This window comes from Acomys minous (genome assembly GCF_964271855.1).
Source record: "Acomys minous genome assembly, chromosome: 17".
Classification (NCBI taxonomy): domain Eukaryota; kingdom Metazoa; phylum Chordata; class Mammalia; order Rodentia; family Muridae; genus Acomys; species Acomys minous.
The window spans coordinates 41,694,548-42,271,263 of NC_140500.1; the positions used below are offsets into that span (position 1 = coordinate 41,694,548).

Here is a 576,716-nt window from a genome sequence, read left to right on the forward strand (position 1 = left end):
AGGAACTGAAACGGAGGTCATGGAAAAGCATTGCTTCGTGGTTTGCTTTTATGGCTAGTTAAGCCTTCTTTGTTTTATAAGCAAGTCCCACCTGTTTAGGGGATGCCTCGCTCACAGTCTGCTAGAATCTCTCAATCAATCATTAATGAATAACATGGCTCATTGACTTGCCTACAGGACAATATGGTAGGGTCATTTTTTTCATTTAAGATTCCCTCTTCCCAGATGACTAGGGGGTAACCAAGCTGACATAAACTAACTAGTACAATACACTTCCATCAAAAATAAATCTTAGAATTTAATATTTGTTTTATTTATAGGGAAAGATTTAGTAATAATATGAAATTAAGTTATATATAAAAAAAACATGGGTAAAGTCAAATTTACAACATTAAAACATTCGTGCACATGTGCATCATGTTATTGTGTATAAATTTGTAACTTTTCACAACACATATTACTTATGTGAGAAAATAACACATATTTTTAAATTGCTAGAAATTCTCACATTTTCTTATTCACTCTATCAAAAGAGAATAGTTAATTCTTTTTTATTTATTTAATTTATAAAGATTACAACTCAATTGTTATCCCATCACTTGTATCCTCCCATTCCTCCTTCCATCCCGCTTTCACCCTATTCCCCTCCCCTAGTTCTATGACAAAGGGGGCCTTCCCCTCCCACTATATGGTCATAGGCTACCAAGTCTCATCTTGGCAGCCTGCTTATTCTTTCTTGAGGGCCTCCAGGCCTCCCAACAAGGGGAGGTGCTCAAATATGGGGCACCAAAGTTTATGTCAGAGTCAGTCCCCACTCTCCGCAGAATTTGCATTATTAAGTAATGCTAAGATTTACAGCATCTTTTGCCCAACAATTAAAATTATTTGGCTATTTGTATTTATTCCTTCCCAGATAAGAAAGTCATTATTTTCTTCATTATTGCACTTTTAAATTAATTTATATTTCCTCCCACAAATCCTAAAGCAACACAACAGTGATAATACAAGTAACTTAGAATTTATGAATTTTTTGTAGTTTGACATTTTTGTTACATTAAAGAATGTCTAAAATCTTTCTATACATTCACTAGCATTTTTGGATAATGCCACAACACACTGGGTAACTTGTTGCCTATTCATATCTTTGCCAGTAGTTTTAATCAGGAGCCAAATTTTCTTATGCTCTAATTGAATAGCAATCTATTACTGACACATATGTTCCATGGAACATAGAGGCTATCAAAATGTGGGCTGCCATGATGAGTGTAATTGTGTAATGCAAAATGAGCAGAACAGCCATCAAATCATAAAATAGATGCAGTTGTTGTTAGACAAACAAGAACAGTTACATAGGAGAAAGAAGGCAGGTAGTGGCTACAGGATTGGACAATAGGTGTACTGAAACAAACAGATGGAATTAAATAATTGAAGACTAGGTTTTTTCAAAGCTATAGGTAAAGTACAGACTCTATTGAATATAAGCATGAGTTTTATTCTCAGGTGTGCATCATAACAAAGCAATGAAGAGTCCGTGGACAACAACTGTGTGTAAACTACAAAGAAATTCTCTCTACTTAAGATACTTAAAATCTTAATTCATTCAACAAGTAATTAAGAAAAACGTTTGGGAAAATATTTTACATTGTTAAAACTAAGCAAACTCTGCCTTCACAAGGTTTATAATCTAGTAAGAATATAAACATGTAAATGCATTATTATAAAGTACACATTTGGGGCCCAAGCTCGGAGAACAAGGCTATGTAGAGTTGCAGGAAGAATATGTTATGTCAGGCTTGGTATGGAGAGTCCCCTGGGTCTCCCACTCTCAGAGGCACACTACAGACCTGAGGAGGAGCCAGCAACAAGGAAGCACAGAGATGTGGGACTCAGTGTTCTGCCAGCACATAAAGGCCAGAAAGTCCTAATCTGAATGATTCCACACAGCCAAACAACCCACTAGATTAGAAGGATGATCCCTAGGGTAGAATTACTCCATGGCACCCTGATTAGGGGAACATCCAGGCCAACATCTTTTAAATCATATTACGTGGTTCTTGTCTTGGGGGAGGTGGGGGTAGGGAATGCACAGGAAAGCATGTGGTTGTCAGATTGTCTGTTTCTATGTACAGTTTGGTTACTTAGATTTATTTTCACATTTTATAGCTTAAGGTGTTAAAGTTTACCATTTTTCTTTAATTTTTTTAGTAATTTTTCACTATAACTGGTTATTTTTTCACATTATTGAGTCTTACATGTTAATTGTTTAGCAATGGTGTTTTAAATTTTATCTTAAAAGACTAGACCTTCCTGTCTGTCCTTCAACTCTCTACCTGCTCACAATGATCTGGCTTCATTTCTCTTATCAACGCAATATTAATGACTAAGGATTCTACCAATTAAGAGCAAAACATTCAACTATATGAGCCTATGGCGGCATTGTTCTTCAAACCACCACAGGCCCAGTCAATGAGTCTTGCAGAAGAAAAGAACATCTTGACCATACTAACATTTAATCCTCTTCTGAATATTATCAAGTTTCTTTACTGAAAACAAAAATGAAGAGGTGAGGGAAGAAGTGGACGAGTAGGAGGGAGAAGAAGAACAAAGAGGAAGAGGAGAGGGAGAGAGGAGGGGGAAGAAAGAAAAATTCAACCAAAGTCAACCAATAAAATAAATAAATAAATTCAGATGGAGAATCAAAACAAGAAAAATGGAATCAAAAACTCTCCTCAATGAATTACCTCTGCTATAGTAATGACTCGAGTCAAAATTAACTTTCAAAATTAACAGAATAAATTGGCCATAAATGTCAATTGCTACGTGCGATAAGAAGCATGTTACTATGACTTCCTATGGAAAAAATTGAGCATTCAGAATCCAAGCATCAGGGATCATTAGATAAACAGATGGAGGAATCTTTGCAAAATTACTGCCCTGGACTCCTCAAGAAGTTTCATTGCTAGGGAAAAGAATTATAGAAATGTTACAGAAAAGGAAGATTAAGAAGACTTGAAAAACAAAACAAATGCAGTGTGTCAAACTGCACTGGACTTTTGGTCAACAAGAAAAATAAATTTGATTCAAAGAAAATCAATGAGGTGATCAAAATTGAATACAGATTATAGATTTAACTATTATTTCAATAGCAATTTTGAGTTTTATGACTATCTTTAGGTGTATAAAAATGCCTGCTTTTTTCACTTATTTTAAAGAATTTTATATAGGTATATATAATATAATATAATAACATAATATAATATAATTATATCCTCTTCCCCCTTCTTCCAATTCTTCCCATGACCCTCCTTCTCCTCAGGTTAATGATTCCAATTCTTTAATTTTAATTGTTACATATATGTTTATGTTTATAAATACAGCTTGCTGATATCATGTAGTTCTGCTCACATATGTTTAAAGTAGACCTTTTGTGATTTTCTTACCCATCATGAGGAATCATTCCTGGGAAAGACTGATGTGTCTGTTAGGACATGCTAATTGTATTGAGAAGTTCTGTAAATGCTACAAAGTAAGGACTGTGGAAGAAATCTAAGCCTAGCTAAACTATGCATGTGGGAAAAGTTTTCCTAGGAACTCACACCCCATTGTGTCTGAATTTGTTGTGGGGTCTCACAGAAATCACACAAGGGTAGGAAATTACCCAGTTATCTTATAATCACCTACATCTCTTTAAAATGCCAGCAACTTCTCAACATTACCACATTGGGGAATAAGATGGCTTTTCATACTGTTCCACTGAAGTTCTCAAACACATAGAAAATGTTGGACAGTAACTACATTTTTCCTCAAACACTGGATTGCTACCATGGTTTTCTTAATTACATGTTTGTAGGTCCTACCTTCAAATGAGGCCATTGTCTAATGTAATTTATTGAGCTAAGAATTCAGTGTGTAGATATTAGAGAAATATAATTTGTTATATTTAGGGTCTCACATGGTTTTAATTATACAGTTAAATAATTTTAATTACTCTATTTATGCCCAGAACTCTATTAATTAAAAAAAAAAAACGGAAACATCACATCCTATTCCACAGCTACTCTCTCCATTCCCCCCTCCTTCTACCCTGAGAGTCCCCTTCTGTGTTTATCCATCTGAGTACTCTAGGTACTCATGTAAGATTTTGCAGCTGGCCTGTTTTGCTCAGTATCATGTTATCAAGACTGACCTGTGTTATCACATGTCAGAGATTTTATCATTTTCCAGATGATATGATTTTATAATCCAGACCTTACTCATGGCCACTGCTGTCTTTCTACAGGTGCCACCCCTGCTGAGACTTTGCTGTCCCCTGGGCTATCTCTCAGATTTAGCTTCATCCGACTCCTCAAGCACAACCACCGACTCCAAGGCAGATCATTTGCATGAAGGAGACAGCTCCTGGAATGGAGAATGCAGTCACCAGGATTGAAGGGTATGAGACAAGATGCTTATCTGAAAAGGAATTTGGAAATCTTGTGGAGACATTGGTTTAAAAGAAATGGACTTATACCCACAGACAAATATTGCTCAACCTGCATCAATAAGTGTCCTATAGCAACAGACATAAGTTATTTCAGAAAAGTAGAACCAGTAAAAATTCAGACAAATGACCATGTGGTGACCATCCCCAACTGACATATCTACAATACAACTTCTGTGCATCCTAGCAGAAGAATGAGTGGAAAGAGTGTAAGAGCCAGTGGACAGGAAGTTTACCACGCAATCTCAGTTCCCAGAAATATTAGACAAGCTATGCCCATGAAGCATCATCAACGTGGTTGCCTATACAAGAGCTGAACAAGAAGGACACCAATAGACATGATATCATGGAGTGGGTTAAATCTTATGAAGACTCAATCCCAGACAGGGAACTATGAACAAATAAGGAATGCTGAGAACAGTAAACATAGTCTTCCCCAAGGAAGAGTTCCCATTAGTTACCCAATATCAAGTGGTCAGTCATGAAATCATATATGTATAAGTGACGTTATACAGTCTGAGACAGTTTGAGACATTCGAAGAAGAAAGAACCATGAGGAGAGAGAGAGAGAGAGAGAGAGAGAGAGAGAGAGAGAGAGAGAGGAGTGAGTATATTGGAAAACTTGGGGGGAGGAAAATTATGTCATATTTTAATTTAAAGAAATAAAAAAGTTACTTTAAAAATTGCTAGAATTTAGGTTCCAAATAAAAAAGTTATTTTAAAATTAGTACAATTTAGGCTCTAAATTCTAATTTTTAAAATACCATTTTTATGTATTATTTTATTTTTTATTTCTTTGGTGTTGTCCTTGTTTAGTCAGATTTTTTATAACTTCCTCCTGGTGGGACTGTCTTGTCAGCCAACAGGGGAAAGGACACCCTCAGTCCTAATGCAACCTTATCAGCCGCAGTGGGTTGGAATGGGGATCCCCTTTTCTGAGGAACAGGGGACAGGGATGGGAGAGAGGAAGGGAGGATGGGACTAGGGGGTGAAGTGGGATGGGTTTATGACCAGGATGTAAAGTGTATGAATGAAAGAGAAAATAATAGAATAAGTAAATAAATAAATAAATAAATAAACAAACAAACAAATAAATAAATAATAGATAAAATTTTGATAAATTGCCTAAATTTGAAAATGTTTTTTATCAGGAACATACTGATTTGTCAAGGTGCACATTGCAAATAGACACTTAGAGAAGAAGCAAAAAATAAATAAATAAATAAGTAAAGGTCAGAAATTGTCCAAATCTAGTTCTGAATTTCTACTAAGCATATGTCCCACCAAATGCCATTGATATGATTGCAAGGCCAAATGCCAGTTGACACACTGTTCTCAAGTCTAGGAATAGCTAGCTGGGCTATGTGGGTTGGATATGGCTGAAGCAGATTGGACTTGATCTGGGAAAAGATTATCTTTTGGCTACCTGCCATTATCAACATGAATCATCAGTCACTCAAAGAGAGAGTGACAGGACTATTTTTTTTGGTGAGACCAAGTTGGGAAACAACCCAGCAAGTGCAGTGGCTGGGACTACAGAACACAACAGAACACTGCAGAGCTTATCGCTTGAAGTCTATTTACATCCCTGGTGGTGCTCCCAGAGAACCACAGGCATGCCATTTGATGAGAAGTGTGAAAAAACACACTGTGACTCTTAGAAAACTGACCACCTCTTTAGAATATAGAAGAACAAGTCTGAGAAGAATGACTTACCTTGTCCTTGAAATAAGTATTATGCTCAATATAGGCTTTAAAGCCCTAACAAGTAAATTTTTGTATTAAATAAGACGCATGGAGTGTCACTTGGCCAATAGAAGTAAGACCGCTTGTTATGGAGTTCCTGAAAGACTATATTCACGTAGACATGGGCACACTAGAACTAAGAGGAAAACCCATAACACTCTTCAGATTGGGAATGTGTCATGACATAGAAATTGATGCAGAATCTGTTTGTCTAATGAAAGAGATTATGACTGGAAAAAAGAGTAAAAGCAACATTTTTGTTAGAACCCAAAGAATTGTTGAGCTAACCCAAAAACGAGGATAGATGTGGGCATCCATGATGACAAGAATAAACATGAATATGGCTGGGTTGATCTGGGAAAAATTCAGAATGGTGTTGTAGGTGCTGAAAACTACAATAGGGGATTAGGAAGTAGCCTTGTGTCTATAGATGTACAGTCCAGTTTTCAGATTGTTAACCCAATAGGGCCTTTGTAGGATTGCTATGACGGCACTCAACAATATGGAAGGAGTGTCACAACATAATGGTATGAACTACCAGCCATCTGCATATCCTACTAACACAGCTGCTGCACCTATAATGAACTATCCAACACCATCAAGATATTTACAATAAGACTTCAGAAATACATGTGGATGTTTCTTTCACAACTGTTCTCTGCAATATACGTCATCAGACAAGCCATTTACTTAAGAGACAGAGGAAATGAGGAAAAGCTAAATTTCAGTATGAACTATGGCGTTATGGTATACTTTTTCCCATTTAAGTTGGATATTTTCTACACTCTTGAAACAATTTTTAGTGTTATCATATTTTGAAAGCAAATTTTAGTGATCTTAACTACTATAAAGGCAATGCGTGACTTTCCAAGATATTTGAAGATAGAAAAAAAAACATTATATAGTACTACATTGTCTATCTATAATCCACTGATTGTCACACGAGTTGGATCTACTTTTGGCTATTATGAATAAACTTAAAAAAGTTCTCAAACACCTTATCCAAACGTACTCTATTATTACAGTTTAGGGTAATTTTTAAGGATGTACATTTATATGATCACAGTTCTAAACACAAAAGAGTACATGATTAAAGAACCAGAACCTGGCAAAGTATTTCCTGCTTTATCATCTTGACAGAAAAGGCAGAAGTTCTAAGGGGACAAAATGGAGTCAGACCCACTCTTCACTCTTCCTGGGCCCAATTTTTAATTCTCTGACCTCCCAACATTGCCATTGGACACTGACTTTTACCATGATCATTGGCAGTGACAAACCTTGAAGCCATTGTATCTGTTGTTTACAATATTGACAGGATAATCTATCTGTTGTTTGTCTAATTCCAGACCGTAATCCACTAACTCATGTTTTAATCTGCAATCAGAACAGTTGCAATAACAAAAACAAAAACAAAAACCAAAAAAACCCACCCCTCTAGGATTTGGAAGATCCACACAATTGCATCTTCCATTTTACGGATACCAGGAGGCTATTTAAGTTGGATGATCGTGTCTGTTCAACATTCTATTTGAAATTAAGCAAACAATCTTGGGAAGGGTAATACAAAACTTTTCATACAGTTTTAGTCATTGGTATCTTAATATGACTTCTGTTACAGGTTTTTAAAATACATATAATTAGTTGAAAAGTGGAGCCTTGAGCAATTTATGCATAAATAACAACCAAATATGCAAAATATACGGTTCCCATCACCTCTATTTACTTCCTACCATTATCTTCAAAAGACATTCATTAACTGTCTATTCTATTTCAGATAATTATATTTGGCAGTACAATACCTTTATGAAAGAGGTATTTCAGTGAACTAAACTACCTCAATTCCAATCACCATCCCAAGGAACTCAGAGCAAATTTCAGATTCCATTTAGGTATTATTTGAATTAGACACAAGCATTTTAACCCTGAGATTTTCATAGACATTAGCTGATCATTGTTAAATGGAGACTGTGTTACAGGACTGGAGAACTGACCAGCTCTTCAACTGAAGTCTAGTTGTTGCAAATAGCTGATCCAATTACCTTAGACCTAAGGAGTTTAAATTAGGCCTCTCCTAATTTGAAGAAGACTTCAATCGCTAATGGAATAATTGCATCCGATTTTAAAGTACAGCCTGTACAGTTTTCTTTTAAGAATTCATTTTTGGAAATAGAGCAATTCCCTCAGTGGAAGGAAGAATAAAAGAACTCAGGCAAGTTTCCTTCATTCTCTGGGTTTCCAGCTTTCTCACTCTCACACAATTAACAATAAGCAACCCCACAGTTTTCCTCCTGTGTACTTGCATGTGTTCACAAGTTTCCTGAGTGTATTATAATGATATTAGCAATTAGTAAAGGAGGAGTTAGCACTGAATCAGATTACCATCAACCTCTTAATTTACATGCAGAATTCCCTCTCCACGTAGCCATTCTCCTTTCTTCTGTACTGAGCCATTGGAGGTTTCCAAGAGAGCTTTCAGTGTCAAATTAAATCTGAAAGAAGTAAGCTTTTGCCCTTCCCATTTTTTCAAATGAGACCCATGAACAGATGTTCCTTTATGTTGTACACATACTTCTGTTATCCACTTTGGGACAGTAAATGACTTATCTGCTTTGCATAATACAGAGGAAGTATGGATTTGGATGGTTTGGATGGTGTAGATGCAGATTTGAATATGTAGATGGTGTTATAGATTGCCTTATATTTATTTTCTAATTTATCATATTTTTATTGATTCTTTGGAACTTTAACATCATGTGCCCCAATTCCACTCATTTCCCAGCCCCTCCTTTTCACCTCCACCCATGCAATCTTCCCCCAAAAGAAAAGAAAAACTACCAAAGAAGTCTTGCCGACCCCTCTGGTCAACAACTTGCTCCTCTATCATCTATAGCCTTCTCTCACACCTGTCATAGCTGTCATATCTCCAATTCTGCTGTGCAGGTACCATCATTCCTCTCTCCACATTTCTCACTTCTCCATCACATACTCATTTGTCATAATGGCATTGGAAGCTGCAGTGTGTCAAATAATATACCCTTTTGTCCAAATAGCTTTACTAGTAAATGTTCAGTGCAATGAGTCATTGATTCAAAGCCTCTGGTTTCTGCTGCACCATGAATACAGGACCCTCTTGATGACCCTTGCTGAGAGTCCTCTGGGATACCTTGTTGTTGCTCAGAATAATGGTGATTCTGCTGCTATGGTTCCACAAAACTGGCCCCTTCATGCACCCCAACAGCTCATAGACTGGGTAGATGTTGGGGTTCTGAGTCTGAGTAGTAGAGTTGAGTTGGTCAGCCCTGGCTTCTGCAGGAACCCTACACTGGCATGCAATGGACAGATGAGACTAACTCCCCCTCCACCCTTGCCACCAGGGGAAGGGATAGCTCCACTATACCCATGCCACAAGAGCCTTCATCTGCATTCTCTTGACCTCCAGCCAGTAGTCTGCAAAGTACAGGGCTAACTCTGCAGGGCCCTTAGACATCAGCATGGCTTCTGGCAGGAGCCCTGACCACAGACAACTTCATGACCTTCTGTTGTAACATGGGCCAAAAACATCAGCACAGTTTCTGGCCATATCTGGACCATCAACTCATTCATTGCTCTCAGCACCTTCCTTGACCTTGGGACTCATCATGGGCCTATACATGTAACTCACATCAACTCCCCACAGCAAAGCCTAAGGACAATACCAAGTCATCAGTCAGTGGCAGTGATCACATACATCCACATGAATCTCAGGCGTCATCATTGTATGGGGCAGCAGCATGAACCACAGACACAAACAGGGCCGCTGGTGGCATCACAAACCCAAGGGGTCCTTCCAGGAGGTCCAATCCAGAAAGTGAATCAATCATCATTGCCCAGAGCCAGGGTGATCTCACAACCTGGATGGCAGGTTTTGAGGCTGAGTCTGCATCTGCACACATTCCAGACTGCTGCACACTGCCCGACTGACATGCTCTACACCTCTCCATCACATATTCAGTCATCATAGTGACATCTGTTGCCACATGCTGTGTGGCAGGGCTGCCCTGGGTATCTTTCCAAGCTGTCTTTCTGTATTCATTTTCTTAACCTTTGAAATTTTAATAATGTAACAGTTTCTTTTATTTTATATTTAATTAAACTCCATCACTTTTCAAAGAAAAATTTTTAATCCTTTATAATCTAAATTTATAGTTGCCATTGAACATTTAATGTCTGTCAGAATTTGTCCAGTATCCATTTCTCAGTCAGAAGATATGATACTTAGAAAACTTGAATTTACTGAGTGAATATTTGTTAATTGTATATAATAGTGAAATGACTATGTCTCAGAGTATACATTTTTTAAACTAAGTTTATTTTCAGGGTGAAAGTTTACATATATTTATATATTTTAGCTGACTATAAAGCTTTGATTTATTAAAATCAAATTATATATTTATTGAAATCAAATTTTATGTACTTATTATACATGAAAATCAAATTATAAGCTTTCTGTATAAAAAAGATAAAGTTCCATAGGAATAGTTTTATATTCATTCTTAATAACATCAATGAACAAAATATCAAATGTAGAATACAAAATTATTTTCTATTCTGGTTGAAATATTCTCACTAGTGTCTGAGGAATCACAAGGTACCATCCAATTTGGATGTGCATAATCATAAGACATTCATGGCATATTCTCTTTGGCTCTGAAAATGTTTCATGAACTAAAATTTCACTGGTGTTAAAATATGAACATATAATTATCTTTAGTAGATACAACTCTACAATAGCATTTTTCCCAACGGGAGAAAAATAAACAAGTATTATAAATCCCCTGTGTTTCATGATGCTAAAGTGAGTCACCACATCACATTGATTGGCAGGGATTTAATCTAGGGAACTCACTTCTTTTGTGTGAACTGATACTTTGAAACCTAACTTTTAAGGATAGTTAATATTTTGTTGCCTTGTAATGAGTACAAGTCCAAGAGTTCAAACAGGTTGGTCATTCAAATAGTTCACGCATACGCAAAAAGTACTAATATTATTTTTATCACAGTTTGAAGACTAATTTAATGATCAAATGTTTATGACTTCAGAGTTGAAATAATGAATCCATCATCACAAAGCATCAAGAGACTTGAATGTAATCAAAACTTTAAAGAATCTACTGTGTTTGACAGTGTCCCTGTTGCTAAACTATATCAGCAAGTTCAAAAGACAGAGTTCCATTCTGATAGAGGTCACACTTTAGCATGGGAGTTCTAGAAACAGATACAAAGATAATGAATTATCCAGTATATGAGATTATAAGTACACACAGAGAAAAGTTAACCAGGATGAGAAGACCAACAGCATGTGTTTGAAATAAGTGTATGCCTCAGTTCTAACTCAGCGTCAGTGCAGGTGGGTAGGAAGGGGCAAGAAAAAGGTAAGAGTTTTAGCTCTGTAGATTTTCTAGAAAAGCCTTCCAGGCAGATGGAAAAGTTGACATGAATCCCAAGGGAGGTTAAGAAAGGGCACAGGAGAAATCACTAAGTTAAAGAGGAAAGGCAAGAAGCCGGACATCAGGTGCCCAGGGAGAGGACAGTGCTGAGGATGGCCTGTGATTACTGTTCATGGACCATAGATTATCTCATTACATTAAGCTCATATTTATACGGCCTTCTAAACCTCAGTTCCAGCAATGACAGAAACACTCACTGCTCATCTATTTGTTGTAAAGAAATACTGCATTTGAGGTTTTTTTGGTTACCCTGAATTATCTCCAACTTATTTAACCAAATAAAATTGAGTAAGGTCTAATCATAAAAAAATAAAAGTAAAAGAAAGTAAGACATAGTCTTTGTTTCTGTTTGGCAAGGAAAGGAAGAGAAGCAGCAGACACAAGCAACAATTATTCTATTTCTTCCTTATATCTTATTCCAATAGATCAATGCCCTGGCCCAGAAGACTCTGTGAAGATTAGTATCTTTAGTTTTACCATTGGAAGAATAGTTACCAAGGATTTGGGATCTGAACACCCAGTCCCTGTGCTACCATGACAAGTTATCATAGAAAGAAATCACACAATAATTGCTTTTCCATGGATTTAAATTGAAAAGAAAAGAAGAAAGAGGCTCAGATTGGAAGAAGTGAAATAGTGGAGGTGGAAAGGCTGCCGAAGAAATGAGCATGCCAGATGCGAAGCAAAATGTGGCCTGAAATTGTGACAAGGAAGTGTAGATCTTAGACATAAAAATTGCCTCTGTTTGGAAAATGATAGGAAATAAGCAACATTTGCTTTTCCTAAATGGCCACAGTTTAGTTGAAACTAGGCAGACATTAAGATGAAATGCCTCTGGCAGTTCTCAAGCACCAGAGAGCATTTTAATTGGTAATGCATTTAAAAAGCACAGCACATTGGACCTATATGGTGCAAAGTAAAGCCTTTCTTTTTCCAACGTGGAAATGACTCTGCCAGCTATTGTTTCCTGTCAGAAATGGCAATGCACCCCAAGAGAAGCTAAGCTTCCCTGACTTTGTTTCATTTGACAGTTTTCTGACTGCCATTTCCCTTTTGTCTGGTATAAGAAATCTACCGATTATGGCCAAGTTGTTCAGGTTTAAAGGAAGGGATTTGTGGTTTACAAGGCACAACAGACTTGGGTGTAAATGAAGCCTTGAAGAATCCAAAATGAGAAGGCATAGAGTTGAAAACACTAATAAACTTTCATCATTATTAACTTAGAAATATGTGTCAAATTATATAAATTTTTGATAAAATATAAAATAAGCACAACATGAAATTTCTCATTACAACTTAGATTTTATATCAACAACTTCATGATACTTTATTTTGAGCATATGCACATGTACCTGTGTGTGCTAAGAATATTTGCATGTTCATGCATGTGGAAATGTTAACATCCAGTGTCTTCCTCAATCACTTTCCATCTGATTTTTTGATGCAGTGTCTCTCACTGAACAAAGATCCTGCCAGTTCAGCTGGACTCGGCTGGACAGTGAATTCCAATGGTTTGTCAGTTTCCACCTCCCAAGTGTTTTGGTTACACTTCTTCTGCACCAGGCTTGTTAGTGGACTTGGGAGATGAGTCCGCAAGCTTGCACAACATGTGCCATACTGACTGAATCTCTGGTTCACTGTGGCTATGTTCACTTCATTTTAAATGTTTTAAACAGAAAAATGTTTGTGTTCCAACTAAGCTTGAATTTTGCTTTGACATCCTCCATGAAGTTTAGTTCTTACACAGTTCACTTCAAAACATGACAAAGAGATCTACCACTCTGAGTATGCAATGCTGAATGGTTTTTTTTTAACTTGCAGTAAATACTACCGTTCAAGGACAGAGGTAATTATGGGGTTCACCAACCTCATTTCTAAGGAGATAATTCTAACTTCTAATTACAGCAATGAGAAGTGTGGACATAAATTAATAGAGTTGTTCAGCAGCCTATTCTCTGCTTCATGACAGGTATAATTCTCTTCTATTAGTTTCTAGAAGAAAAACAATAACCTGCTTTTATAGTAAGGCCTATGTCATACAACTTTGATAAAATTAAGTCATCAAATTTAGACAAAGCACAATCAACACATTGTCCTCGGACAACTGGCAGTTGTCATCAGTGGGAATTTGGGTCCTTTCATTGCACTTACTCTCAAAGCATTGAAATCAGCTCTTTTTGGGAGCATCCTATCGTGCATGGAAAAACTCTTATTCTTCAGGAATACATCTATTTGCCTCTCTAGTGTCAGCACAAAATTTTTCTTATCCAGAAGTCTCTCAACCGAAGAATGAATAAAGAACCTGTGGTACATCTGCACAATGGAATACTATTCAAATATCAAAAACAAGGGCATCATGAAATTTGCAGGCAAATAGATGGAGCAGGAAAAGACCATTTTGAGTGAAGTAACCCAGACTCAGAAGAACATGCATGGTATATACTCACTTGTAAGTAGATATAAGCCATATAATAGAGGACAACCAAAAGACAATCCACAGACCTAAGAAGCTACATAACAAGGAGGACCTTTGGGATGATGCTTAACTCTCATTCAGAAGGGAAAATAGACTAGACACCAGAAGCAGTTGAAGAGAGGGAACAGGATGGGAGCCTAACATAGGTGTCCTCTGAAAGACTCCTCCCAGCAGGGGATGGAAGCAGAAGCTGAGTCTCATAGCCAAAGTGTGGAGAGAGTGCAGAGTGTTCTACGGAAGAGTGCAGGGATAGAAGGACCAGGAGGGGACAGAAGTTCCACACCAGACCAACACAGTCAACAAATCCGGCCTAGGGTAGCTTGCATAGAATGACGCACCCACAAGAACCATGCATGGAGAGAACCTAGGCCCCACACTCAGCTGCTGCTGATAAGCTAATCAGTCCCTGGGCTGTCCTGGCCATTGACTCTGTTCCCTGCACTTTGATCACTTCCCCCTGCCAGGATGCCTTACAATGCAACAGAAGAAGAGGATACATGAAGTCCTGATGAAACATGATAGGCTGAGGTCAGCTGGTAGGAGAGAAAGGCTCCCCTTCTCTAAGGACTAGGGAAAGGGAATAGGGGGATACGGGAGGGAGTGACGGGACAGGGAGGATGATGGAGGGGGGCTATGATTGAGATATAGAGTGAATAAACTTTTAAAAATCAATTTAAATTTTAAAAACAGGGGGAAAAGTCAGCAGCAGCAACAAAATCTTAAGTCGAATGTCTTAAAAAGTAAGAATATTTCATATAAATGAATGTTGATATCGTTCCAGAATAAAAATAAAGACTTTTTTTTTCCAAAGTAGAAAATGCTATTTAACTTTTGTGATTGTTAATATTTATTGTCAACTTGGCAGGATCTGGGAGCCCCCGGAGTCAAGACTCTGAGTACACTTGTGAGTAGTTACTTAGATTGCATTCACCAGCAGGCCCGCTTCTGAGGGATATTCTTGATTATATTAAGTGACATGGGAAGACCTGGTGAGCGCAGACAGAATTTTCTGGTGGCAGTCTGGCTGTGTAGAGACGCAAAGGGAATGTTTCTGCCCTCTCTCTACTTTGCTGTTCATCTACTTTGTAGAAGTACACTGCGCTGCTGCTGCTGCTGTTTCAATACTATGAGAACCTGGTTTCTTCCGCCTTCCAACGTGGTCTGAGGACTATCGCTTTTCTAGGAATCCTCTACGCTTTTAGCACCAGATTGAGATGGCTAAGGCATCCAGCCTCAAGAACTGGGCGGCTACTTCTTATTGGTCTCTCCAATGTAAAAACAGCCACTGTTGGCCCTACCCAGACTCTGTAGTGCAAGCCAGCATAACAAATCATCTTTTGATGTAAATTCTGTCAGTGCTGTTGATCTATAGAACCTTGACAAATACAACGTGTTTGTAGCAGAACCGTGGCATTTAGACCTTACTCCATTCTGTGATTCCAATTTACCTCAGCACATTTAAACATCAATCAAAGGTGTTTAATAGAAACCATCAAGACACAAGAGAAGACTTTTAAGCTTGATATATTCACATTAAATACAAAGTTTTTCCAGTAGTTCATCTTTCTCTTGACATTTGTCTTTTATACAATAAATATTTGCCTATAGAAAAAATATGTCTCTAAATTTGTGCTAGTACACAACATGTTTTGTGGAACCTATATGTAAGAGTTTAAGAGCATGAAAAAAGGGTATTAGAAGAAAAAATATATAATGGAGGTTAGTGTTAAACCTACCAAACCATAAAGAAGAGGCAACTTTTAGAAGCAACATCTTTGATACTACAAAGCTGGATATTTAATAGATATCTCAATAACATTAATATGTTGATGCAACAATATCTTTCTCTTAAAAATTAACCTGTACTCAGATTACAGAGCATGTGCCACTCTGTCACACTCAGCTCTCTTTATTATGCTTGAGTGTTTTATACCTAAGTTCCCATACAATTTTTCATGGGTACTAGTCATCTAACAATTCTAGATAATCTAATCTTTTTTTATATATATGACATTTGGAAATCATGGATTTATACAGCACTCCATCCTAACCATAGTCCACAACCACTGCTATTGTACAGTTATATGAGCATATGAACTTTTCAACTGTGGTGCTCTTGTGACAAGTGATGTCCAAATCCTTGAGTCAGCCACATTTGGTAGACTAACTCTCTTTGTCTTTCATCTGGCACTTACACAGAAAAGTATTGCTTTGCAGATAGATCCTGTGAAGTTTCTCACTAGAGCTTCAAGTTATCCATGAACTTCAGGGCAAGAAACTGCCTTCCAGAAATCTCTAGAGTCACCCTCCTTCTATCTTCTCCCATCAATCACCATACAGAGAAAACTGGGCACCTGGGCTAGCTGCGAGTTGCTTTATCCTTGTGTCTACATGCAGATGAATTTTTTACTCCAGACCCTCTAACAAAGTGTGAGTTGCTGCTGCACATTCTTATCCTTGAGTAACTCACTGGATAATTTTCTCAGTGATTTCTGTACATGGAAACTTACACCCAGAATTTTTAGGAGAAGCTGAATAAAACTAAAATCAGAGATATTTGTTTTCTTATGAATTAACTCAAATCATAATTAAGGGTCAGAAACCCCTGAAGCTCATTCAAGGTGGTGGTATCTTTATAGACTGAGCTACCATCAGAAATTCTTACTTTCACAGAGATAACAATAGAATCACTAAGGTAGAAAGGGGAGAGCCCACAAACCTCAACATGAAGGACTATTGGCAACTAAGGAAAGCTGAAAGTAGAGAAATAATATTCCCCAGAAAAAAAAAAATACCAATTTGTTATCCAATACTGAATAGATAATATTCAGGAAAACAATATTACACTGGATAAGTTGTAATTAGGAATGTATCTCTGTGTGTATGTGTGTACATATATATTATATGTCATGCCGTATGTTATATAACTGATGAAAAAAGAGGAAATGGAGGGTACCAAAAAAAAAACAAGTCTCTCAAAATCAACAGTCAAGACATATTAAATCACAGAGATTGAGGCAGGAGGCACAGAGCCTACACCAGAAGAAATCCTAGAGCTAAAAGAAGGGACAGATGCCCCAACCCTTTACCAAAAGCAAACTCTGATTGATAGCCACTTGCAAAGGAAAATTTAGTTTTCCCCAAGGGAGTATCCCTGGAGAAACAGACTGCTCTAAGAGGTAGACTGCATGCCCCGTGGTAGTTCAAGACAAAAGGAATTCAACAGCATGGTTGGAGGTTCGAGGTCTCATATGTCTGGTCTTTCCTTTTTTTAAAAAAAATAAAAATTCTACCTTATTTTAAAATTTGCATTTGTGTGTGTGTGTGTGTGTGTGTGTGTGTGTGTGTGTGTGTGTGTGTTTCTTCTCTCTCTTTATACTACCAGATCTTAGCAGATATAGTATGGCCTCCACGTTACTGTTTTTGTGGAATTCCTGAGTGTGTGAATGAGTACCTGTATCTTTTTCTTGTGCCTTTTATTGGGCTCTTTTCCTTCTGTTTGTTTTGTCCTATCATGGTTTTGTTAGTTTTGTTTTACATTAATATGTTATACTTTATTTTATTATTATCCTTTAGAAGTGTGTATTTTTTCTAATAAGTGACAGAAAGAAGATGAATCTGGATGGGAGGGGAAATTATTAACTCAATATATTATGTGAGAAACAAACTGGTTTTCAATAAAAGGAGAGAAAAAAGAAATACTATATTCTCAAAAATAAGATGATTGAAAAGGTGAGTCTAATCTACGAAAACAGTACTGTGTTTGGAATTGCAAGGAAGAACAAAATCAGCATGCTATTTATTCTTTTGCTTAAATATATCAATGGAGGATATTGCTTTGCTAAAAATGATTCATATGTGTATATATAGCATAAATATTATATTTTGTTTGTATTTAGTCTTGTATGCAGTTGCCAGCGTAATAAAACACAAACTCAGTAAAGGTCAATGATTTTCCACATGTAAATATTTAATTCAATGAGACGCTCTTTTGTTTTTTTTTTTTTTTTCCTTAAGTTAAACTCTACCCACTGACCTCAACCAAATAGTCCTGGAAGTCTTCATCAGCCTGGTATGGTAGAAGAAACTGTAGATGTAGGGCATAGGATGAAAGTAGTTTCCTGACCTACTCCACGTAACTGCTGACATGACTTTGGACAAGTGACTTATCTTGGGCTATTTATTATTTGAAAGCATGTTATAATTATCTCTGCCCTATATACCACACAGTGATATTTTGAAGTTCAAATTAAACGAAAAGCTGGGTCGCCTGCCCCAGATATGAAAAAAAAAAAAAAACGGAAAGGACTGAAAATTATGTTACAGTGGATAAAATAAACTAGAAAATTTTTCCAAATGCTTACTTTAATGGTGGTAGGGAGAACCATAGCAGAAGATGAAGGGTAAAAGCCACTGAAGAAGTCACCAAACCGTCATCATAACAAGACCAAGGTCATCTTTTGAAAATTAGTTTGGCTTTCTACATTTACATCCTGCTATCTAGTTGGTCACAGGAAAAACAATTGCTATTTTTAAAATAAATAGCTATAAATCCTGGTTCTGCTTCATTAAAAAATGTAATGTTTTTATCATTTGTATGAGAAAGTATCTCAGCTGATTATATATCAAATTAATTCATATTCACTTCAGATTCTTCTCTGCTATATTCAGAGCTCACATGAATATTTTCAGACAAACCATAAAAGAACTACTGGTGAATTATAAACTGCACAGGAGGAGGGACCCAGACCTAATTTGGCAGAATTCAAGATGTCAACAGGTTCATTCAGCCTAGATGTATTGGAACAAACCAACTGAAGCAAATTTTTTCCCAAGATATATATTATTTTATTAATTTGACCTTGTTACATCTCAATGGTTATCCCATCCCTTGTATCCTCCCATTCTTCCCTCCCTCCCATTTTCCCCTTATTCCCCTCCCCTATGACTGTTCCTGAGGGGGATTACCTCCCCCTCTATATGCTCATAGGGTATCAAGTCTCTTCTTGGTAACCTGCTGTCCTTCCTCTGAGTGCCACCAGGTCTCCCCCTCCAGGGGACATGGTCAAAGGTTAGGCACCAGAGTATGTGAGAAAGTAATATCCCACTCTCCACTCTACTGTGGAGAATGTTCTGACCATTGGCTAGATCTGAGTAGGGGTTTAAAGTTTGCCGCCTGTATTGTCCTTGGCTGGTGCCTTAGTTTGAGCAGGACCCCTGAACCAACTGAAGCAATTTTGAAGATGGTTGGCTTTGAAGGTAAGTCTAAGAAGCAGGGACAATATAGTTAGTGCTTTTTTAACAGCAGTAGAGATAAATTCAGGTGTAATCAAGTCCTAGAAAACACATACTCAACATAAGAAAATGGAACCTCAATAAGTTAACACAAAGGTGCAGTCGTTTCTTTATTTGCAGCTCTTTAGTTGCTACCTACCCTTCACTAGTTGCCACCCCTCCCCCATCACATCCTTCTCTATTCTTTAATGCTTCCAAACTTACCTCATTGCTTCATACGACATCAGATCCTCCCCTACACTCCAGCACTCCCTACCTTACCCCCAAGCTGATTTTTAGCCTATGATACCCAAAGCATAAATTTAGTGAAACAAAACAAGCTAAAATATACTTCAAGAGTCCTGACCCACGTCATTATGAATGATTTAGCACCAACTTTCAAACCTAATCTCCAAGAAAGCAGTAAGTTCTCTCTATATGTTTTCATATTTTTCATGACTGTAAAACTTCTATATTAAAATATAAATAGAGTGTATGATAATTAAATACGTTTTCCTTAGAGTTTTCTGTCTGGGTATAAGGTCAAATACCTTCATTAGTTATATAATATCCATTTAGCTGAATGTTTCTAAGCAACAGTAGGGAGGGTGTACAGAAATTATTCACCGTACCTTCAAAGCCTAGTTTTCTGAGATGCTAATAGGAAGGGTATTTATATAGCAGCATGCACCTAACAGAGAGGTTATTTGACTCTGTTTAGTTATTCATAGTGTAACTAATAGAAACAGAATTTTACTGAGACAAATTGCATGTTTAAGGTATTTTTTAACAAACTCCATTAGCATAAGGTTCCTCTGATTCTTACTCTATGAAGGTCACCGTACAGATATTACAATAGTCTTGGCACATATGGAAACTTTTTGTTATCCACTGAGATACCTAATGGTAGAAATGAGAGGCTCTTGTATCTTCTAAGCCCAAGGCTCATGTTTTTGTGGCTTGTGATACTATTCTTATCTATGCTGCCCTGCTGTCATCAACTTTATGTGCATCACACATTAATCACGGACAGAGAAAGAAAGCAGTGAAGTAAGAAAAGACCATGATAGAACATAATAGAAAACAATAAATCAGAGTAAGAATAAGTACAAGTGCCGGGCAGTGGTGGCACGCGCCTTTAATCCCAGCACTTGGGAGGCAGAGGCAGGTGGATTGCTGTGAGTTCGAGGCCAGACTGGTCTACAAAGCAAGTCCAGGACAGTCAAGGCTACACAGAGAAACCCTGTCTCGAAAAACAAAAAAACAAAAACAAAAAAAAAGAATAAGTACAAATATAGGCTTGATTCTGTGGCTTTGTCCTTAAGATAGACTACAATGGTGATACATTGGTTTTCCTGTGGTGGACAAGTGCGAACAGTCAAATCCATCCTATTCTGCAAAGGACTGATGATAATATGCATCTACACTATCTTCTAGATTTTCCACAAACTATTGCTTCTCTTTCACCTTTAATCACCCCAGAAATTGAATGAGGATAAGTAATAACCACTAAGCACCTGAGAACCGTATATTTTTATCTCCATCACAGCACGCTAAGCCTAAAACCCATTAGCAGGAAAATCTACTCATCACATCTCTCATTTGTATTCCACAGTGTTCAACATAAAAAAAAAAAAAAGACTTAAAGTTCTGTCTAGGACAGTGTTTTTACAGGACAGAGAAGTCTGTTATCTTCTGTTATCCTCTGACTCAGGAGTTGATGTTGTTAGCATCTGAATGACCTTTTGCAAGCATATTTGCTTACACAGGCATTGTAGATCTTTGTCCGCCAATCAAAAGCTGGGACATGGGGCTCACTTTGTCAAGTGCTTGCTATAGAAGCATAAGGATCCATGAGTTTGGATCCTTAACATCCTCTTTTAAAAAGCTGAGCATGTGACACACATGTTTAATCTACACATTGGGGAGACGAAGACAGAGGGACCATTAGAGCCTGCTGGCCATCTACCCTAAGCAAAACAGTGAGATAGTGAGATTGGAGTTCAGTGAAAAACCTTGTTTACAAAATTAAAGAATGACAGAGAACAATGGCAACATTGACCCTGAGCCTCCAAATGCACACACACACAGGAGTAAGTATATAAACATGTACTATACACATGCATGCACACACACATGGATGTGCATACACACACAGACTAGCTATCACTTAGTCATTCGTCTGTGGTAACAAACTCATCTTTTAACCATTCCTGGGGTTATATTTGTACACTAGTGACTTCTAGGCATGTGTTTGTTCTAAATATTTATGCTCTTTTTATTTATTTGTTTGTGTCTTTGTCTCTGTGTGAGTGTGCACACAAGTATGTGGTTGTCTGTGATGGCAAGAAGAAGGTACCAGATCTCTGGGAGATGAGCCACATGTGATTGTGAACTGCCAGATATGATTGCTGGGAATCAGATTCAGATGCTCTGTAAGAGCTGCGAAGGCTTTGGCCACCAAATCAGCTCTCTATCCCCTAAAGCTCTGTTTTTATTTGTTCTTAAAGTTATAACTAGGTGTTAATCAAAGAAACTATAAAAATGGTTTCAATAGGTACATGAGGATTTTCAGTGGCAGTTAGCAGAAATACTTAAATTTGGAAACAGGGCTATTAACAAGAATCATGAGAAAAGTATCTGATTTTAAAATTTTTCTTGCATGGGATGTGGCTTAGTTGGTAGGATGCTTGTTTAGTAAGGGTAAAGCTCTAGTTAAATCACCAGAAGCTAGTTGCCCAATATGGTGAAGACAGAAGGATTAGGAACCCAAACACGTCTTCCCTCACATAGCTGGTTTGGCCTAGGATCCATAAAGCCAGGTCTCAGAAAACCCCAACAAACTAAGACAGAAAAATAAAATAAAATAAAAGTTTAATCAAAACAAGAGGTACCTGAGAGATAGATGACTCAGTGTTTAAGAGGACTTGCTGCTCTTGCAGAGGAGCAGGGTTCACTTCTTAGCACACACATGGTGGCTCAGAACTGTCAGTAACTCCAGTTCCACAAGGTCATGTGCCATGTTCTGACTTCAGAGAGCGCTGCATGTAAATGGTGCATAAACATAAATTTACACAAAACACTTAGACACATAAATATATCTTTAGAAAAGTAAAATAGTGAATCTATTATTATGATCATACAACTCTGTAGCATTATCACAGAAGTTAAAAACATAGTTTTTTTTTTTTATGATACTGCAGGAACTCCCCTATCAATGTCCTGATGATATAACATCTTTACGAGGCTATTGAGAAGGTCTGCAAGAAAAATAAATGTGTATCCACCTCTCTTGATGGCATGAAGTATTATTTAAGATCAATCTCAATAAACCTAACAGAATGATCTTGTCCACAAATTAATTAGTATTACCTGATATTGATCTGTCACCTGGACATTAAAAGATTTTCTTATCTTTGCTATAAACTAGAGACTTTAATATTTCTGTTTTCTCTCATTTTCTTTTTCTTTTCACTGCATCTTTTTTTTCTTCCCTTTTCTACAGGCTACTTCCCTCTGTTAAGATCTCTTGTCTGATAAATCCCATGTCACCATCTCCACTGGTTAGGTAGGTGATGGGTTACTCAAGGTTGGCAATGCAAGTCTCCCAGATTACAACTGAGATTCACAAGAAGAAGAAAAGTCCTAAGACCACTGTGGTATGCCACAATATCATCCTTTTACTTAATCCTACATCCAAGATAAGAATCCTGTGATGTGATGTCTAGATCACCATCTGGAAAACAAGAGGGTAGAGGAATTTTAATTCAGCAACATGCATACTCTGGCAAAGGATCAAATCCAAAGACCTAGGTCTGGGTGATCTAGCTGAAATACAGACATGTCCTTAGTATGTACCTTCTATCCCTCAGGCTGGAATACAAACACACATGCCTTTAGTGCATACCTTTCATCTCAAACAATGACGTCTAATTGAGAGGCAAAGTGAAGAATCAGAAAAAGATTTGACAGAATGAGTCATAGATCAGATATGCTCAACTCTCTTGAGAATAGACAGGAAAGAAAAAGCTACCTAAGATCACTGCAGAGAGTTCTGGGAGACAATGCAGTAAAGTTCCTAAGTACAGTTCGGTACAATTCAGTGCAATTCAGCTGAGTGCAGTTTAGTTCCTGCAGTTCGGTTCACGGAATTCAGAGCAGAGCAATTCAGTGAGAAGCCAATTTGAATTAGCCAGTTTAGAGAGGAGTTTGTGTCAGGACAGCTGAGTCGAACCAACGAGCCAGAGTTCAGAACAACCTAGAAAGGATCTGCTTATTCAGCAGCAAGTCTCAGAGGCTTGAAAACATTCTAGACCTAGGTTAGCAGACAGAATCTGGAAGCTGACGCCTTCAAGGTCCAGGCTTGCAGAAGATTAGATTTTAGGGAGGCTAGAAGCTCCAGGTCTAGGCCTAGGAATAAATAGATAGATAAATAGATAGATGATAGAAATTCTCTGGGCTCAGGCCCAAACCGTGAATTGAAAAAAAAGCTTGAGTATTCTGGCTCCCATCTCATCCCATCCTCTAAGGAAATAAAAACAACTTTTACACAAGAGATGTGAATTGCAGCTCATTGGCTGATTGGCCCCAATTGTTCCCTGATTGTTGTACCTGCTTGTCTATCTGTGTCTGATTTTTCCTTAATAACTTTTAGCCAGTCATTTGTAAGCTTTAAGGTACCTAATAGTTATTTATGTTTTTAAAATCTCCATTTTGGAAAGCTGTATTTCCAAAGATATTCTAATCTGAAAGATTTGGAATAACAGAGAAAAGCAACAACACTGTAACAGGGAGCTTTGTGGCAAGAACAGCACTGGGATTGTACGTTCTTGTGAGAGGATAATTTACAGATTTATACCTGTTTTTTCTTTGGCTTATAGATAGAATTCATCATGCATAATTTGGGGGCATTTGGCTTCTTCTTCTTCTTCCATTTCTTCCTCCTCCTCCTCCTCCTCCTCTTCCTCTTCTTCTTCTTCTTCCATTTTGTCTTCTTCTTCCATTTCTTCTTCTTCTTCTTCTTCTTCTTCTTCTTCTTCTTCTTTTCCTCCTCCTCCTCCTCCTCCTCCTCCTCCTCCTCCTCCTCCTCCTCCTTCTTCTTCTTCTTCTGCTTCTTCTTTTTCTTCTTCTTCCATTCAATGTAAAGACTTTTAATATCGGTCCACCATGATGTTGCTATTATTTCTCAATTTTTCATTTTCCTTGAACTTTACATCTGTTTCTTTTAAATGATGCATGCTTACATTCACTTTTCTCCCATCTTCTTGGAAGATCTCTAGATATGCAGTATTGTGCCACATGGAGGTTCACTATTGTCTGTAACTCTAGTTAGATGGGACCCCACACCTTCCCTTCATCTACGAGAACACCAGGCATGCATGCAGATTGTGCACATAGATAGATGTAGGCAAAACATACACATAAAATAAAATAAATAAATCTGAAAAAATAAACTTGCCAGGATATCATAACATACCATTACTTGCACAAATTATTTTTTCTCACTGTACTGAAAGTCAGGAAAGGATTCCAGACAATTACTGGCCATGAGGACAAGGCTAAAATGTACATGAAATAGCTATCACAACTGATTCTCATAGTTTCTAGTTTACAGTATAGGCACATTGACCCAGGAAAGACACTATTAATAAGCAATTTTTGAATTTTAAACTATGTTTTAACTTTGTGTGTGTGTGTGTATGTTTTTAGTATGTATATATTTATTGTGGGGGGTAGTGTATATGTATGTTTTATATGTGTGTGTCTGTGTATGTGTTTAGTGTGTGTGTCTTGTGTATGTATATTGTAGGTATGTGTGTGTACCATGTGTGCCTATCTATGTGTTTGTTTAGTGTGTGGATGTGTGTGTGTGTGTGTGTGTGTGTGTGTGTGTGTGTGTGTGTAACATACAAGAACATGTGTGTGGAAATAAAAGGAATATTTGTGGAGGTAAGTTCTTTCCTTTCACCATGTAGGTTATAAAATTTGAATTCAGGAATCAGGATTGGTAAAAATCCTTTACTCCCTGAGTCATCTCTATGGTCCAGATAGCAAATATTTTAAAAGAGACTAAAAGGAAAGGATTTATAAATGTGAAAAATTGTAAGACAAAGAAATAGATGAAGTTGCTTCACTAAGCTCCATGGATTTAGTTTTTAAAAGGTTCTTGAATATATGACTTTAGGAATTTATTAAACAAGCAGCAAAGATACAAAGAAAAAGGAAAATAGGTCATTTCCAGAGGAATAGTTTGTTTTCTATATGTATATAAGAATAAGATAGTATTTGGGGTATTACAATAGAAATTACTTTTGTGAAATTATGATAATAGACTATTTGCTAAGAGTAGTTATTAACTATCCCCAAGAAGTAGTGATTAATTATACATATAGGATTAGGTTTAAACCCCTTGTCTAATATATTAAATCGAAATGGAAATATTCCATTTTCTTTAGGAAAGTCTAATTTAGTAAGTATCAGCCTAGGCTTTTATTACTCAGTACGTTCAGTAATATTTGTGAACTGTTTAACTAAATCCTCACTATCTCTGCTTGTTATAAACAAAGGAAGCATTTGAAGGGGATTAGAAATATGTGAGTGAATTTCCATTTAAATAAAGTTGATTCAGCCCAGAAGGGACAATAGAAGAGCATTCAGTCTCTCTAAATCCACTTTAATGTCAGTAAACAAATGGCCCAAAGTAGATTTCCATGGTTCTGGTTGTGAGAGGTGAAATGCAAGAAAGAAGGCTTGCAAAATAGTGCTTTTTCTCTTGTGTGTCCAGGAAGAGGAAATCATGTGTCCCTCACAGTTCAGCTCCATAGCTTAATGCTAAGTGCCACCTCAAAACTCTCAGTTTGGTTTTCTGTGTTGGTCTTACACATGGCTTTAATTTCTTTTTACGGCCAGAACAAAATTCTGTAAGTGGTATATAAGTATACACTGTGTACTTATAAATGGCACAACTCAGACATCCAAAACATACTATTCTTTGTGGCTATTTAAATTGTACTAGGTGATGTGGACACTAGTAACTGATACCGTTTCTCACCAGAACCATTTAACATTATTCCTTCAGATGTCCCCAGGGAAATACCTCTACAAAAAAGGACACACTGAAATGCATTTACTTTTAAATATAAAGGCCATAAACCTGTCAGGTGTGATAGCTCATGTCTGTAATCCCAGCACTCTAGGAGGCAGAGACAGGCAATATCTCTGTGAGCTTGAGGCCAGCCTGGTCTACTAATACAAAGTAAGTCCAGGACAGCCAAGGTGAACAGAGAACTTCTGTCTGGAAAAACAACAGAACAAACAAAAAAGAAGCCATAAAGCTGACGATTATGTGTCAACATATATGTGCACCTATATTCAATAAACACACATACGTGCACAAATACATAAGCCATACATATTTGATAAAATCTAGTTAGTAAAATTAATTCAATAACAGTGTGTAGAAGGTGCTAATAAATCTAAATGGATAATTATTATAAGGATATAAATGGAATAAAATGATATAAATCTCATGTCTTTGTACCAAATGCAGTGTCTTCTATGGAAGCTAAAATTTTCATTTTACTCTATAGAGATTCAATTACTTGGAATTGAGTCAAATATAAGACTCGGAGCAGAGAGATGATAAAAGTCCTTAATGGGAGGAAGCAATAGGAGTACAAAGGTGCTGGGAGGAGAGGAAACAGGTTATGGGAAGGTGAAGAGAGGAAATAAATGTTGAATAAAGGCTGTGTTCTTATGCAGATAATGTATTAAGTAACAATCCTGAAAGAATAGATGAAACTTTGTTCTTCTGGCCTGGGCAAGCTGGGCAAGAATCCAGGGATCAAGTTGATCTGTATTTGATGAGATCCAAGGAGGAGGGTTATGATTTCTATATCCACTGTAGGAGCTGCCTCTACCCAGGCAATACAAGCTCAGAACCTTTGCTTACTTTTTGTGAGAGGAAGGGGGACAAGCCATGCTCTGTGGTTCTTTCTTAATCCGAAGAGTGTGCATTGGCTGCAACAGTCTGCACAACTATCCCATGAAGTGACATAACAGTCTCATTGCTCTCTTTTCCCATGGAAATGGACTTAGGCACGAAAGAGTTGAGTTATTCCAAGTAAATTTAGCATTTGGGCTCCAACAGGCAGTACTTAAAGTGCACTCATAATACAGGCAGATATTTATTCCTGTTATCTGACACTAAGTTAGATCTGTTTTAGTTGATTAAATGAGTTATCATGCTATAAAAGGACATTTGTGTAGCTTACTCTGATATGTCTCATTTGGGGCAACTATATTCTAAGTGAATTATGCTTAAGGCTAAACCATCATGCTGTTCCTCTATTTCAGTCACTCACTAACAGTGAGATACCAAGGCACCTGTACTCAGAAAGTTTTTCTCTCTTACTCTATATACCTAATACATATTTCTATTTGGGATTACTTTAGACTTTAGAAAAGTTGCAAAGATAGCACAAAGACCTCTCACTAAACGTTGATACACCTCTTGTAATGTCATCTTATACAAGTGTAACACATTTATCAAAATCAAGATTTTATTACTGGTGCCACAAGGTTAATGGCATGTTTTGTTTGAATGTCAAGGCTTGTTCCACTGATGTTTTCTTTGTGTCCCTGTGGACCAACATTAGATGCAAGATACTGATCTGTCCTGAGTCTTTTCTGGTCTGTGACAGTTTGTCAATCTTCCTTGTTTCTAGTTACATTGACAGTATAAAACACTATTGATCAATTGTTTTAAAGAATGTCCTTAGTTCTGTTTGATGTTTTCTAGAGATTAAACTAGGGTTATTGGTTTGGAGAGGGGTGTAAGGAAGGTGAAGTGCCCTAGTCATGTCGTCAAAGCATGGGATATGCGATGCTCCTGTGGATTCTGAGCTATCATTGCATATATTAGTGCCATTCACTGCTTATAGTAATGGTTGCCAGGTTTCTCCAAGTCAAATTACTCATTTTTCTCTACTTACACTACTCTTCAGAAGTGGAACCCTAAACCCAGTCTATCCTCAAATAGAGGGGGATTGATTATCATTCCATGGAAGAGAAAGCACATTCATATTATATTCAGAATATTTTTGCCAAAAAAGAAGAGGATTGAAGAAGCCCATTACTATTCATCAATATATTAATCTACCTAATTAATTGATCAGTTTCAAAGTTCAGTCTTGCTATTGAAGTAGGCTTTTCACATGCATAACCATTGAGCACATTTCTCACTCAGATAAATCAATGCTCTTTGTCATCAAGGGCCTGAAAAAAAATTCTGTCATTTAACTTTAAATAGATAGATATTTATTTGTTCTACCATCTATCCTAAAGGAAAAAGCTTCAACTTCTTCCTTCTCTGATTTGTATAAGCTGCCTACAAGAATACAGGCATCAGTAAAAGGGTAAGAAAAAAAAAGAACATGAATGTGGTCTGGATGATGTCTTGATAGTTATTATGTGATACATGGTGGGCGTGGGACACACCCCTTTTCACCTAAGCCAAGTCTGTTGAGGAATTGATGCAAACTCCTAGGTATTCTCATCAAAGTAGCGAATGAATATGTTCAATGGGGTAGAAAACGGGGACTTTTGTGCACTCAAAAGTATCTATTGGCTTCGTTAATCGATTCAAATTAACAATTATTCATGGAGAAAAAATTATTATTCACATAGTTAGGTCTATCATATTGCAATTCATATCAGTACTTATTTTTGCCTAATGAACATATGATCCAAAATCTTGACTGTGATACTTATGATAAAGCAAACACAAATATCACCTTTCCTTTGTCTGTTTTTTGTATGCATGTGTAATTTCTCAGTTTAGAATTTTGGGATGTTCTTTGGTTGGTATTTGCACAAAGTAGTCTGAAATCTATTTTGAATGGACATGAATCAAAATAATAAGAGTCAGGCTGAATGCTTTCCAGGATAAACTCTTCTGACACACTGAGGTACATTTTTACAATCTATAAAGTCCTAAGAACAAAGCAGAACACATTTATGAAAAGCAAATGCCACCTACTTCCTTGTGTAAATTGTGTGAAATTGTCCTGATAGATAAGGCGTCTAATAACAAAAGGGAGTGAGTTGTCGTAAACCAAGCATGAAAGAAAAGTGGTCCAGCCTTTAAAAATCATCAGAGACCTGGGCCTCTAAACAGTAAGTTCATGAGCATCCACCAGGGCACATCTTGTGACTAAAGAAACGTGTAAAGATGTGCTGTGCGGCAATATATCAATAAATGAGAATACAGAAGATGCCTGATATGGTCAGAAGGTCACATACAGAATGTAAATTTCATCATTCCTGGGTGACTGGTGCTAATGAAAAAAAAAAAAACCCTAGAACACTGTGATGAGACAGAGATGCAGAAATCATTCTGAGAACAAAGAGTTTTGCAGACTAACAAGGCCAAAGGGACCAGCCCATTCAAGAAAGTATGTGTACTTCTTACAAGCACAGAAGACAATAAAGCTGATTTCATAAATAGATAGGCATTAGCAACAACTAGTATTTATAATTAAGTCTTAAAGGTTTGGAAGACAGGAGAAAAAAAAAGCCTCAGAATTTTAAATAAGTAAATGTACACCACATTTAATAGCGCTGCTCAGAAATGTGGAGAGCATGTCTGATTAGAGTGTCGCGTTTTTGTGACCCAGCCAAAGGCTGGGGAGGTAGACTATGCCCCGGTACTTCCTTAATGAATTAATGTGGGTCTAAATGAGTGAAAATCTGCCAGGAAGCTATAGGCTCATCATCGTTTCCTAAGCTCCATTAAGTGTAACCTGCCACGGAGCTTGGCAGGACTGGGTCCCTGTGCTGCACCTGTTAACAGCTACCTCTGTGACCTTAATCAACAGGCTTCACCTCACAGAGGCCTCTTGCTTCATCCGTAAGACAAGTTATTCCAAAAGAGATTAAAGGTCTTGGCAAATCTGAGTTTCTAAAATTTCTCTTTAACTACAGTTATTGTCTTCATGCCAAGAAGGTGAAAGCAGGGAATCTAGGATGAGGAATCGGAAGCACATGAACTAGAAATCTGGAGAGAGAGAGGGAGAGACACAAAGATTTACATAGACTCAGTTCTAACATATTTTAGTCACTTGATACTAAGTTGACTAATGGTTTTCATTGTAAAATTTAAAGGTAATTGAGATGAAATAGCCAGGTGATAGATGTAATATAAACCCTGGTTCTTGATGAGTTTGCTCAACTACTGTTACTAAGCCTGCGATCAGAGAACCTTCTACATGGACATGCTTCATGCTGTCCAGTATATAGTTTTTGAAATTAATATTGTCATAGAGAATCAACGTTATAAGAGTAGACATACAGAATTTCAACAGTGTTGTATAGTCTAATTATGGGAAACAACAAACCCCACTGCATTTCTATCATGCACTTTATGGGGCATAAGGAAAAGCAGTTTCTTAGATGGTATAATTATTCCATGTAAAATATGAAGTATTTTTACCACTATACCCCCAGCTCAGATTGAGGTGATATGAGGAACCTCAAACTGCAAGCTCTGGATGTAACATAGCCATTGTATCGTAAATTCACTGAAGTAGGAGTTGTCTGCACTGGGCTGCGATTACCAACGGTCATGGGTATGGGTGTTACGCCCAAATCACGAGAACCCCAAAGACCACCAGAGACCAGCCGGATGCAATTCACACAGGGTCTTTTACTGAGCAAGCTCCAGAGCCTGGACCTACAGTTCCACAGTAAGTGGAAGAAGGTGTCATCCTCCTCTCCGTGGGGCTCGGCCTTTGTAAAGGCAAAAACCACAAGAGAGACTTTCCAAACCTTGGCGTTACATGATTGGATAAGGCAAGCTACAGGAAGTTGGCCTTAAAGATGATTAGGAAAGGGGATCTGGGCCAAGGTGCAAAGGAGAAATTTTTAATCTATTTTGACATTGTGGTTTGTCCTACTTGTACCTGATTGGTCTTGGGTACAACTTTCCAGGAACTGTTACCGCTGTAGGTTTCCCAAGTGCCAGAGGGGAGGGGGAAAGGGTAAGTTCACTACGGGGACATATACTAGACAAGATGGAGGCCTGGTACGAAATGGCATCAGTTTGGTTCCTACATGAGAGGGTTCCTGTTGTACTGCCCCTCCCTTAGAAAACAAATGACTATCTGTAGACGTTGGGGGCAGAGAAGTTATACCCACTGGTAAGCCCACCAGACTCCTTTGTATAGTTCCATACCCTTGATCATGCAGAAGGCCTCAGTTACGCTCTATGGATCATAAGACAAAATAAAACAAAAACAATGTGGGAAAGGTACTTATACAGCAAAAGGGGATGAGGGTGGGAAGAAGGTAAGAGAGGGAAGGACATGCGAGCAATAGAAATGTATATTACACACATGTATGAAACTCCCAAAGTATACATTTGACAATATTTCTTGTATGAAAACTTGCAAAATAAAATTTAAAGAGAAAAACGAAGATTTTTTCCTTAAGAATTGTTTACATAAAGGAAGTAAACACAAAATAGACATTCTAAATAAGAACAACAACAATAAAAACAACAACAAAGCATTCCACTACTGTTAGTTTTGTAGTTGAACTAGTGGCATGCTGGTGTTAATTGTGGCTTATTAGTATTAATTAACTGATAATTCTTCATTTCTTTCTGTTGCTAGTGATGGTGCTTTGTGTTTTAGAGAAAGGTTCTATGGCATCAGGCTGGCCTCAAACTTGATATATAGACAAGGTTTGGTTTGAACTCCAGGTCATCCTCCTTAGCCTCCCGAGTGCTGGGCTTACAAGCGTGTACTATCATGCCTTCTTTAAGTCCCTGCTTCTGTGCACCTAGTTGATAAATTGCTATGATTCTATAGGGTCAATGGGAAATGTGTATATACACATAGCAATTCTCTCCATGTATGACTCTCTTTATGGTACATAGCTATCAAGAGTAAATTCTCAAAAAGAATGTTGTAGAGGGTAACAGTATTTTACACAAGTTGATTATTAGCCCAAAAGCTCATTTACCATAAGCTAATTAGAGTCCTGACTATTTAAAGGTGGAGAAATGCAGGGTATCAGTGCTCAATATTATAGTGAAATGGTTCAATTTATTCCCATCCCCATCTTTGCTTGTCAGAGTCAGTGAGATAAACTTTTTTCTATCTTTCAAATGTATTCTCCTTTCCCACAGCAGAATAATAATTAATATCATGGAATATGGACTTATAAGTATGCAGTGAGCAAAAACATTAGGAAACGTGCTATGAAAATGTATCTTCCAAACCTTTTAGAATTTGAGGACTGGAGAGTGGACTCTTCTCAGAGGTGTTACATTTAATTGCCCTCTCTGATAAATGTATTCGACAAATATGTATTTAGTGCCTATTATATTCTGAGCTTTGTGCTTAATACTGGGACTTCTGTGGACAACAAACCAGATTCAGTGTTAGTCTCCATGGCACATAATAGAATACAAATATGTCTGGGCACTCCAGAAAGTCAAATGTGCTTAATATTCAACTCAGAGCACAGAGCCAAATGACGTTCAGTAGCGGTACACTCAAAACTCAGATGGCTGAGATAATAACACTTCAAACTCCGTCAACCTTCCATGCCTAACAAAAAGCACAGACACACAGGGCTAAAGACACAATTAAGAATTTGAGTATAAACAAATGAAGGTAGACTTTAAGATCTTATATTTAGTAGCTTTTCATAGGCAGTCAGAACTAACGAACACTGTATAGTAGGAAGTGGAAATGATATAATTTACCTGTTTATTAAGCCATCTGACCAAAGGAGACAACATAATGAGGACCCCAGCAACACAAAACCATTGGTTGCCCATCTTTATCCATGGAGTTTACTGAGAGTTGGTGTGTGTTTGTAATTTGATTCTTACATTTTGTTTTTTATTATAATTTATTCACATTACATCCAAATTGTAATCCCCTTGCTCTTATCTTCCTTTTCCCACTCTCTCTCCCTCTTCTGCCCTATCTCCCTCCCCTAGACCCCTAACAGGTGCAATCCTTCTCTCCTACCATTCCCTGCTTTTCCAACCCCCCTTCCCCAAGTGGAGAATGAGCTGTCCATAGGCTGCATCTGAACAGGGGGTCTAGGTTCTCTCCTTGCAATGTCCTTGGTTGGTGCACCAGTTTATGCAGCCCCCCACCCCTGGGTCCAGAACCACTGGATTTGATGTTCTCCTTGTGGAGCCCATGAGATTACACCTCCCACATCCTTCCATCCATCCTTCCAACCCCAAACTCTTCCATATAACTCTCAGCACTGTGTCCAGTGTCCTAGTATCTATGCTGATCCTCCACTGGGTGGAGTCTCCCAAAGGACATTGATGTTGGGCTAATATCCACTTATAAGTGAATATATACTATGTGTGTCTTTCTGGGTCTGGGTTACCTCACTCATGAGGATCTTTTCTAGTCCCATCCATTTGCCTGCATATTTCAAGATTTCCTTGTTTTTGATAGCTGAATAATATTCCATTGTGTACATGTACCACAGTTTCTTTATCCATTCTTCATTTGAGGGACATCTAGGTTGTTTCCAGAATCTGCTATTATTGAATGAAGCTGCTATGAACATAATTTAGGAAATGTCCTTGCTGTATGGTGGAGTACCATGAACATTGATGCAAAAATACTCAATAAAATACTACCAAACTGAATCTACGAACACATCAAAAATACTATCTACCATAGCCAAATAGGCTTCATCCCAGGTATGCAGGGGTGGTTCAATATAGGAAATCTATCAATGTAATCCATCATATAAACAAACTGAAAAGAACAAAACCACATGGCCATCTCCTTAGATGCAAAAAAAAAAAAAATTTAACAAAGTCCAACACCTATGTATGTTAAGTGTTGGAGAGATTAGAGGATACAAAGCACATACTTAAGCACAGTAAAGGCAATATACAGCAAGCTAATAGCCAACATCACACTAAACAGAGAAACTTAAATCAATTCCACTGAATTCAGGGACAAGACAAGGATGTCTACTCTCTCTGTATCTCTTCAATATAGTACTTGTTTTTGTTTAATATTTTCAGGAACCTCTGTGGGATCAGATAACAGAATGTGAGTGTTATGAAAACATTTAACAACATTGTGAGTTTTCTGAATGTCCACAACTTAATTCAAATGCAAAATGAATTCCTGGTATTCCTGGCCGTGCTCACTCTGTTGTTTATGGGCATCATTGCAGGCTCAGTTTTGACCATGCAATGAGCTCACTCTGCCTGGCACAATCCATCATATCTTGCTGTGTCAACAAATAATGCCTGCAACAGCCCAGCACAGACTGGAGACTCTTCTGTTTCACACATCATTTTTTTTTTTTACTTAGCACAAAAATTTCCTTCATTTTAAGAAATAATATCATTTAGAAATAAAAGGATTGAATCACAGAGATCAAAACCTTCTAATGTTCTTGTACAGACTCAAATTTATATGTGTTCAGACTGTTATCTGGTCAAGAGCTTGATTTGAAAAATTGCTTTTTGAGTTTTTGACTTGAGTTTCATTACTAACCATTCTAGAATTTATTTTAGCTTGGAGTTCATATAGAAATTTCTACAATTTCTGATATGTTCCTAGAGACACTTTTGCCACTTTGTATTTATAAAAAGTGGTGTCCTCAGATTTGATAATTTTAAAAGCAAATATTGAAAACCCTGAAAATCCCTATTCCCATTTTTCAGAGATAGCACTAGATAGATTTCCAAAGTGGTTGTACTAGTTTGCATTCCCACCAGCAATGAAGGAGTGTTCCTCTCTCCCCACATCCTTGCCAGCATGTGGTGTTGCTTGAATTTTTTATCTTAGCCATTCTGATGGGTGTAAGATGGAATCTCAGAGTTGTTTTGATTTGCATTTCCCTGATGACTAAGGAGGTTGAGCATTTCTTTCAGTGTTTCTCAGCCATTTGATATTCCTCTGTTGAGAATTCTCTGTTTAGTTCCAAGCTCCATTTCTCAATTGGGTTATTTGGTTTGGTGATGTTTAATTTCTTGAGTTCTTTATATATTTTGGATATTAGACCTTTGTCAGACATGAAAGCCTTCACTTACCAGGAAAGTGGGACAGAGGGGATGATATCCTATTGGGACTCTAGATGAGAGAAGCATGGGAGAATAGCAAAGTAGAAGGATCCTGAGGGTCCTAGAAACCTACAAGTAGAACATTGTGATAGGCAGATTTGGGCCCAGGAGTCCCGCTCAAACTAAGGCACCAGCCAAGGACAATACAGGCTGTAAACTTTAAACCCCTACCCAGATCTAGCCAATGGACAGGACATTCTCCACTGTTGAATGAAGAGTGGGGTATGACTTTCACAGGAACTCTGGTGCCTCACATTTGACCATGTTCCCTGGAGGGAGAGACCTGGTGGTACTCAGAGGAAGGACAGCAGGTTACCAAGAAGAAACTTGATACCCTATGAGCATATACAGGGGGAGGTAATCCCCCTCAGGAACAGTCATAGGGGAGGGGAATAAGGGGAAATTGGGAGGGAGGGAAGAATGGGAGGATACAAGGGATGGGATAACCATTGAGATGTAACAAGAATAAATTAATAAAAATTTTTAAAAAAACCCTGAAAATGCTATAGACTATTTCTTGCTGTATCAAATAAATAGCCAGGACCTAATCCTTTATGTAAAGAAAAACCCAGCAAATTTACCTTATTATATGCAAATTTGCTTTTTATCTTTAACGAATGGCAAAACATGTATACTAAACATGTGCTTTAAAATGACCTTAATGATTTATTAACAGTAAATGTACACCCATCTCACATTCATACATCCCTGGGTCATGTAAAGATTTCTCTGGAAAAAGGGTTTGTGAATAAAAAAACTTAAAGTACCTCATTGTGATTCAGTAAACTGATCAAAGGGCAGGTCCTCCTTCTCGGCCCAAACTTTATATCTGACTTCAAAGCTTTCATTAAAATCACCAGAAAGGGAGGGAGGAGAAAGCACACTAATCAAAGAGTCTGGACCCCCACAGAGACCTTGAACTTGCAGTTTCTGGGATGTTTTAAATTTAGGGTTGTGATATTTTTTTCACTTTTTCCAATGTCAGTTGTGTGACATACTTCAATATATTGGTAAGTTTAAATGGATAAACATAAAACTTTTGATATAATCATCAGTTCACTGTCTTGATATTTACACTGGAACCTGGAATTGATCTAGAATCAATATTTGAAAGTTAACTTCCTTTATATGCTATGCTCACAGTGAGAAATTTTGAGCAGAGTGGTAAATATGGTAAATAAGTATGGTTTCTAAAATGAATGCTCTCAAAATTTATTATTAGTGAGTGGGAAAGGAAGAGAGAGAAAGAGAGAGAGAGAGAGAGAGAGAGAGAGAGAGAGAGAGAGTCTCTGTGTGTGATGTATGTGTATGTTTTGTGTGCACACATGTGCACTCACATGCATGAGTTTACACAAATGTGTGTGATGAGTGTCCATGATACAACTGTGGAATTCAGAAGAAATTTTGTGGAATTAATTCTCTGCTTCAACCTTTGTGAACATTCTGTAAATCAAACTCAAGTCCCTAGACCGGCACAACAAACCCTTTTACCTACTAGTCCCATACCAATCCTTGTACATACTATGCTTTAAAGGAAATTTAGTAAGCATCAAGGACTGTGGGGTTCATCTTTGTCCATGGAACAGCACCAGTTCAGTAGTTGCTATGGTAAGGATGTGAAGTGTTCCCATCCACAGCTCATGTATTAAAGGCTTATTTGGTCCCTATACTTAGAACAGAGATGGATCTTTTAAGAACTGACTCCATTGTGAAAACATTGATCTAAACAATAGATTAACCCAACAATGGGTTTGTATTTATGGATGGACTGTGAGAAGATGGTGGAAACTATGGAAGGTGGGGACTAATTAAAATAATTAGGTGATCCACCTTTCAAAGAGTGTATTTTATCTCTGCACCTGCTTCTCAGCCCCTCTCTGCTTCTCTCTCTAATGAGATGAGCAGCCTCTTCTATCCTATGCTCCTGATGTTTTAATCTTATGACAGGGTCATGACAAGGAAGCTAGCTGACAGTGAACTGAAACCTCTTTTTACATAAGATAAGCAACACTGCATTGCCTACTGGTAAATATAAGAGAAATCTGTATGATGAAAATTCTTTCAGAGACTTGAAGAGATAGCTCTGGAATTAAGAGTGCATACTATTGCTGGAGAAGAGCCAAATTCTGTACCCAGTTCCCATGTTAGCCAACTTAGAACCACCCAGAACTCCTACTCAATGAAACTCTGATGGTTTTGGCCTCTGTGTGTGTGTGTGTGTGTGTGTGTGTGTGCGCACACACACACACACACACACACACACACACACACACACACACACACACCTGAATACACACATTAAAAAATAAAATGTAATGCAATATTAACAAAAATTTATGAAGAATGTAACAAATAGATTGTAATATGGATAAATTGTAAAATGTAAAAAAATAAATTGTCTACATTAATATTGTATATATACATAATATATGTATATATTAGTATATACATATATATATACACACACACATATATATATATATATATCAATGAGCTATCAAATCAATTCTAAAGATTGGTTTTTTTCAAAAGTGTGTTTAATTGACACATTAACTTGATGAAAACTACTGACATTTTCTCAAAGGTGGTGTAACTGACACATTACCTTGACGAACACTACACTTTCAGTGAGTAAATAAGATGAAATCAGGGACTGGAAAGACTGCTCAGTGGTTAAGAGCACTAACTGTTCCTCCACAGGTCCTGAGTTCAATTCCCCCAACCACATGATGGCTCTCAAACATCTATAATGTGATCTCATGCTCTCTTCTGGAGTGTGGGTACACATGCTGGCAGAGCACTGTATATATAATAATAAATAAATAAATCCAAAAAACAGATGAAATCAATGTCTTTCTATAGGTATATATAAAATCATGTTTCATTTGAAGATTATATTAGAAAATACTCAGGACTCAATATTATTAGTTGGAAAACTGTGAAAGAAATTTATTTCTTTTTAAAAATATTTATTTATTTTATGTATATGAATGCTGTATTTTCATGCACACCCAAAGAGGAAATTAGATTCCATTACAGATGGTTGTGAACCACGCGGTAGTTGCTGGGAATTGAAGATAGGACAACTGGGAGAGCAGCCAGTGCTCTCAACCACTGAGCCGTCTCTCCAGCTTGAAATTAGTTTCTTTTGAAACTATGAAGGATATTTTTATGGCTTTGAGCCTTATAACCATAGTTCCTAGTTTTGACCCATGAACTATCATCCAGATAAAATCAATATTCTTTCAAATCCACTAAGTTACTTAAAACTATGGGTTTTTTTATTTCCGATTAATCAAAAGCTTCAGTCTGTTATTTTTAAATTTCAATGATGCGATTTTATTTGCTTTAATAAAACTCAGCTAGACGTTAAACTCCCTGCTTAATCTCATTTTAGTACCCTGTGTCTTACTACAAAAAGTGTCACAGTGACAGGATAAAAACCCTAGGGAGATATCAAAATCCCCTCAGAGGCCTGGGGACCCAGTTATGACGTGATTATCCTCATTATGTGTCGTTATAGAAAATGATCTTTCTTCCTATAGGACTAGCTGGATAAAACAGGTCTTACTGGATAATGGATTCCCTTGTGTGTTGCATGTTCCATAGGTATAGTGGTACAGTGCAAGACTTGAAGGGTTTCTGAACAAGCATCACCCAACATATTGACATAGTGGTTTCTGCTTTAAGCCACCGCAGCCTTTGCCCTTGCACTGAATCTCATCCAAAGTATTCAAAATAAGCCTACCCCTGAGATTAATGGAACAGCACATGGAAGTATTTACAGAAAATAAAACTCCATTCAGTATATTACACTGACAAGTACAATGTGTTGTGAGAAGAGAAGGTTTTCCATTTTTCTTTATGGTCATTCTTTAAATCTTATTCTAAAATATTACTTAGCTGTGAAAGTAGAAATGATTGCTCTGGTCATATATATCCCACATAAGTGGTTTACTACCATGACAGTGACAGGCTGGCCTTTGCTATGCAAGGCAGGTGAGTGTGACAGAGCACTCATGGTCGGGAAAGGTGACCCATCATTCCTTTTATGATGTTAGCCTATACAACTTAACTACAATTGTGCTTTCATCTTTTCTTTATTTTCCTTGGTATCCACTCATTCTTTTCCTGCATTTTATAATCTAATTCTTAGAAAGCACAAACAGTATGAATACAGAGAGTAAAGAAATACTGACTTTTCTAGAGGAAAAACAATCCACCATTCCAAAAATGTCATCAGCTCTGGTTCTGATATATGAACTTTTCATTCTGATGCTTCATCGAGAGAGGGAGGAAAAAGGGAAGAGAACATGAAGGGAGGGGGGAAAATGGAGGGAGGGGGAACATGAAGGGAGGGGGAACATGGAGGGAGGGAGGGAAGGGGAAGGAGTATGTGGAAGAAAAAGGTTGTAAGCAACAAATCAGGTAAATTTTCAAGCAATCTATTATAAAATGTCTTTCTTTTATCTTTCAGATGCATATGTTTTCTTGAAGACTTGAAAACATTCTACATTTTCTTTTTTAATTTTAAAAATCGAGGGCAGTTACTACCCTTAAACCTACCTGAGTCCTTGGTGGTCGGGCTTTACCAGGTGAAGCCACATAGTTCCTTATTTTGGTGGATGCTTCTTTTATTCCACCACTGACAATTATTTCATCCAATGAAAATTGATTTGTCACATATCTGCCAAATTTCTAGATGAATTTTCATTAATTTCAGTGTTAGTTCTTCGCTGGAATCCATTTTCTTTTTCTTTTTCTAAATATATTTTATTAATTTATTCATATTACATCTCAATTGTTATCCCATCTCTTCTATCCTCCCATTCTTTCCTCCCTCCCATTTTCCCCTTATTCCTCTCCCCTATGACTGTGACTGAGGGGGACTTCCTCCCTCTGTATATGCGCATAGGGTATCAAGTCTCTTCCTGGTAGCCTGCTGTCCTTCCTCTGAGTGCCACCAGGTCTCCCCATCCAAGGGACGAGGTCAAATATGAGGCACCAGAGTATGTGTGAAAGTCATATCCCACTCTCCACTCAACTGTGGAGAGTGTTCTGTCCATTGGCTAGATCTGGGTAGGGGTTTGAAGTTTACAGCCTGTCTTGTCCTTGGCTGGTGCCTTAGTTTGAGTGGGACCCCTGGGCCCAAATCTGCCTATCATAATGTTCTACTTGTAGGTTTCTAGGACCCTCTGGATCCTTCTACTTTGCTATTTTCCCATGCTTCTCTCATCTAGAGTCCCAATAGGATGTCCTCCCCTCTGTCCCTCTTTGCTGGTAAGTGAATACTTTCATGGGACATGCCCCTTGGGCTAGTGTGCAGATATAAGTGAGTATAAACCATTTGGTTCTTTCTGCTTCTGGGTTAACTCACTCATTATGATCATTTCTATTTCAATCCATTTAGTATAAGAGTAATTACAATCTCAATTATCAATCCCAATCTACTGAGCAAATAGTTGTAAAATAGATTATTGTAACCATAATGTTTAAAGCCAATAAGTTAAACTCAATGATACGAACTAGTAAGTTACTTTCCACTTAGTTATCTTCAAACTGTGTGTGTATGTCTGTGGGGGCAGGGTGGGGGAGTTGGATATGCATGAGTGCATTTTGAGGGACCCAAATAGCAACATCAAATGATTGGCAGTCTCATTTTATTTTATTTTATTTTATTTATAACAGACTATTTCAGTATCCTGGAATTCAATTTTAAAAAGCTGGAGTTACTGGCCAATGCATCTAGAGTTCTTCCTGTCTTTGCCTCCCTAATGGGAACTTTGCTTACAAGGTCATGCTAGAGGGCTTAATTTATGTAATATGGAATCTCTCTCTCTCTCTCTCTCTCTCTCTCTCTCTCTCTCTCTCTCTCTCTCTCTCTCTTTCTCTCTCTCTCTCTCTCTCTCTCTCTCTCTCTCTCTCTCTCTCTCTCTCTCTCTCTCTCTCCTCTCCGTTGTGGGTAAGGATGCATTTGTGTTCTAACCATCTTTTCCTAGTGAAACCAATTAATTAAGCCATGACAAATACAATTCTCTCTGAAAAGTGATAGACAATTGAGAATCATTTCAAACTTCCCCTTAAGTCAACATAAGAGGCAAATCCTTCACTATTTCACTATCAAATCAAAATGTGGTTGTCTTGAAATTATTCTTCTTCAGTTGGGTATAGAAGCTATTAGAAGGTTTTGTGCCTAATGCTTACAGTTAGTGATGCCTGTCTTGCCTTTCCCTGTTCAGCTAGTCAGTTACAGCTACTGCATTCAGCTTGTGCTTTGTCATGGGAACTCCCACAGTGCTTTTCAGTTAGTTCTAGATATAATTGCTTGGTTTGTCCATTCATCAGTACTTGTTATTTTCTCACATGTGCTTATTTAATCCTCTCTTACTGTTGTTGGTTATTTATTAGTTTCATGCATGCCTTGTTTCCTAAATGTTTGCAAAAGAGTTTGTGTGAAGTAACTGAATTTAATGTGTATAACCTAACTAGAACATCGCATTATTTTGTAATCATTAATAATTACACTCAGTCCTTGATAATGAAGCCATAAGTTATGAAATGAAGTCTTGCCCTCATGACTTCTAGCGATCAAAATTCTATATCTGGGAAGAAACCTTGAAAACTAAAATCACCGCACTGTATCGTGTTTATGTAGTATGGTATCACATCAACAACACATCATTGTTACAGCACCTAGAACTTGCTCCTGTAAGATTTTGAACAAATGGAGCCATGTACCTGATGTTTAAATGCTCTCTCAGGTAATTCTGATGAACTGAATTGAATGGGGATTGCAATTTATAAGAAGATTCAAGAGTAAGAAACATGTCTAATTAAGTAAAACTAGTCTTAGACATACCTAGAATTATAATCAGTCCTTTCTCTATGATACAATGCTGCCTTTATCTTTGTAAAGGTCACTCAGAGCCAACTCTTCAACAATATACCTATTCCCCCTATGAAAGAAGAAAGGATGGGAAGGACAGAGAGGAGGAAGCAGAAAGGAAAAAGAGGTAGTGGGAGAGGAAGGATAAAAATAAGAGACAGAGAAGAAAAAAAGGGAGGAAAGGAGAGAAGGAGAAGGGAGAGAGAGAGATAGGGGGAGGTTACTTACCCTGCTAGGTTTCCAGACAGCATAATTCAATAGATTCTAAGCTTTTTTTCTTAATTTAATTTTACTTGAATTTTCAGTCATTAAAGAAAGTGACCTAAACATTTTTATAATCATTCCTAAAACTGATTAGGAGACACCCAGGATACAAGCCTGAAAAAAACCAACATGTATAGGCTTAGTATTGAAATAGTTTGGCATGATATTTAGTCCAAACAAATAACAGACTGATCAGTTCTGATCATCAGCCTGCAGATAGGTCAGCCAAATTTAAGAGTTCAGAGGGTGAGAAGACACCATAGCAGTGTGCCAGATCTGCCCGTGGTCCATGGATACAGAATAAGTTACCTTTGTCAGTTTTTCATCTTTCCTCTTAGGTATCTTGGCATCAGATATGGTGGACAAAGCCCACAGGTGACCAGAGGTCTGAATGAACACATGAATGCAGAGGAAGGCCAGAGAATACATTGGGACAGTTTTCCAGAAAAGAAGAAATGGATTGTTCTTCTCATTAGAATAATTCTGCCTTCCAAACATTGTGTCTCTGTCCCAGTAAGAAAGTAGAATTTGTTCTTTAGGTAAATGTTAGTATTACCCTCTGGGAGAAAAATTTTCAGTATCTAGGCACATCCCCAAGAGGCACATTTACTCATGAACAGGGACTCCCCTGGGTTCTGGAAGGAAGTTTTGTGATAGAAAAAAAGATCTGCTCAAGAAAAATACATTTGACAGGAATGAAAGCAAGAAGGAGCAGAGAGGAAATGAGACTGAAGAATAAGAAAGAAACTCATTGAGGGCTGTGGTCCACCCCACCAATTGCTGGCCTTAGATACACTGAGGGCAAGGGGAAATATATGAAGAGTTAGCTAAGTGACTCTTAAAAATGAAGCTGGCTCATATGTAATTTCCATTGCTATATTTCATTAATGATTTATAAATGTCATTCACTGAGCAGAATTGGGGTGGGAACTCTTTTCTCCTCAGCATTCCCATCATGTGTGGTGTGAGCTGTCTGGGGTGCTTCAGCCCTGCTGCAATGGAAGGACAACTCTGCGGGTAAATGGAGAGGGAAGGGGACAGTTCGAATGCAGCGATAAGTGACAAGGCGACATGAAGGGGCATGCTCTTAGGGATTTGGACCCCTTACAGGGAATATTGTATTTCCTGAAGCAGGAGACTGAGGTTGGACTTAATTTAATTCGAATCTCCAAGGATCGCAGTGCTGACTGTTATCTGGGTTATACCTGCGCCATGCCTGGATTTCAGTAGTTCCTTCCATGTGACCCACTTCCAAGCACATGGGAAACACGGCAAAATATTTTTGCCTTTTAAAGTAAGGATTCTTTTTCCTGAATGCTATACATCTGTCAAGTATTTCCAAGAGCACCAGTTGGTTCCATGTGCAGAACATGAGGATACCATGTTGAACCCATACTTTTGGCAGCCTTTAAAGGGTAAACGGTGTGTTACTTATACATCAACTGTTGTCTGAGGTGAGAGAAATTAGCGTATATATGAGCTGGTCATGGTAAATTATTCCTGCATCGTAGTTGTGAAAGATAAAACAAAAGGTTTAAAAATAAAAACTTTATCAGAACAGAAATAAAAGCAAGACTTAGTCCCATCAAGGGTTTCTTCTAAGAAAAAATCCAAGATACTTGCTATAAAAGTCTCTATCAGAATGAATTGCTTGACAAAGTGTTGTCACACTCATTCAACAAATAAGGTAACAGAGACATTTAAGCAGCTTCCATAAGAGTGTTTAATGGGGTGGGAATTTGTTATATCGACTGTGAATTACAAATCTATAATGTACATTGATATTTTCATTCTATGAAATGATGTGAGTGAAATTCTCTACTGTTTTCTGTAGTCGCTGTGTGCATTCCTGTATCTAGTGTATGGACGAGAGCTTCTGTAGATACAGGGGGTGGATTTGGGGGGTGACATTCATATCTGTGATCTTGGAGGCCCAGAACACGGATAGGCGTGGTACACAAGCTCTGGTTGGGACAAAGCTATGTCTTTGTCAGCCTTGTTTGCAGAGCAAACAAGTGGTTTGCAAATTTCTACTTCTAGTATTAAGCTTAGGTGTTTCTTGAGGATTTTGTATCGGCATTGTTGGCAAGGAAACCCTTATTGTTCTAGTCTGGCTAACTCAGGGGGTATTGGAGGTTGGAGCCACTGATGCCCATGTGTCTTGTGTCTCCAGCCACAGCTGGGGTCTTTTCAAGGTCCCAATGGGCAAGCAAAGGGAAAGTCAGAGCTTTGCGGTGGAAAATTTATTCCAAAGGCTTGGAAGGAGACCTTTTCTAGTTCTCAAAAGGCCACTGAGAGTAGAACTTATTCTTATGTCAATGCTGGCCACTGGTACTAAAGCTGCAGTATGCTGCCATTGGCCCACTGAGGCATACTCCAGCCCTCAGTTTCTCGTAAGGTCACTGGGTCTTCTAGGCAACTGGCCCCTGGCAGAGGAGTTTCTGTACCAGGTAAGAGTCTAGGAACTGGGAGTTTCACTCAAGAGGAGGTCTTTCTAGGGACTAGCCAGGTACCAAAGGAGATTAAAAGCTGGTAAGAACTGCAGAACCCCCCTTTACGTGGACTGTCTATGGCTGGCACTTCTTGTTTTATTTTTTTCCTAACAGTATGGAAGTTTCCCCACAGGGGAGCTGGATGGAAGCTGTGCTCTCTTTTTTCTTTCTTCTAGGCTGTCTTTCTGATTCTTCATACAGTTCAGGTTTCCTGTCACTTCCTTGCTGATTTCCAAAATCCTCCCTCAATCACTCTCATAAAAAGAGTTTCTTTTGTTGCCTTAGTTGTTCTCTGTGACAGTCACTGCATAGGGCACCTCTATTCTGCTCTTGGCTTTCATCCACCTGAGGTAATTGCTATTAAAATGCATAGATTTATACATATTTATAGACACATTTAAATATATGAATATAGTGAATATAAAGTATAAATTGGAAATGCCTTTTCTTCTTGACTTTTTGTCTCAATATTGTTTTTCCTGCCCGTTACACCAGTTCATAGGGGTGTATCTTGTGAAAGGCAGGCAGATTACTTTTTTCTTTTTCTTTTTTTTTTTTATGTGATAGAATTTGTTAAGTCATCTACAGTTGGATATTAGTTATTTTTGGTGACCTGGGATTATTTCTATACAGTCATTAATATTTGTCCTTTGGACAAATAATATTTAATTTACTCGAGCCTGTGTGTGGGTTAGGGACATATCTCTGAAAGATTTGTCCACCTATCCTTCTCTTATTCATGTATGCAGAATTGATGCTTCTTGACTCAGTTAAGAGTATTTCTTTTGATGGGGCCTTTCCAGCCCATAATTAAGAGAACTTCGTGGTCACTTAAAAATTCACGGAACAAAACAGAACAGAACTCGGTGATTCACTCTCTTGACAAAATCAGGACTCCTTTACAAATTTATGGTGTGAATTCTGACTTCTAAATGAATCAGTATTTTCTCATTTTTAAATACACGTAACTTCCCTCCTCTAGCAGATATTATCTGTGTTTCACCTTCAAAAAGCCCTTTAAAATATGATCATTTTATGAGTGTATGATCATGTCGCTAGAGTGCTGAGAAGATGGCTCAGCTGCTTGTTTGCCATGTAAGAATGCCTGTGGATAAACAGATCCACATTAAAACAAAAAACAAAAACAAAAACAAAAAAAAGCACGGCACAGGGGTGCATATCTGCAGTCTCAACACTGGGCAGGCAAAGACAAGTCAACAATGAAAGCACACAATGGCTATCCAACCTAGCTTTATTGATGAGTTCTATGTTCCAAAAAGAACACTGTCTCAAAAATAACAATAAATTGGAGAGTAATTGAGTAGGACACCTGAGGTAAACCTCAGGCCTCCTAGGGCACAAGTGTTCAAGCCCAAACAAACATGTCTATACCACCAGCGCACGCACGCACACACACACACACACACACACACACACACACACACACACACACACACACACACTTTCTAATAATGGTCTAATATTATTTTGAAAATGTATCTGCTGAACCAATTGGTTGCCCTCAACTATGGTCATACATGAAAAGTAAAATGTGGTTGGTTAAGTGGTCTCCCCTAAATTATGTTTCATGTTCCCTACATAATTACTGCATAAAAACTTCAAGTCACAACATTGACTGGTGTGGAGTTCTGCTACTGAGGTCAAAGTTTGGCATTTCCGGATAACCTCTGAATTCTGTATAAAACGACAGGTGGATCTCCCCTAGGCTAGTAAGATATCTTGGTGTCTTGGCTTTTAACCAATGACCTTTAACTGTGCCTGGAGATTCTGCTTTTCCCTCTTATGATAGGGCTGTTTTGTTACATGTAGATTGAGAATCCCTGGCATCCCTAGCCCCAGCACATCAAACATATTAATTCTCGAAAGCCCTCCCACTCACTGCCCAATGTTTAAACTGCCCCAGTTCACAAGATAAAGGCTTGCTTGCTCCCTCACTCCATTTCTCCACCATGACCAGCTGAGATTCATTATTTATTCTGGAAAAGGAATGACTCACCTCCTCCTACCCGCTACTGTGAGCTTCCAGCTTTCCCCAGTGAGTTATGGCCAGGCAACAGCTGCTGAAGCTACCGCGTTACTGTAAGCCCTGTGCTCAATGGACGATGGACCTGCATCCCGCCAGGAGCTGGACCTGCCTTCCAGTCAGTTTTTGACTTAGGTTTTGGAATGCCCGAGTTTCCACTGCCTTCTGGTACAATCAAACTCACTTTAAAAGAGCTAATTGTAACAATAGGCCTGAGCTCTCTAACCCGCTCCTCAGTGGGAAATAGAACCCTTGAGCTTGACGTTCCTCTGTTCCGGTCAGGAAGCAAACAGCACCTGGACTTGGCCTGCTGCATGCATAAAGACAAACTGTGTATCAAAAAAATTTTCTTATTATTTTTTGTATTTTTATTAATTTATTCTTGTTACATCTCAATGGTTATTCCCATCCCTTGTATCCTCCCATTCTTCCCTCCCTCCCATTATCCCCTTATTCCCCTCCCCTATGACTGTTCCTGAGGAGGATTACCTCCCCCTGGATATGCTCATCTCTTCTTGGTAACCTGCTGTCCTTTCTCTGAGTGCCACCAGGTCTTCCCCTCCAGGGTTGTACTTTTTCTCACAAACTATTTGGAATTTCATATATCTGGAAAAGTATTACTCTCATATTCTTCATAAAATTTATTTTTAATTAACTTATTATTTAATTTATTCACATTACATTCCAACTATTACCCCTTTGCTCATATCCTCCTGTTCCCACTCCATCTCTCTCTTCCCCCCATTCCCATCCTCTAGTCCTCTTACAGGGAGAAGCCTCTTCCCCTACCACCTGACCCTAGCCCATCAGGTCTTATTAGGATAGCCCGCATCCTCCTCCTCTGTGTGGCCAGCAAGGCAGCCCCACCAAGGGGAAGTGAACAAATAGTGGGTACCAGAGTCCATGTCAGAGGTAGCCCCTGCTCCCCTTACTGGGGGATCCACATAGACCCATGGGAGTCCATTTGACAGTTTGCATACTTGCTGATACTATGGACACTAGACCATACAGGAACGAGACTTAGATCCTGTCAAATCTTCTGCGTCCTGTGTGCCTAAGTGTTCCATGTCTCTAGCAATAGGGACTCCAGCCTCTGAGAGGCAAACCAAGGGCAAAAGCAGTATTTTATATTGCTCTGGGAGTTGCTTAAACTCTCCTGACCAACAAGTTCATAAGAAGTTTTTTGTGCCTGGTACTGAGTTTTCTGTTATAGTCTGTCACTTGTGGAGATGATTGTAACCTGAAGCAGCATTGCTTCATTCATTCATCCACATACTTATATGTATTGTGTAGATATACACTAAAATGATTTCTTGAGGCTTTAATCAAACAACCATGCTGATATTTGTTGCTCTTTCATCCTCCTTCTGCACTGACCTTCCTTCCCTCCATTACAGTGCCCCTCCCATATTTTTTCCCATTTCCTTTTCATATTTCACAGCTTCTCATGCCTACATTTTACCTTCTTTCTTTTAACCTTTTATTTATTTGCTAATTTTTTCGCGCACGATCTCTGTGTTATGCAGTCTGAAACCTAACTCACCATCCTTCTGCCTTGGCCCTCTGAGTAAGAGGTTTATGTAGGACCACACTTGGCTTTGTCTTTTTTCTTATTTATTTATTCATATATTGATGCTTCTGGTTCTGGTGTGTTTTTTCTTCTAATGGTTTGAACCTTCAGCAACTTTTCAGACAGTGTGATAAAATTATCTTTGTTTACCCTTGAATTTTGACCTTACTCTGTCAAAAGTAATAATCTGGAACTAAGATAGTTTTTGTCTGATACTTCTCTTATATTCATTCTTATTAGAAACCATGTTGACATAATTTTTAATATGTGTTTTCATTTCCTTGAAGGTAATTTGTTCTGCCTTACTGCCCACCCATGCACCCTAAACTTTTCTAAATCTTTGGGATTCTGAACCATAACTTAAATGGTGGGTGTTGTACACACTAGGATAGAACTATAAGCCTGTGGGAGTGGAATGTGGTGATCTGAAAGAAAACAGCCCTCATAGGCTCATAGCGGGTGGCAGTATTAGGAGGTGTGGCCTGGTTGGCGTAAGTGTGTTTTGTCAAAGAACTTTACCTCTGTTCACTTCCTGCTTGCCTGTTGATCTGGATGTAGAACTCTCAGCTCCTACGCTAGCCCCAGGCCTGGCTGCATGCTGCCATACTTCCTGACATAATGAAAATGGACTACATCTCTGGAACTGTAAGCCAGATAAAAATAATGTTTTTCCTTGTAACCTGAGTAAATTATAATTTAAAAAGTTAAAAAAAAAAAAAACCTTGCCATGGTCATATTGTCTGTTCACCACAATAGAAATCTTAACTATGACAGTTTGTTTTATTCACCAGCCAGAAGTCGGTTCAGAAACCTTTCCCTTTAAGTTTATCTGCTCTTTTAAAATTTTATTTTATTAGTTCTTTGAAATCATATTTACTCTTTTCCCCCAAGTCTTCTGAGATTCTCCTGCTTTTCCCCTACCCATCCATCTTTATGCCCATTTGTTAAATCCTTCAAGACTAATTTGTGTTGTTCAAATGCTACTGGATGCATGGGCTTCAACCGCAGAGCGATGGACGACACACCAGGGGACGTATTTTTTAAAGAAAACTTCCTGTCCTTTTCCCATCACCTAATAATTGCCACCAATTTCACAGCTTAGGGTGAGATTGTGTTCCCAATTCCACTTTCCTTTCCAATAGTTGGTCTGGCCTGGTCTTTCACAGGTTGTATAGATGCTGTTGCAAGTTCTATAAATTCATATGTGTAGCTGCCATGCTATATGTGCACATACTGCCCCAAGCTCCATACTCTTTTCACCTTTAACTTCTATAATGCTCCCTGAGCCTTGGGTTGGGGGTGAGATGCAGCATATATGCAATTTTTAGGGTTTAGAATTCTATATTTATGTTCTCTGCACTGTGGCAAGTTGTGGGCCACTGTGTTAATCGCCATCTTTTGTAAATAGAAGCATCTTAGATAAAGGATGAGAGAGGCATTGATCTATAGGTATAATGATAAGTTGTTAGGAGCCATTCTGTTACCGTGTAGATTGTATAGATTTAGAAGCATAATAATAGTGTGTTCTCTCTGGTGCCTCATATTTGACCATGTCCCCTGGAGGGGGAGACCTGGTGGTACTCAGAGGAAGGACAGCAGGTTACCAAGAAGAGACCTGATACCCGATGAGCATATACAGGGGGAGGAAATCCTCTTCAGGAACAGTCATAGGGAAGGGGAATAAGGGGAAAATGGGAGGGAGGGAAGAATGGGAGGATACAAGGGATGGGATAACCATTGAGATGTAACAAGAATAAGTTAATAAAAAAATAATAATAGTGTGTTCTCATCTAGGGCCTATGAGCTGTTTGGCCATAGATTCTTAGGGAAGAAGTCTCCCAGGTATGTGTTCCATCTTGTGGAGCAGGAATTAAATCCATCAGTAAGTGCTTGGTTACTCCCTTGATGTTTGTGCCACTTGCACTAATGGATGTGTCTTGCCAGACCAGTTGCTATGGTAACTCTCAGTGTTCATAGCAGGGTATGACTGACGATTACTGGTTTTTGTCTGGTAGTATGTATAGTACTTTCCAGCACCATTAAAGCTACCCGGCCAGGATGAAGTTTCCAGGTTTGTACCAGCTTGGTTTCACCATGTTCTATGGCTCAAGTATGGGCTATCTTCAGCAATGAGGTTTATTACCAAGTTCTGGAGGGTAAAGGAAAGCAATAGCAATAGCAATAGCCTCTGATCATCTTTGGGATCTTACTGACCAACAACTCAAAAAAAAAGTAACTCATAGCTAGAACTGGAATTTTGATTTGTTAGCCTCTGTTGTATACCAGAGGAGTTGCAGGTTAACACAATTGCAAGTCTATAGTATGTTTCTAAATGCCATTGTTAAAAGACCTTGAGTTTCATTTACCTTGAGTTTCATTTATCTCTCTCCATACTTTTTCCTCTACTCTACCCTCCACTACTCAACTCCTGTTTAATATCTTCCATTTTATTATTCTCTTTTAACCATTTATTGTCTTACTAGTGTAATATTCCACTGTAACTTCTACCACATTTTCATTTTCTATTCATCAGTCAATAGACATCTAAGCTATTTCCATTTCCTGATTGATAGGAGAGGTTGATAGGAGAAAGGCAGCAATAGAAATGGAAGAGCAAGTGTCTCTAGAGCAAGGTTAATACCTAAAAGTGGTATGTCTAAATCTTAAGGTCTACTCTTGTCTTTGTGGGTTACCTCCACACTGGTTTCCATAGTAGTTCTACAAGTCTCATCTCCAGCAGCACTGAGTGAGTGTTCTCCCTTCCTCCACAGCCACACCAGCCTTTTTTGTCATTTGTTTTTGTTTTTGTCTTTGTCTTTTTATTGAATTAAAAATTTTGGTCTAGAGTGAGATTAAATTGAAAAGAAAATTTTCTGTTGGTTAAGGGTGTTGAACATTTTAATTGTGTTTTAAAGCCATTTGTGTTCATCTTTTGAAAAATTTCCTTTTAGTTTAGTGAAGCATAATTCTTCACTAAAAAATCTTTGGTTGAGTTTTTAGATATTTATTGTTGTTTTTGGTGTTGTTTAATTTTTGGAATTCTTTATATTTTAGATAGTAACCATCTGTCAAATATATAGCTAGTAAATATTTCGTCCCCACTCTATGGGCAGCGTCTTCTTTGGAGTAATGGTGTCCGTTGCTGTACTAAATCTTTTATGTTTTATGAGGAGATGTGTATTAATTGTTGGTCTTAATGACTGTCCTATTCTGGTCCTCTGCAGAAACTTCTTTCCTGTGACAATGAGTTCAAACATATTTCCTTCATCAAAATCAGGGTATCGGGTCTTATGTTGTAGATCTTGACCCATTTGGTGTTCAGGCGTTACCAACACTAGATGTGAGTATCCAGCTTAATTCTTCTACATGTAACTGTCTTTTTTGACCAGTGTCTTTTGTAAAGAGATGCTTTCTTTTCTACTGTATATGTTTTTGGCTTCCTTGTGAAAAAAAACAGTCAGTTGACTGTAAGAGTGTGGGAATATATGTGAGTTTTCAATTTTACTCCATTGATCAATGAGTCAGGTTTTTTGTAATTAATATGTTGTTCTCATTATTAACACTCTGTTGTATAACTTGAAATATGGAATGATGATATGTCTAGCAGTGTTTTTGTTGTTATGAATGGCTTGGGTTATCCTGAGTTTTTAGTATTTTTTATGAGATGTATGATTTTTTTCAGTTATTGGGAAATAGTTCACTGAAAATTTGATGAGGATTTCATTAAAACTCTAGATTTCTTCTGAACAATTTTCAATATTAGTCCTGCCAATATAATAACGGGAGATCTTTGCATCTTTGGGAATTTTCTTCTATTTTGCTTTTTTTTAATGTTAAAGATTTTAGTCCTCTGCTTCTTTAAATCATTCACTTTTTTCATGATAATGCGCGCGCACACACACACACACACACACACACACACACACACACACAAATTCAACCAAACATAGATAGATAGATAAATAGATGATAGCTAGATAGAGAGAGAGAGAGATAGATAGATAGATAGATAGATAGATAGATAGACAGACAATTAGGAATGATATTGAATATATGAACTTTTTTCCCAGTCCTTTAAGTTCATCTTTCTTGTGCTCATCTCGCTTTCCTCTCCCATGTAATAAGACTTGGTTTTAAAATAATGTTTGACCATTGGCCAGATCTGAGTAGTGGTTTAAAGTTTACCACCTGTATTGTCCTTGGCTTGTGCCTTAGTTTGAGCGGGACCCCTGGGCCCAAATCTGCCTATCATAATGTTCTACTTGTATGTTTCTAGGACCCTCTGGATCCTTCTACTTTGGCATTCTCCCATGCTTCTCTCATCTAGAGTCCCAATAGGATGTTGTCCCCTCTCTCCCAGTTTCCTGGTAAGTGAAGGCTTTCATGGGACATGCCCCTTGGGCTAATATGCAGATATAAGTGAGTATATACCATTTGAGTCTTTCTGCTTCTGGCTTAACTCACTCATTATGATCATTTCTAGCTCAATCCATTTATCCACAAATTTCGGGAATTCCTTGTTTTTAATAGCTGAATAGTATTCCATAGTGTATATGTACCACAGTTTCTTTATCCATTCTTCTATTGATGGACACTTAGGCTGTTTCCATGATCTGACTATTATGAATAAGGCTGCTATGAACATGGTTGAGCAAATTTTCTTGTTGTGTGCTGGAGCATCTTTTGGGTATATTCTCACGTACTCTGGTGCCTCACATTTGACCATGTCCCCTGGAGGGGAGGACCTGGTGGCACTCAGAGAAAGGACAGCAGGTTACCAAGAAGAGATTTGATACCCTATGAGCATATACAGGGGGAGATAATCCCCCTCAGGAACAGTCATAGGGGAGGGGAATAAGGGGAAAATGGGAGGGAGGGAAGAATGGGAGAATACAAGGGATGGGAATAACCATTGAGATGTAACAAGAATAAATTATTTAAAAATGGTAAATAATACATGCAGAGCATGTGTTAAAAGTAAAAAAAAATTTAAATAATGTTTGGATCTTAAATAGATTACGTTGCCAGCTAGTTTTTTAACACTGTTAACTGTTCCTGTTCTCTTAAGACCACTTAATTTAAAAGACCTTCTGATTCTTCTCTTTGAATTTTGTCTTTAGAAGATGAATAGCAGGAAAAATTAGATTTGATGTGGGAACAACTTCATCTATATCATATATCATTTATCAATCATGAATTATGAAGGTAACATCATATCATACATGAATCCACAAAACACCTATGCGTGAAATTAAAAAATACGTTAACACTTTATACTAATTCCATATTCAAGAAGAGGAATTTTGGTTCAAGATATTCATAACTTCTCTGAAAAACCCATAATTTTCTTAACCTCTGTCAGATTTTTCCAAATGTTAAAATTGCTTTGTTGCCTATTTTCACTGCAACTTGAGAAACTGATTATAGCTAAAAGAACTTTATCTTGCCCATTTTGAGAAATACCACCAAATAGCTTAAGAACGGGAAGTGCTTATAGCTTGTCTAGCTCCTAGTATGACTCATGATCCCCGGACCAACGCACACCGACTCCTCAGGATACGTCCTCTCTGTGGTTTTTTCTTTTGAGTTGACTTTCTTCAAAATGCTGAGCTTATATATCTTAAAATGATACCAAGTGTCCATCTTTACAGGCATCACCAAGCACTTCCAGAATGAGAGGCAATGGAAATCAATATGTAAATTTACTTCACAGACCCCTCATCTTTCCTACAAAGTTGTTCAAAAACTTAAGTCATTAGGGCAAGGAAATGCATATTTGGGTTCTATATAAATGTTATGAATAAAACAATGGAATTTATTTTTGAGTTCTAATAATAATGAATAATATTTTAGTTCTGTGGGTTTTTTTCATATTGGGGCAGTCATATTTTCAATTGATAAATAGATGAGTAAAACTGATGAATGAATGAGCTCCTCCATTTCAAATCATGGAAATTATATCAAAGCCAAAATACTCTCTAAAAATAAATGCATCCCTTACATTTATTCTAGAATTGTGATACATGAGCACTGTTACAAACTAAATTGTATCACAAGACACCATATGGCATATGACAAATCTTTAATGTTCAAGATCTCAAAATATATACAAATGTGAAAACAGTGTTTTTAACAGCACAATTAACATGGAGTACTTTTTGTCTAAAATCTTACATATTTATGGGACAAGGTCTTATACCATGTTCTGTGTTCACTTACACCAATCTATGTTACGTAATTCTCAAACTTGTGTGACAGTTCTCACGCCTTAGCATTTGGGTGCTGTGGAGACAAATATAAGCCTGCTTATGTGGGATATCTAATCCTATACAACTGGTGTCCTTATAATAAGAAGAAACAACATAAATGTGTGAGAGCAGAGAACAGACAAGTCAGAGGAGGAATCAGTCTGCTAAACACCAAACACCTCACAAAAAACCAGATCTTCTGACACGTGATCACCCAGGTGCCAGAGCAGTAAGGAAATAGACATATAGGTCAGAGGACAATTTTCAAGAGTGGGTTCTCTCTTTTCATCATGTGGACTCTGAGGATTGAACTCAGGACATGTTTAGTGGCAGATGTCTTTACCTGTTGGGCCATCTCACAACCACCATATTGTTTCCCCCAAAATACAGTGCCAAAGAATTCCAGTAGCATTTGTAAAATATATAATATATAAAGTAAAACAGAAACAACTAATTAAAATCAAGAATTATAGTTAATGACTATACATACACAAAATATTTACATTAAAGATGAAAATTCCAAAATAATGTCACTGTTTTACTAAGAATTTAGAATAAATTAGTATAAATTAATCAGATCTGAGTAGATTTTGCAGCAGCAGTATAAAAGAAGTGTTCTATGACATATACTACTGTTTCTTTGCTTTCTTTAAACTTTATTCTAAGCCGGTGTCTACCTTGTATATATTATCATCCTTAGCTAATGTATCAAGAAACTGACTCTTTGAATATTAAGCTCTCATTTAAGATTCCTATTTTTAAGATAAAAATATGAAGCTCTATTATTTAACCAAATTTAGTGACATTGTAATCCAAGTCACTAAAGAGGATGGTCCACAAGTGGGCAACTGCATGCACTACACTTTGTGGAAGTCCACACCTAAGAGAGAGACGATTGGGTTGTGAAGTAAACCCAACATGTAGCTTAGGAGAGAGATGAACTTTTCAAACAGGTAATTACACCCATTGAAGTTTGAAAGGGAGAAATTCAGTAAATAGCTTTATAGTGTTAGCTAGCTATTGACACTTTTGGCTATCTTAAGGATGAAGCGCTAATAATGGATTTATTAATAAACTAATAAACCAAGATTATAGCAAATATACTTAAATTAATTTCTTCCATCAATTCTGGAAGTTTTTCCCCACAACTTTTCAAATTACTGTCCACATCTAGAAAAAAAATGTTCAAAAGATACAAGAAAAGATAAAAGAAAAATTTTGGCTTGCTCCTTTGCAAGCCAAAACTACCATTGCAAAAATAACTGAATAATTAGGGAAGAGTTACTTTATGGTAATAAACCCACAGTCCTTTACTACAGTCTCCTTGAACTTTCTCAGACCTACTTTGGAAGAAGAAGGAAGAAAAAAGGTTTAAAATACAGACTTTATCTTCCCATGGAGGGAAAGGAGGTAGACAGCATAAGACAGAACAGGATATGCAGGCAGATGGGAAGCAAATTAATGTTTAGATTCATTGTAGCATGATAAAAAGGACTTAGGATGGAAAGTTGCAGTGAGTGTCTAATTCCAGATTGTGAGGAAATCTTCTAGCTGTAACTGCTCTTCAGGTGATTTGTTGCCTGTAATGAGATGATTATATTTAGGCTAGAAGTTCAAGGTAGAATAAATCATTGCTCCACAGTTAATCAGTGAGATAATCATTCATGGAAGATTTCACAAGGGGAGGTTGGAAACATATCTCACAGAATATTAAGGAACTACATAGACATAGAAGTTTGATTTACTTTTAAAATAAGTCTGTTGACAATATGGCTTTAACATCTGTAACAGTAAAGGATATATTTAAGAAAAAATATGTTGATCCTTCAGCCAACCTTCAAAACATATTTTACTGAAATGAACATTTTTGGGAGAAATAGCTCTGTTATAATGAGTCTATACCAATAGACAATCCTCTTCATTCTGAAATCTATAATGTAGGGAAAAGATCCTCAAAGATGACCTGACAGTTAATAAGGACCATATTGTCTGGGGACAGTTTCCTTCCTGTTTTGAACCATTTAGGCACCTACTTTAACAAAGTTTACGAAACTTGCATCAAGTACTTTGGTGCTTTTGTTTCTTTCCCCTATGTAAGTGTTCTTTTTCCTAATTCCAAGGACTTTTCTATTCTGATGGTTTGTTTACCTTTGGCTTTCACGGAGGCCCAATATCCCAGGCTTGGTCACAGCTTGGTGCTACAGTGAGTAGGACTGAGGCTCTTTGTGTGTGTGTGTGTGTTTCTATTTTGAGGGAGAGAAGGAGAGAGGAAGAGAGACATGGAAGCAGAGGCAGAGAGAGAGAGAGAGAGAGAGAGAGAGAGAGAGAGAGACAGAGAGAGAGAGAGAGAGAGAGAGAGAGAGAGAGAGACAGAGAGAGACAGAGAGAGAGAGAGAGAGAGAGAGAGAGAGAGAGAGAGAGAGAGAGAGAATATGATGTTGGGTAGGTAGGAAACAAATATTATCAACCTTATTGCATATACATTTTTAATAAAAGCTATTTGAAAAGGAGCTTCAATTTCCACCATAAGAAAGACACAAAAGAGAGCAAGAAGCCTAATGTGGGTTACCTTTACCCCCTGTCTCTTCAAACATAGCCAGACAACAAAGAACAAAAATGAAAGAGAGGAAAGTTTTGGTTAAAAAAAAAATTTTTTTTTGAAGCCCCACCATTGTCAGTCTGGACTTGATCTGATTTCACTTTTCTCGTGTTTTTCCATTTAGATATTTTTCATTTCTAGTCACTGCTGATTTATATCTTTGCCTGGAGTTGTGTGTTCAGTCTTTGCTTGTCTCTGCAGCCTTTGGTTCTCAGCTCAGAGGGAAGCTTCTTATAGATAAACTTTTTTACCTTTCTGCATAACTTTGTTCCTGCATCTTCTCCAAGGCGCCCATTCTCCATCTTAGTCACCCCTTAGTGTCCTTAGGAAAACTTTCCATCACGCGAGATACATGTGTATCTGGTTGTCATTTGTCTGACATTTTCACTGGGTTCTTAGCCTCAGGCTAGACAGAATGATGCCTTGTGTGCTTTTGTGTCTCTATCACTTGTATTGAACCACCCATTCTTAGTCGATGCTTAGTGAATCATGAGAGAATAAACATTTAGTAGTAATCCATTTGTGCATCTAGAAACAAAGATGAACAAACTTATAAAATTAATCATAGTGAAATCACTCTTTTGTGTTATTTGGAGTTTGACAGATAATGGGAAGTTGGAGGCACTCTCTAAAATAAATCTTTTGGAATGTGGCCTAGGCTTTTTAGTGACCATATACTTCCAGCATTTGGTCTGAGTTGGTGTACTGCATTTAGTTCAGTGTGAGCTATTCAAAGGATTACTAATTTTAAAACAGGAAAAAGGTCCAAAATAAATTAGGACTAGAGTGTGCTCCTTATGAGTCCGGAGTTTTATTTTCTTTTTTACTAACACTGATAGGCACGAATGAGCTGCTGCTAATGTTACTGCCCCTCCTTCCCTGCCCCCTCCTATGCCTCCCTTCTCCTTCCCCTCCTGCTTGCCTCTTCCTGCTCCTCCTCCTATTTTGGGGCAACACTCTGCTAACTATACCAGACTGACTTGAAGTTAATTTGCTATGTACCTCAGCGAGGTCTTGAACTCAAGACCTTTTACCGTAGTCTCCGTTCACTAACGTACACCAGCATGCAAACTCATAGATAAAGTTTAGCTTACTAGTTTTACTCTTCATGGTCTTCATCTTTAAAATAAAGAGGAAACAATTACTAAGGCCTTTACTGAAGTTTTGATATTTTTCTGAAGATTTGGCATTTAACTTTTGGTATATGAGCCAACTCATGGCTCACCAAAGGCATCAGGAAGTAAAAGGAGAGGTATGTAATTGATATAATAGTCTATATACTCAGAATTATTTTTATTAATCAACAGAATCACATATATGTACATTCAAGCATTTAAATATATTTTGTTTTAATCACTTCTTATGAATTAGCTACCTATCTTATTCCAGGCCCTGTGATAGCTGTTGTGGAGAAATATTAATCAGAACTGCCGTAGTTTCTACTGTGTTAGGAGCTGATGTGAAATCCAACCCACATCTATACTGTACAGAAAAATCACCCAGTGTTTATCTGTAATTACATTGGTATTCTTGGTCTCTATGAAGCTTTGTCTTCCATTCCTGTGACAAAATGCCTGAGACAATCAACTTACAAGGAAGAAAGGTTAACTGAGACTCATGGATAAATAGGTTTTACTTATTGGATTTATTATTGGACTCAACAGTTTAAGAAAGCACAGTATATCAAGGAAAGAATGTCTAATAGAGGAGATCAGTTTACCCCATGGCTGCGGGGAGCAAAAAGACAAAGAGACTGGGTACCAATATCTTTATTGTATGATTATTCTTTGAAATAAAATTAAAATTTCACATTGAAATGACATAAGGAACTAAAAACAGGACTTGTTTGAGTTGGTCATCATAAGTGAAGTGAGATGGTTAAGAAGTTACTTCTGAAGTGGTACAAATATGCATAGCTTCACATGTCTGAAACCCCCATTCCTTACCCTCCCCTCTGCTTGCCATACTCCTGTTTTATAGGGCTCAAAGTCTACATAGAAGCATGCAACCTTGCACTGAGATTACTCCCAAGTAGTAAAACAGTTGAGGTGATGGCAGACACAGAAAGATCAAACTCTGGAAACTTGGATATTGATGTGAAATGTTTCCTTGGCAGGGAATCTGTTGTTCTAACAAACAAACAAACAAACCCATTTTGTTATTATTATTACACTGAAGCCTAGTGTATAGAACAGTCAACTAGCAGCCTGTAGAAAGGTGAGTATAACTCTTTGGTTGTGAGGGCCCCCTATAGGATCATAGGATTAAATAGTTGAGCCTGGATAGGGGTATTATTTTGAGACACTGTGGACCCTTTGGAAGAGGGGACCTAGCTGGAAAATGCAGATGACTGTAGGGTGGTTCACTGAGGTTTACAGTCTGGTTCCAGTTTCATCCCCCTCTCTAAGCTTCCAAGCTGTTGTTGCTATGATGTAGACAGCCCTCTTATTTTCCTTTTGCTATATCCCCAAGCTGCTTCTGACATCATGACTCACTCTTGCCCCGCCCCGTCCCCCTCCCCACTCCCCCCCCCCATCACATGAGGCTCTGGCTCAGTGAACCAAAGTGAATCTCTTCTTTATTTAACTGCTTTTTGTTGGAGATGTTCTCAAACTGATAAAAATAGAAGTAACTAATTCCTAACAGTAGGGCCATTACTGTGACTTTCTGACCATCTCCTTCTTAGGCATCTGTTTGGACTACTCTTCTAGAAAAATTGCTGGCTGTTAGAAAAAGAGATTAAAGTACTATGGTGTAAGCATGTAGAAGGCCAGAGTGCCAACATAAATGAAGACAGTGAAGTTCTTGGACATAAACTATGAGAAAAAATATGGGCTGTATTGAGAATAGGACCAGCGGCCATACTATATTCTCACCAAAACTCTAACTGTTCCCTCCAATGTATTGAGGGAAAACAAATTTGAACGTTTCAACTAATTTGTTTGGCAGAGGAAACTTAGAGATACTCAGTTTTGGGTATGGGAATTGCTCACTATTCTTAGCTATGTTACAACATGTACAAGTTGTGGAGGGGGGAAAAAGAGCTGTATAAAAGAAAGTTTCAGACAAACCATCTACAGTCGTTAAAAGATATCAGTGTAATTAAAGAGAAACCTCAAACTTGACACTTTGCACTGGAAAATTCAGACAGGTATCTTCAGGACAAGATCTCACTCAGTGATGGCTCCAGCTTGTAAAAATCAAAATTCATTTGAGAAGGAAATTGAACTGAGAATTGCCCTAAGGGAGTCCCTTGCTTGAATACAACTACAAAGGAAAGGTCTTCCCCAAATTTAGCTGCCAAGAAACATAGAAGCCATGTACAAGTGTTGCAGAAAGGGGGCGACATTGCATCTTGAGCTGGGAGCAGGACTGGGTAGCATCCTCTTCCTACTGCTCAATTTGCAATGCAAAATTTAAAGCAGGGAGCAGGGTTCCAAGAGACTTTCAGGAAAGTTCCAGAAAGCAGTGAAGGCCAGGTAATGCATGGCAGAGTTGGATTTCCTGTTATGAGCTTCTGAGAGCTCAAGACAGAAACTGTAAAAGTGTGAAGATGAAGATTGAGTTGGAATGGAGGGACCCCAGGAAATCGAACACGTCAGTAATAAGACATCTGCCAATGAAAGCTATATAAGAAGGTATGGAGTTGAGCTGGCCTAAAGAAATGGCTAGAGATGCTGCAGGCAGCAGAATTGAGAAGGTGAAGGTGGGGCTACCCTGGCCTATGTACTGTACATACACGTATCTTCAGAGATTGTTTACTTTGCTGTCTTTTTGCTCTGGCCTGATCTTTCCTTGCAGTGTTTGTTCTGTTCTGTTGTAGACTGGAATTGTGTGATTTGTGCTTTGTTTGCATCTCACATTTAAGAAATTGCCTCGAGTCTAAGAAGGGAATGAACTTTAAATCATGTTAGAACTATGAGAGTATGGGGATGTGTAAAGTTGGAATGAAGAATTTGACATTATGAAATGTTCAGAAGTTTGTGGTTGTAGGGAAAGAAGTTACAGTTTGGATGTGAAGTGTCACCCTGAGGCTAATGTGTAAGAACACTAGGTCTAAAGCCAGTGGTGTGGTTTTGGAACTTGTGGGAAGTTTGAAAAACGAGGCCTACTTGGAAGAGGTGAGAGACTGGGGCTCTAGGTTTATGGACCACTCCAGTTTCTCTCCAGGCTTTCTGCTTCCTAAGCGTGGAGGGACATAACCAGTCTGTTCATCCTCCTGCTGCCACAGTCATGAGCTTGCCTTCCTGCCCTGCCTTTCCCACCATAATTCTACCTCGTCCACGTTGCTGTGAGCCACAGTGAGATTCTGCTTTGTTAAGGTGTTTTCTTGTCAGGTCTGTGACCACAATGATGAGAAAGGACAGCAACATGTACATTTACTCTGAATAGCATTCGAAGGGTTAGCTTTAGTCTAATCTTTCTTGGGAGGATACCCAATGCCAACTTCTTTGCACTAAGCCCTACCTCTTGCAGGGTCCACCATTTCCCAAGACTGCCACACGCAGGTGACTAAGAAGTTTGTAAACAGGTCTTCAGAGGATCTTCAGATTCTCATTTTGGTGTTATTACTTTAACCTTATCTTTACTAGAATACACAATTTTTTAAGAGATGTAGATCAGGAATGGCCTTGCATTTACTACCCAATAAGCCCAAATCATAAGATTTGAAATGTTTTTCCTATAACTTAATAGTTCCAACCAACCTAAATTATCACTTCAAGAACTTAAAAATGATATTGGCGGTCTTGTCTGATTCAATCATTAAATTATTTCTTTAAGTAAAACAATGTTGCGTTCATTTGTGTTTCTTGTTAACCCTACAAAGCCCTGAGAAATATCAGTACCCCTCACTTTAGCTGGTTTAAAAGAGTTGTGAGGTATCTCCCATTGTTATATGATGGTTAAATGGGCATTCTTCTGTGGATGTGGTATAAGGACTCTGTGCAAAGAGAAGCAGGGAATAGTTGGAAATGAGGCTGTCAATCACTTAAGAATTGGGTATGAGATGGGTTCTATGCCACAGATTTATGATGTAAACCATGGTTGCTAAGAGCAAAGCACACTTAACTATAATCTATATCTCCATTTAGTTTTCTAATTGAGACTAATAAGGCTTTTAAGTTGCTTAGGGATCACATTTGTTATTACTCCAGGAACATTTTCTTAGTAAGTTCACATGTAATAAAGTCTTGATTTTCATATATAAAATATAAAAAATAAATTTGTTGCTTGCTGGCAGTTTTCCCATCTCTTCCTCAAGGCCATAGAAAAAGACTAACCAATTAAAAGACTACAAAAAAAGAAGTCAGAGTGAAAGTCTGCTATAGCCTGAGTGTGAATATATACATAGTACATGCCCAATATTCACCCGATGGATCCATATGAGACTACCTGTTTTTATACACCTGTGACCACAAAACATGGGAATCACATATGATTCAGACAAGTAATTCTCATGTCTCAGGCAATTGCTTCCAGTCTAAGGGGTGAGTATGTGAATCAAAGCAAGGCCCTACCTCTCAGGGATGGACAAGATGATGACAGGTGGGCTCTCGTTGCTAGTTGCAAAGTTGGCTGTTCAGGTAGCTCTGATTTTGTAAGTAGACAGAGGAAGACTATAATAAGGAGAGAGACCAGAGCATAGAGATGCAGAGAAGGGATGCAGAGACATACAGCATCCCGGAGGATTCAGTATCTTAAGCCTCATCTTTTCATTGTGAAAGCTGTTCTATATCAAGTACCCATGACACCAGGAATAAATAAAATATCTAAGGTGGATTCACTCTTTCCTATGGTTTGTTTTTTTTTATTTTACCTATATTTATATTATTACAACATATATAATAAACTACCTATACCAAGAAGAACCATGAAACAATTAGGAATTATATAAATGTTATATTCTTAGTGTTTTGGCTATTTGTATTTGACAGTCTTAAAGAAAACATCTTTCCTATTTTGGTGCATCTAAAATTCTGAATGTAAATCAATATCTATCATCTCTCGTCATTATCAATTTAAAACATCTATCTAGACCTAAAAAATCTGAACCCCTAAACAACTAAGCTTAATTCTAAAACTAAACTATCTGATTTTCAACCCCATTAGGGACTTGAGAAGGAAAAAAAATAGATTACCTGAGTATATAGGGGGTGCAGGTTAGCAGCTTTCGAAATGAGAAGATAACAGAGACAGTTTGCTACCTGATCAGTCACACAAAACTCTCTATAACGTTGGAGCATCCTCTTCAGCCTTCTGTTCCAATATATCTGACAGACATATTTGTGAGGCAGGAACTATTAAGGACTTGCCTACCCTGCTTTGGCAGAGTTTGGCCATCAAATCTGCCTGCATGCTAGTTTGCCATTTTTAGGCAGAATTCTGTCTGTGGTAGAAACAGGACATTTTGCCCAGTGGCTTGTTTGACAATTTGAAGCCATTTTCATAAGGAGGTTCTTTGATGCTCATCATCCTCTTTGAGGTAGGCTAGGTGTTGCCAGGAGTTAACCTGTCTCATTATCAAGGAATCTTAAATAATAAAAACCTTTTTAAATGCCATATTCTTTATGTCTCTGTAACTATTTTAACTTATCTTTCTATAGAATCATATCTACCAGTTGCATCTAAGATATATATTCTTGTGATAAAAATAGAATAGACCAAAGAAGGATGAAAGGTTAATAAAAATATTCATGATGTCTATATTAAATATGAGAGAAAAATCAATTTAAGATCTTTATGGAATAAGAAAATGAATTGGTGCACTCCTCATAGTTGCCATTGGATGAACGGGCTTTTGTTTCTCCCTATAACAATTATCAGAAGGTCTAGAAGTATGATGTTTAACCCACCTAAAACAAATTTGTTAGAAGAATAAATATGTAACATAATTATTGACTAATTAAAATAAATAATTGGTTAGGTCTGTCATAACTACACAAAAAAGTATTTCCACTAATTCTTTCTAAAAGTTTTTGTTACATTATTGTAAATGAGCTGCTAATAATCTGACATGAAGAAGTAGAAAAACAGTAAAAACTTTCAGTAACATTTCCATATGCTTAGACAAAGATAGTGTTTTAAAGGTATGTTGGGTTGTTTTGGAGCTAGAAAGGTGATTTAGCCATTAAGAGCACTGACTTCTCTTTTACAGTTCTTGGGTCTGAGTCCTTTGCACCTACATGGTGGCTCAAAGCTATCTGTAAACTACAGTTCCAGGAGATCCAATGCTCTGTTTGGCTTTTCAGGCACCAGGCATGCACACGGTGTGCTAACATACATGCAGTCAAATATACCCATACAAATAAAATAAAATAAAATAAAATAAAACTGCCCTAGACTATGGAAACAGTATAAACTGTGAAAAATAAAAGAGAAATCTGAAAAATACAGACAGGATTACATAAAGCCAATGCACTATATTAAGTCATAAAAAGCACCTTATAGAACCCCAGAGGCCTCTTGTGCTCTCTTTCTTCCTTTACCCTGTTTAGAGGGGCTGTGTTTTCTATAGCCAAATACTTGTCTTTCCTATACTACTTAACAGAATAAAACAAAATGTTAAGGATAATTTTCTGCACCCTCATAATTTATACTTTTGGTATATTAATTTTTATATTAGTTATAAACATGTGGAATGGGGAGAAAGAAGAAAAAGAATGCTACCAGAATTGACACTTCACCTTCTAGGTCCCTTCCTGGTAGGAAAATTCTTCTGGATTTTGTTCAGCATTTAAGATTTTCTGCTAAAGTTATCAAAGGATGTCAAACTAGCTTCGTATGCACTCGTGGATGCCATTCTCAGAGCAGCAGACAGGGGAAAACCTGAATCTGAACTTGTTACAAGTTGAAGAGAAAAGGTATGAGGATAATGATCAATAAATGTGACAGTGTTTTCATTAAGAACACACAGATCTGTCGGACATTTGGAGGTAGAGCTAGGCTGAGACATGGTCTTGGATTAGAAAATAACAGGCTTGTGTTGTGCTATGGGCTCCTAGGACAGCTCTGCTGTCAGAAATGTTCTTCCCCGGGGTAGATTTTCTAAACAGCAATGTAGGAAATGGATGAACCCGACCACTGTCAACAATGTACCAAAGCTCTCCATATAAACTACTGTAGTATATACATGCATATACACAAAGATTTGAAAGTAACTTGTCAGAACCTGACAGTCTTCTGTGTAATGTTTTATTCTAAGTGATCATTTCACTTGGATAACATTGTTCACTTATTATTAAATGTGGGAGAAAATTAGAGACAGCGGTATTCTTCCATTATATATGAAAAGTATCATGGGACTTAGATTTTTGTTATGTTTTGAAGCTACTTGAAGCAATTTCAGGCTGTCTTTGGCATCATGTGGAAACCTTTAAGTGAAAATGTATACCAGTACGCGCTGCCGCTAGCATTCTCTACAGCGTATTGTAAGAAGATATGGAATTTAAGTTTATATTTTGATTTGTTCTCTCTGTCTCTCTGTCTCTGTCTCTGTCTCTCTGTCTCTGTCTCTGTCTCTCTCTGTCTCTCTGTCTCTCTCTGTCTCTTTGTCTCTGTCTCTCTGTCTCTGTCTCTCTCTGTCTCTCTCTGTCTCTCTCTGTCTCTCTGTCTCTGTCTCTGTCTCTGTCTCTCTCTCTCTCTCTCTCTCTCTCTCTCTCTCTCTCTCTCATGCACACATTCCTTTCACTGAGTATGTGAGGAGGTTATAGAACAACTTTCAGGAGTTAGCTCCCCCATAATGTGTTTTTTGAGAACTGAAATTAGGTCATCAGGCTTGGCCACAGGTAACTTTACCAGCAAAGGCTGGCACCTTAACTTTAGTTATTTGTTCATTATTTAATTTTCATACAATTTATTTTGATCATATCCTTTCCCCTCTCCCAACCCCTTCCAGATCTCCACCCGCCTCCACTCCTTACCTACCCAACTTCATGCTCTTGTGCTCTCGCTCTCTCTCCCTCTCTGAAGAAAAGTTAATAAACAAAAGTCTAAACAGACTGGTATTCAGGGGATGAAAACATCTCTTGAGGAAAGCAGAACAGAAGACCTCATGTTTGTGGCTTTCTTGACTCAAATACTTAGTAGTTCCTTTCCTGAGGCTTTGCATCTGTAGCCATAGGTTTTGCATTAAAATATATCCTAAAATTCACTCACAAAGCAGGCTTGCAACCAACTCTCACAAGTGTATGATTCATAAGTTATAAACTTGTATATTTTAAATTAATGCTTCTTCACTTGGATGTCATCCTACATTGTTCATGTGAGGAGAGTTGTATAAGCATGATCTGCAAATAACTGCAAGCTGAGTGACCTCAGTGAGCCCAGTGTTCTTCTAATTGAGCGCTTTTATTTCATTTCCCAGATCACTTCCTTCTCCACAGTTGCTGAAATTTTCTTTGTTTTTCCCCCAGCAGAGGGTGCAAAATATTAAACCTTGGATGTACCACAGAAAATGAGTGAGCTTGGAAACCCTGAGAAATGGAGACAAAAATACTTTACTGCTTATGACATGGGATTCAATCACAAAGGAGGGAAAGGGCATGACACAGATGCTCCATTGACATGGTCATGACTGTCAGAAATCATGAGAGGCTGACTTCCCTAGGAAAATGTGCAAAATCAGGGCAATCAACTCATGAAATAAGTATTAATTAAATTAAAATTAATTAATAATAATGTGAAATGAAAAATAATTATTTATTAAATAGATGTAATTAAATTAAATGATAAATAATTAAATAAGTGTAAGTAAATATTTTACACTCAGTAGGCAGAGCACGGCACTCTTTTGGTATGCTCAAATAAAAATTTTATATTTTAAGTGTAGAAAAGAGACAACTCAACCGGCATTAATTCAAGAAATTTCTAAATATCATTCAGTATAAAGCCCCCTCTAGCTAATTAGGATACAATCTACATGCATCCTAGATATATAATAGATAAGTTAAAGTTCCACCCTCCTGTTATGATGGGTTGAAATGGTGGCCATAGTTCACTTCTGCCTATATCTATGCCTGAAGATTTTTCTGTTTTTGTCATAGAACCAATATATACTCTTAACAATACCCTTGAGATTGCTCTGTGGCACTTTGCTCTTTGCTTTCTCTTCTTCTTCTTCTTCTTCTTCTTCTTCTTCTTCTTCTTCTTCTTCTTCTTCTTCTTCTTCTTCTTCTTCCTCTTCTTCTCCACCCACAGCTAGAGGCTAATATCATGACAGAAGCACAACCTTCAGATGTGAATTTGTAGAAAGATTTGATCCTTGGGATCTCTGCCATCACCGTGAGAAAAAGCTATCCCGAGTAATTGCTGTATCATCAGCCAGATTCTCAGAGTCAACACAAGCAGTGCAAACTGTGCCAAATTCAATAAGGAGCCATGCCCAGTCAGAACCACACTTGAAGCGCTGCTCTCTAACTAAACACAGCTAGATCAACTCAACTACAAATATGTGAGTATGCATAAATGAGTTTTTAAGCCACAGTGTCTATGGAATTTTTTTATAAACTAATATTATAGTTATAGTTTTAAATACAGTAGAACCAATCCATCCCTCTGTGATATCCACTCACTAATCAGATAAACTTGCAGATGAGTATAATTAGTTTATATTCAAGATAAACTACTTCTTCCTTTGATTTAATTAAAAAAACAAAAGCAATGATGACAACAAATCTATGAACAAATCAGTGAGGATACAAAATTAAAAGCACATAGTTCTTCCCTTTGGAAGGACTCTTTAAATAAGATGCATAAGCTAGCAAATGCCACTGTTGTAAACAGTTCCTTCTGACTGAGAGTCATTGAGCATTGGGGAGAACTATGTCTCAGTAGTTCAACTCTCTTTAAGTTCATAGGCGTCAAAGTGCAGTGTGAATTTCATCACCCACCTCAGTCTAATAAAACAAGAAACATAGCTGAGAAGGCTGAGTTCTTTTAAAATTTAAATTAAATTAAAATTTTGACACAGACAGTTCCAATACAGCTTTAGCAGTAAAAGTTCATGCCAGTTCAAAAAGAATGAATTATCTACCTTCTTGGGTCTCAGATGCCTACACTGGGATTTTACTAAATCCAATGATCAATAAAGCACAGATCTGTCCTCTGAGTGACTCTGACAGGGCTAGAAGAGTTAAAAAGAACAAAATGAAACTATTCTACAGATATGATTGTACAAATCATACATGAACTCAAAAGTCTTGCCAACAATGACAGTTAAAGCAGGCAGAGTAAGATGAATGCAAGTCCAAATGCAGTGAGTCCTCCTAAGAAGCTCAGAACCTGCTCCAGAGGCCTTAGTGGAAGGGGGCATTGGCTTTTAAAAAGACAGGTAGGGCTGGGAAGGTGCCCAAGAAGTTAATAGTACATGCAATTCTTTCAGAGGACTAGAGTCCTGGTCCCTCACGACTGTCTAAAACCCGAGCTTCATGTGCTTTCAAGCCCTCACCTACAAATGTGTGAATGCACTTTCCACACAGACACATAAGACAATATAAAACCAACCTTGGAAAAAGTGAGAAGGATGAAGCTAAAGATGTTTAGAAAGGAAGAATAAGCTAGGATTGAAAGGTGTTCAACTTCAGTTTCTAACGGATATGGTAAATTTGAAGCATTATTTCTTATCAAACTAATGGGAATGACATAATGTAGAAAAGCAATGGCTCTTTGTAAAAGCTTGAAACTGAGGCACATGTATTAAAATGTTAATTTGAGATGTTTCCTGAATGTTAGACAGTAACTGGATGGTCTTCTAATCCTTCCTGCCTTAGGGGTCCTTCTGAATGATAGTTTGGAATATGTCAGGGAAAGAAAATGAGTGAAGTGTGGGACAGGACTTCATTTGCATTGGAAATGAAACATGAAATAATTTTTTAGAAGCCTGAAACCTAAGGTCAGCCTCAACACTGGTGGCACTGTACGCAGTGCTGACAAGTGCTGTTTATGGAGATAATAACAGCAAAGATAGCCTCAGCCTGCAATAGAATCAACCCTTATTCATCTGTGTCTCTGATTATCAGTTGCATATGACAGGTTTCAACAACAACCCTCATCCCCAGCTATGGGAACATGGAAGAGGGTCAAGGGCTCCCCTCAGGCAGATTCATGGATGGTAGGAGGGAAACTCATCAAAGCACTACCCAAAGATATTCCCTGATGATTGCTCTAAACAAAACCATGACAATATATTCCCAGTGTTCCATAATAAACAAACTCTCCAAAGTGCTTCTACATCTTTGTATATACCTACCACATGACAGTAACATGGTCCTGCCACATACTTAAAACGGACAAGCAAGAAAATTGGCAATAGCCTGTGCTGTTTTGGGTGTCCCTGACCAAAACCTTATGAGCAATGATCTTGTGCTTGACACTGTGGTTTTCATTTAATATCTCACATTTTTGGGGAGCAGCCTTGAGGTATTTCTGTAAATACTTCTTTCATAAGATTATATCTAAATTACCTTATAAGGTAGTAGGGTTTCATAAGACTCCTCCATCCACCCTTACTTTTCATTAACCCAACTCCTATCCCTTCTTTTTCTCACATTCTTTGCTCATCCCCCTTAAACCTTCATCACCCTGTATTCTTTTGTCCATTAAAAAATTTCACATGTGTTCTACTTCATCTTCTATTATATTTTAATATGACTTGGAAGGGTATAAATTCTGTTGTAGGTCTTTTTTTCTTCCTCTTGTATACTCTTTGCATATAATCATTTCACTGAAATATTTTCTAATACTTGAAGGTAGGAATGATAGATTTCAGAACAATATGACTCCTGTATTATCCTCAATCCATCTGCCTGGAGCAGAGGGGGCTCCATATACCACACCCATGCCTCTCAACTCCTCTTTTTTAGGGTCTCAGACAAGATTTCAGCCATCCCCACCCCTGAATTCTTTTTTTTTTTTAGCCCTGACCTTATGTTTATTTATCATCAACACATACCCTTTGTCAATAAAAAAAAAAAAGCAGTTAATGAAGTATTAAGAAAATAGGGTTCTATATAGCTGGAGAGATAGCTCCGAGGTCAGAGCACTTGATATTTTTTCAGGGGACCCGAATTCTTGAAGGGACCTTCTGCTAAGATAGTGGCCACTGATCCCCAAGCAGACAGCTATCGCAAAGCTCCCAAAGTATTTGGTTCTTGAGTGCTTCCTCTACGATCTGACAGCTCCTTGGAGTAGACAGAATTTCTGCTTCTCTACCCTCATTAAGTGCATCTCCATTATAGAAGAATGACTGCCCTTCCAAGGGAGTAGTATATCCTGCAAGCACCAAGCTTCAGCGTTCTCTGCTCTGAGTCCAGGTACAACACTGACTGTGACTCACGTACCGTCCATAACTTATCCCACCTGCTTTCAGTGCAGAATCTGGGACCAGAAGCAAAAGAAACCTGGATCTCACATAGCAACCTGGTCCTCTATGCTTAGCATCATCCTGATCCCTCCTCTTCCAGACATCTTTCCAGGTTGGAACCAGTCTCTGATATGACAGAACACTCCACAGAGTGATGTGCTCTGGCTTAGCCTAGCCACACTGGTATCATGCATAGCCTTTCCCTGATATTCCAAGCCTTCAGATTCCTGTCCCGTACAACCCCCTCCTCACATCTACTTTCTGTACAGGGACAGGTAGGAGGAAGAAAGATGACTGTGTGGACTGAACTAGGCAGAGCTCAGGGCCATGATTCCTAGGCCCTCTGCTGACCCTTCTGTCTTCACGTGCTCTGCTTTCTCAATGCAGGCTTTAACCTCTGGCGTTGGTAGAAGCTGCTACAGCTCTCATCATTCTCCCTGGAATTCAAAATTCTTAGACACGAGTCTGTGTGTGTTTCTTTAAATCTTTGAAATCTCTGCTGGTCAGCACTGTACATGGCCAACTGTGTGAGCTACATACATATATGTTTGGTAAACTATGAAGTGAAGGCAGCCTCATGTGTTCTCCACCACTTCACCAATCCAGCCATCTACAATACCTATTAGGGAGGGGATGGGGGCAAATGACCACATTCAAATAACCTCTAAGTTTGGCCCAAATGCTGAGAACCTGACAGTATCATTGAATAAATACTAGTATCATCAGCAAGGTACAGCTGTGCAGCAGCCACAGGGAAGCAGAAACATCATGACAATGTAGCTTCCTGTATAAGGCTCCTAGTCCTGTGTTCTCCAGGTTGGCCTGGGCTCCACTGGGGTCTTCCATACTTGTGAAATCTTTGAGCTCAGTGATCTGATGATGCTCATGCTGATGCTCATACTGATGCTGATGCTGATGCTGATGCTGACCCAGCAAGATCTTATCATCCAGGAGGTTGAACCCAGGCTTCCTCCTGGTGGATGCAGGTGTCATGACAGCACACTTGGCTGGAACTCACTGGAGTCTGCACATCAGACCTTCACTTTTGCTACATTGCTGAGCAAAGTTCCAGATTCAAGGGATGAAAAGGAAACTTTGCCCTTGACAGATGTGCTGAATGCTAGGGCACGAAAAGTAAGTGTCATCAAGTTTGCTGTCTCACCAGCAATGGAGGAGGGTTCTCCTTCCTTTACATCCTTGTCAGCATGTGCTGTCACTTAAGTTTTTGATCTTAGCCATCCTGAGAGATGTAAGAGTCTGAGAAAACTGAGAATAGCTCTACCTCAGGAACCAGCTATGTCACTACTGGATATGTATCCAAAAAATGATCCACAATACAACAAGGACACTTGCTCAACTATATTCACCGAAGCTTTATTCATAATAGCCAAACCCTAGAAACAACCTAGATGTCCCTCAACCAAAGAATTGACAAAGAAACCATGGTACATTTACACAATGGAATACTACTCAGCTATTAAAAGAAGAAAAGAAATTGTGAAATTTGAAGTCAAATGGGTGGAACTAGAAAATATCATCCCAAGTGAGGTAACCCAGTCCCAGAAAGATGTGCATGCTATGTATTCACTTATAAGTGGATCTTAGTCACATAGTACAGGATTAAAATACTACAATGCACAGACTGAAAGAAGACAAGTAACAAACAGAATCTAAGTGAGGATGTTAAAATCTTCTTCAGAAGGAGAAATAGAATAGATAGAGGCAGTGGTTGAATAGAGGGAACAAGATAGGAGAAGGAGCATTGAAAGATATGAGGATGGAGATCAGACCTTAGGAGACTAGAGATGGGAAAACAGAAGGTCTGTAGAGAAAAGAGAAACTGTGGGCGGGGCATCTCTATGACAAGCTGAAGACATAAGTCAGGGGTAGGCTCCTGCTGGGAGATGAAGGGTACTCTAGCAGGGACACTACTAGCAGGGACCATAGAGACTGAAGACACTCACATTAACTAGACAAGACTCCTAGTAGAGAGAAGGGAACACCAACCCACCACAAAAACTTGGACTCAAAGTTTGCTCTGTCTACAAGATGTGCAGGGATAAAGATAGAGCAGATAGAGCAGAGATTGAGGTGCCGCCCAACCAATGCCTGGCCCAACCCAGGATCCACCCTATGGGAGAGAGCCCACCTCTGACACTCTTAATGATACTTAGCTAGGCTTGCAGACAGGAGCCTAGCAGAGCTGTCCTCTGAGAGGCTCACTCAGCAGCACTTTGGAACAGATACTGAGACTCACTGCCCAAAATTGGGCTATGTGTAGGGAGTCCTGTGGAAAAGTGGGGGGAAGGAGAAAAAAACCTGGAGGTGACAGGAGTTCCACAAGAATCCAACTGATGCTCTCTCTTACCACCTTCTCTTTTCCTCTATCTCTATCTCTATCTCTCTTCCTCTCTTTTCCTCTGTCTCTGTCTCTATCCCCCCTCTGGGGGACCCCTCCCCAATTCCTTCTCCCCTGTGCTCATTTAATAAACCTCATTTAATATAATATAAACCTCATATAATATAATAAAAAAAAAAGAATACCAACAGAGCCAAGTAACCAGGATGCAGAGGGGCTTGCTGAGACTGAAGCCCCAGTCAAGATCCATGCATGGACTGGACCTAAGCCCATAACAGAGATGTAGCCAATGGGCAGCTCAGACTTCATACGGGTCCTTTAATAATGGGAGCAGGGCTATCTCTGATATGGACTCATTGCCGGCTTTTTGATCACTTCTCCCTGGTGGGAATGGCTTGACGGGCCACAGGGGAAGAGAACACACTTAGTCCTGATGTGATTTGAGCTGGGGTGGATGGGAAAGGGGAGCTCTCCTCTTCTGAAAAATAGAAGAGGGGGTAAAGGGAGAAAGGGAGAGAAGGTGGGAGTGGGAGGAGAAGAGGGATGGGGCTATAACCAGGATGTAAAGTGAACAGACAATTAAAAAATGTATACACCAAATATGAGTGCATGTAAATAGTAAATGTAAATAATAAATAAATAAACTAAGTAAGTAATAAGTAAGTAATAAGTGTCATCATGCACATGCATGGAGGCAAGCATGATCACAGTCGCATCCACCATCCACCTTTTCAGTCTGGTACCATGAACTTCAGACTCCACCCTTATTAGACCTTCCTTGTGTACTAGACTTACTGGACCAGAGGCTTCTAAATTGGGATAGGGATTTGGATTGCTTCGGGTCCACTCTCTCATGTCCTCTCTCCATTTCTTGATGTCATTTTCCCCATGGTATCCTTATGGCAGTACTATACACCATTGTTCTAACAGTGCCCCACTTCCTGAGACAGAATAATGTGCTTTCTGCCAGGGCTGGGAGTAGGCTGGGGTTGGGGGTTTACAGAGGGCAGACCTGGAAAAAAGGTGAAAATAGGGCCAGAATCCAGGGGATGCTCTTGGGTGGGGCTGTATCTTCTAGGATAGATACCTGCTTTGTCCCCAGCCAAAGGGGACTACGTTCCCCAGTCGAACACAACATCCACATGGGTTGGAGTATAGGAGAGTTTTAAGCTAGATCCTGGGGCTCATTTCCCTTTCTGTGACCCTCTTTTTTTTTAACCTTTTAAAAAATGTTTTAATTTTTTTGAAGCAGGGTCTTAGGAAGCCCAGGCTAGCCTTGAACTTACCATGTAGTGGAGGTTGCCCTTGAACTCCCAAAAATCCTTCCCCCACTCGCAGATGCTGGAATTAGGGAATGCGTCCTCTCCCTGTTCCTTTGTGTTCTTGCTTCCTGATAACTTATGTCTGAATGTCTCACTTAATAGCCAGATACCCCTAGTCTGTTTCCAGGGTAGGCATTCTCCATTTCTCCAGTCTCCAGTTCCCTGTGCTGAATGAGAAGACCCTTCCTAGACAGCAATGCTGCTATAGGAGCCTCAGAGCTGTTGGAGGGAGACATTTTTCTAGAAGGGCCACAACTAATGCAGGTGCCATGTGACAGAGGGACAGTGTGGTCTCCCTACCACTGGAGTTTGTGCTTGCCGCACTGGGTCCAGCTAAGGAAGATCTGTTTGAAGGTTTTCTCATCTGTGGCAGTGTTCTCCTTGAAGCAGTAAACAGACTGCTTTTGACATGCACAGGCCTTCTGCCCACAGAGGCAGCTGCCACCCAGGGTGCATCCTGTTGACACAGGCCGTAGTCCCATTAACAATGCTGAAATGGTAGCTATTCCAGCTGGCCTGGCATCCATGTTCCTTAAGCTTGTGGTAGAAGAAGTTGTGAGCCCAGCAATACTTGTATATAGCATCCACACGGATTCCTCTGTCCCCAAGCCCACAGAAGCAGCCATATCCATAGCAGGAGAAGTCACTGTGCCCTGTCATGTGTTTGACTATCTTCTGGAACTGTCAGAAGTGCTGAGGGTGGAGGTTGTCCAGCGGAAGATGAACACAATGAAAACAGCAATGCCCTTCATATCCAAAGACACCAGGAGGTCCATGGTGCCAGAGTTCCACCTTCATCTGCCAGCTCAGCTCCACTAGAATGGCTGATATAGTGGAATATAATTTCTGAGGACGGTGGGGAAAAAAAAACCAGACAGGCCGTGAGACTCCAGACCTCAAAGTCTCCCCAGCAGAGACAGAATCAGGCCAGGTCAGGATGAAAGAGAAAGGTGTGGAAGAATGCCTTGAGTGGATGTAGCAGTTGTCAATATAGCACCGTGTAGCCAATCGGCTGGGCAGAAGGACAGGATGTGGAAGGCAGGGCTTAAAAGGGAGGTGGGAAGAGCTGATTGCTGGACAGTTGAGAGCTAGAGAGAGAAGCTGCCTGAGGAGGAGCATCAGAACGGCAAGTGATTGGGATATGCGTAGGTTATGAGGCCATAGGATTAGAGTAGTTAACTTTAGTTTACTAGTAGATTACTAGTAGTTTAGATTCTGTCCAGCGCAGGGTTTGCTGCTTTAAAATACACTACAATCTCACTGTATCAGTTATTGGCTTCCTAGGCCATACAGATTAGTTAACTGCAACAGAAGCAGGCAGAGGTCCAGGCCCAGGGCTCTGGCCTCCATGGGGCATGGCCACACCAAGGTCCTGTGTCTGGAATCTCATGAACCACGGGCTTTGTTCCTCCACCTTTGTGCCAAGGTTTGTCCCCTCTTGTAGTTTCTTAAAGCAACTTTGTTTTCCTTAACCTTCATTCTGCCCTCTCCTTTCCCCATTCTCATATCTCTACCACCTGCTTGAACCTTTTGGCTTCCAGTAGACCCCTTTTCTACTTATTATTCACCAATACTATACCATCCCCTTTATCAAAACAATGTTGATAGCTGTGTTGGGAATAGTGTACACTGTTATCTTCAGGACAGTACTAATGAAAGCAAATCATAAAGTGTTTAAGAATCAATGTTCTAGTGTTAGATACTGGTTCCCCATTGTTGTGATCTTCTATGAGCTAATGCCACACAGACACATAACATAAGGTGCTTGAGACTCTCTGAGGGTGGTCCTGTGCTTTCTGTTTGTTTGTTTGTTTGTTTGTTTGTTTTTTGAGACGGGGTTTCTCTGTGTAGCCTTGGCTGTCCTGGACTTGCTTTGTAGACCAGGCTGGCCTCAAACTCATGGTGATCCGCCTGCCTCTGCCTCCCGAGTGCTGGGACTAAAGGCGTGTGCCACCACGTTCTGTTGATGTTGATCCTGCCTGTCCTCAGACCAGCATTGGAGGAGCAAAGACCTAAATGAAATGAAGAAAGGCCAAATCTATTTGTCCAGTTCTCTTCTACAGGCATACTCATGCCTAACAGACATGGGATTGGGTTTAAGGATTCTTCTGAGTCAAGTATTCATTACTGCATCCTATTTTCTTTTGAGAGGACCTATAAATTAACAGAACTATATGGGTTTTTAAAATTAGTCTTGCATAAGCCAGTAATGGAGCTGAACATATATCATACTGAGGGTCCTATTTGACCACAGCACCCTTCTGAAGGCCTGAGAAGCTTACTTAAAACAGGGGCCCCGGGGATTGGAAGCACTAGATTATCATTGAATTTATATGATGAAGCATTTCAGAGAGACCAGAATCAGTGATAGCCTGGGGCAAATTTAAGCCTTCCCATAACAGAGGTCAGGTCTCCACTGAGTCAACCACTTTGGTGAATGCAACTTCATTTCTTTTTCTTTATTTACTTACTTACTTACTTATTTACTTTATTTATTTATTTATTTATTTACTTTTGTTTTTCGAGTCAGGGTTTCTCTGTGTAACAGCCTTGGCTGTCCCAGACTCACTTTGTAGACCTGATTGGCCTCAAACTCACAGCGAACTGCCTTCATTTCAAAGTGGGGTTTTTGACTAAGAACTGATGGAAAGTATTACTCAAAATCTTACATGAGCTATTGTCATCTCAGGAAGGAACTGTCTTAGCTTAGCTAGGATTACTGTTATTGTGATGAAATACCATAACCAAAAGCAACTTTGGGAGGAAAGGGTTTGTATATTTTACTCACAGTTCTATATAATAGGTCATCAAAAGCAGTGAGGACAGGAGCTCATGCAGGACAGGAACCTGGAGGCAGGAGTTGTTGCAGAGGCCATGGAGGGGTGCTGCTTATTGGCTTGTTCCCCATGGTTTGCACAGTCTTCTTTCTTTTAGAATCCAGGACCACCAGCTCAGGGATGGAATTAATGGCCTCCCCCTACACACATAAATCACAAATTTAAAAAATGCCTCACAGCTGGATTTTATGAAGGCATTTTCTCAGTTGAAGATCCTGCCTCTGCAATGACTCCAGTTTGTGACAAGTTGACATAAAACTAGCTAGTGTAGGGCTTTAAACATCCTCACATCAGAATCAAAATGGATGACTTTCACTCATGCCCAGAATCTTCTCCACCACACCCTATGCCGCCTCAACCCTGGGATGACTTGCAAAAAGATTTGTCTGTTTTTTGTTTGTTTGTCTGGTTTGGTTTGGTTTGGTTTGGTTGTTTATTATCCTCCTACTCAAATGTATAGAGAAAGAAAAGGGGAAAAGTATGCTGTAGCTTCTGATTGAAGCAGGTTTGAAGGTATCAGGTATATAGTATGGATAAGAAGTTTGAGGCTCTGTATATAGAGTGTTTGACTCTAATGTCAACTCTGGGCTTTATAGTTCTATGACGAATAGGGTTTTCTTTGTGTTTGGGTGTATAGTATTTTATAGCAAAGCCTTGATAACCTTGAGCACTAATGAATGGGACCAGCGTGCAGTGTTGGATTTGTATTTAATTTGGAATGTAGCTGCAAGTTTCCTGAGCTGAAGATGTGGAATGGAGTATGAGAGAGGTGACAGGCTGTGAAATGAATTTGCTATAAGTCAATTGCAGTTTACTTAAAAAAAAAATAAAAAAGGAAGACACAGTGACATATGAGTAGATAATAAGGAAGTTAAATGGGTAAATAAAAGAATTTTCTCTGGACATAAATTGTATATTGATTAAAATACATAGACATCTCTTGAGTCATTTTTTATAACTTGGTTATGCAGATAGGTGAAGACAATACAGAAGTTCCCTCCTGCACATAACTAGAGGTGTATAGTCTGTGGCACATATCTATAAAATAATTTTTAATTCCTGAATAGGGAATTGATCCCATTTAACACTGATTCAGAAAGACAGCAATGCTTTCCAAATATCTAATCTACCAAACAGTGCAACAGATGCAAGAGGTTTGAGGCTTTCACAATTATATTTAGCAAGCAGAGGAGGGAGAAATAAGGAAAGAGAGGCACACTTTCTGTCCTCTCCCAGTATTAATGTCCAGAATTCTACCTGACGCGTTGAAGCTCATGTGACTCTACACTTCCATGCTTCAAATGCCAATATTCTCAGGTCTAAGGTAGCCCAGCCAAGTGGTATTCCAGTTTCTCACGATCCACCAACCATTTCCAGAAATGAGTCAGTACATCCCCATGGGTCTCATCCCTAAACAGATGTGCACTGAGGACATGTCTGTGTCTCCAGCTGACTGTGGCATTTGAATACACAGTTTTCCAGTATAAAGAAAAAAATACCCATAATCTAGGAAAAACAGATCTTTAAAAGATATTTATGTTTAAATCTGCACTTAATCGAAGGCAAGGTATAAACGGTACTTGAAATATAATAGAAACATCTCTAGGTCAGAAACACACTTCTCTTTCTGCACCTTAGCCTTCACTATATAGACACATTAATTTGCTTTCAGAAATGGGTTTTGTTTTTGCATTGATGGGACTCAGTCACTGATGAGAGCTCCTATGACTATTCATTACTTGTTGCAGCTAAACCTCTGGTGATGTGTGAATATTTATGAAGACAGTTCCTTTTTTGATTGGCTCTGATCCTGGTAGCCTTATTAAGAATGAGATTTATAGGATATTTGCACACTTGGTAAGAAAGGCAGCATACCAAATATGGGGTAGAGTTGAAGTGTTTTCAACAAAAGCAGCACCTGGGAGTATTAAAAATTGGAAAAGCCTGTATAACCCCTAGGCTGCATTCTTGTAACGTATGCCAGTTTTGAGAGTCTGCCATTCCTTGCTCAAAGTTAAGGATCTAAATTTTAATACAAGAACCCCAGTTTTTAAAATAAAGAGTTCAGAAGGAAGTAGACCAACATTGAGAAGGAGGTAGATTTATATTCTCAAAGGGTCTATCTCCAAATCTCAAATGCTGTCTAAAAATCCGATAACTTGTAAAAGGTGTGATATAAAAATTATTCTTCAAGAAACATACAATCAAAATTATGATACTAACTAAAAATAAGTAATTCAGATAAATATTGAACATTTTTGTAGTTCTATTTTTTATCAATTATATATTTCCTGCAACTTATTAGATAAATAGTATGTGCTGGTGAAGTTTTGGATAGTATCTGATACGTAGCCTATAGGTAACTACCAACCAAAAATTTAGAGCATTAATCAAAGAAAAAAACACAGAAAAATGAAAATATAACTATATACTCAGCTGGCATACTTGTGCCTACTTCTTATAAATAAAAGATTGATCTTTATCCAATACAAATTTAGAGCGTGGCATGGCGGCACATGCCTTTAATCCCAGCACTCAGGAGGCAGAGGCAGGCAGATGACTGTGAGTTCGAGGCCAGCCTGGTCTACAAAGTGAGTCCAGGACAGTCAAGGCTACACAGAGAAACCTTGTCTCAAAAAACCAAAAAAAAAAAAAAAAAAAAAAAAAAATATATATATATATATATATATATATATATAGAGAGAGAGAGAGAGAGAGGGAGAAAGAGAGAGAGAGAGAGAGAGAGAAAGAGAGAGAGAGAGAGAGAGAGAGAGAGAGAGGCGGGGCGGGGGGGGAGGGAGAGAGAAGGGGAGAGAGAGAGAATACCTAAAAGGTAAATGAAAACAATTTTAAAATCAAAGTAACTATTTTAAAGTTATACTGCCCCTTCCATGAGGTTCTTTCTAAGGCTTTGAACTTGTTTGTTATCAGTAAAATCCAACTGGTCCATGAGTGTTCACTTCAGTGGCAATTACATGCACAACCAGTCATTGTGTCTGGTATTCCTTGCAAAGAAGTTTCTCGAAGGTCCCTGGCCAGAGATTTTTGCTGCATTGGTGCCACCAAAATATGCCAAATAGTGGCTGGTTAAACCTGATTAATAACCTAGAGCAGCCGTACTTTCCACACTGGACATGGAATTTTGCTTCACTTGCAGGAAGAAAAAAAAAACAATCTTAAACCAGAAAATGCTAAATGACCAGGGAACCTTATTTTTTTTATCTTCAATTATTTGTATTCTTTCACCACTGGTTTAAAAATGAAGACAGAAAGGCACTGACAGATCCAGCTGCACATAATTCTTTTCCAATACTTGGTCTGCAGTAAAACAAAGGAAAGAGGAAGGGGGGGGGGGAGAGTGGAAGAGAGGGAGAGGAAGAGGGAGAGAGAGAGAGGGAGAGGGAAAGCCAGAGTGAGAGAGATCAAGGAGGGGAGATAGAGAGGGGGAGGAGAGAGATTGGGGTGGAATGTGTACATAACATATCTGAGTTTGCTCAGTCCACCCTTTCTATTGTTTATCATCAAAATGAAATTTACATATGCATACAAAGTTTAAAAAAATGAATTGTTTGGCAACCTTGAAGAGAACATTTTTTTTTATCTTGATACGTCTAAAGGTCTGCCAAATACAAATAGCCAAAATGCTATGAATGTAACATTACTATAATTACTGATTGTTTTGTGGTTCTTCTTGCTCGATGTAGTTTATTTTATACATGTATAATAATATAAGTGTATATGTAAAAAATTTTAAATGTCAATAAAATGTAAAAAGGAATTGTTCAATTTGCATTGGCTCTGTATGTCATAAAGATGCATGAGAAATTGTGCTCCGATATTAATCATCATTAATTGTTCTTAGAAAGACAAAAAAAAAGCAATTTAAAAAATACCACAATTCAAGAAATCATTCAAGAAAACATTGAAGAAAGAATCATGCACATATTTTTTGTCCTGTTTACAAAACTCTTTTGGTTGAAAGTTTCATTTACTTCTATAATGAATTCTAGTCATGTCCACCCACCACATTTTCATCCTTCTTCCCTCTCCCTCTTTCACAACAATTTTTTTTCTCAACAACTTTCCCTACCATTTTTATGTTTTCTCTGTGTGTCTGGCCCACTGAATTTAATAAAAATTACTTGCCTTAGTGGGAGGTTATTTAATGAGCATGAGCAACGTACCTGTGGTTATAAAACTGAAGAAAATGGTACATCCTTTCCCCACCTAGTTTGAAACGCCACTAGTCTCTCTGGGAGGGATGAGGACTCATGGCCTCCGCCTGTATCCATGTTGCAGTAGTGATGTGCACTTCTTGTAGGGGTCTTGTGCAGACAAGCACGGCTGCAGTAAGTTCATGAGTGCAGCATTACGTCATGACCAGAGACGTGGACTGCACAAAGAGCTGTCTTGGTTTCTGATTTAGGGTTCCCTGTTTTCACTTTGACCTGGACACCTTAATTCTAGAGTCAGTCATCACTTTTGTCTGTGGTGCGTTAGCTTTCAATGAAGAGGTGAACTACCATCTCAGTTATTTAAGGGATATGACCTCAATCCTCTCTTTTCTTGTGTTGTGTGTCTTTTACTGCTTCATGATCCTGGGAATTTTACACTAAGAAATGGCCCCCAAATAAATTTTCCTAGAGGTAATAGAAGGAAGATATTAATAATGAATAATGGTTATTTTGCTGAACTATTAGTCTGTCAGGAAATTTATGTTTACATATCTATGGAACTTCTAGGTTTTCCTCACATCCATCACATACTTCATTAATTGGAGTTATTCCTATGGCTTCTCCTGTAGGCATCAGTTTTGTTGGCTGCAAGCCTGACTACTTCATCAACACTTTATTACTAGATTGTTTATTCCTAAGCAAGCCATACTTTTACATGGTACTCTGGTGATGGAGACTTTTTTTTTTAATAGTTTGAGGATTCCTGAGTGAGTAGAGTCCTTTAAGCTCATATTAAAAATAGCTTGTAGGTTAGGCCTATTTTATAATTACTGAAGAAATTAATGAAGGAGACTATTTTATGTCACAGTGTATCCAGCACCCATCACTTTAGACTAAAACCAAACCAAACCAACCAAACAAACAAACGAAAATCAAAGAGTTCAAGAAAAAAGAGAGCAAGTTCTGAGCTGGGGAGGTGGCATAGTGGCTAAAAGCATTCATTTCTTATGCATGAGGACATGAGTTATAGTTTTCAGCTTTCATATAAAAAGCTGGGTATGATCACAGATGCCTACAACTCTGGGGTTGTGTATGTATGTATGTATGTATGTATGTATGTATGTATGTATGTATATATGTGTGACTATGTGTGTGAGTGTCTTTATGTGTGCAGAAAGAAAAGGATCTGCCTCTGCCAGTGTAGCTTCAGGTTCAGTAAGAGACTCTACCTCAAAGAAATAAATTGGGAGTGATAAGCCAGGACATCTGATGTCCTGTTCTCGCTTGCTCATGAGAGCACACTCAGAAAATGCTCACAGGTGTGAGCATAGACATACTACACATAGTGGGGGTAGGGAGAGAGGGAGGGAGAAATGGAGAATAAGGGAGTCAGACCAAGTTTTTATTCTCTGCTTTAAAAAATGATTTGATTGCACCTATTCTATTTGAAATACTGGAGTGAAGCGACCGATGCTATATTTTTGTAGAATGTGATGGGAAGTGCATGAGTAAACAAAGGCTTGGAGCAGCACATGGTCAACACTAACTGCTGCAATTATAATGATTCAAATAAATGTTGCATCAAAGTAGGTATTTTGAATTTTCTCATCTTAATGAGAGTGTCAAGTCATGAAAAAAAAAGGATAAATATTTATTTTGGTATTGTCAGTGAATGAAAGTGGTTGTTAATTTAGAAACACTCACCAGTTCAACGAGATGGGTAAATGAGAATGAAGAGAGGAGTCTCATCATTGTATTAACTAGGAAGTACTGCGTTCATGCCTCATCGCTGCAGTAACCACTAATCAGAAACCAGGCTGCTTAAAACAGCAGTGAGTTATCCACTTAGTTAAAAAGCCCAAGTGTCTGGAATCAAAGTATCAGTGGAGGTGACTTCTCAGGGCAAGAAACCATCCCATGCTTCTCTCCTAAGTTCTGGTAGAACTCTAGAAATCATTTCAGGATATGATGTTGCAGCTAAGCAGTGCCAGCCTCAGCCTCTGTGGTCACATGTCTTCTGTGGCCTACCTCTGCATTGCACACTGTTTCTGTCTTTACATCGCTGTTCAAACGTCTCTTATTTTATGAGAATGGCAGTAATTAGACGTGTATTGACTGTAATTTAATATGATCGATTACAACTTAACTTAATAAGGTATGCATGGAAAGATTTTGCTTGCAAATAGTCACACTCAAGACCTGTGAGGCTAAGATTTTTGGCGTATCTTTTGTGGGAGAAACAATTTAGTCATACCAAAAAAAAAAAAAAAAAGATTTTCTTGTGAAAATACATATGGATCATGCAGAATCAAAACAAAAGGCCTTCATGCCATAGTATGGCCCAGAGATGCTAAAGTTAGCTGTGTGAGCTGAAACCAGTGAATCTATAAAAGAGATTCCTTATCCCCTAGCGATTTGAATGTGTACTAAAAATCTCAGGGATGCTGAAGATTCTGGTTAGCTGCTTCTCAAAAGGATACTTTAACATATAAAATGCCTATTCCAATGAGACAAAAAAATTTACTCTTTCATCATTTTGACCAAAATAGAAAGGGAAATGTCAAAAGCCAGTGATCAAATTTATTGCATGTATTCAAAGAGAATCTTTGAAATCCAGCCAAGCCTGGCGTGTGCTTTGAGTGAGGCTGTGAGAACCACTAGTATCACAGCTCTGACTGACTTCGGTAGGAAACAAATGTTCATTTTCCTTTGGTGAGTTCAAGTTAGATGCATAGAGTATCTGCCCTCAAAGGTTATTTGCAAATAGTGGACATAGATCATGCTTTTGTCTAACAGATGTCCAAAATGAGACATTTCTATTAAGAAAGGCTTGAGTTGTTGTAGACATGAGTGTGGTCAATTACTGACAGCAATCCCAGGCTCTTCCCCCCTGATGACTTCCACTTGTGATGTCCTCCCTACAGCGAGTCCTACCTAGCTTATCTAAACCAGTCTTCCTGTTCAGCCATCTATCCTAACCCCCACCTCCTCAATTCAGATGCATAAAAGAAAGGCTGAGGTTCCCGGATGCAGTTGGTGCCCTCAGTCTGACGAAAAACAAACCATCTGATCCCAGCTTTTCTGTTTGTGTCTCTGTGTATTCTTTCTTTATTATTTTGTGGCTGCAGTAAGGGCAATCCCTGAAGCCTTGCAAGAGGGCTTCACAGAGCTATGACAGAATTAACTCCTTCCAGTGTTTTATAGCTCTAGCTGCTCATATTAAGGCTGTCTTAAGTTATTACAGAAAAAAAAATACTTCAGTAGCAGTAAACTGGCATCATTTTGGCTCTTTTTCAGATTTAAAAACAGAAAAAGTTCATTTGCTATAGATCCCTCCTAATGTCAAAGACGTTCTGCTTGATGATACTGGGACCACGAAGAGGTAAACTAACTCAACAGAAACTCAATCTCTGTAGTCTTTGGTGTTCTCTACTTTGTTTTTCTGTTTCATAGTATTTAACCTTGAGTTTGATTAGGTCACTGCTTAGGAATGAGTGTCTCTATCCTAAACATATATATTGGACTCCTGCCCATTAGTATAATGTTGTTAGGAAGTGATACTTAAGGTGAAAAAAAAAAACAAACTCATGGGGCTTCCTATAATGGCCACAAAATAATGCCCACCAAGAGCTCAGTGACTGACTTGATGACGTTGGGAAGTGGTAGTACATTTAATTTCTGAAGCCTACTGAAGGTTTTAGGTCATTGTGGACCAGCTCTTGAAAAGGATTCTGGGGCCTTTGCTCACTCTTTTCTGTGTTTTATTCACAAACTGAGTTTCTTGCTTCAATCATATGCTTCACCAGGATAGGAAGAGACAGAACCACTCAGTCGTTCATAGACACACACACCCCACACCCTGTGAAACAACATAAAAACTTTCTCTGTATAAGTTGATTATCCCTGTCATTTGTTATAGTCCTAGAATGCTGGTGCACACTGGTGAGGGGCATTCTCACAAATTAGTGCCCTTTGAAGAAGGAACCACAGAGGTTACCCTACTAATTCCTGTTGCCTGAGCTGCAAGGATACAATCAGAAAACAATAATCTATACAACCAAAATGAGGGCATCCACAAGGCTCCATCTTGCTTCTTCCTCTCAAGTGTTCTATTCACCATTGAGCTATACTGCCAGCCATGTGAGTTTCATGCTGCAGACGCTTAAAGGATACTTTTAAAGCTAATATTAGCTTTCCTTATATATCAAGTAGTTAATTTTTCTTTCTGTCTCAAAATAAACTGAAAAGAACTTTCTTTTAAATTTAGTTTTAGAAAAAAAGATTAAAAAACGCTTTGTCTCAACATATTAACTAAGATATATTTAGCTGCATGAAATTTTAACTATACATAGAAGAATACTCTAAGAAGCCATGCATTTGGTATTATCAAAGAGTTACAATCACAACAACAATGTGAGCAGACTAAAGTTAAACACATGGAAGGATTTTTTTTTTTAGAACATACAAACCTTAGGAAAAAAAACCTTTATATTTAATGGGAGAATGGTTGTCAGTCTTGGAGTGGATATTCTAGGTTAATGGATAAAATGAGTACTTACTGAATCCCACAACCACATCATTTTCTTTATATTTTATTCTTTGACAAGTTCAGACATGTATACATGCATGTTGTGATTATCTGTACCTCTCTTATAGCTTCTCTTATCCCACTCAGGCTTAACTTCTCCTTCCCAAGTTTATTTCCCATTATTTTGCCTTTTGTGGGTAGAAGTCCCCATGGATATAATTAGAGTTCCTTGCATGAGCATGGGTGAGGGCTATCTACTGGAGTAATTATGCTCATGAGGAAAATTACTCTCTTTCCTTTGGCACACATTACTGGCCAATAGTTCCTGAGGGATGGGTGGAGCCCCAGGAGCCCCTGTCTTATCAAAGATAAAGTGTTGAAGGGCCCATTCTCAGGCAAGCAGGTCTAATGCTGTGAGCAGTGGCCATACTATGTCCATGATACACAGTTTTACAACACATTCACGCAAGCTTCAGCTCTTACCTTCTTTCTTACCTCTCTTATGTGATGTTCCTTGGGCCTTTCATGTGGAAATAGAAACAGCAACAGAAGTAAAGATGAACATTCAATAGTTACTTACTCTCTGCTCTTGACCATGGCTGAGCTAGGTACCACTCACTACAGAAAACAGCTTCTCTGACCTAGGCTGAGAACAAGGCTAATCGGGGGATATCGACATACATATTTAAAAAGCAGTTCAAAAACATATTTATTTAAGATGGATTACAAAATTCCCTTAAACTTGGGATGATATACATGCTAATGAGAAAGTCTGGCAACAAGCAAGGACTACACCTTGTACCATCTTGGAAGAGTGAGTTTCTAGATAAGTGAGTTCACTTTTGTGTCTTAGCATATTCATCTTCAGAATGCTTCCCAGAGTGGTTACAGCCTGTGGTGGCTATGAGGACTGTCAACTGTCAATGCACAGTTTGTATGACACCAGACACATTGGAAACTTGCTCCACTACTGAACAAATATTTACTGCAAACCCATTATGTGTATGCACAGTTTGCTTGGAACTCTGCATGGAGCAGTAAACAGAGCAAAGCCCCTGCCCTGGGAAGCTTGCAATTTAGCAAAGGAGAGTGGTGTTAAAATATCAGACATGTGAACAACAACACAATCAAGTCCTGTTACATAGTGATCTACAGGATGGCATCGAGAGAACCCCAAAGATGCAAAACTTCAACAAACAGCTTCAAATAAAAAAAAAAATGAGTCAGTGTCTGGGTTTTCAGTTATTAGTGTCCAAATTCCCTTCAGGAATAGGGCCTGGTAGACTATGTTATCTCATCTTTTATATATCTTTTTCAGAATCTTCTTTTTACTGGAAATAGAGAACTTAACTCCAACAAAGATTATGAGTGGCCATATAGATATTCAAGGCTTCATGGTAAGGTTTGGGTTGCTGTTCATATAACTACATAGTTCCGTTATTCCAATGTGGAGGTTAAAAATCCTTTATAACTCATTGTCTGATTTTAACAAATAGATAAACAAAAGCAAACACTCCCATCAGAGGCACTCTACCCAGCAGTGTAAACAGGATGAATATCACCCCACTTAGCATGCAAACAGAAGCTAAAACTTTGAAAACAACGTAGTGAGAAAGCTCCTAGGTCTTGTCTTTGCAGCCGAGGAAAAACTCCACCTCACCTTCAAAGGAACAGATGTGTCTGTCGGTAGCTGGCTGTGTTCCGGTTTGTCCTCTTGCCTAAAAATGCCCCATCTGTGGGGTTTGTAGATATTTTTCTTCATTTCCTTTTGTTACACAGTAAACAAGGAAACAAACAAGTAATATGTGCTATCAGTGGCATGAAATAGTTTCTATCTTTCCACACAGATGGCACATCTTAACAATGGGAAGATGATCTCACAGCTAAAGAGCTTTGATATACAAAGGTACCATAGGAAAAGGAAGTTATTATTCTTAGTTATAACGCCCTAAAAAGAGGATTTGCCATCTAAATGGCTGCTGAATCTTAACTGCAGAATTGCTTATAATGCTACAATCAGTTGAGGCCAAATTCAATAAAAACTCCATCCGGCATTCACACTGAGAAGATCCACATGTGCCTTTAATTATTTTATTTTTTTTAATTTCCTGGGCTTCCGGCCCAGAAATTGAATGGAAATTTTATTTAAACCTGCTCTTGTGTATCAACTTTTGGTAAATACCAGGTTCTCAGTTGACTCACATTATGCTTTACAGCTGAGCAGAGGAAGGATTTGAAGTGAGGAGTGTGTCTCCATATGCATATATTTATATACAGCTTATATACAATTTGTCATGGCTCCGGCAACTTTTAGGGTGCTCCTGCCTCCTTCTGCTGCCACCATAAGATTCAAAGGTCCACCAACCCCCTTGATGACACTAATCAGCTTTCATCAGCACAGGCAATGTGAATTGAGATGGGGACTGACTAATTATGTGGAGAGGGCCAGGCAGGGGTAGCGCGTAGATTTCTCTAGGATCTTCTCTGCTATCTTTCTCACCGTTGTTTAGGTGCCTAGAGCCGGCCTCCACCTCACTGCTAAATGTCCTTCTGTTCCCATCAGACAGAGCGTATAGGTGTGTTAGAAGCAGAATGCATTATGAGGATGCATTAAAAGAAGAGGCATGCCTGTGATGGATGTGGGCATGACAGTAATTGTACCTGCTAGGTGCAAGGCACGAGCATAATTTGCATGTGAAGAAGTTTTTCTCTGATCCTTCCAGAACCCACCAGTTCTGCCCAATAAAACATTTCGTCACACTCATGGGGGTTGCCAACATGTTCTCACGATGCAAGCAAAGAAGTTATTTACAGGAACCTATAACAACTGCTCCGACCGTAAACCTCCCTTCCTTACCTGATCTAATTTTTTTCATTTGCTAAGTGGAGAGACCCTAAGGAGTCCAAATTTACTGCAATTTAATTCTGATGGGAGAAAGTGCATTACTTTTATTTATAGCACTGTCTCTATCCATCTATCGCTGCCTCACCCCCAACTCCTTTAAAACATAAATAACTCCACATTTTATTATTATTATTATTTTTACATCCAGCCATTAATCTTACAGGGACTAGCAGTTTCCTGAAAGTAGGAGAATTGGCAAAAGTAGCCAACCCTTGGGAAAGTTTGGGAGTGTATGCCAGAACCTTCTGTCTGTTGCTAGGGTAAGAGCGCTTAACTATTATTTTTTATTTTTATTTATTTATTTATTTTTAATTTTATTTCATTAATTTATTCATATTACATCTCAATTGCTAGCCCAGCCCTTGTATCCTCCTATTCCTCCCTCCCTCCCGCTTCGCCCCTACTGCCCTCCCCTATGTCTGTGACTGAGAGGGACCTCCTGCCCCTATATATGCTATTAGGGTATGAGTCTCTTCTTGGTAACCTGCTATCCTTCCTCTGAGTGCCACCAGGCCTCCCCATCCAGGGGACGTGGTCAGAAATGGGCCACCAGAGTTCATGTGAAAGTCAGCTCTCGCTCTCCACTCAAAGTGGGTCAGAGGGGAGGACATCCTATTGAGACTTTAGGTAAGAGAAGCATGGGAGAATGGGGAAATGGAAGGTTCCAGAGGGTCCAGGAAACCTACAAGAAGAACTTTATGACAGGTGGATCTGGGTCCTGGTGTCATCCTCAAACTATGTCACCAGCCAAGAGCGCTTAACTATTGAAGCACTTCAGGACCAGGGGACCTCACTTGCACCTGCTGGTGAAGCAGTTTGGTTTTGCTTATGGAAAGCCTGGGGACCAGTAGGCTAGTGGGAAGCAATGTCTTGTACCATAGTGACAGAATTGGTTTCATCTTCTTTTAAAGCCCGGCAAATCTTTCTAGGTCTTCTTTTTCCGTCTGAATTTCAGGCCACCTGTAGCTGTCTCTTGGGAGAAAGTGGAGAAGAATGAAAATCTAGTTCACTGGAAGTTCCCTTTCATATCTGGCTGGCCAAGGGAGCTGCCCTGGATGTGCCCTCACCCCCTTTGTTCTGTCTGTAGGAACTGAACAGAAGAAAGAGGTGTGGGGGGGAATTAGGGCTGCAAACACTCCAATCTAATTTAACTACGATGACATTTTTTTAATATAAAAGGAAAACAACCAGATTAAAAAGGTTTCAAAGCAATTTACAAGAAGTATAAAATGGTGTTACGCACAGGTGTTATTACTAAGCAGTATACTAGATCCTTGCGCATGCGCGCTCATCTCTCTCTCTCTCTCTCTCTCTCTCTCTCTCTCTCTCTCTCTCTCTCTCTCTCTCTCTCTCTCTCTCTGTCTGTGTGTGTGTGTCCCCTACCCTCATTTTAAGACAGAGTGTTATTCTCCAGTCCAGGTTGATGTTGAATTCGCCAGTGCTGACTTTCTTCCTTTCTGTATGTTCCTCAGGCCACCATGTGGAGCATATTATCTCTTGGAACTTACAGATGCTACTAAATGGCTGCTGTGCAGCTACTACATTACACGCCTCCGCTCTTTTTATTGGTCACTCTCCGAATGACTGACTGGCAGGCATACAATCCAGTTGCTTTCACTGACCAAAACCAAAAACCAAAAAAGTTGTACTAGTTGCGCAGGTTCTTGGTTGAACTAGGGGTTGAACTTCCAAGGCTTGGGATTTTAGTAAGTTTATGTTCACATCCAGATCATACAATCCAACTCTAGCTCTGTGTACTTCTACAAATAAAAGTGACCAGAGATATTCCGTGGGATCCTTGTGAAAATGAAATTGGTAGTAGTTTCATAACTGACTCATTGAAATATTAGTAAATGATTTCCTGCTAGCACAGTCACAAAACAAAAATAAAGTTAGGGTTAGTGTGGACACTGAATGCGTTGAATTCTTTACCTCAGCCCACTACCTGGAGTTGTCTGTCTATAATTCCTTTTTTCCTCCCGCAAGGTGTTTTAATGATAAAATTGGCAATTTTCCGCACCCATGTGAGTTCAGCTGCAGGATTCCTTAGAATTGGAATTCCTGCCCTTAGAAACCGGTGCTACCCAGATGCCAGACGCGAGGCAGGAGGCCACCCAGCGGTGACTCGCTGACCGCCACCCATGCCTGTCTCCGGTGAGGCTGGACACAGGCGGGTGCAGCAGCCTGGGCTAGGGAATCGATCTGTGGCGGCGGAGCTGGGAGATACAGGGGTGGAGGAGGTGGAGGGTGGTGCGAGCAGCGTTAGGCGCGGGACCCAGTTGGTTGCGCCGCCTCGCTCCACGCCCCTTTCTCCCACCCTGTGTCCCCTCCCTCCTCCCTCCCTTCTGTGCTCGCACGGGAGCTGGAGCCTCAGCCCAAGCGGCGGAGGCTCAGGCAGCGCTCCTTCGGCGCCTGCAGCAGCCACAGCAGCCTGGCGCGCGGTGGCGCCGGCGGCGGCGGGCGGGAGGGCGCCGCGGGTCCGGCTAGAAACTACGCGGAATCTCGCAGAACAGCGCGGACGGGGGCGCTGCGGCGAAGGCGGCGGCTCTTACCAGCGTGCACGGCAGCCCCCCGGGCCAGGCGGCGGCGGCGCCGGCGGGCGGGCGGGCCGGCGGGGCGGGCGCCTTACAAGCTGGTGCATTTAGGTAGGTCGGGGTTGTCTGCTTGATCACTGCAGCAGTGGCACCGGGTGAGACACCTGCCTGGGAAACTTTACCCATTGGCTTTAGGGCTCCTTAGCTGCGAAGGAAAGTTTGTTTGCATGGGAGACGCACCTGCTGGTTTGAGAGTGAAAGATGCTTCATGGGGCCGGTTTGCTAGGGGACGTTTTTATCTCCATTCTGGAGGTGGAATGAGATTTGGGATGGGACGCCTTCTTTAGCTGAGGAGCTGGGGGGAAAAAAAGCAACCAATTCTCCTTGGCTTGTCTTAAGAGCAGCCAGTTTGACCAGTGAAAGTTGAAAAAAAAAGTTGAGAACCCTAGGGATGCTGAAAGAGAATCCCAGGGCATGGGATTGATTGAGATGCGTTTTCTGCCTGAAGCTGTGGACTCCCAGATCTGAGCAAGGCAGGGTGTAGGATGTCTGTGAGCTCCTAAGTTTTCCAGGCTGCATTTTCTTTCCACTCAGAAATCGGCAGCCATAAGTAAGTGGAATCCCTTGTATATACTGTAGTTCTGGCGTCTTGAATTAAGAGCTGGTCCGGATCTATATAATCATATGTTCTCAGAAGCTCTGCAAAGCTCTCACCAGAATGCCCGAAGAAGAAAATCAGGAAGTACCAACCCGACACCCTGGTCAAGGTCTCAGCACCTTCTAGATGGATTGTTCCCTACTTCTGGCCGCATGAAATGCAAGTTTCTGGAATCTGCTTGTGCCGAGCTCTGCTCAGCACTGGCTCACCAATCCCCACATCCATCCCAGGATTGCGCTCCCTTACAGATTTACAAGTCAGTGCGCTCAGAGGAATGACTTAAAAACCAATGGTGCTGGCTCTGGAGAGGAGAGCAAACCTGCGTTCAGAAAGAGATAGGAGCAGACAGTTTCCTAACCCCAACCCAATATGTACAGAGGCAGAGCTACAGAAAGAATCAGACTGCGACATGCGTAGTGTGAGAGGATGGCCATAAACCCTAGCTCTTACGGGGAAAGGAGCAAGTCAACCCCAAAATAATTTTAAAATGATTAAGCAAGAATAACTTAACATACAGACACAATGCAGGAGGATGTGGGCTGTGGTTTCTGTCTACCCGCCTCCCCAACCCCTAAGATGAATATCACTCTAGCTGAGAAGGGGGGGGGGGAGAAGAAGAAGAGCTGATCTGTAAATAGATTAAAAACGGGAATTAATGAGAACACTGAGTCAGAGCCCCTCAGAGATTGAAAAGGGGGAGTGGCTGCCTTTCAAAGAGGTATTATATCTCAATAGCAAGTCAGACCTGTTACTTAGTTTTGCAGCACTGGCTGTGTTTACCAGCGCTAAAGCCAATCTGACTTTGGCTGCATCCTAGTGGGTGGTTTTAACCCTTCTTGTTGTGATTCCCGTAACTAGGAAAGAAATTTGCAGATTAAAATGCATATGTCTTAGTGTGACATTTGTGGATTGCCTAATACGTGCATGCCACCGAGGGACAGGTTCTTGTAAATGTTCATGAAAGATATTTGTTGGGATTGTGCCCATGGGAAATGTAGAGATCTCTGTATGCACGTACTCAGTGGAGTCAGCATCTCTGAATGCTTGCCCTGACCTGGGTAAGCATCAACAACACGTGGTTTGAAGGAGGGTCACTCCTGTCTATCAAACCGCTGGACACTTTCATCAGCTAATGGTGAAGTCCCATGAAAGCCTCCTTTCCTCTTGTGTGAAGGTGGGTAGTGGGGAACATAAAGGAGTTAATTGATTCAGGCAGTGGCCATCTCTGACAATGACATTCAGCTCCGTATATGCTCCTGACTGTCCAGGTATAACAACTGTCTGCCTGAAGCTGTGAAGGCGTTCAGTCCATTTCTCCAGAAGAATTTTAACTTTTAAATATCCTTCAGAACACGAGTGGACAGCCCAAGTGTTTCTTAACATAGCAACAAAATATTTTAATAGGACCAAAGTGCCAAGCAATTTCAGGTAGAGCAAAGATTAGCTGCAGACAATAAACGGTAGCCTTTCAGTTGTTGATTTATCTTCAATTTTTTCTCTGTCATATTTCATGTATGCCTAGTTATTATAAACTAATAGCCTCTCCACTCCGCTAGCAAAATATGCATCTTTCCCATTTATAAATGCCCAGTTCCCTCTCACTCATTCAGCATACATCTTCTAGTTTTATTTTTACTACATAATTTAAGTGTCCAACTTGAAGTTCTCATTAACTTCTAATGCATTTTGCACAGAGACAGAATATAGATATAATTGGCCCATTCAGATGGCCAGATCTGGATATCACTGTGTTGTGTCAGCACCACAGAACAGAGATGCTATGCCCAGGGGTTTCCATGCTCTCTTACTTTTCAATCACTGTTGAGTGTTCATAGAAGTGAAAGAAGGTTACTTGTATGCAGTGGGAGGTAGTGAGATGACAGGAGATTTTCTGTCACTGTGCTTGTTTCTTCATGGTTTCTGTTTTGGTCAATTCCAGAAGTCTATGTGTAAGCTGTTTTATTTCTGCCATTTATTTTTTTTTTCATTGAAAACGAACAAACCTAAGATATTTTAATATATACTATGTGTATAATCATGACACATGAATGTAGTAGCATTGCTAGCCTTGATAAATGATTCCTCTTCTTGTGCATAATAATAATGCCCTGGATAGCATCAAATTTGAAAACTAATGAGAATATGGAGTACCAGACAGTTAAAGAATTTATTTGAAACCAAGGGTTGGTGATGTCCAGTTTCAGATCTAGAAAGAGCAATGGTACTAGTGGCTTCGGGCTAACACTGTCCCCCAACCCCAGCTCCCGTGTTTCTGGCTTACAATGTTCCCCTGACCCCAGCTCCCATGTTTCTGTACTCAGTGGAAACATGTCTTGGAAAATTTGTTTCCATAGAAATTCACTCTCTGGCTTAAGCTTAGTATGCCAAGTTTCAATCTGTAGTACATTTTTATTTTCCTCCTTTTATGTACATGTTATAAACAAGAAATAAGAGTTGGTAATAGAAGTGCTGGCAGAACTTTATAGCATTTCAAACAGCTCTGCTACTTGGAATGTAAATGTTTGTAGAATCTTTACTGTGCAAGAAGCCACCTTGCAAAAAGTAAGGAAAAAAAAAGTCATCTGATGTATTAAGTAAGATAAGATAATTCAGAAGGTATGCATATTCATCATTGCAGACATATTGGCATTTGGAAAAATAGATTATATCTGTTACAGCAATTCCAGTGCATTCTCTTAGGTGCTGTTAGAACTCAGATTGTAAATTTTCTATGTTTTAAAACAGGAGAACAATTTTCTCACGTTTATTTTCTAAGACACTTTACTTTGATGATCTTTCAGCTGTTAAGACATGAGATCTGTGCAACACACCCACTTTGATTACATTGGTGATTAATGAGCCTGGCAGCGTAGTATTTTAATAGAATAAAGAATCCTAGGACTGTTACTTTACTCCAGATCTTCTTGCCTGGAGAAATTGGAGCAACACTGCGCTTCATTCAAGTCCTTCGCTTTCTCTAATTGGCCCGCCTTCCTTCATCTCCACCTGTGTCCTCTACCCCAGACCATCAGCTTAACTTCTCCCCCAGGGCCATTGCATCAGCTTCTCTGTCTCTTTTCAAACTGGGGCCTCCATATCATTCTACCTAGGTGTATATACATGCACACATAAATGTGTTAAACCAGTACTCTTCTGTACCTAATGTTTAAATGCTTTCTGTTTGCTCTCAAAATGAAATAAAGACTACGAAACATCATCTGCAGAGCTATGTAGGCCTTAAGGACTTCTCTAATGCTTTGGGAGTGAGAGCATCCTGAATGGTTTTCAGTTGTTCACTCTTCTTCACCACTTTCCTTTCCCAGGTTTTTGTTTTTTTTTTTTAGGGGAGTTCTCATTCATAAACACATGTATGTACTCAGGTATAGACCGATGGAGTTTTGGTTGCTGATCAGCCCTTAGGTCACAGTTTTGGCACCATGGACTCACAAAGTGCTCTCTGGTTGTGTTTTGAATGTATGCTAGGAATGTTCTCTAGAATCTTTATGTTCATTTCCCCCACAGCATTTCTCATCACATGGAACTGTATGTTTCTTCGCCTGATTCCCAGTGAGCATCTTGTTAGTAGGTATTGTTTCCGTTCTGTGTACTTCCTCTTATAGTATGTAGCTCACATCAGTGCCTCGCAAACCCACGAACGCTAAGATTTTGGAATGGCGAGTTTGCAGCCTATGCCTGAAGCACACCGCCGTGACCAAAGGTCTTCACCAGGTGGCCCACATTCAGCAGAAGTCCGCCATCAATCTTTGTAGTCAGTGTCCTTCCGTCTCACCGATATCATATCTTTGGTCTCTTGCTCATCTACTATTTTGAACTCATTGTGTGCAAGTAGAGTTCATTATTTTCAGCCCAGCTTTGGGGATCCCTTCTCTCCCTGTTTCTTGTCATAGCCATCTACCCACGTGTCCTCACTATTCTGTTGAACTTGTTCTTGTAGCCAAACACTGCATCCTGTGTTTCTGTGTTACTTTGCATTAGGCAAAGATCTAAACGCTTCTTCTAACCTTTGTACCTGGCACCAAAATGCAGCTGATTAAGAAGTAATCTCCAGCACACCTTGTCTTGCCCCTGGTCTGTCTGATCCATGGACCCATGTTAAGGTATGAGTGCAAGCACGGGGGTCACTAGATACCTCCCAGCCGAGATGAAAGAGAAAGGTGTTGTTGACATAGCTGCATGACACCTTCCAGCTAATTCCATCCTGGACATGGCCTTCAGGCGGCAAAGGAACATCTAAACTTTCCTCAGGACTTAAGTGCTTTTTGCTTCTTGTTCTTTTTGTGTGTCTAAAACATATTCCAGTTTGCTGTACTTGTGTCCCATCTCAACTCAGGTCAGCATGGTTTCTGCAGGAAAACCTTTGTTTCTAGTGTTACCTTTTGCCAGGTGATGCTGACTCATTTAGTTCCTGATTTCACGGGCTTCCCTGAAAAAAACAAAAACAAAAACAGAAAAACCACTAAGACTTCTGCTTTTAGGCATTCTTTAAGAGGACTTAGTTTTAAGGAAGATGGATTAGAATTAATATTGTAAAATTGTTTAATATCTGCCTTTTCTAACACTCTGGAGCAATATATCCATATTTAGAATTCCTTAAAATCTATGTTATGAAAGTCTACTCTCTTTAATTGGCATGGAGTTCTAATGTAGTTATGTGGGAGTTTCTTGAAGTCATTTGGGTGTATATTTGTAAGGTTGTTTTATTTAGTTAGTTTTTGAGTAAAACTGGGTTCATAGGAGATGATACGATTAGAATTTAGAAAATCCTATGACAGCTGGGTGGTAGTGTAACATGCTTTTTTTTTTTTTTTTAATCTCAGCATCTGGAGGCAGAAACAGGTGGATCTCTGAGTTCAAGACCAGCTTGGTCTACAGACTGAATTCTAGGACAGCTGGAGCTACATAGAAAAACCTTGTCTCAAAAAACAATAACAACAAAAGCACACCACATGAAAAAAAGAAAAGAAAGTCCTATTACAAATAGAATTTTCTTTAAAGGAAGAGTAAGCTATAGGCTCTAAGTCCTGGGTGTTTGTCTTGAAATAATAATGAGCTGATTATAGTGGCTTGAAGTGATTCAAGAATCTCAAAAATTCATCATTTTATTTTTGTAAAACATGAACATCTGCAATAAACAAGTAAATGACTGAATCACAACAAATCAAAAGCTCGCCTTGCTAAGCTGTAAACAATTATTTAGGAATGAGCAGAGGGTCTGTGGCTATCCGCTGCTTCACCGCTCACCCATTCAAGGGTGGCCCTGCAGCCTACAGAAAGGCTACAAGTCTCTCCTCACGCACCCCTGCACATCTGTGTGTTCAGGTACATGTGTGTGCCTGTGCATGAGAGGCCAGAAGTCAGTGCCAGATGTCTTTCTCAACCTCTCCCCTTAGAGTCAGCTTCAACATGAAAGATATTTTTTTTGACAGGTCATGTCTCACTGAACCTGGAACTCACAGATTCAGAGAGAGACTGGCTGGCCAGGAAGCTCCCAAGATCCTCATGGCAGTGCTGGGTTTGTACACACATGCCTCTCCGGCTGGCTTTGTGTGACTGCTGAGACCCTAGCGCTTTGCCCTCTGAGCTGTGTCTCCAGCTCTTGTTTTGTCCCTGCAGAAGCATGTTCTTGCCCTGCGGAGCTAACAGAGATTCCTCAGTCCCTATGAGACCTTCTGAAACATCTCTGGGGTGAGGCTCCTCAATCTGTATTTTAACTTATCATTTAAAAATAATTGTAAGTGAAACGTAGACGTATCAAACACACAGGTTGTTGATTTTTTCAGTTAGCTTGCTCACGTGGTTGCTGTAAGCCAGACTATAGGCATTATTCAGTTTTCACCATTTTAACAGCCTGGGCTCATGAGAGTATGTGCAGCACTCTGTCTCATGCACAGACTCTCATATATAAGATTTTGATTTAAAGAACAAATATCTCAAGAGATAGCATTTCCATGCTAGCAGTCACTGTTACATATTTTTGCAAATGTCTTCTAGGTTTGGAACAGTCTATTTCCATATATCTTCTCTGTGGAAATATTTCTGGTTCTTAAATTTCATGAATTCTCTCACCTTGAAGCTGCTGGGTGTAAGAGTAACCGTGGAAATGAAAACTGCAAGACTTTTATCAACTTGGACATGACATTTGGGTGATTCTCTGGGGTCATCAGAGTGCGAATCTGTGTTGATTTCCCAAAATACATTTGCAAAGTACTACAGGTAACAGACATTTGTTTACCCGATCAGACTCGGGTAGGTTTTTCACACGGCCAAAGCTAAAGTCAAACCGAATCTTCCTCTGCTTGTTCTTACAAGATTGCAGTCCATTTTTTATTTCTAACATGGAAATAGGCACTCTCGAAAATAACTTAGCACATTGCAGAAGATGGTAATGACACTTTTCAGGCAATTAAAATCAACCCGAACAATATAGCCAGTGATCTAATCTGATGTATGTTGATCACTTGGCCTGGCCCCATCCCTGAATGCAAAGCAGTGAGTGGCTGATTACTGGGGCCTCGGCCCTAACTCTGGTGAACATTTGAGAGCTGTGGAATACAGATAAGGCATATTTGTTCCAGAGTGGGGTGCGCATGACAACACGTCTTCCCTCTTCCCTTCTTATCCCCTCTGACTGTAGAAACATACATTTTTATGTATTAGACAGTTTAAGTCATTTTCTCTGCTCCTCTCAGTGATTATTTGTTAGGGTTCCTTTTTTATTGTAAGTACAGCTAAATGAAAGCTTTGTGCATAGCTGCATGGTTTTGAAACTTGAACACCAAAGACTCTCTTTTTCATCCCACTTAATAAAAATATTCTCTTGTGCCATGTACAGATAAGCATGTTCATATTCAGTGTTAATCTATTTGACGATTGCACCAGTATTTAACAGCATTTTCTTCTGTTCGCTCATTTTGATAGTGTTTAGTGGCATTATTGGTTTTGAAAATAACAGAACATTAAATATGAGAATTTTGTTATATAGTAAAACCAATCACATATGGTGTGAGGTGCTTACAAGTAAAGTGTATATTTATATCTGATTGAAATTTTCGGTATATAAGGCTTGTCTCCTTTTAATTGTGCAGCATCATGATTGTTGCTGTGAGAGCTTTGAATCATATTTTCTGTCTTTTGTAGAAATTATTTTTGAGCTCTATCTCCTGAATCTTGATTGTTTTATTCTTAAAATCTTATAACATGATTATTTTCTTGTTATTTTTCTCTGTTCAGTGTTGGTCTTCTGATGCCTGTCGCTCCATTTCATATACACATACTTATGCATATACATATGTGCACAAACAATGCGTGAGCTAGAGAGAAGAATGACTTAATGTTAACTCCGAATCATACAATTTCTAAGGTAAGACATATAGACATTTTAAACATTCAGGCAGAAGAGATTGAAAGTAAATCATGGGTGACATTTTGGATCATTTCAGGATTCACACATTTCCATGATGTTTCAAGTGAGTCAATTCCCACTTCTAATTATTTTTCCTCCCCTCCAGCTCACTCTCCCCTTCCTTTTCATTTTTAGCTTTACTTACTTTAGGGTCAAATTTCAAATCAGGCCTTCTGTACTGACACCCTAGAGGGTCAATTCTTTCACTTATCTCTTATTGAACATATTGCATGTATTTGTTTTGCACGGCGTTTATGGTGGGGAAGAATATAAAGGCAATTTTTAATTTCCATCTTCAGAGAAGCATGCATTCAGTAAACAATGGACCGTATAACAGCTTGGTGGCCAACTGCTTGTAGGGGTAGGGCAGGGAAACCTTCCTGTGCTCGTTGCAGGGTGGAGTGTCTGAGTGGCCCCTTGTGAATTCCTCGCCTTCAGGTCCTAAGAGACCAGGTAGTTTCTGTTCTAAGTAACTTCCTATTCTGAATCACCTTGTAAGGAGTCTTGAAAATCCTGTTGTAGTCTGTCACAGATAACAAATACCTAGAACTTAGATATTAGCATTAGGCCATCCACCCCAGCTGAGCAGTCACGTTACTGTATAGCCTCAGTATGGGCACAACCAGTAATCAGGGTGCTTTGCTGAGCACAGGTTGCATCTAGAATCAACAAACAAAAAAAAATGTGTTTATTTAAATGACTAAGTTTTGGGGGCATATTTTAGACAGCAGCAATGCACACAAACACCTTATTTCAAAGTTTATAAGTTTAAGTTTTCTTAAAAATCTGTGTGTTTATAGCCCAAGGGGCATGTCCCATGAAAGTCTTCACTTACCAGGAAAGTGGGACAGAGGGGAAAACTTCCTATTCGGACTCTAGGTGAGAGACTCAAGGGAGAATGGAGAAACAGAAGGATCTAGAGGGTCCTAGAAACCTACAAGAAGAACACTATGGTGGGCAGATCTGGGCCCAGGGGTCCTGCTCAAACTATGGCACCAGCCAAGGACAATACGTGCAGTAACCTTCGAACCCCTACCCAGATCTAGCCAATGGACAGGACATTCTCCATACTCGAGTGGATAGTGGGGACTGACTTTCACAGGAACTCTAGTGTCCCATATTTGACCATGTCCCCTGGATGGGGAGGCCTGGTGGCACTCAGAGGAAGGATAGCAGGCTACCAAGAAAAGACTTGATACCCTATTAGCATATACAGGGGGGAGGAGGTCGCCTCAATCACAGTCATAGGAGAGGGGAGTAAGGAGAAAATGGGCAGGAGGGAGGAATGAGAGGATAGAAGGGATGGGCTAACAATTGAGATGTAATGCAAGTAAATTAATAAAAGATATTTTTAAAATCTGTGTATTTATCAACAGCATGTTGATCTGAAAATGCACATGTAGTAATGAATAAATTAAAGTAATTAGTATATGTAGTAGGTTACAGATAGTTTGGTGATAAGAATACTTAAAATCTAGTAATTTTTAAGTATACACTGGGCTGTTTTAAAACAGTTGCTATCTCCTAAAATATATTTCTTAAAGTCATTCTTCCTGTTGGATTGAAATTCTCTGTCTTCTGACCAATGTCTTCCCCACCTCTATTCAGTGGATCGTAACCTCACTCTATTTCTATGAGTTCAACATTATTTAATACTGCACAGAAGTGAGATCATGTGGACCTCACTCCTGTGCCAGGCCTTTCTCACCTAACATAAATATCCTCCAATTTCACACATACTCTTGCAATGACATAATTTCCTTCACTTTAAGGCTGAATAGACTGGATGTGAGTGTGTGTGTGTGTGTGTGTGTGTGTGTGTGTGTGTGTGTGTGTGAGAGAGAGAGAGAGAGAGAGAGAGAGAGAGAGAGAGAGAGAGAGAGAGAGAGAGAGAGAGAGAGATTCATCAAGGAATGAACATCAAGGTTGATCTCATGTCTTGACTATTGTGCATAACACTACAGGAATGGAAGGGTACAGGTATCTCTTCAATATAATGATTTCCATTCACACGCTCACAATGTTTCAATACACACACACGCACACACACACACACACACACAAATACACACACCACATACACGGTAACGGTAGTGATTGTATTAAGGAGGAACATCCATACTGTTTTCCACAATAGTGGAATTAATTTGTGTTCCCACTCATAGTGAACAAGGTACTCCCTTTCTCGAGCTCTTCACTAGTTTTAGTTTTCTTTCAATATCTCACACAGCCTTTATGACAAGTAACAGGCTATGCCTAGCTTACAGACCAAGACATGCTTGTCTTGGTCATTGCCTGGTGTTTTTTCCTGTGAAATGGTTATTGAGATCTTTTGTTAGTTTTATATCATAAAACATCTTTTCTTGTTATTAAGTTCTTAGCTTTTCCATGTTTTATGTATTAACCCTTAATAGACTTAAAACGTACAGATCTTCTTTGCATTTTGTACATGATTACCTAACTGTCTTAATATTTTCTTGGATTTACAGATTTGTTTTTAGCTTGATGGGTTCCCCTTTTCTCTTTTTCAAGTCATATTGGGAAAATCATTATGCATCCGACTATGATTGAGGTTTTCTTCTAGGCTTCCTGTTGTAGTTTTGTGTTTTGGATCTTATGATTGAGTCCATGACTCATTTTGAGTTGATTGTTACATGATATCATTGGGGCCTAGTTTCATTATTATGTAGGTAGATGTCCAGGCATTTGAAATCATAGTGATGGATAATGAGACTAACATTTTATGGCTGTGAATTTTTGGAATATTTTTGTCAGAAAATTGAGTGTTCATAAGTGTGTGGATCAGATCTGTGCTTTCTTATCTATGTAGTGTTTCGGTGTGAGTTTTTATGCCCATGCCATGCTGTTTTTATTTCTGTAGCTTTGTAGTTTGTCTTTAAAATCAAGTAGTTTGATACTTTCAGCTCTGTTCTTTGTGTTTAAGATTGCTTCAGCTATTTGGGGGTCTCTTGTGGTTTTCTGGAAATTTTATGATCTAAACTTTTATGAAAAATTTCACTGTGCCATTTTAATAAGCATTATATTGTATCTGTGAACTATTTTGCATAGTTTACCTTTTAGTACTATTATTCTTAATATTTAATAGTATTTTTCCAATCCATGGGATTTCATATCTTTCCATTTCTTTCTTTCTTCCATTTCAAACATATTATGATATAAATGATGCTTTTGATGGAGGTAATTACTAGTTCAATCCATTTGTCCACAAATTTCGGAAATTCCTTGTTTTTAATAGCCGAGTAGTATTCCATAGTGTAAATGTACCACAGTTTCTTTATCCATTTTTCAAATATTAATTTACTCAGTGTCATATATCTTCTTGTTTGTGAATACTCAGCTTTGGTTCTGTAGCATAAAGCCTACAGATTTAATAGCAAGCGTTACCAACAGATTTGTGAGGGAGCTATGGATCTTTTGAGGATGCGCACAGCTTTCTTCCATGTTGTGCATCAACTGTTTGCCTGATCTATATGGCTCCACATTCCGGAATCCAGGTTGAAGTTACATTTTTGTACTGAATGCTCTTATCCTTCATCGAGAATCACTAACATAAGACCAATCCTACTGTATCATGCTTGGAATACCATCTGCTTGTTCATAGCCTTCATCCTTTCTGAGAATTTTCTTTGCCTTAAGGAATTTTCTCAGCAGGTCTCAGGGTTGGAGTTGGGCTTTGGGGGCAGTAAGGAGTTATACATTGATGGTGGCTTTTAATCTATGGATGCCTGGATACAATAACCAGTGTTGCCTCAATTTGGACCCTCTGATTTTATTGGGCTCACAATTGGAGAGAACAGGAAGTTAAAGTATCAACATTTTATAAAAGGTTCATGGTTCTTCAATACATTATAAGAAATAGACTGTGTGAAGGAGGCACACTGTCAGGGGCAGGCTTTCCTGCTTTATAACCACTCGTTCTTGTGGTAACTACTCAAAGACCTGAAGAGTAGCAATTAACTCAGGGTCAAAGACACTTTTTCATCTGTAAGACTCTGCCTCCATAGCATACCAGGGCTCACCTCCCAGAACTGACATATTGAATTTTATTGGGGGACAAAGCGTATTTTGAGGTACCAGATACTGCTTGTTAGTTCTAGGCCCCTTAACTCTCATCATATCAATAAGCTACAATTATTATGATTTTATTATAGCTTCTACATCTAATGGTAGAACTTTCTGGAGAAAAAGCTAATATAAATCATTACTAGTGCATCTAAGTTTCACTCTGTAATTAAAAATAATGAAGAAGGGGGCATGAGACTTCCAATGGCGAGTAGCTAGGAGGGTCTGGAGAGAAGAAAAGATGGGAGGAAAGTGACGCAATTCTATTTTAATTAAAACATCATAAAAAAGCATCAAGCCTCACTGTGTTGCTTGGGCTAACCTTAGATTCAGGAGCCTCTAGACTGTAGCTCCCATAAAGCTGACACAATATAGACCTGTGCCAGCATACCTACCTTCTAGGAAAGAAAGCTTCTGCTACATCCTCGAATATTTCTCATGCCTTGCAAAACTGCATGGGTTATAGAATGGACAGATCACAATTGACCTATATGAATGCATTATTACCACTATAATGCTATATAAGAAGCAAATTTATAACCCTTGGTAGTTTAACAAGAGACATGTATGCAACTCTCTTTCTGTTGTCTTGGCATAGCTTGCTGAACTCAGTCAGTCTTGATCATATAATTTTCATGAGTTAACTGAGGTATAGACGGGACTAGTTTACTTTGCTCAAACTGAAGATGGCTCTAGCTAGGTTGTTTTCCCCTGTCTTGGGACTATGAGTGAAGAAGTTCTCTGAGGAAAATGGTTCTCATAACATTTACAAAGAAAAAAGTGCAAATGTATAAATCCTCTTATCTTGCTTGCCACTAGAATTCAGTCACTTCTCACTCATTCTGTAGACCACAAAAAGAAATGTGATCAAACCCTAACTCAGTAATGAAGAATAATCTCTTTTTTTTTTTGTGGGAAGAACCATAAAGACATGTGGCTAAGAATGTAAACATAGGAAGGAATGAAGAATTTAGGCCAATAATGCAAACTGCCATGCCACTAAACCTCATGTCCATTAAGCATTATTAATGACCCCCTCAATTTAGTTGCCTTTCAAATTAGAGACAGGAAATGCAAAACGTTACATTGTTGCCCATGAATGAATTACTACTTTTTAATTGCTTTCTAAGTAAAGAGGACATAAGCAAGAAGGAAAACACATGTTGAAAGCTCTTCTAGAGCATTGGATCCAATTAGAACCGGTTTTTTTCTTTCTTTTTGTATCAAATGATGTTTTGTTTAGCAGTAATGTGCATAGTATTTAATATAGGCAAATTGTGTCTACCACTTTACAATCTATATGCCTAGCTTTTTATGTGGGCGCTGAATTCAAGCTTTCATGCTTTGTACAGCCTGCACTTTATGCATTGAGCCATAACCTCAGCACTTGCTTTCCTTTTCTTTGTCCCATCTATATTCATAATTTAGATCCTTTTAAAATAGTTTTCTTTACAGCTCTCACATTTGTGTCTACCTCTTTTGTTAGTTTTGTTTTGTTTTATTTGCTTTTTTTTCCAGTCAGGGTTTCTCTGTGTAGCCTTGGGAGTGCTGGACTCACTTTGGAGATCAGGCTCTCCTCAAACTCACAGAGAGCTGTCTGCCTCTGCCTCCCTGAGTGCAGGGATTACAGGCATGCGCCACTGTGCCCAGCTTGTGCCTATCTTTTTTTTTTTTTAATTTATTTATTATTATGTATACAGTGCTCTGCCTGCATGTACACCTGCAGGCCAGAAGAGGGCATCAGATCACATTATAGATGGTTGTGAGCCACCAAATGGTTGCTGGGAATTGAACTCATGACCTCTGGAAGAGCAGTCAGTGCTCTTAACCTCTGAGCCATCTCTCCAGCCCCGTGCCTATCTTTTTAAACATTCAGTTTTCTTCTTGGATCTCTTTAGCTGTTACTTTACTATACCCTGTGGTCTAGATCTGTTTATTCAGCTATTGGCATGCTTACTGTTCTAGAATGTTGGGAGAATATCATTCTCAACTGCCCTGTTTCTGGTTTGGTTTGCTTTGGCTAATGCATTGTGAGCATCCCATATGGAGTCTCCTCCTGTTGTGGGTGCTTGGTTTCTTCTCTCATATAATGCTGTGGCTGATGAAGCCAAGCTTGACACGGAATATCTGTGATCCTGGGTCCTAAGTGGCTGCCAGGAGCAGAAGCCTCCATCAATTTCTGGTGGCATGAAAACAAGAAAGACATGAATTCCATTTTTTTTTTCCTAGTCAAAGAGATTCTTTAGGCTTCCAGTTCCCTCAACACCAAACTGTGCACTAGCATACATGGCCTCTCAGTGGCCTCCAGGTCACATACACCCCAGGATAGCCATACATGCCGCACAACGTGTTTGAAGATGACATCACCACATAAAGTATTAAAACAATGGGAACTCCTGCTACAGTTTGCCACTGTTCATATCCCTTCAGCTAATATAAATATATCAGTCCCTCCATCAACATCCTTTCAAAAAACAAACAAACAAACAAACAAAACAAAAACAAAAACAAAAACATTGTATCCTCTACCCGAAAGACAGTACCAGCATAAAACCAAGTCATAGCAGGGCTTGTGATTTAAAGAGATACTTTATTGTTTATAAAGCTTGTTGAATTATCATGCGGATCTTTTTTTCCCTACAGAAGATCTGACTCCTGAAACAGCCCAGTTTTCTCCAGCTTTTGTTCAAAACATCTTCATCCATGCCCCACCCCCACCCCCCCCCCCGCAGCCCCACTCATCATATGTCTCAGCTATTCTAGAAGCTTCCATCTGGTTTCTTCTTTTTCATTGTACATTCTGGGTTTTTTTGTTTGTTTGTTTGTTTGTTTCCCAACAGTACTAGGGATTGAACTGTGGGTATTGTATACAGAAAGCAAGTGGGTCGTCACCTTGGAGCCACAGACCATTTTCTCATGCTTTATTACCTTGAATATATTTCTATAACACATCCTGTGTTTGTCTTTTAAATATTAAACCCTTATAAAAACATCAAGGCCTTTATATCACTCTTCAGATAAAGTCTAGATTGGGTGGTCTGGATGGTAAGGCGTCTATGATTTAAACCCCACCACCTTCTTCGCCCTTATCCTGTGGAACTGTTGTTACTCGTAGTATCAGAATTTCAGTAGCTTTTCCTGAACAGACTTCCATGGACACCTACTCACTGGGGCACGGTTTTACATATCTTTGGTCTCTCCCAGAGTCTTTCACACTTGCCTAGCAGCCACCACTAGGATCTTCCCACTGACTGTACCATTTCAGATTAGATGGCAGATCAGTAGGCAAATGGCTCTTCCTTTCATTACTACTTCCCACTCTCACTGCATGCTTGTTTCTCCTGTTGAGCAGTATAGGGAGAGGAAACTTGGCTTTCCCTAGTGCCTTAGCTCAGGGAAGGTGCCTAGAAATAATGAACAGAGTCTAGCCAGACTAGAGGGAGCTAGTTTAGCAGCTAAAGCACTTGCCACACAAGCGTAATGACACTTGAGTCTGATTCCCCAAGTCCATCGTGGAGGGAGGGAATCAGCTCCTGAAAGGTGTAGTCTCGACCTTTGCATGTTTGCACTCAGAGGTATACACCTGGGTGGGTACTCACACATAATGATAACAATAAATGAAACAAATATTAAAAATATTTAATAAAATAAAATTAACAAATAACCCACTGAGTAGTCACAGTCTCTTTGGTTTGGGATCTCTGAGCTCAGAGAATATTCAGCATCATTTCATGAGAGTCAGTTTTGTACTAAGTCCTGTGCTAACCATTCCATTGCCACCTCATAATAAGTGAGTAACATCAACAGTCTCCTTATGATGCTGTATTTCTTCAATATATTTACTTCTAGATTTTTAGAAATAGTTTCCTGAATTTTTAAAACTGGTTATGATAGCAGTTATGTTATCTTTTTTTTCTGTTTTTGCATCCTTTATGTTAGTCTGTTTTTTTTATTAATTTATTCTTGTTACATCTCAATGGTTATCCCATCCCTTGTATCCTCCCATTCTTCCCTCCCTCCCATTTTCCCCTTATTCCCCTCCCCTATGACTGTTCCTGAGGGGGATTACCTCCCCCTGTATATGCTCATAGGGTATCAAGTCTCTTCTTGGTAACCTGACAGCAGTTATGTTATCTTTACCTTTTACTTTGTCTATGTGCCAATTCTGCATCATAAAATTTTCCTGAGTACTGGTTACCTGTGCTAGGCACACTACGGTCTTAGTAAGCACTCCATACACATTTCATGCATAAATAATCATGTATTAAGTGGTTTGTATCATAATGCTATATTACATTATCATTATTTTGTCTAATTGGCTAATGCATGACATAGACATTAAGAAGTGCTTCTCTTTTATAGATGAATATGCTTTGCTGCAATGTGTTATACTGGTAAATTGTCACACACTTCTCATTGCACACTGATCCTAAGAAGAAATTGAGCCCCTGAGATCTCCTATTCAAGTATGTTTGCCTCAAGTGTCCCTCCAGAAGCCTTTTCCAGACACCCTGGCTGCCCCCACCTCTTCCCTCTATGATAGAGAGAAAGGAGAATAGAAAACAGTTAATCGTATTAAAAGCATGTGTCCTTGGGAAAGACTAAATGAGTTAGGTTGCAAACCATTTCCCACATGTTACTATTGTTTAGCAGAGAGTGTATAGAAATGCCCGTGGTAGCAGCAGAAAGCCGGAAGCTTGTTTATGGAGAGAATGCTCTGCTCTCCCTAGGCTCTCTTCCTCCAGAACTCTGGCACAAGTCAGCAGGGCTTCCCTAGTCAGTATATGCTAGATATTATAAGTGTTCAACTTGATGATGATACTTGTGCTATTTATCTGCTGCTTGCTATTTGTTCTTATACAGTCTCTTGCTACATGCCTCATAACCCCATGCACTCAAAACCGAAAGCATGGATCTCATGGATCATTCTCCATATGGAGCAGTTATATTGAGAGGTGCAGTGTAATATGCAAATCACCCTACATAGAATTCATTTATAAATGTATCCATTATCTATTGCAGATTTAGGTACACAGTATCTGTGTGTCAAACTTTGCCCCAACTTAATGGTTTTTCAGTATTTATTTGTCATTTGGTTTGTGTAGGGTTTGATGAGGAAGGCTCTTCGGTATCAGCCCATGTACAATTCCTAGAGGGGGCAGGCAGTGAGAAAACAGAGCTGGTGACAAGGAGAGGCCCAATGGACTCAGCATCCCTCTAGACGGGGGATAACTTTGGTGGTCAGTTTGAGGACCAGGATGGCAGAGACCTTTCCGGATTGCTACCTCTCATTTTGTCTAGTAATTGATGTTTGCTTTTATTTCCCCTGAATTACCAACAGTGGCGACTCAAGGTCTGGCAAAGCAGAAGCCTGAGTTTTCCACTGTTTTTCGTCAAACACATTCTCCTAGCTTTCTCATGTAACCAGGCCAGTCCAGAATCTAAAGAAGGGGTCACTGATTCTGCATCCTGCTGGAAGCTTGTGAGGCTAAAGGAATGGTTGGCTTTTACCTCTGGTCTTCCTACTCTGGAAACTTCTTGATCCTGCATATGTTTTTTGGAGGCCTCCAAGAGTCTAACGAGTACTAGAATGTGTCTTTGGATTTACTGCAAGTGAGCACAGCTTATAAACCTGAAGTAATTTCTAATTCGCTAAATGCTCACCCATCCAATTTTCCTCAGCATAGGTGCATTTATTTTTAGGATTGCTGAAGTTATTTAATTTTCGTGATCAAGAACAATAAACAGAAATTAATCTTGATGAGAGAATTAGGATAAAAAGTGTCACCTGCAAAGATGGCTTTTAATACCTCACGCTTGTTTCCAACATGTCCTGATGATGTTTGATTGGCTCCGAAATTTCCATATGCTAAGTCTGAGTCCCCGAGAAAGAAGGTCCCCAGACTGCAGTGATGCAAGCCAGAGGAACTCTTCTGTGTGAGCTTGTTCTAACTTCTTCTGTTTTTAAAAATAAATGCCCTGATCGATATCATGAATAATTAAGTGAAAGGAGTTGTGGGATTTGGGGCTGTTTTCTTTTTAGTAATTGTAAATTCCATTTCACGAAGCTACAGCTCAGTAGCTGGGTGGAGCACAATCTCAGTTACTCCTTATTCTCCTTATTCATTTATATATATATATATGGTTTAGGGAAGAATTTTGCTTAGTGTGATTTTTTCATGTGTACTAAATCATGTGAAGAGGTCTTTATGTCTAATATATTAATTACTGTAAGAATAGTGATAAACATCTTGAAATAGTTAGAAAATAATGTTTTTCTGGCTCAGGACGGAAGCTAGTATTAAGCCTGATAGAAGAAATTTATATACACATGATCAATACTTATTAACAGATTCCATTTTAGCATAACTTTAAAAGATGTATCCACTTTACATCCTGATTTCAGACCCCTCCCTTGTCTCCTCCTGGTGTCCCTCATCCCCCTCCCACTTCCCCTAGTCCTCAGATTCCTGATGTTAGACATGTGAATGAAGCTCTCACATATCCTTGACCGGTCTCAGATGATCCAAATAGCCAAAGATTTCCTTTCCTTGTACTTTGCATCCTCTTACCCCCACCTCTCATGTGCTGGGATTACAGGTGTGTATCATATGTGTATGTGAAGGGCAGAGGGTGGAGCCCAGGGCATTGTGTACGCTCAGCATTGACCTACTCAGCTGCATTCTAACCACCAACCCTTCCTGCCTTCACTACTCTGTCCATTTAGAATCCTTCATCAGTGAAATATCGACCGTTTCCTCTTGGTGCCAGGGTAACTGGGAATAAAGGCAGAATGCGATCATGTTTAAGCGTAAGGCTGTTTCTACTTCCTCGGTGTATGGAGATTCCTGCAGGTCCTTGCATAAACGTGGATGCCATGTTGAAGGAGTTGCCCCTCTGCCTCTCAGAGCATAATATACTTTTAGAATTCTGCTTCTCTCTGCCTACTTGTGATGTCATTGCTTACCTGCCATGGGGGCGTCGCCCTGCCCAGGGCTATATACAAGGACAAACCCTCCTCTTGGCCCCTCCCTCTCCTCTCTACTTTCTTCTTCCTCACTCTGTCTCTGTCTCTGTCTCTGTCCCCCCCCTTCTCTCTGGGGTGCCTCTCTCCCCTCTTTTTCTCTCCCCATGCTTATTTAGTAAACTCCTTTATAACATGTTATCTGGCATCTGGTACCTTATTATTACCTTATTATCATTTTCTTATTTTTATGCATAAAAATACTCTCTCGTGTCAGAAGTATACTGTTTCCAACTGGAAGGATGCTTGGTGCACAGGTCCTTTGCATCCTTTAATCTTGTATTCATTACTACACTTAGTGGTCTTGGGTATGAGTTCTACTAACTGAATTTGGTCATACATTGAGGGCATTTTTGGTTTATATTCTTTCATACTATTTTCTTAAATATGAAATAAACTTTTAAGTACTAAGCCAAAGTGCTATATATTTAATAGTGCAATAGGTGGGCAGAATTGTAGCAGACAATCCTATCATCTGCCCATCCTATATGGCTTCAATTGGGACATAGAGAGCAGATCTCATAGTATGTGTCTGGACATTATTTTTTTCCCTTGGTTTGAGCAAGGCGAACCAAATGTTCTCTGTGCAGTGACATCGGTCCTCTTCCATGTTTCTTCAGGATTTCACATTGTCAACTTTCATTGCATATACTACCATTTTCCCAATATCAAATCAAACTTTAATTCACCATGTTCCCAGTTGCTCTATATTGTGTGGCTTGTGGGTGTGGGTGTGATTTTTAAAATTATAATATTGAATTTAGTGAGACATCTCTCATTGACAAGGTGGGATTATTCACAGCAGTATCTATAGCAGTAGCAGCAATAAAATAATATTAATATTATCTGTGGACCATCTCAATCCAAAAAAAAAAAGTATGAGGTGAATTGGGTTTTGTTTTTGTTTTTTTCCTCAGTTTTACACCATTAACCTTACAGTCTTAGAAAGTTTGTGGAATAAATTTGTCATGACTCTTATCAAATTAAAGCTTCTCACTTTCTGGCACAAAGGTAATTGCCTATTGGTAGTTATAATTAGTCCATGCCAGTAAAAATAATATCCTTTCCAGATTAATGACAACAGTGTCTATTTCTGAGCAAACTTGTACTTTCTATTGTTATTTGGAATTGAAGAGTAGAATGTTGTCGGAAATGTAAAGCTGCATGTGCCAAGCCTCCTCATTGTTGGCTACTGTTTATAAGCAAATCGCCTTTGTAGCAGAAACATTTTGGGAGAGAATATGGAGTTTCTTTTCTTTAAGCCACTGACACGACTTAAAATTCTGGAGAGATGATTCAGCAGAACCTTCGATGGAGCCATCACAAGCTCATGTATTATGAATGTCAAACCACAAAAAAGTCATTAATTAGCCACAGTGCATTATAGACTACTGTTCATAAATTGTTCTAAAGTCAAAACAAATTTGCTAAGCTATAAAACTCTCAGTTAATTTGCTAGTCAGATTTTGTGTGACATCTTCCAGAAACAAAACAAAAACTTGACAGCCAATAATGCATAAATTAGAATATTGACTCGATTTGCATATTCATCTACACTTTACCAAGTTAATTTGTTTTAAAAATGTATTTATGCTTGATATGTACTCAGAATGCATTAACTGTTGGTTTCAGGAAGTAATGCAAGGTAGCTGTTGTTGATTTAGTAAATTCCACACATCTGTATTGTGTAAACTTACCCAAAGTGAATTTGCTAGGGAGAATTTACTTTCAAGGAGATACATAAACTCTAGTTTTGTTTAACATTTGAGAGAAATAAGCCACGCACTGGCATCTGAGGGAGCAGAAAGAGTACTTGCATTGTTTTGTTTGTTTTCCTCAAGAGAGAAAGATTGACTGCACGGTGAGTCTTGATTTCCCTTTAGAATAGATACGTTTTCCCTGAGACACATTAGAACTCCTTGTCTTAGTGAATTAGCATTTCTTATTACTCTCTCTGAGATGAGTTACCAGTGACATCCAGTCTCTTTCACTGTCCTCATTCTACTGAGCTGACCAGGTGGCCTGTGCCTGCCCTCTTACTCTTTCCCCTCTGTCCCTGTGTGCCTTGTCATCTCATCTGGCCACTAGAGAAGTGTCACTCCTGAAGGGCACAGTCAGCTTTTTGAAGTCAAGCTCTGGGTTTGTTCTTTTCTCTGCTTCTTTCTGAGCTCCCGTGCGTGTCACGTGCTGCTGCTCTCCATCCCCGCCTTCTCCCTCTTTGACTTTGGGTTTCTTTTCTGTGTGCGCCACCATCGCGCTTCCATCTGGCTGTCTTTATCCTTCTCCTCTTGCTTCATCTCGTGAAGGGCTTTCTCAGCCTCCGTCTCAGCTGCGGTTTCTTTTCTCTCTCTTTTCCCTTGGGGAGCACGTCCTCGGTAGCTCTGCTGCTTTTGCCTTCTATCTCCATCATCCTTGGCTGGAGTCCCACCTTGCCAACTACGCCCCAGCGTGGCGGGGGAATTCGTTTCCATGGAGCTAGACTTGAGTTTGTCTGTATCTAAACTCACCTTTTCCTCCAAACATGGCTTATCTCACTTTAAGAAATTTTTTTTTTGTCTCAGGACCATATGTCTACTATACCAGAAAATCAACAGAACCTTTATGAGTTACCACTGATTTTTTTCCATAACCTTGCAATCTTAGTCACTGATCACAATGAGATCTTGAGTTGATCCTGAGACATGGCTTGTCACTCCCCCCTCTTTTTTCCCCATATTACAATCGCCACAGCAGATGCTACATGCTTCTCCTTCCCTCTCATTTCCCTAGGTTGGCCTGTATGAATAATCATAGAACCCAGCTCTCTTCACACTATTTTCTCATTACAGAACGCTAATGGCTTCCTGTAGTTTACAGAGAAACATGAGGAAGTAGGGGCGGGGGTGGGGGAAGCTGTCAACCTGGCATTCAAGGCTTTTCACATCTCAACAAAAGTATTATACTTTTCACTGCTCTTAGATCCAGGTCTTCAAGCTCCAAGTTCTCATTGCATGTTTGGAACACATATATACATATGTGCATGTACACACACGTTGTACACACGCACTTATATGCACAGAGTACTACTTGAAATAAGTAGCAGTATTAATGATTTGCGGTTTCAAAGCAGCCAAAGTGAAGCATTAGACCTTATACAGGTTAGACATATAAGAAATTTATCTTGCAGTATAGTCTATTGTTTTTAATCTTTCAGTGGTCGGCTATGACTTTCTCAGAAGCAATTTGTTTGTTTTGTTGGATTATCAGAGCTTTGCATATCATTGAAATTAAGCTTGGATTTGAGAGAGTAAGACAGCAGTCAACAGAAATGTGTCTTTCACCTCATATTTGAAATTTAAAACCAAGTATGTATATCTGTATATATTTATAGTGCCAATGTGAATGTGATAGCTGCAGATACCACTTAACAATATAGAGTCAAGCTGCCAATCAGATTCCTACTGCAGGTAAATTTACCATGGTTGGCATGCTTTTCTGAAATACTGGGTAATTCTTGATGATATCTGAACATGCCAATTCAATCTTCCATTGACTAACATGGGAGTTGCATTCTTCTATGTTAATGCTGTGTAAATATCTGTGAGCTCTAAAAGTGATAGATTTAGCCCCCTGTAGAACATCTCAATTGAAAGCCCAAGGAAATTGTATTGTGAGACATCCAGCCACTACCACCTGCTCCTATAAAGAGACTGATACAGGCTAATGAATTAATTAAAAAAAGAAAAGAAAAGAAAAGAAAGAAAGAAAGAAAGAAAGAAAGAAAGAAAGAAAAAGATTTAAAAATGTGCCCCTGGTGTCTATGAAAGTATTGCCCTGAATATGCCTGCCCATATCTGGAATGGTCTTGCGTGTTTCAAAATGCAGAGAGCTCCAAGAGCCTCTGATCACCGTACAGGCATCTCTGCCTCATTCTGTACTTTTGCTCTTTTCTCTCCTTAAACACCTTCTGGGTCAGGTCCTCAATTACCTATCTTCTTCTCATGTGTTAATCTGCAACATAAACTTGCTCTCAGAGCTCTTGCCTGCTCACTTGCCCTGTAGTGATTTAGCATCTATATTGTAGTTGTGTGTTGATACTTGCATTCATTACATTCATTCCTGTCTTAGAATGTACATTTCTAGTAGCGAATATCAGCTATCTGATCAAGCTCTGCTCCATGTCCTTCATGCATTATCCCTCTTAGGTGAAGCATCCAGGATGAACATCACTGGATATAGTGAGACTGAGGAGTTTAACAGTGGTCATTGGATAGCTTTGTATCTTAGTAATTTCTGTTTACTTTGCTCAACTGGCAGTCAGGCAAGGCTAACTCTTCAATATTGCTGTAGCTGAATATGATTAAAGCTGATGTTTTGGTCATCCAACACATCCAATATGGCTGGTGAAAACTACCCATCCATGTTACTCAGAAACCCATGTTAATAGGAAAATCCCTATCCTTGAGATGGCAGGAAAAGGGAACATGACAAATGACAGAGCTGTTTTTGGACTTCTGCCCCCAGGAGACATAAGTCACTTCTGTTCCCAGTTTTAGTAAATTCAGAATACATTGAAATGACCATGATTATGATCAAAGTGTGAATAAGAAAGAAAGCCAGAAAACTATATTATCTATACAAACAGATCAGCCCTGATATGGTCCAGAGTTGCCTTTTCTTTGAAGGCTCATATTTATCTTCTTGCAAATCTGTCCTTGTATCTTTTTGAGAGTTGGGGGAAATGGGAAATTCTCCATTTGAGTCTCATAGAAAGCTGCTAGCAGGGGGAAGTTCATCTACATGATAATATAGCAGGCAGAACATTAAACCAGTAAAATCCAACCACAGACAGTTCCTAATTACTTAAGGAAAGAATCTGACATCCCCTCCTTTGTTTATTTGTTTGTTTGTTTGTTTTTGTTTCTCTAGGATAATATTCAGTGCAGTGTTTTGCTTTCTACTTTCATTTATAAGATAATGTTTGGTAAAGTATATGTAAATATGTAATATATATTGCAACATGTAACAGGCACCTTTTCAAATGAACTCAGTGACGCCCACAACCATCCCAGAAGACTCTGTAGGATGGGAAGCCAGGCTTAGAGAAATAAAGACCTAACTAATGCCTTATGACTAGACTGTGCTATATCAAGGAAGCAGTCTAGTGAGTCTAATAACTTGCTTTCACCTGAATTCTTTATTAACTGTTTTCTTGATATATTTTCTTAATAAGTTTTGCTTCACACTATGCAGTAAGTTGTCCATGACTAATGCAAGTTCAAACACAGAGGTCATATTAGTTCTGCAAGCCTAAGGAGTCTTTCTGTTGTTTGTTTGTTTGTGTGTTTTCATTGTCATTTTGTTTTGTTTTTGTCAGTCTTTACAGGAGGGTTGCTAGCTGGGTGTGCATATGTGTCTATATATTTAGGTGAATATTAGTTCTGTACATGCCTACTTATAGAAAAGAAACATTTCCCACCTATTCTCCTTTTATTACTCCTTTTTGTTTTTGCTTATTCGTCATTAAATTATCCTTCCATGTCTAATTAGAAACTCCTCCTGTCCCTCTAGAAGAACAAAAGTTTGATAAATGCTTGTCTCAATCTTGCTTCTATAAAGAAAAAACTTTGCCCAAGGCTATCCACCCCACTTTACTTGTCTCCTTCTGGTCTGGCAAGATAAGGATATTTTGTTTCCTTTTCTATTTAGAAGACATCTAGCAGCTTGTCATAACTTGGGAAATCTTTGAGGAAATGAAGTCTGAATGCCAAGACAGTCATCTCACTATTATCCCACTGGCTTGTATTCTACTTGATACATTGTAATTTTAACAAGGAAGCTACAAGAAAAGAATTTCATACTGTGCCTCTGTGGAAAGATGGAATAAAATAGAATACAGTTCTCATTTGTTCTGCCATAGCTCATTTTGACAGCTAAGAAAGCTGTCTTAGATGGGCAGGAAAAGATCCCCATTTATCTGCATTTCCCTGACATTTAAATATATATTTAGGTTATTCAAAGTGGTAAAAATTTTAAGTCATTTCAGACATTGGTTTGCCATTCCTACAAGTTCTGTGCCAACATTGCCCTAGCGTATTTTGCAGGCAGAACAGATTGTAGGTCAAAGGTTTTTGACTGGGTTGGTGTCCGCATTTTTCTTTCAGTAGCTTACACAGTAGCTTCACTCACTAAAGAGATTAGAGCATAGGAGTGAAGGCAACATGTAGGCACCAGCTCACCTTCTCTATGTTCAAGGAGTAGTGTGGGTGTTGTCCTGGGCAATGGGGTCCCAATGCCTGTTTGTAGAGAGCAACCTTTGACTTAACATTGCTTCTTCTTCTTCTTCTTCTTCTTCTTCTTCTTCTTCTTCTTCTTCTTCTTCTTCTTCTTCTTCTTCTTCTTCTTCTTCTTCTTCTTCTTCTTTCTTTTTAATGTAGGCAGTTAGTTCTATGAACTTTCCTCTTAGCACCACTTTCATTGTGCCCCAGCCCCATAAGTTTAAGTAGGATGTGTATGCATTTGCACTGAATTCCACAGTCTTTAATTTCTATATTTCTGTCTCGACCCATTTTTCATTAAGTGGAGAGTTGTTCCGTTTCTATGAGTTTGTAAGTTTTCTGTTGTTTCTGTTGCTGTTGATTGCTAACTCTAGCCCATGGTGGTCTGATAGGATGCAGGGAGTTCTTTCAGTTTTCTTGCATTGTTGAGACTTGGTTTCTCAATGAGTACGTGTTCAGTTTTGGAAAATGTTCCATGAGGTACTGATGAGTAGGTATAGTATTTTGTGTTTGAGTGAAATGTTCAATAAATTTTGTTAGATCCATTTTGTTTATTATGTCTGTTAGCACCAGTAGTTCTCTGTTTATCTTTTGTGTGGAGGACCTATTCATTGGGGACCTATTCATTGGTGAAGTGTCCCACCATCAGTGTGCAGAGATCCATCAGATGCAATTTAAGCTGTAGTAGTATTTCTTTTAGAAACTTGGGTGCCCTTCTGTTTGTAGCATAGATGTTATATGAATTGAAATATCTTGTTTGTGAATTTTTCATTTGATGTGTATGTAGTGTAGTACCTGGTGACATCATAGCTATGGTGTTTGCATAGTGATGAAGTTTCCTACAATGCATACTTGCTGCTAAGCAACAGACAATCTTATTAAAGGGCATGACAGTTTCCTGTATGCTCCCTAATTTGGGTAACAACATCTGCACCGGGTGTCAACGATGAAGCTATGTAAGGTGTGATTTTTACTTTAAAACATGAAATATAAGTTCGCTGTGATGCAAAAGCATAGAGAATTCACTTAACATGTGATTGTTCTGCATTATATAGGTTTTTACAATATTCTAACTAAGTGATTTTGTTGCTGAATTTTGCATATGACTCCCCAGGAGAGTGGAGTACTAATGTGTTTATACCAATGAGATGTAGTTTCTGTCACTATCATATTTTTATGTGAAAAACAAAAGACTGTGAAAGGATACAATTCTTGATAAAAAATACCATGCAGAGATTAGGATGAGAAACACAATCACTACAGACACGGTCTGTTTACCTGTAGAGCCTGTTCTTGAATGGACTGTAGTTAAATATTTTCATCACTGTGTGCTACAGTAAGTATTAAAATGAAACAAGGTGTAAAAATTAGTCAAAGTTGTTTTATACTTAAAGTTGTTGTCTTATCTTTTAGGTATTGAAGTATAATTAGTATGCAACAGAGTGATATAGCTCTTTATGTATGTGGTTTGATGCATTTTGGTAATTGGTTATACCCAGGTAGTTACAGATACTGACAAGGGTTGCAGAAGGGTTCTACCCAGTCAGAAATGTCCCTCCTCACCCCTTCTAGTTGGTTCTGTCTCTAATTCCCAGCCACAAGATAGTCACTTCAAAATTTAGCGTTACAGAATTTTATATATTTTTAGCCCTCATATGAAGAGAAATGTAATGCTATATCTTTTGGAGATTGTCTGCTTTTATTTAATACACCTAATGAACATGCGTAATACCCTTCCATCAAGTACCGTGAACATGGCTGCGATAGAGACTGTCTGCATACGTGGAGAGAACTGCTGCTCACGTTGGAAATAGTCAATGTGTTAAAGAGGCCAGTTTAGATTATCAGTGTAAGCTCTGGATTTTTCCTCCCTTGCTCTCTTCTAAGGTTTCTGAAGGCTGAGTTCTGTGCCATTTCCCGGAAGGCACAGAGCTAACTGATTATACCTACTCTTCTGATGCCCATTTGGTTTGTTTCATTCTTGGTTTCTATTGCTCTAAGCTTTCATGGATTCTGTAGTTGTCTTTTGGGCAATCTTTTGTCCAACCTCAGTGGGAGATGACATGCTTAGTAGTGCTGGGATGAGGTGCCAGAATGGTATACTACCCCTTGGGGGCTCCCCCTCTCCGAAAAGAAGGAGAGGGAGAAGTGAGGGAAGGAGATAGTGAAGGTACATGAAAAAAAGAGTGGGCTTTCCCTGTTTATACTAACCTGTGATCTAGAGGTAGAACTGTAACTGCTGCCTTTCTTTAATTCTCAGACATCAAGCCAGTCTTTCTCTGGACCAGCTCCTTAAAGGGCATTCATTACCAGTCAGAGAGAAAGAGACAGCTCCTGAGCGCTAGAGCCCAAGAGCTGCTCTGGTCATGGATAGGCATCAAGCTTCAACTGCTTCACAGGGAAATTCCAGAAATACTGTGTTCTCTGCCTTCCTACCAGCTCTGGCATGTCCCACATTCCTTCCTTTGGGAAACAGAAAATCTTACAGTGTGTTAGCCTTCTCCTGTCTTTAGTTACTTCTTTAATCTTAGAAAGCAAATACAGTTCTAGAAATGTACATTCTGTAAATATCTATGCAGCAAATATATGGTTGACTTATTTGTATTTCTCTTGACTAAATGCCCATGTATAAATATTTGTGCATCGCGGATCTCTTCTTTCCTTTCTGCCTCACATCAGGTACTCACATCCACAGATGCTCATGCATGCATACGCCATCCTTAGGTATATATAGTGGTTGTTTACTTTTCTGTTCCCATCAGCAATGTTTGGGGATTCAGGATTGTATCCTTCATGGACATTTATCTGTCTTTTCGATTTTAGCCATTCCACATGCAGTTTCCTTTTTAATTTGCATGACTAATGGTGTTAAGCATCTTTTCCTGTGCTAATCTGTCATTTATCTTCTTTGGGGGAAAGTTTGTTCAAGTCTGTTGCCCATTTTGCTTGTTATCTTTTCATCATTTACTTTAATATCCAGCAGTAAAAGGACAGTGAGACTTTTTCCAGTGCTCTGACTTCTCTGTCAGTTATCTCCACTACATTGTTGTGAAGAGAACTTTTTTTTTACTTTATTAATTTATTCTTGTTACATCTCAATGGTTATCCCATCCCTTGTATCCTCCCATTCTTCCCTCCCTCCCATTTTCCCCTTATTCCCCTCCCCTTTGGCTGTTCCTGAGGGGGATTACCTCCCCCTGTATATGTTCATAGGGTATCAAGTCTCTTCTTGGTAACCTGCTATCCTTCCTCTGAGTGCCACCAGGTCTCCCCTCCAGGGGACATGGTCAAAGTCGAGGCATCAGAGTATGTGAGAAAGTAATATCCCACTTTCCACTCTACTGTGGAGAGTGTTCTATCCATTGGCTAGATCTGGGTAGGGGTTTAATGTTTACCGCCTGTATTGTCCTTGGCTGGTGCCTTAGTTTGAGCGGGACCCCTGGGCCCAAATCTGCCTATCATAATGTTCTACTTGTAGGCTTCTAGGACCCTCTGGATCCTTCTACTTTGCCATTCTCCCATGCTTCTCTCATCTAGAGTCCCACTAGAATGTCCTCCCCTCTGTCTCAGTTTCCTGGTAAGTGAAGGCTTTCGTGGGACATGCCCCTTGGGCTAATATGCAGATATAAGTGAGTATATACCATTTGAGTCTTTCTGCTTCTGGCTTAACTCACTCATTATGATCATTTCTAGCTCAATCCATTTATCCACAAATTTTGGGAATTCCTTGTTTTTAATAGCTCAATAGTATTCCATAGTGTATATGTACCACAGTTTCTTTATCCATTCTTCTATTGAGGGAAATTTCAAAACGCTAAAGAAAGAGATTGAAGATGACATGAGAAGATGGAATGATCTTCCTTGCTCATGGATCGGGAGAATTAACATAATAAAAATGGCCATCCTACCAAAAGCAATCTACAGATTCAATGTAATCCCTATCAAAATACCTACACATTTTTTTTAAAGACATTGAAAGTTCAATTCTGAACTTCATATGGAAAAACAAAAAACCCAGAATAGCTAAAACAATCTTGTACAATAAGGTGCTCCGGAGGAGTCTCCATACCTGATCTCAAACTGTACTATAAAGCAATAGTAATTAAAACAGCATGGTACTGGCACAGCAACAGGCTGGTTGATCAGTGGAATCGAATCGAAGACCCAGATATGAATCCACACACATATGGTCACTTGATTTTCGACAAAGAAGCCAAAGCCATTCGATGGAAAAGGGATAGCATCTTCAACAAATGGTGCTGGTCTAACTGGATGTCTATGTGTAAAAAAATGCAACTGGACCCATATTTGTCACCTTGTACAAAACTCAAATCCAAGTGGATTAAAGACCTCAACATAAAACCAGAGACACTAAGTCACTTAGAAGAAAAAGTAGGGAAGAGTCTGGAACATATTGGCACAGGAGACAACTTCCTGAACAGAACACCAACAGCCCAGACATTAATGTCAACAATTAATAAATGGGACCTCATGAGGCTGTGAAGAGAACTTTTAAATTTGCAGGAATATTAATTATCATTATTTTAAGTTTTGAAATTACAAATTGTTTTGTGTTTTATGGTCTTGAAAATATTCTTCAGTGGATTTTTCTGAAGGTTTTGTGGTTTAATATTTTAAGTTTAAATCTATGATCTATGCCAGAGAAATGTTTGTGTGGAGTATCACAGACATCAAGGATAATTGTTTTAGTATATTTTTAGTATACTAAAGATAATTGTCTTAGTATATTTCTTCACAGTTGTGAAGAAAACTTTTCATCTTTAACACTACTTTGTGCCTTGATTAGAATTAAAAGACCTATATTTAGGGCTAATTCCCAAATGCTTTATTTCATTTTCTTTTATTGATATTTTTATTATCATTATGCAATGCTGTACCATCTAAGATGCTATAGATTGAAATCTGCTATTTTAAAGGTTTCTAAATGTGTGCTTTAAAGTTGATTTTGTCTCTTTTAAATCTTTCATAATTGTTCATCAAGTGTAAAAGCATCTCATCCGTCTCTTCCAAAAGGCCTGCTGAAATTTTGGGAAGAAAAAACCATGCAAATCAGCATGAAGGAATATCTTTACAACATTGAAGCTTTCAGTCTCCTGTTAGTGCATCTGCCACTCTGTTTTGTTGTGTTTTTACTAATGCCATTGACTTCTGCAGGAGTATGCTGCTTAGTTTGGTGTAGCCTAGAGTCACATGGGAAGGGAGAATCTTAATTGACACCAGGTTGTTCTGCTTTGCTTTTTTTTTTTTTTTTTTTGCTTACCCCTGCTTGTTAGGTGCTTTTTACAGTTTTTTGTGATTTAAAACTCTTATTTTCCAGTTTTCATTACTGTGTTCAAAATCTCAAGTGATTTTTATGTTAGCATTCTTGTATTCTTCAGTATTAATATTATAATGTTCACTTATCATTTAAGTAGTAATTTTCTTTTGTGGATTTTATGGGATTTTCAGGTCCCCAATCATTTTGTCTGTGAACAAATTACAGGGTTTTTTCCCCTTTCCAAACGCCTCATATTTTCTTAGTCTGTTATATTGCACTGCCTAGACTTGCATTACAATAGTACAGAGAACAGTCTTGTCTTTATGATGGTGGTCCAAATGGTTTGATACTCAATACTAAAGGTGGTGATGTGGGGTTTTTCTTGAAGTATTTACTATACCAGGCATTTTTAATTCTCTAGCTATATTGCTGACAGTTTTTATCATGAAAGTGCTGAGGTTTGATATATTCTTTTTACATGTTGAAGATAACTATGTCTTTCCCCTTATTTGTTTCTATACCACACAATGGCATTCACCAACACTTTTAATATTTAATCAATCTTATTTTCTGAGCCACACCTCATATTAAAACATAAGCAATTTATTTTATTTTATTTTAGGCACTTTTTGATATATTAAGAAGTTGAAATTTATTTTGCCAGTAAATATTGTCTTATTATTTTTTCTTTCCATAGTCTTTGTTAGACTTTTTTTGTGCTGTGCTAACATTGGGATCTTAAAGTGAGCTAGGAAGTTTTCCTTCTTCCCCTAGTCCCTGAAGGAGTTTTCCTTTTACTTTACTGCCTTCCTAATGTTCAGAATAACCACAGGTAATATAGCCTGACATTTTCTTCATGGAAACAGTTTTGATTTTGAACTCAATTTCAGTGATCGGTCGGAGTTTATTTTGATTTTCTACTCTGCTTAGTAACAAGTGTGGTAATCTGTGTTTTGAAGAAGTTTGTTGCTTACATCAAAATTACCAAAGCTATTGTAATACAATTTTCTCTCTTTTTTCATCTTAATATTGGCCTGATCTCTTATAATGTTACCCTTTTAGTTCCTGCCTTTGGGTGATAGAACTTGTCAGTGGACTGTCACCTTACCTACATAATAAAAGAAAAACAATTAGTTTACTCTGTAAATTTTCTTGCTGTTTTTACTTTTAAAATCATGGGAGTTGATGCCTCAGTAGTTAAGAGCACTTCTACCTCTTGTGGAAGACCTGAGTTCAGCTCCTACATCAGAGTCTAAAACTTCCTAGAACTCTGGTTCTAGAGGAAATGATAATTTCTTCTGCCCTTTACAGATATTGTACCTTCTACACACACACAACACACACACACTTTCATGTCCCCAAACAGACATATAGACACATAATTAAAAATTAAAATAACAAATTCATGGATGTGCTCTTTTAAAAATGGTCTTTTTCACATTTGAGTTTAATTTCCTTAAATTTTGGTTCTTAAACTGTTGTTCTTCCTGATATTGAATTAAAACTAGGAACTTTCAAAATTGCTTCACGGAGCATGGAGACAGTGCACCGTAGTTAGAGCACTTGCCATTCTTACAAACGATCTGGGTTCAGTTCCTGGTTCTTACATGATGGCTCATGATCATCCATACCTCTAACTCAACGTATCCTGCTTCTTCTGATCTCCATGGGTATATAGTACATAGACATATATTCAAGCAAATCACTATTATGTGTAAAATTAGCAATGCATCTAAATCAAATATAAAATTTGTTTTTTTCTGCAATGTGCAACTTATAGGTCACATATTTATTTTCAAACAATTTTAATCTTTTATTTTATATTCTTTGAGTTTCTTAGAAGTATATTGTTTTCTTTTCTTTTTCTTGTTCTTTCTTTCTTTTTTTTTTTTTTTTTTTTTTTTTTTTTTTTTTTTTTTGGTTTTTCCAGACAGAGTCTCTCTATGTAGCCTTGACTGTCCTGGACTCGCTTTGTAAACCAGGCTGGCCTCGAACTCATAGCTACCGCCCTCGAACTCATAGCTACCACCTGCCTCTGCCTCCCAAGTGCTGGAATTAAAGGCGTATGCCACCATGCCCGGATCCCATTGTTTTATTTTCAAATACAAATTAAAAACACAAATATTAGAAAGAAAATGTATCATTTCATACATTATATACTTTAATGATTTTTTTGTTGTTGTTTTTTGCTTAAGACAGCGTCTCATGTACTCAGGTTGAACCTTTGATTTTCTTGCCTCCGACTCACAAGTTATTAATTTCCAATCTATTACATTTATTTTAGACAACATAGTCATGGTTGTTTTTTCCAATTTATTCTATTTTTCATTAGCATGTATTAGTTGTATGAAATAATTGGATTTATCGTGATTTTTCACATATGTTTATGATGACTTAGGTAACATTCACTCCTCCCATTACCCTTCATCCTTTTCCTTCTCCTTCCCCTTCCCCTGTTTCTCTTTCCATGTCTCTACTGGGCCTCTGTTTACTTTTGTGTTCTTTATCCCCTAAACATGGGAAAGGAAATCCTCATTGCTTGACAGTATGCAAATGATCTTATTCTCTTAATATAATCTCTAATTCCATCCCTTTATCAACCAAAAGTATGATTTCTTCCACTTACCTGAACGAATTGCCATTGTGTATGTATAGCATATGTTCTTTATCCATTCCCTTACTGATGGGAATTTCGTTTTATTTCATAATTTGATGTGAAGAGTTCATGGTCGCTCCTGATGTGTTCTTACGGATCTGCACCCAGAAGTATATACCTCAAAGTAAGACACAAAACCCTAAAAAATGAGAGAAAAAACCCTGAAGGTCTAGAAACAGGCAATGGATTTTCCAAGTAGAACTGTAGTAGCTCAGGATAATAACAAAAAACAGCAGATTGGATATCATGATTTAAAAATATGTACAATTCATTTTCAACAGAATGAATTTACATCTAGCATATGCTATGTGTAAATTCTTGCTTACATGCACACATACACACACATGTTTGGGACATTATTTATCAACAACTCTAAACTTTTAGATCTGTCAGTTTGTAGTTTCTATATTTTGAATCTCTGTTGTTAGGTGCCTATAGATTTAGATTTTTTTCCTTAGAGACCTGCATGTTTTTATCATTATGTAATGCCTTTTTAATGTTTTATAGGTCTTATATCAAAGTCTACTTTGATAGCAGTTTGTAGGACTAATTTTATTCTTGGAGTTTGCTTGGGTTATTGTTGTATTTTGTCACTTATTTTCATACATAATTGAACTACACTTATCATCAAAGGCACACACATTCGAATAATGTCTGCATCTTTACTGTAGCACCTATCTTGTATGGGCTTTGGTACATGGATGAAGGTTCCATCTTCTACATAGTTTGAATATCTTTTAACACTAATTGATCTTGCTGTATTTTGATGATAAAATTTATTTGTTACATCACTTGATTTCTATTTATGAAGGTGAATATTTTATGTGCATACAAGTAGTGTTTGAAAACCCAAGAATTTGCCCTCTATCCCAATTAATTACCAGAACACACAGGCTCTGTAATGAGACATGTCATGCTTGATGCCAAATAGACTTTCCAGAACATACAATTTCATCCAACTATTTGTAGTTAATGCCTCCTAACTGTACGATGAGACTTGGTGTGGGTGTGGGCATAATAAGTGAGCTTATAGATGATATCGCAGAATAGATTTATAGAGACCAGATGTCCACATGCATCTGAATGTAAGAAGACTTCTCCCTTAACAGGAGCTAAACTATCAGAATTTCACAGAACTTGACATGCATATATTAGAGTCCCCTTGATGTACTTGAAATTTGAATTTTTTTTGCACCAAAATCATACAGTGAGGAATCTGGGAATATGGAATTTGGTAGTATACGGGTGAATTTATGCTATTTTCTAGTGTTTCTTTTAATATGGCTTCAACTCTTTCTCTTTTTTGTTTTTGTTTTTTATTATAATTTATTCAGATTACATCCCAGTTGTTATCCCCTACTTGTATCTTCCCATTTCTCCCACTCCCCCGCTCTTTCACCTTATTCCCCTGCCCTAGACCTCTGACAGAAGGGGATGTCAACTCTTTCTTTTACATTTTATAATCAAACCCTGGTTGAGAAAGTGTTTGACAGTTCATTTCTGTTGATATCTTGCTAAATAAAGATGTGACATGTAAATGTACAGCTATTTAGGTTTTGTTTAATAAGGACTTGAGAAATAACATCCAATTTTACATTGAAAGGAAGTTAATATCTTTAGTGTCTCATTTGAAAATTGCCAAAGGTTGAACAAAATGTATTGTGATGAAAACATGGAATATCTAAAACAAAGTATATCTCTATTTAAACTTTAAGATGAAATTTCCATCTGTTAGACATTTATTCGTTCATTTAATACTTATATGTGCCATGCTTCAAGATGCTGCACACTGCTCACATTCCAGCAGTGTAATTAATATTGAAATACCTGTGCATGATACTCCAGTCAATAACACACATCATTAGTTCAGGATGGAACATTTGGCAAAATTAATGTCAGCCACACTTTCTCTGTGGCCCATATTATGGTGACCAGTTTTTGAGGTACTTAATATTCTTTTCTTTGAGAAAGAGCAGAGAAGCCATAAATGCTCCCAATCAAGAATGGAAATGGCCTCCCCACACCTCTTCTCTTCTTTTGGATGAGTGAGAACATATAAGTATTGCTAGGAAGGAGTGATCATGAATAATTTAGAATAACTTGAGACCTTGTATGGTACTAAAGATGAAATATGCATTGGTTAAATGAGAGAGAGCTGTGCTATTTGGGTTTGAGGTCATTTTAGTATTGTACATGTGCTATAATTCATTCTCCCCTTACTATTCTTACAAATGTATAATGGAATAAGTAATGTTGTGTATCCAATTGAGGAGTGAAGCCAGGCACGTTTTAATATAATTACTTGAGATGTTTGATCAGTCAGAAATCAAAAGGCACTGCTGATTTCATTTGGGCTAACAACCTGTTTGAGGGTGCTATCTCTTCCTTATTATAGTATATGGAAGCATTTGATGATTTGTGATAATAGTCATCCATTCACCTAAAGCAGCAGTTCCTCAACCTGTGAGTCACAGGTTACCTAAGACCATTGGAAAACACATACGCGGACACATACACACACACACACACACACACACACACACACACACACACACACACACTTTACACTTCAGAACAGTAACAAATTATAATTATGAAGTAGCAATGAAAATAATTTTTATGGTTGGGAGGTCACCACAACATGAGGAAATGTATTAAAAAGTCACAGGATTAGGAAGCCTGAGAACCACTGACCTAAAGCATCTTTGGCACAGTCCCTGGATTTTATTTTCCCTAAATTTAGATTCTTATGATTTTACTTTGTGTTTTAAGTGTCATAGCTACATTTCTCCCCAATGAGGGAACAAACCTTTTTCCTTCTTGAACGAAGCCCAGGCTCTGTAAACTCTGGGGTGATCTTACTGGCAGGGTCTGTAGATTAGTTTTCCCTAAGTATATGTCCCCTATGAGTCGACATGTTCCAGTGGATAGGTGTCACACATCTAAGCATATTTGGGCAGTACACTCATGGGTAGAAAAAAATCCCTACAAAGTTGGATCAGAATGGAAGAGAGGATGGATCTGGAAATGGCTGGGGAGAAGGGGTTTTATGACCAAAGCACATATGAAATTCCCAATGAACTAAATCAAATAAAAACGAAGACTGCTTAGGAATCATGACATCCTCTCTTTGGAAGCCTAATGTTGATCTGTCACCTGTAAAAGCATTGGCAGTTAATCTTAGAAGAAATACAGTAAGATCTTAAGTGTGAATTTAAACCAAACCCAGAAAAAAAAACACTATTTGTCTGCACTAGAGAAGAAGGGCTAAAGCACTGAGTTTATTCTGTAAAATCAGATACAGTTATGAAAAAGAGGTATGTAAGAGCCCTTCAAACATACTGTATACTAAAAGACTCCACAGTTATACCTTAGAGAACCTTCTCTCTTTTCTTTTTACATTTAGTTTGAGCTGGTAATTAAAATTTGAGAAACAGAGAAACCTTCTGAAAATAGATATAATTTAAGGGGATTCTTAAGGGAATAATATTTAATCTTTCTTAAGTTTATCTGAGCCATATGAAAAAGGAATTTTCTGTTTGGGTTTGCATGTAAATGATTAATGTAATTTTACTTCTTATTGATTTATGAAATTGTTTCTTCCTTGGTTGTATCTATAGAAAGAGTAATGGATTGTTGTTGTTGGTTTTTTGTTTGTTTGTTTGTTTGTTGTTTTTTCCCCCGCTACTCAAGGAATTGTATGTGTTGTAGTTTTGTTTGGGGAATGTGTTTTTATTGCTCACTTTTACCTGGGTTATTCTGCTTATAGTACTACAGAGAATCACAAGAAGGACCATGGACATTAGGAAAAGGAAAGTGTTGTTCGCGAGAAGCTCGTGTGTCAGGACAGACGGGGAGGTGCAGAGTTGGGTGGGAAGGCTATGTGGTAGATGTAGGTTAAGTTGCATACTCAGGACCTGGGTAGCCAGTCTTACAAGATTTTAGCTGCCTGGGCCCACACCTGGAAAATGAAAAGATGCTGACTTCCAAGGAAGCATTTGATCTGGGACGCTGGGTATTTTTATAGGAGTGGTGAGCAGGGAGGTCACCTAGAAAATCTTGATATAAGTAAGACAAACCAGTGAAGAACGGAGGAGGTTGAATGATGATGTGCAAAGAGGAAAATGAATTTCCTTCCCTTACATAAAAAAAATGACACTATGTAAATGTGTGTGTGTGTTATGCTTGGGGATAATGAGTCATAATTAAATATATCAAAATATTAATTGCTTTGTCTTTAGTAGATAGAAAATTCTTTGGAGAAAAGCATGGTTTCTACTCTTTTACAAAAAGCACTCTCTTCTCTACGCTAGACTCAAGTTTGCTTACTGGCATGTCTAGGTGACCTATGTGGAGGTAATTTGCATTCTTCAGGAGAGGTTTGGTAGGAACCCTAACCATAGATATTTTCCCCAAAATTTTCCAAATTGGAGTTTCAGGTTAGCCCAGCATGGTTATATCTGGTTAAAAAAGATAGTTTCTGCCAATCATAATTAACTGTGTATGTGTGTGTGTGTATGTGTGTGCACGTGTGTGCATGTGTATGTGCACATGTGTGTGTGTTTGCATGTATATGTGTGCATGTGATTGTGTTAAAGTATATTAGAGAAAAAGCATTAATTCTACCAGCAAATGTTAGAGGATGAATTTAAGTACCATTGATTTATTCACACTACCATGTGAAGCAGGAGATTTAAAAGTTACATTTCAGTTACTAGAAATGCGATAAGCAGGTTGTCTTCTGAGCTTCACTTCCTTTACTGTACTGTTTACCAGTTAGATCTGTACCTTGGTGGAGCGTATGCATTGTCATGATTGTTCAGGAACCCTGTCCACTCTTTGATCCCAGAGCATTTTTATCATCCTTAAAGAAGTGTATTCACAACCACTTCCTATTCTCCCCTCTGGATTACTGATGCTCAATGTACTTTTTAATGGATGTCCTTATAAGTGAATTTCATATGAATAGAACCATCCAACATGAATTCTAGAATGTCTGCTTTTCCTAACTTAATGCTCTGACGATTTAGCCTAGTTGTATCATGTGTCCATATTTACCACTTTTTATGGATGAGTAATATTCCATTGAATTGATATAGCACCTTTTGCTTAATATTTATCAGATTGCAGAAACTGGTTTCCTCCGTTCTTGTCTTTTATAAACTTCATTGTTTCAACTTCCAACATTTCATTTAGCTTTTTGTGTGAATTTTTATGTTCCATTTTCTTGGGTGGGAATAAGACCCTCCCACAAAATCTGTTTTCTTCATACCGCTATCAAAAATGTAGATTACATACAATATGTTTTTGATTCTTTACCAATATCACAGGAATGAAGTGATCTCTCATGTAGATCTTGTGTGAAGTTCCCTAATGCCCAGTGCTCTGGTTTGGGTTTTGAATGTACTTGGGAGGTCACTTGTCTTAAAGCTGATCTCCAGTCTGTGATTGTTGGGTGATAATAGATCCTTTAGGAGGTGGAGACAAGAGGAAGCTCCTCGGATGATTACAGGCATGTCTTCAAAGATTGTGAGACCTAAAAAAGGGATAGCTGATGATGGTCTATAAACCCTAATATTCAGGTTCAATAGAAATTAGTTTTTTCATATGTTGATATTCTCATTAAATATATACTATACTATTTTGTTATAGTTATGGAAATTTGGATGAAAGAACTCATGGTATTGAACTTCTTTTTCATCAGCTTCTCTGATAATTATGTATATTCATGAAGAATTATCTGTTTATTTGCTCAGTTTTTAAATTGGATCATTTGCCTTTATTGCATCAAATATTTACATAGCTTATATCATAAACCCTTAACAGATACTTTATTGGTGAACATTTTATTCCATTGTCTGGCTGTTTCTTCTTTATTGAAAATATCTACAAGAATTATTACTTTTGATCAAGTCCAGTATTTTAATTTTTCTTTTGCCCTTACTCTAAAGAGGTGTATCTAAGAAATTGTCTAATTGAAGGACATAATGATATATGCAAAAGCTTTCTACTGAAGAATTTATTGGTTTAGCTCTTACATTTTGGCTTTTTTTCCACTTGAATTAATTTTTGTAGATTATTTGAGGTAGAAATTTAAAGGTGTTCATTTGAATGTGAGTAGCTAACACTGTTGAAGATGGATGTGCACCCTGGCACCAGGTATATTATCTTGACTCCTGAACTAGTTAATATTGATTTACCGCTTGAAGGAATCTAGAATTATATAATATATATATAATTGTATATCTATAATAATATATCTCCCTGAACATGTTTCTAAGAACTCTAGACTGGGTCCATTGAAGTGAGAAGACCTACCCTAAGTACAGATTGGACCATTCCATGGACTTAGTTCTGAGACTTATAAACGGGAGAAAATACACTGTACATGGGAATTCCATTGGTCAGCTTCTTGACCAGTGTAACCAGCTGCCACATTCTCCTGCTACCACGCTTCTTCTGCTGTGGTAGACTATTTCCTCAAACTGTCTTTCAAAACTGACCCTTCCATTAGTCAGACTCTCTGTCACAGCAATGAGCAGAGTGACTATTACAGTACTCTTGTTCAAGGCAATCAACTTGAGTGTGGGTATTTACTTCTGGGATCTAATATATTCTATCATTTGTATGCCTTATGGCGATGCCACCATTACTGCCATCGTGTCATTAGTGGTTGCTCTTCTATAGGCATGTTATGTTGTATCAGATATGGAAGCTACTGGTGGACATGCAGTGATGACCATGAGCTATGTCTCCTTATTCCAATGTGGGAAGAGTCATTCTCATGAATGAAAAATAGTTTTCTTTCCCTGAGTTTAAAGTCTGGATGCCTGAAATGGATTATGTACATGGATTGGTTACTGTTTGTCTTAACACTGCATATAGCATGCTTAGGCAAGAAGGGTGAATTTCAGACGAGGCCCAATTTTTATTTACAAAAAGCACAGAAACACTAAATATGTTGATGAGAATTGTTGCAGAACCTTGGTCAGTGGCAGATTGAGGTCATGTTATGGGGAGTTTAGGATAGAGAACAATAGTTGACCCAAAGGCAGTGGTGAGATGGCCAACGTTACAGGTTGAATGGCAGGGGAGATTAAGCTACAAACGAATACGAATGTCAAAGAACAAAGAGAAACCCAGAAAACTACAAGTCAGGCAAAAAAAAAAAGAGTGACAAATACTGTTTATAGAGTGTTCTTAATTGATGTTAGGAGCCCTGTGCTCTGTAGGTTTTGTTTCTGAGTTTCTAACTACACAATAGAGGCTTCTGATGTATGTTATTTAAGTAAATTATGGGTTGTTTTGACAAAGAGCACCAGTAAATATGTGACTTCCACATTTCTCATTGTTGCAGTATGCCTGAACAACAGCTGCCACTTAGTGAGCCTGTTTCCACAGACACAGTGCTAACTGCACTACTTCTGTTGCATAGTTTAGTCTTTAAAATACGCCTATAGAAGCAAGCAGTGGAATAGCACCCATGTTCTAGATGATGGAACTCAGGTGCTAAAAGCAGCCTACTCAGAATTGTTACATACCAGTGAATAATCAAATTAGAATTCCAGCCTAAAGTCTTTACCAATAAACGTTCCTCTTTTCTGAAAGCCCAACATGTAGGCCACACCTTTTCCTAATCATGTGAGAATTTCATATGTGAGGAAGGCATCTTGCAGGGATGATATAAGTCCCTGGATGATTTGTTGTCTAGCCTTGGCACCTTGTATCTGTAGTAGGGTTAGCAGACTTACTTAGTAGGATAAGTGCTTGGGGGGAAAAGCTTGAGGACCCAAGGTCAAGTCCCAGGACATGTGTAATAATGGGGCGGGAAACTGACTACAATTGTAACCATAGCACTGATGGGCAGAGATAGGAAGACCTCTGAGCCTTACCAGGTGGCCAATAGAGCTGAATTGGTTTGACCTAGGTTCAATGAGAGACTCTTGTCTCAAAAACAAAATAAAACCAAAATGTAAGGTGGAGAGTGATCAAGGAAAGTATCAACTTAATTTTATGACCTCAACATGGAGCTGCACATACTTGTGCATTCATCTTCACACACCTACACACACACACACACACACACACACACACACACACATTATATTTATAAATATTATATGTATTGAATAGCTTGCCAGCGATTTTTTGTGTCACCTAAAGCAACAGCTCAACTTTATGTCATTGCCAGGTATAAGTACATAGATCACTGTAATTCAGAAATCATGAGGCTTATGACAGCATATTGATTACAGTGTGCTTTCATTATCTCAATAATGCTTCTAAATCAAATATGAGTTTTCTTTACATTAATATTCTGTTGTAAAGGAAAAAGTGAACTGTACAGGCATAATCGCCCTAGAAGTTACATAGGAAATGCATTCAAGTTCAAATGCATTGGTTTCTGTGATCATATTTGTTGCCTTCAGTTACAAATTTGAAATTTCTAAGTAAAACTAGGAAACTAAATCCATCTTTTCAGTGTATTCTAAGCAATGCTTCAGAGAATACATGAGTGCCCAGTATTTTATAGCAGAATTCTTTAAGCCTGGGAGGGGCTGATAGGTAGTATACTAATTTCAATTATTTATAGCAAAATGCTCTATGTGAACAAAACTTTCTGATACTGAGAGACTAACTGTGTACTAAGGCTGGTAGTTGGAAACATGCCTCTGCGTATGGAACTTCCTAGATCAGGAAAGAACATTTAGGTGCTGCTGCTGTTGTGCAGGATGTTCAAGAGTTCTTGAGCATCACTGCTTTTTGGTATCAACATGGTTGGCACTCTATCCTGGACATTGTTATTTTACAGAGCAAAGAAAGGGATTTCTGGTGAGTGATTTCTGGATTTAGTGAGCCCTGTAAAAGCAGAGCATGTCCTCACTCTAGTATCTTGCAGAGGGACAGGCTAGAAAAATGGACTTTCTTTGGCCCAGAAAAAAAGCAAATATCCATTTTGTGACCTTCTTCTGGGGTCTCCAAGGAAGATTTCTATGTATCTCTCAGAAGCTAAGCGTATTCCTGTACTGGTAGTTGCTAAGCTAAGGGTCAGCCCTTTCCTTCCACTGTGACATAGGGAGTGTTTCCATCCACCTGAGTCAACTTCCCTTGGAACCCTAAACCTCAGATGAGCAAGCTCTGGTACTTTGATGCCATCCTTGTTATACCCTGGGCAGAAGATCAGCGAAAACATGCATAGAACCCTGGCTCGTGCTTATCCGGATGGTCAGTGTGTGTTGTTTTTAAAGCAACACACCTATGGTCATATGCTATGCAGCAGTCAAAACTGATACTCAGAAGTGAAAAAAAAAATCCATAGGCTTCATTGAAGATAGTGTTTTCTGCCCCCCCTGCCCTTTTTGAATTATATCTTCATTTTCACTTTCTCCCTGGATACACTGTTTCTCCTCTCTTTGAACAGTTTTAGTTCATGCCTTAGGGATGTTGTATCTTCTATTTTAAAAAATATTTTTAATTTAAATGTCTTATTTATGTGTGTGTGTGTATATATACTTATGTGTATGAATATACTTACTTGCCAGTATATGAGCCATGTGTATGCAGGTGCCTGTGGAGGCCATAAAAGGGACTTAAAATCCCTGGAATTGAAATTCAAAGGGTCGTGAGCCTCCCAGTGTAGGCGCTGAGAACCAAACCAGGCTCTTCAGGAAGAGCAGAGGGTGCCCTTAACCACGGCGCGCGCTCTCTCTCTCCAGTCCCTGCTGCTGCTTTTTAAGGAATCAGTCAATCCGCTGTGTCCCCTCCCTCCGCAGTGTTTTTCTTGTCTTTCTTTCTGGACAAGAGGCAGCTGCTGGTTCTCACAGAGCTTCCATTTGGGAACAATCAGATAATCAGAACATTTCTTCTAGACTTTGAGTTGTGTGACTCTCTGACATGTTCCCCATGGGCCCACACATCACTGATACATTTAGTGATAAATCCTGGAGGAAAGTTATCATGTCACCATTTGGGAGCTTTCTGTGGTCAGACAAAACATTTTCAGGGTATATCTTTCTGCATCGTAGCTTCTCTGGCTTGTGACCTTACACTGTTTGCATAGCCTTCTCCTTCACCCCTCTTTGTAGCAACAGAGAAATGCTATTAAAAAGGAGCCACCATTTTCATACTCATCAAGCCTAAAAGGGCTATAAAAGTAGTTTTTTTCCCCATAATAAACTTCCAGCAGCAAAAGTCTCCTCAGTTAACAGCAACAATCTGCTCTGAAGCATAAAGCTGTCTACATTCACTTTCTAGAAAAGCATCTACCACTTTTTTTCCCCACCACCATCTAGATTATAATATCCATGCTTTTACTGGAGGCTGAGTATATGAGTTCCTGCCTTGGAAATATCCTCTGGGGAGGGACCGTCTTCTAGTTTTTATCTAGCTAATGGAAAAGATGAAGACATTTTGCTATTGACACCTGGAGGGGAAAATCCTAGAGGATGATGGCAAGAGGTAACAGAGACCATTAATGGAGCAGGGAAGAGACCATACAGCAGGTAGAGCCAGTCAGAGTGTTGTTGGATTCTGGTCTCTGGGTTCCTCTGTTTTATTTCAGTTTGTGGTGAGGAGGCAAGATTCCATTGAAGATTGACATTATGGCAAGCCAAAAATGTGTCATTCCCAGAGTTTTCAGTCCTATGCGTGTAAAGGTGTCACATCCCAATAAGACAATATCATATTCTTTAAGGGAAGCCATGGAGAAACTGCAAGCCAGATACCAGGAATGTGTTCACATGAAGGAAGAGTCACAAGATTTATTTGGGGATGCTCAGATTAACTCTCGGGTCTTCTGAACGCTTCTGACTATACTCCCAGTCAACAGATTCACAACATAGAAAAAAATGTATCCCCATATATCATCCAAGTTCAAGATTATTTGTACAGCTTGGGACTTACATCTCCTTTTCCAGGACGCCTCTCATTAATTTTCTTGGTCTCATGTATATTGTATGTATTCCCAAATGCTCCATTTCATTTTTCTGTACACTGAAGTCAAGGACTCAAGGTGTCCTTAGAACACCATATGTTTTACCACATTGGGTGCTTTGGTGTATATGTCATAGTACACAAAGACAGTTTATAAAAGTTAGGGTACAATAGTGGCACATATATATTGGTGGTAATGAATAGTTCTCTAATGGGACTTAAGAGTCACTCAACAACGGGGAAATAGTGCCTGATGCTGAAAACCTAGCCAAATGTCCAGGGCTAGTGAAGTCTTAGATCTTGGAGAAGACTCCACAACCACCCCTCTACTAAACCAGGATAATCCCTGACTCCATTCCAAACATTTGCCTTTACACCCACAGATAAGTGTGGTATTAACCCCTCATAAAGGAAGCCTCTCTTTGCAAGAGACAGAGTTCATTACAGAGAAAGCTACTACTAGCAAAAGTGCAGAGCTGTGGAGCCCAGGCTAAATTAACACATCTATGCATCTAGGGCTGAGGGATAGTTGTAGAAGAGGGGCTGGGCACATTCTAAAAGCCCAAGGATCAGTGTTTGCTGAGGCTGTGTATTCTAGTAGTATAAGAAGACACACCCTGAAAGTCTCAGCCTAAACATGGCCTGGGCAATGACCACAGCAATAGACATGCCGAAGCGGATGAGGGAAAGACCGGGGGCCTCGCCCTCACACACACACACACACAAAACACAGGCAATGAAACAATGCCAAGGGTGGGAGAAATACAGTTTCCCAGGGAAGAACGCACTGATTGGTTATGCAATACCAAATGGTCAGCCCTGAGAGCATACGTGCATACAAGCAACATTACACAGACCGAATAGAGTAGAAAACATGTACTTGTGTGTCACAACAATTAATTTTAAAAGAGGCCATGAATTTGAAAGTGATTAAGGAAGGGTATAAGGGAGGGTTTGCAAGAATGAATGGGAAGGGGGAATTATGTAATTGTATTATAATTTTAAAAATAAGACAATTTAAGGAGAAGAGTAAAATAAATGATGTGGCTTTTCAGTGGGTCCCCCAGTAAGCAGAGATGTGCTGTGTGCTCATCCTCTGACAATGAGGAAAGAAGCAAAGAGGGAGTTATTGGAACCGCCATCCTTCTGCCGGGTACAATAGGGCCTCTTCCTTACTGGGCGTGGTAATGTTAACTGAAGGCCCTGGTTTGACCTCATTCTTGTTCTACTAAAGTGCCACATACAGTTCGAAAAAAAGATAGAGATGGGGTAAGCATCTGTGCATTGGACGACTAATCTGCCTTTTTGAAAATGGGGAAATCAGGCTGGGAGTAGCTCAAGCAGTAGAGCACTTCCCTAGCATTCCTGGAATCCTGGAGTTGATTCTCAGAGCCACATAAAACTGAGTGTGGGCATGCGTGGGCGTAACCTGAGCACTAGGCAGAGGTATCAGGAGTTCAAGGCAACCCTCAGCAGCATAATACATTTGAGGCTGGCATGAGTTATACATGACTTCTTTAAAAAAAAATGATGGTGACTTGGGAAATATTTAGATATTTAGATACTCCCTTATGCTTTGGGTTAGAAGATTTGCGGGTGTGCTTAAAATTTGGGAGCATAGTTACTAAGTCCCAGTTTGCAGAAAATTACTGAGGGATGTCAGGATAATTAGATATGGTTAAAATCTTGCTTACTCAGATTTTTCTATAATTAGTGTCTATAGATTACTAAGTTTTCTTTACAGAGAGGGAATGCTATAAATTATAACAATCAGAGTATTGAACTCCACTATTGGCTATTGTTCCCTCTTTTGTATTCCCTAGCTCTTTGAAGACACTTAACATCCCCATGATGCTGTTTTTGTTAAACTGTCTGTCTGGGCTTCTCTGAGCATCCTGAAAAATCTGTACCCAGAAGTATCATTAGGGCATCATCAGAAAAATGACCATAAAGAAAAGGCTCTCCACTTCTCAAAATGGACCCCTTTCTCGGATAATATGAGGTGCCCTCTTCACCCTAAGAGCTAAGTCATCTTTGGCATCCTCCTTTAGGTTTAGTTGTATTTAAGGAGCTATATATCACAGTAGAACCCTAGGACATGCTGAATTAAATGCAACTACTTGACAACATCTATCAGAGACTCAGAAGCCACCTTAAGTTTTTTGTTCACAAGGGGCCCATGTCTTTGTTCCATAAGCTTCCCAGGGAGCTGTGAGTGACTTCACGTCCTTGTCCCAGCCTACTTCATATTCTTCACCGCAGCTGTAAAGTCGCCTAGGTAGATGGACTTCTCACAAATGGCACGGCATGATGTGGAAGACGTTCTCCTCTGCAGGGGGGCGGGGGAAGAGGATGCTCACTGACCAAATAGAATGGCAAAAGTCCGCTCGATCTGTAATAGCGTTAGGGTCGCTGCAAATTGGATTCCATTATTACTCCATAATAACACGGGGAAAATTGGCACTTGTGGACGTCACCTTTCCAGTAGGCATGTTGTCTGTTTTAGCTCCCACAAGCTGAATGGTGAATATGGAATTCTTTTCTTTTCTTTTTTCCTTCGTTGCGCTTCAAATGAAAAAGGCAGTCTGAAGAGGAGAAATGAGAGAGCAGAAACATCTGTGGTTTGGCAAGCGAAAGAAGCATGAAGAGTATTTGGGGTGACTTGTGGATTGTATAGAAACAAATAGAGTGGGCCCAGCAGCTGCGGTGGTATTCTGTTTAGAGCCGTTCCCTCAGAGCAGGAACAGTGGGACAATCCGTTACTGAGTTGCATGATGCATTGGAATGTTGAGCTAATCAGGCAATCTAATTGACTGAACATCTGCAGCTGCTTTATCATTATTCTCAAACGGGCATTATCTCTTTGCATGCCAGGGATAGCTAAGCATCTCCCAGCCTTTCTAATAGAAGCCGACTCCGGGGTTTATATTTCAACTGCCTTTGATTGCCCTGAAATTCAGGTGACCCAATTTAAGGTCAAATACAGTATGGCTTTTCTTTTGATAGAACTGTTTTGAAGGAAAGGGTTAGAAAAGTTGATGTCTAGGTGAAGCAGTGAGGTATCAAGGGGATTTCAGCGACTCAACTCAGGGAAGGGAGCTTTTAGGTTGTCTTCTTGTCAACCAGATAGGGTTACATGCTGAGCTGTGGTAACAGAGAGCAACTGTGCATGAAGACTTGGAAATCCAGTTTCCCTGAATAATAAGACCCTCACACAGACAAGAGGACTTCAGCAGAAGCATTTGTTTTCTCATGTGTCCCTCCTTTTCTTGCTGAAGTGGTTTACCTGGACATAATCTGTGCCTATACCTACGCCCTTTAATGATTTTCCACCATCGTCTTCTGGATGCTGTTGCCATAGCATCGATCAGCAGATAGTGAAGAAACAACAATGATGTTTGTGCTGTTTTAATTCTAATTAAAGCTCAGCATGCCACACAGAAAGAGATGATGTGGAAATAGAAGGGGGCATGTCGAGCAGAAGGGATCCTGTGGGAAGGGAAGGGGAAGACAACAGGGTAATGGAGGTAAAAACAGCCATGGTGTGTTATATAAATATATGAAATTGCCATTAAAGAATTTAAAAGGGAATACAACAACTGTAAATGAAAAAAAAATATGAGAACAGAGTGTCGTTAATAATACTGAAAACAACACCACCGCAACAAAAATGGGTTCTTAGTGTGTGCATCAAACTTTACATGCATTTATTTTTGAAGCTAGTGCTGGAATCTATACCAGCAAATATGATCATGTTTTTCTTGTTTTCAATCACATCTATTAGGAATAAGAATTTTAAAAAGTGATGGGGCTGAAAGAACAATGGAGTGGATACCAAGCTAGGAAATCACTCCCAAAGTTTAGATGAATTATTACTGTCTTGGATGAGCCAAGTTTGGGTCTGGATTGTGAGGGCTCACTCTGGGTCATGCTTTTCACCCCAAATATGTGATCATAAAAAACGAAAATGAATCCTTACAGTAATGTAACTATCCTACTTTTAGTGTATTAGAACATATTTGTGTATGTGTGAAAATGGGCTGCAGTAGATGATTTATTTTCCCATACTTGCTAAACCCTAACTGCTCTGTAAGTTTTATAGAAAGTGGTGAGAGTGGCATAGTGGTACCCTATCTAATGAGGTTTCCATCTGATGTGGAAAGAGAAAAATACCTAAATCCAAAGTGAGGTAGTGTTAAAAATCTAGGGAGTGATAGTTGATCAAAGGACAATATAACAAGGTTTTGACAAGAAAATGAGGGTAAGTGGGACACTTGTATAAGGGAAGGACCAGGAATTGGAGTGGAAAATTAACTCCCAGAGAATGTGACACAGGCTTTGCGACCAGCTTTAGCAAGTCCAGATGTGCTGACAGGAGTATGAAATTGATGCACATAAAGAAACAGCTAAAGGAGACAACTGTGGCTAAAAAAGAATAAAAGCACCCAGATGAGTAGGATGTCCCAAAGGGGAGGCACAGAAGGCTCTGGTGAGTTCAGGTACAGTAGAATATTTTGGCTTCTTTGGATATGTACATTCTAAACTTGAGACATATTTTGGGTTTAAGCATGTTACCAGTGTCCTGTTCTTCAGATATTACTGATTTTCTTGGTTGTCTCTTATTGGTTATTTATGGATTACTAATGTGTGCTTTGAGAACCAATATCAGTACTTTGTTATGGTAAGCATAGTATAAACAGGAAGCCATATGAAGATGTAGGAGAGAAAATAAAACAACAGTAGCTGAGGGGGGGCTGTACTTTGTCATATTCCCTTTTTCTCTTTGAGCAATCCACAACCCATGGGCTTATGCAGTAAGGCTTTATTTTTTTGGGGGTGAAGGCTTTATCACATATTTGGGGTGAAAAGCATGACTCAGAGTGAGAGCCCTCATAATCCAGACCCAAACTTGCCTCATCCAAGACAGTAGTAATTCATCTCACTGCTGTGCCGTTTTGGTGGATAGGTTGTGTGCTTCTATGTGTCCTTCCTTCCTCCCTCTCTCCCTCCCTCCTTCCCTTCCTTCCTTCCTTGCTTTCTTGCTCCCTCTTGTCCTCCCTCCCTCCCTTCCTTTTCATTTTCCTCCTCCTCCTCCTTCTTTCTTCTTTCTTTTTATCCTTCAGTTCTGTCAATACTGACTTTCAGGCACAAAGCTCCCTGCTGGTTGAAGTAGGCTGAGCATGCACAGTGTTACTCAATGACTGCCACATGCCAAAGCTCCCTGGAAAGGAAGAATCTTCTGAGCTGCCTGTAAGCAGACCTCTAATGAGGCCCCAAATAATCTGGCATGGATATTGCTTCTCCATCACTGCAAAGGAACTATCAACCTCTCAGGGGTCATTAGTACTCAAAAAAAAAAAAAAAAGCCACCACCAACAAAAAACCCACCAATGCAGATCATTCACATTCCTGCATCTAAAGATGGCACCTTTCCATGGATTTGTTCATTTCGCTAAAAGAGAAAACCAGAAACCTTTGCAAAGCTGAACCAGCCTTAGACATGGGACTACATCTTGTTCTGTCTGCCTCTCCCTAAGGATAATACTAATCATGATAATAAGTATAGGTAACTTTATTGAACTTCATATTGATGCTTAATATTTCTTGTGCCTTACGTTATTTCATTCTGAAATGACCTTCAAATATAGACATCTGTATCTATTCATTATTGTTGAAAAATTAGGAGTTAAGATGTTAATTTATCTAAAGGTAAAGAGATGGAATGGAAATTGCAAATCTCAGGCTGAAACAGGGCTTCTTATACCCATATGACGTGAATTGTATTTATGTTGTCCTTTTACTCATTTCATTCTTAAAATACTGAATCTGATGAAAAACATTAAAAAGAAGTCCTCTCCATACTTCAGGACATTTTAAGTGTATTTATATACATTTAGGAAAATATGTATCTGTCACTTAATATTGTGAAGAGCGTAGTCAATATTCTAGAAACTTGAGGCTTCTTTAGCATGCATTTATTTGGAAATAGCATGGAGGGAAGTTTTTCAGAATTACCGTATAAGAGGAGGTGTGAAGTGGAAATGGGAGGCCATACCACTCTGACCAGTTATTATGTCAAAAGCTCTCCGTCCTTCTGTGAGGAGGTCTGGGGTGTAGGGCCACATTTCAGTTCTCTAATCTTGGAGCAATGAAATGGGCCACTACATGCCATGAAAATTTTAGAGGTTACATGCAATTTATATCTGAAAACGAAGGAATCATTTGAGTGCTTCTTTTTAGAGGAAGACGTTTCCTGGAGAGAAATCCAACTGAGAGCCATCAGCCACCTATATTTGTAGCAGCTGAGACAAGAATATTTCATTCCGAGGAGCAACTGCTGTAGTCCATCCTCTCCATAGCACACATCTGCTTGACAGCACAATAGGGCTTGGCAGTTCCTGGCCTAGCATTCTTGCTAGTCTCCCTTGCTAGGGAAATTTGTGAAAAGACAGAAAAATGAGGGAGCATATTCTAGTGTAAACTACTGGACTGGTCTGGATGAAAAAGCCTAATTACTACCTCTCCCTTGGTATCAGTTACAGCAGTTTGTCAACTTGACACATGTAGAATTACCTGGGAAGGGAGTCTCAGTGAGGAATTGCCTACATTAGGTTGATCTGTGGGTATGCCTGTAGGGGATTTTCTTAATTGGGTTAACTAAGATGGGAAGATCCTCCATCATAGGGATGGCACCATATTATGCAAGGCCCTAGACTGAGAAAAGGAGAACAGGAGCTGAGGCAGTAGCATTTTTGCATGGATTCATTGCTATCTGCTCTTGACTGTGGTTATCATAGGATCAGTTACTTTAAGCTCTTGAAGCCTTTATTTTCCTGTAATGGTGGACTGTAATGTTGGATTGTAAGGCAAATCAAGCCCTGTGTGATTTCTTCAGGGTGATTATTTTTCTTTTTCACAGCAATGAGAATAGGAACTAAGATAGTATCCATTCGAGAGTCTGACTGTCTTTGGGCATGGACTTCTGGTCCTCAAAGCCTAAAGCATTACTGTGGAAACTACAACATAAAGCTTAATGGATCTCTAGCTGTGTTTCCTATTGGTAGTGATTGCTGTGTGGAAATGGGATGTATTTCTTTTTAATTTAGTTTCTTTTATAACCTTTTAGAGAAGTTCATACCTGAGCACCATATTGATGGAATCTATACTTCTTCCTCCTACAACTTTTTTTTTGTGTTTCCATCTACTCACTCTCAAACCCATGAACTCTTCTTCAATTATTATTTTTATGTGTGTGTGTGTGTGTGTGTGTGTGTGTGTGTGTGTGTGGTGTGTGTGTGTGTGTGTGTGTGTGTGTGTGTGTGTGCCCACATGCATGTGTGTATGAGAGAGTGTGTATACTTATAGACTTATTTTGAAATACCTATATACAACATACTGAGTCCACTTAGTGTTGCTCAAATACAAGTTTAGGGTTGACACTTAAGATTGGACAGCCCATGAGGGAGTTCTTCCTGGAGAAACTGTATTCTCTGTGTCTCAGCCATTATTGATTGCTTCTAGCTCTTCTTGTAGGGGAGTTGCCTTGTGAAACTTCCCTTATCCATGTTGGCACGTAGCAGGTGTTGTCATGATAAAGGTCTTGTTTAGGCAACCTAATTATTGAGATTCCATGGGTGAACTTACTTATCAAGTCTAGAAAATACTGTTCAGCAGAAGACATCCTGGTTGCCTGGCTTTTACCATCTTTCCACTATCTCTTCTATGACTTATAATCCTTATGTGTAAGTAAGGGTTGTGTTACAGATGGTGGTTGGCTGGGTTTATAGTACCAAGCATGACTGCTGTCCTGTGGATCAACCCTAATTCCAGTTAGAAACCTGTTACCCACAAGATAAATGTGCCACAACTGTATCACTGGGGAGCAGTGTCTTCCCAGGCCAGATATGTTCTTAGGCTTTGCAGCTAGGTTGGACAACTGATTGATTTTTCTCATTTGTCAGCTTTCATAGCACCTTCCCTGCTATTAGCTAGTCAACAAGGAGTGGGCTTCTCTATTCCTCCTAGTCCTGTATCTGAAATATGTGATATCTTTAGCAATGGGTTCTTGCTTTCAGGGGGCAACCAAGAATGTCAGTAACCTATATTGTTTTGAGTGTCTCTTACACTCTCTTGACCAATGAATCAGAAGCCGGTTCAAATTCTTGGCGCTAGGATTTTTGTTAGATAGTTTGGCTCTAGAGGAGGATTGCCATCCCCTGTGCAATAACTCCATTGGCAATTCAGATGCTTGAGTGCATGGGCACATGCATGCACACACACGCTTGGTGTAAACGTGAATTAATATGTTTCTCTATGGATTTTCAGACATCATTAGTGATATTTATCTTCTTTTCTCCTTCTCTTTCTGCATTACTACCTTTCTACTCCTCAGTTAAGATCTGTCATTTTCTAATTTCCCCTTCCATAGCTCATGTGTGGAAATATATATATATTATATATAATATATATAATATATATATATTATATATAACCATATATAAACTCATCCTCCCCCACCTCCACATTGTCTCTTTTTTGCTTAACAAGTGTGTTGGTGGGTTTTTGTGTTGTCATTGTTGTTGTTATTTTGTCTGTCTGTTTGTTTGTTTTGTAAACCAGAGTTATCTGGGAAGAGGCATCTCAGTTGAGAAAATGGCTCCATCAGATTAGTTTATCGACAAACCTGTGGGGCGTTTTCTTGATTACTGACTAATGTGAGAGGGCCTGCCACGCTATAGGTACAAGTGGTATAAGAAAGCAAGCTGGGCAAGCCATAGAGAACAGATCAGAAAGCAATATTCTACCATGGCTTCAACTTCAGTTCCTGTCTCCAGAGACTGGAGTTCCTGCCCCAACTCCCCTTCGTAATGGACTATAAACTTGTAATCTGTAATAAGCCCTTCCCCCCACCAAGATGCCTTTTGTTCAACACATTAATCATATAAATAGAACCCCCCCTCAAAAAAAAACCCACCTGCCTTCTTTGGATACTTCAGGTTGTATACTCAAATGTAAGATTCTGAGCTAATATCTCTAAATATGAGAACTTGTGGATTTTGTCTTTCTGTGTCTGGGTTGCATTTCATTCATTTACCTGCAAAGTGCGTAATTTTATTTTTTTCTTTACAGCTGGATAGAATTCTATTATGACTGCAGCAGTTTACAACCATACCAACAGTGAATGCTCAGCAGCACCTGTTTTTAGTTGTTTTTCTGAACTTAACCATTCTGAGTAAAGCAGTGTGTCATCTTAAAATAGGTGTAGGTTGATTTTTCTCTTTGCCAAGGATACTAAACGGTTTTATAATATTTCTTAGCCACTTCAAATTTATTTGTGTTTGAGAACTCTGTTTCAGACATATAGCCTCTGTGTCTGTGTGTGTGTGTGTGTGTGTGTGTGTGTGTGTGTATGTGTGTGTGTGTGTGTGTGTGTGTGTATGTATGTGTGTGTTATTTTCCTGATTCTTTGGTACATTTTTGAGGTATTTGAATATTCTAGATGCTTGTTTTCCTATTGGTGAATAGTTGGCAAAGATTCTTTCTGATCCTGTAGACTTGCTCTTCCCTCATTTGAGATTTTTTTAACTGAAAAAAAAAAAAACGTTTTAGGCTTATGTGGTCCCACTTGTCTCTTTTTTTCTCTCTATTTCCTCAGTGTAGGGAATCCTATTCAGAAAGCTCTTTCCTCTATTTTATATGATACTGCCTATATTTTCTTCCATCAATTTAAGGATTTCTTGTTTCATGTTGAGACCTTTGATTGATTTGGAGTTGATTTTTGTCCAGAGTAATGGAGATGGGTCAGTTTCATTCTTCTACTTGTAGACAGACAGTTTCTCTTGAACCATTTGTTAAAGATGCTGTCTTTTCTCCAGTGTATATTTTTGTCAAATCAGATGACTGTAGGTTTTTTTTCATTCGTGCTGCATCTTCTATTTTATTCCATTGGTCTGAATTTATGATTTATGCTGCTTCCATTTTGTTTTCATCACCATAGCTCTACATACTTGAAATCTAGTATGATGATACCTCTAGTATTGTACCTTTGATAGCTAGGGTCTTGTTGTGGGGGTGTGGTTTTTTCCATTTTTGAGATTATTGTGAACATGATTGTTTTCATGCTTTCTTTATCATGGTGCTTATTAACAGTATTGGAATATTTTATTGTGTCATCACAATTAATAACTAAGTTCTAAAAGCTTTATAATAATATTTACTGGCAAAATACCTGATAAAGTTCACTTGTCAATCTTTCTTTAGTATGTTCATAAAGTAAGAACAGAAAGAGATGACTCAGTAGTTAAGAGAACTTGCTGCTTTGGAGAGGACCTGTGTTCAGTTCTTAGGACCTACATGCCAGCTCAAAACCATTGGTGTCTTTGGTTTAAGTGCATCCAATGCCTTCTTCTGGCTTGTCAGGTTTAGGGCATGCATGAGTTACAGAAAAAGCAGTCATGTCCACATAATAAAAATAATTATTTTTAAATAACAAGTATTTATGTAATCAAAACAGTTTATTAAAAATTAGAGGTCTCACATGAGTTTTTCTACATGGTTAACATTTAAGGTTAGAATCAAGAGAGGGGCTAGAGGACATTTGAATCTTATTATTTCCCTATGTATCTTAGGAAAGTTTATGCTTGACATAACAATAGAGAATAGGAGAGGTAGACTGTGTTGTACCTCTTTCAGAGGTAAAGTGTGAGGTATGTAAATAATTTCAATGATGATAGATATTTCACTACAATGGCACACATATTTCTCATTTAACAAATGTTATTTGTATAAATGGGTATGCATTTAGAGTAAAGCAATGGTGGGACCCTTATCTTATGACACATGAACATGAATTCTGTGCTTGAAGGATTTAATGAGTAGTATTCCATAGTGTAAATGTACCACAGTTTCTTTATCCATTCTTCAACTGAGGGGAATGTAGGCTGTTTCCAGGTTGTGGCTGCTATGAACATGGTTGAGCATATATCCTTGTTGCATGGTGGAGCATTTTTTGGGTATATTCCTAGGAGTGAAATAGCTGGGTCTTGAGGAAGCCCTATTCCTAGTTTTCTGAGAAAGTGCCAGATAGATTTCCAAAGTGGTTGTACTAGTTTGCATTCCCACCAACAATGCAGGAGTGTCCCCTTTCTCCACATCCTCGCCAGCATGCGGTGTCACTTGAGTTTTTGATCTTAGCCATTCTGATGGGTGTAAGATGGAATCTCAGAATTGTTTTGATTTGCATTTCCCTGATGACTAAAGACATTGAGCATTTCTTTAAGTGTTCCTCAGCCATTCAGTATTCCTCTGTTGAGAATTCTCTATTTAGTTCTGAGCCCCATTTCTCAATTGGGTTATTTGGTTTGGTGGTGTTTAATTTCTTGAGTTCTTTATATATTTTGGATATTAGACCTTTGCCAGATGTAGGATTGGTGAAGATCTTTTCCCAGTCTGTGGGCTGTTGCTTTGTTCTGTTGACAGTGTCTCCTGCCTTACAGAAGCTTCTCAGCCTCATGAGGTCCCATTTATTAATTGTTGACCTTAAGGCCTGGGCTGTTGGTGTTCTGTTCAGGAAGTTGTCTCCTGTGCCAATGGGTTCCAGGCTTTTCCCCACTTTTTCTTCTAAGTGATTTAGTGTTTCTGATTGTATGTTAAGGTCTTTAATCCACTTGGACTTGAGTTTTGTGCATGGTGACAAATATGGGTCCAATTGCATTTTTCTACATGTAGACATCCAGTTAGACCAAAACCATTTGTTGAATATGCTATCCTTTTTACATTGAATAGATTTTGCTTCTTTGTACATATTTGAGATGAGACTTGATAGCCTATGATCATGTAGTGGAGGAGGAGGCCACCCTGGGTCATAGACGTAGGGGAGGGGAATAGGGTGAAAGTTGGAGGGAGGGAGGAATGGGAGGATACAAGTGATGGGATAGCAATTGAGTTATAATCTGAATAAATTAATAAAACTTAAAAAGGATATCATATAATTAAAATTAAAAAAATAAAATGTTTGCATCCAAAAAATGGGATTTAAATGAGTAAAACAAAACCTTAAGAAGGCCATTGAAATTTGGCATATTTGATTTAGTGCTAAATAAAACATAATTTTAAAGAGATTTGTTTATATTTCTGTGTATGTATGACTCTTGGTGGATATGCCACGTGTATGCAGGTACCGCTAGAGCCCAGAAGAGGGAAGCAGATCCCTTGGGGCTCTTGTAACAGAGGGTTGGTTGTCAATCACCCAGTGTGAGTGCTGGGAATTGAACTTGGGTCCTCTAGATGAGTAGTAACTGCTCTTTACTACTGAATCATTCTCCACTCTGAAGACAACACATTCTTAAAATAGCCACTGAGAAAAAAATAAGGATATTTTCTAAGTAAAACTTAAGCATTATAGTATAGAGATTTTTTTCATAAATATTATGAATGGAAATATACTTAAGAAAATTTGCAGACTAGATGGGAAATGGTCAATGTCTATACTGACTAAACAATGCCAGATGTATATAAGATATGAAATGATATAAACTCAAAGGATAAAAAAATGTGTATTAGTGATGAAACAAAAAGAAAGTACTTTGTTTACAAAGTATTCATAATTGGTGTTTGTGAAACACAGGCACCACCAATCTGTAAATTTGACCAAAGATGCTAATATTCATGATAGTTATAGGAAAAGTAACTTTGGCATGCTATTTGCCTCCAAGATTGAAATTTGAAGTCTTACTGTTTTCGAGAATTTGGGTAAAATTGGATATTAAATACAATTTCACTGGGAAGCCAATCCCATATAAATTGTGACATCAGTTTGTGATGAGCATACATATGCACACATATGTATGTTAAAATGACACCTACCAAATTATTAGAGGGCAACTCATTCTGATACATCTGCCCATGCTGTGTTCTGTTGCATTGAAATACAATGGTAGGACCATCCCCTCTGTCTTGGAGAACCTAATCATACTAAGAATAGCTGATTGAAGAAGAAGTGACCTTTGTGTATTTTATAAATCATTAGCAAACCTTCTTGTTCATATATAGAGAAATAACTCAGACACATGCATATTTTAAAGTAAATTATTGGGATACATAGCAACATTTGTGAGAGTTTTCTAGTTCAATTTGTTTTTTTTTAAACATGGAATACATAGGTAAAATGTCAGGGTAGATTGTGGATATGGAAAGGACAGTGGAGTTGAGAACAAAGGGCTGAAAGCAGTTAAAAGAACTAACAAAATAAGCAATTTCAACAAGTAAAATTAAGCATCGTTGACTTTGAAATTTTGCTGGATGTTGTGAGCTGGATAGCTTTGAGTGTCAAAAACCAAAAACAAAACAAAACAAAATAACCCTTAAATGCAGACACTGAGAGGTTATCAAGACATGATTAAATTTGAGTGATTTAAGCAGAAATTGGCCCTATGTTCCAACTGCCTTTAAAATTTTTTAAACAATATTTATTTTTTACATATACATTTATATTGTTATAATAAACTGCATGTAGCAAGAAGAACAATGACACACTCAGGAATTATATAAATGTTACATTCTTAGTGTTGTGGCTATTTGTATTTGATAGCCTTGAAGAAAACATCTTTCCTAACTTGGTGAGTCTAAAATTTTGAATATAAATCAGTCTCCATCACATCCAGTTATTATCAACTTAAAAAAACTATCTTTTTAAAGATGGAACATAAAGTGAAAACCCCTGAATGTTTGATTACTCTTCTCCTTTGCCTTTTAATTTACCAGTATGTGCTTTTGTAGTAGGCCGTACAACAACAACAACAACAGCAACAACAACAACAACAACAACAACAACAACAACAACAACAACAAAGTCAGTTTTCCTTGTGTCACTGAACATCTGGGCATCTTTAAGAAGATAAGTTTCATATTTAAAGATGAGGTCTTCTGTACATTTTTCAGAAGAGATATCAGAATATGCTCTTTTACTGAAATTTAAATAAATGGCCTTTCCCTTCACATTGGTGAGTTTATAGCTAAAGTCAATTCATACCTGAGGTATGAATGTGTAAGTTTCTACAGTGGGGCCTGTGAATATACAAGTAAGATTTTACAAACTCCAGAAATAGTGATAGATATTAAATCTAGTAAAAATAACACTGACTGGACTTAGGTTTACTTAAATATTAAAAATAGTGGGAGGATTGCAAAATAATAGTTTTTGGGGTCTTAAAAGTCTGATAGGCCTGTAAGATAGGTCAATGAGTTAAAAAAAAGAAGTTATCGCACTTGCCTGACAATCTGAGCTCAGTGTCTCGGTCTCACATTGGAAAGAGAACTGACTTTGTAAACTTGTCTTATAACTTCCACACATATATTGTGGTTTTTTCTTCTCTCTCTCTCTCTCTCCTTACCCCCCTTTTCTCCCTCCTTCCCCCACACAGTAAAAAAGTAAACAATGAGTTTTTAGGTAACCATATAGGTTAAAATTGCAGAAACTTGTTTTGACAATGCTCCAGAATCTCAAGTGTCTCATCAAAATTCAGACATATTAAAATATTTTTCTTTGCTTTTTGTGTGTGTGTATATATATATATATATATATATATATATATATATATATATATATATATATATATATATATTCTTAAATATAATGATTTTATTCCTTGAGAGTATTATATAGACATTCACGGTCTAATTTGACATTTCTTGCCCAACTCTTCTCAGATCTATCTTTGGCTTCCCTGCCTCCTCCCACCTTCATGTTCTCTATGTTTATTTATAGGCTTCCAAACCCAGCTTATATTGACCATATTCTCATGTGTGTGGGGTAATCCACTGGGGCATGGTTGACCTACCATGGGCCGCATCCCTCATGAAATGTAACTCTTCCTTCCCACCAACAATCAGTTGTTGGTGCTCATCAGCTCCATGTTGAAATGCTGCTGCTTTGGTCTTTTCCATATGCTAGACTGATCTTGGACAAGCATCTACAGATTCTATAAGCTTATGTGTATGATGATCTTGTCATGTCCCTTCTGATCTTCCCTGACATCTAGGTTTTATAATCACTCAGCCCTTTCCTTATTCCATGATGGTCTCTGATCTTACTTTAATGAAACATGAAAGCATCACTAATGTATGGGTATAGAATGTAGAGGGTAGTTTCATACTATGTCCATTTAGCAATATAATAGTTGTAAATCTATGCCTTGGGGACTATGATTTCTATAACTACTGGTTATTGGTCAGATTTACCATTACCAGGCATGGTTTTCCTACTGTGGATCTGGGCTTACAAAAACCAGAAAACTGTTCTTTACTCCAATAACTTCTATGCCGTTGTTGTATAGTTGGACATATTTTAGCATCATTGCCATTATTGTAGCTCGCAGTATTCACCACTAGTTTCTATTCCATTAGACTAAATGGTACCCTTTGGTACCATAAAAGCTAACCATCAGACAGGAATCTTTCTAGTTAGTACCAACTTTATCTCTCCATATCCTATGACTGAACTGTGTAGACTCTTCAGCTACATGGTATTATAAAGTTCTGGTGATCAATAATAAGCAATGACAATTGCCTGTACTGAATAAGTTCTCCAGGATACCCCTGACCAACAATTGAAAAGGAGATGTTCCACATCTGCACTGAGCTTTTTATCTAGCATCCTATGGCTTCTGGGATGAAGATTTTTCTCTGGTGGGTTAGCTCTAATTTATGTGTTCATATGAATATACCTATAAGTATACATTTAGGAAGGTTATCAAATAGGTTTCCGTACATCCCCTTCAGATATTAATGTATGTGATCCTTCTCCCTCCCCATGTATGCTCTACCTGCCCATCTCTTTTCTCACATAAATGTTTATAAGTATTATTTTACCCCCTTTTCCTTTATATCTGTTCTTTTCTATTTAAAAATTTTAAAGCAGTAATAGGTACTCTAATTTTAGTTTAGTGGCATAGCTACTTAGTTGTTATTAGTTAACTAGTGAGGTTTTGGACTATTATTCCTGGCCAGGAAATATCTAGTAGCCATTGACCGAGCATTGTACGTGTGTTGGTGTGTGTGTGTGTGTGTGTGTGTGTGTGTGTGTGTGTGTGTGTGTGTGTGTGTATGTGTGTGTGTGTATGTGTGTTATCCATTTTTTTTCACGTGTGAATGCTTCACTTATGCAGGTGCGTGAGGAGGCTAGAGGTTGACATGGAGATGCCTTGTTCATCTTGTTCTCATTTTATTTTATTTTATTTTATTTTATTTTATTTTATTTTATTTTATTTATTTTATTTTTTTTTTTTTTAGAAAGAATCTTTCATTGAACCTGGAACTCACGCTTTTGGCTAGCAAGCCCCTGTGATTCATTTGTCTTTACATTTTCTTCTTTAGTTCTGAAGTTACTAGTGAGGTTCTGTAAACAGTAGTACAAACTGAGTTATCTCGCCAGTACCAGAATTTATGCTTTTTAAAGCTTTCTTGTTACATGCTTCATAATTGTTTGTAAACATTTTTCTGTTATTTCTCAACCTTACTGCTCCAGTACCTACATGGAATATCTTTTTTTTAAAAGTAGATTTCTGAATTCCATTCTAATGCTTTCATCCTGTCAACCCAAGGATAGTGTGTGTGTGTGTGTGTGTGTGTGTGTGTGTGTGTGTGTGTGTGTCTGTGTGTATCTGTGATTGTCCTTTGAAATAAACATTTTAAGCGACTCTTCTGATGGGTTAAACCATCTCTTCTTATAAGTAATCATTCTGCTTCTATATCAGACTAGCGAGTCTAATATTATAGGTCTTAGAAACTTGTTAAATACTTATAAATGAAGGTTATTGGGTAAAATGATGCAATTATGTGTAGATATATATCTTCTCATGAATATTTCTAGCATTTACAGTCTATAATCTAAATCTTATATAAAGAACAAAACATTTTGTATTCAGATAAAGATGTAATCTGACATGAAAATATATAAAGTCCTTTCTACCTTTTGTTCTCACAGCCAGGGATGTTTTCTTCTTGAATATTTGACTGTACAGTCTTACGTCACTTGGTTGTACATTCACATCATAATTTATTGAGAGGACATTCTAATAATATCTTTCCCCTTTCAATGCCAGCCTGACCTCCTGTGTCAGTTCCCCCAATTTCTTTTCTACGATGCGGTCTGTGATCAATATTGAAAAACCAGTTTGTGTTTTTCTAAGTCTCAATCACTAGTTTCTGATTAATTTAGCTCCTATGACTCCATGGACTCCCCTGTGACAAACTTAAAATTTAGCTTGAACCTGTCTGTCAAATATGATTAATAACCATTTGAGAAAAAGGCAATTTCTCTGTGTTCTTCTATGTCTTTGTACTATGCCTTTGTCTATGTACTTTGTACTTTAGCTGGCTGATAAAGTGGAGAAAACTTTCAAAGAGTTTGTTAAATGGCCAGCATTTGTTTCCTTACTAGGTTTGCTTCTGTACTGTGTTCATATTTCCCTCTGAGTTTGACATTTTGATGCTCTACCAACAATAGAAAAATGTTGTATGAAAATGTTAACTAAATTCTAGTCCAGTTACAGGGTTGACTATATATTGTTTGTATTTGTATAGTTTTGTGATAAAAGAAGTCTTAGCAGACATTCTGAGGGGCATTACTGAAGGAGTACAAATTAGTATCTACTCATAAAATATGAAAGCATGTAGTTAAAAATTAGAAAATAATATTGATTACCTCATGTATAGCAATATGAGGTTTTACTAGAATAATGTAAATATATTTAAATTCATATTCATTCATTTCCCCTGCGTCTGTATTTTCCTTTTTCCTCCAGTTTCAATCTCATTGTGGGAATATAAAACCATTTTAATACATTCTTTGTAAGAAAACAGGGACAGAGGTTAAAGCCAGAGCTTTGTCTGGGGTATTAAACTCCAAGTCTTTAAAGTGGCTAGGATCATTTTGAAATAATCTATTAACAACTATTTCTACTAGGGGTTATAAATTACCACTATAAACTATTTTCTAGTATTTAACTGTATTTCCCTATCACATTTTCATGCTAACCTGCACTCCCTGTTTACTCAGGTAATTAATTTTATTCCTTCTCAAGCCTCTAATGTGGTTGAAGACCAGGTAGTTTAATTTTACCATTGAGATTAATTGTTCAGGGGTTAAGGTATTTTTAGGTCTAGATAGATGTTTTAAGTTGATAATGATGAAATATGATAGATATTGTTTTACATTCAGAATTTTAGACTCACCAAGATAGGAAAGATGTTTTCTTCAAGGTTGCCAAATACAAATAGCCAAAACACTATGAATATATATATATATATATATAATTCTGGTTATGTCACGGTTCTTATTGCTGTAAGTAGTTTATTATATATATATATGTTTAATGAAATAAATGTATATGTAAACATATTTGATAAAAAAATTTAAAAGCCTGCGAGTTTTCATCTGCCTTGGTCATGTCCCCTCCTCCACACATTCCGTGGATGCTTTGCCTTTGAATCCCTAGACCCTTACTGAGTTTTTAGCTCTTAGATAAATTTAAATAGCAGGCCTTTAAATAAGACAGGCTGAATTCACTTTTTTAGTCAGTAAGCTCCATATTATAAAGAAAATATAAACTCAAAAACTGACTTTTAAAATTGTAATTGTCAGATGGAATAATTTGGAAACACACTGGGACATATTTTGAGTGCTCTTTGAGTAATAGATATCATTAACTAATTTCTATTGACAAATATATTATGCCTAATATAATATTAAAGGTTTCATTGTTTTTGATTCATCATGTTATATAATATTTCTCAATCCAATTTAGCTAAGTGGTTAATGCTCTTAGCTCACTTCATGCTTATTAAATTGCTATGCATATCAGAATTGCATTAAGCAGTTGTTGTGGGTTTTGGTTTATTGTTTTGTTGTTGTTCTTTAGTGTAAATTCACTTTAACTCTTCAAGTGTTAGGAAAAAATTATCGCTGGTAGTGTTATGGATGGGGAGAGAAAACACCTTCCATATTCCCACTTATCCCAACCTTGTCGGTAGCCAACCTTACCAGCAGTCATAGTTTTTGTGCTTCTCAAGGAGATTTCCTCAGGGGCACACATAGAGCAAACAAATGATTTAGGTTTATCTCAACAGATGAGAGAACAAGACCACTTTGCTGGACTGAGCCAAGTGACAGTGTTGTCAAACAGCAAACACTAGTATCTGAGCCTGCAAAGCTTTACCTACCATTTCCTTTCCCCTGGCCCACATTTGGGGCAGTTTGCAGTTGGTATATCTCATGAAAGGGGCAGGGGACCTTTCATAACCTCCTTCCAAGCTAGACTGTTACAATTAGAAGCATAAAGACAAAGCTACCTATAAAGTTAGGTTTAGGAAGGGAAAGGCTCCTATGGCATGTGCCAGAGCCCCTCCTTCCTCTTAACTAATATGCACCTGCAAGCCTATGTAGTCACATATCCTGGTGTTCCCAACCTCATCTCTTTAACCTTAGCATTTTAACCCTAATTTTGTTCTACTTGAAAGAGTAGTAATCCATTATTTTAGTCCTCTGACTTATCTTTATATGAGTAACAAGTGACTACTTTGCTGCAATTTCCCTAATTATTTCTTTAAATATTTACAAAAATGTCGTCAAGCCTTTGTGGATCTTCATCTCTATGGTAAGAAATTAGCATCTTTCAGTGTTTCATAAAGCTCTTCTTCATCCTCAACAGATCACATCATAGGACATTTTATGGTCGGTTATGATTGACTTCAAAGATGTAACCAATTTGTCTCCTGTAAACCTGAATTCTGTCCTAGCTTAAAACTTTATGGCCATCTATAAACATTACATTCAAAGACATGTATGTATAAAATTAATACATTTAATTTTTAAATACATTATGAAATGGAATACTGTTGATGATTTTGAACCAATCTTAAATTATCCTTGCTCATGTCTCTTTGGCTCAGGGTTTATGTGTTCAATCTTACTCAAATATTTTCTTTTTTTCTTCAGTTTTATTGTGTATTCACTTAATTCTGCACACCTTTTAAGTTTCACTTTTTAAAATCTGAAAATAGTATTGAACTCTATTTTATGCAGTATGCCTTTTGATTGAACATATTTTGAATATTAGTTTGTGTTGATGTGTAAAATATACTTTGTTCATTCTCCCTTCCCAGTGGTCTTCTGTCAATGAAATCTCCCCAGGACCACTTATTCACTCCCTTGTTGAAGACCATGCTTGTTCTGTGCCTTTGCTATTATTAGTAATGATGTGGAGTCATTCCTCTGTGTGCTGTATATGCACATGAGAAAGGGTATCTCTAGTGTGCGTATCCAGGAGACATGCTGCTGCTGTTCTGGAAATGACTGGCACCTTATTGCATCAGCCATTTAAGACAGACCCCACACAGAGAATCTAAACATCTCCTCTCTAACTGAATTACCAGCAATTAATATTCTTAAACATTTTACTTTCTCCCAGGAACTTTCCTTAGATTGGTAGATTTTCTATTTACCTTGGTATTTTACTCTTTAGCTTTCCACATCTTATATAATAAATTTCTAATTTCATATTATATCTTGAATTTAGAACCAACATTTTAAAGCATTTTGTTTGAAAAACAGACCATATAACAGTTTTATAGTGTGACTGTGTCACTACTAGGTGCATCCATAGAAGATAAAGTGAATAGTTATTTCATTTGTATTGCTAGATTAAATAGGTATCTATCTTGGTATCTTGCTTATTCTCTATACAGTTAGACACAGGGATGGTTTCTGTACTTTGTATTCTGTAAAGTAAGGAGGTAGAGAAGTAGACATTTGTGGGTCTTTTGTTTGTGTGTATATAAATGAACTCTATGTAAATTGTTAAATCTCTCATATTGTAATTTCTCTGACATTTTGTATAAGAACTATGCCTACTCTATTTGTTTTAAGACTAGTTAATATACCCCACACTAAACACTGTAACATAGAATAAATGCCTAGCAAATGTTAGTGACTAGTGTTAGGTGATTTTGTATCTGCTTGGAGAAATGAGGCATATATAATAAAAATAGAAATAACAGAGAATCTGTGCTAAATGCTACAGTTAAACAAATACACAATTTATAATCAGGCCAGTATTCATATCCAATGTGAAGGAGTACAATTGTTAACTGGTATGCGTGGTGCAAAATATATCCTTCAAATTGAAAATCTGAAATTGCTCACTATCATTGTTTCACACCTTCAACACTTTTATTGAAGCACAAGCGAGGGAGAATCCATGAAGGCTATTTTGGGGAAAATGTGCACATACAAATAGAAATCAATATGAGTATGGTGGGACTCATAGATTTGCCTGCCTTTTTCAGGTACCTACTTCCTCACCCAGGGACAGCTGCCAGCCCTGAAAGGGCCTGTTTTTTTGCTAAGTATGCACTTTCCTAGTTCTTAGAAGCATTGTTCCCTGGAGTGGTAACCTGGTAGAAGCCAAGCTCCTGTAATAGAATGTGCTGCATGACAGGTCATGCGGGTCCGGGTTTTATGTATGTGGTTCTTGAAGGCTCTCTGCCAGGTCAGTCTGTCAGCTCTTCCTAGCAAATGGAGGCCACTTTCTGAGCAAATACAAAGTGGAAATGAGATGCAATGCCTTTACGTTCAGATGGTGTTGAGAGGCCTTTCATGGTACCGACACAGTCCTTTTAGCCTACTCCAATCCACCGTCTCTGTTCATCTCTTCTAGAATCTTTTTTAAAATATATTTTTATTGATTTATTCATATTACATCTCAATTGTTATCCCATCCCTTGTATCCTCCCATTCCTCTCTCCCTCCCAATTTCCCCTTACTCCCCTCCCCTGTGACTGTGACTGAGGGGGATCTCCACCCCCTGTATATGCTCAAATATGTATCTTCTAGAATCTTAAAGGAGCAAATTACCTGTCCGTTATCTCCAGTGTATAAACAAACAAATAAACAAACAAAATGTATTCTGCTCAAAATAGAGCTACACCAGGTTTCCTGGGTGCCACTCTGAAGATCAAGTGCCTAGGCATTATAATAATGGTATTCACCCTGCAAATTAATGGTTTTTCCAAAGAAATTTATTTTTAATCACATGTTACGTGTGTATATTTGTGTAGGGTTTGTGTGCACAGATACAGTTGCCCACAGAGGCCAGAAGAGGGTGTCAAATTGCTGGAGCTGGAGATACTTGCTGATGGTCTGAGCTATCTGACTTTGGTGCTGGAAATGGAATGATCATCTTTTGAAAGTGCAATAGGTTTTCTTACTCTCTGAAACATCACTCAAGCCCCTCAGAACTCACTGTTCTAAACTGATAAAGAGGCATATGTGTACTCCAGGAAGTGTAAAGAAGCAAAGGCCCAGGTTTGGAATACACAGCAGACCTCTCTTGGTTACATGGGTGATCGTAAACAGATAACATCATTGTCCTAAATTTTAATTTCCTTCTCTACAAATGAGACCTTTATAAATGAGACATAATATAACCTTCATGTGTCTGCTAGGAAGATTAAGTGATCTCAGTGTAGGGCATATGATGGTCAATAAAGGACAAAGGTGCCTGTGATAACCTGCCTTAGAATGCTTTAAAAGCAACATTTCTCAGCAACAATATTCATTACTGACTACTTTAAAAATATCAAATCTTGAAATTTCAAGCTAACCCTTCTTCCCCAAGCAGCATATTAAATGTTTAGATGTCCCTTCCAGCATCCATAATGGCCTGTATGCACCATGATTTATAGTCAAGAACATACATAGGAGATGGTGAGAGAGGAAAAAGTCTTAATATCTACTGAAATGGGTATGAAACTTGAAAAAAGGAATATTAGCAAAAGTCCCTTTGTATGATGAAAATAAACTGTCAATGTGTCAAAATAATAAACATTTATGAGGAAGCCAGGCAGTGCCCAGTCCAGACAGTCAGTGGTTGAGCACAGGCTGTGGGTAGTTTGGCTCATTTGTGTCTTATGTACATCTGGACTAAAGACCAGCCTCGAAGGTCATAAAGACAACTTGGTTTTGCTGCAAACTTCAAGCAGTTTCCTGAATTTTAGTTTTTAGTCTCAATAGAAACACTAGGTGTTTGTTTTGTTGTTGTTGTTGTTGTTGTTGTTGTTGTTGTTGTATCTTTCCTCTACTCCTCCCCAGGGGAAGAAAAATAATACAAAAGTCCTGAACGTCATAACATTCTCTCTATCCTTTATGTAATAAGATTTATATGTTTTAAAATGCACCTATAATGGTAAACATTATTTATTCAAGTATGCACATTCCAATGAAGTAAAGTATGTCTAAAATAGACATTTAAAATGACAGCATAAGTAGGAATGTATCTTCTAGTTGTTCTTTAAAAATAAGTCTCAAAGAGACCCTTTGCTAAATAAAATAGTAGTTCTGTGACTCTCCAAATAGTTTGACTGAGGAGAAATACCCAGGGAGAGAATTTTAGCTCAAGTTCAGCACTCCTGGCTTTCTTAGCTTATGATAAAGCCTTAATCACTCTCCTTTCAAACTACAAAAATGAGAAAGTTATGCAACCAAAGGTGGGAGAATTCTTACTGTGCTGGTCTATGTCTCCCAATCAGTTACTAATTCATCTATGTAAAGCCTTTTAAACTAACCACCACCGCATTGCCCAGTTTCTATGAGAAGAATATGAGATGGGCAGTAGAAGTGTCTCAGTCATGATGTGTCCCTTCCAGTGTCACATGGCATCATGTTTTCTACATTTCTAGTCAGTCGTCTTAGGGGTTTTCTACACCGTGACAAACTTTCTGTTTGCCAAACTGTCCTGTTTATTACTCCTGCAGAGCTCATGAATTGTGAGTGTAGTAGTGAAGATGGTTAGTGTCTGGAGGGATGTGTCACAGATCATTCATCTGGCCACTGTCTCTTTGCACAGTCCTTCTGCGATCTTAGAATGTCTCCTCCATCTTCCTCCATCGGAGATCTTGATAACATTTTTCTCTTTCAGTTTTACCACTCCCCTGGGAATCTTTATCCCTAAGGAATACCTTTCCTCTTTCGTTATCAAGATTTGTTTCTCTTACCATGTTTCCTGCTGAGGCTTCTGTTGGCTGTTCTCAGTTGGTGGGTGCAGAGGCCAGGCATACTTTTAGAATCAACTTATTTAAGAAGCAACTTGAACTTGATTTTTTATTTCTAGCCATAGGTTTCCCTAGAGCATAGAGTCACAAATAAAGCAAAAAGGAAAAGAAACTCACGTTAACCATGATGAGATGTCAACACTGAGTCTCGTCACTGACCGCTGGAACTACAGTTTGGTGGCTCTTTTGTCGTAGCTCGTGGTTCTTGAGTGTATGGCTGATTCTGCAGCATAATTACTTGAGGATTTTTTTTAATAATACAAATTCTGGGCTTGGTGCCTAGAAATTATGATTCAGTGGACTGAGGGGGGTCTGTGTTTCTGCATAGCTCCCCAGATGGTCTAATGTGGAGCCAAATGTGGAAAGTACTGCCTGAAATCTAATGTTGATTAATTCAACACATATTGTTTTGAGTGTCTGCTGAGGGCTGGGGTCATCAGAGGCCTTTGAGCATGCAGGATATCTGCTAGGAAGTGACCAGGCAGTGTGCAAAAAGAGCAGAACTTATCTTGGAGAATAAAACTCTTGAAAATTTATAATTTTTAGTCTGTTTATGATTATTACTGTGTGCGTGGGGTGGTGTGGGATGGACATACATGCATGAAGGTGGGGTGGGGTGGAGTGGGCATACATGTATGAGATTTAGGTCTCTTCTACCTTTATGTGGGTTCCTGGGAATGGACTTTTATTATTTTCAGGCTTTCACAGCAAGTGCTTTTTATCCTCTGAACTGTCTTGCCGGGCCCAGAAAGAGATTCTTATTTTTTAATTTTAATTTTACTAATTTATTCAGATTACACCTCAATTGTTATCTCATCACTTGTATCTTCCTGTTCCTCCCTCCCTCCTGTTTTCACCCTATTCCCCTCCCCTAGGTCTCAGATCAATGGGGACCTCCTCCTCCACTATATGGTCATAGGCTACCAAGTCTCATCTTGGTAGCCTGCTTATTCTTTCTTTGAGTGCCACCAGGCCTCCCCACCAAGGGGAGGTGGTTGTTCTTAATAGGTCAACTATTGCTGTTCCATTGTTTTTCCTTTGAGAGATAGTCATACAGAAGCCTCAAATTACACACACACACACACACACACACACACACACACACACACACACACACAGAGGAGAGAGAGACACGCATAAGAAACTACATACACTCTTTGAGTCCAGGGAAACAGACAACTCTAATGACCCACGCTCTGAACAGAAAGTCATCAGGTTCATTCTCAGAAGGAAGGCTACCACACAAATGTATGTCTATGAGAATTCTGGAAGTGAAGGGACATCTTGATAGCCTGAGTGCCCTCCATCTGCCCTTTATGTGCCTCCTTCATAAATTCATCTCTATCCTGTAAGTCAGGCTTAGGACACGTGGCAATGAGCCCTCCTTGGTTATTGGTACATGAAGGAAGTATGTCAACTCTTAGTTCTTGCATTAGATTTATGTACAATTCTCAAACTTTGCTCACCAATAGTAATAGGTCTCCTGAGTGTTTCACAAGTGAGGTAATTTCTTTGGCAGAATGACACATTGAAAAGAGGCTCCTTGTGCTCTGAGGCTATCTACTAGGGCAGTGCTAGAAAACTCACTAAGAGATCCACAGCTTCTGGCCCCTCTGGGCTTTTGTTATGATTTTGTTTCTTATACAGCACTATTGTGTATGAATTAGAATGATCTCTTTGAATAAACATTAGTGAATTTTATTGTACTTGGTGTAATAGACATATCGTCCTTTGAAAAGTAGAGATGCTTTATTCCCCCTTGCTCCTCCACTTCTCACCATGGACATTTTAAGAAATATCACATTGTTACTATGCATTTTTCTCCAGCAGCAATGGCGGTCCCTTACACTTTTCACTGTCTTAGATGAAAAATGCTTTGTGGCTGGAGGTTTTGAGATGGTCTCCCTGTAAGTGGTAGATATACTTTGACAGAAAAGTTTTAACTCTGGGTTCTAAATAGTTACTTGTTATCTGATAAAAACTAATACCTCTCGGGCTGGAGAGATTACTCAGAGGTTAAGAGCACTGGCTATTCTTTTGAAAGGTCTTGAGTTCAATTCCCAGCAAGCACATGATGACTCATAACCATCTTTAATGAGATCTGGTGCCCTCTTCTGGCCTGCTGGCTCACATGCAGACAGAATACTGTATAAATAAACTGGACTGGATTGTCCAGCAGTCCTGAGCTTGTGTGCATGTGTGTGTGTGCATGCCTGTGTCCCTGCATGGCTGTGTGCCTGCGTGTGTGTGTGGGGGGGTGTGAACCTCGGATTGCATGCCTATTCTGGCCTGGTTTATTCAACTGAATAAATTCTTACTTATGTGAGAATGCAGAGGGAGTCTGTGGCTCTCTCTGTTGCTCTCCCTCTTCTGCTGGAATTGAGGCTGTGGGTGTCAATATAAGCTGAGATCACAGTTTGCCCCAATTTAGATTTACACTTCTATGTTGATAGAGTGAATGTTTTACACACCTAGATACAGCTCCTAATAGGTGTGAATTCTAAGCAGATAACTATTCATAGTCATGATTAACATTTCCAAAAGGTGTCAAAATCACTCCATTCACTGTGATAAAGCAACTTGAAAAAAACATAGCTAAGCTACACAAGTACAAGTGTTGTTGATTTTTTCTCCCATCTCCTTTATATGATGCAAGCAACACAGAGCCCTTAGTTACTCCCTCTAAATGAGTTAAAGACCCATGCTCACGTACATCCATTATCTAGGGCTTTATCTAGAGCCAAGGTACCAATTACATAGAGTTTTTTTTTTTTAGATATTGGAGCAGTAAGAATCATAATTGAATATCAGGGAGTTAGCTTCATATTTAATCACAATCTTAATTCTTTACAATGGACAAATTTCATAATACTCACCATTAATATTTTATAGATGTAATATTTGAGTAAATGGGCATTAAATCTTCATGAACTTTGTATATACATATATAAGTGTATATGTGTATGTATATGTATGCATATGCACATTTAACTATATATCATTGTCTCTTAGACATTTTGAAAATAATTTGTGATGAATACTTACAGCAAATAATGCTAAATATTTTAGGTCCCAAAACTAATACCTGTACACAAAGCTGTACTAACCATTATTAAATTCACTATATCTTGATACCTTATATTCTACTTTTTTTGTCCGAAATTTAACCTAAAGAAAAATCTGAAGCTACCAAAATTTGCAGTTTGAAAAGTACTAGCTTGGTAGCTCCTTTTCAAGAAAGCCAGTCTCTGCAGGAAATGTGAGGTCAGAGCAGAGAGATACTTGTTAAAATGAGGCCACCATAGAAGGGATTTGTTTCAGAATAACTCATTAAGCCATACATTTGGTTATCTTTTCATTTTTTTTTTACCAAAAAAGGAAAGAGAACTTTTCTTTTTAAAAGCAATTATACAATATTTTATACCATTTATTTTATTATAAAATACTAACCAACAGGTAGCTAAGATGTGTCCATCCTCATGGATATAAATTAATACCTAAAAGTAAAACATATAACATAAAGGCTGACTGTACTTTATTCAAGGTATAATGTGGTAATGTTTACAAAGCACTTCGAGTGCCACCCTGAACTCATTTAATACTTTGCATTCACTATTGTCATCTATTCTGAACCCATCGTCCCTGCTTTATGCTTTGGGTATCTGGGGGCTGAGAGATTCCCTTAAGGGCTGCATCAGATCCATATTGAGTTACTAGTGTTGCTAAATGTTTGTGAATGCTCGTAAAGCATTTGGTCTGAGCTGGCCACCTGACTAGTATAGGCTGTAGAAGGTAATAAGTGGAAGTGCAGCCACTGGTGTTTAGAACTCTTCCAAAGAGGAGTGACTCCGTAAAATCACACCACAGCTTCTAAATTTAACCATGCACATAAATTACAGCCACAGGATATAGTACAAGCTGAGTGCCTACCATGGCTAGGTATCTACATCTCTGAGACAGCTCCCACTCCTCAGAGCTACATAAGGAGCCAGAGACTAGCCTGGAAGTCCCCTGGAGAGACACTAACCAGGAGAAAAATGGCTCTATCTCACAGTCTGCTTCTTCTCTTGACCACTGAACAATAGTACATCATTTCTCTTGACATTTTAGGACGTGTGTGTGTGTGTGTGTGTGTGTGTGTGTGTGTCTGTGTGTGTCTGTGTGTGTGTGTGTGTGCATGCGCGTGTGCGTGTGCTAGGTCTGGGACACATGGCATTCTGCATGCTGAGGAAGTACTCTAACCCTGATAAAACTCCTTGCCCATTGACCATTACTTCCCCATTCCAATTTGAGCCATGTGATTCTAATTCTTTTTTTTAACAAAACATTTAAAACTTTATTTATTATAATTTATTCACATTACATCCTAATTTTTATCCCCTTGCTCTTATCTTCCCTTTCCTACCCTCCCTCCCTCTTCTGCCCTATTCCTCTCCCCTAGATCTCTGACAGAAGGTGACCTCTGCCCCCACAATATAATTATGGCTTATCCTCACCCTGGCAGCCTGCTTTCCCTTCCTCTGTGTGCCCAACAGGTCACCCCACCAAGGGGCAATGATCAAATCACAGTTACCAGAGTTCGTGTCAGAGGCAGTCCCTATTCCCCACCACCACCCGACAGCATGTGGAGAATCAATTTCCTTTATGAACATCGATGCAAAAATAATCAATAAAATGAAAACAAATCCAAGAATATATCAAATATATTATTCTCCATGACCAAATAATCTTCATGCCAGGCTTGCAGAGGTGGTTTAACATATGGAAATCCATCAATGTAATCCATCATATAAACAAACTGAAAGAAAAAACAGGAGCATCTCCTTAGATGCTGAAAAAACATTTGACAAAATCCAACACCCATTCTTGTTAAAAGTCTTGGAGAGATCAGGGATACAAGGAATATACCTAAACATAGTAAAGGCAATATACATGAATCATATAGTCAACATCAAACTAAATGGAGAGAAACTTAAATCAATTCCATTTATATCAGGGACATGATAAGGCTGTTCACTCTCTCCATAGTTCTTCCATATAGTACTTGAAGTCCTAGCTAAAGCAATAAAAAAATTAATGGATATCAAGGAGATACAAATTGGAAAGGAAGAAGTCAAAGTATCACTATTCAGAGATGATATGGTAGTATACATAAGTGACCCCAAAAATTCTACCAATAAATTCCTACAACTGATAAACACCTACAAAAAAGTGACTGTATACAAAATCAATTGAAAAAAATCAGTAGCGCTCCTTTATACAAATGACAAACAAACTGAGAAAGAAATTAAGGAAACTACACCCTTCACAGTAGCCACAAATAATATAAAGTATCTTGGTGTAACTCTAACCAAGCAAGTGAAATACTTATATGAAAAAAACTTTTAGTCTCTGAAGAAAGAAATTGAATATGATATCAGTATACATAAAGATCTCCCATGCATGTGAATTGGGAAAATCAACAATAAAAATGGCCCTCTCACCAAAAGCAATCTACAGATTCAATGCAATCTCTATTAAAATACCTACACAATTCTTTACAGACCTTGAAAGGTCAATTCTTAACTTCATATGGGGGGAAAAAAAGAGTAGCTAAAACAGTCCTGTACAAGAAAAGGTCTTCCAGAAGAATCTCAGTAATTCTAATTCTTTGGCTGTTTTTCAACACTTTCTTGCATAACAGGACTCTTTTTGACCTTTGCTCCTCTGACATAATTTGAAAGTGGTAGGCACTGGACCACTCACAGGGTTTCTTATATGTCCTATTACTTGCCCTCGCCTTGTACTCTGGATTGCATCAGGCTTTAGATTTATCCTTTGTGTTCTGGCCCTTCCATCTGCTATTTCTTTCACCACCGTGGGTCACCTTCCGTATCAATTTTTTGCCTCCATCTAAAATCTGTGTCCTTATTTTCTTTCTTGTTTCTTCAGACAGTCCTCCTTTAAGAACCACCTCAGAAGCCACCGAACCAAGTACATCTCTGTGTTGTCCTTCCATTTCATAAACATTTCTTTTCTGTAGCTGTACGCCAGAGAATCACAGTCCATGGAATATAAACTAATGCAACCCTGGCCTGCCACAACCCTTTCAGTTCTTTCTGTGACGTCCGTTTTGTTGTCTCTCTTTTGTTCCCAGATTAAACAATTGTAGCTCCAACCAATAAACTTCTGATGTTGTTTATTTTAGAGACATAGTTTCTATAAAAACATCAAAATGATCCTTTTCCTAAGCCCATTGTTTTCCCCAGGGTGAATTCCCTTCACTGGGTTTTGTATAATTTTTCCAGGACTATCTTGTGGATGTTCAAATGTATACTTTTTATCTCTGCACATAACAATAATACACTTAGCACATGCACTGTTGACACTTATTCTTGTGACTTGGTAGGTCATTGAGAAGCCTTGAATCTAAAGTAAAGTTGTTGGTGGTTCTAAATTCATGTCTAGCATGGAGATGATAGGTTACTGTTCATGTGCTTAAAATTAAGTTGCCAAGTGATTTCTATATAGAACAGAAGAATTAAAACCTAATAAAATGATACTTTTGTGACTAGTTCTACCAGTTGCATAAATTCATATGTTAAGCAAGTATATAAAAGAATTAGATTATATGTCATCATTGCCCAATGACCTTGTTTGAATTCTCCATTTGACAGCTATTATATGACAGCAATTGTTATAATTACAGAACTTCTTTGATCTTTGGCTCCTTTGGACAAATTTATTAATGCAACTGTTTCCCTCTTTACTTTTCTGAAAAATAAAAATGACAAGTGAATAAGCACCATAGGTTGTAATAAGGATGAAGAGTCCAGTGAAGACAATTAGAACCATGTCTGGCAATGACCACCCAGGAGCTAATGGTTATTACATTACTTCTAAGCCCTTCCTGGCACTGTGAAAACTGCCTTTGTGGAAAACTATTTAATCATCTTACTTTTACCAAGTTTTTTTTTTTAAACATTCTAAGTAAGCACAAGACACCACAAAATATTGTGCAAATGTAGAAAAGGTATATTACTCTTCCTCACTATGGAATGAAGTCTGGAGCACTCCCTCTTTGATAAGGGGAAAGCAGCAAAGAGCTGTGCCCTGCCCAGTTCTGAGATAAAGCTGATTTAGGATACTTGGAGAAAAACATCAGACACAAGTACAAAATAACTGGGATCGGGTGAGCTGTGTAATATAATATAATGGAGATGTTTCAGCTGAAGGAGGAAGCACATTAGCTAGTCTGGCAGAAGAGCAGTCTCAGGCTGTAGCTATTTGGGAGAAGAAAGTTGTGGTCAGTGATTTCTGCACACACTGTCAACATCTGTACTTGACCAGGGAGGCCTTGCCTTTCCTATGCGTCTGAAGCTTTGGGATGCTTGACTGCTTGACACAGTGGTGTGCTCACATCAACAAGACACATTCACTCAGGACTTCATCATGTCTCCACAGGTAACATTTGTAATTATGGAAATTGGTAGGTACATTGCACTGCTGTTCAATCTGGAAAATGAATATAAAAATGTATTATGGAATTTGCCATTTCGTCTTTCTTCCATTATTAAATTTAGTAGTTAGTCCTCAGAAATCTATTTGTCCCAAGGTTCTTCTCAAGAAAACTAGGTCCTTTTCTAAAATTTCCTGAGTCTCTTAAGCTTGGCTCCTTTAGAAATGCATTAGTGTTGTTGGTTTTGAAGGATAAGTAATTTAATGAAACTTAGATTTGCTGAAAACAAAAGCCTTCTCCTTAAACATGTATTTAAGGTCACAGTCACATGTCAATATTAGTTGTCCCTGTGGTCTGGGCAGCATGCCCTGGAAATGGCCAAGTGAATTGAAGCAAAGCAGGAACATTCAGTAAAACTGTCAAATAGACACAGGAAACATTTTTATTCCAGCTTATATTTTGAAACAGGTCATGGGTTGGCATTATTTGATAACTATGTCTTCTCCTTCAACCTGCACTTGAATGAAACTAGTGGGACCCATTGAAAAAAAACCAGTCTGTAATTTTTGCCATTGACATTATATCATTGACATTGATTTTGCCAGGGTAGAGCATGCTAACTTGAAGACAAAGTGAAATGGGACTCTGAAATAAATGAAAGACACTAGAAGTATCCAAGCAATATATTTTTTATTTCTAATTTGTACACAAGCCAGACTGTATACAGAATGACTAACATATAGGTCTTTTTGCTACTGTATCTGTGAGAGGACCAAAAGTAAAAAATAGCAGGATGCCAGCAATGATATGCCTTACCAGATAGTAAGCCACTTAATAACTTCACTGTAAAGTCCTTGAGGTTGGACTTCTCAGGATTGTTCTTCTTTCCACCCTTTTATTCTTTCTTTTTCTTTTTTAAATAAAATTTGATTTCAATAAATGGGATCATTTAGATTTATAATTTTATAAAATTTATATTAATGTCTATTTTCTTTTTCTTTCTTAGTTTATATAAATTTCTATATAGAAAAGAAAATCAATTTCTGAGTATGCAGAAATGTACCATGAATACACAGATACATACATATTATCTGTATGTAACAAAATATTTTGTTTAAAAAATTCTGGAAACAAAGTTAGCTGAGGTTCATTTTGGATAGTGCAGTGGTTCTCAGCCTGTGGGTCTCAACCCCTTTAGGGGTTGAATGACACTTTCACAGGGGCCATATCTTAGATATCACATCAAAATGAGCACACTGTGGTTTCCAAACTATAGGATCATGAAGGAAGCTTCGATGAAACTTAGACTTATATCCCAGATCCTTTTAACATATCAGTTTATCAACCTACCTTTTCCAGCATGAAGGATTCAGAGCTAGTTTGTAAAGGGGTCAAACTATATTTCTGGAAAATGTGCATATTATAAATACATAAGTGAATGAATGAATGATGATGATGAAGCTAATGAAGAAGAAGATGATGATGGTAAATGAAAACAAAGTAGATACCAGATGTGTAGTTTCTAATCTGGTAGGACTGTTATTGTTATTATTACTTATTTCATAAAAGAGTGAAGTCATTAGTAGTTGATCCCATGATTCTGTGGTTAAGTTCCAGGAGAGGGAACTGATGTACATTCTAAAGCATTCACAGTGCAACTTATTCTCATATAAATCAGTCACTTGGCTATATATTTTACTGAAATAAATGTCTCAAGCTTTCTTAAAGGTGTGTGTGTGTGTGTGTGTGTGTGTGTGTGTGTGTGTGTGTGTGTGTGTGTAAGGTGAGAGGGGAGCAGAGGAAGGAAGTGAGAGAGAGAAGTTTAGAGCTGCATATGGATGGTGTTAGTGTCTGGAAAATGAAGGTGACTATTTGTGAGTGTGAGGGATTGTGAAGGTGACTCTTTTGGTGATACTATATAACTTCTTTACCCAGAATTGCTGTTAATTTTTTCTATAATTCGACTTGATGTGAAGTATTTGACACTATAGTAGAAAAGGTCTCCCTATTCTCTTTGCCAAAGAGGCTGAACTCTGAGCATTTTCCAAGACCACATTAAAAGTTTTCTACATACATATGAAATAATATATATCAATATTTCATGATTCACAGTCTTAGTAGCAATTTTGGAAAGTGGATGACAAAGCCACAAATGTCTCTTTCTCCTTTTAGCTTGACCAGGAACAACTATTTAGAGCATTTTTGTTTTGAGTCCAAGGACTAGCATTTTTTTTTTAGTTCAGCTGATATTAACAATTACATTTGTCAATATGTATTACATCTGGGAGCTATTTAAAGAGTGCCATGGCGCATGTGTTGCAAATATATTAAGCTTTATCCCCCCAATGCAAATGTCTGTTAGCATGGAAAATTCTGAAGGGTATCTGATTTTGCTTTGGTTTGTTTTTTGTTTTTTTTTCCCTTTGTTTTAAATGATTCTTGTGAAAAGTAAACTATTCTTATTGTAGAAGATGACAGGTTTTGTACTTGTCTTTTCTGAGGAGCATCTTTTGTATTTATTTTAGTTTTTGTGATTTCAAAGCTGGGATGAGCTATAATGTGTCTCTTTTCTCCATGACAATATTCAGCAGTTTTCAAAGTTGTCATGATTCTTGTTAATTGCCTTCATTATTTATAAAGTCAGTGGCCAACTTTAATAATGATGATTAGAGATAAGTAACTTAATTTAAAAACAGAGTCTTCCAGAATGAGGTGAAAAAATTTCAAACTTTATATGTGTGTATATGTGTATATACAAATGTATATGTGTGTGTATATATATAATATATATACATATATATTAAAATAGAGGTATTAAGTCTTATAGTTTGTATAATGTATAGTTCTAACTTCAAGGAATTTGTGATTAAGACTAAAATCCCATTTTGAACAATGTGTGATCATAATGAGTGAGTTAACCCAGAAGCAGAAAGACTCAAATGGTATATACTCACTTATATCAGCATACTAGCCCAAGGAGAATGTCCCATGAAAGCCTTCACTTACCAGGAAACTGGGACAGAGGGGAGGACATCCTATTGGGACTCTAGATGAGAGAAGCATGGGAGAATGGCAAAGTAGAAGGACCTAGAGGGTCCTAAAAACCTACAAGAAGAACATTATGATAGGCAGATTTGGGCCCAAGGGTCCCGCTCAAACTATGGCACCAGCCAAGAACAATGTGTTTTTAACCTTCAGTGACAAACACAACTCATAACATTTGTAGTTTGAGTGTTTGTTGAAATTTTAATTATACCACTATCTGTTAAAATTTCATTCATTTTTTCAAATGGCTTTATTTTTTATTAATAATTGTTTTGAGAACCTTATAATGAGCCCTGTAACTCAACAATTCTTACCTTTCTCTCTTCCACCTCTAGCTCCTCCTGTAAATCTCCCAAATTCATGAAGTCTTCTTTCATCATCATTGTTCCATGTATATACATATGTGCATACGTGTATCTGTAAACCACACATGTATGTATAAACTACTAACGTAATTTTATTTGTTCATATTTATGCATGTTCAGGGCTAAACTCTTGGGATTGGACAACCTGTGTGTGATTTTTGTCCTAGGAGAAGACTAATTATCCGTTTCTCGGTAGCCGTTGACCATCTGCAGCGCTTCATCTATGGGGATGACCATGTGGAATCCCAACTGTCTAATGGTGATGTCATCACTCTGATCATATTCAGGCAATGTTAATTTACAGACTTCATGGGCCCAGCTTCCTTGTCATATATAGAAGACACTATCTAGTAGTATGCATCCCGATTCTCTGATTCTTACAATCTTTCTGAGCCTCCTCCATTTGTGATTTTTTTTCCCTGAGCCTTGGGTGTTGGGGTTGCACTGGAAACTTTTAGTTTGGGTTGAGCACCCCATAGTAAGTGATTCTCAGCATTCTCAACCATTTGAATCTCTCTAATAGTCTTCATCTGTTGAAAAAAAAGAAAGCTTCTTTGATGAGAGTAAGATTATATTTATCTGTGGGTTTAAAGATAAGTTAGAAATTATATTGGTTTAGGCAATTGGCATTGGACGGTTCTTTTGCAGGGTCTGTGCCCTCTCCTGCCATGGGTAGTTGACTAGATTTTCAGTTCCAGGAGTGAGTTCTCTCCTACTGAGTGTAATTAAAGTCCAAACAGACAGCAGCTGATTACATCTAGGATATAAGTCTTACAGTTGTACCACTGTGCCTATCTTTCCAGGACAGTCATTGTAGTTTGAAATGTTTTTACCTAGATAGGTATATTAGTTACTTTTCTATTGCTGTGATCAAACACCATGGCCAAAGCAGCTTACGAAATAAAGTATTTGGCTTATGGTTCCAGAGGGTTAGAGTCCATGATGGGAAACATCTCATGCAAGCAGATGGATGAGCAGCTGAGAGCTCATATACAATAATCAGAAAGCAAAAAGAGAACAAAGCCTGCCCCATGTGTCCAGCTTCTTAAGATGCTTTTAATTCTTCTCTAACTGGCCCACCAACTGAGGGCAAAGCAGTCAAATACATGAGCCCACTGGGTACATTTATATGCAAACCAACACAGTAAGACTAGAGGCAGCTTGTCTCCCTTGGCAACTTGCATACATATTTCCTGTATATGAGAGCCAGTCCTCAGGGAGAAGACACTCAGATCAGTTCCAACTTGGTTTTTTTTTCCTCTTTTTAAAAATTTATTATAATTTATTCAGATTATATCAGATTGTTATTCCCTCACTTGTATCTTCCCATTCCCACCCTCCCTCCCTCTTCCACCCCATTCCCCTTCCCTAGACCCCTGGCAACAGAGAGCTTCCCCACCATCTGCCCACAGCCTATCAGGTTTCATCTAGATAGCCTGCATCCTCCTCCTCTCTGTGCTGGCTGGGCCTCCCCACCAAGTGGAAGTGATCAAATGGGGTCACCAGTGTTCATGTTAGAGGCAATACTGTTTCCCAAGCACGTGGTGTCTACAGCAATAGGTCTTAACTTCAAATTCTGGGAAGCCACCATGTGCAAAGGCAACAGCCTATACTGTTTTCACAGTCTCTTAGAATCTGTGAGCAATGACTCCAAGTGAGATTCTCCATGCTTGACACCACAGTTTCTTGTTAGATCTTCTGTGGTCTTTGTAGGGATCATTATCACCCCAAACAGCAAAACTCTGTTTCAAAAAAATGTAGGTTTATTTACACTTATAACGTGTATGTTTTTAAGTAAACATAAACTGTTTCATTGTAGCTGTTTCAATAATCCTTGTCATTATTTACTCCTCTTCCTTCTTTCTCCCTTAATGTGTTTTCCCCCTTTTCTTGCAAAATAAAGTCCCCTAACCCTGGTTTTCCCCGTTTCTCACATGGTCCTCCTATCTCTTTTTGTACAGCTCCACCCTCCAGCAAAGTCTCCATTGACTCTTGTGGTTTCTGTGCTTTCTTGAGGTCATATACTTATACCTAAAGACTTAGACCTAGCATCCTTAAAGAGAACAGTGTTGTTTATCTTTCTTATTCTGGGTTACCTCACTCAGTACAACATGTTCTAGTTCCATCCATTTCCCTACACATTTCTTAATTTCATCTTTGTTTACAGTTGGATAGAATTCCGTCGTCGTGTATGTCTGTCATGTCTTCATTATCCATCGGTTGCAGGATGTTTAGGTTGTTTCCATATCCTCGTATTATGAATAGAAAGCAAATGAACATGGCTGAACAAGTATCAGTGGGGTAGGATGTTATGTCCTTATGGTTTATGCTAACGAGATATATAACTGTGTCATACGGTAAATTTAGGTTTACTCTTTTGAGAATTCTCCACAGTCAAACGAAGTGACTGCGCCTAGAAGAGGTCAAAAGTGTAAAGTTGCTAATAGTCTTAGGAGCAGTTCACATGTGACCACAGTTAGAGTACATGTTAGTAGGTGAAAATTTTAGATGTCTTTCAGGCATATGTTCATTCGTCCCAGGATGACCCTCACAGATTCTCCAGTGGCACAAACTGCAGTTGCTCATAGCACTTTAGCTGGAGGCTTCCTAACTATGCTCATTGTTGGATGCCTTCCCTTCCCTGCTTCTCTTCATTATCCACGAAAGGTTTTAATCTTTTATCATCCAAGTAAAATACTTGCTCTTGAATTCATGGTACAGCATTTGTCATAGAGGAGTATCAAATAGACATCTGTAATTAGTAATACTAGGTAGACAGTCAGAAGGATTCAAGGCCATATGATTGTGTACTTTTCTAAATTAGACCCGAGAAGAATTGTTCTCAGTTGGATTTATACTAGATTAAGAGTCCCAGATATATACAAGCTTAGTGTCCATGATTCCCAGAGTCTGGGTGCAATTACATCTCTTTCTTCTCACCCCAAAACACTCACTATACAAGCACACATCACTGGACATAAAGGGAGGACTGGTTTAATGCATTAATTACACTGCAATACTAACATTTTCTTTCCTCACACTATTATAGTTTTGAACTGTGTAGTTTCTGATTAGTACACCTCAGAAAGCAATTGTTGAGGGCCTCTGTACAAAGGAACCTGGGCTTTCTTTCTCTGGCCCAGTGATAGCTAAAACAGCCCTCCCTGGGAGCAGGATCAGAGTTGTCCACTTCTCTGTTAAAGGGGCTGACTCTGAGGCTGTCAGTTATGCTGCTTGAGACACGGCAAGTTTCTGGCTTTGATAGAGGTTGTCTGATTTTAGGTGTGGGTATCTTACCTGGTGATCACTAACCAGGCACCTTAGCTTCATGAAGCAACTCAAGATGACCCAGGACTTTCAGATAATTACTTCTCAACAAGTATATCTCACTTTAAGGAGGTTCAAAAAGGCCTAAGTGTGGTACAATTTACAAGATTCTCAGAGAGAACAATTGGCTCACTTCAAATTTTCCATATATTTCATTATATAAATATATGTATTTTATATTAAGTATATATGTATATGTATTACATACATACATATACATATAATATATATTATATAAATACAATGTATACATTAGATATGTATATATACTCATTATATATGTATATACATATATTTATTTAATGAAATATATGGAAAATATTAAGTGAGCCAATTGTTCGGTCTGAGGCTCTCTCTCATACATATGCATTTGTGTGTGTGTGCATGTATGTATGTATGTATGTATGTATGTATGTATAATGAAGACCTTTCTGAATTGTCTCTCAACAAAACTATACTTAAACATGGACACTGACAGTACTTTGTATTTATTTGTATGCCTGGTTATGGATTCAGGAAGCTTCAAGAAATCTGCTTCCTTAACTCCTTTAGTTTTACTAAAATGGTACCATTAGATAAAATGAGAGAAATTTTAATTCAGGTTAATATTTTATTTGTTGCAATTTTCTAGCAAAAGTTTTAAAATTTAATGTGCTAATTGTTAATATTTTAGCACTGCTGATATTTTAAATTACCTAAGCTGCTTGAATCTTCCCACCAGTTGCATATAGTGTTTAAGTGTCTGCATTTCAAGTATTCTTTGTATTCAATAACAAAAAAAAAAGGATTTGTTTTATCTGAGGATGTGAATTTCTGTGAACTATGCACAGTTTAAAGAAAAGAAGAGAATCTCTCTTAAAAGGGAACTTGTTTTTAAAAGTCTACATTCTTTTATATATATTTTGCAGATTAAAGGATTTACCTGAAGACAAAGCGTTCTATTCATCTGAGACTAGACAAGAGTTACTCTTGCTTTTGGCAATTAAAGATGATGTTGTCATGGAAACAGTTGATCCTGCTTTCATTCATTGGCTGCCTGGCAGGTAACAGTAAGCTATATTTTGTATGAACTATTCTTGAATCATGTGCTTAAATACTTTGCTTTTGTTTTGAGACAGGGTTTCATGTAGCCTGATTGATACACTCTAATTATTTTGATCCTGATCATCCTGCCTTCATCCCCCAAGTACTGGCTTTTATAGGCATGCGTGTCTATGCCTGATTACTCTCAAATCCTTTTTAAATGTTGAGGTAAAATTACACTAGTGTCAAAAAGAAACAGGTCTTTTTCTCAGGAAGAAGATCCATATTCTTTATTCTGATAATTGGATTATCATGGGTCTTCTTCCTAATATTAACTTGTCAATATGTCCCTATAAAAACTGCAAGATATTAAAATTATATTGTTGAATTAAATATGTGTTTCTAGTATGACAATTTATACTTGAATGTGAATTCATATTGAGTTGCTTTTCTAAAGAATCTGCAAATAAAGAGCTCCATTGTATGATAGGTATTCACTTTTTATTTTTACTTTATATTTATATAGTTGTTAGAATACATATGGTAATTACACATATATATACATATATGTGTGTGTGTGTGTGTGTGTGTGTAACAACAATTAAGAAAAAACTAGTGGCTGGCAGTGGGCAAGAGAACCATTAAAAGGGAGTGTTGGAAAGGGAGAAATTAGGTAATTATATATATTTCAATATATTTTATTTTTTAAATTATGTCATGCCTCCCCTTTTCATTCCTTCTTTCAAGTCATCCATGTATCCTACAATATCCCCTCTCAAATGTATGGCCTCCCTTTCTTCAAATTGTGTATATATATATATATATATATATATATATATATATATATATATTCATACATTTATATATGTATATGTATATATGCACAAATACTATCTTCTGAGTCAATTTAGTGCTTTTTCATTCATATATATATGAATATATATAAATGATTTGAGAGCTGACTACATAGTATTAAATAGCCAATTAGGGGCTTATTCCTGGGGAGAACTAATTCTCCCAATCTCAACATTCCAGGGCTGTCTGTGGTTTGATGCTAAGGGGCAGAGTCATGTGAGAGGCAATATACTCTTTAAAATATGATGGTATTTTCTTTAAATTTTTCTTATAAAACATGCTTGAGATATTTTGTTACAGTTTTGGCATTTTCTTTGAAAAAGTAGTCAAAAGAAAAATGTTTTATATTTATACCCTATGAAAATATTGTTTAATTCATTTGATATTCTTACATTTTGATCTTTGTAATCACATTTTTTGAGGAATGGGTAAGAAAATATTTTTTAAATGAAGTATAACATACAATAGGACATGTAGAACTACAGTTTTGTTTTCTTTCTTTTTTGACTTGAAGTGTAATAAATACATTAATATGCTGAATAGGAGGGTATCATCCATTTAATTTGACATTTGAACCATTTGGCCATGTTTTTTGTTTGTTTGTTTGTTTACATGTGTATGGGGATTTTTCTCCATTATCTCTTTGTTCATTTATTTTCTCTGATCTATTTGAAAATATATTATTACAAAACTCACTTCTTATAAAAACAATTCAGTACTTATATTGTAAGACCTAAAAACATTTTCTTTCCTTCTTTTTATTTTTTTGGGGGGTAGGTTTTTTTTCAGACAGGGTTTCTCTCTGTCCAGGATTCAAACTCAGAGAGATCCTCCTGCCTCTTCCTCTCTGAGTGCTGGGATTACAGATCTGTATCACTTTTGTTTAGGAAACTTGAAGGTTAACAAAAGTGTAGAGTATTTCCTTTTTTAATGAATAAGGCAGATTTGAATGTTCAGTAAGACACACAGAATATCCATGTATCAGTATATTTTAGTAAATATCTTGTCTCTTGTATCAAAATTCAAATATTTCTCATATATTTAAATGATAAAATGTAAAAAAATCACGAGCAATCTTAGATTAGAACTTTAAACTTTGTAAATGAAGGAGTCCTTTTTGTATATGTTTTTACTGAGATACTTAATTACATTTGTAAAACAGATTCTAGTACTGAAAGAACAAGTGGTGATTATAATCAAATTGCTAATTTAGTAAATGGGCTTTGGAGGAAGATAATATGGACATACAAATTGAAATATTTTTCTGACTTTAATTATTTTACAGTGTTTTGGATTTTCTTGTTTTTGTAGAAAGAGCAAAATGACAGTCCATGTCAGCAGTCTTATCCTTCAGGGTAGGTGGTTTAAGAAAAAAGAAAAAAAAAATGGCATCCTGAGGAAATGGAAGTGCTGTATAGTTAAGAAAAATGGCACTGTTCTTTTAAAGTTTAAAATGTTATTCTTCTTCACATTGAAAATTGCATTGTGCACATGTCCACATTTTTGTTTCTATATGTTTTACACACTTACAGCAGTTTACAGGAAAAAAAGCAGCATACATTATACTAAAATGTACGTCTTAGAAAGTTAAATATCATCTTGAGTTTATAGAAATGGTATTCACGAGCAGTAAAATGTTCAAGGAAGAACTGAATTATATTTTGTCCAACATATTATATGTAATATATTGCTAGAGAATTGGTAATCTTCATAATTATCCCACAGAAAATGATTTGACTGATTTTTGTGTGTGTTCCAAAAATACTGAATGCTGGGTTTTGCCTATATATTGAATGCGGTTTTTTTGCATTATTAAAATCAGAAGGTTGTTTTCTGAGTATGAAGATCTATCAATAAATATTTGGCTGCTTTGCATACTTTGAAATACATTTATGATTGAGGACTTTGCTGGTTTTAATAGGAATGGGCCCCAGAGACTCAGGTGTTTGAATGCCTTGCTCATAGGGAATGACACTATTAGGAGGTGTGGCCTTATTGAAGGAAGTGTGTCACCCTGGAGGCGGGCTTTGCTCAGGTTAGGCAGTCTTCCTTCCTGCTGCCTGCTGACCCAGATGTAGAGCTCTTAGCTTCTTCTCCAGCACCATGTCTGCCTGCATGCCGCCATGGTTTCTGCCATAATTATAATGTATTAAACCTCTGAAAATGTACACTATCCCCAATTAAATGTTTTTGTTTATAAGAGTTGCTGTGCTCATGGTGTCTCTTCATAGCAATAGAAACCCAAACTAAGAAAGGGACTATGCCATACATTTTTTTATATTAATAAAAGCAACTTATGTTTAGCAAATGATACACAGTCAGTATGTGCAACCAGGGCTATATAGCTCATGTGTATCTATCTTTCCCAAGTGAGTGGTTGTGTTTTTCCTTCATTTTTTTCTTATTTGTTTTGACAAGTTCACACTTAACATTAGCCATCATAAAAGTTAAAGACAGAAAACAGAACATTCTCTTATTCTGGGAATTCTGATAGGAAGCCAGAAAAAGGAAGAGGTGTTGTTAGGGGCAAAACAAGAACAATACCACAAAAAATAATACAATTGATATTAAGGAGCAAAAGCATGTCAACTGAGTCCAGGGCATGGTGAGAATGGCACTAGTGATTGACTAGTTGAAGGAACTGATATAGTCTGTCTCCAGGCTTTAGTCTAAATGACTTCTCTGGTCAGTGTGGCTAGCAGAAGTCTTCTATTTCTTTCAGAAATCAGAGGATGGATGAGCTTACTTCCTGAATCCTTTCTTTGTGGAAAAAAGGCCACTGGCTAAGAATCAATAAGATCTAAAAATAAATAAATAAATAAAAAAAAATAAAAAGCACTTTTCTAGTTCTTAAATACCTAAACATTAATCATTTAAGTGTAATGGCTAGAAAGGTAGCTCACTTGCTGAGAGCATTTGCTACTCTGCCACAAGACCTGTGTTCATGTCCCTTCACCGAAGTGGTAGCTCAAAACCATCTGTAACTCCAGCTCCAAGGAACCCAAAGCCCTCTTCTGGGTTCTGCAGGCATTAGGTTATATACACGTGGTGCACATACATACATATGCAGGCAAACACTCATGCACATAAAATAAAAAGCAGAAATCACTTACCTGTTTGAGACTTAGCTATTTGATGTCTGGTTTGGGAGGCACTAGTCACTGGTGAGTTAGGACACATGAAATGTGAGTAGCCTGATAAGTTCTTCTGTCTCGTCAGTAAAAGTGACCCAGGACATCAGCCACAGTTCACAACTTTAAAGAAGCTCAGTTTTGTTTTCTCTTCTATTTGTTTGTTTCTTTCTTTCTTTTGTTCTTTCTTCTTTCTCTCTCCTCTCTTTTCCCTTCCCTTCTCTTTTCTTTTCTTCTATTCTCTCTCTTTCTCTCTCTCTCTCTCTCTCTCTCTCTCTCTCTCTCTCTCTCTCTCCCTTTCTTCCCCTCTCTCTCCCTCTCTCTATCCCTCTTTCTCATTTTCTCTCTCTTTCTCTGTCTTCATGACAAGGTTTCTCTGTATAACCTTGCCTGTCCTGGACTTGCTTTGTAGACCAGGCTGTCCTGGGCCTCACAGCAATCAGCCTTGCTCTGCCTCCATGAGTTCTGGGATTAAAGGCTTATGTTACCTTGCCCAGCTAAAGCTCAGTTTTCTTACTGATGAGAGGTTAAAATAGCAAAATATATCTATTTCAAAGTTAAAATATTTAAAAAATAAAAAATATTTTAATATTAATTTGACTTCTTTATTTTATTTCTCATGTGTTTATTAGAAAGTGGAAAACCTATGTGCATGCTGCATTATATTGTGGTGGTGCAGCATAGATCCAGGCACATATGAAATAGCAACCTGGCTGGTATGCAGATGTTTTATAAACAGAGAAACAAGATGAACTAATATAATGGAGACTTTTAATTTTAATTTTACTTATTATATTGTCCATATATTTTTGTGAGTTCTGTACAGCTGTGCAAGATTATTTGGGGATGTCAGAAGAGGTGTCATGTCCTTTTGCAGCTGGAGTTATAGGGCATGTGTGAACCACCAGACATGGGGGCTAGGAACCAAATTCAAGTCCTCTGATACTGTAGCAAGCACTAATGAACTTCTAGGCTGTCTTCCATGAGCCAAAAAAGGGAGACATTGATTTCACATTAACAATGTTAAATGTCTACTAGGTGTGTTTTATCAACAGGCACTTCCTATTTTATTAAATGAGTGCAGGTTTTAAAAAATATTTATTTATGTTTTGTGTATACAGTGTTCTGCCTGCTTTTATGCCTACAGGTCAGAAGAGAGGACCAAATCTCATTAGGGATGGTCATGAGCCATTATGTGGTTGCTGGGAATTGAACTCAGGACCTCTGGAAGAGCATCCAATGCTCATAACCTCTGAGCCATCTCTCCAGCCCATGAGTTCAGGTTTTCAGGTCCTTGTATGATGAGCATGATTAAGTCTTTACTCACTGAAAGGACTTTGAAGTGAGAACAAGATCCACCAAGACCAAGTTCACAACACAAAGAAGATTTATTTGCCCCCAAAGGGATAAAGGGCAGGGAATAACAAAAAGAGGAGATAAAGGACTAGGGAGAAGAGGAAAGGAAGAAGGGGAGGCAAGGTAGCAGGGATATTAACCCAAAGGACAAAGGATTTCCTCTTGATAGAGAGGAAAGGGGCATGGTCAACAGGCAAATGACAATTTATAAAGGAAAGGGGATGAGTTGGTTAATTTTGATTGGGCATGATAATTGGGGTAATCAAACAGTAACTGTTGGTTTTTTGATTGCTGGGCTTCAATACCTTGGTAGTTAGCCTCAGGAAGAGGAAGTGGCCAAATCATGGAGAAGACCTTGGTGGCCAGCTTTAGGAATGTAATCTAATGGTTTAGCAAGGTAGAGAGGATGGGGTAGAAGGTAAAAGGAAAAGTTAGTTAATGACGTGTTTGCCGTGTTTGGGCCTGGCCTGTGTTTGCCATGCTCAGCCCTGTCAGAGCCCTTCAATCCCTCTAAGTTGGAAGTCTAAACTTGTCATAGAACATTCTATGCTGTTTTAGTTTCAGTCTTCTAAAGGGAAGTACTTTGATGAAAAGTCCATTGTTAATGAAAAATATCTGTGAGATCTATAGAGGGATTTTAATCCAGCAATATGGCTGCTCTGGCAAGGCACCACATCCAAAGGTCTTCTAGGTCTATGTGATCCGGCTGGAATGCTGACACCTCTGTGTTACAGTAGGATCTAGCTGGAATACAGTCATGCCTTTAGTACACACCTTTAACCCCAAACAGTGAAGGTAAGGTTAGTTTATAAAAGGAAGCAGCAATGTTTGAAAGTGATGTCTAACTGAAGGGCAGCCAAAGTGGTAAATCAGAGAAATATTTGACAAAAAAAAAGAAAAAGAAAAAAAAGCATTTAGAGATATCTATTTAAAATATCATATAGAAAGTTGTGGATTCCTATAAAAGTTATGAAACGTTTTTATTTTACTAACTTATCTTAAAATGAATAACTGATTTATCATTACTTACTACCACTTTGGTAATATCTACGAATCACATGTCAAAATGAGTAGCCGCTCATCCTGAAGTAGATTGAATTTAGGAGATTAGACTGTTGGATTTCTTTTAGTACATATTAAGGTAGGATTTCAAATAGATACTCTAATTTATGAGTATGATGAAGCCAGGAAGATTCTGAGACTGACTCCAGAGAAAGCACTAGAGATGGACCTATTTGATTTCACCCAATGACTGGCCTAAGCTAATGACCTAATGACATTTTCTCAACAAAAATTTATTTTGGTTCAGGGAGCACTCTCTGATTAAGTTTTGTTGCCCATGTCACATTACATAGTTGATCTTAGCAAACAATCCTCAAATGTAAGTTGCTGTGGTGGCTGCTCAACAGTCACTTAGCAAATTATGTTCAGAGAGCTTTATTTGGGGAATGTGGTAAGACAGGGCAGGGGCAAAGCTAGCTGTTTGTGCACACCATGCTGGCCTACTATCTTTCCTGGCTTAAAGTAAATAAAGGTTGTATTCATAGCTTCTTTTCACTGAGAACAAATTTAAAGAATAGGCCATTTTCTCTCAGCTCCTGGATTCAGGGGTTGGTCCATGGTTGATTCACCTCATGTTCATGGGCCAATAGTGAGGCAGAACTTCATTGATATGAGAACATTCACCAGAAGAGCTATGAACCCTTCTTATGGATGGGAAGTGGAAATTGATGAGTAAGATAGAGATAGAACATCATGAGTAAGATAGAGATAGAACATCATCCAATGGCATTCCTTACTCCAACTAGGTGCCATTTCTTTCCAGTGATGGCCTCAGGCTATGAATTTCCCAAAGAGTCAGTTGATTCACAGGGTCCATGTCTTCATCTCATGGTGACTGCAAAAGCCTTGATAGACATGCCCAGAGTGCGGTCTGCTCTTAGCAGATATGCAGTCCAGGTGCCAAAAAGATGAAACATGTATTGTGTGACAAAACATTTCCTGGGGAGATGAAACACATGTACCTGCTTACACCAAAACAGAAACTCACTGCAGGTCAAAGTACAGATACCATCAACATCCAGTTTGGTGAACCAGTGAATTTTATTGAGGTTACTTACAGGAATATGAGTAAGAGGCTACTTACAAGAGCAGAAATGACTCAAAGACAGCTGTATCACCAAGACCCACCCCAGCAGGGTAACAGCTCACAAAGGCTGGTAAACCTGGAATACTCTCCACTGCCTGCATGTAGGCAGAGCCACAGATAGGAAGACATCCTTTCCAGGTGCTTCAGTGAGTGGGGTGGAAATCTCTTGCACACAGCTCAGCTGACTTATGTTTCTTCCAGGGACCTGGTCTGGTCTCAAGCCTCTTCAGCTTTTCTCCTCTGAAAGCCTTCTGAGCATCTCAGCTTGTTTTTCCTCTGAGACGGACTCTCAGCATTTACTGTTTACACTGGCAAGGAGATGCCTTGTGAATATGGCCAGTTTCAGCTAGTTCATGAAGCTCGGTTTTTTTTTTTCTTCATTGTTTGCCTTCCTGCTTAAGGAGCTCCCCTGCTGGACAGAATGCTTAATCTCAGAAGAGACTATTATAAAACAACATGACAGGCAATAAATATTTCAAACCCCCAGAAGTGACAGAACCATGACTTTTCAAGGCTTTGACCCTTGAACTTTCTATTCACCTGTCTCAGGAATAAGGAAGGCAATGGCTGCCCTTGTCTGCTCAAATGTGTTCCTAAACCTATTGTTGAAATAAGTCACTGCCTTTGGAAGAAGTGTAGAAGGCATCCACTTAATGATTTTAATAACAATTGTACACTTTATAGTTGAATATGAAGTTCAGAGACATCACAGATATACTCAGGCTTCCCTCACCATTGTGTATTTAGTCATGGGAAACATGTACAGATTAAATTTACAACTGTAGCCACTTGTAAACTCACATTCTCTATTTGTTTTAGGACCGAGGTTGTATTCTTTAAACATTATTTACGTGTACCAAGACTCAACTTTATGGTCCTCCGGCATAACATTCATCCTGTTCAATGTTATTATAATATAATTAAGTAGCTTTCTTAGCTTTCTGTTCACACTGTAATTTCATAATGACATTAGAGCAAAATAAACTTTTTAAGTTCTCCTTTAAATAACTATGTGCTTTTTTTCCCCAATTGTTTTTCATAACACCATGCTTGTCATCACTCAGAAAATGATTAAAGATGTTTATTGGGCTGTAGTTAACCTCAACATAGATTTAAATTTAGAACTTTTTGATTTCAGGTATTAGGAAGTTGTTTCTTGACGCAGAGATGGCTCTCATTTTTGGTCTTGTTGATGAACAGTGTACTCCAGTTTAATAGCACTGATACTGGTAAAACAGAGATGTCACTGATCTCTGCCTATACAGACTGACCCACTCCATGATTTTACAGACAAACATATTTCAGATCACCCTCATAACTGTAGCAGCTGGCCTCTAGAATTGTTCTTCATTTATTTCACTTAAATCTTGGCAGGCAAGCCAAGTAAGCATGTGAGCACCAGTAAAAGATGTGTAAGCATGGTTGGTACATTTCGTTCCTTTTACATTGGTCATTAACTGTACACATTGGACTTATCCATGTTTGCTGTTGACCAAAGAAAGATTAAGTAAACTTTTAAAAATGCTTTGGAAGTATAATTAGAATTCAACAAACATATAATTTAAATAAGACCCACACTTTTGTGTAGCTCTCAAAATAGCTATTGTCTCACAAGTATCTTATAATTAGTTCACCAACTCTTGGAAATAAAGTGCTCATTCAAGCTGATTTAATTTCTATTACCTAAGTGTTAAGCTGTCTTAAAGTACTCATCACATAAAAGTGTTTTAAAATGTCCCCATGCAGATTATACTTTTCCATGAATAGAATTGTATTAGAAGAGCTAAATGGATGGGGGGCTTCCATTAAGGGTGCAGTAGTTAAGTGTTAACTCATGAATAATGGAGTATAGATGAATGCACACACACACACACACACACACACACACACACACACACAGAGAGAGAGAGAGAGAGAGAGAGAGAGAGAGAGAGAGAGAGAGGAGTCATACACACTGTTGATCTTAGGAAAGTTATTAAGTATTGCAGTATGTCTGTCCCCAGACAAAGAGAAGGCAGAATCGATGCTAATGAGTGGCTGTCCTTGTCCTTCTCTCTTCTATCACTTGTCTATGCACTTTCTGCAGAGAGCTTGGGTCTTTCTTCTCTCCCACTTTCTAACGTTGCCTTGGCCTTGGTCCCGTTTTCAGTTCCTTTCTTTCTCCTGTGCATCCCACATGCTCCAGCCGAGGATATCTTTCTGAAGAGCCATTAAGAGGGCTGAATACTAAGCACCAGCTTTGTGGAGGGTATTGTGATAAGTGAAGTGGAGGAGTCCAAGATGAATCAGGCTGCAGTCAGTGTAAGAAAGGACGCTCATGTAAACAGCGGGGGGAATGCTGTCATGGTATAAAGTTGTAGTTCCATTCAATTAGAGTAGTGGAAGTTGTCTGAGTACTCATTTTGAGAAATAAAGATTCAGAAAAAAAATTAGTAATAATGGAGAAGGCATCATTTTAGTTGAGTCTTCTTTAAAAAATTATCATTTATTGAACCCGTGCTATTTTCTGAATCATTTTGCTAAGGAATTTCTCTGAGTTGCACCATTGGTTAGTTGATTCTTTAGCCCTCCCATTGCTATTAACCCTATTTTACAAAAGAGTTGTATCGTTAATTCTTTAGTTGATTCTCTTGCCTATTTTGCAAATTAATAATTGAGAGTATTAAAACACTAAAGAAAATCATAAAGTTCACATACTTAAAAGAGTCACGCTTCAATTTAGAGCCTAACAAGAGGGCTAATGATATAGCTTAGGGTGCGTATGCATGAGACCCTGTATTTGAATCTCAGTATTGTCAAATCAAAGCCATCACCATTTCTTCATTCACTTTTCAGTTAGGGGACAACTAGGTTGTTTCCGATTCTAGCTATGAATAAAGCTGCTATGAACATAGTTGAGCAAATGTCCTTGTTGTATGGTTGAACATCTTTCCAATATATGCCCAGGAGTGATTTAGCTGCGTCTTGAGGTAGAACTACTCTCAATTCTCTAAGAAAGTGCCAGATTGATTTCCAAAGTAGTTGTACAAGTCTTTCACTTGCTTGGTTAGAGTTACACCAAAATACTTTATATTATTTGTGGCTATTGTGAACAGTGTAGTTTCCCTAATTTCTTGCTTAGTCTGTTTGTCATGTGTATAAGGAGGGCTACTGTTCCCCACCCCCCAACCTTAGCCCAAACTTTTAATTTGATCACATGACTTTCCTTACTAAACTATACATTTTTCTTTCTTTCTTTTTTAAAAATATATTTTATTAATTTATTCATAGTACATCTCAATGGTTATCCCATCCCTTGTATCCTCCCATTCCTTCCTCCCTCCCACTTTCCCCTTACTCTCCTCCCCTATGACTGTGACTGAGGGGGACCTCCTCTCCCTGTATATGCTCATAGGGTATCAAGTCTCTTCTTGGTAGCCTGCTATCCTTCCTCTGAGTGCTGCAGGCCTCCCCATCCAGGGGACATGGTCAAATATGAGGCAGCAGAGTTTGTGTGAAAGTCAGATTCTGCTCTCCACTCAACTGTGGAGAATGTCCTGTCCATTGGCTAGATCTCGGTATGGATTAGAAGTTTACTGCATGTATTGTCCTTGGCTGGTGCCATAGTTTGAGCAGGACCTCTGGGCCCAGATCCACCCATCATAATGTTCCTCTTGTAGGTTTCTAGGACCCTCTGGATCCTTCTGTTTCCCCATTCTTCCTTGCTTCTCTCACATAGAGTCCCACTATGAACTTCTTTATTTCCTCTTTTTTTTTCTTTTTCTTTTTCAGTGACTCATTCATCATTTCATTCCATGTTGTTTAACCTCTGTGAGGTTTTGTATTTAATGAGATTCTTTTGTTCTGGAACCCAGGTATTATTCCATTGTGATCAGATACAATAGTTATATCAGTGTTTGTAAGTTGTTAAGATCATCTTTGTGTCTCAGTCCATGGGCTACTTGTGAGAAACTCACATGGGCTGCTGAGAATAATGTGCACTCTACAGCGCTTGTGTGGGGTATTCAGGTAAACTCTTCTAGGTCCATTTGGTCAGCTTCAATTACTCCATGTTACTTTATATGCTAGATAAACTAGACTTGATCTTTGATAAATATGTTAGTATTAAAATTTTGAATACAAACTGTTTTTCTAGGCATGCTGAATTGTGGATAATTCTTGCTTAAATGGAAGGAAACCAAACCCTTTCTATTACCTAAAATTGTAGAAAAACAAAAACGCCTATTCTTATAGCTGGCCATTAAACTTATTATCTTTCAAATTTTGTCTAACAACCAAGGAATTAAGTTCCTATCTCTGGATTTATATTTATTTTCTTGTTACACTATTTGGGCGTTTTTTTTTTTTTTTTTTTACTCATCTATATTCTACAGACAAAACTAATATTGCTAGCTCTTGGATAAAAAGTATTTTGTGTGTTTTAATCATAAGGGACAATGTTATTTTTTGGTTTTTTGTTTTGTTTACAAAAGTTATGGAAACTCGTGTGTACTCAAGCTGCTCTGGCCTCCAAATTGGCTTGAGTGTTATTTTGTGTACCTTTTGGTGGTGTGGCAATTGATTTGGCTTTTTCACTTGAACTTTTTGCATGATCACGGAAGCCCCAACATCTGACTATGGGACCTAGTCAATGGGAAAAAAATGAGGGGTTTCTTTTGGGGAAGGAGAAGTTGTCATGCTGTGCTGACCCATGAATGTGTATTCTCTGAATCTTTTGACTCTGGTCCGTTATTTAAAACTCTGGACAGCTTCACAGTATGATGACCTAAGGACATAGATGTTTAATCTCCCACTGCAAATTGTTGCTGATCTAAACATCATTTAGTATATGGATATGTACTCTATTTGTTCCTCCAATTTCACATACATGGAGGAATGGTGAAAGTGGCTGATGTTTAAAATTAAAGCATCCAGGCAGCATTAGGATCACCTGCTGCCATTGTGACATTGATCAGTGTTACCCATGGGCATGAGTGCAATAATAAAATTAATGCATCACTCAAAGAGCAACTAGATTTTAAGTGTGGCCCTTTCTTGTTCTATACTGTCAACATCAAGGGCTCATTCTGTTCTGAGAATGTTCCCAACACGAACAGCCATTTCATATGCCACCCAGGAAGCTTCAAAGGCTCTCAGCAGCATTTATGTGTGCTTTTATATTAGTTCTAACTTTTTGAAGTAAATCTCCTTGCTTTCTAATTTTCACATAAGCTTTTATAATTGAGTGTCCCTTTACAGGATCGTGCAGTACTGTGAGGACTTCCAGATGTATAGGAAAACAGAATCTTCTAGTCTAATAACTATGCACAGATGCAAGTGATACTCAAGTTCAAACATGTGTAAAACTACAGAGAAAGGACAATGGACAGAGTATAATTATATAAGTGATGTGAATCATTGTCTATCGAAAACTGTAGGGCATGGATTCCTGAGGGAAAAATCAGATTTTTAGCTGAAAGAAATAATTCACTGTGACATGTGTATGGCTGTACCTGGCTTTCTAAATTTTACTTTATTGTGCTATATAGAAAGTTCAGAATATTCAATGCTGTTGCCACTTTTCCTATTTTAGATGAATAGAGAAAATAAACATCCAGCTAACAGCAGTGTATATGAAACTGTATATTTTCCAGACCCTTGAGAACTTTGAAAGTTCTTTTTTTCTATATATATTTTATTAATTTATTCATATTACATCTCAATTGTTATCTCATCCCTTGTATCCTCCCATTCCTCCCTCCCTCCCATTTTCCCCTTACTTCCTTCCCCTATGACTGTGACTAATGGGGACCTCCTCTCCCTGTGTATGCTCATAGGGTGTCAAGTCTCTTCTTGGTAGGCTGCTATCCTTCCTCTGAGTGCCACCAGGCCTCCCCGTCTTAACTGTTTATTTTGTTGAGTTTCCATAGTACTGTGGATATAAGGTGAAGACTGAATCTTTGCTGGATTTTCCCATTGAGAATTGATGCATAGAGCATTGTTAATGCCTATCCCATACTCTTTGATGAAGTTTCTACCATCCGCAAATTAATAGCCGTCATTTGTCTTAGGAAATACTTACAAGGATTCACTAAATTAGATAAGTGAACACAGGTACCAGTGTTCACAACCACATGAAGAAAAGCACTATTCCATCCTTCTTTTCTTGCCATGGAGATACAGAGCTGTGATGAATAAAGCCATTTATTACAATACCTTCTCCTAAATTACTTTTCTCAATTTGATGCATCACTAAGCCAAAAAATATGCACTAATGTCAAATTCCATTTATTTCATTGCTACAGTACTGATGGTCTTTGCGTCAGAAATCTCCTGCTAGTCACATCATGTCCACACCCTAGAACTAAGTGTCCAGAGAGATTGGCTAACAAGCCTAAAAGTAAGGCAATATTGAAGGGAAATTGCATCTATTTTGGTCCAATATTATGGTTCTTTCTAGTACGAGACAAGTTCCTTCTAAGAAAAATGATTAACAGTCTTTCAAAACATTCTGGATAATAGGTATTTATGCCTTTTTTTTTTCTGCATGGTCCTTGACATAAGTATTCAAACCTAGAAGTTTCATGTGGAACAAGTAACATGTGAGTGTTACTGAGCTCCAATGACACTTGGTTCATGAAAATTAGAAGTACATGTAATAGTCAGATATCATGGAACATTATCTCTTTCGTTCAACTATTGTCTAAACCCAGGTGACAGATTCACATAGCATATATTTCCACACTCATCCTGGTGGGTTTTGTTTGTTTGTTTGTTTGTTTGTTTTGTTTTTTGAGATTTTTTGAATGACGTATTCATCATGTTTTTAATATCAAGGCTATTATTATTATTACTATTATTACTATTATTATTATGGGATAGTGTTGGAGGGTCGTCTGGTGTATTTTGATGCTAATTACTGCTTGCTGTCTCTGTGACCCACCTTTTGACCAATAAAAGGCCATTTACCTGGGCAGTGCAGATCAGATAAGTGTCTCGGATTAGAGAGACAGATGAATCCTGGGAAGAAGAAGGAGAGAGACTAGAGAAGGAGAAGGAAGAAAGGAAGACTGTCATGGGTTGGATGGAAGAGACACACGTGGCCAGAGTGGATGGAAGATTTGGCCCAGATGAAGAACATTAGCAATTATATGGAATTATGGGTGGGATATAAATCATTAGTGCCAGATGGCATGGGAAATGGGTCAGGTATCCTATACCTGCCCCACAATAGGAAGTGGCTTAGAGGATTGATATCTTCCCTGCTCCAGGTTAACTAAGGATATTTTAAAATATAACAGTTGTCAGTATCTTAATTGATTGCTAGCCGAGCATACTGATAACACAGATAATTAAAAATAAATAAATAAATAAATAAATAAATAAATAAAGGACAGGGCACATAGGACATAGATTGAAGAATAAAAGACGTAGCCTGCACCTAAATTATAAACTACTGATGCGTTGGGATTATGAACAATCCAATTTACTGAACTGAATTTCTAATAAAGTTGCATTATTTTTGGCTTTACTCTCAAAACAGATTTTGTGCTTTAAAAGAGCACAAAGCATTTCAGGCAGAAGACAGAATAAATCAGCCCATGGTAACTGAGATGATAAACACAGTCATTATATCCATCCTCTGAGGGTGAATTGCTCTCAGACATCTATGCATGTTCCACACTCTGTAGGGCTGAGGGCTCTGGAAGGAGAGAGCACCTTCCACCTTCCACTTTGTGCCTTGTACACTGCCGAGTTGCAGATTGCTTATGTTTTGCTTGGAAGCCTAAATCTGTAGTTGTGCTCAATATCTTCAAGTGTTTAAATGTTTATGTCTCCCTACTAAAACTTCAGGAAAAAAATGGAGATAATTAATCCAGATCTCATCTCATCTTATCTGGCTTCTGTAGTACGGCATGTACGCGGCAAACATATACAAGTGGGCAAAACAACCATGCATAGAAAAATAATTTAAAAAATTAAAAAAAGAAACAATAAGGAAAATGTTGGGCAGCTCTGTTGATTAATTTGAATGCTGCTGTTTTATCTTAACTTTAGACCATTTAGCCTAAAGTTAAGAATTGCATAAGAGCTACGAACACCATGAAAGGGTAGGTGGCCTACACCTCAGCAAACGGCGCAACACGCATGCGCATTAGCGGGGCATTACAAAATGAAGACGACGCGAAGTTGGGACTGGAACCTGTTGGGGAAGGTCTGTGGGCCTAAGGGATGCGGGGAATAAATAGTAGACAGTACTATGTTTCATTGAGTACAGCCATGAAGTAATCAGTTTAGAAAATAGGTCAATAAGGGAGGCTTGGATGTTTGTTCCTTCTTAACTAAATACATGGCTCATGTAATTGCTTTCTTGAGGGTTTCAATACATTCACTTCTGGAACGTAAATAGACACAGTCAACTCTCTGTAAGGCTTACGACAGAAGCAGCCTAGCTAGGAAAGAAGTCTAGCCTTTCCCAATTCTGTCTTGTTTTCATGGCAAGGGCAGCTGCTACTTTCAAACAAGTCATTAAAACCCAGAAATGGGGCTCTGCTTCAGCACTCTGTTCTGCAATAGATTACTCGTGGAGTGCTATTGCTATTGAGAGTGCTATTATGTGTGTGTTCCAGCAGAGCTACTCCTGTGTAGTGCCACATTTACAGTACTCAGAAGGGAGTGGATTGGGCTGTGTGACCCCGAGCCCCAAAACTACCAAACAGAAACAACCAACTAATAACAGTAGATGCCTCTCTGAGGATGTTGCATTTTCTTTTCCTGAATTTTCTTTTATAGGGCCATGCCATGTGTATGGCTTTGAGTTCGCTGCACTATGTAAGAAGATGATTTTTATCATGAACTATTTTATGGTGTAAGACATATATTAGTTCGAGGTATAATATCTTGCTTAGAGTTATACTCTGGAAATTACTGGTCAGTCTCTGATCAGCTAAAAGAATTGGTCATGGTTCTGAAGCATACACATACAGACACAGGCTGAATTTCAATCTAATGCTAATTAACAAATATTTCTAATATGAACAACTTTTAGATGTGTAGATATGTCTTTGAGACACATGGTTAAATATGGTTACTGTCTTCTGAAGGCAGGAACCTCAGGAACGAGACAGAAGATTTAAAAAATAAGTGATGGCACTATCAGGAATAAATATGTTGTGACATGTGAGATGTAAAGACAGTTTTCTGAGAGTACGTAGTGAAAAGATATCGTGACTGAATGGTAATTTCAAGGAAAGATACACGTAAGCACAGCAAGTAGGGCTTCCCAGTCATCTCGCAGGACTTCTCCCAGTCCTTGTGTTGGTTGTGGATTACTGCCAAAAGCGTCTCCAGAATTAGAAAGTGTGTCAGGCTCTTAGCTGAACTTTCTTTGTAGCTCCAAAAGATCAATTATTTATAATCGGTGCCAATATTAAAAGAAGCAATAATTTTTTAAAGACAAGTTTTATTCTGGTGGCTTCATGTGGACTCCAAGTCAGATATATAAATAAATGCAGTGTCTCGCCTGGGGCTTAGTAGTCAGTGGGTGACATTGACACTTGAGAACATGCACACTCATCAACCAAGAAAATATGAAAGAGAGACAGCTACATACTATGCAGCACTGAGACCCCTATGTGTCACAATAAAATATAATGTAACTATTTATGTGACAGCTTTGTGAGAATCCAGAGCATTTCTTCTTTTCTCCATAGGACTGCCTAGGAGACAAGAGGGCAGTGGGGTTAGAAAAGATTCTTATCTTTTGGGATCTGTGAGACCATTTTCAAAGTGCAGATGGTTTAATATTTTTATCCGTTGCTATGATTGGTTTTATTCATCTATAAATAAAAGTAGAAAATACATGGCAATATCATCCACCCCCTAAAAACCAATAATAATTGGCAATATATAATGTAGGCAAGAGAAGCATGTGTCTGGAGCAGAGCCCATCAAACTGGGAATGAGAGCATTATCAATGATGGAGAAGAGACATGGCTTGGTGGATAAGACTGAGACGCCTGAGAGCTTGAATTAGGTCTCAGCACCAGGCATAGCCCACATACCCCTGTAACTCCAGAATTGTAAGTACTTAGGGCAAGGAGAATCATGGGCTTTCTATAGTGTAAATCTGAGTTCAGTGAGAGACCCTGTGTAAAGGTATAAGACAGAGTGATAGAGCAGTGTGACCAGTGCCCTTTGACATCTACACATGCCACATGTGTGTGTGTGTGTGTGTGTGTGTGTGTGTGTGTATTTGTGTGTATATATGTGTATATGCAAACATCACACACACACTCTGTACTTACATACATAATAAAGGAACATATTGGTGACTGGTGATATTAATTTGTATCTAGCATTAAGAAGTAGAGAATGGTAAAGCTGCTTGGGTGGAACAGAATATAGTGGGGTTGAATATAAAGGAAAAAACACTGCCTAGAATGATTTAAGGATTTGTATTATTTTGGGAAAAATATTTTATGAGTTGTGTGGTTTGCTGCATGTAATTGACTATTCTATATACAGTAACTCATATTGAAGTCAACTTTGAATCATGGACCACTTAAAAGCCTCGAAGCAGGGGAGTCTAGGCATTTTGAGAAACCCTGCTCTGACTGGTTGCACATGTAGTATGGGAAAGGCTGCCTTCCATGTCACTGTTCCTTATATCTTCATCTTACCCTAAAATATAGAGAACAGTTTAATCCCCATAAGGAATAAAAAAATAAGAAAGCAGGTGTCTACTTGTGAAAAAAAATGTGAGATGAGGGAAGGTAATTTCACTTTAAGGCCAGGAGAATGGCTCAGCATGTAAGAGTGCTCCCTGTGTATGCATGAGGATCTGAGGTCAGATGTCAGCATTAATACAGAACTAAGTTACTCTCCAGGTGTGGCTGTAGCCTCCATGCAGGGGGTTGGCGCACAGGCAGGAGAACAGTGAGGTTCAGTGAGAGATGCTGTCTCACAGGAGAAAGATCAAATGACGAAGCAGGGCATCAGACGTGCCTCTCTGTCCTCCTTGTGCCCATGTATGTGCTCTCCTAGGTTAGCGTTTTAAACAGTTAGATCACTACACACCAAATCCTGCCTTCTGCTGACTTGACCTGATATTCCTTTCGAGTATAGGTTACAGCTGCAAAAATACAGCAAAATGTAACCACCAGGTGGAATGTCCTCTCAATCGTTTATCTAACACCAGCAATTTATAATAGGAATTCTTTTCTGTATAATTATGTTTTCATAGAAACAGTGACCTTGAACTAGAGTTTGATAGAAAATATTTCTAAAATACAGGAAGGGAATCGTGTGTAGGCCCCCAAGGCTTTGACCCAAAGTTATTGAAAAAAAAAAAAAACACAACCACAAATGTAATCATCACTATTAAAATCTTTGACAGTAAAATTCTAAGGACTTGTCTCAGGAGGACCTGATTAACGAGCTTTTCCCACATGATGTGAGAATCTTGTGATGAACATTGCAAAGATCGTCAGCGAAGACTGGTGTGATAGAGAAAGTGAACATTTCTGTTTCCTTTCTAATCCATAGACCGTGGGTGAGCTCTCTTGCTGTATCATACACAATATCTCACAATAGTGTTTTTTTTTTAAGTTGAAATTGCTGTTAAACCAGACAGCAAGAAGGGGATAATTCAGTCCTGGGAATTGTAGGAGGGTATCAGGGGGATCAGAAATACTGAAGATCACAGATATAAGACAATGGCAAGAGTTTAAATAAAGCCCCAGGGTATTATATAAAAAATTTTGAAATTGTCAAAAGCCTCAACCATCTTTTTTTTCAATCTGTTGTCCCTCCAAATTCTTTATTTACATCTTACACTATAATTCTGCATTGATGAGCATCCCTTTCTCTCAATTGTAAAGAACCTTTCCACAGTCAGAAATAGCTATTGGATTAAAATAATACCATGATGGGCTACTCAGAGAAATCATCCATGGTCTTTTACTCTGCATCACCATTCTTCAGATTGGGTATCAATCTATAGAAATTGATGAGACCTTTCATCATTTTAGTAGGGCAGACTACCAGAATCCGAGTATATCCTTAGCATAAAACTGTTATGAATACAAGGCTTAGTAATATTGTTTCCTTTACTTCAATAAACTGCAATTAAAAGATTAAAGTAGTACTTGGCTAAAAAAAATGGGAGGGTCATGTGTCAAGAAAGCTTATTTTAACTTGAACATTTATTTCTAGCATGCATGAAATTAACTGGTCCTTTTCAATTCCAATTCCCTAATTGTTGTGTGTTATTTCATATGCATTTCTGTCTTCCTGTTAATGGACACACAAGGACACAAGGAATGAAGTACTACACAGTTAATTTAGCAGTTTAAAGACTTTCTGCTTTATATTGGTGCCAGGTTTGCAAACTGTCATGCACAGTGCATGCTATACCGCAGCACTTTCCCATTAATCTAATTGCTTTCTAACATTTCCTCATGTGGGAAGTAGACAAATAAGTTAATCCTGAAAGTGGTTTCCTTTTTCTTTATCATATTCCTCATCTTAAAAATGCTGCATTGTCATTTTCCTTTATTCCACTCTGTTGGTTACAATATACATATTAAACATATGTGTTCATATATACATATATAAATATATACATATACATATATACAAATACATATACATAAATGTAGACACATGTAAGTATGTATGCACATGAATAAATGTACACACATATGTGTATCTCCTCATAGTGTCTAAATGATAATGTCAGTTTCCATCACTTCCTTCTGGATTTTGGAACTTATTAGTTCTATTCAGCAGCATTATAAATCCTTTATTTTAAGTTGTAAAGCTAAAAATTCTTTATAAAAGCTAAATAGCCAGGGTAGAAGTTGTCAACTTAAAAACAATGTCACAACACTGCTCTTTTCTTCTTTTCTTTTTGATGCTGTGATCTAACCTTCTCTATTTTATTGTCATGCACCAGATCTGTTGTCCCACAATGCACAATGTATAAGAAGTACTCACCATAAGTACCTAATAATGGGACCTTTTTGCCAAGTGACATTACTCTTCTTGACAATAATTATGGTTGGGTTGTAAGGTTGTGATCCAGTTATCACAAATGACATCCTGGTAAAAAGAGGAGTTTGGGCTTGAGAGAGAGCAACACAGAGAAGATAAGAAGAGCTATGTGCAATGCCAAGTAAAGATGCAGCGTAGATCCTTCCTTTGTGGCCCTCAGAAGGAATCAACCCTGAAGCTATCTTGCTCTTAGGCTTACAGCATTAGAATATGGACATAGCAGATACCATAGGCCAACTGAGTGCAAGACCTTGTCCATCCTAGGTAGCTTTTTACATGTTGCATGTATTTTACATGCAAGTCTCTATCACAGACATGCATTATATTAAGATTTGCTGGTTTATCCTCTTATAACCTTGAAATACTATTAATAAATTTATTTTTGTCACTTTTTATTTTTTTATAGTTGTATACTACAAGGACCTGGAGAGTATCTTACAGCTATAAACTGTCTTCATCTTTTTTTTTTCTTCTGTAGAATAATATAGCCCAGAACAGATCTTATCTAATTGGCAACATACTCTTTGACTCTCTTTAACCAAAGCCAGCATCATTCTGTTCTGTGGAGGGCTGGAATCTTGGAATAAAATGGAATCCTATGATCATGACACATTTCTCTTGAATTCTGCCTTTGGTAGTGTCGCCTCCCTGGCTACCTTGGGGACTTTCTCTCTTCATTAAAGTGTGCCACTGTCTTTTCCCTCATGTAGATATGATATAAAACAGCAGGGCAGAAATGGGATATACGCTCCTTTCCCCTAGGAATTGGGAGGTAACATCGACTCTCCTCGGGGACTTCATTTCTTTTAGTGAAGGAAATGCAACAGCATCAACTCCCTTGTCTGTTTCTCGTTGACAGTCTTCATAAAAATTGTATGACGTGTGACCATTAGAATTGATTGGGTACAGTTTGATCTTTTATATGACATCATCTTAGGAGCCCATAAAGCATGTATTTACATTCAAAGGCAGTTACTCCTAGTTGCCTGGGGTTGTGAAGTGCAAGAGATGGGGAGGGAGAATGCCTTAGGACTGGATTTTTGGACTTATTAGTTCTATTCAGCAGCATTATATATCCTTTATTTTAAGTTGTAAAGCTAAAAATGGGGCTTTGCAAGCAGGATAACATATCAAAGAAATGTTCCTGTCACAAGAAGCCAATTTCAGCATCAATCTAAATGTTATATTGAATACATTTAATCAGGCAAGAGGCTACCTTCTGTTTTACCTCAGGTTCCTTTACTTTGTTTTTGAATATCTATGTGAATAAAGGATATATCCTTTTGAGGATCAGAATTCATTGAAGAAAATGCTGAATAATGCCTTGATGGTTAGTGAAGGCCAGAACGTGCTTCTTATATGTTTCAGCAGGAGATTAGAACAGCATATCCCAGGATCCTTTAACACCCATTTCATTCAAATGCAAAGAGATCAAGAAGCTTTCGTCTGTTGTCTGAGCCTGAAGCATGGACTAACCTGTCACACTGGACTATTAAGTTCTATTTATTGTTTTAAAGATTTTGGAAGCTTCCACGTGGCCACCAACAGTCCTGAATACATCCAGGATCTTTAAATTTCAGTCTTGATGGTCATGTTATCTAAGCCCTTATTTCCAGTGCCAACCAAACACCAGAGTAAACAGAGTAAGCTAAGGGATAATTGCTGCCTGACTGTATTTTTAACAGAGTGGTTTCTTGGAATTAGACACAAAGCAAAATCATGAAGATTGGTGTCTGAAACCAAGTCTCTCACCAAGAATCACCGTTGCCATTCCTGGAGTTACTTATCCTCTCTGCCTATCACTGGTTTGGAAGACAAATAATATCCAAGGTAGGAAGGTAAGACTGGGACTTAAAATTTATTTTAATGTCCACCCACTTTAAAAATGGGATTTGCCCAACACAGAAGTATTGTTACAAATATTTCATTAACCTGAACTATTTATGCCGCACAGACTAATGTTGAAGGTGTAGCACTTTCTAGGAGACATGGTACAGCACCAACTTAGCTGCTGTCACGAAGGTACTCATTGACCTATGCCGAGTGGATGTCTGATCCTGGCAAACTCACTGAAAGTTGACAACATCCCAGCACACCATTCCACTGAACATCCTGGCATAGGAAAGAGATATAGGATATGTTGTTTAATCTTGGGATTATATTTCTACCTCAAAGCTAAGGCTTGATGCTAGAGCTCAGCTTCGTACAAGATCAGACTCATGGTCACCGGCGTGAGTTCATAGGCGCAGCGGGCCTAGAGAAGCCAACATGTCGGTTGCCAGAAGTTGGGTTTGTCGCAAAACCTATGTGACCCCACGGAGACCCTTCGAGAAATCTCTTCTCGACCAGGAACTGAAGTTGATCGGAGAATATGGGCTCCGGAACAAACTTGAGGTGTGGAGGTTCAAGTTTACACTGGCCAAGATCCGCAAGGCTTCACGGGAGCTGCTGACGCTCGACGAAAAGGACGAAGGGGTCTTTTTGAAGGCAATGCTCTACTGAGACGACTTGTACGAATTGGGGTGTTGGATGAGGGCAAGATGAAGCTGGATTACATCCTGGGCCCAAATGTTGAGGATTTCTTGGAGAGACAGCTGCAAACTCAGGTCTTTAAGCTGGGCCTGGCCAAATCTATTCACCATGCCCGTGTACTTATCCGCCAGTGTCATATAAGGGTCCGCAAGCAAGTGGTGAACATCCTATCCTTCATTATCTAACTGGACTTGCAGAAGCACATTGACTTCTCCCTCCGTTCTCCTTACGGTGGTGGCCGCCCAGGCCGAGTGAAGAGGAAGAATGCCAAGAAAGGCCAGGGTGGTGCTGGAGCTGGTGATGATGAGGAAGAGGATTAAATCCAAACCTTCCTAGACTGGAGGACTGTCTAGTTTTCCAGTTGACTAATAAAACAGTTTACACTTGGAAAAAAAAATCAGATTCACGAATTCCAGTTAGGACTTCTATAAAATATATGCTGCTTCCATATAACAATAAACTTGAAAACATGGGCAAAACCCCTGAAATTTGACACTGTCTGTAGTATATTGGTAGAACTTACATGTATTATGGTAAGAAGTTTTCCTGGTCAGTCGGATGTGGGTGTATTGTACTTTGTCTTTGCCAGAAGCATACCATAACTTGATCACAATAAGTATTTAATATTAGAACATTCTAAGAAGACAGTATCTGGTATCTCTTCTTCTTTAATGGACTTTAGTATCTATCATTTTCTTGAACTAATTCAAAACGGTAGGTACAACTTTAATGTCTGTAGTATCGAGTCCAGTCTTTCTGATTTGTGCTTATGGTTGAGGATGTGATCTCTTTCAACTTTCTGCCACAGCCACCATGCCTGCTGCTTGTCACCACACTTCTCCCCTATGATGGACACTTATCTCTCATGAACCATGAGCCAAAGAGAACATTTTCTTCCTTCAGTTGCTCTTGTCATAGTATCTTATCACAAAAACTGAAATGTGCCTAATTTACCACCCCAAACAAAAAGCACACTGATTAGCTATGGCATGCATTGTCTCAAGAAAACCTAGGGCAGTTCCTAGAATTAGGACACCAAATATTTTACCAAAATGGCAGAGATATTTCTTTACCTGGTCCTGCAGTAACTTCTTCTAGACTATTCATTGACATTCTGAACAGGCTTATGTCACCTAACCATTATTATCGTAGCTTTCTTCTTCTGTCTGCTGAACAGAACTATGGTCCTCTTGGTGATTAGATACATACCTGGGTACTGAGCACTAAACTGAAGCCTAGTTACTGACATGTCCTTCAGCTCAATGATTACTGTTTTTTTTTTTGTATTGTAAGTTTATGATTTACATTGTTGTGACAAATATTTGTGTATTGCAACTTAAGTATATAAAACTTCAAGTTCTTCTTTTCATTGGCTTTAAAAATGTTCAATCTCATTATTTTAGTCTCATATTTCATGGACTCTCTTACTCTTTTTCTTCATTTTACCCTTCCTGCTTCAGTGGAGGCTCCTTTTCAGTTCAGGAGAGCATTCCAAGAGGGGAGAGTAAAGAGTTTTTTAAGCAATTATTTCTGTTAAATTGTTTTTTAAAAATGTTCTAGCAATGGTTATACAATTTTGGTTGCATAACTTTTTGTGATAGCATTCTCTCTCCTTTTCCAACACCCAGTATAATCAGATAGAGTTTTGTTTGCATATGTGTGAATGTGACAGTTACCTCCAGAAAACATTTCAGTTCTCCTAAAGTAGGAACACTTTTTGAAAGGCACTTGATCATTTGTGCATCCTTCTATGTCATATGCTACAAAGAATATGAAAATCTCAGTGAACTCTGGAAACTTTTGCATTGGATGTGGCAAAATAAACACAGACAGCCTTGACCTGTGCATATGCTTGAAATGTTATCAGAAAAGTGATGGGTTTCCATTTCAGCTTTTGTTTTGCAAAGAGACATATATAATAGAAAAGATTTCCGGTGATTAATTTACTCTCCAAAGAACACATGTGTATGGTATAAGGGCATTGTTGTGGACAGTAAACACCACATCTTTATTTACAGACGGAAGTGATGTTATTACTATGGTGGCACGTCTTGTGGTTTCCTGCTTCTCCAGGTGTTCACTCTCAGTTGAGGATGGATTGACAGATAGTCTTTAATCAAGCAATATTCATACAGTGTGCTACTAGCTGGGGAGTAATGACATAGTTGCTCTTTGTCGCCTTCCGTTCCAGACTGCACCCTTTATAAGATTTTTTCATTTATTATTGCTATTTCTCATTTGTCTACACAGGTGAGCTCCTTTTACAAGGCCCTGTGTTTATCAAAGAACCCAGCAACAGTGTTTTCCCCGTTGGCTCAGAGGATCAAAAAATAACTTTACATTGTGAAGCAAGAGGCAACCCTTCACCTCATTACAGGTACTGTGGGATGTTTGAGCATGTAAAGAAAGAATGTAGCAACTGTAATTAATTTTGCTTCTGTATATTCTGCCATGTAAAGAGTGTCAGATACACGATGTTATAGTGGTGTGTTATGTTCCACTGAACCAATTCCATGAACATTTGTATCTTTAAGGCAACATGTCTGAATTAAAGGAAAACATAGGAGGAATTTTTGAGTATGCTTCATTTTTTCACTAACATAGTTTAATTTAATTTATAAAGTTTATAGATTGCAAGTTAAGTTACAGAGACCTCAAGAACACACTTATTATTGGGTGAAATTAAGTGTGTTTAAGCCATGCTTTTAAAAATATATCATTATCTCTTGTTTCTTTGCTTATACTGGATATGTTTTCAGAAGTTCATTAAATGTAGAATATACTTTTAAAGTAATTCAAGTTATTTTGAAGAGAAAATATATTCCTTTTTAGCAGATTTTGAATATCATCTTAAAATCTTCACTTTTAAGAATGTGTAAAAAAATAACTGTTCGCTGAAACTTTCAACTGTCACAAAACAAAGAGTACATAATTGAAGAAGAAAAAGTTGAAATTTAACCTTAAGATTAAAATGTCAACATTTGAAAAGTGATCATGATCATGTGACAGGATGAATATTTACTTGATTAAATACCAAAAGATTAAAATTTTTACTCATGGATACTTAAGGCACCCAATTTAATGAAGAGATGAATTATTTATAATTAGCATACACTGCTTCCATAGAAGTGGCTGAGGCGGGGTGCTCCAGCCACCTTCACAGCAGCATGTACCTCCAAGTGCTTGCTAATATCTGCATCAAAACTATTTATACAGCTCCTGTACTTCGCAGAAGAAGCACCCTTCCTCCTACATTAATAGAAGCCTACAGCTTCAGAGTCATCATTTAGATCTCATTGAACCTCGAGTGTTCTCTGAATCCATATAAATAATAAACGCCAACAATCCTTGTTAAAGAGGGTCAGGCTTACTTTAGAAAAAGACATTCAGATTTATGCACCTGAATGTAATCAAGGTCAGTCTTTTCAATATGCAAACAGTGTACTTAAGGAGCACCTACTGTGTACACTGAACAAAATATGCATTAAACTTTGATGTTAACTGGTCCCAATTAGCAGAATTGAGGATACAGAGAAGTCTCTACTCTGCTCCTTCTTCTTACTATAGAAACAAGGAAGGCATTAAGAAAACAAGAAATGATTTCATGAACTAGTTAGGTGAATTGGTTGGTAATACATGCAACACATGGAAATATTTCTTTGAGGGGGCAGTGATTGGATCATTTGATGAAGATTCTATGCTGGAAGTACTGCTTCTCACACTTTTCTAAGGATGTCTGACACAATATAAAGACAAGTTCTGCCCATAACAGAAGAATACTTTTATATACAGAGCTCTAAATATGATGATAAATCCATGGGAGTGAGAAGCATTCAGGTTAATTTTCTGTTTTTGATGGAGTGTACCCTCATATTTATCTTATGAATTATTTGGTGATATATGTATTTATTGAAGAAATTGTCAAGAGACAAGATGTTGCCACAGAGGAATGTATTTACAAATGAGAAGATTAATTATGTTTGTAGAATTTTATCAAATAGCTAGATATCTTGAACTTTAAAACCTATAAATCTTTTGTTAAAGTTATATCTTGTATACTAGGTATTCACTGCATTACTGTGGAGTCTAAATGTAAAACTATTAATTGTATGTACAAAATTTTGTAGAACAACTTTTGTCAGTTGATAGTGGCCATCCTGTTTTATTGTATATCATGGAATGCCAATACAGAATTTGTTATGTTGCAGTTCAAGCAAAATCTATAACTAAGAAAAGGAAAAACATGGCTTTTAATGATTTGTTAATAAATGTATTTTATAAATGAAGAAGTTTAACATGCTACATAATGTGTCAAAGCCCTTGCTTGCTATCCAAATAGAACAGCCACTTTTATCATAGCTTTAAAGATTTTCTAAACTAAAGATTTGGAAACTATATGAAATTTCACTTTTGCTAACAGTTTATAATTACTGCGGACTGAAGTCTAGGAACATAATGGACTCTGCATTCTGAGATGCATTAGATTTTCCTATAACAGCAACAACTCCTAAAGTCAGTGTGTGTGTGTGTGTGTGTGTGTGTGTGTGTGTGTGTGTGTGTGTGTGATCTACAGAATAAATAAGATGCATGTGATTAGAAAGAATGTAGAATAATGGAAGCCATATTAATAACTCTGTCCCCATCCAACTTTTGCCTTTAATAGTCCATTAAGTGAGAATACCTTACTATCATAGAATGATTCAGAAGAACACACCTGTTCATTATTTTTAATATTCTTTAGAAATTATAGTTTATATGCAGCGTAAGAACAAAATAAAGTTTTATTATATCATATAATTATAAACAGATAGGCAGAAAAATAGCAAGCTGGATAGTGAGCAAGGAGAAAAGCTGAGGGACTCCTGTGAAATCACTCAGTAGGGTTGACCCAGTCATGTTTCTGCAGATAAGGAACAAAGCTTAAGAGTCCTATGCGAGTTTGTACTTTAAAAGCTCAAAGACTTCTGGAGATTGGAGCAAAGTCGCCCCATGAGAGATCCTGTCCCTGTTATTTTCCCTTTGGGGAAAGATAACTCTTAATTGGTCATATTAGAAATCCAAAAGTTCAGAAATTCTCCTGAGAAATTACTCCTATAAAGGTCTAATTGAGAATTTTATTCTTTCTCTTACATTTGCCAGCCTGCACCCTAAAGCCCATATTTAAAGGTTAATTAGTATTCAGACTGACTGTAATTGCCAATGGTGCTGAAAGAGGTTACCTTAAGGAAGTATTAGTGCATAGTTTTTTAATGTAAAGAATTTTTCTCTTATTTCTTCTTTGGGCTCCAAATGACTAACATTGGACGAAGGCATCCACATGGAAGGATCTTTGCCGTATCCATTCAGATTATTCTGTACTTAAAGAGCCATAGATATAGGTTAGATTGGAGTGCGCGCGCGCGCGCGCGCACACACACACACACACACACACACACACACACACACACACACACAGATCAGGCAAGTAACAAAGTCAAATGAAATGGGGCTGCCCAAAGGGTTTGTAGATGCAGTGGGTAGTTACTGGTAATTCATAATTCAGCTATAAGCCTGCGAGATGGATTGGACTATCACTAGTGTCCACAATCTATCCATCTTAAGCATCATCTCTTCTTTGCTTTTTATGCATACTATAGTCTGGGGGTGGGGGAAAGTCCTAATGCTGAAAGTGGCTCTTGGGGAATCTATGTATTTTTTATGTTTTATATCCATGGAAACATGCAATTTTAAATAAAAAAAAAAAAAAAAGAACTAAAATAGGAAATTCACTTTGTCAGTCACATAAACCCCATTTCAAGTGCTTTGTGAAAACACAAGGCTAGTTGTTACATCCATGGAGAGCATGGATGTGATGTCAATATTTCAAAGATATCCTACATTATACCACTGATCTATCCCTATCCCAGGCTTTACCACATTTTAACACATGTCTTCCATTTTGGTTCCAAGAGAACCAACAGGATAGCCTTCTTATTGAGCTCTTTCAAAGGTAAGATGTTTTAAAGAAGTACAATGTGAGGAATCTTGAAAGTATAAGCACTAAGGTAAATTTTCCTGTAAATGGAGACTTTTCTTATTTCCCTAAACAGGATTTCATGAGATGAACCTACGTTCTACATGTGTTTAAATTATTGAACGTCAAATAATTGTGTTTAGTATAAAAAGAGATGAAAATAAAGTAATGTACTAATTCTTCTCCAACATTTATTCAAAGAAGGATGTAAAGGATGTAAAGAGAGGATATTTAAGTTTACTGCTCTGTGCATACGTGCACACACACAGAGTCTTAAACATTTCGTAGCATTACATTAGTTTGTGTATCTATGTGATATGTAGATGGTATACAATCTATGCATATATGGTTATATTTCATTAGAGATTATAAGTACACAGATGATATATAGCAAATAGTGCATATGTAGTTTATATGCTATCTACTATCTACTGTTTATTACCTACAAAATTACATGATAAAATACATATTTTAAGTGTAATCTTGGTTTATGCATTATACCCTTGCATAATTCCTATTACCATATAAAATCTGGTGTCACTATTACCTATTTTTATACCCAAGTCAAATAAAAGCTATTATTACCTTAAGTTCTCATGACCCTTACCTACATATTATCAATTCTGGCAGGTTTCCAAAACTGGATCCTTAGGCTTATCTCTGACATCCTAAGTTCTCTAGCTACAGAGCTCTGGCCCCTGGTCTTATAATTAGTCACCATGAGCAATGAAAAATTTACTGAAGTGGTTGTAAAATACTAAAATATATCATTATATCTCTACTTTCTGAGGCTGATAATGAGATAAACACAAAAGGTGTTTGAAACAAGGCTGTACCCCCATCTTGCCCAGAAAAATCTTCCTGGCAGCCTCCTCTCTTGTCCTCCCTACTGTACTGTGCCTGCCTATGGCACCTTGACATTCCTGTACTCTACAAGATATTGTGATCTTACTGTCAGGATGTCACTCTTCCAGGGTAGTGATGTTTACTGTAGCTGCCTAGCCAACAGTAAGGGCACACTGAGTGGCTGGAAAAAGATCCATCATGAAACCTGCATTAAAAAAAAAAAGGATTTATAAGGCTAGTTCAGAACTCATGAATACCGAATACCGTAGCACAACTTCAGCTTCAAAGTGCTAGGTAGTTGATTCTTTTCTAGACATTACGGTTTGGATTAAGTCTTGTTTGTTGGCTCCATTTTAAGATAGTATGCCTTGAGGTATCCAAGATTGCCTCTAGGAACTCAAGCCTTCTGGTAGCCTCCCCACAATATCACCTATAAAAAAAGAGTTCATCTTTCTTGTAGTATCATCAATTGCCTCTAGTCATTGAAAAAAAAATGAAGGAAACTGTGAAATAAAAGCATGGCCAATATTGTGAGCAGTCAATATTCAAAGGAAAAGAAAGGCTTGATTTTGGATATTAAAAGCATCATGCAACCTAATAAATCACCTGTATGTTTTGAGGTTTTGTTATATGTTTTTTAAGTAGGATGAGAAGAGGGGATATGAGTCATATTGATTAAAATTAAATTAAATTAAGAGGGTCACTTTTTCATGTTAACCACTCTCTGAGGTTTGGGGCATAGGATGTTCTTATTTTTGTGTGTGTGTCTGAATTGCATGACAAAGAAGCATTTTCAGAGGACAATATAGAATCTCTTATCAGAGTATTTAAATTTTACACTGGGAAGGAAAATCCTTCACTCATGTTGCTTAAATCCTTGAGATAGTGTACAGACAGTCACTGATGGACTTGAACGAGATTAACCATTTTACACCCAACAACTACTTTTATTGCCTGTACCACCAATCTTTAGTGTGTGTATCTATATTAATATTTAATGTGTATTAGAGAAACAGGAATCTGCATCATAAAACAGTTTCCACACAATATTTTTTAACAAAATGCATAGAATCTCAACTTAACTCATTTCAATTATTTCTGAGGTCTAAATTGTTATTTTTGGGTAAAGTATTGAATATGTAAATTCATACATTCATTCTTTCAAGGGCTGCAATTATTCTCATCACTTCAGTAAACACAGTAACAAACACTGCAATGAACACAAATGCATTTGCTTATTAACTTGAAAGCTGCTTCTAAAACCACAAATTGCTTCTGTGATTACATTACCAAATTTTCTGTCAAAGCCTAAATAAAGGATCGCCCATTGATTTAACAAGTGTTCAGCATGGGCTTATTTCCCAAACACAACTCCAAACCCCCAAAGATTCTGTTGTTATTTGACTCTTTTTGTTTTGCTTTATCCTGTGGCCCAAAATGTAGAATTCATTGTTTTCCAACTTGTTATTTATGCTTGTGTTTTGCAGCTCAGATTTGGTGTGATAAAGTCAACAGCTCAGAGGACAATTATTTCATGTTATCCACAGTGAGGATAATTATATCTTGCAATTATTTTTTTTAAACTATCCCAATACCATTTGCTTTATTATTTAAGTATGTTAGTTTCAGTTTCAAAGTATTGGAACTAATTTTGTAACCAAGTTAAATTGGCAAACCTCATTGTCTTAAATCATAGTAAAATATGTCTGTTTGTATTCAGTGCCATTAGACCATACTAGTGTGATTCTCTGTAAGGGGTTGTCATATCTAATCATAACAGGGATGGCAAATGAATCATACATAGTTCAGCATATGAAAACAATAGGGCATTGTTTTGCATTTTCCTATTGGCATTGAAGAGAACATGGAGGTTGCCTATGTGTAGGTTGATGAGTTGAATTTGATTACTCTATTCAGTAAACTAATATGAATTCGTTTTCAATTGTGATGTCATGCTAGATGTTAGCATTTTGAGAACAAACATGGTCACTAGGAAGTGGAGCTTTTATTGCTTAAATATTACCATGAAATCTTGAAAAGTCAGGCTTTTGTGCTGAATGTAATATGTAAACTTGTGATAAGGCCCCCACTCCGCCCCTCAGAAGTCTCTCTATTCTTCGCTCCCACCTCACCAGCTTCTTCATTATTTTTGAGGCCAGTGGTGCATATATGTTTGCCTCTTGTTGTTTCACATTCTTGTATGTAACATTTGGAGTGCTTATTGTTTAGAAATAGAGATTGTGCATTTTGAGATATTTACTTATACCACATAGTAACATTACAGGGACCACTTGTCCCCAAGTGCTTAGCTGCCCTAAAAAAAAATTGTCTTCATTTAGCAATCTGCATTTAACTCCTCCCTCTATCGCATCAAGGTTGACCCAGTTTTCTCATTCCCCTTATTTTATTTGTAGTTTTCTGTTGTAGAGAGGAGTTAAAAGATTTATAAAAAGTGTATGAGCCAAATACACACCTCCTCAGGTAGGCCAGAAAGCTAGAATCCCTAAATTTAGCTCTGCAAGTAATCATTTCTAATATTTGATCAGGTGCTAGTTTCCACAGAGAGTCTGGTTCAGGAGTGTGCAGTCACTGAGAAGCAACCGGCTCCTGAGGTGAGGAGTGGCAAACTCTGTCACACTTATGGATCATAGACAGCAAATCCTACCCCATGTACCGTGAGCATTTGAACACTGCCGGCTGATGATAAACTTGTAAGATCATTCAAGTGTGGTACAACATGATTATGCAGAGGTGCTTAATCCTACGACATTTACCACAAGCTATGGAAACAAGGTCAGCCTGCTTCTGAAGCCCAAGGTAAATGTTATATGATTGAAATTCTGCTGTGTGCAGCCCCAAGAGCCTGGGTTACTCCAGATCTTTAGGCTGAGGCTTCCAGAGTGGGATCTGCATATGCAAATGCACACTTGTGAAGCTTTAAATTATTTCCACATCTCAGAAAGATTGCATTCAGATATCTGAGTGGGGTTTTTTTTTTCTTTTTTTCGGATGAATTTTAAGATTTCTTGATCAAAGAGAAACTCTGAAAGTTTTACAAAAAATTACGAATTTGCAAAACTGAAAAACTTTATCACATTCTAAAAAAAACAAACAAACAAACAAACAAAAAAAACCCAACAACTCTGAAATTTGTGACCATAATGTGTGATGTAACTGCCATACTTTAAGATGCATCCATTCTTTAGACATTGAAGCTCCTGGCATTTGAAGTTCTCACTATAGAACTACACAACTGAGTTTATACATTTTCAAAATAAATAAAATAAAAATAGTAATTATTAACGTAAATTAAAATTTTGTTTCAAACCTTATCTTTAGCCGTTCTTGGCCACATGTGGTCCATGGCAAGATTGGACATACCAGCTTACTATATTGTTCTGAAATATGAAAAATTAGATTGAAATTTTCAGCAAATAAAATGAGTCTGGCTTACAAATTTATTTGGCCATAAATTTTATTAAAAAGGAATTGTCATGACTTCAGTTTTCTCAGTTATTTCCTTCTAAAAATGTGTCTATGTATGTGCTTCTGTAAGCTTGGGTAAATCTTCTGGGTGCAGTGCTGCCAGAAGCCAGAGTAGAGTTTTGGCTGCCCTGGAACTGGAGTTATAGTCAGTACTGAGATGCCTGATGCAGGCACTGGGAACCGGACTCAAGTCCTCCGCTAGAGTAGACCGTACTAACATCCACTGAGACATCTGTCCAGCCCCAAATTTATATCTTATAAAGATGAAAATATGAGACATTCTTAGAAATTAGCCCCAAATATAAATATTTTGCCTCAAGACCCTGGATATATACTTTTGTTCCTCAGAATAAGGAAAAAACAAAAACAAGAAACAAAACAAAACAAAAAAGGAAACAGAATTCCAGAGCTGACTTACACATTTCAGAGTTGAAACAAAGACTAACTCTTTTGAATACATATAACTTTCAGCAAGTGAAAAGAAACATCAATATTTAATAAGATATTGAGATATTTTTTATCACCAGGGGATGAGTTCCATTGAGTGATGGATTTAGTGTTTAGAAGGAGAAAAATAATTATGTTTTGTGAAGATTAACATTCTTCAATATAACTCAAAAACACCTTAGGCCTGAAGAGTGTACTGTGAAAGCACCCAGGCACATCTGCTGCAGCAGAGGCATATTTAAAGGGGAAGCGTTCTTACTTTTGTGCATAGTAGAGGATCTAGTTATTATGTCTATATGATGGAAAACCGAGGTAAAGGGAGTATGAAACATTTATACATAATAGAACAATCTTTCTCTTTTTGGGTCTTTACCTGAAACATAACAATTGTAGCTTTTAGTCTGTAGACACTTACTGAAATAAAGTGTTGCCTCCAATATTTTATGATCTCTTAAATCTTACAACCTATTAAATAGGCAAGAGGAAGTGATTCTCTATATTTTTTATTTATTTTTACAGTTTTCCACACAGCCAGTGAACCTTTATTATTCATTAGCTAAACATAAGAACATAGTTTCTAAATGAAGCCATTAGGTCGCAAACATTCTACATCCTTGGCTGTAGTGCTGCTTTTTTTTTTTTTTTCATTTACAAACTGTATTTTCTAAGTAATAAAAACACATACATGACTGGGAAGATAGCTCAGGCAGCAAAGAGCTTGCCTTGCAAGGAAAAGACTCTGAGTTAGGTGGCCCAAACCCATGTAAAAACCTAGTGCGGGGGAGGCAGAGCTATTTGGTTCTGCCTGACTCCCTGGATAGCTGACTTATCCCACCTGGCAAGATCAGAATAGTGAGAGGTAGGAAACTGCTTTGTTTTTTATTATTTTTAATTTTTTAGTGGCCCACCAGGGTCCTCCTCTCGTCTCATATTACATAACTATGCATATATGAAACCCCACAAGCAATGCCCATATGCACACACATGCACATAGGCACGCACAGAGATCGAAGGAGAACAAAAAAAAAAAAAAAAAACATTTGACATATTCTATGGCTCAAAAGTACACAAAATTAAATATATCTCTCCTAACTTCAGAAACATAATCGCTCTCCAGTCACATTGAGTTGATTCATAGCTGACAAGCCGTATTTACCACAAGAGTTAAACCCACTTACATGGTTTACTATCAGACTGATTCCTCACAAGCCAAGACTAGTACGTGTTTCTTCCTTGTTTTGCTAACTTCTCAGGGAAGGCACAAATGTTGAAACCATATGTGCAAGTCAGTCTGGTCCACATGAGAGGACATGACCAGGAGCATGCAACAAAGCGGGCGGTGAAGAACCAGCATATGTTTCCTGTGAACAGAACAGTGAGAGAGTGGAGGGGCAGAGGGTCATACAGCCATGACAGGAGCCGTTCCCTGTGTTGGCAGTGGCATTTACCCTGGAAGAATACCTGTGCCTGGCAGCGTTGTATACAGTTGTCTAAACAAACCCTGTAAGAACTTGGAATTCTGTTTCTTTTACATGTGAAGAATTCGATTCAGAGGCATTGAGTAATTTTCTCATGTTCACTAAAGTGGGGCAGGATCAGTCATGTTAGGGATGGATCTTGGATTGTAGAAAAAGAATCACACCACTGAAAGTATTTTGGTAAAACCTTTTGCTTCTGTAGGGGGTGCAGAGTTTTTTCTAATCAAGCAAGCAATCACATCCAACAGGAGGCCACTGGGTTTTTAACTTGAATGCAAGGGGTCCTGTGACCAACCCTGAGGGGTCAGAGCTCTGCTTCATAGTCATGCTGCAGTTGGCCAATCAGAAAAGCAAAGTTACAAAGGAAAAATATATTTTGAACGCATATTTTTATTTCAGGAAAATGCTGACTTGGAAGAGATGTCTTCCAAGTGATGTCTTTCCGTTTTTCTTTAAAATTGCCATTTTCTTTGTCTTATTTAATTCTTCGATAGAAAATACTAAATTTTGTTACATTTCCCACAATTTCCCTCCCCCCTTTTACAATGCACATTCTCTCACTTCAAATTCAATTAACAGTGCCTGATTTTTCTGAACTTGAACTACCCACTAGTGTCATTTTAGTATACAGTAGGGGCTTTTCATGTGATAGATCTTGTACTAAGTCTCTTAGGCATGGGATGAAATCCAACTGAACCCAGGACTTTAGACTATAACAAGGGATGCCATTTACATTTTTCAAACCATATCCCTGAGTTTCCAGCTAACTCATTGGGTGAAGGAGTTAGTCCCTGAAGAGAATTTATCATGCTGTCAGGAGCCATGTTATTAGGAATGTAATTTCAACACTGACCACCTGTCATCACACAGATTCTTCTTTTTATGACAAGCATCATATCTAAGGCTAGTCTGTTTTCCCATGGAATTCTTCAAGTGGTATTCAGTTGATGCTATATACTTGATACGATCCCTGATGTAATCTATAAACCTTTGCTGGTTGTAATATATGTTTTATATACATGCACACACACACACACACACACACACACACACAAATGCAGAGGGAAAGAGGAGAGAGAGAGAGAGAGAGAGAGAGAGAGAGAGAGAGAGAGAGAGAGAGAGAGAGAGAGAGAGCAGTATACATTTTTACATTTTGTGTATTGATTGTAAAGTATATGTATGTATATAATTTATTCAATGCCCCTTTTCCAGTTACGGTAGACTATTAGAGTAGCACTGACTCATGTTCTATTTGATTCCCATTTCTAATTCATTAGGGATTCCTTATTACACTCCTGTTGAATTTACACCAATATGTGGATCAAGTGACCCTCCAGGGGACATAAGCTCCCTTTTTGAGGGGACAATTGATGTTGAACTCGAGTAGTTTAGGAATATGCAGTACAGAGAGTGATAGCCACTTGGGCAAAAGCACACGTCTCCCTCCAGCTGGTTGATAAGATCTTCAGCAAAGGCACACCACAGTATCACCACCATGTCCTGCCAGTGCGACGACTACACAGTGTTGCATCTTCTCTAAGCCACAGAGGCCCTTACATCTAGACACATTCCCCAAGAATTTACATTGCTCCCCGCTTCTTTCAAATCAAGGGATGTAATTATTTCCTTCCAAGAGAAGTTGGGTGTTGGAGTTGCCTCAGTTCCTTTGTGGCAGGGAAGAGAAGGGACAAGAACGTAAAGGAGGGATGTCCCTAGGCTACTTTGTCTTGGAAAAGGAAGGTCGTGTATTGCATCATAGGATTCTGAGCTCTATCAGAAGGGTGATGGGACCCCTTGAGGCTCTGATCTCCCCGCCACACAAACCTATCACTCTTGCTTAATGTGATGAGAGAATATTTAGCCCATTTCAGCCATGCACCCAACTGTTTCGTCAGCTAGTCTGTTTCCCTGGGCTCCAAAGTTATGCCCTCTTTGGTCCCTATGAATGCATATAACTATAATTCGTTCATTTAGTTGTAAATTTTTAATTCTTGGTCAATTAATTATTTGTGTATCATTTGTTGCCCTTTGCTATTAATGAGCCCTCTTTCTGACCAGAGTTTTCGAAAAGTACGAAGTTTTGGAGGCATGCCAGGAGTACATATATAGCATCCCCACATTTCTCTTTAAGTTCTCAAGGACCTGGTTTAAGGCAAATAAATCATGTTTGTACCAATCAGTTATTTGTCAGTTGCTTAGAGTCTATAATTTTTTTTTATTGAATTCCATCAATCACAGAGTACCCATTATGTCTTTTCCCTTGATTTTCTAGGGAGAATCTGTCTGTAAATAGTTGAGTTCCTGAGGAAAAAGAGTTTTCCCAGGTTTGGGTGGACCTAGGACTGGTACGGAAGGAACAGAAAGAGTCCCCCCCAGTGTTTAAATAGACAGTGGTTGGACTTAAATCATCTTTCTCTAAGAAAATAGCTTCATAGTTTGGGATTTTAAAGCCAGTTAGCCACCTTCCAACCTTCTGCTGTAAGAGTGATATTACTTGCTGGGGAGTGCCTATAATTAGGCAGCCACCTAAGGTAAACTTTGGGTTCTTCTAAGTGAGAAGAGCAGTAGCAGTCTCTGATCCAATGCATCCCAGCACTCCCCTTTAAACTGTATCTGATTGTTTTGGCAAATAGACTCCATGCAGCTACCTTTTACCCTGTGATCTCAAGTGAATGGCTTCAGAAACCAAAGCTTTGTCCACACTTGGAAAATGAAAGGTCTTGTATAAAGAGGACAAGACCAACATAGAACAGTTATTAATTCTTTTTTTAAGATCTAAACAGCTTGAAATTCTTTTACCTCCCACAGAAGATCTGGTTCCTCTTCTGGGAATTTCTCATATGGTCTTTTGTTTTGGTATCATAAGAGTCAAACCAAAGTTTATAAAGCTCTATTGAGCCCAAGAATTTTCTAAATTCTATTGGTATGAAGGAGTATGGTAGTAATTACTCAACTCTCTTAGAACATAATGTTTGGCTTCTTTCACTAACCATATGACCTAAGTATTTTATCTCCTTTCCTGCAAAGTGTAGCCTTTTTTTTTTTTTTTTTTTTTAAAGAATCGCTTAGTTCCTGTTCCCAAGTAAATATAATAAGGCTATTGTCAATTTAACAATTTAATTCTTTTGTCCCAGGACTAATAAATCATCCATGTGTTAGAGGAGCCTAATTTCTAAGAGACCAGAGAAATTTTCAAATTTCTTCCAAAATGTGGCTAAGCAAGTTAGGTGACTGTGACCACCTGAGGAAGAAGAGTTCATCTGTACTGATCTCTTTCTGGTTTCTGGGTTTCCCCCATGTGAATTGAATGAATTTCTCCTCTCTTCTGCCAAAGGGCAATTCTAGAAGGCATCACTGAGCTCATCGATACTGAATCATTTTGGTCATAAGGGAGTTTATAAAAGAGAATGAAAGCTTGGGACCTCTGGATGCCTGATAATGAAAAGCTGATATACCTGTCTCTTGGGTTAGCTTATTTCCCATGGAATTTTCTTACAAGGAGCATTGAAGAGGGACATTCAAGTTCCAAGAAGTATATTCTCAAAACGATCTTTGATAATTGGAGTCAACCCTTTCTTCCCTTCCTGAGGAATGGGGTACCATTTGGTTTTAACTATGTCCCAAAGCTTTGAAGACTGATCTGAGTAAGAGTGGTTTTTGTTGTTGTTGTTGTTTGTTTTGTTTTGTTTGTTTTGTTTTGGTTTGGTTTTTTGTTTTTTTGTTTGTTTTGGTTTTTTGTTTTGTTTTTGTTTTTGTTTTGTTTTGTTTGCACTTTCACTGTTTCCTTTTTCGACACAAACTTCAGGATTTCTTTTTGTGTTCTACTCTGAAGTAAACACACATAAAGTTCAGCTTAGGCTTTCTTACCTACATTCCTCATGAAAATGATCTCTTCCTGCTTCCAGGATGAGAAACAACTGCATGTGAGTGTTCCTCTTTTTGTATGCAACTACATTGCTCTCTATTATAGGAACCTTAAAACTACACCTTGAATTTTCAAGACTTGTAGGTGTTGTCTAAAAAGAGATAGAGGAGATAGGGAAAGATAGTGAAGAGAAACTTGCCCCAGAGTCTACTTAAAAGGCATTACCTCCCCCTGTGATAGTGCTTATAAATGTGTCAATGGTCCTTAGTGGATCCTCCTAGATAAGAATGAGTCTGCACCTTCATCACTCCTAGAAAGTCACTGTTTCCTGTTACCTGTTTAAAAGGGGCCATTCTCTCTTTAAGTTTCCCTTCGCCCATGTAACAATTGTTTTCTCATTTCTCCTTGGAATCTTCTCTTCTGTCCCAGTTCCATTATAGTCTCTCTATTCAATGATTTGGGCTTTGAATTTCTGGGTGCTGACCCAGAAATTTCTTGGTGCTGACTCACAGTCTGGTTTACATTGCCAATGTTATTTTTGCCCTTTTTTTTTCTTCATCCTTTTTTAAGCAGAACTCTGAGGCCCCTTCAGTAACTCTTCCATATTTCTGTCCTTCCAGATTTCAATATTCTATAACTTTGTTCTCTGTCTGGCCAGTTCTTAGTTGCAGGTGTGAATTTTCACATCTTTTATACCAAGGGCTCTCTTGCCTGTAATCTAGGATACTTTCTGAACTGAACCTTAATCCTTTCTAGGAACTCTGCAGTTTGTAGAAAGTTTCCTTGTTGTATGTTTAAGTCTTTATTCATATTCTGGGACAGGAATACTCTTTTGATTAAATTTTAGTGCTGTAGCGTGTCACTCACAGGACTGAGGAAACCTTATTCTTCCTCACCTCAGATTTTTATCCTCCCCTTAACCCAATGTACAAGCCTGATTTCCTACCCCTGTCTGCAGTTTGTGATATGTTGATCAGAGATCCATCCCTCGCCTTCTTATCCTATTATGAGAACCCCTCTTGGCTCTTGGTGCATATCTATGAACCACTTGCTCCTGCTCAGAGTCCATGCTTGCCTGCTTCTGCCTCATGAGGATGTTCTCCAGATCAGCTCTCTTTTGTTTCAGTTAAAGGTTTCTAATGCTTTGCCTGAATCACTTTCTCAAGCTCAAGCCTGATGACTGCCTAGAATATGGCTTAGGAGGCAGCACTTTCTGTGCCTTTCAATGCACACTTCTGTCTCACACAGGACTTGAAGATGCTTTGAAATGCAAGCTGCTATAATTCTGAACCTTTTCCTACCTTCGTTTGTACCAGAAGGTATCTGGTCACTTGTGAGCTTGCTTAGGGGCCTTACTGCTGCAGTTTCAATCTACCTTCAACTTTTATTAGTAAGGGAGATTAAATATTTTATAAATTAGGGCATTTTTTTATGTTCTATAATATAAGTGATGTTATCCTTTATAAAGTGGGCATTGTTTTAGCTAAATTCTCTAAATTTCTATGCTGAGCAATTGAGTTCAGGATTGTAATTTTTTAAAGTATATGGGTGATGATGTGTTTTTGTTATTAGATTTTGGTTGTCCAGGAGGTGAGTTAATTAGTTTACAACATGGCCTATGCATGTGGCACTTGGGTGGGTTTTCAATGGAGAAATCAACATTGATGTGCTAACATATTTAGTTTTTGGAAACTTTTACTTTTCAGTTAAAAGTTATTTAAAGATAAGATTTTCTTTCTTTTCTTCTTTTTTCTTTTTTTTTACTTTTCTTTAATTTTTTTCTTCCATTAATGAGTATGTCCCCGGGGTTTATGTCTTCACTTTTTCAGCCCCCCAGCTGATGTTAGGGTCTTTTACTGCAGTGTACTGTTGTATAAATAGCTCTGTGGAGGCTCTAGGAGAGAGGAGAATGAATGCCCCAGGACAGGTCTTTACTCAGACAAATTGAAATGGAGAGTGGAACAGTTACCAATTAATTTATTAAATGTGCTCAGTCAGGCCAGATAAATCAAAGAAATGTGCTACCCCCTACTTGGTTGTCAGCATGAGATGGGCCTGAAGTTTCTGAGATAATTACCTCAACTTTCTGCTTCATCTTCGCTCACATAGACCCAGCCTGAATTTTCCCCTAGTGAGCTAGTGAAGGAGCTAAATTATCCCTAGCTCTTCAGAAAACCTTTCAACATCTTTAACTTTGAGAGGCTGCTTTGCTATGATTTCTACATTTTTGCTAAGCAAAAATGTCTATCTGTTCTTTCGTATAAGTTTTTGAGATGGGGGTCTTACTACGTAGCTGAGACTAGCCTAAAGCTTGCAGGAGTCCCCCTGCCCCAGCCCCTTGAGTGTTGAGATTGCAGGCTTTGGATGCTTAAAGTAGAGTTTCTGACATTGAGCTGAGCCATCTATTTAAGCATAAGCCTGCTAAGGAAAGAAATGACCTTGACATTTCTTTTTCAGATGGCAGCTGAATGGCAGTGATATCGATACGAGTCTGGACCATCGTTACAAACTGAACGGAGGAAATCTCATTGTTATTAATCCCAACAGAAATTGGGATACAGGAAGTTATCAGTGTTTTGCAACAAATTCTCTTGGAACAGTAGTGAGCAGAGAAGCCAAGCTCCAATTTGCCTGTAAGTTTACATTTGTAAATGTATCATACCAATATTTTCAAGTGCGGAAAAAAATCTCTGTGGACTTTTAGAAACATTTGGAAATAGGGTGTGGCTATCAAACTAAAAAATCGATTGAATAATTGGGCATGATTATTGGACCCTCCTTGTATTTCTCTATCAGGATAGAACCGATAAAATAAGTGATATATGTATATTTATTAAAATGGCTTATAAACTATGATCTCACTCGTACTATAACTGCAGTCTGCTCACACAAAGGCCAGTAACCTGGTGGTTGTTTAGTCCACAGTGCATGTCAGAGCTGGTCTTTGATTTGTGCTTGAATCCCAAAGTAGATTTTAATGCCAGTGGGAAAAAAAAATAGATGAACTTGCCAATGAGAGTGAGGGTTAATGGGCAAAAATGCAAAAGCTTCTTTCTTTCATGTCCTGTTACATGACTTAAAACCTCAAATAAGCCAATCAAGAAAATCCCCTGCAGGTGTGACCAGATGTTTGGATTTTAGTAGATTTGAGATGTAGTTAACCAAGCTCAGCTGTCACAGATCCCAATCTAATATAAAATTGAGATATGGAAATATGTCCCTGTGTGCCTGTGTGTATCCTATATTGATATTTTGCAAGAATTCTCTCCTGAGACTGAGGAGGAACACAGTGAAAGCTGTACTTATTCAGCTGTGACTGTGTTTAGTACTAAGCTGGAATTGAAAGGTGTATGAGGTTCCTGTCCCTGTTACCCTTATACTTGAACATTCAAATTAAAAATACATCCTGTAACTTTGAACGAAACTAAGGGAACGAGAATGAGTAAAGAAAAAAATAACTTGCCTTGTGACATATGGGTGGCTTCCTTGTGGTTTTGTCACATGTGACAACCCTCTAAGGACCTTCAGTATGACCCCCATTGAGCACGGGCATTTAAGACCATGTCTACACCATGCCAACAAGTGAGCTGAACATATTCTCCCTACTAGAGAATTTAAAACTGGAACCAGAGACCCAGTTTCACTTTTATCCGTTTCCTACCTCTTTTTTCTTTGGTTTTAGTTATGTTTTGTATAGAATGAATATCATCACCACTTGAGTTTAATGCTTCTTTTAGTTCTTTTACATGGCAATATCTCTGAAATTGGGATATACAAGTTCTTATAATCTGGTAGTATTTACTGCTGCCTCTATACAGGCATAATGAAATTGCTGGTGTGTCATGTAGAGTATGGTTTAATTTTTTTTGCAATCTTCCTTTGTAACAGCCATGCTTGGCTTTGCTCTTGTAATTATGGTCTAATATGTTTCTCATGTAGTTTTTGTATCAAATATGTACCTTTATCTTTACAAGATTTATTTATTCTTTTATGTGAGTGTGTGTATGCATGAATGTATGTATATATGACATGTTGGTGCAGGTGTCCTTGGAATGCAGAAGAGAGCACCAGATCCCACAGAGCTAGAGTTGCATGTGGCTGTGAGCCTTTCAGTGTGGATGCTAGGAACCAAATATGTGTCATCAGGATGAGCTAAGAGAGGAAATCCTATCCTGTACATGGGTAACACCATGGGATGGTGGCTCAGAGGAAGTAAAAGTGGGCAAAGCAGGAATCCAGGAAACACAAAGGATATTGTCTCCTGACCCCTCCTCTGCCATGCATTCCTGCGCACTCCTCTGTTCTACCACTTTTTCTTCCATGCTGTCATTGCCATAGTTGGGAGAAAACAATGAAACTGTGAGCCAAAGAACCTTTTTCTAGACATTTTTCCTGGACACTTGCCAAAGTGACACAAAAGTATAAGGAACAGTAACCTTAACCTTCTATGTAGCTGTCTAAAAGTGCAGGTCTGAGACACGTATATGGGCACCATAAAGATCCCTTGACTCTGCTGCCCTTGGTACCCATCAAAAGTTATCAACAGATGACAAAAGTTCAAAACACAAAACAAATTGGTGCTCAGGTCAAAATACCTAAACTCTTCTTCTCCCTCCACCCCTCTCAGCTCCTTTTCTTCTCTTCCCCATTTTCTTATTTTCTTACCTTATGATTTCTTGTAGTGTCTTTGGTTTTGGGTGGTGGGCATGTACCATACTTTCAGGACATAGTTTCTTGCTGTTTGGATTCAAACTCAACTTCAGGAAGTGCTGATGGCCCCTGACATTTTCCTTCATCATTCTCATCATCATAAATGTAGTAACTATACCTATTCTTGCCATATGGATGCATATCAGTCTGGGTATGCAGTAAGATTCTTTTACTTTGTGATATTTTATAATTTTTGGTGTTTTTCCTGAGTAATTCATCTAGAAGATTTAGAAATTAATCTTGTTCACAAGCCTCATAAGACTTAACGTTAATAAAGTACAGAATGTGTTTCTTTTAATTAATGTGATAAGGATATAGATTCTGGTAAAGAGGTTAATGAAGGAAATTATTATTAATCATTCATTGTAATAGAGGTGGGAGCCATTTAAATAGCTGTTAGAGTAGATTACCTTAACTTGGAAATGAGGACAGAATATAATCCTAATATGTAAATGAAAGGAAGCATAAAAGTGGAGGTGGGATGTTTGTGTGGCCGGGACACTGGTAACTGCAGTTCAGAGAAGCCTTGGCTGTCTTGACTGAAGGAAGAGGTATGGTAAGCACTGCTACTAACCAATATTCCTCATCATAGCCAGGCTATATTGTATATGCTGATGTTTCACCACTCTTTGTGTGCTTCAACAAAGTGGAAAGTTCTGCTGTGCTCAGCCTAGGTGACTGGATGTATGAAACCATAGCCATTGCCCTACCTTAGGACGGGTAAGTTAGAAAGACTTTGTATTTTATTTTTAAGGTGATTTCAAATACCTTTGGGAATAAAATTAAGATATAATTAGTTATTCGTAGTCTACAAAGCCATTTTTCTTTGGAGGTTTTTAGTATCTTTCAGTAGACTGTGGAATACATGGACAAATTATTGACAGAGGAAATATTTGAGAGAATGTGAATTTTATATATATTTTTAGTTATTTGTTTTTCTGTCAAGTGGGGGTAGATTTTTATTTCTGTTGGAGGTGTTTTCAAAACTTCTTAATTCTACATGCTGAAGGTTTAAGAAGTTGTGTTCAAAAGTCCACACATGATTACTCTAATTGATTAGTTTTGTCTTACTGTTCAACAATTCTTGATTATAATTTTTAAATTTTTAACCATGTTTGAGAGGGAATGTGTTTATAAAATTTAGAATTATACTAGACATACAGTGGTATGAAGAAAATATGAGAAATTTCTTTTAACAGCCACTTACTGATTAAGATTTGAAATATTTGAAATGCCATTTTTTTCCTGAGGAAAAAAACCTAATGAAACTCCTTTCTTAATCACTAATAACATAGATGGTTACTGTTCTAAATTAAATGCATTTCCTGTAGGGTCATTTGTCCATATTTTGACTGCATATGCATGTACTTCTAAAAGAATTTTATCATTGTAATATTTTTAATGACATTTAACATACTGTATATATGTACAACATATTCATTTAGGCCTATGCTTGGAAATACCTTGTGAATACTAGTTATTATCAAGGTGTTTTAATGTGTATAAAACTGATTAATGCAAAATTGGGCTTATTTGTGATTTTTCAGTTTCATTCATAATTTTAAAGAATTCAATAATATTTTAAATTATAGACATTTATATAGCTCTCTACTGTGTAACATTCCTTAAGAATGTATATTTTAATTATGTGACAACTTTATATATGTGTACATTTTATCTTGTCACATCCACATCCACTTCCCCAGTCTCCCTTCTCCTGAATCCACTTAACATAACCTCCTCTCACCTTCGTGTACTCTTACTTTTTATAAAACACTGAGTTCAAATAATGTTGCCTCCATGTACATAGTGTGGGGATAATTCTTCTTAGCACTGACAATCTATCGTTTTTCATACCTCCAAATAAAAATAATGCCACCCCAAGCAGCCATTAACCACCTACCTCCTATCTTCTCACCCCTCTGTGGATGTCAGTCTTTTAAAAATGATGGTCTTCACGTCTTATAAATGACTCTTTTGGCATTTATGTGTATCTTTTTAATTTTTTTTTATTTATTTAATTTATTCAGATTACACCTCAATTGTTATCCCATCACTTTTGTCCTCCCATGGTCTTCACGTCTTATAAATGACTCTTTTGGCATTTATGTGTATCTTTTTAATTTTTTTTATTTATTTAATTTATTCAGATTACACCTCAATTGTTATCCCATCACTTTTGTCCGCCCATTCCTTCCTCCCTCCCACTTTCACCCTATTTCCCTCCCCTAGGTCTATGACCGAGGGGGACCTCCTCCCCCATTTTATGGTCATAGGCTATCAAAACTCATCTTGGTAGCCTGCTTATTCTTTCTTTCAGTGCCACTAGGCCTCCCCATCAAGGGGAAGTCATCAAATATGGGGCATCAGAGTTCATGTCAGAGTTAGTCCCCACTCTCCACATTACTGTGGAGAATGTCTTGTCCATTGGATAGATCAGTGGAGGGGTTTGATGTTTACTACTTGTATTGTCCTTGGTTAGTGGAATAGTTTGAACAGATGCCCGTGGGCCTCGATCCACCCGTCATGATGTTGTGCTCATAGGTTTCTAGGACTTTCTGAATCCTTCTATTTCCCCATTCTCCAATATTTCTCTTACCTAGAGTCCCAGTAGGATGTCCTCACATCTATCCCAATCTTCTGGTAAGTGAAGACTTTCGTGGGACATGCCTTTTGGGCTAGTGCCCAATTATAAGTGAGTATATACCATGTGAGTCTTTCTGCTTCTAGGTTAACTCACTCAGTATGATCATTTCTAGTTCCATCCAATTGTCCACAAATTTCAGGATTTCCTTGTTTTTAATAACTCAGTAGTATTCCATAGTGTAAATGTACCACAGTTTCTTTATCCATTCTTCAACTGAGGGATATTTAGGCTCTTTCCAGGTTCTGGCTATTATGAATAAGGCTGCTATGAACATGGTTGAGCATATATCCTTGTTGTGTGCCGGAGCATTTTTTGGGTATATTCCAAGGTGTGGAATAGCAGGGTCTTGAGGAAATCCTTTTCCCAGCTTTCTGAGAAAGTGTCATATCGATTTCCAAAGTGGTTTTAAAAGTTTGCATTTCCACCAGCAATGCAGTAGTGTTCCTCTCTCTCCACATCCTCACCAGCATGTGGTGTCAATTGAATTTTTGATCTTAGCCATTCTGATGGGTGTAAGATGGAATCTCAGAGTCATTTGGATTTTCATTCCTCTGATGACTAAAGACGTTGAGCATTTCTTTAAATATTTCTCAGCCATTCGATAATCCTCTGTTGAGAATTCTCTGTTTAGTTCTGAGCCCCATTTATTTATTCTTGTTACATCTCAATGGTTATCCTATCCCTTGTATCCTCCTATTCTTCCCTCCCTCCCATTTTCCCCTTATTCCGCGCCACCTATGACTGTTCCTGAGGGGGATTTCCTCCCCCAGTATATGCTCCCAAGGTATCAAGTCTCTTCTCGGTAACCTGTCATCCTTCCTCTGAGTGCCACTAGATCTCTTGGGTTATTTGGTTTGGTGGTGTTTAATTTCTTGAGTTCTTTATATATTTTGGATATTAGACCTTTGTCAGATGTAGGGTGGTGAAGATCTTTTCCCAGTCTGTAGGCTGTAGCTTTGTTCTGTTGACAGTGTCTCCTGCCTTACAGAAGCTTCTCAGCCTCATGAGGTCCCATTTATTAATTGTTGACCTTAAGGCCTGGGCTGTTGGTTCAGGAAGTTGTCTTTTGCTTGTCAGTAGCTAATTCTTTTGTTAACATAGTCAAATGAACAGGTGTTCTTAACTTTGTGCTTTAAAATATGCCTTTAGTTTGATTTTAGAAGAATGTTCATGCAGGGTAGGGCATGTCTTCCTGGAACTCTTCTTTGTGTACTTCATGGCCTTGGGGCTCATGATTTGTTCCTCATTCCTAATGTCCATAGTTTTAGAATACAATGAGCTCAAGTGTACCAAGAAAGGGTGAACTGGGCAGTTATCTTAGCTAGACTTGCTACATACAATTCTTAGGTGGGGGTAGTTGATTCAAAGTCTAGGCAACAAACTGAGCTGGAAGTAATTTTTCATCAGAATATTAAAGCTGCTTCTACTCACTGATTTCTGTTGCTATTCTTAGGAAATATGATATCATTTCTATTGATGGTGTTCTGTTTAGAGGGCTCCATTTTTCTCAAAGAAATCTTGTAGGATTCCTGCCATGTATGTAACAGTCTGAACTTTCAGAATAACTTGTTTGGTTCTTGAAGAAGTTTTATCTCATATCCTAATTACTCCTCAGATTTTATGGTATGAGTCTTTGGTTTGGGAAATTTTATGTTTTCCTTTTTTTGGTTTCCTATTTGTAAGTATTCTTATATATATCTTGAGCCACTGAGATGGGATCATCACTCCTTCCAACTGTTTCAAATCTTCCAACTGTATTTCCTCTTGGCCTTTACACATACTTCTTGGTAGATTACCAACTCCTTATTTGAACACTTACATTGAGTTTTAATATCTGTTATGACATTTTTTTCCCTAGGCTCGGATATTTATTTCTCATTTGTCAGTCAAAGACCTTCCATTTTAAAATTCCACAATTTTATTTTAGAATACATTTTTCAGAAAGTAAGTTAATTGCTTTTTGCACTTCTAGTTATATTTGGGAACAAAATCTATGCATATGTTGTTTATTGGTTAAATTTGTTCTCTAACAATTTAATATAAATCTAAAGTATATTCTTTTTCCTTTCACCCACTCCCTTTTTTCATCTCCTTCCTGCCTCTTTTATTCCCCAGTCTTTCCTACAGGTTATTTCCTTATACATATGGCTCTGTGTTCATTTTATGGCCCTCTGATTTTTGACTAATGTCTATGGGGACATGTGCTGAAACTGTCTATTGGAATCTGGTGGGCTCACCATTTGGTACATAATTGATGTTTACTGCCTCCCTAGAACCCATTAGTTGACAAAAGTTCAGTATTCTTATAATTTAATTTTTTATTTGAAATTTCTTTTTCATATATGGTATACATATTGAAAATATGAACATTTTGTTTCTTTATCTGTACTTTTTCCATCTTCATACAAACTCAGATTCCTGTAGGGTTGTGTAGGGACAATCTGGTTTTCTTGCCTGTGAGCCAATGGCTTCCCTAGTACTCTGGGAGCTGAGTGAGAAAAAACTGGCCATAAAGAGTGCAGTGTCCAGTATATAAAACTGCATTTTTCTACCTGCTTTTTCATGGGAGCCTTTACAAAATGTCCCTGGTGACCTCTGGTGTAGGCATTATCTTCTTTTTTTATTTTTCTTTTTTTATTAATTTATTCTTGTTACATCTCAATGGTTATCCCATCCCTTGTATCCTCCCATTCCTCCCTCCCTCCCATTTTCCCATTTTCCCCTTATTCCCCTCCCCTATTACTGTGACTGAGGGGGATTACCTCCCCCTGTATATGCTCATAGGGTACCAAGTCTCTTCTTGGTAACCTGCTGTCCTTCCTCTGAGTGCCACTAGGTCTCCCCTCCAGGGGACATGGTCAAAGGTGAGGCACCAGAGTATGTGAGAAAGTCATATCCCACTCTCCACTCTACTGTGGAGAATGTTCTGACCATTGGCTGGATCTGGGTAGGGGTTTAAAGTTTTATGGCCTGTATTATCCTTGGCTGGTGCCTTAGTTTGAGCGGGACCCCTGGGCCCAAATCTGCCTATCATAATGTTCTACCAGTTCACTGTTTGGGCATGGAAGATAGAGCTCAGTTTGTCCTACGTGGATGGATTGGAGGCTCTATTAATAAACATTCTATGAAATATCACTTTACAGTATCTTTCCTTCATTCACTATCTTTGATGTGCTCATTCTTCTCTAATCTGTTGGATTTTGTCCATTCTTTCTACTCACTATTCTTATTATCAGCTGGAAAATCATCTCCTCTTTGTGTATAAAAAACTTAAACCTGTCATTTGTTTTTTTCAACATTTACACTTGACATTTATTTCTTTGTCCTGTATTGGTAAATTTATGCCTCTAAAAACTTTTACTATGAAAGCAAGCCATAATTTGCAGGACATTTTGAGATAAAGAATGAAATTAAGTTTATGTATGTTTCTTTGCTATTGTGGTTTCATATTAGCCATATTCTTTGGGTTTTAGCCAGCATTTACTTTTGCTGTCACTTGCTCTTTCTTCTTCCATCTAGGATCATTTTTTTCCTTTGAGATGTTCTGAGGGTAGTTTTGATTGTCAACATGACACAGTGTGTAATTGCCTTGGAAGCAAGTCTCAGTGAGGCGGAGTAGTCTAGATCAGGTTAGCCTGTGGGCATGTCTTTCTGGGAATCTTGATTAGTTTAATTGGTGAAGGAATATCTAGTACACTGTAGGCAGCAACATCCCCTGGCTTTGGGTACAGTACTGGATAGTAGTGTAGGCAGTAAGCTAACTTCAAGCCCATATGCCACTATTCTCTCTCTTCTTTTCACTGTGAATATGTTGTGATGACATGAATTATGTTCCGGTTGTTTTGATTTTCCCACAATGTGAGATCATAACCTGAAATGATGAGCTAAAATAAATCCTTCCTTTAAGTTGATTTTGTTGGGGTGTTCTATCACAGCAACAAAATTTTAACTAGGACATGACTTTACTTTTAGAAATGGCTTCAGTGTGTTTCATTTGTGTCTGTGGTCAGTACTATTTCATTGATTATCCCCTTTTCCCATTTGTCTAGGTATATATTTCTTTAATGCCTATTATTAAGAATATTTTTTAAGTTTAGCATAAAAGTTGGAGGTAAAAGAGCCAATATGTCCAGGATTAAACCCACTCTCCCACTGACCAGCCCTGTGGGTGGGGAAGAATAAGGTGCCTTCTTCTTTAGGATCCTTGTCTATAATGACAGGATAGCAGAATCTTTCACAACAGGGGTCAATATTAGATGGAACTATGCATATAAGCACCCTAGATGGTGCCTAGATCGTGTCGTACAAAGAGGAGCACTGTCATTTCTGTATGATTTGGAGGGTGTCTCCTAGAAGGCATGTGTTATGAAACCTAGGGGAAATTTTCACTGTGCGCTTTCTATTCTCCTTGTCCATGTATTCAATCATTGCTTATTTGGGATCCCTTTTAAAAATATTCAAAGTATCCTCGTAGCTTCTTCTGTCTCTTTGTTCCCTTCTTTCTTATTTTTTCCCTTTACCTCCATGGTCTGCAGTCACCTCTTTTATATCATTATTTTCCCTCTAAGTTCTGCCTAATTTGTTATTAAATAAATGTCAAGTGTTTACTACTAGTCAGTGAGTGTGTTTCTTTTTTTTCATTTTTTTCCTTTATTAATTTATTCTTGTTACATTTCAATGGTTATCCCATCCCTTGTATCCTCCCATTCTTCCCTCCCTCCCATTTTTCCCTTATTCCCCTCCCCTATGACTGTTCCTGAGGGGGATTACCTCTCCCTGTATATGCTCATAGGGTATCTCTTATGTTTGGACATCTGTCTTGTCATTCTCAGATGACATTCTCAGATTTTCTATTCAAACTATCCGATGTGTTTCTCTGATAACCTGAATTTTTCCTTTAGTACTTTAAAGCATAAAGAATTCAGATACTCTTCCTGTATAGTGATGATTTCCTAACTCAGCATATTGTTTGTGTCATTCTGTGATGTGTTGATCTCCTGACTCTCACTTGTGTTGAATATTTTTGCCTTTCTTGTTACAAATTTGTGTTTCATCAGAGTTTTTGACTGGCTATGCAAATATGTGATTCTTGTTATGTTTGTTTGGGAGAGTATCCATATCTAGCAGCTTTCATAGCTGCTGCCAGAAACCTCAGGGACATAACTAACAAGGGCATCATTGCATGTTAGTGTACTGGCACCAGGCAGCCAACCGTTCCATCAGTCTTCATCCAGGTTGTACGGTACAGTTACTAAAGATGCAAATACGGAACCACTGATCCAAGTATCTACTATAAGCCTCAATTTCATTGTCATCATAAAGCAGTACATAACTTTGCATTGTTTAGGTAAACCTTGAGGTTTGTTTTTGACTCATTAACATTGAACTGATGGCCAATGAGAATGAAGTTCAAGCATGAATAAAGCTTATCTTTCATTTGAATTTCATCCTAGGGATACTACACATCCACAGCCATATTTTCACTCACAGAAACACTGTGGGGTACATCCCAGCTCTACCAAGAGGCTGAATTAAATAGTGGAACCACTGATAGAAAGGCACAAATATATGTGCAATGTGGCATTCTGTGTACTAAGAAAGGAGAGTCATTCCCATTGTGAATGGTGAAACAAGACCATCCCCTCCCCATTTATCTTGGAATACCCCATTAGTTTAACATTCAAAACCAACTGAAATACTACATTTTAGGCAGGGCATTTTACTGAGTAGGCCACTTTATAATGCTGAAGTTGCTGGCCAAAAAACATTGATTATATATTAAATACTTATGAAAATCTAAGCCCTGTGGGATTGGGTTGAGCAGAGCAACACCCTGGTTGAAATGCAACAGCCTTCTTTTATTTTACACTCTTTGTAGTTACTTGTGGTCAATTATAATAAAAGACATCTAATTCAACATAGCAGAAAATAAGAAAGGCCTTAGTTTAAAATTTCATATCTCTTCCTATAGCATGATCAACACACATGCAAGTCTATTTGGCCTAAGCTGGGCAGGAATCATTCTTTTGTTCAGCATATCTATTTTCTATGTACTATTCAGCCATTGGTAGCTGTCTTGATAGTTATATTAACATTTGCTGTATCAAAGCAGCTTATGTTCAAGTAAATCATACATACTAATAGCACCAGAGTGACAGAATGATGTTGCTAGGAAATTTGATAGGCCAATGAAAAGCTGTATTTTTCTTAAATGAGAAGATGAAAGTTTGTTATAGCTTTATACACAAGAATAATGTAACATATAGTTTTGTATTGTTTACAATTTCTTACATACACCATGACACACATTCCTACCACAATCCCATTGCAAAGACAAGGACATGGACGAATGTTCTAATCATTTTTGCTGGTGGTCAATTTTAGGAAGTCCTTCAAGGATGCAGGATGCATGTAGTAATTCGTGAGAAACTACAATGTACTTCCTGTTTCCACATAAGCAATTAAACCTAAGCAACCATGTTGTCAAGATAATACTGTCACCATCATTACCCTTATGATAATACCTAGAAACCATGTAAAAAGTTTTACATATATGAGACAACTTTGCAACTCTAATTCTTTTTAAATCTTACTTATTAATTTTATGTCTAGTTAGCATTACTCCAAATACTATGAAACCACTATTCTGTTATTTATTAAGAATGCTTATATTTTAGCAGTAAAGAACATTAGTGACTAAGAAACAGGCCTTATGTGAAAATTAGGAGGTTCTTGGATGTGTTGCAGAAGAAGTGCACTTCATAAAGAGTGTGTCATGGCTGCTTTCCAGTTTTGTCATTTTTTTTAGGCTTTGTAGCTCTCCTTCTATCTATTTTAAACTAAATTTCTGCCAGCTCTTCATCAATTGTATCAATGACTATGTCTAGCTTATCTATTCTCAACTGTCTTGAACTTGATCATGTTTGGAGCCATCAACTTTTATAAAAGATTTTTGTGGTAATTCAGTTATAAACTTCATCCATTATTAGACTGTAATTTTCTTATAAACTTTACTAAGTTCATCACTAAACTTTACTATTTTATCTTCAAACTGCAGTCAGAATCCTACCCTGTCCCACTATCCTCTACCACTTTTTGATGGTGTCAAACTGGCCTATCATTTTCTCTGCCTCAGTTTCCCAGTTACATGTCCTGGCCATTTCTCTTTTCAGAGCCTCCCCCTTCTCCATTGGTCTCTGGCTTTTCCCCAAGAAACAGTCTGAATCTTTCCATTTCATTCTGGACAATTCCATCCATTCCTGAAAAATAAAACAAATACAAACAAACAAACAAACGCCTCTAATGGTTCTATGTGAGAATCAGGATAAAAGGTTGAGCCTTGCTTACCATAGATGATCCTCTAACTCTTCCTTGCCCTCTCTTTGCAGCCAACCTAGTAACTGGCCCTCCTTCCTAACACTGAGAGTATCCCCAGGGCCTTTGTTGCCTATTGCTTTCTCTGTGGCTTACTCAATCCATTCAGGCCACCATCACTGTCACTTCCTTATAATCACTTGCTGCCCTCTGTGTTTTCACCAAAGCCTTCACATATTTTTTTTACTTACCTCTCTTTACCTTACATGATTGAAAGATTACACTGATCACTGCTGTAGTCCTAGAACCCAGCAGATGGCCTGGAATTTAGCAAGTGTTCATTCAGTATCTGTTCAACGTAAGAAATAATGAATGAGAAATTTGATACCGATAAAATTAGACCTCATCACTTGCCAAGAAAAAGCAGAGTCTGTGCCATGCTGGTAGTGCCTTGGCTTTGCAGACTCCATGATATAAAGGCCAACTCTCTCTGTATTAAAGCAAACTAGACTCACAGTGGGACATAGGCCAAGAGTCATCAGTCAAGGACCTGTGACCTAGACAGAGAAGAGACACCTATGAAACTTAAAAAAGGCTTATATTGCCACTTCATTCTCTTACCATGATACATAGAAAAGTGTTTGCCATGCACAGAGATGATATTTCTTGTTTTCCTGTTTCAGCCATTTGCCATTTCTTTATGCAAAGCAGAAATTGATCATGTTGTCCTGACCGATTTCTCTTTCCCTCTCAGGAGAGGGATATCATATGTTTCACTTTTATTATATTTCAAACATTTATTTTATTATATTTGAAACCATAGTGAGACTTGTAAAGTAAAAGTTGGAAGAAAGCTTAAACAAATGCAGAAAGTTTAAAAGTTGACCCCCACTGTGGCTGGCTGTTATCTGAAAAGAAAAGATATGGAAGACTAATTAGCTAAACTCAGGTTATAATTAGTTGGAGCCCTGTTCTCTTAGAGTTATAGGTGGCCCCATTTCTCAGAGATAAACACATATTTGGCTTTGAATGCAAGTGACTTTAATGAAGTTCAATGCTGCTGGGCCCTGCTGGGCTAAAAGCAAGTTAAATTAAAAGAAAAAATTACAACTCACTGTGCATGTCATATATCGCTACATTTACAACTTTTAAATGTTTTAATTAAACAGTTATTTCCAGTGCTATCACACAGGAAACAAGTGTTTGTTGTTTTGTTTGTTTGCTCATTTATGGTTTGGTAAGACAGGATCCCACACTATAGCCCTGAGTGTTCTGGAACTCACTCTGTAGCCTATGCTGGCTTCTCAGTTGTCCACTTACCTAAGCTTAGAAAGTATAGGGACTATAGTTGTGAGCCACCACTTTCCCAAAACTTGTGGTTTTAAAAATAACTGTTTCTACAGAACAGCATATTGGTTTATCATACATGGAATGCTGTAGTGCTTTGGATTTGTTTTTTGATCAATTTAAATATTTGTAAGATATCTGCAGATAGGATATTTATAAGATAACTATAATATTATCCTCAGTTGCGGGAGTATTTAATTGAGGATATTCCACTGACAGATTTGTTTATTTAAACTTCTACTTAATGTTTTTGTATTCTCGTATACTCTCAAAATGTAAGGAAAGTCAAAATAGACAGTTAATATGCCTAGCATGATTTAATAAGTCAGGATGGTCCATTTTCTCTGAACACCATTTGTTTCTATCTGAGGGGACTTTTATGCTGGATACTTCGGAGTAGAACCTCTGAATCATTGGGTTTCAGTTTCATTTGTGATCCTCTTAGGCGCTCTGCATGTATATTATCCCATTCAGAAGTCAACAAGTGATCCAATTATGACAACAGACAGAATTTTTAAAAAGGTCCTTTACTGTGAAATCATAATTATAAGTGTAAACAACTAGAGGAAAGTATAGACTTCAGGAACAAAGTTTACGTGCTTATTCAGTGACCATCTTTTGAGTATTTCTACAAACCAGGCATGTCATAAAAATCTGGGTACCTAATAAGGTCCATCTTTAATAGAGCAGAGGGTATAATGGGGTGTAGAATTTAATCAGATTACTATACAAATATAGGTAAATTTTAAAGTAAGGCAATGGCTTCTTCTTTCCTCATGACCTGTATTTAGTTATTATTATTTTCACTAATTTTTTTAGGCTTACTGAGAATAAGAGTCTAGTTTTGTATAAAACAGTGAAGGCTGTACTAGTGCAGGTCATGATGGCCTCAGATAAAGTGGCTGAAAATGCTCACAGATATAGTTCAAGTGCATCTAAGCTTTATTATTTTAATCATTTCTGAGGGAATTAAGCTGAGTGACTTGTTTGATTTATACAAATTGTTGTTTGGTACTTAAATCAGAGGGTGGAATTCATGCTAATATTCAGACTAAGCAGAATCTAGGAAATAATTATCTTGGCTAATATAGTCGCTGCTTGTTAAGAGGAAAGGGGGACACAGAAACATTATGGGGGCAGGGTAATAGTATGGACCACTTTCCCATAAAACTGGGTGTGTAATAGTGTAGGTTCACCAAGATGATTTTAGGAGACCAGAGAATGTGTTTGTTGGGTCTTTTTTTGACTCTGGATAGTGTACAGTGGTGGTAGGTACTTGATGGAGATTTCATTTTTTATTAAATGCATTGACTCAGTCACTTGGAAAACAGCCTTCCCATTTGGTTAGTGGTTTACCAACGACCTTCATTTTGAATGTGTGCACAGGTCAGGTCCTACCTCTGGACTTCTGGTTGACATCTACTGTGTTAATTAATTTTATCATTACTGTGCCAAAATCCCCGACACTGTGCAGTGTAAGAATGGAAGAGATTGTTGTTCATGGTTGAGATTACCATCCTCCTGGGTGTGGCAGGCATGGTAGAAAAGCTTGAATTTAGTCATCTTCCATCCACAGTCAGGAAGCAGAAAGAGGATCCTGGTGGTGCTTAGCTGCCTTCTGCCATGTTTCCCTTCTAATTCAGAGAATTATCCGTGACACAGCATCTATCTATGCTTTCCCCGTATATTTCTTAGTACTATTCCTGTGCTTCTCTCTTTGTCATGTTACATATTCTTAATCCATTCACCAGCCAGTGGTGTTTAGAGATGAGGCCACTTTTTTTTTAGTATGGTGCAAAATGTTCCCATATCTTTTTAAATTAAGTGTTGTTCAGCCATACTTTTAATTTGTTTGCTATATCTATATTCACTTTTAAAAAACATTTTCAGAATTTTTCAAGATTCAATACAGTAAAATGTAATTTTGTCAGAGGTGCTTGAGGGTTCCACTTTCCTTAGACCTAATCAGCATTTGCCATGACTTATTCCTACCAACTTACTTCCTCTTTCTGCTCTAGAGAAAAGTAATCTTAAAACGTTGGGTCATTTCCTTTGCATGATTGAGTTGAGTTTTTTCCTCTCACTTTTTAGGATTTCTTTTTTAAATAATTTTTTTATATATACATTAATATTATTACACACATTTAATAAACTACATACAGCAAGAAGATCATTCATTTTCGTGACATACTACATTAAGTATGTAAGGTCTATAGATAGAAATCATTAATTAATTGACTTGTGACTGAGGGTGTTAAGTTGAGGGTCACAGCTGGTAGGTGTGAAGTGAAAGACTGCAATAATCATACCTGTGACTACCAGTAGGAAAACTTGCTTCTAGCCTGACTTTGCCTGTGAACAGGATTGGCCTGAGTCTTGTGACCTCAGTTTCTTCATTTGTAGAGAAGGACCAAGCTTATTCTAAACATTCACTTATGAACCACTCCATTGTGTTTTAGGAGTTATCACAACATTAAGAATGAAGCTCATTTAAATGGCTTCTAGAGATGAAATAGCTCAGAGATTTCAATGACATGTTATTTTGTCTGTGCATTATTGTGAGAATTTCCCCAATATCACACCATAACAATGGCCTTCAGAATCCACTTGCCTTTTTTCCCCTTTCTCTCTCTCTCTCTCTCTCTCTCTCTCTCTCTCTCTCTCTCTCTCTCTCTCTCTCTCTCTCTCTCTCTCTTTTCTTTTCCTTGCAGGCTGTGCTTGTTGAGACTAACAGCTAAATGACAGGCTTGGAAACTCTATTTCTGTAAGGCGATGTAATTTAAGAATTGGAAAGTAATGTTTAAACTCCTCCAAAATCTGTCATCTGAAGGGGATTTGTCTGTCACGTGTCCGTGGATGTTGGTCTTTAGAAGTGGCACTTGTTTACTGTAACCACAGATCCATTACTTTAAAGAGTCTAGAAACCTCCCTAGTCCCATACTGCACTTCAGCGGCATTCAGTGACACTAACATTGATTGTTTAATCATCTTGGGTCTTTATCTTTCTTCTTAGTTATAGCGTTGCCTTACCTAAATGATTTCTATCCAAGCCAAATCTATCAATAAGAAAAACCTAATCAGTTCATTCTAAGTATTGTGTAAATGTTCTCTTTATTTCCTCAGGTGAGCAGATGAGATGAGAGCTGTATCTAAGCTTTACAAATATGGCTTGGGCTGAGCCCAGGGTGTTTCTGTCTAACTATCCTTAGGTCTAGGCCTGGAAGCTTCTAGCCTCTGTGCAATCTACTTTGAAAGCTTCAGCTTCCAGTGTCAATCTGCTAACCTAGGCCTAGAATATTTGCAGACTCTGAGACTAACTGCTAAATAAACTCACCCTTTCTATCTCTAGCTCATTCTGAATTCTGGAAGGCTGCTTCAACTCAGCTATTCTGGCTCAAACCTGTCACCCAGCTAACTAATTCAAACTGGCTTCTCACAGCTTCTGATTGAATTACTCTGTTTGGCCTCAAACTAACTCCAGTAACCTTTTCTAATCATCTGGCTTCCTCTCATTCTCTGGCTCATTTTGTCGTAGCCTGTGTTCAGCTTGTATTCTCTGCAGCCTGTCTCTGTAAAACTGTCCCTGTAAAAACTGCCGCCACCTCTTCTCTGTCTCTGCACAGCCCTCTTAAGTTGCCTCCACTTGCTGTCTCTCTTCATGCAAATTGGGCATATTCTATCTCTGACTTATTCTGTTGAATCTCTTTCCTGATATATTACTTTGTCTGTCCTTCAATAAGAAGTCACTTTCAAACCTGGGTGCTTCCTTCTACAAATTAACCTTACCTACACTGTGTGGGGTTGATGCTGTGTACTAATGGTGTGTCTGTATTCCAGCCAGAGTAGCTATGCTGCTGGATTAAACATTCCTTTACAGGACTGAGAAAAGGTGTTTAGCACAGAATACAGGTATTGAAATGAGGCCATATCCTTTTATATGAATAGTCTGTTCATTGTATATCATGGGAAATTGAAAAAGTCAGTATTGTTGAGACATAAGAGACTATATTACAATGGTCTGAGCAGATAAGAGGTTTCAGACCTCATAACATACACATTTTTAAATTTGTAATTTGTTTCACTAACATAATTCAGATGTATAAGATAGATAGTCTTGGCTAATTTTTTTTTTTTGGTTGATTTCTGTTTCTGACAGTTATCAGCCATAGGAACTTCTTGATGGAGATTTTTATTTGTGCTGTCAGCTTAATTTGATTTTAACTTCTGATGACGTCTATCAACGAGTTTTGGATGGATCATGGTTGGATGGAAGGAAATATGCTGCTTTACTTTCACTCTCTATGAGATTGATCCAATTTCTTCCAAGGTGAATTTGATTATAAAAAAAAAGTATATGAGTCGCTGAAATCCCATCTTATTGGAGAATCTAGTACCCTAGACAATTGAAAATTTCCTAAGGCTACCCACACCATGAACCCATCTAGCACTTTCATTAGCTGGTATCCTTCTATGTGGCTTTTTTCCTGTTCTAATATAATGCCATCCGGGCAGAAGTAGATTGAGTGCTCCTCGGGATAGATTAGCTTCATTTCCTTGAACCACAGATAGCATCTTATTTTGAAATCATCCACTTGTTCTGTTTCTCTCCTCTCTTTACTCGCTGTAGGAATACTTTCTTTTTATTGCTATCCTATTGGAATTTTAAAGAATCAGTTCATAAGAACTCTGAAAGCAATTTCTGCTCTGCACTTGGGCAGCGATGGTACATGTGTAGAAGACAGGCCTGCTTGGTGAAGGAGTACCTAGCTGCTTGGGTGGAATGGAGAGAGGTAAAACCAAATGGCTCGTGAAAGGGCTGGAATTAGACTCAACCCTTTCATCTGAGCGAAAGTACTATTATATGTGTGTGGTGTTTGATAGCATACCTGCGCCATAATTTTCAGACGGTTGTGTTCTCCTGTGGTGGTGTACTAAAAATATTCTCTAATTTCTTCTTCTGTGTGAGCATCTATTTAATTGAGACCTGGTGTAATATTCATCCATTACACCACTGGCATTCTATTTTGCAAATGTTGGAAATGTCTTTAAAATCATATCTGAAATCTGTAATTTTTTTTCAGAGTAATGATTTCTTTGAGATCTTTTATACTCTCTCCTCTCTTTCATCTCCATTCGTTAGACCTGGAGTTACAATGTAAAATAAAAAGTGGCTTTAATAAAGGTGCTATTTACCCTACATCTTTGCCTAATTCCGCATCTGGTGTGGAATCTCTTGCTTGGTAGTTCAATTCAGAATAACTTTTTCCTTATGAAAGACATCTAATATTACGTACGAATTTTCTTTTATATATTGTTTGCTCTAATTGAGTCTGTCAAATTAAAAAAGAATAACATGGTACTTAAGGGTACAGCTTTCCTGTAAAAATGAATTTACTATAAATGATATTTTGGATCTTTTAATTTCAAAATCCTCAAACTATAAGATAGACCATTTCATCATTTGGTTATTTAATTAGAGAGATTATTAATACAAATATTCCAGAGTGAGCACTAATCAGTTTCTCTCCTTTATGTGTGGAAACTGTGATTAACAATATTATCTGTCACTTTCTCACGAACTATTCTCTCCTACAAAGAACACTAATATATGGTGATTTCACATCAACAGAGATATTCAGCTCCTTTGACTCCCTTTTATTCTTAATATCCTGTTTATGACTTCCAATCAACAAGTTCAGTAGGAAGTTGGTTTTAATGAGTACACTGAGAGGTGCTCTAAAAATATGGTTTTAGCTCCAGGTTATCATGTAGACAGCTTGTTAGCAGAGTGTTTGCATCAGCTGAGAATCATTGGACACATTTCCCTCAATGACAGCTCACCTAGGCTTTGCTCTCCCATTCAAAATGGAAGTTAATAATAAGATGTGAAATTACATCATCTATTTTCCCACCATCGAAGCAACTGCATCTCCAAACCCGTCCTAGTAGTTTCAGCATAGAATTTGGGGACTTGATTACATTTTATTATCATCTTATTTCTTCTTCTTGAGCATGACTATCTTTTTTCATTGATAATTTGTCATAGATTTTCCAACAGTGTCAGCAACTCAGGCTTTGTCTTCACAAGCTAGAGAAGATGTCCAGTCCTTTTGCAAATCATCTACTGCCCATCAAATTAATACCCTGCTGAACAAGTTTATCTTCACCGTCTGTTACCTCCTCCTCTTCACTCCCACTTTTGCTGAAGAACACTTTCTCATCTAGCTCCCTTGCTTTCTCCGCATCTCTCTCCTTCTGCCACGTTGCTGTGACTCAGCTCTAGCTCTGTTTTGTCTAGCTTGAATTCTTTTACTGGTGAATTCAGTCAGACTCGCCAAAAGCCTAAAATAACTCAAATTCTTGAAACTACAAAGTCCTGGGTAAGTTAGCTACAGCAATCATTGGGTCTAACAGTTTAATTGATACCCTTGGTTCTTAGTGTCTGTCCATCCCTGCTTTTCTCTCTGACACTACTTTTGGGGCTACCTCCAGCTGCTGGTTGCCAGTGGAAGGGTTGCTACTACATAGGCAAAGCAAATACTATTACTTTTCTTTTGGACAGAACAATTTCTTGGCACATGGTTATGAGTCCTGGAAAAATGAAGAAAAAGATGTAATACATTGAAATAATCAACACTTCATAGTACTTTCTACATTTTCCTTCTATCATAAAAGCAAAGAAAATTCTTGTTAGTGCTGGCTGGTTAATTGATATTGGCATCTAATATTCTCCTTTTTATTTTAATCATTTACTGTCTCTATAGTTTGTTTCTGTTTTTTTCTTTCAATTACATAGGAATACTACACACTAACCAGTAACTGTAATAGCAATGGGCATGGCCTTGTATTATATTTGTTTTGCCTCTGCCTGCCTTCACAACATGTAGTGCTCTTTGTGCAAACATTTATGCTTTGTAATACTCAGTGCAACTCCATGCCTATGAGAAAGTAATTTGGGGAACCATTTACCAATTACTGTGGGACAACTGGGACAACTGGGTACCAGCATCCTTCCTCAATATTGTGAAAAACAGTTAAGACACAGTTAGCTTTATTAGGAAACTGACATGTTTTAAGGAGAGTTTGGAAAATGCCTGTTTTCTAAAGTCTATTCTAATTAGCTTTCTGTTGCTATGGGAAGCACCATGACCAAAGCCAGGTTGGGAGGAACTAGTTTATTTGGTTTACAAATTATCGTCCACCTCTGAGTGAAGCCAAGGTAGAAACTGAAGGCGGAGACTTTGAGGCATATGTAACTGAAGCAGAGACCATGAAGGAATGAATACTCCTTCCTACTGTGCTCTGTGGCTCATGAATAGCTACTAGTTTTATTCTTCCTAGGCCCAGCCATGGAGAGATATCCTGGGCCCACAGTGAGCTTATCTCTTCTACATAAATTAGCTATTAAGAAAATGCTTTATAGACATTCTGCAGCCCAATCTAATGAAAGCATTTCCTAAGTTGAGTCTCTCTCTAATAACGTACCTCTAGGTTTATGTCAGATTGAAAGCTGAAACCAGCTATGGCCAAGTCCAACATACTCAGAAGTATTGACCCTACAACCACATTCATAAATGCCTGGCAGGCATCCTGGAGACTTCCTTTTCAGGTTCAATAGTTGTAACATATAGGTTTATGACATAATATGGATGTTTTTCCTAAGTAGTCACTTTTCATAAACTGTCCTCTGGGTCCAGTAGCTGTTGAGGAAATGTTTTTTGATTGACAGACCTCTGGGCTTCGGCACTTGGATTTTAAACTCACAAGTTGTCCTTCCTTGTCATTCTGTCATTTTAGTCAGCTGCCTCATCTCTTGGCTTGGCCTAAGTCAGTCACATTGCTCTTCTAGCGTGTGGCCTCTAGAATTTCAGCAGTAGAGACATCAGAATGTACTATCTTAGGTCCCATAGCCGAGTTTATTTGGTTACCAGTAGATAATACAGACAGTTCAAAATCTTAACCGCTGAGTATTAAAATCACAGAGAATATGCTTTTTGTGTGTGGCTTTTGAGATTAGTTACAAAATACTCATTGACAAATTATTATGGATTAAGAACAGTACCTGTATTTTTAAATAGTTCATTCATTCATGTAGACCACCACCCTAATAGCTTAAAGAGTTCAAACAAAAAAAAAAGTGAGACAGTAGAGCGACTTCTTTCATTTTTTTCTTCATATCTCTACGTGTTAACTATTACATTTATTTAGAATTTATTTAACTGAAAAGGAACTATTGGAAACATTTAAGACCCAGTGAAATTTTGTAAGCATGTGCTATTGTTCAAATGCTCTTAGGAAATGTCTGTTTACAAATTTCACCCACATCAATTTTGCAATGGAAATGGTAAAACCACCTACACACATTCTTTGCTAGAAACCACATTTATTTTCCCCATGGGTTTTTGTTTTTAAATGCAGCAGCACTGTAACATGGATTGATTTAAAGCTGCTGGTGGACAAGTCAGAGCTTTAAACAACAGAATTGGTTCATTAGAGAGAAACCGAAGGGGTTGAAGGAGGGGAGGCCCACTGTCTCACCAGGAGGCATTGACCCAGGAACAAGACAACAACAACAACAACAACAACAACAACAACAAAATCCTTGTTTTTCAAGTTTTTTCAACTGACTGACTGACAACAGCCAGAACAGTGTTAAAGAAAAAACGTCACACATCTAAAATTGTTGTTCCTACTGTGAGATATGTCTACATGAAGCACAAACTCATTTGCCATCTTGTGTAGGGAGTCTGGGATCCAGCAAGTCAACTGGTCCCTAGGAGTGGATTTAGGAAAAGGTTATGAATGATATTGGAAGAAAGAGGCTGGAGTGTAACAGATAGAGGCCAGGCGTCCTATGCCTCACCCCTTCTCTCCTAGTCCCACCAAATCCTATTACCTGCATCCATTTTCAATTACTAACAGGAGTTTATTATTGGCTCATATTGAAGGAATCTAGCAATAATTTTCAGACATTCATGGCATTAAGATTTATTGGAAAGACAAAAGGCACATACAACAGATTCATGAGGCTTCCACAGGTTTCAGAAAATAGACTCATAGATTGTGAGTGATAAAGGTCTACGGATCATGGAAATCGAACAGATCAGAGCTGTTACAAAGTTGTATTGATCCTGTAATTATTAATCTTATTTGATGTTTCATTATTTAAATTAGTAATCTATTATTGAGGAAAATGTAGATGTTAGGCACCATGACAAATGCAAGCAGCAGAAAGACTCCTCACTTCCCTGAACTGACCCACGGTTTAATGAGAAAGATGTGTCACCGCTAGAATTAATGATGGAAGCAGAAAGAAGACAGAGATTGACAAGCTTGGGGAAGGATATGAAGGATTTCAAATCAGAGATAAAGACAGGGCCTGGATGCCCCCTTCTCCGGTCATGGCTGCCTTTAATATCTGTAATAATGCTTCTCCTCTTTCTTCCTCCAGCACAATTTTAAAGAGGTTTTTAAAGCTTCCCTCTGGATCTACTTCTTTGTCTTGATCAGTTGTCCCTCATCATCCTTTGCTGTGTTTTTCTTATCTGCCTTTAGTTTTGTTCAAGTTGCTTTTGTTTCAGACCGCCCCCCTCATTTTCTCAAAGTACCTGCTGGATTTCAAAATATGCAGCTCTCCCTTAAGGAAGCAAAGTAAGGCTTGGCTCTATCCTAAGGATAATAAGGGATCAGAGGTGAATTAAGTGCTGTAACCTCTGAAGTACACAGAACAGAATGAAGAATGAAATATACATTAACTATTGAAAAAGGAAGAACAGACTCATTATTGTAATGACTATACAGATCTGTGGGAGTTCAATATATGGCATCTGATAAAAGCATTATGAAGAGAGCAGCCTAGTAATTACTTTACTAAAGCAAAATAGATCTTCAGAGAAAGGCTCTTCAAATCATTTCCCAAAGTAGGAATTCCCTCTTCAGGAATATAACTTTTTGCTGTTGGTGATCCACGGGCAATGGAAAAATTGCCTACTGGTGCTGTCGGTGATTTGGGAAGTGATCATAATGAAGGTTACAGTTCTTTTAAAACAAAGACAGGAACATCAAAATAACAGCAAACAGTTGAAGTAAATTACACACAGTGGAAAGGAGTGAGAAATAAGTTTGAGGGGCATAAGGTGGGATGTGCCACCAGAAGGAAACTGCTAAATGAAAAGATGATAAAATGTAATGGGAGCTATCACCTGCAAGGATTGCACAATGACTAAGAGTCAACCAAACTAGAAAAAAAAGCATGCTACCAGAAGGTATGTAGAAAGGCAGCAGATAAACCATATGACTTATATCTCTTAGAAACATGTACAGCATAGACTGTACTGGATTTGTGTAAGGAAGAAAGAAGCAAAGAGATACAGGGGATGATGCTGAGCCTCTGGCAACATTAAAATTTCTATACTAACTAGAGGCAATGGGGGCTGGCCCAGTGGTTAAGAACACTGTCGGCTCGTCCAAAGGACCCGGGTTCAATTCCCAGCAACCACATGGCAGCTCACAACTGTCTATAGCTCCAGTTCCAAAGATTCTGAAACCTTCATACCAATGCACACAGAATAAAATTAAAATGAATAATATGAAGAAAAAATAACTAGAGGCAAATCAGTGGAATAATTTTATTCCTTTTTTTTTTTTTTTTTTTGAGACAGGGTTTCTCTGTGTAGCCTTGGCTGCTCTGGACTTGCTTTGTAGACCAGGCTGGTCTTCAACTCACAAAGATCTGCCTGCCTCTGCCTTCCTGAGTTCTGGGATTACAGGCATGCACAGTTTTATTCTTTGAAGTAAGGTTTGCTATTGTTTTCCATAGCTAATACCCTTCTTCTTATACACAAGTAGAGCTACACACAGGTTCTCATGCAATGCCCTGCTGTGTGCACCGCTCAGCGTATTCTCATAGAGATGGAAATTATGGTGGAGAGTGTGAGAGATGAGTCATTGAACATTTGAGAAGTATGATTGGTTGTCACAAAATAAGAGTCAGTAATGAACTGACCAGTTGTAAGATCATTTCATTGAAATGTCCCTCCTTACCATAGGGATTATCACGCCAGATTTTTTTTTTAATTTAGGCCAAGGAGTTTTTAGTTGTTTTCTGATGTTATATCCATCTAACAATATTATGTGAATGATATGACATAAGATTAACAATTGCACTTGTGGGCTGTAAGGATGGCTCACTGGATACATATGCTTACTGCTCTTGGGGAGGACTTAGGTTCAGTTCCTAGAACCTGCATGGTGCTTCCCAGCTTACCCATAGCTCTACTTCTAAGGGATCTGGTCCCTTCTGCTGCCCATGGGCTTTTGCACGTATGTAGTGCACATAAGCACATACATTTGAACATAAATAATAAATGTTTAAAATAAAATTGTTGATTTAAGCCAAGTTTTTTTTTTTTACTAAGAGATATAAACTAGTAGACCTAGATCCGCTGGTTAATATTAAAACTACCAAAAATGTGGTGTGCAAACTTGGATGCATATGTATTCAAAAACCACAGAAAGCCCCACCCTTGAATGATTTTTAGCTTAAATGATAATTTGACTCACATTAGGCCTACAGGTCTAAGCACAATTTTATAGGTCAGACCTTCAGGTTAAAAAAGACCACAGGATGCAATAAAACTGTTGTGTGAGTTTTTGAGTATATAGTGGGAATGAAGAAAGAATGAAGAGGAGGAAGACAAAACACAGAATTTTACATTTGAGACCTATGTCAGTTTGGAACTGATATGTACCCATCCTGTTTATGTAAGAATGATGTAAGGAACCACAACAGAAATGTGGACCACATGGGTTACTGTGTTCTTGAAAACAACAGAATGGACTCTTCTGTACTTCTTAGTCTAAAGATGATCTACACTAGGAATTGTTACAGACACAACCATGTTATTTACCTGTTGGATTCAATGACAATTCCTTTACAGTAGAAGAACTAAAGAACCAGAACAAAGGGAGAATTACAAGAATCTTGCCTAAAGATACTCAGCAAGGACAAGAATTCACCTTCTCTGTACAACATCAGGCTTTTTTCTCTTTCAAAGAGACCAGGGGACATTTGGATGGATACAGCAGTATGAGCTAGTTATAACATGTAGTTTGACACAGGAATTCTCCTTCACTAGGTGATATGGTTCTTATTTCACTTCCCAGTAGCATTCTGGTGGGAGTAAATATAAATAGAGGAATCCTCCCACAACAGGTGCTGTAATGAAGACATGTCCTGAATACGCGAGAGAGGCAGGATGCTATCATAGGCAGCACACACTTTGGAAAGCTGCCCATTTGCCAGGTCCTTCCCCATTAGTGAGACACCTTCCTAGTACCTGCATCTCAAACCCCTTGTATTCCCTCAACAGAACCATTGAGAAGGGTAACTGATCCCATTCTCTCAGATAAACCATCCCAAGAAGAGTAAGTTTGAACTCTGAAAATGAAGCTGGTCTTGTCTGAAAGGTAGATTGATGCAAATAATGTTCAATGAAATACTGCCAGAAACAATCCCAAAGATTTTTGGATCTGAGTGAGAGACAAAGAGAGGAACCCCAACTACACACCAATCTATGCACTTATTAAGCTCCTGTCATATAAAGACAAAGAGCCCAAAAGCGAGAAGAAAGAAATCACATATACATATATATATATGTATAAAAGGTTGAAAAATAGGATTGAAAAGAGAAAATCAATGGGGGGAAATGGCAGTGAAACAATACTTTATTTTTGAAAAGGAAATCAAGAAAATTGATGACCCACTAGGATAGCAGATTAGCAATGAATAGAAAGAAGACTGAAATCAGAAATCCTGAGAGAAAGATAAGTGTTATTACTACAGATCCTGCTGCTGTTAAAAGCCAGTGAGGGATTATAGTCATGCCATAAATTAAACATCTAGACAGTGTAGGCTCTTAAAGTCAACATTGGCACAAAAGGACCAATTCCTTGAAATTTTTTTAAGCCTACAAAACAGCACTCTGTCACTAAGGAAATTAAACTCACAATTAAAGAATTGTCTTTCAAAACATATAAAATTCTGCTATAAGGATTCTACCAAGTAATTAATAAAGAATGTAAAAAGATGTTACTTTTTTTTCCCCTGGTAAAAAGAAGAATAATCTCATAATAGCTTATGTATTTTTGGTTTTATTGTTGTTGTTGTTTGCTTGTTTTCTGTGTTGTTTTGTTTTGTTGGTTTTTCGAGATAGGGTTTCTCTATGTAGCAGTCCTGGCTGTCCTGGATTCACTTTGTAGACCAGGCTGGCCTTGAACTCACAGAGATTGCCTGCCTCTGTCTCCCAAGTGCTGGGATTAAAGGCGTGTGCTACCAAGCCGTACAACAGCTTATGTTTTAAAGTTAGTGCTAGTGCCAAAGCCAGCTATAGTGATTAGAAAAAACAAAACACTACAAAAATGTTGACACAGAGAGGTATAAATACTCAATAAGATATTGACAAACTATCCTATAAAGTCCAAGCAGACTTATGTATTGTGATCAACTTAATTCAAATCAAATTCATTCTGGGAATGTGAATTTGACCAAACATTTGAAAAATCAATTGATATAAAAATGAAAATCGACAATTTTAATAAAAAAGAATTCATTTCATTATGTCACTTAACTTAAAAAAAATGGCATTTGAGGGCTCAAAAGAAGGCTCAGTGGTTAAGGGCACTGGAGACTCTTCCAGAGGGTCTAGCTTTGATTCCCAGTACCGACCCGTCAGCTTACTACCATACTTAACTCCCATTTGAGGCCATCTAACACCTCCTTCTGGCCTTCAAGGACATCAGTCACACACTAAAATATACATGTATGAAAACAAATCACTTGTGCAGATAAAAATATCTTTTAAAAAAGTCATTTGACATTACAGAGTAACCTTATGATTACAGGTTCAGTGAAAACAGTGCTAACTGCCAGTCTTGAGCCATGGATCTTCCAAGCTAGAAAGGACAAAATCCTGAATGTTGTCTTTCTACCTTCACATGGTGTCATGGTTCCTGTTTACCATTGCATCTCCCACAAATAAATAAATAAATATAAATAAATAAATAAATAATTTGAATTTCTTTACATGTCTTATTACTTATGTAGTTAAGAAAGAAAAAGAAATGGCAACTGTTAAAATTAGAGTTACTGTAGCTTCCTTGAAAAAAATGATTTATTTATTTTTTTTTATGTGTATTTGTGTCTGGCTTGCATGTATGCCTGTGTACCACATGCATGCAGTCACCATGGAAACAAGAAGAGGGCATCAGATCCTCTGGGAAGTAGAGCTACAGGTGGTTGTCCATCACCAAGTGGGTGGTGGGACTCAAAACCTAGTGCCCCTGGAAAAGCAACAAAGGCTAATATCCATTGATTCATAGCTTTAGGCACCAATTATTATAACTTTCTGAAATTGATATTGTTTCCCACTCAGAGTATATGATTTTTGGTTAAAATGAAACTAATAAAAAGTCATATTATTTACAATTATATTATTTACAATTTCCACTACTTGTTATGTCTTATTTCATGAATGCCTTATCATGAGTTATCACCCAACACCACATTTCTATGACATTGATAGACTCTGCATAAAACTGTCTATGAACTAAACAAGAATCTATGTAAAACTGGGAGAAAAAATCTTTGGAATTTAGGGCTATCCAGAGTTTTTATATTTGGCACAAAACAGTATATATTAAAAGAATAGAAAAAAATTCCTACAATATATTAAGCAGTCTATATGTTGAAAAAGCATTGGCCTAGGAAGAAAGTCTATCTAAATGTTAGGAGAAAGCACAGCAAAACACTGTGATAAAGAGAAAGTTGTTGTGTTAGCCGAGAAAACATTGCAGCTGCTAGGAATAAAGTGTTTATGGTAAAAATAATGAGCAGTTTGAATTTTCTTTAAAGCACTTCATTAAACATATAAAAGCCTGAATTTATGAAACATAATTAGAGGTGTGATTGGAGGCACTAAAAGGAGGTTATAACCTTGATTGTGGCAGTTAGGCAGTCTAGCTTAAAGGCTAAAAGCAGCTTTAATTGAAAACAGAAGGATTCGCAGAAAAAGAAGAGGGGACTAAAAAGTGGAGAATTTAAGCAGTGAAATAGTGTGTGCTGAGGCTCAGTGGTAGGTATAGCAGCCAGCAAGGGACATCTGACAAATTTCTAGAAAGGAGCAGAGAGTGACATGACCAGACTGGCTGGACAGAGCTCTGTTGAATGAGGTAAATACTCTCATAAGTACTGAGGTTATTTGAACAGGAAGCTGGGGGGGGGGGTGGGGGGCAGGGTTAGCTGTGCACCTGGGAGACCGCTAGGGTTACTAGATAGCATACCATATTTTAATGAAAGTGGCCTGGATGAGGATGTTAGGCTGGAGAGAAAGGCAGTAAAATCGGGGGACTAGATAGATGGTCAACAGATAAATGGCACCTAAAGATCTTACAGAAAACCAGACTCTGGTTCAACACATACATCAGGAGGCTCACTAACACATAAATCCAAGTCCAGGGCATATGACTTCCTCTTCTGGCCTCTTTGGGCACCTGTACACATATACCCATGGAGTCTGTGTATGTGTGTGCATGTGCACATGTACACACACACACACAAATGTAAAAAAAATACATTCTAATTATTTGTAAATTATGTATATGTGGTATGGTCATGAATGCAAGTTCCCATGGAAACCAGAGGTATAGAAATCCCATAGACTGGGTGTTACAGACTGTTGTGCACTTCCCATGTGGGTTATGGGACTGAAATTGGGTGCAGCACAAGAGCAGTGAGTGTTCCCAATCTCTTAGCATCTTCTTCAGCCACTAATAATAATAAAATACACTTCATGGTACAGTCAAGAAGAATGCATAAATAGCTTGGTGCACATTTGACTTAGGATGAGGAAAAGTAACAAAGAACCCTCAAGTGTGGGAGAAAGACAGCAGATTCCGTGTAACAAACTGCCTGGACACACTGAAACCAGGAGCCTCACAGAAGCTCCAAGAAGTCTGCCCCATGCACCAGGGTTACAGACAGTTAATAAAGGAAAGGCTTGGGCTGAGCGTCATACGAAGCATGGAAACCTAGTCAGCAAAACACAGCTCTTGTTTCAGTACCCATAAATTGAGAGTCAGGCTTTGCCCTCTGTCTGAGGCTTCTTGCTGGTAGAAGACTGAATTTGAAAGAGAGAATGCTTCTCAGTCTGTGTGGCTGATGAATGTGGGCACAAAACATGCCAGATTTTGTGGATTTTTTTCCTCTAATGATATGTGGTGAAATTGATAGCAGTTGGACAGATCTGAATACAGGTGGAGTCGGAAGCACCTATTAAGGTCCATGCAGGGACTGGACTCAGGTCTTCTACATATATGTAGCCAATGAGCAGCTTAGGTTTCCTGTGGGTCACCTAGTAAGGAGAGCAGGAGCTGTCTTTGATATGGACTCTGTTGCCTGCTTTTAAATCACTTGCCCAAGGTGGAACTGCCTTGACAGGACACAGTGGCAGAAGATGAACTCAGTTCTGACATGGCTTGATAAGCTGGGGTGGGTGGGGGGGGTGGGGCCCACCCTTTTCTGAGGAATAGTGGGGAGGAGAGGAGGAAGGGTGGATGAGACTAGGAGGGGAGGAGAAAGGAGCTATGACCAGGGTGTAAAGTGAATAAATAGTGAATTTTAAAAATAAAATAAAATATGAAAAATGCATTTTGGCTTCTCAGACTGGACAAAAACATATGGCAGGCTAAGATAAGCATCTCAGTTTGCACTCTGACAACTCCTGAAATCATTAGTCCAAGGCACACTGGGAACTCTGAGAACAATGTGAGCTATTTTGCTATGGATGCTTTTGAAAGTTGTAGAATCTCCGTTGCTAATTAAAAACTGAGCCCTGAACAATCCCCCTGCAGAGAATATAGTACAAAGACTGTTCACTTTCTAGGTTTATGTAAAATTGACGGGTTTGTCATTGGTGACTACCCGGGCCCATGGAACACTTTCATTTTGTTACTCGTATGTCCTTGTTTCATAATCTGTGTGTGACAATATTCATAACCTAATTTCTTATTAGTGACGATAAATCATAAGGTCAAGTAAGGATGAGTCATTAGCCATTGGGGAACATGAAATGCCTCACGCATGTGCAGTGGATATGTTTCCATGAAAACAAAATAAGTTTTATGCAGACATCTAGCTCTCTGTTTTTTCCATATTTGTATCATGAATGATTGCGTTTTCTTGCGTAACTTGAGCAAAACCAGAGCATTCTCACTTCCTGTGGGAATCCTGTGCCCACACTCTCATTTCTTTGTGACTACCATTAAGGAAGCTTTCTAGCTATATTAAAATCACTTCATAAACTTCAGCTCTGCTTCAGAAAACATTTCTGGGCAGTGTGTATTATGTAACTAATCAAATGCACCTTTTTATTTCTGGATAATTTCCAAAATGCTCAGACACAGAGGCATTTGTTGGGTATGTGTAAAGTATGAAGACTTCAGAGCAGCCCCCCCCCTCCCTACTGTGTGTACTTTATGTTCCTGTGTTGATAGTTTCAAGTCCTTTGATTTTTCTAATTTGTTTGTTGTTACATATTAGTTTGGCAGTCCTTGTGACTTACATAAAAACCTTCCTTATGCAAAGCACAGGGGGAGGAGGTCCCCCTCAGTCACAGTCATAGGGGAGGGGAGTAAGGGGAAAATGGGAGGGAGGAAGGAATGGGAGGATACAAGGGATGGGATAACCATTGAGATGTAATATGAATAAATTAATAAAATATATTTTTAAAAATTCATTAACGTTTGAGTCTACCAGACTTTCTTCACAATGGCTAACTGGAAAAGATTGGTTATTTTTAGTGGGGCTTGTGCATATAGCTCTCACTTCAACAATCAGGAGTCATTTTTCTATGGCTTATATTAAAATAGTAATGGAGGGGATTCCATAACATTTCTGTATCTCTATACTATGCTTTGAGTACATTTAGATTAATTTCATATGCTGAGTTGATATAATAGGCTTCATTGTGGCATCTTCAAACATATGTGACACTATGCTTTGTTTCTGTTCACTCTGTGCTACGCTAGTCTGAATCCTCCTAGTCCGTGTCCCTCCCTCCCTCCAGCAGCTTCCCTCTGCTTCCGTGTAGCATATGTTCAGTTGTCCACTCTTCTTCCCTGTCCTCCATGTCTCCCTCTGCAGTGTCCCCTTCCTAAGGTTTCTTTCCAGAGAGGCATTTCAGATGGATCTTGTCACTGTTCTGAGATGTATGGTACCACTCTGTTAGTCTCAGTTGCCTCTGGAGGAGACTGTGTCCCTGAGAACTGCGGTGCTCCTTGCCATATGCTTGTAACTGTTGATAAATTCTAAAGTACAAACATTGGCCACCTTCCCAAAAATCAAAGCCAAGTAATCATGTGCCTAATACAACTAACCTCTAAAATTTTGTCTTAACTTAGAATAGTTTTTTTCAAAACTGTCTTCTTTGGTATACATTACAGCTTTGAAAATAACCAAAACATTTTTTAAACTATTCTTTCTCATATACTAAGTAATGGATCCATTTTTATTTCACTAGACTCAGTTGCATAACAGTATTTCTTTAAAACTACTGAATATCAGACATTAACATTCAAAATAAAACAGGATATTTTTGAAAATACAAAGTCCAATGTAGAACTTTATAAACTATTAGAGGTGAATGATTTTTGAAAGAATTCTGCCATTAACAGATTATAGTCAGTTTGTAGAAGATGTTTTCTGGGCTTTGCATTTCTTCGCTTTCAGGGTTACTTTAGTTGCTTTATTTTTATAGTGTAGATCATATATGAAACCTTTCTTGGTAAATAGACTTTATGTTACCTTTGAGTGTACTCTTAGTAATTTGCTCTTTCGACACATGAGGAACACCTCCAGCTCACAGCGAGATGAAATGAATAGCACATTTTCATCTGCCAAAAAAGTTTTAAGGTAAGTCATAACAAGAAAAATTCACAAAGTTAGCATAATTGCAAATGGGAACTAGCTGTAGCAAGCTTCTTTCCAGGCAGCAGCTTCCTATTTAAAGAACTTCTCACCACCCCTACTGTTTTAGACAATTTGCTTTTCACCCCTGGAGCCACCATGAATATCAGGTGCTTTCCCCAGCCTGTGCCACCTAATGGGAAATGAGAAGATTATCTTTTGTATGTTTTCATCTGCTCCTACTCCATGATATAACGTTAGCATTTTAGCTTGTACTTCACTGCTCAAAAACTTTAAACCCCTACCCAGATCTAGCCAATGATCAGAACATTCTCCACAGTAGAGTGGAGAGTGGGATATTACTTTCTCACATACTCTGGTGCCTCACCTTTGACCATGTCCACTGGAGGGGAAGACCTGGTGGCACTCAGAGGAAGGACAGCAGGTTACCAAGAAGAGACTTGGTACCCTATGAGCATATACAGGGTGAGGTAATCCCCCTCAGGAACAGTCATAGGGGAAGGGAATAAGGGGAAAATGGGAGGGAGGGAAGAATGGGAGGATACAAGGGATGGGATAACCATTGAGATGTAACAAGAATAAATTAATAAAAAAGGCAAAAAAAAAAAAGAAATACCCCATTTCTCATATCTCTTCTTATTCCCAGCCCATCAATGCCTTGATGAACAGTGTAGACATGGGGCTGGCTTCTGGGGCCTCTGACTTTCAAAGGTCATGCTGGTACAGCAACTTTGTAGTCAGGTGCTCTGCCCCGGGGAAAATGATGGAAGGTTAGGGAATGGCTTGAAACGCCATTTCAGTGAATGTTCTCAGCTTTTCCCCTACTTTGCAGAAGTTATATTAAAAGGAACATATGCCTGGTTAAAGCATTTAGGACACACAATGATGATGGCATCTCCCCATTTCCAGTACCCTGAGCCATCAGGCAGCCATTTCAAATATTTATTGTCTCCCCTAAAAGGAGCCGAGGTACCCATCCTGTTTCCTATCCAACACCTCCAGGACCCCACAACACAACCCTTCCCAACTTCAAATTGTCCTCCTCTCCCCACTTCCAAGATGGAATTCTTACTTGTGTTGACCTTGAAAATTTCTTGCGCAGGTAAACTATAGCTCTTGGGAGTTCTGAAGGGCATGGCCATGTCGTATACAGAAGACGACATTTGGTAGCATTCCTCCTGCCTATCTTCCAGCTCTTACATTCTTTCCAGCTCTTCTGTCCTGTTTGCTAAGCCATGAGGAGGATGGGATAGTTAGTGGTCTAGTTGTCCCATGTATGGCTGAGTTCTCATGGTCGTTTACTCTCAGCACTTTGACCAGGTGTGTGTCTCTGAATAAACTACCACCCACTGCAAAAAGCAGCAGCTCTGACCAAGGTTGAGGGCAGCGCTTAGCTGTAGACAAGTAGACACTCTTTTAGAGGGCAGTTTGACAATGTGTAACAATCATTTAGCAAAACAGCAGTATGCCGAGTCTAGATTTAAAATGTGTGTGTTGTACATGAGCATCTGTGAGTGTGCATGTGTGTAGTCACGTGTGTACAACATGAAGTCAGAAGGGAAGATAGAAGGAATGGAGAGAGGAAGACTGGAGAAGGGTGGGGTAATGGGGCTGAATATGGGCAGAGTGCAACGATGCACTGTATGAAAACACCTTAGTGATGCTTGTTATTTGGTATGCTGACTTTAAAATGAAGTTTAGATTGGAGAGAATAGAAAGCTCTCTTGTATGAAAGAAACTGTGTAGTTTGAAGGAATGTCTCAGAAAGATAAAGTAAGAATAAACAATTAAAAACTGTAAGAAAACAAGGGCGGTGGGGAATGCTTGACCTTGAATTTATCTCTGAAATTAGAATGTTTGTTGTAGGGAAAACAGTAGCTCTGTGACTGTAACCCCTGGCATTTGTCAAGCTGTTGGCCTGGTGGAGTTTCTCTATGCTCTAGGAAAATTATGCTCAGAGTTTTGTGTTCTTTGAGGTTGAAATGACTGAAACCCATTGTTACTCATCCTCTTAGCTTGAAAGTTAAATATATAACTTTGCATTTTTGTTTTATATTAACCTTTTCCACATTACTTAAATGTGGAAACCCTTTATTACAGTTCCTCAATATGTGAGGGCCCCAACCATAAGATTATTTTGTTGCTACTTCATGACTATAATTTTGCTAATATGATTAATCATAATATAATTATCTGATATGTAGGATATCTGATGTGTGACCCCAGAGGGCTCTAGACCCACAGGTTGAGACCTGCTGACTGAAACAAACATAACTGTATAGTCTTTAAAGTAGTAATTCAAAGTAGAGTACAACTAGACAAGAGATTTTTCCACATCAGAGCATTTTTCTTCCCCACCTGTGTAGGATAATCCATGTCTTGATCAGTAAGGTTTTGGAGTCTCAGACTGAACTGGTCTCAGACTCTCATGAGCGATTTTTTTACATCGTCATGCCCCACCTCAGCCCTTCTGCTCCTGACTCTGTAAGGGGGTGGGGAAGCACCACATTTCAACAAGACCTCCCCCGGGTGAGTCAATGTGCACTGCAGCAGGAAGACCAGGGGTTCAGATCAGATTGTTTGTACTGGGTTCTACTAAAAATGCTTGATCGAAGCATTTCTTTTTGTTGTTCATTTATTTTAAATAAGTTCCCAGTGAAGTGTGTTTGGTTCTCTCTCCCATTCTGTCCCCTCTCTCTTTACTTCTCTCCCCCCTCTCTCTTTCTCTGTCTCCTCTCTCTCTCTCTCTCTCTGTCTTTCCCCCTCTCTCTCCCTGACTCCCTCCCTCCCCCTCTGTATGTGTGTGCCCTTGTGTGTAGATTCATACACGTTTTAGAACTACTTTGAAAATGTAGACCAAAATATATTCCCACCACTAATGTGTGAAACACTACTTAGTATGACTGATGGCTTTTCCCATGACATTTACTTGCATGTTTTTGTGACTGTTATGTTCAAAGCCCTCTTGTTATTTTAGTTCAACACAGCTTTCATATTTTTCATTTTGATAAAAGAGAATATACAACTTTCTTTACAAGAGGAGGAAAATGTGGCATGCAGAGGTTATGGGGTCTCACAAACCTCAGTGACTTAATCTCTGCCAGACTGTAGACACAGTTCCCATTGCTTAGGTTGAGATAGAGACAAGAAGGGAGCATCAGGACAATCTACTATCTCACTATGCAAATACTATCATAGCTAATTATTACACCAAGAAGAAATGTGCTTAAATATTTTGTTCTCAGGAAAATGTGACTAAATTGCTTTATGTGTCTATAATAAACCAGCACTTTTTATTTAATGATAATGTTTGAAGAATATTCCTCTGAATGCTAGATTTGGGGATGTTTTTGACTTACCATATAATGAAGTATTCAACCATTCAAAGTGAATTGTTGATAGGAAGCCAATTAAGGCAAATGGCTTTTGATAAAGAACTGTAATGGCTTGAATGAACCTAGGCTTATGTTTTAATGAGCTCTTGCTTGTGTCATGGAGATTTAATGAGTACCCTGTGGCTGCATATTTCTACACATTTCAGACATGTAAAATTCACTGACCTGACATATGTCTTATTTTTTATCATGTATGAGATTTATTTTTTTATTTAAACATATTTTTATTGAAAAATAAAATCATTCATATTACATCTCATTTGCTATCCCATCTCATGCATCCTCTCATTCCTCCCTCCCTCCTGCTTTCACCCAATTCCCCTTCCCTATGACTGTGACTGAGGGGGACCTCCTCCCCCTGAATATGATGCTAGGGTAGCAAGTCTCTGCTTGGTAGTCTGCTATCCTTCCTCCGAGTGCCATCGGGCCTCCCCGTCAAGGGGACATGGCCAAATATGGGGCACCAGAGTTCGTGCAATAAGTGGACACTAGCCCAAGGGGCAGGTCTCATGAAAGTCTTCACTTACTTGGAAAGTGGGATAGAGGTGAGGACATCCTACTGGGACTCTAGGTGAGAAAAATATAGGAGATAGGGAAATAGATGGATCCAGAGGGTCCTAGAAACCTACAAGAAGAACACATGATGGGTGGATCTGGGCCCAGGGGTTCTGCTCGATCTAAGGCACCAACCAAGGACATTACATGCAGTCACCATCAAACCCCTATCTAGATCTAGCCAAGGGACAGGACATTCTTCACAGTTAAGTGGAGACTGGGGATTGACTTTCACATGTATGAAATTTAAATATCTCTCTCTCTCTCTCTCTCTCTCTCTCTCTCTCTCTCTCTCTCTCTCTCTCTCTCTGTGTGTGTGTGTGTCTGTGTGTCTGTGTGTATGTGTGTATGTGTGTGTCTGTGTGTCTGTGTGTGTCCGTGTATGAACTTACACATGTAGGGGTGAGAGAACAATTTGTAAGAGAAATGGTTTTCTTCCTCTACTATGTGCGTTTGTAGTACTGAACTCATCGTGGAAGGCTTGGCAGCAAGCACCTTCTAGTCATATTGCTATCCCCATGTGAGATTTATTTTCAGTAGGCCCAAAGTTCTCTCCGAATCTTCAGATTCAATTTTTTAAAGAGTAGAGCTATGGAATCCGCATTTGAGACATGGTCGTCTGTGAATTTCAAAACTTAGAGTAGATTTAGTTGTCCTTTTTCATTGAAAGTGATTACAGGGGTTTAGGAGATAGATGGCTTAGGGGGTAAAGTGCTTACTGTACAAAGTGATGATATGAATTCAGATTCCCAGAATCTCTATGGAAGCCAGTCAGTCATGGCAACCACCTATAGCCTAGCACTCAGGACAAAGACACAGGGGAGGCCCTGGGCAAATGGGCTAGATAGGCCAGCCAGAATAGTTAGCTCCTAGGTCACTGGAAGACCTTATCCCTTCAAGAGAATGGGAGAGCTGTCAAGGACGACACTGATAGAAAGTTTGGGTCTCTACTCACAAGCATGCCCTTTTGTATATGTAACCCTCATCCTGAAATAGGCAATGTTCCCTCACTTATGCAAACACACATATACACGTGCCTTATATACACATGAAAAAAGTGAATACCGTTTCTAACTGATCAGATATGAAGAAAATATTTAGTGTTGGTAATGGTTAATGATGGCAATTTAACAGGATTAGAGTCGCCTAGAAGGTAAGTTTCTAAGAAGCTTGTGAGAGGGCTTACTTTGATTAGTTTAGTCTTTGAAAGAGTGATCTAGATTAGCTTAACTCAGGGAGAAAGGTCCACTCCGAAAGTGGCAGAACCAGGCAGTGAGCTGGTACCTTGGACTGCATAAGAGGAGACAGTGAGCTGGGTATCAGCATTCAGCACTCTCTGACTCTAGCCCCCCCACCCCGCCACCCCCCTAGCACCAGCATGCCTGCCTGCCTGCCTGCCTGCCTGCCTGCCTGCCTCCCTGCCTGCCTGCCTGCCTGCCTGCCTCCCTGCCTGCCTGCCTGCCTGCCTCCCTGCCTCCCTGCCTGCCTGCCTGCCTGCCTGCCTGCCTCCCTGCCTGCCTGCCTGCCTGCCTGCCTGCCTCCCTGCCTCCCTGCCTGCCTGCCTGCCTGCCTGCCTCCCTGCCTGCCTGCCTGCCTGCCTGCCTGCCTCCCTGCCTCCCTGCCTGCCTCCCTGCCTGCCTGCCTCCCTGCCTGCCTGCCTGCCTGCCTGCCTGCCTGCCTGTGGACCCAGAATGACTGGCTGGCTAAAGATCATGCTGTTACAATATTGTCCCCATAATTACCTGTTTCCTCGGACTATAAGCTAAAATAAACCCTTATTTAAACTAATTTGGTTGGATACTTTGTTGCAACAATGAAAGAAGAAATGCCTAAAGTAACTAATACAGTTTCTAAACTAGTCTAGCATGATTGCCATTTAAATTGTTTGTTTTAGAGGTGTGATTTACTTACAGACTCAACAGACTTTGGGAAATTATTTAATTCTCAATCTATTCTGTTACTTCATCTTTCTTATGGCAGGATGCAAGTTGCCAATGAGATGGCCCCAGTACAGGCACAGTAGGAAGCCACAGAAATATGCATTAATTTGTATTATCTCAACATTTCTTTGTAATTTATACTGAATGGTTTCTGAAAAGCCTCCAGTTGAGTTACAAAAGCAGATTTATATAAAATGAGACAAGCACAGATAAAAATAGGAGACTGGTTAAAAGGATTAGAGGCACCTGGGAAATGTTAATTCTAACAGCTGGGAAGTGTCATGATAACTAAAACCAAAATGGTTTATAAATTTTTCATCTTTAGTGTAAAAAGCTCATACAGTTATCAGCAGAGGCAAACTGTTCCTGAGAGCCAATCTCGAGATGTGTGTGTTTTGTAGTGATAGGCACTGTGTAACTAGAAAGCTACGTCCCTTTGCCAAAAGATACAGAAAAATTGCTGTGAAATTGACCATTCACATAGACTCCGATGTCATTTTGTGAACTCTATCCATGAAAAACATTTCTATTTGGATCTATACCTTAAGATTATAGCAAATAGTTGTTAGGGTTTTTTTTTTGTTTTGTTTTGTTTTTGTTTTTGTTTTTGTTTTGTTATTGTTGTTGTTCTGTATATGGCATTTCATCTTTTAAACAACTCAATAAATATATAAAAGATCATTCTTTTGATAGGTATTTGAAAAATCTTAGCTGTGTGCATAGAGCCAATACAATTTACAATTTCCACAGATTAGAAGTAGCAGCTTGAGATGTTATTATTGTGGTCTCTGTGCTACAGGCGTGTCAGTTCTTCTGAGTGGTTTGCTTTCTGATGATATGAACTAAACAATAAATTACATGTCCTGAAGCACATTGGGCTAGTATTTCTGCCATTGCAGTTTCTTTCATTTTGAGGGCACGGCTGATAACTTCATCTCGTCGGTACTGTGACTAGTACCAGCTCATTCTGTTTACAGGGCATAATGTTAAAAGAAATACAAACTCTTTCCTGTCTTCTTTGCACACTACAAAATATATGCTCAGCATGGACGTAAACAACCAAAAAAAAAAAAAAAAAGAGGTTATTTTCCTATTTTTTTCCTAGGCATGGGGCCATTCCCTCATTCTCATATAATTCACAGAACTATGTGGAAGGAGAGTGAGTATACTCCTCATTCACACATGATCCATGAACTGCGCTGAGTAAACGTATGAGTAACGGGTTAAAGACACGGGGAGTTTTGCCCCATGCTGCATAGAAGGCAATGCTGTAAATCCTTTAATTTTATTTTATTAACTTATTCAGATTACAACTCAGTTGTTATCCCATCACTTGTATCCTCCCATTCCTTCCTCCCTCCCGCTTTCACCCTATTCCTCTCCCATAGGTCTATGACCGAGGGGGACCTCCTCCCCCACTATATGGTCATAGGCTATCAAGTCTCATCTTGGTAGCCTGCTTATTCTTTCTTTGAGTGCCATCAGGCCTCCCCACCAAGAGGAGATGGTCAAATATGGCTGTAAAATCTTTAAACCAGTGTTTCCAGCCAGGTCCCTCATCCACAAAATGGCATGAGGTGGCCATCTCCCTGCATCATCTGGTTCTAAGCAGGGCTACATCCTGATGGGTCTGTCAGGAGGAGTGATTTTCCCAAGCAGCTCAAAATCCTGAACCCTTCTGACTGTTTTTTAATGTCTATTAAAAGATGGCTCCTGTTTTTAAATAGAGCTATTTAATGTTGGGTCCAAAATACCCCTGCTTCTATTTCAGTAACCACTTCCTTATAAACACTTCAGGAGAGGACAGATTCTGTATTTTAGGCAGTTCGTCCTATCAGAGGGGTCAATGGGACATTGAGCTTGACAATAGCACGGTTGGGAAGACAGTTACTGTGACATTGCTGAGAACAGAAAGTCAGTGCCAAAATCTTTAAATTAAACTTGACACATTTTGGTGGCATTTTACTAAGTTTTCTTTCTCCCTGAAACCATTGGCTCTATCTAGTCTCCTAGTTAACAGTAACCTTCCTTCAAAGTACATGTTATGTGCTTGGTGTCTTCCATCTGTCCCTTCCAGACTCACCTTCCATCCTGCCTTGCACCGCCCCAGCAGTCCCATCTGCATATATCAGAGTGTCCTTTGCATTTACTGACTTTGGGTTGCTAGGGATAATGGAGATGTAAGCAGGGAACCTGTGAGCAGGAAGAGGAAAGGTCAGAGTGTTTATTGGCACGGCTTCCATTTTAGGTGGTTGCCATATGTCGTCTGGGAATCTTCTGTACACACCTGCCCTCTGAATTCAGTGACCCTCCTCCCCACTTACCTCGTAACCCTACGCATGGGAAAGCGGCTGCACATACCTCTGGTGGCTACTCTACTTTTTGCTTTTGGTCCAACCCTTATCTAGTGACCCCAGTGAATGTGTCATGTTAAGAGCATGACAAGCACAAATTTAACAAAACCATTGTAAGGTAGACTGAGGAAAAATGGTTTTAGAATTTTCCAATTTGTGCTCCATTCACATGTTGTAAGACATGATATGGAAAATTCTCACCCAAGTTACTAGATAGAATTTTTTTGGAAAACACTTGACTGTAAGTCCAGCAGTATAAATCAAAGCCATTTACATCTGACCTTGGTCTCTGAAAACAGACATATGAGTACTTTGGCTTCTGAAAGCAAAGTAACTCTGTACTATAGAGCAGTCCACTAGAATATGATGTAGGTAGGGTGTGCAATTTAAAATCTTCCCCTGTTTATAGTTTACATAACAAAGCTACTTTAAGTGCTTTATCAATCTAGTATTATTGGACATGTAATCCATGTTTGTGTTATTGATAAGATATGTTGTTCTTTTACCCTCTGTACTATTTGAATTCTATTATGTGTTTCATGGGCATACATCACACTGCAATCTAGACATCTCCTATGTCAAGTGTTCAGTAGCTACATGTAGCTAGTGTTAACTGCAACTGATATGTGCAGCACAGAGTTTAAAGCAAATACACACACACACACACACACACGCGCACACACACACACACACACACACACACACACACACAGAGAGACAGAGAGAGAGAGAGAGAGAGAGAGAAGCTTAATTTGTAAAGTTACATTATAAAATATGTCTGCACCAACTTAAATTTATTTGTAAATAAAAATACATTTCTTTTCAGGCACAGTCAATGCAGAGCACTCTCTGACGTACTTGGTTTGCAGTGGCATCTTCCTCACATTATGCTCGTTGTTGTTTGTTCTGTAAAGCCCCTTGAGGTAGTCCAGGGCAACCATTAACCCCCATCTTACAGATAAGAACAGTGGATAGTAGACACCTCAGTGCCAGCTCAGTTTTCCAGGCCTAGTCAGTAACATACCATAATCCAATCCCAGTTTTTATTTATCACCAGTGAATGAATGTGCTACAAGTCAAGCATATGATGCTTCTGGGTTTGAGTCCTGATAGGCAGGTTTGCTCTGTAGGGGATTGACAGTGACAGTGACCTCTTGCTCTTATATTGCTTGCACTTGCAATGGTCAACAGCTGGACGAGTTATTGGTGTGTGATGTAAAGATCAAATTTGTGGAGAGAACGTCCATGATAATTGGACTCCATGTTTGCCCTCAGAATGCCATTTAAATCACATTCATAGGAAAGGTTCACCCTTGAGCTGGCTGTGCAGTACATGACCTATGCAACCACATTTTGCAGTGATGACATCAGGTTAATTTGTACCTAACCTTGATTTTAAAAAATTACTGTATTATCTCCCTATCACCTCAAATACAATTGAAGAATATTTGCTAGTACCATCAGCCTTGTATTGTACTGTGAATTTTTATTTAAGTTTTAACCATTACTGAACTATTGTGTTGCTTCATTTTTTTTTAACTGGTTAAATTTGTTCTTTGACAATTCAAACATTTTTATAGTATGTTGTTATCTAGTATGTTCTTTGCTTTCACCCCTTAACCTGTCTTTCTTCCCATCAACCCATCAAATTTTCCTCCTCTTTACAAATCTCTTCCCTGTTTAATTTCTTACTGTTATCATCATCATCATCATCATCATCATCATTTGTGAGTTTTTATTAAGCACATGTGATTGTGGACCCACATATGTAACATCCCATTTATGAATGTCACAGAGCAACTTTGTACAGCTGATTTTCTAGGTGTTTCTTTATGTGGGTTCTGGGAATTCAACTTGTATCTGTAGGTTTGGGCAGCAAGCATGGCTATGTGCTAAACCATCTCATTAGACCATCATTGTATAATTCATTTGCTGTTGCTTAAAATTTTTATTCCTGAGAATTTCGTGCAACTGGACTATGAGAATATATATATATATATATATATATATATATATATATATATATATATATATATACACACTTCTTTGCATATTCTCCCCAATGTGGTCTTCGCCAGACTGGATGTCTTTTTAAAAAAAAATGCTTCATCTAATAAAAAGAATGCTAAGTCTCTCTCTCTCTCTCTCTCTCTCTCTCACACACACACACACACACACACACACACACACACACACACACACACCTTCTACTATATCCAGTTAGCAGCCATTAGTGGTGAATTTGGCCCATAATTAGAACACAGGAGTACAATTAATGGCTCTGACTTCAAAAAATAACAATCCTCTCTTCGCCAGAAACTTGTCAACTGCTAGCAGCCTCTCCATGAGGATGGGACCTAAAACTGTGTACCTAGTCTGTGCTGGCTGCTGTAACCACGGATGCTGTGAGAATATGACTGGGAGAGCCATGCTCTGTCTAGAAGACAAGACTTTGCAGCATTCTTCTCTCTTGGGCTATTATGTTGTTTTCCGCCTCCTTTTCCATGGTATTCACTGAACCTTATTTAGGAGGTAGGCATTTGGGTGTTAAGCCTGTGTTAAGCATGTTTAGGGATGAAGACTCTCATATTATATGTAAAATAAAAGCAGGAAAGTGGATTGCTGTATTTGTGGGCAGGATTTAAGCATTGAAGAGTGTTTGAGTATGAGAGAAACCAGGAGGTGGAAAGGTAGAGTAACCTAAAGGAAGGATGTATTTAAATAAATGGAAGCCTGCTATGTTCCAACCCAATTAAAATCAATAACTGTTGAAATAGTAGATTACATGTGAAATGAAAGATGAGGGAGGTTTATGGGGGTAAAATTATTACAAAAGGAATTAGATAAGAGAAAGATGAGCGGGGATAGTGGTAGTTAGGTAAAATAAGTCTAAGGATTATAAAAAAAGCTTTATGGAAACCCACTAGTTAGTAAGCCAACTTCAATATATTGTTTAAAACATAAACAAATTATGAACAAAATTACCCTTATGAGTAAACATTGTTTCCAGGGTTATTAAATGAAATCACAATTCAATGCATGTAGTCCCCTTCTTTTTTATCAATTTATTTATTTATTTAATCACTTTACATCTGGATCTCAGCCCTCTCCCTCCTCTCCTCCAAATCCTATCCCCCACCCTCCTCCTCCCATTCCTCCTTCTCATTCCATTCAGAGAAGAGGAGGCTGCAATTGGTACCAATCCACCCTGGTATCTCAAGTCACAGCAGGACTAAGCAATCCTCTTCCATCTGTGAATCACAAGGCAGCCCAGCTAGGGGAAAGTGACACAGCAGTGGGTAACAGATTCAGAGACAGCCCCTATTCCTATCGTGAGTGGACCCACATGATTGGAAAAGCTGCACATTTGCTACAGATGTATGGGGGCGGGGGTCTACGTTCTATCCGTACAAGGTCTTTGTTTGGTAGTTCAGTCTCTGTGAGTCTTCCAAGGTCCCAGGTTAGATCACTCTGTAGGTTTTCTTGTGGTGTCCTTGACCGCTCTGGCTCCTTCTAGCCTTCCTCCCACTCTTCCATAGCACTCCTGGAGCTCTGCCTGCTGCTTGGCTCGGAGTCTTTGCGCATGTCTCCATCAGCTGCAGGATGAAGCCTCTCAGAAGACAGTTGTGCTAGACTTCAAGTGTAGTAGAGAATCATTAACAGTGATAGTGGCCGGCCCTCTCCTGTGGGGTGGGTCTCAAGCTGGGCCAGTCATTGGTTCGCCATGCTCTCAATCTCTGTCCCACCTTTGCCTCTATGCTTCTTGTACACAAGACACATTTTGGGTCAAAGGTTTTATGTGTCAGTCGGTGTCCCCTTCCTTCTCCTGGGAGTCCACCTGGCTATAGGAGGTGACAACTTGACGCTCAACACTCAATACTTGGAGTCTTAGCAAGGATCAGCCACATATACTCCCAGGGGCCTTCTCTGTCCCAGAGTTGCCCTCATCCTAGATTTCTATTCTCTCTTCCACTGATCTGATCCCCACTTCCATCATCATCTATGCCCCCATCCCACTCCCTGTTACCTCCCTCCATCTACTTTGGATGCCTCATGTTTTTTTTTCCTGTTCTGAGTGACATTCAATCATCCTCCTTTGGGCTCTCCTTGAATTCTCTGTGTCTGTGCATTATAGCATGGTTATCCTATACTTTATGGCTAATATCTGCTTATAAGTGAGCACATATCGAGTTGTGTCTTTCTGGGCCTTGGTTACCTCACTTGAGATGATCTTTTCTAGTTCCATCCATTTTCCTGTAATTTTCATGATTCCCTTGTTTTTTTTAACAGTTAAGTAGTACTGGATTGTGTACACATTCCATGTTTTCTTTATCCATTGTTCATTTGAGGGACATTTAGTTTGTTTCTAGTTTCTGGCTATTATGAATAAGGCTACAAGTGTTGAACATAGTTGAGCAAGTGTCTTTGTGGTAAAATGGACCATTTTGTATATCTGGATCTTGAGATAGATCTATTTCCAGTTTTCTTGGAAACCTCCCAATACATGCTGAGGATGTAGAAAAAGAGGAGCACTCGTTCATTGCTGGTGTCAGTGCACACTTATACAAACACTATGGGATCCCTTATGAGTTATTTCATGGAGGCCCTAGTGATCCCTAAAACAACACAGGCAACTCTCACTGTCAATGGCCATCATATGTATATGCTATTCCATTTTAGAGCATAGAGAAATTAACTTGAAACTATCTAGGATATTTCTTCTCTGAGAACTAGGCTTCATAGTTCCAGAAGGTACTCTGAAGGCTACTGGAGAAAAAAGTCATCAATGGTCTTACCAAATTCTGGACCCTCCCTGTTTCAATAATGACTTTCCAGACAACATGTGTCTATTGCTATTATAGTGGCATGACTATTATGAAGCAACTAACTCCTCTCTGATTGGATTTGAGGACTGGCCCACAGGACAGAATTTCAAGTTTGATAGTGTAATCATGGTAAAAAAAATGCCATGATTGGGAAGGTCATAGATCCTATGGTAGAACTTGCTAGTTTTTCTTTTGTAAAAATGGTCATTTGTGTAGTCAGATTACCTTTTAAATATTTACATTTATATCCATAGACCTAGGCTACTTTAAGCCTTAGTCAGAGAAGCTGCTTTTTGCACTGGGCAGCCTTAAATGAAGATGCATAATTCATATTCATCAAAGTCTCTCTGTCTCTCTTCTCTCTGTCTCTCTGTCTTTCTCTGTCTCTCTGTCTCTGTCTCTGTCTCTCTCTCTGTCTCTCTGTCTCTCTCTCTCTGTCTCTCTCTCTCTCTCTCTCTCTGTGTGTGTGTGTGTGTGTGTGTGTGTGTGTGTGTGTCCTGCCCTCCATCCCTCTGTCCCTCCATCCTTCCCATGTGAGTGTATGCAATCATGCATGCATATGTCACAGTGCCCTAGTGGAATTCAGAGGACAACTGACAGGAGCTGGTTCTCTTTCTTCACTTTCAGGGTTCCAGGGATTGAACTCAGATAATCAGACTTGGCCACAAGTGCCTTTCCACACTGAGTGATCTTGCTGGCCTAATGCTCTGGTTCTTAATGACAGAACACACTTTTCCTGGAACACTATAGCAATCTTTATTTCTGCCGCCCTTGCTTTAGCAATAGACATGAAGAAGTACCATAAAGCATATTGCTTCCCGTTTCTATGCCTTAGTAGCATTTCTTTGCATTGCTGTCATGACTAAATGCTGACATTAACTGAAGTGTTCATATTGTATTCTACTAATCATGGTAGAAACAATTCATAAAACAAGAGTCATTTGAATGTCTCCATGTGTTCTTGTTAGGACACTTTGTCACATGGCAAACTGCTACAAGCAATATACTTTCTTAACTAAAATATATCATGAGAGTATTCAATGTTATGAATGCCTCTAGGAGCATCAAGCTCCCTGAATGGCAATGTTCATCATAGAGCTATAACATGGTAGTTATCTAGACACTATATGCTTTATGGCACCCATTTTGTTTTCCAACTTCAGGAAAGATAGCTGTACTTAATTTTCCAATTCAAGCATTTTTTAAATCATCTTTCCACATTAGGAGGCACAGCATCATGGGTACTACATTTTGGTGCCAATGTAAAACTGCTCATCTTCATTTATATTTAATACTTGCTAATGTTATTCATTTGTGGATTTTAATTAAAAAATTTTTAAGATGGTTGATGGTGTCCTTTAATTGAGATATAAAAGAACAAGACATATTCAGCAAATACCCAACAGGTTTATAATTGAGAAAATTGAAGCTCTTGCTGAAAGTGCCTCAATTAAAGTAGTTTTCCTAAGAGTATATAAAAAATTAAATTGATAACTGGAAATGAAGCTATGCCAAATATTATAGCTAAATGTTCTAGTTTGAGTAAGGAGAAGAAGCACTGAAGAAAGGAGTATTTGCTAAAAGCTAGAATGTTGGGTTTTTTTTTAATATAATAAAAACTCACAGAAGTTCTGATCCTAAAGCTTATGGTCCCCCCTCAGTCACAGTCATTGGTGAGGGGAGTAAGGGGAAAATGGGAGAGAGGGAGGAATGAGAGGATACAAGGGATGAGATAACCATTGAGATGTAATATGAATAAATTAATAAATATATATTAATAAATAAAAGTATTATGCAAAAAAAGCTTATGATAGTTCTCATGTTCTGTTTTCAGACAGGTGTGAGTTATGGGAGGGTTACAAAAGTGTGTGGTGGTGGTGTGTGTGTGTGTGTCTTTGTGTGTGTACATGTACACAAAATGTTCATGTATTACCAAGGTCTTTCCATAATATGAGGAGTAGATATATTGGGGTAGAATTCAGATGTCATTCGGGGATCTACTGCTTAGGCTTCTGAAACCTGCCTAGCTCCTGTGAGAAATGCCAAAGCCTTTGCTATCTAATCTCCTTTCTTCCCAAGACATAATATTTTCACTTGTATACGTTTTTGTACTTTAAAATTTGAAACTAAGACCCCTTCTCAAGGGTGCCTTAAGTGCCAAAGTGGAGAATTCTACACGACTAATGGGTCCCTGTGCCTGTTAGTCGCCTTTGTAATGTACTTCTGAGGACTAAAAGTGAACACTTGTCTTCATTACTCCTGGATCTTAGCTACACTCATAAAGAAAACAAGTGATATAAGTTGTGCTTATTTGCTAACTCAGAGAAACATAAGCAACTTCATATTCACAGCTATACTGATTGGATTGTTTCCATGGCAACAAGCAGACTATCAAAATATTTATATCCATCTATTATGTTTCAATTTGTTTTCTAGAATTGTGTTAAAATGATGAAATATGTGACTTTGCTTTCTTAAATAAATTCATATTAGTTTGTTATTTTTGTTTCTCAAGTTAAAACAATTTTAAAGGTTTACTTCATGTAATATAACAAGATGTCATATAAAATGCCATTTTAATTAGTCACTACAAATTGTGACTTACATAGTATTCTCTGTTGGCCATATTTTTATTTTTTAATTTAATTTTATTTTTATTAATGTATTCAGATTACAACTCAGTTGTTATCCCATCACTTGTATCCTCCCATTCCTCCCTCCCTCCCACTTTCACCCTGTTCCCCTCCCCTAGGACTATGACCGAGGGGGACCACTTCCCCCACTATATGGTCATGGGCTATCAAGTTTCATCTTGGTAGCCTACTTATTCTTTCTTTGAGTGCCACCAGGCCTCCCCATCAAGGGGAAGTGGTCAAATATGGGGCACCAGAGTTCATGTCAAAGTCAGTCCCTGCTCTCCACATAACTGTGGAGAATGTCCTGTCCATTGGGTAGATCAGAGTAGGGGTTCCATGTTTACTATTGTATTGTCCTTGGTTAGTTCAATAGTTTGAGCTGACCTCCCGGGGCTATATTTTTAAATCAAGATACGTGATATAGTAACTCTGATCAAGCATTAGAAATGTATGCATTTTATACATGTTACACTCATGCTTTATTATTCCTCTTAGGACATGATGATTCTCAGAAATCAACTATTCAAGATAGCAATCTAAAGTATCAGCAATCTCTCATCAGTATACATAAATTATTTGTTTCATGTACATTAGTGGCTATGCTAAAAGAGAGAAAAAGTTTTGTTCTGAGATGGTTCATTTGATAAGTACTTTGCTTAGCTAGTATGAAGACCAAGGTTTTAATCCCTAAAATCAATAAATCCCTCTGGATATGGTGGGGTGTATATTTATTCCCAGCACCGGGGAGGCACAGAAAGACTTGAAAGCCAGCCTCACATACTTTGCAAAGTCCAGGTGCCAGCCAGAGAACTCTAAGTAGAGACTTGAGAGATGGCTCCATGGGTGCAATGCTTCTTGTGCATCCATGAGATTTGAGTTCCCCAGAATCTTTGTCAAAGCCAGAAACAGTAGTGTAGTGTGTATTGGTACAGCCTTAGCATTCTATAGCAAGATGGGCAGAGAGCCCGGGGAAACCTCAGATGCTGATCAGCAGCAAGGCTGATTTATAAGGCTGAAAGTGATTTTTGTTTTTAAAAAGGAGACCCTGGCTCAAAATATAAAGTAAGAATTGACAAAAAATGTTTTTATCTGGCATGAACACATGTACAATGGCAGACGCCTCCCTGCATTCACACATAAGAACATATATACATGCACACATACATGCAAATGTATCATACGCTCATACATACATACAATCTCCCAAGATTTTTAGGTGGATTATAAACTCTATATACACATAATTTCATGTTAATATGCACCCCCAAACACAGAAAAAGCACTTGTATATCTTTCTATGTAAAAGATATATACCATGCACTAATCTTTCTGTTTAGGATACAGATAAAAGTGGTTATAGTCTTCTGAAGCTTACATATTAATGTGTATATGTAATAGCAAATTGATAAACCATATAGGGATTCTACTGTATTATACAACTTTAAAGAATCACAAAGCTACTGAGAGTTACATAAGTGGTGACTACTTGAAAACTATTTCGGCTTATTATTTTTGTGTTCCTTATACAAGGTAAACTCACGTGGGAAAGAGAACTTCAGGTGAGGAATCACTTCCATTGAATTTGACTGTGAGCATATCCATGGGACATTTTCTTGGTTGTTAATTGACATAGGATGTAGGGCGGCCAAACATTCTGTGGGTAATATGATCCCTAGATAAGGATGTGGGGCTGGGTTGTATATGAAAAGTAACTGAGCAAGCCATGAGTTGCAAGCCACTAAGAAGTATTCCTCCATGGATTTCTTGCCTCTAGGTTTCTGCCTTAATTTCTTCCTTTACTTCCCTTGATGAGGGACTGGAAGCCAAATAAATCCCTTATTCCTCCCCAAGATGGTTTATCTCAGTGTTTTATCACAGCAATAGAAAACAAATAAAACATTATTTTACCCAAATATAATATTGTCACTTTTTGAAAAGTCTGTTTCACTGATCAATGCCTTGTTTCCTGAGATCAGACTCTACAGGCTCCTGGGTGGGTGATTTAATTGAAAAATAAAATGAAAGCCTTGCGTGAGAAGGAACCAGTAGTCAGATGCAGAAAGCCAGAACATAAGCCTCTTACATAGGCTTGGAAGCCCTCAAAAGAGTTGTTGAACAGTTAATTAAATTACTGAAAGAATCATTATGCTCAAATGTGACCTTACAGTAGGACTTAGGTGTGAGTTTCCAAGACTAAAGACTAACAGAAGCATAAACATCAATTTGGGTGTGAAAACCCAATAGTGACTTAATGCTCCTCTACTGACTTAGAAAGTTGGTGCTTCCTGACACTGTAATTATAGTCTAAATCACCTTCTCTTCTTGACATTGTTTTGGTTTTTTTTGTATGTTTGTTTTGTTTTGTTTTGTTTTTTGTAAATACAGAATGACACTATCTGTATGACTCTTCTCACAGATCATGAGAATAATCAGATGAAAGCCTTTTAACTATCCTTTGTTATACACATTTAAATCATTAGGATTTTTTTAAGTGCTCTCCCATCTAAGTACTAACTAGGCCTGATCCTGCTTAGCTTCTGTGATCAGACAAGATATGGCACATTAGGGTGGTATGGCCTTAGACTTATTTCAAGCTGTATTACAGAGCAATAGTAATTAAAAAAAACCTGCAAGATATTGGCATAAAAGCAGACAGGTTGATCAATGGAATTGAAGTAAAGACTCAGAAATAAACTCACACACATATGAACACTTGACTTTTGACAGAGAAGCCAAAATCATACAATGGGGCAAAAAAGAATCTTGAACAAATGGTGGTGATTTAACTAGATGTCTACATGTAGAAATAGATACATATTTATTGCCCTGCACAAAACTCAAGTCCAAGTATATTAAGGACCTCAAAATAAATAAAATATATTAGACCTGTTGAAGAGAAAGTAGAGACTAGCCTTGGAGTCATTGATAGTGGAGAGAACTTCTTGATCAGAACATCAACAACTCAGGATCTAAGATCAACAATTAATAAATGGGCTCATGGAAGTGAAAAACTTGTGTAAGTCAAAGGACACTGTCAGTAGGACAAAATGGCAGCCAACAGAATGGGAAAAATTCTTCACTGACCCTACACTTGACAGGGGACTAATACCCAAAATATATAAAGAACTCAAGAAATTAGACACCAACTAACCAAATAGCACAATTAAAAATGAGGTACAGAGCTATACAGAGAATCCACATCAGAAGACTCTTTACAGGCCTAAAAGTATTTAAGAAATATTCAATGTCTTTAATCGTCAGGGAAATGAAAATGAAAATGACTATGAGATTCCATCTTATACCCATCAGAATAGCTATGAAAAGAAAGTCAAGTGAGAGCAAATTCAGGTGAGATTGTGAGGAAAGGGGAACACCCCTCATTGCTGGTGGAAGTGCAAACTTTTACAACCATGTTGGAAATCAATCTGGCACTCTCTCAGAAAATCAGGACTAATTCTACCTCAAGACTCAGATATATCACTCCTGGGCATATACCCAAATGATACTCCACCTTACCACAAGGATACTTGCCTAACCACATTCATAGCAGCTTTATTTGTAGAAGCCCAAAACTAGAAAGAACCTTGATGATCCTCAGCTGAAGAATGGATAAAGAAACTGTGGTACATTTACACAATGGAATACTACTCAGCTATGAAAAATGAGGAAATCATGAAATTTGCAGGAAAATGGATGGAACTACAAAATATCATCCTGAGTGAGGTAACCTAGACCCATAAAGACACACATGGTATATAATGACATATAAGTAGATGTTAGCTATAAAGTACAACATAACCATGCTACAGTCCAAAGACTCAAAGTAACAAAGTAACAAGGAGGGCCAAAGGGAGGGTGCTTGAATCTCACTTAGAAGGCAAAGTAAAAATAGTCATTGGAAGTTGAAAAAAGAAGGAAACTAGTAGGAGAGGATATGGGGAGGGAGCAGGAGTGAGGATTAGAAGTAGGGATAGCAGGGGAGAGAGGTCAGGGTAAGAGAACAGAAATCAGAAATGAGGGGCATCTCTGTGACATGTCAAAGACCTTGGATCAGGGAGGACCCAGGAAGTCTGTGGGGGTCTTTCCAGCTAAGATGCCTAACTACAGGGCAAATCGGAGGTGAAGTGGCCACATCCTATAGCCAGGCAGGACTTCCAATGGAGGGATAAGGACACTAACCTAACCACAAAACCTTTGCTCCAAAATTTGTTCTGTCTCTATAATGTGCAGGGACGAAGATGGAGAAAAGATTGAGGGAATGGCCAACCAAAGCTTGGTCCTACTTGAGACTCATTCCATGGTAGAGAACAAATCCCTGACACTATTAATGTTACTCTGCTATGCTTGTAGACAGAAGCCTACATAACTCCTCTGAGAGGCTTCACCCAGCAGCTGACAGACACAGATGCAGAGACCCACAGCCAAACATTAGATAAACCTCAAGAGTCCTATAGAAGAATTGGGAGAACATTTGAGGGAGACGGAGGGGTCAAGGTACATGAAGACCTACAGTGTCAACTAAACTGGACCAATGGGGGCTCACAAAGTTTTAACCACCAATCATCAGATGCACAGCTTGGTCTTCATGTGGGTCCCCATTCCCCCTCCTCCCCCCCCCCCCCCGCAATTGGAGCTGGGGATATCTCTGACTCTGATGCCTGGCTCTGAGTCAGGTTCTCCTAACTGGGCCACATTGTCCAGCCTGAGTAGGAAAAGAAGATGTGCCTAGTCCTGCAATGATTTAATGTTCCAGAGCAGGGTGGTACCCATGAGGGACCTCCTCCTTCTCTGAGAAGGGGAGAAGACAATGGGAAGGGCTGCATCAGGAGGGGGACTGGGAAGAGAGGAGAGGAGGTGTCAATCATGTCGTAAAGTGAATGAATGAATGAATAAATGGAAGAAAAATATTAAGTGAGGTCATCCCACAAATAAATTAATTTTTTTCAGCAGTAAAAAAAGAATCCTCTCCTATGGTACAATACTGGTACTTTTATCTAGGGGGTAACCAACAGGTGTTTAATTAGAATTAAGTTCTGCTCAGTGGGAGGAAATTTATGGCGAGTACTATAAACCTAGATAATTACTCATGGCTGGAGAGGGCACAGATGCTGGAGGGAAACCATCTACTGTCATTTTTCTAAATATATATGATTTAAATTATATTCTAAATACTTATCCTTACACTTACAGATAAGTGTAGCTCTTATGACTCATCAAAGATGCTTCTTTTTGCAACATATAGAGAATATTACAGAGATCCACAGCTGCTCAAAGTGTACAGAATGAGTGTTATTTGAAGACTTAACACCATCTGATACATCTGCAACTCAACTCCTACAGTTAAGGCTCAGGAAACATCACAGGAGAAAAGGCAGAGAGACTGTAAACAAGAAGAACAGGATACAGTGTCCAGGTAGAGTGTTCTCACTATACAAAATGCTTACTTGAATATAACCTGTATGATGACACCAGTTAACAGGTTAATGTGGATGGGAGAAATCCCACAAGGCCTTATCTTAGATTAAGAGCTATAGTTGACAGACTACAAGTGAGAGAGAGAAAACCAGTTTTCTTCAGGGATATGTGCCCAGATAAGTTGTCCACTGAACTCCTACAAAGATTGTCTAATCCCAAATGGTCAGTCCTGGACACATATACATATGAGCAATGCTAAATGTCCTCAGTAGGTTTTATATACCTCTATTCATATGCACATAGACACATATACACACAAATACAGAAATATACTAATATTATATAATATATATATATATATATATATATATATATATATATATATATAAACAAGGAAGAAGAAGGTGAAGTCATGAATTTGGGAAGGTGGGCATGTAGGAGTTGGACTTTGGGAGATGGGCTAAGGATGATGTAGAGGCAGAGTTCATGTATTATGTTATAAAAAAATAAGCAGTAAAAAATTTAAATATCAACTCTCCACTTCTTTTGAAATGGAAGGGTATTTCTTTTCAGATTGTTCATAAAATAGTCTTTAATGGCCCTTTCCTTCTTTCAATGGAGATTTTCGATATGAATAGATCATTTAATTAAAGAAAAAGTAAATTCCCATTAATTTTGTATGCTAACTACTGAACAGTTAGGATAGAAAAAAAGTAAACTCAATTAGGTCCTCACCAGGGTGCTTGCTGAGTGCAAAGCCATAGGAGCTCTTGCCATGTGTCAACTATGTTCTTACTCAAAGGAGTTACTGAGTGAATCATTAAAGATAAGGTCAGGGTGAAGCTGCTCTGTCCAGTAGTTCTGCGTGGGGGTGGGGTATGGAGTTGGAAACATTACTGCAATATGCTAATTAATTTTGCCTTCCGTTATTTCTAGATAGACAGATGTGAGGTTTTACTATAACATCTTATATCTACTATCAAAATCACATTAACAAATTTCAGCTCTCAGGAGCTTTAAGACACATTGCATTAAATGTGGAATTCAACAAACATAATTTAGCATCTCCTTGACTGAATATAACTGGGAGGAGAAAAAACTATTTTTGCCTGAGTGGGATCGTGTAATGAAAAATAGAGTCAAGTGGTTGAATCCTTCCAAAGACATAAAATTTAGGCTGGCGCAAATCACAAATAAGTCTGGCTAGACTGTGGTTAGTGTGAGACATAGGCCTCCCTTTGCCTGGCGAGGGGAAGCTGCTTACTAACATTTATTGATCCCCTAAGGTGTTCCAAGAAAATTTGTGTTTATTTTCTCACACAATGATCTCAGCATGCCTGTAACATAGGCAGAAACAGCTGCGTATTTCGGACAATACTGATACCAGAGTTTGAGAAGTCTGTGTGAGGGTCTCGGGATAATTTTCATGGTGGATATTCCTAGTGAAACAGGGCTCCTGGTGTGTGTGAAGGAGCCAGAGCCATTGCTACATTTGAACTTAATCTATTAGAAGTCTTTGTAAATGTTTGAGAATATAATTAAGGTAAATGTGTTGGAGTACTGCAATCTGTTCCCATTTTCGGGGTAACATAAATTTATACGTTCTCTTTATTTGCAGAGTAGTGAGTAGTTGTTCCTAAGGAAAGGGCCAAGTACACTCTTCCAAAAATGCCTGGGAAAAATTGTCTCAGTAGCATAAAGTACCACAGTTAGGCTTCAAATGTGGCGATCTAGAATAGCCTTTAAAATACAACTTCTAGTGACAATGTGGTCTGTAACAACGCTACTCTTTTTTCTCTTGCCCTATAAAAATGAAATTGATGTTGTTCTCCAACTCTCTCTTTCCTTTTTGAAACAGAGTCTTGCTATGTAGTCCAGCTGGCATCAGACTCTTGCTCTTTCTGCCCAAGCTTTCCAAGTACGGGTACTACAGACTTTTAAAATGAAGTCATTCCTGTTGTTTTGGAACTATTTTCAACTTTATTTATACTGTGAGGCATTTATTTCAAAGAAAAGGGAAATACTTCTTTAAAGGAAAGATAATTATAGTTTTTGTTAAGAAAGCTAGAATTTTATATGTATAGATTTGTATACATATAGGTGTGTCAAATAAAAGAAATCCTTAAAAATAATTTTTATTTCACTTTATTTTTACATCAGCTTTGCTTAAAAATTTAGTGTTATAAATGTAATTGATATATTATGCAAAGGCTGTGAGTTTGTGTGTGTGTGTGTGTGTGTGTGTGTGCTTGCACACTGTGTTCCTTTGATTAAATGAATGATAAGAGAACTACCAAAACAAAATTAATTATAAAGTATTTATAATTTACTGACTTCTACCTACAAAAAGGGTTATATTATTTGAAAGTAAAAGAGCTTTCAGATTGTTACTGGAACATATTCTTTTTTAACTCTTTTTTTTTTCTTTTTTGGGCTTGTTTGGCATTTTCTCATTACCCACATGAGGAATATTATTAAGGTACAGCTTGAACTAAAGGCAGCAGAGGAGCAAGCTACCAAGGACCTAATAGATAGGAGTGTGGTGTTTGCTAAGGACTTCAGTGTTTATTCACAACGATCAAGGGCTTGCGCTAAGGCATGCCGTCTTTCCTGCACAGGTACCGCAGGAGGTGTGTGGGAACAGTAGAATAAAAGGCAGGAGGTTTCTGCCTGAACATTTCGTCTTGTTGAGCGGAGCACCCTAACGCACTAACATACACAACTACAATAAATGTCTTCAATGCTCTGCAGATATCTTCTTCACATACAGGGGTATTTTTAGCTAGTCCTTGAAGACAAGTATACTTCACATAGGTTGAGAGAAAGAGGTTAGGACATCAGCAAAATTTTACACTTCTGAATTACTCAGAGTTGGAGGCCATACTCCCTTGTGTTGGTACACAGAACACAGGCATATATGTATGCTTAGGTATGCAAATACCTTGTTGAAGACCTGAATAGGGACAAAAATTTGAATAATAACATTAATGCATTAATGACTCAAATTTAATATTTGAGCAGTTATTTAAAATTGAGTGCCTGGTTTGTACAGAGCAATAAACTCAACGTTATGGGTAGAGGATGGATTGATTCAGAAGTGAGAGACCACAGGGAGGAAGACCAGATGAAGCTTAGGTGTAATCATTGTACAGTATGAAGATTAAAAGAACAGGGCTTGTTAGCAGTGGAAGTACATGCAAGTCTTGGTTTCATCACTTACTGTGGTCCTTTGAACTACAGTGCTATGGAAAATGTAAAATAATGTTTTTGCATTAGAGCTTTTTTTTTTTTGCATTAGAGCTTTTGTGGAATACAAAGTAGATGAATTTCAGAAAAATGCCTGTCATAATTCTTCAAGAATCCATTTGTCTATTAATTCTATTATATGCTCATTGTATCAGTGCTGAAGAAGTATACACTCAGGATGTCGGTGATTCAAAGGTGACAAAGCATGCTACACACACACACACACACACACACACGCGCGCGCGCGCGCGCGCGCACACACACACACACAAAGACACACTCAAAGGTGTATAATATTCACCAAAAGAATTTATAGAAAAGAAGTATTTTTGCAAAAAATTGATATGTTTGTAAGAAATTTGGAGTAAAAAGGAGAGGCCATGTTCTATAAATCAATGAATATGAACTATAGTAATGTTGTGAGGAAACAGGCAAAAGAAAAAGGTGGGCATAGGCTTTGTGTAGGATTATAGCAAAAAAAAAATGTTAGGAGAGGACCTGAATTACAGAAGGCATTGTAGTAACGGAAGATGCAGTGTCAAATAAAAGAGGGCAAGTATTTTTTCCCTAAGTGTATGGAGGACATGCAGAAAATGCAAGTTTAGTTAAAAATTTGTTGGACATATACCTGTGCAGATATACAAGTAGAAACTTGATGCTTGCTGAAGTTTCTAAAAGAATGTAAAGAAAAGATTAGTGATGTTCACTCACTTAACACTTATATATCAGGAAGTGTTTTAAATAACTTGCATAAAGAAGAGTATTTATTCTTTGTAAAATGATGCGTGCTGATATTAATTTCAATTTATTGCTGAGATTCGGTGTATCCACAAGTTACCAGTCAAAAAGGTTGTAAACATGAGAACAGAGCAGTATTTAGGTTTGTCTCACACATGAAAGTACACAGACTTGAGTTCAAACTCAGTTAAAAAGCAAAAGAACACAAAGAGTTGGTCCCTTACCTGAGGTTGGAGAGTGTTTAAGACTGACTCTGACATGAACTCTGGTGCCCCATATTTGACCACCTCCCCTTGATGGGGAAGCCTGGTGGCACTCAGAGAAAGAACAAGCAGGCTGCCAAGATGAGATTTGATAGCCTATGACTATATAGTGGGGGAGGAGGTCCCACTCGGTCTTAGACCTAGGAGAGAGGAATAGGATGAAAGCGGGAGGGAGGGGGTACAGGAGGATACAAGTGTCAGGGTAAAGTGATAAAGGCAGATCGAAGGCTGAGGTCTGCTACTGGAGACCCTTCTCAGAACTTCATGTCACTGCTGGGGGTTATTTCACATGTCTAGAAGTTCCCAAGGCTAGCATTTTCCCAATTAATTTTGTACTTCTTTCAAAAATAAGGTTTTGATTGGGTATTCTGCTTGTTGGCATTCTCTAGAGGTGCAGAATTGACAAAGTAAATGTATACTAAGAGGCGATTTGTCAGACTGACTGCCCAGCAGAGCTGAGTAGTCCAGCAATGGCTAGCTTTATCCCGGAGAGGCTGAGACTTCAGTAGTTGTTTCAGTCACTGCTCTGGTGCTGAAGGACTGAAAGATTCCTAGAGAATCTGCTTAGAAAGCCAAAGAAGCTGATTCCAATGTCAAGAGTCAACAGTCTTGACAACAGGGTGATGCTCACCAGTTAAGGATGAACATCGGCAGCCAACCATAGTCCTGTATTTCCCTCAGACCTCTTTATATCTGGGCTGGCAAAAGCTACTGCCCATCCACAGGCACACACAACATTCTATTTATTAATTTGTCCCTGGGACATTCAAGGTTACATCCAAGATCATTCATTATAAGGATTCAGTTTTCTACCATGCCCCTTGGTGTCTCAACAAAAGGAAGTAAACCTTTCTGTTCCTTGCCTAGTGTTAGGCAAGATAGGACAAATGGCTGAGATACCTATTAATACACCAAAGCTAACAATGGTTGCAAAGTTTTATCAGCATCCTTCAGTCTCTTCCTGTTACAGGTTCCACCTAGCTGGCATAATTCACCCTGTATGCTAAATGTCTCTAGTTCACACTGGGCTGGACTACTTTCCCCCTAGTGTTCTGCCCGATATAACTGTAGCCATTTTGGTGACTGCCCCCTTTCCCCTTTGGCATTCTGACCTCTTGACTCCAGGTTCTTCTCTGTTTTCTCTCTCTACTTCCCATTCTCCTTATATGGCCCATCTCAGCTGGCCAGTCATGTTCAATCTAGAGCCTTCCAGGTGCCTTTGGCTGTGGTCTCCCTCACATCTACAATAAACCTCCTCTACCGTGCCTGGAGATAGTCATAGACTCATTTTCTTTCTTCCTTCCTTTTTGTTTTCATTCACTCATGACATGCATGTTTTCATGCAATCCTGCTTTTGGTCAGTCTAATAAAAGATGTACAAATCATGTCTTTAATAAAACAAAACATGTCTCAAATAAACAAGATCTCTCAGAACTCAGTAGTAGGGAACCATATCCAATCAGGAAATAGACATAAACTGATACTTCACTAGAGATAATATATGGATGTAATATAAGCCGATGAAGAGACTATCATCATTAGCTTTCAGGTGATACAAATTGCAACCACTTTGAGTTATTACTACACAGCTGTCAGTACTTACCATTCTACATCCACCCAGCTGAGTTCTGCTCTTTGATACATCTGTCGCACATTTCTTTCAGTCTCAATGTATAAATATCCTTGGTGTTCAGTGAATTCTTGACCCGATAAAAAAGATATTTATTTTTATTTTTTACGTGTATGGATACTTTCCTTGTATGTATTTATCTGTGTCATGTACATGTAGTTCCAGCAGAGGTGAGAATAAGATTCAGATACCTTGGAACTAAATACAAATGCTTATGCTTTGCTATGTGGGTGCTGGGCACTAAACCTAGGTCTTCATCAAGAGCATCAAGTCCTCTTGAGTGCTGAACTGTCTTCCATACCCTCTTGTCAAACTCATATCACAGGCACTTTCAGGAAGTCCTTAATAATTGAGATATTTAACTTTGATTGAATCTAATGTTCATAAGAAACCACAGTGTTGTGTTTGTTGTATGTTAGGTTCGGATAGTGAGATTATCAGGCATCTTAACTTGGAATTTTAAAGTGATTGTTAGATACCTTCCTCTAGAAATAAAAATACCTTATAGTCCTTGGTTGGTGTATCAGTCTCTGCACCACCCTCCATCTATGCCTTGATTTCTTGGCTCCGTTGGTCTCCTATGGAGCTTCTGTCCCCTCCAGGTTCTTCTATCCACCACTCTTTCATAACACTCCCTGCATTCCACCCAAAAGTTTGGCTGTGAGTCTCAGCATCTGCTCCAATCCCCTGCTGAGTGGAATCTTTCAGAGGACCTCTATGGTAGGCTCCCTTCCTGTTCCTTCTCCTCAACTGCTTGAGTGTCTATTGTACTTGCCCCTGAATGAGAATTAATCATTCTCCCTAGGGTCTTCCTTGTTATTTAACTTCTTAGATCTGTGTAGTATAGTGTAGGTATCCTGTATTATGTGGCTAATATCCGCTATGAGTGAGTATATACCATGTGTGTCATTCTGGGTCTGGGTTATCTCATTCAGAATGATCTTTTCCAGTTCCATTCATTTGCCTGCAAATTTCAAGGTTTCCTTGTTTGTAATAGCTGAGTAGTATTCCATTGTGCAAATGTACCACAGTTGAAGGACATCTAGGTTGTTTCCAGATTCTGGCTATTAAGAATAAAACTGCTGAGGCCTAGGGAAGGGGTGCTGGGGGATGAGGGAAGGATGGTGGGACCAGAAGGTGATGAGGGAGGGGGCTACAATTGGGATATAAAGGGAACAAATTAAACAAAAAACTAACTCTGGTAGTAATGATAATTGGGAAATTTGAGACATACTGAAAAGAAGTTGCTTTAGGGGAGATTTCCACTATAGTGACAGAAGTTTGCTGTTGTAAACAAATTAAAATTGCTGTGATTACTTTTTTTTTTCTACAGCTGATGCCAGTGCCCCCATGAACTAGCCATAGCAGGAATCAAAGGCAATGTTTCCTTCCTCTCCCTTATAGTAGAATGTTTTGAGGACTTTGATAGCCAAACAGTATTTGAGTGTAATCAAAAGGTATTTTTTTGCCTGTAGAAGAGAAATTGCTTTTTATAGAATGAGCTTCCTTCTTCCTTTCCTTCTTGTTTTTCTCATTTGTCCACTCCTGTGTGCTTGCTTGCTGGCTAAAATCAGTGACAATAATGTTCCTTAGCAGTTCTAGTATGAATGCCCAGAGGAGAAAAATCACTTGCCTTGAAAGCCTGAACAACTGCATTAGATCTCTCAGGTTGAAAGGACATTTTGACTGAGTTCAATCCCAAGCTTGAATGAGAAGGCCAACCTTCTCCACATATCCACCGAGACATGTGTGCAGCTCCATGTACATACTACTAATAAACAAAATTAGAATGCTAAAAGTCTCCAAGGTATACGGTTATATAGTAGAAGAACACAGCATTGTGAGACAAAGAACAACAATGAAACCTCCTTGGCTCCTAAAGAAGCATCTTTGAAAATTACTTTTCTACAAGTAGATTTTATTCTTACTTAACACTTAAATATTTGAGTGGTTCAGCATTCCACTGCCACTCAGTTACACCACAGCAGCTTTAGTTCTTGGAGAATCTTTTATCTTTGCTGCAGCTTTAGGAAGCTATGTCATGTTGTAGTAGTGTGGACTACACACTATAAATGTAGTTGACATACCTGTAATGCCATACATCTCTGTAGACTTGCTTCTAATTAAAATGACTCTGTTTGCTTTAGTAAAATCCTCCACCCTAAGATCAACACTACTTCCCAGTAACAATAAAATCATCAATACAAGAATTCAGTTGCCTGCTGCACTTCATTGATGGTACTTGGTGTACTTCTAAATATCTATAGAGTTCAGTTTTATCAATGTGAAAATAAGCCCTTGTCTTTTTATGTGTTTCAAAGGAAAGTGGAAGTTTTCTAAAGTTTATTTAGAAGATATCCTCCATTACACATCATATTGTCACTTAGATATTTATAACAATGCTTAAGAGTTAAAAAGTATATGTTTGTGTATGTGCAACTCTGTGTGTGTGATGCACATTTTCCTATATAGATGATACACTGTTAATTCAAAAAAAACATTTTAATTGGATTTAGAGAAAGAGATCTTTAATTCTATTTCCTGTATAGACTTAATCTTTGTATTTTCTAGTGAGCCAATGAATGTATTGGGGTATTTACTTGGAACATGGGTAAGGAGTTACAATTTGTGTTGGCTTCAGCTATTTTAAAAAAGGAAGTCAATAGTCCTTTTCCTCTGTGGTCAGTCAGGCTAGGAAGTCTATATCTATATGGGTTATCCTAACTGTTATTGGGAGAATTTATGTTTTTTTCTAAAAATCACTGCTAATAATAAAAATTATATTTGCCCTTGATTGATTTTTTAAATTATTGAATGTTTGCAAATCATCCTTTCTGTGATTATAAAATAGCTAATGTTTTGCAGCTATAAATAAAAATAAGTTTATTCATCTAATTTATTGTTGTTCTCTGAGTTCTACTTCCTTTGTTATTCCCAGTGATGTGTACCTTCCATACAGCCTTTTACAACATCAATAAGACTGTTCCCCAGAAATTCCATGTGTTTACATTGTTCTGCAAATAAAAATAATTATTTTCTTATTAAGTTTGTACAAGCTGCTTATGATCAGGCATATTAGAGTAGGACTTTGGGAGGTGGCATGGTGGTCACACAATGGCATACCCTGTCTTAGGGTGTGGTGAGTTCCTGGGGTGTGAACATCATATTTATGTGTGTTTTTCAGTTCAGGGCACTTCATTTTTTCAATGAATCATAGTATGTGGTTATTTTATTCTCACATATGCATTTCCATTTTGGATGTCCCATACCTTTGCAATCCTGTTAGAGCAACATGAGATTCATATGCATACATGTCTATTGCATTTATACAGCTCATTTCATAGAAGGCTTAATAAAGACTTCAAATCCTGCTTTCCTTCCTGAATGCAGACACTCTCTTGAGGTTCCTTGAGAGAGATTTGAACATTCACCTCCAAAGAAAGAGAACAAGTTGTTTTCCTTTCTGAAATATCCTTCCTTTCTTTTTGAATTAGATCTTGAAAATTTTAAGACCAGAATGAGAAGCACAGTGTCAGTCCGTGAAGGCCAGGGGGTGGTGCTCCTCTGTGGACCCCCACCGCACTCCGGTGGTGAGTACTAAAACCTGTTCTGCTTATCGGATGCATGACCTGCACTTCACACTCCAGGATTTGTTCTTAGACTTACCCTAAGGAGCTGCACAACCAGCTTTAGCTTCTTATGGCTGAACTGGAGCACAAGAGACAACAACTGTTGGCCAGGCTCCATGGTTCTACCTTAGAGCATCTGGATTTATTTCAGGTATTGGAGGTGTCACAGAGTCCTCTCTTTGGGAGTGTAGAACAGTGATAAAATAACTATGTAAGTCTGGTGAGATCGTAGGTGAAGAAGAAAAGACATCTCTTCAAATAAGACACATTAGCCCTTAAGATGCGTGGAGTATTAGTGAGTACCATACACAGAAGCATGGCTCAGTTAGTGCTTTGCTAATCAGGGAGATGACGGGACCAGGTCAGAGTTAAATGTATAGCATGTGATTCTCACTGTCCTGACACATTGCTTTATAGCTTACTGGACTACCATCCAGGGGCCACTCAGCATCAGGATCTTAACTGTCTCAGTTTGCAAAGTTCTGGCGCATTACCTGCTTTTCTCATTCTGCCCCCAAGCTTCCTTTCTTACCCAGCTCCTTTGTTTTGCTTTCACTAGAATGCATTTAGCTCATCCAGGCAAAATATTATGTCTCTCCTGAGAGATCACCCCAGCATCCACCTCACATTCGAGCCTGAAGCAATGCCTTCAAGGCATTCTTCACCATGGCTTATTATTTCATTGCTTTGTGGCCTTCCAGGTCTCTAACTGATTTGTATATTTTTATTGTCTCATAAAACTCTTGTCTAAGTCCTAAGGCTGAAGTGATATAGCTAGGCTTTTAATGATGATCCCAAAGTCAGAGAAATAAAAAGGAAAATGATTTCAATACATGACTCCTAATCCCATGGGTGTAATGTGAAAGCAAATATGGTTTCTAACACAGGTGTGGATTATACCTAATAATCAATAGAAAATGACTGAGGAGTTATAGTCTATGACGGTAGGCATTATTTTTTTTCAGCGATTGTATTGGGTTCTTTTATCTGTACTACCCATCTTCACCCTAATCCCTTCCAACCCTGAGACACTAGGTAGGAGAGAAAGAAGTTTAGAGGGGAAGAGGATGTACATCTCTTTAAACTACTTCCTGCTGATTAGGGCTGTTGGGTACCTTGGGCAACTGCAGGAAATCTCCAGCTTCTTCTCATCAACCACAGCCAGGAGCAGCAGCAGCAGGGCCCAGTGTCTATCTTCTTCAGGTGCGTCCATCCATCTCTGGGCTCTGGCCTTTATATCCTCTCCAGAGACCCCCCAGAATTAACTATTTGCAGCTGGCAACAATCCTGTCCCTTCCAGTGTATGAGGCAAATTATAATCACCTGCTGTGAAGCAGGCTCTTATCCCACACCTGGGATTTAAACAAGACCATATTCACCACATAACTGGGTGTTTAAAGAAACCAAAACTCTCACTACACATGATACACGTGTGTATGGATGCAAGCCATCATTAACAGTGTTTTACTTGCAGAATTTATGAAAGTATTAAATCTCCATGAGCATGTTCTCTTCAGAGGATCACAATGAGACAGAAATAGAAAGGCTTGAAGAAACCCTGAATTATATGTATTATGAATCTTTTCATCATAGATGGACGTCATGTACCCCAAAAGAGGCTTACCACACCCACAGTGCTATTGCCAATCTTTTTTCAGAGAATCTCGGTGGAGTCCAAAGGGTAATAACTGTACAGATATTGCTCATTTGGTAATTTTGAGGTTATGGAATTAGGCCCAATCCCAAAGGTTTCTGTTTGCTTGTTTGCAGTTGGCTTAGATCTTTTTAATGTCAGCATTGTGATCAGTAGTAGAACTGCTGTTTAGTGACAGTTAACCATTACTCCTATTCTTTATTTGTCATTGTAATTCCCCTGGTTCTATTTCTCTTTATATTATTGGTCATGGCCAAGTTACATTAAACCTGTTGTTGGGGTTTGAGACATAGGTCAGGATAGAACACTTCCAAGCATGCAGAAGATCCCAACACTAGCAAATTTTGTCTTGTTTTAATGAAGTAAACTCCTAACTTTTGTTTATTTGAATACTTCAATAGTATTCTATCTAAATAGAGAGGGGAGATGAACTAACATAGCTCAATGTAAGAATTCAGTAACTTGTCCATACTTCAACCTGAGTCACTTCCATTAAGAAGAGTCAGTTGTTTATCTAATCTCATTAAAGCAATCTTCCCCCATAGTTTGAAAGAATTAACAACTTTATGCTGGGTCTCCATATAGCCACTGATCAGAGAAACTGTTATTATATGAGAAATGTCTTAGTCTTTCCTTTATTCTGTCATGCCTTCTGTCATTTGTAGTTTATTGACTTTTTGCAGAACAATCCAGGATCTCTCTGATGAAACTGTAAGTAATGTCCTAAGTTACGACGAGGAGAATGCCAAGAAGACAAACCAGAAATAATATCTTCAGCATAGATTTCTTGTAGAGTCATTATTAATCTAGTTTCCAATAATGATAATTAGTACAATTTCCATGTAGATGCTGGCCATCATAAAATCATTAAGAATGCAAATGTACGAGAATAATCACCCTACTATCAGGTCACAAGATTAGTGTGTAGGTACCTCATGATGACATACTAATTGAACAGAAATTCACAGGCTAATCAAGTTATTCCATACACATATTTTCATAAAGAGTTGTCTTTGCAAAATGACTGGTAAAATATGTTGAGCATGGATAAAAGTCTATCTTAGTGTTTCATAAGCAAACTAGCCTCTGCTGCACGTCTGTGCTATGTGCAGCCATTTGAACATTCCGTCCTGTGCAGTATCATCCACTTCCAACAACATAGCCTTTGGGATGTGAAAGGGGAGGGTGAGAGGTGTCAAGCAGCAGGTAGTAGAGGTTGAAGCAACTTTGTGCTAAAAATTGCTGTGTAAATTGTTGGTGTGACCAAGGTGAGATCTGATGCTGCTCAGCCAGATGGAGTGGGATTTACACCCTGTGGAGCTACATCTTTATTTCTTTTTCTCCCAAGACGAATGGGCCAAAATGTAAAAGTCATCTCAGGTACTTTAGATGGTACGAAAAAGAAAATGTCATCTTTGTGTTATTTTGTTGAGCTAGTGGAGACATTATCAAGACAGAAAGACCCACTGCTCAGTGTGAAGGGATGCATGATTCTAAACAATTTCCCCGAATAATTTTATTCGAACACATAGCTTCCCTTGTTTTAGAATTCAGTTTTCCTAAACTAAAATTTGCTTTTTATGACCCAGTCATACCTGAAACAGGGACTCTTTTTAAATATTGGCATCAAATGTCTTTCAGAAAACCATCATAATTTCCGCTAAACAGGATGTAGAGTTGATTCACTTTAAACCTTGTGTCCTCTATTTCCAACACAGCAGAAACCAAGGCAGAGTGCCCAATAGCTTTATCCTAGTATAACTGGCCTCATCAAAACTGAAACCAGGATTAAGAAGCTGATAATTGGTGGATTTTTAAGGATTTGTCACCTACAGTAAGCTGCAGAATACTGCCTCTAATCTATTTGCTTCTTGTTAAGTGGTATGTAAACGCATCAAAGCAAAGAGATAGAAAATCCACCTATAGGCTGAATGGATAACATATCACAATTATGTACACATTTTTCTTATTTCTGTCAATACTGATGTGACCCTTAACATTATTGACAGTCAGAAATCCTAACTGATCCATAATGGCATTCACCCAAGCATATTCTAAATCAGTTGACATATAAGCCTTGGCTGGAATCATAGACTTGATTGCAAAGCTTTCCATCTCTAAAGGGAAATAATTGGTAGAGTGGATATGGCCCAGTGTTGCACATTAATTTTATAGTTGGATATGAAATCCTGAGTTTCTGTAAATTGCTTAACTGTAGAAACTGTGAATTAAAAAATATTGAATTAGCCAGCCTTTCTTCCATCTTTCCTTCCCTCTTTTCATCTATTTGTCCATCACCATTTCCATCTATCCATTTTATTTTACTTTGTTTTACAAATATATCCAGTGAATAACTGGGTACGTGAACCTTGTTATTTGTCTCAGAAAATTTTTACTGCTGTACCCCCAAAATGCTTGATATTAAGCAGAGGAAAACCTAAGAGCCTTCAGGAAATAAACTTGATTGTGATACATTCAACTCACTTGTTATTGAAAATATTCAGAATAGAACCAATCCCTACTTGTAAAATAGGGGGCTAATTTGCAGGAATTTGAAAGGCCATTATGTGTTCTCAGGATGTTGGGTCCACGCTGCAGTGCTGATGTGCTTTAGCTTGAAACTAAGTAGCCCCAGAATGAGGTCAACAGTGCTAACATTCAACGTGATAGTAGATCTTTTTAAAAATGAGTAGGGCTATTTTTTAACATCAGCAAGCTGAGGCTCATGGTGCTTATGGAATTTACACAAAGCCACACAGCAAGAGATTTCAGCTTCGGATGTAAAACTAATATATTAACATTTTTTAAGTAAAGGAAATTTTATGCACATATAAGTTACAACTTTGAGTGTCTGGTTGATATGGCTTATTTCAAATTGCATTTTGTTATACTCTTCAAATATTTATATCTGGGTGAAAATAAAATAAGCATTCCAACACACACACACACACACACACACACACACACACACACAGTATATAGGAGCCATAAGTTAGGCTGGAGCTAGACCACTATAATTTGGACTATGTTCTAACTCTGGAATTTGGAGCAGGTTTCCTTACTTCTGTGTCTATCTTCTTGTGAACACGTAAAACATAATCCATCATTAAGCAATCATTGTGAGAGCTTAGGAAGGAAATACACATGAATTATTCATGTCCCACTCATTTGCAAATATGCCAATATGCCACACTCCTAATATATTTATCATATGCCAAAGCATGAGATTAAAAGTGCTTCATGTGAATCCTTGAAGAATGATTCTGTTGTTTTCTACTACACAGCAAGATTTTCTTGCTTGAAAAGTTTAGACAACAATAATATTCTATATAACTCTGTTTATCTCCTGTTTAATTTTTCTTGCTTTTGTTGGTTTACTTTTAAAGGAGGATCATACTATGTATCTTACAGTAACATCAAATTTGTAATCCTTTTTTCTCATCCTTCTAAGATTTAGGATTATATACATGTACCATCACCTCCCACCAAGACTTGCTATTTAAAATAAGAAGTATGGCTAGAGATAAAGGAATGAGGAATGCCAACCCTATGGCAACAGCAGTGCTGAGCCAGCCTTTCCCCGTGGCCTCTCCCTTGTCCCCTTAACTAGAGCCCACAGGTAGTATTTTCCACCAGGCTTCAGGTGAAGGAATGCTTCTGTCAAACGCTGGGCAAACCATAAGCATTTTCCCCCAGGGAATTTGGTATTTGGTTTGAAAGCATACAATCTTTAACTTGAGAACATTAGAATGGTTAGAATAGTTCCTTTATATCCTGTACACTAGTTATCATGAAACACTGGTGTCCCGAGGTGAGAAATGCAACCTTATAAGACAAATAACGACATGTGAAAAAAAAAAATAAGGACTGAGGTGTGCCAGACCTGATGTCTCTCTCGTTCTCCTCCTTTATAGCTACTGTCATTACTGAGATATTGTTCAATATCCCTACACCCACACATTGCATTCCGATCCTTCATTGCAATGGGCAGTGTTTGTGTACACGCACATGCATATGTGTGTTTTTGTTAACAAAATGGATGTGAGGAGAAATGGAAATTTAATTCAAGAACTGTAGCAACATCTGTTCCCCATTTTGATAACTCCCTTGGCATCCGTCTTACATTACTGTTATGAAGACATCACAGACAGTCATAAAAGGGTCATGAAAAGCAACAGGAAGAAAGTGTATATTTGTTCATCCCTCCATACACTCTCAGTTTCTATGTGAGAATCTCCTCAGATTTCAGAGGTGTTGACCTGACTATTTCTCATACATCTTCTAGGTCCTGCAAGACTCCAGACTTCCCCTCATACTATGATCTTACATCCCTTAAATGTCTGCTGAAAGACAGGAAACTTGCTTTCTCTCTCTCTAAAGGCAGCTGACTTCTTATTACTCTCTCTTCTCTCGCCCCAGATAATAATCAGCCAAAGCCTGAAACCCATCAAAAAAATTACACAAGGAAACTTAGGAGTCTGAATCCACCTCAGAAGAAACAGTGCTTCAACAAATATTTATTTTAAATCTTGGATTTCTGGTTGAGGGTTACTCCTGTTTAAAAACAAAAAATAACTCATAAATTTAGCATTCCAAATATGATAAAGCTTTGTACTTAACATTTTCCTCTAGGATTGAGGAGGAAAACAATGCTACCACTATGCCAGAGATAAGAATTAGATTCTTCACTAGCAAAGAGAAGAGATAAAATAATGGTTGCCTTGTAATTTTTTATTTAAAAATTATAAACTTCTGGGAGTTTATTCTTTCCTTCTACCATGTGTGTCTTCAGGATGAACTGCCCTTGATTACCAACCTCAGCTTGTCAATCAAATCCTGGTTGTCAGGCTTGGTACCTGGCACCTTTACCCACTGAGCCATAATGTTGGCTTGATCTTTGTGTTTGAATCGAATATGGAGAACCTATATGAATAAAGAAACCTGAAAATACATTAGCTTAACTTGAATCATCTGGCCCAGGTCCATTCAAATCGCCTGCTTCTGACCTTAGCTTCCCTTCTTCCTTCACACCCTCCACCTGGACAGATTGCTTCAAGATGGGGAAACAGGAAAAAAGAGAAGTGAGACTTTTAAATTGGACTCATTGGAACTTCGCCTATGTGTCAGCACTATTGATACAGGCCCCTAACTGTGAGCTAAGGAGTTGAGGATATTGACTAATCTTACCAATGTTCACTGCCTAAGAGGAAGTAGAACAGAATTGCAGGTCCAACGATCCAGGTGCTGCCATTTTTAAGTAGACAGTCTTGACTTAAGTAAGTGCTCTGGGGTCTTGTGTACAGAGAGCTCCTACCCTGTGGGTTAAGGGCAGCATTCTGTGAATTTCATTAGCTGCCTCCTAAAGCCGTATGGAAGACGTGCTCAAATATGTGTTCTGTAGCCCAGCCCCCAGGTCAGACCCCAGAGTGCAGTGTCCTTCCTAGAAATCTACAGTATTCACCCATGACTCAGGGGAATTTTGATCCAGGTGGCCTTCAAGCCACAGTAGCTGCACTTTGCCTTCAAGTCACATGATTCTAATGTTTTTGAGCAAGTGCAGGAGCAGAAGTGTTTTAGTGAGTAAGCTTGAGTAGGAATTTTGAACTTAGCAAAGTGGGTTATTTTGCGTAGAGCACCAATGCTTATTTATTTATAAGCCAGGCAGTTCCAAGCTCAGCAGAATGTTTTCATCATTAACCTCAGCTGCACTGGAGAGCCAAGTTGCTTGTATAGCTAGCAATGTAGCTGAGATTTTCCCCAGCATGTTTCCATGTGCCCAGGAGTGGAGTAGCAGATAGGTACCCAGTCATGAACTGCATCTGTGTGTGCTCACAGAAACTCAACTCATTTCCAGGCAGTTGAATAAGCTCTCATTTTCAGAGGCACCAAATTGGCACTTCCTCTGGAATAGTTTGGATTTGTGTCCGTTTCTATCTGTGTTCATTGACTCTAAAGGGATGGAGTGTGCCTAGAATAAAAATGAGAGGAATCTTCTGTGGACAGAGCTTCAAAACTTACCTCCATCTGTTTTGGATCTTGCTTTTATTTAAACATGTTCTTTTTGTCATTAAATTTTGAAATGATATTAATTTTTAAAAATAATAAATCGGGAAGAGAATCATGGACACAGTTTTAATCAAGATTTCTATATTCTGTCTCAATTTCTATTTGTAAGAACTACATAATGATCACCATCCTTATTTTGGGGGTCTACAGGGTACAGTTAAGTATCTCAAATGAAAAATAAATGGCATACATTTTGTATTCTTTATTTATAAAAAGAGAGAGTCTCAGGTGTGTTAGTTTGGCTTTGAACTTGATGTTGTAGCTGAGAATTACTAAAAAACGTTTTTCATACAATATATTCTGGTTCTCAATGACTTTGAAATTCTCAGTACCCTGCCATCACTTCCTGAGTGCCAGGATTTTAAGTGTACACCACAATATGAAGCTTATGCCATACTAAATGTTAAACCCTAGAGTTTTGAGACAACTGTGTTGTCAATTATTATGCATTTATTAAACAGAAAATGTAAAGGCTCCAGATGATTATTACCATGAAGAAAGTACACCCTGGAGCTAGAGAGCTGGCTCAGAGGTTAAGAACACTTGCTGATTTCTGCAGAGGACTCAAGTACAGCTCTCAGTACCCATGTGACAACTCACAACCCACTGAAATGCCAATTCTAGATATTGGACTACCATCTTCTGACTTCTGTGAGAATCACACATATATACATGCAGATAAGATACACAAATAATGAAAGATATATTCTAAAAACTTTCAGGAAAAAAAACCAGAAACTATATATTGGTTAGTTTGTCAAAACTTTTTTTAAAAGGGTCAATCAAAGCATGGTTTGAAGGTATCTCTAGCCTGCGCACTGCAGTTGTAAGTTTCTCTTTCAAGGGTATTTAATTAATTCTAACTTTTAAAACGTGAATAAGCCTCGTTCACTAAATGCTATTAAGGAAAACATTCTCAGAGACATCTAACTTTATGGCTTATGGTCTTGAAAATATATTTTTATTAAATTTGGAAGTACATAAAATAATTCCCAACAAGGCTAATTAAAGTAGCTCATTATAGGATCCTGGAAGCCTGAAGTACCAGACAGGAGCATCTCAACCCTTCTGAAGCTTTCCAGATTTGTTTTACATACTTCTTAGAACTAATTAAGCATATCCCCTTCTAGCCTAATTTACATCATTACTTTTCTCTAGCAAATGATTTATGTCCCCAAAGTGAGGCTAAATCAGTCAGCTAAATACAACAAAGTTCTGGGATAGAAAAGACTGGGGACTTAGGCATAAATACTCATTCTGTAATGTTTGTAGTTGATTTTATTTGGAGAAAGATTGGTTGGAAAGTTAAATGATACATTAAAAGCAAGTTCTAATGCATATATATATATATATATAATGCAAATACACACGCTGTCTCTACTAGTACAAACAGTAATCAACCAAAGATTCATCTATTATAGCTGTGAGCAAATGGCTTGTTTTGCCTCATGGGAAATTGCATGGAAGTCTAGAAAGTTGTGAACTATCCCAGCATTCAGGCTTGTAGCCAGCTTCTTGACAGGCTGAATCAAGAAGACTTAAATTTGAAAGATATCCTCAGGATACAAGAGAGGCTCAAGATCAGCCTGGTCATCTTCATTAGCCACTGCATTAAAGTAAAAGAAAAAAGAAAGAAAGAAAGAAAGAAAGAAAGAAAGAAAGAAAGAAAGAAAGAAATCTGAGAATATAAGTCTGTGTTAATGATTAACCCTTTGCATTCTGGAGGCTTTAGGTTCAATCCCATTACTGAGAACCTTTCCCACACAGGAGAGGGAGGCACAGAAAAGTGGGAAGAGAGACACACAGAGAGAGAGGTACCAACAGAGCCCTTTTTATTTCTAAAATACTCAGTATCTCTAGTGTCATTACGGTGCTTGCAGGTATTGTCTCTTTTGAAGCCCACCCTGTGACTTTTATAAAATTCTCTTTTAATTTTTTCATAGCTCCTATATATCCTTTGCAGCACCCGCCCCCTGGTCATTTTCCACACAATTATAACCTTGATCAGCACATCCCTCTGTAAGAGGACTCTGGTCAGCAGGTTGATGTATTACATATAGGCAGTAAATGTGCACAGTATGTGCTCTACCACTCTTTATTTTCTCTGATGCTTTTACTGTCCCCTCAGCCTGTGCTATCCAGAGACCACTTTAGTTCTAGTCAGCAACAATTTTCACACTGTGTTCCTGTTAATAGTGCGAGATTTAACAAAAAAAAAAGTATGAATACTATTCTTTTCTAAAATCTGTTCTAAAGAAAACTGGAGAAAACAGCTTTTATTTCTCTGAGTTTTTCTTGGACAAGAACATACCCAAAGAGAGAAATACAGTTCTGCTATTCTCCAACGAGAGGACAGCCATTGTTCATGGAGTGTTATAGGACAGAGGTGCGTATAAGTCTCTTAAGGAAATGGCACCCAAGCTAGGAGATAGATTATAGCATTCATATGTAAGGTCCTGTGCCATTAAAAGTAATTAGGGTACAACTATGTGTACAATTCTCTAATTTTTATAAATTCTTTGAATATTTTAAATATTGTACTGCCATATGAATTTTATTTAAAGATGTAATTCTGTACTGAGGCACTCCAAATGAAAATTAAAATATAAAGGAAGAATAAAAAGGAGAGATGGAGAAAAGAGAGGAAGAAGGATGGAATAAGGGGGCAAAATGGTTGTTACCTTATCTAAGAGTAAATAAATTTATTTGCCTGAATTTGTTCAGAATGAGCTTGGCTATAACATCTTAATATGTTTGTGGGTAGCTTCTTCATTACATCATTATAAAATCTGTGGGAGAAAATTAAAAGGTTGTTTTGACTAGTTAATATACTCCTGGCATTTTGTAAATTCAATTAATTATGTGTGGATCACATTTACATCTGTTCTAGTAATAACAACAGGCTGGTGTTTGCTGCTAGGGAAAGCGGTCCATCAATCATCCATAATCATTGATCTTCAGAAAAGGGGACCCACTCTGGCAGGCAGTCAGTAACCATGGTGTGTTTTCAACTCTAGCGCCAAAGCATATTGCATTCCACAAAGCTATTAAGAAAGCCCGTTCTGTTTCCCCTTGATGTGAATTGACATCTGAAGTGGTGATAGATGTAGACTTAAAGAAACTTTTTCCGTCATTACAATCTTTAAGCACTACTGACATCCCTCAGGATGCTTTGACCTTTTCTCTCAGTATTCTGCTTTTTGACAGCTCAGAGAAAAGCAGTGTACCTGACATCTGGCATAAACACGAAATGTTAATTCTTAGCACAATTTTAAATCTGCCATCCTCTTACAGATGCTTATGTGATACCTTTTACCCAAGGCTGTAACAGAGGCTCTGAGTTTTCTTAACCCTCTCCTGGTAGCCATAAAAGTTATCTCTGGTTTCCAAAGCAGGTTTTTTCAGTCTCAGGTTCATTTTCATAAGTCAAGAAGTAGTAGAGTGTGGAGAACCCTGACCCGCCCACTGCGAAGATTTTGTTCTCCGTTATAATTAACAGTAATTGATGGGCTATGATTACAAGACATAGATTCCTAAAGACTATTCTGACATCCAGGGAAGGATGCAAATAAGGTTTTCTGAATCTTGTGAGGGAAATATAGGAGCAAAATTCTTTATGTCCAAGAAGCATTGCCTTATGCCACTCCTCTTAATGGATATTACAGGATCCATAGCTTGTCTCTGATACTTGGTGGACTTGTGAAGAAACAGTGCAAGCTACAAGGATGCTCAGTTAAGTAGGAAGGAATGCTAGTGTGCTAATGCAGCATGATTACAACATTATGATGGCAGGAAAGAATTGCTGGGATACCAGAGTTCGTGTGAAAGTCATACCCCACTCTCCACTCTACTGTGGAGAATGTCCTGTCCATTGGCTAGATCTGGGTAGGGATTTAAAGTTTACCGCCTGTATTGTCCTTAGCTGGTGCCTTAGTTTGAGTGGGACCCCTGGGCCCAAATCTGCCTACCATAATGTTCTACTTGTAGGTTTCTAGGACCCTCTGGGTCCTTCTACTTTGCTATTCTCCCATGCTCCTCTCATCTAGAGTCCCATTAGGATGTCCTCCCCTCTGTCCCAGTTTCCTGTGTCCCCTGCAGGGGGAGACCTGGTGGCACTCAGAGGAAGGACACCAGGTTACCAAGAAGAGACTTGATACCCTATGAGCATATACAGGAGGAGGAGGTCGCACTCAGTCACAGTCATAGGGGAGGGGAGTAAGGGGAAAATGGGAGGGATGGAGGAATAGGAGGATACAAGGGATGGGATAACCATTGAGATGTAACAAGAATAAATTAATAAAAAATATTTAATTAAAAAAAGAATTGCTGGGCTATAGATCAGGGATATAATATTTGTCTGCCATGTGCAAATTGCTACCTTGGGTTGAGTCCTCAGTGCAAAGAAAATGATAAATAATTAAGTAAATGAGTTTCACAATCAATTTTGTAGAAAGTGAAATGTAGTTAATATTCAAGACTAAGTGAACAGTCAAACAAGTCTAGTTATAAGAACTTGAAAGCAAGGTAGAAATTCACTTCTCAGCTAAAGAAAGTGATTATGAAACAATCAGTTGGAAATTTTGTGTTCAGAAGAGGTAAAAAAATTAGGACCAATATATGCATTTTGCCCCCTGAATGGGAACTACTTATAATTTTTGTGAGAATTACAGGAGGAGTTTTAACAACGTATAGGAGGAATATAGGGACAGTTTAAAGCAAACCTTTAAACAAAGTTTGGACTTGAGATAGGTTATTTGAGTGAAGAAGAATTCACGGATGGGATCTCACTGAAAGCTAGGAGAAGTACAGTGCTCTCTACCCTGAGAGTTGTGAATAGGTAGCTTTTCCAGGTTAACCGTGAACCTGGATTTGAAATGTCGCTTTACCAGTTACTGTGATGTGTTGGCCTTAATTTGCTGTGTTTAGATGAAGCATTTCTACCATATGACTAGGATCAGATGAGACCTCTATAGTTACATGATCAATCAGCTGATTTGCTGTTTTTGATCGGCTGTCTAAAGCTTGATCTTTGGTTTACTTTGTTTAGTGTGTAGTCAGATGTGGGAACTATTTCCAAGTTCCATTCCACTCTGCATACATAGGACCCTGGTTACCGAGCAGCCTCAGGAGAATGGCCCTCCTCTTGCATTCCCAGGACTGAAATGAGTTTAATCAAGGACACAGCACACAAGCCCTTGTGTGTGTGCAAAGTTCTTGTACAGATGTTTGTCATGGAAGACTTGATAATACCTCTCTTGAGTTAAACAGAGTATGTTGTCAAAAGAAGTAGAGAAGCTTTTAGGGTTTGGTAGAAACATGCATGCATGCATACATACATACATACATACATACATACATACATACATACATACATATTTGGTGTCATCTGCCTTATTTTTTCAGGACGCAGTCTCTCATTGGGACCTGCAGCCCACCCATTAAGCTAAACTGAGCCCCAAGGATTCAGATGCCTCTGACTCCACAACACCGAGACACAGTTATATGCTACCCTCGCCCCCAAGCTTTATATGTGGATCCTGGGGGAATCTCCAGGGCTCCAGGGACCAAGTGCAGATTCGCATTATTACACAGCAAGCATTTTACTAAAGAACCTTTACAAAAGTCTAAGGGAGCCAGGCTGTGGTGGCGCAGGCCTTTAATCCCAGCACTTGGGAGGCAGAGGCAGGCGGATCTTTGTAAGTTCGAGGCCAGCCTGGTCTACAAAGCAAGTCGAAGACAGTCAAGGCTACACAGAGAAACCTTGTATCAAAAAAAAAAAAAAGTCGAATGGAATGGAGAGTGACTTGGGCACTTATACTCTCTTTAAACGGGCTAAGAAGCTTAGGGAAAACAACCTTCAAGTTGTCTCTCCAGGACATCAGTGAGGCTGGATTCATATACAGAACTGGGGATGAGCTATAGGGACATATTTTGGAATCCCAACTTTCAAGTACACACAACCTCAGGGGAATAATCTTATTGACTTAAGAGGCATCTCTTACAGACTGAATATACATATTCACCTACGAATTCTAGGGCATGTTATAGAAGACACTGAATTTCAAAAAGATCAGTACAGATTCTCCTGTTCGATGGGACACTAAGTCTAATATATTTACAATTGAGAATTATCCTACAATTTAGCTGATTTTAGAAATAAATCTTCCTTAGAAAGCCCCCTTCCCCCACACAAAAGAACTGCACCCATCCCATCCCCTCCCATACATACAGAAGATAAATAAAAAACATTTTCACATCTCTATTATGGCTTCTCTAAGCACAGGGACAGAGAGACTTGGAAACATTTGAAGTAAGCACCGTCCTGAGCATTCTCCCTGCTTTCTTATTTTTCTGGTATCTTTAAACAGCCAATCACAGCTGCTGTCCCATGAGATAATGCAGAGATAAGACTTACTTCAGCGTACACCTTTTGTTAAAGGCCTATGAACTCATATTCTAAAGAATTCTGTCTTCTTATCAGATTTTTCAAAGGCACGTCACAAATACTGCTAGTCTTAAATCTAGAGATTAATGTAACACAAAGTTGCAAGGGCAGCGGGAGAGTAATTTCCTTCAAAGCACATTAACTTGGTGTTTGCTCTGTTCACTCCGGAGTGGAATGTATTCAAGACTCGTTGATGACCTACCTCTTAGTTCTTACCTACCTGTGCTATACACTGACTGCAGGAAGCCAATTATTGTCCAAGGAATCCTTCCTAAGCCGGAAAATAACAGAGTAAGGAGAATCTAGTCAAAGCCCCACCATACTCCCTACAACCACCAACACTCACTAGACGCCATTGTTATATGGTCTCTGTGACCAATCCTTCTTGTTAGAGAGGAAACGGTTCTGTTAAATGTCAATAGGTTATTAGCGTTCATTAAAATGAAAACTCTCAGTGCGAGTTCAATACAGTTTTGTGGTTTATCTTTAAGTATATATATCTGTACTTTCAAAATGTATTATTTGATAATATTTTTGCATAAGCAAAAATTATGTTTTCTGCTAAGAACATTTGGTATACTCTGGGTTTACCTAGACCTCCAATCGACCCAGAAGAATTATAATTCTTCTGGTGTCTAGAGACAAAATGCTCACACTAGTCGTTATTTATCTGCAGCTGTTTATTGTTTCTTAATCAACATTACACAGACACAGAGAACAAATTCTTGGGGTTTTTTTTCCTGACTAGCATTCAAACCAGAGGAAGAATGAAGGGTTCCAATTTATCATTACTTAGAATCCCAGGTCTGTTAAGTGACTGAATGTATTCTTTTGTGTAGGCTTCAGCATACAACGTAACAAGGTACAGTTGCCACCTCAGCCCTTAAAGTAATGAATCCGTTCTACAACAAACATGTTCTCTGCTGTAATTCTCCTACCTTTTAATTACTGCTTCTTGCTCTAGCAGAAACAAGATATGATAGGCTGTGAGAGATAATGGTGTCGTTCTTTACACATAGATTTATGTGTAGCTTTCTTTTTTTCCTTTTTGGTAAAATTATGGATTTTTAAAGGAAGGTGCCATTTGGACCTAAGGAAAATTGCTGACAGAACAAATAGAATTTCCCACAGGGTACAGCTAAAATGAGGACGATAGACAAAGTAAGCTTTAAAGTGAACCTTCACCTTTCCCATAAAGATATTTAAAATTAAAGGGCCAGCATGCAAAGGGCCCGTACAGGTCCGCTCCAGGTCCTATTACGGCTTCCAGTTCAGTGTTTTTACGGGATTCTTCAGTGAGCAAATGAGTGGATCTCTAATTCTTATGGCTGCTCTTGGGATCTTTTTCTTCCTTTTCCTTGTTTGATCCAATTCTCATGTGTAAGTGCTTGTTATAGCTTATTATATTAATTATATTATATTATTTTTTCCCAAAATAAAATAAGAAACAGGTTATGGTCATTGCTTTAGATGATTAAATTACTTATAATTATTAAAAAGTTAATCTCTTAAGTAACAAAGACAAAATCACTCATATTACCACGATGCCAAGATAAACATTATTTGACCTACATATTTCATCTCTAAATTTGTTTTCCTTTTTATTGACTTTACATTAGCATAATGGTTTTCACTGGAGTGTATTCATACATATGTAGCTTTATATTTTGTTCTTTTCCCGTAATTGAATACTACTTAGCACAACCAAATTTATGTACTTTTAAGTCTTCTAAAGGGAATTTTAACTATAATGACAGTCCATTTCAGTTATTTCTTGTCTTTTGTGATAGTAAATATTTTTCTTCTCATAATGGCATGCTTTCCTGTTTTTCTCGGTTGTAACATTTCACATATAGTATGCTCATTTATCCGTTTTGTCTTTTGAGTAATAAAGTGTTACCCTGTTAATTTTCTGACATTGGTAATCATTTTCTATCTGTGGCTTTGTAGTTGACTTGTCTATACATAAGCAAACATATTTTTCAATAATTTAATTTCATTTTAAATGAAATTTTAAAATACATGTTTCCTTTTTCAATTTGATATTTTTGATGTATTGGCAAAATTAAAAGTGGCTAGATATTAGATTCTGATATATTTAAATTATGATCCAGGATCTGCCCTCACTAATTGCTTTACAGACGCAGACAATAGCATCTGACATCTCTGAATTTCAGTTTATCTGTGTAAAAGAGACAAGGGGATTTTTTTAGTAAGATTTCTGTGTTCAATAGAGACAATAGTGCACATGAAATAGTTAGCACAGCACTTTTTCTTTAATATACACTTATAAAATGTTAAGTGCCAAAGTAATTTACACATATAAAGTTAAATTTAAATTCAATGAAAGGGACTTGGCATTTTGGCCAGGTACATAGTTATCCCAGCAGTTTTTACTAGCTCAGCAGCTCTGTCTCCTAATTTTCCAAAAGTCATTCCACCATATAAAGTCATCACATATGTAGATATATAATAAGGATATGATGTATCTGTGCATCAATTTTAACTCAGTGGACAAATTCTCACTGTATAGCACAAGTCGGGCTCTCAGTCCTCCTAAATATGCCTCCCAAACCAAGGATTACAGGTATGTTCACTGAGTACTAAAACTTTTGGATCCTTTATTCTGTATCATTTTTATTCTCTATCAGTAATTCTATGATATTTAAATATCCTGCCTGTTAATTTTTATAATCTTTTAGGGAAAGGACTCATATGCAGCTTATTTTAAAATCACATGAGCATGCACGGATACACACACACTTGTTTTTCTGTGATATTTCACTACACTGCTTTAATAAAATATTGTTAAGTATTTTTTACTGTTGAAAAATGAATACATTTACTACATGAAGTTTTACTTTCACAAATGTGGTTTACTTAGTTTTGAACAAAAATCTTAATGTTTGGAGGTAAATTGCTGTTTATTCATGCATAAACTACATCTCTTACTCTTTTAAAAACACAGTGCCTGTGAAGCCATTTACACGTTCCTTTGAAATGGTGGTGGCAGTTACACAGAATGCATACGTAGCTTTGCATATTTGTTCACAAAGTGTTGGAACACAATTTTCCACCAACTCTTGAACAATGTTACAAGTTCTGAGGAGGTACTATAAAAGCCACATTTCAAGCATCTTTGAAGACTATTCTAGGACGTGTAGATTATTTATAATAATGTTGTCACAAGTTGGCTGCATGCATGCTCTCAGAGAGGCTAGTAATCACATACAGACTGATGTGTTGCTGTTATTGTTTTGTTTGTTTGTTTGTTTGGTTCGTTTTTGGTTTTTTTGTTTGTTTTGTTTTGTTTTGTTTTTTGAGACAGGGTTTCTTTTTGTAGCCTTGGCTATCCTGGACTCAGTTTGTAGACCAGGCTGGACTCAAACTCACAGAGATTCAGCTGCCTCTGAGACAGACTGATTCTAAAATAAGAAAAAGCATGAACTCTGGTGGCCCATATTTGACCACTTTCCTGTGGTGGGGAGGCCTGGGGGCACTCATGCTACCAAGATGAGACTTGGTAGATAGCCTATGACCATGCAGTGGCGGAGGAAGTCCCCCTAGGTCATTGACCTAGGGAAGGGGAATAGGGTGAAAGAGGGAGGGAGGGAAGAACAGGTGGATACAAGTGAGGGGAAAACAATTGAGATGTAATCTGAATAAATTAATTAAATAATAAAATTTTTTAAAAAAGAATGATAAAAAAAAAGAAAGAAAAGAAAAGCACAAATTCTTTCCTGGGAGGAGGGTGGACAGGTGCTGCAACAGAGAGTATCACGACAGGTGAAGGTGTGCCTTTCTTGGTAAGACTTTAGTTATTCATTCTTTTTCCTGGAAATATAAAAGACTTTCTGTGTATATGCATCACTTGATCAAAATGTCCCCAAATTTGTTGTCTTGGTGAACATATTACAGAGAAGGTATAATGACAAGGCCCAGGAGAAGTCCCTGCAGTTTATAGCCATCTCAGAAGCCACTGATCTGACCAGTGTGCCCCAGCTTGCTTTGCTTACTTGCTTGCATGTGGCTACAGCAGGCTGGACTGTTGATTCTCCATCCTATTGGCCTTGCAGTTCTGACAAATATCCTCTGTGTTTGGGCAATAGCCTTCACATTTTCATTTTTTCTATTGTTGGTTATTTGCAATATTTTGGCTTTTGCTATTGTAACACTGTAAAGTGGGTGTTACATCTTGACTTGACCTCTTGAAAATTTAATTTTTCAATAAGAATTGATCTGTTACTTGAAAAGTGATTATGAAAGTTGATAAGAGGCATACAAAGCATCATATTCTCTCTCTCTCTCTCTCTCTCTCTCTCTCTCTCTCTCTCTCTCTCTGTGTGTGTGTGTGTGTGTGTGTGTGTGTGTGTATGTGTGTGTATGATCTTGATGTCACATTCCTTGAGTTCTTCCTCCAAAAAATTTAAATGGATTCAAAAATCAATGTACAAAAGATAAAAGTTTGTTATCACAAAAAAAGTGGGGCCTTAGTTTTTGAGATAAACAGTGGCCTAAAGGAACACTGAGGAGCAAAAGAATCTAAGGGAGTGAGAGCAGACAGAGGCTGTAGAGTCCACCCTGGGCTCAAACACCCTGAAGGGATTAGACTAGACAAGGCCAGAGAGGCCATTGCATCACCCTGCATACTGAAACTTCACACCAGTGCTAGGTTTGCGGGACAAATAGACTCCTAAGGGATTTTTCTGCCCAGGTTAATGAAAGATTTACTTTGATTAACTTTTAACTTATTTCTTTTTCTTTTTAGTATATTTTCATCTAATATAAAGTATACTAATATACATATTTGATATAATTTTATCATTTCTCCCTTCCCTCCCTCCAAACCTTCTTATATGGCCCTCCTTGCTCTCTTTCAAATTCTTAGCCTTTTTCATTGTCATTACATACACATGTGCATATGAATAGATATCTATATTCCTATTTATAACTTTCTCAGTCTATATTTTGCTACTTTAAGGGAAAATATAATTATGGTAATCATAAACTCTTCTAGCAGTTGTAGGATGTTATCTCCATCAAAACCAGAAGATACTAGAATTTTTTTTTACTAGTAACCAAATCATATGTTTCAGTCTCTGGTTTTACAAGAAAGTTAATAGGAGTCCATCCTATATGATGTTAATGTCTTCTAATAATCACCAAATGGCAATTTAGGATGATACAGTTTGATTTGGTAGGCCATTGATAGAAATAAGGAAGCTATTATTGCAACCTCCTCTTAGACGGGAAGAAGCTTCACCTGTGTACGGTACATGTCCATACCCTTGTCCTAATGGCTCTAGTATTTTTCACTAGGAAGGAAGAAAAAACATACACCTGGGAGGGTGTAGGATAGACCCAAAGTTCAGCCACTGGAAGTGCAGGATTCCTTTGAAGCCCCCTGTCTTTCTTTGGTGATTGATTTGCCTATTTAAAACAAAGTAATGTATCCATGTAATAGATTAGATGCTTCAAAACAGACGGTGTCTGAGGCCTGGGACCATACACATCCCGGACACTGGTAGCTTGCGCCAGACTCAGTAACATAAAGGACCTGAAGCCCTTTCTGGAGTAGATTCTAAGGAGGAAATGTGCTTCCTGCTTCTGTGTTCCTCAACCTAAGCGACTTATTTAAAACTGAGGCAAACTCCTCAAAGATACAAAAGCTGATTGCTAATGAAAGATGGAAACTGTTAGAAAACTGACTGTTCTGGAGGAAAAAAAAAGTCCCTGGCAAGCTGAGAGCTCAGAGGAGAGAAACACAAGGATATGGAGCACTCACCTGCAGGTGTGTGGAGGCCAGAAGTCAATGTCGCTTGTGAATTGAGCCAGGATCTTTCCTTGGCCTGGGTCATCTCCATTAAGCTAGGATAACTAGCCATCAAGATACAGGGAACCAACCAGGTGTTTTCATTCCTCCAGGGCTGGCCTTAAAGGGATATCCCACAATGCCCACTTGGTTTTCTACCTAGGCTCATAGGATCAAGCAGAGGTCTTCATGCTTGCATGGCAAGCATTTTGCCAGCCAATCTATCATCCCAACGCTCCTTGAACACCTTCATTAATTACTGAATTTGTGTCACAGTAGACAACCAACCATACCTAGTTATTTAGGAAGCATTTCTGCCACAGGGTTATACATTTATCCTTCTTAGAGAAGTGTGAGCCTCTTCAGCACAGTGATGAATATCAAGGGATGTGATTAAGTTGAAGTCCAAGATTAAAAAATTCCTTCCTTTCATCTCAGTTATCTTGTGCTACTTTTATCGTTCCCCTGAAAATGACCAGAAACACCTCAGAAAGGAGGGATTTGTTTGGATTCATTTGAGGTGCAGTCCCTCATGCTGGGGTGAGATGGCCCCAGGAACTCAAGGCAGCATCAATAACCAGGAAAGAGAGAGCTGGAAGCTGTTACTTAGCTTGCTTTCTCCTGTTTTCTTCTTTATTAGGGCTGATACCCCACCCTTGGATACAGCTGCTCACATTCAGAACAGGCTTTGCTTTCTTGTTAAACCCTCTAAAGATCTTCACAGAGGTTTGTTTCCTAAGTAATTCTAAATCCAGTCAAGATGGCAGAGGATTAACCATTGCATAGCAAATACTGCCTTGCAGTGTAAGCAACCATAGATGCTATGCTAAAATCGTCCTTTAGGACAGGAATTAATGCTCAAGATGTCTTATTTACTGCAGTATAGCTGAAATGCTCACATATACCCGTGTATCCCAAGGTTATTGCCAGCACTGATTTCTAAAGCTTCCATTGCATCCATGTAAAGGTCACCTGGTATAAAAAAAAAGTATAGCAGTCTTAATCCATAAATAGTCCTCTAATTCCTTAAAAGTAAACAACTAGAAATATCTTGTTGCCATAGTTGCAGTGAATTGTTGATCACAATTACTCTTTAAGCCTAAAATGGTGCAATGATTTTCATAATGACATGCAATTACGAGTCCACATAAAACTTTCTGAAATAAGTCTTTCTCAAATGGAAATTTCCTACTCTGGAGCCTACAAAGGATGCTTATTCTGCAGGCTCAAGCAAACGTGTTAATGACTAGGAAGCAGCTTATAATTGAAAGAGTAATGGGAGATGCCAGACTTCTCCGTGACCCCGACTGGGATAGTGTTCTTCCTTGTGAAAGCAATTTAACAGCAGGTCTAAACTTCAGTGTTCCCATCTGTTAAATGGCGATGGTGAGGGACACCTCCTGTGTTTGAAGATAAACAAAAGAGAGTTAAAAGCGAAAGTAATGGGATCTTTGAAGAAGAAGAAGAAGAAAGAGCCTTGTGTTGATCTGGAAATTCTGTGCAGTTTACTGACAAATTTTAATTAGACACATCATTCAGAAATTTAGTTTTGATGATTTCATGATGCAGTTTATAATTCTCCATGTAGCATTGTGTAGCCATTTTATTTGTACCATACAGCCAGGCATGTGCAGACTTATCATGATTATTTTAATTTCAATTTCTTTGAGGCAACCAGTGTGTTTTATGCACCATTTTTAGAAACTGTGTGCTAGGCATAAAGGTTACAAAAGTTCATGGGCTATGATGATGGATTTTATGCTCCCTGTCATCCAGGGAGAACAGGAAGTGCAGGTGGGACTATTTCAAGCTCCTGGACCACTGACCAGTCGGAGCTATACAAGTTGTAATGGAAGTGAACGAGGGGGAACTGGAGGTTAAGCAAGGTACCCATTCTTCTCCTCAGCTGATACTTTAAATGCATTTCATACAATGAAACTCACATCTATGCAACTTACTGAACTAAAAATGAACTATTGAACAAAGTTTGAGTCATACGTTTCAGCTGCTTCCTTAAAAGGTTTTCAAAAGTTAGCCCAGAAGGTAGGATGAAAAAGGAATTTCAAAAACACAAAAACCTTATTGCATTGGTTTGTTTAGGGTGGTGGTGGTGCAGGGTGTGTGTGTGTGTGTGTGTCTGTGTGTGTGTACACATATGGGAGTTGGATGACAATTTCAGAGAATTAGCTTTCTCCTTCCACCTCGTGTGTCTTAGAGATGGAGCTCACGTCATTAAGCTTGGCAAAAGTGCCTTTACCTGGTGAGCCATCTCACAAGCCCTGTTTTGATTTAAAATCTACATGCTAAGTGATTCTCTGATCAATTTCAAAGTTATTTCTGGAAACAGCTTTGTGAAGTGTAGGACATGATGCCATTTTCCTACAGAAGGAGGCTCCAAGGATTAAAATACTAATCTAAGCTCTGCTGCCTAATAGTTAGCACGGTCTAAGTATTTTTTCAAGGCTCATATAAAATCCTTAGTAAGTATTAGGACCATCATAAGTACATTTTCATAGTAAATGGCATGTTCTGGGATATCTTACTGTTTTGCTAAAGTCTTGGGATCTTTTTATCTAAGAGAGGGTATTGTTCCCTAAATGTGTGACAGATGGGGTGAAAGCTGTGACATATTGGTGATTATTCATTACCTGGATCAAGCCAATTTTCATTACATTCGCCGGAAAGCAAGTATTGCCTGTAACTGCTAATTGGATTTGGTGACTGTGTTGCATGAATTCTTTCATTCCTGGGCTTTCAAGTCCCTGCACACTCCGGAGACGGAAAGATAAAGTTGATGTTCTTGTCCTATATTTCTAGAATTGACTCAAAGACATAGAAAAAGTCATTGGAACTTGCAGAGAACAAAATAAACACTGTGGGCATGTGTAAGCCAATATTAAATAAGACTTCTGAGGGCATTAAGTTAATTAAAAATTCAGAACTCATATCAGTTTGTCTTAGTTGCATTTTACTGCATCATAATATTCATTTATATTACATTTTCCTTTTACATTAACATTTTCATGCATTCTGAGATATAATGAATGCCTTATATTTATATAGACTTCCATGACTTCAAAGTATTTCTGTTTCACATCCCACTATTTATGAGCACAGCAGAGTGCCAAAAATTGATGAAACTCTTATCTTCTTTCATAATTAAAAAAAACGCTCACAAAGAGTTGAAAAATACCAGTGGTCTTCTTGTTTGTGGTGGATGTTTCAACATTTATCACAAAAGAATCAGAAAGAAGTATCTATCCAGCTTTGTTCATTCTATTCCATCTTAAATAAAATAAATTTACAAACTGTGACCCATTTTCTTTAACATGTCATTTTTCTTACATACATAGTTAAACATGAGGATAGTTATCTTTTGTTCTTTGCATACAAACATAATGCTTCACATCATCAGCATTTTTTATCATCATCATGCCTATTTTATGTTTAACCAAAACCAAACCAAACCAAAGCAAAACAAAAAACCAGACTGTTTCTTTGAGATTTTCATATACACCAATAAAATGTACACTCTTCATATCACTTGAATGACATTTTTACCAGTTTTTCTACATTAAATGAAAATAGTAATGTTTCCACATTTGCATTTTAAGAGCTTTATGATACAATGCTTCATCATTAGGTGTATTTTCCATGTGCCAAGCACTTGGAGTTCATGAGACGTACCACATAGTATAACCACTGATCAGAGCCAGTCATTTTATAGCCGTTTCACTTACTAGTCTGAGTTTTTTAATGTACTAATTGAGACATTTTTCATAAATATAAAAAAATCAAAATCCCATTATGTTGTCGAAATTCACTTTTATATCCTTTTGAGACTATCTCTACAGACTATCTAATTAGGTAGGTTTATGAATATTATTCTTTTTTATTTTCCTATAAGGAATAAGATATTTCCCAAGTATTCTCATTTGTCTAAATCTGCTGCATCTTATCTTTTCTACCTAGTATCAGATACTTTACATTTTTGATGTTGAGATTTTTCTATATATTGTAATCTAAGTTCTGCAAATACTGCTACAATAGAGTTACAAATGATGTCATTTCTACTGCTACTAACCTCATAGAAGTATACAAGGTACCCTTACAGCTATCATTTGCTTCCCTTTAAAAGACAGTAAATGATCAGGTTGAACATTAATAAATTAAGCAAACAAGACAAGGAACCTTGTACCATCTGGCAGATCTGTGGTCTCAGAATTCTTTCTGGCCCTTATGTACTCTCTGAGCATCTATTTCACTTCCTGCTTCTCACTGCTTTTTTGCCACATTGGCTCTCTTGTCTCTTCCTCCCCTCCTGCACCTCAGTCTACTGTGAACCTTTGTCTTAAATGTTCACTGGTGCTCAGTGATGTTTTGCCTACGTTATAGAAAAGAGTTGCTTCTCCACTTCATGTCACTTTCTTCAAAACACTGCCCTCTAAATTAGCAGAAAGACAGAGTACCGTGCTTTCACAAATCTGCCTCGAATGGAACATTGAATATAAGAAGAGGAGGATATGAAATATCTCTAGAGTTAGTTGTGTGAACTGATTTTTAACAATTATGGGATGGAACAGCATATGAATTTAAACCACAACAATAAGATACATGCCATTGTTTGGTGTGTATCATGTTATGCATTCTAATTTGCAGTCTTGTCTTGGTTAGTCACATTATGAAAACGTAGTCAGAAAGTGTCTTTCTGCTGCTGGGCCTTATTAAGACAAAAATATTGGACTGTCTAGTATCATTGAGCATCTGCTGTGAGCCAGGTGTTTTCATCAAGGTTGGCCTTGGGAGACGATGACTAAAGAACAGGAGTTTAATATTTTTTTTCAAAGAAATGAATGCTGGTGATAATGCATATGTTAATTACCTTGATCTGATCACTATGTAATCTGTACATTTGCTGAAGCATCACACTGTACCTCACAAACATGCTCAGTTATCATGTCTCTATTGCAAATAAAGCTTATTAAGGTGTGTTTGAAAATAGCAGTTCTAATGTAATTCAGTTTGGATTGGTGTTTTCATTTGGTATATTAGCTGAGTAGTTGTGATGTGGAAAGTAATTTTTATTCCATTCTTAGTGAACAAGGTAAATAAAAAGTGGTGGGTATACATTATGAATTAAAGAAATGAGAAAACACAAAAGGCAAGTACAGTATAGCTATATGTTAATATAGAACATGTTAAAAATATAAAGCTACAGTAAGAGATATGTAATGCAAAAAGCCCTTGAATAAAAACAACCCACAGGAATACCTGGCTGGTCCATTGAGATGGGTGCTGAGTATCTAGTAAAATGGACAACATGTTTTACACATGATCCAGTGTGTTGGTGGGTCTTTTCCTGTACATACTTGAATCAGAGAGGCTAAGGTATTTTTAATCGTCAGAAAATGCTGTTTTGGGTGTGGAAAGCAGAACATTTATCCACTGATGATAAGAGTCAAAACTGGAGTACCCACCATGGGTATCAACCTGGAGGTTACTCTAAAAGCCAGAAATATGTGTTCCACGAGATCCACGGGTACTACTCTTCAGCACTCACTGAAAGAACTATGTCCTACTATAGCGACACTGTCCAGCCATGTTCTTTGTTATTCAATCCACAATGACCAGGAAATGTAAATAGCATAGATGACCAATAACTAGCGCTGAAGAATGGCATGTTTACACAGTGGAGGATTACTGAGCTGTTAATAAAAATGAAATTACTAAATTCTTAGGTAAACACATAGAGCTTTAAGCAATCATTTTGAGTGAGATAACCCATATCCAGGAAGACAAATGGCACAAGTTTTCGGTTACTTTGTGTGTTGGTTTTAAATCTCTAGAGATGTGTGTTTTGTCATGAATACCCATAAAAGTCAGAAAATTAATACAGACCATGTGGAAGGGAAAGTCTTTCAAGAGAAGAAAAATATAGCTCAGTAGTGTAAAAAGGCTTAAGGTCAATGAAAGAAGGGTTAAGTTGAGATAGAGGGTAGGAAGGAAAGGTACAAGAAGAAATAAAGACTAAAGACCTTTAGCCATAGGCAATTTGTAATTGATATCTCCCAGGTAGAGAAAATCAGTTTCTAAGGTGGAGTGTCACTGGGTGTATCAACCATACCCCAGGATAGGCCCAGGAGTGATTGGCAAAGACAAAATAGACTCCCCATTTTTCTGAGTGGTTTTTGTTTTGCTTTAGTTTGGTTTTGGTAATTTTTGTATTATTAGGTTTTATATTTGTTTGTTTTCATTTTGTATTTTAATCTTTTGAGAAAGAGAGAGAGTGTGTGTGTGGGAGAGAAAGAGAAAATGGAGTTAGGTGGGCATGGAGGTGGGAAAGAGAGGACTAGTTAGGGAAGGGAAATAATATGATCAAAATAACTTGTATTGAAATGTTTTTAATATAGGTAAGTAATCTTAAACAAAGAACCCATCTTGTAATAACAAAAACAACAGTAAAATGATGGATATTACTACCACAGACTCTTCCCACACATACACACATAGTGCTGAAAGGTGGTACGCAAACTACTTGAGTAAAAAATTAATCACTACATATATAGTATATGTATTATATATTATGTACATATTATATGTGTGTGCATGTTTTATCTCCTCCTCCACAATTGTCTCGTATTTTTGAAATTAGGGCATGTGATATAAATGCCCCATTCTAGGGATGATCACTCTATAGTCTCTTATTCTCTGCACCTTGACCAGTTGTGGGGCTCGGTGTTAATTACCATCTGCTGAAGAAAGAAGGTTCACTGATGAGACCTGAGTGGTTCTATTAGTGTATCTATTTCTCTATTACTCATCTATTAGTGAGTGCAACGATAAGTAATTAGAAGTGGGTCCAATATTTACACCGTTTAGCAAGTAATAGCAGTAACACTCATGATCTGTAGAATCTCATTATCCTTAGCCCTGAGAATGGGGCCAGGAATGGGCTTCATCTTGTGAGGAAAGCCTTACTCTAATCTGAAAGCAGTTGGTTACACCCCTGACATCCATGTCACTACTGTACCAGTGGGGTTGTCTCATCAAGCTAGTCATTACTGTAGCTCTCAGACTTCACAGGTGAGAAGACCTCCGCCCATAGCTGAGGAGATATTGGCGTTTGATAAGTGCTGGGGGAGAGACAGACACAGTAGTCAATGGTAGCTCTGTCACACTCCACTGGAAGCTTATGCGCCCAAGAGTATATGCATTTGATGGGTTTAAAAAAAGAAGAGGTCTGGACGGAAAAATGGCTCATCCATTAAAGGCTAGGCTCACAATAACAACAACAACAAAAAAAAAAAAGAAGTGGTCACACAGGGTGTGTAGGGAAAGGGGCTGGATTTTTGAAGAACAGGAAGAGATTGTGAATATGACCAGAATATATTAAACAAAGTAAGTACTTACAGAACTAATAAAAATGTTACACCCTGTTTTCTGAATGACAAGGATCTATTGGAAATGCTTACAAATGGAAGTCTGTCCCTATCTATTCTGAAGAAAGCCAATGCAGCCTCATTAACCTTCCAAAATTATCTTCATAATTTTACTCATACAAAATTTACATATTTATTTGCTTGCCAACTAATGAGCTATCTCTGGCTTCTAGAATACAATGTGCTGAAGTGGTTTGATTCCTTTATCTTGTTCTTCTGTATGCTCATGCAGAGCTAGCTCTACTTTTGTCTGTCTTCATCTGCAGCACAGCATTCTCTCAACCTCATTCCTAGTCTTTTGCCTTTTTGTAACTGATCTTCTCCTTTAACATATCCCTTTTAAGAGATTGTGGAAGAAAGCTTACTGACTTCTAAAATGTTATTTTTAATGAAATAAAATTAAGGACTAATGGAAAGCAAGAGGTTCTCCATGTGCTCTGGCATTGCCCCCTCACTGATGATCCACCTTTGTGTAAGCTTGTCCAACATTACTAAAGACGTGCTCCCTAGTCCGCTGCTCAATTAAATGCTTAACAGTCAAGGACCTAGTTTGCACTTTCTCATTGTCTGTCCTTTCTCCCCACTCTCCAGCCCTCCCCTTTCCCTTCCGTCTTACACTGTCTTCTTTCTTTACCCTTCTAGTAACCTTTTTATTGCATGACATTTCTTTACATTCACGAGTTAAAGCACACAACTATTACAATATCTTATTTAAAATACATATATGTGTGTGACTAATAATTACAAAAGTCATAGCTATTTATTGAGAATTTGATATGTGCCTCAAGTCTAGAGTCTGAACACAACAAATTTTATCTTACATGTGACACATGGGTGCAGTGCACAGATCCTAAATATTTAATTCATCACCAGCATTGGGATGACTACTTTTAATCATCCGTTTGACAGGATCTAGGATCACTTGGGAGATGGTCCTGTGGGAATCTCAGAGTGGGATAGTCTTGATTGCATTTTGTGAGGTGAGAAGAGCTGGCTGCTGTAGGTAGCACCATTCTCTGACTGGGAGGCTGAACTCATAAAGGCGCATAAAGGCGAAAGGGAATGGATGGAGCAGCCGCGTATGTTCTCTGTTCTCTGCTGACTGGTTCAGATGCTTGCTGCCTTGACTTACGAACTGTGATGGGCTATATTCTTCAAAAGAAAACCTTCTTTCCTTAACTTGCTTTGGTCAGAGTATTTTTTCTCACAGCCTCAAGCTCAGAGTTAGTAATTTTCTCTAAGTCAAACTGCCTGAGCCAGGTCAGATTCCATGTTCCCAGGCGTTGATTGCACAACCGCAGATGTTGCCATCGTGTCCACAATGTTCTTATGTTACGGTGCTATTTCATATCCTCCTTAACATGAAAAACACATTCTCAGGAAGAAATATGCAGTTAGACAAATGAAAGGTTACTTGTAGTGAGCCTTTTCCTACCAACCAAGCCCCGTCACTTCTGTGTAAATCTCAGGGTTACCATGAATATTTACTGAGATGCCAAACCCACTTGTTAAAAATCCTTTCATTCCCATCATAAATTGTTCTATACTTAATTCTTCTTGTAAGACTTATATCTCATACTACCATTCAGGAATCAAGTCTTATTATAATTTGATAAACAGAATAATGTCACAGAAACTAATAAGTAGAAAAGAAAACAGTTTCAGGATATGGGATGTCTTTTAATTCAGTCTTTTAACCCAAATTAACCTTTGCATCATGACTCTGATCACCCAATTACATTATCTCATCTGTCTGAAAACTGCCAAATATGATGTTTATTATTACACGATTGCTATGTTTATTATTATTACATTGATCCATTTACAGTGAGTTTAGGGAAAACATCTGCTGAGTGTTATATAGATCTGTGATGAGCAGATGGGTGTGTGGATACCATCAGCAAGGAAAGGTGCTAGGGTTGATCCGATTCACCTGCCAGACTGTGCCCGTTGCCAAGATGTGAGGTGAATGTACACTTCTCTGGCAAAGGGTATTTTTACGGGTGGCCAAAGCTTACTATTCCATGCCCAGCTTCCAAACTATGTTGTGTAGCTTCCAAATGGCTTATCTGTATTTCTTGTTATTTTTTCTTTTCTTCTCCAATGTAACTCAAATATTTCTGAGACAGAGCATTGTGGAGTCACAGCCAATTATATTATCTGTTTTTTTTTTCCTCAAAAAAAAAAAAAAAAAAGAAAAGAAAAGAAAGAAAGAAAGAAAAAGACTTTCAGCAAAGTATAGAGCACTATGCTGCTATACTTGTTTAACATTTCCCCTCTGGATGTGTAGACATATATTACAACAAAAGCCTATATTCTGTGCCTTAGTTCACTCTGGGTTTGAGGTAGTTAGAGCTGCTAGAGATGAGAGCCAGCAGATAGAGTCGAGCTCTCTCAGGAGATCGCATGGCTGACAAACAGTGAGTGTATTCTTACTTCTTCTGAGAGTACATTTCAAAGCTAATTTAATATAATTCTTCATATCATTTAACAATAGCCAGAGGTAAGAGGGGCATGTGAGGAGGGAGGTCTGTTTAAAGGAAGACGTTTAAAGGAAGCTACAGGCTTAGTCCTAACCCATACAAATTATCAATGAACTTTTCCTCCAGAATCTGATTTGTGTCTTTCAGGAGCTCATTATTTATTTCAGAAAGAATAAGGAATTTTTGGTCTCTGAGCCTCTTTTTTTTTTTCTTCCTTCACCTTGCAGGCAAGTAAGAAGGGAAAAATATAGGCATGGGAATGGGTGAATGAGCACAGAATTTGGTCATATTTTCAGAGCTGGGTCTGAGGTTTAAAGCTTGGAGTACAGTGTACTTTCTCCGTGTGCTTGCAGACATCTTATTTAGCCTTTACGGAGCTCATTAATAATGATCTGTACGAATAGACGCTGTGCTTCCTGCATCCTGGGATGGCGAATGGATGAACAAGCATATGCATAGTATTAATGCCATGGCTTTAAACTGTTGATGATCTTGAAATACTAGTTCCATCAACTACAACTATTACTAGTCATTGTTTCTATTACTATCACTAATAATCTCACTGTATTTGACTTTTCTCAAATGATAGCATATATAGAACATAAGGTATAACATGTCCTGAAGAATGACGGATATTAACTGACATCTGACCTCCTAAGGAACAGGAAGAGAGAGGCTGGGAAGGGAGGCTCACTCTCATCTCATGAGCAAGTAGAGGTGCATATTTTCCCCACGGTACCAGAAAATTCATCTGAGCTGTTTACCAAAACAGTGTCCACAATTAGTCTAAACTTGTTAATTCGGTGGCAGGATCATTGTGATTTAGTCTCAAAGTGTTTTCTGCAAGTACAGAAGTTGATGTTAGCCCACAGATTTTGCCTATAAATGCCTACTAAATTATGTAGTATCTGAGAGGTAAAGGTCAACGATTTCTAATAGTTAAATTTCATTTTAAGTATTCACTTCTATTTCTCCCCTCAGTAATTTGGACTCAGAAGTCAGTGGAAGCTATTGCCAGTGTGAATCCAAACTGAAAAATTAATCAGTCATGTAGGACAAATGCCAAGAGCAGATATATTGATCTCTAATACAGAGAGCAGCAGGGATGTGCGTCAATAATTAACTTAAAAAGTGGCAACTAACATGAAAGATAGAAAAAAGGAAAATCTAGTGCACTAGCTGTCTCAAATCTACATTGAACCTGCATTATCTGATTTTATCCAGTCATGCTGTGTGGAGCACTGGAGATTTCTTTGTTGGGGTTGTAAAAGGCCAGTTGATTTTTCTCTTGCCATATGCACGTAGGCAGTTATGTGGGGTACACTACAAATCTATGAAGCAAAAGGAGGGTTGGATACACTGTGGACCCAAATGTTATTTTATCAAATGTTTAGAATATGAGTTGTCAAGAATTGTTGTCAAAATAAGTGTGTTTAGTAGAATTTCTATTCCTGGAGAAGTATTTTGTAAAAATAATTATGTTGGGTCTTAACAGCTATTTTAAATATATCTATTTTCCCCTTTAATAGTTATAAAAACATTGTGTATTTAGAGTTATGAATTTCCTTGCATTTATTTTTAGGCTCATTTAAAACTTCAACACTTGAATTTTAACATTAGTGATTTGACAGCTGTGCAATTAATTTGTTCCATCACAAAATTAAGTGATTGATACATCTTGAATGTTTTAAATGCACATAAAATTTCTAACATACAAGAGTCTAAGTGAGTACCTGTAATATATATACCTTTTATGTAAATGTATATTTCCCTTTTAAATTAATCAAAGTGAATCCTTTTTTTTTTTGAACCACCTATTATGTGCTAACCTTTTGAGAAATAATAAGACTATTTTAATAAGTGAAAGTCATGTGCATGTGTGTGTGTCCACATGTGGCTGAATGCACATGCATGCACGCATGATGTGTGTGCATGTGTTCATGTAGGTATATGCAGCTGTGCCCGACCTTTAGGAGGACAGAGGGTGTCACTCAGTGGCTTCTTATACTACTTTCCACCTTATTTTTGGAAACAGGGCCTCTCATTGAAGCTGAAGCTCAGACTTTTGCCTGGATCAACTTTCCAGCAAGACCCACCCATCTCTGCTTGATGGGATTACATGCACCGACCAGGCACACATAGCTTTTACGTGGGTGCTGGGGATTTGAACTCATGCCGTGTTGCTTCCAAAACGAGTGTTCTTTCCTAGTGAATCATATCCCTAGCCCCTGTGAGACAGCTTTCATCAGAAGTCAATCAGCCGTAGTCTGAGTGCTTTGCCTGTGAAGAGCAGCAGTGTTAAGTGCCTCTCTCTTCAATCACAATGGCTATGGGCAGATAATACATCTTTAAACGTTCTTCAGTTTAAAATATTTGTGGTTTTTTTTGAGCAATATATGAGTACTGTATTTACATCATTTCACCCCATGCTCTATCTCCCTCTACCTCTTCCCATGCTCCCTCATTCCCTCTCACCTTCATGATCTGACCTCTTTATCTTTAATTAGTGTGTGTGAGTGTGTGTGTGTGTGTGAGAGAGTGTGTGTATGTGTGTGTGTGTGTGTGTGTGTGTGTGTGTGTGTGTGTGTGTGTGTGAGCACAGCATGATGGTTTCATATGGTGTTGCTCATATGAATTTAGGCCTGACCACTTGGGATCCTATAATGTATCCAGAGCACATCCTGGAGACCAATTCTCTCTCCCTCAGAAGCCATTAATTTCCTGTAGCTTATTCAACTCAAGGATGAAAATTCATCAAACCTAAGGAAATGGAAGGCCATTTTAAACTCCCTAGGCCTCATTTTCTATGTATGACATTAGAATGTCAAACACAAGTTAAATTTCATTTTCCTACCCTGTTCCATATGTCATTATCAGAGTTCTAAAACTAAGCAGAGTAGGGGCCTTTTACTCCTTTTTGCTTGTTATCTGAATCCCACTGAAGACAATAACGTGGTGGCAAACATATCAAGAACAGCTCTTCTGGTCTGAAAAGCAGTGCAGTCTTTCTGTGTCTTCAGAGGGGTGTGATGTGTTTCTCTGAAGATTAGAGACAACCGTTTGACATTTAGACACAATTATTCCAACTTGGAAATGTTGCCAAAAGCAGTATCGACACAGAACCCCAGATCATCACTAGCTTTGCTGCATGCAGCTCAGGGAGCCAAAGGCTGACTCCCCAGCTCTCTTCTCCCACCTGCGCTGTGAACCCCTGCCTTTGCTGGTGCTAGTCACCCTGTCATGTTAACTTAACAGCCACAGTCAGAGTTCGGCTTTGTTCACTTTCTATTCTGAGAAGATAAAATAATTTTTTTCTAGTAAATTTAGATAGGCTTGTATGCTTTTCTGAGTAAGGTTTTATTTTATGTTTTTCTACATATTCTTTTAGTTTTCTCCAACCATAAATATCTGTTCATTTTGTTGGTTTGATCGTAATTAATTCCTCCCATAATTTCTTTCTGCTCATATAGGTGTAGAAAGAACTATACATCCAATAGTGTTTGTCGCATTGTCTCCTCCAGGACTTCTCTGGAAAACAAGTCCTGTTGTTCACCTTGGTTGACCATGGGGCTCAAGTAGCACATACAGTCTCTTCATAGTTTCTTGCTGTCAACAGAGTAGAGAACCCTTGACGACCAGCATCATCCTAAGCTTGTCTGCTTTGGTCCCTGGCTTGCCTTCCCTTTAATCTTCAGCTCAGAAAAGGATGGGATGCTGTGGTTTGGGTTATTTAGCCCCAGAACTCAGCTTCTCCCACAAAAATCTATATTGTGAATGTTTGACTTCTTTGTAAGATCTCTACCAATGACAGTTTAACAAGATGGTAAATAAACTGAAGACAATAATCCTAACTACATTTATTGAATGCACATTCTATCATGCTGACTCGTATGTACTTTTTCTGCAAAGTCATCTCTCTGCCCACAAGCACTCGTATCTGTGAACTCAACCCACCATGTATCAAAAATACTCTAAAAGAAATGTGTCTATATTAAGCATGTACAGGCAGATATATTTTTAATCTATTTATTCAGATTACAACTCAATTGTTCTCCTATCACTTGTATCCTCCCATTCCTCCCTCTCTCCTACCCCTACTCTATTCCCCTCCCCTAGGTCCATGATCGAGAGGAATCTCCTCCCCCACTTATGGTCACAGGCTATCAAGTCTCTAGACTCAAAGAAAGAATAGGCAGGCTACCAAGATGAGACTCAGACAGATATTTTTATTTTGTCAGTACACTCTAATTGGCCGAGTTGTGATGGTTCATTCCATTGGAGTTTTCAACTTTACCATTATGTGAGAGTTAAACATACTCGGTAAAAACTGGACTTCAAATTTTGATTTTTGCCCTTATTCTTGACTGAAAATAAGCTGAAATGTTATAGAGCCCTCACTTTCTCAATGCTGGGCAGGAGCAGCCAGCCATGACTCCCATCCAGCTGCTCAATCATGAGAGAAACAGCAACTGTAGTGCTCTGTGTTACTCTTCAGTGGTATGTGGAAGGCCAGCTGTAATAAATGCACTTTCAGTTAATACATCACCAGTTGACATAGCCTCATTTGAAGTCAAGGACCACCTGTACAATGCAACAACTCTTTACATAACATGTGCACGGATATGTATTTTAAGAAATTAAAAGACTGTTTAATGTACACCGAGGGGGTCTGTGTAGGTTACAACTCTACAATATTATCTCCAGATTTTAGTATCCACGGGGATCCTGGAGGCAATCACCCACAGGCACAGAGAAAAAACTGTGGTTTCTCACAGAGTCCATAGAGTCAACTTGTGCTAATTGATACTACAATTGTCATCCCTTTCCCAACAAGAAACCAGGCAGAGCCTAGTGAAAACTTTCCATGATTTACAAAGTAAGTACTATCTGGGGTGATCTCCTATTCGTGGTCTTTTACTTTTTTTCTCTCTCTCTGGGCTTTATTTGTCTGATATCCATGATTTTACCACTCCTCTAGATTTTTTAAAATAGAAAGCGAAACTTCTTTGAAAGTTAGTAGTGATATGAAGTCTTAAACACTGGCTTTCACTGATCTTATTGGATTCATGAACTGTCTTGAGAAGCCACACTTTGATTTTACTCACAAGGCTAAGTAGCTGCATAGAAGATGGTCCTGTGAATAGTGTATATTCTCACACATCACCCCTAAGTTTCAAGTCTGTCTTATTCTTTTGAAAAATTAAATTTATTTTTATTTACATTTTTGTAGTATATATATACATGTATATATATATATATATATATATATATATATATATTGTATATGAATGTGTGCAAAAGGGAGAAAACAAGAGAGGGGAGGAGGAAGATTTGGAGGTGCATACATGCCACAGTGAGTGTGTGTAGAGGTTGGAGGACAATTGTAGGAAATTGATTCTCTTTTCACCTTTACAAATGTCCTGGGGATTGAATTCATGGTATCAAACTTGAGGAGCACAGGCATCTCTATCTACCGAGCTACTTCTCTGTTCTTAAAACACAACCTCTCTAAGTAGGATGATTGGTTCCTGCTTTTATGGTCTTAGCTGCCACATCTGCAAAATGGGGTACTAAATGAGTCAGTGTACATAAATCTCTGAGGTCACTGTGTAGCTCACAGTAAGTAAGCACATTTATCTGCTCTCGTGTTCATTTTTTGCTAGTTGCTCTACCAGTGAACCTGACTCTTAGCCTTGTGTCTATGTTTTGAAAGAAAACTTAATTACATGATTCCCCACAGTAGAATGACTTTATTTTGTTTTTAATGGGATATATATGCTACTTGTATTTAATATATTTAGCATATTGAAAACAGCAAAACCTCATATGTCTTATGAGGGACTTTAAATCCTCTGTCATCTGTGGCAGTCATAGCAATACCCCAGTCCTCATGGTAATTAAACATCTTGTAATGAATTTGGGTTCTACATGTTTGAAACCAAAGCTGCGGTCTTTGTATTTTTCAGATAGGAATAAAAGCTGAGGCCAGAGAGAGTCATCCCTAGAACACAAACTTATTCCTGACCCAGAGATTCTGTAACTCTAAAACAAGGCTGTTCACTACTTCCAAAGATGCCTTAAAGAGAATATTTTAGTTTGGTTTTACAATTAAAAAAAAAATGTAGCCTAGGCAAGCATGGATCAATACTTAACAGTATTTTGCACCGTCTTTGCACTTCACCTTTGTGTTATCCTACATTGCCTGTGATCTTTTTTTATGTTAGGTGTTATGTAAATACTCCTTCATACCTTCATATATAAAAAGATGAAAGATACACTTAGAGTAATATTCCATCTTCCTGGCACCGTTAAAGGATACCTAACCATGTGGGAATTGGCTACCAATTAAGGCTCTTACCATTCACTGTCTTGTTTCCCATTTCTTCAGGAGAACAATTGGTATAAACGTAGATTCCGGAACTCAAATTTGAAACTGCTATAGAAAGAAGCAATGAAATTTATGACTGTCAGAGTTCAAGGATGATAAGTGTCTAGGAACAGCAAATACAGTAGAGCTGTGAGGTCAGTTGATGCAAAACATGGTGCTTTAAATAGTTCATGACTCAGTACAAGTTAGAAACCCAGAAAGCTTTTCATCACATGCTAACCATGGGTTAGATAATTCAATTAATAAAAAAGATATGAACACACTCATAAATTTCCCTTTAGATACACTGTTGAAATAAAATTCAACAACAACAACAACAAAAACCAATATGAGCACTTTAGTCATTCTTGGAGTTCAACACAATAAATGGCTTAAAGGCATCTAGATATACAGGACTGAAATCTCACAAGTGTGGGGCCAGAAAACCATGGGACTGGGGAGCTGGTCTGAAGCAAGAATGAGGTTGAGATGTGACCAAACACCGAAACTCTTGTCCTGAGACTGAGAGAAGTAGGATTGCTTCCTCCTTGCTCTAGGCCTGGCCTGCATGTCCTGGCTCAGGTAACCTTGTCCCATCCTTGAGATAGTCACTTAGCTCGGTGACCAGGTTACAGGTTAAACTTCCCCTCTCCTTATAAAGACACTTCTAACAAGCACCTGGAATTCCTTTTCTTGCAAATGATGTACTCCCAGCAGCCCAGCACCAGCGGATGATACACTTACCCTGGAAACCTCTCCCCCCTCCCCAAGGTTTATGAATCCCTTGTTCCCCACCCAACAGAATGAGCAGCTTCACTTAAAACTGTCTCCAGAGATGGCTGTTTCCTCCCACACTCGTGTCTACTGAGGTCATGACCAGGCTGCCTGCCCCAGCTAAGCTTCACTCTGTCCACTCTGGCAAAGGTGCCTGGATAGCCCAAGGGGAGAAGCAGACCTGGGGTACCAGTGTTCAGCTAGGACACAAGGCCTTGAGTTTGCAGGGCAAGAGAGACCTTATGTTTGCTGACATGATATTAATGGGAAAAACAATTAAAGCACTCTGTGGTTTATCATGGGCATGGATCAGGAAATTAACAACTTGTTTCCTAGGAGTTTATTTGGAATATAAAAATATAATAGAGCTAGGGAGAATAAATTAAAGATGTAGCATTGAATTAGTCATTGGCAGGATAAAGTTCAGACTCCTTGCAGTTGAAAGAGAATCAATGAACACTTATGTCAGACAGATTAGAAGTCCTAGGTAAGTTTATGCATGACTTTGATCAAGGAGGACTGTATTGCCTCTGCGCTGTAAATCTACATATTTGCTACTGGAAGGGAAAACTTTTCATCTAGCTGGTCGAAAAATACTCACAGGACTGCCGGTTTTCTTCCTTCCACAGTCAGGCCTGTTTCTTTTATTAGAATCTCTTTAGTCAGAAATGTCTGAAGGAGGAAGCAGGTGCTTCCATGGAATTTCTTTATTTATCTCAGGTAAATATATTTGGAGCCAGAAAAGAGGAAAGAAAAAAGAGAGAAGCTATGTATTTGCAACTTCTATTTTAAGCTGGGTCTTTTAGGGAAGATGAAAAGAAATGTAAATGAATTGGTAAATATAAACTCTACTGTGATTTAGGAAAACCTCAAAAGAGTCTCATCACTCAGGTTATAAAAAGGAATTGGGTAAGTTTGAAGGCTAGCCCCCTTTTTGGTAATAGTCAAGTGCTGTGATAAGAGATTTGCAACAGTTCTACCAGAAGGGAATGTTGCTCAACTGATGGTTTTAAGTTGACTTAGAGCACAATTTCCTCATGTCTTATGCTCTACGTACTTCATTGGTTCTTTGTCTACAGATTTGGAGATGTCCCTGAAGCCACGATTTACTGAATCTTTTATATCAGAACACTAGTCAGATCAGAAAAGATGAAAAGATGAAAAGAGAGACAGTAACCTAGAAAGAAGGTACACTGAAGCACTGGATTTTTAGGCTGTATTAATTAAAAGACACCTTGACATAGTTTACATAAGCATGGTACTGTTAGTTCTAACAATGTATCTACACCCAACACAGCAGACATCTGTTACTGAAATTGTGAAATAGTAAATACTTAGTTTGAATGATGAAAAAATAAAAGTATTAATAATCATCATTGGTGGAGCTACACTAGAAATTAGGGCTCAGCAGTTAAGCCTCTTTGCTTTGAAGACCAAAGTTCAGATCCCAGTACCCATTTAACAAGCTTGACATCCTACAAAGGCCTATAATATCAACTCTAATATCAACTCTAAGGGATCTGATGCTCCTTTCTGGTCTCCTCACTTACAGGCACACCTGACCCCCATATATATGCATTCTCTACTACCCGCCCCATCTGTCTGTCTGTCCCTCTCTCTATCCCTCTCATATATACACACACAAATGATAATAGATGACAGATTAGATAGATAGATAGATATTATTTTAATTATATAGTCTTAGATGTTATAAGCAGCCACCATTTTTGGAGGATCTTAAGGACAGAGGAGGGGTATAAATATTTATTTTATTATTTTTTGCTAATTTTTACCTTAATTATTCCTTATTAGCTAGACTGTGCAAGTACATTTTTTAAAAAAAAATCTAGAAAAGTGAATGCATGACAACACAGAATGTTTGTTTACCAGAGTCACGGTGGTGAAAAGGGGGAGATATTTGCCAATGGGTGTGAAGATTCAAGTAGAAACAGGAATGATCTTTAGGTGACTACTGCATAGTTAATTATTATATTTTATATTTTAAATTTGACAAATGAGTACATGTTTAAAGGCTGAGCACACAATAATAAGTGTGTGATCTAATGGATACTGGCTTGATCCAATAAGTATGACAACTTATGTGCAAGTATTAAAACCTTATGCCACTTGAAATCGACAATTGTTATTTATCACCTAAAATACAAAACATTTAAGTCTCCATACGACAATAATACTAGGAACATACGAATTTTACGTGAAATTCAAGATCAGTAGTTATGTTGTGCTTCTCCGTGCACTTCTACCCTCAGCAGAGCTTTCTTTTAGCTGAATTATTAAAATCCTAGGAAAAGCTATTGCATGTGTTTTGCTTTTGGAAGCCTTGTCTTCAGGGTAATGGGGTGATAGATGTTTCACTTCACACGTCTACCTTTCTAGAATAAAAAGGTTTGGGAAGATAGTGAAGCTGAGCCTGTTTATTACTTAGCATGAAAAGAGAGAACTTGAGATATTCTATTTTCCTGAGTTTTTTTTTCCTTTCATTTTTCTTAGTTTGCAAACTCCTGTGTAAGTCTGACTTTGAGCAGACAGTCCTTTTGAATGCCAGCATGTTCTTTGAGACCACAGAGACTGGCATCTGTTGAGATTTCCACCTGACCAGAAGAGTGGGTAGAAATTATTGCTAATTATATGTATCTGGAGGAATTATTTTTGTCCTCACATTTATTTGATAACCAAGCATAATATTTATTCAAATACTTAAAACCAGATGGCTTTATAGAATATTCATTATATAGTCTATAATGGAGCCATCTCTTTTTAGTTTATCCTGTCATTTGGGGTAATTGGAAGATTTGATGTACTATTGCCGTAAATAACAACAGTAGGTGTGTGTGTGTGTATGTGTGTGTTTGTCTGTGGGGGATAGGCAGGATGCATTTCATGACTGCACCCAACTTTCTATGGATTTATATATATTATTACTGGTAAGAACTCCATTATAGGTCTGAGGAAATGCTTCAGTGAGTAAAGACCTCTCCACAGAAGCACAAAGCTCAGCATTCAGATGCACAGCAGGTGTGCCAAGTGTGCCTGGCGGGCTTGTCTGTCCATGGCTCTGAAGGCAGAGGCAAGGGATCCCCAGAGAAAGATGGTTAGATGGACTAGTGGATTCTGAGTCTGAAGGAGCCTGTCTTGATGAACAAAGTGGAAAACAACTTATGCCTAGACACACACACACACACACACACACACACACACACACACACACACACACACATACACCAAAGAATAACTTGAGAGCATTATGATACAGCAGGGTGACTTCATCTTCTTCTAATGATCTCATTTCTACTTACCATTGAAAGCGCACATTTTATTTTGTTTAAAAAGCCCAGGCTCATAGAAAAGAGCAATCATGTTCCCATGGTATTCTTTTAAAAGGGAGTTTAAACTTTCATGAAATGAACTGAAAAATCAGACCTAATGAGAAATGGGCTGCATTATCCATGATGCTGTTCCTTGATTTCTTGGCCTTTAATTATTTCAGCTATTTTATTGCACCTTTTCTGACTCTCGGGCTCTTTTGAATCCTTTGCCACCTTGCAAAGCCCCTTTCTAGAATTAGCCTCTTAGGGTTGATGTGAGAATTAAAACCCCAAATCTCCAACTTTGGATTCATTAAAGGGATGGTCTCATGTAGTTAGTTTGTTCTGATTTTTTTTCATTTTGCAAGGGCAGTGTAAATTTTGCATATCATTTTAATAACAAGGTAGGTCAATCAAAATATAATTGGCTACAATTAGCAGTCCCAGGAACTATAAGGTTCTCTACAGCTGCTGGACTATACATAAAAGGAAAACGCTCTTTACCAACGCTGAGCCCTTAAGAAAAGAATTGTCTAGTAGCTACTGTGAGTGATGAGAGAAGTAAGACTCCAAAGACCAGGTCCCTTTGGGAGATATTTAAGGTGCATGGTACCAGCATACACATGGTATCAAGCACTCCATGGGAAACTCTGCCTGTGACAAAGCACTTACTTTAAGCTATACAGGAAAGCTTTGCTTATGAAATGACTAATCTCCTGCATTAGTTTAGAACTAATCTTAAAATTGCTTTCTAACATTTTTCAGGGTCTTTGAAATCCTGCATAATAAAAATGGAGAAACAGAAAATGCAAAGCGTTTTCTTTTATGCTGTCATACCTAAGTATCAACTTGATTGGTTAAAGAAACACCTCCCTAGAAAGGATTGAGTGAAGCAGAAGACCTACCCTGAGAGTGGGTAACACAACTGGGCTGGGACCACAAAAGAACTAAGGAAAAAGCCAGTTGAGGTCAAGTACAAATCTGCTGCTTCCTGACTGTCCTGCAGGATGTAACCTGCTCCCTCCCACTCGGATTTTCATGATTTCCTTGTCATGACAGTACCTAACATGGTGTGCTAAAAGAAATCCTCCCTCCTTTTAGATGGTTTATCCAACAGATGCTTTAGCAGCTGCTGTTCTGCATTCTTACCCAGTCCCAGTATCATACCTGAAAGTCCCCTTCCATGTAAACTGGATGTTAAGGTCCTTGAAGATTATAACTGTGTCGTGAATAAATTGTCATATATGCATAAATCTCACAATTACTAACACTAGTTCTTTTTAACTCCCACCCCACACCCAGAAATATAAACTGATCTCTTTAGCAATGGCATGCTTCTGACAACCTTGTGGGAGGTAGGATTGCAATGGTTTTGCCACCTCTACTTGGGTACCAAAAGCCACTAATAGACTGTCTGATGGCCAATGAATATGATTCAAATGTTTACTCCCTTGTCTTATAATCTTCTTGGATCAAAGAAGGAATAATAAAGTCAATCTGATGTAAACAACCTGACAGGGTGATTAGAAAGAGAAAGTCTACTAAATATAGCACAAAAATAGCATGTGATCTTTAGGAAATACCTGAAACAGAACTCAGCCAATTAGTTCCTAAAGGGACAGGTAAACATATTTTTACTTTCTATCACATTGAATTAAAAGGAGCTGAAGACACTGTGTGTGTGTGTGTGTGTGTGTGTGAGAGAGAGAGAGAGAGAGAGAGAGAGAGAGAGAGAGAGAGAGAGAGAGAGAGAGAGAGAGAGAATATATTCTCAAACTGTTCAGTTTCCAAGCAGTCATGCATAGGATGCTAATAGTCAGCCTTGCCTCACCTAAGGCTAGCCAGAGAGCATCATAATTTCAGGCCTTCACATAGTTCTGCTTAGAAGCCTCACAAGTCAGGCTTGCTAGTGGTCAGTGTAAGAATGAATTTAGTAGCTATTCATAATCTACCCAGAGCAACTGGCTGTATGTGATCATCTTCAACAATTTACAAAACAGTTCTTCAGTGACAGCCCCCTGAAATGTCAGAAGCACCTCAGACACCTCATGCCAGCTTCTAACATATGAGCATTCTTTCTGCTTTTTACCTTGTTTTAGGTTGTGGGGTGTGCAATGGATTCCAGACTGTCAGCCGAGTAGTATCACCTGTAAGGCACATAGCAGAATTCCCTTCTCAATTGTGTGAATCACTGATAAAGTGTTGAGTGACATCAAGTGAGCTTTCCTGCACTTTTAAATATGTCTCATCTTAAAAATAGGTCAGCTTTCCCCAGTTGGCACCACAAGGAATGGCCCAAGTTCCTTTTACAATTTTACCTAACTGCAGTTATGTTTGACAGAATTTCTTCTGGGCTCAGGATTAAATCTCCTTCGTAATAGATTTTCATAATGGAACTAGAAACAAACCCTCAAATGTCAGTGCTGTGTACATTAATATTTCTCCAGGTAAACACCAGAGTGGCATATTTCATGTTAAATCGACTAGTCCTACACTTCAGTGACCTGGGAAGGAATGTAGCTGACAAAGTGACATCATCCATCATGGCATACTTTTCAGAAAGCAGAATTTCAGACCTTTATTCTCTTTATTTATGGCTTTGATTGCTAGACACTTTTAGCTCCTTGATTTTAAAAAATGCTAACACTAATACTCTTATAGCATTGCTAATAGGAAGCCTAGTGGCCAAGTTATTTAGCCATAGTGTGTTAATGATGTCCTCAAGAGCTTCTGAGAGGCTTTGTAAAGCTTAGCTTCTTAGAGTCTGAAATTATCATTTATATTATAGCTTCTTATTTATCATTGAACATAAAAGGATGCTTAACTGATGTATATTTGGCTTTGCAGTACCCAACTAACATTTATTACAAACGAAGATTTTTATAAGCAATATACAGTAAATGTTATTTTACTTTATTCAGAATGTAATAAATCACATAATTCTCAAGTACTTTAAATAACATGAATTTGAACATACTCATGTAGCTGCAAAGGAAAACTTGATGCAGAGCTTTCCTCTAAGAAAAAGGGTCTTTAAACAATGTAGGAGGTACAGATTTCTACTTATTCCTTGTGACAGTGTGAGTCGTACTGTATGTAGATATGAGTCCTTTCTCTAAATCTTTAAATGTCTGGATGTTTGTGAAAAGTAGTCCCTAGTTGACTTTGAGAACTGTAGTTGCTTTTCTGCTTTGTTGTTCTTGTTTCTTTGGTTGGTTTTGGTTTTAGTTTTTTTAAATTATTTTTTAAATTTAATTAATATATTCAGACTACATCTCAATGTTCTCCCATTCTTTGTACCCTCCTATTCCTCCCTCCCTCCCATTTTCACCCTATTCCCCTCCCCTATGTCTGTGACCGAGCGGGACCTCCTCCCCCACTATATGGTCATAGACTATCAAGTCTCATCTTGGTAGCCTGCTTATTCTTTCTCTGAGTGTCATCAGGCCTCCCCACCATGAGGAGGTGGCCAAATATGGGACACCAGAGTTCATGTCTGAGTCAGCCCCTGCTCTCCTCTTAACTGTGGTGAATGTCTTGTCCACTAGCTAGATCTGAGAAGGGGTTCGATGTTTGCTGCAAGTATTGTTCTTGGTTGGTGCAATAGTTTGAGCAGAACCTCTAGACTCAGATCTGCCCATCCTGATGTTCTTCTTGTGGGTTTCTCTGTTTTGTAATGTTCCATGCCTTTCCTCCTATGTACGGATCTTTCTAGTTGTATTATTTGAACTGTGATTTTTCCCTTTGGCTCTCACTTTATAAAATCTTTTTTTCATCATTATTATTTGGGGAAATTTTATTTAAAATACTTAGCATTATGTGACGGTTACTTTTCATTGCAAACTTGACAATCCAGAGCCACCTAGGAAGAGAGTCTCATTAAGATGTTTTCTAGATATGCGGGTCCGTGAGCATATCCATGGGAATTATTTTGCTTATATCACCTGAGGGAGGGTATGCTGACCATGGTGGCAGCACCATGCCCTTGGTCTGAGTCCTCAACTTTGGAATTGTAGAGAGGAGACAGCACTGCAGGGCATGCGTGCATTCTCACTGCTTTTGACTGTTGCCTGGCTGCTACTTGAAGTTCCTGCCTTAATGTCCACAGTGATGCACTATAAACTGGAATTGTGTGCTAAAATAAACCCTTTCTCCCCTAAATTATTCTTTGTCAGAGCATTTTGTGACAGCTACAGAAGTGAATCCAGGAAACACTGTAAATATTTATTTGTTGTTGGCTATTACCACTTATGTTGATTTCCTACTATAGTTGTTCCTGATCCACAGCATGGTCTCTAAAGCCAGCGCACATTTATTGTACAACATTAAAGCCCAACAGAAATTTCCTGAGATTGACAGCAAGGTACTGGAAGTTGCCTATGCTGAATTCTTTCTCAGACCCTTGGCCAAGCCTTCATTGCCTTTGCTTTTGGCAGCTGCCTGAGCCTGCCTATACTCCTTGGCTCTTGGCCTCTAGCAAAGAATTCTTTCCCTCAGACTTCTGCTCATTACTTGGCCCTCTTTCTCTGACCTTCCTGTGTGTCTTTCCATAGAAGGATCCTGGTGATTGATTAGATTAGCCACATTCAGGTTCACTGCAATGTCCTTAGCAGCAGGTCTTTAGCATTGTCCCATGGCCAGATGTATGGTGACCCCAATGCTGCTGTGACAAGTTTTTGCACACTTACTAACATAGACATCTGGAAGTCCAGAATCAAATTGTCAGTTTAGTTGGCTAACTATCAAGATATGGGGATAGATGTATTTCTGCTACTCTTCTGGAGACTGAGGGGAGCCCCTATCAGTTGCCCTGTGTTGCCTTTGCAGGCTACTTGCATTCACAGCCTTCTCCAGGAAATGGTATCTTAAAATATCGGTCTCTGATTTTCACTCCAGCTTTGGTAGGCAGTTTCTTCTGTCTGTCATTATCATCCTTACTCTCAATCTACTCAGTTAATGCAGGATGATCTTCCCATCTCAATTTACTATGTAACGTTACATGTGCAGAATCGCTTTTCTACATCTAATGATGTATCCCTAAGTCTGAGGGTCTAGGTGTGGAGGCCTAGGGTCAGTGATGCTGCTTCATACACTCTTAGTCACCCAAACTCTGGAGCTTTGGTTAAGATATTTGAAAATCTCACTGAGCACGTACTCCTTCATCCCTTGCTTGCATCTGAAAGTCTATTTTAAGAATTTTCTTGTCCAGCTACAAGAGGGTCCCCCTCCCCCCTTCTCTGTACTTCTATTTCTTCTTGTTGTTTTCCTTTGTTGGTGGTCAAGAATCTTTATTCTTGGGATTTCTGAGGATGTGCTGGAGAGGAGCCCTCATTTATTATTCAGTTCCATGTGTGTGAGCACCTAATTTAACATTATACAATCTGTATTGTGGAGATATTTAGAGGAAGGAAGTGTTTATGAACCTTTAAAATCACCTTTTACACTGCAAAACATATATGACTCCTGTTTAATGGGGATTGTATATAAATTAGTACTGGATGGCTCTTTAAGGCTGCAGTTTGTCTTTGCAGTTAGAGGCTGTCAGTACAGGGGTTTGTGACAGACTTCTGCCTCCTCCTGATGACGCTAACTCCTAAAGGGGGAGTGTGAGTCTTCATTGCTGCAGACAGCAGCTTCTTTGTATGTGCTCGCCCGGGTTAGGAGGGGTTGACTCCCTCTGCTCACTAGTTAACCTCCCAGAGAAAAACATTGCATTGAAAGTGAGCCAGTTTCCTGCTTTTTGATTGTTTCTTTCTTTCTTTGGTGTCTGTCAGAAGCAGAGGGCCTTACACTGTCTCCCACTGAGGTACTGACTAGCTTTTCTGTCCTATAGGACAGCTGCCAGCCTAGTTGAAAAACCTGGAGATAAGGTGAGGAGGTTGTCTTGATGGAAATTTAAGAGAAGAGTGATTATCCTGAGAAAGGAAGTTTATGAACCTGAATAGACCCTCCCTCCGGATCACAGGGAAAGGACAGTTTTAAATACAGAAAGGTCTGTTGTTCCATGTCAGCAACCAAGTCAGTTCAGGTTGCTAGGAAGTAAACACTGAAATAAGATTAAAGGATCAGCCTTGGAAAAGCTTCCTGGGAGGGACCCATAAAAGCAGGAGGGTGAGGGATTAGAGACAGGAAGAGGAGCAAGCAGACCAAGAATCAGTTCCCATATCTGTGCACAAAGAGAGGAGACCAGCTGCAAAAAGGATCTGAAAATGTTTTCGGCTTTCCTCTGAGGAGTGTTCCAGCCAGAGTTATCCATTTAAAGCCCTGCCTAGATCAGCAGTGAGCTCAGGGAGTCTGAAATCCACATGACTGTCACCATAGTGCTTACCTCTAGTCTGCAGGTACAGGTGACATTTATTTATCATCTTTGCACTGGGTTCTCTTTACTGAGGCCTGAAGGGAGGTCCCCCATGTCTACAAGAATACCCCAGAGGTTCACAAAGCCATGTTTGACTTCCTTTCTTTAGCTTGCCTAACTAAGATATTGCTATGACAGAAATCCTCACATTCTCTAATATATTAAAATAAAGCATCATTTTAAGTGCTGGTATTTTTATGATGAGGAAAAAAACAGTAAGTGGAGTCATGTAATATATATCGTTTTACAGTAAATATTTTAAATGAAAATTATACTTGTAATGTTCATTCCAAGATACTACATATATCTATTGGTCATTCAGTCTCGTGCTAAACTATTTGCTTGTGGAAATGTACCATATGATAGGTCGTCTGACTCTTACACTGAATTGTTTCTTCCAATTATTCTTATTTTGTGATAAACTGGTCTTAAAAACAGAGTTCACATCACCTCTACATGCATACTAGACGCAGTCCCTAAGGCCTTAACTCCCTGAGCTCATGCCCAATTCCTCTACTGAGAACCAAGTTTTAATCTGTCTGAATCATAAAGAGGCCACCACTGTATAAATTCTGTGTCTGGAGCATTTTGTTAAGCAGGGAAAGAATGCTTTGTCTCCCTTAAACCCATCTGAGGGGATATCTAAAAGGTGAGGGTTGGCTGAGAGCCACAGGAAGACCCTAAAGAGCCATTGCTGCTGTAGCAGGCAATTTTACCCACTGCAGAAGAAGCTCATCCTGACGTTTTAACATTATTCTTTTTTAAGATTTATATGGTACTATTAAAGGAATAACAGGCAGCAGGGGAGTAGGCAAGAGACTAACAGGAATGAATATTGGAAATTTTCACCAAACACCTTTGGAATTTCCTCTCTCACAAGTGTCTTAATTTGACCTTCATAAAATATTCTTCACTCTCTGAAAAAAGAAATCAGTGCTTACGAATATACACTTTGCAATGTGTGTCTTCATTCTTGCTATAGTGTATCAGCAAGGCTCTCGTTACTACCAAGTCCTTCAGATATTCTTCCCTCTGCTGGCCTTTCATTTTCCTTGTGCTCTCCCAGGAGGGGCTTTCAGCTGTGTGTGTTCAAGTGCTCTCTTGACATTTCTGTGCATTCTTCGGTCATGAAAGAATGTCATATCCCCTTTCCCTACAACTCATAGCGTCTCTCTCCCAAACATCACACATCATTTCACAATGCTTTGTATCAAGTGATTGACCATTCTGTCCCAAAAGGGAGGATAGTTTATGATTATAATTGTGCTCCAAATCTATTTTGACCTGTATCTCATTAAAATTGTATGGATTGCCTATGTTTTCAAAATATTCTTCCAAGAACCTTACAGGGATTATCCAGTGCAGTAAGTTTAGTGCCTTGCAAAAGAAAGCAACGGAAGAAGAAGGACTCTAGGAAGCCAAACAGAGAAACTATGCCCTAGTACCACTTAGCTCTCAAGAATTTAAGGACCTAAAACTCATCCGGCTAATGCTCTTTAGATACAATTCTTCTAGAGGAAAAATTGTTCCTAGGAGACTATTGGTTTACATTGGCCGACAGTTGATGAAGACCCTCATAGCAGATTTTTGCTTATAGCTTAAGGAGCCCTTACTTGACTAAACAAATGTTTATTTAGGGCCTGGAATGCATTTACTGTTTTAGTTGCCAAGTAGAAATAGGCGCAGTTGGAGTAAAATGGACATCAAGGTTGAGGATGTGAGTCATGGTAGAGCACTTGGAAGTATGTGCCAAGCCTTGGCTGTGATTCCCAGCACTCCAGATAAAATTGGAAAAATTGGCATCATTTTGTTATTATCACAGGGAAAGTTGAGCAAATAGTCGTTAAATCTCAGATGATAAGTGCTTACATTAGAATAAACTTAGGAGTTGCTCGGAAGGTTTGACTGATGACTCAGCAATTAAGAAAATCTGCTGCTCTTGCACAGGTCTTGAGTATTGTTTCCATCACGCATGTCAAACAGCTCACGCTACCATTAAGTCCAGCTCCAGCAGATCAGATGCCCACTTTTGGCCTCTGAAGTTTCTTGCGTTCACACATGAACACACACACTTAAAAATCAGATTAACTCTTTGGATTCACTCTGTACATGTGCTGCAACCCAGATAAGGGAGCAGAAGGACTACTTCTCCATGGAAGAGGCTCCTGATGTTACATTATGAGCCACTTGACATTGTCTCATCTGAATGACGTTTGGTCCTCACAGTGGAAGAAACAAAAGAAAGGCCCATCTACTTTCCTGCAAATGACACAATTGTATTCTTTATTAAAAGGAATATTTAATTTTATATTTATCTTTATCCATTCGTCTCTAGATGGACACCACCATTTATTGTAAATAATACTTCAGAAATGATTGATGCATAAAAGTGTCTCTGTAATGGTTACTTCGTGTCTTGTAGGTAAATATATGTAACTGGCCTATAGAGATCATATGGTAAATCTTCTATTGATTTTTGATTTCCATGGTGACTTGGTCTAAGTTGCATTCCCATGAGAAGTCTGTAGGGTCCTCTCACATTTGTGGACTTCAGATTTCATGCAGATACATCAAACCATTATGTATATACGACATGAAAGTAGAAGGGAAACTCACTAGGAAAGGGGAACTAATGGGTGGGACAGAGGAACAAAAGGGTAGAGTTGGCATATGTGATGACATGGTGAAAGTATAATATTTACTTGTATAAAATTTATTTATGTAACCTAATAGCACATATGGTGATTATATGGATATTTATCATTAAAGAAAGAAAAAAGGAAGAAAGGAAGGAAATAAAGAAGAAAAGAAAAACAATTGAGACAAAAGTCTCTGTGGGCCCAGGAGCAGCATATTCAAACACCTAAAATCCAAAGAAACAAGAGCTTGACAGAGTTTGTCAGAGGAAGTTATTTTGAGGCTGAGCCACTATGTGTTACTCATAAGAAGCTAAGAAGCAGGGATAGCTTTGATGCCAGGAATAGCTGTTCTGTGATTGGTAATTTAACAATATAGAATTAAAGAGATACAAATTAGAAGGAAACAAGAGCGAAGCTAGCAAGGCTTACTAAGCATAGCTTAGAACAGGGACAAGGAAGAAAGCAAAGGTGCTACATGCAGTCGAATGCCAATCAACAGTGTTCTCCATCATAATAGAAAATGAATGTAGAATCATTTTTTCTAAGTGCTCCTCTGAGTAATGGCAAGAAAAACATTACTTGATGTAAAGGTAATTTTGCACACTTTTGATTCTGGAACATTTTGCTAAGTAACGAAATGTATTTCTTCTTAACTTTTGTTAGAACTATCATATGCTTGGGTCTTCAATGAGTATCCATCTTTTGTTGAAGAAGACAGTCGAAGATTTGTCTCTCAAGAGACAGGGCACCTCTACATAGCTAAGGTGGAGCCATCTGATGTGGGAAATTACACATGTGTGGTGACCAGCACTGTGACAAATGCCAGAGTACTGGGCTCCCCAACCCCTTTGGTGCTACGCTCTGATGGTATGGGACCTTCTCAATGGAAAATGCCCATGAAGTCACTTGTTTTTTGTTTTTGGTTTTGTCAGCTTGAAGTTGTTTGTGAACATTTTATTATAAGCTAAAAGATATCACTGAAACAAAATCATAAAAGAACAGTTTTGTGGCATTACCTGCCTGATCACTCCTGAAGAGTGAGATATAGGAGATAGCCAAATAGGAGCTAGAGCTAGAGCTCACTCAGTAGAACACTAGCCTAACTTGTACACAGCATTGGGTTTGAGCCTCAGAACTGCATAAAATCGATATGGTGCTGCAAGCCTGTAATCCCAATGTTTGCGGCAGGACGATCACAAGTTCAGAAGTTCAAGGTCATCATGGGTTACACAGTGGATTTGAGAGCAACATGGACTACATGGGACTTTTGATAGGAAAAAATAGAGGATACCAATTTAAAAGCCTGGGTAGTTGACCTATTAAAACTAAGTCATATCTCATACAGCATAATACTTGGACATAAATATGGAAGCACTTTCCAGTCAGGTATAATGGAATCAGAGTGTTCCTGCATATTAAATCACTATGTTTTGACACCAGGGAGCCATTTAATATGTTTAAGATTGGCACATATGTGACCTGGTTACCATTTAGCAAATCCCCCACTATAATCTTTGTACCTTAGGAAATTTCAGTGATTATTAATACCTTGTGGATGTCACCTTAAATAGAAATATTCACATTGAGTAGAGAATTTCAATGGTTTTCATTAAAATGTTTTGTATACTGAAGTATTTTTGACTACCATGAATCTAGAATTTTTAAATGTTATTCAGGTACATGTTTGGTCAAGGTTAGTGCAAGTGAGTTATTGCAATACCTGAAAGTAGTAGCAGGTTCAAAAGGAAGCCAAATAAAGTTTTATTTACAAGGATGCCATAGGAAATACATAAGAGAAAATGACATAGGAAACATTTTAATACCACTCATCTTGTATTATGAATTCACAGGTGTCATGGGTGAATATGAACCCAAAATAGAAGTCCAGTTTCCAGAAACTCTTCCAGCAGCTAAAGGTTCAACTGTGAAGTTGGAATGCTTCGCCCTTGGCAAGTAAGTTCTTTACTCCTTTGATGTTAGGTCTCTAAGGGGAGGGAGGGTGGGTCCTATTTCTTTTTTCATGGTAGCATAATGTATTTTATCTGTACCATTAAAATGTTTATTTAAAATTGGCATATAAGGCTTTAGCTATCACTACAGAATTTTCAAAAAAAATATGTGTTTTAATAGATTTCCTTTAATAGAAAATCTACCATTGATGCTGATTGATACCCAAGCATCTCTTACTTTTTCGTGCCATATGTTTACATTTCCCACCTCATGCTTCATCATCACCTATTTTTACCCTGTCTAGATCTCTTTTATTGATTTTTATGCTGTAACTAAGAGAACACCCAAGTGTGTGTGTGTGTGTGTTTAAAATCGTATGTACATGTATACTTTATAGTCTAGCATCTACATATGAAGGAGAATATACTTTTTGTCTTTCTGAGTTTGCATCAATTCACATAGTATTATACTTTCTGGATCTATCCATTTTCCTGAAAATCTCATTGTTATGCATACAATTAAATAAAATTTATTCTGAGTATTCACTACATTTTCATCTAAGCTGGTTGTGTTTCTTTGTTGTCCCAAATAGACTATCAGCTAACATGTATGAACAAATATCTCAGTGAGTATATGTCAAAAAAATTGATATAACTGAGCTATGTATTAGTTCTGCTTGTTTTATTTGTTTCTTCCTTTGTTTTATTCCAAAAGCCTCTATATTGATTATCAGATTGGCTGCATCTCCACAAGCCATGAATAAGGCTTACTCTTTCTCTACATCTTCTCCAGCATGTGTTGCTGGTTTCTTTATGGCAGCCATTTTGGCTGGGTGGTATCTCAGAATAGCTTTGCTTTGTACTTCTGTGATATTCAACTAGGTATTTTGATCATTTTTTAAAAAGTACTATAATCAATTGTATTTCCTCTTTTGATAGCTTATAAGTCTTGTCTTCCATTCTATAGGCTGCTAAGTCTGTTTATAGTTTCTTTTGCTGTACAGAAACCTTTTTAATTTCATGCAGCCCCATTAGGTCCCATAGATCATCAGGGCTGCTTCCCATGCCTGTAGAGTGCCATTCGAAAAGTTCTTGACCATTCCTTTATCTTGAAGTACATTTTCAACTGTTTTTCTCTAGGAGCTTTAGCATGTTGTACTTCATAGGCTTTGATTTGCTTTGAGTTGTTTTTGAAGCAGAATAACAGTTTCGAATCAAAGTTTATTATACTGCAGGTGGCTATCCAATTTTCCAGAACCATTTCCTGAACAAGCTGTCTTCTTTCTACATGTTTTGACCCCTTTTTCAAAAGTGAGGTGGCCACAGCTTTGTTGGGTATATCCAGGTCCTTCCGTCTCTTCCGTTTGTTTACCTATCTGTTTTGTAACTATCATCATAACTTGGTAGTATAATTTGGGAAAATCACTGTGGTACCACCAATTAGATACTTTCTCTTTAGCATTACTTTGGATAAATCTGGTCTTTTGTAGATCCATGTATTTTTTTAAAAATTGCATTTTCTAGTTTTGTAATAAATATCTCTGGAATTTTTGTAGGAGCTACACTGAATCTGAAGGTTAAGTCTAGGACAGAGCCATTTCCTGATACCATTGTTTCAGTTCAGGAGCATGAGCCATCTGCCCATCACTTAGTGTCTTTCTGTCACCATCTTAGCTAGGCTTCCCTTAAGGCAATTTGGTTTTTGAAGTTATTATGAGTGAAATCCTGTGATAACTTTGGTTTCTGCAAGTATACTGTTGGCATATATAAAAGATGCTGATTTTTATTTATTGATTTTATACCTTGCAACTTTCCTAAAAATTACTATATAGGGTCTTTTAAGTACACAACTATGTCATATGCAAATAATTTGTATTATTTCCCATTTTTACACTGGCAATGTTTTATCATATTTTATTGTTATAGCTGACAGATTTGTGCAGTATACTATGTAAGAAGTGACAGTGGGCTTTCTTTTCTCATGCCATATTTTAGAGAAAATCTTATCAGATTTTTTTCCAGTTAACTGTAATGTTGACTGTGCAGTTTTTATGTGTACCTTTCATTATTTTGTGGTATGATACTTGTTTTCCTAAAGTCCCCATGTCTTTCTTCATGACAGCATGCTGAGCTTTGTGAAATGCCTTTTAAAAACATATCAAGATGATTATGTGATTTCGGCCCTTATATTTATTTATATGCTCTACTACATTTATAGATTTGTGTGGGTTGAACCAACGTTTCATCTCAGAAATGGAGCTCGCTTGGTCATGATGTATCATTTTATCATGTATTTCTGAGTTTCATTTGCAAGTACTTTGTTAAAAATTTTGCATTCGTAAGTTAGTCCATGGACGTGGTCTGTAGTTTTCTGTAACAGCTATGTCTTTGTCCACCTTTGGTGTCAGGATAATACTGGCTTCAGAGGATTAACCTGGTGGTATCCACTCCTTTCTTCTTTCTCAAACTTCTTGACCCGTGTTAGGATGAGAACTTCCTTAAAACTTTCAGAGAATTTAGCAGCAAATACATCTCATCCTGAGCTTTTCTTTATGCAGACTTCTGACTGCAACTTCAATCTCATTGTTTGTAATTATCTGTGAAAATTATTCATATTATTTTCTGGCTTTAGTTTTGGCAGATCATGAACATTTTCAAACTCATCCATTTCTTTTAGGGTTTCTAACTCTATGAAGTATCATTTGTCAGTGTCCACTACTGATGGTCTGGATTTTATAGGTATCTATGGTGACAACACCCCCTCTTATATTGACAACTTGGTTCTTTTCTCTTTCATTTTGTGGATGTGGCCAAGGTGTTGTCAATCTTACCACCTGGTTTTTCAAGGAACTTAATCTTTCTTTGATTTTGTATGTTTTCTTAATTTTATTTAGAAGCAAAGGAATAATCAGATGCAGAAGAGTCTATATTTATATACATTATGCATATATATTATACATATAATATATAGTGTAATTTGAAGCATTAAAATACATTTAAGGACACTGAGAATGCCTTACCATTTCCATAAGCTAAGTCAGAAAAAATGTTTTTTACTTGCCATTTGACACATTTTTTTTCTGCACCTAAAGCATGAGTTGACTGACAGAGATGAACAGTTTATTATATTAAAATACCCACTCCAAGATTTAAACCTGGGTGTGGCATGTGCACATTCAGTGCCTGTGATCTCGTTACTCTAGAGTCATGACAGAAAGATCCGGAGTTAGCAGCAAGTCTGGGCTACAGAGTGAGACCCTGGATCAAAACAAGAATTTAGTCTTTGCATCCCACTTATGTGATTTACAGCTGCAAGTCTTCTGTAGTGGAAACCTGTGCCTTTTTTCTCTCTTAACTGAAGCTTTCTGTTGTTAAGTCTATGAGATTTCCAAAGAACAGCAGACAACTTGAAAATGTTCTTATCAGCCCTGTTCCTCAGATTAATTGGAGAAGAAGTGATGGAATGCCATTTCCCAACAAAATTCACTTGAGGAAGGTCAATGCTGTGCTCGAAATCCCCAACTTCCAACAGGAAGATACAGGCTCCTACGAGTGCATTGCTGAAAATTCACGAGGAAAAAACGTGGCTAGAGGGCGGCTCACATACTATGGTAAAGCACCAACTATGGGGAAAAGTGGCCTTCAGCTTTTGTTCTCCCGAGTCTGTCTTAGGCAGTGAGGAAGTTACAGCACAACATCAGGCTTTAATTTGTCTTTTCTATGTTTTATTCTCATTTTGTTAAGTGAGGACACTCATCAGAGAGGAAAGAAATTAGAAAGAAAGGCAATTTTGCAGCCAACATGAAGACATATTCCTTTTAAATTTTGAAAATGATTCATATGATAATGAAATCTTTCACATTTTTTTTCTAAGCGTGACCTTTCACACACTTAATCGTGTACGAGACAGCTCTCTCTGCCTGCTTTCTCTTCTAGAAAAGGTGATTTTGTGCACTTATTTGAAAGGCAGAAAAATTGCTTATTGAGAAGAGTTGTAATTATTACATTAAAAAATACAAATAAGCTGAAGTTGTTGTTTTGGAAGGAGAATTTTCAGCCCCATCCAATATTGTAAATAATGTATCTGTAGTCTACTTGCTTCCTTTAATTTGCAATCATATTTGCTTGATATACTGCTCAGTTGGGGAAGGAAAGAATAAGGTGATTTTCTCTTTTTAAGAGGACATTTTTGAGAAAATTAAATATTCTTTTTTTTTCTTTTCAAATTTCTTTTGTTTAAAATACGCCATTATGTTTTGATGAAAACATGTTGTGGAAAGTGCTAACGTGTTATTGAATAAAATACATCTGTAAGATGCACCGATATGGAAGCAATTGAATGTATTTGCAGTTTAATTATTAGAAACATTGTAAACCTAGCACAAATTCACCAACTTCATGAAAGGCAAATTGCATTATAGCCTATTTATTTTAGTAACTGGTAATTGGAACAGTTTTCTGTGGCACTGTGTACAGTGTACACACATGCTACAGGGAAAGAAACTGCTCACGAAGGCAGCTGTTAAAACGGTAGAAACGGTTATAGATCCTCAATACCTGGAAGTTGTCAAGTGTATTACCGCTGACAAGATTAATACTTCTTATGTTACTCGAACTTGGGAATTGTCCGGGAGCAGCAAAACGAAGGGATAATTTAATAGCATGTGTCATGTTTCGTAACTTTCCCACCTCGTCTCATGATTAGCGTAATGCATGAGAAACCACCCTCTTGTATGTCAGTGGCTGTGAATTGGTGGCATGGTAACGGCAGTGGTGGTGGTGGTCGTGGTAGCAGTGGTAAGCTTGATACTTCACTCATGTGGCCGAGCAGCGCTGTGTCTCACACCCTAGCTTAGCTTCCTCTTTCTGCTTATCTACTTGTTGATCACAGCACACTTGGCAAATTTTCTCACTTTGAAAAAATTCAGAATACTCTGACTTGTTAAATCAGTGGTTCTCAGCCTTTCAAAAGTGGTGACCCCTTAATACACTTCCTCGCATTGTGATAGACCTCATCCGTGAAATAGATCCTCAATAGCTGGAAGTTACTGCGCTAGGAAGAATTTGTGCTGGGTTGACAATGTTTCTAATAATTAAACTGCAAATGCATTCAATAGCTTTCATATCTGTGCATCTTGCAGATGTATTTTATTCAACATCCATAAAATATTTTGTTGTCAGTTTATAACAATAATTTTGCAACAGTTCTGTTTAAAAATTTGTTATGAATCGTAAGGTAGATATCTTATATGAAGATAGTCTTAGGTGAGCCCTGAGAAAGTATCGTTCAAACCCCAAAGGTTCACATTCCACAGGTTGAGAACCACTATTAATTGTTTCAGTGCTCTATGTTTTTATGCCTTATAATCTCTGCCCAAATGGTAGCCATATGCCCCCCGGGAAAACATCCAAAGCTAAACTGACATCGTGCCATGGCTCAGTTTCTCTGCTTTTATTTTTCCCTGCTTGGATTTTTTTTGTTTCCTTTTTCTACATATTAATTGACAATACAGTCACAAGGTGGCTGTCACCAATGAGCAGCACATCAATTGCCCACGTCCTTCTGTTCTACAAAGTAGTTACCAATCCTCTGCTTTCAGGAATCCATCCCTAAAGCCTTTGGTAGCAGGGGAAAGTAGGATGAGACAGCGTAAGAGCCTCCCTTTGGATCAGGGTATAGAAATTGTCTTCCCTCAGCTTTATGGACAGTGTGAGCTGACAGAAGGCAGGATAGCAGCATGAAAGATTGGTGATATTTTAGTCATAAGTAAGAATGGAAATTAATGCACTAGAAGAAACCAATAACATCTGCTATACTTGATCCATTCTGTGGATAATATTTTATGTACCTACGAATAAATTATAAGTAAACACCATAGAGAATTTAATGGAAGGCATCCTACAACTTTAAGATTATATCATGGCATCGATGAATGCCATGTAGAGGCATCAGTGAGTGCCATGTAGTTCTCTGATTATTTGCTCTAATAATTCATGTAAATATGGTGTGATAGAGGATTTGAATCTCAAATTATGGTTAAGGACGAAAGGGCCTGGTTATTGTGGCAGTTCTAATCTCAGTATTGGTTTGGAACACCAACTTATGCTTCTATTCTATTTTAAGATGGGCAGTCACCCTTATAGATTCCCATTGGATACTTGGGCCTTGGTCAAGGGTTTCTCTCAAACCTAGCTGCAGCCGCCTACCAGGTGGGTCTGATGATTCCTGAAATAGGAAAAGAAATTTTAATATTAATTAGGAGGAGTCATTTTGAGTGAACTATATTTCGTACTGGAAAAACCATTTTTATACAACAACAAACTGGGTTTTTATACAACAACAACAAAGCTAACTATCCATAGTTTTCTTTCAATTTCATTTGCAAAATGGAGATTTTGGGAGACAGAAAAGGAAAGACAAATCTTCCTGTGGTTGCAATTAAACAAAAATAGATAAACTGCTGGCCCATATGGAGAATGCAAATGCAGATCTGGTGGCACACATCACATGCATAATGCAATGTGAAACCACTAAGAGATCTCACCTCCCAGGTTTGGATCTGAAATGCAAGCTGGGACTTGGCTGAATATACTGTGTGTGTGTTGAGTGGTTTCCACTGGAAGTGGTATGTCACTTTCATCTGAAGAAAAAAAAAAAAAGCAGTTTCCAGGAGCCTTGCAAAACATAAGTGAAAAGCACTCATATCCTTGATCCAACTGATTAGCATACATAATTCGAAGTTGCATCAATTACAATTTTTTCTGATAAAAGATTGCAGCTCACGTTATGGCTGCTTATCCAACTTTTAGTGCTTTCATTTTAATGCAGAAAGAGTTGTGTAAAGTGTTCAGTACTTTGTATTTAAATGAGAGGCATTTCTGACTTGAAATAAATATTATTTCTTAGCCATAGGTGCTTCTTTCCTATAGCTATTAATATTTAGTTTGTCATTAGGACAAATAGATGCTGTCGTTCAGTTTAAAGTTGTCATGAAATACGATCTTACAATTCAAAAACATACTTGGGGAAAGTAATTTTCTGTACCTGCATTAATATCTATTAATAGACATCTGAAGAGTATTATATAGCATTCAGGATTTTGAAAACACGGAAAGAACAATAAAGCAGGCTCAAGATATAATACATTGCAACATCACTGTGAAATCTAGAAATATATTATATAACCATTCAATGCACTCAATATAATTCTAGTCTAGCCTATGTTAATCTATGGATTAAAGTCTGATATTCATTTATATGCCATTTTTCTCTTTTTACTGTATGATTTGAGTTTCTTATCTTTGTATTATCTATTTTTTTCTCTGTTGTAGCAAAACCCCATTGGGTACAACTCATAAGAGATATGGAAATAGCTGTGGAGGACAATCTTTATTGGGAATGCCGGGCAAGTGGGAAGCCCAAACCCTCCTACCGATGGCTGAAAAATGGAGATGCCTTAGTACTAGAGGTAAGGTGGTGCACCTTCTCTGTCCAACTCTCCCTACAGTTTTGAGGCTACAACTTCCTGTAACCTCTAGACAACAGGGCTCAGGAGAAGCTTAGAAGATAAAGTCCTTGCCTTACCACGGAAGCCTGAGTCCATTCCTCAGCACCCATGTTAAAAACAATGTTGAATGGGAGAGTCAATACTTGGGATTGTATGACTGGGTAGATAGAACATAGGTAACTGACAGCAAAAGATACTTTTTCTCAGAGGAAGAAAAAGGGTGGATTACATCTGAGGAAAGACACCTGAGGTTGTCCTTTGGCCTCTTTGAACACATGTGCATGGGCATCTGTACAAATCAACACACACACACACACACACACACACACACACAAGTTCATTGCAATGAAAAAGCTATGATGGGAGGATATGTCAGCAGGGGTCAAGAAGCATAAGAGCTAAGGCTATTCCCAAGCAGATATTCCCCTCAAGAAGTATCCTCCCCTACACTCATTCCAGCCATCCTAGGAAGATCAAAGGTTCTAGAGTTTCAGACCTTCTCATGTTCAAACACCAGCGCCTGTAGGGTCATATTTCCTGTAAATCACAACACAGGGAAAATTCATAAAAATCAGTCATTGAGTCTTTTAATGAGATTGCTCCACATTGCAATTCAGGGTATACTGATGATTTTGCATTGATAATATTAATATACATATCCATTCAGGGTTATTGCATTAAGGAAAGCTTTACTTTAGCCAAAAAGGAAATAACGTTTCCTGTTTTATACCACGGTCTTGTGTTTGGAGAATAAATAATCTATGAATTGGCTTCCTCTGAGACAAGTACTTAATTTCTCATCCCCTTCCCCTCTTCAGCTGTGTGTTTCTGCTCTTCTGTGTATATGTGTACTAAGTCAATTTTGTGCCTTTATGTTAGTATATATATAGCCATCATGGTTAATCAACAACAACAAATCCTGGCAACCAGAATTAAGTTTCAAGGTTGAATTAAAGCAGGAATAGGAGGTCCTTCACATCTAATGGTGCAGGTCTTATACTCTGTTTGCACTGTTTAATGAACTGAATTTATAATTTATTAAGCTTACATGATTTTTAAAAATATTGTGATGAAAATCTTTACAACTCCCAGGATTAAAATCAACCTCCCTGTACATTAAAAAAAAACAAAAAACAAAAAAACACTGAATCATTAACCATAGATGAAAAGAAAATGAGTGCTACATTTCACCTTTGGTTTTGATAATTATTTTCTCATTTTTCACTTGTATATCTGAAATATCCTTTTCCACTTCAAAGAAGATAAAGGTTACATTTCAGGTCAGACTACTAGGTAGTCTGAGGAAAATAGCAACAACTTTTGTCTGATTGAAGTGATACTTGGTAGTGTTTATGTTAATCCTAAAATTTTAGTTATCTACAAGAAATTTTACCTTCTTTCCAGGAGAGAATACAGATAGAAAATGGTGCCCTTACAATATCCAACCTCAATGTGACTGACTCTGGAATGTTCCAGTGCATAGCAGAGAACAAACATGGGCTAATATACTCCAGCGCTGAGCTCAAGGTTGTGGGTAAGACTGATTCTTTTATGTGTTTAATCTTACTTTTTCCCTTAAATATTACATTGTTGCTCTATTCTAAAATATTGGCTTTTTGTAGTCTACTTTACCACCTAATAGTATTTTCAGTGTAATTTTATTACTCAGGGTTTCTTTCTTTCTCCCTTTCTTTCTTTCTTTCTTTCTTCTTCTTCTTCTTCTTCTTCTTCTTCTTCTTCTTCTTCTTCTTCTTCTTCTTCTTCTTCTTCTTCTTCTTCTTCTTCTTCTTCTTTTTCTTCTTCTTCTTCTTCTTCTTCTTTTTTTTTTTTTTAAGACCAGAATGGTCTTGAACTCACAGTGATTCACCTGCTTCTGCCTCCCAAGTCCTGGGATTATAGACATATGCCACTATGACCGGATTTCAGGGTTTCTAATTAGACAATACACTAGAATCCCAGCATCTAGAAGACCAGGCAGGAGGATTGCTACAAAGTTGAAGCCAGGCTAAATTACATAGGAAGTGCCAGGCATCTGGCCAGCCAGCCTAGCTACAGAGTACCCTATCTCAAAAAGCAAAACAAACAAAAAGTATCAACCTAACTGAAACCAAAACACGTGTATTTTAAAGGATGCCAGTGGAAAAATAGCCATGGCAACCAGAATTAAATTTCAAGGCTGAATTAAAGCAGGAAAAGGAGGTCCTTCACATCTAATGGGCCATTACTCAGCCACAGTACATAGAATAAGTAATGCTTCTTACAGGGATACTTGGATTCTATATTGCTGGTCACAAAAGCAAAACACAAAATTGGAATCAGTGACATTTGATTCACTTCGTGAACCTTTTTTGGAAGTTTAAATGTAGGACATGCTGAAGGCATAATTAACCAGTGGTCCACTCTGAGATTATGATTTATTTTCTTTTCCCTGCACTTTGGTCTAAGGAGAGGAAGAAAAATATATTGTAGTGCCTAGGACATTTATATCAAGGACATTGGCATGGAAAATGACTGAAAATACAATGGTAACTTGACAGCACAGTAGAAATACTCAAGAAATGGACATAGAGAAAGAAAAAAAAAAAGGATTCACTGTTTCAAGAAATTAAGATAGGCAGTTTAGATTTGAGCATAACTTGAGCCAGGATTCAACTATCACCATTATTTTCAGTTTCCATGGAATACCTCTCAATTTACTGCATTTATTGCCACAATGAGTTCAGTGGGAGAAGTATCACTTTCTTAGGTGCGTAAATGCCAAGTGTCAATATTATGTCCTTGGCCCCATTGACCATTGTTGAACTGTGCAAATGTTTTGAATAATATGAAACTCTGATTTATCTGTCAGTGGCTCCCAGCTTAAGAATGTTTTTACTTTTGGTCATACTTTGAAATATTTTGGGATATCTTTTGTTGTTATAACTAGTGTCTTGGGAAAGGACAGGACTCCTGTGTGATATTGCCACCATGGTAGAAGATAGCAAGGCTGCCAGATATTCTACAATGTATGAGAGTCTCTCACAAAAATTATTGTGCAATTCTAAGTGCCAAGAGATGTTGAGGAATCCAAGACTAATGGAGAAGATGCCTCTTGTCTCTGGCCCCTGAAGATTGGAAATAGTTCATGAGTAGCAGGAAGACTGCCAGGATTGTCAGTGAAACTTTGTTTCCTGTTAGCTGAGGCAGAGAAGTAGCATGGTCACAACAAAAACAGGAGAGGACTGAACACAAGTAGAAGTTGAAGCACGCTCTTCTACAGGATGAAAACTCACAGAGACATTGTCTAATTCCTCTTTTAAAGGGATGGATTCCTATGTCTTATTAGGTTGTGGGGGCTTATATGGGAAAAATAGATGCATAAGTTAAAAAAGTATATTCAAATATAAATTGACCCATGATATTTTATTAAAATATTTTCAAAGGATTTTAATTCACAAGGCCAACTCAGAATAATGTCTTTTCCTATGTAATTAAATAATCACATCACTCCCCCACCCCCTTCTCTCTTCTCCATGCATCCCCTGCTCCCAAACCCCTTCAAGGTTCACAGCCTCCTGTTCTTTAATTATTGTTGTTACATAGACCTGCAAACAAATAAACATATTAATACAACCTGCTGAGTCTGTTCGGTGTTGCCTACATGTACAGGTTTCTAGGGTTGACCATTCAGTATTAGACAACCAGCCATGGGGCTTATTCTTGGGGAAGACTTACAGAAGATTACAGAAGATTTCCTGGTCCTCTGCCTCTTACAATATTTCTGCCCCCCTCTTCTATGATGTTCCCTGAACTCTAAGGGCAGTACTTGAACACCCATATACTCAATAACATATTATAATCATAAAATGCCTATGTGCCAAAAAAAAGTTATTTTCACTGGAATTTTCCATAGCATAGAACATTAGGAGCCAGCTGAACAGGGGATGGAGATATGGCTCAGCAGTTAAGAGAAGTTGCTGCTTTCACTTAGGACATTGGTTGCATACTCAACACCCACATGGTAGGTGATCATTGCTTGTACTCCAATTCCAGGGTATCCAACTCTCTCTTTTGACCCCCTACAGGCACTGTACACATGTAGAGAAATACCATCCTTGCAGGCAGAACATCATTTCACATAAAATAAAAGAAATTAAATTTTATTTTAAAATATTGGTGTCTTGTTCACATCTATAGTCCCAGTGCTTGCAATTCTAGGTAAGAGAATTGTGACTGAAGGCCAGCCTTGGCTAGAAAAGAAGGTCCTTTCTTATTTTGAAAAAGAGAGAACTTTCTCTATTTGGAAATATAACCAGGTTCCTAAGCTTTTTACACATATGTAGTAAGAGGAATTGTGACTTTTTGATTAGCATATTATTTCATTTAAATGATTCCTTAAACCTTATTATGTGGCCTAAAGATTGGCACCACAGGCTTTACTAAGAAGCATAATATTTTCTGAACATTATGATATTTAATGTGATATTACATTTTTGATCATTACATCTATGTTATGTCTTCTTTCCTCACTTTGAAGTTAAATTTAGTCATATGAGAATTTCATGGTGCAACATACCGAATATTTTGTTCAAATATCAGCCAATATTCCAGAACATTGTGTAGCAGCCTCTGAATGACAGATCCACTAGATGCTGTGCCCCGTGGTTCAACAGAGACCATCGTTGTCATGAGGGAACAAACTTTCCTAAAGATACTATGATAAATAGTCTCCTTTAATAAACTCATGATTGAGTTATTTTAAATCTTCACAGAGAATATTTTTAAATTACCCATGTTAAGCAACAGTCTTGAAGTTTAAAACTTGACCTCAAACACAATAGCACAAATTGATTTTCAGCATTGCATTTTTGCATATGGCACACACCAAATCAAGCATCAATATCCCCTTTGCCACACAGAGTTTAAAAAAACAGATACAGTGGACCTTTCAGATAATAAGATTTTTAAAATAAGTATCTAGTTCTTTTAAATAACAATCCAATTCTCTCTCTCCCTCTCTCTCCCCCTTCTCTCTCAATCTCTCTCTCTCTCTCTTTCTCTCTCTGTCTCTCTCTCTCTGTCTCTCTCTCTCTGTCTCTCTCTGTCTCTCTCTCTCTGTCTCTCTGTCTCTGTCTCTGTCTCTCTCTCTCTCTCTCTCTGTATGTGTCTCCCTCCCTCCCTCCTTCCCTCCCTCACCCCCTTCCTTCTTCAGCTTCTGCTCCAGACTTTTCAAGGAACCCTATGAAGAAATTGGTCCAGGTGCAGGTGGGCAGCCTGGTGACCTTGGATTGTAAACCCAGAGCCTCTCCAAGGGCACTTTCTTTCTGGAAGAAGGGAGACACGATGGTGCGGGAACAGGCAAGGTACTCTGTTCTACAAAGCACTGGTTTGCTTTCTTCTCTCCTGTGTTGATCATCAAAGAAAGCAGTATAAAATGGAATGCTGCAGCATACAGTAGAATACATAGCATTACAAATCAGAGCACTGATGGTTTTGTCTTTAATACTCTAATTATAGTTTTAATCAGATTTTCAAGCCTGATAAACTTGTTTTCTATTTAAAATGCTTTGTTGTGGCAAAGATGGTCTTCTGTGAGCCCCTGGGGACACTCAACCAGAATGATTAAGGAATTCAAGGCCCAGAATGAGACTACATGCCAAGACAAAAGAGAAGATAGTAAAATGAGCGAACATGCAGAGGAAGTGCACATACCCTTGCCTTCTACTTTGGGATAATTTAGCTGTTCCTGAATTTAATTTAAGGAAATTATTGCTTTGTTTTGTCTTTATAATACTGGAATTATGTGACAGAAGGATGCTTGATTAAGTGCTTGGATTCGAGACCTGCTCTGCCTAGGTTCTTGCTTTCATTCTTCATTTAACTGGCTCCATGAAGCATACCTGCATTTCTGTGTCTTGTTTCTTTATTTGTTAAAGAGATGATGATAGTAGTTATTGCTTCATGTTGAGAGGCTTATTATGGGGATGAATGCATAAATATTCATAAAGCATACTGATCAATACCTGCCTGAGAGTAAGCATGTATAGTGGCTGCTATTATTATTGACTAAATGTTTACTTCTTGCTAGATACTATGCCCAAAGGGCTGAAGTCCTTGCCCTGGAAACCTGTGGTTTCCTTGTGTTAACTGACATATTAGTTGCATTCCTTGTGGCTATGATAAAATATCTGACAAAAGCAACTTAAGAAAACAGGGGTGTGTGCTACCTTACAGCTAGAGGTTTGAGGGTGCAGTCCATCATGGAGAGGACAACATGATGGCCAGGTGGTTGTTTACATTGTGCTCACATTCAGGATACAGTGACTTCTAAGCTTGTTTTCTCCATTTTCAAGGCTCAGAGATTCCTGCCCTTCTAATAGTACAGCTCCATTTAGAATGGGTCTTACCACCTCAGCCTAAACCTGAGAAAGTCCCTCAGAGACATGCCCAGAAACTGACTCCCAAGCAAGAGTTACTATCACAAGTGGGGAAAATGCAATTAAATTTGAAATTGAGGTTGCCAGTTTGTCAATTTTTTACATTTATCTATTCATTTGTTTGCATGTGAGTGTATGCACATGTCAGAGAGAGAAAGAGAGAGACAGAGACAGACACACACACACAGAGAGAGAGAGAAAGAGAGAGACAGAGACAGACACACACACACAGAGAGAGAGAGAAAGAGAGAGAGAGAGAGAGAGAGAGAGAGAGAGAGAGAGAGAGAGAGAGAGAGATGCTTCTTTGGTAATTCAAGGGCAACTTGTGGCAATGAATTCTCTCCTTCCACTCTGCAAGTTCTGGTGACTGAGCTTATACTGTGCCATTTGGTGGCAATAACCTTTACCCACTGAGCCGTGCTACCACCCCTGATATGTCAATTTTTAAATACAGGGATTAACCTACAGAATTAAACTGTGTAGAACCAAACAAATCACTGGGGATTTTAAAATAAAATAAAAGAGGAATAGAAAGGCAAAGGTATGGCATGAGTAAGGCAATCAGTTGTCATGGGAGCAGGTAAGATTCAAAGGAGAGATAGATCTCCACATGGAGCGATGCTCTAAACACTGGAAGGGGCAACAGACAGAGATCCTGTTCCCTTCATGCAAGGGACCAGTTTCCACGTCCACAGCCTGGATAACCACAATTACTTCTAGTATCTTTGGAAGGAATGAACTTTCACCAGCATACTGTGGTTTTAGCCAACAAGTGCTATGGTGGAATTTTAGGTTGGAGCCTTACGTTTGTGATGATTGATTGTAGCAGAGATAGGAACCCCTGGACAGAGCTCTACAGAAGTGATTCACTTTTGAGCATGCTTGCAGGAAATGAGTCATCAAGCCCTTGAGCATAAGCACTAAGACATTTCAGTACCAGCTTTTGTACAGGGGTCTAGCATCATTGGGGTGGTCTCAGTCTTTCTCAATCACAGAATTGCAAGCATTGCTTTGGGAAATGAGAGGACACTGAACAAGAAGGAAAATCTTTCTCCATGGTCCATGGATCTCTTTTACTTAAATTATGACAAAATCTTACTGCAAATGAACAGCTTTTAAATTATAGGCATGGAAGTATTTTCATAAGAGTGGGTAAAACCACAAAAGCTGCAATTGCTCCTTTATACAACAACAGACGTATTTATTAAAATACAAGTTCAGAACAATGCAAACTCCAAAGTGATTGTGTCTGATACAACCCAGCCAAACAAGTCAAACAGAAAGAGGACATGACTGACTTGGGGTTTGATTTTATAAATAGGCTTAAACTAGTACAGTCTGTGACCAAACTACTTTGCTAGTTTGGCCCACATTGGAAGTTAAGACCTCCCGTGTAAGTCAAGGCTGCCTATATAACTATCTAAATCATTTTGGCTGTGCACATGAATCATAGAGTGATTATTTTCCCAACGGCTTCAGTTCTTTGCTCAACAATAAGCCCATTTGTCCTCACAGCAGTACACATTCTCAACAGAGGTCTATAATCTTAATTTTAAGTGGAGATAAAAAAGATTAAGAGATTTAGCTATAGACACCCAAGGAGAGATTTACCCTGCCCATTATACGATGATGGCTGGGAAAGAAGGTAAGTTTGCAAAGTAAACAGGAATTTGCAACTTTTTTCCCTTGCTAGTTTGATGCCATGAAGTCAGTTATGTGACGCCTCTCAACCTTTTTTTCTTACTTATAAAAGAGACAGTACCTGTGTGCCTTTTCTACTTGAAATTATATAGTGACTTAACACACACCTTATATTTACAGATATGTAAAATAGTAAGAATGAGCTTATACTACATGTAAAATACTAAAAGGATTTATAAGTGGAAAATATTTTAGTTTTCTGTGTGTTGGTTGAGGTTCATTGATCATTTGGGATTTCTAAAATGAGACATTCCAGGCTACCCTGATGCTGTCAAGAGCAGAATTGGTACCCTATCAATACACCACATATATCTAGAGGTCTTCTTGAGCATCAGCTGCCTAGTGTCAGCTCAATGTAGAACTGGAAGAAGCTTTAAATATAGGCACACTTCCTCTTGTTTAAAGGGCTTCCTAGGAGTCCCATTTGATATTTTCTTATTCACATTTCCAATCATAAATTCCCTTCGCTACAATAATAGCAAAAGAAGCTAGGCATTACAGATGTGTATGTGTGTGGTTCCTACGTGGGTTCATGTCCAGTGATAAGTGAGGAGTCTATGTTTTAGAAGAAAGAGACCGATTGCACTGACCTATCAGAGTCTGGATGGAACAAATGTCAGTTTTCTATGAGTCGTGGTTCTGGGTCTTCCATCATTCTCAATGTCTCACATTTCTCCTGTGGATAATAAGGAAACTTTCAGATAGGAAGATAAAGCTAAAGAGAAGAAACAAATAAGGAGAGAGGGTTCATTCTGTTATCCTATGGCCAGAGTAACGGTTTGGATTTGGGTTTTATGTCTTTGGACAGCACAAATGCCAGTGATCCAGAGCCTGTATGCTGAGGGGGCAGGCTACTCAAAGCAATTAGGACAGAGTGGGCTTGAATCTAATCCAGGCTCATAGGAAATCAGGGTAGGCTGCTGCCATTCTCTTGGCAATGTAAGGCCCATGTCTTTCCTTCTTACCTGGGTCTATAATTTTCAGCTAGTACCAAGAAGCCTTTTCAATGGTAGATATGTTGGCGTTGTTCAGCCATTGGCTGTTCCAGCATAGAAACAGCAGATTCAGATCTCATTTAGGGAACATGTGAATCTGATGACGCATAGGAACATACAAAAGATAACATTTTTAGGAGGGCATTTCTAATGGAGTATTTATGGTGAGATTTGACATTAATTTGTTTATGTTAATTTACTTTTGTGTACGTAAGCTTGGATTTATGAGTGAATAAGGAAAGCTTTCTTCAAAATAGCATATGCCGCCTGGCAGAAAATATACTTACTTAATCTTTACTTATTTCCTTACTTACTTGTAGGTGCTGGAAAGCAAATCTGAGGACTGAATTGTGCGTAATTGTTAAGATCTGTATCATTAAGGAACATCCCATGCAACAAATGCAGTTCTAATAAGCAAATAATCTGTAATTAAAGTGTCATTCAAAGCCTAAATTAGATTTTTAGAAGATAAGATTTTGACATTTATTAATTATATAGGGTGATAAATATGACTGTATAAATCATACAATATATTAACCTAATTCTATCCACTCAGTTTGTCAGTTTTTGTATGTCAGCACAATCATAGCTTTAGAATTATTAGTCCACTTTGAAAATTGAATCAATATTTGTGAGACATCCCTCCCCCACCTGGCAACTGCTAAGTCATTTTGAACTGAGAACTGTTGCCATTGAGCCTGAGGAACATTCCCGGCTAAAAATATACATGGTCTTCTGCCCAGCAGCCCTCAAAAGAAGACAGACTGCAATAGACAATGGTGCTTAAAGTGTGAATAGCAGGTCTTGGGCTCTTAAGATCACATTTCATTTATACATGTGAAGATAGTTTGAGTCCTGGATACATGTCAGACATGAGATTTTGCTTTATATCATAAAGTTACTTGATATTATTTATTGGTTTTCAGTGGCCGGTCATGTCATAGAAAAGTTACATCAAAATTCCATTGGTAAAGTATAGGTTGTTGAGAGGTTTGCTGAGAAGGTCCCAGCTCCACATGTGGATCAAGTTTATACAACATCTATAGCAAGCCTTGAAAGATACAAGGGGCATGCAAAAGCAGAATGCTCCAACCAGAGCCAGCAGCATGTACAGGTCCAGGGACCAGCAGGGGTGGATATTTTGTAAAAGTAACTTTTACTCTCCTCATCCATTTGTTGTCTGGGAGGCTTACTAACCTAGTCCTGGAAGCTTCTAGACTCCATGAAATCTAACCTAAGCCCTAGAATGTTTTCATCCTCTGAGACTTACTGCTTAATGAGCTCACCTTACTTGTTCTTCGTGAGATCTGGGCTAGCCGTTGTGCTTCAAACCCCTCTTCCAGATAATGTATTTTATCAGGCTTCTCTCTCAGCCCAGAATTGCTCTGCTTGTCCCCAAACTAAAGTAATCTGCTCTAATCTTCTGGCATCTTCACATTTTCTGGCATGTTCCATCTTCACCTGAGTTCTCTCTCTGCAACCCATCTCCCTATTTCTGTCCTGGTAAAACTGCCTCCTCTCTGGGTCTTGGTTATCTCACTCAGGATGATCTTCTCTAATTCCATTCATTTGCCTGAATTTTTGAAGATTTTCTCATTTTTAATAGCTGAGTAGTATTACATTGTGTAAATGTACTACAGTTTCTTTATCCATTCTTCAGTTGAGGGACACCTAGGTTGTTTCCAGATTCTGGCTATTACGAATAACATTGCTATAAACATAGTTGACCAAATGTCCTTGTTGTATGGTGAAGCATCTTTTGAATATATGCCCAGGAGTGGTATGGCTGGGTCTTGTGGAAGCACTATTCCCAATTTTCTGAGAAAGTGCCAAATTGATTTCAAAAGTGGTTGTACAAGTTTGCACTCCCACCAGCAATGGAGGAGTGTTTCCCTTTCTCCACATCCCAGCTAGAACCCAGAAAGACACACATGGTATATACTCACTTATAAGTGGATATTAGCCCAACATAGATGTCCTCTGGGAGACTCCACCCAGTGGGGGATTGGGACAGATGCTGGGACTCACTGCTGGACTCCTGTTGGAGTGATGAGAGTAGTGTGGAAGAATGGGCAGATGGAAGGACCCAGATGGTTCAGGACCCCACAAAGAGACTAGCAAGGCAAGTGGATCTGGCCCCGGGGGCGGGGGGTGGGGCTGCGCAAACTGTTGCACCAACAAAGGACAATGCATGCAGTAAACCTAGACCCTCTGTTTGGATCTAACCAATGAACAGTTCATTCTCCATGGTTGTCGGCAGAGCCAAGACGTCCTCTGACATGAACTCTGGTGCCCCAGATTTGATCCCTTCCCCTTTGTGTGTGTGTGTGTGGGGGTGCGGCCCAGAGAGCACACAAAGGAAGGGGAAGCAGGCTCTCTGGGTAGGCCTGATAGGCTGTAGTTCATATAGTGGGGTAGGAAGTCTCCTGTCAGAGGTCTAGGAGAGGGGAATAGAGTGGAAGAGGGAGGGAGGGTGGGAAAGGGAAAATACAGGGGGAGGGGATAACAATCAGCATATAATCTGAATACATGATAATAAATTAAAAATTTAAAAACTGCCTCCTCTCTCTGAAACTGCCTCTTAAGTAGCTTCCCTTTCCATTCTCTTCTCCTGAGAGTTGGGCATATCCTGTTCTGTCAAATCTTCTCTGATTTGTCACCTTTTCTGCCACTCAACTAGACATCACTTTCAAACATGGATGTTTCTTTCTATAAACTAACTTTACTTTTGTTTGGGATTAAAGGCATGTATCACCATGCCTTGATCTACGCTTTTCTTTACCTGATACTTGCTCTATTCCAGGCTGTCCTTGAACTCAGATATGTTTGTCTCTGTCTCCTGGATTAAAGTCATGTTTGTATTCCAGCTGGATCACACAGACCTAGAAGATGTTTGTATATGAACTCTTGCCATCTGGATCACATATACCTAGAAGGTTTTTGGATGTGATCTCTTGACAGAACAGCCATGTTCTGAATTGACATTTCTCTACAATATTGTTTGAATTTGATCCACCTGTTGTAGTGGCATACCTTAGACTTGGTAATTTATAAATAATAACTTAATTTCTCTCTGTTCTGAGAACTACATTGTACTAAGTTCAAGGTGGCAGAAAAGTTCATAGGGGTCTATTCTCTGCTGCTTAAATAATACCTTCAGGCAGCTCTTCTCAACATTTCACCTAAGGGCATTAGCTCCATTTGTATCACTGGAACTACCATAACTTATATTCTACCCTGGAGGTCCCATATCTTATTAATACCATAATGCTGTTTATGCTTTGCTCTAGCTATTTTAGTAACCGAGTGCCCAATGCACCTCTAGTGAGAAATGACAGAGTAGAGGAAATGTGGATGAGCTGTGGAGGTAAGCCAGGGTTGTTCATGCACATTGCACACTAGCTTAAGGAGTTTGGGATTTACTCATGAGCATTGGTATGCAATATAATAAAGCAAAGTGAAAGGATTAAAATAAGACCAACAGTAGCAGTTGGTGGACTGAGGGATGTGGAGGACTGACGTCAACAGTCAGTTATTGATCTACCAACCTGAAAGAGAGAGAGAAAGAGAGAGAAAGAGAGGGGGGGAGAGAGAGAATAGTAGGGCCATAACTGCACAAATAGCAGCAGGAGTACAGAGAAGACTGGAAGAGTTGGAAAAAGCTTAACTTGACAATAGTTGATTGTATTTGTGATGTGATAAAAAGATATACATTAGGGATGAGTCCTAGATTTCTGGTTCAGGCATCATGGATCATGTTAGGCAAAGTCAATGATACAGGGAAACTTACAGAAAAAGTTGAGGCAAATATGCTGCATTCAATGGGAGACTTGTTAAATTTGAAGTTCTTGTTACCAGTCCAGCTGGATAGTTAGATGTACAGACAGACAGACCATGGATAGATGAATGAATTGATGGATGGATGGATGGATGGATGGATGGATGGATGGATGGGGGAGTGACTAGGTTGCTGGGTGGCTGGATAGACAGGCAAGTGGGCAGGCAGGTGAATGGATGAACCAATGGAAGAATTGATGGATGGATGGGTGAATGGATGGATGGATAATATCAATTTGAAGTTGTAATTTATTAAAGACCTAGGGAAATTTGACATCTTTATAAACTTAGACTGGATAGCTAAGCTGGAATAGTGGACATAATAACTTATGAAGTCATATCATTAATTAAAGAGGATATACATTATACTCTGAAACTCATGGATACCTTAGGTATAAGTAGATTTTCATAATATAATTTATTAAGGAAAGGTTGGTTTCATTTGGCCTATAACAAACTATTCCAAACCTCAAATGTACAAGTATTAAATATTGAGTAGAGACTTATTTCTTATATCATTCATAACTGTAGAAGACCACAGGAAACAGTTCTCTGAAAGAAATGCCCTCTCGCTTTTAGCATCCAACAGTATTTTTACCAGGTATCAATGTTTAACTGCCCTCCCACTTATTTATCCTCTTAAAATCATGTGTGTTCAAGAGATATAAGTTAAATTGGCTCTTTTGTCTCCTTTAAGCAAAGTAAAATTGAAAACAAGTATTGAGTATATGAAGAGGCATGGTTTATGAGAAGAAATAACCAGTTGACATATGTGAGATAATATGCAGCTTTTTTCTTTGTCACTTAATGGTATTTAAAATGCATTGGACAATTATTTTTGAAAATTAGGCCTTTCATGTGAATGCCATTGCTTATAATAGTAAATATTTTATTGAAATAGTCCCAGTTGAAAAGAAAGTCATGAATGGCCCATTACTCCTATTTAAACACATTAAAACCATTACAGATGTTCTATTCACCATTTAATACTATAGAAATGGGAATGCTTTTCAGAGAAATAGTAAAGCTATATCTAAAATATGAAGAACTGTAAGCTAGATAGTCTTTACAACCATTTGAACCAATTCACAATGCATCTTTTGCCTATAGAAACTGGCCTTAAATTTACTTCATAAATATAATACCTCCTAGAGAAGGTTCTTCTTTGCAGACCAAATGGAGTTATTATTGTGGTCAGCTGCCAAGTTTGACTTTGAGGTTTAAGGACTAGTTAGTGGAAAGGTAGATGTAATTCTTGCTTACTATAAATACTACTTATGAGACTGTTTTCATTTGCTAGAACTCACAGGCCTGAACATCAAAAAGTGTGATTTATACTCATATAAACTAGATTTTAAATAAAATCTACATGCAATTTCTTTTTTAATTTTTTACATATACATTTATATTATATATATATATATATATATATATATATATATATATATATATATATATATATATACAATAAACTACCCACAGCAAGAAGAACTGCAAAACAATCAGGAACTATATAAATGTTACAGTCATAGTGTTTGCCTATTTGTATTTGGAAGCCTTGAAGAAAACACATTTTCTATCTTGGTGCATCTAAAATTCTGAATGTAAATCAATATCTATCATATCTCATCATTATAAATTTAAAACATCTATCTAGACTGAAAAACATCTTAATCCTTAAACAGCTAAGCTTAATTTTAAAACTAAACTATCTGGTCTTCAACCCCATCAGAGATTTGAGAAGGAATAAAATTAATTACCTGAGTATACAAGGAGTGCAAGTTAGTAGCTTCCAAAATGAGAAGATTACAGAGACAGTTTGCTTCCTGAATAGTCACCCAAAACTCTCTATAACATTGGAGCATCATCTTCAGCCTTTTGGCCCAATATATCTGACAGATATATTTGTGAGGCAAGAACTATTGAGAACTAGCTTACCCTGTCTTCAGAGAGTTTCCGTCAACTCCACCTGCATCCAAGCATGCCCATTTTTAGGTAGAAGTCTGTCTGTGATAGAAAGAAGAACAGCTTCCCAGTAGCTTGTTTGCCACATTTGAAGCCATCTCCATAAGGAGGTCCTTTGATGCTCATCATCTTCTTTGAGGTAGGTTGAGTGTTGCCAGTAGTTAACTTCTTTCATTTCCAAAGATTCTTTAAAATAATAAAAACATCTTTAAATACCATATTCTGTATGTATGTCTCTGAGATTTTTGAAGACCTTATCTAACTATTTTACCTTATCTTTCTATGGAATCATATCCATCTGTTACGCTTAATATGTATATTCTTGTGATAAAGATATACTAGTAATGGATATTACCATGACATGATCATTTCATTTTATCTTTGTGACTAATACTGCCTAGTTTAAAAACCTGAGAAAATGGTCCCAAGTAGTCGTATCAAATGACTGAATGAGAATACTTACAAGGATAATTTAAACACTTTTCAGCACCAGAATAGTTGTGTAAGAGTGAGGGCACTTTCTAAAGGACACTGTTTCCAATAATAATATGCCTATGAAAGTCATTACTATCTAGGTAGTGAGTCAGGACAATTCCCCTTGACTCAAGATGTTGGACAAGTAAGTTCTAGCTATGTCTCCTCCATATTCCCTCCTGTTTCTTGGCTTCTCTCTGCTCACTATGGAGCCTTTCCCCTTTTTGCTATACAAAAAACAAAGCCTAGTCCCTGCCTTTTCTTTTTTCTTTTTCTTCCATTTATTTATTTATTTATTTACCCTGCCTTTGGGCCTTTGGGACCCTGCCTTTTCAAGCTTGCCATTGCTCTATGTACCCTAAGGGCCTAGAAGCTCTTTGCCTCTCTGCTCTCTCTGCTCTGCTCTGCTCTCTCTCTCTCTCTCTCTCTCTCTCTCTCTCTCTCTCTCTCTCTCCTCTTTTTCTTCTTTTCTTCTTCTTCTTCTTTTTCTTCTTCTTCTTCTTCTTCTTCTTCTTCTTCTTCTTCTTCTTCTTTTTCTTCTTCTTCTTCTGTCATCCACCCACTTAAGAGCAGCTCCCTTATAGCTCTCTCAGGTAGAAGGGGAACTCAGTGAATTTCAAGTAATCTGCCCTCTGCTCACCACTAAGATCTCAGAGAAGCTTTTGCCTCCTATATTTTTAACTGCAAATCAATTTCTAACATCTACCTTTGAAGAACAAAGGAGAATTTTGTTTAATGCCTGAGATGCTGACACTTTAAGGAAGCAGATGCCAGTTGATGAGAAGTTGATGTCCCTGGCAATTGCTCCATGATGGCCACTAATTTGTCACATATTTATTCTGTACTGGGGTGAGTAGCTGACACTGAGCTGAATATGAAACATCAAGAGCTTTCAAAGTGGAAAACCAACAAAGTAATTATACTGAGGTAGAATATGTGATTAAAGTGATAATATAATTTATTCTACAAACAGGGACATTTTCAAAGAGAAGGGGTCATTGCTAACTGTTAAATCCTAGACAGATTTGTTTTGCTTTCTCAGCACAGACTTCCATGTCCCCTTAGTTTTTGCTGAAAGGATAAGAAGGAGGATCTACTTTTCTTCTGTTCCAATTCCCCATGGGATTTATGAGTGAAAACAGTGAAGATCGTGTGATACAAGACCTTCATTTGCAAAGGGATTCACAAAAGCCATAAATACATAGCCTTTTGCCATATTCTGTAAGAAAATATTTGCCACAATCTGTACATTTCACTGAGTTACAAAAGAACTTGAGTTCTCTGTGTATATGTTTATAGCATGTACTGCTATATGTGATTACTCACATTATTCCCTATGTCAGGAGAAGCTAGCGTAAAGCTTACCTGCTTTCTTATTTAATTTTAGCATAAGGAAGCCAGGGCCATATCTTGTTCTGCCACTTATGCACCGTGTGATAGCAGAGCATTTGCCAGAGTCTTGACTCTTGGCTTTGTGTTATATAAACCAGAATCAAGAATCTTCCTACATTTGTAGCCTTCATAAATCTGCCGGGCAGCATTCACTTGACTCACTTGGCAAGGGATGAGCTGAGAAAATTGTATTTAAACACATTATTTATGACTCTGTCTTCATCAGATTTCTTTCATTTGGGGTCTTGTTTATATCATAGGGCAGCAGCCACAATGATAAGATAGGGTATGGAAGGCACTATGGTGGCCCGTGCTGGTGCTTTGGAGAACTTTAATATGACTTGTCTTTTTTTCTTAGCATTATTTGGATATCTTAAAGGTAACATAATTCAGGTCAACATAGAAGTTAAAAAAAAAAAACAAAAACCAAACCTCTCTTTCAGGAGTGATGAACTGACATCTGTGTGATTTTAAACTCTAAGGAAACAAATTCCATCACAGTTTTATTTTTAAAAAATTGCTGACAAATGGTCTATCAAATTGCATCAGTTAAATTTTGTGATGACGGTGAGATGGTTAAATCCATACTTCAAGGTAGATTGTATGGATTATGAAAGTTAGGGGTGATTTAAGAAACCGTTTATCAGGTTTATGACTTTGGCAAAGGAATGCTGATCTATGAGTATGAAAGTTCATGGTATCAGAATCCTCTTCAAGTCAGCCTATTGTCAGAAATGGGGTCTGCTAACAACCATTACACCCAACTTAAATGACTTAATGATTCACAATTTCTACCTAAATAACATTCATTTGGTCTGTAGAATTTCTCACTAAAACTCAAAACTCACACATGTACTTATACACAACTCAGTTGATGCTCTAAATCCATCCTCACATGCATGGTTCAAAGAAATGACAATCTTAATACAGCTGTACAAAAGTGCACGTCCATTTTCTTCACTAACGTGTTTATGGCTGAGGAAGGAGCTGTTTCATCTTAAGCTCATCTTGATGGTGCAACACAGTCACAATGGAGTACAAGTGAACATATGGTTGTCCTGTGCACAGTTTTTATTTACTTACTTCAGAAGCAAGTAAATAAGCATGTGTGCTACTAAGTGCATGCGGAGGTTTGAGGACAACTTTTAGGAATCAATTTTCTCCTTCTACCATAGCAGCACATGTAGATCCAAGACAGTCGCCTTGCATGAAGAAAATAAAAAGGGCAGCGTTCACAGTCTCCTGAGATCATGGCCTCAACAGAAAGGACCCTCCCAGGTGCTGAGATCCACATCTTAAAGGTCTCACCAACCATCAACATCACAGTGTTAGGGACCAAGCCTTTAAAACGAGGATTTTAGGTGACCTACAGATCCAGTCTGTAGGAGCTCTTCAAGGGCACAAGTGTCAAATTTCCTGTAGTTCACTGGTTACTAAAATTCAAAGGAAAAAATTTAGATTGTGTGTTTTTATTTGTTTTTTATTTTGCTTCATTGGTGACAAATTATATGAATCTAAGATATATGAGGTCACATTTTGATATATGTATGCATTTGTAAATGCTACAGTCTAATTAATCAGTATGTCTACTGCTTCACCCAGTTCTAATGTTTAGGCACTTGATAAACATACTTAATATCAACTTTCTTAGCAAGTTTTAGATGTATAAACATTAACCATAACCTCTGTGTCATACACTGAAGTTTTCAGCTTATTCATTCTGTAGAACTGGACCATTACACTCAACATCTATTTGCCCTTTTCTGTAATCCCTAACAATGACTGCCCTAACCTCTGGTTTGTCTTATTGAAAATTTCACATATGTGTTATTATCAATATTTAGCTATCACCATCTCTGTCATTTTACTTTGCATAATATCTTTTAGTGTTATCTATATTACTATAAATGTCAGGGTTTTACTTCTATTGTTGGCTGAATGTTATTTCATGTAATTTATTGACAAATTCTCTTCTTTAAAACCCACATATAAACCTATTGGGTGTGTGTGTCTTTTTGAATGTATATAGTGTACCATGTACCATATGTGTGCAGAAGCCTGTAGAGGTCAGATAGGGAATCAGATCCCCTGCCCGTGGAAATATAGGCTTTTTTGAGATGCCTTGGGGGTCTGGAAACTGAATCCTGGTCCTTTGCAAAACGGTAAGCACTTTTAACTAAGTAAACATCTAACTACTGAGCCATCTCCCCAGCTCCAGCCCCAACCACATACTCTATGTCCACTCACTCATGATGAATTTCTGAATGGGGGAAGAATTGACTCCAGAGAAGCGTGCATGTTAGGAAACTGTACTGTGTCCACCTTGTGAAGTGCTTTCTGTGATACCTATCATGTGTCATGTTGGATGCTCGGTTTGAGGATCTAGGACAAGGAAGAAGGACATGTCTCTTCTCCACAGAGCTTTCACAAGGAAGAGGTGAAATAGGAATAAGATTTTTTTTTAAAAAAAGGAAGTTCTGGAGTAAAAAAAAAATATATCTTTCAGGAGAAAGACTCAACTAGAAAAAAGGCCTTGAGATGGAAATAAGGTTGGATTATGAGGCATCAACGTGAAGACTAGTGTGACAAAGGGTCAAATGTTAAAGGAGAGAATCATAAAACAGGATTCCTGCTGAATAATGTCCGGAAATCATGAAAAAAAATGCATTCCTTAAAATGGGAGATCTTTGAGTTTGACAGCAAAGGTTGATATGGCTATGTATTTTAGAGAAAGTTGAATGTAGGGAGGAAGGAAGCAGTGGATCTTACTAGGAGACATCTTTGGTTATCAGAGTCGAAATTGCAGGAAGCTTGATGCAGGGCACAGTACCAGAAGTCAAGAATAGGATACTGTGTATAATGCAAGAACAGCTTGATGGATGTGCAACCCTGACGTAAATTGTCATACACTCTGATTGTATTTTAGGGCTGGTTATGCATGAGCTATATGGATATGGATATGGCTATTAGATTTCCAATGTTTTAAGCCCAGGCTCTAATTCTTACTAATATTTGTATTAGTAAAAGCATGGAATGCACTATAATCACTCAACAAATATTTGTTGATGTTAATTTTATTCTTTCTTGGATAGCTTCCCATATCTTAAAAGAGCCAATATTTCTTCACTTAATTCATGGCAACTATTTCTTGGGAATGTATAAAATTGATTTTTATGTGTTTCTATTTATGATTACCTATTTAAAATATGAATAGTGTTGCACTTAGTATACTTTCCTGTCTCTGACCCTTTCACAGAAGGACGGTGAGTGAATGGACAGGTGACTGTGTGGTCAGAGGCTCAGTCCAATGATGGTTGGGTGGATACCATTGTTACCACACATTTATAAGTGGTAACACTTTTCATCTTCCACATTCTGATACATAGTTATTTATTATTTGTTGTTGTTTTTATTCTCGTGAGTTAGTCCATCAAGGCACATTTCTCCACGCTTATCAAACTCAATTAAAACAAAAACAAACAACAACAACAAAAAAAACCTTCCTGCTTTACGACCTGTTTCCTGCTGTGTTTATTGACTTTCATATTTTCAAGTTCTATTCTCGTTGCTAAAGCTGTGTTTGTAGTAAATAGAAGTTTAAAATATTTTTTCAAAAGACCTTTTCTGAGTCTAGAGCTCTGAAAAAACAAGTATGATTGAGATAGAATGTGTAACGTTTCCTCACATTTCTAAAGGAGATTTTTTCCTAACTCACCTATATGTTTATTGTATGTGAGAGGGGTGTACACATGTACTTACAAATGCCATGGCGCACTGTTAAGGTCAGAGGACACCTTGCAGGAGTCAGTTCTATTTTATGGGCACTAGGAATCAAACTCAACTTGACTTGTCAGACTTGTAGGCAAGTGCTATGACCTGCTGAGCCTCTTCATCAATTTTTTTCATCACTTTTTAAAGTTGAAATTTTTTAAACAAAGAAATAACTTGAATGTTAATACAGTATAACCTTTAAGCACTTTACTTTCCATAGTAATTATTAATTTACTTAACTGGTAAAACCATAGGAGTCTAAAATTTAATAGAAGTTTTATTTTTTTTCCTAGGTTATATAATTACAGAATCTTATACTTCATTATATTTATTATTTCTTTATTACCTCAGCTGGTTTGAATAACTTTGTGTAACTTTGTATTTTCTAGTTTTATGTCTATCATAAAGCTTATTTCCTAGGCTTATGTCTCTCAAAATATTTTTTGAAACATGTGAAAGTACACACAAAGGAGCTGGGCAGATAGCTCAGTGGATATAACACTTCTTATGCAAGCCTGACAAGCGGTATTCAGAACCCATATAAAAGTCGAGAGCCTCAACTGGATGTCTCCATCATGTCCCTCCTTTTGGAACTCAAGGACCCCTGCAGAATATAGGAGCCCAGGGGTAGGAGTGTAGGAATCAGAGGTGTCAGCATACCATGAGAACATGGGCAACAGAATCAGCTAAGCAAGGCCCGTAGAAGCTCACAGAGTGAAGCAGCAATCACAGAGGATGGATAGGTGTGAGCCACGTCCTATGCATGTATGTTATGGTTGTATAGATTCATGTTCTTGTGGGACTCCTAACAGTGGCAATGGGGGTATCTCTCACTCTTTTGATTACCATTAGGACCCTTTTCCTTTTGCATTGCTTGGTTCAGCTCTACTATGAGGGTTTGTGCCTCATCTTATTGTATCTTGTTCACATCCCTAGGAGACCACTATACATGATATGGCATGGTATGCAAGTGCCATATCATTCATTCATAGACACACACATGCACACACACAACACATACATAAAGGAAAATATTTGAAAACATAAAATTATGTCATCTTTCTAGTTGCCCAGGATATAAGTTTTATTTGAATCTTATAAATCATCACTAAAGAATCGTCATTGCTTATTGCAAAGCATGGTGTACTGCTAAGTCCTTTGGGGTTTGTTTTGGTTTTGGTTCTATATACCCAGAGGATGAATGTCCGCAGTTCATTTGTAGAGTGTAGCCCCATTCTTCCATTTCTTAGTGTGAGCACAGAATTTTGACACAGAGCTTTGTGCCAATAAATGGACAGAACAAAAAAGCATGGCTAATTAACAGCCACAGTATCCACATGAAATAATAGCAACTGCATAAGGTGATGTACAACTCTTGCTTAGCCAAGAAATACATATCCATATATTCAAAGCCAGGTGATACTTGTAGAGAGAACATTATGGAATATAGTGCAAGCAGTCAACATCCTAAACTACGTTTCACTTCAAAGCGTCTCTTTCTTCTTACTATCCAGAGGAAGCTTCAAATATTAAAAATGGCTCAAACCTTTTATAGAATAAATGGGCCACAAGCACTACATCTCATTTAACTAGATTTACATGAATATTTTTACTTATATGTTTTAATGATCTTCTAATGAAAACTATTTCAAATATAAACTCAGAGTCAGGACTCCAGGTATATGTAGAGGTCCCAAACCGAAAATAAAGAGACGTAAATACTTGTGTTTCTTTCTTATGAAGACATAGTAGATCTCTATAACCTACTCCTGAACACTGAGATTGTCATTACTGAGATTATTCCTAGAAATGTCTTTCCCAAAACTGGAGTATTTGAATGACACATTATTAATGATTTACTTTTATGCAAGACCCAGGAAGACACTCACCAAAGCATATGATGTAAAGACTTCCCAAACATATTTGATAATTGTATATTTGAATTGTAGAATTGGGGCTTAACTTAATGTCCATAGAGTCTTAGAAGACTTGAATTATTCTAAGTTGTACCTGAATTGTTGTTATGTGTATACATATGTCTGTTCTATACAGGAGGACCTGAGGATAAGTGCTAAAAGACCTTTCCGCTCTAAGAATGTTGGAGACAGTGAATAAAGTTATAACTGAACCACTTCGATGTTGATGAATATCCATAAAAGAGGATGACCTTGAGTCTGGAACAGTGGGGCAAGATGCTTCTATCTTGCAAGAATTGAATAGCAGGGCATAGAATAGAGTATACTTGGTGTTCGGTTAAGCTTTGCTCTCTGTATATGAAAATTTTGTCTGAACTACTGGTATTTGTTGGAGAAACGTGTTTATTGAAACTATATGTACTAAATACCGTTCTTTAGTTGAGTCCTTGGGGATTTAGGGACTCTAGTCAAGAATTTGTGTATGGCTAATACAGTTACTGACTTCTATCTATGTCTTATACAGCTATGTCCTATGACACTGATGGTGCCAGGTATTTTGGCAGTAGGCATTGTGCTTTATTGTCCCAACCAGTATTAAGATGAAGTAATTAATTAATTTATGTTTGTACATTTCACCACAAATCTCAATGCTATCAAAGATTCTAACAGTCATAGTTTCAAATATTATTCATCAAAATATTGTCCATGCTTTATCAAAATTGATAGTGCATGAAGAGCTGTTAGGAAACCAAAGCCTCATGATTCATTTCTTTTTTTTTTCAGATTATTTTTCTTTCTTTTTTTAAAAGATATATTTGTTATGTTCTGCTTGCATATATGCCTGCACACCAGAAGAAGGTACCAGATCTCATTGTAGATGGTTGTGAGCCACCATATGCTTGCTGGGAATTGAACTCAGGACTTTTGGAAGAGCAGCCAGTGCTCTCAACCTCTGAGCCATCTCTCCATCCCCTTATGATTCATTTCTAATAGAATCTTATTGCATGTTTTAAGGCAACACCTAAGCAACCATTACTCACTATAATTGGAAAATATACATTGTTTTACATATCTATCCCTAAGCTACACCAGGAAAGATCACTGTGATTCATACGCATATCATGACTGCATAAAATAGGGGAAGGGAATACCCCACCCTCAAGACAGATCAATGCTGGCTCCAAACACAAAACAAAACATGTACCCATTTAGGGCAAGTCAAATAATGTCACAGCCTAGAAACCATTGACTTGGTTGAATTCCCCCTTGTATGTAAAAAATAAGCCTCTTATAATTCAGTCTTATTATTGGATGTGATTTCTATTTCAGAAGTAAAAGGACACTCATAGTAGAAAAAGTTCTGCATGCCTTTTCTATAAAATGGTCTCTCCTCTCAGTGTTGGTGGAAGACCCTGACAGAGTTCAGTTCTTTCCTTTTTCATCTTTGATGTTCAAAGGCATAGAGTACCTATATCCTCCCTCAGACTTATCATGCAGTAAAGGACTTGCTCCTACAGAGATGTACTGTGGTTGTTCACGTATGCTAGCAGGTCAATATACCTAATTTTTGGGATGATGCATTGGTAAAGAATCATTACTGACCTAAGCAAGATTCCACCATCTTTATCTACATAGAATAATGAAGCTCACATATTGATTTTTCCTCCTTTCATTGATTAGATTCATCTCTGAAATATGGAAGAATAGCATCAAATATGCAGAGCCTTTGAGTCTTACTAATCTTATTGGAAGTTTTTTGTTAAAACATGAGCCATCAGACATTTTTGTGTCCGTTTGTTCAATTCTGTGTTCTTTTTTCAGTATATCTGGGTATTATTTATAATTTTTACAGACATCTCATTTGATTTATTTTTTATAATTACAATTTTTTTTTATAATTATCCACATTACATCCCAATTGTTATCTGCTTACTCTTATTTTTCTGTTCCCTCCCTCTCTCCCTGTCCCACCTAAAAGGACGGAAAATGATTCTTGCCTGTGCATTACATGTTATAAGTACAGGGGTACAGGGGTACAGGGGTACCCATTAGAACGAAGTAACTTTTGGGCCATCTTAGTTCTATTGCCTTAGGTTCGTTTTAGAAAAACACAGTCGATTCAACAAAATCATTTTGTTCCAGGTGTACACTTTAAAGCAATCTGTATTCAGGAAGGTTGACTAAAACTAAAGGAAATATCCCCAGATTGTTGGCCATATCCTTATAAACACAAGGTCATGTTAATGCACCAGAACTCAGTTATTTCTATAAACTACTGATTTGAGCCAACCTTTGCTATCTTCGCCACCTCAGGGACCTGCTGCATGGAACATACATCATGCAAATAACAAAGCACGTATTGCCACCCCCCCATGCTCACTCAAGGATGGGATGATTAATGTTGAGTCTTCCTCATTCTGTTTCTCTTTTCCTGAGAGAATTTTCTGTCCAATGAATCACTAACTAACTGTCTGACTAACTATCTAACATTGTTGGATTCAAAAGATGAAAAGCCAAGATGGTATGGCTAAAAGGTTGAACCTCCTACATTACCTTTCTAAATGCTGTCTGTGAGTGATCCTTGATCCCAAGGGGAGCATTTATTTTTCTGAGTATGTTGGGGGCAAGAGCACTTTCTGCTCTTTTCCTCTGATATTTATTTTCTAATATATTTTGATCGATATATATTTTCATTTCTTAACTGTTATTATTTATCCTGTAATATATGCATTGTGAAAACTTTTCCCCTACAACTAATTGTAAGCATCTATCTTGTGGAATGTGTGCTCAGAAAGTACAATCCAAAATAGCCTTGTTATTTTCTGTGTAGCAGTTTAATCACTGTGATCTCATGTGAGCTCATCTCCTCTGAGATGTACTTCCTGACAAAATGTTCAGTTGCAGTGTGTTTGTTAAAACTCAAGTTGAATAAATTACTGTAATATTCAGATCATATGCCAGGGAAGAACAATATTTTCAGAAATTCCGCTTGGTGTGCAGAAGATTCAACACTTTTCCTATTCAAACGCATACTGTGTTATTATGGGTGTTTAAATGTCATCATAAAGTGCAGGTCAATGTTGCATAGGCAACAGTATAAAGTTTGAAAAATGTTTTGTTTTCTTTTTTAAGTCATAAATTCAATGTCATCCCTGAATTACAGCATAGGCCATTAAAACAGTTTAGGGCAATCACATCACCTTATCCTTATCCCAAACTAAGCATAGACTGTTCAAATCTAAATTAAACAATTGACCTCTTACTACAAAAGGAAAGACCAATAAAAATCCTCATAAAGGTGTGCTATCAAACTAATCATGAAGTTAAAATGCCATCATGCTTTAAGGTGCACATTTCTCAGACCAAGCTTCAGTACCATGTTTCTGAATGTTAATCTTATCCATCTTCATTTAACTTTTTGTGCCAAGACCAGAGTTATTTGTAGTTATCTACATTTTCAGTTCTATCCATTTGCAGAAAAACCTGTTCCCAGAAAGCTTAGAAAGCAATTTCATTTATAGTCAAGTGGTATACAATTTTCACTTCGAGTCTCTGTAGGGAAGCATGGGTTATTGAAGGTTTTCTATGGAGAAACAATTACTCCATCCATTTACTGAATATTGTTTATTTTTATGTTGTGTGAAATGCCCTGTGGGCCTTTTAGAACTTACTAGAAGAACCAATTTAGGAAGAAAATATCCAATTAGCTTAAAATTTTATGACACACACAGAGTTTGCATTCTGTGAGAGTCAATATGTTTGTTTTGGAAATCTTTGTGTGGTTTCTGAGACCTTAGTCCTTGCCTCTGAAATTCTCCCTCATTTCTCATGGCCATGCAGATAGCTTTACTCAATTAATGGTAGTGTACATAACACATCATAGGATTCCTTTATTTGTTTTGTTTCATCTCTATTTTTCATGGTGTTGGGACTCAAGCAGGAGCTGCAGCACATATTAGGCAAACACAAAGAATTTCTTCATGTCTAGGTATTTTGTACATTCGTATTGGAAATATGCAAATTCATACGATGAAATAATAACTAAAACTAATTCTCTCTTAATCTTGGCACCAGAATCAGCATCTCTACACTTTAGCTCAATGTTTATTGAATTGGTAAGAGAAATTTTTGCTCTGTTTTAAGATTGACTAATTTCTGAAGAGGAAGATGACAATAACCTCAGTCTCTCCTTTTAGCTTCATTCTAGGATTCAGAGCACATGCACTCTGCTTCATTTAAAGCCCTTCATAACCTCTGAACAGTGTCTGTCTTGCCATTATATGTTATAAATAGCCAGCAAACGTTCACTTTCTTTTTCTCAGTAACAACAATAATCTTGGCTCCCCCACTTTTTACTGGAAGGATTAGTGATCAAAATAAACAGGGACTGTGCACTTGATTGATTTCCTTTCCCTCTTCTGGGACTCTTGTCTCTAAGAATTTTCCCTTTTCTCCAGTCCCCAGCCCCTTCCTCCTTTCACACTCCTTCTTTCCATCTCTGTTGACTTGTGCTCTAATAGGATAGTTTCTTTTGTCTTTAAAACAACTAAGTCATTTCTAAACTCTCTTTATCCAATCTTCTGATGTGTCCTTTTTTATATGCATATACCAAAATGCAAAACAGTTTCCATTTTGTATACATAGATACATGTGATTATATACATGTATTTATATGTGTGTAACAGATTCTTTTCGTACTCCGAGTCAACAAGCTTTGCATCCATAGATTTGACCAGTTCCAGATCAGCACAATAAAAGAAAATGATGTGGCTGCATAGATGGCTTGGCTGTTAAGAACACTACTGCTTTTGCAGAGGACCCAGGTTTGATTAGTAATAACCCATATGTCAACTCACAGCCAACTCTAACTCCAGACCCAGAGTTTCTGATACCCTCTTTTGTCCTCCAGGGGCACCAGATGTTCATGTTGTACATAGAAATGCATGCAGACAGAACACCCATGCACATCATGTTGATGATGGTGATGATGATGATGATTTTGTAAAAAAGATTCTTTGAAAATCTGCCTTTTAAAAATTTACTCTGTGTAAATTTCATGTATGTATATGCAATATGCCTTCCACACAAACTCTGGTGCCCCATATTTAAACATGTCCCTTGGATGGAGATGCCTGGTGGCACTCAGAGGAAAGATAATAGGTCACCAAGGAGAGACTTGATACCCTATGAACATATACAGGGGGAGGAGGTCCCCCTCAGACATAGACATAGGGGAGGGGAGAGGAGTGGGGGGAAGTGGGAGGAAGGGAGGAATGGGAGGATACATGGGATGGGCTAACAGCTGAGATGTAATATGAATAAATTAATTATAAAAAAAGAAAAAAAGAATATCTCTAGATTCACCTTCTTCAACTTCCTCTAGGACTCCCATCACATCTTCCTCTCAATTTCATGTATTTCTTTAGTGAGTTTTTTTAATTTTTAGTTTAACTAATATGCGATACATATGAGTATATGTCTGAATGTAAGTAGATGCACCATGTACATGCCTGGTACTCTTGGAGGTCTGAAGAGGACTAATTGGATTGTTGTGAGTGGGTGCTGGTAACCAAATCTATGTCCTTTGTTAGAGTATTTAGTGTTTTTGACCACTCGATAATCTTCTGGCCTCCTGCTCATTTATTTCTAACACAGCATCCAATTAATGATACCTATATGCACATGACCCTGACATCATCCACTGGGGTCTGCAGAACCTGTCACAGGCCACACTCCTGAATAGATGTAGCTTTCTCTCCTCTAGTAACCATCAACTGCCAGTAATTTCTTAGCTGTGGGTGGGGCCTTAGGAGTCCTTCCCTCCTCTGTCTGGACTTTTTAACTGGCTAAATGTTGTGAAGGTAAGCACAGCTGCGATGAGTTCACATGTGCAACAGCTATGTCATGTGTGGAGGACAACATTTCCAGCATTCTTCCGCATCCCATGCCTCTAATATTCATGTATCCTCATCCATATTTCCTGAGTCTATAGCACGGGTAGGGGCTGTATGAGTTTAATAGCTTTTCCAGCTGTAGCTGAGCATTCACAGTTGCTTACTCTCAACGTTTCAGAAGATGACTCTCCATTTATTAACCCACCATAGTAAGAAGTGTGTCTGACCTAGGCTGTACTGGATATTCACAAATGATCATTTTCTCTTTATTCCCTAAGCAGTGAACATAGTTATTCCTATCCTAGTTTCACTGTACTAAGTATAAGCGCTCTGACAAAAAAGTAACTATAATGTTTATATAGGTTTTACAGTTTCTTATATGAGACATGATAGCCACTGGGCAAATCATAAAACAATCCCCAGTAGATACCAAAGAGTGATATTATTCATATATGTGTACATAGTGACAAAGTACATGTATATGTACTATGTGCATAAAATAGGTTGAGATTTGGGGCTTTAATGTAGTGTCCTCACCATCTCTCTCCTACGTGCTCTACTGAACAACCCCAAAGGTATAGACATTTATTCATTGTTTTGCACAGGGTGCCATGCTGACACTGAGCTGCAAACCTTTGAAAAGGCTTATTTTCTGTTTACACAGATTCAACAGACATGCTTAAAGATATGAATCATGAAAATAAAAGACATGTAGGTGTGAAATGCAAGGTTTAAGCATTCAGAAAAGGAAATTATAATCTTGAGTAGACATGTTGTGCAACGAAGATACAAGGATCAGACAAATGAGGCAGTATGCTCTCATATTCTTCCCTGTCAATGCTAATGAACCCTCTACTTTATAAAGGCTACCTAAAGCAATTGTGCCCTTTTATACCACCCTGTCTTTCTTCAAAGTGCTTCCCCAAACTCTGTACTTTTCAAATTTCCTTAATCTTTCATTATGTCTCTCAAGATTAAATTTCCTAAAGGAATTGCCAGGTTATTGTTTTGTTCAGACTGTAATCCCAGCACATTACATGTAAGACACTCATTTCAATTTCTTTAATGAAATAGATATATGCTACATCTTTTTTATAAATTTATTTATTTATTCACTTTAAATCCTGGTTGTAGACCCCTCCCTCCTCTCCTCCCCATCACACCCCCCCTCTCCCACTCCTCCCTGATTCCTAGAAAAAGGGGAACCCACCCCCGCCCCAACCCTGCCAACCCACCACAGCTCACCAAGCAGCATCAGGACTGAAGTTATGCTGTTCCCCTTTGGCCTCGCAAAGCAGTGCCCCATCAGGGGCAATGATCAAAATGATCAAAAAGCAAGCAACAGAGTATGTGCCAGAGACATCTCCCTCTCCCCTTACTATGGATTCACATGAAGCCTGAGCTGCCTGTCAGCTACATCTATGTAGAGGACCAAGCCTTAGTCCATGCATGGTCTTTGCTTGGTGCTTCAGATTCCATAAACACAATAGTTTTCTCTGTTGGTCTTCTTGTGGAGCTCTTGTTACTTGTAGGTCCTTTTATCCTTTCCTCCATTTTTCCACTAGACCCCCTAAAGCATCTCCCAGTGTTTGGGTATGAGTCTCATCATCTGTTTCAAACTACTGCTAGATGGAGCCTCTCAGAGGACAAGTCTGCTACGCTAGTGTCTGCATGCATAGCAGAGTATCATTAATAGTGTCAAAGGATACCTTGCCTCCGTGGAGTGGGTCTTAGGTTGGGGCAGTCATTGGCTAGGCTTTCCCCCCAACTCTGTTCTATCTGTTTTTGATCCAAGTTTTGTTCTCCTCCCTCCACTAGCAGTCTTATCTAGTTAGAGGGTGTCCTCTTCTGTCTCCACTATGAGTCTCAGCTAGAGGCCCTCTGATAACTTCCCAGGGACCTATTCTGACTTAGGTCTTCAGCTTCGCACAAAAATGCCCCACCCACAGTTTCTTGTTTCTCTGTGGGCCATCTGTCCTCCCTCTCCTGTTCTCCTCAGGTCTGATCTCCACGCTTATTTCCCTCTGTCGTCCCTCTCCTGCCTTATTCCCGCTCTTCGACCATATGCCACATCTTTAAGAAGAATGCAAGGGGCTGAAGAGATGGCTCGGTGGTTAGGAGCTCTGGCTGTTATTCCAGATGACCCAAGTTCAATTCCTAGCAGCCACATGGAAATTCACAATGTCTATAATTCCAGTTCCAATGGATCTTACACCCTCACAAATATACATGCAGACAAAATACCAGTGTATATAAAATTTTAAATATTAATTAATTTTTAAAAATGATTGCAAATTTGAGCAAAGCCAATAAAGCACACCATTTTCAGTAGCTCACAGATGACCATATATGTATATTATAAATCTGTGAATGTATATTTGTATATATGAATATATTTCAATGACTGAATGCAACTATTATAGTTTATAAGAAGTATAAGCAGAAAATGAAAAGCATTAAGCAGGCTCTTGTTTTCATATACTATTTTAAATTTAAGGAAATCATATAATGTCTATCTTGTGATTTATCTAAATTTATAAGGATAACCTATGAGTAACTTATTATATAAGTATTAAGTACTTATTTAATAAAACATTAGATGTGAGATAATAATGTATTAAACCAAAGATGAATATAAACATCAAGTAAAGTTCAAATTGGTAGAGTAATATCTTTTCTTGCTTAACTCATGTGTGTGTGAGTGTGTGTGTGTGTGTATGTGTGTGTGTGTGTGTGTGTGTGTGTGTGTGTACTGGTGGTCTATACCATGAATGATTACTTTAAACAGTGCGTTCTGAAAGAAGCATTCCACTTATATGCAAAGAGTGACTTGCACATTTGTCGTTCTGATTTCTGTTTACTTTAGGATTTCTTTTTTAAATGATGGAGGACTCAAAATTATAAATGTGACTAAGGCTGATGCTGGAACCTACACCTGCACAGCAGAAAACCAGTTTGGGAAAGCAAATGGCACAACACATTTGGTTGTGACAGGTGCGTGCTTTTCTTAGAGATTGCCTTAGTCCAAGGTAAACCATATTTCATTAAAGGAAGGTATAAACTCCTATGTAAGTACTGGCAGTTCTAGGGAGACTCAGTGGACTTAAAGAGTGTGCATGAAGTTGAGGGGGAAAATAGGTAGTGAGCTATAGGAGGAGATTGAGGAGAGGGGGTGTGGTTGTGTTTGATCACAATGCATTTTATTAATACTGGAATTATCTAACAATATTTAACATAAAATGAAGACATTGAATATATGGTCTCATACTGAATAGGGCACTGTGAAGTCAGAATCCACATTTTTTTGAATCCTAGAGTATGATGCCTACATATTCATTTGTCCCAGCACAGGACACATGACTAGACATAGCTGGTATTTTGGGACATAAGAAACACAACTATATTATGATTATCTTCACTTTGTGCTATTATGTTAGTGCTTTGAATGTTCCTGATTCATTATAATTGTTCTTTTCTAGAGAACTCCAAGTTAATTTTATAACCTTTAATATTAATGAAATTTGCTTAAATTTGGGGATATACTTTGTTTATTTACCCTTTCAAGAACAAAAAATTGATCATTTCATGAAATAGGTGCTTGGGTTATGTCAATGAAAACATTGGCAAAAATACTGATCTGTGAACCTAACATCTTACCACAAGAAGGAGTATAGAGTAAGAAAAAAATAAGAACAGGGAGCTTATTTTAAAAAAAAAGCCTGCAAACCATTGAAAAAGAAAAGATGAGTGAGGGAGTAGGGAAAGTTGGAAGCAAAACATGATACCCTCAGTTGGCCTGGATGAGAGATGGGGAACAGAAATGAAAGTGTTAATGGATCGATTAGGGACAGTTATGTACACATATTGAAGAGTTGTTGAGACTTCAGGTTTCAGTCTGATTTGAACAGAGAAACTAGTATAGTGTTCTCAGCAGAGAAATGGCAGTATAGATGTGTGTTTTTTCAAACAACTGCTCTGTTGTCAAGATACTGAAAGGATGAAGATGAAAAGCCAGAAGAGATCAGAAGACATTCCCATGAAGGCAGCAGGAGATGACACTAAGCAGTACTACCCAAAGGGGTGCTTCTTCAGAGTGAAGGTGTTGATATGAGCTGCTTCAGACATTAGGCATAGACTCAGCAGGAAGGACCATCAAGTTGGATGGGAGGTTCATAAAGAGAAAGAGTCCACAATGGCCTCAAGGTGAAGACTGAAGGCAAAGCTCACTGACTTAGTACTACTTGATATCCCTGAGGCTCTGGGTTTGACCTCCAAGAAGTGTAAGAAGAAGAGAAGGAAAAGGGTGGGGGGAGGAAGGAAGGGAAACAGAGGAAGAGAAAGGAAGGAAGGACCTGTAGGCTGTTTGGCCATCAGAACAATTGCATTGGCATGACCTGGATTTGTTTATTTTTTTTAAAAGATTTATTTATTGATTATGTATACACTGCTCTGCCTGCTTGTACCCCTGCAGGCCAGAAGAAGGCATCAGATCTCATTATAGATGGTAGTGAACCACCATGTGGTTGCTGGGAACTGAACTCAGGACCTCTGGAAGAGCAGTCAGAGCTCTTAACCACTGAGGCATCTCTCCAGCCCCCATGACCTGGATTTGGACAGAGGCTGTGACATCAGTCTGGGCATATTGAACACCAGGTGCTTACTAGGCTTCCTTAGTGGAGCAAATTAATATTGACGAAACCCCCAGTGGACTACACGGGCACAGTTTGATGTACTTGTGCCACCACACTGCCGTGAGACAGCTCCACTGCCTTCCAGTGTCTCCACCACCATGGGAAGAGAAAGAAGACCAGCACATTCACCACTGGTTCTTCCAGATTTTAGTGTGTGCCCTGTTCAGACCTGAATTCTTCTATATTCTCTGGAAGAAGTCATGGTGAAGCAACAGAGTTAAGAAGCAGAGCAGGTGATGGAGTATGCAAGTTTAGACTTGGGGTAGAGAGATTAATGTGGAGATACCTACTCAGCAGGGGTTTATGTCATGACTGGCTCTTGAAGCTAAGAGATGAATTCCACTGATTTGTACATTTGCTATGTTAACAATATATAGGTTTTTTTTTAATGGCAAAGCTTAGCATGTTTTGCATTAAAAAGTTTAAGACAAAAAGGCCTCATAGAGGGAGATGGGGGAAAAGCTGACTGACTGGAAAATGTTGAAGAGACTAGGGGGAAGGATAAGAAAGAGACCAAGTGAGAGACAAAGGGAGGAGAAATGACAGGTCAAGGCATCAAAGACCAAAATTTTACCACTGGATATTACAGTATAGTGTTTTCTGGGGACCCTGATATGAGTGGGTCTGATGAGGGACCAAAGCCTAACTAGACTGATTTAAGGAGGTAATATCCTAAGATATTTTACACTCCATATACAAACGGTTCATTGAGGAGTTTTATTGTCCCAAGGTGAAAAGCATCATGAAAGAGTGATAGGCAGGATCAAGAGGAGTTAAATTCATTGTCAATAGAAGGCATCTGATGATGATTACAGAACCTGTGTAGGTGGGCATCCATATTGAAGAAAATCAGCCAGTCTCTTGGCATAGTGCTCCTCCCATGGCATGTCTCCCAAATCCGTAAACAAGGCAGGCTTGAGCTCATTTGCATTTGGGTGTGGATACATTTGCCTCTCATTGAAAAGGTTGGTGAGGACGACGTAAGACTTTCTATCATAGTTCACAGAACTATAAAACTAAGGTAAATTGATTTTGTTATTAGGGTATGTAGTTTGCAAGTTTCAGCTCTGGATATGTATCTTCTAAAAAAAAAACTCATATATCTTAGCTCTCCCAAGAAAAATTTGTGAGGACAGTAAAATTTATTTTAATTTTACCCCAAGACACTACTTTAATCTTGGAGACTTTTAATCACATAGGTGTACACGTAGACTCATGTATATACAGACATAAACATTCTCAGATGAACAATCTGACCATAGAAATTGCTTTTATCACCACTAAAATTTGCTTATTGTCTCCCCAATAGAGCCAACGAGAATAATTTTGGCACCTTCTAACATGGATGTTGCTGTCGGTGAGAGCGTCATTTTACCCTGCCAGGTGCAACATGACCCCCTGTTAGACATCATGTTTGCCTGGTATTTCAACGGAGCCCTGACAGACTTTAAGAAAGATGGATCCCACTTTGAGAAAGTTGGTGGGGTAAGTTAGGTTACTTTTCTCATATTCTTTTTTTTATATGCACTTGTGAAAACTTGCCTCTCAAAAAATATGGGACACACAGACAGCACATAGAAATATTCATCAAGTTGGTAGGTTTGGTTTCAGGATTCTAGTCTAGTCTGATTTCCTTTTTGTTAGCCACAAGGAATTAATAGTATTTCCTGCAGGCTAGAACTACAATTAATATCGATTAATGCTCCACTTATATTAAATACTTTTGTAACATTTTATGATCGGCATCCCATATAAATGTTTTTATTTCAAATAACCGATTTGTGAAGCAATGGAAGGTAACTTTGTCTTGCTAAGCAATTCATCTAAAAGCCATGGTAGGTATTTAATCATATGAATCTTTTTGCTGTTTCATTGGACATTATCTGTGAGTCTCTTCTTTTAACAGGTGTACAGACTCAGGATTTGAAAAATGTAATGATTCTCTTTGACTCACTGAGAGAATTGGTAGTAGAGCTGATCTTTTTATCTCTACAATGCAAATGCTCTCAGATGTCCTCTTCCTTTCTGTATCTTTGTGACAGGTCTAGGATAGAGAAAAAAGTTTGGATTTCAAGGAAAAATAAATAGTGAAAGAATGGCTAAGAAATGTATTTATAGTGAACCAGCAAGGCTGACCAAAGGCTTCATAGCTGGGTGAATATCTCTGAGTCTGGTCAAGTAAGGCCAGCTTGGTTGATGATTTGTCCCACTGATCTCAGAGAAGGTAATTCTATTTCAGAAGATGTCAAACCTTGGGTTTATAGACTTGCCATGTAGGCATGAAGAAAGCAGGCAAATATACAATGGCCAATGCAATATATTTGTTTGACAGTGGCTTCTTGTTAAATATATGCACAGGCACACATACCTATATCATACTTCAGGGTTATATGCTACTTCAAATGATTGAATATGTGTCTAAACTCTGTCCTCCTAAAAGCTATGTTCAAATCCTAGACGTCAGTACTTTAGAAGATAATTTATTTGGAAATAAGACAATATCAGAAATTTAAATTAAATTAAGATGAGGTCACCCTGGAGTGAAATGGGACTTAATTTATTATTACGTATTTATTATTATGTTTTAAATTGCTACAAGCCTTCAGCATTCTTGTTATCATTACTTCGAGTACATACTTGAAAATTACCTCTCCTATATTCCATAACAACAGGAAAAACTTGGGCTAACATTCTCGCCTTAGCTCTCTCTGCCATTCTGAATTCCTCGTGATACTGCCCAAGGTTGTGAAGAATCTTGAGAAGAATTAATACCTCCAGTTGTTTTCATAATTACCCATTATCCAGTTTGGAAAATAATCCTCTAAGCAAGTTCTCCTCGTTTAAATTCTGAGATAAAGAATTCAATTTGAAGCATTAGTTACTTTGCCATGACATAAAATTATGTTTGTGATTTATCATCTGGATCATAATCTGCTGCAATATTTTATTCAATACAAGGCCCTCTGTGTTAGTTAACGCTAAATAAATATGCATTGAAATAACTCCAAATCCAAAGCAGCTTTATGGTAATGTGCAGAGATGCTTAAAGGCTCAACTGGATAGCTGTTACTTGTGTAAGACAAACTCAGAATTAAGAATATTGGAGTTGATGATGTAATTTAACTCTCCTGATTGACATGGCATGAATGGGTTGTAGAGAAGACATAAAGTCATCTCTGGGAAGAGTCACGTGTCTGAAACATGAAATTTCATAAATTAATGCCATCTTTGCCACCTTTGTTCCTTCCATAACACGGAAGTTCATGGCCTATGATTTTTTTATTGACTTGTACCATTAGTAACTTAATATTCTCACATCAGTATGAAACAGTAAGCTGTACAAAATGACATTGCCCTTAAGCAAAAGCAATTAAGTAAATTGGTTTTCTGTTGCATGGGAAGGGAATTACATAGCAGCCCTTGTCCTATGATTTTGTATTCATTGCAGCATACACATTAATACCTAGAGTCTCTCTCTCTCTCTCTCTCTCTCTCTCTCTCTCTCTCTCTCTCTCTCTCTCTCTTGCTCCTTCTCTCTTCTGCTATATTAATAGATACATTCTTTGTTTTCCAAAACACCGAAATATGAACAAATAAGCAGGTGAGCAGGTTTACATTCTAAGAGTCATGCTGCCAATGGAAGGGGATAGTTTAAGTTAAAGAAAAACTGACTCACATCTTTGAAGCAACTGATTCATTCAGCTCAATGCTTTTCGGACTACACTAGATAGCTGATACTCAATATTTGTTAAAAAGCAATCAAGCAAACAAAAAAAAAACCCACTCAGGCAAAGTTTTATTTGTGCACATCATCAGATGTATGTTTAAGTATGCAGACAAGAATGTATGTGTCCACACAAGGCCACTTATGTCTCATGTATGGAGAGTTAGAAGAGACACACACAGGCTAGCAGTGTGTATGTGGAGTAGCATTCTATCTGTCTCACACTTAGCTCATGAGATTTCATCCCGTGCATGAACTCAGAAAAAAAGCTATTTGACTTTTTTATCCCAGTGATACCCCGTGCGTATCTTACCTTACTTTTTAGTATAGATCATCTTCCACTTGTAAAGCTAAGAGAAACAGAAGAATGTGATGGGAGTGTTTGGAATGAGCCAGGGCCTAGCTATTTACGGAGCATTTGGTAACGTTCAAGGATATTTTTGGTTTGCTTAAAAAGTGAAATTTTGGACTGAAGACATATTATATGACCAGGGCACCCTACAAATAGAACCTTTTAAAATAGACATAACAGGCATTCACTATACACTCAGTGTAAGATGCTTCAATATGTAATATATATTTCGATAAACCTAATGCAAGGTGCTTTAGAAATGAAAGATGTGTAGAAACCAAACAGAACAGTTTCCCAAACGTCTTACGGAATTGGGTCTGTGATGAATTAGAATGTGTGTGAATAAAAGTCACTGTAAGGAGAAAGGAGAAAGAAGGAGAGCAGTGACAACCAAACCACCATTCATTTAACTGGCTTGCTTCAGTGTGATTTATTTTATTCCCCACAGCCTGCGATCTCACCAGGCTGCAGAAGCGACACGTGAGCTTAAGGCTTGCTCTCAGTAGCAGATAAACCGTGACCCAGCATGATCTTTTCTATGTGATAATATAACATGGTCACTTGGGCTTAATTAACTTCATTAAAATATCTGAGTGTGAAAACAAGGTCTTGAACAGTGGTTATTTTCAGTGGAAAACTACATATGTAAAAGGTACATGGATCTTCAATACCAAACTAAGGTAAAACCTTAATTCCATGATTATTCAATATAATATTTTTTGCTTAAAACATATCATCCTTAAACTTTCATAAGTTTTGCTTATATGATTGTAATTTGAGGATGTTAACAATAAGAACAAGCAATTCTGTAGGCTTGTGCTAACTAAGCTAGTGGGAGACAGTGCAGGGAGTAATAATAATAAGCTGCACACTTCGGCAAAAACATCAGTTGAGAACAAATAAGAGTCGTTTACTTGTGGAAAGAGATAGTACATAATGTAGTAATATTTACTGATAATAATGGTACAGTTTATCCCAGGCAATGTAGTAACTTTAATAATGACTTATGTTTTTTAGAAAATAAAGAGTTCATAAATGTACTTTATTCATGAAATTTTTTATTAAGAGCTTCATGTATGCATGCATGTATTTTGATCAAATCCAACTCCATTCCTTCTGATCCACTTCATCCCCTGCACCCCAACATTATAAAATTCCAATTTTCCATATTCTTTTTTTTTTTAAGATATCGATTCTACTTTGTGTTGCCAGTATGCTCGACTACATAGCTGACCCATATTTTTTTAAAATTACTTTTATCGGGTCTTAGAAAAATCATGTGGCATCTTGGGAAAAAGACTCATGTCAGCAGACCTCAGCTAATGGCCTAGATGGAAAATACCTCTACAAGCAACATTACCTTTTGCTTAGAGCTGTGCTAGAGAGGGAAGAACACCACTCAGACACTGAGGAACACCACCATGCTGAAAGTCAGGACATTGGCTTCATTGATGGTGTCAGGTGATTTCCTGTCTAGGAAAGCCTCAGTGGAGCTACATAGGACCAGAGAGCACCGGTGTCCCAGAACACAGTTGGATGTAGTAACTGAGCCCTTCTTGTACACAATGATGATGCAGCCATTTTCTGTGTGTGCAACAAAAGGAGCAGTTGTTTTCAACAATAGTCCACCGAGGATAAGTCAGATCAGCACACAAGTGGGCAGGATGAACTTAGGTGCACCTGTCATCAGTATTACCCTCACCTTTCTTCATGGGCCAGTGACGTGGAGAGCCACAGTCTGAACAGAACCCCATATGTGGTCTGCTATGGAAAACATACGACTACATATGGAAATCCAACCTAGAGCAAGGGGTGGGGAGAACAAAGCATGAGGGGAAGGAGCAGTATGTGATTGACAGTTTGGTTATTTGCCGTTAAATTGAAGTCTCAATTTTTTTTTATTTGGTTTTTCGAGACAGGGTCTCTCTGTGTTAGCCATGGCTGTCCTGGACTCGCTTTGTAGACCAGGCTGGCCTCGAACTCACAGCGATCCTCCTGCCTCTGCCTCCTGAGTGCTGGGATTAAAGGCATGCGCCACCACGCCCTGCCTGAAGTCTCAAAATTTAAACACAAGAAAATATTCACTTTGAAAATGTGCTCCTGCATGGTGAAGTTATAAGAAGAAGAAACCATAGGGTCCAAAATAATATACCACTAAAATATACAATGGCAAATTTAAGCAAAGGAGTAATGAAAAAATAATATCAATGTGCAGAACCTCTGAATCATTCCTATTCTTTCAACTGTCAAAGATCAATTTGTCAAAAATTATAAAAATACAATTTGATCATGTGATTAATTGCAGTAATATGATCATAAAAATGACCCTGTAAATAGACAGTCTCTTTTTCGTTGCAGTTTTTCAAATCGCTGTAAAGTTTAGGTCAGAAAAAATAATAACTGCTATGTGGAAATGATATGAAATTAATGTGGCCTCAAAAGCACTAAGTGATGTCTGAAAAGTATTAATGCAATGAAGAAGGAAAAACAGTAGGCTTAACCATGAGGAAGAGAGTACAAGAGAGAAAAGAGAGATGAATAAACAGAGAAGACGAAGTTCAAGTCATCTCTGTAATAATCCAATTAAATATATACTTTCTAAGACAGTAGAAATTATCTAAATTGACATTAAATTAAACTACTCCCTCTGGCTAAGGTAAATTCATTGGCTTTTTAACATTTTAAATAAATGGATAAATAATCTACATTATTCATGTAAATTACACGGAAACAATAAATTTAAATACCAGCAATTAGTTTTATATTTTTATTTTTTAAATTTTATTAATTTATTCAGATTACAACTCAGTTGTTATCCCATCACTTGTATCCTCCCATTCCTCCCTCCCTTCTCCTTTCACTCTATTCCCCTCCCCTAGGTCTATGACCAAGGGGGACCTCCTCCCTCACTATATGGTCATAGGCTATCAAGTCTCATCTTGATAGCCAGCTTATTCTTTCTTTGAGTGCTATTCGGCCTCCCCACCAACAGGAGGTGGTCAAATATGGAGGACCAGAGTTCATGTCAGAGTCTGTCCCCACTCTCCACATAACTGTGGAGAATGTCTTGTCCATTGGCTAGATCAGAATAGGGGTTCAATGTTTACTACTTGTATTGTCCTTGGTTAGTTCAATAGTTTGAGAAGAACCTCCTGGGCCCCAATCCCACCCATCACAATGTCCTTCTTCTGGTTTCTAGGACGCTCTGGGTCCTTCTATCTCCCCATCTCCTATATTTCTCTTACCTAGAGTCTCAGTAGGACGGCCTCACATCTATCCCCATCTGCTGGTAAGTGAAGACTTTCATAGGACATGCCTTTTGGGCTAGTACCCAATTATAAATGAGTATATGCATGTATATTGTATAGAATTGTATTGTTTATTGTATAGAATTATTTTCTGTCTGACAGTGAAGGATGAGTATCAAAAGTTGAAAATCAAAAAAAAAAGTGATCAAACAGTTTCATGTACATGTCTCCTGGGTTGGAATTGTATTTTGTTTTTTGAAGATGAAGAATCAAAATTTATATAAACCAAATTTTTGTGTATATCCATCTGCTTTGGGTACCCACTGGACTGACACAAAAATCTTTCAAACACACAGGAGAAACTCATTCATTCTCTTCTCTTCTCTTCTCTTCTCTTCTCTTCTCTTCTCTTCTCTTCTCTTCTCTTCTCTCTCTCTCTCTCTCTCTCTCTCTCTCTCTCTCTCTCTCTCTCTCTCTCTCTCTTTTTCATCTGCCAGTACCTATGGGTGAATCCTATCTGGTAGTATTGGCTCCATCTCCTCTTCCTTGCAATGACCTAGCATTCTTGCTTTTCTTCCACTAAAATGTAAGACTTTTATAGATTTGTAACACACACTTGTTTGTTCAGACTTCTTTATATATACTTGTTGCTGATTCACAGGGAATACTTTCACCTGTAACATCAATTTTCTATCAGCTTTGTCTTTCATGCCACTCGTAAAAAGAATTCTCATTTACATCTAATCGAGGACATCTAAATTTGCCTTTTACTAAGATTTTTTCATAACCTTTTTAGGGCTGATGCTGTGGAAGAACATGAGGAAGATTTTAGTATCAATGTTTAGAGTTACAAATAAAAATTTTGGGGTGTTAGAAATCATATACTTTGCAGAGAGACTTTAGATACTTAAACTTGCAGAGGCATTTCACTCTGAATTTCATCTTGTTTCCTCACAGTAAAATTACATCACTGTGCAATTCTTAGGGCATGGGTTGGTATGGATACTTGTTATTGGCCTTAGGACATACTGAGAGTTTAACTATTTGACCTATCTCAGCTTCATTCAAATGCAGAACATAGTCACTGTGGAGGAGATGTTTCTGTTTATGTGTATGCATATTTTAATATGCCTACTAAAACCTAGATGTAGTGATATTCAAATATTTTAAGTTCTATAAATTTTGAGACAATAATAATTCATTTGCTTACAGCTTTCTGGTCCTCCAATTTATGAAATTCAACACCAGGGATATATGGCTTGCCAAACACAAAATTAAATGACACCTTTGGTGCAGAAGCCAGTGTTCCCTGCAAGAGTGAGATATAGTTGGCAGTATTGTTTGGGTTCATTTTATTAAGCACAAAAGGATAAGAAAAAATTTATGACCACATCCTACATTAGGAGACCAATATCTAAAATAAAGCTATTTCTCATAAATTCAATGAATAAATGAATTATACAAAATCAGGAGAAAAATGATATGTGTTATTACTTTACATTTTATTCATCTGTCTTTGGAAATTTTTATCATCTTTATTGACATATAAACTTCAGAGATCTCACACCACAATCAAACTGACATTTTTTTTTCAAAACTGCACTCATTACTCACGACTCTTTTCTATCTCAGAATATTTGTACATTCTAGGCATTTCATTTAAATTAAATTATATAATATATAGACTTTGTGACTTGTAGGTTTTAATTTATAAGCTTTACTTTAGAGAAAATTTAAGGAAAACCATGGTACAAAACGTAGGGGAAAATAGAATCTCTATATGCTCCATATGCATTGATGTGTCACCAGCATCCGTCACCCAAATGACACAGTCCTGTTAGCTGATGGGATGTCATTGGTACATTATTATCACAAGTTTGTAATCTACACTCAAGTGCACTCAGTGTTGTACACTCTCAGTTTGACAGATGTATACTGATAGGGCTTCACTTTCTGTCGCTATGATAAAATACCTTGACAAACTCTGACATGAACTCTGGTGCCCCACATTTGGCCACTTCCCCATGGTGGGAAGGCCTGATAGCATTCAGAGAAAGATTATGAAGGCTACCAAGATGAGACTTGATTGGCTGTCACTATATGGTAGAAGAGGAGGTCCCCTTCTGTCACAGACCTACGCGAGGGGAATAGGGTGTGAAAGGGAGGGGGGGAGGGAGGAGACAAGCAAGGGGATAACAATTGAGATGTGATCTGAATAAGTTCATAACGAAATTTAAAACAATACCTTGACAAAAGCAATGAAGGGGAGGAAGGTACATTTTAGCTCAGAATTCAAAGCTCATCACTGTAGGGAGGTCGCAACAAGAGGAAGTCGACATAGCTGATCATATCACATCTGTAATTAGAGCAGAGAGCAATGCCTGTGCATGCTTGTACTCAGCTCAACACCTGCTCACCCTTCACCCCCACCTAAGGACTAGTGCAACCCACAATGGATGGAATTCCCACTAATCCCTACGGGCATGCCCACAGGCCAACCAATCTAGTCAATCTTCACTGGGACTTTCTTTGTGATACTAGATTGCAACAAGTTAACAATTAAAACCTACCATTACAAATATGTAGAGCATTTTCATATCCTACAAAGAATATTTTTCCTGCCCTGAGAAAACCCTTTTGTGTGAAATTGTGATTCTTTCCTCTCTAACTTTTGACAACCATGCATCTCTTTTCCTTTCCGTACTTTTGTCCTTTCAAGAGTGCCACATGTTTGTTCTCAGGTTGTCTAATCCTTCTTAAATTAGGTTCTACCATTTAGTAGTATCGATCCTTTACTAGCTACACTTAGGGCAACTTTATGTTGTTTTGTGACTTCATGACTCATACCTTCTTAACAGCAATATAATATGCCACTGTACATGTGTTATAACTAGTTATACACTCCTCCACCAAAGCTTATCTTGATTACTTCATTGTTTCACGTCTTATGAATAAAGTTGCTATAAACATCCATAGCCAGGTGTTTGTGTGGACATCAGTTTTTCAATTTATCTGGGTAAATACCAAGAGTACATTGGCTGCATCTTATCATGAGACTGGGCTTATATTTCAGAAGCCATCTAAATGCCCTCCAAGTAGCTATATCAAAATTAGTGACCAGAAATTCCTTCTTTCTCTCCATCTGTACCAGTACTTATTGGTCTTGGTTTCCTGAATAGCCATGTGCAGCCTTTCATTTGTTTTAACTCAAAATCCCCTAATAACATACATTGTTGAGCCGGTTTGGTACATTTATCACTTGTGACTTGTAGATTTTCTTGAATGAGATGTTTGTTCTTTGTTCATTTTTTGACTGGGTGGCTTCTTTTCCTTTTGTGCTGTTTGAAGGGCCATTTTCTATGTACTGCATAAAAGCCCATCGTTAGTGCCAGCAGGTGATCACCCCAGACTATGGTATGACTTTTCATTCTCTTGGTATGTTTCCGAGAACGATTATTCACATTGGTCAAATCCATATTGTCAACCTTTTGTTACATGAATTAGTGCTTCCGCTGTTGTTCTCATAAAGCTCTTGCCATATCCTGGATCATCTAGAAATTATCCCATGTGATATTCTTTGATATTCTTTAAGTTAGATATTTTTCCCATTTAGTACTATGATCCATTTTGAATTAATTTCCCTACAGAGCATAAAGGCTGTGTCTGAATTCGTTTTTTCTGTGAATATCCAGTTGGACCCATATTGTGAAAAGGTTACCTTTGGTCCATTGTAGTTCATTTGCTCCTTTGTCAAATACTGGTTGGCTGTACCTTAAGGCTATTTCTGGACTCTCTATTCCATTCCATTGATCTTTTTCTCTGTTCTTCCACCACTTACCATACTCTCTTGGTTTCTGTAGTTTTAGAATAAACCTTGAGGTGGGATGATGTCCATGATCCAGTTTGTTCTTAAGAACAATGTTGGCTTTTGAGGCCTTTTGCTCCCATATGTAAACTTTAAGAGCAGGTTGCTGGTGTCCACAAAATAATATCCTAGGTTTGTGATTGACAACATGAACAGTGTGGAGATCAAGGTAGAGAAATTTTAAATTATTGAGCTTCACGGTGCTTCAATGTAAGCTATCTCTCCATTTTATATGGTCTTTGATCTCTTTTTATCAGATATTGCAGTAATTGTTCATAACATTTGTGGGTATTTCATTATTTCACATATTACTTGTACATTGTTGGTACATAAGAAAAAATTTCCTGTACTGCATCATATAATAGTTATGGGATATTTTTTATTGATTTTTCAGATTGTAAATATATAATATATAGATTACATAAATGTATATAGATAGATTGATAGGTAATAGGTAGATGATAGATAGGTGATAGATATAGAAGGCTGTTTCATCTGTGACATAAAGTTCTATTTCATCCTTCCCATTTGATGTATCTTTTATCTTTTTTGTCTTATTTTAGCTTGATTTCTAGTAGTATATTGAAGCAATATCACTGAAACATAGACACATTGTTGAAATGGGTTACTAATATCTGTTTAAGATTTTTGTTATCTATATTTATTAAGTATAGCTGCACAGTTTCCTTACAATGGCTTGGTATGACTTGTGGAATTCTAACATCATAAGTAGGAAGTATTTTCTCTACTTCTATCCTGTAAAAAATTGTGGAGATGTGGTGTAATTTCTTGCTATTAAAGGTTATACAGAATTAACCTTTGAACCCATTTCATTCTGTTCTTTCTGTTTGGAGAGATTTGTATTTACTGATTCAATAATTTTATTTGATATAGGCTTATTTTGATTGTTTCTTTCTTCTTGTGTAAGAGTTGACAAGTTTTGTCTTTCAAAGTTTCAGTCCTTTTCCCCTAGGCTATTGGATTTATAAGCAGAGAGTTAAAGTTTTCCTTCATTATCCTTTAACTGTCCCCAGATGCTTTAGTGATGCCCTCTTTTCTATCTGGTAGGACCAGTGCATGTCTCTTTTCTTTTGTCATGTTAGTCTGGCTAGAGGCGTATCGATGGCTTGGACCTTTTCAAAGAACTGGCTTTTGGGTTTGTTGATTTTTTTCTATTGATCTCCTGTTTTCAATTTTAGTGGGGTTTGTGCTGATATTTATTTCTTTTATTCTGCTTGCTTTAGATTTAATTTGCTCCTCTGTCTCTCATTTTCTAAAGTGGGATCATAAATGATTGATTTTTTAGATCTTTGCTTTCAAATAAACACATTCATTGCTATAAATTTCCCCTAACCTTGGCTCTTCCTACAGGCCACAAATTTTGATATGTTGTATTTTCATTTGGATTCACTTAAAATATTTTCATAATTTTTGTTTATATTTCTTACTTGTAGTATATAGAAATATATCATTTAATCACTAGAAGTTTGAGGAAATTTTTCCATCTATCTAGTTTTGATTTTTAGCTGCATTCTACTATGGTTTCAGAGTAGACATTGTGTAATTCTGTACATTTAATTTTCTTGTTTTTAGTTACCATCATTCATTATATGCATATGTGTATATACTTATGGGTGCCATGTACTACAACACACTTAGGTAGACTAGAGGATACATTTATGGGGGTTCCATCCTCTTTTGCCAATTTTATGTGCATTCTGAGGAATCAAGCTTAGGTCATGAGACTTGAATAACAAGGAAGTTTTCTTTTTGAGACACCTTGCCAACCCTCTATGCTTTAAATTTTATTAGTTATGTTTTATGGCCCAGAATAGGTTCTTTCTTGGTGAATTTTAACACCTGAGGCAAGAAGAATGCATTATCTGCTATTGTTAGATTAAGTAGATTAACTTATGAGGTGCTGTCAAAATCCATTGAACTGATGATAACATTTATGTCAACTCTGCCCTTTGTTAATTTCTACTGGCTCACTGCACACTTGTGATAGAAGGATATTAAGGCCTGCTAATGTAACTGATTTATCTATTTTTTTCTGACAGGCCTGTCATATTTTCATGTTTCTAATATTGTTTTCTTAAACACATGAACTTTAAGGATGATTGTGTCAGCTTGGGAAGTTGATACTTTATCAATACTTAGTAGGCTTTTTATATCCTGGTATCCTTTCCTAGTAACTTCCTGGCCATGTAGCCACAGTGGGCCACACATAACATTCCTGCTTTCTGTTTTACTAATGAATGAGGATATCACTTAGCATCCCTGGAGTTTAAATGTGTATATACCTTTGTAGTTAACGTAAGTTTCTTATAGGCGATACACAGCAAGATCTTGTCCTTTGCATCCATCCAAAGACCTTATTTGTTTTTCAGCTGATACTCTTAGGCTGTTAATATCCAAAGAGATGATGGGTAAAGCTGAATTACCTCTGTGTTATTTTGACTGATTTCTGTTTTATGATTTGTTCCTATTTTTCCTGACATACTTCATCTGCTTTTTTTTTGTTTTGTTTCATTTTCATGATTCCATTTACATCCTTTCTAAGACTATTGTTACTGACTGAACACTAGCTAACTTTCTGAAATTTCTTCAATAAATTAACTGCCAAGTTGCTGGTATTAGGAAACCAGTCTTGGGAGATGATTAGGTTGCAGAGGCAGAGCCTTCCGAGAGACCATCTTGTCTGCATAGTCAGGATGCAGGGAAAAAGGCCCCATCTCTGAGTGAAAAAAAAAAAGCCTTGCAGAAATTTTTCCTTGTGGCTTTCAGTCTCCTGATAAATGACCTTCTGTTTTTCAATTTAAATTCTCTATCTCCATTTCCTTACTTTATTATGCATGTATTCCACAGCATACATGTGTGGGCCACAGGACAACTAGCTTCCACTCTGTGTATGTCAGTTCCAGAGGTAAAACTTGGATCTTTGGCCTATATAGCAAGTACCTTTAGCCACTGAGCCAAGTCTCTGGCTCCGAGACTTCTGTTGTTTGTCAAAGCCCAAAGACCAGAGGCCATGATATTTATACAGGTTTCCTTTTTCATTTCTAAGTGGTTCTCCTACAGTTGTACAATATATTTGTAACTAATCCAAACCAATTTTGGAATGCTTCAAGTCTGCTTTCAAGTCCACTTCAAAGCTAGGGTTCATAATAAAATAGTACTTTAAAGTACTTTGTAATGCAAACCTTCGTAGTAGAGTGAAGGACTTTATCATCAAGAGCCCTGTAGTTCTCGCTTTAGTCTCTTCTTTATTGTCCTTCAGCTCACTTCATCATGAACATACACACACATATACGGTGACACACACATATAAATTTTATTCATGGTATGATACATTGTTTCCATTAACCTGAACAAAAAAATAATGTGTTAAGTCAATTTTTATTTCATTTTTTCAATTCCTGCACGTATGGTATGTGTGCTTGTGTTTTTGCGTGCTTATGAACATAGATGCACGCAGTGTATGTGCCTGCTAGGGGTGGTGGTTATCTTCTGCTGATGTCAAGGAGCAGCCTCAATTTTTCTTTCACCTTATTCTCTGAGGTAGGGCTTCTCAGTCAAACCCAGGCCTCCCATATGGCTAATTATGCTAGGTAGGAAAGCTCCACTTTCCAAGGCTGCCAGTACAGGGACCACTATGATGCCCAATCTACATTTTCATTATTTGTTTATGTGTTAATGCGTTTTTCATACATATATGTCTATGTATGACATGTATGCCTTGGTGCCTGTAGAGGCCTTTAGAGAATATCAGATCCTATAGATCTGGAGTTACAGACAATTGTGAGCCATCATGGGTATTCTGGAAAATATATGCAGGTCCTCTGGAAGGGCATCCCATACCCTCAACCACTGAACCACCTCTCCATCCCCCCAATCTACAGATTTACCTGGGCTATAGAAATGTATCTCTCTTGCTAATAAGGTAAATACTATAACTGCTGAACCATCTCCCCAAACCTAAGAGAACCAACTTCTTCAGTTTGCCTTTACCTCTGCATCATTGCTTCTCTTTGCCGCTGCCTCCACCGCCACCCCCACCGCTACTTCCACCACCGCCACTGCCTGCTGCTGCTGCTATTTAGTTTTAAGGAAATATCAGTTTTATCTCAGTCCTTGAAATACCCAGTGCTTGTCTGTTCTGGTTTTTGAAGAAGCAGATGTAATTCATACGCGCTTCTCTATGGGGAAGGAGCATAGCCTTCACCTGCCTAGCCTCTTGCAGGATTATTTTTGTTGGTTTTCTCAAGATGGATATATTATGCATAAATGTGTTTTCGGTCAAGGTTTAGTTTGTCTTGTGTATTTTCCCTGCAAGGTGTCCTTCTTGATTCCTGAACCATGTGGTTGGATGTACATGCAAGGAATTTGTAGTCACTGCTGTATCAATACTTTTCTTTCTCTTGTGTCTTCTTTCTGCCACTTCTGCTCCGTGTCTGTGATAACTCTTGTTCTTAGTTTATAGATCTTGAAAAAAATCACTTTTGTTTTCTTCCAGCCAGTTTAAAATGTTTAGTGTGTGTGCACATGTGCATGGGTGCACGTGCACCTATACCCAGACATCCAGACACGTGGAAACTACAGGATGATAAAGTGTGTTTGGTCTGTCACTCTCTTCCTTTTCCTCTGGAGACAGGAACTCTCACCAAACCTACAGCCTGCAATCTTTGTCAGATCTGGATAGCCAGAAGCCCCAGGGATCATACTTACTGAGATGCTTTTCCAGCCTTTTATAAATTCCATTTTAAAATTATTTTTGAGACCTTAAGCTTATATATTCCCTCTGAATTTTATCATTCTCTAATGAGCCCATAAAAAAGTCATTTTTCATTTCTGCTACAGTGTTTACGCTCTGTAACATTTCTGCTTAATTAATTCATGTGTTCATGCATGCTTATTTTTATCTTTTGAGTCTTCAGAATATTGATCTTGGTTTGGATATTGGTAGTCTGACAATTGTAACTCTCCTTCTATATTCAATTCTTCCATCTCTTCAAACTGTAATTTTACCTTCTTGTTCGCCACGTAAGACTGTTGAAAGACGGAAGTGTTGTATTGACAACAGAGATAGTAATAAGCCTTTAATAGTATAGCTGTAACAGCTGGCCACAGTGGTGCCCACCTATAATTCCAGCACTCAGGGAGAAAGAGATAGGTGAATCTCTGTGAGTTCAAGGCAAGAATGATCTACAAAGTGAGTCTAGGACATCCAAGGCTACACAGAGAAGCCCTGTATAATGATAATGATAATGATAATAATAATAATAATAATAATAATAATAATAATAATAATAATAATAATAAATATAGGTATATATGTAGGAACAGGGGATATGTCCTATAGTGTTTCATAGTTCTATGAAAGAAGGTACAACTCTTCAGGTACATGGGCCTGGATCCCTGGAATATAGGCTTCACTTCCCTTTCTCAACATTTTCTTCCTGTTACTTGGGTCTGTATGTATGGGGAGGAGTGGGATTAGCATTTCCCTTGCTCACATTAACTGTGATTGCATAAACCCCAGTATATCAGGCTGATGGAACAGCTGCTCCTGAAAGCAGTCACTCTTAGGGGTAGACAGAACTCTGATATTCTTTGTCCCTACCCTTGCCAGAAATTTGATGAGATATTTTTCCTTTGATGATAACTGTGTGGGTTCCTGGAAGTAAAACTAAGTTTGTTGAAAGCTACCTCTAACTGGTCTCTGAAAATGCCCCACGTTCACCCGAGCTGGCTGCTCTGAATACCCAGCAGTATGTCAGTTATGGTTCAGAGGTTTTCCACATGATGTTGGTTTCCTTGGAGACATCAGCTTGTGGGTTTCTGCTCTGCCAGTGATAAATCTCTAGGTCAGCGTGTTGTCCTATCAGCCTGCACTGTGACCTCATTTACCTGCTAGATCTAAGGAAGTTGTTTCTTTTTTAAAGTTTCTTCAGCTTTTTTACTTATAAGGGTGAAGTGGCAACTTCTATGCTCCTTAAGTGGGAGAAGCAGAAATCAGAGGTCTGAGTAACTAGCTTGCCTTTTAATGCACATGTCACCTTCTTATCTCAGTTTTATTGTCCACATTGTTAGGGTTTTTTTCCCCCTTTTCCCTTTAAAAAAATTTTTTTGAGATTTTCACATCCTGCATCCCAATCTTACTAATGTCCATGGCCCATCACATCTGCCTTCTGCTCTTGTAACCTCCCCTCCAAAAGAAAAGAAAACAGAAATGATGATGAAGACGAGGATGATGATGATGATGATGATGAAGACGATGAAGATAAAGATAAATCTTATCATGGAATCTGCAGTGTGTCACACAGTATACTCTTTTGTCTATACATATTTTCTTGCAAATGATCATTGCAATGAGTCACTGTTCTTGTGTGAAGCTTCTGGTTTCTCCTACACTATCAACACTAGATCCCCAGTTCATAGCTGGGGTAGATGTTGGAGTAGGTCAATTCAAAGCCCTGGATCTGGGCCTGGGTGGTTGCTGAGTTAGTCATCCTGCCAGTTCTCCCACACACACACCAACAGGGCAGGCTCTCCAGCACTGTCCTGGCTGGCTTACATAATGCCTCCACCAGCAAGGGATGGGACCATCTCTCCTGCTCTTATGCTTTCCAGGCTGGCTCACCCATACCCACACTACCAACGCTGGCTATTTGGTGCTGCCCGGGTGAGGTGCAGGGCCCACTCTCCTGAGTGATGCAGTGGGCAAGGAACAGGACCAGCTCTCCCCACCTCATGATCAATTCTCCCTCCTGTAATAGTTGGTGGTGGGCAAAGAGGGGAGGGCACCTCACTCTTGCCTATGCTATCACACAGCAGACAAGGAACAGGGCCAGCTTTCTTGAACTTATGCCCTTCGGCCTGCTTTGAGATGTCCTGGTCATTATGGCCAGCACTACTGTGATGCCTGGGCAGATGCAGGTATGCTCTCAGGGTGCTATAGCCAGCAACGGGTAGGCCAAGCTTAGCCAATAAGGGGGTGGTACCAGCTATGATCAGCCCATGGATATCAACATGGTGCCAGGCAGCTGCCCAGACCAGGGATATCCTCAGGGTCTTCAGTGAGCCAGGCACATTGACACAAAGCCCCTGCTCTTTCATGCCCATGAATGTAGATAATACCCTCAGTGACAGCGTGGGCCAGTACTTCACCATGGTCTCAGGTATCAGAGCAGTCTACTGACATCAGGCTGTTCTTCTCTACCCTTGCATCTCCAGATCCACCTCTGTCTCTTTTCAGTGCTCAAACTGTTCTGCTTCTCTTTCTCTTCCACATTTCCACTACATACTTACACATATAGTGGCTCCCACTATGCAGCAGGCAGCCCTCTGGGTGGCTTCCTCACGCCAGGACCAGGTTTTTGTTGGTGGTGATGGTTTGGGTTTTTAGTGGTTTCTGTTTGTTTTTAAGGGGTTGTTGTTGTTGTTGTTGTTGTTGTTGTTGTTGTTGTTGTTGTTTCGGTTGTTGTTGTAGTTTCTACTGCTGCTATTTTTCTTTTTTTGAGACAGGGTTTCTCTGTGTAGCTTTGACTGTCCTGGAACTATCTCTGTATACTAGGCTTCCTTGAACTCATAGAGATCTGCCTTCCTCTGCCTCCCAGCTGCTGGATTAAAGGCCCCTTTCTGAAGCTAGAGAGATGGCTCAGAGGTTAAGAACACTGTCTCTTCTTCCAAAGGTCCTGAGTTCAATTCCCAGAAGCCACATGTTTGTTCACAGCTGTCTATAATGAGATAGGGTGCCTTCTGGTATGCAGGTGTGCATGTGGGCAGAAGACAGTATAAGTAATAAAATAAATAAAAATATTTAATAAAATAATGAAATAAAGGCCCCTTTCTGTTAGGTCTTATACACCAGTTTCAGAAAGAAAATCACTCTGTGCGGTAAGACATTATATTTAATGACGCCATTTAACTGATCTGAAAAAAAAAACTAACAAGGGGAAGAATAAAGAAGAAATGGGCTGTGAAGGTGAGCACTGTCAACATGACAGGGTCAAGAATCACCTAGGAGACAAACCTCTGCACTCACCTGGATGTGACTGTTTAGATTAGCATAGCTCAGGTAAGAAGACCCACCTTCTTTTTGGGCAGTACCATTCAGTGGGCTAGAGTATTAGAGTAAAGAAAGCTGAGAAGGCAAGCTGAGCACCAGCACGCATCAGTGTCTGCTTCCTGACTGTGATTACAATGTGACTGCTCTCTAGTGCCAGCCACCTTGGCATTCCCCAGTAATATAGACCATATCATCAAACAGCAAACCAAAATAAGCCCTTTCCTCCCTAAGTTGCTTTAGTCCAGGTATTTTATCATGGAAAGAGGTAAAGTAAACAATGATAGGTCATTTCGGGATGGCCTGAACAGTTTGGGCTAGTTGTAGAAATTCTTAGGGATTGAATTTATAAGTCCTTTGTGTGTGTGTGTGTGTGTGTGTGTGTGTGTGTGTGTGTGTGTGTGTGTGTGTAAAGCAATGTGGTTTTATAATTCTGTCTTTTAGATCATTTTTAAGTCAGAGAGAATCTATTGATAGTCACATTAATTTTAAGCCTACTTTTTTCTTTCTGACTATAATGCTGCGACCACAAATCTGTGCTTCTGAAGAAGTAGGCTAACTGTGGAAACACAATAACCTCAGGTTGTACTGAAAATCATCTGATGTTCATAGGAGCACCTCTCTAGGAGGGGATATCATATTCTTCTCTTAGAGCCCTTGGGAACCCTTTCTCTGGACCACTCACAGAATATAGACATAAAAGGAAGGGTGTCTAGACCAGGATATGGCTGGGGTTTTTTTTCTTTCTTTCTTTCTTTTTTAAGTTATTTAGGTATTTGGCATAGTCAACTCAGAACTGGCTGGAAGGATGAATATTGATGAATAAATATCATCCAACCACAACTCTTCCTCTTTTGTAGATCCTTTTTAAAGATACCAAAGATATGGCTTGAACTATAAGGGTTCTTTCTAGGGTACTTGCAGGTCAACCGCCCCAAACACTAGCAGTGTAGGCAGTGTAGAAAATAATGATGTAACAAGTCTGTTTTCCAGAAATGACAACAACAGTGTTCCTTATTCAATGAGTTATTTGAAGGCTGATTATGACACCCATTTTCTTTTTTTTTTTAATTTTATTAATTTATTCATATTACATCTCAATGGTTATCCCCTCCCTTGTATCCTCCCATTCCTCCCTCCTTCCCATTTTCCCCTTACTCCCCTCCCCTATGACTGTGACTGAGTGCGACTTCCTCCCCCTGTATATGTTCATAGGGTATCAAGTCTCTTCTTGGTAGCCTGCTATCCTTCCTCTGAGTGCTACCAGGCCTCGCCATTCATGGGACGTGGTCAAATATGAGGCACCAGAGTATGTGTGAAAGTCAGTCCCCACTCTCCACTCAACTGTGGAAGATGTCCTGTCCATTGGCTAGATCTGGGTAGGGGTTTGAAGTTTACAGCCTGTATTGTCCTTGGCTGGTGCCATAGTTTAAGCGGGACCCCATTTTCACCAAATGGTAAAGTCCATCCCTTTCCCTTTAAAATTTTGTAGAGTGTGGTGACTGCTATGATCAAGGACCACTGGTGTAATACTGTAGGATGCCTAAGTCTAATTCATAAATATGTTCCATCTGCTCAGTGGCTCTAATAATTCAGCAGCCACATTATTATTAAACCAAAGAAGATTCTGCAGAGGTTCACCCAGGGTTCTCAGCTCACAGGTCCTGATAAACTGGGTGAGAGACACCCCAACTGATCAGCCGTGTGAATAAGCTTCTCAGCCCCTAATCAAGCCAGGTATGTGAGGTGTTCCACTGTGATGACTTCAAAGTCTTGACTGCTGTCCCTTGAGCAGAATAAATGATTCTTCTTTAAACCACCAACTAATTTCTGGATTGTTAACTTTGTGGTTCTGAGAGACTAGAAGAACAGGTGTTTGGCACATTTGGTCACCTCTTGACTGGGCTTGCTAATCCTGTGTATCAGAAGTGTTGTTTTACAAAGGGAAGAGCTGTGCTTGGTGTACTTTAGACATACAAAAAGAGAAACAAAATAATATATTTAATCCATGAGTTAAGTGGTTCCTCAAGGTACGTTCTTTTGGCTCAGAATACTTCTATTCCATAAAATAAATGTCTGATCAATTCAGGGTCATCCTAGAATAATATAGGTTTGTGTACAGTATACGTTTCTGTGTTTTTTCATAAGAACTTATCTATCTATTGATTTATTTCCATCAATTGTACTGATCAATATTAATACCATCAGCATATGATGGCATTATAATGTTAAGGAGTAACCATTGTGCTGGGCTCTTATTGTCTGACCCACAAATACTATTTATCCTGCCTGTTTCCCAAGATGAAAAATATGTGTAGAAATGCTTTTAACAGTTTAAGGTTTCACTAGGGTACAGCCTAGCTTAATAGTTATTTCACACTTTCATTAATTTAGAATTATTTAAGTTTACACTGTAGATTTAAGTTAAAAGTAAGTTTGGAGTCACATATAAAGTTTAGACTTTTAGAGTTAAGGAGCACTTGACCAGGCATCTCAAGTCTTCTATTTCCACAAACAGCAGGTTTTAGGCATATATAATCAGAAGAAGTTTAATGACTTTGACCCTCACTGCTTTTTAGGACCGTGTGAAATGCCCCTTCTTTCTAGTTCATTCGGACATAATTTAGTAGGATGCAGGCTGAACATTCCTAGCCATTTAAAAAAGATTCTTCAAGTAAATTTGCAGAACAGCCAATATTGAAAATTATTACTTGAAATGGATGAAAAAATGACATAATAACAAAAACAATAACTTGGAAACAGTATCATAATAACAATAATAACAGAATATCAGCATTTTCCCACAACATAGACCATAACCTAAATGAAAGCATCAAATAATAGCACAGAATAAAGAAGCTGTCTCAATTCCCATTTTATTTCAGTCATTTAGGTTAATACTAGAAGAACGGTGGTTGAGTGTGCTATTAGGTTTGTGATTATCAATGTCTAATACTTGACAATTAAAAATTAACAGAGCAAATGTTTCTGTTTCAGAAATTTTGATGGTATCCAACTATTTCCCTTTTTCATGAACACGACATTATTTCCTATTCATTACCTTTATTGCCATCAGCTAACTATTATTTGGGTGACCAGACTCACATTTAAGACATAAGTCACATTAACAATAGCGATTTCCATATTAAATTAAGTTTAATAAAGTTAGTCATTTTAAGAAGAAATTAAACAATAGAACATCAGGATGTCATAAAAGTTGTAAAGGAGCTATTAAAATGACTCATAGATAGGAAGAGTCATTGGATTGACGTCCCTGGGACAGAACAGAGTAGATTTTCTGAAAACTTCGCCGGCAATGAGGTATTATGTAAACATGACACAGTGTTCTGAAGGGAAAAGTATTTCCTAGTTGCATACATGATTTTGATGTTTAAACGCTGGTACCTGTGATGCAACTGGAGCATTTTGCACAGCCTAAAATATGCACAAAGTGTTCAACCAAGTTAGTGTGCTCTTAAATATGTCACTTGTTCGGAACACTTAGGAAGGGGCATGCTGAGACTCTCCGTTATGTAATGGCGTGATTAGTCTGGTTTCTAGGCACCAAAGAATGTTGAATAAAATTTTAGATTAACAGATTGCATCCTACCTGTCTTACATATCACCCGTTCAGACAACCAAGTGACAGCAGAAATCGTTAATCAGTCAGAAGAATTAAGCCTGTTTACCACAGTCAGACTTGTTTGAATGGCTGAATGACTGCTGATTTTTTTTTCTTTCCTTGAGACAGGAGAGTGCATTTATATAAAGAAGGTGACCTTGATCCAGGCACTTGGGTTGATGGGGGACAAGGTATAATTTGCCTGGCCATGAATGCAGAGATTTGTTGTGTCTCTACCAACTCTGTCAGGGATCTTTAGAGAAGAGAACACAAGCCAGGTGCCAGAAGGTTCCAGCTTCCACTGTTTTCAAGGTACCTGGATGGAACTCACATGTGGTATTGGCTGAAAATCACTCTAGTGGGGGAATGGTTAATATGGGACACTTGCTAATAACAGGCTGTGTATTGTGATAAAAAGCAAAGGCCCCATTACTCAACCTCGCCTTCTAAAAACAGTTGTCAGAAAGTGTTTCTCGCCCCTTAAACTGAAAAAAATTGTTCTTTGGAAGCCTTGCAACCACATTATCATCTAGAGTGTTTCCTAAGGAATTAGCTTGTGCTGGTAATATGTCATATTCAAAGTTCATGCCTCATTAGCAGTACAAAAAGACCACACAATTTCAAAGTGTATGTTATACCTCAGTTCTTAGTATGTGGCAGACCAATAGTGTAAAGTTAGCTAACCTCTCATTAGTAGTAATGATTTGTTTTTTACCTGAAGTGGATTATTATTTTATGTATGTTTTTCTTTGTGATGAGTGGAGTTTTTTTATTACATCAAAATTTTCATATCCTCATTAACTAAACACAGAGAAAGTGATGTTTCTCTTCTGTTTTCCATTCACTTAATATTAATTTTAAAAAAATGATTTCACTTGTAAATCCATTTATGATGTATGCCAGTAATATATTATGGAAATAAGTGTTCTTATAGGAGAAATATATAATTACCTAAATAACTGAAGGTGATCCTAAAAGTTATTGTGGAAAATCCCTGGTAGAATGCATGCTGAGCCTTGCAAGACCCTGAGTTCAAGTCCACCAACATGAAAATTGGAAAGAGAGAGTAGGAGGGATGGGAAAAAATCTTGGAAACCAATTATAAATGTAGGCACCCCAAAGAGGGAAAAATGATATCATTATGGATATAAAGATAAACTTGACATTAGCTACAGTGCAATTTGGTTTCCCCGAGTCTCTGAAGGAGTCATTATAATGAATATATATTAGAAAAGAGAATTTTTTTGGCAATACTTACATGATAGGGTCTGTATATTTCAGAATGGCTGACTTAAGGCTGGAGAGGCTGAGAACATAGTATCTGATCAGTCCGTGAAGCTACTGGCCCAGCTGTCCCAATCTGGCATTTTAGAGATTCTCTGGTCTTCAGTCCCATTAAAAAGCTGAAGAAATCAAATTCCTCTGCTAGAAAGGGACAGTAATATTATCAAGAAACATCAACACTGGTATAGACAACATGCTTACCAACAAGAAACCCAGGCATGCAGGCAGCCCTGCTTTTCCCTTGGTTCTCTTTATAACTTAGCTATCACAAGAAGGTGCTACATAGTTTAGGGGAAGTGTCTACTAACTTCCCAGAAGGAATAACTATAGACAGGTCTCTTAGTGGATTCCTTTGCCAATCAAGTTGATGCTTAACTGCCATGCCTGGATGCTGTTAATTTCCACAGTGTTATACCCCTGGAATCCCTGTGTTCACAGAATTCATTTAGCTCCCTTCTTTTTTGTGACTCATTCCAATCATTTGTCCATTTACATGCCTTAAATTTTGCACATATGCATGTAACCTGAGGTAGACCATTTTTGCTCATCTTTTCCTAGATATCCTCTGATTTTATTACAAATTTAGCTCAGCTGTCCAGTTGAATGACAAACCCCCGAAAACTATAGATTTCTTCTGCCTGATGTAACCTTCCTTACACTATAATTTTACATCAATTTGTGTAGTCATTTGATTACTCCCTGGCTGCTCGTTGTCAGCTCCATAAGTATAAGGACTGTTTTCCGCACTCAGGATTGTGTCCCTAGTAACTGAAGTGTGACTGTGGTTGCTTAAGTTTTTTGAAGTTCCCTTATTCTTATAATACAGTGCTTATAAGAAGAAACTCAAATCTGTATGAATTACAGAATAGTCTCTGCTGCCTTAAGCTTCTGTGTCAATCCTTGGTACAGACCTTGCCTCTTGTTGTGTCCTTCCTCCAGTAGGCCTATAACTAGCAATTTTTGAGAAATCAGTTCATTTCTAGAAAACTGAGAAATCCACTGCTGAACATGGAGAGAAAATTTTTAAGAAAAACAGAGGGTGAGGGAGGGAGTTGAAGAAAATGAAGGTTTGACACATCTGGATAATGATATGTGATAAGAAGGGAAAATAAAGAGTTTAGAAAAACAGCAAAAACTGAAGACAGAGCGATACAGACTTTGTTCAAGGAATATTATTCCTTCTGTGAATTTATTGCAAGATTCGCTGTCTTCCGTGTTGTCTTATTTAGTTAATCTATATATTGTCTTATGTGTATATAACCTTTGGCTTCAATAACCATATCGGATAAAGGAGAGTTATAGGAGCTATACATTGAGTATCCAAGCAGCAGTGGAAGCTTATGAACTGACAAAAGACAACAACAGCAAAAATCTGTGGCTAGTGTTTATGTCCTCCATCGCAGGTTAGCAAAATGTCTTCTCAAAATAGTCTTACTTATTCATAGCTGCGTGTACAAAACTTCTTTAAATTGTGGAGCAGGTCCAGGGTTGCAATCTCTAATAAAGTAAATGGATATGTCTAAGTAATAAAATATCAATGTTTTAGGATATTTTACGTAAATGGTAAAAGAAGAGGGCAATGCAAAAGCAGTAAGATTCTTGACATTGTAATTGAAGATAAATCCATCAATGTCCGGGTCAATGCTAGTACTTGCAGTTCTCAGTGGGTCCCCAAGGTTCTCATTGGATATTTTAGTTCTAATTTTAGTCTCAGCGTGATCTATTCTGAGACATAGTGCAATGTAGCTGCTTTCAGAAAGCAATGGCAGCATGAATAAGGCTATGAAGTGAGAGATGTATCTTTTGTGGGGACAAATCCTATACAAGTCTAGTAAAGAAGCATGACCAAATAATTTATTTCAGCTGAATGTCAGATTGAAACTTTATTCAGTCAACTCAAAATGAGGGGCTAACAGGGTTATGTAAACCCTAATATGGATGTATAATGTGAGCTTACAAACATATACCATTTTACAAAAATTCTTAAAATCTGTTTTCCAATTATTTTTATCACATTGAAAACGAGGCTACATATCTCTGGCTTTCACAAACGAGTATTTACCTATGTCAAAATAGATAAAATTGTGTTTATTTGAATTTGCTCTAAATTTCAGTTTCATTAGGATCATTTATAATTTGAAATGTCATATGATAAGTTTGCTTTCACCTTAAAATGCATGTTTAACTAATTTAGATAATTTGTTAATGTACAAGATTTGTTCATGTAGAGCCCCATCCTGAAACAAAGAAGGAAAATTAACATCTCTCAGGGAAAAGATTCCCTTATTGGCTGTCCAATGCACGGGGACCAGCCCTGAAGCCATATACGCACAAAAACAAAAACAAGCTCAGCAAAATTTGTGGACACATGTACATGCACACACACACACACACACACACACACACACACACACACACACACACACACACACACCCCTATCAAATACCATACAATAATAACTTTTAAAAACTATCAACATGAGACAGTCAGGGACCAGGTACGTGAGGGGTTCAAGGGAGGTTACCTAGGAGAAGCTTGAAGGAGAAAAGGGAAGATGAAACATGGTATAATTCTATTTCAAAATTAGGAAGGTTTTTTTTTATCAGCTAAGTATACTCAACTGCAAAAATCTGAAAGCCAAAAATCCTCATTAAGTCTGTCAAGAGTTACTTTTAAGATCATAAATAACTTGATGCTGTAATGTGATATTCCTCAACTTATTTGTCTTATTTCCAGTACTTTTCAAGGATTTTCTGGGATTGATGATCAATCCCTTGGCTCTTATTAAGTCTACACAATTGGTGGTGATTTGTATTATAACATTTTTTGTGGATATGTTTACTTGATGTACTCTTGGATGAAACTTCATTAAACAGCAATTACATTCTCCCTTCTCTATTACTTACTATGGCCAGAGCACCAAATATATTGACAGTGGTTGAAGAAATTTGTTTCATTTTACATTTTACCTTCTTTGTGTACTTCTCCTGGTTTTGTATCTTTTAAAGCTAATTTTCCAAGAGTATTATATTTTCATCACTTTTGCTATTTAAAAAAGTGGTTAGTTGACCCATATTTGTAACATGAGTATTTATTAACATAAATATGATAATTTAAATTATCAGCAAGAGTCTTCAAATTTCTTTCTATGGATTTCTCAATTTCTTTAATTTACCTGGTATGGTCTGGGAAGAAAAACGTAGTTTAGAACTCTCTGCCTTTTTAAAGGTCATGTTGCATCTGCTCCTCCTTTGCTGCTTTATAAACTCACTATTAGGAAATATTTATTCTATGAAATATGCTAGCCCACAACTAACTTTTACCATAGAATCTGAACTCTATCTTAAACAAATTATTTTTGGAGAAGACAAACATATGACTTGTTTCATTCTTTTCTGTCCTTATGATAAAGTTCTTGTTATGCACCAAATTTGGCAGTATAATTTTGCATACAATGACTTCTGCAATTAGTTCTTGAGAGCTTCCAGGAATTCCCTACAAAATTAAACACAGTGTTTGTATATAAAAGAACTATAATCATCTTTCTACTTTCTATTGATCACGCTTCCTTTATTTGTAATTGCTTATTTTGGGGTTTCTGCTTACTTTTGAGATTTGGTAGATGCTATATTCTCATTAAAACATGCAGCTAATGAACATGGTTGAACAAGTGTCTCTGTCCTAGGTTGTAGGGTCCTTTGCATATGTATCCAAAAGTGGTATAGATGAATCTTGAGGTAGAGCTCTTCACAGGTTTCTGAGAAACCACCACACTGATTCATTAATGGCCGTACAAGTTTGAACTCCCATCAGTAATGGATGAGTGTTCCCAAGATCCACACTAGCGTGAACTGTCACTTGTTTTATTAGTCTTAACCCTCTGATTTGGCTAAGATAAAATCTCCAACTAGCTTTTACTTGCATTTCCCTGATGAATAAAGGTGTTGGGCATTCTAAGTGTTTCTCAGTGATTTGTGTTTCCTCTTTTGAAAACTCTGTTTATATATACCCCATTTTGTAATTGGGTAGTTTTCCTCATGTACTATTTTTTTTTTAGTTTTCTAAAAAAATATATTTTAGATAGTAGTCCTTTATTGGATGTGTGTTTAGTAAAATTATTTTCCATTCTATAGCCTACTTCTTTGTCTGAATGATGGTGTCCTTTGCCATAGAGAAGCTTTCCAGTTTCATGACATCCCATTTGTTAATTGTTGTTCTTAGTGCCTGTGCTATGTATGTCCTTTATAGAAAGGCTTTGCCTGTGTCAAGACTATACCCTATTTCTCAATTATCAGATTCTGTATATCTGTCTTTAGATTGAGGTCCTTGACCAATTTGGAGTTGAGTTCAATTTTAAAAATATATAAGTAAAATAAAAATGAATTCTAGATAAGAGACTGTTTATTTCTAGGATGCAGAATGTATAGTTCACCATTACTGTTTAAAGAATCTTTAAGAACCATTGCATTTCATTTACCAAGCCCCATTCAGCACATGTAAATTCTGAAGTTGTCATGTAGTCTGCACTTGGAGAAAACATAGTGGAAGCCACTCAGTAACATATACTTGAAGACATGCATGCATTGAAATAGGAAAAGCATGCACATATTGACTTTGTGTGACACTGAAGCATGGCATGGTTATCTATACAGCACACACTTAAGAAATGCAAAACCAAGTTTCAAAACAATTAGCAAAAATTATTTTCTAATGTCTTGAGTTTATGGGTTTGTTTTGCACTGTATTCACTGCTATCCTGTGCTGCAAGCAGCCTGCACACCACGAGTTAAACAACACTTCCCTATGAAATAATCAACATGATTCTAAGTATTCTCTAATATCATGAAGTGTTTGATAAATACACTGAGAAATAGTCTATGAAATTCAACTTTGCTGAATTTTTCCTTATTTTACTTGGGATTTTCTGGACATTCCTACATGATTTCTTTTATCATAATAAAGTCACTGCTCTCTGAGAAACTCAAACTGATGGGAGAAAAAGGGTCATTTTGATATATGTTAATATATGTGAAATTCCTTAAGGATTTTTTTTTTGCATTTTTTGGCATCTCTGGAAGTAATTATATCTTGATAAGAAATACTAGGACATATAACTAACATGTTGGTTTGAATTTTTATTATTAAATATTATGTATTATGAGGAAATTCATGTCAGGACTACAGTCTTACTACATTAATGCATTGGATGTGGGTTCACTGAAAGACAAACACTTATAAGTATAACTGTGCATAACCTTGACTATCCTTTGACAGCCATTACTTTTCAACTGAAGTGTGAAGTCCAATTTCCTTTCACAAAACAAACCCTCTCATATAACCAGAACTGTGCTCAAACAACAGAACATGTCTTCATCCACAATGTCCTTACGATCCTTCATTCTATCTTTCTACTGAGACTAATAGGGCAGGCCTATTTCTTAACTTTTTCAGAAGCTGAGGCGGGTGAATGGCAAATTGCAGGCCAGTCTGTAAGATGTATCAAGATCTTGTCTATAAATAAATAAACAAACTATGATGTGATTGAGACCCTTCCTCACAGTACCCGTAGTGCAAGAAAAATTAACAAAAAAAGCAAAAGCAAAAGACAATTATTTCATAAGGTTAATTGTAATCTAGATCTCCCCGTGTGGTAGGAGCTATATTTGGTATCTGAGCTTTATGCTTCTTAGATCCAACCGTATCAATCTATATTTATTGTTCATTTATTTATGACCAGTTAGTATTTCACTGAATCATTTACAATCTATATTAACTAAGGCAGGTACATGGACGCTAGCTTTCTTTGTTTTCTCTATAAATTTTCTTTGGTGGATACACACATGCATTTCCTGGGAAGTAGGATAAGGAATGGTATTAACAGGAAGTGGATTGTACATGTCACAGAAAGCGGAGACTGTGCTGGACAATCTAGCTTCTTCTCCAGATGACTCTGAAGAAGCAGTGGGTATGGTTTTGTTAAAAAAAAAAAAAAAGAATCTAACTCACTCATTTTTTTCAATCCCTTAAACAACACACAGGTAGAAGTCAAAGCACGCAGAAAGGGACACTACAAATAGATTCTACTGAAATAGACAAGATTAATATGAACGTCTCTTAATGTTTGCGAATTTTTCTTTTTCAGTTAAATGTTCCCCACTTGTTCTATATGAATCCTGAGAAAAACATTCAATGTCTACTCATCTTAGTTGCATCTTTTGTTCTGTTCTGTAGAACAAAATGATTAATAGTTTTAGGGACAACAGTAATTGCTCAGAAGTTTAGAAAAAAAAGTGTTGTGCTTCCGAAGGACCCCAATTTAGTTTTCAGCTCCCATAAGACAGTTCACAACCATTTATAACTCCAGTTCCAGATCCAATACTCTTTTCTGGCAGCCAAAGATAATACACATGATGCGCATACATACATGTGTGCCCAACATTCATATACATAAAATAAAAATAAAGAAGTTTTAAAACCATGACTTGATTTTTTTTCTGTTATATACCCTTTGCAGATGAACCTGACTGTATTTCTTTGGCAAAAAAATGTTTTTATTGTTATTTGGTTTTATTTTATTCTCAAGCTTGGCTGTGCCTCTTTCTTTATTCATCAGTACCAAAAGCCAACAGAAGTGCAAGTTCCCAACTCCAGTGTCTTCCATTACTCATTCTAGAGCCGAAAGCAGCCCGGGTGTCTAAAACCAGAACAGATGACTAAGCAGATTTAAAAAAAAAAAAGTCCAGCTAAATTCTCTCTATCCAGACTGTTTCAAAATAAGAAAGTAAGCACAGAGAACAGAGTCCTCACCTAGTGCCTTGGTGGCATTCACTAGTCACCAGGCTTTGCTGAAAAGAGGAGATTTCTATGGAAATGAAAATTACCCTCCTGTGAGTATGAGGAGCTCATAAAACAAGAAGAGTTTGTAAAGGTCAGCAAGCAGGGACGGTTTTCTCCTGGGGAAACATGTCTAAATAGCCCTGAGAGAAAGAGAAAGAGGGAGGGGAAAAAAGTTTAACTCGAAGAAAGTAAAATGTGCAAACTTAACAGTTTCTGGATTATCATTTAATTATAGCCATCAATCACCTGGCAGCCGCTTCTCCCAGTACCCTAGAAATCCCATCCAAAGCCATATGATCCAACCAGCGGAAAACACACAGCCCATTAACAACCCTAAGGACGGAAGCAATATGAAGGATAATAGCCTGAATAAGACTTTAAGAAACTACCTAAAATTAGAACAGTTGAGTCCCTCTTACCACAAATTCTAGGTACATGCAAGAGTAAAACTCCTTTTAATTAACAAGGTAAGTACTGCCTCTTCCCTTCTCCCAGGCTGGACGATTTTCAAAGGGCTTCACTTTCCAGATGCTCTTATTTCAGTCTTTATTTTCACTAATGTTGGAAACTGACCTGCACTTAGTCATTTTACGAATGTGGATTTATAGTCTCTTTAAATGAGGACCTTTTAAAGTTGAACATTTACACACACATTTGTTCCATTAATTGGTACCAGGGGATGCCAACAAATGTCTTCTGGATAACTGTTATTTATAAGCTTTAAAGTGTTTTAATTTCTTTCTATTTTTTTTTGAGGGATTCATATTTCCTTGCTCTAAATTCTGTACCTTTTTAAGGAATTATGTGACTTTAGTCTTTTAAGCTCCAATGTGTTGAGAAAAAGAGAAAAATGTTTGAACCGTGGTAATCCCCCCTGCCATGCTGTATTTATCTCCCACTAGGTACCCAAATGCTTGCTCCTCTTCTCAGGCAGATAATTGCACTGGGGTTGCAACCAGAGAGAAAACTGAGCTGGTGCTAAGCAGTGGATATAAAAAGAAGTGTTGCCTGGTAGAAGTAAATAGAATGAGACTATACTCTCTGCCCTCGTTTATTTCTGAAACCACAAATGCCCAGAGAAATGCTTTATATGCATACAGAGATCTGTCTGCCATCGTGCCTGGTTTTGAACTTGTCTTAGTTTCTGTGCATCCTGTGATTTCAGTCTTTTGACCGCTTCCCACATTGCTTGCTCTAAACATGGATTGCCTCGCCTTCAAGATCCCTTGTGTTTTTTAAATATAATCTTGTTTTGTTACCTGTTTCCCCAACAGAGTTCGTCAGGTGATTTAATGATCAGAAACATTCAACTGAAGCACACCGGGAAGTATGTGTGTACGGCGCAGACAGGGGTGGACAGCGTTTCATCTGCAGCTGAGCTCATAGTGAGAGGTAAGCAGTGACACCTCCTACATGGTCTAACAATGCCTTCCATGAGCATCCTCACTGGAAGAAAAACATAGTGAGATACCATACAAGAACATCCCTGACATCCGTACACCAGAAGATATGACAAGAAGAATGTGTTAATTCAAAGAAATGAAAACCTCAACTCTGCACTTCGAATAGGTCCTGCTGGAATTGGCATTCCACAGCCACTGCCAAGTGTTTTTCAGCATGTCATTAATTCGGCAAATGTATTTAATAGGAGAGAGAACGTGGTACATGTGTGTATCTGCCCCCAAAAGAATAGACATTATCCATAGTGATAGAAAAAAAATCACTAACCTTGGTTGTTATCTAGGTTAATGATTCACGGCTAGGCTAAAGAAATAAATGTCCAAAACATATCACATAACATAACACAGTGAGGGAGCAAGCCGAGATATGTTTCGCAGGAAGGCATCCCACCTGAAGCAGAAGACACTGAAGTTGGAAACGTGCAGAAGATGCTGAATTTAGAAAGGTACAGGGATAATGCTGCATAGACCCTCAGTAAGTGGGTACCACCTATAGTCACATAGTGTTATGAATCATGGCTTCCTCTCCAGATCTCACATCTGACAATGGAAACATGCACACAGGGGTAGTTTTACTGCCATTTAAATGGTCTCTTCCCTTGAGTGCTTTTGAAAGCAGGATCAGTTGCTGGTATTAACGTGACAGGATAAGCCTCTTCACTTTGATAGAAGGGGATGGCATTTTTCGGGGGGATGCTCTTTGCATTCTTGCCTCCTTTAGGTTCACCTGGACCACCAGAAAATGTGAAGGTAGAAGAGATTACAGACACAACAGCCCAGCTCTCTTGGACAGAAGGCACAGACAGCCACAGCCCAGTTATATCCTATGCAGTCCAGGCTAGGACACCTTTCTCCGTGGGCTGGCAAACAGTCACGACAGGTAAAGTGGGTGGGCGAAACAGAGGGCAGCTGCTTGGAGGGATGTGTATCGACTGAGGTTCTTAACCTTCTAAACTGTCCATGTTTAGTACCTGAGGTCATCGATGGCAAGACACATACGGCTACTGTCGTGGAGTTAAACCCGTGGGTGGAATACGAATTTCGAGTTGTAGCCAGTAACAAAATTGGAGGTGGAGAACCGAGTTTACCCTCAGAAAAAGTAAGGACTGAAGAGGCAGGTTAGTGCTTTTGTTTTCTGAGTAATGGGTTAATAGATTTACCTGGGGTGTGTATTTCTATTAGTTCTGGTCTTCCAGCTACCAGGAGATCTGTCTCAATAATCCATTGTCACAATGGCATGACCTTTCTAATGGCAGACTTTGCTGTATGGCATTTATCAAAAGACACACGGACGAGGCTGTGATGTAGTGTGACATTCCTGAGCATTCAGGCTGTTGCAGATGATCATTAGTGTGTGTTGAGTGACTATGCTTTTGTCACTTAAGGTTATAATTGCTATCTGACATAGTTACCTGTTAGCAGGAGAAACATTGTTTCCGTTTAAAAAGAGCACTGACAAATTGGTCTGATAATACCACTGGGAGCTATGCTGCCACGAAAATGCATTCTGCCACCACACTCAGCAAGTGCACGTAAGCAATTGATGAGCAGTATGTTATGGCTCCATAAGTGTTAGGTTATGAAAGCATCATTTTAAGAATTTATACGAGATAAATGGCAATGTGTCAGAAAGCTACATTCATCATTCTAAAAATACGCTATCATCAAACTCAAAGTTAGCAGGTACACCTGTCATTCCTTTAGAGAGGCACCTGGGTGGGTGGAGGGGCGGGACATCAGGCCTTCTTTTCCCAGAATCACTGGTATTAGTATTAATTAAAGTGAGTCACGAGATACAGTAAACGTATCACTTGAGGCACTAAGCCAAAGGAGATGTGGACTATGCTGGCACAGTTTTACCAATGCCTCTTTCCTCGGGATAGTAACCTGATGTTTGCACCGGGTATTGTGGGAAACAGGTAGTCTGAAGAGCGCTGCCTCTCATCTTCATTTGTTCGCACAATGTGTGTGTAGGGTCCATCTGATCTGCCTCCAGCCAATACAGCTGTACACGTCACACAGGCCCCCTGCAGCAGATGTTGTGTTCTAGTTGCATCTTAGAATTTAGCAGCCAAAAGGTTCTCAGCATGAGTCAGAGAGCTGGTGCCTGTGGGAGTTTTTATCAGGAACATTCCCTAGCAGGACCTGAGGGTTCCAGCCTGTGTGACTCTCAACCAGTCCCCATGCCATGCCGAGACTCCCTTCCCAACCTGGAAGAATCCCTGCTAAACGGATTCCCTGTCAGTCCTGGGGGATCACTGTTTCTTATATTTCTGTCACCCTAGTGCAAAGTAGCTTTCATTTGGGTTATAGTTTTTCGTATTATTTTATGTAAAGAATATAATTTGATGACTTTACCAAGACATTTCATAAATGTATGTGGATAGAAGTTTGATGATCTTACTAATGAGATACAGAACTGTACCTACACACATGCGTCTGTATAATGTACCTGCAGTGTATCACTGATAAAACTCAATGATACTGCAAATAAGCAAATAAGACTCCTTTCAGGTATCACTATATAAAAGTAGTATTTTGTCTCTGTGTCTCTTAACTCATACAGCTCCAGAAGTGGCACCTTCTGAGGTCAGCGGAGGCGGTGGAAGTCGGTCAGAGCTCGTGATAACCTGGGATGTAAGTGTGTGAGCAACATCTTTCACAGCAGGGTATTTCTCTTCATCCAATCATTACAACCACCAGGAATGTACTGGTGGTGATGATAATGATGACGGTGGTGGTGGTGGTGGTGGTGGTGATGGTACTTTTGTTTATGGTAGTAGTTGTGGTGGCAGTGATGCTGGTATTGGTGCTGGGTTTGGTATTAGTATCAGCAGTGGTATTGCCAAGTGAGGTTGATGGAGATAAGACTCATGTTGCTAATTTTAGTGTTCTAGTGCTGGTGATAGTACTAGCGTTTGCACAGGTAGAAGTGTGGAGCTGTTGGTCATGTGGCTGAAGGGACTGCTGTTGCTGTTCTTGATGGCACTAATGGTGTCAGTGTTTGGGGTGTTGGTGGGTCTGGTGCTAGTAACAGTACAAGGACCTGGTGATGCCACTGATGTTGGGAATGGTGCTGTTGGTTCTGAGAGTAGTATTGGTTCATAGTGTCTGTAGCAGTGGTAGGATGAGTGGAGGTATTGGCACTGGTGCTCCTGTTAATGTTAGTGATTCTTGTGGTACTAGTGCTGATGCTGATAGTGATGGTACTGTTGGTGCCACTGGTAATGTCTATAGCACTGAATGTGCTGGTGGTCGCAATGTTGATAGTGCTGATGGCGATGGTGGTAGCATTGATGGTGGCAGTGATAGTAGTGATGATGGTCTTGGTAGCAATGCTTGTGGTAGTGCTTGCGGTCATATTGCGCTAGAGATACTAGTACTGCTAGTGGTAGTGATGATGACATGAGTGGTTCTAGTACTTGTGGTGGTATAGTAAGGATGCTGTAGCCAATTCAAATGATGCCGCTTCTGGTAGTAGTGCCCTTGGTGGCAATGTTGGTAATACTGGTGCTGATTCCAGTCCTACCAATCTTCCTGGTGGTACTTAAGGAATTAGTGGTACCTCTAATGGCCTAAGTCATGGTGCCTCTTGTGTTGGTTCTGTTGGCAGTAAAAATGACAGTAATGTGTATGCTGATAACACCAATATTGCTGGAGATATGGATGATGCTTATAACAATACTGGTGATTGTGCTCACAGTACTGCTGATGGCACTGTTTTGGGTAATATCAGTGGTTTTGCTATGCCTGGTATTGTTGTCTGTAGTACTGGTGGTTTTTGTTGAACTATCTGTACTAATTCTGGTGGGTTTTGTCGTATTGGATCTGTCAGGAGGACTGGTGGTGCTGGTATTTCTGTAGAGCTAGAGGCATCAGTGATAGTAGAAGATCTAGGAATATTGATGTGGGTCATGCAAGGTGTTCTTACTGATAGTGCTGAAAGTGATAGGTTATAGCTAGCAGAATAGGTGCTGTTTGCTAATTCCACATTCCATGCTAATTTTTCTGCTCATTTCTGCTCATGTGCTCATTTGCACATACTGTTTTCATTCCATCCTTATAATGTGGTATCAGTGAAAGAAGAAAGGCAAAGAGATAAATGTTTTGATCAAAATTGCATGGCTCTTGAACATAGTACTGAGAATTAGGCCTTAACAGTTGACTCTTGCTCCCTCATAATTTTTTTGTGTAGCCCTGTGTGTACCACTGATGTTCGTAGAACATTATTTATGCAAGTGTCTACTTTCTTGCTTGTTATTCTCTTAGATTTAGCTTTATGTTACAATTAGGAAATTCTATAACAATGAATTGAACATTTAAAATATACTATATCTGAATTATCTAAAATTTGCAGATGTTGGCTAACATTACATTTTCCCATGGTGCAGTATGTATAAGTAGAATTTATTACTTAATCACATGCAGCTGTGAATGTAGTGTATTGTATTAACTTCCTTTTTTCTCTACTTTTTTTTTTTTGTACCAGGTCTTAATATCCAAATACGACCTTTTCTATAACATTAGAATTTATGGATTTGATTGTTTTTATTTGTCTTAAAATAACATGTGCGCTTGATTGAAAGTTCATGTTATTAGAAATTTGGACCATGTGATATGCTAATATTTGATTATCAAAGAAGATGTAAGAGCATTCATTATCTAGATGCCTGTGAGTGAGTGACATATGCCTGGTTAAAAGCAGCTCACCTGACTTTCCCATTGTGCTTTTCTTCTTTTTAAAAGACACCTGCTTAATTCCATTTGGACCATTATTTAATGACTTTCAAGTGCACAGATGATATTTCCATCATCTTTTGCCGTGAGCTTATGTGTGTGGATGATTTAGTCTGTCTTTTCTTTGTAGCCTGTCCCTGAAGAACTACAGAATGGTGGAGGTTTTGGGTACGTGGTTGCCTTCCGCCCACTTGGGGTTACCACCTGGATCCAGACAGTGGTGACATCCCCAGATAACCCAAGATACGTCTTTAGGAATGAAAGCATCGTGCCTTTTTCACCATATGAAGTTAAAGTGGGAGTTTACAATAACAAAGGTGAAGGACCCTTTAGCCCAGTGACAACAGTGTTCTCTGCAGAGGAAGGTATGGAAAAAAACAAAGGCTTCGGTTCCAATCTAATAGATGCATTGGTTAAAAAAAAATGTCTTGAGAGTTCTTTGTGACTTTACATATACATTTTTTTCTAAAGGAGCAGTCATCACAGCTGTTGTTGTGTATCCAGTGTGGGTCATAAAGATCAACCAAACCTTACTAGAAATATTAAGAGTCACCAGGATAGTTACCAAGCATAATGACCAGTTAAAACTGTTCATCAATCACTCCCGTCCTGAGTTTCATCTTCTGAACCATGAGATATTGTCACCTTGCAAAGCTCATTTTTCTTCTTGATATAAAAATTAAGCAACTCTTTAAAGTATCCTGAGCCAGTATTTCCTATGGTCTCAGCAAATTTCAGGAGCATGGTGGAAAATGAGAATCAGGAGATTGACGTAAAAGGCATGTAGAGTTTGTATCTTTGAAGGATGACCACTCAACCACATACTTTACTCAGAACCTGCTCAGTCATTCTGTCTTTCTTACATAACTCCTCAAGAAATCAAAACATAATATGTTCTTTCAAGCCCTCTTAAGAACATGATACTGAAGTTAGGAAAATCAAGCAGAATTGCCATTTGAGATATTGGCAACTGAACGATAGCCCTGTTATCAAGTTGTATCTTATAATGATGGCAGAAGCTGCCATAGTATATGGAGTGGGTACCACCTGCCAGATATTGCCATGCTGAATTTTCAACTAAAGGTTGAAGCACAGGATGAATTATTAGTCTCCATTTATAAATGAGAAAGTGGAAGCTTGATGAAAGATAAGAAGGAATTTGCCAAAATATGTTTATTAAATGGAAAATACAACTTCACCCAGGAATGGCATTAGTCATTATGAACTTATGAACCATGATAGCATGTTGTCTCTTCTTTCTATAGACCTGATAGTAAATTATCAAACATGATTCAAAGCAGACAGTTCTAGTACAGTCAGTTTTACTAAGAATCCCATCTCAAGTCTTATATTTTCATTTTCTATTAATGGGGAGGAACAAAAATAGCTATAAAAGTCTTTTCAAAAGAGAGATCCTAATGTCTATAGCCAGCCTCATTTTCCGGAAACTACCAGACTTATAAGGGGAGACCAGAATTTATGGTACGATAAGCCAGGAAATCTTTAGACATCTAAGACCTGAGTGTTGGTGGGAGAAAGTATAGACATCCACAGCTTTCTGCTTATTCTTGCCTTGCTCACTTCCCATCTTCTGGTACAGTTATTGTCACACTTGCAACACAGTCTAAAGGCTTTCTGTTCAAACAACAAAAAACAATTCTGGTTTGCTAAGAAAAGGTGAGATATACAGTAGAAATATGCTATAACACCTCAGTGGGCCAAAGTAAAATCTGATCAGCACACCTCATGCCAACCATAGTCAGATGGACTCAGAAAATGATCTGATCCTCTAGACTGCCAGCACTGGATTGCCTCTAAGTACTACTGGTGTCTCTGCCACAACCCTGAGAATCTCACTGTGCCTACCCTTAAACATTGATTCTATTTCTGTCTCATGTAGCCATGGCCAATGATAATTTAATACAGAAATGGATTTTGTATTGGAGAAATTTCTGCTAAGAATCAGTATCCTAAGGAAAGAGAATCTCTGTAGGCCCCATAAAGTGCAGGAATATTGGTTACAAAGGGGATTTCCTATGTAATAATGTGGACAAGTATACCTATTCCGTTGACAGCATCTGCAATCTATCTCATTTAAGTCTCTTCTTCTTTTGGACCTAGACTAGAAAAAGCACTCACTCAGTACTTATTAGTCAATGACCTTGACTTGACCTTGGCCTTTGTTTGGCATGATAACATGTCAGTAACATTTTTAGGTGAAGAATTCTCTAAACACCTGGTTTGGGATTAAAGGGAGGGGAACAAAAACAGGAATGGAGGAAAAAATGGACAGATGGAAGAAAGAAGAAAGACTCTAGGAAATAATTCCAAGGGATGAAAATGTAAGTTGCTAGGGCCATTAGGCAATGAAAACCTAGTGATTATGATATGACCTTTTCCTCATCAGAAGAGTAGCATCTGTATATTCAGGACATGATAAATGGCACACGCGCTCTCTCTCTCTCTCTCTCTCTCTCTCTCTCTCTCTCTCTCTCTCTCTCTCTCTCTCTCTCTCTCAGGCCAGAAGAGGGTATCATATCACATTACAGATGGTTGTGGAACCACCATTTGGTTGCTGGGAATTGACCTCAGGACCTTTGGAAGAGCAGATAGCACTCTTAACCACTGAGCCATCTCTCCAGCCCCATGGTTTCAAATATTTTACAGAATACTATAAAATCTTCATGTGCTCAGTGTTTTTAATATTATTATTTAAGGAGTTTCAACCATGTATGGTGGTGCATTCCTGCAAATATAGTTCTCTAGAACCAAGACAGTATTATTTTTGTTAGTTCTGGACCTGCCCAGACCTCAGAAATAATGCTATGCCAGCTAGAACTACAAGGAAATATCCTGTCTCAATAATGTAAATTAAAAATTGAAAAAACAATAGAACTTTGGATGATTTGCCAATTGGGCAACATTCTCATTCTATCCCGATTTCTGTTTCTGAACAGAGCCTACAATAGCCCCATCTCACATCTCTGCCCATAGCCTGTCTTCCTCAGAAATTGAAGTTTCATGGAACACAATTCCCTGGAAGTTGAGCAACGGACATTTACTTGGCTATGAGGTAATTGCTTTACAATTAATACATGTTTATGTATTGCTGCTCTGTTGGTTAACTTCAAACTTTTCCTAACATCAACATCTCAGACAAATACTATCTTTAGCTGAAATTTTCTTACTGGTAGGAATATTGTCTCACCTGATTATTTAACTCTGCCAGGTAGATGGAAATAAGCAGTTGGGTGGAGAAGATTAGTGCGATAAATGTGTAATCCAAATCTTTATGTGGGCTTGCTAAAATAATAAGAGTGAGAATTACCAAGTTTGTATAATTATTTTGTTATCAGGAAAGCGTATTCCCCCATGCCCTGCTATTGTCCTATTTTCTCGGTGTTGTTACAGTGTGAAATGATTCTCTTCTAGACTCTAGACTATTTAGCTTTCTGTGACATAATTCACAGTTGCAGTGACCTCTGTATTTGGTAAAACAAGAAGAAATATTTAAAAGGAGGATATCTCAAGAACAAATAAAATGAAAGACAAAATAAGTCAGAAAGACAAGAAATGTTTGAGTGGAAAAGGTCATGCCACTTTGATAGAGTCCACATGCATAAAAAAGCTTAACCAGAAGTTAAAGGAAAAGTAAATTAACCTAGAAGGAATATAACCCTTTCCTAGTGAGTATGGACAGTGTAGACATCACTAAAGAAGATCCACTGGAGAGGGTTAATTCAGAATGTCACAGTAGGGCCATCCCACACATGTTGTTGAGTGATAGGAAGACCCAATATTTAGTCAGGAGCAGTGGAGCTAAGATCTGGAGAAATGAAAACAGTACTAAGTAACAATAGTATTTCTGGAATGATAGTTATGATTTCAGTCCTACCCATATTTGTATTCTTAGGAAACTCCTTGTCTTATGGTTCCTAATAAATAATAAAACACCATGACCAAAAGCAACATGGGGAAGAAAGTTTTTTATTCAGCTGATAATTCCCTGGCAACACTCCTGCACTGATGGAAGTAAGGGTGGGAACTCAAGCCACGAACTAGGAAACAGGAACGGAAGCAGAAGCCATGAAGGAATGCCATTTACTAGCTTGCTCCTCATCACTTTAGGCTAGGCTTACTTTCTTTTATAATTTACTATCACCATAGATGGGAAGATACCTCTCACATCAATCATTAGTAAAGAAAATGAGCTACGGACTTGCTTAGGGAAAGCTGCTTGAGCCATTTCCTCAGTTGGGATCCTCTTCTCAGACCATTCTAGCTTGTGTCAAGCTGACGACAAACAAAACAATGAGGACACTACCTCTTTGAGCAGCCAGGTGATTTGGACAGCCGTACATGCGTATGTTAGCTCCACACAGCCGTTTCCCCTTCTACGTTTCAGTCAGCCACAGGTGGTGGTCACCGGACAGTCACCTTACCTTAGGCAACTGATTTATAAGAAGTTCATCATTATCAGTTTGGTTCTTATTTACCCTACTTAAGTACTCTCTGGAAACATTCTACCCATTAAGGTGCTGTGTCAGATTCACAATTTACTTATTTACTACATTACAATATTTTGCAAGCTATTACTATAGGCATGTTGAACAAAGCTGGTAAGATTAGATGGAGCAGATATTCCTGTGTTGCCCTAAAGGATAAAACAAGCAAGAGCTTATTGAACTTTTAAAGGAACAAAACAACAGAGCCATTTGATAGCCATGTGAATCTAAAGTAGCCTTGAGAGTCTTTTTCGCTTTGCCCTTCTTCTCACTCAAGTCCTTTTATATTCGAAGAACTCCAAGGGTTTCCATTCCTTATAGCCAAACAAGTTGACTTAAATAAGTTAAAAAAAAAAGACTTAAATAAATATTAACAAGTGAGTTAGAGAAAGGACAAGCGTCGAAGCAGGGATGTTCAAGATAGTGACCATAGGCTACTTCCCCAGAATTACATGGGCTTATCAATAACTATGAATGAGATCTGTAAACTCTCCTTAAAACTAATGGATGAAAACATGTAGGAAAAGTTCAGTTTTCAATAAGTATCAGAAATGTGACAGCTGTTATGGTTAAGCATAAGAAGAACGAGTTTTGATAGAGAGAGAGACCAAATCAGAAACAAGAGATACTCACTTAAGAAAAAGAGAGAGTGGGGAAGGGTGTGAAACAGCATAAAACTGACCTCGGGGGGGGGGGGGGGAGGGAACGCCGAAGAAGTAGAATGTAGGAGTTTGGGCATCTGATTATGTAAAGTGGATGTAAGTAGAAGGTCATGGCAAGGCAGCAGCAACGGCTACCAAAGGTTAGAGAACTGACTGTTACAATGACGGTGAATGAGCTGGGGCACAACTGGAAAGCAATGAAGGTAAAGCAAGTTCCAGCTGTGTGCGCAGTTTCTTAAGCTTTGTGCTTTCAAGGAGTTGAACAAGGTGGCATATGGAAGGCATTTTTAATAACGTATGGCACAGGATAGTAAGAATCACTTGGGAGCTATGTTTGAGGGGGCTATCTAAAAGGTTTGTTTGTCGGTTTTGTTGCAGTGTGTAGTCTCCAGTAGACATTGAGTCCTACGCTTTCTTGCTTGAAGGGAACTTGAAGAAACTCAGGAAGAGCTGAGTCACCTGGCCTGACACCTACTAGCTTTCCTGTTATTCTTTCCATGGTATAAGAAATGTCCGTAGATTGCTCTATGTGTCTTGGAGGCTGCAGAGATGTGGAAATTTTGAGTTTTGGTCTAAAGCATTGTTTTAAAATAGGGATAGCAATGCCCAGATTCATGTCAGGACCACAGAAGGGAATACTTGTGTTCTCACACTCAGCAGAGATTTCCCATTCACCAAGGATAGCTCTGCACTTGGTACAACCGAAGTGGTAAAATCAAATGTCAAAAAATGACCTGCCCTGGCTTTGGAAAGGGAACCCCAGGAGGGCTGTAATTGAAATTTCCATTAGACGAGCCGGACAAAAGATTCCATTTTTAATCAAAACTAGTCAAAGAAAATCAACATGTACACTTGACACTCTTTACTTAGGAAAAAGAGATGGATGCCAACCTTGAATACTTTTGCCCTTACAAACAAAATGCTGGATCCTAAGTCTTAATACAACTGCACCTTTTGAAACACTTGGATAAATAGATAAGTACACCATACTGGACCTGTGGGCTAATAAAACATCCTGAGAGTATTGGGTGTTGGAAATTGTTAGCAGGGCCATGACATGTTGCTTATTCATGTGTGTGTACATGCACATGTGTTTGCAGAGGCCTAAAGTTGATGCTGACTGTCTGCCTCTGTTTATTCCCACCTTACATATTTTGACACAGAGTCTCTCACTGAACCTACAGTTCATCAATCTAGAAAGACAAGCTGGCCAGTAAGCCAGAGGTATCCACTTGTTTCTGCTCCCTAACATGGATGCTTAGGGGATACAACTGAATAAGAGAAATGACAGGTACCAGAGCTGCACCAGCTTTTTGCATTGGATTCTGGGGATTCAACTAAGTCAGACACATGAACCCTTTAGTGGCTGTGCTTTGTCCCTAGCCCTAATCTTTTGCGAAAACATGTAAATTTAGCTGTTGAAGAGTTATTCAAAAAAGAACATTTTATTGAGAATGGAATATGTTTATATATTTTTACAATCAAAGAGGCCAGTGGAAGTCACTACAGTAACTAGTAGTATTCATACCATTTTCATGAGTCCAGATCTTTCTGGGTGAGAGGATAGGTCCCGTATGGGACAGAGAACCTCACTTAATTGCTTGCTTCTGTTTCCCAAATTCTCGGGTCAGCATGCAAAAAGTTGGTTGAATTAATGCAATTTGGACTTTGCTGTTTGGTAAGTGAGCTTCAGTACATTCATAAAGATTCCCAAAGTCCACTTAAAATTGAGACAATAGTAGCCAATCGTCACAGGCGTACTTGAGACTTAAAGGAAAGAAAGCAGCACTTGTCAAAATGACCCGAGGAGACTGGCAGCTTCCACTTCTCTGTTTGGAATGTTGGCCTTTGGAGCAAGATTTCTCACACACACACACACACACACACACACACACACACAGAGAGAGAGAGAGAGAGAGAGAGAGAGAGAGAGAGAGAGAGAGAGAGAGAGAGAGAGGGAGGGAGAATATTAAGAAAATAAAATAAGTCCACTGTGCATCCATCAAGTGTGTGACCCCAAGTGTGTTGTTCCTATTACTTAGGAAGGCAAAGGACAAAGGACTGTAGGTGCAGTAATAATGACACTTTCTATATAAACTTTTGGGTTGGGGTGTATTTGCATTTTGAATACTCTTGCAAAACAGTAATGAACATGATGTTCAAATGTAGTGTGCAGTGTGTGCAAACGAAGGCATGACTTACAGTGTTTTGCAAGAGTATGTGTTCTGCACAAGGAAAGAGCAAATGAGCTAAGAGCTCCATGAACTAATTGAGAAAATGTAAAGAATTAATGTATGTTATTCTATATATGATAAAAATATACCTTTTCTTAGTTTCAGCAATTATTTCAAAATTAGCCTGAAAGAATAAATAACTCAGCAGAGTAGTTGATTATCAGACATGTGGCTGAATTTGTGGCTTGCAGTTTCCCGGGTTTGGCTTTGAACTTGTTGATCACTCCTGCCTCTCTCCCTCTCTCATCTCAGCGAGGACTGATCATAGCCGTGTGGCAAGCTGTGTACACGTCGTCATTAGCATCTAAACTAATTTCCTTTCTGATTTGACCAAGCATTAGTTGAGAAGCTCGTTTCCCTGGGCTCCAATTTAATTAACCTGCTAAGCGGTTACACTTGGGCTCATATCTTTCCTGGTGCCCTTTGGAATAAGAACAAGAGAGGCAGGCAGGATAAAAAAAGACACTTTATGGATATGGAATTTGGGCGCTTGAAGAAAAGAATGCACAGTTCTTGCATGTGCATAGTGACAATTTTTCTTCTTCTTTGAAACACTTTAATTTCTATTATATACATATTTATATACATATATATTCTTTGACAATATCATACATGTATATAATGCATGCTGATCACTTTCACCTCCCATCTTTTTTCTCCCTCCCACCCCTGTCAACCTCCCCCTCCTCCCTACAAATCCCTTTCCCACATGCAGTCTGTTCACTGTTATGACATACTGTGTTTAAACAGGGCCATCCATGTTCATGTGACCATGGGTATGAACTATCCATTGCAGCCTGGTGGGCTACCAATGAGGACTATCCTTTTAGGCAGTAGTTCAGGCAGGGACAAGAGATACATGTTTCCCTCGCCATGCATGACGGACAGTTGACAAGAAGCCTAGTCATGTACAAGACCACCTCAGATAACTGCAGCCAAGCCACTGGCTACCTATGGTCCCAATGATTGTGTTGAGAGCTGGTCTCTCTACAGTCACATATTCTTAGCTTCCGGAACACGTAGGAGTCTCTGAATTCACCATGATCCACTGCAAAGAGCGATTTCTCTTATCAAGGCTGAGAGGAGTATTTTTCTGTATGTGTATGGGTATAAGACAGTCTCCTCAAGCATTGGCAGCATCATTCAGGGACCATATCATTAAAGATAACTCTGCAAACACCAGCATCCCTCAGTTATCCATAGGACCACAGCTAAGGGTGAGACATCCTGAGCCCCACCCCCATCCATGCTGCATTGAGCATCTGCAGGTCTTGTGCATACAAGAACAGCAGCTGTCCATTCGTATCATTTATAGAAACTTACTGTATTCATTTGTCTGTTCATAGAACCTAGAAGAAAGAATTTCGGAATAAAAAAAAAAAGCTATCCTGGTTTGAGCAACGTGTGATACATACAGAATATAAAATGCCACACTATATGACATGAATATTGCCTCAGCATTTTTTTTCCTGTTGCTGTGATAAAATACCTCAACAAATGCAACTCAGGGGAGAAAGAGTTTGTTTCATCTCAGAGTTCAAGGCTATAGTCTAACCTGCCAGGAAAACCATGGCAACCATTCAAATTGTGTCCACAGTGAGGAACAGAGAGCAATGGGCGTGTGCTTCTGTTCAGTTTCCCTTCTCCATTTTTCCATTCCAGGATCCTAGTCAGGGAATGATGCCAGGGCATGTCTTCCATCTCAGTCAGTGCAATCAAGATAACCCCACAGACATACCCAGAGGCCCATCCCCCAAGTATTTCTACATCCCTTCAAGTTGAGAATCACAAGTGTGTACAGTCACTGCATGTTAAAAATTAGTTTCAATTTAAAAAAAATAAAAGAAGGGATAAGCTCATGAAGTCTGTGAAATAATCCTATACATGTTACTTAGCATACCAAGGCATATCTGAGGAGAACCTGATAGATTTTTGTTTTAAGTTTGGCAGAGGAATATAACACAGCAGAGTGCTTTGCTATGACTCCTTGTGGACTTGGTTTCCCAAAATATCTCAGCGGGGACTTTTTTGCATGCCTTCTATTTATTTCAATTTGTTTAGTGTAATAGCTACATTAAAATATTCATTCCTTTGCACACAATAACTACTTTCATCTATTTAAAAAAAGTGCTCTTGATTTAATACCTGTTCTATAGTGGCTAAGCAAAGATACCATGTTTTTCAATACAGCATCTTTATGTACTGCATTTGAGTTTACAGTTAAATTAAGTGAAATCTCTGATGCAGTGATCATAAAGAGTCCTCACAGCAGGAAGATTACTTTTGGGTAACCAAATTACTTGCAGAGATAGAGATAACAGTCTTACCCCTGAATTCTTCCAGTTTCTTTCTGCTCATTTGCCCAGATAAAATTGTGTTGACTAGCAAAAAGTTTTTATGATTCAGAAGAAAAGCAAAACAAACTTGTATTATCTCATCATTAAATTGAAGCACTACTGTTTCATTGATGCTCAGAGGCTTGGGTTTAATACCCAGCCTGGTGATGATCAACATTTTCTTAAATGGTGTTGGTCCAAGTCATCTCACAAGTCAACAAATTTTGTACTGCAAGGTCCTTGGGGAATTCTGAAGCCATGGATAATAAAGTTTGTTTTATAAATTATATACCTAAGATATAACCAATAGTCAATAATAAAATAGAATATATATAGCAGCATATTCCAATAACAGTTACTAAAAATAATCTCTCTTTCTTAAAATATCTTACTCTGTGGCACTTACAAGAAGCATGTGGCCCACTGAAAACTGACACTGTAGAAAAGGAGGCTATGTATAAGGAGGGGACTTGCTCCGCAGTAGAGCTCTGAGGAAAGATAAGCCACTGTCTGTGATGTGAAACTACCCTTAGCAATGAAATAGTTTCATCACACACATGTGTGCACACACACTTGCACACATATGCACACACACACACACACTCACACACACACACACACACACACACACACACACACACACACACACACACACACACACCACACGCACATACTGCACATACTGCCTCTTTTCCAGCAAAGCAAACTGGCCTACCAGGTGTCCACCTATGGAAAGTAGCTGAGAAGCATGGTTTGCCCTTAATTATATTCTCTTTTCATATGATTTTCCATGTTATTTTTTTCCAACACTAAACTCTGAGTGAGTTTACAAGATGCAAGTGCCTATGTCCATCCACCATCCATGCACCCTTTGAATGATATTTTCCCAGGTCCCTTATTTAGGACTCTGGTTAGAGCTATACATCCTACCTCTCATGTCTCTTAGCATCATTTTCATAACTTTTATTGTTTCTCTGGCCCATGTTCTGGAATAATGTTTAACACTTCCGTCATTCATCTTCAGCTACATACTTATCAATGATTTTAGTTTTTAATATTTTTTCTTTTCCCATCTAAGAGTTCTACTTGTTACTTTTCTAATTTACTTGATGTTTAAATTTACTCTTGCATACTGAATTTATCCCTTTTGCAATACACTTGGGTGTTTGTGAAGATGGTAACTTTTTAGTCTCCTTTAGTAGGCTGGTAACAAATATTCATCTGTGACTCTCAGTACAGTTCCTCATTTATAGCACATGTGTCTCTGTTCTTTTTTTCTTCACACCCCCATTTTGGCCTGCATCTATATACTGTATATAATATATTCTTCAGTGTGAGTGCCATTACTGTTTGAACCTAGAAAATAACCTAAAGAAAATACAATAAGGCAGAATTATTTAGCAGCTATGCTTGCTACTACAGCTAACTCAGGAGAAAGCTGAGGAGGATTGCTAGTTCAAAGCCCAGCCTGGATTGCATAGAGAGTTTGAACTCAAGCTACTTAATGGGACTTTCAAAACTAAAAACAAAAGAGGCCCAAAGATTAATAAAGCTCTTTGTATATACAAGGTCCTATGTTCCAGTTCCTAGTTCCACAAGCAATAAGCAAACAAAAACCAACCAAAGAACAAACATGTTTTAAAGCAAAATTGATACAGAACATATTGGAATACTTACAGAAAAGTTGCTTATATGCAATTACAATCGCTTGTTTAAGTTCTGGTTACTCATATACTAATTCACCTCTGTACAGCCATCTAAAAAGACTGGCACTCTTCACTGACTAGAATTATGCACAATTTGGCACATGTTTTCTCTGTGTCTAAATATTTCTCATCCTTCTCATCAACTAAGATCTAAAGATGAACCTCCCCTCCAAAGCTCAGAGATGGCTTGTAGTACTTTAACATGTATTGTTCACAAGAACTTTCAAGTTCTCTCTGTAATGGGTTAAAAAAGTAGCCTTCTCATGCCAGTTGTGAATTATCTTTACTTTTGTTTGCATCAGTCTCCTAAGGAACATTTTTTTAGGCAGCTTACACTGAAGTAAATTGATGTCTCACAAAAGAATGGCTCATGGATTAGAGACTAACAAGAGACCAGAAGTTAAACAGCATCTTGATTGAATTACCAAACTCCTCCATCCCTCTCCTGTGTCATCTATTAAGTGAGGATTATTATGACACAGATTTATGTGATTTTCTTCTAACCTGTGCTATATCCCAGGACACAAGCATTCCGGCTGTCTATAACATTTTTATTGTAATCATTGACTAGATGTCATTCTTAGAAAATAGCTAGACAGTGTCCTCAAGGGCAGGTCATCTAACCTTCATAGTACATAAAGTGTTCGGTATTGGTGAACTTTATATTTATAAAATTTATAAAAGATTTTGTTGTCTGTGAACACTTTGCTTGTCAGTACTTTTTATAAAGAAAATCATATTTGCTTCAGACCTAAGGATTTGGGTTCAGATACCTGAAAGGAGATTCTTATGAAAATGAATAACTATTTTGCAAGAGAAATGCAGAGAAATGTCTCTAAGCATCACGTGTAGGAGGAGAGTATAATACATGGGGCTGAGGGAGGGTGCATAATGCTAAACTATTTATTTTGGCACATTGGAAACATTGTAAAAACCTGCGACTTACATTGTGATATCATGTTTAATACATAAATGTATATGTGCTCATTTGAAAAAAAAAAGCATGCAGTAACTTCTAGTATCTTCTTTCTCTGAAGGCTAAAGCCAATATCCTATCTAACCAGGCACCACACTTTGTTTAATCTACGTGGTATTGTACAATGAATCTTAAAACCACTTTAACTCAAAAATTACAGCTCTGTTTCTTAAACATGTCACTTTTTCACCATCCTCTATCTCTAGCCCAGGCTACTCTGGGACTGGCTATGTAGCCAAGGATATCCTTGAGTAGTGATCATCCTGCCTCTAGCTCCAGAGTGCTGATATTGAAGATGTAAGCCAACACAGCCAGTTTTCAGGGGTGGCTGGATATTGAACATAGGGTTCTGTGCATGCTTGGTAAACATTTTACCACGTGAACTACCACGGCTTTAGTTTTTAAAAGATACATAGCATAAAACCCATAAACACCAATTCTACCTGTTCAGAGAGCTATAAATCTATCAATACAGAGATCACCCCATCTTCAAAAGGATAATTGTCTTTAGGATTGTGAGAGTGGCTATTTGCTGCCACTTGTATTATGTGCAAACTACAGATTGTTGTGCAGTTATAAACATTGTTTTTGTAGTTATATTTTTATCAAGGTTTAACAAATGGATGCCAGAATAAAAGGTTGTCTACTGCAAAAGAGAGAAGGGCAAGCATATGTATTTGCAGAAATACAAAATATGTTTTTATTAGCTGCCAAGTCTTCTTTATGTCTTTATGCTAGCTTTCTTATTTACATTAAGTGATCAAATGTTAGTAACTATTCCTATCCCTACCCAACACGCACTTGTACTTTGCATAAGCTTTTTAGTTTTTGCATTTTGTCATTGTTGATTTGTTTTTGCTTCGTGAAGAATCTAAACTTAGGAGCAAAGAAAGCAACATTTTATAGCACAAATGGAAAGTATTTAGGAAACATATGTACATATATTTTGTATTTTCGTGTGTGTGTATGTGTGTGTGTGTGTGTGTGTGTGTTTAGCATGCCTGTGGAGAACAGAGTTGATGTCTGTCACCCTCCTCGACAGCTTTTTCATCTCACTTTTTCAGACAGCGTCCTCCACCCTGGAGTCCACAGATTGGCCTGGACCTACTGTCCAGCAAGCTCCAGCGGTCCTTCTGTCTGTGTACCCTAGAACTTGGATTATGGGTGCATGCCACACCTAGTTCTTGGCATGGATGCTAAGGAGCTGAATTGCAGTCACCACACTTGTGCAGCAAGCACTTTACCCACTGAACAATCCTCAGAAAACAATCTTCACATTATCGCTCATTACTTCTCTTCCTGCCAAATTTTATCGCTGGTTTATTTTTGTACCTTTATACCACTTATACATATGCCTATTTAATAAATCCAAAGTCATTTCAGCACATCACAGTATTATAAACTTTATGTGACCTATTTTAACGTATTTATACTTAAGATAGCTACTTTAGTTACTTTGTTCTCCTAGCCACAAGTCCGCATGCACAGGTAGGTTGCTGACATTTGAACACCGCTGTAGGATGTTCTACTGCCCAATCAGCTTTCGCAGATCTTCCCCCTAACATCTCGCTCTCTGGAAGGAATCTCCACTTTGCTGTGGAGTTTGCTCATGCACCGTGAATGCATTCCAGCGTTGTAGAGCTAAGCTTGGGGTAGGCTGCTAAAGCATGGAAACGGGAACAGCTTGGTGTTAGGTGTGTGGGTTTCTCCTCTATCTCCTTGTGTGCTGCTGTCGCTGTGCCCTGAAGGCCTCTGCTCCCTTTGGTTATATAATTTGTATCTTCCTCTTCCTTCATCTGCCCTTTTCTGCATACCAGCTTCTGTGACCAGGTTGAGTGCAGCACCTGGCACACAGTGGGTCTCCTGGGAACGTTAGTGGCATAAACAAGAAAATGCATCGTAGCATTCCTGTTAATGAAATGATGGACATTTGGAAAAGGCAGTATTTGGTCCAGCTGTTTGCATGTTTTATGTCTGCTGTCCACCAGGTGCGGTACTGGAACAATGGAGGCGAAGAAGAAGAATCATCCAGCAAACTGAAAGTGGCAGGAAATCAGACATCAGCTATGATCCGAGGCCTGAAGAGCAACCTGGCATACTACACAGCTGTCAGGGCTTACAACAGTGCAGGTGCTGGTCCCTTCAGTGCCACAGTTAACGCAACCACCAAGAAAACCCGTAAGTAGATACTCGTTTTTTCACTTTTTGAATGTGAAGAAAAGGACTGCATTATCAGCGATAACCTCCTTCATCACCTGAATAGATAACTCACGTCATTGACCCCACTGTGTCATAAATCCTACTTCCATGCCCTGGCAAACTCAGAGGCCTCAGCACTGCTACCCTCACAATATCCCTAGCTCTCTAGGTAGACTATCCATTGGAACATCAATGTGCGTTGTTGGGAAATACACTTGTGGGTGTGAAGTCCATCTAGTCTTCATTTTAAGTGTGATTGGCTTTGTGGGTCCACCATCATGGGGTTTTCTAAAGCTTGGCATAACCTTGATATCGGGAAGGTGACAATACCATCTGGGACCCTGTTTTCTAAGCCTTCCTCACATTTATTTAAAAGATTCCAAAATGAACTAAAAGGTTATAATAATCAGTCTGTGTGGTCCACATGAATAGATGCACATGTTGGCATATTTGTTTTCACTAGTTCATTTCCGTTCTTATATCTGCCACTCTTCTCCACCCCAATTCCTTCCAACACCCCAATACCAGGTAGAGGAGACAGAAGCTTAGTGGGGAGAGGAGCCATTGAGCTCTTTTTAGATTACTCCCTGATGCTTAGGGTGCTGAGTTCCTTCGAGCAGGTCCAATCTTTGTCTAGTCAGGTTAGCTCCAATGTCTTCTAACTGTTTCTTTTCCCATGATCACCTGACAAACCAGCAGCAGCAGAAGCAGGAACCAGCAGGAGGAACAGCCGTGCCTCCTCTCTTGGGGCTCTGGTCTTTTTATATCCCCCTCTAAAGTCCCCTAAACTAAACTATCTTCAGCTGGCAGAATCACGCCCCTGCCAGAGCACACATGAAGCAATAGTCTGCTGCTGTGGACAATCTGAAGGAGCCCCTGGGACTAAAACAAATAAACCAAAAAAAAAAAAAAGTTTACAAAACATACCTAGGTTTTTAAAGAAACCAAAATTCTCACTACATGCACACAAAAATTCTATCCAGCAATGCCAATGTTGTCTTTGTAGATGATTCTTTGTCACCTTTGTATTCACGGTTAAGATAATGAGCTTTGATGATGTTACAATTAAATTAGTCATCGGGAAAGACAGTTATTTGCATTTAGTTACTTTTGTAAGTGCATCCACTGTAGTTTGAACTGTTCTGTTAGTGCCACTGAGATCACAGCTAAAAAGCAGCTGAGAAAATTCCATGTCTCAAACACTTGATGATCATTCCCTTCTGATTTCAATCTGAAGATGAGGAAAGCAAGGCACAAAGGGGTTAAGTACCATCAGCACACTGGCATTTTTCGTTTGTTCATAATGGTTTTCTTGATTTATTTTCTAAATTTACTGTGCTTTACAAAGTTTAGATAGAAAAGAAACAACTGTTGTTCTTGCTTGACACTTGAGTGGATACGTTTAGTTGACAGATTGTCCAAATTTATTTGAAAGCATATACTTATTGCCTAAGTTTCCACGAATGTCAGTAATATGTAGAGGAATACTATAGATAAGCAATATTATAATGCTGATAATTTAAAATATACATGAAGCATAATCTTACTACTTTGGATGTTAATTAACCACTGTCACTTGATGGAGGAAATTTGTATGTTTATCTTTGCATTATTTATAAAAAAGAAAAAGTGTGGCTAGCAGCTTATTAGCATAATGAGCACTGCAGCGCAACAGTGTAGCAGCAAAGCCATTTATTCCCTTTTGTAGCATCCATTTGTAAGCAACCCACTAATGTGAGGACTTAACATTATCCTTGCTTAATTACTAGGGAAAGTATGACCTAGTCTCTTATGAATAACACATAGTTAGACCAAGAATGTGCTATTTGAAAATACATATATGGAAAAATGGTCTGTATTTACAACTTCTCGGTAAAGGTATTTGGCTCTCTTGGCAATAATTCAGTATTACTAAGGCTTAACTACTCCTCATTATTCACGTGTTAAAGCCAGCACCAATAAAAACTTGCTGATTGCAAAAATACATTCAAGCAGACTTACTTGGCTCCTTCCACTGACTTAATAATCAATGTGATTGCTCACTAGGAAAAATGTAAAAGACAACATGGTGGGCTGGCAAGATTGCTTGCTTGGTAAAGATACTTACTTTTCAGCTTGAAGACTAGAGTTTACTGAAACCTACACAAGAAAAGAACTAGTTCTCTTAAGACAAGTGTCTTCTGACTTTCACAATGTGATATGGCGCATTCATATGTACACATACACAAACACATACTCACAAACACACACATACTCACACACACATACATGCACACACACACACTAAAACCTCTAAAATATAAAAGACATGATGAGGCTGGAGAGATGGCTCAGTGGCTAAGAGCACTGACTGCTCTTCCAGAGGTCCTGAGTTCAAGTTCCAGCAACCACATGGCTGCTCACAACCATCTATAATGAGATCTGGTGCCCTCTTCTGGCCTGCAGGGGTACAAGCAGCCAGAACTCTATATACCTAATAAGTAAATAAATCTTAAAATAAAATTTAAAAAACTTTAAAAGACATGATGATATCAGAAGCATCAGTGATGAACTTAGTGACTTGGGGAAAGGAAAGGAAGAGCAGAGCCATGTGTTAATAAGAATATCTTGATAATACACAGTGAACGAAATAAAGTCTTAAAAAATAAACCAAACTCCTTTATAATGGAGAGACGGCATGGAAAGCCAAATTTTCACATAATGATAATGATACTTATTGTTTTAATAGTTATCACCTAGCAACTTCTGCTCACAGTTCATCACTCTGTTGGTGCACTGATTCCTAATTCTTGTGACAGCACTGACTTGGAAGCTATTTGTGTCTTCATTCTATGAACGAAAAGGCTAAGCCACGGGAAGTTTAGATTTCCCAAAAAAGATGGCAGAGCAAATGATAGGACAATCATCCAGAGAGTCTGTAACACTGTCTCCTCCTCTCTTCCAAACATATACTTAGAGCATCCATGTCCTTTTCAATGCTACTGTTTATGGTGATTTTGCTCTGTGCTTGGGGACTGGCTAAAATGCCCAGAAATAGCCAGGAATCCAGGGCTGAACCCGTCTTCTCCTTGTACTGATGTTCACCTACACCTGCACATTGTTCTACAAAAGTTGCTAACAGGGTTCTCTAAAATGTATGGGAAATTTCATAAATTCTTTAGTCGTCTCAAATTTGCATAAAAGGAACATGTATTCCTTTTTAAAATTATGCTAGTGATTTTTGAAGCATGTACCAAAATAGAATAAGACAGCATCTTTCATCGCTATTTCTGATGTTGATACTGGCAGCTTTGTATAATCATCCTAGGCATTGATGAGGTTTAGTTTCAAGTCCTATTTAAGAATTTTGGCAAGGCTCCCATGATTATCACTTGAAGAAATCATCTGTATGCTGCAGGTATAAAGAGCTGAGATACTATTTTTGATTCCTGGTGTGGTCTCAGTTTTCTCCTCCAGTTCATGAACTTTACAGAGAGTCTTCTGTGCCTTATTCACCCAGACGCCATGCCCAGCCCACTCCCAGCACATGGCAGCCTCTCATTAAATGCTAACTGGATGGCTGAGTGGATAAATGAAAGCTAAAGCAGGCCAGCTTGAGCTACTGTTATTAATCAAATGTACTTCCTCTTGACTGCACTTTGTGAATTCAGAATGTATGCTGCAGCCTTTTACGGTCTAGTTTAAAATTTGCAAGCTGTGTGTCCTTGTAATCATGGGATGCAGCGTGCAAAGATTTCCACCAATGCTGACTGTAGGTGATTGTAAAAGAGTAGAAGGATTCCCAAGTAAAGCACTGTAGCTTCCATTAAACACTTAATTTTTGATATCTAAATTCTTGTGCTTTCTAAAAGCATTTTTGACTTAACAGTAATTAGCCTCTTCAGTAATTGAAGATGGGTTTCTGTCACTCAAAAGCCAAAGAGAGGCCACTCTTCTCATCATCCACCTAATGAGGCTAATGAGAAAAATTTGCAGATGGCTTGAAAATGATTGGAAATGTTGACTTCTAAAGGGAAACATATTGACAGTCTCATGTCCAGAATTGGTAATAATGAATCTATGGAACAGATACCCAGCATCCTGTGCGATAAAGCTCCATTAGCAGTTCTGATTGCAATATGGAAGGATTCAGGCCAACATCTTCAAACGTCAGCTAATTGAATTCCACACTGAGTCTTTCTCAAGCTGAGTTCTCCATCTTGTCCCTCATCCTGACACTTACCCATTCTAACACCCCCAGACACAGCTCATTATTTTCTTTCTTAGGCCCCAGATCTCAGGCATCCTTGAATCTCTTGTAGTGTGTGTGTGTGTGTGTGTGTGTGTGTGTGTGTGTGTGTGTGTGTGTGTGTAGTATTAATTTATTGTGTGAGAACATGTGCAGGCCTAAGCAGGCCATAGCACATGTGTTGTGGTTGTCTGAAGATAACTTTCAGGAGAAATCCTTCTCTTCCCCATGTTGAGTTGTAGGGATTGTGCTCAGGTTATCTGGCAAGGACTTCACCCCAAGCCACCTTTCTCCCCCTTAATTTTGACTCTTAGAACTGACTTGGAATTGAGTTCTGAATGTATCAAGACTCTACCACTTCCCATGGCCTTGGGAGTAGCTCAGCAGGGGGAAGAGCTCAATGGGTAAGCACGCAAGCCTGAGTTCAAGTCCCTTGAGCCCACATAAGGCCAGAGTGGTAACTCCATTGCTCTACAGCAAGCTGGAAGGAAGACACTAGAGCATCCCTAGAATCTCTTCACCCACCTTGCTGCAAATGCAGAGCAAACCAGGGACTTCCACCCAGGTGGAAGGAGAGGTACTTTCTTATACCAGGAGTTGTCTTCTAATCTTGAGAGGTGCATCATAGCAAGTATATCTCCACTTGTCTACCCATATGATCTGTCTCCCTCCCTCCCTCCCTCCCTCCCTCCCTCCCTCCCTCCCTCTCCCTCTCTCTCTCTCTCTCTCTCTCTCTCTCTCTCTCTCTCTCTTTCTCTCTCTCATACACCACACGCACACACACGCACACGCACACGCACACACACACACTGCATTCACAGTGGCTTCTCTGGAGCGAGCTGCTTCTGTCCTTCCCAAGATCAGAAATAGCCCTCTTGTTCAGCAGTATTTGCCTCTCATAAGCCAGGATGATTTTGTGGCCATCACTCCCCTGCTCAGAACTTTCGATTCACTTCCCATCTGTTTAAAATAAATGTTAAATCCTTAAAATCCTCCACCTAGGCTCATATAAGCCAACTTCCAGCTCCGGCACCAAATCATTCACTTCTTCCTGTTTCCTGACCTTGTTAATTGCACACTCACTTCAGAACTGTGACATTTGCTGCCCCCTATGCCTAGACAAATCTTCCTGTCGCTATTCAGGAGACATACTCCTTGACACTCTCAGAACTTCACATCTCAGTGTGCTGCCTGACTGCCCTACTGAAGCATATAGCCTGGCATCTCCCAAAAGTCCTGTCTCTTTCCCTACTTTATTCATTTATGTGCCCTTGATCATTAGCCCACAGGCTCCATTTTATATGTGTTTATTTTTTATTTTTAAAATTATGTTTCATTCATTCCATATTCATCTCTGAGTGGATTTTGTAGGTGTTTATACCATAGGACACATGTCGCTATCAGAGGATAAGTTGCTGAATTTGGATCTCATCTTCTCCCATCAGCTTTGACAGCAAGTACTTTTGCCCACTAGACCATGTTGCCGGCTATAGATGTACTTACTTTATACCCTCACCTCTCCTTGACTTGAATAACAACTCATTCAAGGAAGAGAGTTTTACTTCATTTCATTGTTGTTTTATTATTCTAATAATCATAGTCAGACTCAATAAATACTGGTCAACTCTTTAACTTCTGCTACTACTCATACTAACACCATTTGAGTCCAGTCCACTTCTCTGGGTAGCAACAGAGAGACTAGGTGTCCCACTGTCTATGAAAGTAGAATCATTAATCATTTTGACAATTCTCCTCAGATCTGCATGGAATCCTTACTGGATTCCTAGGTTAAAAATGATGGGTTAACCAATTGCTAGAAAAACCAGTTTTCCTGCCTTGAAAACCATGGGCATACCTGCGCATCACAAAGGAGTCTGTCAGTCACTGGGCAGATCTGGGCCCAGGGGTCCTGCTCAAACTATGGCACCAGCCAAGGACAATATGTGCAGTAAACTTCGAACCCATACCCAGATCTAGCCAATGGACAGGACATTCTCCACAGTTGAGTGGACAGTGGGGTTCCCCATATTTGACCACATTCCCTGGATGGGCACTCAGAGCAAGGATAGCAGGCTACCAAGAAGAGACTTGATACCCTATGAACATATACAGGGGGAGGGGGTCCCCCTCAGTCACAGTCATAGGGGAGGGGAGTAAGGGGAAAATGGGAAGGAGGGAGGAATGGGAGGATACAAGGGATGGGATAACAATTGAGATGTAATATGAATAAATTAATGAAATATATTTTTTAAAAAGGAAAAACCCAGGGAGGGTTTGTTTTGTCTTCGTTTTGTGGCTGTGAAGTTGACTCTGTGCCAGGAAGATAGGCAAGTTCATCCACAGTCAAGGGAAAGAGATAGATCAATGCTGGGGTATAGATGGCTCTTTCTTCTTTTCATTTTTATTGAGTCCAGGACCACAGCCCAAGGAATGGTACTGCCCACCTTTAGAATGGTTTTCTACATCAGTTAAATCTTCTTGAAAACATTCCTGTAGGCACAAACACATGCATGATTAAAGTAATGAAAATGAGTAATTAAGAAAACAGTTTTCAATGGTATGATGTATTTCGTCCATTTCTAACACTGGGTGAAACAATGTATATCTAGGTACTAGGTAGACAGGAACTCTGAGTTATTTCATTTTCCCACAAATCTCACTTGTTTAACCAGCCTAATTAGAAATGGTGATGGTCTTCTCAAGCAATGTCTAAGTTCACAATGTACTTTTCAGGTACTGATGCTTACATTCACTTAAATGGAAGTCATCTTCTTATCATTAAGTGGCCAAGAAAAAGTATGGAAAAACATACTGAGTTCTGTATAATTGACCACAACAAGCATGTACTCTGAAAATTCTACGTTTCCCAAGGCAATTCCAGTATCCCTACCACCACTATGGAAATATCACTCTTGAAAACTATACACCATAAAATCCTCAATGACAGCAGCCTCAATGATATATCATACCATTGAAATCCACTATTTACAGGAGAAAATCATCAAGTGCCCAATAAGACCCCAGTATGATCCCGTAACCCAAAATGTCATTATAAGTACCACTTTCAATATGCTTCCCAGATTTCTATTCAACAGATATTTTCTCTTTGGTTCTGTGTTTGGTTACCTGTATATTATATAAGTACATATGGTGGCTGGCTTATTTATAATTTGGTACAATTTAAAATCACTTTGGGAAAGAGTTTTGTTGATGCAGAGTCTAGATCAGGTCACCTTGTAGACAACTCAGTAGGCAGGAGGGGAGGTGCCCTGGCTATGTTAATCGATAGAGAATAGCCATCCTGAAGTGAATGCTACTGTTTCCTAGTATTGAGTCTGCCCTTGTGCAAGAGCAGAGAAAGCCAGCTGAGCATGAGGCATGCATGAGCGTCCATTTCTCTCTGCTATTGGCTGCGGATGTGATATGACTAGTTGCTTCAAATTTTACCTTAATTTCCCCCACAATAGCAATCTGCAACCTGAAACTGTGAACTAAAATAAGCTCTTTCTCCCCTTGTTGCTTTTTTTTATTTCTATCAGGGTGTTCTATCACAGCACTAAGAATAAAACCAGGACACCATGTATGTGTTCTATCCATCTCACCTTGACTCCAGGCCGCCAATTGTTCAGTTGTTTTCTCATTGACAAATGTGTCTTCTGCCCTGGCTTCACCTAGGCATAACCATATCATTGTCATTCGCTCTTTGCAGACAGATGTCTATAAAACAACTAGAATCTCTAATAAAGCTGATGTTGAAGAGTTTTTTAAAAACAAACAAACAAACAAACAAACACAAAAAACATCATGATGGATGCTTAAAGGTAGACCACAATAAAAAAGTATTCTTGGAGTAGTGCTACTCTATTTTATAATAACTTAATCTTCCTGGGAATTTTAGAGATCATAGCACAATTTATATTGTGCTATAAGTCCAATGAAATACCATCTTTAAATTAAAAAAAAATTAGATTTTTTTCATTATTTTCTATTTTATATCATACTGTCAAAATAGATATTTATTCGACACAGAAAATATCAGTAGTCAAATCTAGCAAGTCATTTTGAAATGTAGACCACCTGTTCAATTAAATCAGGAGATCTGGCCCATGTCATGCTGTTGTATATCCTACTCCTGGATGGGGGGAAGCACAAACCATGAAGTTAGCAGTGCTACAAAATACAGTGTATTCATCTCAGGGACTTTCCTACTTTGCTACTTGATTTCATGCCTTCAGATGCCCACCATGTGGCTTTGAAGGTGTATACATTGCTGCTTAACAAGATCTGCATTAGGTTGAGTTTACAGTCAAATAGTGCTAACTATTTGGACACTGCTGTGTGAGCAATTGTCACAATTCTCTCCCTGACTTTCACTCCTCTACAAGTCACATATAGCAGGCACCTTACTGTGTTTGCGGGATTGAGAATGGTTTGTTTCACTTAGCCTAGTGGCCTCAAGCTTCATCCACATTCTAGCATGTGTTAGATTCCTGGTTCTTTATAAGACAAGCAATACCCCATCCATTAGCACATTTTGTTTATGCCTTCCCCTGTGGATGGAAACTTGTAAGTAGTTTGTCTTCATCCTTGGACCACTGTGAGGGGAGCTTCTATGAACACACATGGATAGTCTCCCTTACCTCTCTGGGTTGGGCCCATTACAGAAATGAGTATGATTGCAGTAGAGCATACTAGAGATTAAGTAACTCGTGTCAAAGCTCATTCTGTATTGCCCAATGCACTCAGATAGTTACTAAAGGCTAGTTTGTAACCTTAGGAGCTGGAAGAATGCCGCTTGAGTTAAGAATTACCCAGGCGGTGGTGTTGTTACCAGTGGTAGCAAGAAATTGATGGGTACCATTTTTAACATTTTAAAAATTAAACAGGAGCCATTAGCTTCATTTTAGAGTACACACAAAAATGTGATTAGCATATCAAGCTGGCTCTTATGTAACTATCATTGTTTGGAGTGAGTCTAAAAATTATATTTGTGGGGTTTTTTAAAGGCTTTTTTTTCTTTTTTGTTTATTCTTTTGCTTTAGTATCTTTATAAAAAATGAAAATGGGCATTGGAGAGATGTCTCAGCAGTTAAGAACACTTGTTGTTTTCCTACAGAATGCAAGTTCATTTCCCAGCACCTACATGGGCTTCAGTGGCTTACAATACCCTGTAAATCCAGCTCCAGGGAATCCAGTGAATTCTGCCTTCTGTGTGTACCTGTACACACATGCACACAGAGTCAAAAGTAAAAACACATAGACATGTGCATAAGTAAAAAGAATTTTTAAAATGACCAAGTAACGAAACAGTGAAATGAATAAGGAAGAGCAGTCAGACACAGGGAAGAAAAATAAAAAGAATAAAAACACACTCTATTTTCATTATTAAATTATTTGACTTTCTCATAGTTTTTCTTTCTTTTTTCCTTCCTGTTTTCCTTTTTGTCATTTTAAAAAGTATTCCTCTCAGGCTGGATTCATTCAACTCGTGTGCCTAACGATTTACACCAGGCACACCACCATGCACTGTCATTTCTTCTCTAAAGCTGGTGTTGGGGTAGGTAATGCAGCCCAAACAACTGAAACGTTCGACAACCTGTCAGCACACATATGTTGATAGAACAATCATGATGCAATGCATTTTCTGAATTTTATCAAGTCAAATCAGGCCCACCCTTTAATGCTGCTGCCCGTTTCCTGGACAACAGACTTAGGGATGATGTTCTCCGTACATCCATGGCACCAATACAGAGTGACTAGAACACAGTCATCAATAATCCAACCCTAAGAGGCTACTATTAATGTTATTATTAAAGCCTTATAGCTCAGTACTAGCTGACTTAAACTCATTGTTAGTATCCAGACACAAAAACATTTAAAGCTACATAGCATCCTGTTAGTGAGGACACAGTAAACTAAAGAGGGTGCATGCAATACCATCTTGTTTGGGGTATGCATCCCATATGTATCTGAGAGTGTTTCCATTTGTAAGTACAGCTGTATTTTCCTTCCAGCATGAGGTAATGATGATGTTCTGAAATTTCCCTGGAAAGGCAATCTCTTGGGGGCATTTTCCCATTACAAATCCAATTATTGAAATCACAGCCTGCATTTCAGTGTACAGGGATGAACTGTTTCCGTATTATTGTAGGCGTATATGATGCCGTTGACAAATTAGTAAGACGTTTGTTGTTTTGTGAGTGAAAAGAAACTGAATATTTAGTGTCCCTTCCACTGCTCAGTAAACAAATGGAAACTGCCACTTCTTACTCCATTCCATAACCCCCGCCACACACACATACACACATAGACACCCCAGCACCTCACCAGAATAATTTTCCTATCTTGTGTTCTTGTGAAGGAACTAGCTGTAAAATCAAGTCTATAAAGTTCAGAGAGTTTCATTAATTCTCTAATGCAATTCTCATTAAGTTCTTTAGCCTTTCACATTATTTTTCTCAAAAACTGATTTAAACTTGGAAAACGAAGACTTTAAAAATATGGACTCTCTGCTGTGATTTTTCATGTGTGTAGCTATGAGAATGAATCTGAGTAATCCTGATTTTTTTATTGCCTCTCGTTTTGCCCATCTCATCATATGAGGAGACTTGCTTAAAAATCATCCACACTTCATTTCCTATGACTTTAATCTGCTCATTTGGCAATTTCTCTCAGACTGTAGTATGTGTCAAAACAAGCCCCATGCTTACCCTGCCTGACTCATCAACAAGGCGCCCCCTAGTGGTAGATAGTGGAATTGCCTTTCTTATGTTTTCAAGACATTTTCATGGTATGGTATGGTATGGTATGGTATGGTATGGTATGGTATGGTACGGTTTGGTGTGGTGTGGTACGGTTTGGTATGGTATCATAAGATATGGTATGATGTCGTGTGGTATGGTATCATGTGATATACTGTAATATGATAAAGCCAATTTTCTCACAATTTAAACACAGTACCCTTTTATAAAGAAACATTTTAAAGCCCCTCCTTAGTTTATTTCTTACTCCATATCTATACCATTGGTTACAAAGGAGACTCTTCTCCTTCCATGAGCGTCATAGAATATTTGTCTGCTCCATCTTAAATATGACTTTGTACCCAAATAAGTTTTAATTTCTCCCTTTTCATTTCCAGCTCCCAGTCAGCCACCAGGAAATGTTGTTTGGAACACCACAGAAACTAAAGTGTTGCTTAATTGGGAGCAAGTGAAAGCGATGGAGAACGAATCAGAAGTCACAGGCTATAAGGTCAGTAGGATGCATCTTTGCAAATGTGCTCCAAGCAAAGCTAAGTGGACTGTTTTTGAAATGTTGGTGATATGGTTTCTTATCTGCATGGCTCTGTCTGTTTTCTATCCTCATTGTAAGCATTGAACTGAGGCAGGAAGGATGGATTCTTACTGTCATTCTTAGCAGCCTGAGGAGCTCCCTAAATGTTTAGAGATGTTGGCACAAGTGAAACCATATTCATGATTCAAAGAATTTCAGTTCTATCTAACTTATGAAGCATAGTTGGGTTTCACATTGATATGTTAGATAGTCTTAAACTTTATAGTTAAAGCAAATACGGGTGCCCAGAAGGAAGATAAGATATACCCTAGAACATGAATGTGGGTTTCATTAAAAAAAAAAAAAAAAAGACTCACAGAAAATTATACATACCATGAGTGTGGCTACAATTCCCTCAAGGGAGGGTCATGCTCATTATTTGTAATCCTCAGGGAGTAACTGCTGAAAGGAATGAGACCCTATCCAAGTTCTTATACATTCCTCATTAAACCCGGTTGATTGTTACTTTATACAAACTATCAGAGACAGAATGTTAGCTTTATGTGGACAACCTTTACAACAAATATAAATGGCTCAAAATTGTTGCTTTGAGGTTGGGGAGAGGCTTTAATCAGACTCTGAAGCAAGGGTCCCCTTCACTTTTCACAAGCCCCATAATCTCCCTGTGGTTCTCTTCCACCCCGCTCATCAATAACCAATCTAACTAAGGTTTTCCATCAGAAAAGTTCAATATTCACCCATCCTCTTCAGTTTTGAGATCCTGATAATTTCACTATGTTAATCATGTTTAAAACCTATAGACCTGGCCCGGAGTGCACTTTATATTCTAGGGATATAGAACCCTAACGTCATTTTTGGAGTGACAAGGTTTGTGATGGACATAAGAGCTGACTGTATAAAAAGTGTGTTTGCTTATGTTCTCTAGGTTTTCTATAGGACTAGCAGTCAGAATAATGTGCAAGTGCTGAGCACGAATAAAACTTCAGCTGAACTTTTGCTGCCTATCAAAGAGGACTACATTATTGAAGTCAAGGCCACCACAGATGGAGGGGATGGCACCAGTAGTGAGCAGATCAGGATCCCAAGAATAACCAGTAAGTTGGTTAAACTCATTTTCCCCTTCACTTTCATTAGTGTCATTAAATCCTATAAGTCAGTGATTGATGCGCTGCCTATCCATTTCCCCAGCATGCATTTGGCATGCGTGGGGAATATAATATAAGGACAGAAGGAAAAACATTAGGATGGTGAAAACCTGGGAGAAGAAGAGGCAAAAAACATAACATTATGCACTCTTTAGCAGAATTTATTTAAACTCCTTATTTTGAGTTCTCCTGACAATTGCCATGGAATTATCTACTGAAGCCAAATTTTCTAAGTACTTCTCAAGGCTAACATTAAGCCACATGCAGGTTTTCTTTTATTATTTTAATTTTATTAATTTATTCAGATTACAACTCAGTTGTTATCCCATCACTTGTATCCTCCCATTCCTCGCTCTCTCCCACTTTCACCCTATTCCCCTCTCCTAGGTCTAAGACCAAGCAGGACCTCCTCCCCCACTATATGGTCATAGGATATCAAGTCTCATTGTAGTAGCCTGCCTATTCTTTCCTCGAGTGCCATCAGGCCTCCTCACCAAGGGGAGGTGGTCAAATATGGAGGACCAGAGTTCATGTCAGAGTCAGTCCCCACTCTCCACATAGCTGTGGAGAATGTCCTGTCCATTAGGTAGATCAGAGTAAGAGTTCAATGTTTACTACTTGTATTGTCCTTGGTTAGTGCAATAGTTTGAACAGACCCCACTGGGCCCCGATCCACCCATCACGATGTTCTTCTTGTAGGTTTCTAGGACCCTTTGGGTCCTTCTATTTCCCCATCTCCTATATTTCTCTTACCTAGAGTCTCAGTATGATGTCCTTACATCTATCCCAATCTCCTGGTAAGTGAAGACTTTCATGGGACATGCCTTTTGGGATAATGATTTCTAGGTGTGTGATGGTTCAAGCCAATAATCTCCAGACTCAAGAGTCCCAACCAGGAAAATCCTGAATTCCACACCAGCCTAGTTAGTTGAAGGACAGCCTAGGTTACATAGTGAGATTCTGTCTTTTTCCAGTTGTTCATCCCCTTCTAATTGCAGGCAATATATCAGCTATTTCAGTGAAAAAATTAAAATTTATAAGGTCATAATCTGCTTATGAATGCCGGACAGAGAGACAGGTTTTTTAAATACCTAGTTTTAATTTCACAGGTGCTTCACACTAACTTTTTCTCTGAAAATCCAATGAAATTTATTCTACTATGGAAATTTCAATTTCTGAGTTAAGGGAAACATACTCTTGCATACATATTTTCTCAGTGACAAAGCGACATAAATTGTATCTTTACTTTTAAATCCCGTCTGGAGTTCTCCAGCCTTAACTGATATACTGTAAAGCCCACCTTGTATTACTCTGTCCTGTATTTCTCAGTGACACAAATAGAATGGTCCCACCTTCCATGTGTTGGTCTTGGCTTTGTCCATAGTACTGGGCATGTAGCAAATTGTCTCTGTCATCTTCTCATTTGGAAAGCTGCTAGCCTGCAACCCCTGTATGCTCAGGTAATTAATTTTATTCCTTCTCAAGTCTCTGATGGGGTTGAACACCAGATAGTTTAGTCTTAAAATTAAGCTTAGTTATTTAGGGGTTAACATGTTTTAGGTCTATATAGATGTTTTAAGCTGATAATGATGAGATATAATAGATATTGATCCACATTCAGAATTTTAGATGCACCAAGATAGGGAAGATGTTTTCTTCAAGGCTGCTAAGTGCAAATAGCCAAAACACTAAGAATGTAACATTTATATAATTCCTGATTGTTTCATAGTTCTTTTTGCTGTAGGTAGTTCACTGTATATATGTGTAATAATATAAATATATATGAAACATAAAAATAATTATTAAAATAAATAAATAAAAGGAAGTGAGTGACATTATGACAAGATTAAAAACTTTAGTAATGTAGGAAAATTTTATTTTCTGTGAAAATATGTTGACTAAAGCACACAAACCAAACTATCCTAAGAAAATAGCTGATAGTTTTTTTTCATCACTTAACTATGAAAGTCTATAAAGGCCATTTTAGATTGGGGACTATCCTGAAAGTCTATGCAGATCAATAGACCAAAAGAGAAACTGATTTATTATGAGTATTTTAAGTTGTAATGAATATATTAAAAATTGTGTATGTGTGCACCTATATATACATGAGTGCAGTTGCCCCACAGGGCAAAAGCAGGTGTCATTCTGATTGTTTGCAGGTGGAATTACAGACAGTCATGAGGTTTTGAGCAACCTGACATGGGTGCTGTGAACTGAGCTCAGGTCCTCCCCAACAGCAGTACTCAATCTCTGAGCCAGCTCATCTCCTCAGCCCTGGCTCTTTTACCTTTTAAAATAAGGAGCACGTGCTTCTTATTCTCTAATAGTATGAGGTCTAGAGTGAAAATGACAGTATAGACAGTGGCACTGGTAACAGGACTAAGTGCTCTGTTTCTTTAGAGAAAATCAGGAGGCATTTTAGTTTGGGGACTATGTTTCTCTCTGCCTGCTTTCCCCCTTATATGTAAAATAAGAATTGTCTCCATACTTTAGCAGTACCCTTTTATGTCATTTTTTTTTTCATCCAGGGATGACTGCTTAATGTGGATAATCTGACCCTGCCTTGTTCCTGATCTTGTGAGGTCAGGTGACTACACAGGGTTGTCTTTGAAAGTGGAGTCTCTATTGATTCCTTTTACAAAAATGATAGCTCGTGTTATGAATAAAATGTATCTGCATAGAGACAAGCACATTTTCTAAATCTTTATCCTATGAATCTTTAATTAAACCATCAAATTATCTCACCAGTTGTTTGTAATCAAGTCTAATCATTTTCACAATGATGAAGTTGTTTTTGCAATTTCAATTAAAGTTAAAGTACATGAAATGAACAGACTGGAGTCATTTACTAGCACTTGGGCACATCAGTGACTTATGTGGACTCCTAGCAGCCAGAGTGATTCTAGATTAGGCTTGTGTTGTAATTTAACTTTGCTAGAACAGGCTTTACTTCCATTCTTCCGTGTCTTAGTTCATTCAAACTGCTTCATGGGGCAGGATGGGGAGAATGTGATTGAAACAGGATTTCTCTGTGCATCCTTGGCTGTCCTGAGACTTTCTCTGTACACCAGGCTGGCCTCAAACTCAGAGACTTGCCTGCCTCTGTCTCCTGAGAGCCGGGATTAAAGGTGTGCACCACCGCTGCCCAGGTCAGACTACATTAAAACAATATCATTACCTGACTGGTTTATAACTATATAATAGCTTACTCATGATGTCAGAAGCTGGAAAATCCAAGGTTGAGGTGCCTACAAATTCCTAAATGTTTTCAAAACATTCCATGTCCAAATTTTACCAAGGAAACTGGGTTCCCATTTTTGATAATTAGTCTAATTAACAAAATAAGTTAGAAATGGACTCAATAGTTTGCTTTGACTGCAGCTTTATTAGAGTTTTAGAGAAAAACAACAGGGCAGGCAAACTATAAATCTGGCAACTGTCTGGAGGAAAAAGATGGAGACCGGGAATAGGAAAAAGGCATGCCTTTGGCAATGGAGGCTAATAAGCAGCTTCATTACAAAAAAAAGAAGAAAGAAAAATAGAAAGGAAGAAAGGAGATTGGGAGCTTCAAAGCCTCAAAGAATGAGTGAGAAAGACCGGTGGGTATGGAAGTATTTGTTTAGGCTTTGGCCAATATCCAAAAAACATACAAAGAACAATAAAAAACTAACTAGGACTCAAACACAAAGAGGCCACATGGCTAGGCTCCATAGCACTTCCCATTGGAAGGTCTGCAAGTTCCTTCACTAAGGAGTTCCTGGAAAGGAAAAAAAAGTACATCATCTCATTCAGGGGATAATTATTCTTCCCATCTTAGCATAACTTCAGGGATTCAGATTTCCTAGGAGAGTGGACTGCTGGAGAGGTGTTGAAAAGGCCCAGGCATAGGGGTAGAATTTATAGTCTATTATTTTGACCAGGAGGAAGTAGGTCTGCCCTCAACACAGCCCCATTGCCTTGGCCATTTCACATGGTAATTTAAGTCTAAGGAGTGGCAAAGCTGATGCTTAAGATTCTTGAGTTACCAGGAAATCAGGGGTTGAGGTCCAAAGCCTTAAGGACCTGAAAGGCTACCACTGTAGCATTCACCACCACTGAAAATGGGATTTTAGCATGATTTTAGGGGAAGCAGAAACATTCAATCCCTAGTGTTCTGATTACAGCCCTTATTAATGAACCTTTTATTATCTTTGACAGGTATGGATGCAAGAGGATCCACATCAGCCATTTCTAACATCCACCCTGTGTCAGGTTATATCCCCGTCCTGCTGTTCTTTATTGTAAATGCTTTGTGGTGATAGGCCTTTTCTTATTATTTACTGGAAAGTTAATTGAAAAAGAGTGCTTTCTGAAACAGTGATTATGCATGTTTTTTTTTCAGTTATGTGTTTTTAAATTTCTACTCCATTATAGGTAAAATACGAATATAATAAAAACAGTAAATCCTTTTAGAGGAATCTGAAATGCCTTAATATTTGCCTGGTAAACCAAAGGAACTTGCAAATTACATACTGCAAACTTTTGATAGAAATATTCTTATGTTATGAGTTTAATCACTGCCTATGTGTGAGGCACATGCAAACATACGATACACAAAAACAAAACACACACATAACAAATAGAAACACATAGTACATATACAGCACACACACATGCACACATACACACACACACACAGAGTTTTCCTATATGACAAAGTCATTTATTCCAAATGTTCTTTTCCCATTATTACAACATTACCTGTCATACTAAAATTGCCAATTTGAATCCCTCAGATTAAAAATTCACTTAGACAGTTATTATGCTGGAAGGGTGTGGCCTGTGACTCCATAGAGTATTGTTAGAAAATGCTGTTCTGAGCTTGGGGAAGTGACATCTGTTTGTGACATGTGTTTGTGAGATTCCTTCAGTCACTTTGTTCTCTCATTTTTCAGATATTCGTTCTATAAAATAAGGTGACAATATTTCTCCTATTTGCCTTTATAGCAAGAATTCATTGTTAAAAACAAAGAAGGAAATATGAAAAGCATGGTTTCCTCCCCCACGCAGTGCCCTTGTGCAGAATGTTACAGGAAAAGGCTTTTTTTTTTTTTTTGAAGCTTGCCGGTATTGCATGTTCTCGATTGGATTATCTGTCTCGTTCAAAGGTGGAAATGGAACCTGAGTGAATATTGTAACATCTTTTCTTTTTGTTCATATTTACAAAGAAAAAGACGGAACATGGAAAGTAACACGTTTTATCCTTCCACAAAACTTAAAGTGAAATTAACTAAGGTGCATTCTTCTCCCATGTAAAAATAAGGTCTCAGCTTTGTTGAAACCCGGTAGAGAAAACCACTGTATGAAACAAAATGCATATAATTCTTCATTTTCAATTTCTGATTTCATTAACGGGCCCTCTCTCTCCGGATGGCAGAGATTTTTTTTTAAATGAAATCCCACTCTCTAGCTCATCTACTCAGGCAGGCTTCTCCATTCCCAAGTTAATTTTGTAATAGAACATGGTGGTGCTGCTGGCTTTGATACGGATGACTCAGTCTGTCAGTGTGTGCTTTTCAAAGGACTGAGGAAGCCATGACTTCACAGTAATATGTAAAAGGTACATGAAAATCAGCAGATTGAGTGCCAGACATTCAAAATCGTTTTCCTAACCTCTTACCTACCAATTTCACATTCTGCTGGGATATTTTTTTCATTTTTCCAAAGGTAGAAAAATTGGAAACTGGTGGTACAGCTCACAAGAAGCACTAAAATTAGCTGAATTCTGATACCATTTTAGTGAATCACCCTTCCTTCTAAGAGATTCCATTTAAGATAAGGTCACTATGTAAAAAGGAGAATGATTTTTTTTTAAGTTTCTCTGTAAGGTCTGTATATATTGTACATACTAAGAAGAAATATGAATGACTATTTGATTTCATATGACCATTGCTATTTCCACTAAAAAACTGGGGAAGTACTTTCTCCAATCCCTGTGTTTTATGGTACATGTGACAGAGCTATACCTTTTTATTATCCAATGACTCCTATAATTTGTTCCTATACTTTTCTTTTACAAGATGGTTATTCTCTTGTGTCCTGTTGTTTCTATTTGTATATCTCCATGAGATGTAGACACTGTTTCATATTGAAAAGTCTAAATTTTACTCTTTGAATTCCTGTGTGTGTATCCTATGGTTATCAGTATGTATTATTTTCTATTATTCTAATAAAATTTATAATAATCAAATAGTTCTGAATTATTCCTTGTGGTTTGGTGGAGGGAAACACCCACATAGGAAAGAGGGGATGCCATTAGAGTGACACTGTTGCAATCATCCTTACATTTTTCAACCAGTATTTGACTTTTATATCTTTTAGAAGAATATTTTAACATTTTTTGTTTATGCTCTACTAAGTCAGTAAAACCTGTAATTTTATACAATGACTTCTACAGTCAGCATAATTCATATGTGCATCATAGAAAGGGCTTGACAGAAGAAACAGAAAATGCTTCATAGACTTTTGATGCATAACTTCTCTCTTCATCTTGCTATCAATAGAATCACACACATTTTTGACAATAGGGTTTATTTGTCTTAGGAACAGTGTCAGTGTAGCACATTCTCCATAGATTGTCTTTGGTATCAGAGGTAGACTTTGCTGGAAATGATCACTGTGATATAGTACATTCTAAATACTTGTAAAACTTACTAATGATTCAGCTTTGAATTTGTAAACAATTTCAAATTTTAATGATAGTGTAAGGAAAATGAGAATAAGAGTAATCCACTAATCTCATAGTATACATAACATAGGGTTGTATAGGAAATTAAGGTAGAAACTCTGTAAAGATCTCTGGTGCACACTCTCTCTCTCTCTCTCTCTCTCTCTCTCTCTCTCTCTCTCTCTCTCTCCTTCCCTCCCTGCCTCCCTCCCTCCCTCTTCCCCTTCTTTCCCTCTCATCTCTCTCCCTCTCTCCTGTGTGTGTGATGTGCATGTGTGTCTATGCGTGTGTTATGTGTGTACGTGTGTAGTATTGAAATTTAAGCCCAGTTGAGATGGTTGTATTAATGTCTTCTAATAAAAGGCAAATACAATGAGAATGTGCAGAGCTCATACACATAGCATTCCTAATGGCAGGCATGGAGGAATCAGAGACCAGCTTTGCTTGATACCTATGCCAACTTCATAGCACCTCCACTAACTGCTGGTCATGGTCTCTTGCTCCAGTTCCAAGCCCCAGATTTTCTGCCTGAAGAATGCAAATATGGATAGTGGTTTCTTTTACTTCACCAACTACTGAGGCCCTGTTCTGTGAGCTGAAGCAGTTGACACTACCCACTTATGAGGCAGGAAGCTAGTAAGGTAAATGGCGTGTGTAACTCTTATGGAGTCACACACTGTTATCATTATCCCCCATAGGTAGGAAAGAAATCACCCTGGAGAACAAAAGACCTCAGGCGGAAGGTGATTTTTATGTCACTCCTTTAATTTCATTGTACTGGTGACTAGGCTATATGATTCTAAGAGCTGTTGGAAGAGAAGTGACTCTGGAATTCAGTTATTCTAAGCAGGAATGTAACACTGTTGATGTTCAAAGTTGCTCCTTTGCTCTCAGTGGCACGCTGGGCTAACCCTTACATCATCTCATCAGTCAGGATACGTGGAGCCCATTTCACAGATGAGCAGTTAGCAATTTGCACAAGGTCGTCCAGTGGCAGACACAGTGAAATGCAACTCCAAGTAGTTCAGCTTCAACCTTGAAACAGGAAGTGGGATCAAGGTCCCTGCCCCTCCTAACATTAGATACATCAGGCTGGAAGGTTCTGAGCACCTTCGGTTTGACTTCACAGTAGACTTAGTGCCTCCTTTATTGAGCATATAATTGGAGAGCCTGAAAATGCTTAATTAATGTTCATCATGTTTTTTTCTTTAATACTTTTGAAGATGGCACAAGGTAACTGTCAATCATCTTTGCCACATTCAGTGAAAACCAACCAGCATAAGTCAGTAAGATAGAGAAAATGTGAAGTTGTTAGAATGTTACAGATTCCTTTTTCCCAATTAAAAATCCCTCCTGCTGGTTCATATTTGCACAATGCCAGCTTCTTATTTAAAATTCATCTTAATTGGGTTCATTCTTTTCTAAATCATTTACCCTTTTTAAAAATGAAAAAAAATTGCATGGATATTCAGTGTAATTTGGATATACTTCAGTAAATATTGGAAGTAAAACCAACCCACAACAGTAATTATGAAATCAGCCATTAGTAAACTCTGCTATTCTCATGAATGGAAACATGTAAACAAATTGGACTGGGGTGCATCATTAGGTTGTTGTTGTTGTTGTTGTTGTTGTTGTTGTTGTTGTTTCTGTCTATACTCTAATTTAACATGCCTTGATTTACATGCAATTAATAATTATCTCTTGGACTTAACAGAGAATACACACACACTAATAAGAAAATTAAACTTGCAAAGGATGAGCTCTTTCCATACTTCTCAGCTTTTATTCTTATTTTTTTTTATTCCCACTCCACCCTTTTAAATTATCTGAGCTCCTTGTGAGTCTACCTTGATCATCCATACTGTGGGGAAGAGGAAGAATCAGGCCCTATGTAATGGGATATCACCTGAGAAAACTCAGAAAAGACAACAACAAATGATAAGGCTGGCAAATGAGCACATTTACTCTGGCCTCAGACAGTAGAAATTGACAGACACAAAGCTCTTGTAAAATGTACATCGCGTCTTGCTGATGAGGAACTGAAATGTCCCTGTCATTGTGATTCTTGCATCAGCATTTCCACATTTCCAGAACGTCCTCGTAGGCAAGGTTTTTGCTGGGCTGAAGTTTAAAGATGATGATGCGGAATCCCCAGTGGAATGTTAATCTCTCTACTGTGCTGTCCTAGTGAGGGCCTCCTCTTTCCTGTGCTCAGCACCAGCTTCAGGAAATAACCAGCCAATTTTCACCACTTCCACTTTCTCTCTCCTAGCTTACTTCTTTAATTTTTCCTCCTACATTGTCCTTGCAGATGATAAGTTATGACCATTAGGAAAATAACAGGTGTTACACAGTGTATATAGCTGACAGACACACTGTATTGAATATGTTAACAAATCTGTGAAGAAAGTTGACCCAGAAACTAAGAGCATTCTAGACAGGTTAGATTAGAATCCTAACCATGTACCTAAAATCAAAACAAAACACACTGCCTGGCCCTTGGAATGTAGGTTAATTCTTCCAAATATCTAAGGTCTCACACATGCGTGCACACACACACACACACACACACACACACACACACACACACACAGACACACACACAAAGGCTGTCTGTCTACTAGGTCTGTCATAGGAATTACTTCAGAAACCTTTTTTTTTTTCTTTTTTAAATCAGACTTTGGTTCATAGTTACTAAAAAACACTGTCTAGCAAATTATCTTCATTGCTCTATTTTTAGGCTTTAGATTCCAGATCATTCTTTAAGGTCAGCCAGTAGAGGCACACCAGAACAAGATGCAGGACAAGTTGTGATGCTTTCACTATTCAGTTTCACGTGAGTGATCTTCTGCCCTTTGAGTGCGAGGTAGGAAAGACCCTCCCCTGAGGAGCTGCTTCTCATGATGGAGCAGGGAAAGAGCAAGGGAAAACAGGAGAAGGGAAAGAAATTTAGCGTGCATCCTGGAGTGGTTATGAGCACCGAGATCTTGCTAATGGAGCTTCAGGAACCTTGCTGGGCACACAGGACAAGCTTAGCCTCTCCTGCTAAACCCTTAGTCATTCACAGCACCACGAAGATGTCACAGATGAAGGCCAGAGGAATTATCCACAAGATGCCATTCAGAAAGGTATGCAACCGGAGGTTGAAAGCTTGGCTTGTGTTTTAAGAGTATTTAGTGCTTTTCTGTAAATAAAGCCTGTATATCACTCAATATGTTTCTCAGGAATTATAGCAATGGAGTTGGAACAAGAGGCACTTGACCTTGCAAAGCTGCTCTGTGCTTCTGAGTACTTCTAGCTCGAGGCTTGAAAAGTCTGAGGCGCTGAGTAACATTCAGAGGACAGACTCAGGGTAAGCATGCTGAGCCAACAGAATTTCACCTCCAGAAGTCATGTAGGAAGGCTAAGCTCCCAGCCTCTTTGAGATGGCTATACAGTTTTGTATTCTTCCTGAAGACAATTCCTTCACACTTCCAAGTCCATTACTACCCCTGAGTGATAAAGGAGATCATGCTGGGACTTAAGTTCCAGAGTAAGTTCCCCTGCCTGTTGCTACAGAATGAAATACAGCCGTCTCCCCTCTGAATCTAAACACATTTATTTCTCTCTCTGTGCCACTTCTCCCTAGGCTTTTTTTCAATAGCAAAACCGAGCCAATCTTGTCTTGTCTTCAAAGTCTCTTCTCTTCTATTAAGGGATGATAGGAGATATGGAAAGAGCCTGGGGACAAAAACCTAGTCACTTGATTATACATATTGGGAAATATTAGTTACGCAGTAATGACATACATCTTAAAAAGGACCGGAGTGATGTTCAAGGTTTAATATTTGTGCCTACTAAAGAATTAACAGAGGCTATTATGGAAGAAAAGGGTCAAGAATAGGGAAGAAGAGTGAAAAGACAAGATAATAGGAATGAATATGATCAAAGTATGCGAGTGTGCACATATATATGTATATATAAATAATATATGTATATAAGTATAAAATGTACACACACATATATACATATACACAAATCCATTTTTAAAATCAATACAGAAGGATAATTATAAAACCAAAAAAAAGGAAAGAGAGGCAAAGAAAATGTAGGTGGTTGTCCTGGCTAGTCTTATGTCAGCTTGTTCAGCTTGTTACACAAACTAGAATTGTCGGAAAGGAGGGAACCTCAATTGGAAAATGTCTCAATACAATCCAGCTGCATGGCACATTCTTAGTTAGTGCTTGATGAGGGAGCATTGTGAGTGGTGCCATCCCTGGGTAGTGGGCTTGGGTTCTGTAAGAAAGGATGAGAGAGCCATGGGGGGCAAGCCAGTATACATACTCCCTTTTAAAAATCACTACAGATGGAGAATGGTGAAACAAATTTAAAAAAGGAAACATTGTGGCTTAATAGTGATATGTTTGTGTGTCGAGTTGACAAGGGGTCCGTTGTTCTGGCTAGTTTTATGTCAACTTGACACACAAACTAGAGTTATCTGAAAGGAAGGAGCTTCAACTGAGAGAGTGCTTCCATAAGATCCAGCTGTAAGGCATAATTAATAATTGATGGGGGAGGGTCCAGCCCATTGTTGATGGTGCTATCCCTGGGCTGATGCTCCTGGGTTCTATAAGAACCCAGGCTGATCAAACCTTGGGAAGCAAGCCAGTAAGCTGCATCTCTCCATGGCCTCTGCAACAGTTTCTGCCTCCAGGTGAGTTCCTTCCTTATTTCCTTTGGAGATAAACAACAATGTGGAAATGTAGGCTGAACAAACCCTATCCTCCTCAACCTGTTGGTTTTGTTTTGTTTTGTTTTGTCATAGTGTTTTCTTGCAGCAAGGGAAACCCCAGATAATATAATGGTTATGTATAGTTTCCAGTGAAATAATGATTTAAAATAATTCTCACACAGGACAGCACACATCTGCCTTTCACATAAGTCAGCTAAAGACAGTCTCCTTTAAGACTGAGTGGCACAGCCCTCCCATGAATGAGTTGAGTTTTCAAAGACAATCCTTTTTACTCCTTGACAAGCAGCTAGCAAGCCACAGGTGTTGCTGGAGCTGGCTCAGCCCCAGCTGCCCAGCCAGGAGTCAGGGAACTCCTGTCCTTCCCAACCTGGAAGTGGGTAGCTGCAGATGGTAACTTTCCTGGAGGAAGCTTTGCCTGATCTAAGCAACAGGTTAGTGGGAAAGAAATTATGCAGAGCTGCAACCTCAGCAATCTGCTCTCGGTAGTTACACATAAATTGTATTTTCGAAGTGATGATGGAGGACATTTTGAGAAATCATTAAGATTATGTGCTTTGGAGTGAGCCAACCAGCAAGCTGCCATTCGGTGTTTAGTGCTTGCAAAGGCACTAACCTAACAACTCTAAATTTCTCTTTTTTTCCTCCATTTTTTGTACTATAAATCTCTTTGATTGTTTTGAACATCAACACACAGATTAAATAAATTAAGAACCTACGAGACACAGGTGATTTCTAGTAATCAGAGTAAATGTAGTTTTCATAGCCTGTTTTTGCTATTTTAAAAGTTATTTTTAATACAACAGAAAACTTCTGTATAGTCATGAGACACTATGCAATGTTACAATACACTATATATTCCCTTATGGCAGGAATGTTTAAAATCCCCTTTCCAGCTGTTTGAAAAGTAAAAGGCATTGCTGTAGCTCCAAGCAGCACAGCTCCAAGCACCACAGTGGCCTTCTCCCACCCAACTGTGACTTAGTGAGCTTTAAACAGCCTTTCCCTGATTCTTTTTCTTCCTTCCTTCAGCCTTTGGTAACCTTTTGGGTCTTGATTCTTGAGATATTGTAATTTTCACAAATGTCTTAGCTAAGGCTGCATGTCAGTTTCTCAGCCTGGTTTATTTCACTTACAATTATTTCCAGACACGTGTGTGTTATAGAAAAACAAACAAACAAACAAACAAAGGGGGGATTTTATTTGAAAAGCTGAGTGCTATTCTGCTGTGTGTTTTTTAATTCCTTCATAATGAATATTCTCACTGTAATGTAATATTATGGTTTGGATTTAGATTCCAGTCTTGAGCACCAATATTGACTGTTTTTATATACATGACAATAATTTATCTTTTAAGTAGCGTGTGGCAACGTATATATCACTTAGCTACCTTTCTTTTGCTGTGAAAAGACATTATGACTAAGACAACTTATAAAAGAAAATGTTTATTGGGGATCATGGTTCCATCCAGAGGGGCAAGGCCATGACCATCATGGCAGGGTATGGCAGCAGGCAGGTGGGAGTGCCTGATGCTGGAGCAGTAGCTGAGAACTTACATGCTACGGCAGCTGCAAGGCAAAGAGGAAAGTAAGTGGGAATGGCCTGGATTTTTAAGACCTCAAAGCCCGCCCCTAGTGGTACACCTCCCCCAGCAAGACATGCCTCCTACCATTTACAGCAAGTGTGGAACAAGCATTCAAATAGATGAGCCTGGGGGGTGGGGCATTCCCATTCATTATACAACTCATTTCATACCAGGTTATTGTTGTTTGCAACATATTTTTTATATTCTTATACATTATGCATATCAACACTTGTCAGTTATGATTTTGCCAATTATTATCTCCAATTCTATAGGTTTTCTCCTCATTCTGTTGTTTCTCTTGATGGATTCAAGACTCCTGATTTGATATAATCCATTTTTTCCTTTGTTTTCTGTGCTTTGAGGGGTATTGCTCAAAGAACAATCTACCATTCCAGTATTCTAAAGTGTTTCCACTTACGTTTTCTTCTAGAAGTTTCATAGTTTCCAGTCTTCCACTTAAGGCATTAAGCCATTTTGAGTTGATGTTAGTAATTAGAGAAAAAATGCTAATCTAATCATTCTTCTTCATGTGCATATGCAGTTTCCCAACACTGCTTACTGAGAAGCTTGTCCTTTCCCCAGTACATGTTCATAGCACTCTTGTGGATAATCGGTGCATACAGATCGCTGGGTTTACCTCTGGGCTCTGTGTGATGATGGTTAATCTTGTGATCTTGACCAGAGTGGGAGATGCCTAAGAGATTAGTTAAGTATGCCTCCAGGTGTGTAGGTGAGAGTACTTCCAGGTATGAATGACATGTTGGTGAGGACTGAGGGGGAAAGCACCCCATACATGCATGTAGTGTGAGCTGATGGCCCCTGATGGGATAAAAAGGAGAAAGGAGACAGCCTGCTAACACAGACCTTCCTTTATCATGCTTCCTGACTGCTGCAAAGCAAGAAAGTCTGAGGTGCCGTGCCCTTCCACAATGACAGACTGAAATTTACAAAAACTGTGAGCTGAAATACACCTTTTTCTCCCATATGCTGAATATCAAATATTTTATCAGGGAGGGAAAGATAACATACTGTCCAATCTATTCCACTGGGTTTTTTAAAATGTCAAACATCAAACTATTTTGATTTCTGCAGCTTTGTAGTATGTTTGGAAGTCAAGAAGTAAAATGCCTCTTACGTTTTTCTCTGTATTCATGGTGGCTTTGAGTATTCAATTTTGACAGAGGATTCCATGTTCATTTAATGAGATGGCTTCTTTCTCCTTACATATAAACTAGAGATGAGAAGTCTCTGTCTCTATTTGGTGAGAATTAGAAATTATACAGTGCCTAGCACTCTAGAGACTGAACACAGGCTTTGCACAGGCTAGGGAAGTGCTCCATCTCTAGCCCTGACACATGTAAAGTGTTTATTCAGCAATCAAGGCAGAAGTCTCAGTGTCTCATCCTTATGTCTGACTTCTCCTTTCCTCCCATTCAGACTCTTGTAAGAACAAGAAACCTGACATGAGTATTTAAGAATACTTAAAATGCTTTGTGCATTTTAATCTGTGTGTTATATTACTTTCATTGATCCCATTTGCCAAAGTAAAAACTAAGTGAACAAATTCCTCATTGGAAGAAAATGGCCTCAGCCCTTTGTGAGATTCAAAGTGACATCAGAAGGGAGAAACTGCCTTCTGGGGTGTTCATGACCCTTTCACCAAAATGATCATATGTGAATAATTTCATGCCATGAATCATAAAGCACTCAAAACTACTCTTAATTGAGATTAAATATTTCTATAGCATTCTTGGCCTCAGTGCAGTGTGCTTGTTATCATAAGTCTTTTGTATATGCAGGTAGAGTAACCGGGACTCTCAGGACAGGAATAAACTTTCATGACATCTTAGCACAGCATTAGTCTTCTCCAGCAGGGGGGAGGGGGCAGAGTTTTGAGAATTCAGCTCAATTCTTATATGGCAACAGAATTTCATCTTGACACTTTGACTTGAAGTAGAGTTCCTTAATTAAACATACAGATAAACTTAAGATCCCTTGTCACATCCTAAAAGATCAGTCGTTTTCCCCCTGAAGCAGAAAAATCCCAGAAAGCTATTTAGCCATTAAACTAAATGGGAATAAGATGGCTTTGAAGTCTTTTCTTGGCAGTTTCTGGTAAAAAAAAAAAAAAAAGCTTTGTCTTTAATTGACAGATATAATGTATATATGCTCATGGGCTACAAAATGACTTGTGATACATGCATATTTTTATTAGTTTACTTATTCACTCTACATCCTGGTCATAGCCCCTCCCTTCTCTCCTGCCAGGCCCACCCTCCCTCCCCCTTCTACCCTTCTATTCTTCAGAAAAAGTGAGCCCTGCCCCAACCCACCCACCCCGGCTTATCAAGTTGCATCAGGACTGAGTTCATCCTCTTCCTCTGTGGCCTTGCTAGGTAGTCCAGTCAGAGCCAACTAATCAAAAAGCAGGCAACAAAATCCATGTCAGAGACTAGTGGACCCACATGAAGCCTGAGCTGCCATCAGCTACATCTAAGTAGGGGATCTAGGCTCAGTCTATGCATGGTCCTTGGTTGGTGCTCAGACTCTACAGGTCCCTTCAGGCCCTGGTTAGTTGGCTCTGTTGTTCTTTTTATAGAGCTCTGTTACCTCTAGTTCTTCTTATCCTTTCACTTTTCCTTATCCCAGACTCCTGTGCTTTGCCCAGTGTTTGGCTGCGGGTCTTGGCATCAGCTTGGGAACTGCTTCTGAGTGGAACCTATCAGGGGAATCTCTGCTAGGCTCCTTTCTGCAAGTGTAGCCAACTATTGTCAATAGTGTCGATGGTTGGCTCTCTCCCACGGGTGGGTCTTGGGTTGGCCCAAGCATTAGTTGGACATTCTTTTAACTTATGTTTTATCTTTTCTATGTCCCTGCACATCTCGTAGGCAGGGTAAGTCTTGGAATAAAGTTTTTGTGTGTGTGTGTGTGGGTGTGGGTTGGTTTTCTCCTCCCTTCTCTAGGAGCCTTATCTAGTTAGAGTGTGTCCTCTTCAGTATCCATGAACCCTGCTGCTAGGAATCTCAGCTGTATTCCTCCTCATGTCCTCCTAGACTCCTATTATTGTCAGAGACATGCCCCCATGCACAGTTTCTCTTTTCTCTGCAGGCCTTCTCTCCCCTTTCCCCTGATCCCCCCAGGTCTGATCTTCACTCTTACTACTCTCTATGCTCCCTCTCCTACCTTGTACCCTCTGTTAAACGACTACTATCCCCTGTCTATTCCATTTTCCCTTCTGTATGAGATTTAAGAATCCTTCCATGGGTCCTCCTTGTTACTTATCTTCTTTGGATCTATGCATTATAGTGTGTTTATCCTGTACCAAATGGCTAAAATCTGCTTATAAGTGAGTATATACCATTATTGTCTTTCTGAGTCTGGATTACCTCACTCAGGATGATCTTTTCTACCACAACACCCAGCTATACTGATCCTGGGCATACACCCAAAAGATGCTCCTCCATACAACAATGACATTTGCTCAACTATGTTCATAGCAGCTTTATTCATAATAGCCAGAATCTGGAAACAACTTAGATGTCCCTCAACTGAAGAATTGATAAAGAAACTGTGGTACATTTGCATAATGGAATACTACTCAGCTTTTAAAAAACAAGGAAATCTTGAAAATTTTCAGGCAAATGGATGGAACTTGTATATATTTTGTATCAAGTCTAGCAAATATATGAATATATTTTTGTGAAAAAAAATCAAGAAGATTGATACCCATCATCTCTCATGCTCAATTGCTTTATCATATGAAATCTCAGTTTTGGAATACGGTATACAGCACCACATTAACTATAGTAACCATGAGATAAAATAGGCACAGAGTAGTTACCTTCCCTGAAACCTCATGCTCTTTGACTTTTATCTCTCTCTAACTCTGAGAATTTCTTCAGTCCTATGATTCTCATTATTTCTATAACATATAGAAGATCTCTACTATCATGAGGCCTCAGAAATAACAACATTTTACACAACTTCCTGCCTCAGAGCATCCCAGGTGATGAGCCAAACCTGTAAATGGCTTGGGCTTCAGACTTGCTTATCAGAAAGGTAAGAAAGAACAACAAAGACCAATTCAAGCTGTGTATGCAGGGATTGGGTTTCTCCACAGCCATTTTGTATCAGAATCACAAAGAAGTCAAGAATCTACAGGTTTTCAGCTGCCAAAGCGTCCAGAGGGAAAACATGTGATGAGATGCAAACACTTCTAAACATGACAAATGATATATAAAGATACATTGGGTGCTTTCATGAAAGATATTTATAGACTATTATATTTCCTTTCTTACTCTCTTGGGTTCAACATTCTTTTCTTCTTTCACAACCAGTGGGCAACAATTACTATATAGGCCCACATTTTATATAGATATGTGTTTATGAGTGTGGGCATGTACACACACAGACATGCATGTGTGTGTGTGTGCGTATGTATGTATGTATGTGTGTGTGTGTGTGTGTGTGTATGTATATATGTGTGAGAGAGAGTGTGTGTCAGAGGACAGTAATCATCTCTCATGCTCAATTGCTTTATCATATGAAATCTCAATTTTGGAATACTGTATACAGCACCACATTAACTATAGTAACCATGAGATAAAATAGGTTACTTCTTTTTGCTTGTGATAAGAACTCCCAGTTCTCCATGTAGGCTTGAATGTATGCTTGAGTAGCTAGCCAGGTAGCTCTGGGGTTCCAATGATCTCTGCCTCCCATCTCAGGATCCATAAGGTTGCAGGCTTCCGCCACCACACTTACCAATTGAAACTATTACTTAGATTATAATACAATGGACATACAAGTGTATATTATAAATATGTTGTCCTTTTCTTAGCTGTGCAGTCTACTGGATACATTCATACTTAAGATTTATTGAAAAATAAATTTAAAAGTTGCCTAAAAGAAGGAAATCTTGTCTCTCTATTGTGAGAATTCATAAAGTTGAAACTATCCATCAGGCAGTGACTTAGGAATTAACTTTTGACAACAAGGAAGAAAGTTGTGTTAGGCAGGATGAATTAATCCAGGAGATTTGTGTCTGAAATAACAAGGTAACCTGAGTAAGAGAAGCAGATAGCTTTGTAAGCAGCAAACTCTTTATAAAATAGATTTTGTTTCACAATTTTAGATATACAATTTTCCTTGTTTGTTTTTTATGATTATTTTTCATATGTGTTTATATTATTACACACACCTATATATAATAAGCTACCTACAACAAGAAAAACCATGAAACACTCAGGAATTATTTAAATGTTACAGTCATAGTGTTTTGGCTATTTGTATTTGGCAACCTTGAAGAACACATCGTTTCTCTATGAATACAATCAATAATAACTTATAACCAATTCCCAATGAAAATTACAAATGCTTTAGAAAATAGATTTTGTTTCACTATTTTATATATACATATTTATACACACACATATACCCAACTGGAAAAATTTTCTGTGCACACATATGTATATATCAAGACCTCTCATAAGATTGTTAGGATTTTATTTGTTTAATAAAGTAATAAACCTTTGACTTTTTTTGATACTGGCTTGACAGCATCTGATTCTAGTGTATTATGACCCACTTATTTGCTTGGAATTTAAGTGTATATTGAACTATTGAATAGCTTTCCTTTAACTGTATATTTTATGAAAGTCATGAGTATTTTTTACTAATTATTTCCTTGCTTACTCAGATGTGATAAAGTCTCTAAGACAGGGAATACCGTGAGATCATTTTATATTTCTAACATGTAACGTACTTCTTAATAACTGGATGATGCACTGCTCTATGGGTAAAGCACTATGTCATAAGGAGTCATTTATTGCTGTGTTTCTTTAGCAGGATAATAGTAGTGGGTTTTCCAGTCAGCCTAACATCTGTCTAATCTCAGGGATAGCAGTGTAAAGTATGAGATCTATATCAAGGAATAGGGCTGAAATCCAATTTTTTAAAAAAAAAAGTTGGTTACTCCCATAGCATTTGTCCTACCATTGCACCAGTACATCTTACAGGCAGGTCTCTTCTTTAATATACAAATAAGTCTTCCTATAACTGCTTGTCCTGTAGGATTGTGTGGTATGCCTGTAATATGCTTTATATTGTAATATACAAATAAAACTGTTTCATTTTACTAGAGACATATGCTAGAACACTGTCAGTCTTAATTTGCAAAGGTATGCCCATAATAGCCATAACTTTTAATAAAAGTGTAACTACACAATTAAAAGCAGTTGTCTATTGAAATCTTGAACATGTATCTATGGTATAGTGCACATACTTTAATTTTCCAAACTTTGATAAATAAAACACATCCATTTACCAAATTTTATTTCTTTGGGTAACTTTTGGCTACTTCCTGAGGATAATAGAGTTTGGTTATATAAAGAACAAGTAGAACATTTCCTTATAATTGCCTTGGCTTGTTGACAAGTGATAAAGAAATCTTTCTTCAAACATTTGCTCTTAACATGGTGTTTCTTAGGAAATTCTGAGGCTTCTAATACATCTCTTAATAACTGATCAATTTCTTCATCCCTTGTGCTAGAGGGCCTGGAAGACCCATATGGGATCTGAAATGTATATTATACAATGGATGATTTCTATTTCTGACTAGTTTTTGTACTTAAACAAATAGTAAAGTTTATTCTGAATCATGCAGAGTAAGTTCAGTGCTTACAATACATAAAACAACTCTTTCTCCACATTAAGAGTAAGTAACTATTAAAATATTCAGGTAAATCTAGTAATACCATAAAAATGTCACACAGATCTGATTTTTAAACTAAATCATAAGGGCTCCAAGCCATTTACTTATATTTCTTAATTTAATATCTATGTTTCTGGATTTATTTGTATCAGCATAGAACATTGGGACTCCACAAATTAGTGTTGCTTTTACTATAATGAGGGAAAATCCAATTAATTCTTTTTATAAACTGAAGTCTCTTAGTTTGGGGATATTTGCTGTTAATCTCTCCCAAAAATTACTGTAAGCTCTTTTCCAATGTTCATTTTTTGCCCATTATGAGTCAGTTTCAGCATTAGTAAAAGGCACAATAGTCTTTGCTGTGTCTATTCTTGCTAATTGACAAAGTTTCATTTTTTTCTTCAGAATCAACTCAGAAAACTTTTCTGTATATGTGTTTAATTTTTTACTTTGTTTCTGTGCTAAAAATATCCATTCTAAGATATCATCGTCTCTCTGCATAGGAATTTCTCAAGGAGAATGAATAGAAGGCAAAATACCTAAAATACAATCCAGCTTTGTATCCAAATGGTCCACATATGTATCCTGTAATGTCTTTTCTACCACAACCAATTCTTTTTCAGTTTAAGCTGATAATTTTCTTGGACTATTTAAGTCCTTATTATCTTGTAAGGTTTGAAATAAATTACTTAGATCTTGAGTAGTCAATACAATTATGGTTCTTAGCCAATTAATATCTCCCAACAACTTTTGAAAATCATTAAGAGTCTGAAATTGATCTCTCCTGATTTGTACTTTCTGTGGTATAAATTTCCATAAATGTATCTTATTGCCTAGATAATTAATAGATTATCCTCTTTGTAATTGTAGGAGCAGTTTATAATCCCTAGGAAGAAAAATTTCTCTTTATTTCATCAAATATTTTTAAGGTATCTCTGTCTGAATCAGCCAGTAAGATATTATCCATATCGTGATAAATTATAGGTTGAGGAAACTGTCTAAAAATTATTTTAATGGCTGTTATATATAAAAATGACATAAAGTAGAACTGTTTTCCTTGTGGTAAGTCTTTCCAATGATATTTCTTTACTGGACAACTATTAAGTAGGGACTTAGAAAGAAAACCTTTTCCTATCTTGCTCATGCAAAGACATTGTGAAAAAGCAATCCTTTAAATCAGTCAGTACAAGAGGCTTAGGTAATAAAGAAGACGGTGGGATTCCAGTCTGTAAAGAGCCTATTGGCTGAATCACCTTATTTATGGATCTTAAATTTGTTAACATTCTCCACTTTACAGATTCTTTTTAATTACAAATATAGGTAAATTTTAAAAACTGGTAGATTCTTCAATGTGTTGATAATTTAGCTGTTATTATACCAACCATTTTCTTACCTATAATTTTTCATTTGTCATAGGCTATTGTTCCATCCATACAGGTTTGTCAGCCATTTTAAAAGCAGGGTAGTTGGTACATTTGAAAGTCCAACACCAGTTGTATCCTGTTTATGCATAATGTGGGCAGTCTGTGGCTGTTCTTGATAAAACTTTTCAATATTTTTCTAAGAAGTACTTTTTTATATTATGGTTTATTTCTGAGATTAAAGGAATGCTAACCTATGTCTTCCATTGCTGCAACAAATCATGACCCCATAAATCCATGACTATATTAGCCATGATTGGATTTTTATTTTTCCTATTTGACCTTTTGGCCCTATACATTTAAGCCATCTCATACTTTGTTTTACCTGAGATACAGTGCCAACCCCTAGAAACTAAATATTTACCTCCTGAAGTACCTAATCCAGGAGAAGAAGATGTAACAATTTCACCAGTGTTGGCCATGTCTATCAAACCTTCAATTTCAATATAATTTATAAATACTTTTAGTTTTGACCTCTGATCATATCTAGCAGCTTGCCAAAATACTTTTTTGTTTGTTTGTTTGTTTGGTTTGGTTTGGTTGTTGTTTGTTTTTGTTTTGTTTTGTTTTGTTTTTGGTCTCTCCTCAATTTTCTGTTTTATGTACTTTGATATCTGGGGTTTTAAGGGCTATATCCAGATGAGTGATGTTTAATTGCTCTGTGGATAAGTTTCTCCACTGCTGACCTGAATTAGCTGAATTGAATTTGATATATAAGTTGCCTTATTTGCCCCTTGTTGATATGTATTCATTACTCCAATGTCAGCCTTTGATACACCTTGTGAATATTCCAGAAAGCTCAGTCCTTTCTTTCAGAATTAGCTTGGCTCTACCCACAATCCCTTTTGAAATGATCTTGCTTGCCACAGACAAAGCATTTGACAATTTGATTTTTCTTAAATCCTTTAGATACTACTCCTACTATTAAAGTTGCACCATAAGTATGAGATCCAGTATCAGCCATACTTTTAATCTATTCAACTATTGTTACTGATCTTGCATTTTAGAGGCCTAATCACATTTTTTGCATGAAGAATTAGCATTTTTGAAAGCCAAAGATTTGATCAATTTTTGTCTAGATTCTGAATCTGATTCTCTTCTATTTACAACTGAAGTCAATCTTTGTTTAAAAAATGAAATACAAAAAAATGGTCTTTTGGACCTTGTATGATTTTAGTAAATTATTCAGACTTTTTTCCTATTTCTTCAACCTTATCCTAAGCACGTAAAGCTGCCATATGACATATCACCAACTGGCATCATCATATTCAACCTGCGTTTGTACCTCAGTATATTGACCTTCACCAAACAACTGATCTTGAGAAATATTGATACTACTAGTCCTATTTCTCTGATTTATCTCCTTAGCTGCTTCTTTCTACCATGATAACAATTGTCAGTAAGGGCCAGCTTCTAACACTGCTTTTGTAATATATTTCCAATCTTGGGGGATTACTATATTTTGAATTGCCTATGACTTTAATATCTGTTTTACATATGGTGGATGCATACAATATAAAGTGCCAACATCTTTAAATTTTGCTTATATCTATGATTTCTATGAGATGCCCAGGTATCTTACCAAGTCTGATGACTTCTGAGCTTCTCCCACAGTTTCCACACTTCTCTGTAGCTAGTGTGATTTTTCTGCCTAATTTCTGTTCATGTCAAGTGCATACTGCTTGGCAATTTTCTGCTTGTTTTCTCTCTTCATGTACTTTTGCTGGTGTGTCTTCTCCTGAGGCAAGCTTCTCCACATTGCCACCCTCTCCATAGGTGCAGGCTTTTTCCTTGACTCTGCTAGCACATGACTCTGGGTGCTGGCTCAGCCCCGGAAACCCTCTTCAGCTGCTCAGCATCCACAGCACCTGCCTGGAGAAACTGCTGTTTCCGTGCAAAGACCTATTCCACCTACTGTGCTGCCAGCTCATGAGTTTCCTCTACTACCCAACTCTGTCTTCCACCCAACTCTGGCTATAGCCAGTGTCTGTCTTTTAATCCTGTAGCAGCCTTCATTGGGCTGGCATGCATTCATGTAGTCCTTTTCTTGTCCTGGGCCCACATGTCACCCTGGGCTGCATGGTTGTTTGTCCTCCTGTGAGAGCTGAGCCTCACATTCTGGGAAGTTGCTGGTCTGGTGCTGCTGCAGGCATTTCTTTGGCAGACATATGCTTCTATGAGCCACAGCCTATGAATTTGCTCTCTTGCAGGGCCATGAACTGAGGCTCCACTTCTCTGCTCTTTCTTAGTCTTCGGCTTAGCTAGGAAACCCTGTCCAGCTCTGGGAAATGCTTCTTCCCTGCCTTCCAACTTGGAATTCTTGTCTAACACCTGAATCTATTGCCTGAGTTTGGATTTCTGCCCTAACCCACATTCAGTATATCATCGAACTCTGCCTAAGTTTGGATCACATGTCACGTTGGACAACAATTATCACCAGACTGTCTCCACCTGCAAGCAGCCCAAGTAATGACATGGAGATATTTACTAATATATGAAAGCTTGGCCTTAACTTAGGTTTGTTCCCAACCAGCTCATATCCCTTAATTAGACAGTTTAAACTAATCTACATTCTGTCATGTGGCTCCTTATCTCTTGGTCTCTTAGTCCCAGCCTTATTTGTTTCTTCCTTTGCCTCTGGCTAATGAGTATCTCTCCTGATTCTTTCCCAGTGTTCCTATCTGCCTGATGTCCCACCTCTTCTCTTTTCCTTTGCTACAGAACCTTGAGCTCTTTATTAAACCAACAGAAGGTGATGGAGAACATGTTTTTAAAGCACTGAGACAGGTGATGCTTCATAAAAATAACAATACCAACATTTCTGCTGGTACAGAAATCAGCACTTGAACCACACACAACCTCTACACAATGCTCAAGAGATCATCCACAAAATGTGCCTCAGCTGAAAGTGCCTCACCAAAACATAGGGACCTGAGTTCAGGGAACTAGCATCCATGTCAGGTCCAGGAGAGCACATTTATAGCCTCAGAGCAGGGCTTGGGGACACTTGGATCCCTGGAACTTGGTGGCCAGATAGCCAAACTAAATGAGTTAGTTCTGAGTGCCTTGAGAGACATTATCTCAAAAACCAAAGTAGAAAATGGATGAAAATGATAGCTAGTATAAATCTCTGGCCTCCATAGCAAGAATTCCCTAGTGTGTGTCTCAATGCACATATTCACTTCACATGTGTACATGCACATATGTGGCTTGCTTGGTGGAAAGCTGGGGTAGCATGTGTAAAATTCTGAGTTTGATCCCTAGTCCTGCATGGAATCAGATCGCTAATGCACATTTTTTACTCAGCTTACTCTGGAGGTGGAGGCATGAGGTTCAAAAGTCCAGTGTTACATGGCAAGCTTGAGGTCAGCCTGGGACACATGAATCCCTGATTGAAACACAAAATTCTCCATGGGATGATTTTGGAAATCCAGAGGTGTCATTGACTGTGCAGTGGTTCTGAGAGAGGCATGGTTTGTTAACACATCAATGCTTTGTGTGTGTGTGTGTGTGTGTGTGTGTGTGTAGAGGGTAGAGGGTAGATAGAGGCAGGCAGTCCTGTAAAACTTTAGAAACATTAAAAATTCTAATTGGTCTTCACATATTTTGTTCTATAAGATAAATAAGCTCAGTTAAATTGATACCAGCACCTATTGTAAGTAACAGAGTGCTGATAGACATATCAGGTGCTTGGAGTTTCAATGTAACCCTGTCAGGATACTTTCACATGTACTACACTCTCCATTGGTGACTGAGTCATTCAATACTTGGCAAATGCTACCCTATGTCAATTTATTCTGGCAAAGTGATGAGCTACCTCTAATATACCTATTTGCATGAATACTTAATATTTTAAATCTTATGTGGTTAAAAAACAAGTGCTTGATGACATTGATATCCTATCAGTTTGATCTGATGATGTCTAAAACTGAGGCTGCATTGCATTGAAGCAGTATCTTGTTTTCACTTGTTTAAATATCAGAAAAATTATACAATCCAACATCATGAGTTAAAACTATAGCTTGATGCCCTTTTACACTTGTACAACACAATATCAAAAACATTTTATCTGCCAATATGTGATTTCTCTGGTGCCCTTTGACATTTTGAGCGTACATTCTCATGCATCATTAGAGGCTCCATGTTGAGTCAATATCACACTTCTCTGTTGTTTTCAGATGCCTCCTAAAGCAAAAGGTTAATGATCAATAAAGTGCACTGAAATGGTGCTTGCTGCTGCCATAGCTCATATGTTTCTCTTTTCACTCACTCTCCACTTGCTCTTAATATTTCCTGAGCAGCTTTTGTTTTTTCATTTAATGAAGAGTAACTAATGTGGTATTTTCTCTTTATAAAGTAGAAATCGTTCTAATAGAACTCTATCCACGGGGACCAATGATGCTCAAGATGACTTTCATCTGCCCTGTGACAGTGGTTAGCTCACCATTTGACAATTGTATGCTTTTAAAAATTAAAGGTCGTGCATAAAATCTCTCATTTGCATGAGTTTGCATAGGTTATAAAATTAATGTAAATGCTGTCTGGCTTAGGGAGCCATGACATTAGTAGTATCGAATGAGAAGAACTGAAACAAAAAGGTCTCAGGCAACTATCCTTATTTTCAGAGGACATATTTTTATGCTTAAAAGACCCTGTAGAATCTATTAGATAACTCTTAAATCTAATAAATATACACAGTAATGTCAAAGGATAAAAAATCAATACAAAAACAGTAGTCTGGATATATACCAACAATGTGCTCTCAGAGAAATAAATTAAGGAAAATATTTCATTTGCAGTAGCTCAAAAAAGTAACTCCCTGGGACTAACATAACCAAAGAAGTTGAAGAACTCTTTAATAAAAACTTTAATCAAACATTGAAAAAGGAAATCAAAGACGACATTAGATGATAGAAACGGCTTCCATGCTCTTAGATGGGCAGAATTAATATCATGAAAATGGCTATCCTGCCAAAATTAATATACAGATTTAATGAAATGACCATCAAAACTCTAACGTTGTTCACAGATCTAGAAAACACAATCAGAGAATTCACATGGAACCAGAGAAGACCAGGAACACCTAAAGCAGCTCTGAAAATGGATCACCTCAAATTACACTACAGACCTCTGTAACAAAAATATCCTGGTACACATAAAGGGATCTTTTACTTGCCTTTTTCAGAAGTTGTCCCATCTGCTTAGGTAGGCCTAGTCCTGGAAGCATCAAGCCTCCATACTATGTAATCTAGGCCTAGAATGTTATCAGCCACTGAGATTTACTGATGAATAAGCTCACCCTTCCTTCTTCTCTCTGAGCTCTGGGCTGCCTTGTTTAACTCAGCTGTTCTGGCTCAAACTCCTCTCCCAGGTAACTCATTCAGTCTGGCTTTTCTCTTGGGTTCTGATTTCTCTGCTTGGGCTCAAACTAACTCCAGCAATCTTTTCTAATCTTCTGGCTCCTTCTCATTCCTAGCTTGTTCTGTCTTTATGTGTTCTTTCTCTGCAAACTATTACTGTCGCAGTAATACTGCCTCCTCTTCTCTCTGCATTATCCTTTAAGTAGCTTTCTTTCCCTCTCTCTTCTTGTAAGAGTTGGACACATCTACTCTGTCAAATCTTTCTCTGATTCATCACTTTTTCAGCCACACAAACATCACTTCCAAACATGGGTGCTTCCTTCTATAATTAACTTATCTTTATTATTTGGGATTAAAGGCATGAACCACCAAGCCTGAACATAGCTTTTCTTTCCCTGAAACTTGCTCTATACCAATCTGGCCTTGAACCCAGATCTGCTTTCCTCTGTCTCCTGGATTAAAGGTGTGGTGTATTCCAGCCAGAACACACAGACCTAGAAGGTCTTTTGATGTGATCTCTTGCCAGAGCAGCTATGTTCTGAGATAAAATTCCTCTACAGGTACAGGTACAAAACAAACAGAAGAATGGGAAAATGTTGAGGACCTGTATACAAACAAAATACAAAGGTATGGCTGCCTATTCTTAAAAACATATATTGGGGAAAAGGTAGTCAATTTATCAAGTGCTCCGGTCAAGTCTAAATATTTACATACAGAAGAATGAATTTGATTAATATCTTTTCTTTTTTACAAAAGTCAATCTGCAATGGATTAGGGACCTTAATTTAAAACATGAACTGATGACACTAAAGGACAACTCAGATAACAGTCTTTAATACGTTGGAGTGGCTAAGAACTTGCATCTCAGAACTTCAGTAACACAGAATTTATCTGCAAGTATCAAAAGATAGGACTACATGAAATTAAAAGTTTCTGTACTACAAAAGAAGTTATCAGGAGAGCAAACATCCCACAGAATGTAAGAAAATATTTATCATCTATACCTCATATAGAATTCACAGAGAACTACAGAAATTAGACAACAAAACAGTAAAATTGCTGACAGAAATTGCTAGGTGACATGTGGGCTAATGAAGTAACAGCTTTCAAAAGAAGAAACACAAATAGCCAATGGCCATTTTATAGGTTTTCATTGGTAACTAGAGAAATGTTTTAATAGTTTAGAGTACTTGCTGCTCTTGCAGAGGACTTCAGTTTGATTCTTAGCACCTACATGTTTGCTCACAACTACCTATAACTCCAATTCCTGGGAACTCAATAATTCTACTGATCTCATTGGAAACAGGCATGCAAGTTGTGTGCATATATACATACATTCAAGCAACACATTTATATACATAATATTTAATTAAGTTTTTAACATCCCTATTTATCAGGGCAGTGCAATGTTGCTTTGAGAGACCATCTCACCTCAGTCTGATGACAATCATCAAGAAATCTAATAGCTTTTCCTTTATCTTCTATTCATAGACTTGGAGATAGAGATTGAAAAGAAAAAAGGGGTAATATAGAAATATATAGGGAAGATAGAATAAAAAGTAAACTAGTGAATCTACTCAACGTAATGCCATAATTGCCATTCACAACGTTATTTTTAATTCAATGGTACAGAATTTTATATATAGATACAAAATAAGTTTAAGTCTAGATACAGTGGTATAGAATTCAAATGAAAGTTTATTCTTTACATAATATATATATACATATATATATATTTCTACTCTAATATTGTACCCATATAACTCAATTATAATACAAGGTTTAATTCCAATGCTTTGAAAGTGCTATTACAAGCTGCTTAGGATAAATACGTTATACAAGAAAATTGTTAGTTGATCAAATCATGGTCATGCCAGTCACTAGTCTATTTTATCAGAAAAATAGACATCTTAGGTGCAACAGATAGATACTGGTTCTATGGAAAGATAAGGTAAAATAGTTAGATAAGTTCTGCAAAATCCTCAGAGAATGTTTTTATTATTGTAAAGATTCATTGACAAGGAGACAGGTTAACTACTGGCAACACCCAGCCTACCTCAAAGAGGATGATGAGATAGATAAAGAACCTCCTTATGGAGATGGCTTCACATGTGGCAATCAAGTCACTTGAAAAAAATGCCCGTATTTCTACCACAGACAGAATTCGTCCTAAAAAAGAGTAAGCTTGGATGCAGGCAAAGTGGGTTGCCAAACCCTGCAAAGACATTGTAAGCAAATCCTTAATAGTTCCTGCCTCACAATTACGTCTGTTTACTGCTCCCCAAGACCAGCTCTGGGAACAGCAAAGAGGAGAGAAGAGAGGAGGATCTGCAGTAGGGAGAATTGAGCAGGCAGTAAACAGCTGGTTAAGGGAAAGCAAGCATAGGTTGAACAACTATATGAAGGGACTAGTTGTTGAGGAGAAGTTGAGGAACAAAGGAAAAAAAAATACTCTGAGACTCAGGCATGCGCAGTACAAGCTGAAGGTGTTAAGCCCAGGAGAACTATTCTATCTGGCTCTCTATCTGTCTTTGTCTTGATTGCTATCTGACTGACTCATTGCTCACTTAATAGCTTACTAGTTCCCTGTCTGTCTGTCTGTCTATCTATCTATCTATCTAATCTATCTATCTATCTATCTATCTATCTATCTATCTATCTATCTACCTACCTATTGCTTGTTGTTACCCATCTTTCTCTCCTTGCTTGCTTATTCCTCATTTATCTATTTCTCTTCCCACTCTTCCCCATCTCTTTATCTTGCTTGTTGTTCCCCATTCTCACTCTAGCTCTTTTGCTGTATCTCACTCCAGCTTACCCTCTCACATATGTTACTTGTTTGCCCCTGTCCTCTATCTAATTAACTAACTTTTGCTTGCTTGCTTGCTGTTCGTCCAACTCTCTCCATGGACCAACCACAGTATTTTATTAAAGTGGAGTTTAATTTTTTCATTACAGGCTACATCATGATTTTTCTCATCTTTTACAATCAATAGGGCTACACCAGAGGAGGTCTTGTGCTCTAGGCTATCCTTGGAATATTTACCTTTGAAAGAAGTAGGGAAGTCCCAATGTGGAACCACCCAAAGAATCAAGGAAGTTCTTACAGGGAACTACTCAGAGAAAAAAGGAAGTTCTTACAGGGAGAGATTCAGGCTATTGTATTGTTGCCTGGGGACTAGGGAGAATAGGATTAGAATAGATACTATTGACCTTGCTCTCTCTATATATCCTTACTAGTTGGCATTAAAGGGGGCCTTGATGAGAAATTCCCAGACTTGACTCATTATTTCTCACATCTCTGTACACCACTTTCAATCCCCATTCCCTCTTTCAGGTGAACCCTGGTTCGATTTGTCCCATGGGCCGGGACATGTCATAGGGCATTCAAATGAACAAAACAATAGAACAATCTAACAAGGAAACACAAACAGTTCTGTATAACCTACAATAAAGCATACAGCAAACATCAATCAATTTCTAAGCAATGGTCAGTATAAACTTATTTTATTTCTTAAACAATACTTGAGAGAGTTTAATCATAAATTCCCCTGGATTAAAGCCATTGTGTTTACATGATTGTCATAGCAAAATAGCTTGAGCTAAATGTTCTCTAATAAAGAAAAAACTTGACCTACTTCCAGTCTCAGACTGTGTTATCTAAGCTTAAGATAACTGCCATGGGGTGCTCTATTGTTAACTATCTTTAAAGCATAACATTCCAAGCCTGCCTTCTATTGCTCTCAAAGCTGACTGTAGGAAACAGTTCTACAGGTAACAGTATCTATCCAGTTACTGCTATGTCTAGGCCTTTTTTTTTTAATGTGTTTTTTTTCTCCTTTATTAATTTATTCTTGTTACATCTCAATGGTTATCCCATCCCTTGTATCCTCCCATTCTTCCCTCCCTCCCATTTTCCCCTTATTCCCCTCCCCTATGACTGTTCCTGAGGGGGATTACCTCCCCCTGTATATGTTCATAGGGTATCAAGTCTCTTCTTGGTAACCTGCTGTCCTTCCTCTGAGTGCCACCAGGTCTTCCCCTCCAGGGGACATGGTCAAAGGTGAGGCACCAGAGTATGTGAGAAAGTAATATCCCACTCTCCACTCTACTGTGGAGAATGTTCTGTCCATTGGCTAGATCTGGGTAGGAGTTAAGATTTACTACCTGTATTGTCCTTGGCTGTGCCTTAGTTTGAGCGGGACCCCTGAGCCCAAATCTGCCTATCATAATGTTCTACTTGTAGGCTTCTAGGACCCTCTGGATCCTTCTACTTTGCCATTCTCCCATGCTTCTCTCATCTAGAGTCCCACTAGAATGTCCTCCCCTCTGTCTCAGTTTCCTGGTAAGTGAAGGCTTTCGTAGGACATGCCCCTTGGGCTAATATGCAGATATAAGTGAGTATATACCATTTGAGTCTTTCTGCTTCTGGCTTAACTCACTCATTATGATCATTTCTAGCTCAATCCATTTATCCACAAATTTCAGGAATTCCTTGTTTTTAATAGCTGAATAGTATTCCATAGTGTATATGTACCACAGTTTCTTTATCCATTCTTCTACTGATGGACACTTAGGCTGTTTCCATGTTCTGGCTATTATGAATAAGGCTGCTATGAACATGGTTGAGCAAATTTTCTTGTTGTGTGCTGGAGCATCTTCTGGGTATATTCCAAGGAGTGGAATAGCTGGGTCTTGAGGAAGCCCTATTCCCATTTTTCTGAGATAGCACCAGATAGATTTCCAAAGTGGTTGTACTAGTTTGCATTCCTACCAGCAATGAAGGAGTGTTCCTCTCTCCCCACATCCTCGCCAGCATGTGGTGTGGCTTGAATTTTTGATCTTAGCCATTCTGATGGGTGTAAGATGGAATCTCAGAATTGTTTTGATTTGCATTTCCCTGATGATTAAGGAGGTTGAACATTTCTTTAAGTGTTTCTCAGCCATTTGATATTCCTCTGTTGGGAATTCTTCGTTTAGTTCCAAGCCCCATTTCTCAATTGGATTATTTGGTTTGGTGGTGTTTAATTTCTTGAGTTGTTTATATATTTTGGATATTAGACCTTTGTCAGATGTAGGGTTGGTGAAGATCTTTTCCCAGTCTGTAGGCTGTCGCTTTGTTCTCTTGACAGTGTCTCCTGCCTTACAGAAGCTTCTCAGCCTCATGAGGTCCCATTTATTAATTGTTGACATTATTGTCTGGGCTGTTGGTGTTCTGTTCAGGAAGTTGTCTCCTGTGCCAATATGTTCCAGGCTCTACCCCACTTTTTCTTCTAAGTGACTTAGTGTCTCTGGCTTTATGTTGAGGTCTTTAATCCACTTGGATTTGAGTTTTGTACAAGGTGACAAATATGGGTCCAGTTGCATTTTTTTACACATAGACATCCAGTTGGACCAGCACCATTTGTTGAAGATGCTATCCTTTTTCCATCGAATGGTTTTTGCTTCTTTGTCGAAAATCAAGTGACCATATGTGTGTGGATTCATATCTGGGTCTTCGATTTGATTCCACTGATCAACCAGCCTGTTGCTGTGGCAGTACCATGCTGTTTTAATTACTATTGCTTTATAGTACAGTTTGAGATCAGGTATGGAGATTCCTCCGGAGCACCTTTTATTGTACAAGATTGTTTTAGCTTTTCTGGGTTTTTTGTTTTTCCATATGAAGTTCAGAATTGAACTTTCAGTGTCTTTAAAAAATTGTGTAGGTATTTTAATAGGGATTGCATTGAATCTGTAGATTGCTTTTGGTAGGATGGCCATTTTTATTATGTTAATTCTCCCGATCCATGAACAAGGAAGATCATTCCATCTTCTCATGTCATCTTCAATCTCTTTCTTTAGAGTTTTGAAATTTTTTCCAAACAAGTCCTTCACTTGCTTAGTTAGAGTAACTCCTAAGTAATTTATATTGCTTGTGGCTAATGTGAAGGGTGTAGTTTTCCTAATTTCTTCCTCTGCAAGCTTGTCATTTGTGTATAGGAAGGCTACAGACATTTTGGAGTTAATTTTGTATCCAGCCAATTTGCTGAAGGTGTTTATCAGCTGTAGGAGTTCTCTGGTGGAATTTTGAGGGTCACTTATGTAGACTATCATATCATCTGCAAATAGGAATAATTTGACTTCCTCCTTTCCCATCTGAATACCCTTGATCTCCTTTTGTTGTCTTATTGCTCTGGCTAGAACTTCGAGTACTATATTGAAGAGATATGGAGAGAGTGGGCAGCCTTGCCTTGTTCCTGATTTTAGAGGAATTTCCTTGAGTATCTCACCATTTACTTTGATTTTGGCTGTTGGCTTCCTATATATAGCCTTTATTATGTTGAGGAAAGTGCCTTGTATTCCCGATCTCTCTAAAACTTTAAACATGAATGGGTGTTGGATTTTATCAAATGCTTTCTCTGTATCTAAAGAGATGATCATGTGGTTTTTTATTTTCAGTTTGTTTATATGGTGGATTACATTGATGGATTTCCATATATTAAACCATCCCTGCATGCCTGGAATGAAGCCTACTTGGTCATGATGAATGATATCTTTGATGTGCTCTTGTATTCGTTTTGCAAGTATTTTATTTAGTATTTTTGCATCGATGTTCATAAGAGAAATTGGTCTGAAATTCTCTTTCTTTGTTGAGTATTTGTGAGGTTTAGGTATCAATGAGACTATGGCCTCATAGAATGAATTTGGTAATGTTCCATCCCTTTCTATCTTTTGGAGTAGCTTGAAGAGTATCGGTATTAGCTCGCCCTTGAAGGTCTGGTAGAATTCTGCACTGAAACCATCTGGCCCTGGGCTTTTTTTTGGTTGGGAGACTATCAATGATTGCTTCAATTTCTGTAGGGGAAATGGGACTATTTAGCTTGTTTATCTGTTCTTCACTCAACTTTGGCAAGTGAAATTGATCAAGAAAATCGTCCATTTTTCTTAGATTTTCAAATTTTGTGGCATATATGCCTTTAAAGCAGGATTTTATGATTCTTTGTATTTCTTCAGTATCTGTTGTTATGTCTCCCTTTTCATTTCTGATTTTGTTGATTTCAATAGTGTCTCTCTGTCTTTTAGTTAGTTTGGCTAATAGTTTTTCTATCTTGTTGAATTTTTCAAAGAACCAGCTCCTGGTTTTGTTGATTCTGTGAATTGTTCTCTTCATTTCTAATTTATTGCTTTCAGCCCTGAGTTTGATTATTTCCAGATGTCTACTCCTCTTGTTGTTTCTGCTTCATTTTTTCAAGGGCTTCCAAATGTGTTGTCAAGTTGCTTATGTGGGATGTTTCCAATTTCTTTATAAAAGCACTTAGTGCTATGAGTTTTCCTCTTAGCTCTGCTTTCATTGTGTCCCACAAATTTGGGTATTTTGTTCCTTCATTTTCATTGAGTTTCAGGAAGTCCTTTATTTCTTCCTTTATTTTTTCCCTAACCCAGGTGTCATTAAGTAGAGAGTTGTTTAGTTTCCATGTGTGTATAGGTTTTTGTTACTTCTGTTGTTGTTGAAGTCCAGCCTTAGACCATGGTGATCTGATAGGATACAAGGTATTATTTCAATCTTCTTATATCTGTTGAGGCTTGCTTTGTGACCTACTATGTGATCAATTTTGGAGGAGGTTCCATGGGGTTCTGAGAAGAAGGTATAATCCTTTGTGTTTGGGTGAAAAGTTCTGTAAATATTTGTTAGATCCATTTGATTCATGACGTTGGTTAATGATGTTATTTCTCAGCTTAGTTTCTGTTTCAAGGACCTATCCTTCAGTGAAAGTGGGGTGTTGAAGTCTCCCAATATTAATGTATGGGGATCAATGAGTAGTTTAAGTTTTGTTAATAGTTCTTTTACAAATATGGGCACCCTTGTATTTGGAGCATAGATGCTCAGAATTGTGATATCATCTTGGTTGATTTTACCCTTGATAAGTATGAAGTGTCCTACCTCGCTCCTTTTGATTAATTTTGATTGAAAATCTATTTTATTAGATATTAGAATGGCTATACCAGCTTGCTTCTGGTTACCATTTGCATGGATTATTTTTTCCCAGCCTTTTACCCACAGGTAATGTCTGTCTTTGGGGGTGAGATATGTTTCTTGAATGTAGAAGAATGTTGGGTCATGTTTATGCACCCACTGGGTTAGTCTGTGTCTTTTTATTGGAGAATTGAGACCATTGATGTTGAGAGAGATTAATGACCAATGTCTGTTAAGTCCTTTCATTTTTGCTGTTTGTTACAGTTAAGCATTTGTGAGGTTATGATTTTGCAGTGCTGTAGTTATCTATTTCCTGTGTAGTTTTGGTTGTAACTCATCCCTGTGCGGTAGAGTTTTCCTTCTCATAACTTCTGTAAAGCTGTATTTGTGGATAGGTACTGTTTGAATTTGTTTCTGTCATGGAATATTTTGTTTTTTCCATCAATGGTTATTGATACTTTTGCTAGTTATAGTAGTCTGGCCTGGCATCTGTGGTGTCTTAGGGTTTGCCAGACCTCTGTCCAGGCTGATCTGGCTTTCATCTTCTCTGTTGAGAAGTAAGGTATAATTCTGATAGGTTTGCCATCGTATGTTACTCTGCCTTTTTCTCTTGCCACTTTTAATATTTTTTCTTTTCTCTCTCTCTCTCTCTCTCTCTCTCTCTCTCTCTCTCTCTCTCTCTCTCTGTGTGTGTGTGTGTGTGTGTGTGTTTATTATGTGGCAGGAATATTTTCTTTTCTGGTCTATTCTATTTGGTATTCTGTAGACCTCTTGTATGTTCACATGCATCTCCTTCTTCAGATTGGGGAAATTTTCTTCTATGATTTTGTTGAAGATATTTTCTTGGCCCTGGAGTCTGGTGTCTTCTCTTTCCTCAATGCCTATTATTCTCAGGTTTTGTCTTTTCATGGTGTCCTTCATTTCTTGAACGTTCTATATCAGGACCTTTTCATATTTAACATTTTCTTTGATGGTTGTTCCAAGTGCTACAATTGTATCTTCGTGTCCCAAGATTTGGTCCTCCATTTCTTGTATTCTGTTAGAGAAGTTCATCTCTGTGTTACTTGCTTTCTTCTCTAAGGCATTTTGATCACTTTTTTCTTGGGTGTGTTCCTTAGTCATTGATTCCATTTTCATCTTCAGATCTTGAAGTGTTTTATTGATTTCCTCATCTGTTTGTTGTGTTTTCCTGAAATTCTTCTAGTGCCTCTCTATATGTCTTTTTTATGTCTTCAACATGTTTGGTTATATCCTCCTGCAGTTATTTACAGATTTTATTTGTTTCTTCCATTATCATCATCCTTACTAAGGACTTGAGGCTATTTTCTTGTATTTCTTTTGTGTTTGGGTTCTCATGGTTACTTTCTTTGGGATAGCTGGGATCTGGAGATGCTGAACTGTTTTGGATTTTGTTGTTTGCATTCTTACACTGTCTTTTGGTCATTTTACTGTTTCTGATGATGGGATATTGCTTCTGGTGTCCTTCACTGGTTGTTGAGAGTAGATAACTGGTGAATGATTATAGGTTGTGTGCCCTTGACTGTGGGGAGCAGGGAGTTCTTCCCTGGAACAGACAAGTGACCTGGTTTCCACTTCTGGCACTGCTCTACACCTTAGGCTCCAGGCTGGGTCAGAAGAGGTAGGCTTCTGCCTGGTCCCTTTCACATTAGTGCTGTGACTCCGGCCAGGTGTTTGGGGCTCAGAACACTGGCGGCTAGCTACAGCTAAGCAGGTTGCTCCAAGCTGCCTGCACTTCCTGTGGCCCTATAGCCTAGATTCTGCTCAGGTCAGACCCTCTGAGCTGTTGTTACCTCTTAGACCAGTGTATAGACACTCAGTGGTGTCCATCCTCTCACAAGAACATGGGAGATCCTGCCCAGGCTTTGGGAACTTTCCTGGTTGCCTTCTAACTGTTTGATTCTGCAGGCTATGTCCCCTGCATCTGGCTCCAATATGAGCCTGTTCTTCCCAGCGGGCTATGTGTGCTCTCACTGGAGCTAGGTGGACCCAGCCGCACGATAGATCCTGCCAGGACTATGGGAACTGTCCAAGCTGTGTTCTAACTGCTATGATCTGCGGGCTCGGTCCCCTGCATCTGGCTTCAATTTAGGCAGCTTCTCGCTGGGGCTAGGTGGACCCAGCCATGTGGGAGATCCTGGCGGGGCTATGGGAACTGGCCGAGCTGGGTTCTAACTGCTCGGATCTGTGCCCTCCATCCCCTGCATCCAGCTCCAGTTTGGACCCGTTCTACCCGCACTAGCTGCTCATGCTCCCTCTGGACTAGGTGGACCCGGCTGCCTGTGTTTCCATAGGTTCTGGGGACCTCTGCAACTTGGTGTGAGGCAAGTGGAGGGGGACAAAGGCAGATTACCCTGTTTCCCTGAGACTTCCCCAAGCCAGGGGCTTCGGTGTACCACCATCCCACACACTGAATATATATACTGGCTCCAACCAGCAGGTGGGTTCCATTCAAACATCTGGAGAGTGGGTTCAGGACCACTGTGGTCTGTTGCTTGACCCAGGGCCAGGCCCACTGGTGGTCTGCGCTCTGCAGGACCCTACTTACCTAAAGTTCTCTAGATCTAGAAGTCTGTGGTTCCATTCAAGTCCCTGGTTTCCATGCAGTAGATCAGATACAGTGCGTGCTAGGCACCACCATCTTGGAACTTGGTCTTAACATTCTTTCATGCAGTTTCTGCTTAGGTGATCACAGTCAGAGCAAAAAACTCTATCATTGTCTCAAGCCTTTGGCCAGATGCCCTCTTTCAACATTCTTTGTGAGAAAAAGTTTTTCCCTGTGTGATTTTCATAATGGCTGAGAAATAAAGAGGAAAAAACAGTTTAAGGATAAATAGCAGATATCTAAACATCATTACACCTGGACCATGCATAATATTTGGGGGCAGTGGTGATCAGCCAGAGATCTTTGGAATTTTGACAAGCAAAGCCACAACAGCTGCTCTAGATGTCTAGAGATCATGCTGGACAGTCAGAGGTCTCTGGAACTTTGTCAAGGAAAGCCTCTATGTCTTATCCCCATGTCTGCGACATCTGTCAGATATATTGGGCCAGAAGGCTGAAGATGATGCTCCAAAGTTATAGAGAGTTTTGGGTGACTATTCAGTTGGCAAACTGTCTCCACCATCTTCTCATTTGGAAACCTTAACTCCCTGTATACACAGGTAATTGATTTTATTCCTTTTCAAGTCTCTGATGGGATTCAAGACCAGATAGTTTAGTTTTACAATTAAGCTTAGTTGTTTAGGGGTTAAGATGTTTTTAGGTCTAGATTGATGTTTTAAGTCCATAATGATGAGATATAATAGATATTTATTTACATTCAGAATTTTAGATGCACCAATATAGGAAGGATGTTTTCTTCAAGGCTGTCAAATACAAATAGGCAAAACACTAAGAATGTAACATTTATATAATTCCTGATTGTGTCATGATTCATCTTTCTGTAGGTAGTTTATTGTATATATGTGTAATAATATAAATGTATATGTAAAAAAATTAAAACTTTAAAAATTTAATAAAAAATAAAATAAAGAAATCTAATAATAAAAGTTAATGAGAATTTGAAAATAAGAGGAGACCTTATTTACTACTTGTAGGAATGAAAATTAATACAGCTATAAAGAAATGTTGAAGATTTCTAAAGCAACTAAATATAGAACTACCATATGTCCCAGCTATTCCACACCTGGGCTTTAAAAGGATACAACATCCTCAAATACAGGTATTTGAACATTCATGATTATTGATTTTCTACTTACTATACTTAGTACTTACTATAACAAAGAAAATGGAACCAACCTAAATGTCCATAATAAATGAATAGATAAATGAAAATATGATAGAGAAATAAAATGAAATGTGTTTTAGCTCTAAAGAAAACTGAAATTATAAAATGTGCATTATAATGGATAGATATTAGACTATGTGATATTAAAGGATACCATCAAAACTATGAAAGAAAAATTTGAAACAACATTTTCTTCTTCATGGGCATTGGCTTATAATATATGCATGTGTGTGTGTGTGTGTGTGTGTGTGTGTGTGTGTGTGTGTGTGTAAACAGATGTAAGATTTTATATATAATATAACATTTAGAAAAGAAACAAAGAAATGGTAATATTAGATGATGATGAAGGATTGAATGCAAGCAAAGAAACAAATGACTCGTGAAAAAGGACATAAAGATGATTAGTTTTCTAGGTTCAATTCTGTTGTAGCTTTTTTATTTTTTTGTGATTGGTAAATCCATAAAATTGTAATTTATAATGGAAATATAAAACTCTAAGCTGGCACTCAGTAACCTCAGAGGGACCATTCTAACTATGTAGAAGTTTGATATGATATATGAAGTCAATTAGAATAAATTTATTTTAAATAATGGTAAAATTAAATTTAAAAATATGATATTAAAAATATTTTCAACCTATTATACTATAATCAATAGATATATCTTTTTTAAGGCAAGAGACATTTTCAGACAAGAAAAAAGAATCTACAAACCTTTCACAAATATGGCCCATAATTGGTTTTGTAAATAAAGTTTTGTTGTGACATACCCAAGTCCATTTGTGCATATATCCTCTATGACTATTCTCATTCTCCAGTGAGAGAACTAAGTAGCTACTATATGTCCAATATGTATTTTCATATTCTGGGTAGAAACACTACTAGCTCAAATAAAATTAGTTGTAATCTTCTTTTAAGAAAAAAAATATGACATGATATATAACGTATTTGTTTTGACAAGATCTATACAATTGAGAGGCCACAAACATTTCACCTTGAAGAGCAAAACAAGAACTTTTCTGTCTTTTTAAATTTTACTGCTAAAGTTGAGTCAGTGGTTGAACATGCCTCAAGCCAATATCCAATGTAAACATGTTTATCCTTGGAAATGAAAGAACTTTTGTGTAATTCTGGAATGTGCTACTGTAGGCATGTGCTATAGGAATACGTTTTTCTTTTAAGCATACTGGTTGTTGGCAGACTATATCATTCTTTAACCTGTTGCAACCTGTTGCAGAGTCAGTAATATTTAATTTGATTTGTGATTCTCTTAAAATGATGTCTTGTTCACTGTGAAATACAAGGACTCTCAGAGTCATAACTCTTTCAGGCTCCATTCTAACACAATGTAATGGACCCTATAATTTTTCCTGTACAGCAATGGTGTTTCCATGTCAGTCTTGTGTATTTATACTATCTCTGATGATAAAGAAATTGCTTAAAAGAGTTCAGGGAGCTTGCTTCTGTCATCCCTGGTTAAAATAAGAAGAAGAAAAAAATAAACAAAAGGATAAAATAGGGAAGAAAATGCTTAAGTTTTAGAGTCCATGTAAGTTTTTTTCATTTGTTGCATTGATCACAGATACCTTCGATCATGACAGTATAGTGCTTTCTAGTAGTATGAGAGCACTGTGCTGGAATGAATTGATCAAGAATGCTTGCTTAAGATATATCTATATATGTGTAAAAGATATTTCTGTGCATTTGCATAATCAGTAAAATTGATCTTTCTGTGCACTTCCTATATATAAGTCCCACCTTAGGCACATGTTTTTTCACTTGATTTTAGCAAAAGGCTGAGAAGCAATAGAGAACATGCTTCTACCTCCCTTCCAAACCACTGTCCATAGGTAGAGGAGAAAGTAGCTTAATATGAGAAGGGAGCATTGGACCTGTTTAGAAGTAGTTTCTTGAGCCAATTCCACTCTGAATTGCCAGGATATCACCAGTCCAGTTCAATGGCAAACACCAAACAGCAACATGAATCAGTAGCAGCAACAGGGTCCAACAGAAACAGCAAGGGTCCTGCAAATTAGCACTAGTCAGAGGAAGTGGCCAAAATAAGCCAGAGTGCCATGAAAAGTTCTCTGGCGCATTTCTCTCTATGAAGTGAAGCCCAGTGAAGCCCAGCAAAGCCTTGCACAGCATAGTAATGCAAAAATATCATCTCACTGTCTGTGGGGTTCAAATTATGTTCTTTCTAACATCATGTGCCTTCTCACATTTCTGTTTTCAGGGGGAAAAAAAGCATGCCCTCTCATAAGTCAGTTTCCAGAAAAGATATCACATGACACAACTGACTTTTTAAAGAAACCAGAAACTTCCATTTCAGAAGCTCATCATACCTAAGAAGTTCACAAGGTTACATGGTTTTTGGAGCTCAGAAAGTTTTAAGATCCACTGTGTCCCTCCTCAATATTACACAATCAGTAAAGGACTGCAAGGGCATAGACTATCCTCCTACGGAGCTGCCATCAGGGAAGTAGGAAGCTCTGAAATGCATCTCTTATAAGTCCTCAACCACATTGTAGTAGACCTTCTCATGATGCAGCTTCCTTTGTGTCACCCAGGCATCCTTATGTGTCACAAATAAAGTAGAGGGTTCGTCAACACATAGTATAATATTTTTAAAAGTACATTTTATAGCATAATCACCTTGGTCTGTTGTTTGTGTTCTTTCTGAAGTTGATACATGTTTGTTAATATCTGCCAGAGACAACATCACAAAACATCCAAAAAAATTAGAATGCTAGTTCACAAGATAGACATATGTAACATTGAAATATAGTACTGATTGACCCTCAGAAGTTATTATTATGAAATATAGCCAAAATACAATATTTTATTAGAAGAGTCACTTCTCCCATGTGGTTTTTATTAGAGCATGATGTCATTATAAACAATAAAGTTCTTGTTAATTAATATTTCACAGCATAATGCACAAGTCCTGCCTTTTATTTCTGTGAAGATGTTAGTACCTACATCTTTTTCTAAGAACTAAAATGTAGCTTTAAAGTAAATACAGCTAACATTTATGACTTTCTGAGAGAACTGGGCCTGTGTACATGGAAGCCCACCTGAGCTATCTTTCTGGAGAGATGGGTGCCCTAACTTTTGAGTTCTTGTCTTCTTTCTTTCCTTTGAATAGCTGGTTATTTAGGCATTAATTAGGCTGTGTGTGTGTGTGTGTGTGTGTGTGTGTGTGTGTGTGTGTGTGGTGTTTACATTCACTTTCAGAAATCCATTATTGAATTAGACTACCCACATGCCTTACAACTTTCAGTTTATCTTAGCTTGTAACTTTGGATATTAGATATACTCAACCATGTGTTACTTACTCCCAACTGTGGATTTTGGTTTTATAGGTTTTTAAAATAATTTTGATTTACTCCTTTTGTTAAAAAATGCAGAGAACAGGTCTGGTCTCTCCATTGTCTTCTGCTCAAGTAATGACAGCTCTGATGCTGTCTGTCTTCTTCACTGACATGTTATAATCACAGCAAAAGCTGTTTGTGGTGGGAGAATAAAATCAGCAAGGTGCTCCATTTTGCATGTGGAAACATTCAATAGCGCAAACCAGACTGTCATTTAAGTATTGATTTCAAACCTAAGCACATTGCAGATGTGATAAATGCAGAATTACCTAAGCAAGGATCCTCCCAGTTTTAACCATACACCAAGCTAAGTTTTAAAGAGAGAGGGGTACATTTCTTAAAAGTAGCCTCAGATATTTCTGAATTTAGTTGCAATGACAGACTAATTCAGTTGGGAGACACAAATTAAGTTGGTATTTTAGGATGTTTGAATCTACTGCCTCACTAAATGTATACTAAATGACTAAGCCACTGATAAACAGCAAATAAATTGCTCTCCAGATCTCTAATTTTTTAGCTGTTGACATAAAAATAAAAATGTTGACTCAAGCATTTTTTTTTTACTCAACAGAATTTGAGTATTAAAGTAGTAGACACAATAAAAGGACTAGTTTTCAAGTTTTAATACCTGCAGGGACTTTGGACTTTGAAAACCAGAGCTGGAATAAGAGGCAGGACATGTCAAGCCCTATTATATTATGAAGAGCAGGACTGAATAAGAATGCATTGATTGCTTTGAGATCCTGGGACTTTGTTCTCCCAAGTATCTTTTATCAATTTTTCTAATTAGTAAAAGACATTTACAGAAATACTTTGATCCCAAATAACAAAAGAGATTTTGCTTAAGATACTGAGTGATATTTAACCTTTGTTTATCCCTGATGCTTTAATGATCTGTGGAAACACAGTTCTTTCTTCAGGTGGTAAAAATTAAATTGGAGCCAATTAATTTTATGCATTTCTCAAGGTATGCAGACCTGTTCCAGTCCATTCAGAGCAGAATTTGTGCGCTGACCTGGCTGGGACAGGAAGAACTGTCAGGATCTATAGTAGTTGCTGTGATGTTAGGTTGTAAGGGTAATACTTTAAAACTATAGACCCATACCAGTATTTATACATTCATTGCTTGCTCTATCCCCTATATACTTAACCTGTCATTACTTCTTTTAGATGCCAGTCAATACAATATTCTCAAATACATTTTGTAGGATTATTTAATATGTGAAGTTTTTCTCACAGAAGGGCCCCTTTGACTATTTTCAGTTACATAAAAGTCAGAGTTAAACATTTAGTCATATGCTGGTATACAAGGTATCTAGTTTAAATCAGGGTTTTGCTAAACTAGCGGAAATTATGGTTTTTTTTTTCGGGGGGGGTCAGGGCTGTAACAAGAATATTCAATTCGATTATTATTTAAAACCTTACATTTAAGATAAAACAAACAGAAATAAAATTAAGCTCTGGGGTTACTATTGGTACTCTACAGGGAGTTTCTTTTGTAAGTTGAATGGTCACACATGACCCTGAAAGGAGAAGCTGTTCCACTCACTGAACTGAAGAGACAAATAATTGAGTCCCATGCATGCCTGTAACTGTAATAGTCTGGAGTGCCATATGAAGTAGCAAATGATTAAATAAACCAATTTTAATTTTTCCAAGTTGCAATAGCAAGTTTTACTGTAATTAGCATCACCAACTTTAGTTCAACTTGAAGGACAAAATAACACTGGAGTCCAAAGAGAAGGTTCTACTATGAAGCCATCACTGATTTCAAATCAGTGTATTCTGCAGTCTGGCGCTTACAAATGAGATGTTAGTCCTGAAATTTCCTCTTTATTCCCACATAATCTTTACTTCCATGAATCACTCCTATCTATTAGTAAGGGTTATAAGAAATGCAAAACTTTCCCTTGGGGCATTATTAACTTTTTGTAACTGAGGTCCAGAGAGATGATGTGACTTGCTAAGTCTGTGACATTTTTAACATTCAAGAAAATAACTGAATTCCCTTTTCCACCTGGTCATTCTCAGAAAAAAACCAAGTATGCCAACTTCACATCAGAAAGCAAGGGTGCCAGCAGAGAAAATACCTCCATAAGATCACACTGTAGGCAAGCCTGTGTAGCATATACATAATTAGTGCTTGATGTATAAGTAAGTTTCCAGGGTGGTGCCGTGCCTAATCTTCTGGTCCTACATTGGATAATAAAGCAAGCTCTGAAAGCCATAACAAGTAAGCATGTAGCACTGGACTTCAGTGTCTGGCTCCAGGTTCCAGCTCTGTTTGAGTTCTTGACCTGACTTTCTTCAATGATGAACTGTGACATGGAAATAGTAAATAATAAACCCTTTATTCCCCAAGTGGCTGGTCATCATGGGGTTTTAGTGCAGCAATAGAAACCCTAACTAAGACACCAAGTATTCACAGAGGTGAAAATGTAGAGAACAGTGGGAACAGTCGTAGAGACATTAAGCTTAACCCTGATTCTACTTAGTTCCTTGTGACTATCTCCCATGTGAACTTCCTCCATTCTTTTTCTGGGTGCTTATGCCCCACACTAGGCAGCTCCCCAGCTCTCTACTGAATGCTGACAGTGCACAGTTGGCTGCCTTTTGTCCTCTTTCCCTTAATTACACAGAAAGTCACCCTCGTTTTCCTTCCCTAGTCACCATAGTGTCTTTCCTGACACTACCCCGGCATGGACATCTACCCTTTTCACTGACATCTTCAGATTGGTTTACTTATGATGCGATGAAGAAGAGCCACAACATGTTAAGTTTACTCACAGAAAATGTGTAGCCAGGCCATGAATCTTGAAGCAGACTTCTTTGATCTTTATATCACTCATTCTCAAATGCACTATTTCTCCTCTTCTTGTTCGTCCAGGTCCTGTACAAAACATAAAGCCACCTTTGTTCTAAGGATAAAACTGTGACCCAGAAGCTAGAAAGAATGGGTCTAATAGATGAATACATTATTTCATTTACAAAAGGCAATATATCACTCTTAAGAATAATACTACCTTTTTGCAAAGCAGTTTTCACTTCAGTGATGTCAATCAGATGATTTGTTATGAGATGAGACTATGGGATTGGACATCAAGGTACCCTGACAGGAGCTGATATTGAAACTTGTGGGCTGACTTATCTCAAGTGATTACTCCTTGTCAATTTCTACTTGGCAAATTTTCAGAAATATAAACGTGTAAGTAATAGAATGTCTTAGAAACCAGCACACAAAGGCCTCCTGAATCTTTTGAGGATCTTTAAACTTGGCTGGAATATATTCTCTCAGTTTAAATATAAACAGATATTTAAAGGATTTCGGGATGCTAGGTTTGGTTTTGATGGATAATGACTAAGACAAATGCTAGACGAGGATTTGATAAGAGATGGAGTTATTAGTCCCTGTGGGTTTGGCCAAATGAACAATGTCAATGCCTGTTCTGTGTTTGTTTGTTTGTTTGGTTGGTTGGTTGGTTGATTGGTTGGTTGATTTGTTGATTTGTCAGTTGGTTGCTTGCTTGGTTGTTGCTTGGTTGGTTGATTGGTTGGTTAGTTGATGAGGAAATGTGCCCAATCATCTTAGTATATCCACATGTTAAGGCACCAGTCTGACTGACATATCATCTTCTACCTCTCCATGCTTCTTCGGAGAAAAGCATTTTAAACTTGGCTGTATTTCTCTGAAACTTTCATTTATAGCTGAGGCTGTTCAGCTCTGATATAGGTGCTGTTAATATCTATGGTTCCCCTGAATTACACATTTCATCTTCTGGATGGAAGAGAACTTTATGCAAGTCCACTTCATTACATTACATACTTCCATGCAGAAGTATAATTCTTTTTTTTATTACTCAGAATCATTATGGAAGAGATGTACATTAAAACATTGCACACACAATGAGTGAGGAGAGTGGTTTTCAAGTTTCAGCTTTGTACTCTTCTCTGCCACCAAGTTAACATTCCCATTGGCTTACAAATATGTTAGGTAGTTAATCAATTTCACTCACATATAAACAGACTATATTTGAATATTTCTTGATTATTTTTAGAAACATAACTCTGGTGCCTTAATATACAAATTCCCAGCAGTGTTGCTATATTTTATTTTGACTCAAAATGGGGGAGAAGATGGAGATTTTCACATTCTCATATAAATATGATGAAAAATAGTACCTGGGATTTATTAGAATGGCATAGGTGATGCCTTTTTCTAAATAATTTACAGTTGGAAAATGAACTGAATGTCTGGGGGACTGATGATTTTTAAAGACAAGTATTTCACTCCAGTACAATCTACTGCTCACAGGCTGGCTGTATTTTTCAGCTGTTGCATTCAGTCTGAGAAAATGTTTCTGCAGTCTTCAGAGACCAAGCTTTTTTTGTGCATCCCAGATATGCAAGTTCATACACTAAAGCTTTTGGAAGATGACCTTTTCAATTCTGTTTTTTAACTTAGATTCTTAGTTTCATGAGGGTAAACAATCCCTTGAATTTCATGATATCTTACACAAGAGTTATTGTGAAAGAATTCATTCTTCTAAGGTAAAGAGCTGAAGTGGGGGCATTTACCTTCTAGTACTCAATGCTGGTTGCAGCTGGTGGCTCTGACTGTTTGGCTTTACATAAATTTCTTTTATTTTTGACAGTTATAATACACAAAAATTATTGTACCCATATGTTACAAATTTATCTTCAATTCAAAGTAAATATGTATATATTTACAGTTTAAAAGCAGGTGGTGAAAGTCAGTCCTCACTCTCCACTCAACTGTGGAGAATGTCCTGTCCATTGGATAGATCTGGGTAGGGGTTCAACATGAACACTGGTGCCCCATATTTGACCATGGCCCCTGGATGGGGCAGCCTGATGGCACTGAGAGGAAGGATAGCAGGCTACCAAAAAGAGACTTGATACCCTATGAGCATATACAGGGGGAGAAGGTCCCCCTCAGTCACAGTCATAGGGGAGGGGAGTAAGGGGAAATGGGGGATACAAGGGATGGGATAACAAATTAGATGTAATATGAATAAATTAATAAAATATATTTTTAAAAAAGTAAGGGGTGTGTGTATTGCACCTACCTCCTAAAGTTACTGTGAGTAAGGCACAGTTTACTGCAAAGAATTTATCATCATGGCCATAAAAGCATGTAGTAAATTTCCAGTTTAAAAACATGTGATCTTTTTGAGTGATAAGGCACCATGAATTCCTCCAGTCAGGACAGAGAAATAAAGGAAATTATCTTCTATGTTAAAGAACCATGCTTTGTTTAATTACTGTTAAATAATGTACCTTATGCCATTTTTCCCAAATGAATTATTGCCATAATAATTCTAGACTCCTTTAGCTGATGGAGATAATATCTCCCAACTTAGTATATACAAGGAAAACACGGTGTGTACAAAAATGGGGGAAAATCAGTGATTTTCTTAGCATGAAATGGATTCCTCTTGGTGCCTGGTTTCAGTCTAAAAATTTTAGTTATAGCCTCAAACTCCCATGAAATGTCACTTCATAGATAAAATTCACAATTCAGCTGATAACATCATTGTCCAAGCAAACTGATCAGGACATGGCACTATTACCATACTTCTAGCTGTTACAATCACAACTAATTTTATATGGTTGGACCACAGAAACAATTTGTTAGAGAACCAAGTAAGTAGAGTAAAACCCAAAATACATGAAGAAGTCTCCAAAGCAAGACTGAGCTAGTGTTTGTTTTGATTATCGATCCGTTTCTGTTTGCTCTAGCCTTCTGTCAGTCACCTGGTTAGAGTTAAGTGGAAATCCATTTGGTCTATTCCTCCTTCTTTCAACACAAAGACCAGGATAAGCATAAGACTAAGGCTATTATAGAGGTATTCACGACCTAGAACTAGAAAATCTTTTCAGAAAAGATAACTGCAAGCTTAGCAGCAACACTCAGCCTTTCTTTTCTGGAGCATTCACCATATCTTTTTTTTTTTTTCTATCCCCAAGCTTTTTATATAAATCACACTCTAATCACTGTTTGGTATTTCCTCTGTGGACAATACTGCCCAATCTCACTGTAAGTTAAGTCAATTTTTCTGAATTTAAGCAGAGAGCTGAATATTTGTTGGCATACTTTTTCGGGTATTTTAGTGGGTTATTTTATCTACCACCCTTCCAACCCTTATTCTATTCTAATCCTTTCCAATACCCCAATGCTAGGTAGGAGAGAAAGGTTAGATGAGAAAGGGACCGTAGACCTCTTTAGACTAGTTCCTGCTCATTAAGGACATTGGGTTCCTTGGGGCGAGACCAATCTTCATTGTCAGGATATTTTCAACTTCTTCTAGTCAAAGTGCAACAATTGCAACCAGAAGCAGCAAGAGGGGGCAGCAAACTCCTCATTGCAGGACCCCAGACCCTTTTGGGGCTCTGATATTTATTCCCTCTGAAAAGCTCCCAGAATTCCCAATTTACACACTGGCAGAAACTCTCTGCGACTAGCAAAACCACACCCCTTCTGGAGCAGAAGACAAATCGTAGCAGCTGTGGACAATCTGAAGCAGCCCCACACCCCACACTTGATATTAAAACAAAAACCTTCACATACCATAACTGGATTTTTAAAGAACCCAAAATTCTCCCTACAAATACTTCTGACATCTGCCTTGGATACTACTCAGCTATTAAAAACCAGGAAACCCCAAAATTTGTGGACAAATGGATGGAACTAGAAATGATCATACTGAGTGAGTTAACCCAGAAGCAGAAAGACTCACGTGGTATATACTCACATATAATTGGGCACTAGCCCAAGAGGCACGTCCCACGAAAGTCTTCACTTACCAGGAAACTGGGATAGATGTGAGGACATCCTACTGAGACTCTCTATGTAAGAGAAATATAGGAGATGGGGACATGCACATCTCCTAACAATAAAAAGAAAATTCTTTTTCCCCCTGAGAGGATATGAGACCATCATCATTCACATTTCTGATCCTTTCATTTCCTTCAGTCCTCTGTAGCCAATTTACTGCTTCACACCACATTGTCTTGAACAATATTACTTCTGCTCCCAGTGTTTTTTAAAAATCTAATTTCCTCATTCCACATCTAAATTGCCACTCTTTAGAGGGCTTTTGTTGTCCTTAAGATAAAATCCGATGATTCAAGGCCATGCATGTTGTAGCATCTAAGCCCTCACTCTCTGACTCACCACTTTCCAGCAGATAGGTCAGTCTATGCACACTCAAGGACACTAACTAGTATCTCAATTGCTAGTCTTCCCTCAGCTATTAATTGTTTGCTTTTTCTTGATGGTAGAAATCACAAGTTCATTTGAGACCAAGGCTCATCCCCTCTTTTACACCTCTATATTTCGCCCTCAAATTGTCTATGCCATAGAACAGCAGTGGCCTTATGTTGGCCTGTAGCCCTGATCACTAGCTAGTGCCCGGAATAAGTATGTAATTGGGAAAATAAATGACAGAGAAAGGAAAGGTTAGGTGGTTGGATTTTTTTATATCATTAGTTTAAAATGTAGGGAGGTTTGATGACATATATCAACTATTTCTCTAAGGACCAAAGGAGAAAACCTGATTAAGTCTAAATTCTAGTAATTAACATATGAGGAAGATGGCCAACAGGGATACCTGAAAAATCTGTTGCAGATTCAAGTGAGATGTTCCCCTGGATATCTGTATTAGTACTGCCTTCCGACATCTCAGAACATAATAATGATCTAAAAACACATGCAGAAGATAATGATGGCAAATGCTTGTACATTAGCTATTATGGCACATATGTATTTGAAAACACTACAAAGTACCATTATTATTCTCACATACCTGGGTTTCAGGATGCCTATTTCTGAAATCTTTGGATCCCCAGTTGTTGATAATGTTCCTGGTAAGCCGAGGCAATCTAGAACCATGGCATTCCTTCTGACCAGACAGAGCTTCATTTTCAGGATGGATTTTTTTTTGGCCTCAGTGAAGCAGGCTTGCTGACTGATATGCTAAACAATTCATAACATGAGAAGATGTGTCTATGATACAAAGTTACATATAAACAAGTATCCTATTCTTTTCTTTAACCGAAAACAAATTCTCAGCAAAGCGGGGTGGTACATGCCTGCAACACTCAAAATGATCAAGGATTGTGCAGAGTGGGCTACATAGTGAGTTTGAGGCCAGTCTGGGATAGATCTTGTCTCAAAAACAAAACAAAGTGAAGCAAATCTCAAACCAAAAAGTGACCATTTGGGGGTTTTAGAGAGATACCTCAGTGGTTCTGTTAGAAGTCAGTTATATGTTAACATCTAGCTCAAAAAGAGGCTAGAAACTAGAATACCTGATTGGTGAGAAAGAGTCCAGCCAAAGACACATGTTCTTTATTATTATTATTATTATTATTATTATTATTATTATTATTATTATTATTATTTATTATTATTATTATTATTATTATTATTATTATTATTAATTTACCTTACATCCCTATTGTAATCTCCTTTTTCTTATCTTCTCATTCCCCTTCTGTCCACCTCCCCACCACCGCCACCCCCCTACACCCTGGCTCTCCCAGTCCTCTGACAGGCAGGGTTCTCTTCCCCCACTAGCTGACCAAGCCTATCAGGTTTCATCTGGATAGCCTGCATCCCCTTCCTCTGTGTTCCCACAGGGCCTCTCCACGAAGTGGCAGTGACCAAATCTCAAATACCAGAATTTGTGTCAGATGCATTCACCTGCTCTCCCCCCTCCCTTCCCCATGTGAAGAATGAGGTATCCATTGGCTACTTGCTTCTGCAGCATATGTACCAAAGTTGGGATGATATAGAGAAGGTTAACATGGCCCCTGTGCAAGGACATGCATTCTTATAGAGAAAGAAACAAAGAATTGATCTTGCAAAAACACTTCACCAGGTCTGGCCAGATGGTATTACCTTAGGAATTTACCTGAGCCTGGACAAAGATAGCTGCTTAAATTGGGGAGGGTGATTAAAGCTGAAGGTAAAACTAAAAGAACTGAGCCTACAGTTACTTGTTAGAACGGTAGAAAATTCATAAACAGCAGACGGAAATATTTTTGTTCCACAGACAAGCTCAGACCACCAAAATCCAACTGGATCATGACAGACCTGGATGGTGACTTACTTGTAAGGGAGCTCAGAAAAAAGGCTTGAACCTTGATGTTGGGTGCAGGGTTGGGACTATAAAAATTCTGACAGAAGGACAGTGTCTTCAAGCTTCTCTTCCACACAGTAAGGAGGACCTGGTGGAGGCTCCTGCAGAAAATCTCCAGCAAAGGAAAGTGAGACCTAGAAATCCTCTGTGAATGATACCCCTCTGCTCATGGGGAAACATGACCAGCCAAGGATCTTAACTTATTGACTGTATTCCCCCTGCTACCTGTGTATTACATTGCTGTCTCCAAATCTGAGTTTGTGAGGATAGCTCTCCACATGAAATTGGTTATATAAAGTCTATACTCTCACCTAGGGTCAGCTAGACTCCTCAATAACACTGGCTTTCTTCCTGCTCTCCTCAGTCCTTTAGCATTCTGCCATGTGCCTTCAAAGCTATACTTTAATTAATAAACAATCTCTTAATGAGTTTTCACCATAGTTATTTTTTAATTCATTCTTCTTTTCCACTAGAAAGTGTTTCACTTTGGAAAGAGAGAGTGAACACTGTGTCAGTGTCACCAATGTATCATCTCGTTGTTGACTTTGTTAACTTCTGTTATTGCTTATTTCCAGATTCTACCACAAATATTTTATAGAAGTGAACTGTGGAAGGAATTACAATTTTATAATGTGTAAATAGAATTCCTATTGTCTTCCTTTTTGAGAAAGTCTTTTGGAGTCTTCTTCAGGAGAAATAGGTGCCCTTCAGGAGAAATAGTGCTGAGTATTTCTATGTACTGTAAGACAATTGTTGATTTAAACAAAATTTACCCAAGACCACATAAGAATTTGAGTCTAAGTTCCCAGGACCCTAGTAAAATGAAGTAAAACAAATTTTCACAAGAAGTAAACAGATAGTTCCAATTGTTCATTTTCCCATTTTAACTTTTGCATTCTAGGGGGAGGATGTTGTACAAGTTAAGCCAATATGTGTGGGAAGTTAGACATAGAGAAAGAGAAGATGACCAAGGCTAGCACAATCTGTTTCCTTATGTAGCTCTTAAATCCACTGTGCATCTTCCACACTGATACAGCACAATGAATAAGTGCTAGGAATGACCTCAAAAGTATAGGCACAGTAGCAGTGAGCACTGACTATACCTTTATCTCAGGTTTCTTTGACTCATGAATTGTGAAAATGCATCCCCATCAATTCTAAGGCACACAGTCTGAGGCATCTTGAATGGATTTTGAAAAGACTTCAAGGCTGGTCTTTTCCCAGAGGATGCTGTTTCAATTAGAGCAACATAACTTAGATTTCTTCCTTCATCTTGTGGGGAATCATTCCTAAATTGGTTTGAAAAGATAAAGCAGCAAATGAGAATATTTGAGGATAGGAGGAATAGATTGTGAGACTAACTCAAACATGTAGAATCTTAGGTGAAAGTCTGGTGTCCAGAAAATACCAGCAAACTGTTTGTGTGTCTGTGTGTGTGGAAATTAAGAGAGCACAGGTCTGTAGGTATTGATTTCCATCATTACCCAATTAGTGATTACAATTTCTTTGGTAAACACATATACATAATGTAAAACAACTGCCATTTCACATGCACAAATAAAATCATTGAATGGAAAATATTAAAAAGCATAGGTTGGCATTACCTCTTCACTGAGAGGCAAATCATGCATCATTTGCTAATAAAGAAGGAATTCCCTAGAGATGCTCCTCACTGGAGCTTTGTAATACTTGCTTTACAGAGCAGTGCACATGGATTAGGGCCATGAGTATTCTTTTGGTTTGGGATGAACGTCACGTCAAATTTTGACCTGATAGTACACCCTAAAGGGGAGCCAAGTTCTAGAATATAACAAATATGAGTTAGAAACCAATGTCTTACTTGAGAATAACAGCAATCAGATACAGGGATTGTACAGGAAAGAAGATACACTGGGGGCTGAGTAAAGAAAGAATGACGTGCATCGAATTATGCTTGTGGTTCACATTTAAGAAAAATAATATTTGTGCAGGCCCCCTGGGACCAGATCCACCAGCCTTCATGGTCTCCTTGTAGGGCTCCAGAACCCTCTGCATCCTTTTGTGCCCCCATTCTTCCATACCACTCTCGAGACTCCACCTGGAATCCAGGAGCAAGTCCCAGCATGTGTCCCAATCCCTCTCTGAGTGGAGTCTCTCAGAGGACATCTATGTTGGGAAAATATCCATTCATAAGTGGGTAGATACCATGTGTATCATTCTGGGTCAGGGTTACATCACTCAGATTGATCATTTCTAGTTCTCTCCATTTCCCTGCAAATTTCAAGATTTCAAGGACAATGCGTGCAGCAAACCTAGACCTTCTATTCAGATTTAGCCAGTGGACAGCTTATTCTCTATGTTTGTGTGGAAAGCAGGGATTGCCACTGAAATGAACTCTGCTGTCACCAGTTTGATCACTTCCCCTTGGTGGAGAGGCCCAGTAGCACACAGAGGAAGGGGAAGTGGGCTAACTGGATGAGACCTGATATGCTCTGGCTATATGGTGGAGGAGGAGGTCCCCTTCTATCAGAGGTCTAAGGGAGGAGAATAGGGAGGAAGGGGGAGGGAAAGCAGGAATGGGAAGATACAAGCAAGGATATAACATTCAGGATGTAATTTGATTAGATTATAATAAGTTAAAATTAAAGCATTTTTAAAGGAGAAATATTTGTTTCTTTTGTGGAAGAAAATACCTGAATCATTCTCTTGCTTTAGAATATGCATATTGTTGTTTATTTCTTTAATAAGATAGGAAGTTCCTGCCATGTAAGATGTTGCAGTTGTTGTTATGTATTGAAGTGGTGACTGACGCAGCTAGTATCTGTGCATGTGTATGTGTACCTACAGAGCAATCACCCTTCTGCTTCTAGGTCCAACCATTATTAGGATATACTCTACATTAAGTTTTATTGTCACTTCTGAGATTAGACTAGTCTCTGACCCTACCTTTACATAAGTTTGAAAGTTGTTTGCATTGGCTCTGAGCACTGCATGCCATTACTTTTTTTTTCCTGTGGAACTTGCATTGCTCTTGTGCTGTAGTCCAGCGTGATTCATTTATAGTTGAAGTATACTGTATTGTGGTGCTTACCATCTTGAGTTCAAAGTTTTTGTTTCTCTTTTCTTGCTCACCAAGTTATAAATTTAGGGATTTTTGTCAACAGGAACTCAGAGGGTTCCCTCTATTTTTCTGGTTGTGCGTACATACACCTGTCTTCCATAGAAAAAGTGCTTGGTTATATTGGGGTGACAACAACTTTTTAGAAAGGCAGTGTTACAAGGCTAGGGATAGAAACCCTGGGTACTTATACCTTCTCATTATCTGCTCTTCATATCTGCCCTTGAACTTGGGGAGTCCTACACCAAGTCACTCAAACTCTATTCCCAGGAATAACTCTTGTTAGTATCATACATAATGCTCATGGACATCAACATGTGAGTCCCAAGGATAGTTACATTTTTAGGCTTACATGAAAAGTAGAGTGAAAAGTTTGGTACTTCATTTGGGAATTTCATGACCATGAGCATGACAGATTTTACATTGTGGTAATGTCATCTACTTTTTTTTTTTTTTTTGAGGTATAAGAGAATGCCAAGATATCTGTCTGCAGAACAGTGTAGACCTTGTGAGGGAAAAAGAACAGGCTCACAGCTATCTTCTTTGATTTTACCAAACACATATTTTAGATAAATGAGCAGTATTTTCATGTTTTGGCAAGCTTTGAAAGGTTGCTAGCTACAACAGACAGCATCTCACTTCAGAACTGTTCAAATATGAAGAGAAGAGAATTCAAGTACTTTTGAATAAGTTTTATTTCTAGAATAAGTAAAAATAGATAATAAGTAATAAATCTTGACTTGTATAATACATCTAAACATGATGTATTAAACCATAAAATATATTATGCATTGAATATAAAGCTGAATTGTAAAAGAATAAAGAGAAAATAGTACATGGCAATGGTCAAGTTTTCTAAGTGGTAAACAGAAACCACAGGGCAAATACATGTTTAAATAAGGGTTAACATCTTTTATATGAAGAGTAATTACATAAAAATGGAAAAACTTAACATGTATTATTCAATAAATTTCATGTCTAGACTTTATAAGGAATATAGTGACTATAATAATAAAAGTGAATGACCCCTCATAGAAAAATGAGCCAACTGTGAATAGAAGACATTCACAGAACTAATAAATATGGAAACTGCTAAGGCCAACTTTACTAATATTTAGAGAAATATATATTAAAAACACACTGCAATTTTCAACATATCATCATATCAGTTTGGCAAATTTTTCCACTGGTGCTTAAGTAGAGAAATAAAGTTTTATTATAAACCTGTCAGAATACTTGACGCTTAAGACTTCTATAAATGTGACATGTTGTTCTTCCTTCAGGGAGGTTTCCTCCAGATGACATTTATAGGGACAGTTTAATCTATTTTGTTACATCTATTAAAACATTTTAATAAATATTTCCAAATATATAGAAGAGACAATCCTACAACAAGCCCCTCAATATTCATCAGGTAGACTGAGCATTTATCAAGAATCAGAGCAGTTTCTGTGTGTTTGTGTTTGTCCATGTATGTACTTGAATGTATCTGAGTTGCATGTGTATGCATATGTCTGTTGATTCCAGCCTTGGGTATGGTTGCTTAGGAGTTGTCCACTTTTATTTGGAGACAGTCTCTCAATACAAACTGAAACTCAATGATTAGGTGAGGATACTGTGGTACTTTGAATGTCAATGGACTGAGAGGCTCAGGTAGTTGAGTACTTTGTCACCAGTGGATGCAACTGTTTGGGAAGGAATAGAAAGTGTGACCATGTTGGAGGTGGTGTGTCACTGGCAGCAGACTAATGTTTCTAAAGATTTAAGCTATTTCCAGTGTGTGTGTGTGTGTGTGTGTGTGTGTGTGTGTGTGTGTGTGTGTGTGTGTGTGTGTCTGCCTCTTATTTATTATAGGATCAAGAGGTAAGCTCTCAGCTACTGCTCCAGCACCACAGCTGCCTGCCTGTTGCTGTGTTCTCCACAATCATAGTCTCTAATGTTCTGAAACCATAAGCCCCAAATTAAATGACTTTTTTAATAAGTTGCTTTGGCTATAATGTTTCATCACAAAAGAAAGTAAACTAAGGGATCAAGTGAACTAGCAAGTTCCTGGGGTCTCTTTTTTTCCATCTCCCTAGCATTGCTATTACAAGTGAAAATGGCACTACACCTAGCTTTTTATTTGTGTTAGTGATTGAACTCAGTTCCCCATTCTATTGTGGTAAGTATTTTAACAATTGAAACATCTCATCAGTTCCTTTAAGATAGATTTAAACATTTTAAGAATATAACCTAATATCTGATATGATGCATTTATAATATATACCAAAATTCTTATATACAAATAGCTTTAGAATATTTAGAATATTATTCTAAAGCAATAATATTAAGAGGTAAATAATTCTTTATGTTACAAACATACTTTAAGTTTTCTTCTCCTGAAAGGACACTATGCTACTTATGAATGAAAGAGAAAAAAAATAGTACTTTACTTTAGAAAGGATTGGGGACTCAGTTCATATCATTAGATTCCAAGAGTCTTGCTCCACTTTTTCTCTAACCAACTGGTATGGTGGTAATAGATGGTGTGTGTGTAGTTATTAATGGTTTAATACTTATTACAACCCTTAATACTTAGTACAAGCCTTTAAAAATATTGAGGTTGATGCTATAGTTATCTTTACCACCAAGATGAATATAAATTAATGGTCAACATGTTTATGTCAAGGTCATGATAGGCTCTAGGAATCTGAGCTATATAGACCTTCCATTTTGATACACATTATCCTAATATAGCTATGCTACAATAAAAATGTAGGACCACTTAAAAACAAATAAATACAGAATTTATACAAAATGATGACAGAATATGATCACTTTTCATTTTGCTTCATGCTGTTTTTTTTAAAACAAGAACATATACATGCATTCTGTGTTTGGCAATTCATGTCATATCATGATGGCAGAGTTCAGAGGAAAACTTTGTGAAGCCAATTATCTCTTTCCACTCTTACGTGGCTTATTTGGATCAAACTGAGATCCCCAGACTGGCATAGCTCTCCTGGTAAAGCTATGATAAATTTAAAAGCAAAACGATTTACAAAATAAATGTACGTGTTTGTGAGTGACAATCATATAAAGTATCAGACACATAAGAAAACAGGCTCACATGTAGGATTCCAAGATAGAGACTCTAAATGAATTCTGGACCAAGCTTGGAGTTCTCACCCCTGAAATTCACCATCCTTTTCCTGCCAGATCCACCTAACACATTTTCAATGTCCCTCTACACACTCTTCCCCAGATCTTCCCTGATATTCTAGAAAATGAAGTTCATACTAAAGCCTGGACTCTGCTCTGAGAGCACAAGTTCATTTATTTTATTGTTTCCCCTGTAAATAAAACCATCACTCTATAAATTTCGTGGATAGGGTAGAAAGATAAAACTATACAGTGTCATAAGCTGCCTTGGGTTTATTACTTAATCCTAACTCTGTTTTCTAATTATAGGTTCATTGTTAAATGAAGTAATATCCAGGCTTAGAAATTACCAAGCAGGTGTTTAAAAGACGCCAGTAAGCATTTCTGCGGTAGTCTAATTAGCACTCTAATACATTTTACAGTGCACAGTCATCATTATTTCTTCTTCATTAGTTACTGATATTTTGTATAGTACAGCTTATTAAAAAACGTTCCCACTATGTTAGGAAAAATACAGCAGCATACAAAGTAAAGAGGTTATGAATGCATTGTCATGAAAATATACATTTTATATACATGTATAAAATATCTGTAGTATAGATTCAATGTTTATTTGCATATACTAATGTAAATTTGCAAATATTATGTTTGCCCAATTCTACTTAATTGTATATTAAAGAAAGGTACCTTACATAGTTAGAACAATGAGTTTAATCATTGTCCTTGTTGACAGAAAGTTATAAGTAAAACAAGATCCCACTAGCTGTATTATATCCTGCTGGATGCTTCTTCGTAGACATTTTTTAAAAAAATGGAAGCCAGACATTGAGGTGGACATCCAGGTGGGTAGTCCAAAGGTATGAAACCAGCAAGGCAGAAACCATCACAGGGCTATCTGGGTAATTAGCCCTGGTTGCCAGGGTTACTCAGAGGTTACAATACTAGTCTGACCCCAGAGCCTTCATGTGAACAATATGCAATCACATTTCTATGAGATCAGCCCTTTACTTGCTTAGCTGTATTGTGTGAGCCAGCAAGGCAAACATGGGAGTATCGCTTCCCTAAATTAGCAGTTGGGGTTAGAGTGTATGTGAAATTGTCAATAATTTTATTAGTATTTTCATTGAAAAACACACTTTATGTTTACTTTGTAATTGTCAACTTGATATAACCTGGAATAATGGTATGGCCCAGGCTGACTGGTGGACATAATTGTGGGGAATTAACTTGATTACCAGGAAGAAGCATCCATTGTGGGTGGGACAATTCCATGAGCAAGGGGTCTCAGATGGCGGAAAACTGCTAAAAGGAAGCTAAGCACCAACCCTCATCTGTTAATTTAATGTTCTTTATGCTTGTCTATGGATAATGTGACTAGCTGCTTTGAGTTCCTGCTGCCTTGATTCCCACAATTACATCATTACAGGCTGAGTCTTTCTGCGTGTGTGTGTGTGTGCGTGTGTGTGTGTGTGTGTGTGTGTGTGTGTGTGTGTGTGTGTGTAGCTATGCATGCACATGCATGAAATCACTTATAGAGGCTAGCAACTAATGTTAATACCTTCTACGCCATCTTATTTTATGTATTTTTGTTTTATTTGTTCCTGTATACATGAATGCATTATATTTCGATCAAATTTATCCCTCACTCTCCAAATCTGGAAATACTGCCTCCTTCTGAATTTCATGTCCATATATGTGTGTATAATTATTGATATGTATAGACTGTTGAGTCTAATTAGTGTTGCACTAATGCACATGGGTATAGCTCTGTCCACTGTAACTTAGGCAACCTACCTGAGGTTCTACCTCTAAAGAAAATTGACTTTCTCTCTCCTAGTGGCTATTGACTGCCTGTAGCATCTTGACTAGGAGTAGGTTCTTGTAATATATCTTCTGCACACAGCAAGTCCCTCCACTAAATTTTCATGTCCTATTTTGACCGGGTATAGCTTACTGAATTTAATGAGACTCTTGCAGCAAGTATAACTTACCAGAGACTAAACCACAGGAGAAAGCAACACTTCCTTTCCCAACAATGGAGATGTATTTGAATCTTGGTCATCCTGATTGAAAAGTAATCATGTGAAACAATCACATTGTAAAGAAATTGGCTTACAAAAAAAATCCATACCATTCAATCCTGGCAATATCCCTTGTGGAGAACTGGAGACTTATGTGTCCATCCTCATCCATGATAAATTATTGTCCAGTCTTATGCAGGTCCTATATGGAAAATCAATGCAGGGACTTAACGTTATTGCACAACATAGTCTTGTTATTGACTGCCAACAATACCAAAACCTTGAGATATGATAAAGTGAAAGTCTAATAGAAATATTGATTATGAGGTCAGATTCTTAAAAACAGGGCCCAGTTTTCATAGCATTGTTACTGAAATAATAACACAGTTGACTAGATAGGACATGACAAGTTGTTTCATGGAATTGTTTATAATAGATCTCTGGGATTGACAAGTTTCTAAAATGAGCTGGGGAACAAGAGAGCTAATATTTGGTCTTGAGGCTTCTCATTCAAGGAAACTAAGATTGATAAGGGAACACATGACACTACATTGAAATGTCACTCACTCAAAACTAAATCTGAAATGGCCATTTCTTTTGACATATATTGGAGATTGAAGAGTAACAATTGTTTGTTCATTGTGCAACACATTATTGAGTGATGCCAAGCAGTATAATACCAGGGTGGAATGCCGAAAAACCTTCTGACAGACTTTTGATTATCAGGAAAGGAATGCAGATAAATTTAGAACATAGAAAATATATTTTTTCCAAAAAAAGAAGGGAAGAAAAAGGAAGAAAACTGACATGAAACTAAAATAATACTGTGAAGTAGGCATTAGAAAAAACAGTGTAAGGTAATTATTATGAAATGTTCAATATTTGTTTTTATAAGAAAGCATTCAGATTACAGGACATATGAAGTGCTTTTTTTCACCTCTCTACTCACTCTCTGTCTCTGCCTAAATGAAAGAAATATTGACATTTTTTCAGTAGGAACATTGTAGTCTATAGCCAGAAAAAGGTAAAACAGGAAGGAAGTCTCATGTAGTTGATACTATTTTAATTCATGGGCCTTATTTCTGAGTTGACATACTGGCATTCCATATACAATTAGCTATGTGTGAGTTTTTAATTTGTGTTTATCAGAAATGTTGTTGTCTCCATGAAGTAAGCTGATTGACCTATTTATCAACTCAGTGTAGGAGGCTATTGTGTTTTATGACCTCTGCAGCTATGTCCACCCATGTTAATGAGCCATGAAGGAGGGATTAAAAACCTATTGAAATGTGGTACAGTGCTACCTGAATGACAGGATAGATACTGTAATAAATGACCAAGGCCTCAAATATTGAAAAGCCCTTTGTAATACAGATACCAAAATAGCTTTGAGGTGCAATTTTCACTGTCATAAACAAGCTGGTTAATATTTGAAACTCATTATTTTGTAAATTACTCTTACCAAATATTTTAAAACGTGTGATGTCAGAAGCTATGCATTCCCTGGTTCAAGCCCATTCATTTTACACATTTAAAACAGGTGAGAGTAAGTGACTTCCTCATGGAGGGCTATGCCCTCCCACTATTCTCCTGGGATGAACTGAAGGCTGCATCATGTGGTGCTGTTTCCATTTTTCTTAACCACCATCTCCTGAGTAAAAAAAAAAAAAAAAAAAAAAAAAAGCTGGGGTCTCTAATTATGTTTCTTTGCATCCTTGCAATCCTGGATCATTAGTGAACTCTGTGGGAGCAGAAATTGTAGTACCATGGAGGTTTTGTTCATGTGCTAGCCAGAGCACTTTCTACCCCTCATGAGACCTTGAGCGGGTTATTAGTAAGACCCTTCTCCACTGATGTCTTGCAGAGACCGCCAACACTGTGTTAATTCCCCAGACCATGACCTCTTTCCTTTACCTCTAGGGTTGGCACTGACACAGAGATTGACTGATGGATGGCCTGGTTCTCTTTGCTAATGTGTATTAAGGCAGGAGCAGTAAATAAACATGACTCGAGTAAATCTACAAGATGTTCTTAGGATTTGGGGGATTAGAAATAAGAGTCAGCCCTCTTTTGGTAGCCTGAAGTAAAAAGGTGAACCTGGATGCTGTCATAGAATCACAACTTTCTTTACAAAGAAATTTTTAGAACCCCTTCATTCATTGATAACTTAATTTCTTGGTGTGTTTGCATTAAAATTGCCATGTACTGTTTTCTTCTTTGCCATGTCCTTCCTTATATTAACATGATGGTGCTTTTTCTATCTTAGTACAACTTTTCCCATGATAACATTTTTTATTATTCTGTTTTTTAATTTTATTTAATTTTTTAAAGGTTTTTATTAAATATTTTACATAATACAAATACACATTTATATTATTACACATAAATACAATAAACTACCTACATCAAGAAGATCCACAAAATGATCAGGAGTTATATATAAGTTACATTCATAATGTTTTGGCTATTTATGTTTGGCCGTTTTGAAGAAAACATTTTTCCTATCTTGTTGCATCTAAAATTCTGAATGTAAATCAATATCTACCATATCTTGTCATGCTCAACTTAAAACATCTATCTAGACCTAAAATATCTTAACCTATAAACAACTAAGTTTAATAAGTAAAACTAAACTATCTTATCTTCAACTCCATCAGAAATGTGAGAAGAAATAAAATTAATTACCTGAGTATATAGGGAGTGCAGGTAAGCAGCTTCCCAAATGTGAAAATGGCAGAGACAGTTTGCTGCCTGAACAGTCTCCCAAAACTCTCTAGAACATTGGAGCATCATCTTCGGCCTTCTGGTCCAATATATCTGAGAGACACACTTGTGAAACAGGAACTATTGAGTACTTGCTTACCCTGTCTTAACACAGTCTGGCGTCAACTCTGCCTGCATCCAAGCTTGCCCATTATTAGGCAGAATTCTGTCTGTGGCAGAAATGAGGACATTTTCCCCAGTGACTGGTTTGCCACATTTGAAGCCATCTCTATAAGGAGGTTCTTTGATGCTCATCATCATCTTTGAGGTAGGCTGGGTATTACCAGGAGTTAACCTGTCTTGTAGTCAAAGAAGCTTTAAAATAAAAACATCTTTAAATGCCATATTCTATATGTCTCTGAAGTTTTTGAAGACCTTATTATTTTACCTTATCTTTCTATAGAATCATATCTATCTGTTACACCTAGGATGTATAACCTTGTGATAAAAATAGGTAGTAATTGACATGACCATGATTTGATCAACTAACAATTAACTTGTATAACTTACTTATCCTAAACAGCCTACAATAGCACTTTCAAAGTATTGAAAGTGAACCTCATATTTTATAATTGAGTTGTATGGGTATAATACCACATATTAGAGTAGAAATATATATAATGTATGTAAAGAATAATCTTAAATTTGAATTCTATATCAGTGTATCTAAAATTAAACTTATTTTGCATCTCTATACAAAATTCTATACCAGTGAATTAAAAATAACCTTGTGAGTAACAATTAAGGCATTAAGTTGTAGAGTAGATTCATTAATCTACTTTTTGTCCTAACATTCCTATATATTACTATATCCCCCTTTCTTTTTAACCTCTGTCTCCAAACCTAAGAATGAAAGGTAAAGGAAAGGAGAGAGACATCCCTAAGTCCAACCTTTTTTTTTTTTCTCTAAATAAGACCAATAATGACTTCTAACCAACTCCCAATGAAAATAAACATCTATTACCCAAGAAAGCAACCCAAAACCTATCCAAGCTCCCCTTAAGGGAAATGAAACGTTGTTCTCTTAAGGTTTCTTCTGGCTGATTCGGGATGAATAGTGCCTTTGTAGGGGCCCAAATAAAATTGGGGGAAAATGGCTTAAAAAACTAGGAATAGCATTTGTGGTCCAGTTTCTAAATGTTGAGAATTTCCAGGATTAAATAGAGTCCTGTGTAGGACAGTCTGAAATGCTGGGCCAGTTGGCATTGGAAGCTTTCTTTGAAGCTGTCCTGGGTGCTGTCCTGTTCTGATGAGGCACAGCAACTGAAGCACTTGGTGATGGGACATGAAGGATGAAGGATGACAGTGCCCAGTATGCTGAGAGGGATGACATTTTTAATAGTTTTCAAACTTCTCTGATGTATATAGTGCAGCAATACTTTATTTATTATGTTTTTTCTTAAACATTTTGTTGCTTTTGATATTTTTCCATTCTAAACTACATAGAAACGAACAGCTTTAGAATGATTTGCTTGACTCCAACACTTATTATATCAGGATTGAACTTGCTGTTTCAAGTAGTTCAACAAATGTTGCTCTGCTGCATGTTTTCAAATTCCCACTGGAATGTTATACTGTCCCAGAGCCTCATCAACCCTGTGTTTTCATGTACAGACATGAGCCTAATGCGAGAGAGGCTAATAACTCACTGAGTTTTTAATATAGACTATTGGATTCAAAATTTAAAAATCAAACCAATTAACTATTACAGCATTATGATAATATGAATATAACCCAAAATATGCCTGTTGACTTAATTAGGTAGTCTCAGAGTTTACTATCAACTCTAGCTATACCTCGATGCTTGACATTATTCTTTAAGTAGGGTTACTTATGTGTGCTAGCAAAAGGCATATTGCAGATCAAATGAGAACATGAATTGGCTTGGCTAATAGAGATAATCTAGCCAATCATAGGCATCAATTTTAAAGAATAGAATTTTCTTAGGTAGGAATATAATCTTTTGCACAAATCCCTGTGCTTTAGAAATAGACTGATTATTTACATTGCAACTTTATCATATCACTCCTACATTTCATTAAACATAATGATTTGTACTAATAATCAATATTTCTACTAGTTACTAAGATCTCTTTCTCTAAAACTAATCAAGATTTTGTTGGAGTGGAAGCATTTGGTCAGAGGATTATACGTGGTCTTAACTGAAGACCTTTTGTGCATCTCATCTCCCAGTGGTTCCATGCGTCATTTCCTGAGCCCTCACTCCATTAAAATTGCATTAGTTATGAAGCTTACGTTCAACAGTCAAGCTTGGCTTCACTACATTACTCACTTCATTATATAATCCTTCTGTTATTTTCCCTCAAAATTTGCTAGCTTCCAGTGACTCTTTACATTATATATATATATATATATAGTACATATATACATTATATATACATATATACATATATGTGTGTGTGTGTGTGCATGCGCGCGTGCACACACGCTCATGTATGCGCACATGTGTGTTTCAACAATCATTACTTTGATGCATGTTTTCAAATTCCCACTGGAAAGTTATACTGTCCCAGAGCCATATATATATAATCACAGAACATCTACACTTTAAATGTGGGATGACAAGAGTATAAACATTTTGTAGAGATCTCAGGTATGTATTTTTATTGAGTTAGACATATGCCCTGAATAACTGCCAATGCTAAAAGTATGACATATATGCATTGATTTAGTTCAAAGTCTAACATCCTACTCTTGAGCAGAGGGAAGGAGTTGTTACCCTTAAGCAAATAGAATTGTATGTGTTAGAAAGTGATGGTAATGTTTCAGGATAGACAAAGCATCAGATGATCACTGCACTTTAGTACTCACCACACCATTGGTGGTTCATGGTAAATGCCCAAGAAAATGACCACATAACTGGTTTCTCTCTTCTATTCTTAAAATATTTCAAGTTATATTCACCCTATCTTCTTAATTTTTCTCTTATGTAATCTATGAATATGAAGATCATGGTGTTTTCCTCTGATCACTGCCTCCTTTCTGATTTCTCTGTAACCATATCTTATAAAATTTCCATACTCCAGAAACAATCATGCTTGTGAAAAGGATCTTTGAATGATAATTTTTCCACACTTTGCTTAAAGTATTTCATTTTTCTGTTGGTTCTATAGCCTTTGTTTTTTAATGACATGATCTCCACAAATTTTTGCTGATATGTTTGTATATGTTGATTCCATTTCACTCATTCTGGTTGTTCTTTTCTTCTCACATACCTTACCATCTTCATAATTATTATGAAGGGCATTCACATAATTTCTTGTGCCATCTCATACATAGGCGAAACTGATGCTACCCCAAATATGTTTCCAAAGCAGAAAAGTAAGCAGACTAAGAAATTTAATGTGTATAGTGTAGCCACTATTTGAAACCAGAAATCAACTCTTTTTAAAAAGAAATTTATTCATATTACAACTCAATTGTTCTCCCATCACGCGTATCCTTCTCTTGCTCCTACCTTCCCACCTCTACCTTATTACCCTCCCTTAGGTCCATGTCCGAGGGGCACCTCCTCTCCCACTTTATGGTCACAGGCTATAAGGCTCATCTTGGTCGTCTGCCTTTTCTTTCTTTGAGTGCCTCCAGGGCTCCCCACAAAGGGGAGGTCATCAAATATGGGGCACCAGAGCTCATGTCAGAGCTAGTCCCTGCTCTCTACATAACTATGGAGGATGTCCTGTCCATTGCCTAGATCAGAGTATGGGTTCTGTGTTTACTACTTGTATTATCCTTGGTTAGTGCAATAGTTTGAGCAGACACCCCTGATCCCTGATCCACTCATTACAATGTTCTTCTTGTAGGTTTCTAAGATCCTCTAGATCCTTCTATTTCCCTATCTCCTATATTTCTTCTACCTAGAGTCCCAGTAGGATATTCTCACATCTGTCCCAATCTCTTGATAAGTGGAGACATTCATGAGGCATGCCTTTTGGGCTAGTGTCCAATTATAAGTGAGTAAATACTGTGTGAGTCTTTCTGTTTCTGGGTTAACTCAGTATGATCATTTCTAATTTCCTCCATTTGTCCACAAATTTCTGAATTTCCTTGTTATTTCTAGCTGAATAGTATCCCATAGTGTAAATGTACCACAGTTTCTTTATCTATTCTTCCACTGAGGGACATTTAGGTTGTTTCCAGATTCTGGCTCTTATGAATAAGGCTGCTATGAACATGATTGAGCATATGTCCCTGTTGTGTGGTGGAGCATTTTCTGGGTATATTCCAATGAGTGGAATAGCTGAGTCTTGAGGAAGCCCTATTCCCATTTTTCTGAGAAAGCACCAGATATGTTCCAGGCACTTCTGCACTTTTTCCTCTAACCAATTTAATGCCTGTTTTATATTGAGGTCTTTAATCCACTTGGACTTGAGTTTTGTACATGGTGACAAATATGGGTCTAATTGCATTTCTCTACATTTAGACATCCAGTTAGATCAGAACCATTTGTTGAAGATGCTATCCTTTTTCCATTGAATAGATTTGGCTTCTTTGTCAAAAATCAAGTGACCATATGTGTGAGGATTCATTTCTGGGTCTTCGATTCAATTCCATTGATCAACCAGCCTATTGCTGTACCAGTACCATGCTGTTTTAATTACTGTTGCTCTATAGTACAGCTTGAGATCAGGAGTGGAGATTCCTCCAGAGGATCTTTTTATTGTATAGGATTGTTTTAGCTATTCTGGGTTTTTTTGTTTTTCCATATGAAGTTGAGGATTGACTTTTCAATGTCTTTTAAAAATTGTATATGTACATTGATAGGGATTGCACTGAATCTCTAAATTGCTTTTGGTAAGATGTCCATTTTTACTGTGTTAATTCTCCCGATCCACAAACAACGGAGATCCTTCCATCTTTTCATGTCATCTTCAATCTCTTTCTTCAGGGATTTAAAGTTTTTTTTTAAACAAGTCCTTCACTTACTTAGAGGAATTCCTAGATATTTTATATTGCTTGTGACTAATGTGAAGGGTATGGTTTTCATAATTTCTTCCTCTGCATGATTGTCATTTGTATATAGGAAGGCTACTGACTTTTTTGAGTTATTTTTTTTATCCAGCCAATTTGCTGAAGGTGTTTGTCAGCTACAGGAGTATCTGGTGGAATTTTGGGGATCACTTATATACACTATCATATTATCTGCAAATAGCAATAATTTGACTTCCTCCTTTCCCATTTGGATCCCTTGATCTCCTTCTGGTGCCTTATTGTTCTGGCTAGAACTTCACAAACTATATTGAAGAGATATGGAGATAGTGGGCAGCCTTGACTGGTCCCTGGTTTTAGAGGAATTTCCTTGAGTGTCTCCCCATTTAATATGATGTTGGCTATCAGCTTGCTGTATATTGCCTTTATTATGTTTAGGTATGTGCCTTGTATTCCCGATCTCTCCAAAGCTTTAACCATGAATGGTATTGTATTTTGTCAAATGCTTTTACTGCATCTAAGGAGATTATCATGTGGTTTTTCTCTTTCAGTTTGTTTATATGGTGGATTACATTGATGGATTTCCATATGTTGAACCATCTCTGCATGCCTGGAATGAAACATACCTGGTCATGGTGAATGATATCTTTGATATGTTCTTGTATTCATTTTGAAAGTATTTTATTGAGTATTTTTGCATCAATGTTCATAAGATAAATTGGCCTGAAATTCCCTTTTTTTTGTTGGGTCTTTGTGGGTTTTCAGTATCAAAGTGACTATGGCCTCATTGAAAGAATTTTGTAATATTCCATCAATTTCTATATTTGGAGTAGCTTGAAGAGTATCAGTATTAGCTCCTCTTTGAAGGTATGGTAGAATTCTGCACTGAATTCATCTGGCCCTGGGCTTATTTTGGTTGGGAGAGTATCAATGATTGCTACTATTTCTATAGAAAAAACAAGGCTATTTGGGTTGTTTATCTGATCTTGATTAAATTCTGGCAGGTGGACTCGATCAAGAAAATTGTCCATTTCTCTTAGATTTTCAAATTTTATGATATATATGCCTTTAAAGTAGGATCTTATGATTCTTTTTATTTCTTCAGTGTCTGTTGTTATATCTCCCTTTTCATTTGTGATTTCATTAATTTGGATAGTGTTTTCTGTCTTTTACTTAGTTTGGCTAATGGTTTTTCTATCTTGTTGAATTTTTCAAAGAAACAGCTCCTGGTTTTGTTGATTCTGTGAATTGTTCTCTTTGTTTCTAACTTATTGATTTCAGCTGTGAGTTTGATTATTTCCAGATGTCTACTTTTCTTGGATGTTTCTGCTTTTTTTCTAGGACTTCTAGATGTGTTGGCAAGTTGTTCATGTGGGATGTTTTCACTTTCTTTCTAAAGGCACTTAGTGCTATGAATTTTCCTCTAAGCACTGCTTTCATTGTGTCCCACAAATGTGGGTATGTTGTTCCTTCACTTTCATTGAATTTCAGGAAGTCCTTTATTTCTTCCTCTATTTTTTCCCTGACCCAGGTGTCATTTAGTAGAGAGTTGTTTAGTTTCCATGTGTGTATAGGCTTTTTGTTATTTCTGTTGTTGTTGAAGTCCAGCTTTAGACCATGGTGATCTGATAGGATACAACGTATTATTTCAATCTTCTCGTATCTGTTGAAGCTTGCTTTGTGACCTACTATGTGATCAATTTTGGAGAAGGTTCCATGGCATGCTGAGAAGACGATATAATCCTTTGCATTTGGGTGAAAGGTTCTGTAAATATCTGTTAGATCCATTTGATTCATGATGTTGGTTAATGAAGGTATTTCCCAGCTTCATTTCTGTTTCAAAGACCTATCATTTAGTAAAAGTGGGGTATTGAAATCTCCCACTATTAATGTTTGGAGATAAATGAGTGGTTTAAGCTTTGTTATTAGTTCTTTTACACATGTGGGTGCACTTGTATTAGGAGCATAGTCATCTTGGTTGGTTTTACTTTTGATGAGTATGAAGTGTCCTGTCTCATCCCTTTTGATTAATTTTGGTTGAAAGTCTACTTTATTTGATATTAGAATGGCTACACAAGCTTGCTTCTTGTGACCATGTGCTTGGAATATTTTTTCCCACCCTTTTACTCTGAGGTAATGTCTGTCCTTGTGACTGAGATATGTTTTTTGAATGAAGAACAATGTTGGGTCATGTTTATGCATCCACTCAGTTAGTCTATGACTTTTTACTGGACAATTGAGACCATTGATGTTGAGAGACATTAATAACAAGTGATTGTTAAATCCTTTCATTTTTGCTGTTTGTTAGAGTTGATACTTTGTGAGGTTGTGTTTTTGAGATGGTGTAGTTATCTATTTCCTACATAGTTTTGGTTGTAACTTGACCCTTTGGGGTGGGGTCTTTCTTCTAGTAACTTGTGTAAAGCTGGATTTGTCGATAGGTACTGTTTGAATTTGTTTCCGTCATGTTCTCCATCAATGTTTATTGATAGCTTTGCTAGGTATAGTAGTCTGGACTGGCATCTGTGTTCTCTTAGGGTTTGTAGGACCTCTGTCCAGGCCCTTCTGGCTTTCATGGTCTCTGCTGAGAAGTCGGGTGTAATTCTGATAGGTTTGCCATGGTAAGTTACTCTGCCTTTTTCTCTTGCTGCTTTTAGTATTTTTTCTTGTTCTGTATATTTTATTTTTATTATTATGTGGCAGGAAGATTTTCTTTTCTGGTTATTCTATTTGGTGTTCTGTATACCTCTTGTATGCATCTCCTTCTTCAGATTGGGGAAATTCTCTTCTTTGATTTTGTTGAAGATATTTTCTGGGCCATGGAGTCAGGCATCTTCTCTTTCCTCAATTCCTATTATTCTCAAGTTTCGTCGTTTCATGCTGTCCTTGATTTCTTGGATGTTCTATGTCAGGAACTTTTCAGATTTAGCCTTTTCTTTGATGGTTGTTTCAAGTTCTACGATTGTATCTTCAAGTCCTGATATTTGTTCCTCCATTTCTTGGATTCTGTTAGAGGAGGTCACCTCTGTGTTGCTTGCTTTCTTCTCTAAGGCTTCTCAATCACATTTTTCTTCTGTGTGTTCCTTTATCATAGATTCCATTTTTACCTTCAGATTTTGAACTGTTTTGTTGATTTCTTTCAAATGGTTGTTTGTATTTTCCTAAAATTCTTCCAGTGCCTCTCTATGTCTCCTTTATATCTTCAGCCTGTTTGGTTGCATCCTCCTGCAGTTGTTTACAGATTTTATTTGTTTCTCCCATTATCATCTTCCTTATTTGAGGTCATTTTCTTGTATTTCAATTGTGTTTGGGTTCTCATGGTTGCTTTCTTTGGGATAGCTGGGATCTGGAGATGCCAAACTGTTTTTGTTTTTGTTTGCATACTTATGTTGTCCTTTTGTCATTTTGGTGTCTCTGATGGTGGCAGGTAGCTTCTAATGTCCTTCACTGGTTGTTGAGAGTGGATTGTTCGTGAATGATTATAGGTCACATGCCCTTGCCTTTGGAGATCAGGGAGTTCTTCCATAAAACAGGCAGGTGATCTGGTTTCCACTCCTGGAGATTTTGCTCTACACCTTAAGCTCCTGACTGAATCAGCAGAAGTAGGTTTCTCTCCGGACCCTTTTACTTTACTGCTGTGATTCAGATAAGCTCTTTTGGGATCCATGACAAGGTCAGCACACAAGCGATTTGGTTGAGTAGGTTGGTCTCAGTTTCCTGTCCTTCCTCCTGCCTTGTAGTCAAGACCCCAGCTGGGTTCAGATCCACTGAGCTGTAGCCACCATTTATCCCAGCATCTAAACACTGCAGATGTGTCCAGCCTCTCTTCAGAGCGTGCGAGATCCCGCCAGGCCTGTGGAACCTGATCCAGTTAGGATTTGTCTGTTGGAGAGTGCAGGATCAGTATTAGGCGTCCTAGAGACAGGACCATTTCAGACCATGGGTGTACTCTAAGCTGCCTGCACTTCCCCCAGCCCTGTACCCAGGACCCTGCCTGAGTCAGACCCTGTGAGATGTAGCAGCCTTTTAGCTCAGCTTCTAAACACTGCAGAGGTGTCCTGCCTCTCCTGAGAGTGCGGGAGATCCTGTCAGGCCTGTGGGAGCTAATCCATTTAGGTTCTGTCCACTGAAGGGTGCAGGATTAGTATGCCGTGGCCCAGAGACAGGACCATTTCAGACCACAGTCAGGCTCCAAGCTGCCTGCACTTCTGCCCCACAGTAGTCAGGATCCTGCCTGGGTAAGACCCTCTGAGCTGTAGCTGCCTTTTAGCTCAGCGAGGTGTCTAGCCTTTCCTGAGAGCGTAGGAGATCCTACCAGGCCTGTGGGAACAGTCCAAGCTGGATTCTAACTGCTGGTGTTTGTGGACTCTAATTTGGTCCCAGATCGGCCCCAAGAGCTGCATGCGTGCTCTAGCTGTTTTTGGTGGGGCCAGCCGCCTATGTTTCTACTCGGCCCTGGGGACTTCTGCAATTTCGTGTGAGGCAGGTGGAGGGATACAAGGGCAGTTTCACTCATTGCCCTGAGACTTCTTCAGGCCAGGGGCTCTGGTCTACCACCACCATACATAGTGAATTTGTGCTTTATAGGCCAGCTACAACCCTCAGGTGGGTTCTGGTCGAGCACCTGGAGAGTGGTTTCAGGACCTCCGGGCTGTTGCTTGACCTGGGCCCAGGCCCACCAGTGGTCTGCAGTGTGTGGGACCCCACTCACCTACAGTTCTCTAGATCCAGCAGTCTATAGCTTCATTCAAGTCCCTGGTCTTGTGCAGTAGATCAGATACAGTGTATACTGGGTGCCACCATCTTGGAACTCAGAAATCAACTCTTAATACTCCTAATGATGATACTATACTACCTCTAATACTAGGCAACAAAATAGTTATATGCCATTAATAAAACAATGGTGATAATAGGCAATGCATTACCAGGTACTATTTAGACATAGATACAATGGCCAATGAACAAAAAATAGAGAAATTCATTTGCACATCACCTTCTCCATTTATGGAGATGGAGTGGCTATAGGTGAAGGATCATACAAATGAAGGCAAAGGGTTCACTAATGAAATAAGAATAGAGATTGCATACCTGAGAATAGATATGGTCTTCTAGGAAACCAGATATCAGCTTTTGTTTCATCTTTATTGGTATTTATGTTCACGGTGCCTGGTGCATGGAAGATAGAATTTGGGAAATCTGGAATAAGTTCATTCTTTATTATAGTTATAAATGAAACATTTCTCCAACACTCAATAGGTACACACAAGACTTGTAAAATAGAATCCAACCTCAATGGTTAAAGTAGCAAAAGAGACAAATGCAGCATGAGGGTAAATGCCAGCTATCTTTATTTTACTCTTATCAAGGTCATTTGCCAGATAGCTGAAGTTTTGAGAAAAGCAAATCTTCTAGCAGAAGAAGGCTCAAGTTCATACAAAGTAACCTAGGCAACATTATCCTGGTTCACACTTTGGAGGATTTCTCTGGAGCTAAAAGGAAAGTAGTAATATTATGTCAAATGTATAATCTCCAAAAGGAAATTTTAGGTCACCTGCCAGCTAGTGAAACTAGAGGGTTCTGTAGATTTTTCTTTCGTAGTACCAAACAAGAGAGTTATCATACTAGGACCATGATTCTTCAATAATAGACTTCCATATAAGTAGATTCTGGGGCTTATAGAGGACATTTTATGTGCTAAAGTTTTGCCATGGTAAAAATGAGATCACTGTCTACTTTCTTGGATCATTCTGAAAGCATAATACATATTCCATGGATACCTGTGAAATAATACATATCTGCTGAATATCCTGTTTGAATGTACAATATTAACTAAATACAGTGGAGAGTGGGATGTTGTCTATGGTCCTCAGTAAAAGGGTTTGGAAGTCAATTCTTAACCAGCTGCCTCTGGAAAAGCTGATCCCATCTACCTCTCATTCTTGCCTTTGAGAAATCCAGTCTTCTGGATAAAGGCAACTGGATATTCTAGTGAGGAGCTTCCTGAACATGTCAACATGTGAGATAGATTTAAATATTGCACTGTTATTTGTAATAGTCATGTAGCAACCTCTTTTCACTAGTTTATTTATTTTTATTATAATTTATTCACATTACATCCCTATTGTAATTCTCTCCCTCACTCTTATCTTCCTGTTCTCACACTCCCTCCCTTTTCCACACTATTTCCCTCCCCTAGACCTCTAACTGGTGGAGGTCCTCCTCCCTCACCAAATGACCATAACCTATCAGGTCTCATCTGGATAGCCTGTATCAGATCCCCCTCCTCTGTGTTCCAATATGGCCTCTCTGCCAAGAAATAGTGATCAACAGAATTCATGTCAGAGGCAGTCCCTGCTCTCCCCTCACCTCCAGGTGGAGAATGAACTGTCCATGAGCTACATCTGAACAGAGGTCTAGGCTTCTCCTTGCAATGCCCTTTGTTGGTTCATCAGTTTGGGCAGGCCCCCTGGGTGCAGATCTGCCAGCCTTGATAATCTCCTTGTGGAGCCCCTGACAACCCCTCCCCCATCTGTCCTTCCATCTCCCAAATCTTCCATACAACTCAGAGCTCTTCACCCAGAGTCTGGCTGAGTGTCTCAGTATCTGTCCCGATCCCCTACTGGGTGGAGTCTCTTAAAGGACATCTATGTTTGGTTAATATCCACATGTAAGTGTGTATACCATATTTTTTAGACCTTAAGATGCATTTTTCCTCCCAAAAGTGGACAGTGGGTGTTCAGTGCACTTTATGGTCCAATTGCTGTTTTTACTGTTTTTCTTATTTTACTGCTCTAAATACTGGTTGATTTTTATAGTCAGGTGTATCTTTATTCTGAAAAATTTGGGTGTGTCTTTCTGGGTCTGGGTTCACTAGTTTTTTAAATACATAATTACAAGTACAATTAATGCTTAGTGATTTTCCAAACTTGTATTTATCCGTGTCTAAGGTTGCTGATTGAGATTAAATAAAAGTTTTTTCCATGTAGATCGCAAGAAAGTCATGTGAACAAAACATAATAATGAGAATAATAGGCATTGAAAGCTAACATGTTGAAGCACTTACTGTGTGTCAAGTATTGTGCTAAGCATTTCATAGCCTTATTTAATAATTATGTTCACTACAACACTATTGTTATTATCTCATTTAAAAAAAAGAGGTTAATAAAATGTTGATTATTTTGTTGAATGTTACTACCAAGTAGAGAAGGCAGAATTTAAACACAGACAAAACTGAAATAGCAACACTACTACATAGCAATTACCCACCATTCAGCATTTTACTCATTTAAATGTCATGCTTGCCATTAATATGAGGTTCCTATTAAGTTTATAATATAACAAAGCAATGACCTTCTAATAACAAGGGAGTCTGAGTGCAAACTTGCCATCCTTCCTGCCTTGCTGTATTTAGGATGCTGTACTTTGCTACTTCTCATTTTTTATAATAATAGCCAGGCCTTTTTCTAGAGAACTCTGCCAGTTTTCACCATGGTTCACCATGATGTGTTGTGGTGATCTGATTAAAACCAAATGTGATTCCGTATCCTAAGAAGAAATGGATCTAAACTCAACCAAAAGCATTCTATCTATCTATCTATCTATCTATCTATCTATCTATCTATCTATCTGTCTCTGTCTGTCCCTGTCTGTCTGTCTGCCTCTCTCTCTCTCTCTCTCTCTCTCTCTCTCTCTCTCTCTCTCTCTGTGCCATTTAATAATTAAATCACTAATAACAAAGCTAAATAAATTCCAATGATTTTGCACAAATAATGCTATTTGTGGTACTAATGAGAAACCTGGGCTTGCCATTAATCATCCATGTCTTTTGAAAATGGAAATCTTTCTTTTGTTCTATTAGTTATATTATTTTCCTACCACTAAGGTGTGTAGAGGAATTTAATCCAGCCACATAGCTACTTTGACTAGAGATTATATCCCAAGATCTATGTCTGTATGATATGCATGCAACACATACACTCTGTACACCATTAATCCCTCTGGCTGGAATACAGACAAACCCTAAGTACACACATTTAATCCCAAACAATGATGTCTAATTGAGGGACAGACAAAGTGACAAATCATAGAAAGACTTGACAGAATGCCCAACTCTCAAGAGAACAGACAGGAAGGAGAGGCTACTTAAGAGTAGTGTAAGGGAGAAAGGGGAAAGTTGAGTGCAGTGCAATTCAGTTGGATGCAGTTGAGTTTGTGCACTTCCCTTCAGTTTGTGCAGTCAGTGCAGTGGAGTTCAGAGGCAGTTTTTATAAGCAGAGAAATTCAGTGAGAACTCGAGAAAAGCTAGTTTGAATCAAGCAGCTCAGAGAGGAGTTTTAAGCCAGAACAACTGAGTTGAACCAGCCAGACTTTAAAAAGAGGGAAAAGGGGATGCTGAAAACATTTTAGATCTAGGTTAGCAGACAGAAGGTAGAAACTGAAGCCTTCAAAATCTGAATTTACAGAAGATTAGATTGCATGGAAGCTAGAATACACCAGGCCTAGGCCTAGGCATAGCTAGAACAGAGAAAGAAACAACACTCTGGATCAGCCCAAGTCCCTTATTTGTACAGCCTGGGCACGACTCTCATTTTATCCCTTCCTGTGAGGAAATAAAGACAACATTTACAGAGGTGTGTGCTTAGGAGAGACTCTTTCTTTGGCTTAGAAAAAAGAAAATCACATAGATTGGCCTTCTTTCCACTTATTCTCAACTTTTCCATTATGTCAACTCCCGTTATTTGCATATATCTCTCAAGTGTAAGACAGAAATGAAAGGAAACAAAGAGATAAAAATAAAGTTCACAAGAGTTGATCAAAACTATTCAGATATAATATTTAGACCCCCTATTTCCAAATTTTTTTAAATTAAAATTTTCTAGGACTACCTCACTTATCCCTAAATATCACCTTATAAGATCTTTATATGATCCCTAAAGATTTTATATGATCTTTATATTTTTAAATGTGTATATGATCCCTAAAGATTGTGTTTCTCTCTAAAATTGTTCTTAATTTTAGATATAATGGGTTTTAATATGACATTTTAACACTCGTGCATTGTGTACTTTGCTGTATCTGGTTGTAGAAGTTTTAATTTGGCAGAATTGAAATACTTGTTTTATGTCTTTGTCAGAATGCAACTGGGACTCTGAAAACAACTGTCACATATTTAAAACTGCATGTGAAACTGTTTGCTTCCATCCCTTTTCACAGCATAACAAAGTTTCTCAGAAACCAAACATTTCTCATCTGCAAGAACAAAAGTGCCAGCTTATGAATTCTACTTCAAATAATAACTTAAAAGTGTGCTCACCAGAAGAATCAACAAAATACCACCTAGTGTGAAAAACAGCAATGGTTTGGGGCCAGTTTTGCTTCATGGAATTGTAGATTGTAGAGCTGTCTCAGTGTGTGGCCATTTCTCCTGTGAATCAATTATCAGATAATTTTGTGCTTGTTTTTCAATAATAATTAAACAAGCTCTTTCCCCAAATAAACCACAATTTTTATATGTGTCTCATAATTTAACTGAAATCCCTTTGTCCCTTGAAGTGGAGTTGTTTGAGTTTAAAAACCAGTAGCATCAGTATAATCCTTAGAATCTAATAAGGATTCCATCAGTGTAAAATCGTTATCCTTAGGCAGAAAAGAGAACCAATTCAATTATGATGTTGGTTGAAAAATTGAAAGGCTTTTTAACTTGAGGGTGGAAAAGTTGTAGTACATATTTTAATATGTTAAAATGCTTAGAACAAAATCCGTGCATCTCGGCTAACAAATGCTAATACGTTCTTTTGTTACCCTCTAATTTATATGATTCATGTAAGCCTCCAGCCAGCGAAACTTGTACTAAATTTCATGTGCATTAAAAAATAGCAAAGCAATGAATTGTGAAGTTATTAACATCCGTGCCTGCTTGCATTATTAAGCTGTACACATCAAATCTGGTAGTACAAGGAGAGAAATGTCATAATGAAGTACAACACTGTTTAATCAGGAGTTTTTCTAAAGGTCATCAGGGCATTATACGATGCCCATTCTTGCAGAACAGAAATCCGAAACAGATATCCAATGTGGCACACAAACAATAAGTTGGACAGTCTTCCATGTACTCTATCTGCTAATGATTATATTTACTACTCTTCTGCAGAAGATAAAGCTGATTCTGCTCTCTAATCATATATATATATATATTGCTCCAGAAATTAATTACAGATTAGCATGGAGATAAAAGTGCCAGCACAAAGGACATTTGTGTGCCTGTTTTTCCTTTACCAGTGAGGAGATGATGGATGTCCCCAATACAAGCTTATAAAGAACTTTTCAGCTCTTCATCTAGGGAAGCCACAGGCTGTACGATTCAAGTAACCCATCATTATTAATATTTTCATACTCAGAATGGAGTTGTGCTTTGGGACAAGTAGTCTCATGTTAATAGTTAAAAGATATGAGTATTTGACCCCTCTAAATATTTTATGTTGCTATTCTAAGGACTGCTATGCTGTCTCATGTGGTTGGTGAGTATCAGTGAAGAAGAAAAACAAAGTAAATGTCACCATGATGGCCTCGTGGTAGGTACTAGCTGCTGTCTAATTCGTAATTTTTCAGATATTAGAATTTCTTTTAAGGTGATTAGAGCTTGTGCAATTAAAAAGACCAACAGGGGGGCCTGAAGGCGATTTAAGATGGTTAACATTGAATTGTGCTTGGTACCACGGCTTACTGCAGCTGTCAATTTATATTGCTGTCCTCTACAGTTAAATTTGGCCCTATACCACAGTCAAAGGAGACCCCCTTCAATCCTTCATAGGCTCATGCCTGCCTCAGTCATCTTTTGTTGTCTCCCAAAAGACTGTGGTGGCACAACCCAATCAGTAAATAGGTTCCACGTTTCTGTAAGGACTCTCATTTGTTCATCACATTTTTCTGAATTCCCTTCCTTGCACCAAAGCCTTGTACCCACTTTGTTCCAATGCAAAGGCCACTAACACACAGCCTCTCTCTCTGCAATTCTTTTTTTTTTCCCAGATTTATAGCAAGAGTGTGAAACTTCTGAATGTTTTTTCTTAAATCTTTTTTTTTTAAATCTAGTTAAATAGTGCCTGGATTAGAGGGCTGAATACACAGAGCAATGTTTTTGATTCAGTAAGTTGGTACTAATTAGAATGATTTGCCCTGTTTGGTATGTACTTGGTGAGTCGCTATCATTGGTGAAAATGTTTAATTTCTTATTAACATGTTCATTAAAGCACTGCGCTTACGTGTAAGCATTGATGTTATACCTTAAGAACACAGTGTGCATCTTAACGTAAACATTAATACAACCAACACTCTTAGCTGTGAAAATGGGAACGTTAGCAGTCTCCATAAAATCTCCATAGTAACTCTGTGTCCCACTGCCGACAGTTAAGCTACTGTGCTGGCTTTTAAAAGCACAATGTTCCTCCCTCTTGTTCCATTATGTGTACATGGATTCATCTGGTGTTTGCTCTTTTGAGCCTGATTACTTATGTTGCTAAGCATTGGAATACTATCCATGTTGAGTGCCGTTGACTGTTTATTCTCCTTGCTAGACAGCATCTCGCTGTGTGAGCACACATCTACACGTACATTCCAGTACTCAGGGCACATTGTTATCTCCCAACAGGGAGGGATAATATGAGTGATGCTGATAAGGATCATTAACTATATGTCCTTTGTTATAGGGACACATGGGTATAATCTTAGCAAAACTGCTGTGTCATGAGCTGTGTAGTATATACAGAAGCAGAAAGAACTTTAAGATAATGCAGCTGTGCTCAGTCTTCTCAAGGGTGATGTGATATTGAGGCTCGGATAAAATGTCAGCTGGGGAAATACCTTATTAAACCTTTGTTACTTCTTTAGCTGAAAAATTAGGATTTGGACAAAAGGTAATTGTTCAATTAGAGTCACTGGGTTCAAGGCCTGGATCTACCAGTTTATGGAAGTCACTGACTTCTTTGTGCTATATTTTTCTTGTTTCCAGGCTGAGAGTAGTGGGGCTCACCTTACAAGTAAGTGGTGAGAATTAAATGAGATAATGTAGATACACCTAAGGTCTTTATTTTTTAAAATAATACTTTTAGTTGTCTCCTAAAATATGAATTAACAGTCTGGTTTTATATATGAATGATCTTTTTTAATTAAGCGTTTTTATTTTTTACATATACATTTATATTATTACACACACATATATAATAAACTCCCTATAGCAAGAAGAATTATATTACAATCAGGAGTTATATAAATGTTACATTCTTAGTGTTTTGACTATTTGTATTTGACAACCTTGAAGAAAACATGTTTCCTATCTTGATGCATCTAAAATTCTGAATGCAAATCAATATCCATCATATCTCATCATTATTGCCATAAAACATCAATCTAGACATAAAAACATCTTAACCCCTAAACAACTTAGCTTCATTGTAGAACTAAACTACCTGGTTTGCAACCCCATCAGAGACTTGAGAAAGAATAAACTTGATTACCTGAGTATGCTGGGAGTGCAGGTTAGTAGCTTTCCGAATGAGAAGATAACAGATAGAGTTTGCTACCTGAATAGTCATCCAAAACTCTCTATAACTTTGGAGCATCTTTTTCAGCCTTCTTGCCCAATATAGCTGACAGATATATTTGTGAAGCAGGAACTATTGAGGATTTGCTTACCCTGTCTTGGCAGAGTTTGGCTGTCGCCTCTGCCTGCATCCAAGCTTGCTGCCCCCCCCCACACACACCCACCTTTTTTCATAGTAAAAATAATTTCTTACTTTATTAATTTATTCAGATTATATCTCAATTGTTATCCCCTCACTTTTATCTTCCCATTCCTCCCTGCCTCCCTCTTTCACCCTTTCCCCCTCCCTTAGGTCTGTGACAGAAGGGAACCTCCTTCCCCACCATATGGGCCTTTTAGGCAGAATTCTGTCTGGTAGAAACGGTGGCAGAACATGCTGGTGAGGATGTGGTGAAAGGGGAACACTCCTCCATTGCTGGTGGGAGTGCAAACTTATACACTTAAGGTCTTAGGAAAATGAATGCTTAAGAGGCTGAACTGAGTGGTTACTTCTTTCTTCCTCCCTCCCTCCCTCCCTCCCTCCCTTCCTTCCTTCCTTCCTTTTTCTTTCCTTATTTATTTATTCATTTATTCTGATACTAGATAGCTACCCTATGGTCTCAACACATGCTAAGCAAGGACTTTAAAACTGTGCTTTCTCAGGCCCAGAACTTTATACAATGGATTGTAGTGGAAGGTTTGGTTTCTTTAAAAATTCAGTTGTGTTATGTAAACAGGTTTTTGTTTTAATCCCAAGTGTGGGATGTGGAGTTACTTTTCATTTGTCCACAGTTGATAACTCCCTCCTGTGGCTAGGAGAGGGGCATGGTCTTTGTCAGCTGGTAACAGCCCTGCGCTGCTGGGGGAAGTGGGGTGGGCATAGTTTTTGCAAGCTGAAGTTACCCAAACTCTGAAGCCTGGAGAGAGTATAAATACAAGAACCCAGAGGGAGGAAGGGGCTCTGAGGAGATACACTGAGGAGGAAGAAGTCTGCTTATTTGTCCTGTTGCTTTTAGTCGTTTTCTGTTTCTGGACTGCTAGATATCCTGATGCCTGAGTTTGGTGTTTTCCCAAAGAATGCAATGACCCTAACCAGCCAGAACTAAGTCTAAAGAAGTCTATGTCCCTTGTCCCTTCTAACCTTCTTTCTCTCCTACCTAGGGTTAAAGGGTTAGACAGGAGATAGAGGCATACAGAACCCCAATTAAAATAGTGTTAAAAATAGCACTACAGTGGTTGCTATATATCATTTCATCTATGAGTTCAGAAACCTTGACTCTAGGGGTGCCCCTTTCTGAGCCCCAGGACTCATTCCATGTACCCACCTCTGAGATACACAATCGCTTTTCTGTGTTTATTCTACTATAATTTATAATTCACTCCATAACTGTCATTTACATGTATATTTCCTTCCTTTGGGCATACAAAGCCTGGAGTTTATGTGTGCTACATAAAATTTATAAAAGTATAAAAAAGTAAGAGTCTTAAAACTATCAAAATTTGTTAATGTCTTGTAACAAAATCATTCTATTTATTTTGTTCTAGGGAGTATTCCTTGGTGGTAAAAGTTTGAGTGGGATAATTATCATTAAGGAAATACTAGATTTTTCAGAAATATAAAAAACATTTAAAAGATCTATATCTAGGCCAGGTGTCATGGTGTTTACCTTTAGTCCCACCAGAGGCAGGTGGGTCTCTGTGAGTTTGGTGCCAGCCTGATGATCTGCATTGTGAGTTGTATGGCATCCAAAGCTATGTAACAGAGGTCCGAGAACAGCTTCCAGGAATTATTTCTCTGCCTCTATGACATGGAGTCTTGCAACACAACTCAGGTCACAGGACATGGTGAAAAGCACTTTAATTCCCTGAGCCATCACACCAGGTCTCATACCTTTTGACATAAATAACATATTTGGTTTTTTTTTTTCATTGTTTAGTTAATACGATGCATTTCAGGCATATTAAGAGTTAGAGTTGTGTAAACTACAGAAACCGCATATCAGTGTCAAGTGGAAAATATTGACCATGGAAGTAGCTGCTTGAGAGTTTACTCATTTATAAGCAAGCTATGGTTTACTGTATGTTCTAGGGAAAAAAAAACACTCTTAAATTGAAGGCAATATTTGGGTAAAAAAAAAACTTATACTCCTCAGTATCCTGAGATTATGGAACAATCAGAAATGTCTGAGAAGTGTGGCATGTTATTGCTCAATATAGCTGTTAATTGTGCTCACCTAGACTCTGCTGATGAATGTGTATCCATACCCCACTCTGAGCCCTTTGAAGAGCCCACAGAAGCCTTAGAACTGTGGTTGACAGTGCTGAAGACAACTGAACTAGCAGATTCAGCGAGCTGGTGGTTTATTTGCTCTGTGGCACTGAGTATTGATTAATGACATAATAAATCTTTTTGAGTCTTACTTTCCGTTGCCAACATAGAATCCTGAAATGAGAGCTGCAAGCATGGGTAGAGATGAAGAGATGCATGTCAAATAAGATAAGTTGGTTTGAGCTTGTGACTGATGAATAAATGCATTGGGGGAGTTACCTGCTAGCTTTTCCTCATCCTTAAACTGTAAAATTGTTTTTCAAAGCCTTCCTCAGAAACTTTCATTAGTCTGGATTGCATTCATTTGGATTTAAAACTTTCCACCATGCCGATATTATGTGGGAAACAAATTCAGAAGGTTGAGACTGTAATAGATGGTTCTATTTATTCTAGGGCTATTAATTTTAACTTCATGTTATCTATGGATATTTATAAGGGATGTTATTAAAAGCATGGATAGAGATTTAGGAAGACACATTCAGATCTTGCTCCTGTTGGTTGCTAGTTGTTTGATTTCACTAAATCTCAGTTTCTTCATTTGTAGAATGAGGCTTTGTCACCACATGTTAATTGAGCAATGTGTAAGACATCTGGTCCAGTGTTTTATGCACAATAAAGATTCAGTACATTAAGATAAACACAATATTACCCTTTTTAATAAAGAGTACAGCTTCTTCCTTTAGCTTTCATTGATTATTATCATTCATGAAATATCTCTCACATGCAAAGCAAGAAGGTAGGGAATAGGTATTGCTTAATAAAACAGATTATAAAATGTAGCATTTATACAAGGGCATACAGATGGATAATTAGTACTTAACAAAGTGTTTTAGACCCTCTACAGCCCCCAAAGAACATAAATGCTAGACTATCAGATTTTAGGCAGAAATATGTCATTTGCTAAGAATAATCACAGTTTATGTTATACTGGAGTCTGCTTTATCTCCCTGGCTTATAGTGGCTAGTAATTCTGTTATATTTCAAAGAATTAAGTCTCAAACCCCATAAGTTATCCACCCTATGCCATTCATGCCTATATTGAGAATCCTTGAATTACATGAAGGAATATATATATAGGATCAGGACATAGTATACATTCCATAGCAGATACTGGCTAAGGGTCAATTTTGGGTTGTCATCATCCTTGCCATCAACATAATTGAACCCTATTATGTATATAATATGACATGATGTGGGATATCATTAATAAACTCACTCTACAAATAAGAAAACTGGGTCCTGAGGCCATTGTAGTAATGCCTGAGATGACAAATGACAGCACTAGAGTTCAAACTGGAGAAACTGATGTCAAAAGCCTATTACATTACTCCAATTTTTCAAAGGATGCTGGGAGATCTGCTGATGGGAATGGAAGTTTCTGTGACAGAAAGAGTCTAAAGATCTGCAGAATGCCTTCAGTATGGCTATAACATTAAGAGCTAGAATACCCAACAAAGTAAGAATTGGGGTTTTCCAATTTTCAGTCATTTCTGTGCCTCTATATCTTTAAAGTAACATTATTATTAGAGAGGTTACCTTTAAGAAAACATTTGATTGGTTCTTTGACATTTTCCTAAAAATGTGTATAACATACAGATCATGATCAGCCTTTCTCCCAACTTTTCCCAGACCCAGAACTCTTTTCTCATAGACTCAAACTCTGTGTCCCTTTATCCATCAAGAGTTATTGGTGCTGCCTAAATATTCTTGGAAGCATGGTTTTCTGCTGGCGCATAGTCAACTTTCCAGGGGCTACGCTATTAGAGGAAAGTGACTGCCTATTTCCCAGCAGCTAGCAATCGCCAATAGCTGCATGACTAACGGTGGGATTTTTCAGTCAGTTTCATTCTGACCTAATCATACACAGGTATTGTGCAAACAGTTACAATCTCTGAAAGTTTATGTGCACAGTTGTGCTGCTTTGTCTGGAAGATTTCTTTGTAGTCATCCACTATATTTGATTCTCAAACCCTTCCAGACCCTTCTTCCACAATGATTCTTGAACCTCAGGAGGTGGAGTACAGTGTATGTTTCATTTACGGGTGTGCATTCTACACCCGTGCATTCTACATTCTTTCCATGCTATGAATTGAACTTAGGGTCTCACACATGTTAGACAAGCCATTGACTGCTGAGCTATGTTTCTAGTCCAACAGGTATTATCTTTACCACACATTTAAGGGATTAGCATGGTATAAGCAGTGCCTGGAAGACTGGGAAGCGTGGTAGACTTATAGTTCTGTATTAAATAAACGTGAATAGAAGCTCTTTTGGTGCAACCCCAGAGCCTAGCTTCTCCTTAGTTCTTCCCTGCTGCTTCTTTTAAACATTCCTTCATCCTCTCTCCATTCCTTTATGAGTTCATGCAAACCTACAGAATAGAACTTTACCAGGGACCAAACCTCCATACATGGAGGGTTTTTAAAATTGAAAATAGATTTTTCTTTTGTACCATACATCTTAACCACAGTTTTTCCTTGCCCACCATCTCCTCTCTTCTCCCCGATCCCACTTTCCTTTTCCCTCAGATTCACTTCTTCCTGTTTCCGTTCAGAAAGAGTCCCAGGAGCAGGCAAATGAATCAGAGACACACCCACTCCCACTTTTCGGAGTCCCATAAAAACACCAAGCTAACAGCTATAACATATATACAGAGGACTTGGTGCAGACCCTTATAAGGCCCTGTTCTGGCTGCTTCAGTCTTTCTCAGTCCATATGAGACCTGATTTTTGTTGATTCAATGGACTATCTCCTGCTAGTGTATGCTATCCTCTCTGATGCCTAAAATCTTCCTCCCTCTCTTCTGTAAAGACTTGTAGCCAGACATTATATATTAAGAAAGTCTAAATTGAGACTCTTATCAGAGCATTGCTCAACCCTCATTAGAGAAGCTAGTAATTAGCATGAGGATCCACAGCTGGTCAGTATGCAGAGAGTGAGAGACTCTGGAGTCCTCAGTCCTAAATGGGATGTCTTTAGCAAAATCCACCATTAAGACACAAATATCTGTGTGCAAGAGGATGCTTCCAAGGAGACAGCATTTTACAGACAGAACAGGACTAATACAGTCACAGAGACTGTGACACCACTCACAAAACTTGCACAAATTCAAACTAGACAAAAACGCATCATCAAGAAGAAGTGGATAAAAATCCTCAACCCCAACTAAGAATCAGTTTTCTCTAATGTAGTGTCATTGTATACATCAACCAGACTCTAGGTTTTTGTGTGTGTGCTTTTTATTTGTTTTGGTATTCTTTCATCTTCTTGGGTTTGGTTTGATAGTCTGTTGTTGTTTTTGGTTTTGAGAAAGAAAGAGAGAACATGAAGTTAAGTGGAGACAGAGATGATAAGAATCAGAGAAGAATTGGGGAAATAGAAAGAATATAATCAGAATATATGAAAAAATTAATTTAAAAATATGGCCTTTAATATATTATACTGAACTATAATTGGTGTTTTATATGAGATGAGTGGAGCTATGGCATACATTACATATTGATTATAGAGTTCCCATGGAAATAATATAACACACTCTATAAATCAAGTAATATACAGAGGTTTCACAAACAGATATTAACTTATATATATATATACTTTATTAATTTATTCATATTACATCTCAATGGTTATCCCACCCCTTGTATCCTCCCATTCCTCCCTCCTTCCCACTTTCCCCTTACTCCCTTCCCCTATGACTGTGCCTGAGGGGGACCTCCTCCCCTGTATATGCTCATAGGGTATCAAGTCTCTTCTTGGTAGCCTGCTATCCTTCCCTGAGTGCCACCAGGTCTCCCCATCCAGGGGATGTGGTCAAATATGGGGCACCAGAGTTCCTGTGAAAATCAGACCCCACACTCCACTCAATTGTGGAGAATGTCCTGTCCATTGGCTAGGTCTGGGTAGAGGTTTGAAATTTATTGCACATATTGTCCTTGGCTGTTGCCATAGTTTGAGCAGGACTCCTGGGCCCAGTTCTGCTAATCATAATGTTCTTCTTGTAGGTTTCTAGGACCCTCTGAATCCTTCTATTTTGCCATTCTCCCATGCTTCTCTCATCTAGAATCCCAATAGGATGTCCTCCCCTCTGTCCCACTTCCCTGGTAAGTGAAGACTTTCATGGGACATGCCCCTTGTGCTAGTGTGCAGATATAAGTTAGTATATACCATTTGAGTCTTTCTGCTTCTGGGTGAACTCACTCATATGATCATTTCTAGTTTAATCCATGTGTCCACAAATTTTGGGAATTCTTTGTTTTTAATAGCTGAGTAGTATTCCATAGTGTAAATGTACCACAGTTTCTTTATCCATTCTTCTATTGAGGGACACTTAGGCTGTTTCCATGTTCTGGCTATTATGAACAAGGCTGCTATAAATATGGTTGAGTAAAGTTTCTTGTTGTGTGCTGGAGCATCTTCTGGGTATATTCCAAGGAGTGGAATAGCTGGGTCTTGAGGAAGCCCTATTCCCATTTTTCTGAGATAGCACCAGATAGATTTACAAAGTGTCTGTACTAGTTTGCATTCCCACCAGTAATGAAGGAGTGTTCCTCTCTCTCCACATCCTCACCAGCATGTTAATCATCAGGGAAATGCAAATCAAAACAACGCTGAGATTCCATCTTACACCCATCAGGATGGCTAAGATCAAAAATTCAAGCGACACCACATGCTGGCGAGGATGTGGGGAGAGAGGAACACTCCTTCATTGCTGGTGGGAACGCTTGAATTTTTTTATAGCCATTCTGAGGGGTGTAAGAGGGAATCTCAGAGTTGTTTTGATTTGCATTTCCCTGATGACTAAGAAAGTTGAGCATTTCTTTAAGTGTTTCCCCAGCCATTTGATATTCCTCTGTGAGAATTCTCTGTTTAGTTCCAAGCCCCATTTCTCAATTGGGTAATTTGGTTTGCTGGTGTTTAATTTCTGGAGTTCTTTATGTATTTTGGATAGTAGACCTTTGTCAGATGCAGGGTTGATGAAGATGTTTCCCAGTGTGTAGACTGTCACTTTGTTCTCTTGACATTGTCTCCTGCCTTACAGAAGCTTCTTGGCCTCATGAGGTCCCATTTGTTAATTGTTGACTTTAAGGCCTGGGCTGTTGGTGTTCTGTTCAGGAAGTTGTCTCCTATGCTAATGTGGTCCAGACTCTTCTCCACTTTTTTTTCTATCTAACGTTGTGTCTCTGTTTTTATGTTGAGGTCTTTGATCCACTTGGATTTGAATTTTGTGCATGGTGACAAATATGAGTCCAATTGCATTTTTTTACATGTAGACATCCAGTTAGACCAGGACCATTTGTTGAAGATGCTATCCTTTTTCCATTGAATAGATTTGGCTTCTTTGTCAAAAATCAAGTGACTGTATGTGTATGGATTCATATGTAAGTCTTCAATTTGATTCCACTGATCAACCAGCCTGTTGCTGTGCCAGTACCATGCAGTTTTAATTACTGTTGCTCTATAGTACAGCTTGAGATCAGGAATGGAGATTCCTCCAGAGGATCTTTTATTGTACAAGCTTGTTTTAACTCTTCTGGGTTTTTTATTTTTCCATATGAAGTTGAGAATTGAACTTTCAATGTCTTTAAAATATTGTATAGGTATTCTGATAGGGATTGCATTGAATTTGTAGATTGCTTTTGGTAAGATGTCCATTTTTACTATGTTAATTCCACCGATCCATGAGCAAATAAGATCATTCCATCTTCTCATGTCTTCTTCAATCTCTTTCTTCAGAGTTTTGAATTTTTTTCCAAACAAGTCCTTCACTTGCTTCATTAGAGTAACTCCTAAATATTTTATATTGCTTGTGGCTAACGTGAAGGGTGTGGTTTTCCTAATTTCCTCCTCTGCGTGCTTGTCATTTGTGTATAGGAAGGCTACTGACTTTTTTGAGTTAATTCTGTATCCAGCCAATTTGTTGAAGGTGTTTATCAGCTGTAGGAGTTCTCTGGTCGAATTTTTGGGGTCACTTATGTACACTAGACAGATATTACCTTAATGATAAGAAAATTTAAAACTAAAATAAATCTACCATTTCATTGATAATGAATAAATTATTGACCAAATTAAAATTTTTATTCATCATATTATTGGAAGCAAATAATAGAATTTTCATACAAGTTAAATGTATCTAAGCATAGTGGGCTATTTATATAATTCAAAATTTTAAAATTATCCCATAACTCATTGAACTAGTCATCTTATTTGTTAGTCGACTTCATTGTGAAATTCCATTCATAAGAAGTCTATGAAATGAATCTGTATAGAACTGAAGTAAAGTGGAGGTTGACTGTGGCTAGGAAGTAAAGAAAGAAAGAGATGGATTAGTGTTTGACCTTTCTTTGGGAGGTCATGAAAGACAATGGCTTAAAATTAAATAGTGTGGTACGAGTCATGCCAATCCTGGTGATATGAGTTTAATAGGTGGAACTCACAGGATAGAAGGAGAGAAATAATAACTGCCAGTTTTCCTCTGACTTCTACATGTGTACCATGGCATAGGCCTACACACATACAAATAAATAAATAAAATATACATGAAAATTAGAATAAAAATGCAATTGGTACTCATTTCTGTGATTGTATAGAAGAAGCAGAGGATTGCTTTTGTAAGGTCTGTGGCCTTTGACATAGGTATTCTAGTAAATAAAATATTATTCAGAAAATGAAGAAAAAGGAAAAGGGGCTAAAAAGGTAACACATTAGTTAAAAGCCGATGCTTCTTTTGCCAAGGACTCATATATTAGGTTCTCCAGGGGTTTTAGTAACCTCTTCTGGATTCTGAAGACACCAGCATTCACAGGTACACACACACACACACACACACACACACACACACACACACACACACACATACACACACACATACACACACATACACACACACATACACACACATACACACACGCACACACACACACACACACACACACACACACACACACACACAAGAAAGAGGGAGGGAGAGAGAGAGACAGACAGGGAAAGAGACAGTAGCATAAATATAAATAAAAACTTAAAGGAATAAAATTAGATTCCATAAAGCAAGGACTCTTGCATATTCAAATAGAACACTACATTTCTTAAAAGGAAAAATGCACAATACACAATTAAAGGAACAGCTGCAACTCAAAGGATCTTGGTCAGCAGTGAGTGAGTGAAAAATAGTCTTATCTGGAGAGAGTGCAACGGTGCATATAACTTGGGGGAACAAAGGCTATTTAAAATTTTATGCTTTGGGGGTTAGTGAACATCATTGGGCCAGAGCAAGGAGCTGGGAATGCCTTATCTGCATAAAGAGAGATTCCAGGTGCTTGCTGGACAAGATCTCATAAGGAGAAAGTTTAACATGTAAGTACATGCCCTGGGGCATGCAGGCCCAGGAGAGGGAGGTAATCGTCCTACTCCTGCTTGTTCCAAGACAAGGTTTGAGGGACTTGGACATGTGTTGACCTCACTCCTGCTCCAGGTAGGCTTCCCCAGTTACACAGCTCCTCAGCCCCACAAGTAACTAAAACAAAAATGGTGCAAAATTGTATGTATCCTAGTTTATTTCTGAAGATGCCTTGTATTTCCTGCCTAGTAAGGCATACCTCTCCTGAAATCACTACAAAATGACCTTGCTTTGTTCTAGTGTCTCCCTCTAGCCCCTGGTCGTCCTGACTTTGCTGCTGTACCAGTCTACTTGCTACTTTTGTGCTCACATGTTCTTCCTGAGTATCTCTGGTTTTCCTCTCTTCCTAAAGGAGTACCAATTACTGAACTTAGGGCCTGCTCGAATCTAGTATGACCTCATCTTAACTAATTACATTTCCAGTGATTCTAGGGATTTCAAATTTTGACTTATTATGAAATTCCAGGGGACACTGTTTGGGAAGGGGCATATTCATACCTGTTATCATAGTTGGAATGAGAATGTTACATGTGGGTTATGCATGCAGAAAAGCAAGCTTTTGCAAAAGTGTGATATCCAGCATGGCATCTTTAGACACTAGAATCAGAGGCAGCATAATGAGAGGCTAAGTGGTCTTCTAGAAGACTCGAGCCTATTCATATTAATATTCCTGTCTCTCCCATGATAAGCAAAAAAAAAATCATTGTTTGACTTCTTTTTCTCCTATCTCATAATTAATGCCATTTAGCAAAAGTGACATTTGATGTGTTTTCCTGAAAAAAAAAATGTGATGAGTCATTGTAATTATTTTACCTTTTTGTGATTTTACCTGTGCATCTAAATGTCCCATTAAGAGGAGTATTATTATTTTAGCTAGATGAGAATGTTTTAACCTTTGTTTTGCAAATTTTGAGGTTTTTCTCCTGCGGTTTCTCATTATGAGACTCCAATTTAGGGTTATCACCATAAAACACTACACTTAGCAAGTACTCTATCAGCGCCTTATAAAAATCTCAAGATATTCATGCAAATGATAGTTGTACACATTAACATTATAAAACTTGTGGATGTGAAAAGGTTAAAACAAGTTGCATAGGAAAACCATTGGCTAGACAATGAAAGATGTTTACATAGAATCTGAAAGGCAAGTAAGAAGAGAAACTTCTGAAATGCACTAAAACTGCTCTCTACAAATCTGCTTTTGCCCACAACAAGAATACACACACACACATACACACACACACACACACACACACACACACACACACAGAGAGAGAGAGAGAGAGAGAGAGAGAGAGAGAGAGAGAGAGAGAGAGAGAGAGAGAGAAGAAGAAAGATAATAGGAAAAATAACTTTCTTGGGCCTCAGAAAATTGATCAATGTCAAGACAAACAGATGACCCCGAATATTAAACGCTTTATTTTATTGTTATCTGTGCTGCTAGGAATCAAAACCAGGACCATACACATGGTAGACATCCCTAGACATCTATATGGATTTTGCACATGCCCTGTTAATGCTTTCCTCCCATCTCTGGTAGCCTTGAGAACCACCTGCTTTGCATTTACTGTGCATTGAAAGGAGACTCAGTACTATCTACAGAAGTAGAATTAGTTAGAGTATATTATTCTCCAAATTCACATGCCTGGAGAAGTAAGTGCTTGATTTACCAATGTTCATGGAAAAGTCAATAGAAATTGTAAAAATTTTGCATCTGCCTCAGACAGGTTTGATAGTTTACCTCTAGAAGGGGGTAAAAAAAAAACAAACAAAACCACAAACAAACAACATGAAAACAAAACAAAACAAAATAGCTTAAAAGGATAAGAAAACAAATAAAAGAACATTCAGAAATAACATGTTATATAAGGCTTTGAACAACTCTGTCATATGATCTAGAAAAAAGTTGTGACATGACTGGGAAAGACTTTAGAAGATATTATTTCAGTTTGGTCCTTTCTCAGAAAACTGGGAATAGAGCTACCTCAAGACGCAGATATACTATTCCTGGCCATATATTGAAAAGATTCTCCATCATAAAACAAGGACATTTGTTCAACTGTGTTCATAGCAGCTATATTCATAATATCCTGAATCTGGAAACAACCTATTTCCCTCAACTAAAGAATGTCATTTCATCTCATTCATTCTTAGACTTGAAGGATGTACTCTCTTGTAGATGTATTTGTTAATAAAGCAGATAAAGACCCCGATCTTGGGGAAGCTTACCCTCTGATGCTGGTCAGAACTCATGGCACTGGCTGTATAGGTCAACTTTCAAGTAAGTCAAATAAATCAAAAACAGTATTTTGTTTTTAAGTTTGACTTACAAGTACTTAGAGAAAGGTAGTGGCTATTGCTTAGAGTGGTTGTAGTAGGTTCAACTAAGAACTTAACACAGGACTCAACTTACTGTTTTTGCCCACAGCAAACTCTAAAAATGGCAATATAATGACTTCCTCTTGAGTTAGATTATCCAGCTGTGCAGTATTATAGGACCAGCACAGTGGCCTTTGTATACTCTGTGTGGGAAACTTGAAAGAATTTAACTGACCACAACATCAATATGAGGCAATAGCATGACATGGGTGCATTAAAATCAGGAGTATTTGCTCTGCAGGTTTAAGGCAATGATGGAAATGTATATTCAAGAACTTACATTCTTGATGTATACGCTGGGCCCATTTTGTGATTTATAGAGCATGCTTGGCACCACACTGGCTGAAAGAACCATTAGTGAACCAGCATGTTCCTAGAGATGAGCAACGAAAGAATAGAGTAAAAACATAGTGTTAGATGGGAAAAGAGAGATAATAATAATAATTATAATTATTATTTATTATTTTATTTATTATAAATAATAAAAATTGTTGTTATTATTTATTATTATTTATTTTATTATTTTATTATTATTATTATTTTGGTTTTTTTGACACAGGGTTTCTCCCTGTAGCCCTGGCTGTCCTAGACTCCCTTTGTAGACCAGGCCAGAGATCTTCCTGCCTCTGCCTCCCAAGTGCTGGGATCAAAAGCATGCTCGAGGAATTATTTTTTTACATCATAAAATTAATTTTAAAATTAATTATTTTTTGAGACTGTTATATAATTACAACATCTCTCCCTTCCCTTTCCTCTCTCCAAACTCACTCATAACCTCTACTCTCTTTCAAATTTGTGGCCTGAAACAAGACTTCAAAAAAATAAAATAAAATAAGCAAAACCTCAAGATTCTGAGGGTAAATAAAAGCTGAAAATAGAGTGGTGAAGAGCTGCATTTCTACAACTTTACTCAGAATTCTGAACAAAGGAGTGAACATAGATAAAGAGATGTTTACATAAGACGCAAATAAAGGAGTTTGCCTCATATGTCTGAATTTGTTAGCCCTGGATTGGGTGAACACACACTCAGGTAATTTTCCATCTGTTTTCCTTTGGAAGCCTGACTCTTAACTTTGATCTCTTGTTCAAGACTTAATGGCTAATTACTTTTATTGAGCAAGTTAACATAGACTTGAGATATATAAGAAGTACAGACAAATCAAAATATATATAGGTCATCTTTAGATGTGTAGTTTTATTATACTATTGCTGTTGGGAATGTCACTTTCTCATGGGGGAACTATGAAGAACCCTATCCTAGGCTGACTGACAAACTGTTTCCTTTAAAAAACAATTTGTGGAGTTACAATGAATTTTCTTCCGAGTCACCAAAAGTCTCACTATACATGAGGATTGAGGTGGAGATACCCAGCACTCTAGCGCACTTTGTTACATATACAGTCTGAATCTCAGAAACCTGAATAACTACAATGAATAACTGCAAATAAGCCAGAGCCAGGCAAGATGACCCCTTCCTGAATGCTCTGTTAGTGTGAAAGATAGAGGATGGGTCTCTTCTCTCAGATCAGCTGTACCTGAGTAGTAGCAGTTGCTTGGATATCAAGCTTAGGATTCTGAAACAGTATTTTTCATCTCTGGGGAAAAACACCATCAGATGCATTATTTACTCTTGGCAAAAGATCCCAAACATGACTACTAGGATCAAGCACATGGCATATCATAAGCGTGTCTGTTGAATCCTTGTAGGTTTCATTTTGTTCTTTTTTAAAATTTTAATTTATTATAATTTGTTCATATTACATCCCGATTGCTATCCCCTTGCTTATATCTTCCATTCCCACCCTCCTTCCCTCTTCTGCCCTATTCCCCTCCCCTAGACCTCTGACAGAAGGGGACCTCCTCCCCCACCATATAACCAAAGCCTATCAGGTCTCACCTTGAGGGCTTGTTTCCTCTTGCTCTGTGTGCCCACCGGGCTTCCCCACTAAGGGGAAGTGACCAAATTGGGGACACTAGAGTTCCTGTCAGAGGCAGTCCCTTCTATCCCCACAACCATGGAGTATGAGCTGTCCATTGGCTATAGACCAACGTAGATGTCCTCTGAGAGACTCCACCCAGCAGGGGATGGGAACAGGTGCTGGGACTTGCTGCTGGACTCCTGCTGAAGCACTGAGAGCAGTATGTAAGAATAGGGGGAATGGATGGACGTAGAGGGGTCAGGAGCCCCACAAGGAAGCCATCAAGGCAGCCAGATCTGGACCCAGGGCAGGCCTGCCCTAACTGTTGTACCAACCAAGGACAATGCATGTTCTAAACCTAGACCCCCCTGTTCAGATATAATCAACTTGTTCTTGAACTCACTTTGCATTATGCTTCCCCTGAGAGGCTCACCTACCTCACCTTTAGTCAATGAGGTCCAAAACCAGTTGCAGAAGCCCCATATTTGTTTCAAACTTTATCCCATATTGGATTACAGTAGCCCCATTTACATCAAACCTTCATTGTTTCATGTGAGTGAAACTATGCAAGGAATAAGAACTGTTACAATTTATAATGTGTTTTGTGAGTTGCTAATAGATAGAGGTAAGTGACCAAATCTCACATCTCTTTCTTGTAGTCTCATTCTTTCTCTTTACATCACTTTATACTTCCTTCTCTCCCTCTTCTTTTCTTTTCCTTTTCCATTGAAAAAGATAGGAGAAAACCCTGGAATTAGCAAGTGAAGGAAAACATCCATTTGCTAGGGTGGAAATTTTAATTAATGCAGTTTTCTTCCTCTGCCCAATAATGTGGAGTTCACAAAATAGAAGTTTTCAATTTCACCTGAAGCCACTGTCAAAAATTTCATAAGAAACTGCAGTATTTCTGCTTACCTGTCTGCAGCTCAATTTCTACAGCTATTTTGAAAAAGATGCCAAAACCCATATCCAAGAAGCGATAAATAATAGTTTTCCTATTCCTGAAATGTGCGCATAACTCAAACTCAATTTTGACTGAGGCGTGGAGATGGAATTCTCAGCTCACAGTGAGTTTATTGCACGAAGGCAGCAACTTTTCCACATTCTCAACAGTCTGCTTAATTCCTTGCTTTAAAAGTACCTTAAACTGCATCAGGAATCAACCCCTGCTGGCTGGTGACAAGCTGCACATAGAGTATGCGCATAAGAATCCCCATTTTTTTCCCTTCAGGAGCACTCCTACTTAAAACCTGGTTTGTTCTTTTAAGTAGCTTAAATTGCTGTATATCAAGAACACCATGAATTGTAATCCTCTGAGGGGGTCCAGGGTGGAGTGATTAAGAGAGGAAGACCACAGCCTGCACAAAAAGAGAACATGAGCTTGTCTGGAGCACACAATTACAAGAGGAATTTAAAGGTTACAGGTTTCCTGTTCTTTTGCTATTCTGTCTAGAATATAATTTCTTTGCCTTGATCTCTCTCCACTTCCGGTGATTTGTAGAGCTTCAGGATGCTTCGAAATTAGCTGTGAAACTTGGTAAAGTAATAAACAAATGTTTTTGAGTCTTCTGTCAGCTGAAGTGAATCTAAACTGAATCCTAGGAGTCCAACATGCAGGGAGAGTTTCAGAAGTGATGGTGCATGGCACAGTGTGAGCATGGTAATCGACAGCTCGCAAATCCTAAACATGGACTAGAAAGTAAGGACCTGGAGGTGACAGGAGCCCCACAAGTAGGCCAGGGGAGCCAACTAACCAGGGCCCTGAGGAGCCCAGACTGAAGCACCAACCAAGGACCATGCATGGACTGGACCTAGGCCCTCTACACAGGTGTACCCAATGGGCAGCTCAGTCTTCCTGTGGGTCCCCTAGTAGGGGAGCAGGGCTGTCTCTGACATGGACTCTGTTGCCTGCTTTTCCATCATTTCCCCCTGGACGGGTTGCCAGGCAACAGGTCCTAATGTGACTTGATGAGCTGAGTTAGGTTGGCAGGGGATGCTCCCCTTTTCTGAGGAATTGGGGAGAGGGAGGAGGAAGAGAGGGAGGGTGGGCCTGGGAGGAGATGAGGGAGAGGTTACAACCAGAATGTAAAAATGAATAAATACATAAACTGATTAAAATTTGTAATTAAAAAATTGGACATTATACCAGTAAGCAGTTAGTAGCATACCATCACACAGCTTTACAGAAAGGCTTCTCTCACTCTTATCAATGTTAGGAACCCATTAGAAAAGAGGGCTCTTCAAAAATCTCAAGGTATTGGGCCTCAGCTCTCTCTTTAGATATTTAAGTCAATGCATTTAACCTGGGACCCAGGAATGTCCACCGTTGACCCATGGGATTTCTGTCTTATACACAGAGCAGGGGTGAGTGGGCAGTTTTACTGAAAAGCGCTTTAATCACTGCACTCACCCAAAGACACAATTTGACAGCTCTGTGTGGTGTCTAATTTGATAACCTACTTAACCCTAAGAGAAAAGGCTCTTTCCCTGAAATATTATACAATAAAATTTTACATAGTTTTATCATTGAGAATAAGTGAATCTACAGAAGGCTGTGAACTTCATAAACTTCATTTCTTAAAATGTATGTGGGCACTATGCACTTCTGTTAGGAACTCTCTAGCTAGACCAGATGGGAAAACTTTTAAGTTGTTCTCTCTCTCTCTCTCTCTCTCTCTCTCTCTCTCTCTCTCTCTCTCTCTCTCTCTCTCTCTCTCTCTCTCTCTCTCTCATTAAGGAGATAAACCACTTGCCTCATGAATTGATCATTTCTACTATTAGGTCAGACTTCAGAGGTTAGGTTACATCACCTATACTGTTCTTCCTCTTTTCTCACCTCTGATTTCTGCGTTCTCACTTCCCTCTCTAGTAGCAGTCTCCTGGCTTCAGTAGCAAAGATGATGATTGCAGGAGAAATATTTTTTACAGTGCTTAAGTTCAACTGTAGTGCAAATTTCATCAGTTAGCACCCTGGGAGTTACTCTAATTGCACAAACTTAGGTCATATTGTCAGTGAGACATGATAGAATAATTGGCTTGGCCTTGGTACACGCTGGGGAGAAGTGACTCCCCTGAGACTACAAATATTAAGTGAGAGGAAAGAGGTGCAAATGATTGGTTGAAGTCATTGGTTGCGGTAGACTCTCTCTCTCTCTCTCTCTCTCTCTCTCTCTCTCTCTCTCTCTCTCTCTCTCTCTCTCTCTCTCTCTCTTTAAGGTGTGAAGCTGTTTAATTAGGTTGTTAGCAACTTAGAATGCCAGTTTGTGAGGATACATCCGGTTTGCCAGGGAGAATTGAGATCGTAGGTAGCCCAGGCTTTGATCTTTGGCAAAACCTGCGCGAGTCCGCAGTTTTCTGATCAGCCTTGCCCTGCTCTGTAATCTCTTATTTCTCCTTCTCTGTGTCAAAGATCTTGCCTTCCTGGTGCCTAGGCTTGCGCAGCTGCTGCTTCTTGAAGTGTCAGTCAGATGTTTTGGGATTTTAACCACACTGAGGTCAACTTTTGCAGATGTGGCAATGACAAACTTCTGGTGTGTTCTGCGCAGAGGAACACTATTGGTGGCAAGAAGTCCAGTCAACAAGCAGCAAGCCACTTCCCAGTTGCTTCAGGAAAACCACTCTCTTGCCCCTGTGGTGCCCAGTGAGGATGATCAGGATGGTCCCAGGAGTGATGCTGGCACACAGATTTCTCACATGCTGACTTAAAGGCTTTTTTTCTTTTCTTTTTTTTTAAATCTATTTTATTAATTTATTCATATTACATCTAAATTGTTATCCCATCCCTTATATCCTCCCATTCCTCCCTCCCTCCCGCTTTCCCCTTGCGCCATTCCCCTATGACTGTGACTGAGGGGGTCTTCTTCCCCTTGTATATGCTCATAGGGCATCCAGTCTTTTTCAAGGACGGCTTCTGAGGTACTTCTTCAGTGGGATGATACCTAGACATTTTTTGAAGCTTCACCACCCGGGTACCACCATTCTTGTCACCACAGACTACTTTTGTGACAGTAGCAAGGATCTTCTCCTTTTTCTTCTTCTTCTCAACCTTGGTCTCAGCATCTAAGTATTTATTTTCATACAAGGTCTTTCTGGAATACATGGTAGGTGAGGAGTACCTGCCAATTCCTCTAACCAGGACAGGGTTCTGGCTGCAATGGGGCTTCCTTATTACTAATTGTAGGAGGGTTGGCTCTGTGGGGAGAGCTCCAATCCAGATGAACTGAGTATACACAGAATCCTGGTCAGGCTTTCTGCTTGAAATGTTAGCAGGGGCCTGATCTGAAGTAAATGTTTTCCCCTGCTTTTGTGGTAGTATATTTCACAGACTTGTGGGATTATGGAGAGTATTCAGGGACTACAAGTAAGAATTCCTGTCATGGAGATTCTGGAGATTTCCCACCTTAAACAATTCTAGTTACTTTCAATTTCCCTTGGGATAAAGTCAGAAATGTTTAGCTTGTCACACAGGTAGTGGGACACTCTGACTGTACTTAGTTTCTTGAGCTCCCACTTTTTCACCTTAAGCTCAGACCATCCTGAACAACCTATAATTGATGAATTAACAGCACTTTCTCATTATGGTCCATTTATATAGAATAAGTACCTACATAAGCTCTTCCCCCCCCCTTTTGTTATTTTTCCTGGAACACTCACTGTCATCTTTCATCATTCAACCTTAACTTGCACACACATGCTTTTTCCTAAGCAGCATTCATATTGTGAAAAAATTGTTAACCCAAACAAAGCATATTAAAATGTCAGAAAATTTCTTGGGACATAAACTTCCTCAGATATGCCTAGCAAGAACAGGTGGTCAGACAAGCCTCTCCATGATGCTTAGGTTTAAATATCAACCTGCTACCACCCCAAATGACCTGGGTAGAAATAATCTCTTTTGAAGTGATGGACTGTAACCTGGAACTGAAAACCACCATTCTCTCCAATTTTGTTTTTTTATCGGAGTATTTCTTATACCATCTGAAATTAGAGTAGGAGATTCTACATTATAGAGTAAGCTATAATGCTAAGACTGTTTGAACATGTATTTTAATTTTGCATCAAATATGAATGTGAAAATACATGATTTAAACGGCATATCAAGTCAACAAAAAGTGAAAGTCCTGTATGTTTATGTATGTTTTTAAGAGACAGTATTACACTGATATCAACAGTAATTCTGTTTGCTGTTTTCCATTTATCCTTTCCCAGTAAGAGTTTTCTATATTTTTATAGTAGCTCATTTAACACAGCAATACCGTAAGATAGCTAGTATAATTGTCTCTGTGTTGCAGCACCAGAGTTGAGAAAGATGAAAATCTTGCTCACGGTCATAGAGCTGGTAAAGTATTTTGGTTCAGGAATGGAGTCACAACTCTCATTCTTAGCTGCTGTTACTCCGTAAATTTAATCCTCAGCAGTCAATTCTCTTTTAACAAATGTATATAATGGCAGTATGTATGTGCCCAGATACATACCAATGTGTATATATGTAATTTGCATGAATTGTTTACACCTTCTGGTTTAAATGTTTGACTGCTTTCCAGAACTGGTATCAATAATTCTTCATGTTTAGGACTTAGAAAACTTTTAGCCAGGAACGAATTGGGAAGAGAATGTTGTGGCTCAGGCATTGGCCATTTTCCTGCCCATCGAGACCTTAGCTTATGAGTTTTTATGAAGATATTTTCTTTGTTCAGTCCTAAGATGAGAGTTCATGTGGGATTTGGAGATAATAAACCGCTTTTAACTGCAACTTACACTATAAGACCTAATGACTTCACATCTCAAACTCTTGTGGGTAAAATATTGGAAGCCTTAGCAAAATTTAAAGCATAGAGACGTCACAAAAGTTAAGGATTTCTTCTTAATATTTCTGTTTTTGTTTTCACAATTTATCATTTGTTTGTGTGTAGTTTATATGTGCAGGTTTTCATGCTTTTCCATCAGAGGGGGGGAGGGAGGGAGTTAAAATTGTCTCTTGTCTACACTTCTGTTGTTTAGGGATTAAGATGTTTTTAGGTCTAGATAGATGTTTTAAGTTGCTAGAGATGAGATATGATGAATATTGACTTATATTCAGAATTTTAGACTCACCAAAAATAGGAAAGATGTTTTCTTGAAGGTTGACAAATACAAATAGACAAAATACTATGAATGTAACATTAATACAATTTGTGATATTTTTATGGTTCCTCTTGCTGTATGTAGATTACTTTGTATATGTTTAATAATATAAAATTTTAAAATATATTTTAAAAAAAGAGTAAAATAGTCGTGTGAATCATTCTGCTCTCCATCACTAACAGAATACCCAAAACAATCAATTTACGAAAATAAATGTCTTGTTTTGGTGCACAGTTTTTGATGTTCCCATCCATGATGGCCCCATTACTTTTGGCCTATGATGAGGCCACACATCCTGGCAGAAGTGCAGGGGACAAAACCTACCCAACATGTCTGCCAGGAGAGAGAAGAGAAAGGAAGAGATGAAAGTTCCAGAGACCCACAGACAAACCCAAGGCAAAACTCGGGGAATCCTGCAGAAGAAAGGGAGGAAGGTGTTTAGGAGCCAGAGGGGTCAAAGATACCAGGAGAATACTGCTCACAGAGTCAACTAAGCAGGGTGCAAAGTGGCTTACCTCACCTACGGGGCCTGCATAGGTCTGCCCTAGGCACTCTGCATATATGCTGCGCCTACTTAGTTAGCTTAGGTCTATATGTTGAACTCGTAACAGTGGGAGTGAGAATATCTCTGACTCCATCGCCTGTTCTTGGCACACTTTCCATCCTACCAGGTTGCCTTATCCAGCCTTGATACGTTGTGTTTAGTTGATATCGCTGGGAAGTGTGGATCTGGGAGGGAGGGAAAGCAGGAAAGGGACTGGGGGAAGTGGAGGGAGGGAAAGCTGTGGTTGGGATGTATTGTGTGAGAGAACTTTAAAAACACACACACACACACACACTCCCAAAAGAAAGTCCCACAATCCCCCCTTGGCATGCCCAAATTGACTTAATAACCTCTCACAAGCCCTAGTCACTCAAAGGTTCAACCACTTCCCAGTGGTGCATGACGGGAACCAAGTCACTAGCCAATGAGCTGGGGTGGATGTGGGGTGGCCAGTGTGTATCAGTAACAAATTACATCATTTTCTACCCTCATAGGATTTTAAAAAATTATTCTCTCATACATTACATCTCAACTGCAGTTTCCTTTCCCTCCACTTGCCCAGTTCCTCACCCTCTCCCCCCTCCCTTCCACGCCCACTCCTCTTTAGTTTCCTTCAAATTACTGCATTTTCTAAGCTTTGTCACTCCCATTTTACCTTTACACATTTCACCGCGTCTCCGTAGGACTTACTCAGGGATCCTCTTCTTTACTTCTAAGTTGTCTCAATTTTAAAGCTACGTATTAAATTAAAAGGTAATTGTGTAATATCTGTAAACTCATTGGATCAATAGATCTTTGTCTGTCCACATTAAGATAAATGAAACGTAGAAAGCACTGACTGGAGATGGCTGAATCCTGCACAGCCCTGTGAGTGCACACGCACCCTGCAGGAAATACTGCTCGGGGATCCACAGGAACAGCCATCTGTCACTCCTGTCCTGTCAAAAGGGCATGGCATGAAAAGGGATGTTCTCCAGGCTGCTGCTTATGGATTGTGCATGCGGCTCTCACCAGTGGCGTTATGTGTGCACGTGTCAGCCTTGGTTATTGTCAGGTACTGAGGGGAGGCAAGCCCTTGGCAAAATTGCACAATAAAAGTTATCATTGTCACATCACTCTGCCTATCCCTTCTCTGTCTTCCTTACCTCTCTAGAATTGTAGCCGCCTGCGCTTAGCTTGCTCACCTCTCACTGAATGTCCAATTATGGCTTGTCCTGTATAAGCAGAAATGACCCGTAGGAGAGATCATTTTCCTCCTGTTATATTCCTTCATTACCTCTGTTCTGCCTCAAAACTTTATAAGATGGCTTTCCTAGTTAGTATTCTCTCAGATGTGTGGCTGGTGGCCCTCTGATTTAATAGACTGATTCTTGATGAATTTTCTAATTGGGAAAATATGACCAAATACTGTAGTCTTAGCAAAATAGGGCTTTGAATATTAATGCCAAGAGTGGCCTCAAGCCATGCTCTGGTTTGCTAATAATGTGTGTTTGCAAGAATCTAACACTTTCACTCTGTAACTAATTCTTGGGTAGAAACCCCTTCAGTATCCATGAGATCTCACTGTAGGTAGAAAGTCTTAATCATTTGATAGCAGAGTCCCATTAATATCCTTATGGAAGAATTTGGGCTCCTCAAAAGCAAAATAAATAAAACATTCCAAATTTTTCATTAAAAAATATTGCTTAGAGTTTTCAATTTTGAATATTTATGCAACTATGACTGGAAATTAACTAGACTGCACTGTACCCCTTGTTCCTTTGATTTTAAAGAGAGTTCTTGTTTTTTTTTTTCCCAGCCCTTTTTTCTTCCTTAGCAGAGACAACCTGTGTCCCATTGAGAGGCAACCACCAATGTGCACAGGCAAACTTAATTACGAAGCAAAGAACACAGAGCTAAGCACCGGGATAATTTATCATCAGTTGTTTAAGCTGAATCTTGCTCAGATCTAGCTCAGTTCCCATCCTCCCTCCCCTCCTGCCGAGTGACCCTGGGATGGGTATGACAAGAGGAAAAGCTGCTTCTGGAGATCAGGCTGGGGCACACTTGGTTGTGTTGCAGTGCTTCAACATGTATGTAATTAAATTATAAAGCAGTTGCTGACCATTCCAGTTGATGATCACTTTTTTGTTTTTCTAATATTGAAAAAACTTATATAATATTACAGTTTCCCCTTCCTTTACTCCTCCCAGTTCCTCCCCATCTTTTGCCCCATCCAGATCCACCTCCTTTCTGTCTCTCATTAGAAAAATAAACAGGTGGCTAGGAAAGAGTAATAAACCAAAATGAGATAAAATAAAAACTAGCTTATTGGAATAGAACGAAACAAACAGAAGGAAAAGAACACAAGGTAGGGTACTAGAAACACATATAGACAGAGTCTCACTTTTTTACACACTTAGGAATCCCATAAAAACAGTAAACTGGCAACCATGCAATATAGACAAAGGGCCTGTGGGATTAAAATAGAAAAAATATGTAAAATAAAATAAAAATAATAAATAAGATTAAATTTGAAAAAATTCCCTGGCATGGTATGATAAAGCAAGAAATCTCCAGCAATGCCACTGAGTTTGTTTGCTGTTGGCCATCTACTGCTGGGCATGTAGCCTACCCTTAAGAGTAGTTTGTTTCTCCAGTGAGATTCCCCTGGAGAAAACTAAATTTCATTTACAGTGCTAAACAATTGGAAGTAGCTTCTGGGTTAGAGATGAGGCAAGTGAGCATTTCTCCTTCCCACTCTAGAATTTTATCTGGTACAGATCCATTCAGGCCCTGTGTAGGTTGCCCCAGTCTCTGTGAGTTTATATGTACATTGATCATATAGATTTGAAAGGCCCTGATTCCTTGGTGTTTGCCATTCCTTCTGGCTCTTAAGAACTTTCTGCCTATTCTTCCATAGAGTTCCATCAGCCATGAAAGGAGAGATTTGATGAAAATCTACCATTTATTACTAAGTATTCCAAAGTCCCTCAGTCTCTGCATATTGTCAGACTGTGAGTCTCTGTATTTGTTCCATCTGATGCAAGAGGAAGCTTCTATCATATTTGAACAAGGCACTGAAATATCATTATTAGTAGCCATATTATTGTAAAGTTTTTTTAATAGAAAAAAAAAAAAGCTTTTGGTTATATCATGGGGCCCAGGGCTATTGAGTCTCAGGATCTTGGTCACCCATGCAGTGTTGGGTATGGGTTCCATCTTACAGAATGGGCCTTAAGTCAAATCAGATATTGGTTGGTTAATCTCACAATCTTTGTGCCATCATTGTACTAGAATGTCTTACAGATAGGACACCATTGTAGATCACTGGATTTGTGGCTGGATTGATGTTTATACTTTTCTTTTGGTAGTGTTCAGATTACTTTTCTGTACCCAAGACACTAGACTGTAGCAGGAAAGGTTCAATGTGGAAACCAGCTCAACTTCTTTCTGTTCAGTGAGTTACGTAGATGTTGACTTCATCAACAAGGCCTTGAAATCAGTATTGGAAGAGCAACTGGTGGGATTGGCAACAGGATGGGTTGTTTAGGGAATTCCATAGGACTGCTTTGGCCAACAATTCAGTAAGATGTAACCATTTCCCGGTACTGGAAGCTTAATTTGATAATAGGAGAAGTGAAATTTTAGGGCCTCTGTCTTTTCCATTATTTGTTAATTTCATTTAGATGACCTTCATATATCATATATCATTTTATTTTCTTTCTTTTTTGTTAGAAAGGGAACTAATTTTATTCATACAAACAGACTCTGTGCCAGCAGGACCACATCGTGAAAGGTAATTGAGACGAACTGATTGGCAGGTTCTGAATTGATTATGGTTATTCAGGTCAGAGAATAAAACTCTTCTCATCTCATTCTCTTTTGTTTTTATGTGAAATTTTAATTAAATATTTTATATATACATTTATATTATTACACATATATAATAAACTACCTACGACAAGAAGAACCATGACAAAATCAGGAATTATATAAATGTTATATTCTTAATGTTCTGGCTTTTTTATTTGGCAGCCTTGAAGAAAACATCTTTTCTATTTTGGTATGTATAAAATTCTAAATGTAAATCACTATCTATCATATCTCATCATTATAAACTTAAAACATCTTTCTACACCGAAAAACATTTTAACCCCTAAGCAACTAAGCCTAATTGTAAAACTAAACTATCTGGTCTTCAACCGCTCAGAGACTTGAGAAGGAATAAAATTGATCACCTGACTATACCGGGAGTGCAGGTTAGTAGCTTCCCAAATGAGAAGATGACAGAGACAGTTTGCTACCTGAGCAGTCACCCAAAACTCTCTATAACATTGGAACATAATCTTCAGCCTTCTGGTCCAATATATCTGACAGACATATTTGTGAGGCAGGCGCTATTAAGGACTTGCTTACCATGTCTTGGCAGAGTTTGGCCATCGACTCTGCCTGCTTCTAAACTTGCCCATTTTTTAGGCAGAATGCTGTCTGTGGTAGAAATGAGGACATTTTACCCATGGCTTGTTTGCCACATTTGAAGCCATCTCCATAAGGAGGTTCTTATATCTTTTTATTTTAAGAAGCTTCTACTGTATTGTTTCCATGCTACCCCTCGAATAACCCTTAACTTTAGTTGTCTTTCTACATTTTCCATCACTTGTCCCAACCTTCCCTCCCCATCTCTACTTGTTCTAGCCCCTCTTGTTTATCCATAACTATCTGTTCTATTTCCCTTTCCTGTGAAAATCTACCTGCCCCAGCTAGTCCTTTACTCTAAGCCTAAACACTGCGGTTCTACAGTCAGTAGCTTCGTTGTCATTTAGTGGCTAATACACATATATAAATGAATACATATTTGTAGTTGTCTGTCTTGGTCTGAGTTACTTCACTCAGGATGATTCTTTCCTAGTTCCACCCATTTACCTGAAGTTTTCATAATTTCATTTTTAATGGCATAGTATTATTCTATTACATAAATGCACCATATTGCATCATAAATGCGCTACATCCATATGTTGAGTAACAATTAGGCTGTTTTCAATTTCTGGCTGTTATTAGTAGAGCACTAGTGAAAATGAATAAGCAAGTATCTTTGTGGTAGGATGAACTGTTCTTTGGTAATATACCCAAGAGGAATGTAACTGAATTGTAAGGGAGATTGATTATCATTTTTGTAAGGAGCCACTACACTGCTTTCCATAGTAGATGTACAAGTGTGTATTCCCACCAACAACAAATGGTGGCACTCAGAGGAAGGTTAGCAGGCTAACAAGATGAGACTTGACAGCCTATGAAAATATAGAGGGGGAGGAGGTCCCCCTCAGTCACAGACATTGGGAGGGGAATAGGGTGAAAGCGGGAGGGAGGGAGGGAGGAGGGAGGAATGGGAGGATACAAGGGATGAGATAACAATAGAGATGTACTCTGAATAAATTAATTAAATAAAAAAATAAAAATAAAAAAGATAAATGGAACCAAATTGAAGACTCAGACATAAACCCACACCCCGATGCATACTTGATTTTTGAAGCCAGAAACACACACCGGAAAAACAACAATATCTTCAAAAAATTGTGCTGGACAAACTGCATGGCTGCATATAGAAGAATCCAAATAAATCTATACCTATTACCCTGCACAAAGTTCAACTCCAAATGCATCAAAGCCCTGAACATAAATAAGATACATTGAACCTTATTGAAGAGAAGGTGGGGACTAGCCTTGAATTCAATGGCACAGGAAAAGAATATCTGAAAGGAACACTGTTTGTACAGGTACTAAGATCATCAATTAATAAATGAGACTCCTAAAAATTAAAAGTTTCTGCACATCAAGGAGCACTGTCATCTGAACAAAGCAGGAGCCTACAGAAAAGGAACTGATTTTTTACCAACTGCATATCTGATAAAGGGCTAATATCCAAAATATATAAAGGACTCAAGAAACTATATCTCAAGAAACTACCTGTCAAGAAACAAATAGTCCAATTTTAAAATGAGGTACAGATCTGAACAAATATTTTTCAAAAGAGGAAAGTCAAATGGCTGTACAGCATTTAAAGAAAAGTTCAACACATTTAGTCATCAGGGTAATGCAAATTCAAACTACTTTGAGATTCCATCTTAATCCTGACAAGATGGTTAAGATCAGTAACACAAGTGACAGCTCATGTTGGGGAGGATGTGGACCAAGGGGAAATTCCCATGCTGTTTTCTTGCCATCTAGGAAACAATTATAGTGCCTGATTTCCAAATATTTATACTGTATTTTAATTTTCCTTGTGCTATATAAGGTTTGTGTTGTTTTTCAGCTTTTTAACAGTTATAGATGCAGGTGACTTTTCATTAACAATGAATATCTTCTCATATACATTTTTATATTAGTAATCATATATGATACTTAATGCAAGCTTTCATATTGGACAAGCTTTAAGCTGTATACTTTGAATGTCAAGCACAAGATCTTCAGTTACTACTATCTCCCATATTTGAAACCAGGTAAACACGTCAGAACTTCTGGCCCCTAAAAGGGCAATTCTTTAGCTATATTTGTTTTAAAATTTTCATTTCGGACTATCAACTGCTTAGTTATTATGCTAGCCATGGCTTAATGGAAATTTCCTGTGTTACAAGTTTCACCGACAGCCACTTCAGTAAAACTGTATCCTACAGTGACACTAACTCATTTTCTATTTTTCTCCCAAGAATTTTTGTCTTATTGCATTTATCCTTGAAGAACTTCTTTTAAATTAGTTCCCCTGATGCTCAGTTTCTCTTTCTCTTATGCTTTGGAACAAACTCCCAAAGGCTTTTGTTGGTGAAACAGTTCTCTGCTGCTGTACCTGTGTGTAAGCAGGAAACTATTGTCTTTTGGATTCTTAAAGATTTTCCTACTCAAAACCAGTGTGTGCTCAACCAGTCTATATCAGCTTCATATTTATCCCTGCCTATGTCTTCGCTCATAAATGCTATATCAAGATATTTATGGCATTGTGTGTGTTAATATCAGTTTTACTATTGAAAAAAAAAGGGGGCCTCTACATTTTAGTTCCAACTTTTGTCACTCAATGAGTTCTGTTTTACCAATTCCATGAACTGACGAGTTTCCTTAAAGTTTTAAGATGTTCCAAAGGTAGTTATAAACTATGCATTTTACCAGTTCCTCCTCAACATTTGGTCACATTGGCAAAATACAATGCTATTAATTTATGCATAGTAAATGATTTTTCAATGACATCTGTACAATGATATCTGTGTTCACGCTTTCACCTCTTGTTTACTCTTCCCAGTGGTCACAAACAACGGTCAAAGCCAATATCACCAACTATTTTGTGTCTTTGCTTCTGAAATAAATTTCAATACATATATTTTAATGAAAATAGATTAATTTATCTCATGCAAGTTTAACCTGAACTTTCGGTTCAAAATTTGATTAAAGTGATTTTAAAATTACATTTATCTATTTTATTATATTTTATGACATCTTTGACATGATTTAATTAAACTTTATTTAATGTTTGAACATTTTATTGCCTCTCAGGTCATTGTTCTGATCATTCTAACTGTAAACCATTTACATGAACTATAAATGCCAACAGGACAGGGTCCAGTGCTCAATAACTCCAGAATTAAATTGGAATAATTTTTAAGTCAGATAAAATGTATTCTTCATTTCAAGCTTTTCCAGTAAATTGCATAGAGTTAAGAATATTCTTAATTATTAAGATAATGGGTACCATAGTTTGTGGAGGACCCCAGGGCCCAGACTCGCCTGTAGTTTTCCAGGACCCGCTGGATCCTTCTATTTCCTCATTCTCCCAGGCTTCTCACACCTAAAGTTTCAATAAGATGTCCTCCCCTCTTACCCACTTTCCTGGTAGGTACAGTTTTTCATGGGGACGTACAACTTGGACTAGTGTCTCAATATAAGTGAGTATATACCATTTAGCTCTTTTTGCTTCTGTGTGAACTCACTCATTATGACAATTTCTAGTTCAGTCCATTTGTCCACAAATTTTGGAAATTCCTTGTTTTTAATATCTGAGTAGTATTCCATAGTGTAGATGTACCACAGTTTCTTTATCCATTCTTCTACTGAGGGACACGTAGGTTGTTTCCAAGTTCTGGCTATTATGAATAAGGCAGCTATGAACATGGTTAAACATATGTCCCTGTTGTGTGGTAGTGCATCTTCTGGGTATATTCCAAGGAGTGCAACAGCCAAGGAAAATATAGGCAGTAAACCTCGAACCCCTACCCAGACTAGCCGATGGACAGGACATTCTCCACTGTTGACTGGAGAAGAAGATCTGACTTTCACACAAACTCCGGTGCCCCATATTTGAACATGTCCCTTGGATGGAGATGCCTGGTGTCACTCAGAGGAAGGATAATAGGTCACCAAGGAGAGACTTGATACCCTATGAGCATATACAGGGGGAGGAGGTCCCCCTCAGACACAGACATAGGGGAGGGGAGTAGGGGGGAAGTGGGAGGAAGGGAAGAATGGGAGGATACAAGGGATGGGCTAACAACTGAGATGTAATATGAATAAATTAATAATTAAAAAAAGAAGTAAAACAGGAAAAAAAGGATGATGGGTACCAGTGAGACCTTGATTTTCTATGAGCAAGTTTTACATTTGCTACCTAAACTGCATGGACCTACTATTAGTTTGGATTGCACCCTATGTGAAAAAAATGATAGGAGGTTAAAGTAAGTGCAAATACCTATGTTAATTTTCATATTTGAAGCTTAGAAGTACATATGCATGCACACACATATATCTATTCCCCACTATATATGTTGAAATGTATTGTCTTATACCATTTAAAGTAAAAATATTTAAAGGCTGAGGGCATTACTTTCATATAGTGCATGCCAAGCATGTCCTTAGTTTAATCGCTTGTAAGGTAAATCAATGAATCAATGAATCATTGCAAATAATGACATTTATTCTTGCCTTTCATAATTGCTTCACTGATTGTGTTTTTTTGGGGGTGGATTTTATGTAATTGCTTATTTTAATCCTCACAAGATCTTAGTTTATACATACAAATAACAAAGCTTAAAATTACAAGATTTCAGATCAAATAACATATGAGAACCATAAAAATAAAGACGCTTCAGTTCCAGTGCCCCTCACTTCAGAGCCTGGATACTGGCTATGAGTAAGCTATCTGCTATTCTTAGAGCATTTATAGAATGGGCAGTAGTGTTCATTCTGCTTTCTGTGCCTCTTCTGTGCCATTTGTAAATAAAGTGGCAGAATCTTAGTCACCATGCATTACAAGCATGTGCAGAAAGATGTTTTGAGGTTTCTCATCATCCTTTTCTGGGATGCATTGCAGAAGATGTTAAAGGGTCCATAAATCATCTTCCTGCCTACAGAGAGTAACTAATGACAGGGATGTGGATTTTATTGTAATTCTTACATGAATTTTAAAGTTAATTTTAAGTTACTGTGACCATAAAGGTAATGGAAGTAATTTAAAGGAAGAGAGACGTATTTTCTGTTTATAATTCAGGGGATATAATCCTTTAAGGTGGGAAAGGCAAGAAAACTGAAGCAACTTAGTCAGCAGTAGTGAGAGGTTCCCAACAGCTCATTAACATCTCAGTAGATCGGGAAGCACACAGCCTGGCCTGGAAATATCTGTCACCTTCAAGTCCATCACAGCTACCCAAGTCAGAATCTGAAAATTTTCACAACCATCTAAGACAGAGTCACTACCGAGAGACCAAGTGTCAAAACACATTAACCTGGTGTGGGGGGTATTTCACATTCCAATCGTAGCACATAGTATTACTGAAAACTTTCAGAGGTTGGAATTCTGAAATGAAATGAAAATCAAGCTTATAAAATTAACCTTGATGACATACGTATTCTCTAATGAAGTGCGTCCAACATTCACATTATTCATTATTAGGTAAAGCCAGTGTTTTCTCTGGTGCTGTTTTCAGAGTCCAAGAGATGAGAAAGTCCAAGCAGAGTTTTGGAAAATGTGTTATGTGTAAGTAGATTAAGTTAAGTGGTTTGCCTTTTCCTCGACAGCCCTGCACCTACTCAAGAAAACAAGGGTCTCTATGTAGAATGCCACTTACCCACAGACTATTTCAAATTGACAAAATTTTTTCAAGGTAATTTTGGTCGTTATGGCTTTCTCGACCCGAACAGAACATGTCTTCTTTAAACTATTACAAAACATGAACAAGCTTGTTAAATGGCTCCATGGTAACATGCTTTATGTGCAGGGTGTGCTACTTGAGTTTGATTTGGGAGTTAACCTGGGGGTGGAAAGTGAGAAGCAACTCCACATGAGTGTTGTGGATTATACAGATAAACACACAGCACTAAACAAAAACTTTTTAAAAAGAAATTAGAGTTCAATACTCAGGAAAAATCACCACACTACCTAGGAAAATAAAACTATAGTCTTTAGGTAATATGCAAATTTAAAAAACTTTGACTCCATTATGTGATTATTGATAACAGGATCTTGCATTTAAAATTTTGAGAAAAATAGGTGTTATTAAGGCATTAATAAAATTTTGGTTAAAATTATTTCACAATAAATGTGCTTATAATTATTTTATTTTGGTATACAATTAAAATATTTTCCCCCGAACCCTTGATGGGGTGTTAGCATGAAGTAACCTCTTCTCTCCTCACACACATGAGTAATAGGTGTATAATGTAAAGCACTTAACATGTGAGGTTGTTTATAAGAGTTTCACAGCTCCCTTAGGCTCATCTTTCCTAATCGAAAGGAGCAGACTTTAAGGAATCTATTTGCTTTGAATGAAATAGTAATTTTCTTTGGAGGAAAATTTTCTGTGGAGGGTATTCTGTCAAGAGATCACATCCAAAGTCCTTCTGTATGATCTGCTGGAATGGAGACACACCATTAATCCCAGGAAAGAGAGGAAAGCAAATCTCAGAGTTCAACACCACCCTGATATAAATCAAGTTTCAGGTAAAGAAAAGCTTAAGTCCAGGCATGGTGGTACACACTTTTAATCATAGTACTAAGGAAACAGGAATGAAGATCTCTGAGTTCTAGTCAGTTCTGTTCAACCAGTAAGATTGAGTCAGTGAGTTGTTGAAAGGCAGTGTTATAGAGTTAAGTTTGTGACAATGCAGCTTATGGAATTCAGAGGCAATTTTTACCAGATGAATTTTACAGAGATAGGCTAAAGAGAGAGCAAGCTAGATACAGGTGAAGACAGAAGGAGCCAAAAGATGGGAAAGAACCAGAAGATTAGAACCAATTGGTAGAGTTAGTTTGAGACTAAGCAAAACAATTCAGTAAAAAACTGAAAGAAGCTCTGTGAACCAGTCGTCTTGGAGAGAAGTTTGAGTCAGAATAGCTGGCTTGAGCCAGCCTGAGAGAGTTCAGAGAGCGCTAGAAAGGGTGAGCTTATTCAGAAGTAAGTTTCTGAGGCTGAAAGCATTCAAGACTTTGACTAGAATAGATTGTACAGAGGCTAGAAGCTCCCAGGACTAGGTCTAGCTTAGCAGACAGAGGCAGTAAGCCTCCAAGACAACAGTTACCTCAGGAGAATATAAGATACTTTCACAATTTTCCTATAGAGCACTAAAATATCAGTGATAAATAATGAGTCTTCATTATTATAAGCCATGATGTTCTCACAAGGTCAATAGAAAACACCTTTTGTACTTCTTGGCATTAATTTTAAAATTGTGGTTAATATTGGAGGAGCAGTGTCTTAGTACCTTGTTGTAATGTAATTAAAAGAAAATTGTATATCTATGGGTGTTTTCTTTCATGTATATATGCATTGTGTGCTGTAAACAGTGCTCATGAAGGGCAGAAGAGGACAGTGGGGCTCTGTAGCTGGAGTTAAAGGTTGTTGTGAGCATCCATGTGGGCACTGGGTATCAAACCTAATCCTTTTTTGAAGAATAGCCAGTGGTCTTAAATACCAAGCCATCTCTCCAGTCCCTGCAATTAACTCCTCATAATCTCATATAATCATCATTAGAAAGAAAGAAAAGAAAGAGAGAGAGAAAATAAAAAAAGAAAGAAAAGAAAGAAAGGATTCCAAGAGGGTGGAACCAGTATGTACTGCGTCTAGAGAGCAGAAGAGCAGAGGCTGGGAAACAGGCTGAAGGGAAAACCCAGAAGCACCAGCCCCCACCCCCACCATCACAGCCAGACAACCTCCAGTTCAGAAGTCACAAACTTCGGGCACCCTGCACTCCTCCAAATACTGGAGCAAATGCAGGCCTCCAGGGAAACAGAGTATTAATATGCACAGTGAAACCAGTGAGTGAATGGGCTATTGATCCAAAACACAGATTTCTTAGTCTGAACAGTTGAGGAGGATCAGAAAGAGCCTACCCCACTCCCATCACAGATGGATGTCCAATGAGTTTGGTAGTCACAAACCGCAAGCACCCAGCACTCCTCTGAATACTGGAGTGAGTGCAGACCCCTAGGGAACAGAGGATCAATTGAAGCACTGATCCAAAACACTGAATTGGGGTCTTCTTGATCTGAACAGTTGGGGAAAATAAGAACCAACCACCCCACCCACAGCGTGGCTGGACATCCCCTGGGATCAGGAATCTTAGGCTCCAACACCCTGTACTCTTCTGAGTACTGAGTGTAGGCCCCCCGGGTGAACAGAGAATCAGCACAGTGAGACAAATACAATGTTCTGGCCTCCAAGCCACTGTTCTACTCTGCTGCTGATCCCTTGGAAGAGACCAAGTAGTCAGAGGAACACTATTGAATCCCAGGTCCTAGGTAGCAGAGCACAGACAAGTCTAGGACAGTGACTGCCAAGTCAGTAAACAAAGCAGATGCCTTCCAAAGGGATTCACCCCTTGAGTGCCAGCTTAGAAATCCCTAGCTACTTTAGCAGATGGCTAAAGGAACGGGTAAGAAGACCACCAACAAGAACCATAATAGTATGGCTCCACCAGAATTCCAGACAACAACAGACATTCTAATGCAGCTAAATCTCAGGAAAATGACCTTAAAGCTATGCTTATATAGCTAGTTGAGAATTATAAATAGGAAATGAATGGGTCCTTCCATGAATTACAGGAAAATACAAACAAATGAATAGAGGCCATTGAGGAGAAACAGAAAACTGCAATCAAACAGGCAAAGGAAATGAGTAAAGTCGTTCTAGACATGAAAATGGAATTAGAATCAATAAAGAAAATGCAAACTGAGAAAACCCTGGAAATGGAAAACTTAGAGCAGAGATCAGGAATTTGACAGTTAAGTATAACCAACAGAATTCAACAAATAGAGGAGAGAATCTCAGGGGCTGAAGATACAATAAAAGAACTTGATACATCTCTCAAAGAAAAATATTAAAATGGAAAAGTCTGTGACACAAAATATCCAAGCAATCAAGAACACCATGAAAAGGAGTAACCTTAGAATTATAAGAATAGATGAAAAAGAAGATACCAGGTTCCTAGGACCAACCAGAAAATATTTTCAAGAAAATCATAGAAGAAAATTTCTCCAACCTAAAGAAAGAGAAGCCCTTGAATATATAAGAGGCCTCCAGAACACCAAATAGACTAGACCAGAAAAGAAATTCCTCCTGCCACATAATAATCAAAACACTAAATCTTCAGAACAAGGAAATGATATTAAAAGCAGCAAGGAGAAAAGACCAAGTAACATATAAAGGCAGATCATTCAGAATTACACCTGACTTCTCAATAGAGCTAAAAAATAAATAAATAAATAAATAAATAAAGGCCAGAAGGGCCTGGGCTGATGTCATCCAGAAAAACTTCAATCATAATAGATGGAGAAAACAAGGCATTCCATGACAAAACCAAATTTAAACAATATCTATGCACCAACCCAGCTCTGCAGAAGATAGTAGAAGGAAAACCCCAACACAATGCAGTCAATTACGCCCAAGAAAACACAGTATATAGATAATTTCACAACAGCACAGCCACGCATGATAACCACCAACTGCACAATAAAAGGATCCAACAATCATTGGTCACTAATATCTCTCAACATCAATGGCCTCAACTGTCCAATAAGAAAACACAGAATAGCAGACTAGCTGAGGGAACAAGATCCACCATTCTGCTGAATTCAAGATACACACCTCAGCAACAAAGTTAGACATTACCTAAGAGTAAAGTGCTGGAAAAAGATTGTCCAAGCAAATGGACCCAAAAAGCAAGCTGAAGTAGCCATTCTAATATCTAATAAAATAGACTTTAGATTAAAATTAATCAAGAAAGATGGGGAAGGGCAGTTAGTTCTCATCAAAGGAAAAATCCACTAAGAGGACATCACAATCCTGAATGACTATGCTCCAAATACAAGAGTGTCCATATTCATAAAAGAAACACTTTTAAAGCTTAAATCACACATTGATCCCAACACATTAATAGTGGGAGACCTCAACACCACCCTCTCACTAATGGACAGATAATCAAGGCAGAAAATAAACAGAGAAATAATGAAGCCAACAGATGTCATGAATCAGATGGATCTAACAGATATCTACAGAACTTTTCACCCAAACACAAAAAAATACACCTTCTTCTCAGCACTACATGGACCCTTCTCCAAAAATAACCATATAATAGGTCACAAAGCAATCCTCAAAAAAAAAATTGAAATAATCTCCTGCATCTTATCAGACCATCATTGTCTAAAGCTGAACTTCAACAAAAATAAAATTTGCAAAATGCCTTCAAACACTTGGAAATGGAACAATGTTCTACTCAATGACAATGGGTCAAAGATGAAATAAAGAAAAATTTAAAGATTTCCCTGAATTCAATGAAAACAAAGGAACAACATATCCAGACCTTTGGGACACAATGAAAGCAGTGCTAAAAGGAAAGTTCATATCACTAGGTGTCTTCATAAAGAAATAGATATCTCATATAAACAACTTACTGGATCATCTGAGAACCCTAGAAAGAAAAGAAACAGACGCATCCAAGAGGAGTAGATGGCTGGAAATCATCAAACTCAGGGTTGAAATCAATAAATTAGAAACAACAACAACAACAACAACAACAAAAAACAATTCAAAGATTAAAAAGACAAGACTGGCTCTCTGAGAAAATCAACAAGATAGAAAAAAACCTTAGACAAACTAACTAAAAGGCAGAGTGAGCATCTAAATCACCAAAATCAGAAATGAAAAGAGAGACATAACAATGGATACTCAGGAAATACAAAGAATCAGTAGTGATTACTTCAAAAGCCTATATTCCACAAAATTTGAGAATTTAAATGATATGGACAATTTTCTTGATAAATTCCACTGACCAAAGTAGAATCAAGATCTGGCAAACAAATTAAATGGTCCTATATTCCCTAAGGAAATAGATGTAGTTATCAAAAGTCTCCCAAAATGCCCAGGGGCAGATGGATTCAGCACAGAGTTCTACAAGACCTTCAAAGAAAAACTAATACCAATAATCTTCAAACTATTCCACAAAATAGAAACAGAAGGAACACTACCAAACTCATTCTATGAAGCCACAGTCACCCTTAAGACCTAAGCCACAGAATGACTCAACAAAGAAAGAGAATTTCAGACCAATTTCCTTTATGAACATTGGTGCAAAAATGCTCAATAAAATACATGCAAACTGCATCCAAGAACACATCAAAAATCTCATCTACTAGACCAAGTAGGCTTCATACCAGGCATGCAGGGTGGTTTAATATATGGAAATACTTCAATGTAATCAACCACGTAAACAAAATGAAGGAAAAAACCCACATGATCATCTCCTTAGACACCAAAAAAGCATTTGACAAAATCCAACATCCTTTCATGTTAAATTTTTAGAGAGATCAGGGATACAAGGCATATACCTAAATATACCTAAAGGCAATATACAGCAAGCCTATAGCCAACATCAAACTAAATGGAGAGAAACTTAAATACTTTCAATGAAATCAGGGACATGACAAGGCTGTCCATTCTCTCTGTGTCTCTTCAATATAGTACTTGACTGCAGATCCTCCATGTGGGGGAAGGGGGGACTGCTGATGAACCTCTGACGTGCACTCTGGTACCCACGATTTGGTAACTGCCCCTTGGCAAGGGGGCCTAGTGGATACACAGAGGAAGGGGATGCAGGCTATCCTGACGAGACCTAATAAATAGGCGTTCACCAGACAGTTGGGGTAGTAGGGCCCCCATCAGAGACCTAAGGGAGGGGAATAGGCAGAAGAAGGAGGACGGTGGGGATGGAAAGATAAGAGAGAGGGGATAACAATCTAGATGTAATGTGAATAAATTACAACAAATAAAATATGCATTTTTTTAAAAAAGAAGGAAAGAAAAGAAAAGAAAGACAAGGCAGCTACCTTAATGCCACTGGGCTGTTGAGTTTCAAGATACTCTTTGCAAAAACTACTTCAATGTACAAGATAAACATAGGTAAAGCTTTATCTTTAAGCTAAATTGATGTTAGACAACCCAATAAACAAAATTTCTCCCCAAAGAGAAAATTAACTGCTTAAAAAGAACTCTGGCAAATCATATCTACACTCAGCCAGCAAATTTCAGATGACACTGTTTGGGCCATAAATCATGTGAAGATTAGAAAAGAAACTCCCTAGACCAATGTCAAGAAATTCAAGTTTATAGTCACAATAGTGGGAATGCTATGATCCCTTTCAGCACAAATATGTCAGAATTTTATATTTATTTAAATGATAACCCTGATGAACATAGTCAAGAAAGGACACCAATAATTTCCTTTAAGCTCACACAGATCCTGAAGGGATATTGAAACCCATGGGAGCATCAAAACACTGCACTTAGGTAAGCCTGGTACCCACTTTTGTTATGACTTTGGACAGATGGTACTCACGTAATAAACCTCCATTCACCTGCACTTCTGAGTGTTTGCTGTAGCCAGACAATGGCCCTAAGTGAATTTCCCTGCTGAGCCATCTCATTGACTCCAACTTTTGCCATTTTTTATTATGTAATTACATGGAACAGCATTCTCATCACTGATATTTACAAAATCAAAATACTGACATATTTTTAAAAACATTGAAGATTCTCTAATTCTCCCAGTATCAAGCAGTCAGCCAAGATTTAATTCTTAATGAAAACAAACAAACACATGAAAGAGATCAATGGGAGATTATATGGGAGGATTTGGGAGGAGGAAGGGGAACGGATAAACAATGTAACTATTTGAAAGAATAAAACAAAATAATAAATACATTTATCTCAGTAGTGTGCTAATTTGTTTTCATCTTTACAGAGTTGTACAATTCTATGTATAACAAAGAATTTTTAAAATTAATTTTCTTTACAATTCATTACAAAATTTTTATACATACTGTATACTCCTATATATTTTAGGTGCATAAAATATTCTTGGGCAAAATGGGGTTGTGAATATGAAGTGTTGAAGGAACTCTGGTAAATCAGGCACAAAGCAGTGATGACATCCAGAATGCTCTGGGTTCTCCAAGTGATTCATAGAGCTTTGGAGATTGCTTGGAAACGATTTCCCTCACCCTATCTTCCAAAAGTGACATTGCTCTGTAGACTCATGTGCATTCAGTAGAAAGTCACCAAGCAGCTCCTACTTAATACCATGGCAAGATTTGTGAATAGATTTTAAGTGGACAGAGCTCCCACTTTGAGAAAGTTTTATTCAACTAGGTTGAAACAACACATTAAAATGAAATGCATTTTATTTTATGGTCCTCATACCTTTTCCCCCTTTTGAGGTAGAAGACATGTTCACATGCTACATAGAAAAGAAATTAAAGATTGAATATTTTTAGAATTACTTTGGCAAAATTTAGCATCTGGTTTGTTTTCTTTGGACAGTAGATATTAAACTGATGAGTAGGGCTATTATGTGATTTTTATTACTATTATTTGTTTATGTGTACATGCATTTGTGTGGAGGACAGAAGTCTACAGTGAAAATATTCCTCAGTATTTTTTTATACATACACACCCGTTTTGAGACAAAGTCTTTCACTTAACCTGGAGCTCACTAATTCACCTAGTTGTCTAGAAAACCTAAAATGTGCCTCCACCTTTCCAGTGCTGGTATTACAGATGTGTGTCCCCACCTTTCCAGTGTTGGGATTACAGATGTGCACCTTTATCTCTACAATTCTGGGATAACAGATGTATGCCCCTGCCTCTTCAGTGCTGGAATTATAGATGTGCACCCCCACTTCTTCAGTGCTGCCATTACAAATGTGTGCCCCTACTGCTTCAGTGCTGGGATTACAATTGTGTGCCCCCACTGCTCCAGTGTTGGGATTACAGATGTGCACCTTTATCTCTACAATTCTGGGATTACTGATGTATCCCCCTGCCTCTTCAGTGCTGGAATTACAGATGTGCACCTTTATCTCTACAATTCTGGGATTACAGATGTATCCTCCTGCCTTTTCAGTGCTGGAATTACAGATGTGCACCCCCCCACACACACACCTATCCAGTACTGATATTACAGATGTGTTCCTTCACCTTTCCAGTGCTGCAATTACAGATGTGTGCCCCCACCTCTCCAGTTCTTGAATTAGAATTGTGTACCTCCATTTTAAGGTGAGTACTGGAGATTGAACCCAGGTCATCATGCTTGCATAAAAAAAACACTTTTAATAACTTATCCGTGTCCCCAGCTCCTCACCTGATTTTTAAAGTCATATCTTAAAAATGGAGTTTGCTACACATTGTCCAGTTATGAAATAAAATGTAAGAATAGTGACTACCCATTTTCACAACAAAGTTAGCTAAAGTACCCCCAAGGACTCCATTTCCAGGAAAAAATTACAGATGTCATGTGTGCACTGTTTCCGGTAGCTCAGATGCTGTGAATTCTGATAGCATGTTCAAACAAACAAAACATTCTAAGGATTGTAATTGAATTTTAAAGCAGCTTCAACAGTTCTTGAAATAATTAGGTCAGATATAATTTTGAAATGTAAATGTGCATTTCAAAAGGAATCAAATCATAAAGTCAAACTCGTAGCATTATTATTGCATTGGAATTTTTTTAACTTACAATGACATATTGAAATTTTAAATTGCTTGCTTGCTTGCTTCTATGCCTTTATGCACAGTTTTTTTTTTCCTCAGTGCAAATTAGTCTCCAGTTTTCATTTTCGGATGTTCTTAAAACATATGAACCAGATTAAGTTGTCTTCCCTCTGTACAAATGTGGCCAAATTTTCTTGCCTTTTGTGTCAGCCAGCGAACATTTTCTCTTCTAACATCCACTTCTGCTAGGAGGTTGAAAAGAAAAAGGAAAAAGCTAGACAGAATAGAAAAAGTACCACCATGATCTAATTTCTTTCAATTACTTTGGGTCTTACTGGAGCATACATCTTATATTTTACGGTCACTCGTTCATCTCCTGTGTTTTGCTGGCTTTGTAATCTCATCATTAACAATATATGAAAAGAGTGGTCCCTCAGATTCAGCCATAACTGTGATTTGTTCGTGGTTGCTGGCCCACTGGAGTGGGTTGGCTTTTGTCATGAATCATTTGTGCACATGATTTAATATATGTTTGGACCATAAGTCTGCCTTTGAGTTTTAAACATTTGACAGGTTGAGTCAGTCTTGCATGAATAGAAGAAAAATGCAATGTGCAGTCAATATTATCTCCCTAAGCATGGTGTTTTCAGGCATGTAATCAGCTGGGCTCATGGCTGCTGTGAATTCAGAATCATTTTGAATTAGAGTTTAACCCGCAGCCTGTGCCCAAAATCTTGACCACAAATGATAATAGAAGAGTTTGAAACAATAACAAAGCAAAAGTGTTGTGTAAATACAAGGTGAATTCGCCATCTTAAAGAGTTCAGAGACTTAATTTGCTCATGTTATATACTCTTAGAAAGATAAACAGTCTGCTAGCATTTATTTCCATTTTAACATACAACCAAATCGAGAATCTGTTTCCTGGATTAAGTTTAGGAATTAAGTTTAGCATTAATTAATAGTATCTTTGACATGAGATGACCTCAGCTGCTCACTGAATACCTAAAGTAAAAATCTATTCTGCATAGTTTACCATACTTGGAGAAAATTACATGAAACCCAAACGATAGCTTAGTAACTTTCAGGAACTAAAAACATCACTTAATAGAGAATGCACTAGATCAAAAGGAGGTGCATTATTGTCTGTCTGTTCCAGAAGTTAGTTCACACCCCATGACCAGAGGTAGTTATTAACGACTTCATTAGCAATGAGTTTTGCTTTGCCCTTAAATATCTATAGATCCTTCTAAATTTCCTCCAGGCCCTACTATCTCCAGGAATAAGAACATAGTCTTCCTTCTCAACACCCCATTTTCTCCTTCCTTTATTGATATACATAGAGATGTTATATCTACTATCAAATAAGAATTCATAATTTTGTACAATTTTGTTGTGATATATTCCAAAATTCATCATTTTATATGATTTTGCTATGTTCTATTCTAAGTTTTGCTTGTACCCATGGACATTCTTTACATTTTGTGAATAACACTGCAAATGACACATTCCCCTAAGTTGTAAACAATTTTGTACTCACAAATTAAATACCCTATAACTGTGGTGCCTTTGCTATATGTTTCTAGCCTTGGCATTGCTTTTCTTACTACTGATTTATTACTTTAATTTTATTTATTTATTTTTATTCTTGGACAGTGTCATACACATGTGTAATGGATTTTAGTTATTTTTGCCTACAATGACCCTGCCTCATCCCTGCTACTTCTCTCACTAAATCTGTTCCCCTAAATAAGTCTTCTTCCCATTTCCATATATTTTGTGTTTGTAAGACCAACTGAGCTGTAATAGTGGTACCTCTGTGAGTGTGGGTGGAAGGTTGTTTACAGGAACAACGGCAACTCAGCTGTGGCCATGAGGAGGTCTCTAGGTATCCAGGCAGAGACGAGATGGGAATAAAAACTCATTTCAGGTTAACTTCTTCAACCTGAATGAAGAATCTGGGGAGTGTAGTGCCAGAAGGTTCATTGTCAGCATATTTAAAACACAATGCAATTTGGAAAAAAGGTTTTCCTGGTGTAATACAATCTGGTGCACATGGGATCTCAACTCAGTGTACACAACACTTCTTCCAGGAAGATGGGTTCTAGAGATGGGTTACTTGTACTAGTTTAAGGGTCTAAGGAAGATTTTTTTTCTGGCCTGATCTGGGTGGCAGAGATAACATTAAGATCATCTGGGGTATTTGCCACCTCTGGTTTTGGCTTGGGGTATCTAGGGGTAGCCCTTGGCTATAGAGATAATACAAGGGTCATTTAGATTATTATGTATCTCTGGTTTTGGTTGTGGGAGCCCCTGGCTGTAAGAGTCATTTAGATAACTAGCCACCTCTGGTCCTGGTTGTAGGAAGTTGGTATGGCCTGGCCTAACAGATAATATGGATCTGTTAATTGCCTTTAATACCCAGTATTTTTGGATGGAATAACAGGTTTTATTTCATCATTTGCATTGGAAGACAATCCTGAATGCTTACCATTCTGGCTTCTCTAGAGATCTGTGGGCAAAAGACCTTCATGCTATGCTCTCAACAGTGTCTATACCACTGAAGAAACTGACACCCCCACCCCCTTCTTCCAGCCGTCATTAACCATCCATAGCCCTTCACAAAGCATGAAGCATCATTAGATCTTCCATCTTCCATGGTGAAGTGTGATGGGACCAGTCTTGTTCAGATAACCACAGCTGTAGTGAATTCATAAGTCCATCACCCATATTATCACATATGACCAGATGACACAGTTTCATAACATTCATCCCCAATATGAGGTTTTTAAACATCTTTCTCCTTCCACTTGTATGAGAATTCCCTGAACCCTGGGGTCAGGTCTGTGTGTGTGTGTGTGTGTGTGTGTGTGTGTGTGTGTGTGTGTGTGTGTGTGTGATATTGATGTCCTATTTAGGACCAAGAACTATAGGACCAAGCACTACTGTCACTTAATATTTGCCTTTTGACAAGTTGTGAATTTCCGTATTAACCACTGTCTTCTATACAAAGGAGCTTCTCTAAATAAAAGCAGATAACTGTAGTAATGGATGGTAATAAAGATACGATGTGCTTTGAAAAGTCAGTTTGACAGCATAATTTATATCTAACAAAACAATAGTAGTAGGTTTTCCCTATGGGCTTATGCCCTTCCCAGCCATGGGTGCTTGGTTAGTTTTTCCATGCATGAATTCCCTTCTGTGGAACAGTTCCAAAAACCTAATTTGTAGTGGTTACTAACATAACCTATGTGCCACTATTACACCAATGACCACATCTTACCATAAGGATCATTGTTGTAGCTCACAGAATTCACAGCTAGGCATGATTCTTAGTGATTTTTCTCCCCCCAGAAGCTTATATAGCATCTTCTGGTACTATGAAAGCTAGTCATCAGAGAAGAAGTTTCCAGATCAGTCTTAGTGTGATTTCTCTCAGTCCTATCATCAAAGAGTTCTACATTTTCAGCAGTAGGGTTTTACTGTCAAGTTCTCATTGGTAACCAGGAATAATGACAATATCCTGTTTTGTTTGTGGGGGACCTGGGACCTTTCTGACCAACATGTCATAGGAAAATATCTTAGACATGGCACTGGGTTTTTTTGTTTAATAATCTATGACTTGTGGGAGGAGCATTCTTCCTCTCAGATAGGTTATCTCCTCCTTTAAAACTCATTCCTATAATTATATTTTTGGTAAGATCATAAGATGAGCTTCATACATCCTTAGTGTTGATTATTTTATCCCGCTCCTCTGCATTGCCCTCCCATCACCTTCCATATTTAAATTTCCCTTCATTATTTTTTCAGCCTGTATTCTACTGTTCCTCCTCCTTGTCTTTGTTTTGCTAAATATTTCATATCTGAGTCCAGAAGAAAACTTTGCTACAATCTTCCCTTTAATGTCCTGTTTAGATTTTGTGTTCATGTTTTCATGGTCCTATAAAATAAGACAAGAAATATTTCTCCTCTTTCTGTTTCTCTGTTTGATCCCTTCACTTCTTTTTTATGATTGATGTTTATTTTCCTACGTCTTTGGAAGTGCATGATGTTGACAATGAGAAAAGTTCAAAAAGTATAAACTTTTCATCAATTTTGTTATATTTATCATTAATCCCATATTATTTCATTTCTCCACTTGGAAGTGAATTAACTTTTTGAATGTTTTACCATTCAAAACTGTTTGATTCTTAGCTTCTGCAATATTCTAATATAAACATTTTAAGAATCTAACACTCTTTTATAAATTGTATCAGATATATTATTTAAGACAATGTATTGGACCATTAATTCCAAAGGATTTTGTTTCTTTTTATGAGTTATTTCTTGAGCATATCTTAATTATTTAATTTTCAAAAAGCTGATTGTATTTTGGTTATTTTGTTATTAAATAAAATTACAGGTTAATTATATTACATCCCAAATGTTATTTGATCTAGAACATTATATTGTTTGTTCATTTGAATATACATTATATCCTTTGTTTAGTAAATAATTTTATACATTCATAAAAATGGGAATTTTTATTTTTCATAGAAATATTCTATGAATATTGATGACATGAAGATGATGAAAACTGTTTATCTGTTGTTAGATTTAGTTTTTTCTGGGAGGAAGCATGTGTGTAGTTAGTGATTCCTCTCACCTCTGGGTTGCAATGATCACCTATATCTTCTTATTAGTTATACTACTTAATTTTGGCAAGAATAAAGTCTTCACATGCAAACTGACCTTTGAATACTGCATCTTAAACAATGTTCCCCAGAATTCATGTTTAGATTGTCTTAGCTGATAAGCCACCTGAATTTTGTTTTCTCAATTTAACATTTTTAGATAACATTTCTGTTAAACTCATGAGTGATTTTACTTTTGTGTACCTAAAGTTTAGTGAAAATTACATGCTAAAATTTCTTTCCTAGGTTAATTAGTTGGTGAATGATAATGAGGATGCCTAATTTTGCTGCAATTGGCAAAGTACAGCAGAGTAGTTTGTGTTGTAACAGAGATGCATTCATTATAAAACCAAAAAAACAACTAGGCATATACTTTTCCCAAATGGACCCCTCAGAGGTTCCTGAAATGGTAAATGAGCAAGTATGCTGTGAGTTTTGGAGTCCAGGGTTTCCAAGTGGCAATGATTGTCCATATTTGTGAGAAAAATCCTTAAAGTCAAACTTCTGCTGTGATGTAGGAGCCACAGAGGTGTTTGATATGCCCATTCAGCTAACAAAGAAAATATAACTCAACCTTCAAACACTCGTGATGGAATCAAAATGGTGGTGATTTATTAATGAGCCAAATGGGTGTCTCTGTATCTGTGTGTGTGTGTGTGTGTGTGTGTGTGCGTGTGCGTGTGCGTGTGCGTGTGCGTGTGTTATTGCTGACATATGCTACCGACTCAGATTTTTCATTTTGGACAGTTTCCATGAAAATTAGCCTAAAGCAAAGTGTTCTTTGATATTCAGAGACAAACTGTAAGGTTTCCATGAAAGAAAGAAATTTAACTTTCAAAGGTACAGGAACACACTGACTACATTTCTGATCTTAAAAGAGTTATTTTAATTTCATATCATAGAATTGGCCACTGTGTGTATTTCAGGTTCCTTTGTTCTGAAATTGACAGCTGATACTATATGTATGGATAAAAATGAATTAAGCAGATGTTTTTTAGAAGAATTTCTCATAAGAGCTCCAATGCTACCATTCAGTAGCCTGTGTTTTGTAACTTGGCCTCATCTACTAAATGTAGTCTGCCCATGTTTGATTCAGGTGCAGAGTCGGTGCTTTTCCTCCTATGCGTGTATAGCTCTCCTTTTTATATAAAAGCATGCAAAGATGGGTGCTATAACTCAGATATGAGGTTTTTTGAGACAGGGTTTCTGTTTAGTCCTCACTGTCTTGGTACTCACTCTGTAGGCCAGGCACACTTTTTCAAGTTTGCTAAATTATTCCAATAACATTTGGAGTCATTAATTTTGTTGTTTTTAATGGAATACTGCAATGCATGTTATTTGTTTAATTTCTTAAAAATATTTGAAACTTACTTAAAATTAATTACTCCTATTTATGTAAGAACCTATGGGACAAATTTAAAAGCAAGGATACGATATACAATATAACAGTTACCTTAAATATTTTAAATATACAGATCAGTGCCCTTGGGTAGCAATCATGTTTGTCCACTTTAGAAATTTTTTTTTCATCAAAACAAAACAAAAACTGCATTCTATGCATTAGTAACTTTCATTATTGCAGTAACCAAAGATCCACTGGAGCAACTGAAGAGAGGAAAGGTTTATTTTATTCTGTGTCATGGGATTCAGGCCATCATGGTTGGGGAAAGCAAAGCAGAATAGAGCAATTCGTATTCAGGGGAGGAGGGAAGGGCACTGGTGCCCTTCTGGACTGCTGCTTTTATGTCATTCCCTCAGAGATCCCAGCCGATGCCATGGTGCTAGCCACATTCAGAGTGAGTCTCTGTTCTCACTTATTGCACTTTGGGAATTTCTTTTTCTTTTTCCTTGTTTTTTTTTGGGGGGGGGAATTCAAGACAGTGTTTTTCTATGTAGCCTTGGCTGTCCTTGATTCACTTTGTAGACAAAGTTGGCTTCTAATTCACAGAGATCTCCCAGCCTCTGATTCACAGAGTGCTAGGATTACAGGACTACACCAACACCGTGCCCTGCTCTTGGAATTTCTTTGTTCCCCAAATTCATCTCTTGGAATCAGCCACCATTTATGTATGATATAAGAAGAACTTTTTTGAATGGGTAAAAGGGTCCTTGTGGTGGCATGGCATACGTGGACAATGGAGTCATAAGGTGGCTCTTTGTTAGTCCTCTTTCCTGTGTCTCTGCCTCTTTTTGTGTCTGGCTCTGAGTTTCTCTTCTCTTCCACATGACAAGCAAAAAAGAAGAAGCTTCATCAGATACAAAAGTCTGAAGGAACTTACATTTATACTCCCCAGATTCTAAAACTGTAAGAAAAAAAAAGTTTTTTATTTTAAGCTTTTTTCAGTCTTTTTTTTTTACAGCTTCTCAGTCTTAATGCATTTGCTACAGCACCTCAAATTGACTAAGACACTCGCATAAGAAGGATCACACAACATTTGTCCTTTTGTGACAATAGTTCATGTTGCATAATATCACCAGGATTCATCTGTGAATTTTACTATGTAAACAGTTACTGTGACACATATTTACATAAGCATTTCAAGCAGTAGTCTACAGTTAGAAAAATCAGTAAAAGGCATAAGCGCTCCCTCAGGTTTCATAGGAACGTTTAATAGTACAGGGTACTCTCACGGCCTTGGTCATAATTCTTAAACACAAGGAACTATAAACATATAAAATACTGTTGCATCTTCAGACCTCCAATATATACATATTAGGAGCACTGAAAGCCTTCACTGGAAGCTAGGGACATGAACATTATCTGAAAGGTTGTGAAAATGCAACTCTCAAGTTAGAAAGGCCAGTTTACCGAACCTGACTTTACTATGATGGTAGGTGCCTATAGTTTCAGTGTCTTTGCAATTAAATAAACCATATCTGTTATACTTTATTTCTACAGACCTAGATGAAACTTGAAAAAGAAGCCATATAGCATTAATTCTAACTTCTTGCAAAACTCACAATGAAACCTCCCATGTGAAAGCATAACTGATGGTGCTAGGCTTTAGACATGGTGTTTCAGTTCCAGGCATCGTTCCATCTTTGGCATCCCTATGATTTCACTGCCAAGTGCCTGGTGTTTTATCTCTGAATGTACAATCCAGGTATATCTGATGGGATTCCTGGCATGAGTGGAGAAAAACCTAGCATCAACAGAGGTAAATTCCTGGAGCTACCAGCTGTCCTGCTAAGCCGCTGGTGTAGTATAATCTTGTAAATTTGAAAAGGCTGTGGTTAAAATTAACTCGAGACTCCAGTAATCATATTCATCTGAGTCATGTTGTTGCTACTCTTCTCTCACTGTCATAGTCTTTTTTGTCATGTCATGGAAGTCACTCCTGCTTCCACTTTGATTTCACTTTGTGTTTTCTGTAGAAGAAATTGCCATCTTGCAACATTGTTGTTTCCTTGAGCTCCTCTTATAACTCTCTATGCTTGGTACTCATATTGTAACATTTATTATTATTCATGGCTAGTAGATAAGGTTCATTCCTTCATAAGGGTAAAAATAGCCTATTCTATGCATTTATATACATATGTGCATGCATGAATATGTGTGCACATGTATAATTTTATGTTTATGTACTGATAGCTATATAGAATTCATTCACTTACTGGCTCGTGTGAATAATGCTGCTATAAGCATTGATATATTAGTACATACGTACATACATATACACATATACATTACACACACACACACACACACACAGAGAGAGAGAGAGAGAGAGAGAGAGAGAGAGAGAGAGAGAGAGAGAGAGACTGATAGATGGTATGGCAATTCTATTTAGTCATTTGAAAATCCAGCCAGTGAACTTTTTAAAATTAAATTGATTTTTTATTATTTTTTAAAATTTAGTCACTTTACATCCCAATTGGGGTCCCCTCCCTCATCCTCTCCTGGCCCCATCCTCCCTTCCTCTCCCTTCCATCCTCCTCCCCTAGTCCTCTAAGAGGGGTAGACCTCCTTCCCCACCAACTGACCCCAACTGCCTGCATCCTCTTCCTCTGTGGCCTGGCAAGGCACCCCACCAGGAGGAAGTGATCAAAGAGAAGGCACCAGAATCCATGGCAGACACAGACTGCTCCCCTTACTAGGAGACCCATATGGAAGCTGAGCTGCCCATCAGCTCCATCTGAGCACAGGTCCCAGATCTTGTCCATGCATGGTCCTTGTTTGACGCATCAGTCTCTACAGGTTCCCCTGGGTCCCAGATTTGTTGGCTCTGTTGTTCTTCCTGTGGAACTCCTGTTCCCTCTGGATCATTGCATCCCCTGACTCTTCCATAAGACTCCCTGCACTCTGCCCAAAGCTTCCCTGTGAGTCTCAACATCTGCTTAGATCTTCTGCTGGGTGGAGTCTTTCAGAGGACCTCTATGGTGGACTCCCATCCTGTTTCCTCTCCTCAACCACTTCCAGTGTCTATTCTATCTGCCCTTCTGAATGAGAATTAAGCATCCTCCCTAGGACCCACCTAGAAGCATTGTCTAATGTTTTCAATGGAAGCAAACACCAGTTCTAGTATCCAGTTTCTATTTTTTCACCAGTATTTCTTATGTTCATCATTTTTAATAAGCTGTCTTCAACACTGGAGAGGTGGCTTAATGGTGGGTTCTGTTCCCAATGCTCACATCAGACAGCCACTCAGCCAGCATCTCAAGTTCCAGAGGATCTGGTGTCCCTTTCGGCCTCCAAGAGCACACACCTGCTCATGGTACACATAAATCATGCCTGCACATGAATATACACATAAGTAAAAGTAAGCAAGTCTCTTTACAAAAGCTGCTGCTCTTTGTGTATTTGATTTGCAAGTCTTGAGTAATCACAATAGTTATTTCATTACTTTCCTTGTAACAAAATACCTGACGAAAGAAATGTAAGGACGTCACAGTTTGACTTGGCTTACAGTTTAAGTATAAGTCAGTTTTGAAGGTTCAGGCATCCTGACAAGAGTAAAAAGCTACTGGAAACATTGTGCCTGCAGCCAGGAATTGTGAGGGAGATAAAGGCTGGGCCTTACCTTGCTTTATCTTTTTTTGCATCTGAGGAACCCACCCCAATGCTGCTCAATTTAGGGTGGGTCTCCCAATCTTAATTAATCCCTCAGAGATAACGCCCAGCAATTCATGTTCCTAATGATTCTAGAGCCTGTTGACAATCAATAGAAACTGCTCTGAGTCTGTCCCCTCATCAGCTTGCCTCACATGTGTATTATCGACTTGTCCCTCTTAGGCTCAAGGCCATCTCATAACTCACAATATATTTAGTCCAACTTTAAAAATCCCCATAATTGTTAACATTGTTCAAAAGTATAAACGTGGAAACTCTTCTGAGACTTGGGTAGCTTTGAACTCTGAAGGCCCACAGAGTATAAATTACACATTTCCAGTATATGACGGCAAAGAATGCACATTTTTATTTGGACAGGGAAGATTGGGAGGCATATCAAGAAAAGATGATGAAAGCCAGACTGAGATCCATCATGGAAAACAAACCCATCAGCTCCATACAGGAGATCTCAGAATCGAGAAGGAGGCATCTGACCTCCAGAGACCTTGAGTACCCTGTGCCTCAGCCCTGTTCTCTGAAGCACTCACAAGCTCTCTCTAGGGCCAGCTTTATTTTATGAATTCATCTTTCCTCAGTGGACATTTTGTGATCCTGGCATCTTCACTATCCCATGCTTCCAAGTGAAACTTCAATTTGATCTTCGTAGATTCATACAGGGTGTTCTCAGGATCTCCTTGCATGGACTCTAGTCCTGCCACAAACAGACCTGAACTCTGAACTCTGCAGCATTTTGAAACCACGGAGCCAGACTCCGCAACTCATCTAATATTGTATATTTCATGCCTGCAAAGTCAGCACCATGTGGACAATACTGATGACCAGCTGCCAGCTCAGAACAAACCCTAGCCTTCTTATACCCAACCTGTAGCAGCCTCTGTAGACCTTAGTGGTCATGTATGCAAACTCTCCTTCCTAGACAGTTGTTCTTGAGCAAAGAACAAATTCTGTGTCGGTTCTCCTTTCAAATAAATTTGCATTTCACAAACTGGAGCCTTTGATGTGGGGTCCTCCCTTCAGGACACTTTTCCTCTCAGCTTGTTAAAGAATGTGAACATTCTCTTTAATAACTGCAGGACCTTTGTGGTCTGCATTTTTTCCTGTTTTCAGTCTTACACAACTCTTCTTGAAGTTTTTCATGTTTTCCCTATCATTCAACCTCTCTCACTGTATGATCTTAACAAGAGGCCTGAACGTCAGCTATGCTAAATCCTGATTTGTTACACAATCTTTGAAAAGAAGTTAGTCTGTTACTTTTAATTCAGCCTTCCTCGATTTACATGAGTGTAGACAGAATAATGCTATGTTCTTTTTCAGAGTGCAGCAACGAAGGCCTCTAGTCAAGTTACCAATAGAATTGTCATTTATGTCTGAGACCACACCAGCTGGGCCCCTACTACCTGCACGTTCCTAAGCATTCTGGTGGATGGTGTTCAAATCCAGGGCCTCACTGATTAAATAAATGCATGAGGACTTTTTCTTCTTTTTGTTGCCCTTGTAACTTTAAAATTCGTTTTAAAAAATTCCACTTTTATTCTTTGAAAAATTCATGTGTTTGTCTAATGTATTTTGATGTCTATCCACCACCTCATGTCCCTCCAAATATCATGTCTTTTTTTTTTATTGTTATTAATAGCCCCAAGTTCAATTAGACCTGCCTGTATGCATGTGGGTGTGGGAGCATAGGCAGCTATCTGAGCCTTTCTGTTCCCCAAAGGGAAGTAACTCTTCCTCCCTGGACAACTATCAACTGCCTATATTTCATCAGCTTGTCAAGCAAAGCTCTCACAGGCCCTCTCCCTCTGGGCTGGGAGTTTGACTGGCTTTGCCTGGTGCATGTAACCACAGCTGATGTAAGTTGATATGAGCAATAGCCATGCTAAGCCCAGAAATCAGCATTTTACTGCTCCCCTTCCCTTCTCCTAGCTCTTAAATTCTGTCCATCCCTTCTTCCACAATGTTCCCAGAGCTTTGGGTGTGCAGAGCTGAATATAACTTATCCATCTACAACTGAGAGCTCATGGTTACTTATATTCAGCTCTTTGACCAGTCAGGAGTCTCTACATAAACCAGTACCCATTGCAAAAAAGAAAATCCTCTCACCAGGCTTGAGAGCAGCACAAATCTAGGGGCATAAACGTAAATATTTAGAAGGCAGTTTGATAGTATGGCGCTTTAATAAAACAGTAACAGTCGTTTCTCCCCTAGGGCCTCTGATCTCTGCAGCCACAGACTTTTGACCAGGCATGAAATCCATCCTGTGAAGAGGTCTCATACCCAATCAGAAACAGTTAATTGCCTCATAACTGCCAAGGGGCTATTGCATCAGTGGATATATCTTGCCTTACAGGTCAGTATTGTTGTATGTAAGGTTGTCATTGGTTTCGTAGATAAAATTATTTTTGTGTAGATCATATATGTCTTCTTTGCTAAATATACTAGATTTTTTTCCTTTCTCTCTTTTTTCTCATTCTATAACATTGAGAAAACACTGATACAATCTTGAAAATGACTTTTGGCTTTGTTATGAGAGGTCTACTTAACGTAGCAATATTTATCATCTTCTACTTCTTCTTCTTTTGATTTACTTCTATTTAGTGATATAGATGGAGAACAGGGATAAATAGCATTCAGTACGCAAGGAATCTGGCTAATTGCAACCCATCCTTCCCAGCACTCTTAGTTAAAAATCAAAAGCATTCTAAGAAAACAATACTTAGCTGAAATGGGATACTTTAAACCTTCAAGTAACTGAGATTTAAGCAAGAACACCAATCAGCATGCAATTGGTTTCACCAATTGGCACTCTTGAGCAGAGATTTTGGCATATGCATTTTTATTTGAGCAACAAAATGCATCTAATTGTGTAATTTGCATATCTTTACTAATCCAAGAGGAAAACAAGAGTAAATAGAGAATGTTTTACTCCTTAAAATGAAGGATAGTAGTGGCTCCTGTTTTTCAGGAGTTTGCAAGGTTTAGATTATATTAATAAAATTATTAAAAGGTAAGAAATTGGGTTAACTTAATAATACATAATGAAAGTATATCATCATGTAAGTAAGTCAGCACTTGGAGGTTTTATGCCTTATTAATTATGTGTATATATGTGATAAAGATGTGCATTTCTTAAATTTAGCCCTGAATTATTTTTATTACCAAAATTGATCTTGTAATCTGAATAAAAAAAATAGCAGGATTGTAGAACCGAGATAGGAAGCTTTTACATTAAGAAAATATTCTCTTTCTCTTGAGTTAGGAAAACAAAATATCTACTTTGGAAGGATAGAATTCGGTTACTTTTGCCATCTCTAAGACATGATAGAAAAATGCTTTCTTAAATTTTTCTTTAAGAATCTCATTCAGGGGCAAGGGAGACAGCCCCATGGGTAAATGCTTGCTTCAAACATTGCATATGTACATAAAGACAGGCATGGTAGTAATGTACGTCTGTAATCTCAGCAATCTTACGACAAAATGGAAAGCAGACCGTGGAAGTTCCAGAATCTCATAGGTCAGCTAGCCTGGCAGGTTTAGCAGCTGACAAGGACCCTTCCTCAAACAAGGTGGAAGATGGGGATCAGAAGCAGAAGTTGTCCTCTGTCCTCCACAGACGTTCCTTGGCATACACACACCTAGGGGTATCCACCAACATGCCCACCATGTCCATACACAGAAGATGGAAAGAATCTCACTGAAACACACTGAGCCATACGTATTACCACAAAAACACATATCAAAACATGCTTGTTACCAGTCATAGGCCCACATGTGGTTAAGATGATGATTCCTTATCGTTTTATGAGGAAGCACAAAATCCCAGAGTAGATGGTTACTCACAGTAGGCATTTTACTATCCTTCACTGAGAAAAGCAGTATGCGCAACTTCATCATTGCATTGCTTAGCCCACGTTATCCATCAGGCTGACTGTACAACTAGGTTTCTGTCAATGAGTTGAACCAAGTGGAATTTACTGAATGCAACTTGCAGAAAGTATGTTTGTAAAGAGAGGGAATTCAGAAAGCCAGAGGTTTGTCTAGTAGGCCTGTCTTGCTGCCGGTGCTATGTAAACACAGTGAGCACAGCTCTACTCATGCGGTAGAACAAGTCAGACCCACATTTCCTTGATGTATAAGTACAGATTTTAGCTTCTATATCTGCACTACACACATTGCAGGAAACCAAAGCCAAGCGAACTAAGTCATTCTGTGGGGGATAGCCTGTCACTCTTTAAATGACACGTGGAATCCTGTATTTCCAAATGTACTTGGTTAATAAATTATACAAGCTATTTCATTTTCTAAATTCACCATGGAAAATGTGCTATTAAGAAAATGCTCTGCATATGAAAAGCTCATGACCAACATCATATTTAATGATAAAAGACTAATGGAGTTTTCCTCACTATTGGAAAACTGCAAAGATACTGCTTTTGCCATTTCTATTTTATATATTGTTGGGAATTATCCTGAGACTATTAGGCAATATCAAGTATTAAGAGACCTCAGATTAAAGTTTTTAAAAAAGTTATCTCTCTTCACCAGTGATCATTTTTATAGGAACCAAAGCAATCACAAACAAATACATATAAACAGTAATATCATTTATATATCTATACATTTCTTAATATATTTATATCTCTTTTTAAAATATATCTATCTAGTAAATGTCCATGAAGAAACTCATCATTAATTAGCACAGAAGTTTGTACAATTGCAATTTGTTGCCACTTAGGCCATTTAAATTAGTATCTAAATTCTATCACTCAGAAAAGACAAATGTTTAAAAAAAAAAACCCAAAAACAAATGTTATCTCTTGACAACTCAATGTTGTTTGACAACTCAAAGTGTTGATTGTTTATTGAAGATGAATTGTCATTTAAAATGTAGAGTGCAATTGAGCAGGGATGCTTTAACACAAACTGAATCTGTGTTTGTCTATATTCTTCATTAATAGAAAAAAATCATTTTAAAAATGTATGTAAGAATAAGGCTACTCCTAGCAAGCTGACTAACTAGACTAGTGGACTTTGGAACTGCAGATTAAACTGAAGGACCCTACCTCAGTGACTAGTGTGCAGAGCAGTGAGAGGAAAACTCCCCCTGCTAACTGAGGGTGTGCAAGCCCACACATACGCACAACTCCCCATGAACATGCAACATGCCACAAGTGCACATCCATAAAAAAAAAAAACCGTAAGATTGCATCATGCTACAAGCTGTTTCATTGCAGAGCTCTGTTTTACAGGGAAATCCACCTGCTCCATCTACAGACAGACATCTCGATCCCATTTGAAATGATAAAATACTTTTCGGTTATCATTCCTGCTCTACAGAATGAAAAAGTGCATAACTTTAAAAGTCAAATGACTGCTTTCTCAAGTTGAAAGTTTAATAAGATAACTTACAAGAAACTAAACTAACAGAATCCTCACAGGTTGTGAGAAATTAACTTGATAGATGATAAATTTTCATACTGTGTTGCCTGTCTTTTGGTGACATGGAGCTGACAGTGCTTGGCATGTGGTAAGAACACATTCTACCAATGTGTCACCAAGCCTTAGTGATACATTTTCACACAAAGCATAGATTGTGGGCCTCCTTTCTTTATATTCATAATCTAAAATGAGTTCCTCTTAATGGTAGTTTGATCATATTTTAATGAGAGCAAAGGAAACATTACTTAAGGCAATAGGATTCCTAAATTTTAGAAAAATGACTGCCAATCTAGTATAGTATCATCTACGTGGACACAGCTTTCCAGGAAGAATTGTGAACTGGCTGTTAGGAGTCACTCTGCACTCTTGGCTCTGCCACCCTCAAAGCTGAAAATCCAAGGAGAACTCACCATTCTACAGGGCACAGCTAATTATTCAATGTTATTAACAGCAACGATCCCCTTACTAGTGAGCAGTTCCCTTTCAAAAAGCCTATCTGAATTATATTTACTTCTGCCCCAAAACATCCTAAAGGAGAAATGTGGTCATAGTAATGATAAAATATCAGTGGCAAAATAATCTTCTATAATCCATTTGATAAAAGCCCTTGATCGTTTAATCATTCATTCACTGGCTCAGTGGGCAATGCCAGACACTGGCAAAAGAGGTTTAATGAAAAAAGTGTGTTTTTTGACTTTGTGGAGCTTAATAATTTTACACAGTAATCACAAATATTACAGAACGGAGCATGCCCTACAAAAGGACGCAGACATGGAGTTGTTTTTAACAAAGAAACCCCTCCAAGTTAGACAGATTCTATTTTCTGAAAGTGACATCTAAGATAAGACCCAAGAATAGGAGAATTTGCTCTATAAAATAGAGGAGGAAGTTCCAGTGTTCTCTTGGATCTGAAGTAGGGAATAAAAGGACCACATGTGGAAAAGCCTGTGAGCAGAGGTGACATCAGGGTGCGGTTGAATGGAACACCCACAGAGCTGCTTCTCTGGGGTCTGGAAGCTGAGTTTCAGCTTCCAGATTTTCTTTTACTCTGATTAAGAAGTTATTGAAAAATGTTACACTTCAAAGAGGCAAAAGAGAATTAACATTTTAAAAATGAAGTCGGTTTATTCTGTTGGCAAGATATTGTGGGAGTAAGAATAGAAGCTACCAGGAGACCATGACAGTGACAAGAGCAAAGATGACAAGACCATGGGTAAATTACATGAGGTAAATGCCATGAAAATGGAGCTGGGACAGTTTGGGGGCACAATCAACATGAGTTGCAGGCAGACATCAGTAGATATACAAACCACCATTGTATGCAGTCCAATAAGTGTGTTTACTCCAAGCTGTTCTGTTCACTTCCTTTCCTTATTTCTCTGAAATACTTGTGTTGGCATCACATTTTCCTTCCTTTGCATTACTCTGAAAGTCTTCACTGCTCTAGGGGACTTTTCAAAAGACTACCACTCTGATGAGGAACAGCAGTTGAAGCACTTGGTCCTGGAACATGAAAGATACAGGGTGTCAGTGTCCAGCATGCTGGGAGGAATGCATCCTATGAGGTCTGATGCAATGTCAGTGTCCAATTCTTTTGTTCTTAACACATATAATTTCTCACAAGCATTACACAGTCCTAAAATTTAAGTTTATAAGGTATGCATGAAGCACAGAACAATTAAGGCTGGTTTTCTGCTCTTTGTATGAGCAGAAAAAACAAAAGACATCTGTAAATCTTCATTCATGTCTCTAATGGAGTTGAAGACGAGGTAGCTTAGTTTTACAATGAAGCTTAGTAGTTTAGGGGTTAAGATGTTTTTAGGTCTAGATAGATGTTTTAAGTCCACAATAGCAAGAAATGATGGAGATTAATTTACATTCAGAATTTTAGATGCACCAAGATAGGAAAGATGTTTTCTGTAAGGCTGTCAAATACAAATAACTAAAACACTAAGAATGTAACTTTTATATAATTCCTGATTGTGTCATGGTTATTCTTGCTATAGGTATTGTGTATATATATGTAATAATATAAAAGTATATGTACAAAATTTTTAATTAAATTTAAAAAAATTTAAAAAGGACTTACCATTCCTACAGAGTCTGCTGTCAGTTGAAAGAAGCCTGACCCCTGAGCACTTTTCTTTCTGCTATATCTCAGCATTTGTATAGTAGAGTATAGTAGGGACACCTGCCCAGGCATGTTGGTCTGGGTCTGAGAGATTTTGTAGGCACTTCAAATGCTGCTACTCTATCTTGGTCACACAACATGGGGCTTCTGTTACTTGGTATTCAATGACTGTTGCCTGATATTGATTTTTGTTTAAAGTAAGAGTATGAACATTTGTGACACACAGCCAGATGCTGTATTTTGGAAGATCCTATGCATTTTTAACCCAACAGCTTTAAAGCAAGCCAAGCTTAGCACTGGGACCAGTACGTATTTGATTGGTGTTCTCTGGGGCTCACTCACTTTTTCAAGCTCATCAGTCATGGGCTCTGTTTAAAAGCCTCACAAGGCAAGTAGTACTTATTTTAGTACTTAAGTATCCTAGTGCTATTTCCCTTGCACGCGTTGGTTCTGTGACTACACGTGAGACTATTATTTGTGCATATGTGAAACAGTGTACATGCTCGTGTGTGTGTGTGTGTGTGTGTGTGTGTGTGCGCGCGCGCGCGCTCATGTGTGTGTAGGTAAGAAGCCATCCTTGGGTGTCATTCCGCAGGGATGTTCATCTTAATATATCACTCAAGGTTCCTCACTGCTGCTGGGTCTAGACTGGTTGACCATCAAGCCCTCAGCCTCCCCAGTTCTGGGATTACATTTGCATGCCAATGCTCAGTTTAAAAATAGATGCTGGGACAGCATTCAGGTATTCATTCTTTGTTTAAAAAAATAGATTTTATTAATTTATTCATATTGCATCTCAATTATTATTCCATCCCTTCTATCCTCCCATTCCTCCCTCCCTCCCACTCTCGCCTTACTCCCCTCCCCTATGACTGTGACTGAGGGGGAGCTCCTCCCCCTGCATATGCTCATAGGGTATCAAGTCTCTTCTTGGTGTGAAGCAACTATTACGGCAACTGAGCCATCTTCCAAGCCCAGTACTCTAACTTTTAAAGAAGGAGGAAAAGGTTTCCTTTATATATCCCCATGGCATTTTTCACTATTTCTATTTCCTTCCACTCATTTTTTTCTGCTTTAGACTCCTACTCCCTGATCGTTCCTTGTGACTGTATAATCTATATCCTACAGCAAAATTTGTATCTTTACATCTCTCCATTCTTCTCCAGCAACTGCTGCCAAGTGAGGAACTTCTCCTGGTGCCTCCCAGTGGTAAATTTCTGCACTGCAACCTTGCCCCTGCTCTAGAAGGTCAACACCCCTGCTTTTGTGAATCCTTGTAAGGATTTCACATCTTAACTGTCTCAGTGTGATACAGTTCTCAACATATGCATGTAATTTTGTGGCTCAGTGATCCAGAAATAAAGATAATGGAGAATATCAGGTTGTCAATTGATGTAAAACTCACATTTTCACCTAGGTTAATGTTTATGGTAGAAACTGCTGGCTGCTTCACAAGTTCATTCTGGCATCCTTAAATAATGTAAGCGCCCAAACATATGACTCCTGCAATAAAAATCCTATTGGCTAGGATCCTGCAGGCAGATACATACAACATACATTCTTCTAAGAGGAAGAAATGAGTATGATTTCTAGGTCATGACATTCAAGGACAATGAAATGATTGCTTCATCATTTCTTTGTAAAAAGTGAAGATGGCATTAAAAACTGGAGTTATCTTTTCACTTGTCACATGGAAGCCAACTATTGAGGGTGTCAGCACACAAAGACAGGAACTAATTTGATTGCCAGGTGAGGATAAGCCCTATGTTACTCTCATCTAGATACCTTGGGAATCCAGTTATTTTGTTTTGGATAGAATAGCCAACTTGAACCCCATTACAATAGTTCAGTGTTGCTTTGATGAATTTCTAAAGAAACTCTTGCTGTTCACTGGGTTGTAATAGGTATTGCCCCCCCCCCACCCCACACACACAATAATCTGGAGAGATCAGTTATGCTCAGTACATTTTTACATGTGCTCATTCAAAACATCTAACTAGCAGCTGTAGAACTTGTATTAATTTGTTTGTTTGTTTGTTTGTTTGTTTGTTTGGCAAACAAGGTCCTCTTGGCCCAAACTGGCTCAAAACTTGTGCTCTAGCTTCAGATGACCTTAGTCTACAGATCCCCTACCTCTGTGTCCCCAATAAGAAGATTACATGTGAAACACCTGGTTTTAGTAACATATGGTGCTATAGTTCAGAGCCATAGCCTCTTGCACCAGAGGCTAGGGCTCTACCAGCTGAGTCACATACTCAACCATTGTATCTCCAGTTGTGTTCAATGATTACATAACCCCAAGGGTTCACATTCTTTCTAAAAAAATGTATTCACCTATATCAGTGAATATAAATTCATGTGTCCCCATTTATCCAATGTTCATACTCATGATATTACTGTTGTCAGTCACTACTATTCTCCCAAGCTACGTACTAGTTCTGTGGATGCTCAGCATGCTCAGCTCATCTCAGCACACACTTTCATAATACCTGTGTGACTCATAAGTGGGCTAGATACATGCATTAATTTTCGGCAGCAACCCAGTTGTCCCAGAAGAGATCTTGTTAGCTTGCAGTTCAAACAAGCTACTTTTTATTTTTCTCATTTAATGGTGAAAAAGAAGGCATGAAATTACCCATGTATCCAAGGGAATTCTTGCTATTCTGCCCTCTTCTGGGTTATTAGTGTGTTGACTTTGTTTTCAGTAAAAATGCCAGAAAGTGCATTCTAGATCAGAGGAACATGTCTTTGATTTATGATTCACTTAATGAACTCAATGCTTTTATCATAATACAGAGGTTTCACAATAATGACGGTATATAGGTAACTATGGCTTAGACTAAAGCTTCATTTGCTAATAAAAGTAGCAGGTTGGCTTGGCACATGGGCTTAGCTTGCTGACTCTTGATCTAGAGTGTTGGTCTATATAGTTAATGCTTGCTTCCTACCCCATGTGTATATTGCTTCTCTGAAAGGGTAAAAGAGGAGCTAGGTGACAGAGCGATATTGATTAAAAATGAAGGATACCATGCTCCTCAGGCTTCATTGGTAAGATTTTGATCACATTGAGCAAAGGGTAGAAAAACATAGCCTTATGCTAGGAATCCTCATCTTTCTAAAACTCAAAGGTCAGGGGCCTGGTTTCAATGTCAAATGAAAGTAAAGTGGAAAGAACTAAACCATGTGCTAATGTAGATTTGTACCAGAACAGCCTAGTGTTGACCAAGGGTTACGAGTCAACTAACAAAGAGTCTGTCACATATGCATATCCAATCACACTAATATTCATACTTTATGAGAATCAAAGTCAAGAGCTTGGTTTATGTTTGTAAGGTGGAAGCAGCAAAATCAGAGTACAGGGAACAGGTCTCTGAAGTCTAGATGGGCATTCCTCAAGAAAATACAGGGTGGAAAGCAATTCCTCAAAGAAAGAACTATAGAATTGCATTTGGATAGACAAGTTTGGCTACCAAACTGCTGCAAAAGAGCAGTGGCCAAAAGCTAACGAGGCTTGCTTCTTTCTTCTGATAAAGGTTGGTCACAGTGTTCAGGTTTGATTTCCTGTTTCTATGAGTAAAACGCTGTTACCAAAAGCAGCTAGAGAAGAAGAGGGGTCACTTGCGTTACGTGTTACAGACTTTCATCAAGGGAAGCCAAAGCAGGAACTCAAGGCAGGAAATAGAAACAGAGACAACAGAGGAAACCAGCTGACCCGCTTGCTCTCATCAGGCGGTCAGCTACCTTTCTCTTATAAGCCATGCTTACTTGTCCCAGCATGGCACCACTCACAGTGGGTGCCCCCTCCTACATCAATTAGCAATCAAGAAAATGCCTGCAATAGACAAATCTGGTGG

At 38.1% G+C, this 576,716-nt stretch overlaps 1 protein-coding gene and 2 pseudogenes across 4 annotated transcripts; 2 read left to right on the forward strand and 1 right to left on the reverse strand.

Annotated features, from left to right (window-relative positions):
- The first annotated feature begins 91,523 nt into the window (after positions 1–91,523).
- CNTN3 (contactin 3) lies at positions 91,524–442,710 on the forward strand. 2 transcript variants are annotated; one of them, XM_084766357.1, is made up of 23 exons: positions 91,524–91,819; positions 175,208–175,342; positions 200,631–200,757; positions 216,973–217,148; positions 280,008–280,103; positions 330,169–330,372; positions 331,356–331,458; positions 334,881–335,065; positions 338,787–338,923; positions 340,367–340,496; positions 344,154–344,304; positions 370,190–370,317; positions 373,324–373,499; positions 404,290–404,407; positions 405,197–405,355; positions 405,444–405,593; positions 407,042–407,112; positions 409,343–409,577; positions 412,170–412,285; positions 423,620–423,809; positions 435,197–435,309; positions 436,277–436,445; positions 440,697–442,710. In XM_084766357.1, exons 2-23 carry the CDS (start codon positions 175,288–175,290, stop codon positions 440,795–440,797), a joined length of 3,090 nt encoding a protein of 1,029 aa, XP_084622483.1. In that variant the 5' UTR covers positions 91,524–91,819; positions 175,208–175,287; the 3' UTR covers positions 440,798–442,710. The 2 variants fall into 2 exon arrangements, with proteins under 2 accessions (XP_084622483.1, XP_084622484.1); XM_084766358.1 differs by lacking the exon at positions 91,524–91,819 and adding an exon at positions 98,053–98,072.
- On the forward strand, positions 198,071–198,777 carry LOC311587950 (small ribosomal subunit protein uS4-like; annotated as a pseudogene). Its single transcript has one exon. The product of its transcript is annotated as a small ribosomal subunit protein uS4-like (transcript).
- Positions 442,711–533,134: 90,424 nt separating the features above from the next.
- On the reverse strand, positions 533,135–537,477 carry LOC311588749 (large ribosomal subunit protein eL6-like; annotated as a pseudogene). Its single transcript has 3 exons — positions 537,437–537,477; positions 533,792–534,136; positions 533,135–533,607 (listed from the first exon to the last, which is right to left on the reverse strand). The product of its transcript is annotated as a large ribosomal subunit protein eL6-like (transcript).
- Between the last annotated feature and the right edge of the window lie 39,239 nt (positions 537,478–576,716).

Excerpts from the sequence above, each read along its gene's own strand:
- CNTN3 (XM_084766357.1), top strand. The coding sequence starts at position 175,288 with ATGATGTTGTCATGGAAACAGTTGATCCTGCTTTCATTCATTGGCTGC. Across the intron at positions 200,758-216,972 it reads AACCCTTCACCTCATTACAG|ATGGCAGCTGAATGGCAGTG; the intron begins GTACTGTGGGAT and ends TTTCTTTTTCAG. Across the intron at positions 407,113-409,342 it reads AGCTCGTGATAACCTGGGAT|CCTGTCCCTGAAGAACTACA; the intron begins GTAAGTGTGTGA and ends TTTTCTTTGTAG.